The sequence below is a fragment of the Xiphophorus hellerii genome, chromosome 8 (genome assembly GCF_003331165.1).
Source record: "Xiphophorus hellerii strain 12219 chromosome 8, Xiphophorus_hellerii-4.1, whole genome shotgun sequence".
Lineage (NCBI taxonomy): Eukaryota > Metazoa > Chordata > Actinopteri > Cyprinodontiformes > Poeciliidae > Xiphophorus > Xiphophorus hellerii.
Window position 1 is genome coordinate 15,189,854 of NC_045679.1, and position 499,943 is coordinate 15,689,796.

The 499,943-nt window shown below is 38.0% G+C and overlaps 11 protein-coding genes and 2 long non-coding RNA genes across 31 annotated transcripts; 10 read left to right on the plus strand and 3 right to left on the minus strand.

The window, feature by feature from the left end:
• Positions 1–2,066: 2,066 nt before the first annotated feature.
• Positions 2,067–20,264, plus strand: git2b (G protein-coupled receptor kinase interacting ArfGAP 2b). Of its 5 annotated transcripts, none has more exons than XM_032569625.1 (21): positions 2,067–2,277; positions 2,751–2,884; positions 3,701–3,813; positions 4,878–4,983; positions 5,428–5,514; positions 5,617–5,747; positions 6,841–6,935; positions 7,045–7,090; positions 7,270–7,275; positions 7,374–7,425; positions 7,501–7,573; positions 7,695–7,792; positions 7,886–7,997; positions 8,343–8,494; positions 8,600–8,752; positions 11,117–11,326; positions 11,476–11,565; positions 12,812–12,894; positions 13,571–13,726; positions 16,877–16,940; positions 17,045–20,264. In XM_032569625.1, the coding sequence occupies exons 1-21, from the start codon at positions 2,226–2,228 to the stop codon at positions 17,252–17,254; spliced, it is 2,223 nt and encodes a 740-aa protein (XP_032425516.1). In that variant the 5' UTR covers positions 2,067–2,225; the 3' UTR covers positions 17,255–20,264. The 5 variants fall into 5 exon arrangements, with proteins under 5 accessions (XP_032425516.1, XP_032425517.1, XP_032425520.1 ...); XM_032569626.1 differs by having other exon boundaries at positions 7,377–7,425; XM_032569629.1 differs by lacking the exon at positions 11,476–11,565.
• An 82-nt stretch (positions 20,265–20,346) lies between these two features.
• LOC116724174 (glycolipid transfer protein-like) lies at positions 20,347–24,745 on the plus strand. The gene is made up of 5 exons (XM_032569630.1): positions 20,347–20,603; positions 21,036–21,094; positions 21,241–21,374; positions 22,737–22,887; positions 23,893–24,745. The coding sequence occupies exons 1-5, from the start codon at positions 20,501–20,503 to the stop codon at positions 24,073–24,075; spliced, it is 630 nt and encodes a 209-aa protein (XP_032425521.1). The 5' UTR covers positions 20,347–20,500; the 3' UTR covers positions 24,076–24,745.
• A 1,158-nt stretch (positions 24,746–25,903) lies between these two features.
• LOC116725026 (protein FAM222A-like) lies at positions 25,904–53,930 on the minus strand. Of its 4 annotated transcripts, none has more exons than XM_032570889.1 (3): positions 53,581–53,930; positions 40,984–41,152; positions 25,904–28,280 (listed from the first exon to the last, which is right to left on the minus strand). In XM_032570889.1, the coding sequence occupies exons 2-3, from the start codon at positions 41,111–41,113 to the stop codon at positions 26,938–26,940; spliced, it is 1,473 nt and encodes a 490-aa protein (XP_032426780.1). In that variant the 5' UTR covers positions 41,114–41,152; positions 53,581–53,930; the 3' UTR covers positions 25,904–26,937. The 4 variants fall into 4 exon arrangements, with proteins under 4 accessions (XP_032426780.1, XP_032426779.1, XP_032426778.1 ...); XM_032570888.1 differs by having other exon boundaries at positions 25,904–28,283; positions 40,984–41,149; positions 53,581–53,929; XM_032570887.1 differs by having other exon boundaries at positions 25,904–28,283; positions 53,581–53,929.
• A 3,684-nt stretch (positions 53,931–57,614) lies between these two features.
• Positions 57,615–78,350, plus strand: cplane1 (ciliogenesis and planar polarity effector 1). 4 transcript variants are annotated; one of them, XM_032569964.1, is made up of 50 exons: positions 57,615–57,766; positions 57,998–58,109; positions 58,205–58,340; positions 58,445–58,564; positions 60,190–60,422; positions 60,538–60,641; positions 60,724–60,880; positions 60,983–61,086; positions 61,236–61,418; positions 61,767–62,016; positions 62,104–62,304; positions 62,407–63,161; positions 63,271–63,461; positions 63,564–63,644; positions 63,733–63,897; positions 64,671–64,835; positions 64,906–65,137; positions 65,232–65,368; positions 65,456–65,673; positions 65,993–66,157; positions 66,400–66,541; positions 66,617–66,726; positions 66,808–66,957; positions 67,052–67,163; positions 67,398–67,710; positions 67,789–68,847; positions 69,475–69,608; positions 69,694–69,779; positions 69,866–69,915; positions 70,364–70,592; positions 70,682–70,996; positions 71,094–71,741; positions 71,835–71,998; positions 72,065–72,143; positions 72,232–72,301; positions 72,797–72,931; positions 73,136–73,204; positions 73,294–73,364; positions 73,466–73,691; positions 74,378–74,643; positions 74,771–74,870; positions 74,994–75,164; positions 75,402–75,444; positions 75,527–75,658; positions 75,907–76,174; positions 76,274–76,329; positions 76,405–76,572; positions 77,051–77,184; positions 77,514–77,779; positions 77,893–78,350. In XM_032569964.1, exons 2-50 carry the CDS (start codon positions 58,029–58,031, stop codon positions 78,043–78,045), a joined length of 9,597 nt encoding a protein of 3,198 aa, XP_032425855.1. In that variant the 5' UTR covers positions 57,615–57,766; positions 57,998–58,028; the 3' UTR covers positions 78,046–78,350. The 4 variants fall into 4 exon arrangements, with proteins under 4 accessions (XP_032425855.1, XP_032425851.1, XP_032425854.1 ...); XM_032569960.1 differs by having other exon boundaries at positions 57,616–57,766; positions 75,733–76,174; XM_032569963.1 differs by having other exon boundaries at positions 57,616–57,766; positions 75,733–76,174; positions 77,514–77,725.
• A 478-nt stretch (positions 78,351–78,828) lies between these two features.
• wdr70 (WD repeat domain 70) lies at positions 78,829–117,699 on the plus strand. The gene is made up of 18 exons (XM_032570737.1): positions 78,829–78,902; positions 79,345–79,398; positions 79,507–79,590; positions 79,831–79,927; positions 80,034–80,247; positions 80,779–80,838; positions 81,262–81,395; positions 82,167–82,320; positions 86,067–86,143; positions 93,522–93,696; positions 102,514–102,613; positions 103,023–103,107; positions 103,209–103,347; positions 111,926–112,026; positions 112,837–112,916; positions 114,181–114,297; positions 116,844–117,006; positions 117,483–117,699. Exons 1-18 carry the CDS (start codon positions 78,893–78,895, stop codon positions 117,568–117,570), a joined length of 1,932 nt encoding a protein of 643 aa, XP_032426628.1. The 5' UTR covers positions 78,829–78,892; the 3' UTR covers positions 117,571–117,699.
• A 7,825-nt stretch (positions 117,700–125,524) lies between these two features.
• gdnfa (glial cell derived neurotrophic factor a) lies at positions 125,525–135,846 on the minus strand. Its single transcript, XM_032568966.1, has 3 exons — positions 134,482–135,846; positions 132,139–132,369; positions 125,525–126,626 (listed from the first exon to the last, which is right to left on the minus strand). Exons 2-3 carry the CDS (start codon positions 132,341–132,343, stop codon positions 126,067–126,069), a joined length of 765 nt encoding a protein of 254 aa, XP_032424857.1. The 5' UTR covers positions 132,344–132,369; positions 134,482–135,846; the 3' UTR covers positions 125,525–126,066.
• A 14,243-nt stretch (positions 135,847–150,089) lies between these two features.
• Positions 150,090–150,743, plus strand: LOC116723861 (uncharacterized). The gene is made up of 2 exons (XR_004340058.1): positions 150,090–150,315; positions 150,533–150,743. It is a non-coding gene; the product is annotated as an uncharacterized LOC116723861 (long non-coding RNA).
• A 9,324-nt stretch (positions 150,744–160,067) lies between these two features.
• On the plus strand, positions 160,068–170,993 carry opn4xa (opsin 4xa). The gene is made up of 10 exons (XM_032568887.1): positions 160,068–160,282; positions 165,575–165,710; positions 166,393–166,526; positions 166,817–167,020; positions 167,110–167,281; positions 168,124–168,285; positions 168,458–168,565; positions 168,651–168,825; positions 169,728–169,868; positions 169,974–170,993. Exons 2-10 carry the CDS (start codon positions 165,577–165,579, stop codon positions 170,043–170,045), a joined length of 1,302 nt encoding a protein of 433 aa, XP_032424778.1. The 5' UTR covers positions 160,068–160,282; positions 165,575–165,576; the 3' UTR covers positions 170,046–170,993.
• Positions 170,994–174,544: 3,551 nt separating this feature from the next.
• pdlim5b (PDZ and LIM domain 5b) lies at positions 174,545–224,911 on the plus strand. 4 transcript variants are annotated; one of them, XM_032570617.1, is made up of 15 exons: positions 174,548–174,677; positions 180,954–181,059; positions 189,834–189,985; positions 199,157–199,190; positions 200,164–200,687; positions 204,173–204,327; positions 205,896–205,920; positions 208,379–208,539; positions 210,520–210,700; positions 210,794–210,974; positions 212,142–212,262; positions 212,350–212,465; positions 212,566–212,687; positions 216,821–216,826; positions 224,899–224,911. In XM_032570617.1, exons 2-13 carry the CDS (start codon positions 180,961–180,963, stop codon positions 212,653–212,655), a joined length of 1,839 nt encoding a protein of 612 aa, XP_032426508.1. In that variant the 5' UTR covers positions 174,548–174,677; positions 180,954–180,960; the 3' UTR covers positions 212,656–212,687; positions 216,821–216,826; positions 224,899–224,911. The 4 variants fall into 4 exon arrangements, with proteins under 4 accessions (XP_032426509.1, XP_032426508.1, XP_032426510.1 ...); XM_032570619.1 differs by lacking the exons at positions 200,164–200,687; positions 216,821–216,826; positions 224,899–224,911 and adding exons at positions 202,261–202,283; positions 203,082–203,108 and having other exon boundaries at positions 212,566–213,417; XM_032570618.1 differs by lacking the exons at positions 216,821–216,826; positions 224,899–224,911 and having other exon boundaries at positions 174,545–174,672; positions 212,566–213,417.
• bmpr1bb (bone morphogenetic protein receptor, type IBb) lies at positions 215,248–262,954 on the plus strand. Of its 2 annotated transcripts, XM_032570620.1 has the most exons (14): positions 215,248–215,407; positions 221,731–221,835; positions 237,558–237,665; positions 245,077–245,365; positions 256,099–256,249; positions 256,829–256,931; positions 257,436–257,538; positions 258,898–258,991; positions 259,072–259,216; positions 260,112–260,304; positions 260,381–260,678; positions 260,787–260,962; positions 261,046–261,176; positions 262,262–262,954. In XM_032570620.1, exons 4-14 carry the CDS (start codon positions 245,275–245,277, stop codon positions 262,385–262,387), a joined length of 1,611 nt encoding a protein of 536 aa, XP_032426511.1. In that variant the 5' UTR covers positions 215,248–215,407; positions 221,731–221,835; positions 237,558–237,665; positions 245,077–245,274; the 3' UTR covers positions 262,388–262,954. The 2 variants fall into 2 exon arrangements, with proteins under 2 accessions (XP_032426511.1, XP_032426512.1); XM_032570621.1 differs by lacking the exon at positions 237,558–237,665.
• Positions 262,955–264,909: 1,955 nt separating this feature from the next.
• On the minus strand, positions 264,910–410,789 carry unc5cb (unc-5 netrin receptor Cb). 4 transcript variants are annotated; one of them, XM_032570611.1, is made up of 17 exons: positions 410,379–410,789; positions 329,107–329,337; positions 319,845–319,988; positions 312,696–312,799; positions 297,439–297,619; positions 294,004–294,171; positions 293,579–293,743; positions 287,713–287,769; positions 280,717–280,908; positions 278,058–278,420; positions 276,135–276,222; positions 275,814–275,985; positions 271,627–271,860; positions 270,953–271,102; positions 270,013–270,177; positions 269,221–269,399; positions 264,910–266,734 (listed from the first exon to the last, which is right to left on the minus strand). In XM_032570611.1, the coding sequence occupies exons 1-17, from the start codon at positions 410,494–410,496 to the stop codon at positions 266,575–266,577; spliced, it is 2,871 nt and encodes a 956-aa protein (XP_032426502.1). In that variant the 5' UTR covers positions 410,497–410,789; the 3' UTR covers positions 264,910–266,574. The 4 variants fall into 4 exon arrangements, with proteins under 4 accessions (XP_032426502.1, XP_032426504.1, XP_032426503.1 ...); XM_032570613.1 differs by lacking the exon at positions 293,579–293,743; XM_032570612.1 differs by lacking the exon at positions 287,713–287,769.
• On the plus strand, positions 410,529–412,185 carry LOC116724856 (uncharacterized). Its single transcript, XR_004340287.1, has 2 exons — positions 410,529–410,642; positions 410,786–412,185. It is a non-coding gene; the product is annotated as an uncharacterized LOC116724856 (long non-coding RNA).
• A 68,756-nt stretch (positions 412,186–480,941) lies between these two features.
• Positions 480,942–498,333, plus strand: glis3 (GLIS family zinc finger 3). 2 transcript variants are annotated; one of them, XM_032568987.1, is made up of 10 exons: positions 480,942–481,118; positions 483,030–483,517; positions 484,287–484,452; positions 484,539–485,682; positions 491,624–491,785; positions 491,893–492,003; positions 493,379–493,520; positions 493,613–493,685; positions 495,889–496,034; positions 497,494–498,333. In XM_032568987.1, exons 2-10 carry the CDS (start codon positions 483,139–483,141, stop codon positions 497,613–497,615), a joined length of 2,445 nt encoding a protein of 814 aa, XP_032424878.1. In that variant the 5' UTR covers positions 480,942–481,118; positions 483,030–483,138; the 3' UTR covers positions 497,616–498,333. The 2 variants fall into 2 exon arrangements, with proteins under 2 accessions (XP_032424878.1, XP_032424879.1); XM_032568988.1 differs by having other exon boundaries at positions 493,379–493,496.
• The last annotated feature ends 1,610 nt before the right edge of the window (positions 498,334–499,943 follow it).

Below are 499,943 nucleotides of genomic sequence, written 5' to 3' on the forward strand. Positions count from 1 at the left end.
TTCACACCAAAGTGAAAAATAAAATAAGAACAAAAAAAGCATAAAGCAATGTTAAATTTAAAATATAAGAAAAATAATACTGGACAATAATCCAAAATACCATATTCAGATTAAAAGAAATGTGCAACTGAGTAGGGTAATTTAAAAAAAGAAATATACAAGATATGCATGCATATTAAATTTTCTGCAAAAGCACATTAACAGACTATTTAGAAGTAAAAAAAAAAAGTGTAGAAATTATTGTGTTATTGAATTTATTGATTATTTGAATTGCACAAAACTGTGTAAATAACCCTGACTTTTTGGGGAGTAGTGATAGTTATAAAGTCTTAGATTGAGAGCTGGTTTTACTCGTTGACTAGAAATGCAAATAACCAAAAAAAATTGAGGAAATAGAGCAAGGTACTTTTTTGAATGTTTACTCCCTTAGTGCATAGTATGCTGGGTTAACATCTAAATTGGTTATATGGTGTATAACCTTCAGGGATGTTCCATAAATGTTGCCAGAATGTTACAGATTTTCTCACATTCAAAGAATACTCTATAAATGTTCAACTTTGTTAGCAATATGATATATGTTGCGCTTCAAATATCCTATTCTGGCATTTTCAGAATTAAAAACTTATTGGTGCAAAGTTGTGTAGTTGCTGCAGAGATATGTAACATATATTAGAAGACACAACAACAGTGAAGTATGGGGAGGATGATCGTGTCAAAATGTGGAGAAAGAGCTTTGGGTTTAGGATATTTTTTATTGGGACTCTGTTTAGTGAGATGAACTTGGCACTACTGATGACTTGAAGGAACATAGTCAATGAAAAATAATTAGCAAAATACCTAATGTAACTGCTGCTTTTGGTGTGGGAATGTACAAGTCAGAAAAAGGTTGTAATTGCAGAGTCAACTAAAAGATGCATTTTCCCAGATTGGAACAAATTTGAGTTAGAAATGGACTCTAAGTGGAACCTTGTCTAAAAGTCACAGCAAACCTTACAGTAGCCTTTAAAATAAGGATCGTATCTCACCTCACAGACTGAAGCAGGATAGTAAGGAAGGTAAGCAAAAATCCAAAGTCTATCAGAGACTATGGCAAATATTTTAGGGTCACCAAGTCTTTTTTTTTTTACCAATGATTATGTCATATAGTAAAAAATGTATGACATAAACACGAAAACAGACGAGCACGTTAGTTTTGATTTGGAGTCTTTAGTGACCAGCCCATGGATACAAAGGCTTGCAAAAACTGAGACGTCAACTGAAACTGCAAAGGTAATGCTTTTCCAAGTCACATGGCGCATTGTGAAGGATCTGTAATCAGAGATAAGTACAAATGAAACCGGATTTCTATTTTGAAAATATTCAAATATAGAACATAACTATTTTTCTCACTGTTTGACTTTAAATCACATAACCTTTTCTGTTTTAAGTCATTTACACTTTGCTAAATTATGTATTTTTTCTAAACCCCAGAATGTAAAGCAAACCTAAATTTTTTAGATTTTTTTCTACATAACATTTCTGTCCTCCTTCTCAACATTCATCCCCAAACATGACACATTGTCCACTTAGAAGATCCGTTGTGACCACACTTTTTCTTGTATTTTTTCATAAATTGTCCTGAATGCTACATATTTTGAGGTCTAGCAGAAGGTAGTCCCTTCTCTCATGGCGCCCTGGGTACTTAGGTATAGGGCCAACAAACACAAAAACTCTTTTGTGTCCTTGTGAAATTTATGACAAAGTCCTGTGTGGTTGGCTTGATGTAGAGTCAGTATTTACAGCAGGGGAGCAAAATAATTTTCCTTTATGAGATTTTTTTTCCTCTTCTCTGAAAGAATGTACTTCAATTGATTTTTTTTTCTCCAGATTTCCAGATTTACATAATTTCACTGCAATAAAACATCAATTTGTTTGAAGGCTTTTCACGTATCTTTACCATAAGTACCAACAACATGCCTAGCCCTGCAAATTTCAACCCTGAACTCCGATATAAAACAGAAAAAAAAAGACGACGAAGGAAACGAGGAAGGAAGCAGACAAGGAAGCACAGAGTACTTATTGGAACGAGACGCTGCTTTGTTCAACAGTAGGAGGGGGGAGGACAGACACACAGCTGCTTGTCTTGCCTTGCACGAATACAGTTTACCGACCTGGACTATTTACGTTGTAATATACATTAGGAAAACCTTTTCTCTTCCCGGACTGAGAGGAATTCTGCGTAAGGGATGTCGAAGCGAGTGCGAAGCAGGGAGGTCTGCGCTGATTGCAGCGCTCCTGGTACGGTGCCGAACTAGCTAGCATTTACGTTAGCTGCCTAGCTAACCAACCGCTAACCAACCGCTACGTCCGGTTGGCTAAACTAATTAATATTTCGGAACTGTGACAACTCATTGACAGACAGTAATAGTGCTAAATGTATTTGTAAACTTAATACTCGTGAGTAAGTTTGTTTGTAGTGTAGAAGTCGCTGTGTAGTAATGGTAACTTATGTAATAATGAAACTGTATGTTTAAAATCATTAACAGTACTAACATGGAGTTAGCTTTACAGTTGGTAGGGTTCGTCCAAAAAAAGAAAAAAAAAGATTATCTTACTTGAGTGACTGGTTGAAAATAATGTCACATATATCTTCCGTGATTTTTATATCAGAATATTTCAAAGAGGCAGCTTGAGATTAAATGTGTGAATAACGGTCAGTGTTCATACATAATGGAGCTAGCTCATTAACAAACATCACATGTTTTTTGCAGAGCCCCGTTGGGCCTCTGTGAACAGGGGTGTGTTGATCTGCGACGAGTGCTGCAGCATCCACCGGGGTCTCGGGCGACACAGCTCTCAAGTCAGGCATCTGACTCAGTGTTCCTGGCCTCAGTCTCAGCTGCAGGTGAGTAATACAAGAGCACAACCCCCTCAAAACAAACATCAAATGCAAATCTTTTCAGTAATCAGACATTTCTTCCACACAGATCAATGAACAAGGGTACACAGTCAGCACACTGCTTTGCCAAAGTTTGCATATCCCTTGAGTTATTTCTCATTTAGCATGTTAAAAAAATACAAATGTCAGAGTATTTATTTAGTATTTTACGTGACAAATCGACTTGGGAGTGAAATTATGCATTGTCTTCAAATATACATTAAAAAAATTCTGAAACTTGTGATGTGCAGCAATATTCAGACCCCTAATACTTTGTTGAACTATCTTTTGGTGCCAATTACAATTGCAAGTATATTGGGGATACCTTTGCCTGCATAAGTGAAAAGGTTTTACCTCTGCAGAATATCTCTATATTAGTCAGATCTCGTGTGGAGTATTGTTGTATATATTCCTCGTAGAAAGGGCCCTCTCCTTGCCACTCCTGCATAAAGGGCAGACTAATAGTTTTTCCATCAACAAGCTCCCCCACTTGAGCTGTGGATCTCTGCAGATCCGCTTGAGTTGCCATTGGCTTCTTGGCAGTTTCTCCGATTAATTCTTTCATTTCTTTATTTAAGGGTGTCAGAGTTAGGTCTGCTGGGTACAGATACTGACCACACTTGAGATTTTTATTGGCAAGGAATTTGGAAATTATATAAGATCTCAATAAAAAAAAGATTTGAAGTCTGTGGTTGTGGCATGACAAAGTAAGAAAAAGTTGGAGTTTAATACTTTTGCAAGGCTTTGTGTTCTTTAACTCCAACTAGTTGTGTCTTGCTCTAGATGGTCCAGACATTATATGGCAATGGTGCAAATTCCATATGGGAACACAGCCTTCTGGATCCTTCCTCATCAGCGAGTGGGAAACGCAAAGCCAACCCTCAGGACAGAGTTCAGTAAGTAGGTTTTTAAGGATTTATATATATGTCACTGCAGATTTTGGTATGCTTTCTTGCACTTTGTATAACGGTTTGCAGCAAACATGGATTTTCATACTTGGGGTCAGTGAATATGCACAATTGGCCCTCTGTGCTATGACCATGACTCATTGCGATGCAGTCTCAGCCAACTTGAAGAACTTCCTCAATCTTCCCATAAAATAAGTTTAGTTTGAAGAACTATGAACAACTCCTAGTTGGCTGTAGGTTATCAGTGTGATAGAAAAATATAAAACTTTTATTTAAAAAGCTATCTATAGTCATAAAGAATAGAATAAGAAAATAATCTGCAGGATAGTGTGATGAATACAACATCCGTTTCTGGGTGTAAATATTTTATTAGTTGAGTGTCACAGTGGTGGACTAAACATAAACATTCAGAGACATATAAACACAGCTGTGATAGGTTCAGTTCACATAGTGAGAAAACGCATGCTATTAGCAATCAACAGACATGCAGAAACTTTCTCAGAGAATTGTTAGATTTTTTTAAAATTACAATAATTTAATTTAATAGTTTGCCTTAAATTTGTTTCTTAGTCTGAGTTCTAGTTGTTGGGAATGTGTACGAGGTTTGAAAGTTTGTCCGTGAAACACAAAGCCTTCAGCTGCTCCATGTTGTTTGTTGAATCATTCACTAAACAAGGAGAATCTCATCTATCATTTTTTAATTATTACAATGCTCTGCTCATAGTTACAAAGTAATTATTGAACAGTTAGTTAGATAACAGGGAGGGATAACTCCTGTACCGAATCAATAAGGAAAAAGAGACAAATGTGAGTTGATGTGGACTTAATTTGACCAGCACTGTAAAAGTTCAACATCCTCTTAAGTCAAGTGTCAATTAAATATTCATATAAAAGCTTTTGGGTTACAGTCTTTGGGGAATCTGGAAAGCTGTTGTGTCTGATTTATGATAGCTAGTCAGAAGAATAATCACAGAAAGCAAATAACATGACGCGGCAGTCAGTGAAAGTAGAAATATTCCCTCAATTTCACCTGTGGACTGTTTTATTTGCAGCCCCAACAAGACGGAGTTCATCAAAGCCAAATATCAGATGTTGGCTTATGTCCATCGGATGCCTTGTCGTGATGATGACAGTGTAACAGCAAAGGATCTCAGTAAGGTAAAAAAGTTGTTTTTGATTAGGTTTTTTTTTCATGCGTAGTACAGGAATAAAGATTTAGCATATTTGTGTCAGCAACAATGGAACCCAATTGACAGATGATAGTGGAATTAGCATGTTTCTGTGCTTTTGCAGAGTAAAGGAAGTTTATTTCTTTTTCTGTCATCCCCGTTGGGTTTATGTAAATTAGTGTAGTCTGTGTAAAAAAAAATGCATCCTGATACGTTCTTTTTATAGATCAATAAACTGCTTTCAGTTCTGCTGACATTTTCACATTTTGGCCAGGCTTATAATCTGAATATTAAAATGCAAAACTCATTGATTCTGTAGATACTATATGCCATAAAGCATTAAAAAAGCACTTATTTCAATAAATGTATCAAACAATGTATGGATGAACCTCACATTTAAATTTCAACAAACCTCTTTTTGATTTTCATGCAGCAACTCCACTCCAGTGTTCGGACCGGGAACCTGGAGACCTGCCTCAGACTTCTATCTCTAGGAGCACAAGCCAACTTCTTCCACCCAGTAAGTCTTGAAAAATGTGCTCAAAATATAAAAGCATTGTCCAAATTGTGTTTTCACGTATGTCAATTCCAAAGTGCAAAATTTGCTTTATTGTGACTTTAGGAGAAAGGTAACACCCCACTGCATATAGCAGCAAAGGCAGGTCAGATTCTACAAGCTGAGCTCTTGGCTGTTTATGGAGCCGATCCTGGAGCTCTGGACTCCAGTGGGAAGACACCGATTGACAACGCAAGGTAAACTTAAGACTAATAAAGCTTGTAATAAATAGTTCTTACAAATATCTTTTTTTTTCTTTGTCTTTATCTCATTGTTAAACTGGATTAACAGAGTACTGCATTCAGTCAACAGCTTGTTTTAGAACTACATTATGGTACAGAGCAATTTGATGTTAGTTCGGTGGAACCATATAATTTTAAACATGCCACATGTAGGAACATTCTGTTTTTAAACAAAGAATTGTGATTTATGTCTCACCTGAAAAGCACAAAAGCTTTCTTTTCTGTACCCAAAGCTTTGTGGTGAGAGTTTGGTGTACAAAAAAGAAAGCTGCTAACAGTTATAGCTGTTCTAGAAGTTGCCTAACTCATTGTGCATTTGCAAGCATCACTTTGTCAATGTGTTACAGGAAATGTTACACACCCTGTGAGGTTCCCACTTTTGCTACAAAACATTTCAAGCTGGCGCATAAATCAATAAGTTACAACAGAAAATTTAATTAGGTGCAAATCTGCCTTTCCTGTTCTCTTTAAGTTATGCCGTGAAAAATTTGGATTTATTCCCACTCTTAATATGTTGTGGTTATGGATCAGTGTTTTATTTTGTGCAGAAGTTGGTGAGAAATACTTGGGGAAAAGGGTTGAAGTAGTGAAGCTAGAAATTTGAGAAATGTAACCTGTAATTGACATGACTCATATCTAGCATGCTTTTTCTACAATGAACAATAAGGACAGACTCCAATGGCCTAAGCTGTTGACTGAATGCAATATTATGTTAATCCAGTTTAACAATGACATGAAGACAAAGAAAATAAAGATATCGGTAAGAACTATTTATTACATACTATAGTATTATTTCTGAAAACATTTTTTGAATAAAAATGGAAACATCAATATTTTGTAGACAAGATGTCAATCATTTGAAGAATTAAGGCACCAAAAAGTTTTTATGTTGTGATAAAATTAATCATTAAATTAACAATATTTTTAATGTCTTATACTGAATGTGACCATGAGAACTTTTTTTAGTCCCCAACACTATTCACGTTAGATTTGTCATTTTTATCAGCAGATGGTGGTAAAACTTTCTTTTCATGTGTCATATTTGCAGACAAGCTGGGCACCAGGAGCTGGCAGAGAGGCTGGTTGAGATACAATATGAACTCACTGACCGGTTAACATTTTACCTGTGTGGCAGAAGACCTGGTGAGTCTATTCAAAGTCAATAAAGTCAGTTTAAAATTTAACAAGAAGCCAGAGAAGCGATTATATATTCATTCATTGGAAATCATTTTTTGGGATTGCTTTGTCCTAGATCATAGAAATGGGCAGCACTTCATCATTCCACAAATGGCTGACAGGTAATTTTTTTTTAATCTGAGATTATTGAAAGGAAGAAATTAAAGATTTAAAACCTTTATAAAAATCTGTCTTAGTTTATAATATTTGGTTATTGAATTGAGCTTTTATTGTGAACCTCAAGAATTATTTAGTCTGTTTTTGCCGTGTATTTTACTCTGTGCTGCATTGGATGGAATAGAAACAAGTAAGTGTTTATTTTATGTTTCTTTATGTGCTGGAATATTTTGGAAGTTTTTTTTTTTTCACCTGGTAAAGTAATGGCTTGAATTCTTTTGTCCAAAGCAGTCTCGATTTGTCAGATTTTGCAAAGGCAGCAAAGAAGAAGCTCCAGTCGGTAAGATGTCTTCAGTTATGGTAAATTTCTGTACAAATGGCTAAAAATAAATTTCTAATTCAGCTTTTGTCTTAGTTAAGTAACCATCAATTTGAGGAACTTGCCATGGATGTTTATGATGAAGTGGACAGAAGAGAAACTGATGCAGGTTGGATTTCTGAACTTCTTAAAATAAAACTATGTTCTATATGCAGTCTTGTTTTTTCTCTTTGTATTTCTGTATTTACATTCCTGTCTAATGTTTCATGCAAAATACCCTCATGTTTCAGTCTGGTTGGCCACTCAGAACCACAGCACTCTTGTCACAGACACTACAGTTGTTCCTTTTTTGCCTGTCAACCCTGAATATTCATCCACCAGAAATCAGGCAAGTCTTCTTCATATTGAAACCTAACGCTCTTGTGCAAGTAGTTGACATCTGAAAGTTTTTCTTTCTGCTTTCATGCTTTTGTGTTTCTAGGGTCGTCAGAAATTGGCGAGGTTTAGCGCTCATGAATTTGCCACCTTGGTTATTGATATTCTAGCAGATGCTAAAAGACGACAGTGGGGTAATTCCTGCGATAGTCCAAAAGGTACATGAAGGAAATTTTTGTTTTTACAGATCCGTTCTCACATTGTTCATATATTTCTGAGCTTTTTTCCAGGTAGCTTGTGGGGTTGTGTGTTTTAAGTTTCCAATAAAGCATCAGTTCTATAGTTTGAACCAAGTAGGAGTATGTGTGGTATGAGTCACACATACAAGGTGTTAAACTGATGCTTAATCAAGAAATGCCAAACCACCCCCGCAACTATTTTGTTTTTTTGTTGTTTTTTCAGTTGCAATTTCAAAAGAGGAATTTAAATATGCTCTGTTTAGTATCTTGATCTCTTTGTAGCTTCTGTCCTGCTTCATCACTGACTTTTCTTTCTGCCATCAGATAACGTTGAGCTGATCCTTCAGGGAATAAACAGTCGCCACAACAGTGAGAGCCAAGACAACGATCAACCAGATTATGACAGTGTGGCATCTGATGAAGATCCAGTACAAGAGGCCACATGTGGGGATAGCTGTAACCATGGGAGGACAAAGGTTCATTTTTTTTTAAGAAACCAGTCTCTCACACTGAACATTAGCACCTTTCTTGACATTTAAAATTGATAGCATCTTTTCTTTATTTTTTTTCTTTTGCATTAGAGCTCAGAGTCTTCTGATCTGTCTGATGGACCAATTACAGTGCAGGAGTTCATGGAGGTGAAGAGTGCCCTGACTGCTTCAGAGGCCAAAATACAACAGCTTCTCAAAGTCAACTGTCATCTTAGTAAAGAACTGCAGATGATGCAGAGCAAGGTTAGTTAAATTATGGATTATGTCGTATGTGTTTAATTATTTTGTGAGAGTATGAATAAAATGAACAGTTCTGCAGTATTAATCTCTTTGTGAACGTTAATTAAATGGTGGTATATTAATATTTCAGTGCAAGTGTAGTTGTGGATTATTGCACCTAACAAATTGCATTTCTATCCTCTTTGAGGCATATTGATTTGGTTGATTGCTGCCCTGAGCTGCATTAGTTTTAACATGTTGCCAGCCTAATAGGAATGTCCCCCATTTCATCTGCAAATGTGCAACAGGCAGATGAAATTTATGAAACAGTGTGCTGAGGAGTCGGGAGTTTCTATTCACTATTCATGGTTGGGTGGATTTTATGAGCTGATGCTGCTAAGGTCTTATCTTCCTCGCATTACATAAATTTGCATTAAATAAATTCTTAGTATTTCATCATCTTCCATCAGACTACTATATTCCCTTCGACGATCAATTAAAGACATGGTTTGCATTAGTTTTTTTAATGTTTCTAGACTACATTTGAGACATCCTTAGAACATTTTGGGGCTTTAATGTATTATGCCTGTCCTTGGTTAATTTAGAGAGCTCAATAAACCTCTTCCAAATGTAAGCAGCTCTCACTGGAATGGTTACCAATTAAAAGAGGTGATAAAAAGAGACAATATCCCAGCAGCACAGCAAGCACACCTCTAAAAATTACCATTCTAGCTGAAAATGTTTAGTAGAAGATTTCAGAAAGGAACAAAAAATATAGCTTGGACTACTTCAACAGGTTGGCTCTACAAACTAGAATTATGAACTGAGAGTAGATCGCTTACACCTCCAGAAAGCATCTGCCAAATACCAACCACATCCACTTTATTTCTTACTACAGTTACACATTTGTCTCATCTTACATAATTTTTTAAACATGTCAGACATACCTGTTTTAGACATTGTTACTGATGTTTCAGAAAATCCTCTTCCATTAACATTTCTGGTCACACTTGAGGGCAGCAGATTCAGATCAATGGCATGGTCTCTTTCTAGAAACATGATCCGGGTTATTCAGAAGGAAACAAAGATTCTTTTGTCTACTAAACACACAATTCGCATCCTTTCATTTCTCATATTTGAAGAAACATCCTCATCAGAGCGTATTAAGACGCTATTAAAACACAGCATACTCTAAAGACAAAAACAGCCATAATGCTTGATAGAAAAAAATCACCTTCATTTCCTCACATTTAGTGCAGTCTTGGCAAGATGGGGAAATAGTGTGACAGCAGTTTACAGTTGATTCTGTATTTGTTAGCATGCTTATTTACTGTTTCAATGCATAGGATGGATAGAAATACATTGTGATTCGCTTGTACCACTTGGTTTACTGCTTCCTATGAGTTAGCTAATCCCACTGGTTTTCTGACTTAAAGCTAGGAGGCACTCAAATTTTAGGACATCATTCCAAGTCTCTACTTCTGGAATGCATCCTATGTAAGAAACAGAGCTTAGTTGGCCTTTTATACCATTTTTAAGGCTAATTTCTTAAGAATTAGGCTAGATTTTCTTCTTGCTGTCCCCATAGAATGATGGAGTAACTCTATAAGCACCTTTTATTTACAGTACATCGACTCTCTTTTACCCAAGTCAAATATGGACGATGTTTGTCAGAAACACAGAGCTCAGTTAATAGATGCCCCTATTTTGCCTTACTTTCCTGGAATGTAAGCACTTCGACTAAATGTGGACAATTAGAAGTTATTGAAGTTGTTTACTTTACAACTGTTTTTCTCCTGACAAAGTTTTTTTTTTCTTATTTCCCCGTACTGTACAATGATATAATGCATTTAGCACTGTTTACTTTCATATTCAGATTTGACATATTTCACAGCCAAAATATTTATTAAACTAATGCCCCAGACTTGAAAACACCAGCTTTTTTGTCCGCTGTTGTGTTAAACTCTACATGATCAGGATGTTTCTAATGCAATCATCAGTTAATTTGTTCAAAACATTTTTGACTTACTTTCGAATGATGCAAACTGTCTTCTTTGGTTAACCAAATAATGTCCTCTCTGGTGGTCTTTATAAGACTTGTACTCTGTTGAGGATTTTTGCCCAGTAAGCTGTAAAAGTCACGTTTCTCACCGTCATTTTTTTCCTCATAAATAAGGGGAACCGCTTCTGGTGGGTATTCTCATGAGAGTTTTTATCAACATGCTTTATCAGCATTTCATTTGTCAAGGAGAGCTCTCCTTTTGTGTGGTAGAGCATAACAACAAAGAATTTCCTTTAACCTTGAGGCTTATCTGTTGATTACAGACTTATTGTGGGGAAAGCGACCTCCAGCCAAGATTAAATTACACGTCTCTTTGTTGCCCCCAGCTGAGCTCCCTGCAGACTGAAAACACAACGCTGAGATGGCAAACCCCCGGCGGACAACAACATCCCCAGGGGCCCTTTGGTCGACATCCACCCCGCGGAGGTCGCGCCATGTCGATGTATGAGACGGGCTCTGCTCCAAAACATTTCTCCCACAGAGTGGACACGGCTCGCCATGATGACGGAGTTGTTTTGCAGCCATTTCCCACCAACGTAAGCACACGAGCAGCGGCGCTCCTGCTCATGATTGTTTAAAGTGACGAGATGCTTGGCTTGGGGCTGGTGTTGGATTTTCATTTATTCATTCAGTCATTTACTGCATCTCAATGGTGTTGCTCAACTTGGTTTGACCCCTTCTCTAGATTGGGAGGGGCCCTTTGGGGACAGCTGCCTCCTCTCTCCCTACCTTCCCCTCTCCCCTGTCCTGGTCGTGGGATGAGAGATCTCGCAGGGTTGAGTACCAAAAGTCCCATTGGCTCAGTTGGAGCCTCCAGGGACACTGAAAACTGTCCTCTTGCTTGACCCCACAGTCTTTTCTCTCCAGACCTGTCTTTGAACTGCTTTTTCTGAGTATTGGCTGCATGCATGTACCTTAGTACCTCTGCTATGGTCCAGTCACGTTAACAAACCCAGCAGGTTTGAAAGTAAACATTAAATTTATGAAATGTTGCACAGATGCTGTCTGAATGATCACACTGCTGCAGTGATCAAGATTAGAGATGCACTGATACGACTTTTCAAGTTAATTTTTTGATCTTAGGTTTTTGTATATCTTTGACCTACTGAGACCAATTGAGCTAATTTTAAATTACTTAAGCTTTTCTTTTGTTTGAGCTTCCTGATGTTTGCATTTTACTGCTTGTGAGTAGTCAGTCTTAAATAGACTTACATTGAAATTCAATGCATGTTAAACTGTCTTTATATGTTATATTCGCCATTAGTTCCATTAGCATTGCTAGCCAAAGAAGCCACTCTGTGTATTCTTAGAAAATGAGATTTCCAAAAGGCTGCCAACATTTTCAAATCCAGTCCATTCTATTACAGATGGAGGTTGAAAGCTGAAAAATTGCAAGAGAAACTTTCTTGTACTCAGTTTCTGGTTTCTGTTATCTGCGTAAAAGGTCCTGCTCTTCCTCACCGTCTTACGTTCTGAAGGAACGGCAGAAATCCAGATTAATTTAGTTTCCTTTAAAATGACTTCTTTGGTTCCTCTATGTTTTAGACATGTCACTGATACTGAAAATGGCTAAAGTTAAATGTTGTTCACTCAGTAACAGTGTCCACACTGAAGATTGTGGCCTGAAAAAGAGAGGATTTTTGAGTTTTCGACCGGTTGATCATATTTATAGTCAATCAAGCCTAAAATCAGTCTGTTCCTTCTCCAGTTGATTCCTTGGTGCATCTCTATAAAAACATGAGATAGCTTTATACAAAGTACTTTTTGGCATTGCTAAGTGTTGTGATTACACAACACTTAGCTACCATCTGTATTTTATTACAGCTACTAATTGCATCAGCTGTGCTATGAATGTCTAAAACACAATCACTTGATATTTTTTTCTCCTCCTTTTCTGTATTTGCTTTAGAACGAAACATTGATTCTGAAATGCATGAAGTAAATTTTCCTAATTTTACCGTGTGTTGTAATCATTAGTCACTTTGTGTTTGACTGATAGTAATACATTGGTATCATTATAGGGCTGTAGTCTTGGAGGACACGGTACAATGTTGGAGAACGACTATGACACTACTCCAAACCACTCTGAACTCGAGGAGACTGGGTAAGCAGGAACATTGTATGTTTACTGGGGACTTGCTTGTGCAAAGTGCTGCTGACTGTGAAGTGAAACAATTTTTTATGTAGATTTAGAGCAGTGCTTCTCCAACTTTGAACTCTGGATCAGTCAATCCGGCCCTTTTTTTTATTAATCTTTAAATATTCAGACGGTAACCTTGACCACTTGTGAACTATCTCTAATAAATCTATATCTACTGTATATTTATTTTTTTCCCATTAATCTGTCTTAGGTTACCAGCTGTGTGGAAAAACATGATTACTAATCATTGTTGTCAATGTTTTTCAAAACAAAAGGCATACAATATGAAGCAGAAAAAAACCCATCTTGTATGTTTTTTCCAAACCTGCTGACTTGACTGGACTAAAATCAGATCTAGGTCCTTGAGATTGAAAATTTAGAGATACTTTAAAGACAAATACTACTAAAAAATGTTCAGTGACAAGTAGTGAGTTGTTTTTAAATGACATAGGGCTACTTTTATGGACATAACAATTAAAATGTTCAGACCATGCACTTAATTCAACCACAAGAGTAATCATTAAATTGACCTCGCACCAGGTCAATATAAATATAACATCTTCTTCCAAGACTTGGTTCTAATTTCACTTTAAACTGTATCTTTAGGAGGAATTCAGTGTTTGTATTTTTGCGTTTGTAGCAGTCCGGAAGCAGCTCCTGACTCAGTGGAACCAGGGGTGGAAGGTGAAGAAGATGCCACTCTGCCGTGCACTGAGGACGTTATATGCAAGACGGAGCAGATCACCAAGAACATCCAGGAACTCCTGAGAGCTGCACAGGAGACCAAGCATGAAAGGTACAGCATTTTGATTTGAAGTGTGACGCCATGATTTAAAATTAATTAAACCTGTTGAATGATGCATTTCTACCTGACTTTAAGGAGTCAGCTATGTTCTAGATTTACTCAAGCTGAAGGTTTCTCAGCTTCTTGGTCAGTGCCTTTTAGAAGCCATGCTATGGGATCTGTATGCCACTTGTTTCACAACTAGCCTGTTAACTGATATATGCCGAGTTGTAAGCTAAACACAGTCACATGTTGAAGAAAACCAGACACATGCTAAAGACCTGGAATTACTGGTTTGGAGTCTGGTAGCCAGTTGGATGTGCCTTAACTGGCTCTGGTTGTTCATGCAGCTGATGGAAAGCAATTACTCATTTTCAAGTTTTTTCTTGTCTATTGTCTGCAGACTCAATGTCTGCTCTTGATTTCAATCTAAATCTTTTCGTTTATCTTAGCTGTTTGCTCAGATTCGTCTACAATGTCATGTAGCCTTCTGTTAACCCCTAAATATGTGGGGACTATTTGATTCCAATAATTCTTATATCACAATAATTATAGATACACAAGTGAACCACTTTGTGTAGAGATCTTCATTACTATTTTTCATCTATAGCAACAGGATATTTGGATAGTGTGTTTGTTTGTGAAAGATTTGAGGCAGACATTTCATTAGAGGTCAATAAAATTTATTAGGATCATGTGAGAACTTCTTTTGTGGGTATTGCTGACACAATGCACTCTTTCACATTTTCACTTCCAGCCAGCCAAAATGTATTTTTGGGTGGTATTTTCAATGTTGATTAATATCCTAAAGTATCTTTGTAAAAAATAGTCTGTTTTAATTCATCATGTTAACTCATATATGGTAGTCAAGGGGCAGCTGCAGAACCAAACTGTATGAAGAAATAGCAATAGCAAATGGAATAGTCCCAAATGTGAGGTTTCTTTGCAGATCTATTAAGAAGAGAATAATTCAACAAAACAAGAGCAGAACATCCGAAGGGACTACTTAGATGTAATATTTGGTTGGATATAATATTTCAAGTGTTATGTAATCATGTTCAACATTTTTATGATATATTTGTTCCATTGACTGCCATCTAACTTCTCGTAATGCCGTATGAGTTGTGTCTCTTTAACGAGATGTGGCAGCTCATTGAAAGTACTGGCATTACTGTGTCTTAAAAAAGTGGTTTAAAATAATTGTTGTAGTATTAAGCAATAGTTTCATAACTAAATATTTTTACTAAAATGAACATGCTCTTAACTGTAAATATAAAAACATTTAAAACAAAAATATTCACCCAGTTTGAACAATCTATTGCCTTTTGGGATGTGTATAAAATAAATTAAAAACTGATGAATAAATTGAATAACCCTTAGTTCAAAACCACCAAAATAAGCTATAAAATGTAAAACTGTCATGTACTTCTTGGGAACCGAGTAGTGATTATTAGTATCTGATGATTCATGGTGGAACTTGTGTCAAATATATTGAATAAATGCATATTTAGCTTACCATATGCACTTTATCATATGACTATTGACTTTCCATATAGCTTCTACTAACATTCCTACTTTTTGCTGCGCTGACTTATGAGGAGGATTTGATTCTTTAACCTCCACACCATTAGTTGCAACCCGCATTGCATTAATTTGTTGTGGACTGCTGCAGGTTTCAGCTTTACCTTCTAATTTTCTGTTGTGCCTCTTACCAAAAACCAATACAAATGTGTGTGTGTTTTGTGAATGAGCGTGGTCACCACCTTCTTTTCTGACTACATGTACATGAAGGCGATATTTTTCCTGTGATAGGTTGGGATTAATACATGTATCACTACATTCCAGTAAAGGGTTTTGACACCAAGTAGCCTACATGTAAAAACACTAAAGTCACTTAAGTTAGTTAAGTAAACCTCTGTCAAGGTAAATCATTAAATAAGTTATATGTTAGGTATTAAGTACAGTATTTTCCCCACTATAAGGCGCACCTAAAAATCTTCAATTTTCTCAAAAGCCGAGAATGCGCCTTATAATCTGGTGCGCCTTATATATGGACCAATATTGAGCCACAACAGGTTTCGCAACTACGGTAAGCAGCCGCCGACTTCATTTTCCCCCGTAGAAGAAGAAGCGCGCGGTGCACGCTGGGTTTTGTGTAAAGACCCCAAAATGGCTCCTATTAAGAGGCACGCTTACGACACAGAGTTTAAGCTCAAGGCGATCAGTCACGCAGTAGAACACGGGAATAGAGCAGCAGCGAGAGAATTTAACATGAACGAATCAAAGGTGCGGAAGTGGATATATATTGTGATCGCACTAACGTTTGATTTACCGTAACAGTATCAGACTGTTTTTTACGTGTTTATTGAATCGAGGAAAAGTTCCCCTCCACTATATGTTATACCTTGCTGTTGTTAAAAGATAAACTGTGTCACGAAAATACCACGTCACTTACTTTACCTCGGGGAAAGTAATAAAACAGCTGTTTATTCATTTTGGGAATGAACGGAGTTTTCAGAACGCTGGTTTGTAATCTATTAATAAAGTTTGACTGACCTATCTGACTATTTTGTTGACATTCCCTTTAGCGCAGTTCCATCTAATGGATGCATAACGTAACCCCAGCCTCTACTGTAGCGTCTATTCTATGCGCCTTATAATGCGGTGCGCCTTATATATGAAAAAAGTTTTAAAATAGGCCATTCATTGAAGGTGCGCCTTATAATGTGGTGCGCCTTATAGTGCGGAAAATACGGTAAGTTATGAAGTAAACTTGTAAAGTAGTTTTTTCATGTTGTTTTGAGAACTTAATTATTCTAAAACCTTCTTAAATTTCAGATGGTGAAAGTTGAAGAAACTCTTAAAATTTACAACCTGTTTGTTTCAGGCCTGCATGTACAATGTTTTAGAATTACATTCATTAATACCACTCAGGGTTTAATGGTCTGAAAACTTTAATAAGTAAAATGCTGAGCATGAAGTGTTTCATTTATTAATGAAAAAAGGCAGCAGTTGTTATGGTTTTTAAAATCACATTAACAAACATGAGGAAGAAAAGTGGCTTTACTTTGAAAACCATGCTAAAAAACAAAATTTATTTAAATGTCTCTGTACTCAGTAGAGCCTTTAGAACCTGTTTATTCAGCATTTTGTCTCTTCCAGCTTTCTGCCCTGTTCTGAGAAGATCCGTTTGGCTGTGACCGAGATGGCCGCCCTATTTCCCAAGGTATTCACTTCTTGAACAATCAGCAGATTTGTTGACGGGTCTTAAATATCCCCTTTTGCTTCAAGAGCATTTTTATTCAACTTCTTGCCTTACCCTCTCAACAGAGGCCGTCCTCGGAGACGGTGCGAAATTCTCTGTATCTGCTGACTTCGAGCGCGAGCCGACTTCACGGAGAGTGCCAGAAGGCAGCAGAACTCAATCCCTGCCCATCGGACATCCAGCTGGTCACTCAGCAGGTCATCCAGTGTGCCTATGACATTGCCAAAGCTGCCAAGCAACTTGTTACTGTCACAACCAAAGAAAACAACAACTAACCTAAACCCAAAGGCACTTCTCAAGCACTCAATGCGCAATCCATCTGTTACAGTGCGAGGCTTTCTTTTTAATCAGTGTTATATTTCTGTTTCCTCAACAGTAATAAGTCTAAGCATTCACACACATTCCTTGGGGTGGGAACGTCTCACCAAAGGATTCAGAATCATAAAGTCATCAAAAAAATAACTTTTGTCTTTGTGCAGTACATTTATGAAAAGACACATCCTTACCTCGCAGAGTTGAATCCCTCTAGTTTCCGAAAGTGCAACGTTGTGCACTTATGGAACCGAAATAGAACAACAAGCAGTTCTAAAGAGTTTCTTTGTGTTTTCTCTTTCTCCTCAGTACTGTATTTGACATCTGATGTGGTTCTTGACATCTGCTTTCTGGCATGGTCCAAAAGATTCAGACCAGCAAGGACCACAACTGATAAACCCTCCCCAGTTTACTCCAGTGATGATGGTTTATTTTTCTAATAACTGTTGTTTTAGGAAACGGTGGCTGTATTGTAATCTAAAATCTTTGTGATGTTGCTTGCTTAAAAGTGTACATTTGTTTAGAAAGCCGACTGTGACGATGACACAAAACGCCTTTCGGTGCATTAGACTATGTTTCAGACCAGCACACTTTCATTCCATCCAGCAGGAGATTTATGCTTCCCTCTCTCTCAGCTGGTTGAAGATCTCTTCTTTAGGTAAAGTGTCAGTAGTTATTGGAGTTATAATGTTACAGCCATACTTGTAATGCTCAGTGTGTGACTGTGTGTGAGGGAGCGAAGTTGCTCTCAAATGCGGCGTCCACAATGGGTTGTGTGAAAACCACTTTGAATCAATTTTAACAGCATTATGCAAATATGTAAGATGTATGTATCCATGCAATTCTTTATCAGATTAATCCAAATGCTATTCTATTTAAAAATGTATGTCCATACCTCTAAACAAATACCAGTGTTTATTTTCATAAGCTTTTGTTCAACACAGCTAACATTTGTCCTGCTGTTTGGGGCATCCCAGCTGGCAGTCAATTAACGATAACTTGTGATCTCAGTGTATTTGCTGTGGTGCTGTAATCAAGTGTTTTACACGCTTCCTGTGGTCAAATGCGTAGTTCTACATGGCTTACAGCCCACAATAAAATAACCGTAACCTCTGTGTACCTATTGTAGATCATAGTGAGCCAGATGACTTTGACCCAGTTGTGGAAATGAACTGTAGTTCTTTTCATGTTACTCAGGTTTAATTAGACTTCATAAACATAAAACATGTTCACTATGTTTCCAGGAGACTTTCTCTTCTATGTCAACAATTGCATTATGAGAAATAATCTTCTATAATCCATTTTTTAAAACTACGGCTTGACGTGTGTTTGACAGAAAATATATTTTATTCAGTAGAAAACGTTGCGGACTGTATCACACATTAAGAAAAGCGCTAGGATTTTTTCACCTTATTTAAATGAGACCACAATTATTTTAAATCTGCTTTATTTAAAATAAACTATTTACTAGGTTTTAATTACTTTTGGGTTTTGTAAACGTTAGACTGCAAACAAGTGTCAGAATATTTGAAGTATGATTATTTTAAATGGACATTGGGCAATCTTGTGGGACTGAGAAAACATCTGCCACAATCCCTTCAGTGTATTAATGATGTAACTGATGTTGCATATATTAAGTTAATTTATTTTAGCCCAGCTGTTTTTGTTTTTATTTTTTGTTTTTTTATGAAGACTTGATGTGTAACGAAGCAAGCGCTAGAGAGGATGACTTTAGGTTTGTTTCTAAAATACTCCCCTGAACCTTCATCCTCCAACTCTAACTGCAGTCTGCAGATTTGTTTTGCGCATTTGAACTGCAAAAGCTTTACATTTAAATTACAAATGATGGGTTTGCAATTAGATGAAGAATAAGAAAGGAAGAAAAAAAAACCATTTAATTTTGGCAACAGAATAAATACACTTAAGGAAATGTATAAAATATTTTAAGCTTTTTAGGAAACTGGTTGTTTTTTTATCTTCTTTTTTTAAAAAAAAGCAAAAACAAATATGTCATGTCTTACGAGTTTACTTGTAAGATTGTGTCAGAGATTTTTAATCTGTTATAGTTTAAGAAAAACACACAAGTTTAAACTGGCGACTGACATCTAGTGCTAAGAGTGAAAATACTCAGCCAATCAGAAACGTAGTACTACTTTCCTCCATTGAGTTTGACCCCACAGGTTCAGGGTAGCATTAAAAGTACTGGGTCGTTTTTCCAAGTCATCTATTTTTACTCTGGTAGATGTGATTCAAAAATGGTTAAAGAAAGATTTTTGAAACTGAAACTCACCTTTTAGATACGTAGGGAACCATAAATAAATGTGAAATTGTTTTTTCACACTTTCATGCAAAAATATTTGAGAAAGTTGAAACCTAATCATGTAATCCATATACATTTGGAACTTTAAAAACAAGCTCTTATATATATATATATATATTTTCTGATAAGTGGACCTTACAAAAAAAATCTATTGTCTTTAAAGTCACAGAATATTTTTTATGTGAAATTACACCAAATTTGTTTTGTTTTGGGGGGTTTTAACCAGGAATACTAATGCTCTGAATGAAGCTGGACAATGGGATGAAGGAAAAGAGTCATTTGAAATGTTTTACTGATTTTATACCTCGCCCTTTTTTCAAGCCAATATCGACTGACAAGGGGAAGTTAAAATAATTATTTCAAGACGGGGCCACTTACACTGAAGTCACATTTCAAAGAAAGTGTTCGTTTTGATAATAAATTATACAATTAAATAAAATCTGTTATCTTAAAATCGGCTTTTAAAAAGCGAAAGAGGAATTGTATTGTTTTGCACCAAAAAAATGTTTTTCTTTTCTTTTGCATTTTGAGCCTATTTAGTCTTTCCACTCTGGCGTCAACCCTGGTATTTAATTCCCTGTGCGTTTGAGCCTCCTCCTGCCTCTGTTGTTGAAAACTTCGTTTAGCGTATAATAAACTATAACCAACCTCAACTTGCTCGTTGTATTTATTTCCGCGTGTGTTGCGTTTTTCTCGCTCCCCTGCGTTATTTGCCACCTGTTGGAGGAGAAGAAAAGCGGCGGCGGCGATGATGATGATGATGATGTGGGTTGGAAGCTCTTCCACACCCATCTGAGAAGAATACAGTTCCGGGTTTTTCCCTCTCATTGGTTTTTTTTTTCAGAAGAGCGCTGTTGTTGCTCTATCGCCGCTGTCACAGGACGGTACGATGTCTCTTTTATTGGACAATCAATTTGCAGAACTTCCTGCAGACAAGTCTGTTGACACTAAGACGTTCTTGGACAATGTGTCGACCCTGCCTCCGTTTTTCGGTGAGTAAAGTTCCACCTGAACAACTAAAAGAACTCACCAGGTGACTTTTTTTTGCGAACGCCTGGCTGATCGGTTTCCGATAGGTTATTTCAATTACTTAACATTTTGACTTTTATCTCGGTGCGATCGCTTTTTACGAGGAGATATTAAAAATTTACGCAACAGAAACAGCAGTAATGTCACGGGAGGAAGTTAGATCTGTAGGGCTGGGTTTATATAAAGAGAAACTGTTTACACGCTGAACAGAGCGAACATTGACCCCATTGTGACTTTACTGAAACTATCCATTCACGGTTTTTTTTTTGTTTTTTCTCCACCTCTCCCCCCCTGAGCTCCCATTCGCGTTCACTCTGCCCTCTCGGCTGGGCACATGCGCCATGAAGTCATTCATATTTCATTGCTGGGCTCTCAAGTATCCGTTTCTCTTGCAGACTGCTTGGGATCAAAAGTGTTTTCAATCATCAAATCTGACATTAATGGGAATATAACGGTGAGATACCGGCACACTCTCAGTTTCCCCTGCTATGCATTTTCATATTACTGCCATACATTTAAATCGCAAGATGGATGTAATGCTTAATGGAGCGGTTCCTTTCATGCAAACTTGAACCAAATGTGCTTTTGTTTTCTCCTTAGAAAATTAGAGCAGTTTATGATCAGGATCCTGCAAAGTATGTCACCTTGCAGGACATTGTGGAAGCGGAGAGAGAAACCCACAAAGGAGAATGGCCTAAAGTTGGAGCCACGTTGGCTCTAATGTGGCTCAAGAGGTGAGCTACTTTCTCTTCTGTCACGAAGCAAAAGTTTTTTATTCCCCTTGAAATTTTCCAAACTTTGATGGACTTTATTTGGATTTCATAGGAAAGGTTTTTGCTTAGAAAAATCTCAAAAGTGTGGCAGACCTTTGTATACAAGGCCCTTCAACCAGATACCCCAAAGTAAAATACTGTGAAACAAATTGCTGTTTTGCTGGAAAACCTACTAGTCGTTCACTTTACAAATTTGGCAAAAGCCATAAGAAGTTCAATTTGCACTTTTCTCCAGACCACATGAGAGATAAAGCAAATGTTATACGATGCTATTTCTGGTCAGAATCCGAACTTTTGCACCCGCATGTGAAACAGTACATGTATCATAAAACTAATACTGCAGATAAGCATGAAGGTACCATACCTGCCATAAAAAGTTATCAAGATTTGTCATGTTGTGGGGAAGCTTTACTTTAATTTAGCAGGAAAAGAGTGCACAGAATTTGTCACCCGGTTAAAGGATCAGGGTACTAGGTGGGTTGTTGCATCTGCCTGACCACATGTTCAGATGCATTGCCTAAAGAGTAAGATGTTTACTTCAACAATGAGATTGAAATTAACATTTCTTTTTGATCCAAAGATAAATATATTGCCTTAAATAATGAATATAGTTAGTAAATTAACAACAGATGAGGAAAGATTCTTGGCTGTGTGTGAGACCCCTTTTACTAGTACAAATTTACTTTGATAGCACAACAAACTCAGAGTAACAACTGACCTGTTGTCAGTTGTTCCTGGATGATCCTCAAACAAGCGTAAAGGAATTCACTAAGATAACAGAAAGATGGAGCTAAATAAAAAGTAAAGTCAAATGAAAAATGGCTAGAGGCTGCAAACGTCTTCAGACTTGGGTAAAAGGTAAAAGTTCACCATCCACCAGAACACCGATCCTACTTTTATAGCCAGAGCTACAACACAATGGCCCAGTCAAAGTCTGGATCTAAATCCAGCTGAGAATTGTGAAAAGACTTGAACATTTGCATTCAGATGATCCAATCTATCCGACCTTTGCAAAGAATAGGCTCTAGACGTGCAGAGATTGGAGACACACCTTAAGACACGCAACCAAATGTGGCAGTAAGGGCTGACTCAGAGGTGATGAAGATAAATGCAGGTCACACTTTTCAGACTTTTGTTTGTAAAACAAATTAAACATTTATAACACTTTGAGCACTACTTAGTGTTGATGTATGACAAACATTCAACATAACACACTGACCTCTATGGCTATAACATGACTAAAGAGACACGAATACATACTATATACATTGTCCCTTACATTATGTAGCAATAGATGGGTGTGTTTTCTGCTCCCTCCTGCAGGGGTCTCCGTTTCATACAGGTTTTGTTGCAGAGTTTGGCAGATGGAGACAGAGATGAGAACAACCCTAACCTTATTCGGGTCAATATCACCAAAGCCTATGAGCACGCTCTGAAGAGATACCATGGTTGGATTGTTCAAAAGGTTTTTAGCGTAAGTAGAAGGTCAACGTGGAAGAAATCTGTCATTTGAAAACTACCCAGGAATGTTTTGTTGGTATTATGTTACTCTTGCATAATAATCTCCTGCATCCAGAATATCGCCCTCAGTACGTCTCTGTTGGTTTTAATCTATATGTTCATTAAATCCTAGTTAGTTCAATAATTAAGATAAAATGCTGGCTTCTTTAGTGTGTTTAGTAAAGGCTTTTCTTCTGTTATCTCTTTCAAAAGAGCAAAGGCACAATATTTCATAGATCACCTCAATGAGACCAGGACAAGCAAAAACATTTTTCTACACCTTTTGGTGTGAGCGATCATTAAATATTGAGGACAGAACAGAGGTAATGACACACCATGTGTGTAACAGCGTAGCTGTTCTTGTGAACGGTCCTCAGCAGCTTCTATTGGTGATGCAATTCTCCAAACAGATGACTCAACTTAGCACCAATCTCTAGAGGCGCAATGATAACGACAAGGTGATTCGAAACATTGTTTCACTTGATTAAAAACATCAGATGACTTCCCAAAAGAAGCTTCATTCAATCACTCTCAGGTAGTCTGACTGAACCACAGGAATGTCTCGACATGTCACTAGTTTCTACCTTTTGTTTGTGTACACATCTGTTTTGTCTGATTTAATTTTTAGCTCCACCTAATGCTAAGAAAACATTTAACTTCTTCCCTCAGCAATAGCTTCCACACCAACAGCTGTTGCTGTTAGCGCAGCCTGCTGGTGCTTCGTATGAATCATTTGCCCATCACAAAAAAATTAGATTTATGAGATTCCAAGCTGCAGAGAAAGCTGAAAACTGGACATGTTGTGTGCAAAGGACTCTTTTATTATTTTATTTTATACTGTGAAGTTGCATTAGGTTAGAAAAATTCTTCTCTTTTTGTGTTTCCTTGCAATGTTATGCAGACTATCATGTGACTTTTGAGCTGACACAGCATTACAGTAACTTCACTTTTCCTCTCGGTTTCTCTGTGTGTCCTTTAGGCAGCACTAATTGCAGCTCCCTACAGATCAAACTTCCTCAAGGCCCTGTCAAAGGGAGAAGAAGTTAAAGACGAGGACTGTCTGGCAAACGTGCATCTCTTCCTGGTAAATTACACGCCCACTGTAGATGCCATCTACGAGATGTACTCAAACCTAAACGCAGAACTGGACTACACAGTTTGATGTCTGAGGATGAAGCTGGGCTTGAGGTTCAGGAGCGACCCACGACTCCTTCAGGGTGTAACTCAAGTCCAGTTTTCAAAGGTTCTTAAAAAGGGGTGCTTTGTATCTTCTTTGTTCTATTTATTACTCTGATTATACCGTACACAAATTGGAAGAAAAATGTAGTTAAGAATGCTTTTTTTGCAGGATTACTAAAGTTAACTTTATATTATCCAGTAGTCAGGATTTTGTAACAGTTGGTTTTTGCTGCGTTATTTATGAGATCACTGTGTGCCTTTCATCTCTTTTAATGTCACCAAAGAAACTCGCTCATCAAAGAATCATTCCTTTCATCTTTGCAGGTGTAAACCTCCATTTTCTGAGCCCTTCTGCTAACCAATACTTTGTTTTGGCTGAACAACGGTTGAATATTTTCATTTTGCGTCTTTTTTTTTTTTTAACCTGTGATGTTTCACATTTTATATTTTTGTGTGAAACATCCTTCCAGTGAAGACGATGTGAATCTTTTTTGCAGTTCTTTTGTGTTGCCTTCATTGTCTTGTGTGACCTGTCTATAATTATTATGTGTGGCAGAGTGTCTGAATGAAATCATCACGTCGTATGTGCAAGTATTAATAGATCATTTCTGAATGAATACGCTGAAAATAAATAAAACCTTTCTGGTAAATCATCTGTGTCGGAAACAAAATGTTTTTTAAAGAGATTGTAGTTTGAGCGTCGTACACTAGATGGTGGTATCCACCTATTTAGTCTTCCAAGTTTGTTCTCTTATTTCTGTATGCTACATTTAAAATTATTCCTCTGATGTGTTTCTGAAAGTGTTTAATTTTTTTCCTCTTTGTTTTTAAGAAGATATCCTTATTTTGATGATGCATGCAAAAAAAAAAAGATAATTCAATACACTGAATTTTATTAGAGGACAATCTGTATTCCACATGTAGCCTAATCCTCTTAACAAGCCATGCTTTTCCTCGGCCCACTCTTATTTATCTGAAGTGTGTTCCAGAGGTCGGGGAGGCTCTGGTTCCTCTCCCACAGGAGCCTGAGCTAATCGTCTCTGAGCAAGAGGAACATGTCCAGTTTATCAGCAGCCTTGCACAGCAGAATGGAAAAACGTCCAAGCAAAGCTGTGACACAACAAAATAGGCACTGCAGTTCATTGAATAATGCTCCAGCGACAGTTGCTGACTTTAAACTGAAGATATTTGTCTAAAATGAGGTCATCTGTTAGCGTTGAAGTTTTTGCTGCTAATGCCCCCATTTATACACACTATATAATTAGCTTTTTAGCAGGCTACTTAAAGTGTCTTCACGTTTCGTTTCCATGATGATCTAAGCTGCATCAGTGTTGCAGCGTGCTAGTTAGGAAGACAGATGAAGTTAAAGGGGGTACATCCAGTCACATTTAATACTGGTAATTCAAAAGAGACATTAAAGGTCTTTTTTTTTCTTGTTGTAAACAGTATTTTTAAAGTCAAATTGTTATTCATGTTGCATGTAGGATGATGGAATAAATTGTAGGAAATAAGCTTATCAAACCATTATTAGAAGCACCAGTCGGTCCTGCAGGAAAATTACTTAATATGCATAAATAGGCAAAAAAAATTACACGACTTTACAAATAGCTTTTCTCTGATGGAGAATGGATCATTTATACAAGCGTAGCTCCTTAAAATGCTAAGAACTTGCATCATTAAAAGGATTTACAAAATAAGAAATGCAGTACATTAAACTCAGGAGTAAAGCTCTAAATCCTTCTGTAAGAAACTAAAACTAAACTATCATTTAGTATGGGGTATGTATAAATGTCACAAAATAATACTTATTGGGTTTTAAAAAAATTTATTTACTTGACAATCCTTATTAAGAAGAGACAAAAAAGTGTTTGATTAGGGTCATACATTTCAAAAAGTTATTTCATCAACATAATTTATGGAGATAACTGATGTGTCCATATATAATAATTGCACTTTATAATTATAAAGACAGTTTGCCACGTAACCCACCAACTTGACAGAAATAAATAGTCTCACAGAACCATTGCAGACATATGAAGTGCTGCTCACTCATACATTTCAAACCATTAGAGATAATATAGCCCTGCAAAGAACAAGACAGTAAATGAGTCAGGCAGCTTACCCTCAAAAACAGCTATTCGTTATGAGAAACAGTCACACAATCTTCAAGAGTTAGAGGGGGAAAAAAAGTTCACTCAACAGATTTACCTTTAAGAATGCTCAAAAAAATATCCCCAAAGGGTGCATCTCACTTGGCCTGAATGCAACAGTGTTCATTTGACAGTCAAGATAAACTGAGCTGAGAAGTGAAACAAATTATTTTAAACGTTAAATAACAAAACTCTGTGTTTATGAGCAATATCTTCTCATATAAGCTTTAGGAGTTGCTTCATATTGATAGATAATACTTTGTTATGACTAGACTTGGCTTAAAGTCAGGACAGACAAAAAGTTTACCAATGGTCCAACTCTAACAAGATAGGTAAGAATACACAACTGCGTTACTAAACTCTTTAAGAGATCCTGCAATTACATCCTTTTTGATTGATACCCCTGATTATTTTTGATCCATTTCCGTTTTGTAGAAGGTCAATAACAGCAAATACAAAATATACCATTAACTGATGAACTCCAAGTGCGATCAAGTGCTCAGCTTCAGTGTTAAATCAACAACAGCAGTCAAAAATAAAAGAATCTGTAGCGTAAACCTGCATCGTGACTCCTGATTATTATTTACTCCCGTTTTCCAAGTGTTTAATGCACAGCCTTCTACAAATACATGCACAAACTAAAAAGGCATGTGTATTTCACGAATGTTCGAACTCGCGTGTCCCAGAGCGCTGCCTCATCTGTAGACGGGGAGTTGCATGTGCTGCTGGTGTTCCAGCAGCGGAAGCATCCCCCCCATGGCTTCGTACCCGCGGCCCAGCATGCACTCTTTGATGCAGGGAGGCTGAATCTCACTGATGAGGCACTCCAGAGACTGCAGACTGCTGCTGAGTACTGCGGCGTGGCACAGGCTGAAGCTGGGCAGCCCGCAGGAGAGGTTCTGCTCCGTGCTGTAGGCCTGGGTTTGATGGTGATGAAGAGGGTGGTGCTGATTAGGATGATGCGGATGAAGCTGGGGTTGGTTTTGTTGATGGCAGCTTGCTTGGAGATGAGGATGGGCGATCCCTACATGTCTAGGCCTGGATGCACACGTATTTGTTCCCAACACCTGAGAGGAATACCCGTCGCTGCCCGGGTTGTCCCAGAGAGGAGCGAAGTACTGTCCCGCTGTCCGCTCTTTCTGCACGGCGGCTCCCATGTTTCCGAGGCGCTGCCCGTAAGGCAGCTGGGAGGAGCAGGGCAGAGGGTGGCAGGTTTCAGGAGACCCCACCCCGGCCTCCACTGTTCTACAGCTCTGAGTGTCGTTACTCACACCGTACATCCTCACCACCTCCTGCTGATAGAGCTGCATTGGAGGTTTGTGCTGCCACATGGCGTAGTCGCCCCTCTCTAGGTATCCAGTTTTGGCTGTGTCTGAACTCTGTGTAGGTAGCACTGCTCCTGCGAAGGCTCGACTACTCTGGGGCGGTACTCCAAAGACAAAGTCTGATTCTGGATGTGCCACTGCTGCCACAGCCTGCAGCGAGGGGCTGGCCCGAGCCTCTCCCCCCAGCTGCTGGGCCTGGCTGTGGGGAACTCTGCTCATCCGCCTCATCAGGCTTTGAACCTCTGCCAGCTCCGACTGGGAGGCCAGGCTCTGATCTCTGGAGGCCATTCCTGCAGCAGAACAAAGTGCTTCAATGGGAACATCAGGGGGCTTATATGAGCCTGTGTTATAGGCTTCATGTCTGTGTCTGACTGTGCAGCTATCATTCAGAGGGTTATTATACGGTGCCACAGAAGTCTGAGAGTTCATGTGTTTAGTCCTCTTGCCCTCAGAGCTTTTCAGAACACCCTTGACCACGGAGGCTTTGACGATTGCCAGCAAGCCCTGGTAGCCTCCTGAGTGTGGGTGGTGGTAGGGGCTGTAGCGCTGACCGGTGGTGTCCAAGCCATTCACAGTTTTGTTGAGCTGCTTGTGTTGTGGCACCCGTACATCAGATGGAAAGATTTTGATGGAGAGCGGGTTGTTGGCGGTTTTCTGGGCAAAAGCGTCCAACTCTGCAGGAGATGGGTACCGAGAAATCATGGACCCGGTCTCTGCTGGAAAACAGGCAGACAGGAAAAGGTGATTAGAAGCCAGGCAGCCCAGAAGAGACTTATTCTTTCACTTTTTCATTATTCTGCAGTCTTGAATCTGCCATAGGGGATAATTGCATATATAAAGCGCAGCTACAAACTGAAGCGCCTTTGGCATGCTTTAAACTGAACTTACTGATATTAATTTAGACTCAGTATACCCCCAATAATTAGTTTGCCAAAAGATGTAAAAAAACAAACAAAAAAACAGAAGGATAATAAATTTTCTAATTCACATTTCTTTTTTAATAACTCCATCAACAGTCAAACTGAATAAGAGAAAGCACTACTATGGTTAAAGTGCTCAATGTTCTTGTAAAAGTGAAGGATTAACCCATTATTCTCAATCTGTGGAACAAGTACAGCTGGTGGTACTTGTGCTGCTTTCAGAAGAAACCTTGGTATCTACTAATAAAAAGGTAAATATGAACCAAATAAGCTGTAATGTTAAGCCAAAAAGCACAAACAGCCAACAGGATCATTTTAGACCCAGCAATTTACCCACACTGATCTCTGCTTCAAACAGATACTCCTCAGATGGGAGGTGCAATGGAGAGTAGCTCAAAACCACATCCAACAAGTGAACCAAGAACAAGTGCTGGCAGCTATTGTTAATGTGTTTCATTTACCTCTGAATTTGGAAGTTGAATCTGGGAACAAACATAGCTCAACCATATTAGAGCTGCAGTTAAAAGAACAGAAGGGTGAACTCAGTAAATAAGGCTTATTGCTGCTACTAATACCAGCTAATTGCAATGCCTCTGCATTTTTGGAAATGAAATACGAAAAGGAACACATTCACCAACAGAGGTTCCATGTATTAATATGTGAGAAGGATTTAATAAGATTCAAACTACCAGAAGTGCAAAAAAAACCCCAAACTGTTTATTACTGCAGCTGTTGCTATGTGGCAGTTGTCTCCAAAATCTGGGTCTCCAAATTGACATTACTTCCCGTTTAATGTAGGGTTATGTTCGAGAAATGCTTAAAATGCAGAAAATAATTGCTTTTAGAAATACTTATCATTGTTCAAACTAAGATATTTTAGAAAAGTCCTCATTTTTTCAATCAACAATTTAACTTTCTTTGTGGTGAAAACAGTTACAAGAGGTTGAAATGTGTCCTCACAGATGAATGAGGTCATTCTAAGATGTAAAAACTGAGGTAACCTTTATAAAAATATGTTTTTTACAGACAATCTGTGAAAAAAAATGATGTTCCTCTGCTTCCTCGCTATGGTTCTATTTGTGGTCTCGCGCTGTTAATTACACTTGTGCACATGCTGCTCATACCCTCCCCCCCCTTTGCTCTCTGCTAGATTACAGGTAGTTCTTCAAAACAGAATGGTGAGGTTAGTAGCACGGCCATCAATCATGACAAATAAACAGTGTTTCTGTAACGGTAAGTTGATTTGCTGCCATTGGCACACTGAACAACACATACACAAGAATTTATCCAAAACAATTGCATATTTTGTCTCATGAAATCAGGAGCTGGCACAGAAATTACTGTAAAAGATTTAAGTTCAAATAGTTGATAGGCTGCTGCACACTAAAAGAAAAAAGCAATTGTCAAGAATGTCGCTGATGAAAACCAATTTTACTTTGTCCTGCCCTCTTACCCGCACATGTCAAACACTATTATTTGAGCTTATTATGTGGTGCTGCTTTAGCTTGTGTTGACAAAGAAAAGGTGGGAAAAGCGCTTTATTTTAAAAACAATAAATCACTTCAGGAAATTATTGCCGCCTTTCAGATTGACGCTTTTGTGGAATTTCTGACAGGGTACAGAAAAGTCTCTGAAATTAACCAAGATCACACAGTGAGCCAGTGGAAATCATAGCATGCAAAGAGAACAAAGCTGTAATCTGCAATAAAGAGGGAGAGAGGAAAAAAAAGAAACCAAACACTTCATTTCATTTTCAATAACAAAACCAATTCCAGCTATGCAGGGGTGGTGCTTGCTCACTGTTCCCATTTGAAATTGATTTGGGAGTTCATTTCATCTCAGACCCACAGTGAGCCTCCCGACTGTGAAAATGACTCAATCTACAAGATCCACCTCATGAAAGGAATAAATTGGGTGTTTAAAATGCAGGGGGAAAAAAAAAAAAGAGGTAAGGCAGAGTGTTCAATCCACCCGACGGTCTCCCGGCGGAGCAGAAGGAACGAGCACCATGGTGCCAGGAGTGTGAGTGAATTCTGCAGAGAAATACAACAAAGCAAAAACAGGCCTTATTATGTTTCAGCGTAGTGCTGCTATAGAAAACAATGACATCTGGGATGTTGAAGGGGTGTTTGTACTGTACACAACATCAAGATGTGAGCTCGCTCCTCTCCAGTTTCCCATAATCCTGCATGTGAAGAAAGAGGTAACACAAAATGCCAGCTGTAATAATAACTTATAGCTTTTGGCTAAAAATGTTTTATTCATGACCGTAAAAGATAAGAGGAAGAGGATCATAACCACCTAAAAGGAGCTTAGATTACTAAAAGAAATGACACATTTAAAAGCGTAATAACTCCTTGCATCACCACACACCAGGATTAATATAATTTCTCCTCGATGGGTAATACGCAGCTACCAGCAATTGATAATTTAGCAGAACAAATCAAAACCTGGCAGTTTTTTTGTTTCTCGTTGTGTAAAATGTTAAGTGCTGAGCCCTGCGTGGTACGACCGCACTTCAAACGCTCCGAATGCTAACACGTCTTCACAGGATGTCTGATATTGTTAGTCCCACAGATTACAGCCCTGTCAGAGCTGAGGAGACACAACACAGCTGCACTTCCCACTGCGGCTGCCTTAATGTGGCACGGTGGAAACCTCATTAGCAAACAGGCACTCTGAATTCACATTCATCATCTGAGCAACACCGCTGTGTGACATATGCATGGGAAAAGGGATCAGTTTAGGGTTTTTTACTGACAGAAACCCAACCTCTGCTTAGTGTGAGGTTTCATATGAGATCAGCATGATCCGTATTAAATTACTCTAAACTACAGCCGGAGGTTAAAGGTTTCAATCTAGAGGAGATTCATTGCAATTGCTGGTGTTAAATAGCAGCGAACAGCAGCAACACAGTGAGGTAAAAAGAGGATGTTAATATGGTCTCAGTGTAATAAAATCATGTCTTGAAGTCTTTATTTCTCCTCATTTGCCCATTTCAGAAGGTTTTTCTGACAAACACAGTCAAGTTCAATGCTCAATAATGACAATCTGGCACTGTGATAACTCGTGTTTCGCCCTGAAGCAGACAACTAGACAAAAGCCGCCTGCCAAGAGGCGGCTGTCTCAACCAAATGCTCAACATGATGCCTCATAGAGATCGGTGAAACTGGACCGACAAGTGGACAAAGTATAACCTCAGTGGTTCCCTGAAAAGGTCCGGAGAGGTAATGTGTGGAATCCACAATCAGGTTGTGAAGTATGGACCACACTCCACAAACAGAGTTTGTGTTTGTGGAGTTCAGGAATAGGTTTAGGTAGACTATGTGGAAAAACAAGCTAAGAGAAATATGCCTAAAGCTGCAAGCCATTAGTTTTATTGTCTGATGCAAATTATTGCACTTTGCAGGTGTTAAAGCATTTAAAGTGGTTCAAAACTACAAGACAAAATAGCAAATCTGAACAACAAAACCTTACTTTGTGACCTTAGCACAAAAGGCAACACAAATACTGCTAAAATACAAAAAGTATGCAAGTGTATTGGAACACAACTTCAAAAGAAAGAAGTAGCAGACACAATTTAGCAACGGGTTCTTTATATTCCTGTTTTACACTGTGAGGACAATATCAATTGTGAAAAGCAAGCATTTTTCTAACTCTCTTCTGTCTCCTCTTTCCATCTTGACCACATCACAACCACGCTCTCAGGGCTTTAACTTCACTATGATGTAAATCAGATCTGGTCATAAAGCACAGTGTCTTTGGATGAAACAAGCCACATCCAAATGAACAAATATAAATTGATATGTAAACTTTTACTATATTGCACATGGAATACACTTACCGGTACATTTTATGAGGTACACCTGTTCAGCTATTTCATAACACAAACTAGTAATAATGAGCCAGTAACATGACAGGAAGTCGGTGCCTTTAGGCATTGAGTGCTGATTGGCTGGAGTTTAACCAGCCATCAGAACTTGGGAATAAAGAGGCAATTTATGTAATTTTGAATGAGACATAGTTGTTGGTTCCTGACAGACTGGCAGAGTAGTACAGAACCTGTTCATCTCTCAGGATGGAGCACAGTCTGAAAAAAAATGAAAATGTCAAGTGAACGGCAGATGTGTCGATGTAAAAGCCTTGTTGGTGTCTGAGGAAAATGGGCAGACTGGTTGGAGATTACAGAAAGGCATAGGAAGAGGATTATATTTATATTTTCAATCCTCACAGCAGAAGACCACAAGTGTCATTGCTGTCAGCTACACACAGGAAACCAAGGCTACAAATCAAACAGGTCGGTCCGATGACTCTCAAATTCAGCAGCATTCAGATGTTAATTCAAAAGTCAAAGTGAGCATCATAAAAGCATGGCTGCATCCTGTCTTGAATCAGTGGCTCTGGCTGTTGGTTGCGTTGTCATGGCGTGGGGGACAATTTCCTGGCAAACCCTGACACCTTTAATGCACTGACTGATATTGTGAAGCTTTTTTTATTCTCACAAATGATAGGAAAGATGTATCAAACCTTTATAACTGTAAAATGTGCAGCCTTTCAACTGACAAGATGTTTTATTTCTGCACCTGACGGTATTAGCCAAGTGATTTATTCCGCATAGCAAGTGTTTTATTGTCTTTACAGACAATAAAATGTCAGCAGACTCAACATATACACTGATCACCTGCTGTTGGACCACAACAGTGTTTTGGTGACCAAAGGCTCATTAACAGATAAGGGTCAAAACAAGCAGTTTGCAGACTAGCTTTGGAAAAACCTATCTTTATTTTCATTCTCAAAAGTTCTCCAGCCCACTGATTACCAAACACTGTCTGACCCACAATACAGTGGCAAAGACTTCTGAACCAAACTAAAAAGCTAGTTAGCAGAAGAAATAATACAAACAGCAACTGCATTGTTTAACCATTTATGACTCAATTTTCACAACATTGGTTCAAGTGGTAAGCCAGAGTCCAACACTTGCTTATTTAGTACCAGTTATTTCAGTCTCCACACGTTTTACTGTGGTGAACTGATTTTATCTTGGCAATAGGGCTTTCTGGGCCAAGAGCAAGATCTTGTCTCAGCAGACACAAAAGGAGGGTTTATTGAAAATTGTAGATCAAACTGTAAAAACCAGGCATAAACCAGAACCAGAAAGAGACATAAAGCTCCTAAGTAAGTCTGCCTAATTGAGGAGAAAACTAATTAGCATTAACATTTCGAAAAAGCAAGTAAGACATTGATAAATGCAAACATTGATGTACCATAACTTTCTTTATGGTTGAACAGAAGATGTAAAAATAGAGGAACAATCAAAAGTCAGAACGTAGCGTCATTTATTACAGCTAGAAATTAGTGATCAGGCCCAAAATCTATGTGTAGCGATGAACCCAGACATGAACATTTAGAGACACATAAAGACAATTACAAAGTCAGCCTTCTATCACCTGAAGAACATTTCTATGATTAAATGACTAATGTTCCTGCAAGATCTAGAGAAACTCATCCATGAGTTTATCTTTAATCCTTAGTCGAATATATCTGATGTATATTTGATGATGATTGTTCTTGGTGATTTTAATGATGGCATTTGACAAAATGTAATGCTTGTTGCTTGTTCAATAGTTTTTTTTTTACTGTATTGTGTTTTATCATGTAAAGCACTTTGAACTGCCTTGTTGCTGAAATAAGCCATACACATGGACTTGAACTGAGTTAACTGACTAAATAGATGCTTTCTAAATACACATATTAGACAAATATAGTGTATGGATGGACTGTGTCCATGAGCCACTAAAGAAATGTAAAATACATTAAAACAAATACATCAAAAGGCATGCTCAAGTGATGTAATGACTTGGCACCAAGCTGCTTCAGGTTCTTAACTTTATTTTTTTTATTAAACCAGTTAAAACTGGCCACAGCAGCAGCCCTTGTTAAGCACTGGAACTGCTTCGGTGGAAAAACACTAACAGAGGAAGGTCACACTGTATGGAAAAACACAAATGTTGCTCAGCGACTCTCAAATCTGTATTTCTTTAAGGTTTTTAACTAAAGAATTAATAGCACAGCTTAAGATTTTTTTCTGTTTAACACACAGAAAACAATGACAGATGGTAGAGATAGTCAAGCTAAATTTGAGATGCCACTGTTGACAGTAATCTTACTATCACACAGTTAAAATAACTGGCAATAAGTCTCTGACATCGCAGAGGAGACATGTTGACCTCCTTCTCAGAACTGCATCACTTTAGCCACATTGGAGGGCTTGTGAGCAAGAGCAGCTTGTTCAATATTATGCCCTAAATCATCACCGAAGGTAGTCAGAAAGCCTTAACCACTATGAACTGTAACTGGTGTACAACAGGACAGTGAAACGTGTGTGATGAAGTGATACAATATAAAGCAAAGACAGCAGCAGCTGCTGCACCGTCCGTGGGTGCAGAGAGAGCAGAGAAAACAGATGATCCACCAGTTTCCATCTAATCTAAGAAACATGATCAGCAGAATCTCCAGCAGATATCATGTTGATGATGCACAAAAACGTTCTTGTATGTAAGGCACTGCATGCATTTTAGACAGCCGGCATGAGGGTCGCAACACACAGCTCAGCCACATAAAGATGAGAATCCCCCAAACACACCTCAGCGTAAGCCCTGTCTCAGTTACCTGCTTTGAAAGCACACACAGCCCATCATCTAGCTAGATTTTGAATGTGACAGATTAAAAAGATCCTCACTTGGGAGGTGTTGGTTGTGTGTTTATTGTAGAAATATGATCTGAAAGAGGCTATTGCTAACAAACAATGACCTAAACTGATGCAACTGAAACCTGCGGCGCTTTAGATTTTTTTCTGTGTTCTTCTGTTACCAACTGTGTGAGTCATTGATGTATTCCTGAGAGTAATTTTGATAGGCCAGTCTCTTCCTGGGAAAGATCACCACTCCTCCGGGATTTTTTCCACTTTTGGGTATAATGACTGTCAGTGTAGTTTGCTGGAGTCTCAGAGCTTATTGCTTAACCTTTTCCGGACCTGTAGATGTCAGTGACTTTGTTTCTTACCCATGGTTTAGGACATGATGCATTTGAGACTGTTTAGCCTACTTCAGGGTATCATCAAACAGTAATCAGGCACTTTTTTGTTTTGGCTATTGGTATTTACTAATGACACTAATATTTTCAAACAGCATTCTAAACTTTCTCACATATTTATAGCAAATGTCAGCTCTAAGCTTCTTTAAGACAGGTTTTAAACAGGCTTTGAGACAGGCTGCATTTATACAACAAAATTTAGAGCTGTGAAATAAAGATAAGAAGTGAAAACAAATATAAGGCCGTTCACATGACGACGGGGGAAATGGCAGCTGTGTGCTGTGAGGTGAGGAATGGCAGGAAGATAATTAGCAGCCTGACCTTAAGCACTTAATCACCCTGAACCTGCAGCCTGCACGCTGTATCTCCGCTCAGCACTGACAGAGAGCGGAGCAAGCCCAGAAAATAACAGCAGCCTCTTTTTTGCGAGCGGCCTCAGCCAAAGCCATCATGCAACGCTTTAACATTTTTTGACCTTTTAGCATTTCCCTCAGGGCTGATTGAAATCAGCCACATGGGGCTGAAAACCTTGGTTGTATTTTTATTGTCCTTAAAAACGAGCACAGCGGCACTGATGTGATATGCAGCATGAATTCTGATAAATTTAATGGACCTGGACTTAAATTACTAGTTTAATTGCAGCACACGCATTAAGTTGTTAAAGCAGAAATGATCCACCTCATCCTGATTCCCCTTTTCTATTTAAGCAAGGGAAGGAAAAAAAAGGTTTGGAGTGGCAGTGATTTTGCGATCTTCTTTAGGAGATTCAAAAGTTAGTTTAAGAATATGATTGAACATTGCAACATTTTTATTTGTGCAGTAGCATATGCCTCCTTCATTCAGTTCCTCTTTAAACTGGATAATCTTTTTCCCGTGGTCACACTCAAAGCTTTACCCCCTCCAAGTCCCTCCTCCCCCCATCCTGCAAGATTAGAGCAGAGACCTCATTGTTTTGGAGCAGTTTGAGTTAATCACTAATTTATGGGCAAAACAACCCAGGGACTGAAACAGGAGTTGGACAAGCTCATTGGGTTTCCAAACCCACAGCTTCCAGCCGTCTCATGCCGAGGGAACATGAGGAAACAATTACAGCAACTCCTAGATATGATTCCCACATGAGATAAAACTAGAATATAACCATACCCGACGGCAGAACTGCCAGGATTAGAAGATCTTTTATCTTCGACTAAGGACTTATCTTGAACACTTGGGTGAGATCACTTGTTTACTGGTGTCAGAACCTCAGCAGGAACGCAGCTCTGAAAACAGGCGGTTAATTACAGAACAGCACTTCTCAGCAGGCGTAAATACTTGTTTACTACACCAATAATACTGATAATAAAAATACTCTCGCCTATATTAATAACGGGGGACTGAGCGCAGAGCATGTACAATGCCTTTCAAACCTATTTCTCTGTTGCTATGACAACTCCTTCTATGCATCCAGTTGGCCCAATAAGCCCAGTAATTAAAACCCATGTAATTAATTGGTCCTGCCTTCATCTGTTTGAAACCAGCCTCTGCGATAGACTTTCTGCCACTTAGCCAGAGTAAACAGCTAAACTGAGCAGCTGCCAATATCCTTCTTTAAAAAATAAGACATGGATACCAAGTGAAAAAGAAATTCTGCTCTTTATTTTATTTAGAGAATTATATTGTTGATACTTTCTGCTCTGTAGCATACACGTGTGTGTTAGTATCATCCCAAGCAAAACAAAGATGCTAACAATGACCTTTTGGATGCAGCTGACAATTAATCTGGAAAGGATTTTAACTCTATTTCTAAATAATTTGAAGTAATTCATTCTAAAAAGATTGAGATATGTTCAGTTAGAAGTCTGAATTTGTTATCTGTACAACCTTGGTTTTATTTTGTGTTTTGAGGTTGAGAAAAACAGGTTGTAATACGAAGAGCTCCACAGCAATTAGAAGGTTTTTTAGCAGGTTTGTGGACTTGATGTTTACAAACTCAACTTCTGTGCATCATCATTCCCAAAGAATCAATTTGTGAGATAACTCAAATGAAACATTAATCGTAAGCTATTATCATAAATTCACTTTCAGGAAAAGTTTAGTCCGATTTGAGACAGAGAGAACAAGTTCAGGGGAAAAAAAGACGTTATGTTCCTCTTTGTACGCTGTATGTCAATAACCAGATTTGTTGCACTGTAACTCTGGCTCATCACAGCAGCAGCTACAGAGACTTGAGTTGGTTTCAACTATTCACCCTGCCAAACTGCGCATCAGATCTGACTGCTAATTATCTGCATTTCCCTCTGCAGGACAAGACACAGATATGTGGACCCCAATATGTGCTCCCCTCACACTAGCCTCTCTATTTATGACCTTCCTTGGTAAACAAACCAAAGCAAAAACACAGACACTCATTCACCCCATTTTCACATGGCTCCCTGTTTCCGTGTCAGTAGCCTCGACACGAACGGTGCTCTCAGAACGGAGTGACCTCAGGGTTCAACACTCAGATATGTGCGCTCGAGGAGGTTCTGGCGAGGACTTCTTTGCGCCAGTGTCATTCCTCATTTGTTTCCGTGCCACTTTGGCCCAGCTTGGGCAAACTTTCCCCTCTCTAAGCCAGCATCGAGCCCAGGCCAGCAGCGTGGGAAAAAAAAAAAAAAAAAAGCACTCGCAGCCCCTGCATTCACACAGAGATACCGGAGAAGAGTGGAACTCTCATTTGCTCTCATCTTCGTAACACTTTCTCGGAAATTGCTCACATGGGGTCTCGCGTAGCCGTGAGAGCTCTAGTGTTCCTTCAATTTATTGATAGCTAAAAGTGGAAATGGCTTTGAAAAGCGCAGCAGTGGCTAGAGGCTGTCCCTTTTTAACTCGCTCCAGCAACGACTCGCTTAATGAAAAAGCGTGGACCACACAGACTGAGCTCCCATCAGGAGCCTATTCCCCACGGCTGTGCTTGAAATGTCAGGCTTGAGCTGGAGGGAGCAGTGCAGAGAACTAAGGATGGGTTGGAGATGAGGAGGAGTGGAGGCCCTGCAGGTAAACAGGATGAGAAATGCATCCTCGGATCCGCCCGAGGCAAACCAGGCCCTTCTGTTACAACAATTAGCAGGCAAGTGCTCCACTGACTCCAAATTAATTTTTAATAACAAAGAGGTATTTTGCCTAAGGAAATGAGAGATGAGTAGATGGAGCATTCAAATTTGCACATAGTTGGATACACACGGTTAAGCAACAACTACATAAGGGAGCCTTAATTAACTACGCAGTCTGTCAAGCCACCAGAGTGGTATTTGAATCAGTTTTAGCTGTTTAAAACCCAGGATGATCATTTCCCGGCCGTTCCTGACTGTCGGGTTAGTCTTGTTGCTCCTGTTATATTCCACATAACAGAAGCTTTTGACGACAAAATAAAATGGTTTTGTGACCTCAGCAAATTCCCATGGCATGGTGCCAGTCAAAGTGAAACTAACAGGATGTCCAGTAATCCAGTGTAAGTGAAAACACCTGCGTGAAGGTGCAGGTGTTGGGTGTAATGGTCTAATTACAGAACCATTAAATCTGTAAAAAAAAAGGATGTGTCTCCTTTAGCTCTAATTCAGTTCTGTTTGTTTTTCAGTGCCAGATGACAGCAAGTTACTTGAAAGAGCAGAAATTGTAAAGAAGTCTTATCTGATTTCATTTCTTTCATTCTAGTCTTACATTTATTTGATTTGTTTATTCTTTTATTAGACTATGTTCAATAACATCAAACCAAGACTTTGCAGTCTCTGCTCTTATTTATCCAAAAGGTGTTTTTTGGGAGTTCAGGTCAGAACAGTCAACTTCTCCCACATCAAATTTGCTCACCCATGTCTTAATGGATCTTGCTTTGTGCATTGGTGTGAAGTCATGCTGAAACAGAAAGCAGTACTGTTCCCATTAAAATATTAAGAATTCTTAATATTATTAATATTTCGTATTGAGTGGCTAACCAATGATCGCCTCTGCACCAATTTTATACGATACAGTGACCTCCTGTCTATTTACAGTCAGTATTTGCAGATTCATCTAATCAGATTTTTCTTTCGAACGTCACTGCAGCGTAGCCACAGATGATCTCTCTATTCATGGATGTTTTTGTATCACATATCTAATATATTTGGGAAAAAATGCAGCTGATTAGCACTACCCTCAAGAGCGGAAGTAAGCAAGATTGTAAATATTAGCTTTTGTGGAAGTGCACTAATGCATATTGAGGTATATTAGATGTGTGAACTATTAAAATAGGCAGTTAGAAGCGTTTTTAGAGGAAATCTCAAGTATTGGCAGATGTTAAATATTTGTGGGCAGATGTGGTACCGAATACTGGGGGTCCGCTGAAAATCGAAATCAACATTGCAATATTTATGTTTGCAATATTGTGCTCACAAAGGACAGCTAGTTGCAATATTTGATAAAGCATATTAAACTTCCAGAGCCATAGATGCCAAAACCAATTTGGGCTGATTTTCACACAGTACCTACACCTGGCTTATTTTTAGTATCTGAGATGTTAGCTTACTGGGATATTTGTGATGAAGGAAAAGAAAGAAAATACTCATCAAATGTAGGTTAATCACAATTAATACCATCATTTCAATATGCAACAAATGTAAAAAAAAATTAAACAAAGATTTTCACATATTTGCCCACACAAACCTTTTGTTCTTTTAAGCAAAAGAATCATAATAAAATATTCAAAGATTATTTTCTCTGACAAATCTGGGCCTCTATAGGCTCTTGTTTTCCCCAAAAGTATACAACAAAACACAAAAAAATCTTTTTTATAATATGCTCCTTTGACTTACACTTTTCTTCAAAGAAAAATTTAAATAAAACATTTATCCTCAGTGGTCTCAGTATGTGAATCTACTGTGTGCAGTGGTATAAAGATCATGAGATTTATCGATGCATTTTCAGAAAAAAGGAGTATGTTAGACACTCTGAATGTAATTATTTAGCTGAAGGAAATCGACTCATAAATTCAAGGCCAAAAGACACCCACCCAACCTTTCAACAAAAGCAGAATAATTAGTCAGGATGAAGGTCAAACAACACCGACAAGAAGCACGAAATGTGAGCATCATTAGTGATCCTGTGTGGGCGAGCTGATTAACGCTGTAATTTCAGAGTCCACTTTGACCTGCCTTTTTTGCACGGCAGGAGCACATTGATTACTGACCCAATTAACAGGCATTATTACCGAGAAGCTTGTTAGTTTAATTCAAGAAGATTCACAGCAGCTGGGTCCTCAGCTAACCTATGTGCATCTTTGATAAGAATTTATAAAAGACAAAGTGAAGAACAACATAACTTTCTACTCTTTTACTTAGCTGATTTTGTAATCCGAAATTCTCTAGTGTACGTACTGTCACATAAAATCTCTCCAGCTGTGTAACAGACCAACCTTTCCGGGTGCATGTCTGCAGTGGTGCCACTGGGAGCAATAAGGACGAGGGCGAAACATCAAAGCTTTTGGGTGTGCACGCCAAATGGTGCGATGAGAAGTTCTGCTGTCTCTGGATACAGGCTAGCATGATAGTTCACTGGGCCTGCAAGCAGCCTGGGTTTTCCTGCTAAAAGAAGAAAAAAGTAGGTTTATAACACTTCTATACTATAGTCAACTAACCCGAATGCCCATCATGTTTATCTGTAGTTGGTATTTTAACAGAGCCACCCATAAACAAATAGTACATCATAATAGGTAGTAGGTCAAGGTCAAACAACCTAAAACTTTCAAAGGCACAAAAGATAAAACCAAAAGAGAAAACAGCTTAAAAGACCATTAAGCTAGCAAAGACAGCTAGTAAGATAGTAGTCATTAGCTTTAATGCTTAACAAGCAATAATGGCTATTTATGGATAACAAGGTATAAAACACACTAAAAGAATCATTAAAGCAAATAAAAAAAATGAATCATCGAGATATAATTACATAAATGGAATAATTGGGAGAACACAAATTGGATGTTTTCATTTTTAAAATCAGGATTTATCCTCTTGGGACCATTAAGGCTTAAAAATGATCCACTATCCCAGGCTTTGGCTACTTGGTTTGTTGAAGGGGAACATAAGCAATTGTGACTGTTGTCGAGAGCCGGATCATTGGCTGAACATTATTTGCCCAGTTACGGCACATATCTGATAATAAATTGCAAATCTGTCTAAAAAAGTGTTATTGTTTTCTGGCAACGGAAGACAATGTACATCAATTTATTTCTCTTGGTACTTATTTAAAAAATTAATTTAAAAAGTGATATAATTTGTAATGTAATTAAGCTTAATTAAATATTGTTATATAAATATTTCTCTATTGAATCAAGTTTATATTAATCACAGTTCTGATTCTCTTTTGGGTCCCATGACTCTCATTAAAAACAAAATGAGAGGTTATGACCCATGATAATACATATTATGTACTGGAATCATAATATTTGTAATGTTTACGCAGGTACAAACCATCTTCAAAGCTGCTGAAAGAAACAACCACTTTAAAGAACATCAACTATGAAATTAAAGTTTAGTTGATCTAAAATTATTGCTTCCTTCCAAAAGACAATATTTCTTTATACAGGAAACAGACATAAAACTAAAAAGAATTGAGTTGTGTTTTTCAAATTCAGCTACTCTTGGAATTACAGAGACATAACAGTTAGAAAAGTGGAATCGCTTGGTAATGATTCAATCAGCTCCATCTGCTAAGTTGCTTTGAAGGCTCTTTCCTGTTATCAGTCTTGCTCGTTCAGCTGTAATCATACAGATTATTGCTAACCCTCCTGTAGCCTCAGGCCTGGTCGGGCTACGTGGAAAGAATAACCAGCACGGAGACCTTGTTCCTTGTTGTAAATGTATGACTGTATTGATCAGCAGAGAAAGACGAAAGCATACCTCTCAGAAGCTTGCTGCACTGTTTGATTTAAGCACTGTCAGAGGAAATGAAAGCCTCTGTCTCAACAAGACTTTCCCTCTCCACAGCTGGGTGGTTTCAGTGAAAAAAAAGCCTGTAATTGAGTTAATATTTCAGTAGTAATCATGTGTGACGTTCTCTTTGATTATCTTAAAGAGTCAGCAAAATCTGAATGCCAGCAATGCAAAATATATAACGCCCTCAGGCCACAGTGAAATGCATTAATGCATGCAAATCAGGTATCTGCAAATACAGATGCAAAATGTCACACATCCAGCAGTGTGTGGTATTAAAAGTTAATCCATCCATTGGCTACAAAGGGAAACAACTGTTTCTTTACCACACAGCAGTCCAACAAGGCTAATATCAGCCTGCAGCATTCAGCTGTCAGATTGCCTTTCTTACTCAGTTTCTGTTTTTTTGTTTTTATTCCACCCTGAGGACCCAGAGGGGAACTAAAGTGAGTCAAGCACAGAACAGAACATTCAGTGATGGGCTGCAGAAACATGATTACCTTTGCTTCAAAAAGAAGAAAAGACTGATTTGCTTTTTCCAGGTGCAGTCATCCTCTCACTTTTTCCTCTTTCTTTTTCTGCTCAACATCCATTCATCTGGGACAAACAGACTTCAAACCGCTCTCCTATTAACACACAGGCACCAGGAGAGCTAAAAAGCCTCAGAATGATCAGAACCCATTTAGAAAATAATAGCAATTTCAGAACAATCCCACCATTACCTTACATCTATCATAGGGGAGTCACTGAAAAGACAGCAGGGGAAAACAGAGGAGAGAGAGGACATCTCCAGGGGAATCCCTTCACAAGCAGAAAATGAGACATGCACAAGAATATCCTCCATCACTCCAATCATTTGCAGATGAAAGGAAATACACTAAGGAGGGAGTCAGAACTCAAGATGAGGGCCTGTGGTGACTTACCTGAAAAAGTTCAAATTAAAGCAAGAAAAGATGTCAGAAACAATCGGGAGTGCAGGTAATGATGGTTTCTATTATGCTGTAATTTTCTTTAAAAATTTCAACCTCTCCTACTTACCACATGGAAGAGATGACATCGAAATTACTCCAAATGCCTGCATCTGTCTCAGTAAAACTGTTTCTCACCTATTTATGATGTAAATGTATTGCAGAGGTGGTAGGTAAATATTACTTCCATAACCCTTTAAGATCATAAGGTGCCTCAAAGCAACATAATACACAGTAAAGAACACTATATTTAGTTAAAATGAAATACAATAAATAATAAAGGTAAAATACAACCAAGTTCATTTAAATGACATACAATACAAGCCAAATACTAATCAAATACTAGTCTTCAGCTAAACAGCTTCTTGATTAAGTCCATTCAGCCCACAGAACAAAGAGTTCCACAGCATAGCAGCAAAAGCAGCAAAGACTCTGTCAGCTTTAGTTTTGCAGACATGACAGGTCCTGATCAGGGTCCTGGAGATGACATATTCCCAGACAAGATCAGATCTGGAATGAAGGTGCATAACCAAGCAGAGTCTTAGCTTCTTGAAAGTGTGGGAGACGATGATAATCCAGAACACAAATAAGAATCTCTGACTTGTGTTTGATCAACTGGGGAACGACACCAGTATTTTAATAGTCTAAAAATAATCTTTGTCTTTTTAATTTCTGGCTTTTGTTATACACCATTTAAAAGTAGTAAAGAACTGAATATCACTATATTACAGAGAGAGAAATTATCACTGAACAATCTTGAAAGATAACATAAAAGGAGCAAATGAAGCACAGAGAAAATACGGCCAAGAACAAAACATTGCGAAACTTCATATTTCAGAAAATTCAAATGAGGAGAGCGGCAATGGTGCAGGGGTAAAGCGCACAACCCATGTACAGAGGTCTCTGTTTTCAACGTGGCCGTCGCTGGCTAGAGTCCTGGCCCTTTGACCTTTGCATCCGGTATCGAACAGGATCCAGACCAATCGATCAGTAAAATATCAGCTGCTTTTAAGACAACCTGAAGGCGATAAGTTTCACAAAGGACTCTTATGTGTGCATAAGGCAAACACTGGCTTTCAACCATGCTAGCCAGTGAACAAATTACTTTTGTCCTTGTTTAGCTTAAGAAAATTATTCAACAAACTCTGATTTGATGCATTTGAAAATGTTCTCAAGGAGTGAAACATTAAAGTAGTAGTAGACAGCTGAATATCATCAGCATACCAGTGACACCATAAATTGTTGCATAATCTTTAAGAAGAAAACACCAAGAAAGGAACCCTGTGGAACCCCACAACCAAAGACAACTTAACGTTGAACTTTGCAACAGAAATGCTTTCAAATGATAAATTAAGAAGCAAACCAATATTGAGCAATGATAGATCTATACTAGATATTCCAAGCATTTTAGTGTTTGGGATAAATCCAGTGTCACTAAGACGGTGGGTGGATTTTCCACTACCTCTGCCAACAAATAAAGTATTCCTGGAAAAAATAATTCAACCAGTACATCAGCTTCAAAGAAAAGCAGATTGAAACTTAATGTAATAACTGATACATTTTTATCAGCAGTATCTAAACTTGCATCTACAAGTGTAGTTCAAGTCACATCTCATAAATTAGGTCAAGCAACGCCAAATGTTTCTTCTCTGGTAACCCTAGCGTCTCACGAGTTGAAGTCTTCAAGGATCTTTCTAGAGACAATAACAAAAGCACAAAGTTTAAGCAGAAACAGTGTTTAAATTTTCCCTCTCATAGTCTGTATCCATGCAGCTGATAAGCAGCAGGATGCAGTCCAGGGAGGGCCTGCCAGAGAGATAAAGTCCTTGTGCTTTGTCGTCCATCTAACTGTCCCCCACAGTGTTGTGATAACAATGTTTAGGCAGGCAAAGTTATTTTACAAGCTCTCCTCTCATCTTAGATAGAATGTGGCATCTGCTGCAGGCATTTTGGGCCATTTCTTATGACGAGACAAGAGCCAGAGAGAAGATTTGGGAGGGACCTTTCTGAAGTTTGCCACAGATGAGCAGAAAAACAGCTTTGAAGTGAATACATAAGCATGTGTTCAACAAAATCTCCTCACTTCTGCAGTCATGGAGCTGGCACTATTTATGTCCAGGAAGTGCATTTCATTTCTTAGTATAGCAAAGGCTGTGTGTGCATGATTAACCACACCACCAAACGCTGTGTTAGATCTGAAATGGATTATGCGCTGCTTCACCTGTTTGGCTGTAAAAAGCAACAGGAAAAAAACATCTTTCCAAGCAACAAAAAGAGCCTTAAATTATACAGGCACCAGCATCTGTCTGCCCTTCTGTCAGACTTTTATGACTTTGTGCAGCATCAAAGGTCAGAGTAAAGATAGAAGCCAAATGTATAAAGAGCCTCCCTTTCAGCAAACATGAAATGCACAGATAAAAGAAGGCAGACTCACACACACCTTCCCTGACTTCTTCCATCTTGTCTCCTGTTCTCAGTTCTCAGGATCCTCACTGAATAATTAGAGGACAATGAAAAGGTTTCAGACGAGCATCTTTTTCATTCTATCACATGAGCGCTATGCAAATGTTTTCCCTTCTTTCCACTCAAAAGCCAGAGACGAGGGAAAGGAAAAATGATTTAGGAATAAATAAATGCCTAATAAAGAGAAATTAGAATGGTAAAGTAAGACTGTCTCTCTTTGAATACGGATAATAAAACAGAGAGAGTCCGTCACTACTAAGTCACAGCTTGTGATCAGTTCTAAATGCTTTTGGTAAAGGTAAGTGCAGCAGAAAGCTGTCAGTAATGGGGACCAGACAAAGAGTCTTAAATAAAGGCCGAGTTAGACAGCAGCTGCTGGATTCGTCTCAATACAACCTTCGGCATATGCACAGATCATCCCCAATCCCCTCATACATTTTTAATAGAATCTATTACTTCTGGATTAACTGATAAGAGCTGGCCTGGTTAAATTCTCTAATAGTTTATATAATTGGAATCTGAACGGCACACAAGAGAGACCCAGATTTTTCCCTTGTCCTCTTTATTGAGAAAGCAAAAACAGAACACTTGGGTTGACATGCAGGATAACCAAACAACCTCGGGTCGCTCGGCTCCGCGCTACAAGAATGCTCCGGGCCTGCAGCTCTCAACAATGAGCCTCATTAGCATCAAGATTAGCTCCTGTGGAAGGCATAACAGCATTATAAAGGCTTCTCTTTACATTTTTAATGCAAGAGCAAAATGTATGTCGCTTATCTCTGGGCGATATACTGACAGATGTCCTGAAATTCAATTAGATGTAAATCATGCAGCATTAATGGCTGAGTGACTGCGAGACGGACACATTTACATTACAGACTCTCTCATGCAAAGACGCAGCTGTGATGAAACGAAGCAAATGATTCACCCTTAATCACAGCACAAATACTCTACTGACAACCTTTAATAGGCTCTCAACTATCCAGCTAATGCAAAAACATTCATTTAATGGTGAAAGCAATAATATAACAACAGCAACGCCCCTGCATTATCTCTGCATAACAAGGCAAAGCATGATTAAAACTTTAGAAAACCTGCCAAAAGTATAATATAAACTGTTGTACTTTGGCTTTAAAAGTATAAGGCTGCCCCATTTTCTTAATCTATCATCCTCCTAAATGAATAAATGAATCAGCTTAGCAGGCCTTAATTTACTTTGTGACGTATACTACTAGGCTACTTTAAAATTATTTCTAAATGACTTTGTATGAAATGTGGTGGAAATCGCCAAATTATTATATGTCCTCTGGAGCTGCAGCATTTTTTCCTCAACATATACTAGTATACATTAAAAATGGTTAGATAAATGTAGCTACTTTACAGGAATTTTGATTGTGGTGACTGGTAATTCTGAAAAAACAAAACAAAATGATAAAATGGGATAAAATCATTGAGGCATAATTTATATTCAGAGAGCAATTTCTGTGGTATTGACTTGGTTTTATAAACTGTATCTCAGTGTGAAAGTTTTCTCTAATCAAATCGTCCTACCATCATTACAAAATAAGAAAAGAAAGTTGTCAATATTTGAGCACAAATGAGGTTGAGAACAAGAGAGGCTTTGAATTCAAAGCTGCAAAATTGAGCCTTATCTTGGAGAGCAGCCCTCGGGTGGGGAGTGGAAAGCCTTGGACTGACTTAAATCTGCCCTCACTCATCGCCGGTGCCAAGGTAGAAGAAACACACTGCGTGAGGTAAAGTCTGGCCAATACCAAGGTAGCATTAGAGGGTAAACATGGCCTTATCTTATCCTTAGCCCAATATACACACTAAGACACACCGTTAAAGAGCAAAGAGATATGCAGCCAAACCTTTTGAGAGCCTTGCCTCAAACTGATAGCAGATCTGAATAAATGGACTGGACCACAGGCTGAAAAAAATGATCTACTGCTATCATAAAGAAGAAAAATATTTCAGAGAAGAGCAAAGAAAATCTTTGCTCATGCCCCTAAGTTTTTATACAGTCTTATTTACTAGAGCAACATAAACTGTGCATAGCTGAAGTTAAGGCAAAGTTTTTAGTAAAAAAAAAAAAAAGTACAAATTTGAAAACATTAGTATTCACCCCTTCTGTGAAATTAGATTGTTTTCTTTGCACATCTAGAACGTTTTGCGAATTCTTTTTTGAAAATTAGCTCAAGCTCAGTCAAACTCAGTCAGATTGGATGGAGAGGTTCTGTGGACATTAGTTTTCAAGTCCCGTCACAGATATTTTCATTGGATTTGAGTCTGGTATCTGACTGGGCCACTCCAATTGAATGTGCTTTGATCAAAACGATCACCCTGTGGTCTGGCTGTATGTTTAGGGCATCCATCTTTCTATCAACTAGCCAGATCAGAGCGTCTTCTAGCCAGATCAGAGCGTCTTCTAGCCAGATCAGAGCATCTTCTTCCATATGCTTGTTTCCTATGTGCCAACTGGGCTTTTTATGATTTTCTTTATGTCAAAGTCCAAAAAAGGCATGACAATAAGTTGTCTGGTCAACAGATTTTCCCAAATGAGCTGTGAATGTCTGCAGCGCCTCAAGAGTTACCCAGGCCCTAAGCTTTGCAGATGTGCCATACTCTTTCAGTTTTCAGATGATGGATTGAGCAGTGCTCCATGAGATACTGAAATCTCAGGATATTGTTTTATGAAATAAATCTACTTTATGTCATGAGGTGGTGTGTTGAGGTGGTGAGGCAGACGCAGCGGACCCAGGTATGATGAAAATGTTGATTTTAATTATAAATAAACCCAGCAACAGGTAGTACACACACTGACAACGGATAGACTAGACATTGACGAGGACCCGACGAGGAACAAGGAACACAGGTGGAGTTAAATACATGGGAGGGTAATGACAGAACGAGACACACCTGGGAACAATCAAGGGGAGGACAGGACAACGAAGAGACGCAAGGACACAAAAAACTCTAAATGAACACAGAAAACACAGATCCTGACAGTACCCCCCCTCAAGGGCGGCTACCAGACGCCCACAAAACAAAAACCCAACAAGGGTGGGCGGAGGGGCGCTGGACGGGGGGCCAGAGTCCAGAAAAAACAAAAAACAACCCACCATTGCGGGCGGAAACACAGGGAGGGCCAAGAGTCCAAAAACAACAAAAAACTACCCACAGGGTGGGCGGAGGCAAAGGAGGCGGGAACCACGGAGGTGGTCTGGCGGTCGTCCGCGGCGGCGGGAACCACGGAGGCGGTCCGGCGGCCGTCCGCAGCCCCGGAGGCGGTCCGGCGGCCGTCCGCGGCGCTGGAGGCGGGAACCACGGAGGCGGTCCGGCGGCCGTCCGCGGCGCTGGAGGCGGGAACCACGGAGGCGGTCCGGCGGCCGTCCGCGGCGCTGGAGGCGGGAACCACGGAGGCGGTCCGGCGGCCGTCCGCGGCGCTGGAGGCGGGAACCACGGAGGCGGGAACCACGGAGGCGGTCCGGCGGCCGTCCGCGGCGCTGGAGGCGGGAACCCCGGAGGCGGGAACCACGGAGGCGGTCCGGCGGCCGTCCGCGGCGCTGGAGGCGGGAACCTCGGAGGCGGGACCCCAGGAGGCGGTCCAGCGGCCGTCCGCGGCGCTGGAGGTGGCAATGGGGAGTCCCGGGGGCCGCCCTCAGACGGCGATGACGAGCCCCCCGAGGCAGGGTCTCTGGTGGAGCACAGGGGGTCTCAGTGGGAACGCCAGGAGTCTGAGTCGGAACACTGGGAGTCTTATGAGGAACGCAGGGGGTCTTGGTCGTCGGGGTCTCGGAAGGAACGTAGAGGGTCTCGGGAGTCGGGGTCTCGGAAGGAACGCAGAGGGTCAGGGTCTCAGGAGGAACGCTGGGGGTCTCGGTCTCAGGAGGAACACTGGGGGTCTCGGTCTCAGGAGGAACACTGGGGGTCTCGGTCTCAGGAGGAACGCAGAAGGTCAGGGTCGGAACGCAGGGAGTCTCTGGAGGAACGCAGGGAGTCAGAGTCGGAACGCAGGGAGTCAGAGTCGGAACGCAGGGAGTCAGAGTCGGAACGCAGGGAGTCTCTGGAGGAACGCAGGGAGTCTCTGGAGGAACGCAGGGAGTCTGAGTCGGAACGCAGGGAGTCTCGGAAGGAACGCTGGGGGTCTGGGTCTCGGAAGGAACACTGGGAGTCTCGGAAGGAACACTGGGAGTCTCGGAAGGTGCGCCGGCTGGAACGCCGGCTGATTCGGCCTCGGGTGCGCCGGCTGGAACGCCGGCTGATTCGGCCTCGGGTGCGCCGGCTGGAACGCCGGCTGATTCGGCCTCGGGTGCGCCGGCTGGAGGTGAGCCGGAGCAGAGCCTCGGGGCCGGTTGCGGGGGCGAGCCGGAGCGGAGCCTCGGGGCCGGTTGCGGGGGCGAGCCGGAGCGGAGCCTCGGGGCCGGTTGCGGGGGCGAGCCGCAGCGAAGCCTGGGAAACGGCTGCGGGGGCGAGCCGCAGCGAAGCCTTGGAAACGGCTGCGGGGGCGAGCCGCAGCGAAGCCTTGGAAACGGCTGCGGGGGCGAGCCGCAGCGAAGCCTTGGAAACGGCTGCGGGGGCGAGCCGCAGCGAAGCCTGGGAACCGGCTGCAGGGGCGGGCCGGAGCGGAGCCTGGGAACCGGCAGCGGAGGTGACAGCTCCGGAAGGCGACGAGGGGCCGGGTCCACCGGCGGCTCACGTCGCTGTCTCCGGGCTGACCGTGGAGGTGGCGGCTCCGGAAAGCGACGAGGGGCCGGGTCTGCCGGCGGCTCACGTCGCTGTCTCCGGGCAGACAGCGGAGGTGCTGGCTCCGGAAAGCGACGAGGGGCCGGGTCTGCCGGCGGCTCACGTCGCTGTCTTCGGGCAGACAGCGGAGGTGGCGGCTCCGGAAAGCGACGAGGGGCCGGCTCCACCGGCGGCTCAGGTCGCTGGCTTCCCGGACGGAGGTATCGACGGGGGCCGTATCCGGGGGGTGCCAACACCAGTCTTGTCCCTCGGAAAAGCTCCCGCTGCAGCTCGGCGAGAGCGTCAGCCAGCGCCCTGTCCTCCCTGCCGGATCTCCGCCTCCGCACTCCAGCTGGGTCCATAATAGCAGCCTCACCTTTCGGTCTGGTCGGGTCCTACTGTCATGAGGTGGTGTGTTGAGGTGGTGAGGCAGACGCAGCGGACCCAGGTATGATGAAAATGTTGATTTTAATTATAAATAAACCCAGCAACAGGTAGTACACACACTGACAACGGATAGACTAGACATTGACGAGGACCCGACGAGGAACAAGGAACACAGGTGGAGTTAAATACATGGGAGGGTAATGACAGAACGAGACACACCTGGGAACAATCAAGGGGAGGACAGGACAACGAAGAGACGCAAGGACACAAAAAACTCTAAATGAACACAGAAAACACAGATCCTGACACTTTAAGCTTCTCCATAACTTTCTCTTTGACCTGTCTGCTGTGTTCTACAGTCCTCATGATGCAGTTTGTTCACTAATGTTCTCAAACAAACATCTGAAACCTTCAGAGAACAGCTGTATTTATACCAAGATTAAATTACATCCTCTGTTTACCAATTAGGGGATTTCTTAAGGGCATGTGGCTGCACCAGATTTTATTTAGTAGAAGTTAAGGGGCTGAATAAAGCTGGACAAAAATTTTGAAAACAATGAATTATTTTCCTTTTTCTTTGTATTTTTACAGTACTTTGTCTTGATCTGTCACAAAAAATCCAAATAAAATACAATTAGGTTTGTGGTTGTAAACCAACAAAATGGAACGCTACAAGCGGTGTGGATACTTTTTGGAAGTCATTGGACTTGTTCAAAGCTGTAGCTTTAATGTGGTAGAGAACCTAAAGATAAGCTTTCAAGCGTACAGTAGGCACATCAAGAAGTAAAGTGGCTTTGATCTCCGAACCAAATTACGATGTCGTCATGGCCCTGCTTTTCCTTTCAGAACAAATGATGATGCATCCAGTGCAATTTGGCAGCAGGATAATCATTAATTTAAAGCAATTACAGGGATAGAAGCCTGAAGGCAAAATAATATTAATGACCGTGGATGTTCCGTCCCCTCCCCAGTGAGCAGTGAGACCCAGTCTTTAACCCCTGCACCCGTAAAGCCCCCCGTCTCACAGCCCGTCATCCTGTTATTAAAGAAAGGACCAATTAGACAGATTTCAGAAGATGGCAGGCCGCTGGTAATTACACATGACAACCCCTAGCAGATAAAAAGGTGATTACGAGAAACTGCTCAGCACGCTCAGACTTTGACATTATCCCACAAGATGGAAGCAAATATGTTTCTTCCTCTTATCAGTCATTTTTCACCATTGCAAACTGCTGAGAGTGGCTGCAAGGAGCTACAATGTACACTTAACAGACCCCTGAAAATGAGGTAATAGATGATTGAGCAAAAACATAGAAGACCCTAATCAGCTCACCCATCCCCCCCTGCACTGGCCTGGATGATAATCTTCCAAGAAAAAGGTCACTCTCACAGTGTGCAAGTCCCTCCATTGAGTGATTTGGGATACTTGGTGAAACTTCACAATGAATCAAAGCTTAGCTTCACTCCCGAGGAAGCAAATGAAAGCAGGCAGCCAAATGACAAATCCCCCCTCTTTTTACTTCTTCACAGACTTGGAATTACTGCCTGGGTGTGATGTGGGATCAGAGGAATACCCCTGTGGGGGATACCTGCACACACTGACTGCTGAAATCCACTGAAAATTTAAGAACAAGTTCAAGCTCCAGCAATAAAGAAACATGTTAATGTAAGGATGCTGAATTCTAGATAAAATAAGAGTTGCGTTTGAACAGAGCCGATACAAATGGAACAAAGTACAACATTTTTCATCATGACACTCAGGAAAAAAAAGATGAAGGGGAGATAATAAAACACCAAAATTGCAGGATTTTTCTTCCCTGCCTCTGGTGGTGTGCTCTGACACTCCATCTCTCTGAGTAATAAAGGATCAGGCAAAGGAGGCAGGGCAAAACACACACACACACATACACGCCTACGCACACAGGCTTGAATTTCACACCTGGCCAATAATCTGCAGGAACCTCTGCTGAGGCTAACCTTCAACCCTGGCTGCCACGGGTGCATTGAGGTGCGATGATCCCACCTTGGGCTCGTAGACAATGGAAATGGAAACCCTCTGAGGCAGCCCTGAGTGACTGTTAATATACTTCAAAGCATTGCCACTGAGATGCTGGAAAATAAAACGCCTTTCTGTGCATTTTATTTGCACAGAAAGCTACCAGACAGTGCATAAGAGAATACAATAAAAGGCACAAACCTATTAATGTCATCCAATCTTGTTTGGATTTAAAATCTGCACATTTGGAAGAACTGGGTGCAATAATTCATTTATTAAGTGGAAACAATACATCTAAAATACTTTATAAGGAGAAATTTCAATTTCATTCAGAAAAAGAACTATTATAATACTACAAGATGATTGGGACACTTAATTCTTTTATATCTCATCAGAAAATCCTTACAGCTTTCCTTCTTTTCCCCACCTTTACTGTTATTGTTAGCCTGAAAATAAAAAGAGATGTCTTCTTCTACAACAAATAATCCAAAACTAAAGTAAACGCTCTCACATTGTAAAACAAATATAATCTGATGATGTCTTACAGAGTTTTGCTTTATCATAAGGCTTGTTTATCTTTGGTTCGCCACGGCTGATTGGCTCCCGTCCTCCTCTGAAGACGTTCTTCCTCCGCCTCTGATTTCACGGTGAGCGCTGGAAACCTCGGGAGAAATATCCATTGAAGAAGCCGGCTCCATCAACTGTACTTCCTCGACATGCTCGACGCCCGTGTTACAAATAAAAAATATATATATATTATGAAAAAGATCTCAAGTGTTCGGTTTTTTCTCGAAGCCACTTGTGTATCATTGCAGCGAGGCGGATGGACGGAAAGCTGCGAGCGACTGAGGGAGCGACGTCGGGAATGCGAAGCCGGACCAGTCCTGTGCGCAGCTGGAACCGGCTCCGGGCGAATCAATCAGGACTGCATTTGAATATTCCCACGCCTCGACCAATCGTATGAGAGAGAAGGCGGGGCTTAAGGTGACGTTGAAAAAAAAAAATACTGTCCTCTATTAAAAAATTGAGTTTTTTTTTATTATTATATATTGGCTTTCTCTTGTTATTAATATGCAGAGGTTATTTGAGCTGAACATTTACATACTTCTTAATCAGCTAAAAACTAGGTGAGATGTGCAGGACTAGAAAGCGTGGATCTGGATCTGCATCCATATATTTCACAGTTACAAGTTCTGCCATAAATAATAATAAAAATATACCTCTGTTCATAAAATACATTTAAAAAATGATAAAAATGCTAATAAAACGTCAATAGACGATTCAGTGCTCAGGGTTTTAAGTAATGCATAGGTTTATTGTGCTTTTATAAACCTTTAGCTATTTTTTGTTTATATATTTATGGCTAAATAATCTTTCTCTTAGGGACAAGAAACGTATGAACAATAGCTAAAGTATGCTAAAAAAATTGACAGATGCCAAATAAAAATATATGTCCTCACAAGACAAATCAGTTAGAAGGCTAAACGGCAATGATGCTTCCTAAATTGATCTTAAATAACTGTGCAGAAATTCATCTAAGTTTTTTGTTGTTGTTATTAGATTCTTATTCTAAATGCATGTTCTAACCTCTACTACGGCTCAGGGTTGGTTTTAAGTGTTGGCACTTGATGACTACTATATGTGAACAGTATTGGTTAATTGTTTGTCCTTTCTTTTGATTGTGCATGGACTTAGTGTCCATGCACAATCCTGTGTCTGAATTATAGCTATTCTGAAAAGAAGAGTGGACCACTTATGCCATTTGTTGCTGTCAAATGTATCACAGTCACATAGGGTGGGGGCAGTTTGGATAACTTTTTGCCTTGATAAATTAAACCATCACTTCACAACTGTTATTTTTATTTCCTTAGATTATCAGATTAACAGTTTATTACCATGTCAAAAAACATGGTGATATACATCAAAACACAGAAAAGAGTTTTGAAAACATGGAGCCCAACACCTGGAGGGCACTTATTGGAGTGGGAACAGGTGAGACTGATTAAATGATGAGGAAAAGCTGTAAAGCAGCAAAAACAGAGGAAATTCAGTGGAGAACTGGAAAACATACAAGGGCCAAAAGAGCATCAGATGAAAAACTAAATTGGACATGACTAAACCAAATTAACATGAAAAAATATTAAATGGAGACAAAGGAATTCAGGAACATGAGTTACAGGCAAAAAAAAAAAAAAAAAGTAAAAGTAATACAACGAACTACAGCAACCAGATAAACAAAACAAAACTGCTGGCCTGGAGGTCACATCAGTCAGTTATCTCCCTTTTGCTTTGTGTTGGCTCTGGTCCTTGAGTGGTTACACTCAAAATCAATCCATTTATCAATTTAACAGCCTGATTTATTGTTTCTCTTAAGGACAACAGGACAATAACGCAGTCAAAGATGAATAGCAGACAATGGTTGACTACTCACTAAGCTTAAATCTTGTGAGATTCCCGTAGCATGCTGTAAATGTAATGACACCACAGCATGATATATCTGCATTACAGAGAGGTTATTATACCCATGTCTTAATCTCTGGGTCTCTAAACTCATAAATATAATGGGCTTTTTTATGTGGAGAAATATGTATTAGTGCATAAAACCTATATGAGTGAAATAATGGCTGAGTTCCAGTTACATGCTTTAGCTTCAGGGACCTGATGTCATTTATGGCTGGTACATGCCGACTCAATGTTACGGTCTCCTGTCTTACTGCAATACATGATTAGAATGGAGTCATTATTAATGTCATTAGCAACAACTGAGCCATTATGATAAGTCGAAACATCTTAACTGTTTCCCCATGAGCCAACTGCAGTGCACTCTCCTCTTAATAAAAACAGCACAACATTTCACAGTTAGATGTTTTCAATTATTTTGCTTGAAAGAGAGATTAGTGCACCGGGGACTTGTGCTGATACTCTCATATGTGTTACTTTAGCAGGAGGGGAAAAAGTGTTAAACAGACATTGTAAAAACTTATTATTGTCGCCATCCATCAAAGGAAGTAAGTAAGTTATAATGTGCCAGAAACCTTTCTTAATGTCTCAAACAAATTGTTCTTGATTTTGCAGACTTTTAATTTTGATAGTGCTGAAATAGTTGTATGACACTGTTGGAAATCTTTTTCCAACAAGAAAAAATTAATTTAAACTCTGATATACCTGGTAAATTTATCTTCTGTAACTTTTCAACATTCTTTAACCAGAAAAGTGAACTACACTAGAAAAAAAATGGTTTGTCTTTGCCACAAAGTCTTTTCCTCTGCACTTGGCAGTTTGAAGAATTTCCCCCCCAAAAAACTATGGAACATATAAATGCAACCATACTGGGTACAAATCAAACCCTTCAAAAACACCAGTTTGTTATCTTCAAAGACAAGACGCCTGCACACACTCCAAAGATCTGAGATTTACTGCAGACAGACTCTGACCCGCTGTTGCCGAGGAATACTGAACTGTCTCTTGACAGCTCCCCAAGTGTCATTTTTCAGTATGAATGAGGTCTGCAGATGGCAAATGGGGTTACCATGCCAACTGATGTTCTCACACTGACGTATTGAATGGGGAGGATGAAGACAAGGGATTGCTCTCAAATTAATTATAAGTTGTTAAATTTCAAGTAAGAGGAGTCTACTTTTAGTGTGCTAAAGAAATACTAGGCAATCATAACACTGATGTTTTTCTACTTAAACAGATAATTTATGAAATATATGTAAGTTATCCGATATTTGAGGAATCCCCTACCTGCTAAACAGTCTGGATTAAAGATACATTTCCAAATACACTGGTTAAAATTAGTGACAAACATCTCTATTGTGAGTTGCTAGCTTTTGTTACGGAGGTGTCATCATGCCCTCACATGGTATCAAACTCTCCCTCTTTAGATCTTCTTCATCGGAGCAGAATAAACCTGCAAGTGACATAAATTAAGAGCTCCATCTGCAGCTGACAAGATGAGGCAAATGAACCAATTAAGTTTGGGCAAAATCCCCACTTCCACCTATTGCCAGTGGCAGCCATCATCTCCATCATGATGAAACTGAGGCACTGCAGGGGTTATTAAATACCAGCAGTGGGCCTGAGGGCAGACCTAATAACTCTTTTTAACAAGCCAACAATAGACCTTATTGCTGGAGAATACACACAACTTGAAGCTTATTAATTAAAAGATTTCAATTTAGTGCTTTCTCAAATTCAGATTGCTGATAGGACTGAGAGTTCCTTAAGAAAAAAAAAATTCCTTGATCCAACAAATCTGCAGTAGCTAAAAGATAAAATACACAAAGGTTTTGATGCTGGTATCTGCATTTAAAAGTCTTCTATTTTTGTCAGGATGTGAAAATAATTGCTGTGGTAGTATCCCGCCATCTGCTGGCAAAAAAGGAATGCAATGCTTTATGAAAATTGGTGTAAAATCAAAGGAAGAAAACACAATAAAACACAAAGAAAATATAGAAATGGTACTTCTAATAAAAAGTAGAAAATCAATACTTTAATCAGTCTTTTAGCTGTCCCTACCTCCTCCTGTTGTTTTCCACAAGGCATCAGCTACATCCGGTTGCGTTTCTACGGTAACGGGCCATAGCTTCCTTCCCAGAGGATCATGGGAAACAATTCTAGTTTACGGAGCGGAGGGATTTTCGAAAGATTTCAGCTTTTTCTACGTTATTTCTTGAGATGCCACAGGGACATAGGACGCTCACAAGCCGTTTCATACGGGTTTAGTCGGTGAGTATACCTGCTTTGGTTTAAAGTAATCAGGCTCCAATTTTAATGGCGAATTTACCGCCTCCGCTGACCATCAACACATTTGGCTAGGTAGCTAACATGAACGGTTAAATCTGGTTTGTTCGGCTCTTTGTTTTAACTATCAACGCAAACAATAACTCTTCGACGTACTTAAGTGCAAATTGATTTTATTAATCAATGTTTTATCGGTGTTGGTTTACTCTTTCTCAGTCATTTCTGAAAGAGTGATTAGGAAAGAGAGATGGAGCTGAAGTTGGAGGTTGTTTTGTCATCTAGCATCAAACGGAAGAAACCGTGGCCGCGATTCTGCTGGCTTGGACAGGTGATGCGTGTTTTCTGTTGAGAATAAATACAATATTTTCCAATAAGTTCAAGAGAATTTAGCAGAGAACATGACCTTGTGACTTTGCTCCTTAGGAAAAGGAGTCTGTTTTCCTGTTAGATGACAAACGGATCAGTGAGATCAACATGATGTCTGGTCGTACCAAGAAAAAGATGCCTAAACTACATCCTTTGCTCAGCAGTGTGGTGAAAATGACTTCTTCTCACAATGGTAAGTTTAGTTTGAGCAAGCAAAGAATATATTACTGATATACTGATATATTACTATCCAATATTACTGATTCTAATCATTTGTTTCTGTTATCATTTTATCAGGGATGTGGCTGTGTGGACTTCTGGTGTCAGGAGAATTGTTTTTGTGGAACAGAGATAAAGATTTACTGAAGACTGCAACAGCAGTGCCAGAAGTAGTTCAGATAATCAACTCTGCTCAAGGTTGGTGCTGCATAAGACCCTCATATTTAGGCAGAGAGGTGAAATTAAACCAGAAAAGAGTATTGATGTCTAAAATTAAATTAGTTGTTACTAGAACGTATCATTCTTGTAATAACGACCTACATTATATAGTAAGATATAGGCCTGTCACGATAGCAAATTTTGCTGAGCGATTAATTGTCTCAAAAAATTATTGCGATAAACGATAATATTGTCTGAAGACCTTTTTACACTGATTTAATGGAAATGACGTAATAATGCATGTGATTTCCTGCCAAAGATAGATACACTTTATTTTCAAAAGAATATTTAACACTGGAGCTGATAAACAAAATAAACAAAGCAACCAAAAACAAAATGGATTCTCAGTCTCCATTAACAAAAAATGTACTTGATAAAAACTAAACAACATAAAGCCAAAGTGGAAATAAATACTGCATTCAACCCAAAGAGTGCAGATTATGAAGTCTGTATACTATGTTGCCCTTCAGTAATAATTAGATTTAAATAGAGAAGATGGGCACATCGACTACCTGATGCAATAGTTCACACTACATGATTTTTTGCTCCTATTTTTCCCCTTACAACAATCTTAGACCTTTGGTCTTTCTAAGATTGTGTGGTGTGTTACGGTAGATCCTCCTTGCCGCTCCGATCTAAATCAGGGGTTTTTCCCGACTGGGATCTTAACGCAGCCTCTTGAAAGTGACAGGCAGCCAATCAGAAAGCGAGGATTCTCCTCCGTGTTTTCTGAGGGGAAATTACGTCGGGGAATCCCAAACAGCTGACACGGCGCAACCCGAAGTCCAGCCGCCTTGGAAACAACATTAATGTTTATTCAACATGCAAAGAATATAGAAATGACAAGGGGAGGAGTTGGAGCGAAATTGCTACCGCAGTTGATAAACCCGGTAACTTTTCAGCTGTTCTTCGTTAACGTGAAGTAAATATGTTCTAATGATTTTCATTCAGTCAGGACTTTACGCTGACACTAGCCACATGCATTGCAGGTAGATTGTAGTAAAGCATTGAATTAGTTCACTGGACTTGTAGCCATTATTTTGTGCCCATTGTTGGACACCACACGGCAGGAATGAACCCGATCGAACCGTTATACCTAGGATTTCTGTCGGCTCATGTGTGATCTGTCAGGTTTTGAAAATGGGCCGACAAAAAGGTCGGGAGAGACGATAATGCCGATAATTGAAATGACGTCGATAGTTTTAATTTATCGTACGATTAATCGATTTATCGTTTATCGCGACAGGCCTAGTAAGATACATAGTGCCTGGGGAAATAATTCACACTCCTGGAGCTTTTCCAAATGTTTTCTCTTAATTATTGCAATTTGTTGTACTGGGTCTAATTTGAGGGCATTACAGTTAAGAGGGGAGAATACAAATTAACCATTCCTTTCAGAGTTTTATTTCTAAATCAGTTTCAGAAACATGTAGTGTTTTCCTTCTACTTGTGGAAAAGATCAAGGGGTAAATGCTTTTGCAAGGTCCATCATGTTTTAGGTTGGCATCTCATTTACTTAATTTTACAATATTTTTGAGGCCTCTGTGGATTGTACAAGTGCACTTAATAATTAATTCACGGTGAACTTGTTTTTGTTTTCACAGGAAATTCTCTAAAGTTGTGTCTTCAGGTTTCATGCGATGGGATGAGGGTTCTTCTGGCTGTCATTACTGGGCAGGTGTTCCTGTGGGAGTGCACAGAGGGGAGGGATTTTCCAGGCATGCGAGATGGCGCTGTCAAAGGGCGGTGGGCTCATTTACTGCCGCTTGAAGAAACCATTTTGCCGTCTTCAAATGATAAAGAAGCATCCCAGCACATCATCTTTGTAAAGACAGAGGTCCACACTGAGAATTAAATATATATATCTCTTATTGTGGTTCATGATTCAATTTTGATGCTCCACTCTTATCTTGTATTGCACTTACACTATGTGTGGTTTTCATTTGTTCTAGATTATGGCTGACATTTGCTTATCAGCATTTGTTTTCACCTCTGGAAAGCAGCTTGTTGTCACTATTCTAAAAATTCAGTGGAGCCAAGGTCATATGAGCGTGGGGTGAGTAAACAGTGATATTATTATAGTGGTATGCCAGATTTTCGTTTATGATTTAATGAAAGGAGCACGTTTCTCTTTGCAGTTCTGTTGGTTACAGTGTACAGTGGGCTAGTAAGACATATCCCATGTCTCATCTGTGCCCATCCTGCCAGTCAGTGAAGTCCAGAGGGGCCTTGGTGCCAGCGTTTTCTCCAGATGGACGCCTGTTGGCCATCGTACTGAACCAGAGGAAGCCAAAGGTTGAAACCAGGCCTTTCTAATACATTTCTGACTTAATAGCTCTTATACCAAAATAATAAGAACAACTCCAAAAAATATGTATGTTGTGTTTTTGAATCCAGGACACACAGGTCCTTTTTGTGAGCACACAGAATTTTGTTTCAATCTCAAGTGACCTGGGAGGATGTGGAAGTAAGAAGCTGGACATCCCATCAAAATATGTCAGGTCAGCATGTGGAATTATGTAATAGAATAACTTATGCAAAATTTAACTCTCTGCCATACTATAAACTGTGTTTATTACACCTACACTGTTATTTTTTTAGTTTGTGTCACAAGTTTACAACATGTTTGTGTTTTTCATGAACCTATCAGGTCCTACTGGGTCAGCAGTGTCAGCTGGTCAGCAGAAGGCCTGTTCTTTGCCTGCGTCTTGAAAAGGGGATCCCTCTTGGTGTTGGCTCGCCTTGGCGGGCTTCTCACCCTGACGAGCTCTGGTTGCAATGTGGATTTTGGTCCTGCGCACTTCCTGCCCCTGCATCCGCTGGTCACTTACCGGTAGACTTAACTTTGACGCTATTCAATATTTTGCTTGTTATTAAACAACAAACTAAAATGTATTTATTTGAGCCCAAAGTAATTACTGTACAGTTGTTCAGTCACAGTTAAGACATGCCTACATAAGGCATATCTGAAAAGTGTGATATGCCTTATGTATTTATGGATGTACATATCATTAACTGAGGGGAAAATGAATACATTCATGCAACACATTTCAGATTTTTACTTGTAAAATGAAAAAGAAACATATCTTTAATTTTCCTCTAGTATTTTCTATCTCTTATCAGTTTGATGTAAAGTGAGAATGAATGTGTAAAGTTTATGATGACTGTTTCTTCCTTACAGACCACCGCTGCCTGCAGAGAATAGAGAAGCTTCTCTTTCCAGCTCCACTTTGTCTGTGCGTGACCTCCTGAGGCAGCGGTTTTCTGTCACCTGGCATCCGCGGCTTCCATATCTCATTGTGTCCGATGGCTACATGGCTACAGTTATGAAGGTGCAGGACAAACTTTCGCCTGCCCTGTTCCTGAAGGCACTTCTAAAAGAAACCTATGCAGATCTTGAGAAAACCAGCTGCAAATTAGAAAAATCCCAGGTAGTTATGGGTGAAGATTTCCTACAGCTAAGGTGTCTTTTTTTTAAATACTTGACTTACTTTCATTATTTGTATCTCTGTTTGCAGGTTCATGTGAAGGTTTGGCTAGAGTCTGTGTCTTGGTTTAATTCAGAAAGCAGCCTTGAGGAGGTCAGTGCTGCTGCTACATGTCAGCCCAAAGCGTCAGACTCCACTAATTCAGCGGCAACAGATCCAACCAGGCTGCCGCTTTTCCTTCAGGACCAGCAGACACTGGGTGGCACCAAGGAGCTTCTTGAGAACATGCAGGTATTATGATTTTTTATAGACAACATATGATTTTTGATTCTATGGAAGAAGGTTGATTTTGATATAGTAGATGTTTTAATGATCTGTTTTGTCGTTCTCTAGGATCTCTTTGAAGAAGACTCTGATTTAGAAGGTCTTACTGCTGGTTCTCATGGGCAGGAGGGAGGCCGTTTGGAGTTCGCCTCCATGTTTGACACTCTCCATGCTGTGGACACTCACAGTGAATTTGGAGTTGATTCAAATTACAAGAGACAACCAGCGAAGAAGAATCGTCTTTGCTCTGAGCTGGGGAAGATTCAGAGGAAGCTTCTCACTGCTTGGGCTTTTGCCATGTCAGTAGGAGATTCAGTTGAACACAGAGTTGCTCTTCTGAAGCATACACTTTGCTGCGTGGTTTGGTTTGCCGCTTTGCTCCACTTGGTCCCCCCAAAAGAAAAAAATAGCCCTGTTTTTGGAAGGTTGCTCCACCTCATAAAAGCTCTCCTTTCGTTCCTTTCTTGGGACGGCTCTTCCTCAGGTGGACAGCACTGCTTGGGACTGATGGTGGAGTTCAGTGAACGGATAGTGCGCCTTCTGCTGACCCCTCAGCCCGATGTCCGTCTGACTGGACACTCCCTTGTATCATCTCAAAGTTTGTCCAGAATAATGCAGATCTTACGCCTGATCTCAGATTCTCTTGACCAGACTTATATCTTGGAGCAGAAAACTTTCTGGTCTTCTGAGGAGGAGTTTTTATCTTCTCAGCTGCATCTGAGGTGTTCAGATGTTCACCATGTTCCTCTGCTGCAGAATGTGAATGCAGACCCATCTGCCTTTGAACATCAGGCATTACCAGTTCCTCAGCGGCCTTCAAGCAGGTACCCACAGCTTATGCTGTTGAGTTAGTTTTCAAATACCAGATAAAAGATTATTTGAGTTCATGACTGCCTCAAAAAGTTGACAGTCACTGTCAATGTTTCTGGACAGATTGTTGGGAGTATGGCAGCTTGTGTATGATGTAGCTCAGCGGTATGCAGAGGAGCTGAAGAGGTTTAAAGACTGTGATGGTTTGGAAGAAGAGGAGCAAAAGCTGTCTGTCATCACATCCCAGATCCAGACTGCTCTGCAGGCAACAGGAGAAAATCTGGAAGAGGGTAGATCACTGCTGAGTTACCAAGGTAACTTGCATGGAAGCTTTTGATTGTGTTTATAAGCTTTGCACTTTTAAAAATTTTGCAAATGTTGATATTAATATTTAAATGTACTTATTATTCTTTTAGGTGAGCACCTTTTCCTCTGTGGCTTGTACTCTCAAAGTACCCAGATGTTACGGTTACAGATCTGTCAAGAGGCCAGTAAAGGTAAGGACTATAGCTTCGGTTTTAGGATTAACCATTTATTCTAAAAAGCCATTTTAAGTTTAAATAATTTCATGATTCTTTCTCTTAGGCGGCAACCGTAGTGTCTTCCAGGAGACGCGCCTTTGTCTGGCGCTCCTGTATAGTCTGTTATCTCAGTACCAGCTCAGGGAAGCCCAGGAGTTTGGGGACCACATGGCCCAACTGATTTTGTTAAGAGCTGGAAACCGGACAGACAACTTCACTTGCATTTCAGGTCAGATCTAAATAAAAGTAGCTTCATAGTCTTAGGCCCTGCATACATGCACCCGGGTCTTTTTAAAAATAAAACTCTCCGCCATATCGTTCAAAAAAACAATACAGTAAATCCAGGATAGGTTTCAGAAAAGGTTTCATCCTCACGAAAAGGCACAAATACGTCACTGAATGTTGTTTTAAATATGGCAAATACATAGGATGCAATGTATCACATAGCTAAAACCTATGTCAGCCAGTCAGATCGCTTCAAAACAACCACCACTTCCTGTTAGGAACTAAACATGGTGCCAGGAGGTTCCTTTGTGTGGACATGTAAGTATACATATAAAGAAGAATATAAAGTTAATAAAAACAAGTCAAGGGCGATTGAGAATCATGTCAAATGTGGCTATGCTGGCGCACTATTTGTTGCAGAATGTGACAAATAGTTACATTCTGCAACAAATATTAGAATGTATGTGTAGGACACTAACTCTCCATGTTCCCATGTACACATGTAAACACAAAGTCTCCACTTTCGTCGGAGTTTTTATAAATAATAGTTTTTAGTGACATTAAACAAAGTTTTCGTGCGCATGGAAGGCTAAAACACAAACATTTGTTTTCCCAGACATCTGGCTGTGTGGACGAGGCCTTAATGTGTAACCTGTCCATATTGTAGACACCATCAAATTAGTTTTTCTAGTTATACTGTGATACTGTGTGAAAGAAGTCTAAGTTAGAGGAAAAGAAACTTTATTTTTCTTTCCTTGGCTTTGTGCGCTGAAACAGATCCTCTCCCTTGCCCCTGGTTGCCGATTGATCTTCCCAGTGATGCCGCCTGTGCAGTAATTCAGGCCCTCGGACGTTTCATGGCCGCTTACTTCACCAACCAGCCGCTCTTCATTCTGCCTGCTCATAATGTGGCTATCCTGCCTCCACTACACCTACCCCTCGGTGTGTTTCTGAAAGTTTAATAGATTCTTTATGAATGTTGCGGCATGGTGATACCTTGATTCTTCTTCAGCCTCGAGTATCGGCCGCTTGGTGTCCCTGTTCCAAGAAGAAGTGGCTAAAGCAGTTCGACAGCAACACCTGTCGGAGGTTTGGACGGTGGACTACGCTCAGGACTTGCTTCTGCTGGGGGGTCTCCTGCCTGAGGCTGTGTGGTTGGCGTCTCATCTGGGCGACTGGAAAACTGCAGTGACTCTAAGCTTGGCATATACCACTTATTGTGCAAAACATTTTGACTTTAATCAGTAAGTTTAAAAGCACCAAATGTGCAAATAAATACGTATGGATGACATTATCATATTTCTGTCAGAAAACATTCAGATTTTGACTTTGTGACAGGATCAGAAGGAGAGATTTTCTCCTGCCAGAAGAGTTACAGCCAGAAAGCATTTTTCAGTCTGAACTGAGGGATCTTCTTGGCAGCAAAACCAATTTACGAGAGTGGACAGATAAAGACGGGAATGACAGCTTTACAGGTTGGAAAAAAACTATTATTAGATAAAAGAGCTCTGTAGGGCTAAATGTTTTTAGTTTACATTGGTATTTTTTCCACATTTTTTAAGATCCGATGGAAGGAGAAGACTGGGAGGTTTTACAGGCTTCTGTGCACGAGATTCTGAAAGCTTCAGCCATGGCAGGAGTGAATGTCATGTCATTTCCTTTGTCGACCTTGCTGGACAAGGTTAAAGACATGTGCTTGTTAATGCCTACATTGGTCCCCTATGAAGTGTACCTACCTTCACCACCTCTGTATTGCCCACAGCCTTCTCCAAACACACAGGTACAGTACTGAAAATGTCTAGTTTTACTTTTAGTTAGTTCACAATGTTCAATATTCAAACTCAAAAATTCATACACTGTGAGCTTTTTTCATGTCACACCCACATGTTTTATCGTATGACAGAGCAATACAAGAAAAAGCACAATTGTGAAGTGAAAGTAAAATGATAAATCTCCTTGGTCTTCTGTTGATCTATCACTTAGTATCCTTAAAATAAGTTCCAGTTAGTGGTTGTAATGGGAGAAATTGTGAAAAAGCTCAAGGAGTTTAGAGGGTCTATACATGTAACAAGGTTAGACATTGGATGTTTTATTTTCAGGACCAAATGTGTGAAACGGGGCCATTTGCTGAACTTGTTTGTCGTCACAAAGTCTCTGGAGTTCTCCAAAGATTACTCTTGCTTCTGAGATCTGCCCATTGTTGCCGTCCTGCTGCACAATGGTACATCAGTTGCCTGCGGCGTGCTAGACACATCCTGCACAAGGTGAGTCTCTAAAAGCTTTGGTTTATTGTTGTGTGGTTAAAAACAGGTGTTAAGTAGTTCTCAGTTTCAGTTTTCCTTTATTTTTTCTTGAGATAAATAAGGAGGTTGATTAGTTGCTTATTCTTCACAATCTTTTAACTTATAAAAAAACCAAAAAAAACCCAAATCCTAAATATTGCCAGAAGCCAATTTTTTATGTTTTTGATATATTAAATTGCTAAAATATCTGGCATTGTCTGCAGATCAAGAAGAAGTATTCCTACCCATCAGCTTCTCAGGAGGAGAAAACTTTTCCTGAGGGACTGATGAAGTTGATTAGCCGTTCTGGATTCTTCAGACGGGACTCTAATAAAGACCTGGACCCTGATACCATCCAAACAATCAGTAATACAGCTACATTGAAGTGAATAGAATCAGAATAGCTTAATATCACCTTAATCATTATTTATTTTCCATAAGTTTGTTTCAGAGAGCTATGCGCTTTATGCTGGATGCTTCATGTCAGGGATCAGCTCTCCCTTCACTGCAGGAAGTATCAGGCTGCCAGACAACGTGACGGAGAGGAAGCGGTATTACAACAATGTCACCTATAGAACATACTTGTTAAATTTGTCCTTACTGCTGATGGAATGTGCACGTTTGTCTTTTAGATCCCAGAGGATTCACCAGGAAATTCAGCCAATGTTACCGCTCTTCACTGGGCTTGTCGTCTTCTGCCTTTCTCTCACTTCCTCAGTGAAGAGGAGGTCCTTCAGGACATAATACTCAGTCTTCTGTCTGAGCTACCTCCTGTCTCCTTGGTAATGTGTTCTAATTCTGTTATACCTTTAAGAGCAAAAAAAGGACTGATTTTGAGTTAGGACATTTGTTATCCTTGGTTCTTCTTGCCTGTAGGTGGCAGACACGCTGGTTCGAGCCTTTCCACAGGAGGAAGAGTCGGTCAGGGTGTCTTTAAGAGAGAAGTATAAGTTACTCCTGCAGAGACTTGGCCAGTGCAACCTTCTCGGTACAAATTCTTCCTTAAAAGGCTGTAGGCAGGTTTTAAATAATGAATATATCTAACTAGCTGTTGCTCTCATACATAAACCTTGTTTATCTGACAAAAGCATTTATTTTGCAATTAAAAGCTGGGAATTTAAAAGCATATTGGAGCAATGTGAAAGGTTGACTATGACTAAATGATGATTGTGTGAAATGGAGCCAAATGATTCCCCTTTTCATGTTTCCTTTTATTTTTCAGGAGAAGGGGGAGAAGACGGGGAAGAGTTGATGATGATTTTTATTCAAGATAGAAAAAGACACAGGAGGAAACATTTGGCGCGATTGCAGAGGCACTTGGCCCCGCCTGTGCTCCATCTGTGGGAGAAAGTAGAGGAACAGGAGGACAGAGGGGGGCGAACTGACACGGCCACATCAGGGCAGCTGTCCTTGGGGACAACTGTGGGCACCAGCACTGTGACCGAGTTTAACCAGCCAGTGTGCAGCGATGCAGACACAGCAGTGAATACATCTGAGAGAATCTCAACTAAACAGCACCGTGCAGCCGTGAGCAGGTAGGAGAAGTGAAGAAGACAGAAACGCTGCCATTATCTATTTTTTGTTGGTTTTCTTATTCTATTTTGACTTCTTAGCAGCAAGAAAGATAGACAGAAGATGACATCTAAGACGGACAGTGTCCTTAAAGAAAACACCAATATAAGTGGAGAGAGAGAAAAGGAGCAGCTTTCTTTGCCAGCAGTCGGCTCCTGGGAGTTTGAGCTGGAAGACGAGGAGTATTTAAATTTCCTGGAGCTTTTCCTTGGCTACGTCCTAGAGAAGGACGCTGCTGGTGGGATGGACTGTGGCGACGAGATCCCTTTGCTGAAAGGTTTCTGCTCTCAACTACGGGAGAAGGAGTTGCATTCTCTAACATTTGATGTAGTCTCAAGTATACATCGTCGTCAAAGAGGCGGGCACCTTCTAGAGAGGAAACACTTGGGGAAGCCCCCATCGGTGTTCAGAGCAGGCTGTTGCTACAAACCTATGAAACAAGACGTGATGCTTGAACCGCAGACTTCTTCCGTTTGGAGTGAAACTCCCGTTTTCAGGAGCAGCCTTTCTGTCGAGCGGAGAACCGAGAAGCAGAAAGGTTTGTTTGGCCACTGGCAACAAAACGTCTCTTCAGCAAGACTAAAGGAAGCCAGTGTTGGCTCTGAAACCAGTTTTGTCCAGAATGCCTTGCTCACTGAAAACCCTTCCCCTGGCTTCTCATCATCTGTTGAAGTTGTGACTGACTTACAGCAGGGCTTGGATCCGGAGTTAGAGGCCCGTTTTCCAGAGCTGGGCAGGTTGCTCGAGTGGATGGTGCGTTGGGCCGATAGAAGGATACTATTGGGGCATCATGGTAACAAGAAGAAAGACATGGCAGATGAACAAAATGATGGAGTTGTGATTCGTGTAAAAACCACAGCACCTGCTATCCTTACCTCTTTAAGTTTGTTGGAGCACAGGTATGCTGCTCAACCCCAAACTGAGTACTACACCTCCCACAGCCAAGTTCCGGAAATGCAATGGGCTTTTCCCCCTGTGCTGCTTTCGGGCGTTGAACGGAAGACGGAGAGAGAGAGCAGCATTGATACTGGTTACCCTGGATCCACCAACACTCCTATCACTGGTCCGGATCATAATCGGCAGCGAGGAGAGGCTACTCCGTGAGTATGACATGTTAGCAAACCAGTTCTGACGTGGCACAGGGCTTTTTAGATGCCAAATATTCAGAATATTGGTTCCTTGATCAAATCTGGTTACAAAATTGGCTATGTGTGTCTTGTGCAGCTGTTTTTTTTAAAAATTCTTATTTATAGATTTAAAACATTTGGGAAATAAAATATATACCAGCATTGTATATGATTTTAATCAGTTTTCATCCTTTTGACTGACAACCTTTTTCCACAGCAAGATTAATCGACTGCATTCCATTTATTTGTATCTGAATCCCAGTTGTGCCGCATTTTGCTTTGTGAAAAAACTGTAAAGAATTATATAATAAAACATTTTTATGGCACAAAAAATTGTCTATGAAAGCCACATTTTGTGGTTTTAACAACTTCACAGAGCAAAGGTTTTTATTGATCCAAAACACAAAAGAACAATAAAATTAAGTACTTACCATTACCTATAATAATATTTATCACTTTTTTACTTTTTTATAAGTATCAACACATAATTTAACAACTAGTACAACTCTTAATAAAAAAATCTATTCTGTTTGTTATTTTGTATTTAGCAAAACAGCACCTTCTAATTTTTGCAAGATTTATTCTCTGTTTTTTTTTCAGCTCTGTCTCAGATGAACAAAAGGAGCTGATGTTTCCGGCTGATGAGGTTCAGCTCAGCTTTGATTCTCGACAGAGAGAGCCACATTCCCCACAGCAGACCTTTGATGACTTGGATGTAACACCTGAAAGAGAAGGTTTGTTAAAACACGAGACAATAATATAGCCGTGTGCTTTTTATTGTCACTGGAAATATTTATTTGAGTGCCTTTAAATTTGCAGACAGAAGCGGAAACAGCAAGAGCGTCGAAGTGTTACTTTCTGATTCCATTCAGGATACCTCTAAAGATGTCTGCTCACCTGAAATGGTGATTATTACTTGTTAATATTGGTCATAATCATTTTTCACTCTGTTCCTACAACAGAGATCATTGTGGTATTTTGTTTCTCTCAGAGTTTAAAGCTTGAAGACCTCGACTACTCAGTGTCTGGTTCATCGTCCCAGTAAGTTTCAAATGCAAATTTACATGGTGCAAAGAAGTCTGGAAAAGGACTGAATTTAACTCAGACATTTTTTAGTATGGGTTAAAAGAAAGAGGAGAAATGGAGCATGATCATTTTTCTATTCCAGGCTCTATTCATTTTCTTTTGGTCTATTATTGTTTAAATATATTCTTCCTTCCTTGCTGATTGATTGTTGATTTGAATTTGTAATGTGGCAAAGTCTTAGCAACTTGCATATTTCATCCTTCTCATGTCATTGTCAAATATTACTTTAGTCTACAAATTAGTTTAAACCCACATCTTCTACAGTGGCAATTGCAGAGGATAATAAAACATAAACTTTGATTATGCTTTTCTAATTTATAGATAAAAGAAGTGGACATAGACATTGCAAACCTGCTGAAACTGAATAATCATTTTTGCTGTCGTGGTATTTTTTCCCCCACAGATATCCTCCTGTTAATTCAGAACCTGCTCCTTCAGCCATCCACCCTAAACCTCCTCCTCCTGCAGAATCTTCTGATTTGGGTGGCGTTCTGCTCCCCAACCCTGCTGCTGATCAGCCACAAATCTCCACAGCTGGGGCGCCCCCTGCTGATTTTACAACGTCTACTCTGCCTTTGATAACTTCCACAATGAGACAGCGTCTGGGTGAAGACTTATTCAGATTAGTTCAGGTAATGAAAGGTTGAACTGAAGGTAAGATGTGGGGCTACATAAATGTAGTAAAATCTCTATACTGAAGACACCTGTTATGTTTTTGCAGCATATCAACTACATGAGTCTGAACGAGGTTTTAGGAGCTACGTTTTCCAGTTTCCAGATGGCCCAGCAGAACTCCTTACAGCTTAATATGAATTTATCTTCTGCTACTAGAATAAACCCTGAGCCAAATGCTTTTCCAGTTCAAACTTCTTCCACCGCTGTGCCACAGACACAGACCTGTGTGCCAAAACCAGAATCTAATGAACCCCAGTTGAATCCGATTGGGTCGTATCATTTTGCAGCCCAGCCTGTCGTGCAAGGAACAGGACTTGGTCTGCATCACATCAACCAAAGCCAACACACCAGAACCAATAGTGTAGGTGTAGCTTTTTAGGTATTCTGGAGATTGTACATTCTGAGTTTTTGTCTCTGATTCTAAGCTGCACTCACACACTCGTTGTTTTGGTTTTCAGGAGATGCAGCCCCTCTCTGTCCAAGCAGAGTCACCACAAACTCAGCAAACGGGGAAGAGGAGACTGATCCCGTCTTCAGACGGTCTCCTGGCCACTACTGAAAGGAGTCACGCTGTTCAACACCAACCGTATGACAGCAGTGTACACACTGACTCTGCTGCACAGATGTCGGGTCTGAAGTTACTTAAGCTTCATCACTTTGCTATGGCAGAATACAGTGCCCGACACTATGCCGCTCAACATGCACAGGCTCCTCACAGGGCAAACCTTAAGTCCAATCAGCCCAAGGCCACACACTATGATCAATCCACTTGGAAAAAGAAAGGTGGAGAGCAAAGAAATGGGTTTTCTGTTCAAACTAAGCATCTCCTATTTAATCCTGCACACGATCCAACTCTGAGGAGCTCTCACTCGCTGATGGGGCCGACAGGACAGTTCTTTGGTCAAGCGTTCCCTCTACATCCTGCTGCTTTTCCGACTCAAAAACCTGCACCAATGCAGGGCCTTCGTCTGTTGCAGTTACGTGATACTCCGCCTAGCAGCTTTAACTTCCCTAAACTGATTACAGCAATACCTGCTGTTATTTCAACTCCAATGACAGAAGTTCCAATAATTAAGCTTTTACACATTGAGTCTGGACCCAAAATGGTGAGCAGTTCTGACGTTCTTCAAGGTTTTAAGCTTGATCAGAACCAAACTTTGTAAACCTAAGTGTTTTATGCATATCTTTCACGACTACAGGTGGCACCCCAGAATATTCCTTCAAAACAAAAGGTTCGTCTTACGATGGAGTTGACTGCTACGAAAAAATTGAGACAGGATCAGCTGCAGATACCAAGACCAGATCACTCTGATGAAGGCATTAGAAATCTAACCAGCACCCCCTGCTTGAGTTCAGCTAAAAGGTAATCAAATATAAGCTTTTATAGCTGTTTGCTTTCTTTTACTCTTTTTGCATTTATACTCTACAGGCAGAAGAGAAGAGAGGAAAAGCGAATGAACATAGAAGTCTCATTCCGTCCAAATGACTCCATCATCCCAACAAAAGAGGTAGAAGGAGTCAACAATAACTTGAGCAGAATTTAGAAATACCTGTGGTAGCTATGCGTACATTATCTTTGTCTCAATATAATTTTAGGCAGCACAAGTCCTTGAAAGTGAAGATGCTACAGTTGCTGAAGAGATCAAACCTGCACAGGATGTGACAGGTGATTACACAACAAAGAACACTTTTCTGCTTAAACCAACACCTTGGTGCCTGTTTCCAGTACCGTTAAACCACCTGTCTGTACATTTGTTCATCCATTTTCCTTTAATCTTGATGTTCTTCCTTCTATCCTGTTAGTCCTCCTTCCATCTATCCATCTGTCTGTCCATCCATCCTTCCAACCAGTCTCTGATTTTTGCATGTTCCACATTTATAACATGACCAATATCTGCCTTAGATTCTTGAGAAATGTTTCTATTTATACTGAAAAAACAGACTAAGAACTCTAGAAATTAAAATTAGGAGCAATATAGATTTTTGACATGAAAAGTGTGTGGGGACTCTACCTCTGTATATTTAGTTAAGAAAAAGAAAAAGATTTAGATTTATACAAACTGAACTTAAATACGCGTGAACCAAATTTTATTGTATCTGTCATCTGAGAATTTTGTTTTCTATTTTAAATCTTATTTATTTTCTGGTCATTTAATCCCAGGCTCCTCAGACCATTTGCTGACCGGTCAGAGATTATTAGACAAAGTTTTCTCCACTTCCGCTGAACTCCATGCCTTTGCTTCTACAAGGAAACGTCCTCCAGAGTGTCATGATGCTTTCACCAACACAGATCCAGGTGATTTTCAGATATAACATGGAAATTTCTTGTACCGTAATCAAGTTCCTGCTGATTCAGAAATACCAAAAGTTAAACTAAGTTAAGTTGGATTTAATATATTCTATATATTACCGGTATATGTAATATTATATATTAATTCAAAATGCTAAATTGTTTAGACTACAATTTATCAATATTACGAATGTAAACTTGTTCTTTCAGCTGCTACTCCCACAGTTGAGAACAAATCTATTTCTGTCCAGACATCTACAATGACTAGCAGCCCAAAAAGTAAGCTAATGTGGGATTATGCACAGCTTTAATGTTTTTTAGTGGATAGAATTAAAAATTCGGCTTACGTGAGTGTTTTTTCAATCTAGTGCAAAGTCCATGCAATTTCCCAGAAGCTCCTGTTCAAGTGGAGAACCAGCAGAAATCAGAGATGTGTCTGGTAAGTGTCCTCTCAAACAATACATATATATTAATCTTTTCTCATTGAATTCTGACAAAAAGCTGTACATTTTACACTTTTTTGTCGTTGTTATTTGTTAGGATCTTGGTGGACGCCAGTTCATAAGTGTCTTGGATCTGGAAGATGTGAGGCAGTCTGAAGATTTGCTGCCATGTCCTGACTCAGAAGCAGCAGATATTTCTTCTTCACCAACTTCTGCTCAGCTCCATGTTCTTGCCACCTCTGTCATCAGCTCAGCTGCTGAAGCTGAGGCACAATTCTCAGTTCCAGTCACAAACAATCTTCAGGAGCCCAGAACTACCGCAGGTTTCTTGCAAATTTTACAGCTGCAACAACACTCATATCCCTGAACATTTTGTCACATAGCAGCTACAAACATCTTTGTAATTTACTGGGATTTTCAGTGATAGAACAACACAAATTAGTGTGTAATTCTGAAGCTATGTGCTTTTCAAAATTCTTTTCAAAAAGAAAAATGTGGTGAGTATTTGTATTTGGCCCCCTGTACTCTAATAGATTTTTTTTTAGCATGAAAAGGACAGCTGGTCACGCTTAATGGGAATATGAATGGAGCTAAACAATACTCCATAGAAAGTACTTTAAGTAAACCTCTTCAAGAGTGCAGAGGTCTTGAGATTGGGCAGAGGTTCACTTTCCAGCCCCACAATTGTCCTAAACATACAGTCAGGGCCACATTTGAAAGGTTTGGATTATAGCCTTTTCATGTGTCCAAATGATCCAAGGTTCAGAGTTAAATCCAATTAAGTCTTATTTGTAATAAGTTTTTTCCTTCTGCTCCACAATTAGAGGCTACTTTGTGTTGTTAATCTATCAGATAAAATGCCAATAAAATACTTTGAAATTGTGGTTGCAAAATCACAGAATCTGCTCAATGGACATGAACACTTTTTGTTTGTCTACCCAATGTGTCTTAAAACTGAGTTTCTTACTGTTTTATCTGGGTTTTTTCTCACAAAAATCTGATACCACAGAAGTCCTTGAGGTGTCTCCTTCATTCAGTTCCTCCCAGCCCGCTAGAGTTGCAGAGAGAATCATCTTACAAGATGATGCGTTGGAGGATTCATCTGCATCTGAAATCTGTCGAGTCATAAAGGCGCAGAGCCTCGTGCCTGACAGAGCTCCTTCAGCGCCTGCCACAGCCTGGTTCTCCTCCCGCCTGTCAGATATGGACTCTCAGTTGGCCGCTTTACAGAACATTGCAGATAATCTTGAGAAGGACTTTTCCAATTCAAGAATGGTACATAAGGATGTTTTGTAGAAGCTGCCTAGAGTTTTCTTAAACATTTATAAATTGTCTTGCATGGGCTGCTTTCGTTTTGTGAGACTGTCCTCTTAATTGTTCTGTTTCTTTTTTTTGTGTGTAGCTGGTAAACACAATTGAAAAGCTCTCCTTAGACAGGGAGTCTGATCCAAAAGCCACCATGGGAGTAAAAAAAAGCGTCAGACTCTCTGTTCCACTCAAAGGTTGGATCAGAATCTTTTTACTTGTAATAGAAGTTACTTCTCCATCTCTTATTCAATTTACATTATTGTGATTTTAAAATAAATTTAGCAAACCTATAAAGCTTTTATTATTATTCCCAACAGCTCCGGATCCAGACTCTTTACGTGCATTGAAGAAATGTGATGAGATCAAAGAACAGGAAGAGGAACTTGTGCTTCATGACGACTCCGGGAATTCTGCAATAAAACCGTCGCGTCACTATTCAACCTCTCCTTTCAGTCAGAGTAGTGGTCCATCCTATCTTCAAGCTCCAGGTTGAAATGCAGCTTATTTAAACAACTTTGTTGTCTTCCCTGATAAACTTGTGTTACTCCATTAGTCTCATCAGACGGATTTGGGGAAAACTGATGGTTGTTTTTAACCGTGATCTGTCAAGATGTCAAGTTGTAGTGTTGGATCTTTTACTAACATCAGACTTTATTGTTTTAATGCAATTATGTGTCATTTCAGGGATCTGTTTAAAAAAAATAACTGTAATTTTTCATCCAAAGGAAAAAAAGAGCACTTCCATGAAACCTACGATATATCTAATGAGTAAGTTTATCTAGACCTGGAGTCTTAAAACGCATAAAATATCCTTTTTTAAAAACTGTGTTTTGTATTTCTCAACATGTAGAGGGGCAGATGGGACTCTGAGTCAGACTGGGTTATCCGACACTATGGAAATCTTAGACGACTTGGTCAAGGAAGGCTACTTATCTCCCTCTGACTGGGATTTGGATCGCTCTCAGACTTCACACCAGAACAGGTACAAATATTTAAATTTTTTGTAATATTTTAAATGGGGATACTCACCCATCTGACAAATAATATGGCGCTCAGGAGGCAAGACCAGAGGGAACATACCTGGACATTAGAGAAAAAGAAGCTTCCTGAGGAGGAGAGGAAGGAGCTGGAAGGAGCCGTCAGGAGGCAGGACCAGCGGGAACATAGCTGGGCATTACAGAAAAGGATGCATCCTGCGGAGGAGAGGAAGGAGCTGGAAGGAGCCGTCAGGAGGCAGGACCAGAGGGAACATAGCTGGGCATTACAGAAAAGGATGCATCCTGCGGAAGAGAGGAAGGAGCTGGAAGGAGCCGTCAGGAGGCAGGACCAGCGGGAACATAGCTGGGCATTAGAGAAAAGTACGCATCCTGAGGAGGAGAGGAAGGAGCTGAGGATTTGGATGAGACGGAAACAAAGGGAAAGATTGACTGCTTATAAAAAGCACAGACAGAGCCTGAGGGACAGGGAGCGTAAACCGTTCTGTGGCTCTTCAGTAGAGGTGGGAGATGTTTTTTTCTGGATGTCATATTCCAGTTTGCTATGAACAATACCTTTGTTTGCAATAACGTCTGCATTACTACTCCCCAACTTTCCATAGCATTTTCCAAACAGAAAAACAGAAAGCATATGGGGTAGCAGAGAGGAAAAAGAAAAGTAGGTACTCCTGTACTTTGAGCCACATGAGAACATGCTTGCCTTTATAAACTGTACTGTCTACTTTCTTATTAGGTTAATGCTTCTTAATCAGTACTTTCGAAGAACAGAAGAGGCCTGCCAGTTGGCCAATGACTTTCTCACTTCTCGTGTTACCGGGCCAAGTTCCTCCCAGACTTGTGAAGGTCCATTTCTCTACAGCCCCTGGTTGAATTCGGATCCACCTCTTGGCCACCCTTTTAGGTATCCTAGGCTAAGAAATAAATCTAGCATCTGAAGTCTTTAAACAGTAATTAAGGTAGATTAATAGCATTCCATCTAAAAACAAAGATCCCAACCTTCCTGGAAGTTAACAAGATTTTGTTAAAAATTAGAAGATTGTCAAGAGAAAGTTTGTTAAACAAAAGTAATGCCATGAAAAGTGATATTTACCTGTTGAGTTCAAAGTTCACCACTCGATAAACAAAATTGATGTAGATTCCACCATGTTGCAGTAGTCTGCTTGCCATTTTCTTTAAGTGATGACTCTGGGGATGTGCCTGAGTAAATCAGCTAATAATTTTCTGCGCAGTTGGGAACAATAAATTGTTTTTATACCATCGAACTTCCAGCCCGAGAAGATCAGTTTTTAGGCACACCAACATTTGAGATAAGAGTATCTTATTTTGTAGACAAGACTGTTATGTAGTCTGGTAATAAGTGTAGTATTTTTTTCTTGCAGGCCTTTCAACGTATCAGCCACTGACAAAAAAAGTCCCACGTCTCAGACAGGAAGTTTCCCTTCTCAGTTACGTTATTCTGCAGAGAGTGAATATTCATATGATCTCCGCAGAAGACTGAGTCTTCGTCGACCAGGTATTGTTATCACCCATTGTAATACGATACATACAGTGCTGTGGTGGGATTTTGTTTCAGGGATGAAGGTGAGAACTAAAGACTCAAAATGTACATGGACCTGAGTGTACTGCTAGCTGTTATAGTGCATTATGGGCTATGTAGTATGATGATATTGCACAGTATAAAACTGAGTGGTGGGCCGTTAATAAAAAAATGTAGTTAATCTGTAGGCTGGTTGGGCTCCACCATCCTTGACATAGTTGCTCTAAGGTGTCACAACATTTTTCATGTTTATTTTTCTTACTTCCATAAAAATGACATATTTATCTTACATTCTCTTGTTTCAGTAATTTTTAATCCAGCGGACCAACTATCTCAGGTAACGAGGGGTGGTATGCTCAGCAACATCAAGAGCCAATCCAAACTCTACGCAGCCAGCCAGAGTCAGGCACAGCAAGTAGGATTACGGAAAAAAACTGAGTTCAACAACAGTTTCTCACGTGGAGCTGCTTTACAAAGAGGGAACCTGAAGGAACACAGACAAGTGAAGGAGCCTGAAGTGAGGAAGCATTCAGAATTTACCAGACCGAAGGCTGTGGAGGATTATACCTCTGTAAAAGTCACATTTTTCTAAAAATAACCTATTTGAATCTTTCCACTGTAGCGAGAAAAACTGAAATATAACTTTGGTTCCTCAATTATGATTATTTTGTGGCTGTTTTTTAGGTGACTGGGATTTTACATGGGGAGGACGGAGCAGTCGCAGATGGCGTTTCAGAGATGGACTGGCTGGATAATCTCTCTGACAGCGCAGGAAGCAGCCTAAGCAGAATAGACTGGACTGCCATTGAAAGGATGGTGGCTGAAGAAGATGGTTAATGTTAAAAATAATAATAATTATTATAAAAAACAACTGTACAGTAAAATAGGTTGTAAGGTACCAGAAGTGCCTAATGGATACATTGTATAAACTGAAATATAAAATGGTAGATTTTTTTCTTAAAAACTTTTTTAGTCTGACATTTGTTCCTATTTATATTTGTAATGTCTTCAGGTGGTATTTTATATTTCTATATTTATAGCCTTGTATTTTATAGCCACCTTGACTGTTTTAAACAGCTTCTTGTATTTTTCACTTTAAACCTGTGATTTAAATAAAGTACTTTAATGATAAGTCCTTTTAACTGAGTCCCATACTTTCATTTTTTTTTTTTATGTATAATTCAGTATTACATCAGTATATTATTACACAAAAATGCAGCATTGGAAAAGATTAATCTAAATTAAAATCCCTTCATTCATTCTGTTCATTTATTTAAATTGGACTTTTAACAACCAAAAACACATCTATTAATAAATTGGCCTTCTAATACTTTAAATGGACCATATTACACCAATCCCTAAATCAGTGCACTTGCACCCTCATTGTCAAAGGATAGTATCTGATATCCTATTGATGGTCTGCAGACTCCTTAATTCTGAAACCAACTGCTTGAAATATTGAGATATCCAGACACTAACGGCTCCAAAAACCAGGTCTGAAAACGTTTATTTCTGTAAACCAAGCGCTGCCTTCGAAATAGAAGTCCTCCAAGACGGCTGTGGCGCTGTTGGAGGACTTCGGCTATGTCGCTCTTGGAGCGATCGTGTGCAATGCGCACACGATCATCGAAGAAGAAGAAGAAAAGCTTCCGTAGGTCAGAGGTAATCAGTCGTGTTTGAAAACATGGATGAAGGTAAACACTTTGCAGGTTTTTACGTCTGTTTTTTCTGTGTTGCATTAATTTAAAGTACTTGAAATATTATTTTTTGTAGCCATGGAGAGGTTCTTGTGTGTTTTTTTCGGGAATTACTTTAACTATAAATGTCGAAGTTTGCTAATTTATTGTTAGCTTAACAATTTAGCTTACATTCTTTTTAGTATTTAAAATATATTTTACACGTAGAAAATTTAACATTGAACATTTTAAGAAAATTTAATATTGAGCATTGTCTCCGAAATGATTTTAAGTGCTATCTGTAATTAGTTATTTAAAACTGACTCGATTGCACATCTGTTTTAAGGCTTTTATATGTTTTTGTACCCGGTACATTAGCAGAAGTGTAAATTGCAGATCTCATGGTCAAACGAATGAGCTGTGTTATTAAGTCTACTCTAAAATACTCTCTTTTGAGCAGAAAAATTACCGAGTGATGGAGACATCGGATCTGTCATGGGATTCTCTGGGTTTGGTATGTGGCAGCTACAAGTGATATGACGGGTTATATTTGATAAACCATAGAGCGTATTGTTTCAGATTTGATTGAATCAATTAAGATTAATTTTTTGTACATTTTTAGGTAAGAAGGCGCGGACATTTGATCTTGAAGCCATTTTTGAGCAAACCCGGAGAACAGCTATTGAGAGGAGTCAGCGTGTCCTGGGTGAGTATTTTGTGACTTGTACTGCTGTTTTACATAATAATAATAATTCCCTCCTTGTTCTGGAGAAGTGTTGAGATTTGTTGTTTATTTGACCCACTATTAGTCACAAAACACTAATAGTGGGTCAAATCACTGATCTATTGTACGTAAAAAGTTGAATGCTTCATTCAGATTTTCCATACAATATGTTGAGTTTTATGTGTAAAATAAATAACTTCAGTGTGTCCTACATACCTTCAGAGGATCAACAGAAAGGGGCTCAGGTAGAAGAGGAAGGGGAAAGCTCCAAGTCAGTTAAACCATCAGTTCCTAGTCAGAGAGACAAAGCTGCAGCTCGGTAAGACAACTTTGCCTTGTTTGAGTGAGTGTTTCTTAAACCTTTCTTAACTAGGCCTGAACGTGTTTTTGCTTTACTTGAGAATCTGTTTTAAAAACATCCCCAGGAACCAGCAAAGCAGCACCAGCAGTAGTGACAGCAGTGACTCAGACTCAGAGCTCGTTGGGCCTCCAGTGCCTCCTCAACATGGAGCACAGGAAGATGAGCTTGTAGGACCACCCCTTCCATCAGGTTATAGGGACAACACAGCAAATAGTGACGATGATGATGACGACGACAGTGAAGCAGACACAAAAGATGAAGACGACGACGATGATGATGTATGTATGAAAGCCATTTTAGTTTTTTGTATTTTGAGTTTACAGTGTGGATCTTCAGATTGTTCCTCTTTGTGAGTAGATGTTGGGAGTGATAACATTGAATGTAATTCTGTTCTGCTGTGTACTTCATACAGTCAAAATTAAAAATTAAATCACTAAACTATAAAATTCATCATTAATGTTGTTATATACATTGCCAACTCTTTTTCAATTATGATATTTCTGTCTGTAATACAGGAGCTTGAAAAGCACTGCAGTATTACAAACACGAACACTAGGTGGCAGCACCACAACATCCAGACTCTGCGTAACGTTGCCTCATGTTGTTTATGGTTATTATATTAGTTTGTTTTAGGAGAATTCAAATGATCCTGTAAAATAGTAACGCATATTATGATTGAATCTTCATTTTATGATGTAGTGATGTAAACAGGACAGAACAAAGCATTTTAGATCCTGAACATAGAGATTAAAAGGAAACTAGACAATAACAAAATAACTTAAGTTTTTATGTTCTATGTTTTTCCGCAGAACCCAGTGAAGAAGATTCCAGACACTCATGAGATCATTCTACAACACGGCACCAAAACAGTAATGATTTTGCCTACAACAGTCAAAATATTATTATTTTATTGACTCTTTAAAGTTTTTAAAAATTGATTTTATTTTTTTTTACTGTTGCTAGAATAATATTAAATGACCAGAAACTTACTGTCAAAGTCTTCATAGATAAATACTTTATTTCAGACTCAAGGTACAACTAAAACCTATTTCTTGTGGTATTGCACTTTCAAAGGAAGATATTTAACTCTGACAGAGGCAGAATTAATGCAGCCAACACTTTCTTTCTGAATAATCAAGTGCTTTCACTGCACTGACCTTCAAGTATTTTATTTGTATTTTTATTGTTATGTTTTTGTTCTTTAAGTCAGTTTAGAAGCAGTCAACCGACGTTACAGTATGACATTGTAGGTTTAAGATTAAGTTTGAATTGACTGCTAATTGTCTCCTCAGGTATCAGCTCTTGGCTTAGACCCCTCTGGAGCCCGCCTGGTGACGGGCGGATATGATTACGATGTTCGTTTCTGGGATTTTGCTGGAATGGACCAGGCTCTGCAAGCTTTCCGAACCCTGCAGCCCTGTGAGTGGTATGTGGAACATCAACACAGTTGCCCAACATGTGTTTAAATTGGTTTCATGCAAACACCAGGCACACGGACTTCATTTAAGTGTGCTTCAGCGCGTACAAACATACACATGAAGGCTTGTTAAGCTTCATCGGGTCTAATGTTTGCTTTGTGGAATCCCCTCTTTTCATCCAAAATGATGCTTTTAGAAGCAGATGGTGAAGTTATGTGTGTGTTTGTGTTTAATCTATGTTCCAGTGTTCCTGGCATTAAAGATTGCATTCTTTTTTTGCTTTTGGGAACCAGTGGACTGAGCTGGACAAGGCTTCCCCTTATTAAGGGAAATTCATGCTTCATTTATTATGATTACAGTGAGATCCAGTAGCCTTTATGGGTCACTGGAAAGTTAAACTTAAGTCAGAAAGCTGTGCAGGTGAAGTGGTGAAGTCCACTCTTTGTTCTTTGTGATATAAAACTGAAACTTGTCAACTTATTTCACTTGACATATTTTTACAGTCTTTGGAGCTTCTTAATTATTGTGCTGTTCATGTAGGATTAAAAATGTTCATTTCATTATTCTGATATCTCTCACTTACTATCATTATTTTAGTTTGTTGTCATGCATCAGATATAGAAACTAGGGGTACCACTGAAACATGGCTGTCTCTGTAGCTTTATGCAACAAACGTTTTTCTCTTTTTTTACTAAAAATATTTTGTGCAGAACCTTTTCTAGTGATTGCACCATAAAAATAAAGCTAAATCATCTAGTTTATGCTCTTCTGTGTGTCAGCCACCAGATCAAGTCCTTGCAGTACAGCATCACAGGTGATGTCCTACTGGTGGTCTCTGGAAATGCACAGGCCAAAGTATTGGACCGTGACGGCTTCAATGTCATGGAGTGTATCAAAGGAGACCAGTACATTGTGGACATGGCCAACACCAAGGTATGCAAAAATAGCTGTCTTATTTGATTTTGCTTCAAAAATGTTTTAAAACTCTCTCAGTGCATGATTTTATTCACTGTTGTGTTGAAGGAACCATTGCATAAAGGTAATTTTTTTTTACCTAAAGTCCGACAACAAGATTAATGTTAGCATCAGGTGATCATGGTTGTTGAAAAGAAGTCAGGGTTTGTCCGAAAGAAATGTTGTTTCCCCAAATCTCAGAGATTCTCGCTCATATCGGAGGAAAACTGCAAACATATAAACAAGAATGTTTTGTATATTTCCCATTAGTGTAGACATTACTACTGATCAAATGAATTCTGTCTTTCAAATGACACCGACCTGTAGGAAGGCTTGGACAGGATGAATAGGATACCTACTTTGACTTTTAGGATGTAGAGATGACATCCAGTATTTATGCTTTCGTAAGAAAATGACAGACTTCCCTAAACATAAACATTTAACATGATATTACGCCTACAATTATCTGACTAAATGTTCTGACTTACAGCTTTAAGTATGACAAAGATGTGTAAAGTTGGAAAAATATGGAATTTAAGTATTTTCCAGATCTGGATGCGCTTAAAATATAAAGATAGAAAGTATGGAATTTAAAAAAGAAAATCAGACTGTATTTATCTATAAAAGATAAAAACACTGTAAATGTTAATGTGGCAATGCATATTTCTTTTTACCTCTGTTGCAACTCAACTCCGTTGAGCAGCTTCTAGTGTTCCGTAGGTAAACCCTACAAAACTATTTAATGGTAGCAGGGCATACCCTCTGTGTTTTGATTACAAGCTAAATGGTCAGAGCCTAATCTTTGAGAAAGAATGACTCCAAATGTTGTTGTCCTTAAACCTGTACCTACAAAGTAGAACCCTAATTAAATGTCTATATTTGGGTCTTAGAGTGGTATTGGTGGTCAGCAACCATGTGTGCTGGCTGTAGCACATTTAGACACGGTTTATAAATGTGCTTGAAGTGAAGGTCCATTGATTACAAAAAGTGGTTTTCAGGATGTCCTTCATTCTTATCCTGCTCTGTCCCATCTGGAGCAGATTGGTTCAGTGCAAATGCATCTTGGCGTGCTAACAGAGTCTCAGTCGATTAGCTGTCTCTCATGTGATTAACTCATTGCCTCCACTCTGCCTAGGTTGACGTGTAATTACTTCCCTTCTGATTCATCCTATCTCTTCTATCTGCTGAGTGGTTTGGGACTCACAAGCTGATGTATGCATGCAGCAGAACAACAGATTTTTTGCTGCTTACATTTGTTTCTACAGATTTTGGAAAAATTATACATATTGTTTGATACATATTGTTTCTTTTAATCCACTGCAAGTTGATTAAAAGAATTACATTTATCATAAAATCACATTTATTTTGTGATTATTGCTTCAAATCACAAAATAAATGTGTAGCTGTAGCTGTCAGGTAGTTATTTCCTCTGTTATTCAACAAAGTTAGAAAAAGTGTTTAATAGTCATGCATAGAGGCCTATACAGAAACGCGTATATGATCTACCATAAGAAATCAAAATGACAAACATGTGCAGGGTAGTATTACAAGGTAATTTTCTTGTCTGTGCTCCGTTCTTGCTGTTCACTGACTTTATCAATCTGATTTATTTTTTTAGTCATTAGCAATTTATCTTCCAAAACTATTGAAGAAGAAGAGGAATGATATTAGTACAGGAAAATTACAACTTGTTCAGTTAGTTATGATGATTTATGTGTTGAATAATTGCTGTATGTAATTTCATCGTCAGAGCAGTAGTTGAGCTTGTTTACTCCAAAGTTGAGTTTATATTACTACTATTTTAACCATTAAATTTAACTGCTAAGCAATTCATAAAATGGTGTTGTTGAGTGTATAACAGTAAGCAGACAGGCCTTCTCCCTGATCCACGCATACCAATGTTGTTTGGTCACATCTTCTGCTGAGGTATGGCTCTGTTTTCTTTTGTGTCCTGTCAAATAGCTGTGTGTCATGTGTGCAGACTCCTTGCTGTCTGACCTGGTGGCTAGAGGTCCCCCTTTGAGCTATTCTTCTTTAAAGATATTTTTTATGAATTCAGTGCCTTTCTCAAATATCCCTACCTTGTTTTTCCATACTTTGTTTCACTATATCCAAAATCTTATTTTTATTTTACTAAAATCTTTCGTGATCACAGAGTAGTGCATAAATATAAAGAGTAATGAAAGAGATATATTTTTGTAAATAATCTGACATGATTTCAGGGTTTTTTTCTCAGTTGCTTTAATTTCAAATAAATTTGAAATTCTCAAAACTACTTGTTCATTTTGTCACTGGTGTGCATCAACAAAGCATTTTCTTATTTCTTTCAACGAGTTGCAAATGTTCTTTTACATCATCCAAGTTATCATGTTCAGTTCTCTGATTTTTTCTACGTTTTCAATTGCTTCTGTCAAGTTGATCAAAATTTATTATATGGGTTGAATTGTCTCAACCTCCACAACATTTAAGCATAATTTCATTGTATAAGTCTTAACACGCAAAATGTTTGAACAGGTTGTCATAATATGTCAGGCATATTTTTATACATTTCCATTAGACTTCTTTCTAAATCTCCTCTGAACTAATAAGTTGCTCCCAGGTGAATCCTAAGTTTCTCCAATGTACATATTGTATTATGTTCCTATTACTACTTTAGTTTTGTTTTTCTTTGCTCTGCTTTCTGCATCACGATGACATGGTCTGTCAACAAATTTCAGTAAAACCCAACTCTACTTTACTTAGAGTTAACCTAACTCTACTAAACTTCTCCACAATGTTATCCCTGATCCATCTGCTGTGTTCCTTGGTCTTCATGATTCTTTTTGTTCTCTGTTGAACCTCTAAAGGCTTTCTCAGAACAGCTGGATTCATACTGAGATTAAGTTACACACAGGTGGACTCTGTCCACTAATTAGATGACTTCTGGAGATGGTTGCCAGGTAAAGATGGTTGAATTCAAATGAAATAAAAGTATAAATTCTTGGTCTTCCATCTCACAATTTGTGTTTTAGTTATATTAAATCCCAAAAGTATTTATTGAGGTTTGTTCTCATAACATGAATAAAAATTGAGAAGTTTACAGGTATGAATCCTTTTTGCAAGGTAATGCAATTCTCCCCAGGACTCCTCCAACTGAGGGGACGGCCAAAGCTTATTATTAAAGGAACTTTGTGTCTAAGATGCAGTGCTGCCTCCTGCCCAGTCTCAAAATTTACTTGCTCATTTGCTAAGCAAGGTCTGTGCTGTTGGAGGCAGAAATTAGTTTAAGAGCTTGTTCAAATTAAGGGTCATTTTCTTAATGGAGATTCCTCTGCAATGCAGACATATGGGAAAGAAAAATAAACGTTCCTTTTTATTTAGGCGTTAATTTTTGCTTGCAGTTTACAACACTCAGAACTGAAAATCCATCGTCACACAGAAATTACAATCAGTGATGAACTGATTGTCTTATCATATAATTGGTTTAGAATTAAACTGCACATTGTATTGGTTGGTCTTGGCAACATTCAGCCTTTTAAATCTCCTTGTTAATTCTGACTGCAACCACTTTGGCTCGACTAAATGTTAAATGGGTTTGAAAACACTTATGTGGCAGCTTCAATTTTTGAACCTACGTGTGCTTAATCTACATTAGACAAGAAAATCCCCATTATCATCCATCTGTGTGCAGCCTGTCAAAGCTGGCTCAGTTTAATAGTTTAATTATCTACTTGTCTTTTTTCCAGGGACACACAGCTATGCTGAACTGTGGCTGCTGGCATCCTAAGATTAAAGAGGAGTTCATGACCTGCTCAAATGATGGGTGAGTTTTAAATGTAGAGTGAGCAAAATGTTTAACACCTTCATTATTATTTTTTGTTTCCATTGCATTCCAATAAAACATAATTGCCTAACTTGCATTAGACCCCACAAATGGTTATTTGGGAGTGAAGCCCAACATCACAAATGTAAAATAGGGATTTGACTAAGTACTACTGGGGCTGTAAATGCAGCCATTTGCTTTGGACAATTGAAATTTATGGTAAAGCTTCTTATTAGATTGAGCTTTTATCAACAAATTCTTCTGTTATGCAACACAAAGTTGGGGAATACAGAAAGACACTTTAGACTTTTCTTTCACTCCTACAAATGTTCATGTACTTTAGGGTGGGATTTGTGTAAAACAAATAAGGAATGTGTGGTTGATGATCTGGGATGCTGTGGTCCTGTTTCTCTTCTTTAGGTGCTGAAATCTGTGTTAGTGTGGCGTTATGAACTCTTTTGAATTCCTGTAGATTTACAAATAGAAATCTGAAAAACTTGATTTTTCTCAAGGATGACGATCTAAAACATACAGTCAAGTAAACACAAGAATGCTTCACCAGATACAGGAAATATTTGTTAAATTTCTTGTTGTTTTTACTGTCTCTGCACTTAATTTTAGTTTAAAAAGTTGTTAGGTTTGCTGAAGAGAAGAAGGTATTGATCTCACTGGGAAATTTCACATTCAAACAGCAGAAAACTGTAGAATATGGTACAAAATAAAGTACATGAACATTTGTAGGAGTGAAAGAAAAGTCTAAAGTGTCTTTCTGTATTCTCCAACTTTGTGTTGCATAACAGAAGAATAAGTGGTGTTCAAAAGGGCTTTGAGCAAAGCATTGAATACAAGAGTGCTACTAATTGGCTCCATCATTTTAAAACAACAAAACCAGTTATTTCTAAGATTTTTTTGAGTCATTTTTTTGCCATTTTCTAAATTCTTCCATGAAGTTATGCTGATATATGAACTCATTCTACAGCTAGCAGTGCCAAAAAATATGGCTATCACTTTATATTAGACTAATAGGTTTGGAGCATCTCGGGTGTGCAGTAATATTTGAGCATCAACATGTGCAAGAGAAACGGCAACACGATGAGAGCAAGTGAGTGTGACAGGCAGCAGTGCAGAAACAGGAGGTTATCATCGTTAAGTGGAAACGAGGGCCCAGCTCTGCGGTGTTTACCAGTGTAACTGCTCTCCCAGATGTGGCTGTTGGTTTATTTAGCTCTTATTGAGTCTCTGGAAATCCTCTGCTGGCACGTTAGCGCTGGGTGTTGCCCCTGGCCTACTCGCAGGAGATCAGCAGTGAGGAGCGCACAGGGAGCCATTCATAGACAGAGAGCAGCTGCATGTGTGAACGGTTCACTGCAGCGGAACAGGACAGCAGCGCAGGCTGAGCGTATCAATGGGAAGAGTGGAAGGGACTGCACGGTGTCTGGTGTGGGGTGTTCATTCCTTTACCTCTAATAATTTATTATTGCATTATCCATTTCATGATTTACTATGTTGCACTGCATAGGTGAACCTGGATGATAAAACGTTGGAGTTTCTTTTTTACTATTGGTTTGTTGTTTGCTAGAACTCTAGTATTAAAAATGTTTTTTATTACCATTTTTCAGATACATTCAAAAGCTTTAGGCAGTTTATAAGAAGCATAAAATATGTTTTGTTTGCACCTTAATTGCAAATTCCCAAATATTTCTATTTACATTAATAATTACATGTTTTATCTTTACTTTAGCATCAGAAAATATTCATGGGCATTTTTCTCCCAAACTTGCTAAGCGTACCAGAAAATAAAGTCCAGAACCTGACTTGAACAAAAGTGACAAATCAGCTGGGGTTAAAGTGGTTCCAGAAAGGTCAATTAATGGCCAGACCATCCGACTAAATGGAAGCAGGCCCCGGCTACTGCTTAAGCCGTCCATGTAATGGAGCATGGATGTCAACGATCGTCTTTGCACCAGTAAACAAAGCACTTTATTTTTCAGACTCAGAACTGCTTACTTTTTATAAGCACTCAGTTGAGAAAATGTTGTGAGGTTGACACAATATGCGAAACTATAAAATATTAGAAAAACAATATCAAATTGCAAAGAGAATCTGATCTCTGCATCTAGAAAACTCGATCAGCTCTTGCTCTATGGTTCCCATTCAAAACATTTTCACAGACGAACATTGGAGATGTTGAGGAGAATGAGCGTATCATTTGGTCTGGACTTTTTCCTAAGTTGCTGCCCACACTTGTAAAATTTCTGACTAAAGATATGTTCACACAGCTGGAGGAAGGGGGTGTAGGGAATCGTATTCCTTGAGCATCCGGAGGGCGGTTCATGCATAATTCTGAATTTCAGTCAGAGATTACCTTTATTTATTTATTTATTTTTTTTACAACATACTGAAAAAAAGTTATGGATTGTTCATTTGTAGAGTTTTAATTATAAATATATATTTCAGCTGATTCAGAAGACTGAGCAAGAGGAACTTTACAGCTGAAAATAATATAAATTGAAAACCTTATTGTCCAGATAAAGTCATGCAGGATTTATTTTTGCATTAGAGTATTTCTACTGTTTTTCCTTAAAAATGACCTGCATTTTTATTATATTGTCCCTCTGGTAGCCTAGATAGAAAGAAAAGAAGGAAGAAAACAGGCTTTATTAATCCCTTAATAAAGTCATTCTAACCCTCTTAACTCAAACCATGGACCGCCCCCTACAGTATATACTGTATATTTGAAGTCAACCATGCCTAATTAATTAACTCATTGACATCATGAGGGTTGTGACACTTGTCAACATTAGAAACTGGTAGATATATTTATGTCCTAAAGGGAGCATAAAAGGGCCTTCAATCATTCAAGACATATGTCCTGACAACAGGGCTGCGGATTACTGGCCTTGATGGATGAAGTGATAAACTCTTCAAGTCGTGACACTCGTCATCTTATTTGTTTTCTTTCAACTCATCCTTATTCACATAACCCCTAACACTCAGAATGTCACCAAATTGTAAAAGCGAATGAAATTCTGAACTTTTCACTCAATGCTTCATGCTTTACCGTCTGTACTATATGAAAAGATCTAAAATACTCATAACTTTAAAATAAACCTCTTTTAAAGGTTTATTAAAAAAAGCCTCAAGCACAAAGCCTACCTGTTAACTGATGACAATCTAAACCGCTACAATGTTGTCATTATGGTCTGGAAGCAACACAGTGAAGCCTTGGGGTCTGTCATCCTTTCAGTCTGACATGTTGGACTGTCAGACTGAAAGGATTTCAGATTTTGCCCCCCATGAGATATGATGTGCTCTATCCATTCAGTTTGTAAACACTAATGATAAGCCGCCGGGTCTCTAGCCTGTTGTTGGGTTTGTCTCACCATAAAACTAACACCTATGCTGCCTATTTAGGAGGACTCTGCAATGATAATTTGAATCGGTAATAATGTACGATCCGCAGACCTCCCTGCTTCCTAATTGAAAGAACCCCTGTCGTTGGACAGAATCTCATTCACAAGCTCTACATCCAAGCTTCTTAAATTATGCCCTTAATGGAGGAAGTGGATAAGAGGAAAGCAGCGATAATGCAGCAGCAGGGAGGCTGGGATTGTTCTTCCAAAACCATGGGTTGAATAGGGACGTCTGTACAGCTGGAAAAGTATTTCTTCTCACAGTGGTGTGAACATGTCGACGTTCCAGATTTGAAAGTGTTTAATGGCACAATGTTTTCCAGCAAATTCACGGTTTATCCAAGGGAGGCTATTATGTGCTGACCCAGATCTAACCATCTATTTGCTGAAAGACTGAAGAACTTTGTCAAAAACACTTTTCCTTATTAAAAAGTGTCTGGAACACATGGCGTGTCTTGTAAAAGGGCAGGACTAAACCAAATGCAACTACAAAATATTTAACTAACTTGGGTTTGAGATGATTTCTGTTCAAATAAAAATCCCAAGTATTTATTACTTAATAAGAAATTAAAATTAAATTAAGAAATAAAAAATTAACAAGTATTTATAAGCATTTAATACTTGCCAAAGGGTATGTTCCACCCTAAATAGATCTTATGTTTTTACAGACACACATGGAGGAATTTTACAGAGAACATTTGTTTTGATGAATGCTGCTTTATAGATCCCAGGAGCATTGTAGGAATTGTTTTTTGATTTCTTCTTTTGCGACTGAATTTTCAGCCAGTTGAACTGAGAATAGGATGAATGGCGACTTTCTAATTGGGCCCACATGTTTTTTTTCCCCCCCTTTGTGTCATGAGGCACACTTGAGTACGGGTACACACAAAAACACACAAATTGAGGGAAGTTTGCAGGATGTTTGAATGCCAGGGATTCCCTCTGTGTTGGCCCTCTGCCAAGGCTGCAGCTGGACCTGGATTAGTTGCCACAAACCACAGAGCCCAGGGTGGTGGTTTTCGTCTAAGAGATTTACAAGTACATTCTTTTAAAAATGTTTTTTTGTGCCATATTAAGAAACTTGGCCAGCTTAATGTTTACTTTAGATTTTTAGATTTTTTGCGGAGTGAATTAGGTGATGAACGCTGAATGTGTGTACATGTCGAGGCGATTCACCTCATTGGACACTTTGGGTTCATCCACAGTCCAGTTCATACCCAAATGTTCCTTCCTTGCAGTGCAAGCGTTCCATAGCCTGCGCAAGAATGCACATACTAAATGAATGCATTTGTCCGTTTTTGTCCATTCTGCAGCCATGACTGAATATTTGACTGGCAGTAACTTTTGTCTTTTTTATGTGCGAGCTATGAATACAATATTTGTTTCTTTTTCTTGTTCCTCTGAAAGGATCTAATGGCACAGTGGCTTGATTAAATCTCAGTGATGTTGTGACTCAATCTCATAGAAAGTAGGGCAGATATTCAGCTGCTTAAAACCAGGCAGTGTTGTTAAATTAGAGGAACTTGCTCCTTGCTGTTCCCACGGTCCATTTGCGCTTCGTCCACATTGTTTAGCTTCTTTGCTTGAGTGGAACTCTGTGTATCCCTCCTCCTAAACCTCTTTGTAATTTCCCAACTTTATCATCTTCAGCTGTGAAGGAGCATGGAGCATCGTCCCTTCTTAATCCTCCTTTCTCATAACAGAGTCCCAGTTAATCAGTCAACCAGCTATCACTGGAATTCTACCAATAAGACACCCTCATATAAGATGTGTGCCTCGCTTTTCCTTATCTCATCATCTGTGAAAGAAATCCCAGCAACCATCACCCCTGTGGTGTCTGTAACCTGATGGACAGATAAAACCTGGGGCCAAGGAGAGCCGTCTCTCCTCAGTCGATGTGTAAATGAAGGTGTTGCCTCGTAAAGTGTGCATGCATGACTGGGGTTGTATGGGTTTCATTCTGTTACATTCACCCCTTAGTCTGGGGAGTGTTTGTAGAGAAAAATGGGGCGGCTGATTGAAGCGAAAACACAAGCTGGAGAATGGAAGCAGCAAAATTATAATAAAAAAAACATACTACTATAGAGTAAAACCGTAATTTAATTTTTAGACTTCACATGGTAACACTGTTGCGGTGGTATTAGAGGTGATTAGTTTAAAGTTAAAGCAAGGGTTTATAATAAACTGAAAAGTGCATGAATGATCAGCACTTATTTATATACACATATTAAATTATATATATATAAAAATCTTTTTCATCTTAACAGAATACTGTGATCGTTTAACCATGTGGAATCTTACAATGGCCTGTGCATACTTTGACACAAACCATCTTCAATTTTTGAAATGGCATCCAACTTCTCCAACTTTTGTTGCAAGTTACAAGTTTGTTACAAGTTAATTTTGTAACTAATTCAACCAGAAAGACATTTAAATGAACCATTTCGCCAAGCCACACATCAGAGCCAACACTTTCCATTTCCTTTTCCTCACTAAGCCTCTTATTGGTGACAGGTGAGGGTGTCCAGTCTTCCTCCAGTGGAAAAGCGCCATTAAGATAAATAGCATTCCAGGTTCTGTGTGCGGTTCTAAAGGTTATATTGGCGTTATTGGCCTGACAGGCCTGCGATCTTCACTAAACAAAACAGAGATGTGTGTGTGTGCAGCAAGTGAACTTATTTGTCACCCACTCCATGGCTATAACTTTAATTTTCCAACACACCCACCTGTATACAGGCTCTTTTTAAAGTGTCCAGGTTATACTAAGAAAGTAATTGCATCACAATAATTTTCAGCAGATTATTTTTAATTTAAAGCACTGGATTATAACAGATTATAACAGTTTTAGTCATCAAAATGAGTTATATTTTTTAACTCTTGGCAGTTTTCAAACCATATGTCTTCAGCTGGCAGTTGTATCGAGTTGTTAGACTTAACTAAACACACTTGAGTGTATGTGTGTGTCTTTGTGGCCTGTCATGGAGGAATCCTTGCCTGGCTTTTCGTAGCTGCTATGGGTGTGTGTTTATACTCCGCTGCTGATCCCATGACCCAGAGGGGGTAAGATGTTCACTAAGGTGAGCAGCGGGTCGCAGACACATTTAGATATACTCCGGCCTGCTGTGAGAGTTTACGTGGTGGCATGAGAGGTTGAGTAAACATGTATGTGTTGTACACGTGTTTTACTCTAAAAATGCAAAGGGTTACATTTCTATAAATTTCCAGACTCCCTCTTATAAGCAGCTAATGTCTTGCACACTTATTGAGATTGCCTAACTTGAATTACAGGTTCTGTTGTCTTTCCTATTTTGAAGAATGAGTAATGGAACTCCTGTGTCATGCCATATTCATTCTAGTCCCTTTTGTTTGTTGTGAGATTATGCAACTACAAAAGCAAAGATAATTATTTGTAAGGCTTTCACAAGCTTTTACCAAATAATTTTGTGCTGACATGTGCTGTCACAAAATAGCTGTTTAGATTTATGCTTAGATTGGGTTGTAAACATGATGTGAAGGTGAAATGTTCTCCTTTGAGACAATGTGTCCTAAAGTTGTGGAACAACTTCATTTAATCTTTTGCTCTAAAATAATGTATTCTTGACCACAAAATGAGTATTTAGATTGTAGTTTTCTAGTGTTGCGTAAATGCCAAACATGTACACTATACTGTTGTCTGTTCAAAGTTTTTAACCATAATTAATTTGGAAAAGTTAGTATGTACATACAGTACAGACCAAAAGTTTGGACACAACTGTGTGTCCAAACTTTTGGTCTGTACTGTATATATATATTAGAATCAAATCACATATTTGTGCAATAATAAAAAGTTTTCATTTTATTCCCCTTCTCAAATGGCTCATCTTGCTCATTTTAGCAAGATGAGCCATTATAAATCAACCAAAATCCTGATGTGTCATCAATGAACAAATATGTTTTAAAGTATAACATTTATCTCCTGTTCTCAGCACTGTGCGCACTTGGGACGTGAACTCAGAGAAGAAGCACAAGTCGGTGTTCAAACCTCGCTCCCAGCAGGGGAAGAAGGTCGTCCCCACCTGTTGCACCTACAGCCGCGACGGGAAGCTCGTCGCAGCAGGTTGCCAAGACGGCACCATCCAGATCTGGGACAGAAATATGAGTGTGAGTGTTAAAGCACATTCCAGCTGAGACAACGTGTCGTAGATTGCAGGAGTGAGTTAGTGGCTTCAGTATAGCTGTGGATACAGAGTCTTGAAACTCAGGGTCATCCAGTCACAGGCCAAAGAGACCACAGGTTAACCAAACACTAGCTATAAATAATTTGGAATAGATAGCTTTAACACTACAACTGCCAAGGACTGGATGTAACTCTGGTAAGTTGAACTCTTGACTCATTTACCGCATGACTTCACCTAAAATGACTGTCCTTAGCATTATATTGTGGGATAACTGTAAGATGAAATATCAGGAAGAAATACTTTATACCGACAACCATCAACAGAAGTCATTTTGACCCAGTAAACATAAAAAGCTGTCCAGACAGCTGCCAAGTGATCGTTTAAGCACTACTATTGAAACCTGGTTGTAGTGCATACAACTAACAGGGACCAAATTAACAACAAACATCTTTAATATGTTGGTTTAAATCAAGTCAGTGATTTAAACAAATAAAACAAAATAACATTGGAAATATGAGAGAGAAATATTCTAGTGGAACTGTCATCAGAACAGGACTGCTTGCAGTATTAGATTTTGCAAATGGTTCCAAAAGCTTCTCCTTACTTCTTATCGTCTAAGAGAATTTCTTTTTCTCAGGCTCAGTCCTACATAAAACAGTCCCAGAATGCAATAGACAAATAGCTAAGTGAAGAGTTTGGAGTAAAATGTCCATTTTAACCCAGACTCTTTCTTTTCATTTACTTGTATGTTTTATTCTAAAAAATAACAAGGAGCGTTGCTTTTCCCTACTCTGTCAATGGTGATTTTGGGTAACTGCTAAGTCAAATGAAAACTGACACAGAAGATTAAGCTATGACATCATTATCAGCGCTCTGATAAAATATTTTATGAATGTTGTAAATTTGTATTTTTGCATAACACTCTAAATTATGGGAGCAAAAGTAGATATTTTAAAGTTAAATTATTTTCCTAGACGTCCCCATTCAAACTGATAAACTTCCATCTGGTTAGAATTTATAAAACACTGGGTTTTTTACTTACTGAAGGCCTTGTTCAAAACAAATTTCAAATCTGATCCTATGATGGTAATGGCAGAAACATTCAGGGAAATGAGTTACAGTTCATCCTTTGAGGTAAAATCAACAACCTTTTTATGTAACCCAGCTATTTAATGGCATTTTTCAACAACCTTTTTATGTAACCCAACTATTTAATGGCATTTTTTTTTCTTTGACCAGGTTTATGCACTTACTAGGAGCCCAGTGCGGCCACACTAATGGTATGACTCAAAATAGCCTGAGTTGCATAAAAGCTGGTGGGTGGCCTGATTACAATTTCCCACCAGCACATTTTCCACAATTAGTTAATTAGACAATTATCTGATCAAAGGCTGCGTTACATTCTTAAAGATTCACATTGTCTACGTAGGAGTTGATTTTGGCTTGTAGGAAGCTTTGCGCTCATTTGTTTGGCTGTTTTTCCTTCAGCTGTTACGGAGCTGCACTGTGGATGAAAATGAACTGGAGAATGCAGCATCTCCATTTTTCATAAAGATGGCTGTTCCATATTAGACTGTGGTTAGTGTTTGGGCAACCAAGGAATACTTTAAGCTGCTGTTTCTTCTTGGTCTGAGAGTTTTTGCTTTATTTTTTTTTATCATTAAATTTAACTTCATCAAACAAAGAAAACGGCAGACTCCCTTGAACAGATTATTAAGTTGATATGTGTATAATGCCTGTAAATGATTAATGTTTTAGGTTCAGTTTAGGACTATGTTAATTTTTAGCAGAAAAAATACATTGAAGAAGCTATTTTATATAAAGATAAGATCAGTAGGCACATGACAAACTAAGTATAGTGGCAGTAAAATTATCAGATGACATTAGACTAGTCACTGGAAAATAATGTGTTTTTTTTGGCTTGTTTCTGCTTCTTTTTCTGTTTTCGCATTTGTCGAACCTCATACAGTATGTGAACAAAGCTGAAAGCTTCTGTTATATCCTGCGAGGATTGAGACAGTAACAATCAAGCTGTGGTTAGTGAGTTGGAACAGCTTGATTGGAAAGAAGGGCTTATCCAGATTAAGTCAAATGGGAAGTAGGCTACATGATAATTGCTCCAACAGCCAACTTCATAATCAAAAGACACACAGAGCGTAGCTTCATGTTTTTCTTTCTTTTTGTGTGCTTCCCAGTGTTATAAAGACTCCCACCTTTTCCCCAGCCACCCATCATCCCACCTCTGTGCTGCAGAAAGCAGCATGCCTCAAGTGATTGGGTTAAAGCTCTCAGAATTTATTACCCCTCCTTCTCCAGGCTAAATATTTACCCTGTGTCCCGTAGCAGCTTACAATAGTCGTGTCTCTCTCCTGACCACTGGAGCCTGCCCCGTTTGAATGGCTCAAGAATTTTGCATGTTACCCTCTGCCCTAATCAGCAACCTGTGCTGCTGACTCAAATTCAGCTGAAACCCTAAAAAGGAGTTGACCTTCCATTGCTTTATTGCTGCTCCCTCCTCCACTCAAATGAGGCCTATCTCCTGTTATATTGCTACTATTACTCATGCACAGAACATGCAGCCAGGTCAGTCACGATCAATTACATACGTGACCTTGATCTGCGGCTCAGCCTGAGGAGAAGCTATTGGGGATGACACATTGTGTTCTCGAACCATGGCATGAGCTGATTGATCCAGTGATGGGAGTCAAATAGGTCGCTTCCAGTGGACTGCCACAGAGAGGAATTGCATGTTCATCCCCCTGACCACAATTACGAGGCTGCATTCAGGTTGACAGGCTTATGAACACTACAAGAGACTTGTCCTCTGTCCAAAACGTTACCGCAGAGAGTTAAGGAATGCTATGATGTCAGTGATGTACTTTCATGTTACCAGACATCAAAGTGGGACCACAAACGAGATGGCTGAAATAAATCGATCAGCGCAAGTGTTTTCTTCATGTGTCATGGTTGACTTTCCCTTAAAATCTGCAAAAGGGAGTGTATGCTTCCCGATGCTAACCTGCATAGCATGGAAGATTAGCTAGTGACTGAAAAATATCAAATATTAAAAGGTCATTTTTAACTAGCAGGCTGCAATATTTAGTTAGAAAATGCATGTGTAATTCTTACATTTTATATCTTTGTGTTCCACAACAGAAATGCTTTTTTTTTTTAATGAGTTTGCAGTTGGTGCACAGACGTTTTAAATAATAAAACAAAATGCTATGTACAATTTATTATGCAATGCATCAATCAAACCCTTTATTTTTCTTGCTGACCAGATTTTTGTAATTTTTCACTGATATTTTTTACAATTTGTTTTTGATGAAGAGGTCCGAATTTTTGGGATTGGGTGCCATCAGCCTAATCTTCAACTCAATGTTCAATTTTAATTAAGATTTAAATTTAAATCAATGAGTAAAAGAACTTTATTTCAAAATGCTGTTTTAATTTTTTAGAAAAGTGAATAAATTAATATTTCTTTCACTCCTAAAAGCTCATCCAGACTTACAAATCAATAAAAGCAAATTCCAAATTTTTCCAAACTCCACAGAACCGTGTTTTATATAACTATCAGAGATGGTTTTTATGTGCTTTGTCAGGTGACCTTAAAATAAAATTGATCATTTTAGAAGTTGAGTTTAGTGCTTCTAGTGAGCAGAGGAGTGTCCAGCCAGTCTAGAGAAACTGGCTGAACTCTGCTGCTGCTTATCATGTAGTCATAAAAAAAATCTAATGTTTCAGTAACTTAAGCCAGGGTTCCCCAGCCGTTTTCCTCATGGAAGACTGCCCTGCATGTTTTCAGTGTTTCCAGCTTCAGCACACCTGATTTCAATTGAAGGCTAGTTAACAGGGTTTTGCTGAACTATAATAACCTGAATCAGGTGTTCAAAAGCAGGAAATCGTGCTTTAGCATGACTTGAACCTTAAAACTTGTAGATAACCTCTGAACTGAGTTGTTTTAATTGCTCCATTTTTAGCAGTGATAGTTTACGAAAACCAAGTCCTTCTGTAAAATACTCAAGACAGTTCTGTTTACTCATGGGTTGTTCACAAAACCCAACATTAAAAAAATTAAATATTTTGTCTTAAAAGAGACTTTCATTAAAAGAAATATTGCTTAGAGAAGTTATACAACATTACTTGTACGATTTTTTTAATCATTCCTCTATTTAACTTTTACAACTTGTTTAGTAATTCAATAGCATTAGAGGAGAACATTGTAACTGCTTGAAATCTTTTCAGACTTTACAAACTGTTCTTTTCCTTTACTACATTACTGAGATATGGTGGTAAGTTCCAGTAACACAGCAAACGTTTTAGACTATTTGGCCTCTCGTTCCAGTGTGTGTGATTCCCAAACACACACAGCCTCGCTGTCACATCTTGCTGATTTCCTTGAAAGATCATAACAGCTGTTGAGGACTGCGGTTCTGCGGCTTGATCCCCACACAGTAACAAAGTCAGAGTGAGACGTAAGCTGACCGCACTCAGGGAATCGACATCTTTTAGGGGTTCGGTTGTAAATATGTGGAAAAAGCAGAGATTTAGGGCTGTATAATTCTAGTCAGATACTGTGATTTGGACGAGTTGGTGTAGTGGGAGATTTGTATCACAGCATGCAGAGGAAGAAACCAAATGCCATCAGATATCATCTTGATTAAAGTTTGGCGCAAACATACATGTAGATTATCAGGCAAAAATGTTCACACTCTGACTTTTTTCATGTTTCACTCATAAACGTCGGTCTATTTTATTGGGATTTTATTTGATTAACCATCATAAAGTAGTGGGAGGGGATGGAAAATTATTCTTCTAAACGTTCAAGAAAGAGGATTCTGAAAAGTGTGGTGTGCATTTGTGTTCAGCCTCCAGATACATTTTAGAACCACCATTTTAGAAAAACCTCAATTACAGCCGCAAGACTTTTGAGATGGGACTCTACCAGCTTTTCACAATCGACGACCAAATGTTAATGCCAGTCAGGTTGGAAGTAGCACACGTGTGAACAATAGATTTCAAGTCTTGCCACAGATTAATTGGATATACGTTTCACTGCAAGATGAACCTTCTCCTCGTTCACAAGTCTTTTGCAACCTAATTTCTCCCAGGATTACCCTGAATTTAGCTGAATCCAGCTTCCTATCAACTCTAATTAGCTTCCTATAACCTGTTTAGGAAAGGAACAACGCAACAAAGAACTTATTTTTGTTCTTCAACCTTATAAAACGTTCAAGGGGTGTGAATACTTTTTTGAGGCACTTGTATGGATGTGTGGTGGAAATTATGTTCTGCCTAACATACAAACCAACAAAATTTTTGGCAGAATTTGACATTATTTTTCAAACAAATAAGGAAAACAGTATGGGATGATTAATCTGAAATCGAGCAAAAGTCCCAAACATTCTTTTTTAGCTTACATGGGAAAACTGTGGTTCTAGTAAAGAGTTCAGTTTGAGCAGGTTCATTTAGAGAGAGAAATGATGAAAAACAAACATCTGGACAGTTGTTTTTGGTGTTCTATAAAGCACATCTCATCACTCTCCCTTCGCAGAGTTATGTTTTTGGTATCATTCCAGACTTTCTCTGGTTTTACTACAGGCCAAAGAAGGCAACCTGAATCTGCTTCATTGACCCATTTCCATGGTGAAACAAGTGCAACAACATTTCTAATCGACACATCTGTGGCTTACAGAGTTGTGGTCCTTTTTCCTGTTGTGAATTTGCACAGAATAGCTAAAATTCACTCAGGATTAAGATAGGCTGGAGACCATCACAGCCATATGTATTAACATTTCACCTTAGCTGCTTCTTATAAAGTCTAAAATTGCCCCCTGATGGATTAGAAATGGCGGTTTTGGGCTTAAACTGCCATTCTAAATTTAATTTACAACTAAGTTAATTTTAGTCCAGCAAAAAAAGACTTGGGAGATATTTAAAGACAACAAAGGAGGAGAAAAGCATTGACTCAGAAGTAATCTTGATGATGGGGGAGCAGAAAATGATTCCCAGGGGCGACCAAGCATAAGAAAGTGTAATCCAAGTTATCTACACTCCAAGGTAACACTGTTATCTGTCTCAAGCAAGTTAATAACTTCCCTTCACTTGCTTCGGAGGTGCAGTATGGCCCCCTTTCTTTGTGTTATCATGAGGGCACATCACTCATTCAGCTCATGCTCTGCTCTCTCCTGCAAGTTTTTCTCTGTATTTAGCTGCCTTATCTGTCCTCCACAGTGTGTGCTCACTTCAAATTCCTTATCCACTGCTTTTTTTGGTCAAAGACCTGCAGTGCTGCAATTCGCTTTTCACTGATTTATTTGCGTTCCTCTTAGAATTAATGACAATGTGGCTGTATAAACCAAGGTTATGTTTGTTTGAGCGCTAGAAAGGCCTACTTCTCGGGCTTATTGCTTCACCGTCGTCTACTAATGATCGATTCTCTGGAATTTGGCTGTGTTCAGGCCAGGTAAAGCCAGGACAGTGGGCAGTGAGTGTTGGGGATAGCAGAAAGGCACAGACCCAGTAGTGCTTTCCACAGAGCTGTGGTTCTCAAACACGATCTTCAAGATACAATTAACTTGATTTTTATTTAGACCTGGATGGTTTTATTTTTATTTGGCAGTATGGTGTTGCTTACAGTTCGAATAATAATCTTAATACGCTTAGAAATAGCTTTAAACCAAAACGTTAGTAGAGGGGGGATCGTTTTGAATATTTAGTAAAATTAAACTTTTTGCCTCAACCCCATCTTTCTTTACAGTTTATGACTGTAACCTTTCTTACCCTTATGCACTTCTGTATTATTATTTTCCTTTCTGCATGCTGATCTTCATATGCAAATGTAATAAAGCTTCATCCTCAAACTGCATGAATCCATATTATAACATTGGCTACATGACGAATTGTAATATAGTACACTCTAAAATTAACCATCAAGTGGACCTCCTTATGTCCTCTGCTTAAAATGTTATTTTTTACATTTTGACTTATTCTGCTTGAGTTTCATAAGAAGGATTTGAGTGCATGTTTACTCCAGGAATAGAATTGTGATCAGGAGAAAGTCAGCTGAACAAGCAGAGATTTACAGTATATGGTGTTCTTGGTGACTGAGGCTACGCTGTTCAACCTCATCACTACTTTTTCTTGCCAGTGTTTGTCCCACAGAATGAAGGGAGGCATATGTAGCTTGTCCACCCACATAAGTGGACGCTGTCTTTCAGATTTGGCTATCACCATTGTAATATCTTAGTAGCAAAAATCCTTCTGTCCAACCAAGTGGTGGTTCTGCTGTGGCACATATCTGAGTTAAATTTAAAGCGTTACTAGAAGTAGTGAGGGCTACACATATACATTTATTGGCTAGTAGAGACATTTGATCAGGATGCCTCTTGAACCTGCCCTCTTTGAAGATTTTCTGGTAATGTCCAACTGGGACAAAATCCCAGCAGACCCAAATTACGCTGGAGAGAATATGTGTCTCTTCTGACCTTGCCCCCTAGAATAAGCTTCCAGCTTCACCACAGAGAGATGTCTGCAATTCCCTCCTGAACCACCTACTTCCTCAGATAAATGGAAGTATGAATAAATGAATGGAAAATGCATCATCTACTGTGAGAGAATACTACTGTGCACCAATTTGTCAATTTGTACTTGCCACTGGCATGTTTAGAACAATTTTCTGTAATTTAGTGGGTGTATCTTAAATGGCTTGGTTATTATTGCCTAATAAGTCATATTTACCTGCAAGAGATTGCTTAGTTAATTTGATTTGACGAGATGTCATAGTTTATTAGTCAACATTACGTCTGCATTATACAGTAGGTTTAATTATTTTTATGACTGTCTATAACTTGTAGAAATAGTTAACTACCAAGAGAATTGAACAATTAAATAAATGGGTACGGAATAGCTTGTTTACATTTGTTTTTGGTGCTTTTTCCCCTTTTATTTACACTTTGATCAACAAGAGTCCTAATTCGTCACCACAGTTTATTTTTAAAACACAGATACACATAACAGATGTGTGAATGTCTGTTTTTAACAATTAACGAAAAAAACCCCTACTGGTTATTGTTGGCTGAAAACATAAAATAAATTTTTTTTCCCTTAATCTCAGGCAAATTACAGCTATGAAAAACCCAGATGCTCTTTATTTGACAAATGGTAAGCTTGGTTGCTTATAGTTAGGACATTGGTTGACACTTATGACAAAACATTGGCTACATAGAAACTTGTTTAAGAAATACTTATTACAACAAAACCTCAAAAAGAATTATGCCGGTCAGGCCTGTGGTTACAGTCAAAATGTGTCTGCTGTGAGTTATTTGTCTGCTGTGAGTTATTGCTCAGTAAATTGTTCTCTGTAAAACATCATAATTTAATTTAATGTAAAAAAAAAAAAAACGACAAACTTTTAATACCATCTGTTAGGCTGTAGCCTTGGAGTTTGCCAAGGTAAATGTCTGAGATGTTGCTACAGTGTGTTAACCTGCTTGTGTTTCATAGGTTGTGGAGGGCTAGTTTAGTGTTCGTGACTGTGATGAAAACCATATGTTGTTTTGAAGACGCAGAGAACAAACGGGTCGTTTTGTTACTGTAAAGACAGACTTAAACATCTACTATTAAATCAGTGGTCAGGCTGTTTCCTATAATAAGAGATCATAAAACATAAATTACACACAGCTACAGAGGAGCTGGGTCTGAAACATTATTACTAACCTATTTAACCTATTTAAAAAAAAAAAGCACACCTGAATGAGCAATAATCAATGTGACTACCGTTTTTTCCCCTTTTTCTTAGGTTCATACAAAGTTTCACTGCCGGCAAGCCCACACTCCTGGATCAGACACCTCCTGCCTCTGCTTTTCATACGATGGCATCACTCTTGCTTCCCGTGGCGGTATGGAAAACACTGTGACTCTCAGAGTCCCCAACCAGCTGCAGTCATTGGCATCATAATATTCAACCTTTAGTTAATAAAAATAATGAATTTTAGGCAAATTAAGTGCTTTTCCCTCCCTTAGTAGGCAAATAAACAAAGATCCACCACTATCAAAACACGGAAATCTTACAAGAGGTGGATAAACACTAAAAGACTTTGCTTTTTGGTATGTAATCTCGTTAAGAGGTTGCTTACACAAACATAAACAAAAATAACTGAGGAAGGAATAGTCCTTCTTTCAACATGATTTTGTAATGTAAATGAGAGCTAACTATTTACTCAGGAAATAAGTGCCACTTCCATAATAATATATAAAACTTAAAGTAAAGTTTGCCTTTTAAAGTTTCATTAATGTATTCATTTTCAGGGGACGACACACTGAAGATCTGGGACATACGCAACTTCAGGAAGCCTGTAAACGAAGCTAACAGGCTGACCAACTACTTCTCCATGTGAGTCATCTCCGCTTTTATAGACTGCTTGTTTTCAGTTCTTGGTATGAGTGCATCGTGTGTAGATTATAAATATTTGTATGTGTGACTTTCCCTTCCAGGACTGACTGCTGTTTTAGTCCTGATGACAGGCTTGTCGTGACAGGGACCTCCGTGAAGAAGGAGGAGGGAAATGGGAAGCTGGTTTTCTTCGACAGAGCTTCTTTTCAGAAGGTCTATGAGATAGAGGTCACCAACGCTGTAAGTTCTGCTGCAGCTCACACTGGAGGTTTTCACTACAGCAATTATGTAAAGACTTTCACAAATAAGAATGAGTAAAACACTTGTTTTAATTATTAACTTTGACTATAATTTTATTAGCTGCAAATGTGGCTGATTTCATTTAGATACTAACAAGTTTCCTTCACAGTGTGGAGTTTAATTTTCAGTAATTTCCAGGTATAGATAAGTACAGATAATGAAAATATGAGTAAGGAAGCATATCTTTATTTTTGTTGTCCTTTCTTTTGGTCGTCCTTCTTCATATACTTTCTTTGATTCTGCCCTTCTATTATGTCCTGTCTTTTTTCCTTCATGACTTTCTTCCTTTTGCTCTTTTTTTTCTTCCCCACTTTCTAACGCTGTTTTTTTCTTTTCTTTCTTCCTTGTGCCATTACTATAGGCCTATTTGTGTCTTTGTTTCCTTGTACCCTATCACTATTCCCTCTTCTCTTCCTGTCATTTGTCCCTCTTTTCTTTACTTCCTGACTTTTTTTCCTCCCTTTATGCCTTTTGTAGATCCTAAGTTTCCTTCTTTTTTTCTCATATTCCCTACTTGTCTTTGCTTCCCTTCTTCTTTCCCACCTTTTTTGTGGGCTTTTTTTTGCTTTCCGTTGTCTTTCCTTAATTTTCTTTGTGTCTTCTTTTTGCCTTTTGTTCCTATCTCTTTACTTCTTTGTGTTTTTTCTCCCCTTCTTTCTTTGTTTGTCCTTCCTTCTGTGTGTATTTTATTTCCAGATTCTGGTTGCTGCTGAAACCTTATGTAAACCATGTCCACTGTACACATATCCCACATAAATTTATAGTGAATGTTTGTATTTTAAAGTGAACGTAGGACTAAAAACTCTGGAAAAGTATTAAATGTTGGGACAGAAAGTATTTATACTACTTCAAATATAAATATTTTGATGGTAATTTAAGTTCTCATTTAGTTTTTACATTTTCTGTAGAGCCACCTTATTTGTACAGGATTTCAGAGAACAAGCAGTGATATTGTTCCACCCCCAAGCTCTTTTCTAAGGGGAATGCACCTTTGAAACATGTTGTGTAAAAGTTGCATCTGTCATATAATTACTGTGTCATATTGATATACTGCAGAACTTTATTACCTTAAAATAAACATTTGGACAACTGCCTTGCAGCAGAAGAGCTACTTCTGCACAGAGGTGGGTACAGGAGCTAAAAATGCAACTCAAGTAAGAGTAGCTTTACGTCAGTGTATTTTTAAACAAGTACAAGAGTATACATTCAAAGAATTACTAAACTATGTGTAAAAAAACACTACTCAAGTATTGAATGATCTGATTTAATTTGTGCAAAATGTAACTAAACAGACAAAAATATAATGTTATAGTTACAGATATGTTTAACTCAACTGACTCAGTTGTAATCTGTAAAAATAAAACAAAACAAAAAAAAACTAGTAAGTAACATACATAAAAAATGTCACATTTTCCAACATAAATTTTTGGAAGTCAATATTAGATCATTTCAATGTTTGAACAGTACAAAGTCTGTTCAGTGATATATATACTGTTTACTGTACGTGAACATGACCTCCAAATTGCATGGTAGGCTCAGCAGATAAAGAATAATATTAGAACAATCAAGCTTGTGTATGAACAAGACGTCTCCCGTTAACAAAAACTTTTGATAACGGGAGTTATCAAAAGGTAACTTTTTGCTTAAAACATATTTGTTATTCATTTACTGATGTAACTAGAGATGGGTAGAATAACCTGAAATTGTGCTGTGACAGTTGCAGTTCTTCAACATATTACTCAGTCAAAAGTAAACGCTTAGATTTTTTTTAGTTTTATTTTGCCAAAAAGTAACTGAAACTGTGCAGGACGTAGAAGGACAGACAACAGAAGACTGGAATTCCTCTGAGGAATCCTCCGTTTTATTATTTGTGACATCTGGAGATTCACTTGTGTCAAAAAAAGCAAAAATGTGTTATCCTGATTCACTTCTCTGTTTTCCAAGCAGACAAGTTTCCTGACACTCCATGTGTGGGCCTGCTTCACATTTAAAGGAGGTGGCTTACTTACATTTTAGCCAAGACCACTCCTATGAGTAGAAATTTAAGTGGAGTTAATATATCAATGAGTTTAAGCTTTGTAAGTATTGAGGAGATTTCTGAAAATGCTCACATCTCCGAAATGTACCACTTCATCCATAAAAGACTTTGGGCGTTTCTTGCCAAGCACGTCTAATTTTATAATCTTCCAAAACTTCAAAGATTTTCCTGATAATTTTGAGTTGTCTTCCAAATTTTAGGTGATATTCTACTTTTATTATTGGAAATTTATGCTTTTGATCATGAAAAATTATCCTTTTTTGTTGCAGGTTTTTGACTTTTCATTATTGGTGAATGTCAAAGTTTTTTTTGTCAATATGTGAAATTAATGTAGAAAGTTCTGCATTTTTTGGCAAAATATTTGATTTTCTTTGGCTTTGGATAATATTGTCATTTAAGCCTGCAACATATTTTAAATGAGTCATTCTGCTCAAAATGGAAAAACAGTTTTTCCCCTTTCAGTCTTAACATTGTGTGGTAGTAACTAAGCATCTCCCTTTATAAAATTATATGTCTCAGTCTGGTTGTATTTTGGTAACAAATTTAATTTTGCTCCATTTTCACATAAAAAGTACATCTTGCAGCATTTGGGGAAAATGTTGGGCTAAGGAGTAACATCTTAAAATGGCTAGAGGCGAACTCTGTGGGAATAAAATAAAGACAGAAGGGATCTCATTCCACCGTTTTACTCAAAACTTTTGGCAGGAAAGATGTGAAGCTCTTAAACATGCTGAGTGTGTTAGAAATGCAATTATCTGCAGTCACAATCATCATGTTCCATACACAGGAGCAAATGGCGTGCTTTAAGCTAATCCCGCTTTCTGAGAATTGCATTTCATGGAGTCAGCCAGCCATAGGTGTTAAACCGCAGTCCAGAGCTGCTGCTGCCTACTATAGAAACATGTGTCTTGTCGCATCCTGCTTCTGATCTCTCTGTAGCCATAACACCACGGTTTGACAGAGGTTAATGTCTTCAGCAGTAACTGTCTTCTCCAGGGCTGGAGCAAGAAATACACACTCAGACCGATTAAATAAACACATTGAAGGTGTCATTTGGAATGCTACAAACCTTTGCATGTTCATGCAAAGCCACACTTCTGATGCAATACTTTAGCACTCAGCTGTCAAAAGAAGTAAAATGATCAAAGTTAAATGTAAGCTTCCAAGTCTGCTTAAACTTAACAGTGAGAGTAACATGATTCTGTCAGTGCAGCTATCTGAAAATATTGTATTGTTTTTCTTCTGATGGCAAAAAATACTAAAAATAGCAGCTTTAAACTTCAACACAGACGGTAAAGAGGAAGTGCCTTTGCCGAGGCAGTAATCTGTCTTGCAATGACTTTTTCCAGGATTGTTTGTGTGACTGTCTCTCAAAATGAAGCATGCATTTTCAGTTCTTGTGTCGATGATCTTGGCTCTGTAATTGCCTCCTTCAAAACCGTTAGAGCTCAAGATGCTAAATTTTTATTTGTTGCTTGGTCATAATTTTGAATTCTTAAAAGAAAATGAAAAAAAAAAGTTATTTCATTACAAACCACATATCCCTTGTACGCATGAAAATCCGGAGACCAAGCAGTTACTGTTGTTGATTTATGTTCTTGACAGAGTCTGTTTGCACCCAGATTCAGTCTAGGAAGCACCAGACAAAGGACACACTTTGGGTCAAAGAGTGTATTTAGCTCGCCACAACTCTGCTCCTTTGCATCACTCTGTGGACGTTTGTCTTCCCTTTCACTCTACTGAGGGGAGGGTAAACATTTGGAAGTGATTTTTTCCATTGCCCCTTTCACTCGTTCTACTGCCTGGCTGTATGAAACAGTCTCTAAGCTGCAGCTTGGTTTCTCTTGAAAGTTGATAAAACCATCTTTCCTTCTGCTTAACATGTGTGTTATGAACTCCTGCAGACTCTCCACATCACTGAACAGACAGTGGATGATATACAGGATTTCTGCAGGCCGTGTCTTAAAAAGTCCTTAGAAAGTCTCAAATGACTGTTTTATCATAATATAAAGAATTTGTCACTGTATAGATGAGTTTAGTTTTACTAAATAAAAAAATAACATCTAATGCATAGTTTTAGTTTTCCTATTGCTTAATTAATCAACTTTCACTGTACACATACTCTTAAAAGGCATTTAGTCACATTTTAAATTAGGATGTTTCATCATTAAATGCACTTTCTATGGACTTCTCCCCAACATTAGATTTATTTGTACACTGGCAAAACAACAAGACACAGTGCAGCAAACATCTCTGTAACAAATAATAGGAATTAAGCTCCATACATTCAGTCAATCCAGCAAACCCACCAAAATTTTGGCTCCTAAAAGCAGTTTAATGTATATTTAACCAACTAAAATAAAAACCTTTTTGTTAAATGATCCATTGCCATCTTCTTCATCATGCCAAAGTGTATCTTTAACAAGGTTTGGCTTGAAAACAAGGATTTCAATGGGCTCTTATAAGTAACTCTTACTTTACTGTAAGAGCAGTTTGAAGGTATCCCACTTTGGTATAAATCACTACAGTAAAAAACAAACTAAAATGTTGACAGTTATATTTTCCACTAGCTTAAGCGATAAAACATACAAATACAACAATTGCTTAAGCTATTATATGTCGCTTGTAACCCAAGTGACCTACAATAGCTTGGGTCATTTTTCAAAATTCATGAAGCCCTTAAATTTAAATTATGATAATCTTACAATGATAAGTCAGCATGTTTAATGTGAGATTCTATTAAAGGGTTATAAGCAGTCTAATATTTACTAATTAACAAACTCTTGTCTTCATCTAGGATCAATCTTGTTTAATTGGTTGTGGAGCCTGAAGCATCGTAAAACAATTCCCTTCCCCAAAATGTCCTCTGGTTTATGTGAGCACTATTTTAAGAAACTTTAAACCACTTTTAGGTTTCTATTGGTTACATTGATTATTATTTACATGGGAAATAAAGAGCCATTGTGGGACTGAAGAGCCAGTGTCCCACAGAACACCAGAAGCATTTGTGGTTAGTTACTGTGTGATATAACAGTAAATGGTTTAAAAAAGGGGAAAAAAAACCCATTAAGTAAACACCGTTTGATATATACTGTATATATATTTTTTCTAAAGCTGCTTTTATCTTCCATTCGTTAGCTACTTTGTGTTAAGTCTGTAGAAATCCACTTTGCTCTTGGCCAATGTCTGGCTAGCCATTACCTTCATTCAGCCTCCAGAACCAGCCGATCTGTATTTATACTAAATAAATTTGCTGAGTGGGTTATTTAAACAGAGAAGCTATTAACTACTTATAATAACTTTACTAGAACCTCTTTTAAAAAACATTGAACTATTGCTTTTATCTTTATGAAACTCACAAACATTCAGCTGACTCTTGTTATTTACTAATGACAAAAGTATTTTAAACTTCACTTAAGTTGCTGCAAATCTTTTTTTTTTTTTCCAAGACATTGTTGTTGTATTCCATTGGTTTTATTTATATTTGAACTATTAAGACATTGTTTTATCTCTCAACATGTTTTGTACAGTTATAGTCAAAGTACTGATGTGTTTCATATTTATTTTTTGGAAATTTGGGAGTAAGAGTGAGTTCTTGTTCACTAGAATAAGTGTTTAAATTGAGACTTCAAAAATCTACTCATCTCAAACAAACATTAAAGTCAGTGAAATATTAAGTCGATTTAAATAAGCAACAGTATTGTAGATCCGCCCTGCTTAGCTGTAACTTTTACTTCTTCCTTACATGCTCTGTACACCATTGTTTCTATAGAAATAAAGGGAGGCTTTCATCTAAGTGAGCTTATATTTCCGCCAAGAGCATTAAAAGGGTGTGTGGCAGACAGGAAGACGTTGCCAGTTATTCAAGTAGCATTGTTTCTGCCTTCTTGGACAGTAGCTCTCACAGCATGGGGCTTAAATGGTAAACATTTGGTTTTCCTTTCTCCTGCAGGTTTAAATTGGCCTCCCGACCAGTGCTGAATAAGGATTGTAGCATACTGCCGGGTCTCATTACTTCTGCCTTGTTTTTATTTCATAATTGGCATATATGTTGTGAAAGTGGGTGGCAAATCATTTATCTTTGTTCAGTACTTTGGCATTTTAATCTGGTGGGACATAGAAGTCTGAATCTTGCTGCTGGAGAACACACTGGTTAAAGTGTCTTCTTCCCTGATGCAACTCTGCAAACACAAAGTGTAAACAGGGATCCCTGGAGTATAAACATGCTTCTTTGAATTTCTGGAAAGAAGTCCAACAATTAAGCTGGGCCGAGCAGGCCTTGGCTGTGTGTGTGTGCTAGTTTTTGTGCATACAGTTGTGGTGCGGGCTGCACTCAGCTGGGCTGTTGCAGTTCTGCTTCTATGAAACTTGTTGACAGAGTGATTTGTTTGGGTCTGTGGAGACCGTTCAGTGAACTCAAATGGACTGAGTTTATGGTACCTGGCTGGATATTTGGGATTTACGATTACTACAGGCTGATCTGCCTGCGCTGCTAACCTGGATTCTTTGATGGCACCTGTGGAGTGTAACCAGACCTCAGACTTTGTTCTTCACTGTTGCTCGAATGAGTCGACTGTCACTGTTAGTGTAGCATTCTTGACAGGCCAATTTACAACCCATTACACATTTTCACTGGAGCACACCCAGAGTGTCTGGATTTCAGTTCATAATGCTGACTTACATGCTGATACGTGTATCATATCTTCCATAGCATCAATTCAACAAACCTTTATTGAGAATTATATAATATGAAACTTTTCCATATGTTATCGTTTTACAGCATCAAACTTCAATGGAAGAAAAATTTTATATTTTTTTACTTTTTGTTGTCCTTTTTATTTGAAAAGTACCCTTTAATTTAATCTTGTTCAACCAGTCTTCTTCAGAAATCACAGAATTAGCAAAGTCCACCTGTGTAGCTGCAGACCTTTTGGCATATCCTGGGAACTTTGGTCACTGTTTCAAATCTTCTACAACCTGCAATAGGCTTCCAGTATTGCTGAATTTAGATTTCATCTAACCAGAGTACATTCATCTGCACATCATTCTTGTCTGCTACCTCTTTTTCTTTTAAATCAAACTTTAAATGGGACTTCCTTTTGTTTCTTGTATTGTTTTTATTTGGCATTCGCTTTTCCACTCTTCCATAAAAGTGGAAGAGTGGTATGGATTTGTTTTAATCCATACCACCATACCACTTAAAGAGTGGTATGGATTAAAACAAATCCATACCACTCTTTAAGATTTTATTTGTAAAAAAAAAAAAAAAAAAAGATGTTGAACCATGTATCTTGTATTTCCTTGCTGCTTGATAAGGATGCACTACTTTGGATTTGATCTCCTAAATCCCAATGAAATAGAATGAAATTTGTTTTTACATGACAAAATGTAAAAAGACTATGGAGTATACATTCATCTTGAGGTAATTTTAAGCTACTATTATTTTATTGAAAGCATGAGGCTCATTTCATTTAAAAGCCTTTTCCGTATTGTTCTCTCAGTTACAGTCAGCTGATCTGGTTGAGCAGATTAACCTTCATCTCGCTGCAGAGTTAAACGACTCTGTGACCTCCTGACATGATGGTGTTGATGTAAAGTGATCAACCATAACATTACAACAACCTCTTTTTAAATCACAGTGTTCCTGTGAAATAAAAGATGTATCAGTGTATGTAGATTACTGGTTCCACCAAATGAGAAATGTTCACCTGTAATGCACGGTATTACCAAATGCTAAATTAAGGGAAAAAAGTGAACCAGAAATGTAGTTTTTCTGTACAAATGTCTGTGCTGCTTTGATTGTGCGTGCATGTTTTATTTTTTGCGTATATGATTGAGGCTCGTTCCTCTGGTGTCCTGATGGGAAGCTGAACAGCTGGACGTTAAGCAGCTTTCACTGTACGCATGGTCTTACCCAGCCCCCCAGCCCACAAAACTCCTTTAGATGCCCCCCAATCAGATCACAGGGGCATTTCAAGTGAGTGGGGAAAAATGAGGCGCTATTGGAGGAGTTTTTTAGATGCGTTGCAGCTTGCATATCAGAATGAGCTGAAGATCTCAATCACTGTCGAACAGCTGTTCTTATATTGCTCCCTCTCTCTGCTACTCTCTCAAATAAACACAGAGAGTTACACACACCCGTCTCTGGATAAATGTGGTCACATTTGCCTATTGGCACCAGGCCATCTGTCACACACAGACAGCGAGATCCAGCCCTCATCCCACCAACCAAATATAGTCAACTAGAGTAGCAGAGCACACTGGGACTTCTCCTCACTGTACCTGGGTTGCACATTTTCACTACTGTGGGTAATAAAATATGATTGTTACCTTCTGTTGTCTAAGTAGGGGGAACATGAGCCTTTCAAAAACCAAAAGAATGACGCAGTCTTCCATTTTACACTCTTCTTACATACTTAAAAAAAACATAAAATAAAAATTGAACTGATGTAAATAATTTTATGTGTGTGTTTGATGCAGAGTGTTGTTCGCTGCCTGTGGCATCCCAAACTGAACCAGATTATGGTGGGTACTGGGAACGGACTGGCCAAGGTGTACTACGATCCAGTTAAAAGTCACAGGTATGTTCAGGTGAACCTCCATTAGCAACAAACATACTTAAAATTTTTTTAAAAATTGTGACTATTAAAATAATGCTAATAAAATGAAAACAGTATAGAGGGATTCCTAAGTATTAGTCTACAGAAACCAATGAAAAGAGTTGATTGAGTAATTAAAAAAGCTTTCTATCCAGAGACACCGAATTGTGATTGATTGTGTCCAATATTTTAAAAAAGACTTTTAACTGTACTCTGGCTTTCTCCAACAGTGTAAGAACTTGAATTTCTGTTCATTAAGTTCTAAAATTCCCTTAGGTGACATTATGAGCCTGGACTGCTGTGAGTCAGTTACAGTCTGTGAACTGTAACTGACAAGAACTGTGATTGGTTCTTGTGTTTCCCTGTGATGACAGGCGACCTGTGCAGGATATAAACTCCCTCTCACTGAATGACCACTGGAATGGGCAGTAGTATATCGAGGAATTTGACAGACATATTATAAAAAATTTCTATCATTAAAAGCTGTCTGACAAATCTTCAAAACGGAGTTTAAACTCTCAATGAATGGTCACTGTAAAAAATTAAAGAAGGAAAGATGCCCAGATGCAGCAATCTAACCCCAATCTTTGAATATTTTTAGTGTTTTAACCAAAGCAAAAACTGTAACAGTTCTTTTTAAATAGACATTTGTAAAGGTAATTTGACCTCCATGTTTAAATGGTACAATAAGATTCGGCTGCAGATGCAAAGATGGTTTAGAAAAATGCATCTACTGTTCAACATGTTGTAAATCGTTGCTCAGCCATTTTGCTCCTGATCTTTTTCCTCCAGAGGGGCCAAGCTGTGTGTGGTAAAGAGCAAGCGGAAAGAGAAACACGCGGAGACGCTAACACAAGATTACATCATCACGCGTAAGTTCTTCCGTGTTTTTACGGGACAAAATTAGAATATACAGGGGTTGTTTCACAACAATAGCAACTCTCAGCAACAATAACATTCCTGCTTCTCTCAATCCATCTTGCATGGTAGTCAGATTAAAGTTCATCTTTTAAAGCCCTGTTGCAATGAGTCCCCAGCCTCTCTGCTGAGCATTGCGGTCTGCCTACAATTTGGCTACTGTAAATATAAATAATCTGAGAAACCTTTTTCAAAGATTTGACAAGCAGAGCCTGTTTCTCGTCAGGCCAGATCTAATGCTACCTCCCACACTCAGATATTCAGACGAACTCCATCTGATGCCGCAGGGCTTTTTGGATGGAGCGACAGCTTGTTCTGGATGTTCACCCCTTCCATTAGCTGATGGATTTGGGTGTGGATTATTGAATCGATAGCCACGCGACCGCCATGTACTTTCCTGTCACGCAGGAACCATGAGAGGAATGACCTCCTCTCTCGCCCTTGCCGGCGTGATCTTCTGCTGGTTTTGCCGCACGCACTCCAAACTGCCCCCCTCTCGCAGTCGTAACACTGACACATGAGGCTGTCATCTCTTTTGTGCGTGCCTCCCATCTCCTCCGACTCCGGACAACATTTACCTTTTGGTCTGCTTCAGGCTTTTCAGAAGCATCATGTGAGCTCATCGTCGTGCCAACAGGGTGTAAAATAGTCGAGCATTTCGCTGCTCCAAGTGGTGAGTGACGCACTTGATGCCTTGGCACTGGAAAATTAGACGGGACAAGAAGCAAGTGACGGCCCATTGAGAAAAGCGAGGGAATCTGTTAACAGTAACCTTTTTGCTTAATGTAGCATGGAGAAGAATTAACACTGAGCAGCGACAGAAGCTCCTGAATGGAAAATCACTTTATCTAGCTCTTCACTAAAGTGTCTCCTTGTAACCCCCGAGGATGAGAGCAGAGCATACACACTTCCTGAAGCAGATGCTCTGTCGCCCACACACGCTCAGACAGCGTCGCCGAACTTACTCGGAGTGCACTCATTCACACCTAATCGCGCACACAGTCACCCACGCGCTCTGGGATTTCAGCATGGGAAGCCTTTGTTTTGGTGGTGTTCAGAGACATCTAAGGTTAAATGGAGTGGCTGAAAATGTTGGTGTAAATTACACCAGGAGGCAGCTGAAGATTTAGAGTTATGATTGGTTCTTGTGTTTTTGTTTGCTGGGGCCATGTGACTGTTAACCACTTGGACTCACATTTGTTTGTTTACTCTCTCCAGCTCATGCTCTGCCCATGTTCCGAGAGGCCCGACAGCGGAGTACACGGAAACAGCTGGAGAAGGACAGACTGGACCCAAAGAAATCCCACAAACCCGAGCCACCTGTATCTGGACCAGGTAACATATTATATACAGTATATATATATATATATATATATATATATATATTAAAATAACAAAAATCATCTCAGCTGAAAAAAGTGAGGTACAGCTTTGTTTTGCAGCTGCTCTCAAGCATATGAAATATCAAGTTTGTAAGTGGACAGATAATCTATTTGTTTTAGGCAGATGTGTGAGGCTGCAGTTGGTGTAACACAGTCCAGCCCATGTGGAGCAACTGGCCTCTCAAGCATCCTGGCCATTTGCCAGATATGGTTTACTCTTGCAATGAAAATAATGCAGGAAAACCATAATTGTTGTATTCAAATGTAAAAATGCTAATTTTTAAAAACAGTATTGAACTCCAACAAACCACAGACGACATTTCTCTTGTCTCCAGGCTCACTGCTGCCGAGTTATGTTGTGCAGTTTCTCTGTTTTGACCACAGCATTGGGAAATTGTAGCGATGTAAGCTGTAAATGGTTTCATATCAGGAGCAAATAAAATAATCCAACAATAAAATAAGATGAACTAATTTATGCATAACTAATCCAGTGAGTTCTAAGTTAGCCTGGAGTCACCTACCTATTGGACGTGACTAGAAAACATCCAGATTAATTTAGACAGTATTTTAGAAATGTAACTTAAAAATATATATATATAAATATTACATTAAAAAGTTTGTGTTTCTTTGTTACTGGGGTTAAACTTTGGAATAGTTTGCCAAAACTACTATAAATACATAAATAATAACATAACAGTTTAAAAGGGACTTGAAACAAAATGATAAATAGCAGATTTTAGATCAGATATTTAAAATCTGATTGAAACTTTCATGATGCGATTTACTTACTTTTTAATCTTTCTGTTTTTTTCTTTGTCTTCTCTTGTCTTTTGGGTTTATATTTATGTTTTTGACTGTTCTTGTCTGGTTCTAATTGTTGATCCTGTGTATTCAGTAAATATTTATTACACTAAAGCTGTGACGAGTGAAAATGATCTATTTGTAACAAACGTGTAAAAAGAACATGTATAGCTTCAGCCTACACCCGATCTATATAACACTTATGAATTATTTTTATTTGACTTTATTTTGAATTTCCGTGATTGTACTTGGAATGTTGATTGACTAACAACCTTTATTATTATGAGTGTCTCTGTGTGTTTTAGATCAAATAAACTATAAACTAAACTTGGCGAAGGTGAGTCCAGTTTGACTCTGAACAAACTGGACTCGACCGCAAAAGCCCAAAAAAGATTCATCCTTTTTAGGGCCTAGAGCTGACAATGGCTTATTTCAGCTTTGTTTTTTACACATTGAAAAAGAACAAAAAAAAAAAAAAGGGAGATCAGCAGATGTTGCAATAACCTAGAGAAAATCCAAGTGAATTTGTTTCCCACAAACCACACTTAAGCAGTTAAGCAGTCTTGTAAAAAAGGAAAAACAATCTTGTTAAACATGCTTTGTGAAACCAATGCCACAAGAAGGATTAGGATGGATGATCAAATAAGATTTTTGTTTTCTGTGACTGCATCCTTTTTTGTTTTCTTTCCATTACGGCTGTGTATTAACCTTCCCGCGGTCTTAGGACGACGCTCAGGAGGAGCGCGACAGATGTCGCGGGAAAGTGGTTGGGGATTGTACCGTCAAATCGTCAGTTACCGAAACCACACAAAAAAAATCTAACTCGTAAAAGCACACACTCGTGTCAGCGCGACCCACAGAGTAAAGAACTCATGGGGTCTAGATCACCCCATCTCTTAAGACCACGGGAGGTTTTTATGTTTTTTAAGTAAAACTATACCCGGCTCATGGTTTACACATTTTTAGTATCTGAAATTGGTACAGGGACTATCATTGCACACGTTTCTGTATAAATAAAACACATGAGTCACTAAGGTTTAGAAAAGGAGCAAAAATTCAAAAATAGGTCCATTCTATGAAAAGGAGAGTGACTTCTTGATGGGTGACTTGTGGCTCTCAGATTATAGACTTTGCTTATAATGTTTATCTTGTGTGTGAACTGACTTCGCATAAGTGCAAGGTAATGTTTGGTGGTTGGCTCAAAGCTTACAAGCAATGGATGGATGCGCCTCTCGATCCCCAAACAACACAGCTGGGCCGCTACAGCAGGAACTCCCTGCATGCTTTATGTTGGTCCAGATTTAAACTCTGGTCTTTACATTGTCTGGAAAGAAGGAGGTGAAGTCAAATTCATCAAATAGATTAAATTTTACAAGCATTTGATATGAGAAGAAAATAAACTGTTGTTCCAAATGACTTTTATATCTGTTGTTTTAACACTGTGACCAACACATCTGCCATATGCAGATCTATGATGCAAGATAATATCGGTGTCTGTTCAGTGTTGCAGGTTATAATAGATAACATCATCTGGAACCAGAGCTCTAAATCAGTGGCTCAACGTAAGGTCAATGTCTCCTCGCTGATCATGCCCGAACCCAACCCAAAATCGGGATTTGTTGATTTTCTTTCCCCCTGCTTTCTAAGAGCATTCAACATGAAAGAGTCTCTAATCCACTAATCTGTGTGCCCTCACAGGTCGAGGAGGCAGAGTAGCAGCACACGGGGGCACGCTGTCTTCGTTCATCGTGAAGAACATCGCTTTGGATAAAACTGACGACAGTAACCCACGAGAGGCCATCCTGCGTCACGCCAAGGAGGCATCGGAGAACCCGTACTGGATCGCCCCGGCTTACGAACAGTAAATTCATGATTTTTCAGCATTTTGCCTCTCAATCTGTCTCATTAGTGTACAATGGGACACGATCATCCAATCTTCTGTCCATTAATTTATACACACACATATATTCAGTACATCCATCCATCTGTCCATCTACTTGTCATACAGCTATAAATTTTTTTGTCTATTCACCCATCCTTCTGGTACTGTCTGTCTCTTCGCTCATCCATCCATCCATCTGGGAACGTTTGGAGAAATGCTTGGAGAAATGTGTTTCTGTGCCACATTCTTCTCTTCTTAGTCTGAAGCTCATTAAGCCTTATTTAGTGTGTCATTGGTCTGACACTCTGACACTCCAGCATCTGACTTAATTCATTGTTTCACAGCTGGATGACTTCTTTGTTCTGCACTTCATTGCTTTTGCTCCGAAGCTGAATGAATAGAAATGAAATAAAAGTGACAGTTAAATCATCGCTCGTCTTTGTGAATCCCTGCAGGACCCAGCCGGAGCCCTTGTTCGCAGAAGAGTCAGAGGAGGATGAGGAGGCTGACAAAGAACCGGAGTGGAAGAAACGCAAAATCTGAGTGACTGATTTTCTTTTTTTTAATTTTTTTTTTATATGAGATTAGCTGATAAAGACCTTGGTCAGGCCAGAAACACAAAGAACTGGCCAAAATGCTCAAGAGCATCAATAAAATTAAATCTAAACTAAAGCCATAATGTTTCTGTCCTCCAATGAATCTCAATTCCTCCCTTTTCTTCCCTCCTGCTTCGGTGAAAAAAGGAAGAGCATAAATCTGATCTCGCCATGGTACAGTTTTATGTTCCTCTCACTGCTACACATGAACCACTTCACTTTTTATGTCTGTTTTGATTGTGTGGACGGTATTTTTTTATAATTTCTTTTGTTCTCGCACTCCACATCTCCAGAATTTACTAATGCCTCGTAAATCAGCTCCAAATTTCAGCCAGTTTTATGTGGGGATATTGTTTTTTTTCAGCCTTGACAATTTTAAAGCTGTGCTTTTTTTTTTTTTTAGTTAACTGCAAAACCTTCATTTATTTTCTGTTTTCTCCACACCATGTAAACCAACTCAAAATTCAAATAAAGAAATTTATATCCTCTTGTCAAAGAGTTGTATTTCATCCAAACTGAAGCTGAGTCTGATCTGTCTTACCTGTTGATCAAAGGAATGCCTTTCCTGTGAGGCACAAGCTCAAACCTGAAGACAAATAGCGGAGCCAATCCTGCTGTTTTTACTTACTGCATTGAAAGAATTTTACACGCTATGCATTGCTTCAATTAAATGATTCTGGACAAAGTAGGGTGTATTAAACTGGCAAATCAGGGGTGCTTAATTTTTATTTAAAAGTTCAGTTATTGTTAAGATGTGGTTGTGCTGTGTGGGGGGTGTTACCTCTCGGAAGTTATGCTTTTGATCCCAACCTTGGCTCTGATATTGGCTTGCTGGCCAGGCGATTTTAATTCACAAAGTAAACACTTTTTTTTTATTTTATTTGAGGTTAAACGTCTTAATTTTACAACTCTGAGTTCAGCAAGAATTGTGAATATCTCTTGAGGTCTGACAATTTATTGACGCCTTAAAGGATGTTTTTCCTGCTTCGTACCTACAGCTTTTTCTCATCTCAGACTTTGAACGTGGAAATGTTTCTTTTGGATAATGTTAAATGAAATAGGTCTGTGATACATAGTGACAGAGAAACCCACAAAAACAGAAATAATGAAAGCCACTTTTGTGTTCAGCATATTATACATCTCTTTGGAATGCAGCCTCTGCTTACCACGTGTTAGTCTGAGTTTTTATTTGCAGCACGCTGGGCCTCACAGAGCTTTTTCACATTTTGTCGCATTAAAACCACCAGTTTTTCTATATTTACGTAATAGTCGAGCTCTTCAGAGTGCATAGCTGTAAATTTCCATGGTTTAATTTTCTTTTAATTTCTTTTTAATTATTTTCACAAGTTATTAATTGGAAAGTGTGGCATCCATTTGTATTCTGTGTTACTGCAGCGGTTTTGGGAAGGACTCAAGTTATTTTAGAGAACAAATTGCTTCACGAAGACCAAGGAACACAGCAGACGGATCAGGGAGAAAATGGTGAAGGAGTTTAAAGCAGGAACTTCTCATGCTCCGAACATTTTGTGCAGCAGTGTACAGTCCGTCATCTGCAACTGATGGATCAAATAGTTGTACAACTTTAACCCTCGCTAGACACGACTGTATAACAAAACTGATTAAAAGAGAGAAGTGGTAATAAAGGCAACTTTTATTTATACTCTCCACAAACGATGCTGTTGTAGAAATTAAAATAGAACAGTAATCAAGTTTAAAATTTGCCACAAACCGTACAGGGACAGCGCAAGCAGGAAAAAATTTGCTCTCAAATAAATAAGAATAGAATTGAACCTGTTGGTCTATGTGCAAAACCACTGTGTGGCCTGTCTTTCTGAACATCCCCACTGTAAAACCTGATGGTGGCAGCATCATGCTGCATGACAACTATCCTTCTGCTGAGAAAGGAAAGCTTTTTAGATTTGATTTAAAAAAAGGGCATTCCTGGGAAGAAATCCGTTTGAGCGGATGACAGGCTCACCTTCCAGCGGGGCAGCAACACCAAACGTATAGCTGCAAAGAAATGGTTTATGTAGATCAAAGAATGTTAATGGATTAGAATGGCTTAGTCAAAGTCCACGACTAAAGCTAAATTTGATGTTCTTAGATGCTCTCTGACTGAGATTTAGTTATTCTGACTAGAATAGGCAAAACCTTCAGTCTCTAGATGTACAAAGCTGGTAGAGTCAAACCCAAAAAGTGCAGCTGTAATTGTGAAGAGAGGTAGTTTCAAAATATTCTGACTCAGAGGGTCTTTAATTGAAATGTATGTTCCACATTTCGGATTTAGGTGAAACCCATAAAAGTTTCTTGTTGGAAAGCGAAAACATCCAGGACGTTCAAAGGGTTTTGATACTTTTGTACAAAATTATACTCTATGCTTGATCAAGAAACGTGAACAACAGGATTAGAGTAATGATTTTCTTTTAAAGAGGATTTTATGCAGGTTTCGTATATCCTCTTTTTTCTAAGCTGCTAAAGTCTTGCATGTTGATCCTTCATCTTACTGATGTTTCTAATTGGTGACTTAAGAGCGCAGAAACCAAAAACTTACTTTCTTGCCAATGGAAACAACAAGAGAACAGTTCAAATGTCTTTGTCCCCGCAAACATCCGACTGTCGTAAAATTAATCAGACACAAAGATTTGACCAGAATAAATATGAAAGCACTAACACATTTAAGTGCCTCATTTTCTGAAAAGAAGGCTGCAGAATTGGTTCATGGTTCCAGGCTTCTGTCACGTTTAGAAAGCAGCAGGAGTAAGTGAAGGGAGATGGCTGGCTGCACTGAAATCATGTGATACAACAGCGGTGCCTGTGAAATTGAGAAGCTAAGTGTGGAGTGGAAACACTTGCCTCAAGGTAGAGATTTAAACAGACCTATTAAGGGCTCAATTCACTCAAATTACAAAGAATGTTTTGTTTTTTTTGGCAGAAATGTTATGCTAGTGTTATCTGCAGGCTTCCTGAAGAACTATAAAAAGTAGATCTGAGTGAATCTGAGTAGACCTTTGTTGGCTGTTTAGAAATGTGTATAAGCCTTGTTGTTGCAGTCAAAACAAGATTTCTGAAGTTTTCTGGAAGGTTTCTAAAAATAATTCTGACCGGAATCAGACCGTCTAATGGATTCCCGTTGAGGACATCTGTAGCTGCTCGAGAATGCTATTGCTCATCCAGGGTACGACTTGCAGGCCTTGATGGCAGCATTGAAGTGAATACCTTTGATAAACTTGTTATGCTGAAAGAACATCTCAGTGTCCCACTGCAGGACAAGACCAGCAGTACACTGCATAAAATGTCTTGATATCTGCAGATGAAATCTGATTCTGATCTGATTTCAGCCTGGAAACCAGAACACAACTTTTTGGTCCAAACTCCAAGAGTCATATGTGCTTATCACATGCCTTCTACCATCCTTGCATGGTGGTGGCAGCATCATGTTGTGTGTCATTGCTTTTTAAGCTGTTTTGTAATTTGTTTTAAGCTTGTGTATACGGTTTGTCTTGTGTAACGAAGTTGTTGTGTGTTGCAGATGAGATCTGGGTCTCAATGTGATTTTACCTGGTTAACTGAAGGAAAGAAGAAAACAAAAGAAAAGGAGTGACCTATGAAAGTCTCTTAGTGGATCACCTGCACTCCAAATGTAATTCCAAGTGAAAGTCTCAGGAAGGACATAAAATTGGCCCTCCATCAACGCTGCCCGCCCAGTCTGACGTAGTGGGAGGATAAGCGGAAGTTGAATGAACACCACAAACAGGTATGCACACTTTGCAGAGACCTACCCAAGAACACTTGAGTCTTTAAAGACTGTCAAAGGAGATAATTTATATATTCAGAAAAAAAAAAAAAGTTTTAATCCATTTTTTAAAACAACTGTAACACAAAATGTTAGTGAGTAATAATTACCTTCAAATTCCTCCCACTACTGGTTTGGTGTTCTGAAAGTAGCCAAAGGGAAAGGAGCAAGACAATGAATTTTAAGCATTAAATATGGAAGCTTATTCGAGTAGCCTGCCGAAATTAAATTGGAAAACTTTGAAATCGGCACAGTATGGGCTTCTAACACAATTGTGTTCCTGCATTTCATTAGTTGGGTTACCTTGCTCTTTTATAACTGTCTGCGTGTGCGTCAGCCCTTTCTGCCATCTGCTTTTTCACATCTTTCCGCTACAGTGGAAAGATTCTCCAGTGCGGTGATTTACAACTCAGTCGCTCTTTACCACAAGCTTTTGTTTATCGTACGACCCTTGGCTCTTGTTCAAGAATCCAGAAGAGAAAGTCAGTGCCCCTTTGTGAAGGCCACCTTTCAAACGGTTGCCTAAATCTACCACTAAACCAGGAATTTTTACTGAATTTTATGTCATGTTTGTGTTGACAATGACAGCAGCAAGACTATTTACCTTCCATAAGCTTAGGTACACTAATTATGGGTGTAAATCTTTATTTTTGCAGGGTGGAATCGCTAAAATTGATTGCTTTAGCCATCATCCATAAGTTTAAAATACAGTTATATCAGGATGATTAATGTTGGTGTGCATTATCCTTTCTCTTATTCCATTTGAACACTCAACAGTGTCCAAGTTTAAAAATGTTGCTCTTGACTGGAGATGGAGTTTAAGAATTCAAAGGCATGGTCTTCCTTTGATATTTCATCGACTACCACCATCTGACCTGACAGTTGGTGAAATGTGTTTTGGCTTCAAATCTTCGTCTTAACTTTCTCCTTGCAAACAATTTGTCCAAATAGCTGAGTTTTTATCTCATTTGGCCATAAAACTTTACTTCAAATGTTTTTTTTACCAAATTTAGTGATTCCTAAGGCTGAGGTCTGTTTTAGTACATGCTGACAATCTCCTCCAACAGTCCTGAGGAAGACTGTTTGGGTTAGAGGGTTGAAATCTCAATACAATTGGGTGTTCCAGCAGGATAGTTAAGCCAAGCCCACATCAAAGCTGGTTTAGGATGTAGAATGCTAGCTACTATTAACATTTTACAATAAAATGGTGTGCATAAAATTCAGATCTGTTTCTGCAACCCAACCAGATTAAAGGAACATTAAATCCTGCCAGAATTTCTCAGAATCGTGTTGAGATTTAATCCCGCAAAAAGAACTTCTCGAGCCAAAAATATTAGAGATATTCATTCACAAAGTGAGTGGATGTCAGATTACCACCATCTTTGGTCATTGCAATACCAGGAGGCCTTTTTGATTTAATAGAAACAAGTTTATTTCTGTAAAAAGTTATAAAATGAATATTGTACAAAAATAAAGTTTGCAGAGAGCTTTGGTTCTGTAACACAAAACAAGTGAGACAAGACAGGATTTTTTCTCCCCACATACATAGATGCTAACAGAGTGAAAACAAAAACTTCTGATGCTAACATTGCAGATTCCTTCGCATTTAACAATATTGTTCCGATTGTTAAATCAGTGGACAGTCACATGAATTGTACAGAAGATGAGAAGCAGGAAGTGTTATCTGAAGGATGATTCAACTGTGAGGTGATAAAAATCAGGATTTTTTTATTTTTATTATTTGTGTTTATTGCTTGGCCTAAATTCAGCCTGATGCAGTGGATTTGTTCTGTGCAAGGGGGATTACACAGTAAAGCTGGCCTGCTTGCTGCTGGGTGGGCACAGATACCTTGGTCCCTAATCCGTGCTAACGTCAAGACCTACACGAGGGCTCTCTTTGTTCCACTTATTATGACCGCCCTCCCTTTAAAGGGGGGAGCAGCTCCTTTCCTTCATATACGTCTTGGTTTTAGTTGGAGAAATTATTTCTTTACAAGTTGCTACGTGCAGAGAGCATGCAGAGCAGACCCATTGTCCTCACTCCAGATTTTTCCAAAACATACTCTTTTGTCCGAATGTCTAGTCTTCAGACACTTACAGCAACTGCTTGACAACAGCTGCTACAGTAGCTAGGTCTTCTTTAAATTGTCTTTGCTGGAGGGGATACACAGTTAAGACTCACATCAGAGGATCACTTTCAAGTTCCCTTTGAGGGAATAAGAGCTGCCAGTCAGGGCGCGGACAGAAACGCAGGCACACCAATGAAGTTTGAAGCTCACCGGGACATCAACCACTGCTTAGGCCCAACGCATAGCCAGACTGAGGTTTTGGATAACCTTAGCTGATTGGCAAATATTCATGGATGTTTTAAAGCTCCTCATGGAAATGGCTCCCCAGTTTTCATAATGTCGTTTCATATGATAAAAAAGGATGTTGTGGTTTTTAGCTAATTCACATACAGCGTGTCCTGGATTGTTTTTTTGAAAGTTAAGAGATGCACTGATCAGAAATGTGTAGAAAATTTCAATTCCAATTTTCATGTTGAAACACATACTCAAAAAGGGTTTAGTTAGCTTTACTACTATGAATGGAATTTAATTGATGGTTGTATTTACTATGAAATTGAAATGACAGAAAAAAACATGGTGAAAGGCACAATCCTTATGTCGTAGGTTGCGTTTTCCATTTTAAGGAAAGAGCTTATCTGCATCAGCATCGTGATGTGTACTTCTCTTGATTTGTGTTTATGTACTGCACGAAGTCATGCACTGCAAATGTCTCCAGGGCCATACCTTGAACACCTCTCATCTAGACAGATTGGAACATTATAATAGCACAATTCAACTTGTTTAGGTCTGTTGTTTTGTTATATAAACCTAGAAAAGAAAACGTTTCTCGTCCATTGGTGCTACTAACAGTTTGAATTGCAGAATGCTGTTTTAATTATGTGTTTCATGGGTTTCAGAAGGTTGCGAAAGTAACTGAAAAGTGCCTGGAAGCTGGGATATAATGTGGGAAAATTCAAAGTTTTCAATAGTTTATAAAACTTAATGACAATCATTTAATTTTCACCTTTGATGATTTTCATCCAATTAAATCAGTCACACAAACGTACCATAAAAACTCCTTCAGCAAACATGTTGCTACAGCATGCAAATCTGGCTCAGCTACTTTTTGGATCTGAAAACAATCTTGTCCCTTACAAAAAAATCCCATGAAAATCACGTTTTCACATGTGATCACGTGATTTTCATGGGATTTTTTTGTAAGGGTAGGACTCAATTTCAATTGCAAAATTGTGACATAACAAAGTCATGAACTGACTTTTCCGTCTACTCTTGCAGCCCAAATGCCCGAGTTAATATAGTTTCCTTTCGAGATTTTTTGCTTCAGTCAACTCACTGATACTAAAAATAGCTAACTTTGAGCCTTCTTCCTGCAGTAACAACATTCACATCAAAGAGTGTTGTTTATGATGTGTCTCTATAGAAACAGAGTATAAAGAATGGATGATTTTAATATAAGTCAGGCTCTGTGAGGAGAGAGATGACGTTTCCCATGTCAAAGAGCGGTTACATTAGTGAAAAATGATGGAAACTACACTGCTGTCTCGAAATGCTTAAAATCAACCAATCATTTCTACCATAACTCATCTACTGGTCCCCTCCTCTGTCTCTGTATGTTGCCTTTTTGTTGAATAACCATCATTTGGATGGTTAAAGATGGCTGGAATTTAAATGACAAAGCAAAAAAAAAAAAAGGCTTTTCCAAGCTTAGCAGTTCTGAGAAAATCCTGAAATATTTTGCATGGGAAAACTCTACTTTGGCACTGTCCAGAGCAAATGAAACAATTTAATAAATAGAAGAAAAAACAGCTTTTTCTTTCATAAAATGGATTGAAATAAATAACAATAAGTTAATTCCATTTCAATAAATATACCTCTTACACAAACCTCTTATATATATATATATATATATATATACATATATATATGTATATATACATATATATATACATGTATATATATATATATACATATATATACATAATCGTCATATATATACATATATATATGTATATATACATATATACATATATATATATATGTATATACATATATTGCTGTATGTTGATTGCTTTTCTTATGCAGATGCATTCCACCAGTCTTTTCTGCACCTTGGTGTGTTTTCCTTGGCTCTGAATGTCAACATCAAGACTATACAGGGGAGGTGATTTAGACTACAACTGAGAGAGGTTCTTCAACTCTCTGCACTCATCTGGAGACAGCCAGCTAAGGAAAAACTGAATTCCTGGGAAATTAAATCCTCCTTGCTAGATCAGTTTTTCTTCACCTTCTTTTTTGACAGCATTCTGTAAGTGTAACAGTGTTTAATCTGCTGTGAACTGGTACCGTTATGCACAATCTGGAGGATTATATGTGAATTTGCGCAGTTTGTTTCTTTAGCGGCTGTTCCATTGTCTCTCATGAGCTCTCGCTGTAATCCACTTTGTCCCGTCCTGAGATCAGCTGACAAAAACAAGAGACTACACACCCTGCCCTCCAGAGCACACGTCTGACTGCAATCCCTCTGTGCGCAGCATCTGCTGAGATGATCCAAAGTCCGCTGCAGTATTTTGTCGTGAATTCCTCAGACGCAGGCACACTTCCGAGCTGAATGCTTTTTCAGCGTGTGATACACCACGTCGTCGTCCAAAAAAGACAAATCGTCATCGAAGGCGATCGGTCGACAGCAGGTGCGTGAGGGCGTGTCCTTGTCCAGCTTTTTGTTGTGTGTGAGGTTGTTCAGGATCTTGTCATAGTTGGTCTCCGCCTCAATGCAGGGCCCGCTACAGTACCGAAAGATCAGCTCCTCCTTGGTCTGGTACCCTAACCCCAAATCTGTTACATTGAGATGGACCTCCTTTAGTAAGCAACCACGACTCTGTACAGATATCCTCTCCTTTTCTCTCTCCGCCCCGCTTCCCTTTCCTCCTCGGCCTCCTCCTCGGCCTCGACCCCTTTTTTTCCCCCCATGCCCTCTCCTCTCTTCTCTCGTGCCTCTTGTGTTTGCTGCTCCTCTCTGTCTCTGCTCCTGTCGTCCTGCAGAGTTCCCGCTAGTTTCCGATGACCTCCGGAGTCTGCCGATGGTAGCCTCGATAAAATCCATCACGTCCTCAAACTGGTCTGGATAGGGAGCTGCTATGTCATCTGTAAGGTGCAGAAGAAGATCAGTTTATAAATCACTGTTATACATCTTCAGTTTTTAAAGTGAATGCACTATATATCCAAAAGTATTGGGGCACTTGCTTTTACACACATGTGAATTTTAATGATATATTATTCTTAATGCAAAAACTTTAATATGACAGGGAGTCATTTTCTCAGGCCATTCTTCCAGAAGCTCGTTTGTATCCAAGTGGGCCACAGCTCATTTTGCTCCTTCTGAATTGAGCGCTTTAGCGTTTAAGTCTTTTCGTCTATTCGTCCGTCTGATCTGGTCACAGAAGTGACAGTTTCAGTAGGGAAACCTCTACATCCCTTTCCTCAGCAACATCCTGACTCATTTTGTGTAAATCAATGGAATTACCATTAGATTCTGGTTCATCCTAATCTAACCACCTCAGCTGATTCTTTTCAATTTGGCTCTACTTCAAGCCCCCCATTAACAGAGCACCACACCCTGTCCAGTCACCATAGGAACCATTGGTCAGCCACTTGTATCCAGAATGTCACTGTCTCAGTCATGATTCATACCTCATGATCATACAAGATCGTTGGAACGTCGACTTGAACGAAGAGTTTCACTTTTTGCCTTAGTTCTTTCCTCACCACGAAAAACTAGAGCAGTGGCCAAATTATTGCAGACAAGGCCTCCAACCATTACTTGTGAACAAGGCATCAAAATAATAACAAAAAAAGCAAAAAACAATAAAAACAACTCATCTACTTGATGTAGACTCTGACCTTAAATCTAGCGATACCAAGTCTTTCAGATCATTTTTATTTGCAACTTTTTCAGGTACCAGATGGACTTACCAATGATACAACAATTCATACCTGATTTGGGGATATTTCATACAGACTTTGAGAAGCAAAGAGTTAAAGTTAATTGAAATATGGTTATGAAATTCCAATAAATAATATCTAATAGTTATTTTGGTTCTTGTTTCAGGAGTCAACTAGCCCAGATGGTCAGAACCACAATCAATGGAAGTAGAGCCTAATGTAAAAGATACAGAAAGTAATCTGCAACTATGTTAAAGTCTTACTTAAAAGTTACACATTTTTATATAATTTTATTACTTTATGTTTTTATTTTATATTATTCAGCTCCAAATTTGTTAAATAAATAATAGAATAGAATAGAAATATTCTTTTTTGTCCCACAATGGGGAAATTCAGGTGTAACAGGAGCATCAAGGGATGTAGGTTCACACAAAGATAAAAAATAAATAAAAACTATGTAAAACAATTTAGGACAATATACTGTACAGTAAGGACAAGATTATGACATAAAAATAAGACGTAGTTTTCAGAAACTATATACTCCAATCAAAGCATCATCAAATTACCTTGAAAAATTAACTTATATATAATAGTTATAACTATAGTTTTTTTTAACTGATATTAGTAGGGAGTAGGGTGGGCTAAAATAACAATTTAGAAGTAAAAAATGTGAGCATGAACTGGGTAATGGGTGAAATGATCTGTTCAAAGATCTTCACAAGGATAAACAAGCATGCATGGTGATGGCAGCTCCTATTAAAATTTCTATTATTATGAATGTTCCCTCAGTTAAACTTCACCACACTGAAACAGTGCTTTTTTAAAATCAGGGCTCCTGTTCTCATTCACCATCCCCTTACAGTATGTTATACAAATACTGCGCTTTGTACTTTCATTCACACTACAATGAGCACATCAGGAGCAATAGTAGTTTCAGTCTCTTGCCTAAAGGGACTGTCAGCATATTTTAATAAGGGAAAAGAGTCATGCCACATTAACACTGAGCTGTGATCATCCTAAAGCCAGATTTAATTTTATCGTTTATAATTTTACAAATAAGACCAGCACTTTTTATGTATAGATTACAAATTATTTTCATGTCAAAAGAAATTGTAAATGTACACTTTGTACCACTTTCAGTGATGCTATGTTAAGTTTTCTACTTAGTAACATTCAGTTCTTCCTTTAAGGCTTTATTCTGTTTTCTGATTAATATTTTGGTCATTCCCAACTTGCTCTTTGAGCTTTAAATACCTAATTAAAATGTCAGCGCTACAAAAGATTGTGTTGGCTTCAATTGTTTATTCTGTTCCTGCCGTTTAATTATTCCTTCTGGTGTTTATGAAGCTACAAAAAGCAATGAGTCATTGCACCAAAGCTCAGCACTTTAACCAGCAATTGGCAAAACCTACATTTTGGGTTCCCACCTATGTAAACATTTTGCTGACAACACCCCGTCCCCCAAGGAAACGAGAGTCCTCGATAAAAACATGCAGGGAAGCCATGAATTTTGTTTAAAATGATCGGGATTTACTCAAAGAATGCCTGAAGGAGTCTAGAATGTTTAATCAGCTTCCAAACCTCACATATGGGGTCTGCTGGCATCTGTGGGAGGCAAGTTCAACCCCATGATCAAAAGGTCCCAGAGAATCTATAACTAAAGTTCAGGTACCAAATGTTCCAGCGCACCATTTGATGTTTGTTGTCTATGTTAATCGACAAGTACACAACTTGTTGTTTGGATATAATTTTTAGGGTTTTGTGGATGTGTTTTAAAAGGTTTTCAGATTTTTGTGAAATACAAAAACCACCGGGCGTTTCGAAACGTTACGGCCACACAAGTTTTCATTGAGATTTTATGTGATAGACCAACACAAAGTAGTGCGTAATCTCTCTGTTTTGATTTTTGTTTTATTTGGTTTTTTGTTGGGTTTTTTTTGACTAATGACAAGTGTATTGCGTGTCTTTGCTGAAATTATAGATTCAAGCTGTTTGGAAAATTGTTGTTTTGCCCACTTTTTGGGGGAAATATGCCAAGCTCAGTTAGAATTAATGGAGAACATCAGCGATTGTCAGCTTTAAGCTTTTACCATAGATTTTCCATTGGATTTCATAACTCGTCATTCCAAAACATTAACATGCGTTTATGTTTCACATGCTCATGTTGTTTGTTTAGTGTTGTTACCCTGCTGGAAAGTATCCAGATTTCTCATCATCTTTTGGAATGCACTTTCATCACAGGACAGTATTGTAAGGACACAAGTAAGGTTTTAAATTCAAAATATATCAATAATGTAGCATTTTATCCATTTAGAGGTTAATACTGTAATTCAAAATCCCACTAACACTTTTAGTGGTGATAATTTTACTTATTTAAAAAAGTTAATTCTGTTCTGTATTTCTATCGTTGTTTGTTTCTTTCTCATTTCATCTTGGGAGGTTTTAAAGAAAAATCAGTGTTTACAAGCTTTGTTTGCTAGCACTTCCTTCATAGAGCTAAAAACGCATCCAGGTCTTCTCGTAACTCCTGGAGAGTTTGACCTTTTAGCCAGAATTTGTGAGCTTTCTCACAGGAACTGCCAGGTTTGATGCAGTCAAGCACAAACAAGTCACAAATGTGTTTTAATGTCTGATGGATGTCATTATAATCTGCGCAGACTTGAAAGGCTGTAAGAAAGGGAAGTCATGTGCTTTGAGTTATTCGGATGAAACAATTGAAAATATGCTACTGTACAACTCTGTAGCATTTGCTCTGAGAAAAAAAAACAACAAAAAAACGAAGTGAAAAATTTGGACCCTGCTGAATTCCATGTTGATTTCTTTAAAAAGTTATGTGAACTGGCACAGGTATGGGAACAGTGAACTAGGTCGTAAAAAAGTTCTTTTCTGCCATGACTAAATTAGTCAAATGCTAATTATACTACCTGAGCGTGTCTGCGTAACGGGAGGCAACGCCTCTGTGCTCAGATGTGTGTTAACCTGTTGTACGTGCATCAAGGAGTCACAGCCGGCGGGGTGAGATATCTGGCAGGTGGTGTTGTGGTTAACGCAGCGTCTACTCTGCAGTGTCCTCTATCTCTTCTTCTTTACCTTGGCTATCTGATCTGTCCGAGTGCCACAGCTGATTAGGCTGCCCTTCATGTATCAGGTGAACTATGGGGCCAATCTGTTTAGACACACCTATCCTTTGATTTAGACACCTTATATTGTGTGTCAGGTGAAAGACGTGGTGGCTACAGGGTGCACCTGCTGACAGATTATACTGCGACACTAATGAGCTGAATCAAACTCTGCTATTATGTTGCTCAATCAATCATGGAACCTCATGCTGCTGCCTAAAATAAACACAAACGAGGCAGAAATGTAAAATAAAGCCCCAGACTTTCACTTTATTTACAGGATTTTGTCTTTTAGGCATTATTCATTTTAAAACTCCAGTGCACATTTCTAGAAATATCAGTCCTTTTCTATCAAGTAAAAAAAAAAAGGTTCACTATGAATTAATGTCAGATAAAGACGTCTGACTTTATGGATCCTGCAGGGTGGATGGATAGATGGAATAGTAGGGAATAAAGTCTGTATATATAACTAATATTGCATTTTCTAATTTTTATTCATACTATTCAATATGTGGAAAACATAGTCAAATTCAAAAAACTTTTCCAGACTGTGTAGGAACCCTGTTTTGGCATAAATCCCATTAAAAGCGGAAGCCTGCACATTCCAGTCACAAAATTTAACGGCAAACCATGTTTTTATTTGACATTAAGCATAAACCGAGCGACTTATCCCCTCTCCCTGCATGGCCGCTTTGTTTACACTGTTCCTGAAGACTTCATCGTCTAGGGATACACTGCAGATCAGTGATGTCACCGCGCTCCAAACACAATATGAAGTGGCAAAGACAAACACATGCCCCAAATGTTCCATGCCTTATCTAGTTGTTAGCTGTGATCACTCCAAAGTGAGGATGATACAGTGTCACACTGATCCAAACAGAATAAATTCCTGCCCACCGTCTCTGTCGGAACAAATGTAAACAGAGGGTGCTTATTCAGTGCTTCAGACAAGCCTTTGCACCTTAAAAAACCTCCTGTGACCTGGTTCACAGTGTCTCCTCTAAAACCTGCCATGATTTCTGAGTTTTGGCGTGGGTGTCTGAGGCACAGAGAGGCAGGGGGTGAATGTAAACACGGGGAGACAGGGAGATGTGAAAAGTGAAGTCTGCTGAGGATTGGAGCTGTTCAAAGTCTTTTGCATGCTGCTGGTTTGTTTAGACAACATGATGATGCAACACAAAAGCAGCAATAAAACACAAATTAAGACCTCCATCTGATAACCTTTGAGTTGGATTATTACCCAGTGGTAATTGCTTTACAGGGTGTTTTGTAAGAGCAATAAGTTAAGATGCACCACATTATTTAGCATTTAAAAGTAACTTGGCAATATTTATGTGCATTTAGACAGTCGATGTTATTTATTGTACTTTTTGCACATGTCCTTTCATGACTGCTTAAGGGAACAGGATGGTGTGTCTGGTTTCTTTATAATGTCAGGACAAATTTGTTCCACAAAAGAGGAAAAATAAGTTTTTCCCCCTTGTGCTTAATTGACTTGTCCAAGGCTGGGAACTGAACGTATGTGACTGGTCCTACTCAAAGAGAACTGTTGCTACTATACATCTTACACTGATATATCTGATCAGATGTCTTACACTGATCTTCCATGGAGATCTCCTGAAGGTTGTGCTCTTCACGCTGGAACAGTGACTCTTCCTCTTCCACAGACAGAGACCCAGAATCACGGTAGCTGCTGGGGAAGCGAGTCCTCTTGGCTTGCTGAGTGTTTTGGTAGAGAGGCCGTGTAGCGACAGAGGTCAGGAGCAAGAAACACGTGGCCAGAACATCCCATAACTTCATCTTAGACTCAGTTCCTATGATGAAAGCTGCAAAATAAACCTTGGTCAGTTTTGCTGTTTTAAAGATGCTCATGAATAAAGTTGGCTTGGCTTTATAGATTTCAGGACTTTGGTATGCGCTGTAGTATTTATATTTTGAGGCCAAACAAATTAGAAAAACATCTACTTTCTCCCAGAAAGCCAACCAATGCTTTTCGAATCATGCATATGAAACAATACGGTTTGTAGACGTACCACAACTCATACTATACTAATAACCGTGCCAACATGTCAACAAGGTTTGATTCCGATTTCTGTTTTGTGTACGCTCTGAACATGAAAATCTATCGATGAAATTATACAAGAGCAGATCGAGACCTATCTACACTACAAAAAAGAACTTTGGAAGGTATTAAATTTTAGTCATTTTACTGTCACTGAATTCTAATCAAAGATACTAAATTGTAAATGTAAAGTCAAAATGTTGTTAAATTCCAATGCCTTCTACATTTCTTGGGGGGGGCAAAAAAGTAGAATTACTATTTCAGCAACACATTATGAGTAGGGTAAAACAAACCTGTTTCACAACAGTCTAAACTCAGCTCACATTCCCTACTGGTGGAGGAGGGAGAGGAGTAACAATGTTAAAGAGGAATAACAATTCTTCCTTAACATTTGAATCACATTTTAACTGAAAACATTGTTTCAGTCAACTTTATTCTGATTTACAGAGTTCGGGAAAGGACTAAAGCTAAATCAGACAATTGCATTTTCAGACAATTTTCCATTTTTGTGAAAATCGTCCAATTTGTGACAATTTTGACAATCAGGCTTGTTTTAACAGAGGTTGTTTTATAAATTAATATATTTAGCAGGGAACAGTGGATATCCGTGAACATGTTTTTGTGTCTGATTTTAGCGATGCTTAGTTACAGTTACTTGATTGTCTCAACTTTTTGATAACATTTAGACATCTACAGACATGGACGACTTTTCACCTTTCACTTTTCAATCACGTTTTAACATTATTTAGCTAGAGAGCTGCTGTCACTTTCAGGAAAAATGTTGCTCATTGGGATCTTTTTGCTTCAGAAAATTTGCTTTTCTGGTTTAGTTGTAGCTCCAAAGCTCGAGTAAAATTTTCTTAGCTAACAGACCAAAACTACATCTCGTTGCTTGTACTTGTGACAGTGCAATGACAATAAAGTTGAATTCTATTCTATTCTATCTATACACTAAGGCTACAATTGCCAATGAGTAGCATTATTAGCAGTGGTTCGTGTTTATGCCACTTTATTAGAATACATTTAAAACATTTGTGTCCTGCTTCAGCTAGTGCTACCAAGTCACACTTCCTTGTGTTCCTAATTTTGAGGAATATTTTGTCTCTCACTGAAGAGGTTAAAGTGAGACTTTCTGTCAAATTTGGCTGCTTCACTTGGAGGTTTGTAAAAAATTATAAAATTAAACCGTAAAGTTAAATTTTATACCTTTATACTAGAATTTTTATTTTTGTTTATTTTTGACATGGGAGGACAAACCACATGAGCCAAATTTACTTTTTAATTATATGCCTATAATTATATTATATTATTTGTATTTATTGTTTTAATTTTTATTTTTTTTTTTACATAAGAGTAGCCTGATTCACATCTACATCCATGAAATATATGCAAATTACTCAGGTAGTTTCATTGTTTTAATTCTAACAGTTTGTTTATATCAGTGTGATATTCTGTCAAAGTATCATACCTAGATTATTTACGCGCAAACATTTGGCGTTTTGGACGAAATACGTTTTCTCTCATCTGATATCAGATGATGCGCAAAGGGTGCGCCTCACAAACAAGAAAACAAACACACACAAATACGGCTGGTTAAAGCACGCACCTAAGTGTTTTGGCAATGATAGCCTAAATAATGGTGTGAGTTGGCCAGATGGCGATCCGCGGAGCTTACGTGACTCTGTCTAATGGCATGTTGAGTCTGCTGTAAACCTAAACAATTACGTATGGATAAATACTAAACCTAAACGAAGTGTCTAAATGCGTAATTCCATATTTAATTTGCTATTTTAAAGAAAAACACACGAAAATGAAGCTCATTTTGCTTGATTTTTATACTCCCTGTAACTAAGAGCGATTATAGAGATTCACTTACCTTACATATGGCCCATGCAGACCTAATATTTTCTTGGTAGTTTATAGTAAAATCCAAACAGAAAGCGCAACTCCTGGAGTGTCCCCAGCTGACTTAGCTGCGTAAATCATGTCAGAATCTCCAAAAGGAGAATTCCCTTAAATCAATATTAGTCCAAGTACAGAAGGAAAAGGCCGCTCTGTTGTGCCAGATTTGTTCTCCGTATTCCGACCCAGTGCACTGAATAAACCATGCGTCTCTGAAGACGGCGGACCAAAGTGCCTCTGCGCCTCACGGAGTACAGTTGCAGTCGCTGATTAATTGGATGCTACGTTTCCACTCTGGAAATCCGAGAGAGCTCCACCATCTCCGATCGAAAGGAGTCCAATGAAGACATCAGAATGTCCAACAAACTAGAAAAGCCCCAGAGGTGTGTTGTTACCGTTCATCTGCCTCTTGGTAAAACAGCTCAATTGTACTTTGTCCAGAATCTCCGGTATTTCTCACCAATCTCGCCATAGTAAACAACAGATATTCAGATAAATGTTTTCTACTTCCTCCAAGTCACTCTGTGTTTACGCAGAAGTCTCCACACGCGTCGTCCTCATATTGGACTAAAGCAGGGCAGATGTCTGCGCACAGCACCGCGCCAGGCGCAGAGGGGCTGTTTGGAAAGATTTATAGTTCAATGCGCTCTGACGTTTGGGGGGGTAGTTGGTGACCGCCCCCTCTTTTATAGACCCATGCGAGCGCAAACAGTGAGTAACAGAGGTCCGCATTTCTCTCCAAACCACCCCTGGAGCCTTGTTTGGAGGAGCGAAGTTTTCAGATGTCTTGAGGATTATGTCACACATCCTGATGTCCTCGGATTAGATTTCAGTATGCGGAATGCGATTTGGAGATGTTCTGTTGCGGTGCATGTTTCTAACCTGATCTCCGCGCTCCGTGTGCCTGCAGTGTCAAGTTCCGTCTCATGGCTGCACACATCTCAAATGCAGAAGTGCCACTTCACCTGCTATTTACTCGGAGCATGCTCGTGCAGACGCGAAGGGAGCTGTTAAGGAACTATTTTTCTGGGCTGCTTTAAAATTTACAGTTTATTGAAGTGCAAACTCGATGCTGAGAGGGAGAAGTTCATTGGCGCATGTTGGTGTGGGAGTAATTGGGTTCTGGTCAAAGTGAACTCCCGGCGCTCATAAGAGAAACCTGGGAAAGCAGCAACATTAGCCTTTATAGTTTAAAAGCAGCCTGCTTTCCAGGGGCGCTTATAGAAAATTTGAATTTAATGGTCCGATGTGAGCAGCTTAAAATCTTGGGGTGGCACAGCAGATAAAAAAAACAACAAAAAAACTATTGCATTATTTAAAGAGTTTTTATTTTATTTTATTTTATTAGCCATGATACTATGGTGAAAATTTAGATTCCATTGAAAACATTTTGATTCTCTTTCTGATTTTTTTAAAACAACATAATGACTCGCATTTTAATGCGTTTTTTTTTTGTAATTAAGTTTATAACAAAATGAGCTGTTTTGATTTTAGAATCTTAAATTTGCTCATTCCAAAAAATAAAATAAACAAAACAATGATGGTAATAATAATAAAATGAAATGCAATGTTCAAATTTATTGTAGCTGGGGGAGCCATGGGATAAAAAATAAAAATAAAAGTTTTCTTTCAGTTTCACATGAACAACTTGGCTAAGGCTTATCCGCATGTTTAGTTCGGTGGTTGGTAACGCTAACGTTTATTATCTGATTTGTAGGTTGTGAATCAACAAATTTAAAGGCTTTTTGAAATTTATGTTTTTATACAGCATAAACTCCTTTTAACCACCTGTTATTGAAAATTTAACCCAATTAAAATAGAATTAAAAAGTATTTTGTAGTTTGCAGTGTTTCTAATATTACATCATCTACAAAATGAGTTTTATGTTATGTGGTTGTGTGTTTACATGTGGAAGGTGGTAAAAGTAATATGGTGCTCACCCAGAAAGCCATCATGCAAGAACGGTCACTGCTAATTTCTAATAAATTTATTTATATAAGACATCGTTTCCGGAGTTGGAGGTTGCTCAGTTAACCAGTAGGAGTGCTCACTGCCTCTTTGGTCCCCCCTTGGTGGCGTCACTGCTGCTTATTTATCTCCTGCAGATCTGAATTCCACAAGTTACTCAAGCTTCTAAGAATTAAACTCAGTGTTCCCGAGCCAGGACACCAGATCCAACCACAGGTAAACACTTGCGTGTCCAAGAAGCGCTCTGGTTCAAATTTTTACGTGCAACGCTCTTACAAAAAAAGAGAAAAAAAAGGCGAGCTGTTCAATAAAAGGCTGAAAATCCTCACTCTGACACCCTAAATCCGCACTGACTTACCTGTTACTCAGCTCAGATTTGTTTGCTCACAATCCCAAAACGTCTTGTTTATACATGTTTTTCTTTCAGGCGATTTAGCTGGGCCCTGCCCATCCCTACTGCGTCTACGTTGCACTCTGCCAAGTCTACTTCATATGGATTCCTCCCTGTCAAGTTCTCACATGGTTTTATTGTGTTACCAGACAGCTGCTGCTTCATTTTCAGTGACAATACCCTGTTAATTTTAACTCAGCTCATATTAATTTTGTAATTCTTAATTCTTTTCATACTGTCTCGTGTTTTGAAGGAATGCAAGTCTATATTTGCTCTTCAAAGTGGCTCCTATTACCTTTTGACTACCAAAACCTAATTCTTCCTCATTGACGGCGTTTGTGATACTATTTACTGATTCAATGTTTTTGTCTTCTTGAGTATCACTTCTTAAGCCTCCTTTACAAAAGGACAACATGGTCATAAACGGCCGTAACAAAGGAGCATGGAAAAACAGGAAGTGTAGTTACACTTCCTTTTTAAGTTTTCAGCTCTTACGTGGAAACGCCTAATGCTTCAAATTCTTACTTTTTACAATCACTCAACACTACAATTCAATTGAAAATGAATAGAATATCAGTTTGTCTTTTTGTTCGACTAGAATATAAGATTTTTGTTCCCCTGCCAGTGCATGCTGGATCGCCTTAAGGCTCTGCACAACCCTAAACAAGAATATGCAGGTGAAAAAACTCAAAGATAGAAAGTCATCTTTTAACACTGTTTAAACAAACTCACACTGGTGAATATAATATGAACAGACATTCAGAGAAATCAGACCATAGCCTGATTGCAGAGTGTTGCTAGTGTGGGTTTTCAAGATGGCTCAGAGTTTGACAGCAGTCAAATTCAGTCACATTTGCAAACTTTTAGCATGTCATAAAACTATGAAAGACAACAATGCTTTAAGTGGAAATTTCAGGCATAAAATATCTAATTTGGCATCTATATCACCCCACTACCCGACAGAAGACATCACTATCAACTCTATGAACCTGCAGGCTTAACCATTTATGAATCAACCCAAATATTTTGTTCTTTGCTCTCAGATTGATTAAATCAGTTTTACTTCTAAAGTACATTTAAAATATTATAATTGGACTGTACAACAAGCACCCCCAAAATATAACACTAAACCAGCAAAACCCCCCCAAAATGTTAAGGGAACACAGTTTAAAGAAAATACAGAAAATATCAGTTTTGGTAAAGCTGTTTTAACTCACCAAGTGCAAGCCACTTTCCTCTTACTAACTTTTAGTAAGTTGATCAAAAGTCTGAATAAATAATAAATATATATGTTTGGGACTAGTAGGCTTTCATGCAAATTTTAGCATATAAAAGAATTGGTTTGCTGCAACTCTGAACAACGCCAGCAATAACTGTATCTGAAAAAGTGTAAAATACAAATTTTGATCACCCATCAAATGGGGTACCAGAAAGTGACATGACCACTGTTTGCCATAATTATCTAAACTTAAGAAAGCGTAGAAAAAATGTAGACATGCTGTACAAAAAAATAAAAACACCAATAATTAAAACAAGACCAGCAAACTGATGTACCCCAGCAGATGGGCAGAAAAAAAGTTGTTGTCAATGATTTAACAGAAAACATCCTGTAAAAGCAGACTATGAAAAAAAACAAACAGATAAAAGCTTCCATTATTCTCACAGTTGGAATGGAAGACAGACAATTAAATAGCTGAAAACAACCATTCTCCTTTTTTCTGACTTGGCCTTTATTTATACAGGTTGTCTCATTGAGATCCTAGATCTCATTTACAAGAGAGAGCTCTTTTGATTTATATATACATCACCATAATATTTACAGAAAAAAACTACCACAAAGACAAGTAAAAAAAACATTAATGTTCCAGTAGACACCAGAAAATCCCAGAAAAAGCCTGTTAATCCTGTAATTTATCTTAAGCATTTAACAGAAAACCACTTAAAATACACCAACAAACTGTCAAAAGAGCATTATTCTGGTAAAGTGGATGCCACAAAAGGCTTGTTTTTTTTCTTCCAATTTACACAAATGTCTGTAAAACTCAATATATATATGTCCGTATGTACAGTATATACAGATCATTTTACTGTTTAGGAGATAAATATCTTTGATTAGAAATAAAGACTCAGCTTAATGAAGGCTCAAACCCATTACACATTACGGCATTTGGGTCTTTATGCTTGACAGACGTTTCTCAGAGGCTTGTACACAGTGGCTGTATTGTTGATAGGATCTGCAGACGAGTCTCCAGAAAACGTCTGCTGTCCTCCTCCGCCTCATCCAGACAGAGCGGTGAAGATAAGAGAGACCAAGAATAGGTTCATCTTCGCTTTATGTGGGAGCGCTGCAGACTCTGTGTGTCATAAGTTCCTTGAGCTGAAAGACTTTAGTGCCTGCAATATTAACTGGCAAGGAGGAGAAACATGAGTAAGACAGAGGAATCACCACCACATAGGGTGTGATGAAGAGGCTCGTCACTCCATCTGAAAAGCTCTCTTTTATTTTTTACCCCGCTGATGGAACAACCACACTGATTTCTGAATTTATTCCTCCACTGAGCGCTGACAGCCCCTCAGATGGAAGCATCAAGGAGTTCCCACAAAGTCTACAAAGGCATTTAACAATACTCGCAGTAACAACCGGATCATCTGGTTCTGTTTACCATCAGGCTGTAAAAAACTAATCTGAAACAAATGCTTGACATTACTAATTGATTTTATTTTCCAACAACTTTATCCCGTCTTTAAGCGTGCACTATATCATTTTGTAGTGATAATATTTTGTTTAAAAAGTTTTATTTGAGGATTTAAAACAAAACAAAACAAAACGCAGCTGACGTCTTCTGCCTCTTACTTTATGGCACACTTCTTTATATGTGATGGAAGTGGGGCATTCTGTAGTTATGGTTCAATCTGGTTTTATGTGTGTTAGAGGAATAAACAGTTACTACACAAGATTCATGACTGTGTAGTAAATTTAACTGATTGAAATTATTTAAAGAAAATCTAAAGAAGAAATACTAAAACCCATTCATGTGATTTAAGTTATTTAAGTAGTCCAGCAACTTTCGGTCTCCGAGTACTCAGTATCATAAAATGCTCCTAGGTTTTGGTTTATACTGCTGTCATGCAGTTTAATTGGGGAAAAGAAGTTAGTTGCAATTTGTACCAGACTGTGTATGCAAGTAGTTTATGTTGCTTTTATTAATAAAGGTCAAATCAATTTAAATTCTCTAAATTTTAAAGGGCTCTAATAATTTCCAGTCTAGCATAACTCTACAACATTGTTTTTTTTTCAATGTTGGAAGAAAATATGAACAATCCAGATGGCACAGTATTTTACTTAACTGAATTTCTCAGTTTTATTTGAAAAAAACCCAAACTGTATTAATACATGTGAATAAAAAGTATCAGCAACAATTTCAAAATCTATCAAATCAGTCTATACTGAACATTATTATTCATCACTAAATAAATAATGTTATTGAATATCGTGCTTTTTTGATCACACAATTTTCTGTTTTTTCTAATGATCTAATCAACTTAAACACAAAAATAATCTGAAACAAAAACACTAACACTATTTCTGCACCATCTGTACAGAGAAGGTTTTCCTGAGCCGATCAAACGTTTAGCAGCGTACCTCAGAGGTTTAACAACTTCATTTGAAATTCTAATGCCCATCAATAGTTTCAGAGGGAAAAATCTGAGAGACAAAAAAGGAGCAATTTAAAGTTTGCAAATCACAGCGTTGTAGCTGTCGCTCACGTCAGAATGCGAGGAGTGAAACTAAAATAGAGAATGCTTTCTTTGTCAGCCAGAATCAAGCTTGTTTTTCACGCTTGGAACTGATTTTGGTTCATGCGACTCCAAATTTAACTGGACGCTTAAGAACAATATTATGCTTAAATTCTAGTCATATTTTTAAAAAAGTATTCTAGTAATATTTAATATTCATAATAGCCAAGCTCCATCATGTCATAAAGAGCACATAGTTGGGTGTTTTCTCAAGAATAAACTTTGAGACTGCAGGGTTATTCGACGTGTCCTAAGTAAAGCAGGAAGCAGAGTAATGGCCCTCACTCAATGAACCAGATTTCTGCTTTGGGAGGCAGACAGTCTTCTTTGCTGTTAAAACGTGGCTTAAAATATTCCTTTGTGAAAGAATTTATAGTTACACCTAGTTTTAGTGACCCTTCCTGTTACAGGTCCCTACACACTTCTTTGCAGCTCTGGTAAACACCTGTAAATAGTCTAAATTAGTCTTTTATTGCTATAGTAAAATATTACACTGCTAAATGTGAGAAAAACTAACCTTTAGGCCGAGTACACTTTTTCAGAGATCAATGAACCAATTGCGTAAAACTGAAGCTTTGCAATTTAAAGTTGATTAAAAGTCCTGAACTTTTTATTACCTGTAACTAGTCCGGCTCCTTCGCTGGGCTGGCAGTTTTGGCGGATCTGAATCGCTGCCAACAAAAAAGTCTGGTTCATCTCCAAGACGTGGAACAAAATGTGCGTCCAGTTTTTGTCTTTTCCTTGCTCTCTTTTTTCCATCCTTTTCACTTTGCCGCTCCATGGAGCTCCGCTCATGTTAACTTAGTCCGTAGAAATGCTCTAGCTAGTTTGCCATCTGTTGTCAAGTGACTGATGATGATGTTGGTGGACGGCTGGTGACAAGCTTTACCCAGAATACACTTGGAGACAATATGGACGATCCACTTGTAATTGTGTGTGTCATAAAGTTAAATGTAAATAAAGCCAGTCATGTAGCACAACATTTTATTCAATATTTTACACTCACTATATCACTAAAATTAGTCGGTCTCATAAAGTTTATAGCAACCAGGACTCAATAATGACTGGGGCAACCTACTATATAATCTACTGGGACACCAGGCTATATAATCCACTCAACAGGACAGGGCCCACTTTCTCTAGCTCTCATCAGACGTGATAAAGATTTGGATTCCTGAAGTCATATTCCATCCGGCCCCCCTCTAGGCCCGGGCCAGGCCCCCTTGAAGCTCCGTCCCTGGACCTGTACCAGGCCAGTCATGCCTCCAATTACCAACATTTGGACTTTTTAAAATCCTATGGGAGCTTTAACTGTGATTTGATTACATACGAGTAACATTCCAACTTGGTCAGGTGTGAAACAATGGATGAGTATGTGAAACTACACCTTATGGCCACTGCTAAGCATGGTAGAGGATCTGTGATGCTGTGGGCTTGTTTCTCTTCCATAGCCCCTAAAACTGCAATAGAGTGAGAGAAAAAAAATGTCAGGATGTTTTAAATAAAAATCTGAGGGAGAGAAAACTGAAAACAAGTCATCACTGAATCTTTTTAAAGGAATTCAGTAGAAAATCAACTTTTCAGATTCTGAGTCAGACTGTGCCATTGTAAAAAAAAAAAAAAACCTTCACCTTTTTACATTCTATATTTTTACCTATGCTTTCTATGAGTGTTGATGGTTCTCTGGAGAAGGTCCTGACTGATTTTAATGGCGTTTCCATATGATGAGTTAAATTTAGCCTCAAAATGTTGCCTTAAGTTCTCTGGCACAATACCTTTGGCCTACATGATACCAGAATAGGAACTTTTTTATCCTGTATTATACATGCGGTGTGCAGAAGTGCCAGTTGTCTGCCTGAGAAAGCTCAGCTGTCACTCGGATCACTATTGGTGCAGAGACAGAGAGCAGGTAGTCGGGACAGATACTCAGGGATTCACATAGCTTTCAGCTGATCCATTAGGACATTCTACAATCCCGACATGGCCCAATGCCAAACATCCGGCTATCACAGAATTCAGACCAGCTTGACGGTTCGCTCACTGCTCCATAATATTTGTTGCACAAAAATGTCTTTTGCGCATAGATTGTTTGCGTGCATAAAAACATGCAATCACGAGGCAGCGTGTGTGAGTGTATGTAAGCAAGAGTGTATGAAAATGTGTAAATGAGATCGCTTGGTACTATCAAAGTGCAGCAGGACTATGACACTGTTATAAATAGAAGGGAGGAAGTAAGGAAGGTTAAATCTCTGACACTAAATGAGTGGAGCGAAGTCATCTGAACTGCTACATGTCCGATTCGACCTACTTCACAGAATGCAATTCTGCTCTGCACTGCAACTATACATTGGCACCGTAAAAGCAAAGCAGTTTTTTTTTTTTAGTTGTATAGTTCTCCCCTCTATTACAGAGGTTTAATTTGAAGTAGCAATCGCTGCCATGTATGGCGTGGAAAGAGCTTATTAACAGTTATGGTTAAATTATCTCTCCATGAGCTGATGAGAAGCCAATCAGTGTTTTTTTTTCTTCCCGCATTAATAGTGCTTTACTAAGCAGTGAAAGTTGTTTCATGTACTGAATCCAGTGCTTTTTTTTCACAGTGCTTCAGTAAAAGCTAAATGTGCAAAAGTTGAACTCTCAAAAATCCCCTTCATGCTTGTGATCCAAACATTGAAACTCTGCGGCGGAGCCGTTCCCAGCTGTCCAAGCACAACCTCGCTGCTCAATCATTCACTGTCTGCACTCTGACCACCGATCAACCTGGCATGACTTTGAACCCTGACTTTCGCCAGCTGCCGGTGGCGCCCATCTTCGAAGAAGGGACACGCGGGACACCGGGACTCATTGCCAATGTGGTACGGTGTCAACTCTGTGCTGGCTTTACAGTTTTTAGCATTCAAAGGGAATCTGCCAGGGCCCCCTCCGTCTTTATTACTAAACAAACAGGACAGGCTAAGGGCTGATCACATCCAGTCATCCAAGATGAAAAGCCCTCCTGGGAAGCAGTCACCATTACGCTGCTTGTTGTCCAGCCGTTTACTGTTTCCATATCAGCTTACAGGTTTGATCTGAGCTATTTTGTTTATTGCCGCCAGCCGCCTGCTTGCTTGAGGACTCAGCTAAAAGTGCAGGGAATAAAGCTGGGTCTTGACTTTCACAGGACCCAGAGATGCTGCTCAAGCACAACAAGGTCACATTAATTGGAGAAGGAAGTGCTGAAGATGTCTTTGGGAAGGCGCGCCGGGGTTTGAGAGTGACAGCAAAGTGAGGCAGATCCTGTTTCTGCTCTGGTCCTCCTGTTCTAATCCAGCCTGGTATGTGTTGAGATCACAGCAGGTCCCTTTCACTGCAGCCATCCGGTGACTCTGAAGTGGGACCCGTTAAGTCTGTGCTTCCTCTGCTGCTGCACTTTCAGAGGAAAGCACCAGAAGGGCAGACTGTGGCAGGGCCACTCAGGGAGCAAAGTTTGATAAAAGAAACTTTAAGTGAAGTGAACCAACAGGAACATTCCCACTGGTCCTTTCAGATGTTGACCCCCAGCAAAAACACGGTGCAGGACAGATGTGTGTTTCCCTTGATGTATTTATGTCAGCCGCTTTCATAAATGCGCTGTGGCACCCAGACATGTTCACACTCATGAAGACGGTCCAGAGCGTACGCCCATAGTGGCACTCGCCACAAGCATATGGACACACACACACACCCACGCACCCCTACACACACAGGGAGAGAGAGAGAGCGAGAGAGAGAGAAAAAGATCGTGCTCCTAGTCAGTAATACCCCATGGATATTATGTCTCTCTCAGTAGACTGGACAGTTGATCACAGGAACTTAAGCACACAGTCACTTTGATGTAAACCAGATAGTGCAGTCCAGTCACCTTGAAAATTGTTTAAATTGTACAAACATAAATATATATATATGTATGTATATATATATATATATATATTATATTAACTAACGATATATATTATATTAACTAACGATTCATTAATTACAGACCCAGCAATTAACTTGAAATTTTTATCAAGACCCATCAAGACCCAACATCTCTCTCTCTCTCTCTAAGTGTATATATATATATACATACAGTACAGACCAAACGTTTGGACACAACTGTGTGTCCAAACTTTTGGTCTGTAGTGTATATATACTGTATATATATATATATATAGAGAGAGAGAGAGAGAGACATGTTGGGTCTTGATGGGTCTTGATAAAAATTTCAAGTTAATTGCTGGGTCTGTAATTAATTAATCGTTTGTTAATATAATTTTAATTGATAACATTTCCAGTTTGCATGTTTACTGCTAGATTGATGAATAAATAGAGATGTAAGATTAACAAAAACACTATTCCTGGGTCGTTTCATCAGGTTGTTGGAAAGTACTATCATACCCATTCAGCTTTTAAGTGTTTCTCCTGATCATTCATGTAACTTCTTTGAAAAAGATTTTCTTAAAAATGTGGATCGTGGTTTGTTGATGCAACATGTTTTGCATTGAGATGGTATTCTTGGCTTGAATAACTTTGATAAAAGCCAACTCCTTTTTTCTGGAGTTCTAGAGTCGACAGTGTAAAACTGCAGGTAAAAAAACGTGAGACAAATGAATGTCTGAGTGTAACAAGGCTTTTACATGGCAAAGGTTAAAAGTTCACATTTTAAGTGGGACCACCTATGTTAAAATGTGTAAACTCCTGGAGCTGACAGGTCGACTTAATCCCCAACAGACTGATGAGAGTTAAACAGTTTCAGGCCTGAGAAAATGTAAATTAAGAACAGGAGTTGAATTTGTATTTTTATATTTAAAACTGTATTTTTATTTAACCTATGTTAAGTTTCGTCACTCTTTGTTCAATCCAAGATGCAGACTGAACAAAAACTCTTAGGTTACTCTTCAAATGAAAACATAGATGGGTCAAATAAACCACGAGCCTTGAACTTTGTCTCACTAATAACAGTTCACAGGTAGCTTATAATAGCTAAGAAAACACATCTGCAAAGAGACAATTAGATAAAAAATCCCAGCTAATCTAATCTATTCATTTGATAACAAAAGTCATAGAAAGTGGACCTAGTGTGATTTACCTCAAAGTTAAACTGATTAGTGAAAGCTACTGCTTCCATGATGCAATGTTGAATATCATCCAAAGTGATGTTGGATCTCACCAGAAATAGCAAATTTGTGATTTCTCTTTCAGATAAACAGAACAAGAAATCAACAGAGGTCAGTTTTACATGGAATAAAGATGGACAGTAGATAAAAAGTAAATAATACCAAATGCGTAGGTGAGGTTTAGCTGGTGATTGTTTTTGATCCAAAGCCAAGTCTCCCCACACAAGGGCGGTGAGTCATGTTGGATTCAAAGAAAATTTAAAGCTCTTCCCACTGCTTGCTTTGAGTTTACCTGATAGCAGGAGGAGCTGCAGACATGTGCTTGAGATAATAGTTCAAAGTTCAGCCATGTCATGCTTGAATGACTGGCCCACGTATTGTCCAACCTTGTACAGGATATAAAGCCAACATTAACAAAAGTCAAGTCAGTGAAACCACCTGAAACTCTAAATTTAAACACGTTTGTGATCAGTTCAGGCTAAAATAATGCTTAATCACCAGCACTTTGATCCAAGATCTGCGTTCTTTGAAGTGTGTGTGGCAACGCGACACTGTTAACTTTATAATGACTCTAAAAAGATAATCTGTTCTCATATCACACATTACAGAGATTAGGAGAACCTTTATCAGTTTAAGGGAGAGTCCGAGAACCTTACAGCTGTCTTTTTGACCTGTGACGGGCAATCTCAGCGCAGGTTAGGATGCTCAGTAGGTTCATGTTACTTACTTTTGGCATGTGCGACACTGCTGACACACAGAAGCAGCTGAAAACACTATGGACAAACCACATGAATGAGTGGGACAGAGACATAGAGCTGCACAGCTAAACAAAGACTTTATGTTGGGTTCAAAATATCTCACTGACCAGATCATTCCCCGTTTTTGTTGGAATCTTATGTATATCTACATGGCAAATAATTTACTAGAAGGTGTGGTAGGCAAAAAGAAAACCAGATGTCATACTATGTATGTTGCTTGTGTTGCTGAATTCTTATTTGCAAGGAGCATGTTCAAAAATAATGTTTGATTGTTTGAATTTCAGAATCGGAATCAGCTTTATTTGCCAAGCCTGCGAACACAAACAAGACATTTGTCTTTGGTTTCACTTTGATCTCATTAAAGATGGTTAAAATGTAAACATGTATTAAAGTAAAAATAAAAACTAAAAAAGTTTTTGTCTGTCTTGTAAATATGTAAATATGAACAGTGGTTTTACAAAAGAGGAAGACAAGGCTGAAATAGTGCGATATAGATGGCATTGATCTGGACGTTTTGTGTGCTCATTAGAGAGACAGCCTGGGAGAAGAAACTGTGTCTGTGGTTTTTGCAATTAACTCTGTAGCACCATCCTGAACACAGAAGTCTTAATAGTTTGTGTCCAGGATGTGTGGGTTCTGTAGAGATTTTAGCTGCTCTGACCCTAGAGTTGTACAAATTCTGGATGGAAGGGAAGGTCACTTCCGACGGTTCGCTCTGCAGACCTAATTGTTTGTTGCAGTCTGGTCCTGTCATGTTTTGGGCAAATACAGGGCAGACTGAATCAAATTGCCACAGGAAGTACAGACTCTGCCAAGAAAAGTTGCTTCCTGGGAACCTAATGTGATCACAGTAGACACAGTGAGGAAATGAATGTGGAGGGTGTTCTTCAGTCATCCACCTTCATTTCCACAGTCTCTAACAGGGTAACCCCTCAGTGTCTGACCGCAGCAGCAGACCAACAGATCCACTTCATCTCTGTATGCAGACTCATTTCTGTCTTTGAGCAGACAAATAACAGCGGTGTTGTCTGCAAAACGTCTGAGGTTTCACAGACGAGTCTGCTGAGCTTTAGTTTGTGTAGGGAGAGAAGTGGAGTGGAGAAAGGACACACCATTGGGAGGGGTGCTTGTACTGATGGTTCATGTGCAGGAGAAGATGCTCCTCAACATCACCTGTTGCTACCGGTCACTGAAGATTTTATCTAAAATTCACAGAGTCAGTTATCCAGCTCCTACTGGCAACCACAGCTGCCAATATTTTACCATAAATTAGAGATGCCCTGCAGAAATTGAACAGACGTATCTGGTTGCTATGAATAATTCCTTTAAATGCAGAGGTAAGAGACCAGGAACTGCAACAGCCAACACAATCCCTCAATACAATATCTGCAGATTTTAAGAAAATTGGATTCACATCACTGGTGTGAATGCTGAACATTCACCAGTGATGTTCAGCATCCTGAACATCACTGGTGAATGAGTTAAGTGGGTCATAATCACTATATCAACATAAACCACTTTGACTTTCTATGCATATCCATGAAATCTATTTCATTAACTTGAATAAAGCTATAATATTGTGGCTAGTTATCAGCAAATGCCTATTTTTTACAAGAGTCAGGTTGTTCCGAGCTTTTTCTTGAAGAAAAAGTGATTGAATGCAAAAAATTGCAGTTAAAGTTCAAGATTGTGACTTTTGTGTGTTAATTTCTCACTGGGCCACAGAGTCAGTAAGTTATTCAGCTCCTACTGACATTTAAGTCACATTCTTTCAGAGTTGTTTTTCCGCTTTGAAAAATACTGTTTTGAAGAGCACAGGGGTGCAAAGGGGCAAAGCTTTGGAAAGAGATAACGATCGCATTTCCAATATGTTTCTCCAGAGAACAGAAGAACTTTGGTACCTGTTGCATGTGCAAGACAGAGAGGTGTCAAAACTGAAACATGACCAGCCCATCTGACAAAGGGGGGAGCCACTGTGAGGGATCGGCTAGAAGAAAGAAAGGCCCGAGTCCCACCACAGCAGATGGGAGCTTTATCGTTATTGCCGCGGGGAGGAAGGGGGCCAAAAGAAGAGACCAGAGACCACAAAAAAGGTTCAAGACATGGCTGGACTGTGACACATGTCCTACAGTGGAGGGGTATTTTGCTCACCTAAGCCTTTGGTGTGTCATCATGTTACCCTGCCCTGTCAGGCGCCTCCACCCTGTCCGCCTGCACCGTATTGTTCTGGACAACAGAATAAAGGAGAAAAGATAATGACAAAAGACAGCCGGCTAGGCAGTGGGAGTGAGACACATTTTAGTCTATTGTTACTCCTGTATTTTTTTTTTAACACTACTAAACTGAGGGATAAATCTGATCAAAGAGTAGTATTTGATTGCTTTGTTGTATTCTCAGTTATGAATTATGGCTGTACTAGGATGACATGTAGGAGTTAAAAAGCTTCTAAAGATGTAGAGGCTTAATAACAGTAACCTCATATGGCAGAGCTCTTGAAAAGACACACCTGAGAATCATTCAGTGAACATCGCAGCTGGGTTATATTTTTATTATCATCTAATGTGCAGACAGTGACAAATTTATTGGCACCCCTGGTAAAAATGAGTAACCCCTCACTGTCTGAATGCATGCATGATTACATAAAAAGTAGAGATTATTAACTGTAATACAACACAAGAGAAACGTCAACATGATAGCAGGTATTTAGTATGGTATTTTGCAAAATTAGGCATAATAGGGCATAACTCATCTCAAGAAGTGCAAAGTTCATCTAGGCTGCTTTCAGAGGTGAAGCAAGCCTTTGCAAGAAGGTTTCCGAGAAATTCAAGATTTAATTTGAGTTGAACTAATGAGTGTGGAAAAAAAGTCCAATTAAAAGAGAAAAATTGTTTTGATCAAAATCATCATTGCCATTTTTATTGCCCCCCCCCCCCCCCACTCCCCCTTGATTTAATGTCTGGAGAATTGATTCTCTGTTGATTATGCCACATGTTTTTAATCATTATCAATGTTCAGCTTTCTGGTAATCCACCAGATTGTTATTATAATGTCTGGTATGTCAGAAAGTTGGCCACGGTTTCTATGGCCATTGGTGGAGAAAAAAATCCATTGCATAACTCATCTGCCACTGCACTTTACACTAGAGATTAGGTGCTAAACTTGTGTTTATTTTGAAAGAAATTCTAAGCATACCTGTTTTTCTGCCTCTGTTAGCTATTTTCAGTTACGGTTATTGTCCTCGCTAATTAAATACATAAAAAATGTAGATTTGTCTTAATTTCTTGTAGGATTACAACTTTTTAAAGATATTCCAACAAATGTATCTACACTGTACATCACCACATGGCTCATTCAAATACCCACAAACTCCTTGAGATTAGTTTTAACCCCAAAACAAACAATAGCTAATTCCAGTTTCAACATGTTCATTTCTCTTTGCACTGATGTAAGGCAAAGCTTTACTGGCACTGTTGAGTTTCCATCTGCAGAATTAAGAACAGATCAAACAGCAGAAGTAAAACATGACGCATTTGATCATACAGGACAGGGGCGCAACTCCATATTTTTGAGGTGGATGCGAACATATCTTCGGCGCCCCCCCATATATCGAATGATGACTGAGGCCTGCTCTTGCTTTGAAATATCAGGTGTGCAGTCCAGTTCCACTGCAAAGTACTTAGAGGACTTGATCTTGGCAGATATTTTACTCAAAACACACTCTGATATTGAATCTAAAAATTCATTCTGAGTGCACCATGTCAGATATCCAGTGGTTTGTTTGGAGGCAGCCTTTCTAAGATGCTCTGCCAGTGTTACATCATATCGTGCTATGAGCTCAAGGATTCCCAGAAAATTTCCATTTTTAGGATTTCCTAACTGAGAATTTTTCCCCCTTAGTGGCAAGTTTCTCTCTGCAAGGAAAAGTATGCAGTCGATAACTCTAGTCAACACACTTCTCCAGTGTGCTTTTTCAGCTGCCATGGTTTTCTGCAGTTCACTATCAATAGTCTTACCTAGGCGTAAGCGAGATGCCATTTCTTTCCACGTCAGATAAGCATTTATGTGAGAACTACTGGTTTCATGGTGCTTCAGTGTTTTTGAAAGACATCGCCAGTTATTATACCCCTCCACAAGGCATGTGTCAAGAACTTTAGCTTCACCAAAAAGCTTACATGCAAAACAATAGACTCTGTTAGTATTTTTAGAATACAGTAACCAATCTCGTTCAACTTTCTCTCCATTAGACAGTAAACGAAAACAGTATGCTTTGGAAAAACACCTCTTATTCTTCTCTGATCTTGGATATGGACCATCAGAAACTTTCTGTGGGCCATTTACAACCATGTACTGCCTAAATGTGTCCCCCATTTTGTGTGGTAAAGGCCATTCAGATGGTTCTTCTGAATAAAGCCTTGTCTCGGCTCTCTCCTCCGCAGCTCTGTGCTTCTCTCTCTCTTCATCATCTAGTCCTCTCTGCTCTTCCTCTCCCTCATCTGCACCTTTCTGTTTCTCATTCTCCTTTCTCGTGGTTGACTCACCATGACTGCCTGCACTAATTTTCCCAAAAAAAGAACACAATCAAAGATGGTCATCAGAAACTCAAACCATCATGGTATATAGGTTTTTGTTGCTTTCCTAATGCCTACCTGATCTCATCACTTGTCTCCTCTATCACTGACCTCATGTCTGTCTCCTTCATCCCTTGTCTGTGGTGTTCTCCACTAAGTCATGTGGTCAAAAAAGCATTATTAGTTGTAAAAATTACAGATCTTACCGTTTTTAAAAATGATGTTTAAAAATTTGTGCTTGAGATGGACTAGTTGCTCCCTCACTTCCACCTGCATTAGACCAACCTGTTGCCTTCCCCTGTCTGTCCTGATTCTTCCTCTTTCATCATCTTCTCTTCTTTCTCTCCACCACCACAGCTGAATGACATAAATTTTGTGTTAAATAGGCTTAAAAAATACAGCAGTCAAACTACAATAGAAATTAAACTTTAATTTAAATCATCTCCTTGTTGGATAACAGTTACTGATTGGACATTACATCTGATCTGACTTATCAGATACATCACAACACCACTGTAGTGGTATTGAATAAGACATTTAAAATCAAGTGTCCCCCTGCCAAAAAGGTTGGTAAAATAGGTCACCAACCTTTTTGAGTTTAAGGGCTTTAGTGACTCTGATGACTAATTTGTCTGATACACACATGAACTTGAACAACTCATCTTTAATTAAAGAATCCATAATACATATGAGTGAAAAAAATGCACCCAGGAGGGCTAAGTGTTGGACCATAGCTGGGCACTGCCGCCACAGCAGCTTTAGCTTTCCTGTGTTAATATTTCCTGAGTTTTATTTCGGTCATTCTTACTTAGTGCGCGGTTATGTGTCTGTGACAGGTTTATGTATCAGATATTCATAGAAATACAAAACAAATCGCGTCCCTTAATGGTTTAATAGGGGAGGCAACTTTTAACAGCAAATATGGGACGATTCCGTATTAGGCTAGCTGCTAGCTTTAGCTAACTTGATTATTTACAACCCTCCTGTCCTGCTAATACACTGACGGTACTTACCTACTATCTTTCAACCACATTGAAAGGCTTTTTTTCATCCCGCCAACATCTTTATCCTTCTCCCTTTTCCTTTTTCTGTTTTGCGCCCCGGACAGCTTTTTTTTCTGCCGCTCCATTTTGTCAAGTGCACTACGAGTGGTAGTCTAAAATTAAAAAAAAAATCAAACAAAAAAACGCGCCTGCGTACTCTTGGGGGCGCGTGCACAGCCACCTGCATGGGAAGGGAGAGCGACAGGAGGGGAGGTGAAGGAGCAGAGGGGCGCCTAATCAGTGCTGTTCCCCTGTTATTGATCATTTCATTCTGTTAATTATAGAAAATGCCAACAAGAAAAAAACATTTTTCGAGACGGGGTTTTGGCGCCCCCTCTAGTGCAGCGCCCCTATGCGTTGCATACCCTGCATACCCACTTTTTGCCCCACTGATACAGGATGCAAAATAAATAAAACTAATCATAAGCATGATGGATGTAATCTTCAAAGTGAGGCATGTGCTTCATCTTTGAGTCTCATGGTGTTTTGACTGAGCTATCTGTGACATAAACAAACTGTGTAATAAACACAGATATTAAACCATGTCTTACAAACACAAAACTCTGGGAGCTCTGAAATGAATAACACAGCCACCAAGACCTCCATGTAAATACAACTGTAACAGACACAACATGTAGATACACACACATACATGCTGTGTTTATATATCTGAGTGTTCTGGGACCTCGAGGTTTTTTACAGGAAGCATGAAGAGAAGAGGTTTATGCAATCCTCCTGGAGGTGCTGCGGGATCAAGAACAGTCTACCTGCAGGTGGTAAAGCTAAGCTTTCAGGGGTGAGAGGTTGCAGACACTGGTGCGGTCACACACGTGTCAGAGCACTGTTTCACTATTTACAGCTGGAGAGGCCCACCTCAGACCACCTACAAGACCTCCTTCACTGCCATGCTGTATACACAGCTCTTTGCCTCAGGATCCACTAGGCGGGAGTGAAAATCCAAAAACAGCCTCTGTTCATCCTGACATCCTCTTGATCGTGTCAAAAGCGTGCTGTGACTGTCACCATGTGTCCGTGGGTGCTCTGAACTCTGATTGTTTATGATGCAGAAAGAATTCAGAAATAGGAGCCAATGGTTGTGGCGCTTCAGAAGCGGAATTGGTCTCTTCGTGTAACTCCAGTGAAACCTGCGGCTGAGCCTTTGGGCTCCTCAGTTTCAGCTGAATGTTGAAAGTTGAGTTCAGTAGGGTGGCTAACATTATTGGCATGCATATCAGCTTCAACCAATAAGATCTACATGCTAAATCTACTAGTCAAATATCTAAAATAGATCTGTATATGCAACACGAGAGCATTACCCCCTCATTGCATTGCTATGAATATCTTTTCATCCTTGATCTGGAAGCGGTGATCATACATGAATATGCTCCTCCAAATCCTGCTACCTCCCAGTCTGCAGAATATACATACTCTGAATTAGCCAGAGGCTGCAGCTGAATGCATGACGGATGACATACAAACTATTGTTATGCCAATAAAATCAAAGGATGGCCAAATTTGGAATTGCTCAGTAAGAGTGCTAGCATTTACTGCATGTATATTGTAAAATCCAAAATATATAACAGAAATAAATTCTTGAATCATATCTTTAATGCTAACATTCATATTAATGTTTTTCTTTATCTTATTCATTTTACTTTTATTTATTTTATTTAGATATTTTTTTATGTTGTAGCTGTAGCAGTAGCATATAACCCTAAAAAACTGGCTGTTTAACATTTTCTTTCTACAATTCATGCCAAGCATTTAAATTTTTGTTGTTTTCCCCATTTATTCATTTGTTTGAAATAATTTACTTTAGTAGTAATTACATTCCAAATTTATCTAATCATCAACATTTTGTGTGCATTTTTAAAAAGCTAAAAAAAAAAGGTAAACTATTTACAATAGGCACCAAAGAACTACACCAGACAAAGAAAACAGAAATAAAATAAAATGTCTCCCTCTGGTGGTTACATGCTAGTAGCAAAGGTAAGCTTGTTTTACCTTACACAAAACAAAATGTAAAGATTTTGTAGAGCTGATCAAGTGCATCCTAGGTCTATGTTTTAGACTTAGATTTCAGTAAATATTTAATATAATGGAGCATAAATGCTACGGTTGATTTTGCTTTCAACAAAAAAGAAAAAAATCAGCCCAATATTGTAAAATGATTATCAATATTTGCTGACATAATGCAAACTCTATTTATTTATTTGAGGCATATTTATATTTTTTTGCACTACATCCTACAAAAATAAGTGTAGAGAAAAAGCTTATAAGACTGCTTGTTCAAGCTGGACTGGTATCAACACAGGATACCCTCCAAACATTTGTAAATTAATATTTTTAAGACAATGTCCTTAACAGTACATCAATCTCCATTCCAGTCAGAGTATAGGTTTAAAGTCAGTCCACTTCTCATTAGTGTAGAACACTATAACCCAATAATTTCTCCGTTTCTTCTGGCTTTTCAGCAGTTTTATCAAGACAAATTGTTTAGCATGAAAGTTAAAGTTTTTCAGCCCCTGAAAATTGGCAATAGCATTTACTGCTTATTTTACTACAGGTTATTTTATTTAAAAAATTTTTTTTACATTTTTTGCATTATTTAATTTTGAATTAATGTTATTTTATGAACATTTTGCTTGGTAACACACTGATGACATAGCAATTTGTATTAATGACCAGATGTAGCATCTGTTACTTGAGCTGCCAGTTTTCTCCTTCCTTATCTCTGAACATCTGTTCAACATTTTTCTCTGACAGCATTTTTCTCATTTTGCTAAGTTTGGTCTGTATTTGTCCCCTTTCTTATCTACACATTGCAGGTTAAATTAAACAACTCTGCCCATAAGTTTTCCAAAATCTGAGTATGACTATGCCCCTGAATGATAGAAGCAGGAGCTATAAATCATGATTATTCCTGTGAAGCTATTTCATGGTCTCTGATAGAGTTCACTGTGTCACTAAGGTTGGTCTATTAATAATCTCCTTTCCCATCTAGTTGCTGTGCTATTAGCTCCGGCTAAATCTGTAGTAATCTATTCAAACAAGTCTGACGAAGCTCTCAGAAATAATGGGTGGTTGATCCACTCTGCCATTAGATAATAATTTTCACCAAACAGTGGCTCCAGATTCAGGGTTGACCTTTAAACCTGGCTTCATCTGCCTCGCTGATGGTGAACTGATGATATATTTAAGGGACACTGAAATTAACATTCTGTGAAAGTAAGTTTTTATTTATGATATTTTTTTTTTCTGTAAATCATTAGAAAGAGGTTAGACATTTTCAGGACACACTAATAGGAAATTCATGGAGGTTTTTACTCATTTATGTCTAAGACAAATTTGGAATAAGATTGATAATTGTTGATTTTTATCTCCACTAGAATATTAAATTTTGAGCTACCTACATATAGTAGGTGCTTGGTAAATTTAGTCTTTTGTTTTTCAGAATAAATTTATAAGGCATAGTTAGAAAAAAAATCAGTTAAATATATTATAAAGGAATTGTTAGGTATATTAATAACTGTACGAATTCCTAATGCCTATTAATGCACTCAAAAGAAAAGATGAATTGATTTTATAAGACCTTGTGCCAATAGATTTGTTTCCCATCTGCAATCAGGGATTGTTAGTAACATAAAGTGCTTCCAAAATGACAATATTTATATTAATTGCTTTTCTGGTAAAACATCACCTAACAAAAAGTGGAAATATACACCAATAGCAGAGACAAACTGAGGCATAAGTGATCTAATCTGAAGGCACCAAATTGTCAAGTGCTTGAATTTTAACACAGTTGCTTTGACAGTGTCAGTGTAGATATATTTACAATTTTAAAACAAATATTTGCAGTTTTATTTTAAGTTTACTTTGTAAAAGTGAGTAATTTTCATGGTTTGATTTTCATGCAAACAAGGTCACAGTCTGATGCTACAAGTTTAAAGTTTTCTTTTGTTTGATCTCACTTTATTCACAAATCTATCTCAACAAATGTTAACTAATTATCAATGACGGTTTTTAAGCTCAGTCAGTTAAACCTGGTGATCTTAACAGGGCCAAATAGCCTTCCAGGGGTGTCGAACTCCAGTCCTCAAGGGCCGGTGTCCTGCAACTTTTAGATGTGCCTCTGCTGCACCACACCTGAATAGAATAATTAGGTCATTAAGGCTCTGGAGAACTGATCTACACAAGGAGGAGGTAATTAAGCAATTTCATTCCAGTGTTTTGTACTTGTGGCACATCTAAAAACTGCAGGACAGCGGCCCTCGAGGACTGGAGTTTGACACCTGTGCCTTAGGCCAAACCAACGCTGAAGCCACTCCTTCCAGACACAAAAGTAATTCTTAAAGGCCACAGGACCTTATAAGTACAACAAATCATCAAAAAAAAAAAAATTTGCTTGAGAGGATAGACATCCTTAGGCCTTCTTTGTCCTGACCTAAATATAAAACAAAAAGTCTTTTAGTCCTTCAGGAAAGCAGCCTTTAGTACGAGTGATGTAGAAACTAAGAGAGTGGAAAAGTCTCACTTCTGACTGATAACGTCTGTATGTGCCACATATCAGCCTGGAAACATTTGCTAGATTGCTGAAGAAAAATTGTTCTCACTTCTAATTTTAGAGCTATATCTTTAGAATACAAAAAAACTATTAAAATAGGGTGATCCAGCTTAACCCTCCTGTTATGTTCCGGGTCAAATTGACCCGTTTTAAAATTTACAAATTAAAAAAAAAAAATAGAAGCATTTTTTTTGCATGAAACGTTTTCTATTTGTCTTAATAGGTGCACTCTAGACATAAGTTGAAAATTTATTCATGTTACACATTTGTACCAAACCCTAGGTCTACTTTTTACATCGATACTGTTCGGGTCAATTTGACCCGGCAGTCAGGTTAAAGTGCAAAAAAAGATTTTAAAATGTCCAATTCTATATGTTTCCTTGCAGTTATGAACCATATTTCACCACACACACACTCACACACCCACACACGCAACCACACACACACAAGCCCACTTTCTCACTATTCTCTTTACTTCACTAGGAAACTGCGAGAAAGCAGGTGTTCACACAACCTTTGACGGGAATCTTTTCTGTTCCTGTGGACAAACTCCACCCACTCTGAGTGACACTCAGCAGAAGTGGATGAAAACATAAATACTCTCTGCATGACTCATTTATCTTGCTTTTAATCAGCGGGTCAATTTGACCCAGAACAGTATGTGTGTCTCAAGTTCAATTATAAAGATCACCCTTTGGTAAAAAAAAAAAAGTATAATATAAAATAATTTACCAAAGGTCAACTTCAAGGAAATTATTGTTTTTTTGTGTCTAGGTTTTTTTCAGTGGACATTAAAAATCTAAATTCCATTTTTTATGTCCAAATGAGTAAATGAGCAGGTTGTCGTCATTGATCCTTAATTTCTGAGAAATAATAAAACATCATTGCACAAATATTGATTGAAATGGTTAGTATTGGAGTTAATAATCAGATACAAAAATGTTTTGGAGGAATTTTTTGGTTTCTGACACTATTGCATGATTAAACACTCCCTGGGTCAAATTGACCCACGAACATAACGAAAACGAACATAACAGGAGGGTTAAAAGAAGTGAAACACCTTTAGACAATTTTAGTGCCTGGTTGTGTTTAAGGAATAATACCTTCACTGGATTGAAGAAAACTGAGCTCTTTCATGTTGTTTGTCACTTAAACCTCATTTTAGAGCAGAAGCTATTTCAAAACCTGTTTCTTGGCAGAAGCATTTGTCCTTCTCAACACTTTAGTGAGAAGTGACAGAGGTGACTGACCACTTACACAGTAATTGGACAGCTGATTGTCGTGGATTGCCCGAGAAAAAATAAACTAACAGGACCTTCCTCCAATCATTTAGTGTAAATAAAAATACTAGAGGACATGAAGAATTTCTCTTTTACTTTATACAAAGGTCGGAAGCTACAAACGACTTAAAGGGACAAAATACATTCATTGTTTTACTCTCATTTAGTGTGAGAAGCTTGAGTACCCTCAGAGAAGTTATATTGATTTTATCTCATGTTTGAGACTTTTCATTTTAATATCGCCCTGGGCAACTCCCCATATGGCTCATATCAAAAACCACCACAGTTTGGATGTGTTATTGTGATGCTTTCAAGCCAAACGGTACTGAGGTAGTGACATCTTGATGGGATTATGTTTCCATGCTGGTGTTTCTGGTGCATTGTAGACATTTAAAGGAATGCCAAAGTAGAAAAATTAATTTACACTTTTCCTCAAATCAAAAGTTAAAACCGGGGCAGTTGTGTTTTCCAGCAGAGCAAACAAGCATCCAAACTGATTTCGAATGTAGTGAAGGAGTGGAATAACCCCCAACATAAGTTGTATTAAAATTATATAAACTATGTTAAAAATAATTTCCCAAGTAAGAAACCCTGTCAATTTTGCCAAGAATAGTTTTCAAATACCCAGCCAGAATGACACCAAACTCTTGATAATTGCTTAAAAAAGATAACTGCTCTTAGTTGAAGGTTTTCGAAATCACAGAAGACAGAGACACAATAGTACATACAGTGGGAAGAAGCTGGAATACCCACAGAGATGTTCTAAAATCAGTCCCATTTTCTCATTGGCATGGAAATTGTGCCTATTTGTGATTTTTTTAAAAAAAGTATTGGTACGACAATCTCAATGATAAAAAGTACCAGGTATCTGATCTAATTTATGTGTGCATGAATGATAGAAATTGTTTCATTTCAGCTGTGTTAAATTTACCAATTTGAGGAGGATTTCCATCTGTATTTCCAGTTTTCTAAAAGAGACTGAAAAATTATAAAAACTTCAATGAGTTTTGTTGTTGTTGTTGTTATACTGAGCTACTTCATTGGAATTGCAATAGAATGAGTGTTCAACCTGCCCTACTAAACACAGCGTGAATCATTTTATGTCACTTCAGATTGCAACACGACACAAAAAATGAAGAAAGCTGTCTTTGTCTGAGCCAGATGCAGAAAACAGTAAAACGTTGTAGAAACGATGCTCGTAGTGAGTCAGCTGGTTATCACAACTATAACCTTTTGCTCAACCAGTTATTTGTCTGGAAAATAATTACAACCATGCAAGAAAATAATCAATAATGGGACAAAAATGTTCCCAGAAAATGAAGGAATAAGTAGTCTCCTTTTTCTCGGAGGATTTATATTTGTCAAGTCTACTGGTTGGAAACTAGTGCATATTGATGGACCTGCTTCCCTTGGAAGTGCAGTGACCCATGAGTGTAAAGGATTATCCTCCTCATGCTGGAAGGTATCTACACAAAATCTTCCTGGAAAATGGAAATATTAAGGGCACAAGGAGGTGCTAAAGCTGCCTGTTCAGTTGTGCATGAGATGATGCATTGGGAGGCTTTCATCTGAACACTTTTCTCAGAAATCTTCTCACACATGGCTAAGCAGTGAACAAGTATGATACTTTCATACTTGGCTAGATTTTTTTCCCTCGTAAACCACGAGACTTCTTTCTATGCGCCTCAGCTCACTCTATGGGAGGTTGTTACAACTGGGTTATGGCACTTTCACACCTCCTGTCCACATGTCTTATCTGATGCATGAACATAGACATCCCATTCATATTTTGTGTTTGGTGAAAAATAATCAGTGTGCACAAAACATAATCTAGGGCTCTAAGTGGCATTTTAATTCAAATGCCATTAAAGGTTCTGCTTCTCAAACAAAACGGGTTAGATTTTGCTGTTGATACCAGCCTCTCCACACAGGCAGAAACAAACAAACAAAAAAAAAGCAATCCTCATTCACGCATAAAAAACACATGAGCTGGATCAATTTATTGTGCCATGAGAGATATGTGCGTGATGGGGAGCTTTCAGGGGGATGGGCCAGTGTGCTGCTGGTGGCTTTCAGGCTCAGTCTGGACATTCTTGCTTTTGTGGAGCATTCATGGCAGCGCATGAAGCATGTAAAGCGCTGGCTTTTGGAGTTTAGACATTAGAGAATCAGATAGACTAACTGATTAACCTGCAGGATTTTTCATCTACTGCACAGCTTCTATGTTTCTTGTCTTCTGTCTCAAAGCAGAAAAGAAGAAGGAAAATAAGCTCTAATTTCAGCAAAAGGTATGGTAAAATTTAAATTTTTTACTTGGGTATTAATGTCAAACAAGTATAAATGTTAATTTAAGCTTAATTTTGGCCTTAATTTAAATCTTGTTTTAAATATTGTCTTTTGTTGTGAGTCACAAGACTTGCAGATTGCTTGCATTCAAAAGCAATTGTAGCAAACTTTCTCACAAAGTATTTAATGTAGCAAGGCAGAACCAGTGACTGTTTTCTTCTACACTTAAGCTCTCCATTGCAAATCATTCTTTAAAATCACAACAAAACACAACTGACTGAGCCTCTAAAAATAACTGAATAAATATGACTGGGAAATAAGTGTGCACATTGTAGATAACATCACATGTGGGCTTGATTCCTAGAAGTGTTTTTCAAGTGAAACAATAAAACCACTTTCTGATTTCTAACAGGAGCACTGGAGGATACTTTGTTTAAGTCTTCATTGGTGAAAGGGTTTAAAATGTTCACTTACAGGACTAACTGCAAAAAATAAAATAATGACTGCAGACTAAAAATTAACCCACCCACACCAAGATAAATATGGACTAACTCAACACTGGTTTATTCTGGCACTATAAGGTAGGGAATTGGGTTTGAACCAGCATTCTGAGTTATGTTTTCAAACAGTAAAATAGGTAAAGTCAAATGACATGCTGCAGAATCAAATGTGCAGGAAGATGATGCTGGAGCATTGTTAATCTGATAGAGTATATTATATAACTTCCTAAACCATTAAAATGTGAGGCCAGTCCACAGAATGATGGAATATGAAGCCAACAGGTTGTGGTTAAAAGGAATAACCCATAATCTGGATTGGTAAAGAAGTAATATGTGAATATGAAGAATTTCTGCTTAAAGTTATGCACGAAAATTGATTAAAAGAACTGAATAACTGGTAAAAGTTAGCTTTTGCAAATGAACTGTTTCTCTAGTGCAGGCTATAGCCATCAACCACCATGAAGAAACATCAAAATTCACCCTGTTATCATCTCTTATTCAGAAAAATTCAGGTCTCTTCAGGTCACGTATTTCAAAATGAAAGTCTGTGAAGAATGGTGAAGCTTCTTCTCTCCTCACAATAACAAGAAACAGTAACAGCAAAAAGACTCCTTGTGATGTAATCATTCAGAAACAAAAACTTGGTAAGGTATTTATCAGATGCTGCCTTCTGGCATATCAGCCACTGAGTACAGACATATTTTCTGGCAGTACTTACTTTGTAAACAACACAAGGGGTTCCCTCTCCTGTTGCACAGACACACACATGGGAATAGAATGCTACTTTGGGCAAAAGTGACTGAAAACGTTATGTAATTATTTATTTAACCTTATGTCAACCTTTGCCACCATAGGGGGAGAGACATACTTTTTTTTTTTTATCACTGACGATACAGCCTGGCTATGGCCTTCCTGTGCAACTCCACTTGAAAAAAAATCTCACAGTCTGGGCTTTTTCCCCTTGACTTAATATTTGACTGGACCAATCAGCACACAGAAGGAAAGGTTGTAAACAATGATGTCAATTTTCTGGGCTGTTTTAGAACTGTAGTCTGCCTGTAGCTTCAGCAATGGCAGCGCAGAAAGTGAACAAAGTCATTCAGTCCATGCTGTCCACACTTCGAAATATTAAATTTACACGAACAGCCTCCTCGTTCAGCTCAGCTCTTCTCTCTTCTCAGTGCAGGATGGTTGTTTACAATGCAGGCAATTTCTAGTAAGCCTTCATAGAGTCAAACTGGCGCATTACAAGCATCACGGACAAACGTTAGCGATTGGGTCAAATCTAAAACTTCAACAGAGTCCACCCCTCAAGGAAGCAATCGCTTTTCACTAGCAAAGAGCCCAGACCCTCTGTATGAAGCAAATACCCTAGGACAACGGCTGGTTTTCACAAAGATACTGAAGATATGATACTTTGATACAATGTGAAGTAGTCACAGCTTGTATAACCATGTAATTTTGCTCTTCTCTCAAAACACATAGCCATTAATGTCTACACCAAAGTGAGTACAGCTCTAACTATGGATAAGGTGTATGTTTGACAGTGCCCCACAGATTAGGGTTCAAGTCTGGAGACATGCTTAGTCAGTCCAGCAGTTGTACCCTCAGTTGCTTTAGGAAGGCAGTGGCCATCTTGGAGGTGTGTTTGGGATAGTTATCATGTTGGAATACGGAGAGAATGATGTTTGGCTTCAAGATGTCACAGTAAAAGTTGGAAATCATAGTTCCCTAATTAAGCTCTCCACGGGGAGCTTAATTAACTTTAGCTCCCCGTGGTTGGCATCACCATGACACTCCCATTATTGTGCTTGACTGCAGGCAGGACACACTGGTCTTTGTTTTTCTCACCATATTGCCACCACTCATGCTTGACATCATCTGCACCAGAAAGGTTTATCTTAGTTTTGTCAGACTGCAGAACTTGGTTTCAAGAATCTGCCTTTTTGTCTGATTATCTTCAACAAGCTGTTTGCATGCTTTCGTGAGTATCTTCTTCAGAAGACGCTTTCAACAGGCATCCAGGGCAATTTGATGCAATGTGAGATGGTCTGAGCACTAACAGGCAGACACACCAAGCAGTACTTGCGTCTACTTTCAAAAGACAACCTCTCAATGTGATGCTGAGCACGTGCGCTCAACGTCTTTGATCAACCACGACAAAACCTGTTCTGACTGGAACCTCTTCTGTTAAACCACTGGATGGTGTAGCTCAGGTTCAGCGTGATGGCAATCTCCTCAAAGCCTGGCCATCTTTTTGTAAAGCAACAATTTTCTTTTCAGACCCTCAGAGAGTTCTTTGCCATGAGGTGCAATGTTGAACTCCCAGTGACCAGTATGAGAGAGTGTGAGAGCAATAACACTAAATTTAGCACACCTGAGACCTTGTAACACTAACAAGTCACACAGCACTGTGAAGGGAGAATGGCTAATTGGACATAATTCACAAATTTTCACTTAGGAGGGGAACACACTATTCTTGCCTGCAGATTAGACATTAATGGCTGTGCATTGAGTTATTTTGAGAAAGCAGCAAATTTACACTGTCATAAAAGTCTTAGACTGGGTATTTTACATTACATTCAGTTGCCATATTCAGTGTTATCCTATTTGTGAGATTTTGCATCTGAATGTAGCTTATTAATCATAAAAGATGGGGAAAACTGCTCCACTTTTGCAATGTGACATTAACCAGATAGGTATTGGATTTGTGAGGAAGTAAGAGTTGAGTGTGACGACCTCTGACAGAGAAGAGCTCAATGAGCACAGCAAGACTCCACTGTGTGAATCTCAAACAGGTCCAAGTGCACTGTGCAAGAATTCAAGGTCTATCTACAAGGTATTTTCACCTTTACTAGATTACAACACCATTATTTCCGGACTGCAGACCACTACTTTTTGAAATATAAAGGTATCAGTAACACATTAAACCTATCTCTTAATTAAAAAAAAACAAACATTTTTTATTTATTTATTGATTCATCATCATGTAGAAAAGTCACAGACATTAGCTAGTAGTTTTAAAATCCCCCTGCAAATTCTCAATACCCATCAGCTCAGTAATAATGAGGGTGCATCTCTTTTCTGACCAGAAAAGCACCTCTCTACAACCTTTATGGCGATTATTACTCACTTGCCCCATTTGACAGTCTGCAAGTGTTATTAATTGATATTAAAATTTTGACTGTCATAATCCCCTTGATTAAATAACCTATAACACCTGTATTTAATTGCCACCACACCTCCTCACACACAGACCATAATCTATCATAGTATGTCAAATCCTGCATTAATTTTAAAATGTGCTTTGCTCATAAGAATCCAGTTTTAACAGCTGAGTTTGATTCTGTTTTAGATCTGAGGTTTATGTGATGCGGATGCTTGAATTTTACACTTTATTTTTACTCTCACATAATCAATGCCATCTTATGTTGATGCTTAACAGCTACAGTATTTTCCATATCAACAAAAAAAATTAATGTGGCAACATGGTGGTAGATTATCTAAACAGAGCTTACCGAATTAGAAAATTTTAATTTACTTTTTTAATGAAAATTGATGAATGGGATTAATATGCGCTGGTGACAGATTTCATATAAAACAGGATTATTATTTGCTGGTGGCTGCAGGGAAAATGTTAGAAGTGATTTAGTTTTATCAAACTGTGTGGCAATTTTTCTGTTTCAAAGTCATTCATTTGATTTAGATGCATTCTAGGGCTAACTGTGATGCTGAAAAGTAAAAACCTTGCTTCATTTCAGATTCCTAGCAGCAACTGGAAGGTTGTCAGTTAAAACAGACTGATATTTAGAACCGCTCATAATTTATTCCACAAAAACAACCTGGTTGCGTCTCATGAAAAATAACCCCAGAGTATGATACTCCCACCACCATTTTTCACTGTGGGTGTGGTGCTTCTTTGGTAATATCTATTGTTGTTTTCAGTGTCAACCGTTTTGGAAATGTGTCCCACGAATGGATTTTTGGTTTCATCTTCATCAGCTTTCTTATTTTTTTACTGGACTCTTCTCCTTACTGATACATTTGTACAACATTTTGAAAACTTTTCTGAAAACCTTGGCCATGGCTCGATGTAAATGAATATCAGAAAATCCCAACTAGGTAAGCTGAACCTTTTTTCAGGCTGTTCCAGGTTGTTTCAAGAATACACATTTTTAAAATTGAATCCAAATATATTTCAGCCGCAGATTTATGTTTTTGTTTAAGGTTGTTCACACATATGCAGCTGGGTTACTTCATAATTTTTAATTTTTTTCCCTCCAATATATTGGTCTGTTTTTCAGTTAAACTGTATAGCATTACTGCCATTAGAATCTCCATTTTAACTTCACAGAAATGTTGAAATTTCATAGATGTGTGAACATTTTTAAGATCCACCATATGAATTTATGGTGGATTTAAATAATAGACTCTCTGTGATGAGTTTTTTCCCCTCAAGTCTAGTAAAGTGCCAAAGTAAAAATTCCTCATCAGTGCTGACATTTAATGCTGTGGCATACCGGAGTATCTGTCTAAAATATTTGCACTTAGACAAAATGCTTGAATATCCTGTTTTCCTAAACGGAAATTCCCTGTTCGTGTGAACTGAAAAGGCACATGTCCAAAAGTTATCAGTACCAAAGAGAACATTTCATATGACTATGAGGAATGCAACTCATGAACGACACTGTTATGTCATCCAACAGAGTTCAGTAGGTTAGGAGGGTGAGGAAGCTGCACAAAACTTAAGACATGCTCACAAAATGATTCAACATGTATTTGGTTGCATCACAGGTATGGATCTAGAACACGGATTCTATCGGCATGTGGACGTCCCGGACCACGTTCACTACATCGTTGCCTTCTTCGTCTTAGTGATCGGAGCAGTGGGAGTTTCTGGGAACGCCTTGGTCATGTATGCTTTTTCTTGGTAAGCAAACTGACTATTATCAAGATTTATTTATTTATTTATTTGTTATTCTTTCAGTAAACTACTTGTCTGGTAACTGTGGACAATAATGTGATATTACGTTTGGACTTTTAAGGACTTATTTCAACTGTGCCTCATCACGGTGGAGTGATCATGCAATAAATACCTTTATTGAATTTTAGGATTGAGGAATATCTGAAATACTTAATCTGTGTAGTGTCCAAAATGTACAAGCTAAAACATTTGCAGCAGTCATTTTAAAAAATTGCAAACATATTTTTCAAACTTAAACATATAGAAATTTAAATAAATAAAAGTTATCGATACTAAAGAATTTAAATAATGTAACCAAGCTGAAAAGGCACATGCTTTATGCTTTCTTTGTGTTGAAGATAGAATTAAAAGCATTAAAACTTTTAAAACTTTTCTTTTAAAATGAGGTTTTCTGGTCAGAAATACAGTAGGACATCTGACATTTAAACTTACATTAAGTAGCTAAAATTGCACACAAGTGGATATAACAAGTGTATTTAGGTTTTTTGTGCTTTACACCATCCAAATGTTTTAGGAAAAACAGAACATAGGTAAAGTTTACTGTATAATAAATCAATTTCATACTATTTTATTGGTTTGTAAAATAATGACATCTTATAGGCAACATTTCAAACTTGTTGTCTTTCAGCAACAAGAAACTCTGGACACCTCCCAACTTCTTCATCATGAACCTGGCCATCAGCGACTTCCTGATGGCTATCACACAGTCACCCATCTTTTTTGTTAACTGCCTCAATAAGGGGTGGATTTTTGGGGAAACAGGTATATTGTTTATCATTGTCTTCAATAACTTGTGCATCATTAGAAAAAAATAAATATAACAGCATAATTTATTTTGCTGTTTATGAACAGAGTATTTCATACAAAACAAATTTTTTTAACATACTATGTTTTTTGAGCATATTTTTCTTGCAGTAAGCAAAATGTGACGATGAGGCAACTTTAAGACATTAGCAACTTTAAGCATGCTCCCTAAAAGCAGAAAGTTTGTTTTGCTCATGTAAAAAGAAACATGTTATTAAACAGTTTCCTTCCATATTTATCCCACACAGGCTGTAAAATTTATGCCTTCTGCGGGGCTTTATTTGGAATCGCCTCGATGATAAACCTTCTCGCCATCTCTATAGACCGGTACATAGTAATCACCAAGCCTTTGCAGTCCATAGGGTGGACTTCAGCAAGACGTACTTGCCTCATAATTGCCCTTGTGTGGTTTTATTCACTTGCTTGGAGCCTTGCACCACTTTTGGGGTGGAGTAAGTACATTAGTCATTTCAGCAATATTTTCAAATCACCATTACTTGTGCTGCTTTATGCTTTCTTTTTGTTGAACTTCTTTCCAAAGGTTCCTACATCCCCGAGGGCCTGATGACCTCCTGCACATGGGACTATGTGACATCTACTCCAGCCAATAAAAGTTACACTTTGATGTTGTGCTGCTTCGTATTCTTCGTTCCTCTGGGCATCATATCCTACTGTTACTTGTGCATGTTCCTAGCAATTCGTCAAGCAAGCAGGTAAAAAAAAACCCTTTGCTACCCATTTGACCCAAACATTTTTATTAAAATTGCAATTTGTTCTATTTGTAACCATTATTTATGAGGCAGGCGTATAATAAATTTGTATTTTGTTCCAGTTTTATCTCACACTCGTAAATTCAGATATTAATTTCGCAAGTCTTCTGGGGTCACTACAAAGCTTTGCAAAATACCTCAAGCTTTGTCAAACTGGATGAAGAGCACAGATGGCTTGCGGGAAACTTTAAGTAGGACTTCTTGTAATTTTATCTTTTCCATGACTTTTCTTGTTGCCATACTTCCAAATAGACCAGATTTTTTGGAGCACACAACTAATAGTTGTCCTGTCACCAGATTGTCCCACCTGACCTGTGGATCTCTGCAGAACTTTATAAAACATATAGAGGTGGATTCAATTTACTCATCACTTAAAGGCAACCTGGGTTTTATTTAGGGGTAACAGAATAAAAGGGTCTGAATACAAACATGCATCACATTTTCATTTTTAAGGTTCCTATCCCTTTAAACTGTGGCTCTAGATTGAGTGATAAAATATATTACTGCTCAAAACAGCTGGCGTTGAGACACACATGGGTGCTGTGAAGATGTTAAGGAAGGTAAACAAAATCTGCAAAACTTGGTGTGTGGGGAAAAAAGCAGCAATTTTCAAATTGTGGCTCTAATATAAGGCTTTTATATAAGGGTTGCAATTAAAGGTATGAGGTATGTTGTGTATTACCTTTCTAGTGTACATTTTTTTAGTTTAACTTTTTCATATTATTGCATACTTTTTTGGATTTGGTGGTGTATTAATCTGGACCTTTCCTTTTTTAAATGTTCAGAGATGTTGAGCAGTTGGGGTCTCAGGTGAGAAAGTCCACCCTGATCCAACAGCAGTCTATCAGGACTGAGTGGAAGTTGGCAAAGATTGCCTTTGTGGTGATCATAGTGTTCGTACTTTCCTGGTCACCCTATGCGTGTGTCACTCTCATCGCCTGGGCTGGGTAAATATAAAACCCTTACCTTTTGGTGGAAATATTTATTTCAATAGACTAAGCTCTTTTTGGTCATTATTTCATTATGAACTCTATTCAATCTCAATGAATGATTGCATATTATCCTGCAGTAAATGCATGCATGATCTCTGCTTACATTTGTCAACACACTGTGTTTTAGATATGCACACATGCTCAATCCATACTCCAAAGCTGTCCCTGCGGTTATTGCAAAAGCATCTGCCATCTACAACCCTTTCATCTATGGAATCACTCACTCCAGATACAGGTATCAACACATTAGTTAACTGTTAAGTAAGGGTTTAAATACAAAGGAAACTATTTCAGCGAATGATCAGGAAATATTCCAACAGGGACACCCTGGCAGAGAAGGTCCCCTGCTTACACTTCCTGGCCCATGCCCCTAAAAGGAACTGCATATCAGTGTTAAACAGTAAGTCCTCCATAAGGGACTCTGTGCTTAGCCATCAGTCATCAGTCTCCAAATCACAGTTTCAGAGAGTTTCCTCCATGTCTACAACAGACACAGTGAGTATGAGCCCTGCAGGCTTTTGTATTCTATTTATATTGGTTAGGTTTTATTACCACAGTGCATTCTGATTCTCTCTCAAAGCTAGAAAGAAATGTCTTTCAGTAATTTCCTATCTCTGCTTGATTATGTACATGTTCTGTATATGAATTCTTTGGCCAAATGTCTTCAGTCACTGAATACTGTTTATCACTGTGCTTTGAGGTTAACAGGCTGCAGACGTCTCACCATTGCACACAAAAGCTCGATTGGCCTCTTAGTGTACAGAGATATACTCATTTGACTAAACTCTGCTAAGCCTGGCTTCATCTTACTTAAATTCTCTCCAACCAAGATCTAATATTGGCTATTCTTTTCACTCTAAAAACATCTTTCTTTTGTTTGAAATGTTTCTCTTTTTTTGTTTGGATGAAAAAAATGAAATATTCAGCATTTTGGCTCCTATGTAGAATAATCACCAGTCTGAACTCAAGATGCCAAATCTTATTTCCTTGCAATTATTTCAAACTATTTTTAAAGCAACAAGAACCTTTTAACCAGCATGATTGCTCTTTAATAGTTTTTGAGTTGTTTTGTTGTTGTTTTTTAATTGTTTTAATGGTCTAATTGCCTTAAGTATCTTTGATCTGTGTAACCATTTTGTGTGCTACAGACTTTTTATATTTGAATTCACAGTCGTTCTGTAAATCGCAAATTAGATAAAAGTACTAATTTACAGACTCTAAGATTTAATAATTGACATGCTTAATAACATGAAAAACACACATTAAGCAGTTATGACTAAACATTTAGGTTTAGTTTGTATAAAGTCAATTGAAGATTTTATGAACATTAACTTTCTGTAGTTTTAATGATTTTAGTAAATGCTTTCTTTAACTTTTATTCACCTCATTTCAATCAGGTTTGCAGTGACGTGGAGTTGGATTCTATGGATCAGAGTCATTGTGCTAAGACAGATTATACCCCTGCTGCTGCAAAGGTCAAAGAACGTTATTCTTTAACTAAACAGTTCATGGAGAAGGAATGTCTAAGTCAGGAAAAGGTAACGTTGGTGCTCATCAACGTAATTACTAATTTTAAATTTTGATGGTTACAGAAACGCCTTCAGAAGTAATGTTCTCTGTCTTTGCGTTGCATTTTGTTTTAGGCTGCTTTTCCAGAGAAAACGTCACAGAAAAATCTTTCGTCAGTATATCACATCAGTTTATCAACAGAATAGATGTTCTTAGCTTGGAGGAGGAGAACCTTGAAAGCTGAACAACACAGAGAAAGCGGGACGGTGAATAAAGCATTCCAAAGTGAAGACACTGAGGCACAGCAGCCCCAGAAAGAGAAAAACAAGGATGAGTCACGGATGCTAGAAACTTTGGACAATCATGTATGTCTTTTCCCCCTGAGAGGTCAGATCCAACTCAATGAAAAGCCTTCAGTTATATAACAAGAGCATGGTGCACAAAGCCTACAAGAAAAATCTGAGAATTTGTTTACAACCTCTGGACTGTTCTGCTCAGCAAATAAAGACTGCAACATTTCTGAAGCACAAGTTGCGACACAGCTTATCCCAAAAAGATTTGATCCATGTTTCCAGACGTTTAACTGAAGAGCAGCAAGTAAAACTCTTGTCACCAAAGACGCAAAGTCTACCTTCGTTACAATATGTGAAAAACTTAATCATGTTATGTGTCTGCTTACATAAAAAGCAAACTCTTGTTCTTTGTGAATCATGTGCACTACAAAATTAAAAATATTCACTTTTTTTCTTTACGTTTTCCATGTTGTTCAGCCTCAACACACACAAAAGAAATATGAGGCAATTTTTTTTATTTTGATTTGAAAGAGCTAAGTTCAAAATACTTCAGCATATTAATATCTAATTTATGTGAATGAACCAATAACTTTACCCATTTGGAAAGATTTATTCTCTAGACAAGCTTACATTCCCAGTTTAGTTTATAGCTAAAATCTGGTCTAAGGAAAGCTCCCATGCTTATCAAAAAAAGCCATAAAAAATCATCTGTATTTTGCTGATGTTGTGCAATCTGATACAAGAAAAGCTTTCTCTGTGAATTTCGGAGCCCAGTCTTGTTACAGGTCTAGTTGTTTCAGTATTTTTATTTTTTTATGTTGACTGTTGCAGGTCTAGTAAAGATCATTTCTTGCAGCTATATCCTGAAGATCAACACACGTCTGCTTTTCTTGAATGATGTGTTCTCTCGTGTCCTAGTTTTGAAAAAGAAAAAAAAAGAAATAATCTTAAACCAGATTTTTATCCATGTGAAACAAGATAATCATGGATAATTAAATGTTTCTAGAAAGTTAGATCAACTTGAGAAAGAAAGGACAGCAAACATTTAAAATAAGTTGTTCAAGTTATATTTATTTCATATAAATTTTACTCATTTTGACACTTGTAACTTTAAACATTTAGTGTGAATTCATTTCTCTGCAGCATTACAGGGTGTCAGTAACAGGAAGGCTCTTTCCCTGTATATATATATATATATATATATATGTATATATATATATGTATAGCACTTGATGTTGATATTTCACTAGTGACAGTGGGTGTGATATTGATCAACTGAATAACGGTTTCAGCTATAATGAAGTTAATGTATTAGTGACACTGTGTGTATCTTCTTCTAGATACACACACATGCGCACATTATATGTCTTTCTACATTAAAACCAAGATAGGGTTCTTGCTCATTTAGGTATAATAATCTGAAGGCATGTAACAGATCCTCAGATGATTACCTTGTGCAGCTGAGTGATTCAAAAGAATTACACAGGGGATTTAGCTGCTGGATTCCCAGTAAATCTCCAGGCACATATTCACAAATGTGTTTCATCACATCCTGGCAAGACAATCTAGTTTTTGTTAAATAAGAAATGGAGTGAAGATTTCATACAGGTATGTTTGTTGGCAAGAGGTCAGAAACTTTAAAGTCCAAGCTATAAAAGACTATAAATAGCTGAATGTATCACATTTACAGGAATTGTGAAGATCATTTTGGCCACTAGAGGGCATATCAACACTGTCACTCACGTCTACTTTGACACAGAAACACTCACCAGCGCAGCAAGCAGATTTAAACCAAATATTATTTACACACACTGTGTAAAAATACAAAAAACATTTCTCTGTCTGACATTAAATCAGGCTAATAATTTTTTATCACTATTTTCTGAATGTCAGACTAATGGGAGAGCGATTTTTTTCTGCTGCCTCTCCTATTCTCCTATTCACAATTGTTACAGTGTTCTATAGCATTCTCATTTCTCATGTTTCCCTCCAAAGGTAAAGACTTCAATTTTAGTTTCATTTGACCAAATGAAATTTATCCAAAACATATGGTCTGCATCCCTGAAAACATTTGCAAATTGTCATTTTAACTCAAGCAAACTTTGGTTCTGCAGCAGGACAATCATCCAGTGCACACCACAATTTCCACCTCTGAAAGTCTGAAGAAAAACAAAATGAGGACTCTGAAGTGGCCTAGTCAAAGTCCTGCCCTTAATCCTATTGAGATGCTGTGGAATGACCTTAAAAAGCTCTTCCAGTTCAAGAAAACATTCCAATGTTAGAACAATTCTGCAAAGATGAAAATGATAAAATTCTATAAAAGACTCATTGCAAGTCATGACTGCAATTTTACGAGCAAAGGTTCACCCAACCAGTTATTATCAGGTTTAGCTGGTAATCACTTTTTCCCCACAGGGTTTTGTTTCCCGCATGCAATAATAAACACCTTCATTTAAAATTGCATTTTGTGTTTAATTGTGTACTCTTTGGCTAATATCTAAATTAGTTTGATGTTCTCAAATGCTTAAAACCAGGAAGTGGAAAAACATTTTTTCACACCATGATATATAAATATTTAGTTTCAACTGTACATTTAGAAACATCCAAACATTTTATCAAAACAACACATGGAATATTTAACAGCTTTTTGTGCTAAAACAAAGTCTTCATACTGTACCAACATGAATCATAAGATTAGTTCTTGAAGACTGTGTGGAACTGGATTTATTCAAAACTAATGATACTTGCAGTCACATTGTTTCACCTTATGAAAGGCATCAGTCTGCTGACAGTAGAGCACGTTGCAAAAAGAGGATGGCATACGTTGTGTCTGACTTCTACACTGAGGTATTTACTGGAAAGCATGACTTCACTGTGCAGGGATGCAGCACAGAATGCCAACTCTTCGTCAGAGTTTGAAATACTTCTTCCATAACTTCCACCTCATTCCCTATAGAGTCTAACCTTCCTTTAAGCAAAATGCCAATGAGTATTTTCAAACAAGTAATTCTTGTGTAGGCATAAAAATATCCCAAGGCAAACATTAAAAATAAAGAATAACATTAATAAGATGGTTTTCATTTACAACATCAAACATCGCTTCTGTCAGGCTCCCCCAGGGCAGCTGTGGCTACTATCCAGTAGCTTGCCACCATCAACGTGGGGGGTGTGCGTGAATGTGTGAATGACTGTAGTGTGAAGCGCTTCGGGCTGGATAAGGCGCTGTACAAGTACAAAGCCATTTACTATCAATACAACGAGAGATAGAAGATAATTTTAACTCATTTTGACTTTCTCCCTCCCTACTAAATGACAAGAATATGTGGATAAAAGTCTGATGTCTTTTAATGGATACTGAAACAGTGCTTTAATGGTGAGATGCACTAAATCTATAGCTTAAGCCTGACCTTCTGATACACATTTTTTTGCAAAAATTACATGGATCTTACTCCCAGAATATAAACTTTTATCTGTAAGTCAAAATAAGAAGAATCATGTGCAACGTAAAAGATGAGCTGTAATCTGGATTTCACCTGTCAAATCCAAACAGTTTGATGTGACAAGCACAATAATATATGACTGATAATGCAGGTTAGATCATTTATGCATGAAAGCATAAATTCAACTATTACCTGATTGCCAAACACAAAACAAAGTGCTTTCAAAAACATGCTGTTTGTTAATAATTACTGAAAATGCACCACTCAGTCAGAAACAACCAATCAGAGCCAGGAGGAGAGTCTTAATGCTGTCAATCACTCTGGTGTACTTGCCGCTCACCCTCTTCCCCTTGCTCTTTCCTATGGTGCAGGTGATGTACCACAGCATAGTCTGCCACTAATGCTAAGGCTTGTTAGCATAGCCACCAGATCAACGGTTTTCCTGGAGCGTGAGCTGTTTTTCCACCATTAGCACACTTGGCAGCATGTGTCTCCTCTTGATTGACAGTGCTAAGACCTTCCTCCTGGCTCTGATTGGTTGGAGTGTGCATTTAGTCAGATGGCAATAGACGCTCAGGAAGGAGGTGTAAGAGCTAGAACTTTTCACAGATTATCTCTCTCTCTATTATACTATCACAACATAGTGACAGTTTTAGCAAATATGGAAAAATTTTATTTAACATATCTTTGTAAACAATACATACTGCAACTTTAGTCAAATAGCCTAAAGATAACAATCCTCCAAGCAACTGCACACTGTTTGTTTGTTTTTTTTCACATTAATGAGAAAAAAGTCCCACTAACAGAGTGAAGCTAAAGATGTTTATAAAGCGACTTTCCGCTCTTAGCTTTGCCCTTGCAGGCCAGTCAGTGCGTTTTGTCCCTGTCCCACCTTCAGGACAAGCCTCTGCCTGCCTGTCTGCCTGCAGTCGTGCTGCCCCCGGCCTCAGGGAGCTGGTGTAGTAGACCCTCCTCCCCTCTTGTCTGAAGGGCTGGCTTAAAGGCGGAAGTTTCAGGTCCACTCACTTCATTTCTTGGAGGCTGAGAATCGACGGGCAGAAGTCGCTCCTCTCTCTTAACACAAACCCGGGTTCCTCGAGGTAAGGTGAGCACAATGTTACTATTTTTATTTACGTCATTATTTTTTACAACTTTTTGTTCCCGCTACGCAGCTGCAACCCAGAACTTCATCTGGACTTTCAAAATCACATGTTTTTAAAATAAAACGTTTAAATAACAAACAGATTATTATCTGTTTTGGGCGGATATGTTTTTGTTTCAGTTTAATCTAGGAGAGCGGTAATAATCTTAGACATGTGTTTTATCAGTGCGGTCCTGCACCTTCTCCAACTGAACACATGGGTGAACAGACTGACTACATTATTCATTATCCTCAGTGTAGTTGTTTCTCTATAAATAAATAACGTGTATAAGCTAGCAATGTCAATAGTAAGACATGGATATTTAAAAATAGGACGTTTGAAGATTAAATTGTACACATTTGATGATCCTATCAGGAGTATTTGACTTAATTGTAATTGATTGAGCTCTAATATAACGTATTTTAGCATTTTAAGTGAAGTCAAAGAGATTCCCTTTGTTTTCAGTGAAAGTGCTGTGATAAGGTGCAGTAAATCCAAGGCCACTCAGTCAATATCTCGCTGTAACGTTACCTAGCAGCAAAGCCTCCTCATGAAACCCTGTGAAATAAGCCTGACGTCTGAAACTTGAACTTCTGATGACAAATCTCACACACTGTGCTCATCAAAACTTGGAGACATTCTTTCTTTTGAATACGGCATGAAGAAAACATGGTTTGACACAATAATGGTGTGACGCATGCAGCTGGGGTCATGATGGGGAGCGGCTCCTGCATTCAGTTCAGGTGACCCGTGTTTAATTAATGTATAGTGTTTAATAAATGCACCTTTGTTTGCAGGGGTGGTGGTTCATTTTATTATGAAATTTACTGTACTGGCCTAAGATTAGGGAACTTACAGTGCCTTGTAAAGGCATTTATGACCCTTGGACCTTTAGAGACTCTTTTAAAGTATTTTATGTGAGAAACAAAACATACACATGTTTTTGGGTGCACCCATTCTAATTTGTCATTTAACTTAAAGTCTTCCCACAGATTCTTAGTTAGATTTAGATTTTGACAGGGACATCCTGGATATGCCTTCATCTAAACCCTGACATTGTAACTTTAGCTGTATGTCTAGGATTGTTGTCAAGGTGACAGAGTTACTGTCCACTGTCTTTTGCAGCCTCTAACAAGTTTTCTTAATAGATTGCCCTGCATTGGTTGCTACTGTAGAATAGCATTCCCAATACCACAATGATACCACCACCATTTTGGCTTAGTTTTGGTCTTCTCTGATGAAATTTTCTTTAATATGCAGTGTCCTCCTTGTGGTAAACTGCAGATGAGACTACACATGAGGTTTTTTTCCAACATAGGGGTTCTTCTTATCGCTCTTTCAATTCTCACTGTCAGATTTGTGGACTGTGTGACTGATTGCTGCCCTGGATCTTTGACCTCAAAAGATTGAAATGATCAAATTGGTGTTTGTTGTTGCTACATGAAAGAATGTGAAAAGGCACCCTAATGGTATTTATACAGCTTCCTCTCCAAAATAACCTAATTTTAAACTCATTAAGAAGTTGAGATGTTCTGCAAAAATTTGAGCTGTTCCTATCAGCATGCGTTATTTACTTTACAGTCAGACACTGGAGGAAAAAACATTTTTCAAACTATTTAAATGCTCTTCCTACCATTCAGCTCAGAGCCATTTAAATGTCTGAGCTAATATCTGGGAAAAGGGGATGAAATGGTTTGCAGTGGTGCCAACACGATACGAACTTGACAGATGAGGCCCAAAAGGGGAATTCTCTTTCAGACTTGCAGATGTGTCGATATGAATGTTGCTGAAAAATTCTGATGCACATCTCGACTGTTTTTCATCTGTGTGAGAACACTGAGAGGTGTGTCTGCTCATGTCTATGCATGATATCATTAGGGATTTCAAAACAAGCAGGGGCATGAGATGGGCCTAATCTTTGTTCTTTCCTTATTAGGTAATGCTATTGATATGTGTGCATCTGTCATGACTGGAGTCGTGATTCAAATCTCACCACTTCAAAATGAGTCGATTCAGTTGACTGTGAAAGTAAATATTACAAAATATGCAAGCCTGAACAGTTCAGAGTCATGTTTTCCCAAAGGGCTGTACATTAGGAATATGAACTCTTAAGGCCTCAGAGCATTAGCTGTTTGTCAGCATTGGTGGTTCATAGGTCAGTCCTTAAATGAGAAGGTAAACAAAACATTTGACAATGTGAAGGATGGCTTCCAAGTTATTTTTTCTGAACTATGACTTCTTTACATTTCTCTTCATTTTGCTGTAAAAGGAAATCCCTGATATGTTGTGCAATCACACCTTAAATGAAAAAGCCTCAGAAATACCTCTGTAATTTGAGAAAGTGCTGAACTGATGGATTACTGCTTCTGTTTATATGCTTTTTTTTATAAAGACTTGCTTATATATACATCTTATTTCTTGTACACCAAATTCCCCCATTTGTGGTTCAGTATTCACAGAATTTTGTGTGGTAACGTGACTCCAAGTATTTGCAAAAACATTTCTTGGGCATAGATGTTTCTGGCTTTATGGCAGTTTTCAGCCAGCACTGCTTTAGTTTAACTGCTGGATATATACCATAATATCTGAGTAATCTAAAAGACTTTCTTCAGATCCAGTTGTTTTTGGGTTATATCTTCTATTGCTTTCTATGTGGTTCTTTAAAATAACAAATCTAAGTTAACTACAAGGCTTAAAAAACATAACACAATCCTTTATTGTCACCAACTTTATTCTTCATTTAATGTACCTAGTACGTCTTTTTGATTTAGCAATAGTTCACTGGTCTTTCCAGATCTGCCCATATCCATTATGTAACCAGCAACAAACACCTTCTCCATCTTTTTTATTGAAATGCTTTCACTCCATGAAGGAAAGAGAGGACTGGAAACAGTCTTTGGCATTTTAAATCAACTAGCATGTTTGGTACCTTCGTCTGCCTGCTCTCAATAATTTTTCATTCTACTTTAGTTCCCTTTTCATTTTTGTCATTGTCATTTGTTTGATTTAAAATAAAAGGAAGTTCACCAACATTTCCCATGCTCCCCCCAAAATTAACTGCACTTCTGACATGAAGATTGTAAAACTATATGGTGATATTAGGATGAATTATATTTTAATGGGGAAAACTCAGTTTGTTGCCAGATAACAGTTGGGGAAACAATGCATGCTACCCTGTCACTTTCACATGTAGTTTTAATCCTTTCTTTCCCAATTTCTACTCCCTTTTACGTCTCCATTCCTCATATCCACTTGTTCTCCTTCAGGCTTGAATGGAAGATTGTGTGAAAACAGGCTCCCTGATTTGCCATGCGTCTGGTACAACAAAACCAGGTGACGGGCTGCAGCAGGTGGTGCTTTGTCCCAGAGGCAGCCTGACTGGCAGCTTCAAAAAGACATTCCTTTAGGATGATAAAACATTTTACTCATGAAATATTCACTGGGAAAGAAAGGCATGTCGTCTTATAACCCAGCTGTGTTTCTGGGGATTACATATGTAATTTCTTGAATAAAATGAAACATTAAATCACCTGTTCTAGCTCAAGAGACAACTTTTACTGACTGAAACAATTGATAAAAGAGAGAAGAGAGTTTCTTCTTCAAGTATTGTAAACATACCATAGACCACGAGGTGTTTGTTTTAGTTTTGGTGTCTGCATGCACCCTTCCTGTTTGGTAGGGGCAAAGGTAACATTTCCACATGACTGTTAAGTGACAGAAGTTGTGAAACAGACACACACACACACACACCTTCCTCTAAAAAAACAGTATTCTCCAAATCTGGTTTAACAGTTTCCTCACTTATCGCTTTAAATAAATTTTACAATATACCAAGCCTTCACATTTTACCCCACTTGACCTCAGTCTTTCTTCCAGTAAGTATTTTAAAGCTTCAGTGTTTCAGGGGAAAAGGAATGCGTAACAGGCAGGCATTAGACAGTGAAACTTAATGGTGGATGAAATATTTTTACGCTTGCATGTATCTTGCTGCCTTCCTGACGTTTTTAATTTCTAATTGAGGCATTATTAATATATTTGCACATATATTTGAGAATAAGGAGCTACTGAGGTGTTTTTAGATTTATAGTAATTCTTGGAAAGCTTGCATAACTTTGAGTTGCCAGTGAAATCTGAGTTCTAACAAGTCCCTCGCTATTAAGGGTGTGTCTCGTCTTCACTTCTTTCTCGCGCAGGTCCAGCGCCACAACAGTGGTGTGAGGAATGACATCTTGTCTCTTTGCTCCTTGTGGTTAACAAAGGCAGGGGTTGACTAAATATGAATGCATGGAAGACATTTTGTCTTGTCTCTTGAGCTCTGAAGCCGAGGTATGAGTTTGTGGACTCTGTGTAAAAAGGGAAGATGAAATTCAAGATGTTGCCCGCTTGACTGGAGTAATGATGCCTTTCCGTCACAGCTCATAATTTTCAGAATGCCTTATTTGCCTTGGTTTTGGTTGTTTTTTACCCTCTATGTGTAATGTTGGCATGATTACACTTGGTTTGAATTATGTTCAAAACAGTCCTGGTTCTTTATCCTTAATAAGCAGGTATACAAGTAGCTTCACTTGTTTTTCCCGTGAAGAAAGACTGCTTGTCTCATGCAGAACATCTAGTGACAGATTGCTGACATAATGTGCTCAACGAATGGCTTTAAAATGCTGATTGAGATGGTTTTCATTTTCTTTTTAAGATAAAAAAGATCACCGCTGGAACATGTTTTTTCCCTCAATTTGTACTAGTTATTTCAACCTTACATTCATTCAGCTGGATATTCAGTCAGCATTATTTAATAATTTACACAAAGTATTAGACATTCATCCTCTTTTTTTCCCCCCCTTGCTGTCAATCTGTTGATTTCAAAATATAAGCTGGCCAAGAATCACTTTCACTCTTCATTCCGATAGTTTTCCTTGTTAAGCAACTAATACCTGCTCTGAAACGGCTGAGTCTGACATTTGAATCTTGTTGACAAAATATAAATAACAGGTTTAGTTTTCTCATATGTATTCTTGCTCTTAAATGGATTTAGTCATTATAATGCCTTGCAAAAGTATCCCCACCCTTTTATTTTTGCCAAATTAAATCTGTAAACAAGGCATTTTGAAAAGGATTCAACTGGTAGGTCAGCAAAAAGTAGTGCATGATTGTGACGTGAAAGGAGACTGGTTTGTGATTTCCAACTGTTTTTAAATGAAAAGGAGAAAAAAAAGGTAAGGCTTTACACTAATTGAATCCAAAATTCACCTGTCAAAAATTTGATGGCATTATAAAAATAGCTGTTCCATGAAGACTTCTGGGAAAACATAAGTGAACAAACACCATCATGGACACTGAGGAGCACAGGAGACAGACCTGGGATGAAGTACTGGACAAGTTGGTTATAAATTTGAATCCCAAACTTGGGGACACATGCAACAAAGAACTGTAAGATCTGTTTTTCTGTAATTGAGAAAATTCACTTGCAAACCTGCTAAAGCATGGCTCTACTCTTAAACGGACAAGTTGGCCAAGAGATCATTAAACAGAGAAGCTTAGTAACTGTGTAGGAACTGCAACAATTCAAAAAACAGTTGACAGAATAACCACTGCTTGTTAACTCCACAAATACACCATTTTCGGAGGAATGATGGGAGGAAAACTGTAGGAAAGCCCTCTTTAAAGTTCACCACAAGCCATGGCTGGTACATAGGAGATGCATGTAAGAAAGGCATCTAATTGGAGGAGACCAAAAGAGACTTTATGACCTTCCACCAATGTGACAATGTGGCTGCTGATGCTGTTTTGTGTTAATCTACTTTGCCCTTTGGACTACACTAACCCACAATAAGACAATGACTAAAGATGCAGCCAGATATATTGTGAAAGGTTTGCGATTGAATCTCAGCATATTAATTAATTAGACAAATTCCAGACAAGTTTGGTTATTAATGCTTAAAAATTTTGATCAGATTCTCTAAATCCATTCTGACTGAGCTTGGGCCAATTCTTAAAAAAAAAATTAAAAAAAAGGACTGGGTGTTCAAAGTTGGCTAAGGATTGACTCAGGGGAGATGGATACAAATGTGTGCTCCACTTATTTAGTGTTTTATTCATGGAAAATGTTGAAATCTGTGTTTTTGTTTTGGATCTTCTAAATTGATTAGGTTAATCACATGATCTGTCAATGAAATGCATTGAAGTTTGAAACTCTGTTATTCTACATACAGGCCTAATAGAGTGATAAAAATGTGTGTTTCTAGGTACATCATGAGCAGCAGCTACAGTGTCTCCCTGGCCGGCCCTGCCCCGTGGGGCTTTAGACTGCAAGGAGGGAAGGACTTCTGCCTGCCCCTCACCATCTCACGGGTGAGTAGGGGATGGACACGCACACTCAAATGTACCCTTCACTTCATGACGGTCACCTCAAAGGAATGCAACCCATGCACGTTTTGCCATTTGCTTCCTCAGTTTCAAAAGGACCATTTGCCTCTTGTGTGGCTCTTGTTTCTGGATTTGGACAGCTCATTCAACAGTTTGTGGCCTGTTGCTCAAGGCTTTTACACTCCTCCTGTCTGCCTATTGTTGTCAAAATCACATTGCATAACAGGATCTAGACATAATCTGTCCATTTGGAAAATGAATCACATATTTCATAGATTAAGAAAATGGGTGTTAATGACTATTGTCATTTAGCCATTTGACTGAGGGATAAGCGACCTTTCCTCTTCTCTGGTATTTCTCCTGATTAGAGACACAGGAGACATGGTGTGCACTGTGGAAGCAGTTGAGTGTAACCCTAGAGAGCCACAGTGGTTCTGTAATAACTATTTGGGGACGTTCTGCCACATAAATTCAAAGTGGACTAACCAGGACCTTTCAATCTGTGTTCTGGGAGCTGGATGGCTTTTTGTTGGCATGAATATACACAATAACATAATTTATGATATTGGTTGAGGAGGACATTTCTCAAGCATTGTGTTACAGCATCTGCTACAGAAATTAAAAAAGAAACCTTCCGTTTACATTAGCAGTTCAGCAAATACAACTGAAGTTGCCATTTAGTCCTCCACCCGTACGGATTGTGCTTTGTGTACTTCTTCAGAAAGAGAGGGGAGTCACTCAGGTTTCGCCACTTCCTGTTATGAAACTCTAATCTGAGTGTCACGACCAAGGTCAGTTCCTCTGTTTATTTGTTGTTGGCAGGATTAGTTACGGAATGTCGTATCATGTGTGCAAAGAAATTATTCCTCTCATTTGATGATGTGTCCATTAGTGTTCAGACGCAGCCACTCGAAGAGAACAGAAAGGCCAATGTTTGTTTTCCACGCTATTTTTAAGTCTTGCTACGGTGATAATAATTGGTATGTAGGACATTATGTTGTCAGTGGAAATCTTGTCAATATGAAAGCAGCTGATGAATGAAGCGTGAAGCACGTCCTCATTTAGAAGCTTATCTGACAGCAGAGTTTCCTCAACAACACTAGTACAGTAGGAAAAAACAAGTGACAGGTGAGACTGTTAATGTCCAGACAATTACATGCAGTCATTAGTCTAAACATGATAGTCATTTTGTGTTTTTAAATATTTAAACATTGTTTTTTTTTTCAATTCTTTGGTGAACAACTTAATAAAAATATTTAGAAGTAGAAGCCAAGCCAACGTTGTTTATGCAGTTTAAGAACCACACTCCTGACCAAAGTGCTGAAGAAATATTTTATACTTTTATAAACAATAAAACACAGATACAAAATACAGAAAAAGATGCTATAAAGCATAAATTAGCTCAATTGTGGTGGGTCAAAAGTCTAAGGATAAAAATGTATTTTCAGAGGTGATCTAAAGAAAAACAGCAAAGATGCCTCTCTGACATTCACATGCAGGTGAAGTTACTCTTCTGATCTTATTGAACAGGAGAAGCAAAGTCATTGTAAAAGCTCAGAGAGGTAGGGCGGTGCAGGATTATTTAGAGATTGGAAAAACAAATAAATGAATTTGTGAAAGAAGGGTGGCAGGGTTCCAGGATATTGTGCAACCCTGCTTAATTTGTGTAGTGTCTATAACCAGCTTCAGTTGAGGTTTGAAGAAAAGCATTGCACCACTCATGATGTCTTATTACTAGTCTGTATTTTATTTCAAAAATCTCTAATGAATCTATCCTTGGTTTATAATTTGGTGGCTGGTTTGTGTCTTGACTGTGTGGTGGAATGATATATAATTTAATCTCATTTTAGACATGGTGAGCATTATTGGAAACGATCCATTAGAGTTGGTGGACAAGACACATTTACAAACATCTGCAAAAAGTTTAGCTGCTCCTTTAATCCCTTCATCCAGTTGGTGAGTTAGAAAACTGTGTTGACCTCAAGCTTGTTTCTGGGTTCATTAGAGACCTGCGATGTTAAATATACTTACCATGTTGAGGAGTATGCATCTGTTGACAACACATCAGAGCTTGAACTTATTTTGCTCCGATAAATGACGTTGCCATAGAGTAATGATGTAATGACTTGATTTTACATATGCCTACCATATGCAAGTTATTCAACGATTATGAACAAAGTGTAAGGCTGGTCGCAGGATGACCACAGACAATTATTGGGATTTCCATATAGGGAATTTTGGGCTTTAGTTCTTAAAATAACTCTTAATGACTGTAAGAGATGCAATAAAAGTAATATCCACCAAAATGTTGTAGCACAGCTTTGACATTGTAGTCCAATACCACACGAATTGGACTACAATATTCAGACTAAAATTGTATTTGACGTTTTGTTAAATAACAAACTTGATTCAGTGCCGTTAATTGTTCAAACTAGGACCACCCAGTACCTCATGAATGATTTATGGAGCTAGGACTCAATTATATACTTTTGCGTGGGTGTGTCTCTGTATGTGTGTGGAGGGATGCCGCTATTTGTTTTTCCTGCGACTCGTCCAGATCATTTAGAACAAGGCTGCTGCGCTTCTTTTCAGAGTTCCCTTATGACTGTTTTCCACAGCTGGAAAATATTCTCAAAATGCTTTTTATTTTCCCAAGTTGGAATACATATGCTAGGGGAGCAGCGCTGAATCTATTTCTTTGTCCGTTGGGCCGGTTTCTTTTTATTATCCCTTTATTTGCTGTTGTAAGGGCTTGTAATACTTTCTGAAAACAGACAGGCTAATTTTAGGTTGGTTTCTGCAGGAAGCTTTGTAGTAATGCACTGCTTTTAGTCACTATATTTTTAGTATGGCAAAGTTAATTCCACTCTATCTGAATAGGAATTAGGCCATAGAAATGATCCTGGTAGCCTACATTAAGGTTGGATGTAAATTTAATATACTTTTTTAAAAAAGTGTTAACTTTGATTATTTATATTTTTTAAGCTTTTTTAGACCAAACCCATCCCAAAGATATTCCAACATTTATTGGGACACTTGCCTTTTCTGGAAGTATTGTTAGTTTAATTTTGTTTGCAGCAGTCTTTTACTGCTCTCTTTGATCTGCCTTTAAACAGCCCCTTCACTCACCAACCATTATTCTTCTCAGACATTTTTCTGAAACTCTTTTAAATCCAGCACACGAGACGGTGGCCAAAACTGCAGTTTAATTTCCTCTCCGCAGACTCGACAGACCTCTATAAACCACCATGAAATACTGCGGAAACTTACTCTAGGAAGCATTTTGTACTAGAAATGTTCTTGCTTACAGTAAAAAAAGTATTATATACGCTTAAAGTACCTAACATGTCTGTTTTATTAGAATTTTTTTTTGCTTCTTGACAGGTTGAGAACTGGTTCAGGGAAAAGGTTTAAAATTTTAATGCAATATAAAAACATTACCCCAAAAACATAGTTCTAGGTAAAATGCCTTCCATTGAAGAAAATATTGCGACTCAAAACCTAATATCATCTTTGGCTTCTTGATTATGTTGGCTGTTTGGACCTGACCATAAGTGCTGGTTCAGAAACAAATAAAAGCAAGCTGTTAAAGGAAAAATAAAAACATACCCTACATTTTCGGAAACCACACAGACAAGCTGTGGTCTGTGCTGCTTAGCTGGGAAGCAGCTTGTATTTTCCTTAACCATCAGTTGTGCAGGCTCCTGGAGATGCGTTCAGGTTCCATATGGATAGCTGTTCTCTGCAGTATGTGTTTGATCCTGGTATGATTGGTTTGTGTCTGCCTCAAGCTTTTAGGAGGGCATCTGCTTTCAGGCTCCCCTCTGCAATATGGCAGAGCTACATAGAGTAGCTGTGGTGTCACTTTATTTTGATTTAGACAACTTTTTGGAGGAATTAAACTGTTCTATGATTTCTTCCATGTGACTAAAAAAAACCTGCATGCTGAAGCTCATGATCTGTTTTATGGGGAGAGCTTTGACTACAACCTTTGGCATTTTTCTGTGCCACTGTTAAAATATGGTTGGGCATGCATAGTAATGAATTTTTTAGAGCGAAGCATAATGCTTTGGAAAGAACCTTGGGTATCGTTTGTGTTGTTCTTTTACTGTAGCAGAAAGCTGTTGTCGAATGTTTCCCTTCAAACCGAACAGCATGGAGTTGGGATCCAGTTCTGCCTCTTTGCTCAAACTTTTCCATATCTTCTGGCTCAGGAGGCTAAACCAGCTGGCTCTTTTCTGGACCTATCTATAAAGAGCGTTTAGTATTCGGGTCGGTACTTTGCTATGTGTTTTTGTTTGTGTTGTCATGGCAATTTGACTAAGGGGTCCTTTAAGGTTTTCCTGGCATCTCAGGTTTTCTAGCTGCCAGATTGATGTAGTAACAGACTGGGATCAAACCATGACAACAGTTTGTCTACCTCTGTTCATGTCCTTAATTGGGATGCTTGGCTTTGAGAAGATGAGCCTGTGCTATTTGAGCAACCTGTCCCCCGCTGTGTGCTACTGTTCAACATAAATACAAACCGACTACATGGAACTTCAACATTACTGATTTAGTAGCGTGATTCAATTTAAAACAATAAAAGGGAAATTAAATGTTGTTGTCACTATTATTATACAATTCCATTAAAGAGCTGCTGTAGATGCTGATGGCTGGGGATGAAGATTCTCAGGGTTGTGTATAATATTCTTTGTTATAAAAAATCCTCCTACAACATTCTCCAGAGTGGGCCTCAGAATAGAACCAGCCATCTTTATGAGCTTGTTTTTAAATCACTGGCTAACAGATGATGTGAGAAGACTGTGTACTCTCCACAACATTTATAGAAGAACTGCAGCTTCTTGCTTAAATACTGAAGGACTTATGCTTCCCCTCGAAGTAAAGCATATACAGCAATCCTCTATATTTGCAACTTGCTACATGAGGCCTCAAAGTATTTTGAATTAAGTGGAAGACTAATTTTAGACTCCAGTTAAACTCACGTTGGTCCGAATTGCTCTTTTAGAAGAGCGGTGGCTCTGGCAGCAACGGGTTATGTCAAAGTGTGAAGATCAGCCCACAATTCAGAAAACACCTGCACATTCACCTCAAATCATCCTGAAGAAACTGCAGAATAACCTATTTTTGCACTGGAATTATAATACAGTGAAACCATAAAACTGTAATATTTTTAGCTTATCATGCCGTCATAATTTCATACTGGCTCATGCCTATTTATGATGTCTCGTTTTTGAGTGGCTTTAGATTAACTCAGAGCTACATTATCTGGCAGCATTGTGACATAGTGAGGTTCCGTGAGCCTTTCCTTGTTTGTGATGGCATGGTCTTTAAACTCAAGACTTCTCCATATAAGGTTCTTTGTCTTACTCCATCCTTCACAGATGTGACATGCAGCTTACTAGCCTTCCAGCTCCCACCACAAGATACTTCCTGTAGCATGACGTCCCAGATGTGAAGCAATCCTCCTCCTTACTTCATACTTTCACTGAAGGCAGGAAGTTACACGCTGAGAAGCAAGGGAGGTGGTTAGTGTATTCGTAGTGTTGAAGTGTGAAGCTAAAAGCACTGGGCAAGCTAAGCTGTTCAGTAAAATATTGAAGGTAGATAGTGAATTTTCTTAAATTTGACTATTACACTGAAGCACATGTAGAACCAATGGAGTGCCGTTTTGTATTTTAGACATCTTTTCATCTAGGATTAGATTACAGTTTTGGCATCTTGTTTGTATGTTTATTATTAGTATTATTATTATTATTTCCTTTTGGACAATGTTGGTAAGATTTATCATAATTTCTCAGTTAGTGCTGTAGAACATGGCTTGTTTTACCAGCTCCCATCTTACTGCATTTACAGAACCACAGTGAAAGAACCAGTCATTATTAGTGACTCCACAGCAGTAAATTCACCAATGTGGAGAAGGAAACCATGAAACGGCAGCCTCACTATAATATGCCTGAAATCCCATTCATGTAAACGTAGCTGGACAGATACCCTTATTCATTTAAAAAGCATAACCATCAACCACTCCAGTAATTAAATTATATATTTACACACCCATTACATGGCCTTTTCCATTTTATGTTGCAAAGACTTAAACCATTATATGTTTTAATGGTGGATGTGAAATTATAGAACAAAACCAATAGATTTGGTAAAACGCAGTGTTATTTCTCTCTTTGGAGAGCAGTGAATGTCACTGTTTATTGCTTATCTGCTTTCCGTCATGAGTCTCACTCAGACCTCACTTGATTTATATTTATAGACTGCACATGCCAGAGATTCTTACTCAACATCTATTTGTTTTGTGTCCACATGAGAGCAACAGTGATTGAGTGGGGGGGAATTTGGGATGTACAAAGTACAGTTTGTTCACCACAAATTAAAGCATTAAATATTGTTGACAATGCATATGTTTGTCTGTGATTTATGTAAATGCTTAAGGAATTAAGAAATGGAGCCAAGAAGTATTTTTATCTGCTCTGTTCAAGCGTACAAATGTGAGTGTGATGATTGCGTAGCATTCCAATTACTTTTCTCTTGTACCGTGGGGATTCAGAAGACTTTAAAGTCTGAGCTATAAATAAAAGAAGAGATTTTAAAAGTTGAGAAAATTCATTTTAAACACATTTTTCCAAATCAAAACGAGAGTCTGAGAATCTATTGGTACTTTTGTCCTTCATAGACATTGTTATGCATTAAAGGCCGAGGTAAGGTCATCTCTCTTCGGCAACTTTGTGCTGTTGTAAAGCCAGTGCGTAGTGAATTTTGGAAACTCAACAAGGCATAACACGTGAAAAACAAAAGTTGTAAAACTTATTATTAATCTGAGAATGTGGGTTGCTTGATTAAAAGTACCTATGTGTTTCACTAAATGCTTGTAGGTAACTGTGACTGTGAGTCACACAAGTAATGAGCGAGTGATTTGGTTAAAGCAGAGAGCCTGTCTGCACACTGGGCTTTTGTGAGTGGTAGAACCGCACTATAGATGCCCTAGACGTCGGTATGCATACATCAGCCTCAGCTTTGGGTTCTAGACTTCCTGCTACCGATCAAGTAACAAGTGAGTGGAAGAAAGCACTTTTCAAGACTTAAAAAAAAAAAGTGGCAGTCTCTAGCACAGATGCTGTCACTTCCTCATTCCTTCGTTCCCCTTCCCATTCTTTTCCTCTATTTTGTTAAGTTGAGAGTAAACACAATGGGACAATGGCTACATTTCAGAGTTGCCCAACCTGAATGCATTCTTTAGCAGTGAGGAAAGAGGATATATTTTTTTGTTGTTTCTCTGCCCTTATCAGTTTTGTTCATATAAATAGTTTCACTCAACTGTGTGGGGACAAGGATAACAGATTCAAGATAACAGATACTAGAACTTTTCATAGATTTTGTTATTCACTTCAATATCTGAAATCAGAGTTCTCTGAACAGACACAATAACCAAAAACTCTGCTTTCCACTGAACTTTGAAGAGTTCATTTAGTTGTCTTGTCACATTGAATTACATTCTACCATCATGTTGAAGAATGACATGAAGTTATGGAGGTAATAAAGACCACATAAGATAATGAGTACACAGAGTCCTTTTGGCAGCCGGCATAGGTGTGCAGGATTTGAGTGTGTTAAGAGAGTGCTGACTGATTGATGAGGTGCTTGTATATAATGACAGATCAGTCATCACACCTGAAAGGGTGTTGTCCAGTCGTAACGATTTTATGACGTTATTACCATGTGTGAAATGCAAGTCTCAGCATGGGGGAAATTGATGGAAGATCTGGTGAGACTTCAGTCTTAACTCTCGCTTCTGTGTGCAAGACTCCTTTTAAGACCCTGTTGAAGCTCTCATAATGAAAACAGTCAGGTGATACTTTGTCAACTTCTGGATTTTTATGGAACCCATAGTAAAAAGTTATGCTCTGCTCGCTTTTCATTTGCTTTGGCAAATCTTCAAGATGTCAGAAGTGTTTACAGATGGTGTGTGCACTTCTTTTAACACATAGTTTTTTATATTGTAAAAATTATATTATTTTGATTTTAATCTGTGAAAGGTGCTTTAGAAATAAAACTCTCTTATTTATCTACCTTTGCGTTTACCCTCAACCTGATTCAAGAACGGCTTTGTCAGTTGATTGTATTAAATTTAAATTCTTTACAGACTATGATAATTACAATTTTCCATGCCTGCATGCAAATACAATTACCACAAAAACATTCATGTGCGATCACATAAAAACTTATCAAGTTAGGAAAACAGTTGAACTCAGAGAGATTAAACTTTCAGCACCCAAACCAAACAATGAGCTGGAACTGGCGTCAGTCCAGACTGAATATTCTTTACATTATAGTCAAGAAGTGTCATAAATGAAAGCTGTAAGCTTTCAAACCATGGGGCTCCAATAAGATTTATTTTGTAATGTGTTTATGTGAAATTTTGTGGAGGGTGTTTTATGTACAGATTGTTATAGTGGAAATCCAGTCTTATTTAATAAATGTTGTGTAGAGAATAAGATTCCTATCTCATCAGATACGACAGGAAAGGGAAAAGAGATTGTAATGATTAGTGGGCTCAAGACATAAATAAACAAAATGTGGTTACATAACTTTAATTCCTCAAAGGTGTTTCTAGGAATGAAAATGAAAGTACTTAATTTGAAATGGTGCGTGGAATTGAAGAAACAACAACTTCTTGCTAAAGAGCTTTTGAGACCCACTATGTTTTTCTAACGCTGGACTTACATTTTATGCTTTTTGTTTCACTGCAGCTGACTGATGGGGGCAAGGCAGTTAAAGCCGGGATGAACATTGGAGATATCATCCTTTCTATTAATGGGATTTCCTCAGAAGGCATGAATCACCTGGAGGCTCAGAACAAGATTAAAGCCTGCACAGGCAACCTCAGCCTCACTCTACAAAGGTAACAGTTGCACATAAAATACACTTTTCTTTTACAAGTTTGATTTTTAAACTGTTTTCCTTCTCAGTTTATTTTGCTTGTGTGTATTGTAGTGGTAAAGCCAAGAGATGCTAATACACAGAATAAATTACAGATTTAGGGTGAAATGGACAGGCTGTCAATGAAAGCTTTTAGAAACAGTCAAACAGGATAAGAGTCAGACCTAACAAAGATAACATCCATGGAGTATATCACAAGACATCAATATTACAGTGAAAATGTGACAAAAAGATGTCACATTGAAGTAAAAAAATAACTTCTCTATTTTATACATATAAAAACATAAATGAATTGGCTTGTCCAAAAGATATCTTTGAAGGAGTGGAATAGTTATTTGATGCAGATCTGGTCTAAGCCATTTGCTGACAATGGCTCTGTTCCTTGATCTCCTTCTCCAAGCACATCACATTCTGTACCCTTCTGACTTGGTCAGCTGACTGCTTCTCCAGCAGCTGGCTGTGCAGCTCCTGTATCATTGAGGGTTATCACCATCGCAATTGAAAATATGACAAAAAACAAATAAATCTTTCCTCATTGATTTTGCAACCAAATATAAACATACTGTCTTTACAGCAAACAAGGCACTGCCAAAATGAGAGTAACCAATGTCGGTATAAGAAAAAACTACAAAAATGCATTTATATAGGGAAAAGACTGTATTAGAAATCTAAATGTTTATTTAAAAAATTCTTTACCTGGTCAAATAATTTTTTTTGTTAGTATTTGAAAGCTACCCACCAGGAAATACCACAGCAAAAGCTTTTGCTTTTCCTGTGGTATTGTGGTATTCTGGTTTTGCTTTTCCTGTCTTAGGGTTCAGAGGAGTAAGCTTGTTGGTCATGTACATCGTTTGAGCATCATGTCATCTACTTGGTAATTACAGAAAATGTCTGCAAAGGCTTTTAAACTGGATTTATGCTCATGCATGATTGGAAAGCTAAACGTTACCCATGAGAGCTGGAAGAGTTCCCATTGCACCATTAACTTAAATTGTAAAAAAACATATTTCATGCAAATTTACTTTGAGGTTCAGCTCCATTTTGGTCTTCTGAAGGTCGTTTCCAAAGTGGGCGTTTGTGAAGCCACAATGTTATGTATATGAATGTTACATGCTACACAGAGAGAACATGAAGTACTTAATCTTAATTCTAGGTTATTACAATCTGTAACTAATTGTCTCCACATGTCGTTCCATGCTTAGCATAATGCAAAGACATTTGACGCTGCTTCTCTGTTCTCTTGTTACCCAAAAATAAAATATTAAAAGATCTTAAGCCTTATTGAATGCAAACTTTAGGTCTTGAAGCTCATTGATGCGTCAGAGACTATTATACATGTTATTCAGAGAAAGCAGCACATGAGGATTGATCTGTTGTTTTGTTGTTGTTTTTAAGGCAAGACTGTAAAAAGGTTTCTGCCACTTTGCAGATCTCTTTTTTATGTTTTTATTTTCTGAAATTTATATATTTTTAAGGCAAAAAAGCAATACTTGGCTCCTAGGCTCTTTATCGTAAAGCAATTATCCAAGCAGCCGGACTTCATTGCTACCAGAACCCAGAAACTTAAGTAGAACCTGTCTCACAACATGTTCAAGTTGGTTTGGACAACCTTTTTTTCTTAAATATCATTTTGAAGTTTGTTATTGTATTTAGTCAGGCTATGTTTGTTGGACGTAAATATTTGTTTGCTTTGATGCATCCAAGTTTGACAGCACAGTAGAAAAGGTGAAGAAGCTCTAAGATGGTCTGTTAAATGCATTTAACAGAGAAGCAGCATAATGCTGCTGATGATAATGTGGTCTGCTGTTATTCGAGTTTAAGTTAAGTAATCATTGAGGTGGCTATATTTGAAATGAGCGAAAAGTATCTCTTGTGTTAGACGGAGACAAATGGAGCCAAAGCACGCACATTCTCCTAGCTGTAAAACATGTTGACAGCTAAACTCAAGTCTGCTTTGCCCATCCTGTCATTTCATCACCACATCAAAGGAAAAAGGAGCCTCTTTGCTTTAATCGTGGGAAAACCGTCTGAAAATAGTCCTGTCCCACAGCTGTGTATAATCTGCTGTGTGTTGCTGATGCCCGATGAAACATCAAACAATTCTGGTCTCATGGAGCAAATAAACTACAGCTAAATTACCCCCGAAACAACAAAGGTCTTGTTGTTACAAGTGGTGTGTAATTGTGGTGTGTGTTTATGGATCCTTACATTTTATTTTGTGTTTAGAATAAATCAAGATGGTTGTAAAAATAGTTTCAAAATTGTATAACCTAAATAAACAAATGCTAATATTGTCTTCTAAAACTCCTCAGCCCCAGAAAACGGAGTGGGGCACAACTGGTAAAAAAAAAAACATTTCCCTCTGATCAACAGTTAATCCTTTCTTCTCTCTGTGAGCAATTTATGGTTTCGATGGTCACTGATAAGGCTGCTGACATTACAACTGCAGAGTAAGAGTGTTGGGAGATGATTAATGGGACAGTTTCGCCCAGTTATGTCACTTTGTCATAGTTTACATTCCCCAAGCACTTCCTTAAAAAGCCACTTTAGAATCCAAACCATCTGGAGGAGGAGTACAAAACATCTGACTAAAGAGAAACACTCTTAGATTAATATTTATTTAAAGGAGACTGCTGGGACTTGATGTTTAAATCACCTCACACTTTATTTTTTTCTTTGGATATTTATTAATTTCTCTAGTTAAAATTAGATTTCATAGTGTATGCATGCCATATAAAATCTTCATACACTGTGGCTTTAAACATGCACAATACTGAACATTTTTGAATTGTAACAATGTTATACAGTATTTTTTTTGTTTCACTAACTTGCAAATAAGTGTCCAACTAAAATGCATATGGAAATCTCAGAGATCCCAGAACAGCTCGGTCTGTTTGACAAATTTTTCTGAGTCAAGCAGGGGTAAACATGTTTTCATCAGAGAGGAAATGAACTGAGGAAGTCCACTGCTTGTCCTGCTGTAATTCCATTATTCCATGAAGCGGGTGGATTATAGCAAATTACATGTTGAGCCTGAACAAGCAGAAGTGGTCGAAATCCCAACAAAATGTGCCAGAATGATAATATCTTGCTCCATATACTTGCTGTAGTGTGAAATGACATTTGGCATTGCTGCTCTGTGTATGGAAATTAGAACCAGGAAGGATAATGCAGTGTTTAATTTGACTGTTTGACCACTGGAACAAGCATGTTTGTTCAGAAAGAGGTCCAACCCGTAGCATTACTACCAGTAATGCTGAACAATTTATTCGTACAAACTTATGACCTTTTATCAGTTCGATTATTAAAAACCTCCTGCATTTTGCCTTTTTAATAGATGCGTCCACAAAAATTTAATAACCAAAGGGCACCTAATTTTTTGTGGGCACTGTGCATTAACAAATTATATTTCATCATCTGTTCAGAAATGGAGACATCACAGGTAAAAATGTACTTTGTTGTGAGTTAGTAGAAAATTAAGTTCTACTCCCTTTATCCCAAAATGCATGGAGAATTCAAAAGTGGAGACTTATTAATAACCTTGGCAGACCTGAAAGGGTAAAAGGCATTGAAAATGAGTGCAGGTACTTCTTGTTTAGATTCTTATTATAGATGTCTTTTTATGTGTCATTATTGCATAAAACAAACGTGAGTCAGTAGGTTTGGAATGCAAAAACTATATGGAATACAAAAAAATCTTTTTTTAACAAATACAACTAGAAACAACATAATTGAGAGACTTTCAGCAAGAAATATTTGAACTTCAACTCACTGCTTTAAAAAAACATTTATCTGTTTTCAAAAATTTAATTTCTGTAAAAACCTACATCAAAACTTTTTGCCAAAACAACTTTAAAGTGCTTTTGGTGAACATCTTGAGAACATGTTCTCCTAGTTTCTGTATACACTTTGTGTTCATTTAGCAGAACTGACTGACTTCTTGAGGTTTCAAACTTCCATTTAATTCTGGTTGTTGCTATGAGCAGCAGTTTCCAGTTTATGGGCACGTTTTATTCTAAAATCAAGAAAATCTTGTTGTTTAGCCACTAGTCAGTCACCAGATGGCTGTGGGAAGCAGGGTTAGGAAAGTATGATAATTGTTTATTTATTGTCTTTGAAACACGCAGCAGAGTGCAATGAAATGCTGTGTCCATCAGGCAGTGGCTGGTTTCTTCTTGATCCAAAACCTCAAAGATGATGGATTAGAAAGGGTGAGCCTCACGGTTGAACCGCATGCATTTATCTCCCGTACATATTATTTTCATTATTGTTTTTGAATGTTTCAGATTCTTCCATCTAAAAATAAATCAGAGCTAGTCGGTGGAAACAACATAATTTAACATTTCTGTCTTTTTTTTTTTCCCTCTGATTTCACATTTTTAAACCCGCTTTACTTGATCTCAAACCTTCAGCTCCTGAAAAGTTCTGGATTTTATCTGCATGCATTCTCATATATATCCAATAAGCTACAGTTTACAGGGTGAAGTAGAGGCCACCATACGGAGCCCCACAGACTGCCGACCGCCTTAGCCAGATGTATAGTGGCAGCTGAAAGTAAAGCAAAAATAAAAACAATGGGGGGGCTTCAGGCATTATTTGAACAGATATGAGACTCTGCAGCTTAAGACAAAAGTACATGACAGGAGTTATCGTGCTCACAGGCACAATGAAATGGCATACAGTGAACTCCTACTGTCAGGATAATGCCTGGGACTGCTGATACGAAAGGCACAGTGCTTCTGTTTGATATGTTTACACAATCACTAAACATGCAGACAGGATGAAAACTGTGTTTGTGATGTATCCAGGCAACCGACAGCAACAGAAAGCAGCGCTGTTGCATACTGCTCAGTGTTTACTGTGGCGTAACATAGCATGTTTCTGTCATCGCTGGCATGCCGAGGGTTGATTGGAGGTTTTTAGCACTTCTTTAAAACATTTAGAGAGTGAGCTTGACTTAACTGGTGATGGTTCAAAATAAAAATGAATAAAAATATTACACATGTTAAACGAATTGCCAGTTGCAATTATTTAAAATATTAGACAAGTTTTCCTATTACTGATAAAAATAAAATATTATATTGTTCGTCACAGTGGTTATGTTGAATACTAAAAGCCGGCCCAAATGAATATTGTCACATTATTTAGTTCCAAATTGAAAATAAGTTTTGTATATATAAATTCCCTTCAATGTTTTAACTGATAAAATTAGAGCAAAAATCTTCATTCAATTCTAGTTTTAAAACAGATTTGCATTAAAGCCAAGTTTGAAGCAGTAATTTCTTTTAAAGCCTACTCGTACCTTGATGCTAGTTACCATGCCGTGCTATTTTGTAGAGAAAGTTTTTCACACCAACAAGAGCAAACAAAAAATGCACCTGGTGCATGAATTGGATGCAATTAAGAAATGCATATTTATTGGAGAAGCCAGATTTTAAGGCAAGGCAAGTTCATTTGTATAGCATGTTTTATTAACAGAGCATTGAAGGTGCTTTACATGATTAGAAAGAACCAGCAAGCAATAAATATCACATTTTCTCAAAAACAACATTGTAATGAAAACAAGAATTAATTTGTGTTCCAGTTGTCTTTAATCTGAGACATCCCTAGGTAAATGGGGTTTAGCCTTGATTTAAATGAACTGTTTCAGCTGTTTTGCCATTTTCTGGAAGTTTGTTCCTGATTAGTGGAGCACACAAACTGAATGCTGCTTTTTTTGTTTGGATCTGTTTCTGGGGATGCAGCAACAACTTTAATCAGACACAAGTCTTTTGGAAGGTTGCAGATTTTTAATGTAGTTTGATGCAAAGCCATTGAGTGATTATAAACTAACATGGTTTTTAAAAGTCTATTCTCTGAGCTTCAGGAAGCTAGTGTAAGGACTTTAGAACTAGGGTGATGTATTTTATTTTCCTAGTTTTCGTGATAATGTGAGCAGCAGCTGCTGTTTGACTTTTTAGGCAAACATGTGAGGACATTGTTGCAGTAATCAATGCGACTAGATATAAACACATGGGTGAGGTCCTCTCGATATTATTGGGATATTAGTTCTTTAATCCTAGAAATGTTCTTCAGGTGATAGGTCAACTTTTTTAAAGAGAACACTCTTGGTCCACAGTGGTTTGGAATAAATAACAATTGCTTGGATTCTTCTATAGACATGTTTTCCTGCATATTTCATAACCCTGTCAAGCTCTAAGCCTCAATCTGCTCCAGTTTAAATATAGTAAACAAAACTGTAACCAGAGATCATGGCACAAGACGGAGACAGATGCCTGGAGTCACAGGATTATCGTGGGTCATTTAATTACGTTTATCGAGCTGTTTTTTTTTCACAATCTAAAATGTTTGCTACTAAAACTCTTCGAAATTAAAGAAAAACTAGAGGCTCCTCGTATATGCGCAATTTCACTTTTGGAAAAAAAAGAATGTAAGTTGTTAATCCACAAGCCTGTACTGAGAAAGTTGTCAATTAGACACTCCATCATTCAGCCAACTGCCATATGCCAGACTGTTTCTCTTAGCCCTCAAAGAGACACAGGCAAGATGGAAATGCGTCAGTGTGCTCTGCCCTCAGGCTTTACTGCTCTTGTTAACCTCCTTATTCTTGGCAGCCGCAGCTGCGTGTCAGGGTGTGTACACAAAGAAACACCATGAGATGCATCATCTTTTTTTCAACCAGTGCGCTCTCTTACATTTACCTGTACCAGACAAATATTTATTAGCTTTTCTTGTAAAAGAATTTAGAAAAAGTGAAGCATTCTTACAGATTGAGACTTGTTCTCTGACTAAACAATTTCCACACCGGGGGCCAGATTACTCAACTCATTAAACTTATTCCGAAATACCTTAGATGTTAACAGATGAAAGCAGCCTTTTACTTCGGGGAAGCGTGAAGCTAATCTTAATGAATGTAAACCAAACAAAGTAACGTGTTGCTCAATAACTGCTCACTATAAAAGCATTAAAAATGCAATGAACCTTTTTGGTTTAGTAGTGTAAAAAAAAATTATATGCATTTTTTTACACTACTAAACCGAAATTTATATAAATTGTTTTACAGTGTCTTGTAAAAACACTAAATGTAACTTGAGGTTTTACATGACAGACCAACTCAAAATAGCACAAAATGTAATTGAAGGAAAATAATATAGGGTTGTCAAAGCTCTTTGCATATAAGGAAGCAAACCTTATCAGCCCCAGCTGACAAGCCGAGCAAGGAGAGCATTATGCAAAGAGTCTCCATGTTATCTCTGGAAGAGCTGCAGAGATCCATAACTCAGATGGAAGAATCTGTTAACAGGACAACTCTTAGGCATGCACTCCCCATCTGGCAAAAAGAAAGCCATTGTTTGAAAGAGAACCTTTAAAGTTCTAGAATGGGGGGAAAAAAAACTTGTGGAAGAAGTTACTTTTTGCCCTAACTTGGCAAAATAGTGTGTGACAAAATAACACTGCATTTCAACCTGGAAACAATATCTCCTCTGTGATTTCTTAGAAGGGCCTAGTCAAAGCCCAGGCCTAAATCTAAGGGCAAATTTATGCCAAGACTTGAACAATGATGGTCACGGATGCTCACCGTCCAGTCTCACAGAGCTTGATCTGCACTGCATGAAATCACATTTTAGTCACTTAATTCTCTGGTGCTGGTAGAGACAAATATTCAAAGGTGCTAAAGCTTTATATTAAGCAAAAGTTGGTTCAAAAAAGTATGTACTCAGAGAGGATGCTTTGAAATGAGCAGCTCCATTAGGTATTGTGAAGGATAATGTATTAACTGAAGTCTGAAAGGGAATTGCTGAACTACGTGGTTGCCATTTAAAAATGAATGTTCGACATGATATACTCGTTAGATGTCTACTTTTAGACACATTAACCAATATTTATGCTGCTTAAAGTCACATGAACACATGTTTGCGTGCCCTTAGTGTTGTCTTTTTGACAGCACTACAATAGCAGGTTTGGTTACACAAAGTGCAGGACTCCCACAGGTCTGAAATACACTGATGTTCAGGCCACCACCCTGTAGGGTGTTTGTTCAGTTTGCTCTGGGAATAGACAGACACAGAGAATCTGCCCAGCTGCCCCATTCTGGGACCCTGATAGCAGATGCATAGTGGCTTATTATTATAGACAGGGTGTTCAAAACAGTCTGTGCCGTTTGATCTTTAGACCTCTGACTGTTTTCCCTGGCGAGGCAATGTGTTGCTCCATAAGCAATTACAATAATACGCTGGTGTAGCTCATTGGAAAATAAGCAGGCTGGATATTAACTGTTAAGTGGAAAATTGTAAGTGGAAGCATGGCCGCAGATGACGTTTGATTCTGCAGGGTGGGGCTGTTTAACAACCTGGTACCAGGCTCTGTTAATGCGCTTCAGCTCAGTTGGAAAGGAAATGTGTGAGTTTGTTGTCTGTTGTCCTGATAGACAGGAAGGGAGGCAGGAGACATACCACAGTTCCTGGTCCAGGACCAGCCTCTCTACCTCATGTCTGTTTTTTCGCTTTTGTTCCCTCTTGTTTTTTTTGTTTTTTTACATAGGGGAAAAAAGGGCTACATTATCTGGAGTTCAGACCAAATATTGTAAAATATTATTACAACCTGTCATCATTCAAATAGCCAACATTTTAAGTGCTTTAAACTGCTGATTCCAACTTATTTTTAACATAAAACAGAATGTGTTATGCATTAACAGGAAACAGTCCAAAACATTAATAGAATAGTAACACTGCACACTTATCAAAAATAAATCAAAAGTGCGTTGAAAAGTTTGTTGTATTGTCTTCGGTTTCCAGAACATCTCCAGAGTGAGATAAAAAGGAAGAAGAGACGAGCAGACCACCCTAAACCTCCTTCACGGTTTTAAAATGTAGCAGCTGCTTCAGCTGTTGTGCAAATCAAATGCATACTGGACCTTTTAATGATCACAGGACTTAGCACAATGTTTATGTATGTTTGCTTGAATTTGTGCCTATTTGACTATATTTTCTTTTCCCCTCTGCAAACCAGCCTTTAAAATAAGTCGGGCAAAGTAAAAAAAAACAAACTTTAATACTTTTCCAAACACTTTAGATTTAACAACTCTACGCGTTTCATGTGGAGTGACTCATATTTTTATTTTTTGTCTTTTCAGAGCCTCCACTGTCTCGAAAGAGGAATCGCACAAGGTAAGGGAAACGTTTACTTAGCTCTGCATCATAGTTGAATAACTCATATTATAAAACATTATGTGGAAAAAATTAGATTGCTTTGCATGTACACATTGCCTTGCAAAAGTATTCACACCCTTTGAAAACTTTTTTTTTTGTCACTTTACAACTACAGATACCAATGTAAATAACTAGAATAGATGTGATTGATTAAGACAAATTATTTCATAATTGCAAAGTGCAAAGACATTTATAAATGGTTTTCAAAATATTTACGCCCCAAAAAACCTGAAAAGTTTGAAGATTATATATATAAATTCACTCTACATAGAGTTAATGCTTTGGAGAACCAGCTTTAACTGCAAAACTGCTACATGCTCTACCAAAAATAAAAGTTTTCCCCTTTTCTTTTTACAAAATAACTCAAGCTCAGTCAGACTAGATGAAGAGCCTTTGTGGACATCAGTTTTCAAGTCTTACTATGGATTCTTAATTGGGTTCAGGGTTCACCCTGATCTCAAGTGTTTTGCATCCTTCGTCCAGTTTCCTTGTGGTATTGCCCTGTTATAACTTTATCCCCTCATTAACTCTGACTAGCTTCCCAATTCCTGCTGAAGTAAAGCACCTTCAGAACATGATGATACCATCCATTACCATTTCTCATCAGGTGTCATATTAAAGCGGGCTGAATGTATGCCACACTTTTCAGATTGGATGCAATTCACATCAGAGTTTTGTTGTACTTTGCGGGACAGTCTAATAAAAACCATCAGTTTGTGGTTATAAAGTGGCAAAATTAGTAAAAAGAGGTATGAATAATTTTGCAAGGCGCTGCTTGAATTAGCTTGAATGGCAGAGATGTAACTTGATTCGTCCACCAGTGTGAGAACACAGTTCATTTTTATTATGTTTGTGCTGTGAGTTCTGGCTTCAGTGCATGGGATTTTTGTGGATTTGCTTTTTGTGCATGTTTGTCTTCACCTTCATTCAGGAAGAGCCTCAGGAAATCATTAAGCCTGTGCCGATCACTCACCCTGCGCCGAGCACCACATACACCAAGCCACCAAGCCAGCCCACTCCTTTGTACAACAAGACAGCTCGGCCATTTGGGGGCGGCAGCAGTGGGGTTACTGCCTCTTCCTCCCCGGCTGCTCCAAAAGTTGCCTCTATTCCTTCCGAATCATCAGCTTTCACCCCAGCCGCTCCATCTCAGCCTCCACAGCCTCCCTTCGCATTAAAGTCAAGCATCCCCGTTTCAGATTCGGCCGTAGTAAACTCTGCCCCCAAAATCAGCCCCGGCCGTTCTGCCTTCACCTCCCCCTCTGCCTCATCCGCTTCATCTAACACCTCATCTTCACCCAGAGTGACGGCCCCCCCTTCCCATCCTAATGTCCCGCAGCCCTCCGTCTATAACACACCTATCAACCTGTACTCCAACGCCAATGCTTGTGAAGTTGCTGTTGGACAAAGGCGAGGCCTTTTGGAGAGCCAGGGTCTCTCAGAGCATGTAAATGGGTAGGTTCAAGGTTTTCATGTTTTATTTCTGTTTCACATCTTTCTTAAAAAATAAGTGATCCATTTAAAGCTACTGTTCGCATTAGTCAGCAGGCCTGGTACCACATTTTTGTGGTTTCCCCGACTGAAAAATTCATTAAAGCCAACATAACTCTTTCTGATCTCCACCATATGAAACTCTGTACTCCATTACACTTCACCCCAAAATATTTATCTAATTTAAAAAGTAAACAGTGAAACCACACATCATAATTTATATGCACTTGATTACAAGAAAATAAAATAAAAAGACTTGGCATAGGTTGAAGTCACACTCTTTGTATTTGTTTTTAATCATCTCAATCCTAGCAAGAGACAGAGTGGCTTGTTTCAGTTCTATCATTGTTGGAGGAAGTTTTCTGAGTGGATTGTGAACCGTTTGGTGGCATAGTTTTCATTACTATGTCACAGTCAGATGAAACAGGAAGATATGTCTTATTTGCTTTACTACTTCCTCTCATGCTTATGTAGATTCTCAGTCATCCAGGACATGAAAGCCATAGGTGCTAGATTTGCCTTCTATTGAAGCACTTCATCTTATTTTCTCACAGTTTCCCACCCCCTCTTTGCACAAGATTTAATGGAGCCAACAGTAGAAAGCAAAGGGTCAATGTTATGATATTTAGCAAAATTAAGTTTTGGATGTAAACCACAGCTGCAGCTTTACTGTGGGCACACTTTGGTTTTCAGCTGCATGAACCAAAAAAGGGAACTGGCAACAACATTAAAAAAAAAAAATTATTGTGTTTGGAGCAAAGAGTCAGATTGTGGCAAAATTAAGTAATAAAACAGAAGATCTATTATTTATCTTCATATTTAATTGTCAGCTGTTTTTTTTTAGTGTGTTTTTTTTTAATATTGTTAACCAGGCATTAGATATTTATGTAATAACCTTGACTAAAATATTACAGTTTCACTATATCAAGGCTTCAGTAATTTTAAACAGGAGTGTATGTGGTTTATTTGGCTTTGCTCTTCAAGTTTCCACACATGACTGTTTCTAATCTCTGAAAATATTTCTAAAGGCACACGTTTGTCTTTGTCATATTTCAGCAACCACACAGGCAGTGTCCTCAAAGAGATAGAATAATTATTAGAAGGACTTTACAGTTTACAACAGAAAGACCTTGTTATTATATCAAATTGATGCATAATGTCAACACCAACAGTTTAGCAAAGCTTAGTAGGACTGGATGTCGTCTGCAACCTTTTGGCTCACTAACTTTCACTTCGCTGAGCTAAAGTGAGTTAAAATGTACAAATGTTAAAAATAAAAGATCAAACTGAAACAGTTTCAAAGTCTGAGTCTAGTAAAATTTAGTACTTTTGTTTCTTCAGCTTTGTCAGTTATACTTTTGCTTAAAACAGCTACTTTTTCACCTTTTTAGACGTGGAGCCTGGTTTTTGTCTTTGTGTCCTAACTTGCATGCTTGCTTTTTCTGATTTGTTTTGCTTGATGTACATTCTCTCAAATTTATTCATCTTCATTCTTTGCTTTAATTCTTTTCCATGCACTATTTTTTTCCCCCCACAGGATGAGGACGAGACAAACACCAAGTTAGTGCTATGATTGATAACGTGGTTGCTGCAGTAGCTTGTGATTACAGCCTCCACATCTTTCTGGGTTATGATTATATTAAAGCATGCTTACATCTCACAAACCTCATCTGCTGACATGAGAACCTTACTTTAAAGTAAAAACAACCCAGTAAATATTCATCATCTAAAACCTCCATGGACACCAATTGGTGGAACAGCCTTAGATCTTTATTTATGCACTTAGGAGCATCTGTGTTTGGCATTTGCTTCTGCATCTGATTGGCTTAGCTGCAACCACTATCAGTTTATTGAGGGCTGGTGTTGCATCTGTATATTTGCATTAGACTAAGGATAATACAACATGTCTTTTTGATTGCATTTGTGTTTTACTTAAACACAAACAGAGGAAAGGGGTGCACATGTTTTGATCTCTTGATGATAAACATGCTCACAGTTTGAAAGGGCCACTGGATAACATACAGTGCATTATTGTATAAAAGTAAAAGATCATATTTAAAATTGAAAGCCCATTACTGCCACCTGGTGGTGCAGCACTGACTCACATTTACTGATTATTGTTAGATTTTCCCTTTCAGTTTTGCTGTTATGACAAGTTTTCACTAGCTCTTGACTTTACTAAAGTTTGTTCTGTTTTTTTGAAGGTTCACTTTATGAAATTTTATCAAGATAACATTTAGTTTCTTTCTAATAGTATTCCTAATTTCCAATTCTTCACTTTTTTCTGTCTGTGTCTGTAAATGTTGGATTCTTTCTGTTTTTTCTCTCCTCAATCGTCTTTTCACTCTTCACCTGCAGAACTCCACCTGCAACTACACCTAGGAGGTAACTGTGGTCTGATTGCTGCTAGGCCATGTTGTTTCTATATACATAATATAAATATAATTTGTCAAACAAAAACAATGAAGTGTTAGTTGTATTGAACTACTTGTATTGAACGAATATGAAAGAGATCTCTGCTTATGCATCAAACCATAAACTTATTGATTTTTATTTCATTTGGTACTGAAGTCTAAAAACTGCCTAAATACGCATGCTGTATTTGATGAACAGGAAACAGAAAGTTTTATTCATCGTCTCTTGACGTGTTTATCACCAGTCAGAGCCAAGCTAGGAGAAACTGATTCCCGTTTCTGGCCAGTCGATTGTTGCATATCTAATGTGTTGTGCATCACGTGACATTTAGAACTGCTGACAGAAAAAATATAGAGCATTAGTTCTATATAGTTGTTTTATTTTAAGGGGAGTTTAAATGGCACACATCTATTTATTAAAAAAATTAACATTTATGCTTTTTCTTTTTATTTAATGAACAAACTGGTCTATTTTAGAGCATATCCCAAAAAGTATACAACTGTGACCCAAACCAAGTTAACACAAAACACTATTAGTACTATGCCACTTTCAGGACTTAAAGTAGAGAGCAATATTCTCTCTGAATCTGCTTCCAATGTTCTCCTGCTGCAGTTTACATTTCCTTGTATTTTTCTAATTTTTTTTGTAGCAATAGTTGATCTGACAAGTATAAATTCCAGCAATGTATTATTTTTTTCTTTACAAACTGAGCAAGTAATTAGACACCAAGAATAAAGACTTTATACCTTCAGCCCGTTCCTTTTACAGTGACCATGTTATTTATGTTCTCCATCTTTCTGATGTGTCCCAGGTCCAACAAATCTGAATCAAAGGAGTGAATTATTACCTTGTACACTCAAGTTTTATAGAGTCATAATAACAACTTGGTATTGTGATTTTTGAGATGCAGTGACACATCTAAAAGATGCAGTATACCAGCCCTCGGATCTGGAGTTTGAAACCTGTAATCTTAATGATAGCCATTCAAATCAAAATTACAAGTTACCTATTTTATGTCCTGTTTTGCTGCACAGGAAAGCTGGTGTGGAGCTTGAAAAGAGCGTGTCCCCTCTGAGTGACGCCAGCAAAAAGCGTCTTATTGAAGACACGGAGGACTGGCACCCACGGACCGGTACCTCCCAGTCTCGCTCCTTCCGCATCCTCGCACAAATGACTGGCACTGAGAACGGTGAGCACTGACCTCAGCTTAAAGAAGTAAAAAATATTTTCAAATGAGTATTTGTAAGACTTCATGACTATGGGATATTTTCAAAAAAAAGTGCTGCTGTCTGAAATAAATTCTAGCTATTTTTTCTTTTAGATTCATTATAACTCCACAGTACATGTAGATTGCACTCAATGAAAAATAAGTTGTATTTCTATATAAATGAAGCCATTTATATTTTAACTGCAAATGAAATACCCATATTTCGGTTGGTACCCATAATGTTATTTTCAAAATTATAGATATCCAATATCATTAAATAGACTGATCACTGTTTTTGGTTGAAGTTAGATGAAACTAAAATATTTTTTTGTTTTGTTTTAATTCCCCAATGTTCAACTTTTGATCATGTAAAGTCATGCTCTTGCCAAGAAGTACTAGCAAAGTCCCATTGCTGAAGAAATTGCATCTCTTTGGTGACTTGTAACTTTTTCAGCAAGTGTCAGACTATTTAACAGATGACCCACAAACTTTAAAAACAAGCCAAAGAATACTGTGAAACAAGAAAGCCCAGGTTTTTTTGTGTGATCCTATGCAAAGAAGCCTGCACTCCATGTTAGGTCTGTTTATGGCTAACCAGAGATTATTTGATTATTTATTGGTGTAAATATTTCACTATTCTTATGAGAATAAACAGTTTGCAATGGGAGTTTTTAGAAACTTATAGCAGTTATTTAAAATGGCAACACATTATCTGTAGTAGCGAGTTATCAAAAACAATAAGATGTCTTTTTCAAAAGATCACATAACACTTGCAGCTCTAAATGAGTTTTATTTAACAGGACTAAGGGCAAAAAAAAGTCTCTTTATGTTGCAAAGTTTGCACACCCCTGGTCTAGACCAAAGAGATTAATATTATGGTGTGGCTAACCCAATCCCAATGCTTTTCCCCAATCTAATAGAAACCTTGTGTGGCGACTTTGAGGCAAAACCAATTGTGGGTTGGACTGTTTACCGTGCATGAAGTTGGTTCACTTCATATAACACTAATTTGAAACAGTTCTCTGCAGATCTCAGTGTCAGTTCTCAGAAATTGTAAAGAGAAATGCAGACTCTGCATAATATTCTCTTTCCTTGTCATTCCTTAAGTTAATGCGAGATACCACAGATTTTTCGGAACAGAATAAAAATCGTTCCAAATACATTTTAATGATTGGTAATAAAAGCTGTTGCAAGAACTGCCAGCTTTGCTCCATTTTTTTGAACATGCTATTTTTTATACTCCAGCTATATGTGCTGCTGTTCTCTTGGTGTTTATAGAACAAGTGTGAATGTGTGTAAATGTGTCCAGAAAAAATTGTGATCTGCTCTTAGTCTTAGAAATATAAAATGTTTTGAAGTTGTAGATGCTTGCATAGATTTAAAAATATAGATTGCAATACGAATTGCAATGTTTCAAAATAGCCAACAAAGCTAGGGTTGTTTTTTTTTTTGTGTATGTTTTTTTATGTACGCATCTTTCATGTAAGCTTAGCGCAAATTTTCCATATGATGGTAAATTTATTGGTGCTTTTTTTTCTTTCCTCTTGTAGAACAACTGCCAGAAAATGGAAAAAAGTAAGTAGTGCTTTTTCTTAAGTCTGATAAATGTGGTTCTTTCACTTTTACTACTTTTAGTGACAGATTAATATTGTGCAAAAAAAGGAGATCTATTTTGCAGGAACACTTGTTGAAATTTGATCTAGATTTGTTTCGTTTATTATTTGGCTGGTAAATGTTCACAAAAGAAAATTTTCAAGATTTCCTGATCCAGGGTGGTATTTTATTATTGTTTAAATGACTTTTAAACAGAAAACATTTTAATTAAAGAGTGCAAAGGAAGGTGGTGTTGACCATTTTTGTGGTCTCCATTGTTGTTCTCAATGTAAACTTTTATTAAATCAGGATCTAAGCAGTGCATGCTCTTCAAGCATTGCCAACCAGTCATTTGATTAGTTTCTTGTATTTCTCTGTTAGAGACTATAAAAAGAAAACATTCTCTAAGCCTATTGTTTTTCCTCAATTCATTCCTCCTGTAAAATCTTTGACTTCTGCTCTGCCACCTTAACTGTCCAACTGTTTTCTCCTGTTTTTTCTTCTCTTTATTCTGTCCTTTTGTGCAAATCAGAGTGAGCAAGGTGGATCCAGAAGTTGTAGGACACAAGTACAACAAGCTGAGAGACTGGCACCACGGTGTTTCAGCACGAGTTCTAAATGTACAGTAGTACAGTGCTTGTTTTGTCTATTGTTAGATTTTTTGACCAGAACTGACGTCTGTAGTCTCTTTTTGTACATAAGTACAAAATGGATGAAACGGCAAACCATGATGCTCCCGTTGATGCATGCTTAAAAAATGTCTACATTTAGATAAATAGCAGTAAATTATTTTTGCAGTGTGTATGTTTGCAGAGGTTGCATATTCTGTAAATCTGTTCTTTCATTATTTCCTGTTTTATATTCCTGAATTTTCTGAACCTGTCTTGTCATTTCTTTCCTTCTAATCTTTCATTTGTGATCTATTTTCTGAATAAACAACTTCTTTTCTGCTTTCTTCTCATCTCCTTGGCTTTTTTTCTCCTCCTTTAATCTTGTTCAGAGAAACCTATTTAAGTAGATGCAAAGATCAGTTTTTATGCGTTTATGAAATATTATTGAACCATATTATCGAACGGTAATATAAAAAAAACATAGTTAAGGTTTAAAGTTATCAAATGTCATATCACAATCTTCTTTTAAAATGTATTTTCTACTTTACCTAACCAGCATTAGAAATGTGTTTTTATTCTATAGTATTGACAAAGAAATAAATATACAAAGGGGGGTTTGTATTCACAACATATATTGATCTGCATCTCCTGTTGTAAATGGCCTTTGGTCATGAACTTTAGCAATATGACAACAGCATGCCCCAAAAATTTGCATCAGTCTCCATCTGGTTACCATTTTGACAATGTTATAGGGGATAAACGTCAATGTATGTAAAACTAATTTGAATTTTATGTTTAAGACCAACACAACATAGTGCATGAAAAGGAATAAGAAGATGAATGATGTAGTTTACAAAAGCAAATATGAAAGATGTGGTTTTATTTTGAATTCAACAATTTGCACAGTCTCATGTTGTAGCATCTGCAGCTGTTTTGCAGATGTGTTTCTACTGGCTGATTTTTTTTTTTTTTTGGCTCATTCTTCTTTGTAAAGTAGTCAGACTGCATGGAGGGTGTCATTTTTTATATTTTGACACATATTGGATTGGGTTTACATCTGTGCTTTGACTGAGCCGTTGTAGCACATGGATATTCTTTAATCTAAAACGATTAATTCCAGCTTCGCCTGTATGTTTGTGGTCATTGTGTATCCAGAAGGTGAACCTCTAGCTCAGGCTCAAGTCTTTTGGAGCCTCTAACAAAATTTCTGCATTAGGTTTCCTTATCTTAACCATAAACTCTGTCCCTGCTGGGGAAAAGTATCCCCACAGCATGATGCTGCCAATGCACTGTTTCACAATGGTGATGAACAACTGTATCGTGTTTAAGATTAAATTACACACAGATGGACTCGGTTTACTATTTTACAGAGTCTGTTGGTTTCATTGAGTTTTATTTGGGGGTAAATGGTCTGAGTGTAACTATATGCCATACTTCAGATTTTTAAATAGTAAAAATTAGTTAAAACCATGTTTTTTTTTTTACAACACAAAATGTGGAAAAAGTATCATACTTTTGCAAGGCTCTGTATCCATGTGCAATATAATTTATGCTTTTTAAAGCATTTTTTCTACATTTGAAGAATTCAGCCTATACTTGACCAGGTCACAGTAACATGTCTCTATTAAAACTTATTCATGTTGGCTAATATTGGTATTGCTGGTCTTTATTTTATGAACAACTAAAACACAAACAGCCACACATTTGCAACTTTGTGGTATGCAGTTTTTCAGAAAAAATACACAAGTATTGAAATACGTATGCAGTTAAGTATTTTTGTATTGTTAAACTGACTGAGTCTTCATTTGAAGTGTGTATCTGTTTTGTAGAGAAGCAGTTGACCCAACCGCTCCCAGTGTTCACACATCACCTGCTGCAAAAACATATTCCAATTCTGCAGCAGCACCCAGGAATGGCAATGTAGTCCCTGGATCTACATTTAAGACTCCTGCTCAAAATAAAGCCTCCTTCCAACCTGGAGGTTCTCCAGGTACATAAATACACACACTGTCCTCTATGTCTGTATTCATACACATTAAGTTAAGATGGATTTGCTTCTTTCAGCCTGTAGAGGGCAGCCTCATTCTTTTACATCACCGCTATTTAGCTATAACATTTATAGCAGGTTTAATACCTGACACTAAGCCACTTAAGATTATGGGCTCTATAAAAACTGGAGGTATTCACTTAATGAGCTCAGATTATTGGCTTTTCCCAAGATTCCGTCAGTGAAATAGATTGTTAATGTGAGAATTATGGATTTTATTTTGTGTGAAAGTGGCTCATGAAATGCTGAGATCCCTGCCACAAGACCTGGAGCCAGCCAGCGCAAATATTTGCTCAAGAGGCATCCATCATTATTAGTAATACTAATAACAAGTGCGCCCTCATACGTGAACAGATGTGCTGTGTTTCCCCACCATGTTTTCCTCAAGAAATGCCACACAGAGAGAGGGAGAGAGGCTGAGGACACAGTGATCTTCTGTTGGCTTTTATTTATCAGATTAACACACAGGCATGAATCTCATTTGTTTAAGTGGATCGCCCAAGGCTTCAACTTGTTGTTCATTTATTCAACGTGAATGAAGTAATTTTCACAAGCTAGCCATCCGCGTCCATTTAAAAGTGCGACTTTGTTCCAAGTTTAAGAGTTGTGAGAAGAGCTGTTTTGAACTGTTTGTACTTGAGGAGTTAAGGAGGTTGCAACCACAAAGAGCAGAGTTAAAACTGAGTTTGTTTATTTTCAGCAGAACCTGGAGCCTTTTTAGACATGTTTTGCATTATCTTAAACCCATTTATGAACATCTTTTATAATGCAATCAATGCAGAAGTAAAATTAATAAAAATCCTTTATGTTGGTCCAGTTCTATCCCTTCATAAAATAATAGAAAAAATAATTTTCAAAGGACTGTGCTCAAATTCCTCATGTTCCAATACTTGCTTCATGTAGAAGTTGGAATTGATGCAATTAGTTCATGTTCTATGTTTTATATGTTCAAATTTGAGTTGGAAGAAAATCCCAAAAGAAGGACATTTTATTTCCCCTTGGCTGTATTTTGAGCATTAATGTATGCGAAGCAAATAGAAGCAAACATTATCTTATTTTATTGTCACCATTTTTCATGATTCCACTTTCCACCTTGATTGAATGTAAACCTTTATTTTATTTTATTTTTACAGAGGATTGTGAAAGGTGTATACTGAACCCATGGTAAAGATGTGCAAAAAGTCACAAAAGGCTAAATGCTTGGTTTATCACTGCGATATCTCACTTTAAACATTTTTGCTGCAGTTCTTACAATGAGTTCTACAGAGTTCTTCCTGCTCCCTAAACAGCCTCCTCTATGTGCCTGATTGCAAGATATTTGAGTGTTAAACATTTTCAATAATTCTTCTAAATTTAGATTTGGACAAGATTAGGAAAGTAGTTATTTTGGTCTTTTGAAGTGTGGATAAGAGTGATGGGTTCTGTGTCATATCATATTTACACTCCAGGAAAACAGGATGTCTAGATGGCAAATTGAACATGTAACTAAAATATCCATTTGAGATGTTAAATTTATAGGTATTCTTGAAAGCACAACAGATTTAGGTAACAGTGATTTTGAATAGTCCCTAAATAAAGATCTTTTTTATATATATATGAAGATTTATTTAGACATGTTATTCATGTTTCAATCATTATATTTTATGCATATGTAATTGGATAAAACCCAATAATCCTACAGAACTAATGTGTGTATTCATTTATTAAATGCATGTTCAACCTTCTCACATTAGTACAGTTTGTTTACAGTATTGGTTTTTTTTTTTCTTTGTGAAAAACAAAAAATAATTCAGTTCACTTGACTATGTTTGCTTAGGCACAATAATAGTTGAACCTTTTATAGCTCTTTCGCAGTCTTCTGATGTCAGCTGTTTTTTTTCTCCTCTTTTAACTGGAACCTCACCCTTTTCTCCTCTGCTTCAGGCTTTTCTAAAGTGGGAACAGGTCCCTCATTTGGGAAAATAGTCGGTCCTGCTCAGAAAGAACTGGACCGCCCCACTCCACAGCCACATCCTGAGGATCTGAACTCTTTGGTGCAACGTGCTGAGCATATACCTGCTGGTACCCGTACCCCAATGTGCTGCAAGTGCAACAAAGTCATTAGGTACATCAAGGCAGCTCTATATGCGCATGTGATGTTTAAAGAGATTTTGAATCAATTTTTAAATAATTTATGTCTGAACTCTGCTCCCATCAGAGGCCCATTCCTCGTGGCCATGGGCATGTCCTGGCACCCTGAGGAATTCAACTGCGCTCACTGCCACTCCTCCCTGGCAGAACGGGGATTTGTTGAAGAGAAGAACCAGGTGTACTGTGTGCATTGCTACGAGCAGTTCTTTGCTCCCACCTGTGCCAGCTGCAACCAGAAGATCCTCGGGGTGGGTGTTTAAAAAAAAAAAAGTTTAGTGCTCCAAAAATATATAAAAATGTAATTCTATTTAGGTGAATATTTAGTTCTATTCCATATGCTATAAAATGGGATATGTTTTTAGAAAATCTGAAAGGACAAAAAGTTACCATGATTCTTGGTGTCAAACATTTTTTTCATCATGGTAACATACTGTGCCATCCAAAAACTATTCTCGCTGCTTGCAAAGATGTATAAATTATGCACTATTGGCGTATTATAATTTCAACCTAAAATGTTCTAAATATGCAATCTTTAACTCATGTACATAAATTCAGTGGTGTGGGGATCCCACTCTACGAAATAATTGTGAAAATAGAATAGAATTTAACGGAACAAAGTCTTCACAGAGTTTGATCAGAGGAAGATGATACTTGACCGTTACTCTATGTACAGCTACTTTACATCCTCCAGAGTCTGGGGTCTTCTATTATGTTTTGATTTTTCTGGGAACTTTTATACCCTGAACAATTTTATGCCATTTTTTCAGATTCACATTTATGAGGTCAGAGATCTATTCATTCAGTACCAATACATTCGCAAGGGCTCTCTTGTTTTGCGGTCAGTATTCTGTACAGTACGTGCAGGTAAATTGGAAATTCAAATTAGTGTTGACCTTTAAAGTTAAGTGTACATAATAGCAAAACTTGCTTGTTCTTGTTGGAAGTACCAATCAGTTTGTAAAAAATTACTATTTCATCATTAAACCTTTTCCTTGTTGAATAAATGTACTTGAATAAAAATGTTTTTGTCACCAATGTGATACTATGCAACTGTAAAAATAGTTGCATTTAACACTTTTAAACATTTTCATGTTTTATGTTATATACTATATTTTTTACACTTATTTTGTTATAGCCGCCCTATCTGTTGCAACAAAATGTTTTAATGTTCCGCAGTAGATATGGTGCTTATTGATAAATAGCAGAAAAGAGTCACATATTCAAGTTGTAAACTTTTGGGCAGATTTCTAAAATACTTCCAGGAACTGAACAGAACTTTTGTTCTTGTGTGTTTTGAACTTTGTTTATAAAATTTAGCAACTAGTAAATGTTCTGAATAAAGATCTGAGTATATTCACTTTAATGCAGTGCTAACTTCAGGAGTGGCTTCTCTTGCTATTTCATTCCCCCTGCAGGAAGTCATGAATGCCCTGAAGCAGACCTGGCATGTGTCCTGTTTTGTCTGCGCTGCCTGCCACCAGCCAATCAGAGGCAACACATTTCACATGGAGGACGGACAGCCATACTGTGAAAGAGGTACAGAAAACACCACCTAATGCAAAACCAGGAAACACTTACGTATTTCAAACAGACTAATATTGTGTTAATGCAATAATCAAACAGACTACTACACCATGTTTGGGACCAACTGCCACGGCTGCGACTTCCCCATTGAGGCCGGAGACAAGTTCCTGGAGGCGCTGGGTTTTACCTGGCATGACACCTGCTTTGTGTGTGGGGTAAGTCTGGGAAGACCCTTTTCAGCCAGTGACAAACTGGTAATTCTTACTTGTTCCGTGTAAATAGCACATCTGTGTAAATGTTTGACTGTCTTTGCAGGTTTGCTCTACCAGCCTGGAAGGCCAACCTTTCTTCTCCAAGAAGGACAAGCCTTTGTGCAAGAAACATGCTCACTCTGTCAACATCTGATCTTGTCCTATGGCTGCAGAATTTTATGAGATTTTTGATTAATACCTGAACAAGAAACAATCTGGTCTACCAGTTTGTGGATTTTGTTAACATAACAGTTGGTGAAACAAATCACTAAGTTTAGTTTTAAATCCTTTCTAGTATATTTTTGGTTTGCTGTTTTTATTGCTTAAAACTCTTTAGCTAAATATTTCAACTTCATTTCAGTTCACTGTTAGCATTTGGGCGAGAAAGAGCAAGTTGTGGTCTATTTGTTTTACCCAGAACTCATGCAGTGACCTACTGAGCCCATTAGGGTGTCATTAAAATACACTTTTGTATGACAGCTACACCTGGTAAAAGTACAGCTATTGCAAGATTTGAAAGTGAAAGCTATTTAATGTTGAGTGAAAAACATATTTATGTGTAAGTCAATGTGTTCTGGAGGTTTAACAGGAAGTGTCTTGGTTGCATCATGGTATATGTGTATTTCTTAAAGTTATTCATTACCACTAGACAGTTTTTAGTATCATGCATAAGTTCAGGTTTAATTATCTGTGAATTCAGGAGTATGTTTTTAAACCTTCATCAGCAGATCACTTGGATGATTGTAATGTTTTGTCTTGATGTAATATGAAAAAACACTTTTGTTTTCAGCTAGTGCCTTTCATTGCAATGCATTTTTCAAAATGTAATTTTATCAACAATTGTGCCATTTCAAGCAGGAATTTGATTTAGGGGATGGATTTTGCTTCATTAAAATAAAGTATTTTGTAACTGGTAGACCCGTTATTTAACATCTAATGTTTTTTCAACACTTTTTGTATCTTAACCGATTCAAAATGGTAAGGGGGACATGCATTGTTAGTGACTAAGCATGGCAGAAATGTCAGAAACATGATTTTCACAGCATTCAAAAATTATTTTAAAGACTTGCACCCTACAAATCATCTTTGGGGCTAGATCCCCAAAGATGGGGGTAGAAAGCAAAAGCTTCAAAGGTAGAAAGTTGTCATTATTTAGAAGAAATGTTTTAATTTCTGATGCTAAAGGGTACCATTGGGGAGAATATTTCATGCACACTGTAAATAAATTTGTTCAACTTTGATTTTAAATTTAATGCACTATTTAACTCATTTAAATAGTGAATTCAATTTAAATCAATTTCAATTGAATTAAATTTACAGTAAATGTTTCAAGTCACTTTACAAAAAAATTTAATTCAGTTACACATACATTCCAATTGATCCTAGTTATCAAGCAGTACAGTAAGCTGAGTTATTTATTCAAAGTACCTTAAAAGTTTGTATTTAAGAAAACCCAGCAGATTGCATTGAGTCATTGTCTTGCAGCATTGGCTTATGTAGCCACAGCAGAAAATCACTTGTCATTTACTTTACAGCAATCCCTCGTGAATTGCTGTAAAGAATACATGTAGTGATGGTAAGAGACAAATAACTACCTATTGGCAGTAAGAAAAACCCAGCAGACCTGGCTCAGTAAGCACCCATTTGCCACGACCAATTGGGCAGTCTTTGAGAAGACACAGCAGACAAACCCCCTTCCCCCAAAAAACAGATGAACTGATGTAGGATTATTTTTGATCTTGGAAAAAAATAAGAAGCAGAAGACGGAGAACAATTAGTTGATGGTGGCATTATTTTTGCTGATGTCCCCCTCCAGAAATGTACCTTTGCCAAATGGAACAAAATAACAGGGAGAATAATATTTACCTAAAACTCCACTAATATTTACCTAAAGTATAATTAAGAACCCAATGAATGTTTGCTTATGTCCCAGGCTACAAAGCTCAGTAATGCTCCTTAGTGATGAAGGAAATTAAATGCTTGAAATATCAAAATGTTTTTAAATAAGTGCTATTTTAAAGTAGAATATATTAAATAAAATCACGCGTAACTGTCGAGCAAAACACATTTTCATTCAGCCATTATTAATGTATTGTTGGCAAGCTAACTGTAAAAGCAGTAGTGCAAATTAAAAGTGGAAATGTGTTCATTTTGTCTTATTTTATTCAACTGAATGGATGATTAAAAAAAGAGTATGTAGTGATCACATATTGATGGCATGGTTTCTCAATATTTTTTTATTGTACTGCAAAAATAAATTTACAACCAAATTTCAGGGAAATTATGAAATCAGTAAATTTGAACATAATTTAAAAGTTGTTTTATTTGAGTGGCTATTAAGAAAATATTAGTTACACAAAACATATATTTTTTGACCTCAAACAACCAGTAAATGTACATTGTTAGAATCAAGACAGGTTGGTGTGTGAAGAAAATAATTACTATAAGATCTTAATTTTTTGAAATGCACCAACTATATAAGAAGGGAGATTGGTAGTATGTGACTGGTGGGTAAACTTAAAAGGGGCCCCCAGATTGAAAGCTGGTTAGGCCCTCAGACAGCTTGAGGTCGTCTCTGTTAAACAACTTAAAATGTTTGCTAGCATTATGGACATGCGGCGCTTAGTTTTAATATTTTTGCTAGCCTGTTTTAAAAATCCACCGCTTCAATAGGTGCTGCTGAATTACAGAGCCCAGCTCTGCTCACGTGAGCTGAGTTTGCGAACGCGCACCTCTTCAAGACGTGTGCGCGTGCGGGCAGAGGGTAAAGACACGAGATTCTAACCCGTGGTATCCCACACTTGGAAAACTCTGTTGCGAGACTGAAAAGCAAGGAAACCGAGGAGGACTTCTAGTCGAAGAGGAGCTGGGTCTGACTGAGCGGAATTTTAAGTAAAGTGGAGAAGGTAAGGAGCGCGGCTCTCTTTGTAGCTTCCTCCGGTGAAAACAGAAAGCTGGCCGGAGTTTGGTTTCGGTGCTGCTCATTAGGATTCAGCTGAGGAGCTGGCAGCAGCTGATCAATGGGATTCCGCACGCTGTTATCAATCAGAGAGGAAGAAGAGGATGCTTATCACTCACTGGTGTCCTCAGCTCATCTTGTTGCGCAGAATTATGCCAAATCAGAGCGTTGGAGTCGTGTGAATTGCATTAAGATAACTTAAACTCGCTATTAATTTGATCTTGTCACCGTGTTCATGTTAAATCTTGTTTATCTCGATGTTACTCGATGACTAGAAACTATTGAGAGACGGGACGAATGGTACCTGCAGATGAGTTCATTTGATCTAAAGCTGGTTTATTGCCTCTCAGATACGAATCTGATTACACGATGTCTGTGCTTACTTGTCACTTGTTTAATTTCACCAAGTCAGTCAAAAATATTCGTCAAATGCAGAACATAAAAAATGTTTTCTGCAAGCCAGCAAACTAAACCTGATGCATGGTGTTTAACATCAGCTTCTCTGATCCCAGAAGAGGCAACATGTAACCTGCTTCCACCTCCAAGGTGTGAGGTGTTGACTGAATCCATCAGCAACAGTCAAACCCCAAAGCTTGGGGAAGCTTGTTGAATCACAGCTTGGTGTTTTGGATACAATATTAATAAAACACGGAGAAAGTGAGTACTTCTCCGCCCAGCTCTTGGCTCAGTGCTGGTAATGCTTGGGGTAACACCCATGCTTTTGACTTACACTATTAAGGATGGCACGTCAAGTGAGGGTGCCTGGCAAGGAAACTCTTTGTGGTCTACCGCAGACTCCTAACCTCAAATGCTTCAGTGTGCTTGGCACTGAACAGCTCCACTTGTAGGCCTGGTCCTCAGTTTCTTTCCCCAAAAATAGTATGAAGCTGAAACATAACAGTTCTGCATTTCATGTTGAATAAATTGTTCACAATTGGTCACATTACAACTGCAAACTCCATTATGTTTTTTTATTTGGATTTTATGGAATAAACACTAAGTAGTTTAGTCTAATGATAGTTTTAATTTTTTTTATAGATACATATACGGTGGCCCTGAGGTGCAAACCACTTCAGCAAATTGAAAGCACGATTACAAATTACAAAAGCACTACAACATTAACGAAAGCACTACAACATTAACGAAAGCACTACAACATTAACAAAATGGAAGAGGTATGTCCCAGTGGGAGATCTAAGAAATCATTGATTGGATTACAGCTCGTTTTAATTTTGAACCGGAAGTTACTCTGGTGTGCTTCGTTTTTATAAGAAGCAAAGCAAGCGGGAATACGGTCACGTCGCCATGTATTGCCCAAACTGTGGAAAAGAGATGGTTGAGCCATCATCAAACTTTTGTAGCAGTTGTGGCAAGAGGCTTTGGATCACCGAGAACATTCATGTTTTTAAAAAACACGTTAAAGCCAGAATAACTTCCGGTTCAAAATTAAAACGAGTTGTAGTCCAATCAGCGATTTCTTAGGTCTCCCACTGGGACATACCTCTTCCGTTTCGTTAATGTTGTAGTGCTTTTGTAATTGTGCTTCGTTAATGTTGCAGTGCTTTCATTAATTTTGTAGTGGTTTTATAATTTGTAATTGTGCTTTCAATTTGCTGAAGTGGTTTGCACCTCAGGGCCACTGTATACATATCTATATTTATAGAAAGTCAAGAAAGTCTGGTTCAACTGCAACATGGCATGTGTGACGGAAAACATACACTACATATCACCCTGGACACCATCCTGATGGTGAAACATGTTGGTGGCAGCATCATAGAGGGTGATCCTGGGAAAAAGTTGTTATTAGAGGCTTGAAAACCCTTGAGGCTGGGAATGAAATTCACCTTCCAGCAAGTCGAGCCATAAACATTATACAACTAGTACTACAGCTAAACTGATCAAATTATTCTGGTGTGATAAAATGGCCTAGTTAAAGTCCAGATTTGTTTTTGCTTGATAAACCAGATGTAAAAAAAAAAACTTAAAGGAAAATTGTGTTAAAACTCTTTAAATCTGCAAAACTGACTGAGACATACCACCCAAAAGACTTGCAGTTGTAATTGCAGCTAAAAGTGACTCTTAGAAGTGTTTTCTCAAGAGCACAGAATACAAATGCATTGCACACTTCTCATTATTAGTAAATGAGACAAAATACTTGTGTTTATTCTTTGTAACATTGTCTTGGTCTATCAAATGCAATATGAATAGAATACTTTGACGTTTGTGACTCTAACCTAAAAAATGCGACATAGTTCAAGACATTGTTGGTTTTCAATTAAACTACACCTGTAGAAAAGTACCTGCTCCTCTTTGGGCATGCTATTCCTTAGGGCCTCTTACTCGCATAAACACCCTCACAAAGACTCACTTCCTGATGTGTACAAATTCTTAAAAACAACTGCTCTTTATCTTGAAAGATAACCTGCCTGTGTCTGGGCTTGTCCACAGGGCTAAACTTAGCATGCTCTGACCTCTCACCCTGGTTTCCTCCCCTATAATTGCAGGAAGCACCTTCAGCCAATCCAGGCTGAGATGATTTGCTGCATATCAACAAACTAGAAAGAAGCAGTTTTTAAGGTCTTTACAAGTGTTGATCACATGTGTAAAAGTGATGCTTTTTAACTAAGAAGTGGGTTAAAACTCTATAAGGAGAACCTAAAATGTTAAGTTTGTAAAATCATTCTCATGTAATGCGATCATAGTGATAATAGACAGAAACATTAGTGTGGCGAGACACAGACGGACAAGAGTTCAGTACCAGACATATTACTTAATGTCTTTTCCAGCTGGCAGAACATTATAGCCTTTCATATACTGTACTTCCTTTGGTTTATCCTCTTCTATCAGCACACCCTGATAGATCATTTCATACTGAGATACACTGAGAGTTCAGCACCTTAAAGGGCCTCTTTCTATGTGTCTGCCACTTTGCATTCAGTCCTAATATTATTCATTGGAGTAATTTAACCAAAATTGGCAGATTTTCAGCAAATGTTTTCCAAACCATAAGTGCTGTCAGAAAATAACAATAATGCCAGGGAAGCTGCTGTGTTTCTTTTTATTACTTAGATTTTTTTGTTTGTTTTCTTTCAAGGAAAATTGAAATTGGTGAAAGTTGATTATCACAGTTTGACAAAGATCAGATAAGAAATCGACAGCACAAACTGATCTGTGTTTCTCTTGTCAGTAAATTGTATTCTGTGTGGCAGTTATGCGTTTTTGAAGACAAACACACAAAGAAATGGACATGAAGTTATCCCCAGTCTGATCCTATTCAAGAAGAAGACGATTAATTTCAAGAACATAATGCTAAATAGTATTTTGTTATAACAACCAAAATCCCATCAGCAAAGGCAGTGAAATACAGTTGATCTTGTTCCACTTACATTTAATCGTCTTAGTTCTGTGCCTCTTTAATTCAACAAACGCATGTAAGGAGAGAGACCCCACTCGCTGTTTCATCTGCCGATGAGAGACAAGTGCGGGCAGCGGGAATTGCTTAAAGCTGTGAGCTGCTCGGCTCTTTGGCACTGGGGTCAGCGACCATTTGAGAGAAAGCAGGCATCCTATTACTAGAGAAGGAGAGGAACAGAGGAGAGGAGAAAAGGATACAGGATGAATTTTCTGTTCTTTGATGGGAGATCGAAGTTTAGAAAATAAAAAAGGGGCACATTGCATGATTGCTTTAATGTCCAAATGGAGGAAATAGACCTCAGTTTGAAATTTAGTCTCCATATTTCTCAGATATGGACAGTGGACACAAGCCATTTCCAAATTAGTTTCTTTATTTCTCTCTTTCTTTCTTTTAGAAAAAACACCAAAAAGACTTCAGATGCTGCTTTTTGATGTTTTTTCTTGCCTCACCCTCTGAGTGAAATCAATTTGTTTAAGTTCAACTGCATAAAATGTATAAATACACAGATGCTTAGTGATGGCATGAACTGAGATGTATTGATAAATTGTAATTTTGTGTACTTTCACTTGATTCTGCACACCAATAATATTGTGAAGAATGTGAAACCCAAACCCAAAAGCTGTATCGATCAGCCCAGACTGTGTTGATTCTCCCATCACTGGAGGTAGTAGTTTATTCTGAGATTGTAGTGCTGTAGTTGCATCAATTTGTACCGTAAGTGGTGAACTAATTGACTTTGTGCCGAGTGCCTTGATAAGCTATGTAAAATAAACCACGGCGACTTTAATAAAATCCTGTATTCCCCTCTAGAGTTTCTGTCGAGACAGAGAGTCTGCCTGCTGACTGGAGCTCTGAAAATGAACAAGATTCTGACAGAGTGGGGTACATTTTATAAAGATGCAGAAGATTTAGTTGCACCTGAGTAACTCCAGAGATCTTCATTTTTGACAGGTTAACCATTTTATCTGACTAACAGAGTTCCTATGCATGCTTGAAGAGTCTAGTTATTGATTTCAGCATTTTCCAAGTCTGGATAAGAATGAAAAAAGAAAATAGTTTCCAGACTTTTTTTCTCATTCCATTGTTTAAAGTCATGTCCTTACTTCTGCTCTTCTTTCTATTCTTCCTTTCTTCCTTCCTTGTGTTGTTCCCCTTTTTCTCAATTATGCCCAACATTTTCTCCTTCTTTCTTTCTTGAGTTTTCTTCTTTCCTTGTATCTTACCACCTTCTGTCTTTCCTCACTGGTGTCTTACCTCTGTTCCTTCCTCATGCCTTTCTTTTCTTGTTGTATTTCCTCTTTTTTATACCTTGACCTTTCTTCCTTCCTTTCTCATGTCCTTTGTCCCTCCATCATTTTCTTCTTCTTTAATTTCCTTTCTTATTTGTCATCATTTTCCCTCCTTTCATTTCCTTCTTTTGGATCTTCGACTCTGCTAAACTTGTTTCTATCCTTTCTTCTTTATTTTCACTGTGTCACTTCCTTCCTTCGTTGTCTATTCACATGTTATAAGTAACTTGACCTAATAATTAACACGGCTTTTAAAATTTAAAAGAGCATATTAAAGTGTTCTGACACTTTTATATGCTAAATCTTAAATTGAGGTCACTCCTCCACTTTAGCCTGTCAGAAAATAGTTCCACAATAAAAACAGAGCCATGAACACCTCATAATGGATCACTTTGTTCTTTCACTTCATACAAGTCAATACTTCTAAGTCTAGGAGCCCTGTGGGATTCCAGAGGTGGACATGGAGTACCCGATTATCGCTCATCTCCACCCTTTATTTCAACAGGTACCTGCCACACTCGGTTGTTTAATTAGAATTCCTTTTCCATTAAGCAATGAGCTTGCTGCTACAAGAACCTCCATAAACATATAAATATGCTGACTCAGACCCAAGAAGAATGTTTTTACCCAGTGCCCTCTCAGGGATCTGAACAAATTCAGAGCTTGAACAAACAGAACTCCTGTACTTTTGATGGAAAACGATGCTTGCGAGAGGCTCACACAGACTCCTTCTGCGACAGCGATTTGCTGGCCGCAGAGCAAAGAGAGATGAAGCCAAGCATCAGTTTCTGTTGGAGAGTAACTCACACCCAGCAGGAATGTTAAGAATCTGTGTGCTAAAAGTTTGCACTGTATCGCCATCTGCGCTCCTGGAAAATAAAAGGCAGCTTGGAAGTGTGTGCGCAAGTGTGTCTGTCCAAGTGAAAACAAAGATAAATGGAGAAATGCATCATTCCATCAAGTGTGGGTCAATCTGTATTGCATTTGCGCACTGTCGCAGAATGGCAGCTCATAATTATGTTCTTTGCTTAAAAAAAAAAAAAAAAAAAAAAAAAAGGGACTGGTCCTGGAATTACAGAACAAATCAGTTGTTTTGGAAAAAAGGTAAAGTCCAGGATTCAACACTTTCCAACACTCTGGCCAAGTTAGCATTCTTTAATTCTGTCTCAGTAAAGTTTAATAATGCTTCGTTATATTGAATTTTACGAATTCTCTATTTGGGCATGAACAAGAGGTTCTTTGTTTCACTTTAGTCAAAACATATAATAAACTCCCTTTAACAGTTTATTTTTTCACATAGTAAAGGACTTTAAAAAAAGCTTTGTTCTGTAGTTTTCAACGTGTCGGTTCTACTATAAATCATTAATGGACTGTGTCTGATCCCACAGGGGAACCTCACACTCATCCAGTAAATAGCAAGTGACAACGAGTGCCACTCAGACCACGAGAAAAGAGAGGGAAACAGATGAAATCAATTTCTGTCCTCTTTTTTTAATCCCTGCTTCTCAGCTCCACAATGACAGACCATAAAATGGGTTTCACATGTTTCTTTCTTTTTCTTTATAGGTGCAACAGAGGGCATTTAGAGCCATAGCTGTGACACATCCAGCTAATGTTGATGCTTTGCATTTCACATTCTGCAGACAAAGGAAGTGATTGAGAGAGAATACGGTGAGTATGCCTTCTTGATCACTATTACAGTGCCTTGTAAAAAAATTACTTCTGTGTATTTGAAACTGACTAGCTGGGCTAGAAAATAATCAGAGAAGCACCTAAGACACTAATGCTAACTTTGGAAAAACTGCAGAGATTCCTAGCTCAGGTGGGAGTATCAGAACAACTATTAGTTTTAAACTCCAGTTTTCTGATCTTTATAGAAGATTGGTAAGAAGGAAACTATGTTGGAAAGTGAACTATTATAGGTCCAGTTTAAAGTTTGTCACAAGTCACATAGGGGACGCAGAAAACACATGGAAGTAGGTCCTCTAGACAAATCAATTGGACCCTTTAAAACATTATATTTAACTTTTGGCCCACATTCAAACGCTGTGACTACCAGAAAACTAACAATGGACTGCTAAAGACTTAAGACTGGGGTTAATGGCCCAGTCTAAGTCCAGACCAAAATCCAGTTAAGAATCTTTGACTTCAAAATTGATGTCTAGAGTTTTTCTTCCAATCATTAAGTTAAATTGGTCAAATTTTCTGTCTCTATAAGTGCAACGTTTTTGCAGCCAAAGGTGATTCTACAAAAGGTCTGAATACAATTTCCATAGAAATGTGAAAGTACATTCATTGTTCTACCATTTCACAATTGGACACCTCTCTTTATTCATCTGTTACATGAAATTCCACAGAAATACATTGAAGTTTGACGTTGTGATGTGAGAGAACGTGTAAGGGGGTTTGAATACTTTCCTGAAAAAAGTGTGTGTAATGTGTGTGGACTATTTTAAACAATGTTATCTAAATTGTTCTTTCTTGCCAAGACTCAGTGAGATATTTATGCATATTTGCCAGCTGTACAGTTGCTCTGTGGTGCTTTTGAGAATAATTACTCCATTGTGCGTCTGAATAGCACACAGCTTTGTGCAGTAACAAGCTGAACATGCTCTCTCTCTCACACATGCACGCCGCACACACACTCAACACACACTGCAGTTCCTGAACAGGGTCTGGCATCAGTTGGAGGATTAAGGAGCTGGCCAAGAACAGGTGGCAGGTGACAAACTAATGTCAACACTTGACAAAAAAAAGGCTTCCACACAGAATTAACCCAGCCACCTGCAAATAAAAGGTGAATCGTGTTGTTGGAGAAGTTGCCAACCTCTGTATGCTGTGTATATCGATCATATCCTTTAACAATTGCTGCTACATGTTTTCCTGATTTACTAAACTTTCCAAACTGCGTCACAGAAGTAATTTCCCTTTGAGGTATTGGATGTAACTTTGAATCCTCTGATAAGTTTAAACCTCTCACAGCTATACGGCCCTATGGCACTCAGCCTAATGTATGTCTGGGTAGCTCTTTAATGGTGATTAGGGTTCCTTGTTTTTCTTTGTAAGTGGCACAGATTAGTGGTGACATCACTGAAAGGAAAGTTATACGCTGGCTTTAGTAAATTAGTTAGGGTTGGGTTGGGTCTAGTCTCTACAAACCATGTGGGAAAAAACTCTGCCATTTGCTTTTGTTGGCTTGCAGGAGTGTAGCATTGCATTGCTTGGTATACAAACTTATTGATAGCTGGATTTTAACATTATAAACCATACTCTTTTAACAGATATAATTAACTTTAGATGACTAACCCCATTCAGACATGTTGAGGACTCTCAGTGCTTCAAATGAACTTTGAAGGGAAAAATGAGTTGGCTAAACCAGTCATTTGTCCTTCATCTTTAGTTACGGTTTTGTCCAGTCTAAGAAGTGAGCAGCTTCTCACTGTGTCTTTTCCACGCCTCCGCTGCCGCTCTGAGAATTCAGAGGAGAGGCTGGATCGGATTACAAGAAAGAAAGAGAGGAACTGCTTGCTAACCTGCTACACCCTGGATTGTTTTTGCAGGTGTTTGAGAGCAGTTACAGCTGTTAATTTATTCTGCTTAGTGACATGTGGAGTGGGAGTCACTCAGGAACGGCCAGCCCAAGTGCTTGTTTTCAAGCCAAAGATCACAGATGGACGTTTTAAAGATTAGAAGATGGCTTTTCAAGATAAATGACTTGGAGAGGGGGAATTCTGGCATTTGCTCATTTTTGTCATCTTCTGTATTCCAGACCGTTACAATTGTTGTGTGTGTTTAATATGTACAACATGATTTAAGTAGATTACTGTGTCTGTTGTTTTTTTTTCTGTAGATTTTAGTCATTTGGGGATTTTGGGGCCAGAATTTATACATAAAAGATTGAACTGACCTTGAGAAGTGAGATCACTTAAAGTTTCCTTTTCCTAGTAAAGCATAAATTCACATATTTGTAATGAGAAAAGGATATAATCTATTAAAGGTCCACCCAAATGATGAGTCTCCTGGAGAAGATTGGAGATCTAGGTATAGGGCTGTTTACAATTATTCTAGGAATTCTCTCTCTTTCTGTCTCTCTCTCTCAGTGCCGTACCTACCATTCGCTCGAAAACTGTGAAGACGCGCTTGCAAAAAAATGAAGCATTGCAAACCTTTTACAATTGAATCCCAAGAAGATTTTATTTATAATGAGGACCTCGGCTATATTTTTTGTGGTTAGGTATTTGAGTCTTTGGAGCAGTGGGGCTATATTTCTGGTGTTTAACCTGTTCTATTTTGCACACCTGCACTGTGTGCAAAAAACATATTAGTAGTTCTCTTCTGTTTTTCTTAAAGCTCAGCTTTAAGAAATGCCAGTACATATTTATTGGTGAGATCTTCCAGTGGCAATGACGGTGGAAAATAAAATCCTTTGTCGGATGCCAATATTTTTTTGTTATACTTGTTAAACTGATTTAAAACATGTTTTAAAAATACTTGCTACAGACACATAGGTAAGCACAACTCTTTTCCGTCTTTGAATAAAGTGGTAAAGTTGCTGGGTGTTCCCTACCTTTTCAAACATGTTTATTTTGCTTTTTGAATGGTCTGGAAATTAAACTAGGTAGCCTTGCGTAGAGTGTACACTGGAGTGCAAAAGTCTGAGAGGGAAAGGGGAGCAGGGAGGAAAACCTCAAATGTGAAAATGACTGGAACTCCCAGGGTTTTCAAAACAGAAAGCAGGATTTTATTACACATACCTGGACAACTGAGAGCATGGAAAAACCCTGCCCATGCTCTACATGAACCCGGCTGTTGGGTTGGTCAGAGAAATCATAGGAATAATGTAAATCAAATAAAACAGATGACTCCTAGTACATGGAGCCAGCACATGTCAATACCGAGCCATGTACATCGGTCATACACAGAAGGACTTTAGTCATGAGGGAAATATTGACCTCTGTCTGTGTGGACTGACCAGTGGAGGTTGTTTCCCAGTCCTGACTTCAGCCTCTTGAGTCAGTTTAGATTGAGACTTATCCAAAGCACTCAAGTGAATGACAAATGATGAAGCCTCAATCGAAGCCAGAGTAAGGCTAATGCTCTTTATTTGTCAATAAAGTCTGTCGGTTGTGCTTACTCCATCATTCTCTTTCATTAGGTTTCTGTAAAGGTGTAGAGTGCAGCTCATGAATACCATCAATTTGAATGTCTTATTTGAATGTTTTCTTTGTGGCTTGACAGTCTGTTTTACTGCCTGCATCTATCTTTCCAGCAAAGCAAATCAAGAGCAAAGGGAGGTAGACAGTCCTGAGAGGCCAAGCTGGAATTTGGCCCCTAAAACTGAACCGTCCCCAGGGGTCAGTGAGAAGGATGAGAAGGGGGGATGTAAGGATAGAAGAAGGGGGTCAGGCGATTCTCCAGCAAAGAGAAAGCCCCCAGGGTTTCTACTGGAAAATCTGACTTTGTCTGTGCAAACAATGTTTAGAAAGGCACACTTTCATTTCATGTGTTTGTTTTGGTGCTTTCATCAAGTTTATCATATATAAGTATTATTCACATACTTTAGCCCACCTAAAGTATGGGAATAACTGAGTAGACTAAGCTCCAACATCAGAAAGCTGTTTATATTTGAATGATTTCCAACCTTTTGGGAATAGATGTCTTGAGGGGGCTTTACAGTTGAATTTAATGTCATTTTTAATTTTTTACCCTTCATGTTCCCTTTTATTTTTGACAGACTGAATATTTTCAGTCCCTTTAGTATTCCTGCAATAGAAGCAAGCTGGGTTCAGGCTAAGATAACAACATGAGCTGTTTGCATGTCCATTTTATTCCAGGAAAGATAAAAAAAAAAATAGCAGTTCTAAAAGGGTTGAGCAAGGATTTAAAAATTCAAATTGAAAAATACTTTATTGATCCCGAAGAGAAATGCAATGTCGTTGTAACTCATATTAAAATTATTATAGTTATTGTAGATGGTGTTGATTGTTGGCTGGTTTAACTTTCATCTCAAGCTTTTAGTCTTTTTACTCATCTGAGTTTGTCTCTTGCTCACATCTTAATTTATTCTAACGTTATTAAACCTGTGAATATATTTCTTGGATCAAAGCATAAATTCATTTATAAAACAGAATAGCAATCTCATCCTGTCTTGAAATTATAAATTGGACTCCAAGGCCTTTGTTTGTGGATGTCTTGTTTAATTTGATGTGCTTCTGCTGTAACTAAAGCAGGCCGTATTTCTACTGTGTTTTGACATGTCTGTGCTATAAACCCTCTGTAAAACATGTCCATCCTCATTCATATATCCACAGTCACTTTTAGGTTGAATTGATATCTTACTGCATCCAATCAGTTATTCACCCCTTCTCTGTCTAGATTAGACACAGAATGACAGAACATCAATTTTCTGCCTTGCCTTTGTGCACTTATGCCAGCACATGTGCACCCTTGTAATAGACCTGACAACGCAGATTAATGTCCTATTTCAGTATTATAGGATTCTGTGCTAAGTGAATATGGCAAACTTTTACACATGTACAGTGGTGTGAAAAAGTGGTTGTCCCTTTCATGATTTTCTTTTTTTTTCTGCGTGTTTGTCACACTTAAGAATTCAGAACATCAAACTAAATTAAAAGTATGTTAGTCAACGACAACTCAAAAAACACAAAATGCAGTTTTTGTGAAGAAAACAAAAACTGTTCTCTTCACATAAACAGTTTTTTTGTGAAGAAAAAAACTTTTTTTTTTCTTTGCAAGTACACGTCAAGTACTTGTACTTGATGTATATCAAATACTTGTATACATCAAGTCCAATACTTGATGTACACACTTTTTAAAAATTTCTTACAGAGAAGGTAGCACTTGAAGCCACAGGAAAAGGAGGGGAAAAACTGATGAGTCTGCATAAGAGTGTATAACAAGAACAGACAGAATGTACCCTGTAGGCAATATCATAATCTCTTTCTCTGCAGACAGCCAAGCTGAACAGAAGCCGAACAGTTGATGCTCAGTCATGTGGTTGTGGACCGTTCTTTGTCACACACACCTTTCACACAATGACCCCCTTGGGGAGACCTCTGCCTCTTTATTGTACGTCACGTCCCTATCCGCAGAGGTTCCCACTCCCGCCTTGGATCCTCTCTTTTGGTTTTATGAAAGAGTCACACAGAGAGCACCACACTTTTCTACAGGCAGCCTCATTTTGGACAACCAAGTTGAAAGTCAAAAACCGGATTGTGGAAGCGAACTGTTTGAAGATAAATATCAACATTGCTGTCATAACACACATTAACAAACTGACCAATCACACCACTCTTTGACCGAGCTCTGTTGAAATATTTCAGCCTGGGCCTGGCGTAGAGTCTGATGCCTTTCAATGAACAAAATTATACAATTTTGGTCACATATTTAAGTCATTGAGAATCAACTTTAGTACTTTGGATGAAGTTTGTGAGATCCTTAAATAAAGTGGACAACATTGCCAGCTTTTCCTTTTCTTGGTTTTCCTTCACAAAAATTCTTAATTTCTGCAAGTTTATGTAGTTTTATCACCCTCCACATAGCCAACTTTCCACAGTGCTCACTTTTACCCTTTCAGTGTAATAAAATATTACTGAATTGAACCAAACAGGCTAAATAAGTTTAATTAGATTACAACATAAATCAGTCAGATTTCAGTCAAAGCATTCAAGCTTACAGAGCAGCATGTCCTCTTTTAGCACCTTCATTAATATCATTTAAAACAACAGAACTTAAAAATTTGATTTACAACATTACATTTTCCTCAAACCTGGTGAAAACGTTTTGCATGACTTTCCTAAAGTACTGCACTTCATTTGGGAACCCCTTAATCCACCACAGCTGCTCAAATCCAAGTACAATTCAGCGCATTAACTGTGCAACCGTTGACTTCGCATTTGTCCGTTTTCTCACTGGGTCCTGATGGTGTGTGCCCTCTGAAGCTGACATCATGGGTTTCAGGTTGCCCGCTGCGGCTTTGGTTCCCAGAGGGACTGAGGGCTGGAGTGCACACCAGAAGAACAGATCCATGCTGAGAATCGACATTTATTCTGCGCTCGCTCTCCTATCCTTCTGCTCAGACACTCACATGTGCAGCTGACTGAACTCTGTCCCACCCCACACGAGGTTATTAGCTTGGTTAGGATTTGCTGACAGATGAAACAGATGTGTGTTCCCTACTTGTAGATGGTCTGTTTGTGGTCTGTACAATGTTTAAAAATTGTTGGAGTTAACTGAATAACGGCAGTAATTCTACTCCATAGTATTAGAATGGCTTTGTTTGGAATATTTGTCTCATCAATTAGAAAATTTTATTTTGTCTGTCCATTTTCTGAGTGTATTTGTCTTACTGGGTATGTGCATTGTGAAGGGTCTAGGGTCTAGCAACTATTTCATAAAGTCAGATGGCATGCAACTTTGATTGTTATGACTGACTTGTAATTTGGATTTTTGTGGAAAAAATGCCAAACTGACAGCTTTTTTTGGTTAAAATATTAAGGAAGCAATTATCACCTAAATGATTATAAATCATCATTGGAGGGTTATGAAATAAAAATGATTCATTGTAGATTCCCTTTCGTCCTATACAAATTAAATATCAGTTTCTTTCTGTTATTTTTTTTGTGTCGTAGTAAAACAGCTTTAAGCATCCTTAAAAGCTTTGGTCATTAGATAGAATAGGGAGTTTTAGGCACAATTGGTACGGTTTTCATCTACAAGTAAATGTTGACGAGCTTTGCTGCTTTTGCAAGATTATATACAAACATTCTTATGTCAGCCAATGTACTGAATAATCTATAAAATTCCTCTCGATCTTGTGCTGCCAGGGAGGAAGTAGTGCTCAGGTGTGCTGCCAAAGGCAGCTATCAGCACCTCATTCACAGAGTGTCAAAGAGCATTGAAGGATCTGTGAATGAGAATTTGACTGAGTGAAGGTGAAGTCTTTGGTTGTAAAGTCTCAGACATCAGTGCTGTGCAAACTTTGACTGTGAAAAGAATTAAGCTGCAGTTGACAGCAGATGAACAAAAAAACACAGACATGCAGCTTAGCACAAATATGTTGCTATAAAAGCAGGCTCTTATTGCACAGACCATAAATAAATTTACTTCCCCTAAATAAAAATTATTGCCCTTTTTCTTTCTTTTGTTTTAGTTGTACAAACAAAAACATTCATGGAAAAAACTATATATAGGCTTTACCTAAAAAAATTTTGGATATCATGAAAAATTCAATACTTTTTGTCTTTTCATTCAGGAATGAAACTCATATTTATATTTATTACACATGCAGCGAAATATTTCAGCAATTTATTTCTTATATTTTTGATGATTTAACTGCATATGTTTTTCAACGTTTTCTTTATGGCAATTTTTTCAGTAAAATATAAATAAAAATATTTTGATGCTTCTCTTTTGAGAGAAAAATTCTTGGTTGAATGAAAATAAAATAAAATCTAAATCGCCAGGGAAATTTACAATTGTACACTTATGATGATGAGTTATTGATCTCACAAAACCAAATAGGGGGCCAAAAACATGTAGCCTAGCAATGTATAATGACAGATTAGTATTCCCTATGTGTGTCTGTCTCTCAAAGGAAGGAAAGTTGCATTGAGAGCTAGATGGACAATAGCTGGAGTGTGACTGAACGTAAGAGTCCAAACGTATGCTTGCATTCCCGCTTTGTTCCATCAAATCACAGTTGTGGCAGATGCAGAATAGAGCAAGAGCAGCTGTTTTTTCCAATGCTCTCCAGTTACAGCAGTGGGCACTGCCTCGCGCTCTGGGGCTGGGCAAAGGGGGCAAGTTGTTGAGTCTTACTAACGTTTGTTCTCTGAGGGTGGGCACGAAAGGTCCACAAACGAGCTCCCCAACTGTAATTTTGGCACTGGAAAAGAGGGATGTCACCGAAGGTGTCAAGCAGAGTGGGACTGGTGAGAAGACAAAGCACACAGCTGGTCCCACTCTCACAGGACCCGTGGCGCCATTAATTACCCCCAACAGTGGTGGCTGAAGGAACCTCAAAATATTATTTGGAAACACATTGTTATTGTTTCTGTAAGGCAAAGTTAGATCAGATATGAGCTGAGTATAAATATTTGATAAACTATTTAGAAATCTGTCATTACTAAATGTAGAAATACACTTTTGAGACTCCACTCCACATGTTCTGTGGTAAGTGGAAAATGTTTTGCAACATGTCTGTTTTATTGTTTATGAAGACTTGACAACAGTTCAGTGTTCTCATTCAGCAGCCTGAGCTAAAGCAGGAGTACAACAGAAGTATGAACTAACTGCTGTGGTAAAACACACATTCATTTATTAATGTGTAATGTATTATGTTATTCATTCAACACTTTTTTCAATTTTCAAATTAATCATTTAAAGATATGTAATTACTTATTTTAAAGGCTGAAGTAATGCATTAAAAAGTTTGCATCACTTATTTATTTAGAAATGGAATCCCAAATGTGATTCTTCCCAGTCAGAAGCTGGTTGTAAATATTTAGAGCCTAGATCTTGTCAAGGGCAGGAGCTCTCATGATAAAATATTTACAATTACTGAGTTCTATAATCTGAAGAACATTTCCAGGATTAAATGACTGGTGTTCGTTTATCTTTAGTTGCATTATTACTTCAACAACATCTTCACAGATCTGCCTAAAAAGTCAGACAGCTGCAGCTGATCCACAACGCCACTCTTGGTGTTCTTACTTAAACCCGGAAGATGATTCTAAAGTCATTATACTGGCTCCCTGTGCTAAAACCCAATTTGTTTAGAGTTGCCTTTGATTAATATAATAACTGGAGCATATTAAATCTATTCTGAATTACAACTTTTTAATTATTTCTCTTTATTTTTGCCAATGTAACATTTCTTTAAAAAAAATGTTTATCATGTAAAGCACTTTGGTGTCTTGTTGCTGTAAAGTGCTATATGTAAATAAACTTACCTTGATTTTTTCTCCTTAATCATTTTTACGCCTTTTGTTTTCATGACTCAAGAGATGACAGCTGTCATCTAATGCCAAATGGACAAATTGCTTGTATCTTCTGGCAGTAACATTTTCATGACCTTTGTAGAAAGTGAGTAATGAGTCTTGTACAGAAATTTAGCAGAGTGCATGCAAAGCACACAAAAATGGAGCAAATTGTATGACTTCTTGAGTTACTTCCAGAGCATGTTCCAGCATGACCAGATCTACGTGTAATCAATTGCAGACATCTGCTATAAATGTTTAAAGCAAAAGTGATTGGTATAACCACCTATTTACATAATCCTGTGATGCATTCAATCTGTTAGCAAAGCCATGTGTAAATGTCAACACACTGCTTCTAGCAGATCCAATGCCCTTAAACAGGATGATATTGTCACAGCGGTCTCTTCAGACTTCAGAGTAGAACAGTTTGAAAAAATGGACTCTAATTATGCATTATTGTCTTACTTATACTGTAGGTCTAGTTATTTTCACTGCTAAAAGAACAAAAGTAAAAAAAAACAATTTTTGTGTTATTTTGAGTTATATTGAGTTATTTTGATGCTGTCAAATAACTCAATGACTACAATGTTTGTGTATTTTCCTATTATTAAGAACAATTTTTCTGTGATTATGACTGTAATGACTGGGTATCATACAGTAATCAATTATTACACAACATAAAAGGACATGCCTTATTTCTGAAACCTGAAATTATACCTGAGCTCCTCTTGTTGCCACAACACAATTGGGGTTAACATTTTTCTTCACCCCTGGGCTTTTATTTGTACAAATAAAGAGAAAACCTTCAGGACTTTGTTGCTTTAAAATCTTCAGATTTAGATTTTTGAACCACTTTCGACTTTATTTATCATCTGTTAGTAAAGAGTGGGGGTGCAAAATCCTCTGTATCCATGGATGTGTAGTTATAGCAACAAGTGTGTGATTACTGCTTCAGACATAAACCCCCCCCCCAATCTTAACCAGTTACTTCAAAATTATGGCTCAGCTACTAAAACATACCACTGTTTTATTAAAGCAGAAGTTGTTAGTTCATCAATCATCCAGCTGCAGACTAAGGAAGACAAAATGTCTGACAGAACTGCAATTTAAAAGCTCTCAGGTCTCAATGATCCGATTTCCGGCTTAAAGACAAATCCAGCACAGCATAGTTGTAGTCTAATTTGCCTGTAGCTTGGTTAGATTTTTCAGACTTTCAATACATTTAAACATATAAGACACTGTCCATTGACCGCAATTAACAGAATCCAAAGAAAATATTGAGATCCTTTGTGTTTATTGGACTGTTGTTGTGATAACCACTCTAAATAGCTTAATGTATGGTCACACAGAGAACATTTAAAGGGAAAATAGGCATAGAGTTGTCAGATGACACAAGAAATTGATCTTGACTTTACTCCACAGGATCTGCTTTTTGAAGGAAATCCTTTATTCCTGGAAATGATGTGGAACACCAGCTCAAATTTGATAAACCATAGCTTAGTTCAGTCACTCTTTATGTCGTCTGCAATTTCAGCAGTGAAAACCTTGTCTGTGGTTGCAGCCGGTGATGCTCAGTCACAGCATGATCTGGCTGGTGTTGTCTTCCTCCCTGTCAGCAGTGCAGGGATGCTGCCCTCGCTGATGTGCACTTACAGTAAGTGAAGGAGTGATGTTTCAGAGATGGGTAGCATTTCCAGTACTTATCGACTGCTGCGAGGCGGCACTGGATGACACTGCATTCAGACACATTAGCGGCAGGAGGAGACTTGACAGGACGGAAACGGACGGTTGAGAAAGCGAAGAGGGCAAGATGTTGAGACTTCACCTAGCTCACAGTTGGACACGGATGCATCGATCGCAACCCCAGCGCTCTCCCATCTGCTTCCTGTGTTTTCATTGCGCTATCATTGGAAGAGAGCAAACAACAACGTCAGGGGAAAGGCTGCTGATAGCTCCGTATCTAATGTGCTCAAATCTCCAGGGAAAGAGAGTTACATGGGATATAATCCTGAATAGATATCTTTATATCTGAAAAGATACTGCTCATGAAAAGAGGATAGAAAACAGACATTTTAATGATCAGATATCTGGCTGCAAGTACACCAACTGTACTTTTATTTTTATCTTGTTAAAAATAAAATGTTTTATTCCTGTAGATTTACAGATAGTTTTTAAAGTCTTCAGCAGACTTGTCTGTGTGAATTCCACCAGTTTGTGAATTAAATAATAATGTTTGTTACACCAAAACACATTAATGATCCTAATGGTGCTATAATTTCATGTGAGCTATTTAACTTCTGTGGCTTCCCATCTCTCACAGTTTAATCTTTTGAGGTTCTTTTTCTATCATTTACTTTAATATATTTTGGTATTCTCTGAGGGAAGCTTTGATACCCGTGCTATATATGTTTTTCATTACATTATTTTTAGATTAAGGGATGCTGGTGCTTAAAACAAACCTTTTCTTGTAAAACAAAATATGTTGATCTGCAGAAAGTTCCTTTTGAATTATGTGATCAAGCGTAAAATGTTTCAGCTCAGTTTAAAATCAAATTTTCATTGAGTAATTTGTCAGAAAGCCACAAACTAGGTGTTCATTTTTCCTGCATGTTTTGTTATGCAGGTAAGGGACATACTCAGTTCTCTTTCTCGCTAAAGTAAAGGTTTCCTTTAAAGAACATCAGCTTCTAATTAAAGGAAAATGTGCCAAAACTGACAAATAGGTCACGGGTCAGCCTGCCAACCTGAAAAAAAGGATTTCCTTGCCCCTGTATTTCTCATCAGCCATGTTGGCAGATGATTTAACACTCACTTTGACCTCTCAGAGAAAACGGGTATGTGTGATCTGTTTGTGCAAAAGATGAGGGACTGAAGGGGTGGCAGCCCTGTGAGTATTTCAAATGGACGCAACCATTACTGTAGAACAGGAACTAATTAACGCTAGTTGTTTTGGAAAGGAGCCAAATTTTATTATGCAGATGAAAGGTTTGCTCCTGACTCCTGACCTATTAAAAGGCCTGGAAAAATCAATGAGCGTGCATGTGAAGACATACTCCAGAGCCATCACAGGGCATTTAGGGATTGTTGTTCCATCAGATATGTTCTGCTCATCTGCATGTCACCCATCAGTTAGTCAGGGCTAGATGTTTATTGTGGTTGGTAATTAACAGTGGATAGCAATACACTACTATTAGAGTTTTGATTTAAAGTTGAACTTGCAATGGAAAAGTCTGAACAGTATGTCAATAGGAGTTGAGTATTACCAATCACCTTCTTGTGTTATGAAGTAAATTTCTTTAAGGAAACCTTGAATAGAATAGAACATTCTTATTTTTTCCCACAATACGGAAATTAATTTGTCAGGACCAATGTAACTTTTTCTTCATTTATCTTTTTCTTTGTTTCAAGAAAAAAAAATATTTGGAGCAATGCCTAGCTACTCAGTCATACTCTGTTTCAATCCACCTCATCAGCTAATGTGGTAGAACAGATGATTATGTGTCTGCAGGTATTATTTTCAAACACCTCAGAGACCCAGAAAGCACAGTAACACAGTATTGCTGACAAAGTTCCACAACTGCTAGAATGATCCAAAATTTAAAGGTTTACTCAATTCTTGGCAAAGCTGGAGTGGATTAGTGAGACACGGTGAATCTAACAGATTAATATAGCTGGCAGACTCAACCACACAGGAACAGAAACATCTTTTGTTAATGAAATCAGCTCCCAAATAAGTTTCTTGAAATGTTGAGTTGTTGGTATATGAAATAGCATTGCATTCCACTGATATGAAAAATTTCATTTTGAGTTTTAATTTGCTAAAGCAAGTGGTGTACGTATGATTAGCATGTCAGCCTTTCACCACTTTGAGGATTTATTTACTCTTCAACAAACTCACTGTAAGATACATTTCTTCTACAAATAAAGCAACTATTACTGATAACTGCTCAGAATCTCATTTTGGAAAACTGTACCAAAGAAAATATTGGTACACAATATCATGTGGATATCACATCAGCCTGATATTTGGAACTAATGTGTAAATGAGGGAACTCAAATATTACCATTAAACCATAAAAGGACCATCTGGCAGCTGCTATGGAAATTAATAACGAAAGGGTAGAGAAACTGTTAGAAATGAGAAAGAACAATCTTTGTCTTTAAATGTTTTATTTCGAAGGCCTGAAGCGTTCAAAGTCTCTGAGACTGAGGCAGACCAGTAGAGAAGAGCCGCCACACACACATATATTGGAAAAGTAAGCACAAGGGGGAAAACTTAAGTCTGGATTTGAAAGTAAAAAAACAACTTGATGCATAGACACCTACTTTGAACCTTCCTTGCACTCTGTGGTTATCACTTATGTTATCTGACCTTTCAAATGTACCTGCTCCTTACACTATGTGTGCTTAGAAAACTGCTTACATGCATACTTGCAAAGGAAATAAAACAGACATGTCTAAGAAAATAAAAGTGCAGACGTATGTGCAAAGTTTTCCACTTCACAGCGTACAAACCCAAAAACATGACCATGCTAAACTCTGTCACAAATGCAATGTTGTAATTAATCTACAAGGCAACCTTTGTGCTCGGTGACCCTCACTTACTATTTTAAGTGGCTGTCAGACGCTCTGACTGGTGCTTGATAGCACTATCGCTCCACTCATGATTCCACCACTAATACCCCAGGGGCTCTTTCTAGACGCGTCAGTTTTTACAAAATGGTGCCATTGATATAATGATAACTTCTCCTCGTGTGTGAAATTATTTCTCTTCCGTGCTCCAATTTTTTTTTTTCCTCGAGTATTTTAAGTTCATTTCTCAGAAGCGCAAAGGGGATTTTCTGTTGTGATGCAACATTTGTATAAAAAAGAGCGACGTGTTCAGAAACTGCAAATTAGATTAAAAATATTACATTTGCAAAATTCCAATGAAAACAGCTATTAAGTTAAGCTCAGAATTATTACTTAGATGTTATTGGTAACAGCTCAGCCTGTGGTCTGTGCCTCGACTTCACACTACACACAGACATACAAAAGAGCTTTCAGCAGCACCAGCTAAAGGAGAGGCGTGGGTACACATGGAAAATATGCACAGAAGACTCCCTCCCTCCTGACCGACTTCTCTCCCTACATTCCCTCTCAATCAAACAGAGCAGGTACTCCAACAAGAGGCAGTGCACCAGCCCCTTCTATTCATTTCTTGTTATATAATAAAGCAGTAAAACTGAAATTTGACCAAACACCATTAATCACAAAGGTTGTGAGCACTGAGCTTAATGGACAGATTCATACTGGGCATCTATGGGTAGTTAATTTGCCATTTAAATCCCACCTGTCTGTGTCAACTGGTCCATAGAGCTGAACATAAATACACTTGGTAGCTGTTCCAAGGCTTGGGCTGAATCCATCTCTTCATGCATCACTACAGCCAGAAGAGGGGAGTGTGTGAGAAAGGCTACACTGTGCAGATGCCATTATAAATAACATGTTTTTTCATAGATATATCAAATGTACTGGCATTACAGCAGATTGCCATACTTGTGTACTGTGAAGTCTTTATTGTGTGGTTGTTTATGTGAAATTACTTTTGATTTATATGGTTCTCCACAGGATTGAACATATTATTATAGCTGAGAGTTGCAAACTTTTTTCCATTTACTACATTATTCGGCTGGCAATAATGTAGAGAGGTGTTATTTTTCAGAATATGTTTCAACATGAGCTGCATGATGGAGCAGCTGATGGCATTGTTGCTGGTCCTGGGTTCAAATCCTTCCTGTATGGAATTTGCATGTTCCCCACAGGCACTGGTGGGCTCTCTCCAGGTGCTACGGTCCCAAAACATGACTATCAGGTTAATTGGTTACTCTAAATTGCTATAATATCTGAGTGTTTGTGTGAATATGTGTTCATCTCTATGCTGCCCGGTGATTGAGGCGACCTGTCCATGGTGTAACCCACCACTTTCCCAGTAGCTGTTTGAGATAGACACCAGCAACCCATCCCCATGTGTGAAATGTGGCATTTGGATTTTTTTTTTCCCAATCATCACAGCCTTTTATAAATGTCTGTACATGTAGGAGCATTTGTGTGATTGGATTATCAAGCCTAAAATTGGTCATTTCTGAACAGTCTGCTTGATGCTTGTCTAATTGTTGTGTGTCCGTCTTTCATTCTCCTCACACAAGTTAACATGTTTCCACATTCCAAACTTTTTTAAGGCTTTGTTTCATTCCTTTGACCCTATTTTAGTCCATCCCTGCTGGTTTAGCACTTCAGGGACTAGCACGACTAATTAGAGTAAGAAACAGGTGGAGTCACTCTGTAACAATCAGTCTTGTTTGTGGTGCAGGGGGATAAAGCCCACATAAGGCAAACTCTTTGTTTTTGCAGGTTGAGCACCGGAAGGGGGGGCTTGAACTTTTGACACACAAATGGAGCCCCTCTGCAGCTTGCCAGACTCTGCTTAATGTTCTCCACATTGGCTTATACGTGAGTTCAGTAAGTCAAACCTCTCCTTATATTTAAAGTAATTCAGAAAAGGAAAAAAAAACAGTATGTTCTGTCTGAAAGGTTAGTCATTGTGTTGTCACAATGCTTTTTTTATGCTTGTTCACACAAAAAAATAATTTTTTTGCACACCAGTAAGCATAAACACTTCTTTTAGAGGCTTGTCATAGTTGCTGTGTTATGATGGCATGCCACAAGGCAAGTTTGAGGATTACATCCACTTTATGATCAAACATCTTCAATCTCACTGCTTAATACGATTTCTGTGTTGAGAGTACAGGCAATCTATTTAATAATTGGACCTGGACTACTTGGTATCACTAGTCTCACTTTAAGATTTACTGGCAGAAACAGATTTTTAGGATCTAAAGCAGCACATGTTTATTTTTTTTACCAATTTACTGAAAACAATCAAATATATCAGATTTTTTGATGGGTGGAGCTGAGCTGAAATGTTTTATGAAAAAAATCTGCGAATACACAAAATTTCCTCAAATACTAAACCGGGAGTAAGTGGGGGTCCACCATTTTATTTAAATGCTTTATATGTGAGATTGGACATTTTTAATCCCATTTACATAGTTTACAAAAAATAAAGTAACAAGAATGAGATTAATAAGTACATAGTCACAAATTTGCTTCCTTACAAATCAGAAGAAGGTCTAGATATAATGGTAATATTTGAAACTATAAAAGCACCGATCTTTTCCCAGGTAAAGATGTGAATTTACCTGGGACTATTGCAAGGTCTGTTTTACTGACAGGCATGCTAACGTCTTCTGCTTTTTTCAGAACTGCAAATAAGTTAAAGGCAGTGCCTCTGTCCCAAGCAAAACTGTTTATTATTTCTGGTGCATGTGAGAATGTTGAATCAGCCAAGTTTGTCTTTTTCTAGTAAGGGGAAAAGTTTTGTTTATAAGGTGTGAAGGACACAAGGGTACTCTGCACACCACACAAGCAGAGAAAAAACATAAACACTTCCTGCCATTTCATTAAAGCAGTTTCAAAAGTGTGATGTAGTGATGTAACTGTAATGTTTCTTTCATTGATTAAAACCACTACATAGCTTGAAACAGTCTAAGCTACGACTCCTCTCTACTTGTCATTGTTATGTCAACGAGATTTTACAAGCGGTTAGTCTGTCTGTGCAAACTCAAAACAGACTTAAATACTTGATGCCAGATTTTTGTAGTAAAGTGGGCAGAAAATAAATGTTAATAGACCTTTGCGTAAATCAGCTGAGGCAAAATTCTTAGATATTCATCTCCACCAACAAAAACTAGAGGATTTATTTAGTAGAAGCTCAGTGAGGCACGGACCAATAACTGAGTGATAGAGCCGTTCAGAAGCAAGAAAAAGCGGGGGAAATGACACTGGCTGTTTTTGCCTGGAGCAAGGAAAGCCACTTTGTTAATGAGGATTTCTGAAGCACTGACATGGAGGTCGTTGTGTGAACGTTTTGTAGTCGCTGTGCACATTGTTTAGGTCTGAGCTGCAGGTGTGTGTCGAGTAATGCATGTTTTTTATGAAATGGCCTCATGGATTGCTACTGTTGTGATCATGAGATTGGCAAATTAATAAAGATTTTATTTTTTTGTTTTTTTTTACTTTGTCCGCAGTAAACAAAAAACGTTTTTAAACTTCTCCAGTTAGTTTTAGTTTATTATTTTCTGAAACTTAAAAAAGAAAGTATCGAACTGACTCAAGATTAAGGTGGAATCTTTTTCAATGAGTAAGGTAGCGTAAGCATAATCATAAGCTCACATTCTGTTACAGTTTAGTTTACTCAACTTGTTAGAGGCTGTATGAATTGACATTTTTATGTGAATCACATTCTCCGACATTTACAACTTGGCATACATAATTTATTTGTGTGTGTGCCACATGTGTAATTACTGGGTGCACCTTGTCTATCATCATACAAATCAGAGCACTATAAATTCAGGTTTGTACATGGCGTTATTTTGCTGTCTGCAACACAAAGTTAAAAATATTGCTGCTTTGCCTTAGACGGGTCAGATCTTGTCTCAAATCCTTTTGATCTGAAACTCTTGTCATTCAGGTTCTAAATTTAATGTGCAGGGTTTAGATGAAGTCCTGGATCACTCCACAAGTTGTATCTTTAAACATTGATATTGGCAGAGAAAATAATCCAATAGCAGTGATTTCTTGTTTTGTCTCTCTGGATATGACATCTTGACATTGTGCAGAAAGAGTCAATGAGTCAGACTGAGGGAGAAACATAGACAGGGTGAGGAAAAGAGGAAGGGAAGGAGGGGGAAACTTGCTGTGACAGCCTTTTCACTCTTCATGAATAGTGTTCTTCGTCCCACTCAGCTTTCTTGGTGACTTCAAAGCATCAATCTCAGCTGAGTAATTTGCCCTGCTTTGTGGGAATTTTGAATATTCAACAGGACCTCTGTCTTCCCATCTGAGCAAGTGGATTGTTATTCTGTAGATTTCCCTGCTGGTGTCTTTGGCTTTGGAGCTAATGCTCTGTGATCTATGGTTTTCCTCAGCACTCCTGTTTTAATCTTTTTATGTTTTTACATTCATTCATCTGAATTCCAAGTAAACACAGAAAATTAATAAAGGTGCTACAATTTGGTGCTATATTCTTCTTCATTCCTACAGGGATTTTATGTTTTGATATTGTGCTTGCATAAATTCATTGAATTAAAAATAAAGTTTTAGCCCTGCTTGTAAGGCAAACATTGATTTGTAGTTTAGTCAAAACACCAGGAAATGTTAATAGATTATAATCCAGCACATGGTTTTATCTTTATTGATTTAGTTTCTGATCTGTGGATATGTTAAGAACCATCCAGACCGCTCATATCATCAAGAACATGTTTACTATCTCTTGCCAGACTTGCTTCTACAAAAAGGAGAAGCAGTTTAGTTTTAATGTGGAGCATAGCTGGAACAGAAAGCTGGGTGTGTTTTCAACTTTCAATCACTTGGGACTATCTTTTTATTTAATTTTTTTTTTTACATATATGGAAAAATCCAAAGAAATATCCCAAACATAACAGTACTGGTGAAACAAAATGTAATTTGAACTTTTGTATTCACTATTTAAAGCATTATATTTTCATCATTTTATTTAATACAGTTCAGTTTATTTTTTTAAACTCAATTAATAAATGTTCTCCTCAAGCACTTTCTGTGACAGGTTCTATTCATTATATACATTCCAGTCTAAATTCATTCAGTCTAATTCAATTCAATATTATACAGAAAGAGCAGTGCTTCACAGCAGTGGTCCCCAACTCTGGTCCCAGGGCTCACTGTCCGTCTCGCCTGTTTTAGATGTTTCCCCACTCCTGCACAGCTGACTCAAATGATTGCAATTGTTACAAAAGCTTGTTAATGACCCATTCATTTAAACCAGGTGTTCAGCAGCCGGGAAACACCTAAAACATGCAGGACAGCGTACCCTGAGGACGAGGGTTGGTGACCTCTGCTTTACAGTGCAGTGCAATACGCTACTTTATATAAATAAAATTACCTTTGCCTTTACAGAACATTACAGCTCATTTTATTTTGTCCTATAGTAACACAATACAGCCTCAACAGACCTTTATTTATGAAGAAAACCAGCTGATTGCATCATATCTTCATTTTGAAGGCCTTCATCCTGAGAAAGCAAGTGGTGACAGTTATCTTTTTTTAGAAAGAAACCTCCAGTAGAACCAGATTCACTATGAGCCTCCATCTGCTATAGCCAGCTTTATTTGTTTCCCTTTCCCCCTGCTTTTAAAGTTTGTCCAGCTTTTGTTGTATTGTGAATTTTTTTCTTATAATTGAAAAAAATGAAGCTGTTCTCTTATTTTGCTAAACTTTACATATAAAATACAATAATAGGTGCATATATGGTGCCATTACACCATAATGTACAGGTCTTGGTTGTGAAAATGGAGGCATATTGTTCAGCATGAGCTTGAAAAGCAAAGCATTTTAAGTGGTGGAAATGCCTAAAATCTGGAACTTATGAAAAAAATATCCCGCTAAGATCTGACACAGAACCTTAGATAAGCATTACCTTTCAGTTTAGCATCTATGATGGAATAATAATAATAATCTCAAAAATAAGATTTTCTTAAAGTTTTACTCTAGCTGCTTGTAATACTGACAATGTTGAATGCAATAATTGATTGGACTTTGTTTGAAAGATCCAACACAGGAAACTGATTCAGCATGTTTTATGTTTTAGAATTAAATTACTTTAAAAAGTATGCTGCTGATGTATGGAAATATAGCTGTTTCTGGGCAGGACTTAGCTTCTGACGTTTAGAATCCTAACAATGCCTCTAAGCCTTCTTGTAATCTGTCAAAAACAAGTGATCTCAATATGCCAGACTCTGTCCATTTATGATGACAAGGTTAGTTCTCCATTTTTTGTGATATATTTTTTTTCTGACGTTCAAAACCCCAAGTCTGATCTTTATCCTGTTGGATGATGAAGATCACATTGAACCATTCGATCTAGACAGCTGTGATGCCATGCTAATAATCTGCTCTTCAGGAGTCAATGACAGCAGATTTAACTTTGAGCTGCTGAAAATCCTCTAAATTTCACAGAGCATAGGATCACTTTAGCTCCATCTGAAACTTTGTTCATGATACGCATTCCATCTCTGCACAAGGTAATTCCATCATCTGTGTCCATCATGGCTTTTTGTTTAACAGGTTAGCACTGACTTTTCTCAGTCATCCATCTCATTTTTCTTGCTGTGTGATGGAACATGTGTTTGCACTTTTAAAGTCCTTTCTGAAATTAAGAACTTAACAAATTTCCATGGTGCATTTCAATACCGGCACAAGTGTTCATGTAGCATCTCTGTTTCAGAAGCAAATATTTTCTTATGAAATGGAGATAGATTTCTTTAAACAGTTAAGTGGTATTTTTTGAACTTTTACTGTGACAGGCTAGAGTTTGTAGTGTACATAATCTACAGAACAAACTGAAAATGACCTCCCCACAGATCCCTCCCTGTTTCTCTGAAAGTGAATGAGCCAAAGTAATACATCAACAACTGCTCTGATAGCTCAAAGCCAGGCACTGAGGACCATGAAAATGCATTTTACACATTTTTCTTGTGTACAGCAGACATGGTTCACCTCAATGTGCGTCGCAGCTGCAGCACAGTATTTCTATACTGATTTTGCAATACTAAATTGGCCTCAAATTTATCTCAGGGGCAAGAAAAGAGTTACAAATTGAATACCCCTACTTCAGTTTTTTTGTTAACTCTTTATTAATGAATCAGCTTTAGAATATTAATTATACATTTTCTAAGCCCTCACAGATAAGAGAAGGTGTATTGAGGTGGGTTGAAGTGGAAAGCCTCCCATGTCTTTCCTGTTTATTTGAATTTTTGTATTTTTATTTGATGCTGAAAGAAGTTTTTTGTTGTTTGATGTTTCACTTGTTTCAATGTGGGGGTTTTTCTTGTGTTCCTTTATTGTTTTGTAAAACACCCCAAATTGCAGGTGCTAAATGTGCTCTTTGTTGTGCCTGATCTGCAATCTAAATATTCTCTAGGGATTTTTACAAAATGATGGAAAGGTTGTGTATTATTTCACTAAGAAGAAATTAAAGTGCAACTAATCATCTTGAAAGGCACCTTCATAAATTAACCAGTTTGAAGACTTTTTAACTAATCTTGGGATAATAGATGTGCTTTGCTGTTTAAATTCTAACCATTAACTAGAGGCAAAGAAAATAGGAAGGGGAGCAGTAATTTGCCTGAAAATAGGCCTCACAATCAGCGTGTCCCACTTGCAACCCCCTCTGTGTGGTGGCGTGACCCCCACCTGCAGAGCCGGCCACTCCACTGAACTTTCCCGGGTCCAGCCTCTGGGCCGAGTGGGCTGTCACTCCGAAGAAGCTCCACGCTGGGCATTTGATGGAGCGCAGAAGAGTGTGTGAAGTGCACTGACCCATTCAGATCGCTCCCCATGCACCGAGACCCCAGAATAGGCTGACTTATCATATGTAGCACACAGCTCTGCACAAATCAGACGTGACAGTTACAGGACTGGTGGAGCTCCAGAAGGGAGAGGTGACTTCTGGAGCCTGCAGTTCCCACCCAGTCAGTGTGTAAGAGGGAACAGGTGGTGGGTGGAGACACCCATATGGTGGTTGTTGGTTTAGTCTCATATCAGCCCTTTTTACAGTTTTGTTTTCCTCTTAATGTTTGATTCAGAAGGCTGCAAGGGATCTTGTTTCCAAAAAAACATGTTTATGGTTTGTGTGGTTGTTGTTGGGAGCTTGATCCAATCTGTCAACTTGCTAATTATTGTAATTTGTAGCATGCATAAATCGTTCTCCACTGGAATTTGTGCCTGCGGTTCCTCTGTTTCTACCATAGTTTGGTTGAGGTTTACTTACTGGTGCTAGATTAGTGTGAATTTTCCAAAGCCAAGGCGGTGCCTGGGGGTGTTGGCTCTAATCGCCTCTAATCACCTGACGTGTGACGGCCTGATCCTTGTTGCATTTTCACCCCTCACTGGCCTGTATGAAGAACTTAACACGATTCAGCCCACATATGAACTATAAAATCGCACGCTTCGGTGCAGATTAATACATGGCATTTGGAGTTCAAAAGACATCTGTGGGCAGCTTTAGTTCAATAGTCACACTAAGAAGAGTGAGGGTCATGGAGAGCTTGAAACCCCTTTCTGTTTCATTCATTGCATATGATTGGAATTTCAGACAAAAGTTATAATTTAATGACTTTTATTTTATGTTCATACAAATAAAAATGATCATTTTCAAAATGATGTTGTACCCCTGTTTAATAAACTTATTGATTCTTGTTTAACCAAGTGACTATTTGGGCCCCCTCTTTCTTCCACTGTTATATTACGGAGTGGAAGCAGAAGAGTTTTGGAGAATCTGCTCTAAACTGGATTTTGTCTTAACTTCCTCTTTGTTCTTGGCATCAGTCAGACACTCTGTGCCTCACAGGACTAATACCAGTGGATTTAACCAGATTCTCTGCACATTTTCTTTGAAGTTCTTAGTTCCACATAAAGTTTTCATGTCCTTTCAGGAAGTTTTTACATTTGTTACTGAGTTTCATGCTTCATTCATTTTGTAGGCAACTTCACGACCATGCCTCACTTCCTTTTGCTACATCTGCTTTGTTTCATTTCATCTGCCTTTTCAGTTTGCAATGCATTTGTGTGCATTCAGTTTTCAGTTTGTGATGCATTTGTGTGTGTTTGAAATAACAGACAGAACATGTGTGGATATACTCAGCTGTTGCCTCTGCTGTGAAGCTGCCACAGAGCTGGACAAATAACACAGTGAGGGAGCAGTGAAGTAACACCCTCCTCTTCCCCCTCCTTTCCTTTTGTCCCAATCTTCTTTCTCCATGTCTGTCTCTCCCAGGCTGTCAGTGTGGAGGATTGCTGCAGGCTGCAAGGCAACTGTGAGAAGTTCCTGGGAGTGCTGAGAAGTAGAGTGGGAGTCACTTGCGAGAAGGAGAAGGAGAGGACTCCAACCTTTTCCCATAAAGGATAAAAAAAGCAGACCTTCTTGAGCAGGAGGCAGCACCTCTGGGATTGGAAAGAAGCCGGAGCTGGCAGGATGGTTGTGGTGGCGTGGCTGTCTGCAGAGTGGGCCTGGCAAGCTGTTGTTCTGGTGGCTGGACTTGCATCTCTGAGCTGTGGTTCTGACGGTAAGTGCCACACAGAAAAACATCTTGTAATTCCTCTATATTTATACTTGCACTATTACTGTTATAAATGAGGTACCTCTCTTTTTGAGTTTTAATATTCATTCTTTTGTGAGACCCATCATGCTGATCATGTTTTCTCTTGTTTTGCTTGAGATCACATTGAGCTGACAGGTTGATTGTTACTTCTGGGAGGTTATCTATCAATTTCCCCCTTCTGGTATTAATGAGGGATAAACTCTATTGAGAGATGATCCGAACCCCTCTAATTGTTTAAAGATGGACACTTAGTTTACATTGAATGCCAATATGTCACTGCGCTCTACAGGCTTTTGACGATGTCAGGGGTTTGGTAGGTTCCCATCTTAAGAATGACTCTTTGCCCTTGAAAAAAAATTATCATGTTTTCAAAATGACTAAAATAGGCTCTGGAATTTTGTATTTTATAGCCACATATGCATCTTAACATAAATCATGTGTACTTGACATTCAATAAAACTCCAATCTTCAATAGAATTTATTTCTCCTTCATAGAAATGAATAACTTTTTTTATTTTTCAGTAGAGAAACTTTGTTTTGAACTTCAAAGTACAGACATTTCGTAGATTCATTAATTAGCAACAAAAAAAAAGAGTGAATCCCTCGAGTGAAGAAGATTATTGCTTGCAGCGATGCTCACACAGTTCCACGCCAAGTCGTAAAATTATCATTTGGGCCCCACATGTTCCAACAAACACAAAATGTTTATAGACGTTCACATAAAAAGATGATCTAGGACATTTGGGCCAATGACTCTTTGCTTTCTTGTTCTGTTCTTGGTGTAAGCTTTAAAAATCAATTGTTTTTATGCTTTTTATCTCAATTTAATTTCTCTTTTGTTTTACTTAATTTAATTTCTATTATGTTTCATACTTAATGTGTACTTAACTGAGCTGTATCTTATTTTATTCTTCTGATATACCTTAATGATCCAAGTTCCAACGTTTTATTCACTTGTTAATTAGCTTCTTTCTGTTGACTCTTCAAGATATAAAAACTCAGCAGGGTTCAGATAAAGTTGGTGAAAATATTGGAAATAGTGATATCTACCTACATGTTACGATAAGCATAAATTCACAGCTTGCACAAAGGCTCTCTGTGCTGAAATTGTGTCAAAACTGAAGACCAGCTGTAAAATCCCAGACTGACAGTGTGGCTCTGAGCTAAATGTAACTTTCACAGTTGGTCAAGAAATACCTCAGCTGCTGATGAATGCTTCTTCACAGAATCTCCCAATCTCTTCTGGATGGACCGAAGTAAGAGCTGAAACACTCAGGTCTGAAACTCAACAGCCACCCAAATATATAAAGAATGTGGAAAGATGGAGTGGAAAAAGTAGCTCAAAAGAAACATTGATTTCCACTTTCCCAGCAACAGCTATGGGAACCAGTGGAGGATGAGGCTTATATTTTTGCCTTTGCTGACTAACAAATAATACATGGACTAAGGATCTTAGATTTCTTTGCAAAGTTGGGTTCCACCATGTTTCTTTGTGATTCGATCTTCAACAGGTCACCCTAATGAGCTAAACATGTGGGAGGTTGCCATAAATCTGGGCAGCAAGGTCAGTTTGCCACCTGTTTCTGTAACCTGGTGAGGTTCACTGAAAATAGATGAATGCTAGCCCAGTCATTCAGAGGTGGTGCAGCACAAAACTAAAACATTTGCTACCGAAGCTGGTATTATCTTTAGTTTTTTAAATTATGTTATTCAAATCCATTTCTCTTATTCAAAATGTCAGGCTTTGAGATCATGTGTGTGGGTTTTGTAAAGGAGAAACCAGCTGGTAATGAACCCTTACAAATGTTAATGCTTTGACCTGACAATTTTATCTGATTGTGATTTCTTTTTAAGCACTCCAATGAAAGAAAAACATAAAATTGCATTTTGAAAACCTTCTCCTCTGTCAGGAGAAGACTGCATATCATACTGCATGTGTGTGAAAGTAGTTGTTATTTAACAGGATGTCACTGTTTTAAAACTTAGCCAAAATCAATGGAATTGACATTTTAAATTCTCTAGTTTATATTTTTAAAAATAATATAAACTCTGAGTTTATATTAGCAATTAGCATGGTTAGCTAAAAATCACTAAAACAACCGTTTCGTTTAGTTTTCCTAGCGAATGTAGATACTTTACTCTGGTATTCCCAAAAGGCCACATGCCTTCCAAATCCAGCATGTTTATAACAGATGGAGGTTGTAAAGGCTTATGAGGATAAAAGAGAGAAACTTTGCAATTCTTACCCACTTGTCCTCAGTCCGAATCAACTGACATGCCCCTATTTATTGCACATTTTTATTATTCTACACTTGCAAGCAGCTTCACACGCTTTTTTGTTTTTAAATTTTTAAGTTTGGGAGTTACTGGGAGTTACGTCCAGTTACTGGTCAGGTCCAATCAAGCTGAAAATGTAATTGTTCCAGTCTCCAGGTGATTTCTTAGTAGCTCCTTGACTAAATCTAACAGCTGGAAATGTTAAAACAATCAGGTTTCTTTATCTCCTCCACTGTCCTGCATTGATCATTGACATCACATGCAAGAGCAAAACTCACAGATCTCCTGTTTACAAAAGCGAAGTGTTTTTTTCTCCACACAATCTTAAAATGTCTTTTGATATATTGAGGCACATTGAATATATCTTTATCTGCAGGAGTGTTTTTTGCATATTTGTGTGTGTGCAGTGGATTCCAATGGCTGGAAATACATGAGGGAAGAGAAAGGGATAACTGTGATCAGTGTGTTATTAGAAAATAAAACAGCAGTCTTGATTTTTTTCACATTAAAGACTGCAATATGAGGAAGAAACATATCTAGTTCTTGAATTCAAATGCAGGTGAGCTCAGATTTATATGGTTGTTGATGACTACCATCAGAATCCCTGGAATCCAAAGCAAATATTCAAACTTTTCCATACCAGTTGTTGGGATTCTCTTAAATTACTATGTGACTTTGACACTTCCTTTCGAAGATGCGTGTGGAAGTTAGTGTTATGCAGCAAGGTCAGAGTGCAGCGTGCCATAGAGGTCCAGCATTGCAACACGGCAGCAGTTGGTCTGCAGCAGCACTGGGCTCCTTCAGCCTTCTGTGAGCTGCTTCCTGTCAGGACGTGAATATGGTTCCCCTCACACAGAATTTGATCCTAGTGCAGATGTGCTTTTCTAGCAGTCAGTCTAGCCTTGAAGGAAAAGCTTTGCATGGTTGTTCTGTACTAGCTCATGTTTGTAACATTCCTAAATCTGCATTGTGAATCTCCAGATTGGTTTAATTCTTGTGCCCCATTTAGTTTTGGGTTTTTGTGTCAGACATAAATGTGTAACCATATTTTCAGCAGTTACAAATAACCAGATTAAATAGGACAAGCAGTCTTTCAAGTAATTATTTAATGTATTGGGTGGTGGGAAAGCATTCCAAATCAACCAGGCCTAATTATTCATACCCCTAAAGTGTTTCTCAAACGTTTTCCAGCTGGGGACCACTTAACCAATTTAACAAACACTCAGACCACCTAAATTGAAATTGCCCCACAATAACATAACATCTTAATATATACAACCTGAAATGAAAATGTTAGTTTCTTAATGTACTTATTGTTGTTTTATTTGTTCATCCATGCTGTTTGGTAAATGGGAATGGCCACCAAAGCCATGAATCCACTCAGGGCATTTTGAGTGGACTGAAAGTGTGGATATCAAACACATGGAAATCAAAAAAGAAGTTGTTCTTTACTACCAAGTGTTGTGTGTATTAATAACATTTAGGGCTATTTGTAATCTGTTAGCACAACAAAAGAAAAATAGAGTTGGTTTGCCGGAAACAAAAATCTTCTTCTGCGCCATTAAACATAAAATTATAAACCAATTTCTGTCATTTGTATTTATCTATTGTATTTAACTAATTAAATTAATTTAATTACATTTTCAGTTAACTTGATTAGTCATTTTTAATTAAGTAAAAATAACAATAGCTGTTGACGTGTGACCAGCAAGCAAAGCCGTAAAAAACAAAGAAAAGTTCTCACCAACTGAGACTTGTTCCTGGCATAGAGCCTTCAAAAGAACTGAATTGCTCATGAATGACATCAATACTCTCAGCAGCAGGTATGACTTCCTCTGATTATGTTTATTCCTGAGCTTGTATCTTGAGCTTTTCTTTAGTGTGACCTGGTTTTAAGCCACTTATCCATAATTAATTTTAAAGACAATTCTTTGGTAAACTAGCTGTATGAGTAGCACTTTGAGCTCACATCACGGTAAATTAACAGCTGTTTACATGCAGTATCTTGCGGACCACTAGGGGGCACCCATGGACCACATAAATCTTCAAAATAACAGTGGAAACATGTAAGATGATGGTAACATTGATGTTGTAATCCCAGACTTGATTGGGAATAATGTTTTTTACATACTATTTTTCATTCAAATATAAATATTCATTTCAAAACTGATCCTCCTTTTACATTGTTCTACTGTCTTTTGAGAGGTGGTCGTCTCTCCTGCCAGAAACACACTTGTTGGTAAACTGAAAATCATTTTAAAACTCAATCTGAAAGTATCAATAATTTTGGCTTAGTTATGAGCAGTAAGAATGATTTTCTTGGAGGTGGGGTTTCATAGTTTCCAACATGTTCAAAATTTAAGTGGAGCACACTTTCAAACACTCAGCTCTTATTTTCAGTCTTCCCAATAAACTAAGTTCATCTTATGGAAATTTTTGTACATAAAGATAGAAGCATATACCCCTTTTCTTTTTTTTATCAGAGGCATTGTTGTTGGCTAAAGTAACATACTGTGGTGAGACTATGGTTGCAGTCTTTCAGTACATCTGTAATGAACCCCAGCATATTGTGGCTTTTTTCCAGTAAGTCCAGACCACTCAGACAGATAGAGGAGCAGGGAGGTGCATTGCTGGGAATTGTGGGGAAACAATGTTTAAAAAAAATGATCAGAGAAGATGGGATCAAGGTTGCGTGTTGAATCTCACACAACAAAGTACAGAAAAACACAGCATCTTTGCTTTTTGTGTTCATAATTGTGTGTGAAAGACAGAAGCCTAAGAATAAGGGCATTTTGTCAAATAATGATACAATTGAAAACTTTTTCTTTCAATAATTCAATCTAAAAACTGAAATTCAAGTGTCAGATTTAATTTGCGTACAAGATGATATATTTGTGTTATCGTTTTTGCATTTATTGCCATTAATTAAGATTGCTATGGCTTACAATCTTAATTGTAATCCAGTTACTATATAAATTACAGAAGGCCAGTATGTCCATGTACTCTCCAGATGCATCTCAGCTTACTGTCTGTTAGACAACTTAGTCAGCAGTCTTTATTATAATTGTCTGGCTCATAATAATACAAAAATATATCTATTTCTACTGGTCTTATGTAACATTTCAGTTGTCTGAGGATCTAAATATTGGGATGCAAGTGGCTGTAAGTCATAATTATTAAAATTACCAGAAAAAAACTGTTTAGAATAAATTACTTTTTCCATGATATTCCAATTTGAGATGCAACTGTCTATGCACAGTGTAATCCATTTTTACTCAATACTTATTAGTTTGCAGGCCTCATTTTGCTCTGAATATGCCGTCTGTGTTTAAATAAACATTTGTTGATTTAGCAGCTCTATGCAGTATTCACATCTATGCGCCACATTTTCTCCATGCAAACTGTGTGAATTCCTGAAAGTTAGACTCTGACTTTGGCACAAGAATGTAATGTGGTGCAGGGTCAGCGACACAAAGATCCCTTTGTGGGTGGTTGTAGCCTTCTGGCGAGGCAGGCCGGTCTCACCAGGTAGACAGGGAACAGGTTGAAGGAAACAGCATGATGGAAACAGATGACCCAGAATGGGTGTAGCGGCAGAGGCAGCGAGACGGCGTGGAATGCGCTTTCTTGTATGATGTTTGCACATGTGTAGGTGTCTTATGTGTCAGAGGTTCTTTGAAGCCTGCAGGGGGGTGGTTAGGAGGAATGGTAGTGTGATGTTAGGGTGGAAGAGGATGCATGGCCCTCCTGCAGGCTGGGTGTGACCCCAGTAGAGTCGGGCTGAACTCTGGAGGCTCCAGGGAAGATGCCTTCTTTGAGGAAGTTATTTATTATGGCCACCTGGAGCAACTTATCTCTCCTTCCCTCTCATGTTTGCCTCGGTACCTTCGATGATGAGCGATCAGTCTTAAAGTTCACAGATTAAGCAGCTGCTGCTCAAGTGAAACAGTTCTGTTAATGGGAGCACTTTATAAAGCTTTTTTAGACTTAGACTTAGACTGACTTTATTGTCATTTTGCATGCACAGGGTGTATACAGAACACCCTGATTTTATTGACCTAAAATCCTCCTGTCGACATTTCGTTCTAATCTCTGGAAGCATTAATCATGGCATTGATCTCTAATTGTTAATTTTATTGACACTATTGTCTGTGTCTGAACCGAAGCTCTCTGTAACATACCAACAAATCCTGATAATTATGTCATTAAAGGTAAAATAACCTTTTGTGTAATTAGTTTCGTGTGTCACATAGCTGCCAAAGTTCCTGCCAACGATGCAGTGCCATGTCAGATTGTATGTCTTGTCAAACTCCTTTTTAACTCAATATAGCTGAGTTAAACTATTTTACTTTCTGTACAAAAAACCACCACCAAACAAAAAGAAATGTTCATCATATGCCTGAACCACCTGAACTGATCTTTGAAAAATCAATGGGCTTGTTTATGAAACAGAGCTGTTTTTTGCTTACTATGCTTACACATGATAGTCTAATTTGGGAGCAGTAATATCATTGTTGTTAGTAGTGGAGCAGTTCATCTTTGCAGCTGATGCCTCTGCGAATGCTACCACAGTTTATTTGTATGTATTTCCTTTCCAAAATTAGCATGTTATGTGTCCCAATAACATATTTTTCTCTGAAATGTAAAAGAATTTTTTTTTGACCTTTCCACTAAATAAACTGAGTAAAATAGATCCTACGGTATTCACAGGCGTTGGGGACCACAGCCACCATCCATGAAGCCCTAGACTTGAGAGAGGATCTCAAATCCAGAAATACTTGAGACGCCCTCTATATTGTAGTTTGAACACAAAATATATCTTAATATGCAGTAATACAAACATTGGTAATTGCTTTTGCACTACCACAGAAACTCACATCTTCAGTCTTCTTTATCTCTGCTCTACAATTAATACCAAGAAAAATAAATGCCGCTCCTGGATTGGCTTCTCTCCAAATTGCAGCCAGTAGCGTGTCAAGTAGCATTGCACGTAGGTATTTTAGTTTCCCAAGCCATAGTTTCTTTTGATTTTGACATGCTCTATTGAATAAATCTGTGAATTTTCCACAAATAATTTGGAGTCACATTCTCCAGAAAGCTCTGCAAATAGGTGAATCCACAAATACTGAACTTCAAGAAAGGGATTCAATGTCTTTTTTTTTTTTTTTTAAATGGTGTAATATTGTGTTCAGCCTAATTTGAGCCAATCAACTTGTCAACCTGTGTACACGGTTTCGACCCACATGTCTAAATGTTACACCACAGAGCAATCCTTCAGAACCCCTTGTCTTTGAAATCTGAGACACGCTCACTGGACTCACACAAGACACTCTTTGTCACGCATTGATCAATTTACTGATTATCAAATTATCTACACTCAGGAACTGTTGGTTGCATTATTGATTATGTGCATTATCTCAATTCATATTGAAAGTTCTTTTCCATAGAGAGAAGGACAGACAAGATTATTAACCAAACTGTATTTGGAGATAAAGAGACAAGAGCCAAAGGTAACAGCAGCACATAAACTGTGAAGGTTTACAGACCCTCTGACAATGACACTGAGCTACAGTTCCAGTTCCTGCAGTTGGAATGATTCACCCATCTTCCACGCTCCAAATTTCCCAGAGTTTGACCATGTTTGTGCGCTATATCACGTCAGCGTTGAGGAGCCGCCTGTGGAATGCGTGGGGGACACAGATCTGGTTTCAGGATGACCTTGAGTGTGCCACGCCGCAGACATAGCAAATTTAAAGCTGTGTGAATGTTTAGAACAGGAGTGAAGGAAAGAAAAAAGAAATGGTGTGCACTTTTTCAGGTGCACTAAGACTGTATTTACCATTTCATTTCAATATTTTTCCTAGTTTGGTATTAAAATTAAGTTCTTCAGTGTAATAAAGAAAAGACATGTTGTGCACATGTTGTACCTATGCAGTCTGCTGTTGCCCTGCAGGCTGCATAGATACATTCACTGGCACCTCAGGTAAAGATTTGCACATTTCCTTAAAATTAATACATTTTTTACTGTAAAACCATAATGTATAATTAAAAAATATTTGAAATTCAAGGTTTTTTTTTATATCACTTCTACTTTACCTGAATGTAAGATTAAGGTACAGACAGTTCTAATCAGACTGTGTCTTTGAGTTTTGACCTGTCAATTTCAAAAGTTTGTCCATTTTTTATTTCATACAAGCTACAAAATCAAATAATATAATTTATCTACTTTTAAGTCCATTGCTAAATGCAAAATTCATGTCTTCCTTTTATTAACATCAAGACAACGTGCATGAAACGTGCATCTGTATTAAAGTGGGAATTTTCAGCTTTAAACATTTAACAGCGAAAGAGTCAAATTTTTCAGTGAATGACCTGCTTACTACAAGTCAGAAGTGTCCATAACCTGCTCTTGTTGTCTTTGAATGCTTGCCTCTGAAATAAAAGGAAAAATAAAAAGTGAAAACAGTATTTTTTTTTCATAAAATCTGACTAGGGAGAGATAGAGAAACAAAGGTTGCTGTTAGGGAGGATCTGAGCTGCTCCAAAAACTTCCCCTCTGACTGAAACAGCAACACAGATTACACTGAATGGACACAGAGTTGCAGTTAAAGAACGTCAGTCTGTTTATACCACTCTTTGATTACGTAGTTCTCTGGAGATTTACTTACCGCTCGTTATCAGTAGCTGCTCTGCTGTCAGGCTGCTTAGATATGCTTACACCCGGCATAATGAAACCTATCAAGGGAAGTTTTTCTTACAAATGACTGACAGAATCAAAGTGAACATCCTTGATTGTGCAGGTCTTTTCTAAACAAAACTCCAAGTTTTTGAACTTATATTTATAACTGAGTGCTTCTGTCTTGCTTTCTGGCTCTGTATAAAAAACCCTGGCAGACTAAAGAGAGTGAGGGAGTGAAAGTTAGACTTTCAGTGCGATGAAGGCATCCATCTAGTGTGGCACAGAACTGTTCAGCTTCCTGACCACAATCGTCCTTAGGGATGAGCTGCTGTCAGAACTCGTTTTACTCTGCATAGAGGAACTACATGCACCTTCTGTTGTTAAAAAAGAAGCATTCCTCCTTAATTGTGATTTTTAAATAATAATTTAACTGTTTATTTCTTGCAAGATAACCAATTTCTGATAATTTTCTTAGTTTTAATTTACATAAGCATTTAATTTACGTTATATGCTGCTATTGTTAGTTTTGCAGGTGTTGAACCAGATATGAGTAAAACATGTGTTAGATTTAATCCAGAGAATCAACTTTCATGATATTTAAAGTATTCATATCTTCTCTGTGAACTTGTTAATGCTCAGAACTGTACATTTGGAAATTAACTTGGAGACCAACTTTCCTGTGTCATTCTGTGTGATGCTGGACAGCCGTGAAATTTCCATGACTATCCTTGGCTTTTAGATACATTAATTTAAATAATTTAGAACATGTTAAACACTTAATCCGCTCTTTGAGTCATTTTTTCCAATGTTTCAGCTTTTGGCTTACAACTTGACAGTATCAAAGATTTTGTTTTTAATGTCGTGTCTATTTGTGACATGCTGTAAATAAATAATTTGGATTAAAGAAAAACCCCTGGGGAGAATCTCATAAGTGACTGTAATAGGATTGTCATTTAAGATTTAATTGATGCTGAGTGTGGACAAAATACAGATAAGTTGCATAAGTCTACTGATGTCAGAAAAATACTTGTTTTATTTAAAGTAAGCCATTGCCTTTTGTTTTATTTAAATGATTGGTATCATGATGAAATAGCAAATGTTTGAGGTGGCTGTTTTGCTTAAAAGCCATTTTTTACCGTTACATAGAAGTAACAATGAAACATCACTTAGATTAAGAGGAAACTTACATACAGATGCATTACAATAAATTCCAAGGTAAAACTAACCTACTCCAATAAATCAGATTTAAAAGGAAAACTCTTACATTAAGATGTAGTAAACGAATATAATGTGTAAAGCAGAGGGACAATAAAAATCCTGATATTATTGATCTGATGTTAAATCCTTTTTTTACATTTTTAAGTTTTATTAACTGAAACAATTATCAATATTAATGTAAATAGACTCTTGAAATATATCCCACTCTGTCATAAATGTACATATAAATTTTACTTTTTTTAAAGAGAATTATTCCAGTAAATTAACTTTGGTATGGAAATGAGGCTTCAAGGGCTTTACTGCCTAAATAATCTGGTCTTTATCAGATTCTAAGATAAAATAAAATCTCTGAAGTGTACACAACAGAGATTAGACCATGCTATTATTAGTTTATAAAATACTGACGACACTTCAAAACCCTATATATTAAAAGGTAAAGCATACCTCTGTTGATCTGTCTTCTTCTGTCTCTCTCTGTTATAGCTTTTAGTATTTTTAAAGTAACATTTTTTCACCTAAACAGCCAACCTTTTGGACACCATGCTACTGAGGAGTGGACGGAGGGAGGAATCGGACGGGCCATTGGAGGAGAGCAGCAGCACTGCCACAGTTTCAGCTAAGCGGTGCCACTGCTACCCTCAGTGCCCCGATGGATCCTTCAACAACACCTGCATGTATGCTGGAGTACACACCCCTACATGCTTACACACAGAAAAATGAAATTACATTTTTAATGGAAAAGTGCACTAAAAGTTGCATTAAAGGTTTATTGAAAGTGCCAACTTTGAATTATTTAGTAAGTAATAACACTTTTAATGGAAAGTTTCCTTAAAGCTTGCATAAAAAGTCCATTAAAATTGTCAACTTTGCATTAAAAGTGTCATTATTTACCAAATGACACTTCATGATAACAGTCATAAGCATTCATGAGAACTATTTTTCGTTCATAGCAGGTGTTATGTCATACTTCTGACAGTCTCGTGTCAGTCTTATGCACACCCCTTCAAATAAAGTGTTACCAAAAAAATCAAATTGAAGTTAATATTACTAGAACAATTTTTAAGAAAACTTTACAGTCATAGTAAATGTAAAATTACCTTTTTCCTTTGTATGTTATTTATAAAGTTTTACAACAATTAAAAGTTCAGTTTATTAAATTATAATATGCATCTTTCAAACTTTTATATATTTAATGTATGATACACCTGTAATTGTTGATTGTTCAGGTAATGACTTGTGTGCATTGATTTCAGGACCAATGGTTTCTGCTTCGCCATGGTTACAAGAGAGGAGGGGGGTCATGCTGTGTTCAGCACAGGTTGTTTGGCGCTGGCTGGCTCTGAATTTCAGTGCAAAGTAAGTTTTTATGCACGTATGTTTCACAATATTTATCATGCTTCCTTCATCGTCAGACACTGTTAGGTAATTTACTAATGCTGACCTGGGCAACTGCCCATGTGACCTATGTTATCCACCACCACTGATCTACATCCAATTGAAAAAGTGGCAGGAATTACAAATATTTGTTAACAAAAACTCTTCATGCAATTTGACTCGGCATGAACCACTTGGCAGAAATGAGTGTAACGGTGGTCAAAAATGTGTCTTCAGCTGGTAGAGACATACTTTAAAGAACTTACAGCTGGAATTGTGACCAAATATTGACTGAAATACAATGTATGTCACATATTTTGTAAAAAATCTTGTATAAGTTATAAATTAATATCCAAATGTGACAAAGTAAAACTTTTGCAAGGCATTGTATCTTTTAGCTCTGAGTTTTTTATTTTTTTATTTTTTTCACAAATATTTCTAATATTCATCTAATTGTTAAGATATGTATTTTTTGTGTTTTTAAAGGATACTTTGAGTGCACGCTCCCAGAGAGCTCTCCAGTGTTGCGACGATCATGACTACTGCAACAGAAAACTACGTCCAACGCTTCCTCCACTAATCACATCAGGTAGTTTAAGTCACACAGTGAAACGTGCCGCACTCTAAGGTTTTTAAAGTGGCTTCAGTCGGGCCAACGCTGGGTCGATGATGGACACTGCCAGTTTAAACTGTTACTAACCACAGTGTGTTGCTGGAGGGGACATGACTCCTGCTGCTCTGGAGAAGCAGAGGAGAGAGTGGCAGGTGGAGCAGAGTGCAGACTTGGCTTGTTTTCTCACTCTGTAATGAAAAGGACAGGCTCTCCCCAGGGCCTGCTTGAGTTTCTTGCCTCAGGACGGATGTGAGGTATATGTCCATCTGTCACTCCATGGCGAGCCAACACACACGCACAAACACACGCATTCGTTCTCTTTCTGCCTTTTTCAAAAACACTCAACATTTTGCTTTTGCAAGTACATTCAAGACTCTATTGGCCATCTGATTTCTCACCTCAGCTGTAGACAAATAGAGTGTTATGCCTTCTTGGGATGCTGGCAGGGCCGATCATGCACTGTTCTGCAAAAGTGTTCATAACCTGCAAACTCTTTACATTTTATTCCTTTAAAACAACAAATTACTTTGGTGAGACTTTATGTGATAAATCAGAACAGTAAGCGTATCCCATAATCATGAAGTTGGAAGTTAAACATACATAATTAAGAAATATACTTCTTTGCATAATTGCTAAAAAATGTCCAAGAGATAGGAATACTTCTGCAAATTTAAATACTCATGGTTTTATTTTGATGTAGTAGGAAAGACAAGAAGCAAACCAGCATCATTTCTAATGGAAGAAGATATTAAAAATCACATTGTGTGACATTTTTTAACATTGGTGTTATAAAAAAGTGTTAAATTTGCACTTTTTGTGCTGCACAAGGTGAGTATTTGCCAATCTTTTTTCAATGAAATAATTAACGCAAGTCAAATTAAGTACATCTTGTTTATAGTCCTTTAGCTTTTGTTTTCCATGAAGCATCTGCAGCCTCTTCAGTGTGTGTGTCTGTGATTGACAGCACCGAGACAGAAAGGCCAGAGCTCTGGAGCCGTTTTGGGCCCCTGGGGTTTCTGCAGCGATGTATGTCACTGTGACACGCAATCCGTGGGATTCAGGAACGGGATGTGATCGATAACGGGCTGTGAAAGCACGGTGCGGGAGGTGGAAGGGTGGTGGTGGTGGGGTGGGCGGTGCGCATGAGTAAGACCGAAGGGGATAGAAGGGGAGTAGCTCGACCCTGCCACTCACAATTAGAACGATTCCTAAGTTGATAAGAGAGAGTGTCATCCTCTATTAATCAGTAACATTTACCAACCCTCCTCTGTGCTCCTTTAAATCAAGGACAGAAATAACTTTTTTTTTTACTCTTGTTTCACTTTTTTCTTTCAGAATACGTAGACAGCAGCATCCAGTACATAGCCCTGTTCATTTCAGTGGCAGTTTGCAGCATCTTTTGTGTCGTTCTCGTCCTCTGCTATTTCAGGTACAAAATGCCTTTACGAACATTATAAACCAATACATTTATACTTGCTAAACCAATCCTTCTTTCCCTCTCCATGGCAGATATAAGCGACAGACATCGCGGCCGCACTACAATATTGACCTGGAGCAGGATGAGACATACATTCCTCCTGGGGAGACTCTGAAGGATCTGATAGAGCACTCCCGCAGTGCCGGCTCCGGGTCTGGATCAGGACTCCCTCTGCTGGTATGAAATAAAAACAGCATCTTAAAATGTCTTGGCATGTTTAAATAGGTTAAATTTACTTCTCTAGAAAGACAAGGGAAATTTTCAATGAGTGGTCTATTGAAATCCCAAGTGCTGTTGTAAGAAGAGGTGATGCAACCCAGTTGTAAAGAAGTTTTGCATGATTTGCAAACCATTTCATCATAAAATGTTCATAAAATATTAATTTTAAGAGCCTCCAACTGTAACACAACTAATAGGAATCACCAAAAACATGCTTCACATCTTCAAAATCTTTTACAAAGAAAAGTCTGAAAAGTATCCCACACATTTAGGTTAAGCCGGCTTTACTCTGTGTAAATGTGTTAGATTTACAAAAGGTAAATCTAACACATTTGACAGCATATGCTTAAAAGCAGTTGAAAACTTGTTTGGGTGCAAGTGAAAGATACGTTTTATTTTTTTAAATTGTGCTCTTGCCTTACCTTGTCTAATTCCACAATGTGAAACTGCCCATATAACTCATGTCAGAAACTGCCATTGGTATACCTACAACCAGATCCACATGTAGAATGGTCTAGTCAAAGCCCAGACCTAAAGGCAAGTGAGAATCCAAAGGCAGACATGAAAACCCATGTTCACAGATTCTCCCCAGGAGTTTCTAGATGTGAAAATCTTCTAGAGAAAAACTCTAAACAACTTGCAGCTGTAATTGCAGAAGGTTTTGTGTTATTCAAGAAAGCATTGACTTGGGGGATTTAGATTTAAAAATGTTCTACTTTGTATTAGTTTAATACTAGTTTAATAGTTAAAATACCTACAACATACATAGAAGTTTGTAGTTATAACTCAACAAAATATGAAAACCATTTGGAAGAAGCTGAAGAAAACGAAACTGCTTGTGTTGCGTTGAAAGGTTCAGCGGACCATCGCCAAGCAGATTCAGATGGTTAAACAGATCGGAAAAGGCCGATATGGAGAAGTGTGGATGGGCAAATGGAGAGGGGAGAGAGTGGCTGTCAAAGTCTTCTTCACAACTGAGGAGGAGAGCTGGTTCAGAGAAACAGAAATTTATCAGACCTTCCTGATGAGGCATGACAACATACTGGGTAGGTCGACAGAACCCAGTGGTTTTTCTGCTGGTGTTTGTTCCTCCTCCCCTCATCCAACATGTCTCGTCTGCAGGATTCATCGCAGCTGACATTAAAGGAACCGGCTCGTGGACTCAGCTGTACCTGATTACAGACTACCATGAGAACGGATCCCTGTACGATTACCTCAACTCCAACACCTTAGATGTCAGCGCTCTGCTGAAACTGGCTTATTCCTCCATCTCAGGCCTTTGCCACCTGCACACAGAGATCTACGGCACACAGGGCAAACCTGCTATAGCACACCGAGACCTAAAGAGCAAAAACATCCTGGTGAAAAAGAACGGCTTCTGCTGTATTGCCGACCTTGGGCTTGCTGTCAAGTTTAACAGGTATGGGAGGCCTTCCTGGGGTCATAGAACAGTTGTTTTGATGCAGATTAATAGAAGGCAGAATAAGTGTGTCCTGAAGCATAATTGTGTTCTTATTGTGCCTTTCAGTGACACCAATGAGGTAGACATCCCTCCTAACCTACGAGTTGGGACCAAGCGCTACATGCCACCTGAAGTGCTGGACGAGACCCTGAACATGACCACCTTCCAGTCCTTCATCATGGCTGACATGTACAGTTTTGGTCTCATTCTTTGGGAAGTGGTGCGGCGATGCACCTCTGGAGGTCAGAAAAACGTACTTTAGTCACCAGAACTCATTCCGATGTTTTATTGCTAATGATGACAGAGGACATTGACTTTCTTAAAGGTGTTGTTGAAGAACATCAGCTGCCCTATCATGACCTCGTGCCCACTGACCCTTCGTATGAAGACATGAGGGAGGTGGTCTGCATTAAGAAGCAAAGACCTTCGATTGCAAATCACTGGAGCAGCAATGAGGTACTATTTATGTTTTTGATTACTATCAGCTGCCAGCCGCCAATTTAGTAATGCAAATGTACATTCTGCTTTGGGTAGATTTTATGTTGGAAGTTAAGAGAAAGAAATTGCTTCATTTAAATAGCTTTACCTAACCTCTAATTTTATTAAGGCACCAGATGGTTTTTTCCTCAAATAAAACTTTTTACAGCAATAGCAACATGTAAAACTTTTATTCCGCCATCTGTGTTTCTATACTCTTTATTCTTCCTACTCCTACAAAGGTCTGTCAAACAAACTGCAAACTGTTAGTACCTCAGTTTTAAGATGCTGATTACATTCCAAGAAAATATTTAGAATTTCGCTTTGTTTTCGGTTTAATGTGTTTATAATCTTCATAAGGATTTATGTGTTATCCTCTTAACAAGTATATATTTTTTAAGATGAAGGATTTCACTTTGATATAAAGCATATTTATTAAGTGTTAGTATGTTTATTTTTAACTGGAGAACAAAATCACCACATTTTCTTTCAGAGGGAGTTTTTTTTTTTTTGTTCTTTCAATTTATGTAAACATTAAATATTTGTCGTTAGAAGGTGATATACGCCTATCACCTCCTGCCATTGTCACCCCTTATGAAGATGTTAACAAAGGCTTATAAAATAAATTTATCTTTTAGTGCTCTAGCATAATCTCTCACTTTAAAGAATACTGCTGTTCTCTAGCATCTTTTATTGCTGCAGTGTATAGAGTGAGCTTCTGAGATTATTATTTTTTGCTTTTTTTATCATCCTTCTGTCCTTGCATGGTTGCCAGACAACCCTGGGACTTCTTCCAGCCTTATGTTGCCATACTGCTAATTGTCTTAAGCTGTAAAGCTATATTGTTCTAATTTTAGTAATTAGACGAGTAGATATTTTCCTGTTGCCATTTTCTCAAAATTTTATTACTGAGATGTAGGTACTGCCATAAAAGAAATGTTTCTTTTAAGGCTGTTTAGACATGACTAAAAATGGTGCTGGATTCATTTGTAGCCTGATGAGAATTGCATTTATTTGTTTTTCTGTTCTGGTATTTCTAATGTTAAATTGATGTGTGTCTTCAGTGTCTACGGCAGATGGGGAAACTGATGTCAGAGTGCTGGGCTCACAACCCGGCTTGTCGCCTCACAGCCCTCCGGGTGAAGAAGACCCTTGCGAAGATGTTAGAGTCCCAAGACATCAAACTGTGACGGAGAATCAGAGAGATGCTTTCTTCTCACCTACAGACTTGTCACTGCCACTGGCACAGACCTCTTAAAATGACCAATCGAAGAAAGGGAAAATAAAGAGACTGTGAATGATCGGACAAAAGACACTGGCATGCAGGATAGGCGATAATGGAGCCAAGAAGAATGTTAAGAAAAAGATTTAGCAGACGTCTGTCCTCAGATTGTGCTTTCTGTGAAAGCGGAGTGTTTGCCCGGCCAAAGAGCGGCCCTGCAGGTTCCAGTGAGGATGCCGCTGCAACCTCCTTCCTGAAGCCATACAGCAGTATTCTGAGCAGTCTTTTGTGCTGTCACAACTGCTCTTTATGTGTTTGAGTGATTTTTATTTCCATGAGCTTTGTGAGACTCGTTGCATGGAGAGTTCACATTCAACATGATGGTAGCTTCAGCCTATATAATTCTAAGACAAGTGGCCTCATAGTCAAACAAATATTGAATATATATATATTTTATTGTGTAATTTTCTTCCTCATAATGTATTTTGTAAGTTTATTTGTTTCAAAATTAAACTAAGATTTTCTGAGTTTCCAAGCCAAGTCTGTCATCTTTGTATCATTTTTAAATTACAGTAAATTTTCACAAAGTTCATCTGAACCTAACCAAAACATAGAGGTTTCTTTCCAGAGCTTCAAGATTTCTTTCAGGTACTTTCCCCAAAGGCATTATTTATTTTTCGGTATTTTCACCTACTTTTCTAAAATGTAGAAATGTAGAATACATCTACTAATTCCAGGAGATGCTGGTTCATCTCCTGGAATTACTTTCAGAAACTGGTTGGTGACTTTGACTGGGGTATGTTTTGAATTTGCAAGGTAAGAAAAGGTACGTGGGAAGTTTAGCTGGCATCAGTTCTTTACCACATACTTCATGGGACTTTCCAGATATTTCCTGAAGATACCAGGTATGTAAATGGAAAGTAATTGCTGAGTTTAGAAAAGGTAACAAATGTATCTTTTTAGTTCCAGGAAAGTTCTAGAGTATGAACTGTGTTTTTATCTTTTATTAATGAATATATAAGCTGTGGGCTTATTAGATATACTTGTATATACGTATAAGCCCACTGCTCACCACACAATGTGAAATATATAGGAGTGGAATAGGGCTCAAATTAGAATAAAAACTATGCACGTGCAAATCAAGCTTTGTAAACTTGTACAATAAAATGATGAGATACTGAAGCTTGTGAAGTTAGATGAGCAAACTGCTTTTGAAGTATATGTTCCTATAGATACAATTTGTATTTGTTCAGTTTTGTGCTGTTTGTGGACATCTGGAGACTTGGCAAGGCAGGTTTTGAAAATCAGTTGTCTTTTACATGTTTATTAAAATTTCTGGTTTGGATAAAATGAAATTAACCAATCAGATTAGACATATGCAGCTTACCGCTAGTTGTTTAGCACAACTAATTATGTTCAAAAATCATACTGTCTAAAGAGGACAGCGAATGTTTTTTTGGATCTCAGATGCCTGAATGTCCCTTTTTTTAAATAATTTGCCTCATGGTGAACATTGTTTTGTTGCCTCCTAACTGCCCTTGGATATGTCTGTACCTCAGCCTGATTGGTTGCTGTGAAACTGACCACTCAGAAGAGAGTCTGATTTATTGTTTTTTTTTTTTCATTTTTTACCTTGCCTCTGCTTCTTTTAGCTGATGCCTTGGTGTGCTTCCTTTGGTATAAAGCTGTTTATGTAAAAAAAAAAAATCAAACTTGCCAGTAAGGTGAGAGTTTAAGTAGGATCCTTTCTAAATTTTACTCTTTTTGTCACAATTTCTGCGCCTCAAGATGATTATTCAACTCCAAATGGACAGTGCCAAACAAACTGGCTTATCATAAGAGAGACTGATTTGTTGCCGCTCAGCTCTCCTCTAGATGTTGCTTTCTTATTGCAATTTCTTTACCACAAGCTGATTGCTCAATGAAAAATCCAACTGGCGAACCAGAAGACGAATTGTTTTCTTGCATCCCAGATGTACTCCGGGTTTGTTATGTCAACCAGACTCTAGATGTCACGCTTTTGAGACAGTCACTCCACTTTAAGCTGATTGTAGTACAAACCCAAACTGAAAAAATCAGAAAATAAATTATTCTGCCGCATCTCTGTGCATCACGGAAACTAAGCAAAAAAATATAACTGGCCAATCAGAAAAGAGATGGACCTGCTACATAGCAGTTACCCACTAGTTGTCCCTCTGTTAGCCTAATTTCTGTGCCCCAAGCTTGCTATGTTAGCAAAGCAAACTGGCCAATCAAAAGCAATAATTTTGACACTTTTCAACTCTAGATTGGCCAGTTGGGTTTGCCATTGTCCACTCAGTTTGAGACATAAAAATCATGAGGGAAATTTGCACTTGGATCTCAAGAAGCAGATCCAAGCAGTGGAGTTACACATTTTTATTTCTGCTTTGCCTGTAATGATATGGTAAGCTACACGAAACTGGATCAACAACAACAGCAAAAAAAACCTTTTCTACAGATACACAAACCTGATTTTTTCAGGAATTTTATTTCATAATGTTACAAAGTTGGGTTTACAAGTACAAAAATGTTTGGACAAAATTTGTGCCCACAGGATAACAATCTCCTCTGAAACATTGCTCTGCAGTTCCAGAAATTCAAACAAGAATGCTTCATTTATATTGTTGCATATAAATATAATTTATTATCAGTCTTAAAAATTCTTTCTTACACTTTTTACAGTAACTCGACAGATGAAACGCAAGCGAGGAACATCATGAGTGCCAGAAACAAACAGGCTACATTCTCGCTATGCACAACATTAATCATGAAGCTGAAGGACAATCAGGTAATGCAAAGGCTAGCCCACTGATAAATGAATAGATTGTTTCGAAAGGATGCAGAGTTTGCATAGACAGCTTTACAAAAACTTGGACAAATACAATTGAAAAAAAAAAAGAGAAAAGAATGAAGAACACTGGAAAAGACGCAAGTTCTCGCTTCATTAAAGGAATGTCGCATTTATAGCTATCAATAATTAATATGCACATAATCAGCGTCATCACGACACTGATGGCTTCTGTCGTTTAATGTACAAACTTTTAAATCAGTTAAAATCTTAGCCTTTGTATCAAAGTGCTGAAGAATGTGATTTGACTCCAAACACAAAATAACACAAGACTTAACTGATTAACTTTCAGGTTAAACTGACCCTCACAACTTACGTCTCCATTTTTTGGTAGAAAGCAGCTATTTCCAGCCACATTGGTCCTACAAAAATAAAGTTGTTTGATCACAGGATCGAGTTGTGGAAATTCTGATCATAAAAGTCATTAGTGTCATTCTTATTATGTTCTTCTGCATGGGATATTATGTAGGCTTTCATACCAAATCTAATTTCTACAAAAAAGGGTAGAAAGGGGAGGAACTTTGAAAATTAATAAAAAAATAAGATTAGAAATAACCAAAATGTTGTAAAAAAAAGGTTGCATACATAATAAAAACTCAACAATAATATATAACACTAAATAATAGCAATTATTATTACAACAAATGTGAAAATGTTCTTTTTCCCTTTGTTTTTCTGACTCTTACTTTCGTGAGTGTCCACCAGGTGGTGCTGTGACACAAAGAAAGAAAATGCAACTAAATTAAAGGATTCCGCAACATACAAACAGGCAGAATGGAATAAAAAAACAAGCACAAATATGTATATTGTTAAATACTGTGTTATCAAGGATTGCAGAATATTGACTTAGATGGCTGAGTGATGCTCTCTCTGAACCCAGTCCTCCTTTGATCCACTGACCTCTTGTCGATAGTTACTTGTATACTGTGAGGGAATCGGCAACAAAATCCATCCAAACAACCGGACAGCTGTTTCCAAGGAAACTAGAGCCAAAAATATCAAACTGTTGCACCAGAGAGAGGAAGGATCAGCCAGAAAAGTGACTGGCAAGGGTTCATGTTTGCTCTCCAGGTTTTTACACCCTTTTGTTGCCAATGTTTAACTGGGTCATGCCTGAGCAGACCTGGCTGTTTCGATACTTCCACCTCTATCAGCGTGCTCTCAGGTAGCTTTTAGAAGTGCGAAAGAGCATTTTCCACTGAGATTCCAAAATCAAAGTCTTGCCTTTAACTCCTCTCTTCCTTACTCCTGTTTTTATCTTCTTCCTCTTCGGATATAAGCAGACGTCAGTGCTCAGTCGCAGCAGGAACGAGGCTGTCGTGGCGACCCATCTCTTCCAGTACCTGGGCCAGGCGGCTGAGGTTGCCATCGGGAAAATGCTGCGCCTCCCACAAGTCCAGGATCACTCCTGTAGGACTAGATTTGGTGGCGAAGTAGTTCAGATACCTAAATGAAAGATTATAGAGAAACAAGGAGGAATGTGTAAGGAAACATGCTGAGAGGTAAATGAATATTAGCTGCTTCTTTGTTGAGTAAATGGTTGGTGAGGTATCCAAATGTTTCCAGGAAACTTAATATATACAAATGTGCTGCTTTTTGATTGATCTGTATACATTTTAAATACACTTTTTAAATCTCTCAAAATAATAAAATATAGCTGAGGCAAGGCAAAAACTCAAATGATCAAATTCTCTCTAATTAAGCCCATCAAGCAATTGAGCCACACATACTTGACTTTTAAACTATGTTTTTTCCCCAAAATAATTTTGTTATATACTAGTTTGCCAGTTTTACAAATTATAAAACAGAAGTCCCTTCAAAGAATTATTTAGAGTTTTGTTTAAAAAGTTGAAGATGAAATAAGTTTTTTCTGCTTTGGAAAACATTCAAACTCTTGCCGTTTTTAATTCACCGTTTAATTATTTAATGGTCAAATCATCAAAAGTCAATTGAAGGCTAAATTAATTATTAGTCAGGAACTTGGCTAGCTGATCATTCTTATTTTCTGTGATCTTCATTAATTAAAACATCAACAACACTTTTCTTTACCAAAAGACTAAAAATATTCTACAGCTGCTCAAGAAGAGACTTTAGCAATTTCTGCCAGAACAGAGCAGGAACAACATGAATAGTTGTGTAGATTTTAAGATTTGATACTCCCCACAATTATCAGCAGCATGCCTGGGGAAAGACATAAACAGAAACCTACAAATGAATTGCTCTTATTGACGCTTGATGACATGGACGCATGAATCTCAATCCAAGATCTTTTGAGACTTTTTTTTTGTGACCTTCCTTACCATCCTCTTTGCTGTTTGCAGCAGAAAGATAAAAACTAGCCTTCAACACAGCTCCAGTTTTGTTTTTCCTTTTAAAGTTGATGTGAATGTAAAGATGGGTATGTTTAAACAAGTGATTTACTTAGTGATTTTCTTTTCATTTTCTTAGTGATTTACTAAATTGTATATCGACATGCATCTGTGAATGCCATGTTCTCTAGTCTTTCCCATTTTGAAGAGCAATCAAGAAATCATTCCTTGAAAGCCGTATTTACAGTGTACTGAACTTGAATTACAAGTTAAAGTTGCCACACAGTTTAATAAACTTAGAAAAGTAGAACGTTGAATACAATTATTCCTTCGTCAGGATGCTTTCCCCATTTGATTAAAATGAGATATTATGATGTTAAGATATTTTAATACTTTTAGACTTTTTTACATTGATGAAGAGGGTCTTGTATGTCTGAATAAATTAGGTGCTAGTAGCTGATTCTTATTTTCCTCTAGAATATTTTTGGCTCATATAAATAAAAGGTGAGATAAGTAACCATGACTACGATGGATCAATTCACTTTTGCTTTCTGATGCTTATTGCCAGTGAAAACTGTGAGATCTTACAGGGATTTAATCAAAATCACTTTGAGAAATAAGGTTTAAGTTACTTGGCACAATATTTTAGATTTTACATTTATGTTTTTGCAAACCTAAAATGTACAAAAGCTCTATCCAGCATTTAAAATTCTAAATATCAGAAATATCTACAAAATTTTAGGATACCTGTATTCATTCCTCTATTAAATAACTTTGTTACCAATTTTGAAGGACCGCTTCCTGAGCTTCCAAACTTCCCTGCGTTCAACAACAACTTCCCCCTCAATAAGACAAACACATAATCCATAATCCATAGGAAAATACTATTCAGAGGTCTGACTGCGGCCCATAAGAGCCTAATATGCTCCTGGTTCTCATCTCATCTGTCACCTCTGATAAATGAATTTGGTAAAACTTTTACATTTTTCTATTTTTTTTCTGAGAAGGAAAGTTTATTTAAGCAAAAAATCTAAACAAAACATAAAAATCACTACTAAGATGCATCGCTGGTGTGAGCTGTGAGTGAGGAGTTAGTTGAAGTCTCTCGCTAGCGTTCTGCTGCCTTCATGCTGAACTCAGTAAGAGGTCTCGTCAATCTGCAGCTGCTGCTTGTGATAAGGCTGTCCTGCTGAGCTGGGATCTTATAAATGGATTCACACTGTATCTCCATCTCTCTTTCTCTCACACACGCTCACACACACGCACGCATACACAGGACTATCAAAGACACATGGGTGACGTTTTGCACTGAAGAGCGTCTCTCTCCATCTTCGTCTCTCTCCGTCTTTGTCGGAGTTCTCTCCAAGTCAATTAATCTCAATTCAGCTGATGTTTATCACAATGAGTCACATCCCAGCAGTACAATCACAATCAAATTAAAAATAGATTAGTTATCTACAATTTGTCTCCATGCAAAGTAGGTCTCTGCTTCTTCTGAAAAGGATAATATGGCAGATAAAATTTAACATGAGCAGCTTTTTGAGTTTTATTGGCTGCTGGCAACAGCCTAACGGGGTGCAACCACAGTTCTAATATTACGCAACGTCTCGCTCGTCTTCCCACCTGTCAAGATTAAGTTTGTGGGCCAACATCCTCCAGTCGTTGCCTCTGGTCTGCGGTGCATCTAGGCTGCCGCACAGCTTCTGTCGAATGGAGAGCGGGATTCGAAAAGCGTTTGGACCGACCAGTGTGGTGATGTTGCTGGCGGGGTCGAGCAGAGATGTGTCAATGCTCTGGGAGTCCTATAAAGATAGAAGAAATACATTGAAGGAGCTCCAATCAGAGGAAATGTATTCTTGCTCCTTGGACTTGTTCACATTTTGTCACTTTATAACATCAAACTTCAATGTAGCTAAATAAGATGCTGTGTGACTGAACAAATCAAGTGTATAATTGGGAAGCGGAAGGAAAATGTTAATTTTCAAGAATGGCCACAGTTTCTCAATTGCCTTTGAATCTGGACTTTGACTGGGCCATTATTAGAAATAGATATGTTTTGATCTAAACCACAGCATTGTCCCTCTGACCGTATGTGTAGTGTCATCCAATAGGAAGGTGAACCTCTGTCCTGCATTTGACTCCATCCATCTTTTCATTAAACCTGACCATCTTCCTTATCCCTGCTGGAAAAACAAATCCCCATGGACTGATGCTGCCACTGCCATGTTTTCACCATGCAGACGATGGGCTCAGTATAATATAGAACATATCAGATACTGAAACTATAAAAATGTTTTTAGAGTGGGGGAACCTTCTTTTGGCATTATGCTGCCAAGTGTTACTGCAGAAAGATTTTATCTACCACAATTCTGTTTTGAAAAATTGTATATTTAACCTATAGATATAAAGACATACCTCTGAGAGTGTAGTATCCAGCTGAAAAATCTGTCCTTCTCCTTCAACTTGTCGCACACATATCTTACAGCTCAGGTCCCCCGTGCTGACTGAGAAGCGCTCCAGAGTAAAGCAGCAGTGGAGGTTCCTCTGTGAACCGGTCCACACTTGCTGGAAGGACAGCTCCTGCAAGAGACACGAAGGAGAAACTAGGACTGTTTTCAACAGCATCGGTCCTGTCATGAAAATATTTTTTAAATAAAAATTTCAGCTTGATCTGCTGGACAGAAACTAAAGCAAAAAAAAAAAAAAACATCATGTTGATTTTTTTCTTTATTTTTCTCCCGATCAGTAAGCGCTACCAGTTCATGCTGAAAACAAAAAATCTTCAGTTTAACTAAATTTGTCTATTTCAGTATCAGTGAAGTCAAGGGAGGAAGCACTGAGTCTAAAAGATGTTTGAAGGGAAACTATTTTCCATGAGATGTTGACACAGGTCAGCCATTCATTTAGACTGCAAAAAAGTAAGAGAGGAGACAAAGGAAAGCTGAACAGAGGACAACAAGGTCAGTCTTTTTTAAAATTCTTTCTAACTTTCAACCTTTGTCTGTCATGAACAATGATAGATTTGGTATTTTAGCAGACTTTTGAAAATCTCTGATTAGAAGTTAGGATCAACATCCTTGAAAAAACTACATGATGTCTGCTGTTCTAGAAATACCAGACATGATGACTGTGCTATATGCTAAAGCTAAGCTCCATCATCATTATGTGTTTGTTTTAAAATGTAAGTAAAACTCTTAAAGGAACTGATATCTCATGGACACGGAGGGGTGTGACTGACTGCTAGGAGAGCTTCTTAGACTGTGTTCTTAATGAGAAATCAGACTTGGTTTATTTGACTATATAGAATTGACATTTGAAGTTTTGTAAGAACAGAGTTTGCTAGTCTCAATCCTACCTGATACTTTGCTAGGAGTTTGCTCTTCCATAACGGCTGGGGAACATCATGGATGGAAAGTCTCAGGTTGTGGGTGCTGTCTTTAAAGTTTAGAGTCTTTGGTTCATCCAGCAATTTTCCACCCATTTGCTTCTCCATCTGCAGAACCTCCTGCAAATGCAAACATGCAATGAGACCATCCACAACTTGCAGTGCATCCTGTTTTCAAGGACAGCTTGTAGACGTGTCAGTCTTAAAAAAATAAAAAAAACAGCCTTGGTCTGTGTTCTTGCAGCTGGATAACTATCACCTCTCATTACTTGTCCCCAAATTTAATAACTGCGTTCAATATCCCCCTCAGCAGAGTAATTTCTCCTTATCTTTCCTCCACATAGGTGCGTCCAGGTATTAAACAGAATTGATGTGATGACAGAGCAGCAGAGAAGGGGGATAAATGTGGCTTATTGCATTGATGCAGAGGCTACATCTTTCAAGGAGCCGCACCGTTTCTCAAGTATTGTGACAGGACCACACAAGGGTTTCTCATCTGCTGGCTGTTCCCTCACACAAACAGCTCAGGCAAAATGAAAAACTAAAATGTGTTATTAATGCTCAAAAACAATCTAATTCTGCCGACACGACCTTCAGCAGACACTAAGAGATTAAATCACTTGCATGCGCAGCTGTGTATGTACCTTGAGTGCATCCTGAGTATCGTCCAGACAGTAAACTCGGATGTGGTACTCCATGGCGGGGCAGGTGACGGGGCCAAAGATGGCTAGCTTGAGGCGCTTGATGGTGGCAGCGCTGAGAGACTGACCCACAAGGCAGTATGTTCCTAGTGTCTCCGTCAGGATGTGGCAAGCCTCTTCATCCATCTGGATATAGCACGGCGTGGTGAAGTTTTCCTCTCCTACCACCACCACATCCTGCAGCACAGACAGGTAGACAAAAATAGCAATGAATGTATATGCTAATATGCCAGCATAACTGTACTTTCACTAAAAGGCAAGAATAAAAGCATAAATCGACAAATGTAACAACAGGAGAGACCATCTGGGATTAAAGACATGAAATCGGACTGTCAGCACTGCTGACACATCCTCCACCAACACTGATGCTTTGTTTCGCCTTTTTGAACAAAAGAGAACATGATCTGCTCTTTAAGTCACTTCAGACTTACACAGACTTTGTCAGCAGTAATAATGGCCTTTGATGACAGAAGTCATCTCACTATACCTGAAAAACGCCACTATTCAAGAGCATGTAGAGCCAGGATGTAGTGAAGAATACATCTGAAAATGTGTAGCAGCGTGCAAAAGAATGCAAAGACTACCTGTTACTCTGCTGTGTCCAACATCCAAAAATACAGATAAGGTAGAAGATTGTTGTGTTAGAAATTAGTCCTAAATAATTTACTTGGTCAAAGGAGATTTAATTACGTCATTAGTGTTATGTTTTGTGTCTTACAACTCTAAGTGTAGGAACCCTGATTTTGTCTAAGGTTCACAGAAAATTTAAAAAACTGTATTTGATGTGCATTTGTACTGTTTCTATTGACCATGAGCCAAAGTAGGAGAGTTTCCCAGAACAAATTTTGCCTTACACTCACCAATTCACTAATGATTTGAAGTGTATATGTGATAATTTGTTCTATTCCTGGGTGGGAGGTGACTGAACATCTAGTTCATCTAGGGGAGGCCAAGTCCCGTCTTCCAAAGCTATTGCCCTCCCTTTTCCAACACACCAGAAGCAAATGGCTGAATTAGAGCCCTGGTATATAACCAGTCATTAACTCGATTAATAGCATACTTAAAGAACTTTAAACTGCGACACAAGTTACATATTTAACATACCTGCCATTCGGCAGACAACAACCATCTAACTTTGCAGCGTTTTGGATTTATTTTTGTTTACCGTCATGTTTTGTAACTGCTCAGTAAATTTAAATGAATTTTAATGCAAAAGGCACAATTAAGGTTCTGACCTTTAAAAAAAGCTGTGTCCTTTTGCAATATTAATGTGTGTGTTTTCGCGTGTGACTCCCTCTGACACTTACTCATTATGTACACCAGATAATGGAACATGTAGTATTCAGGCCATCTGAAGCTGACCCCTTTAATGGCGCTATCGCCTGGACATATTTCTCTTTCATTAGGACCGTCCTGTCTGAGGCGACTCTTGCCTCCCTCCGTCTTCCCATCCTGTCTTCTCTCGCTCCGCTGGCTCTCCTGATCTTGATCTTTTAGTCACTCGCTCTCTTTCTCAGTGTAACAAACACTCCTGCCTGCAGCTCACTGGTATTAATTCAACCCATTATAGGAGACAGAAGAGGAATTACAGCATTTTATTGTGAGCTGTGCCATTTAACAGCAGTATTATGGCTGATCATTAGACTCTTTAACTGCCCCTATGGGATGGCACCGGGGGCTTTCCTATTGGGGGATAATGAGAACACGCAGCAGACGAAGTCAGCTTGCACTTTGTTTATACAGTATGTGCACAAACAAACGCAATCGAGTGAGCAAACACAGCTTTAATTTATTCACACCACGCATCTTTTAGTTAGGATTTTTTAAAAGAAATTTATGAAGCAGAAAGTCACAAAATATTCCTCACTATACGATCTGTGATCATCAACATGCCTTTGGAGGGACACTGCGTGTATTTGTGAGGGCCAGATATATTTGGTAATTACCTATTTAGTGATACTCATTTCCTGTGTTCCTAAAGACGGATCCAAAAGTATGTTTTCACAGTCGCCCACGTAGCACGAACTTTTGGGAGTAGGTAAGCTGAGCTTTATCAGCTGGTCAAACTGTTCAAACACTTAATCACTGGTTGCTGTTGTTTTATTTAAAAATGATTAGTTGTACTGTTTTCTTTTGGCTACAAAAATCCTCACTGCACATGAAGAGGTTTAAAAAAAGTAAGAATGCTTAAGTCATTATTTAGTAACCCACTGAAAGAGCATTATATTGGATACAGAAGATAAATTTGAAACTGCTGCTTTGCCCATTTTAATTCTTACATCAGTTTAGACAAACAGCTTATTCATGTTCTGCAGTTTGCTGGCTGCACTGGATTTTTTTGTCCAAAAATTTTCTCTCGACTAGAAAATAAATAAAAGATTGTAATGTTGCCTAAATGATGTATTTACAGTGTAAACTACTACACAATTTTGAATAGGTTCACATTTGTCAAGACCTTTCAGTGATGAAGATGGAAGTACAGTTTATATTAATGACCTGTTATGAGTGATTAGATGATTTTAATGCAGGCATAAGAAAAATGAGTGTATAGTAATTTCAAGGACTGTATTAAGTTTATAAAGTCATATTCAGAAAATTAGAATATGGGTTCTGATGATGCTCATTTGTCTGATTAAAATAACGTGGAACTCTGGTATTCACAGGGGTTTTTATTACATGCTATTCATGTTTTTATTAGCTGTGAGCAAAAAAATCATCATAATTAACCGAAAGACTTACAACAAAAAACTGTATGTAATTAATAAATATGGGTTCCACTTTTAGTGATTTGGGTTTAATAAACTTAAATCAAATAAAATTAACTTTTCAGTAATATTCTAACATAAAATGGGAATCAAGCTGTATTGGAAGATTGCATTGCAAGATTTTAGGTGCTGTTGCAGGTTGTATGTGAAGAACTACAAATGTTTAACTTTGGAAATAGGAATACTATTTTAAATCGTGGTGATGGTTCAGATCAGCACAAGCATGAGGAGTTTTAAACAATCAGCTGATGTCCTGACCTGAGTATAGGAGCGAGGGTTTTGTAGTTCAAACTGATTTATTTATGCAGAATGATGAGAGGCTTGTGTCTTTTGAAGCATGCCATTGTGGAGTAATGCCAGACCCTGGAACCCTATTTCATGGCCCTCCAATGCTATTACAACATGGCTCTTGGAGTACAGGATGTTTCACATTCGTTCAGCTTGAAGAACTCCGTAATATGCCTGAGAAAGTGTGCAAGCATTTGGCGTTCTGCAGTCAGAGGAACTGATTCCAGTCTGAGGGATGTGAGACGAAGCAGAACTACTTCTAAAATGTGATGGGTAAATATTTATAATTGGGAAGAGGAATGATGAGACCAAGCACAATATTTTCAATTTCTTACTGCCCTCTTTTTTTGTGAAGCTGTAACTTCAATATGTGGGAGATGTGGGTTTTTTTTTTTTTTCCTTTATTGTCTTTTGTTTGTCCATAAACAAGGTGGTAATATGTAAATGAAAACTGTTTTCAGGCAACAAATTTTGAATTTCAAAAGCCAGTTATGGAGTATTTCATTAATCCCATGTAAAATGTAGCCAGTAAGGATTTCTGCACATTAATCTAGCCCACCTTTTGATTAAAGAATCACAATAAAGAGGGAAACAAGCCTAACCCAGATGCATAGAAGGGACAAAATATTTATCTTTAAGCATCTATTGTGATTTGACTTGATAATTCAGGCTCTAAGCAAAAGGTTTCAAATAACTCAGTGCACAAAAACAAATGTATCGAAGAAAGCCATAATAAAGGAATGGGTAATGACCAGTTTTACTCTCAGAGACCAGAGGTTTACTCTTTCAGCACTTGATTAGAACCAAGCTTGAAACTAAACTTTTATCTGCTGTTCAAAGGAATATCGTCTTTCTCCTTTGTTCTTTACTCAATACAGAGCTAAACTTTCAGCAAACCACATGCCTCTTCAAAAATGCCTTGAGTAAATGAATTTTTAAATCTGATGTTTAACTTAAAAGGAAGCCATCCTAATGCCTTACATGAATGTACATTTTTAGAACCGACTGCGGCCACAGGTCTTAGTTTCCACTGCAGCAGAGGATTGTCTGGGTTTTTCTGTGCGTCTCAAATCTCACCTCCCACTGATTCTGCGGGGACTGGCTCTTGAGCTGGATCAGCCAGTCCTGCTGGCCGTCACACACGGCACAGTGGTGCATGGTGATGATGACGGGCCGTGTCAGCAGGGCCCCAGGTGGCCCACAGCTCACTATGGGGCTCAGCACTGTTTGACCATCTTCCACAGAAGGCCTGAAGGTTTTATTTAGAGAGAAAAAAAGAAAAAGGAGCATACACATGCTGTTCAGTGACAGTGTTGACAGCAGTCTGTGTGAGAGTGTGATAGGGCACAGTGGACGGGGGTAAACACAGCTCTCGGGGTGTTGAGCAGATATCCGTACCTCAGGTTGTCCTTCCTCTGAACTGTCACGTACATCTCATAGACTCTGCCTTGAGGAATGGCCCCCGCTGGTATGAGCAGACTCACCCCTGACGAACAAATAGACAGGAAACAAGCATGCAACCAAAACTTTGACTTGTGTGGCACACCAGTGTAGTATGCATGTTATATTTATGGTATTTTTTATGTTTGTTCTGCTTAATTTGAACTGTAAATCTCACATATGGATGCATCAAAAGGGGTCAAGATAAAAAAGAAAAATATTTGTTTTTGGAAAATTGTTTTGGAAACTATCACATCTTTCTTCTGAACTCTGTGCCATAGTGATAATATGTATTCTCACATAAAACTCATATTTTATTGCCTTTTCCATGACATCGGAAATGATGCCGGATTTCATTTCTACAATCAATGATCTCCCTTCTCCTTACAGCTTTCCTATATAGCTACAGCTATCATGATTTGCATTTTCCATCTGAGATTGATTTGAAATGATGTCTCGTCTCATGGGGTTTCTTTTTGGGAACAAATCCATCAAATTTCCTCATGCATACACACAATCTAGACTTTTCTCTCTCAGGAGAGGGAGGTATTAAGTTTGAACACTGATTTCCATTGTAATTGAAGTAAACTTCTCAAAAAGGTGACAGACAGGTTTTCCCTTCAATCACGGATCTGCCTCACAGGAAAGCTGTGACGCATTTTAAAATGCAGGAACAGCCACACAGGAAGTGTCACCAAATATTTCATTACTCTGACACACAAACATATCGAATATCAAATGCCCTTTCTGCCCCATACCGCCTGTGTAACATAATAAGTTGAGAATATTTTTCAGGTATCATAAAGAAAACGAAAAAAGAAAAAAAAAACTTGAGAAATGTGAGAAGTCTGTGCATCCTTTAATGTCAGAGCTAGTTTGTCTATGCTTGTCAACACGCATCTGTGGTGTGATCCGTACAGCCTGCACGTGTTTGAAGTGAAGACAGCATGGCTAATGTAAGCTGCCTCAAACTAGAACACCTCGACTTTGGCGCTTCTGGTGGAGGCACCTCAGGTATCCATCAACTCCTGTCATACTGCGCGCAGTCAGCTGCCTGATAAGTTGCATATGGCTAAGCGTATCACTTCAAAGTCACATCTGTTTGTATGTTTTATGTAGTGGTGGTATAACAGGCAGCTAAGGTCTGTAAGTAGAACAACACGCCTACTGTACCCAGAGTTTGTTTTACACCGAAAACTGAAAGTATGTGTTTGTGTTGAAAACTACATGAGGATTATGGATGATTTGGTTTTAGCAGTCAAAAAAAGGTTTGTATTTGATTAATTATTATATTAGTAAAAATCTTATGGAGAACATAAGAATATGTACATATCTAGGACTTATTTGCATTGTATTTTGAGTTAAAACATTGTTGACATCCCTTATAAAAAGATTTCAAAGCATGAGCTATAAAAACATAAAATAATCCATATTTTATTACACTTGAGCTCACTCTGTAGGGCGGCTGGACTCAGCCTTAGACATTGGGTGAGAAGCAGGTGGAGCTCAAACTAGAGCTGCTGGTGTTTTTTCACTCCCTTACAATCCTCCTTATTGTACAATGAATAAATAGATAAACTAGGGCTCTCTTCCAACCTTGCCTGTAACTGTTCTGGTGATTTTGAACATTTTGTTGCTTTGACTATAGGTGTTGATAAGTCTTTTTTATATAAATTATAATTTTTTTCTTATCATGGAATTATTCCCTGATGTAGAAATGTAGTCAAATATTGAATTTTAAAAACTTTTTTTGGTGGGTTATCTCAAACAAAAACACATTTTTGTGAAGATACTTCTCTATCTGCTAAACCAGAGAACATTTCTACTGAATATCAAATCAATACCCAGATATGGAAACAGGTCTGCATCTTGCTGTTCTACCTGAGTTGGGCACAATCAGCTGCCCCCCCTGCGAACTGAAGGAGCCCAGAGCGGTGCAGGAGGGATCCCTGGTGCGCAGCAGCGTCTGCGTCTGCATGCGCCGGCCCATCGTGCTGTCGCTGTTGTCCAGCAGGCAGTGGGGAAGCTTTGGGGACAGCTTGGAGGACAGCTCCCCTCCCAGGTCGTCCTGAGGGGTCACCAGACCCGAGGAGTTGTACACCTTAATCTTCAGGTTGGGCAGTGGATCCAGCAGGGGGGAGTTGGTCATGGGGATTTTGTCGGCCACGTCATGGAGAGCGTAAACCGGGCCGCGGTACATGGCGGCCGCTGAGGTCAAGTCAGGGGGTGCTGTTAAGAGGTCAGCTGTGGGGGGGGGGGGGGGGGGGGGGGGGGGGGGGGGGGGGGGGGGAAGCAAAGTAAATCAAATTTTTGTATTTTTGGGGAAAAACACACAAAACTGAACTCAGAACAGCTGCTTTGCTTTACTCTGCTGTTTTTCACTCATTAAGGAAGTCTGCTTCAGTGGCAACAAACATTACTCAGTCTGAGAAGTTCTAGGCGCAGCTGTGATTCATGAAGAACAGATGGCATCACAAGAACTGAGTTTACCCTGTAGGTAGCCTGCAAAGTTAAGCTCCTTTACTGCCTCCACACCCACTCTGCTTTCCTGCCACAGGATACTTTATATCACACATATGCCACGGAAGGTAATAAAATTAGGGGTGATTATTTGTTGTTTATGAAACGTCAGTAACTGTGGTGATTACACTGTGAATTAAGGGGATCACTGCAGAGAGGAGATTGCAGGTACAGGTAGAGGAAAAACAGACAAACAGATACAAGAAAAATAAAATCTTTCTTGGTTTTCCACGTTTAAAAACTTTGTATTAAGTGCTACAAATTAAAGCAGAATGATGAAAACCAATTAGGATTTCCACAAATCCTTTGAAATGAAACATTTGATGCCTAAGTTAACATTTATTTCCCATAAAATTAAAATAAAAAGTGATAATGTGATAAGACACTAAACAGAAATGTTGATCAGCTGAACTGAAAATCCCTTAGCCAACTTGCCTTAACATGTTTCTTTATCATTATTCAGTCTCATTAATGTTACTTCTATATAATGTGAAAATTGATTACATAGTGAAGCATGTAGTAGTAAAAATCTACTATATGATACAGATTTTACTACTAATTAGAGCTTGAAGCCTTACAAATGTTCTTTCTGTTTATACTCATATTACTGGTAATTGATAATGAAACACTTTGAATAATAATTTCTCAAAACATTGATTTTATATGTGTTAAGATCACCTCTGGGACATCTCTTTGTATGTTTCTCCCTTACAGAAACAATAGTAGGCCTGACCCTGGCCTGAGGTCTTCCATTTTTCACCTCAAAATGAAAGTTAGTTTTTAAAATTAACTTAAGCTGTAGTGAAAAATACTTTAGCATGATTTCATTATGGAAGAGGAAACTTGAAAACCTTATAATGCTTTTTAAAACCTTTTTTTACTGTCTCCAGTCATTATTGTCACGCTTTACCTTTAAGTCCAGTTTAAGTGCTGATGACTCACTTCAGATCAACACTGTGGCACAGAGGTGGCTCCAATTACGCTTTAATGATAGGTCCTGGTTTAACCTTTTGTCACATACTTCATCATCATAGCAAGTCATTCACATAAACATAGTCTTCACATCAACTGTAGTCCAAAGAGCACATCTGCATTCAAATGATCACAGAAATGTTTGCTACTTTAGAGCATCCAGGTCAAACAAACCTCTAAAGGCGGATGTTATGGGCTGTTAATATAAGCCACTCCAGATGTCTCTCAAAGCATTTAGGCTAACACAACTTGATCTAATGTGCTGTAATGTTCACTTGTCCTTCAACTAAATGTTGTTTACCGAGTTTGCTTAAAAGTCAAAATATTTAAAATAAAGACAATTACAAAAACAAAAATATGCTTGAGGTAAAGCTGACATAATTCTAAGAAATTTTAACACTTTGTAAAAAAGGTTTATGTTATTTTTGACTGTAAGCTTTTGTACTGACAGTTGATCTTCAATAATACGTTAAAAACTACTTCTTTTTTTTTTGCTAATGCACAACAAGGCAACGATAATGATAGAGATGTTTGCTAAGAAACGATACTATTTTGGAATCAAATCCTTTACCAAGTCTAAAGTAGCTGGATATATTATGGCCTGTGGCTATTTTATTGAATTCATTAATTTTTTGTCAAGAAACATAACTAAAATCTTACATCATATCATTTCAAGTTTAAGGTAAAGTGACATAATGTACTTTTTTATTGGGAGCTCTTTTAAATGACATTTGGACCTCGTTCACTTAATTTTAATATTTTTGAACTTTGATTAATCTACCCTTTTCTGCTCTGGTTGTCATGCTGAGGTACTAAACTAAATATTTAATTTAGAATTAAATAAAAATAATAATAAAAACAATAAAATACAAGAAAATCTAAATGAAAAATGCTAATTTTACATAAGATAATGGAGTAATTAGTTATGCATGTAAATTCAAAAACAAAATAATGCCTTTTTTCAAGATTTCCAATAATTTGCACATGTTGTACCTATTTTGTCACATATGTCCACAAATTAAAAACCTTAATGTCCCAGTTGACCCACCTTTGCGTGCGGTCTTGATGCTGACCGGTTGGAAGCCTCCGTTCAGGGCAGACGAATCGATGATGTCGGAGCTGAACTCCCGATGGTTCTTCCTGTAGATGAAGAGCGCCACGACGACGGAGATAACCACGCACAGAATCACGGCGATGACAATACCCACATAGAGGGCTACGTCATCCGTACTGGGAGCCACTGGGGGGAACAAGCAGAGATAGGATACAGATAGGAGAAGAGTCTTTTAAAAGCTCATAACTTTGCATCAATAAGATTAGGCTTTCTCTTTCAACATGCAGGAGTTGCGATGAAGACATTATCAGCGGACTAATATCCTGGCTTGGGATTGAGCCGGATATTAACAGCCATAATACAGGGAAATAAATGCAGAAAGCTAATTTGTTTTTTTTTTTCTTTTCCCCATCTGGTATTTTTTATATTCATATATTTGCAAAAAATAATTTCCCTATCCGAAACATGTTACAAAGGAACAAATACACACATAGTTCTTACAGCAAACAAATTAAAGTCTTTACTCCAATGCTAATAAAGGGCAGAGATTTTACAAAGTCAAACCTGGATATTTCTTAAAAGAAACAGAGCTGTTCTGTATTTGAGAGGATGTTGTTCACAAGGCCTCATAAATATGATAATTAACGCTGATTATCAGATAATGATGATAAGAGTCTGGAGAAACAACACAATTAAGATACATGGCCACCCCGGCGTAACACAGCGGCAGGCTGAATCACGCTCAGACGCAAGATCAAAAGTTCTTGGACACATAGTTGTGCAGGATTTCATCTTCAAATCGCAGCGCTCCGTGCTGAAGTTCAGAGCCCGTTTGCGTCTTTGTTCTTACACACTGCAGATAAGATCTAGACATAGCTTGGATTTCTCAAATTGTCTTTCATCTCTGCCCGCCTCCCAGAGTTTTTCTGTCCATTTTCCAGCTGGAGAAACCTCTGTGATTAGTTGGCCAGGCATGGAAGAATATATATGCAGCTGCTAGAGCCAGACAGTGAGTACAGATCAGGCCTTTTATTAGATGCTGACTGACAGTCTGAACTCTGTGGTGCTCTATGAAGAATGTCCTTCAGTGTCACAACTTGACAAATGAGGAGGGGGAAACACTTCTTTCGAGGTAATGAAATACCAGGGGGGCTTGTGGGAGCATGTGTCCGTGCATTGTTTGGCATGTTAGCACAGGGCCTACATGCTGTAGGGTTGTTGAAAAAGTCAAACAAAAAGAATGCAAATGCATACTTATTTATAAGAGAACAAAAGGCATTTTGATAAGGGGGAGAATCCCATTTTTAGGATAAGCACTTATGCAAATTGCGCTGAATATGCAGCAGATGGCAGTGTCACCCATAAATCCAAAGACAAGGCTTTGAAGACATGCATGATGGTGGAACATGTGTGCAGATGGCACTCATGTGTCTCTTGTGCTCAGTTTCACAAAGAAGCATGAAGCAGTAGAGCAAAGAGGCTGTGAGGGAAGAGGGTTTTTGCAAAAAGGGAAAGCCATAAGTTTACTAATTACATACTCTGAAGAACCATATTTATATCAATTATCAAGTTGCAATTTCAAACTTCATTTGACTTAATTTTGTGTTTTATGTGAAAGACCAACACAAACTGGTAAAGAATTGTAAACTATAAGGAAAATAGTACATACTTTTGAAAGATTTTTACAATCAAAAATCTGAAAAGTGTAGCATACATTTGTATTTAGAACTAGTTGCTCTAATACCCCTAAATAAAATCCACTGCAACCAACTGGATTCAGGGAAACAGGCAAATCCACCAAAACACAGAGTCAAAAAGCCTATGGAAACTTTGGAGAAGAACAGCTTTGTTGGCAGATCAACAATCAGCCACACACTGCAGAAATCTGGACTTTACTGAAGAGTGGTGACAGGAAATCTGTTGATGAAGGAAAAGTCCAATTTTAAGTTTGCCACAAGAGGACACAGCAAATGCGGTAAAAGGTGCTCTAGTCAGACTTTCTGAACTATATGAAAATCTTCAGGTGTGACTTAAAACCAACTCTGCACATAACCCTAAATATAACATCCTCATTGCAAGACATGGTGGTGACGACATCATGCTGTATGGGTATTTTTTCTTTAGCAGAGACAGGGAAGCTGGTTACAGTTGATAGGAAGATGGATGACACTAAATACAAGACAATATGATAATAAAATCTCTTAGATGCTGGCATAGACACCATCCAGACTCTAGATGTGTTAAATAGTCCAGTTAAAGACGAGACCTACGTTCAACTGAGAAGATAAAATGTTTGTGACTGCAAAATGATAAATTGGGAAACGGTTTTAGCGTTACACAGAACTAACCTAAGGGTAAAAGGAGCATAATGTAGTGCACAGTTTGTTGCTATAAACTTAAAATGCATTTAATGCACAGTATGAGCAGTGAGGATGAAGAAGAAGACTGTGTTACAGCAGAGGTTTAAGTTTCCTGAATGACTATAATTAGACACACTTTATGTACTGCAAAAAGCACATCAGTCTATATTATATTAATGTATCTTCCTTAGAAAGCATATTTGTAACATAGGCGTCTCTACTCAGCCTTGCCTTAAACATCCTCTTCCAGATGCATCCTAATGTATGTCAGAGCTCTAATCTTTCCTCTCGCAGAGTCACAAACACAAAACAGAGCAGGGCGCCAGTGATGAAGGTCTAAAAATGTAATTTCACTCCGCTCCCTCTGCAGAGCTTCCCTGCAGTTGCTTAACATATATCCCCTCAGTCGAACAATCTTCCATCCACGCTTTGATGATGAATGCAGCAACCTGCTAAGTGTACGCATTAAAATGTATCACTCAGATTAATATGTCCCTTTGAACATGAGCTATTGTCAGAAGTGGAAAAATACAAGGAGTGAAAATGAAACAGATTATTAAACACTCTATTTTCTGTGAAGAGCAGAAGATTTAAAGACGGAGGGAGAGACAGATTTACAGAAAGACTTAAAGGCATAAAACACTGCAACAAAAAAGAAGTGTGATGGGAGATGTTTAGAAGTGGTCCTATTGCACATTGCTGTCAGAGTGGAGTTGGGCTTACTTTAAATCCAATCTTAATTACTTAAATAACTTACATTATTAAGACTGAAATGAATGTTATTAACATTTTAATATTTTTTGTTGTTTTTTTTTTAGAGAAAACGTTAAAAGACAGAAGGGTAGATTCATCCGTACTCTAACAAGGTCAAAAAGCCCTTGGCCATCTGCAATTATTTTCTTCATGCTTTTGTTTGGTTCAGAAATTAATTTGCTAACATCTAATGATAAAACGTTACATAAGGTGTCTTCTAATGACTGTTTTAATTATTTCTGCAGTAGCTGCAGCACAGTGAGATGCCGCTGACTTTGAACTAAGAAAGCAGATACCTAAAAAACACTTAGCTCCTTTCTTAAAGATATCTCCAGCTTTCAGAGTCTTCATTATTTCACACTTATAGTAGCCCCACAATTAAGTGTTAGAGTTTTTAAAGCTTGAATCAAATGGTGCTCTTTCCTTCACGACTGTGAAGACCCTTAGCCTTGAGAACCTAATTAAGGTCTAAGATTCTGGTAAGACATCTGACAACTCAAATGATTAAAAATGTTCCAAATTTCTATTTAAGCCCTCTGTGTAGAGGGTCATCTTCTATTGTGCAAGAAAAAGAAGTTGTCTGCAGAGGGTTTTTAACCCAATCAGCACATATTATCCATGTTTGAATTCAATTCAGTTTATTTTTATAGTGCCAATTGACAGCACAAAAAAAAGTCAAACAATGCTGTCAAGTCAAACAATGCTGTCAAATTCAGTTTATTCTTCAAAAGTGGTTAAAAAGTGTTTTTCTTTCTAAGGAAACCCAGCAGATTGCATCATGTCACTGAGAGTGGAAAGTTGCCTGCATTGTGTCGCTAACTTTGCAGCAATCCATCATACTGAGCATGCATGTGGAAACCTCAGAAGGGAAAATCCCTCTGTGTGAACAGCCTTCTGCCACAACTGACGGGGGGTTTGAGAAGACATACAAAAAATGGAAAAAAATTAACACTGAAGCATTGATCCAGAAGTATTTTCTATGTTAAAGAAAAGTAAAGAAATTAATGACAGTATTAGTTCCTCTACTGGCTTCATCTAGAAGAGAAATAGATCAAAACAATGAAGTTCTTAGTCCGATTTGAAGCTTATACGACGAGCGAAAGCTGCGACTACAGTTAGTCGCAGGAAGATTTATTTAGGAGAGGTTAAGGACTGAAAGAGAGGGCCAAGTGTATCATTCACAGAAGGAGAACATTAAGTTGTTCCCCTTCAGGAAGATATCAGCTAATTAGAATGCCAGACAAGATGTAACTTCTATGAAGAAAAAAAAAACAGAGCGAACATAAAGCTATAAGCTGAAATAATGCAAAATTAAGAAAGTAGTAAGAGAAAATTGCAAAGTGAAAAAGTGGTCATTATGTCACCCAGCAGTCTAAATCTATAGCAACATAATAGCCGAGATAGCTAAGGAGAGTCAAAGTCAGTCTCTATTCATGTTTATCCAAAAGGAAAGTTTTAAGCCTAGTCATAAACTAGACCGGGTGTCTGCATCACGGGCTAAAACTGAGAGCTGGTTCCACAGGAGAGCAGTCTGAAAACTAAAATACTTATCTCCTATTCTACTTTTAGAACCTGTGGAAACCAAGAGTAGTGCTCTGTTTTCTGATGTGTTTCTGCTCTATCCACAAGTACAATGTAAATACACAACCAAGATTGCTTTGATGATTTTCTGGCACTTTTAAGATGTTGATCAAATACATACAGAGTGCTTTGACATAAAACATGAATAAGTGTGAAAATAGTTTATTCATACAGAGAATTGACTGGATTCTAAATGTGTCTTGAGCTTTCTGGCAATTTGCATAATATGCAGACTTTGATAGTGACATTTATTAGTTTTATTCTTTTTTATGTGATTTTGTTTAGCTACAAATACAAAAATGGCATTTTCTAAAAGTGGTATAATCTTAGAAGCACAAATGGGTCTAAATAAGGGATAAAAATGCCTTAATAAGATGCACACATTTTCCAGCCACTTAAACTGATACACATATTTTACTTCTTGGTAACACAAATGGTGAATCAACCAGTCAAATAGCCGCTGCCGAATGTGATGAAGACAGCCTGCGGAAGTTCAAGCTGAGCATCATGAATGAGAAAAAAGGGAATTCTGATGGCTATTGTTGCATTCGGGCTGGTCGGAATATTTCAGAATATGCTGATCTACTGAGATTTTTGTGCACAAACCCCTAAAAATGTTCTTCCGCAAACGACAGCTATGTGGTAGACAACTCCTTTTGGATGTCAAGTGAGAATTACTGTAGCTCAAACCATTTGTGCCAAACTAGGTATGCACAACGTTATCTGTAGATGCACAATAACCATCATGCCAAGTTAAACTGAGGCTAGATCCATGCTGGCTCAACAAAGTTGGACAATAACAGATCAGAATAACATTTCCTAATCCAACCAGTCTTGATTTTAGCTGTAACATTCAAATGAAAGCTGCTTTGTATCAGACTGCTCCTATTGGAGTAGTAATGTGGGGGATTCTTCTCAGCACTGTTTGAGTCCTTTGAATACCAAATGAGTATTGTTGCTGACTATGTAATAGTGTATCAATCCCATATTGCAAACCTCAAATTACTTTGAAATGGTTTATTGAATAATGACATGAGAGCAAGTTCACTGCACTCTGGCATCATGGGTATGGGGGCAATAAATTTACATCAACTGGGTGATGTAATTATATCAAAGTGGACCGAAATCTCTAAGAAATTATGACAGATTTTTACAATCTATGCCACATAAAATTAAAGCACTTCTAAAGGGAAAAACGGTTTATATCCACCACTAGTGAAGTGTACCTCAAACTGTCTAGTAAGTATACATGCAGCCTCAAAGTTGAAATCCGATGTACTACTCAGTGCAGACAGTGAGAAACCAAAACCCTGAAGTTGGTAGCGTTTCAAAAAAGTATAGTTTTACTAAATTTTGAAAAACAGCTTTTAGTATCTGGGAGAGTTTCTGCTTTGGAAAGACAAAGGGAGACCTGATTGTTTTTCCCCCCGTCTGGTCCTCATTTATCAAAAAATAATATAGGTGAATGGACTGCAAGCATTTCGATGCAAAGGTCGCTATTCATCAATTTGGATATGCCAAATATATACCATCTTTGAGATCACCCACAGAAGTTTAGGCCAACATGAAGCAGAACGAATTAGATCTGCACACCAACAGTAAAACACATCATTACAATATTTTTAGCAAATATTTCATTAAAGACAAATTCTGACTGAACAAGATTTTTATGAATATTCTCTCTTTAGAAAGTATGATACCCAAACTGATGTCTCAATGGCAACTGAGTTGATAAATATTGTTGATAAATATCAATATTTATTGGACTGCTATTAGTTCTTAGTGCAAAAGGTGTATTTAGTACCACAAGATTTTAAGTGATGCTTTTAAGTCTCTTCAATAATTACATTTTTACTCACCAATTTACTTTAAAGATTTGAAAAAAACACAGAGCTTGTTTGCTGGTATATTATGATGGTATTGTAGAAATTAAGCAGTGATGATCAAATTAAAGCACAATGATAATTTGGAAAGCAGTATTTTTTAAAGATTTTACTGCACATTTGCAGACATGTTTTTTAGTGTTTTATTTTAGTGTTTCTTTTTCTTGTTCGGTGATATTGAGTGCTTTGAAAGGCGCCTTCAAATAAAATGTATTATTATTTATTATCATATTTTCAATGTCAAATTTGTTAGACTGTAGTGACAAATACAGTTTGTTCATAAGCTGCTTATAAAAAAAAACACCAACAAAAACAAAACAAAAGGTGGAGACAGAGACATATACATGCATGGGAATAACAGCAAACAACAAGAAAAAAAAGAAATTATAAGATGAAAATAAACAACAACTCACATGAATTTCCAAAATCACCCTCGTCATTAGCCTCAGTAGACTTCTGATATAAGGAACCTTTAAAAAAAAAGAAAGAAAAGGTTGTGGATGGGGAGGAGGGTGTGAGAGGTAAGGTGGGAGGGCAAAGAAAGAGGGATGATGAAAATCAAATTTCAAACAGAAAAACTAACTCAACAAATGAGACAGCGACAAACCCATGAGCAAGAGCGATGACACAGGGATGTGATCGTTCTTGATTTAGCCCCCCCTCCTTGCCGTATCTGTGCATGCTGTATAGAGATGAATGAAGGGAAAACAGGGGGAGAACATGGAGGCTCTCTGAGGAAGCGGCACGATCCATCAAGTGGGCTTAGTGCTTCGGCAGCAGCAGGACAGATGCTGGCAGGTGAGGGGAATGGAGGGGCTGATAAAGTACGAGCTCCAGCAGAGTCAATAGAACCTACAGCCTTGCATCTGTCACTGGAAGGTGGATGGAGACGTTAGTGAACGAGATAAAAGGAATGATTATGTTAAGAAAGCGGGAAGAGGAGAAAGCTGAAGGACAGCGATTAGAAAAATTGGACACGTGCGATTGGGAGATTTAGGAAATCTTCGGCATAGAAGGTTTTCTGGCTCCTGCTGGTATTTTAGAAGCTTTAGCTGGGGCCAGACTGAAAGGCAGAGCCAGCGCACAAGCACACATAATATTCAGTCTCCCTGAGACATCCATAAACAACTATACAAACAATGAAATCCTTATTGGAAAGGGAGAGTGCCACAGGAAGACAAGTGGACTGACAGGAAAATCAATGATGTAATAGATGAGGTCGGTGCATGCAATCAGGCGTTGGGGATGCAGGGTTGGAGCAAGCGGGAGGCGACAGTAAGCGGATGCCCCTTCTGAACCCATCCTGTGAAGTTTCCATATATCCAGACTGAGAGTACTGGAAAACCAGCATAATAGCTTCTTTAGTGGATGGGCTCCAGAGGAAAACAAGCAGCTCCAGACAGAGGAAAAAAAATCCTTTTTTTTCACTCTACTTATAGATCCAGGAAGGAAGTTGGGATCATAGCACAGGTAATCAATGTGAGTGTTGAACATTACTCCTTTAGCTTGACAATTTTCCAATCTTGGAGGCATACTTTGTTCTTTTGTTTGTGAAAAGAGCCATTATTAAAAAATTTAAAAGGTTAATTTCAGTCCCTGCTACTTATTAATCTATGTGAAACCAAACATCCAGAGACAATTTGATCAAGACCTTTAAGCCAAAGTGTAAATAGCAGAACTCAAGCTTGGCATCGTAATTGTGCCGTCTTGTCTCACAGCATTAAACCATGCACCCTTGCTGGTGTCTGGATTTCCCTGTTCTGTGGATCGATATGTCAAGAAAATGTCATGTCTGCGAGCAGGGTTACCGGAGGCTCAGCAAACAACATATGAATTCAGAAACACAGACCACAGGGGAAGTGCCAAACACAGACGGGTCACCCATGGTGAACTGTGGTAGCTGAACAAGTTAGAAATCCAAAGGTTTTCTCTGAATGTGCAGAGTGCAACCTTTCTGGATCAATTTTACGATATTTAACTTTAGTAAATGTAACACCCAAAACTCCCTGACTGTTAAAATGCAATAAACAAGCTGTAAAGTAAAGTATCACACAACTCTTTCCTTTTTGACTGGGGTCAGTTGTGTTTCTACAGTGAGGAGTTATGGATGCCTGAAACATCAGGCCCTGTTTCAGCTCTGGCCAGATCAGATTCCTTCAGGCAGAGCTCTGTGATGGACTGCAATTGAAGTGATTTAAATAAATTCAAACATCAGAAAATAAGATCAAACTGCAACGAAATCCACAGACACGTGTTTGCTCAGATTCCAGCTCTGCACTGCAGGGAGCAAATCAACCGTCCGAGGTGAGTTCGGATTGCACACAACTTCCATTCCCAATCATATTTGCCATAACATGAGCTTTCAGATAATGGGCCGTTCTCCTAAATGCTTGTGGAAATGGTCGTTAGCATTGGCATAAGTGGCTCTGGCCTCTTAGCTTCTAAAAAAAATCAATCTCTGAAATGATCCTGAATCTATATCATTATGGCTCTATATTCTCGGTAAACTAGCCATCAATCCTCCAAGAACTAATGCTTTTGGGACAGGTGGAGCTGAGCCAGGCGAGAACAAGGGCAGGTGAGAGTTGGGCTAAAATATGTTGCTATGCTGAAGCAAAAAAAAACAAAACACAGTCTTACACTTTCTTTCACAGATTTTTTCCCCAATGTTTTTGTGTTCTTGTCTTAAACATTTTAAATTAGAATCACAAACTAGAACATTTTGTTGGGATTTAATGTAACAGACCAACATTAAATTTTATGAAGTAAATCTACGTTTTTTTTTAAATATTTGTATAAACATAAATCTTTGTGGAGTGTATTTGTCTTCAAACCTCAGACTCTTTTACTTTTTCTGTAATTACAACTGAAAATCTTTCAGGGTGTGTCTCTATCAGCTTTGCAGCACTAGTGATTGACATCTTCTTGTTCTTCTTAACAAAGTAGCTTATGTTGATTGAGATTAGAGGAAGAATGACTGCAAACATGCTTTTTCAAGTCTTGTTACAGATGCCAAATTATTTATATATCATATAGGATATGTTTTTATTAAAACTATCTGATGGCAGGTCTAGTTGTACAATCCAGGGTGTTGTCCCACTGGAAGGCAAACCTTCTTGCCAGTCTCTAGTTAATTTTAGCATCTAACAGGTTGTCTCCCCAGATTGCTCCATATTTAGCTCCATCCATCTTCCAATCACATCTAATCAGCTTTGGCTGAAGAAAGTATTGCTGCAGCATTATGCTGCCATTACCATGTTTCAAACGTAGGATGGTTCAATCAAGATTGTCTCATTTGGGCAGCACATCTTCTCCCATATCGGCTGTGTTCCCTAAATGGCCTCTTCCAGACTTTAATATGTCTTTCTTTCAACATTAACTTTCTTCTTGTTGCTCAATAGATCCCATATTTGTGGAATCCATGACTGATAGTTGTCCTGCTATCTGATTCTCCCACCTGAGCCATAGATTTCTGCAGCTCCTCCAGAAAACGTCTCCACAATTTCAACCCTGAAATGTCCAATGTACTTCTTGGCCTTTATATTCAAATAAAAGCAATATAAAGTCTGTAGTTTTAATGTGACAAAATATTTATTAAAAGTTCCAAGGGCAGGAGTGCTTCTGCAAAGCAATGTATAATCAGCTCAACAAAATCAGCTAATGCATTCGTGTAATCCACTTTCTGAATACGACACTTCCTGGCCTAGTACTCTGCAGACACATTTATTTACTTAATAAATATGGACTTTAATTAGTAATATAATGTTGACTCTAACTTATGATGCATTACAACTAGTAGCCATTTACAATGTGGTGCAACAGAAGCTGCACAAAGTGTTTGCCAGCTCTATTAAATTTAAGACACCTAGCAGCTGAGCCTCTGTTATATAATTAGTGTCACAATCACCATCTGTAATAGGTTTACACATGATGAAGGCGCAAGTGACAGTGATTGGATCTAACACCTCCAAAGATGTTTATTGCAAAAGAGTTTTATAAAACTAGACAGGGTCTAACTCAGTTTCTGTGCAGCATTTGCCTCTCTCCACACCTCATCCCCTTCCTCTTGTTGTTGAAGAAAAGATGGCAAAGATCATTTACTCAGACGAAGCCGAAGGGGCCAAATACTTCACCCTGTGACGGCCCCGCCATGTTGAAAACACACACACATCAAAGCTATAAATTTATGATTTCAATCTGTGAATGTGTTATAAATAAGTGGGGGCAGGATTGTTGGATTAGGCAAACCGTGCGGCTGTTTTTAACTTCCTGGCAGAAACGGCATAAGTAAACAATTCTCTGCTTGCGTGAAAAAAAAGGTCTGGCTTCATCACAAACTGGCTTTTATCTGTTGTTTTGTCAACATCAACGCAGTAAGACCAGTAAATGAATATTTCGGAGCAAGCCTAAATACAGCGTGTGCCAGAACTTCCCAGAGAACAGCTCAAAATTACATATACAGTTCTGGTCAGAGATGTACGTGTATTATTAGGGGTATCAATGTAGTTCATTTTGGGCTTTTCAAGATTTATTGAAGCCACTCTTTTCCCACGGTGGAATGATGATAAAACATTCAACCTCAATGATTGTTAAAAAATAAGAATTAGATGCACAAGTTTGAAAAAATCAAGGATTTCCGCCTTTCGTAACAGGGTTCAACATTTTACAGCTGGGCTCAAATATGTACATACACATTCACCAAAATGTATTTAGTTTTGGTTCTGTTTTTAGTTTGTAGGCTTTGTTTGGTTTTAATAGCTCAGTTTCTCTCAAGTATCTTTCACATCTGTTCCTGTTCACTTTTATTGTATTTCTTAAGACTTTGGCATTTGGTCATGTTTTATTTAGTCATTGTTCATCTGATCAGGACATTCTCCCTGTGTTTGCTGGTGTTTAGTCATTTCCTCATTAAACGTCTATTTTTATTCTTCCCTGCAGCTGTTCCACATTCGTTTAATCTATCTCGCCTGCTCCCACTCCACAAATTACCTTCCCAGTATTTATGCTCCTGATTTGTTCTCAGTCTATGTCATGGATTCCAATTCTTTACATGTTTCTTGCCATCATGTTGTCTCCATTCACTTTTTGTTGTATGTGATCTGTATTTCTTCTGTGCAGTAGGGCTGTACATGTTCCCTGCTTTGGGGGTTTTCACCAATTTTTTTTTGTTGTATGACTGGTCAGAAATTTAAAGGGAGAATGAGTAATGCTGAAAATGTCATTCCCCCCCACCACCACCACCAAGTATGGACTTAGCAGTTTTAAACTGTTCTAGGTTCTAGTTAGGTTCCACTCAGGATGCCTCCTGGACGCCTCCCTGGTGAGGTGTTCCGGGCACATCCCACCGGGAGGAGGCCCCGGGGAAGACCCAGGACACGCTGGAGGGACTATGTCTCTCGGCTGGCCTAGGAACGCCTTGGGATTCCCCCAGAGGAGCTGGAACAAGTGGCTGGGGAGAGGGAAGTCTAGGCCGCCCTTCTGCAGCTGCTACCCCCGCGACCGACCCCGGATAAAGTGGAAGAGAGTGGCTGGATGGATTGATGGATAGGTTCTAGTTAGTCCAAGAATATATTAACTTTATTCTTGGTTTTGCCACCTCCATTTAAATGTACAAATTAATAACAGGATTGGCAACAGCATCAAAATAGATTCCTAGTTTAGTCCCCTAATAAGGGCTATTTGTAAGTTCGGTTCACAAAGGTTAAAACTGATAAACATTTTAAACACTTTAAACTATTTTAACTTCCACAAGAAAGAAAGAGCGAGGAAAAGCCTAACGCTTTCTGTGCATATATTTGGTCCTGAATGTGTAATTCTATCCCTGTGTGGAACAGAGAAAATTGTTAATAAGTTCAAAATTGTACACAAAGTTCTTGTTTTATTAAATTAAGTGAAGTGTCTGGTAATCAATCCACCCAGGTAAAAGAACAGTTCAAATAAACCAGTCAAGGCGTTTGATGATATTCAAGCCCTTGATGAGTACATATAAACTACAGGATACCACCATATGTTCTCCCGGGTTGAAGTTCGGTATTTTTGGAAAAAAAAAAGTGTGAATAAAATGAGACAGATAAAGACAGAGGCTTTCCAGCTTCTGCTCTTGTTTTTCTGAGTGAGGTGAAGAAAAGCTGAGTGATAGACAAGGCGGAAGTGTTATATGTGGGTGTGAAACACATGGCGATGAAAGAGCACAGCGAAAACTTCTGGTCAAAAGGCGAAGAGATTCTTCTGGATCGGCGGGTTCAGAGAGAGTAGCACAGGATTAGCATGGGTACTTACTCTGCATGCACAGCCCGTCCGTGCAGTTCTTAGATTGGAGCACCACGCCCTCACAGTCCTTCCCTCCGTTTTTGGGTGCCGGGGCGCTGCATTCCCTCCTCCTGTAGTGGGTGCACTCTGTCCCACAGGTGGACCACTTACTCCACTCTGTCCACAGGCCATCCACTATCACACAGCAGACAGGACATGGATGAGGGTCGAATGAGTGAAATGAGGAAGATGGAGACAAATGAGTGCGTGAGTGGGTGAGTGGATTTGATTGAAACAGCGAGAATAGGTACATGTAAGCATGGAGACACAATATGCAAGCACAAGTTGCATCATGTTATGTACCCAGTTTTGTCCTGCTGAACCCTTTTTAGCCCATTAATAGGTGGGTGTATCATTTTGTTTTGTTTTTTTTGTTGTTGTTGTTGTTGCCATACCTGGGCAGAGAGGATTGCATGGCAGCTTCTGGATGCCCTGCCCTTCACAGATTGAACCTCCGTTCAGTGGGGCTGGGTTGGTACAGCTGCGCGTCCGTTTCTGGTAACCACGGCCACAGCGGCTGTTACACACTGACCACTCTGTCCATGTTGACCATCCACCATTTACTGGAAAAAAAGGTTAAAAGAGGCTTCAACTCAGGAGCATGAACAAATTAACAAGTCCTTGACAAAGCAAAAAAAAAAAAAGTCATCTGGTGACTAAAGTGAGAGATGGGGATCATCCAGTAATGATTAGTAGTTAATAAAAATAGAGACTGGAAGCACAAAGGATTAAGAAGATTCTAGATATATTTTCTGCAAAAACCTAGACTCCTCATTCAGGCTGTCCTATCTTCCCCCCCCAAAATGCTTTCATATCAGACTATGGTTCTACGAGGACACCAATGTCCTCAAGACAGTTAGGAGGTTAAAGTCCAATTCTATGCTGGATTACAGAATGTTGGCAGTCTTTTGGAAATGTTAATGTAAAGGTCTACGTACTCTACACAGATCAATCTAAGCTGTACTCATGTAGCTAATTCTTAATGTAGGATGCTAAAGGTATTATAAAACATCAACTCCATCATAATTTTGAATGACTGAATTGCTGCAGAGATGTTTACCAATATCTGTTCTCACATAAATCGGTAGCATCATCCTAATTAGGTCTGCATGGTATCATGGAAATATGATATAATTGTAACAGCACTGCTAAAGCTACAATGATGATGAGGATCATTGTGACAGGATTCAACACTTTTTCCTCTGACTTCACAAACCTGTCATGTGACCCACATATTTTTTACTCTTTTTTGACCATCACAGTATCTTTCTGCATCAATTAGACATGATACATTAATACTTTGCCTTAGCAGAAAATATGCTGTAGCCTCCTTTATGGTTAAAAAATATATATAAATGTAACATTAAATAAGAGTGTTTTCTCTAAAATATTAGGCTAAACACAAATGTTGTTTTTGTGAAGTAAAAGAATCCCCTATTAAGAAAGCCCATGCCCAGTCATGTGCACATCACATAACATGTTTTAACTGTTCAGATTTTGCATTTGGGCCGTGTCATCTTGGGTGATTACTATCTGATGCGGACAGCGTGTCAATTTTGGTCCAGTTGCTGCCTTTTCCATTCACTGATTCCTCCTAATGCATCTCTTACCTCCCTCATCCATCTCTGTCGGCAGCTAAATCCAGTGCGGAGTGACACCAGGGCTTGTGGCTGAGAACAAGTCTGTGGCATTTGAGATGGTGAAACCGGGCCCCTCGGAGCCAACAACTTTCAAATGTGACATGGTGAGTGGAAAACCCCCTCCTAAAAACATTGGTCTCGAAGGAGAGCCAAGATTTCTGTGCTGTCTTTTTTTCTTCTTTCCTACGGGGGATTAGAGCTCCATCTTCTCTCCTTCGCTCATTGTCTCTCTCCAAACCCAGATTTTGTTGTCATCTCCTCTTCCCAGTGTCCTTTTTGTGAGTTGGTTTGGAAATACTGCAAATCCATCTCAGTTTTTTTCCCCATCACTGGTATCAAACAACTCTCCCTCATCCGTAGGGTATTTCTATCCTGCTGCATGGGGCAGTATGAATACTTACACATGCAGCACAATTGTACTTGAATGTGTGAGTATACCATCTTTGAAATGAAAAGAATGAGCTGACATCAAAGCACTTTTTTGACACTTAATCCTAAAAGACTGTGCTGGTGACATGAAAGCCTTGTGTCTGAAGTCTGCTCTCCTACATTTGTACAGTACTGTTGCACTGATCCCCAAATGGCTACATTATTCTCGGTATCCACTCAGCTGTGAAAAATAGTTGATAAACAAAACAAAGTCCCTCTATGAATGTAACACCACTTGCAGGTCCAGGAGAGAGTCGGGGATGGAAGAAAGAGATGAGAAGATTATGGATTTGAAACTTTACCCTGGTGGCAGTATTGGTTGCAAGCATCTGGTCACTTCTATATTATTTATGTGCATCTACTGAATCGGTATTTAAAGGACATTTATCATGTTGTTTAACCCTTGAAAACCTTCCAGCTTGAAAGTATGAAATATAGTGACACTGCAATCGGCATTACTGTTGTCTTGCAAAGCATTTAGAAACAGTATAAAGCAAAAAGCACCATAAAGGAGACCATAAAGTTTTCAGAAAAGAAAAGACTGATACAGTGTTTATTTAAGATGCATGTGTCCATTGTTTGTAAAAAAGTTAGTTGTCATTAGATAGAACCGGTAACAGTGGAGAGACATGGGGCAGACATTGCATCAGCTGGAAGTCTAACAGAGTTTTTTCTTTTCTTTTCAATTGCAATTTCTAACACAAGCCATTACTTAAGATGTCACGGAGTGCTTTCAAATATCAGGTTAGGGTGCTGGTCTGTTACCTCTCTCAAGACAACATTTCTCATAATTCTCTCTTACTCACTGGGTAAACTGAGATAGAAATCCTCACCCTTGTAACATCCCACAACTTTCATTTTGGTTGGCTAATGCAATGGTATGCAATGATTACCGGAGTTTGGTGTTCCATGTGTGACATTATCACTTTTCTGCAATTTTTAATTGAGTTCTTGCATATCTTGCAATTGGATTCCTTTTCGCTGTTGTACATATTTCTCAACAGAAGACATGGAAATTAATATAGCTATTATATACTAAAAGCTGAAAGACATGGTAAAAAAAGTTATCAGAGGTATTCTTATAGAGTATAATAGCTGTGAGCAGTTTGCAATCAGGAACAAATTGAACAAAGAAGACAGAAGTTGTAAGTTTTGATTAATTGAGCTATAAAGCTATTTTCACTCAAAAAACAGTGATATTGTATCTAAAGAGCATTTGTGTTATGTGTCATTTGTTCAGTCTTGAGCCTCCTACACTCGTTGAAGTTTATCTCTATAGCCATGCTGTGCGGCAAGAACCAAGCTGGTTGATGTTGGGGAGACGGTAGCTGAGCCTATGCAGGAGCCACAGCGGGGGTCTCTTTAAGAACGGCTCAGCTACATCTACACCTCTCTCACAGTTCAGAAAACCGTAAATCCTCTGCTCCCCACACACCTTCCGGCAGAAACAAAATGAGCAAATGTTACTCTCTACGGGTGACAGACTGATTCCCACTTCATGCACAGCGACTTTGAAATTTGATTTATTTTGACTTGAGCCGACCTTGTGACAGGATTCAACACTTTTTCCTCTGACTTCACAAACCTGTCATGTGGCTGATGTGGAAGTTTTTCAGATCAAATGGTTGAGCGTTTGAGTTGGTGAATTATCAGATTAACACTGTCAAAAACTGTGAGCATTACTAAACTGTTTGAAAGATGCCAGAAGAACTGAGTTGGAGTCATGAAAAGTTGGAACCGGAGTATAAGAAGGAGTTTTACCATAGACAATAACTGTAGCGGTGGTGCTGCGTCTTTTGGCCACAATGTTCTTCGCCACGCAGGTGTAGTTAGCGGTGTCGGAGAGGCGGGCCTGTTTTATTATCAGGTTGTGGTCGATGGTGATGTAGAAGTTTCTGTCGTCTGCAGGATCAATAACTTCTTCATTCTTTAACCACTCCACCTAAAAATGAAATAAAAAAAATATTTTTTAAAAATTACAACAGCCAGTATTTTGGGATGAAAAACATGAGCAGTAATGGTTTTATCTATTCCTACATTGAACTCATTTCTATTGGTTATTTTTCTCATCTTGTGCATACACTATAAGAAAATATGGTCATAATCGCTTGCAGAAGTAATGACACTGAATTTCAATGCTAAACTAAATACTATCTTTGACCAAATTTAGTTCAAAATTTGAATAAAATACCTAGACTGGTCAAACTTAACCTGGATTATGATGCACTGAACACAGATTCTTTAAAGTTTAGGACTTAAGCTTGTCAAAAACAGTCACCAAAGACTGTCTTTTAGATAACTTTTTGGTGACAGGGCAACCTAAAACTGACACAAACATAACAATCGCAATATGTAAACAGGTCATTTGTGGACAATCCTAACTCTAAATTGATTACAGAATCTTAAAAACAACAGACTACAGTTGTCAGTATGGGTTCTGTGCCTCAACAGGGGTCTGTGCTTAAATCCTTAAATCCAATCCTAAATAGGATTTGCAAGTTGACCCAATGTATGTGCAAGTACTCTTTGGGGGCTTTGCCCGTGTTCCACAGTTCAAAACCATGCAAGACAGGTTAAACATCAACTCTAAAGATGTGACAACCCAAACACCCTTGCAAAGATTAAGGAGTCAAAAACAATGAATGTATGTATGGATATCTACATAGGTGAAGAAAAAGGGGCTCGTCTATGGCAGCATTCATACAAGAACCGCCGCTGGAAAAGACAATAAATAAAGGATAGAATGACCTCATTAAATTATAGGAGAAAAACTCACAATCGTTGAAGCATTTAAACTGCCATAGTTTTTCCTGTTTCTGTCCAATTTCTCATACAGCAGTGAAAGTCAGGATTACAGCACCGTTGTTTATGTCTCAGAGGTCTGACTACAAAAAGTCAATAGCTATCATGCTCTTTTTATTCTTCCCCAGAACAAAGCACTACAGTAACAGCAGCATTGTCAGGCAGTGGAGAAAAGCAAACTCTCTACAACTGCGAAAGCCGAGAGGCTCTCTGACCTTTCCTTATGAGTTTCATTTCTCTGAATCACTCCGATATTGAACGCCTGGCTCCATCGCAGAACAAGGAATAATTTGGAGCCTTTATTTGACTGTAATTCTCCAAGATCCCCCTTTTCTCTTTAAGAGGTGTGAAGGTTCAGAGTTTTTTTTTCTTTCTTATTCTTCAAAAGAACAACACGTGCCTTTCTCGCTTTCTGCAGTCACTTTGATTCAAACATATTTCCTGGGTGTTTGGTTTTCTTCAAAGGAACTGTCCAGCGATGAGTACGCCTGGCAAACAGGCTACCTTCCTGTGCATCGAGGTACCCCGCTAGGAGTGGGACTTGATGAGGAGAACAGACGAAGATAAGGCTGGATGTTTATAAAGTGTCCTTCTCAGGGGAGATAATGTATCTCCAAAAGTGGGGCAATAATCTGATATGAGTCCTGCCAAGACAAAACAGCCACTGTTGTTGGATATCTACAGAAACACCATCTGACTCACAATTGGCCATTGTTATAAGACCACCATTGTTAGAAGTCTCTTAAAAAAGAAGATTGACTGATTTGTGAAACTGCACCAGGTGCTACGCTTGAAGCGGTGTACCAGCTCCACCACTATCTGCCTCAGTTTGAGATGACAAACATTAAGAGACGCCTGCGGCATAACACCTCTGCAAAACGCCTTCTTCCTCTTATCCAGTGGGAACACGCTGAATATGCCTGAGAAAAAAAAAACTTTCTTTAGCGTTTCACACTAAACGTCTCTCAAATCAAGGTGTGCAACATCAACATGATGCATCTCATAACACTCTACTCCCATAGCATACCTGAGTCTCAACCAACAGCGGGTGTGAGATTTATATGAGCGGCAGTTTACAGTAAACCTCCATATTCTTGATGTGTTTTCTCTGCGGATTTGGTGTTTATGAGTGTTTTCCTTCATAAACATGTATCAGCATAATCAATTTCATGGAGCCAGGAGAGATATGATTCCATCGCTGTCTGTCTGCAAACTGAAACTAAACCTTTCGCTTATTTGATTTGGCTGCAATTAAATGCAGCATTACTTTTATTGCAAAGCATAGAGGATGCAATAAACTGTCTATCACCAAGTCTGCTGGGTTAAAATGTAGGTTTTCATATAAACCACTGACAATTTAAGGCAGAGCTTATTTAAAAGACAGTTATCACAGAAGCAGACATCTTGGTTGACCAGCCATAGTTTTCATTCAAAATCTGGCAAAGGTACAAATAATTTTGGGTTAACTTGAAATCAAAGAGAAAATCTCATTCAATTACCAATTTTTCTGATCATTGTACATGAAAATGTAAAATACAGTACGCTACAATTAAAAAAGCTATATAAAAATTTATATTTATCCCATTAGAAATCTCATAAATGGATGCAAACTACTTTGTGTTTGAAGTTGTGTTCTTACCTGAGAACATTTTCAGGAATCAGTTTTAATCTGTGCCAGCCAAAGTTTGAGCTAGCTCATGTGAAACGTGATCATCTATACTATTTATAATTAGTCATCTTAGCCCACAGTGGCTAAATCTGCTTCTTCTATTTCATTTCAACTTACTTGTCCTGACATCTGCTAAAGCTGCAGACATCTGTCGTGATTTTCAGGAGTTGAGCATCACACTGTCAGAGTTCAGTGATCTGCAGGGTCTTTTACTTTTATCATATAAGGTTATTAAATAGGTCTAGAAAAGTATGTTTAGAAACAGTCAAAATGATAGACTGCAAGTCATTTTTAAATAATGTCTAAAGGCATGTAGGTGATAGGGGCAGGAAAGGCTGTTAGTGGATATTTGGGTTAAAATTAAATCTAGTCTTAATTCTGAATGAATCGAAAAATATTCTGCGAGAAAGAGAGGGAGAGAGAAGGGCCCGGGAGTTTAGAGAACAAAGATTTGACAGTGATCTCATTGTCACTTTCTGTGTCTTTTGTTCTTGTGCTGAAAAAGTCCTGAATAGAACAAATTAAATGATGCAAACAAGAGAAAGAATGGGTCTTTTTTTTTTTTTTACTTGACATGATAAATATTTTCTCTTTTCGTACTTGATTCAGTCGATGCTGAGAAGAAGGCACTGGTAAAAAGCATCAGAAGGGGGTTTTTGGTAAGAAAAAGAGATTGACAGTAGATACAAAGAGGTGATTATCCAATTTTCACCAATCATAGAGGCAGACTTTCCAGACGTGCTGCGTTCAAATGTCAAGAGCACTTTTACGGGAAAAGGTAATTAAAATTTGAACAAAAGAACCTTTCAGTGCAGATGGAGGGGCGGGAAGGAAAAAGAGTGACAAGGAAAAAGATTGTGGCAGAATTTTATATTATAAACTGGAAAGTGTGAATAAAAGTAACAACAGATCACCAATATTTAATCCTGTGCTAAAACCAAGAGAAAATGGCAAAACAATTTCTTCAGCAAATTTCACATGATCAAAGTCTGCAAAACACTATAGCTCTTTTTGCAATTCCCCAATCTTCTTTGATGCCTGCAGACGTAAAAGCGTGCACATGTGCAGATGCACAAACTTGCACGCCCATGCAAAGACACACTCTCACAGCTCGTTAGTGTCTGATTGGCAGCGAAACATCTAGAGAGGTAATTGGCACATTTCTTGTCATTAACGACCGGGAAATTGCCACATGTCAGCTGTCATCGGATACAGCCAAGTGACAGACAGCGAGATGGAAACTTAGACCCAGAGTGGAGGAGAGGAGGATGTGAAAAAGGAGCAATGCAGCGAAAAACACGACAGAGAGGAGGGAGCAGGTGCATCTGTATGAGAACAGTTACCACAGTGTCAAAATATACATTTAATCTATCATTGGAGAGGGTCGAGGGTGGACATGTGAGAATAAAAGATGGGCACGTTTTGGGATTAAAGGTGGAGCTGTGAAGACCTAACTGGTTATCCGAAGGAAAAGGTTCGCATTGACAGAAAAACAAAACATCATAATTAACCCAAAGCAATGAAAAAGACCAACATGATCAGGATCAAAATGTGTTGGACATCGTCTAAAGCAAAGTAAATAAGCTGAACATTACCAATAATTTTAACTTTGTAAACCTACCTACTTTTTATTATGACTTTATGTGACAGTCCAACATAAAGTAACATGTGGGAAGAAAATGATAATTAGTCTTGAAGAGTTTGTTGTGTGTATATGCTGTATATTTTAGTTAACCTGAGTTAATTCTTTGTAAAAACATCATTTGCTGCAAGTGCAGCATCAATCTATGTTTCTGCCAGCTCCAGACACCTGAAAGCATAAGTATTTGCTCATTCTGCTTTGCAATATAGTTCAAACTCCCATATCTGGATATCTGTGAACAGGTTTAAAAATTTTGCAGAAAATTCCAGATTAGATTTTTGTAACTCTGGCTGTTTAGGTCCTGCTGGCAGGTGAACCTCTGCAACAGTCTTGAGACAGTTTTTGGCTTTTAACAGGTTTTCTTCCGTGATACGTTGTGTAATAAGCTCCAGCCACAATCCCAATACATTTTTATTAGCTTTTTATTCCCTCTGAAGAAAGAAATCCCCACAGTATGTTGTTGTGGAAATGGTGTGTGTTTGAGATAATGTGCAGGGTTACGTTTTTAACATGTAGTGTTTCACATGAAGGTAGAAAAATCTGCTAATTTATCAAAATGGAATCCCTTACATCTGAGCTTTGGATCTCTGCAGCTTTTCCAGAGTAACAGTGGGCCTCGCTGCTGCTTCCTTGCCAGCCTGTCATGGTAACAGCTTGGTAGCTTTGCAGTTAACTTTATTTCTTGATGATCGACTGAACTGTAATCTGTGTAATGTTAAAAGTCTAGAATATTGCTTTGCAAACTAACCCGGTTTTAAACTTCTTTAAACTTTTTCTCTGACCTGTCACTAATATTCCCTAATAAATTTCCAAGGCCTTAGCAAAAAGCAATGTTCAAGCAATTATGCAGCTTTTGAAGGCAAAAGACGGCACTGAATTTTATTAAGGGGTATTAAAGAGAGTAAAAAAAACTTATATATTTATCTGTAAAACATATTCATAGTGCTCCATTATTTTTCTTAAACTTCACAATTGTACTTTTCCTACGTTGGTCTCTGAAAAACACAGAGACTGAGACAAAATGTTCTCATACTGAGACAAAATGTGAAATAGTTCAAAACACATAATATTAATATTTTTCACACAATGAGCCAAAGCTGTATCTGTGGTCCTTAAATGATCATTTTTTCAAGTTGTGTATTTCTTTAATTATAGGTCTAGAACTGGGGTCTGTATCGCCAGTCCTAGGGGATTGGCGTCCTACAACTTTTAGATGCATCTCTTTGCTTCAGCACTACGACTCAAATAATCAGGCCATTAGCAGACCTCTGGAGAACTTTACTGAATACTGAGGGGGTAATTCATCCATCTGATGCAGGTGTGTTGGACGAGGGATGAATCCAAAAGCTGGAGGAAACCAGTCCTTGAGGCCTAGGTATGAGGACCACTTGTGTAAACATCTGTGTGAAGACTTTTTATTTGTTTTGAAAATTCAAAATAATAATCAGACCTTGAACAGCTGCTACTTCAGATCCATATTCTAAACTTGTTCCAATCACCAAAGAAATTTGGAAAACTAGATGTCTTAGAGCTAAAGGTGACTTTATATCAGCATTTTATCACAAATGTGATCTAGCGTATGACACATGATCAATTATTGATTTAAAAAATTTCATTAGTAGCTGCCAGAAACTGTAAACACATATAAAGTTCAATCCAAATTCAGGGTTCTTCTTCAATGTCCTACCACTGTCATTCCTTCCCCCCTTTAGTCTACAAACCTGGCTGCAAACCACATTGCAGCAGCAACGTGGGAGTAGCCACCAAGTGGGACGCCTCAGTGCTCTGCCTGGTTGTGCCAGCACAACATTAATTAGCCTAATACACAGAACACACTATATACAATCCACACACTTGTTAAGAACCAATGCGAGGCAAAAGCAGTCATTACTCACCGCAGTCAGAAATAGAGTGCACAGCAGTGTGTGGGGGAAGAGAAGGGTGTGAAAAGACAAGAAAGGTGAAGAAAAAAAATGTTCCTCAGAAATGTGCGACAAAGAAGTCATTATGAGATCTTCAGCTCCTTCATGTGAAGTCTAACTAGCTGTCTCGCCTAAATTATTCATTTATCCCTTTTTTCACAGCATTTCCTCTCCAGAGTCGAATGACAAACCTGGAGGATGAACCACAATAGGTTACCAACTGATAATTAGATCATTTATTGTCAGAGAAGAAGCCATATGCTCTGCAGATGCATGCATGACAAGTGTGGGATTGTGAGCGATATAAATATTCACAAGCCCAAATTCACAAAGGTACGATGTCTTGAGACCTGATGGTAAAAAATTATTTTCAACTTGCAGATTAGATGGTGTTGATTAGACAGGACAGAGGAATGCGACGATACTGAATAGAAGCAAATATACAGTTGCTGCTGCAAACATTGACTAATCCAAAAATGTTAAAGCTGCTGTCAAACTATTTTCTAGATTTCCATGTATGCTGGCATATTCAAAACACATATTAAGTGGGTCTGAAAATGAAAACATGATGGGGATTTGGGGAAAATCAAGTCCTATATTTTGATCATGTGTTGCTTTTGACAGAATCCCACACTGAAAAGTGTAGGCGTGCACTTGCGCACCTATCCAAAAGGGGACATTCGCGTCGTTTTACACTCACCAACAGGGGACCCTCCGGCCAAGAGGGGACATTTTTTAGTGCGTGTGTGTGTGTTGGGATCAAGGCTATTGAATTCAGATTTTTTCTTTTCTAGCATTTGAAGAAGTGAGTAGTATATAGCTGATTTAAGATTTAATCTTAGTTTCATCAATTAATACATTTATTAGGCAACAATAGAATGAATTTAAATGGTCGTTGTCAAAAATATTGTGTTGACATTTGATGATGAAAAAACACACTTTAAATCACTTTTGATGGATTGACAATCCAGTATAAGATTTGGACCAGAATGCACTGTAGAAGCGAACATGGTCAGACCCCCTTTATGTAATGTCAGCGTATGGCTGGATTTTTTTATAGAAGACTTTGCAGCAGAAGTACAGCAAGTTTTTGTCAGTGCCACTGTGCTGTTTATGTTCCACTGAGTAGGGTTAAAGGTGAGTAATTAGGTTGAGTGTTGAGAGAGCAACATAACTTCTCGCAGTTGAATACACTGACTCAAGATTTCTTTCTCCACTGTAGTTTAATGAGAAGCCATAATGACACCCAATAGCTGCCTTGAGAGTAAACATCCAACTTCCCCTTTTCAATGTCAATGATAATATGACTCCATTCTTTCACTCTGTGATCTATTTGAATGTCTTAAGTGATACATTTTTCTATCGTGGAAATTTTGGAGCCAAATGCAAAGGAATGTTATTTTGCCAAGTCATAGTCATAGCCCATGCAACACAGTGAAGTACTGTAGTTCACTCATTAGTTTTGAAAGCACATTTCTATCTCTTTTTAAAAGTCTTTTCTTACTCACAGGAAGCCCCAATGAATAGACTGGAGCACAGAAAGCTTCTTCGGCATGACATTTTCCAGGTAAAGCTGACCCACTGGAATGTGACAGCAAGAAGAGAAGAGACTCACGGAGAAAACCAAAAGCTCACAAATGTGAGCCATTACAGGAAATCACTGCCTTTACACTGGAAAACTTTGGTGATTGGCAGGTGAGCACCTGAAGGGCAATCTTTGGTTGGCTGCAACAGGGCTGTAGTTGGGTCCCCACTAACACATTAACTCCCACAGGGAGTCTTGATGAAAATGCACTTAGCTGTTTCCGTGGGCACTGAAGTGCCGTAACTCTTGACATTCCTGGTACCACTTCATAGCTCAATGAGGCCCCATTCTTCCTGGAAAAAAGTGCTTAGCTTCTTGTTGGCAAGGCAAGCTAATATGCTGCTTCTGGCTTGCTTCCAAATCACCTTTAAAGTGAAACTAAGCTATTACTAAGGTAACTAATAATCAAGAATACCAGACATTCATGTGGTGTATACTGAAAGGAAAGCTGGCAATGTCAATAAAGCTCAGCAATTAGACTGATTGGAATATATTGGAGTTTCTATAGAAACATCCCACATTGTAAACAAGTTATTATTATGCCAAGTCTGTACCAATTAAAGTGTCCCAAGATTTCACAATAAAGGGAAGCACATCTCATCTTCTGCCATCTCTTGGACAAATTGATTTGTGACCAATCCAGCCAAAGCTCAGCTCTTCCTCAAACCAATAGCCTGCTGATAGAGACCTGTCTGCTGTGTAACACTGTTCATCAATAACTATGGCTAATAAAACAAATAGCCTCGTTTATGACGCAGAAAACAGCTCTGATGGTGATATTTATGCAAACTTAATTAATTGGAACAACAAGAACATATTCTTATCCAAGTAAGTTAGTTAGCCTGTCCTTTCAGCAGGGATCCTCAGCAGAGCGAGATGCATGTTTATTGACGTTTTGTATTCGTATATGGAAAATCAAGGCATCATTTAGCATTACCAATGAAGGTAAGCATGTATTAGTTGATGTGTTGTTTAAACATTATAGCAGCTTTGCTATGTGTTGAACCAGAAAACACAGATCACAAACTCTAAAGGCACAAAAACATTGGTCGCTTTTATAAAAATAAGAAAGAAAACATGTACATGTAATATTGAAAAATGAGAATTTGAAAAGTAAAATAAATTTTTTGGGGAGAAAGTACAGGCTCCTAGAACTAGGGAGCTAATTAAAAGCAGGAATTGCAATTTTCCACATTGTTTCATTTCAAGTTAACCTCAGTTTTATTGCTTTCATTGTGTTTTCATACTCTTTAAGTTCAGTTTCTTTATTTTTCTTATTCCCATGTGTAAATTAAGCCACTTTGAATTGTTGAGGCAAAAAAAGTCCTTTAGTAGGATACGTTAAGTTTGAATTTCTTACAAGGTTACAATGCTCATTGCATTTTACTGTGACAAATTAGAACAGAGTTAGAAAACAAGGTTAGAATAATGTTCCAAGACTTCCACAGACAGGTAAATGTTTGATCTTTAATTTGGTCAAATAGTTTGAATCGCCCATATTTATATAAAGATTCCCCATTTAGGCTGTTGGAGTAATATTTATTCATCTTTCAGAGTTTTCTTTTTATTACAGAATTCCAATCAGTCTGGTTAATTATACTTTTTAATTCTGGGTTCTCGTACTAGCTCCAATTGATCCTTAGCACATATATATATATATATTTGACAATTTTTTCAGCTCTAGGGAACTTTATTTGAAATAAACACATTAAAATTCCCAATAAATCTGGGTTAATTTGCTATTGAGACATTAAATCAGATTTCAACAACCACATAGTAAAGCCAATGGACTTCTCTCTGCCAACAGGAAAGGGCAGAGAGATGGGGGGGGAAAGGCAGGTGATGGGACTTGAACTTGAGATGGCTGCATCAAGGTCTTTAGCATCTGCATACGGTGCACCCACTATTACCACTGCAACACAATACGCTCCTTCTTAACATAATTTAAATTAGGTGTGATTATCTTTTATTGAGCCTAAATAAATTGTTATCTTATACAGAAAGCTCTTGTTTCTACAAATCTGTAACAGAAATCATTCAATGGAATGGTAAGTAGTTTTGCTGATTTTATTTAAAGCATGTGATGGATTGTGAGACTGATTTATTTATGCACATTAAAATAGTTTAAATGTCAAACATCATTTTTAGACCCTGAAGCTTTGGAGCAGAATGCAAATATAACACATTCTGGTGTGCTCAGCAATCTAAAAGAATATATGTATGAAATCTTAAATTTGGCCTTTCTGTCTCAAGTGTTAAAATTCTTTTGTTTACATTTTCCTTTTTTCCAGATGGAGAAGCTTGAACAGCAGATCTTTGTGTTACTCTGCTTTTTTCTCAGCAAAGCCAATGGACTTAATCACGGCAGTGAGGCCTGTTCCCCACGGAGCATCAATGACTCGTTACCCGCGATAACACGGCAGGACCCCGGCTGACGGAGGCGATGCCTGAATTAAAATCCTGCTCCCATGGAAACGGGCTTAGCAGCTCGCTGTGCAGCATCACCTCTGAACTTTCGTCTTTGTCTCAGGGCCGTGGCAAGTGCTGTGAAATGGAGATGGGGCCTTCAGCAGAAGAAAAAGCACAATAATGCTACATTCTTTTAGCTGTCCATTTTATGAGCCTGCCACATATTTTTGAAGTATGAAAAGGGGCCAGCCTTGCTTGTGGAGAAGCCCTTCAGAAGTTGATGAAAGAGCTTCATGGTGGTATTCAAAGGGGGAAAGATCTGCACTGAGCTGATGGAACCCCACCCTATTTTTACCTTTATTACTATAACTACATGCAGCTCCCAGTTAAGCCCACATAATAGCGAAACAGTGTCCTTTACTGCTAAATGGCTCCCTCCTCATTGTTCCTTGAACTTCTCAACAGTTACATTTTCCCCCCTGTTCCTGATTAAGTATATATCAAATATTCATGGCTATGGAAACGTGTAACAATGGCTCTTAAGAGAGCCTGCTGAGTATCTAATTTATTCAGACCATACATGCCTGAAACCCTATGCTGCTTCAGAAACCTCACTCTCTGTTTTTCAGTACGCCCAGGCCAAAGTTCCACTGGTAATGGTCACAAGGAGAGCCAAAATAAATGCCTGCTGCTTGTTTTCTTTGTGAGTGTGGGTTACTGTGTGGTGCATTTTCCAGTATCCAGGGACTAGCTGTACTCGGCTAAATGTATGCATCAACTGCAAAAAAAACTATTCAAAAATATCTGTTAGCGTACCTCAAGTTGAACTCTAAATTGCTTCAGATTTTTCGTTAGGGAAATTTGCAGAACCATCACAGAAACTATCTGGACTAGTCAGCAGAATCTTTACTTTTTGAGGGCAACAGCCTGGCAAAAAGAAACCCATCAAAGAATCACAAATACTTAAATAGAACCAACATAGGATGTTATTACTTTGGTTAACCATCCTTACGGCTGCTGATGCAAATGGCCAAAAATGAGGGAAGACAAAAAAGAAGGGCTGGAGCTCATTGGGATCAAATAGTGCAGGGATTTTTTTTTTTTTTTTACTAAAAGTGATATAAAGCTATGGACTTAGTTTTGTTGTACATGCATCTATTTAGTATTTTTGTTCACGTCAGTGATTTTGCTAAACATGTTTCTTCTTTCTGTATATCTCTATTTCCTCTATTTTTGCTAGATTCTGAACTGTCTTATTTTGTCTCTATCTGAGCCACAACATCTCCATGTCCTTGAATGTACTCTGCTTGAACCTACTGACACATTGGCAGTTTTATTCATACTACTTTTTGTAAGTTTAAGAATGGATTTAAACTCAGAGATTTATATTGTTTGAATCCAGTCTCGCAGGGGGCGATGGTGTACTGGTTCGGCAACTGTCTACTCAGAAGAGGAGAACAAAAAAGAAATGTTTTTCTGTTGGTTTCCTGAAAAATGAAAAATAGCAAGTCGCCCCACCAAATTTCCTAGAACAAAAGCTCATTGTTGTTTGTTTTCTTCTGCTAGTGATCTTGATTCATTATGTTTCAGCTCCACCTTTTGAGTAGGAGTGTAAATGCGGCATGAGGGACAAACATTACACAAGGTCACAAAATCAAAGTTGCAGCAAACAAAGCTTTAACAGACGATGAAATGAACGTCAAAGGTTATGTTAGTTGGTTGCCTCCCTCCTAATTGTTTGTTTTTAAATTCAGCTAGCATTACAAAAGCCTCTAAAACAATGGTTAAAAATGACTTTGTACAACATGGGGGCTGCACAGTATACTGAATCACAATCATCATTGGTACATAAATGCTAATATGCTGCAGCCCTATTTTTAAACCATTAGCATTTTTTCCAAGTAACCCACTGTATTTTGAAAAAAGAGAAACCAAACAGCTTTTGATTTCTCCTTTTTAATCCAGTAATAACTCTCAAACTACCTGCTGGTCAGCTACAGTCACATTGTGCAATCAACAACAAGGAAAATTATTTTCCCTGGTTGTGACACAAGATGTTCACCTGACAATGAACAATCAGCACAAGTATATGTCCTGCTTGTCCTTTTCATGCACGGCACAATATCCGTCACATAGAGTTCACATAAAAAATCCAAAAGTGCTGTGGGAGCAATGCTTTTATAGCTCAGCCACAGGCTGCCCTTCTTCCAGCCTCTCAGTAACTGGCCAAAGGCCTGCAAAGGAACCACTGAGTGAACCAACAGCCCACTGGAGGCCTGACAACATCCCAGTGAATCAAGCACTGACAAAACCATAACAGCTCTCCTCCTTCTGCCTTCAACTTCTTCCATCCTCTCTATATTTTGTGTGTCTTGAGCGGGTGAAATATGACAGATCTCTTCCCTTTGCAGCGGCTGCTACATTTTTTCTGTAAATTCATATGTAACCACAGCCTTAGCCCCATCTGCTTTTTTCCAAGGCTTCTCTTTGGCAAGACTGTGTGAGAAAAAAAGGCCTCACAAACACAGATGAAAAAGCAGCTTTTAGTTATTCCTTTTTTCCCCCCTCTAAATCACCTGGCACTAGGGTAAAACGGGGATATTACCATGTGAAAAGAATCTTTTAAGCACCAATTTGTGCACAAAAATGAGGTTTGTTACAAAAAACTGTCTGCAGTCAGAGTATTGACTCATGCAGCAATATATAGTAAATTTATTGGCTTCTGAAGCACAGAGTAAAATGTCTAGCAAAAGTATTCATATCTACTTTTTAAAAAAATTATTATTTAATTGGGTTTTATTGTAAAAAAAAACAACACTAAGTAGTGCATTTCTGTGAAGTGTTTTTAAAATGTCTTGCAAAAATACAAATCAAACTGATTAGTTATATTTCATAGAACCTCCTTTTGCTGCACCTACAACTTCAAGTATTATATATTATATATATGTGTATTTAAACACAGCAAAGGAACTCTGCCCATTCATCTTTTTGGATATCTAACCTGCGGTCAGATTGTGTGTAACCCTAAATTTTCAAATCTTGCAGCAGTTTCTCTGTTAGATCTAGAACTGGACTTTGACTGGGTCATGAAGAAAATTATTATGCATTGATTCATATTATTCCACTGTTAATCTGTCTGCATATGTTAAGAGATTTTTGTCCTGCTGGAATTTGAACACTCCAGGGAAAGTTCATCTTTATACTTTTGTAGATAATGGCTCTTTCTGTTGTTTGTTGAAGTCCCAAAGCCTTATGAAGGGCTTGTAATTTTTTTCAAACTTATAGATCAATAACCTATATTTTATATTGCATTAAATGTCTTTACATCAAGACATTATGTGCTGTTGTTTCAGATATTTGGCCTACTTCATGTCGTCAAGCAAGTTCTGTTTAAGCCCTTTATTTATTCCTCATGTTTGTCAATAGTGAGGGCTACAGTGACTAGTCAAATGTTTTAATCACAGTTAATTCAATAATTAGCATTAAGTCTGGAGGTCGATTTAAGTTGTTGTCATAATTAAGTTTAATTATTCTTTAAAAACAGACGTTTTCTATTTACTCTAAGTACTGATTGAAAACTTTGATTTAAAAAAAGTCAAAGTAGGAGAAATCTTTCAAGGGGTAAATACTTTTTTTTTACAGTTCACCATCATTTATTTTCCTTTAACTTTACAGCTATGTACCACTTTGTGCTGGTTTATCACAAAAATCCTGATGAGATGCAATAAAATGCAACTAAGCTTGTTTTTATAATCTCACAAACATAAGTGTAAGGGGTCTGAATGCATTGACAAGTCACTGAATGTTAAACTGCAACATTCTGTTTCGACTACAGTGTAATTTTTAAACCAACAATGTTGAACAGATGAAAAAGTTTAGCTTCTGCTGCTTACCGTAAAATAATTCTAGCTCAATTTCCAAAAGAAAGTCTAACAAGTATAACGATGATATTACCAGACAAAGAACATAAAACAAAAACACATGGCCAACATAATAGACATAGTCGGAGCATGACCGAACTCCAAATGAGCACTCAAAGGTTGGACAAATTCACTGACAGCCATGCACATACTCAGAATTTGCAGGAATCTCAGCCAAAGTGAATGCTGGGTTGCACACAGACGGCAAGTCCCGCAACTTCTGTCCACTAAGCTTGTCAGCACTTTTAGGGGGGATAAATTCTGCACAGTTCCACTCACTTAACTCAGCTTTTCCGGGTCAATCAGCCTTCAAGAGTTTAGCACCCCCAACTTCAACCCATCAAACCACACTTCCACTCTGTATTTTTATGTTCCTGCTATCTCGACTGAGCCTTTTCAGACTGAGTTGTAACACTTAAAGGAAAGGAGGAAATATTAGCAAAGCCAAGGTTGCCCAGACACATTTCTTCTTTTTTTGAGCTCTCAGCAGATAATTGTCTTTCCATCAAATTGCTGTGACTGGCTGGCATTCAGAAAAAAAAACCCAAAGCACTTCAATAGTCCATGTAGTGGTGCAAAATGTCATTATTTGTGCACTGTGCTGCATCGGATTTGTTCAGTGTTGTTTTAGGGCAAAAAGAAAAAGTATTTCACCAGTGTAAATAAAAAAAACAAAAAAAACCATGAACAGTGGTTTTACATTTGATTGTGAAATGAACAGACTAAATAGATGAATATGTAGCAATACGGATGCAGGGCATTTTTGCAGTCCTTTAAATGTTATTTGGAAAAAATTACATCAGACATGATGTTGACTTTTAATCAGAAACTGACCCCAAAAAGTCAGTGAAAATCACATAAACCTCTTTACAGAGAAGCCAGTTTACTGGATTTGAGGTGGGAGCTTTCAGCCAAGCTTAGTGTGGAAAATCTCCACTGCCTCCATTTCTCACGTCTATATCAGAACTTTTTTTTATTTTATTTTATTTTTAAAAAAAAGAAAGCGCTGACATTATTCAGACATTTTTTTAAGTGTACCAGCTCAGTAAAAATGTCTTTTAAATCTTACCTCGGCTGCTGGGATGCCTTCAGGTGGGCGACACTGCAGCAACACTTCCTGCTCGAGTAACACTTCCTTCCCCAGAGGTTCCTGATCAAATGTCTTTCTCAGGTCTGCGGGGAACAGACAAAGCACACTGTGCATCAGCATGAAGCTACACCACAGTATGATACTGACAAGTAGATGTAGTGACATATTTTAACATAAAGTTAGGAATAAATGCTGAGTAAAGTGAAAACATTTTTGTCACCAAATAAATTATGCAAACAAACTGCATCTTGCTGATTGTTGCAGGGGTTTGCAACTCCAGTACTTGAGTGTCACCGTCCTCCAATTTTTGGATGCATCTCTGCTCCAACACAACTCAGCCAAAAGGCCAAATTACCTGAGTAATGTCAGCAAGTTTTGGAAAGGCCTGGTCATTAAGCATTTATTTGATTCAGGTGCACTGAAGCAGGAATTCATCCAAAGGTTGCAGGACTGTGGCACTCAAGAACCAGAATTACAAATTCCTGGTTTAGAAACAGACTATTTATGCACAAATACACCAAGAATTAGGTTTTATTCTATCATATCCCACATTTTACAATGAAGTGCAAACCGTAGGCAACAACAGCTCAGCAGAGGCATATAAATATGGAAAATATAGCACTTTCATTATAAAATCTCGCAAATCTTTCCAAAATACTCCATGATGCCCATGCTATGTTGACACATGCACACTTCATTTCTTTACTGAGACAAGCTTTTGTCTTCGTTCTTTTTTCATCTTCATTTTCTCACTTTGTCATCTTTTCAATGAAACTGGTGGCCTCATTTTCAGCCCTTGACAACTTGCGTTGATTGTTCATTGTCAGTTGTTTCCGCAGTGTCATAAAAACACCTGGCACTCTCACAAGCAACATTTTGGCATCTCATGAAAAAGACCTAAACTAGAGATGAACCAGAATTTAATTTTTTTTTTTTTTTTAAAAGACAGCAAACCTGATTCTGACACACAACTGCCACGTTGTGTGTCAGAATCAAAAGACGAAGTGCAAGTCAAAGATGAGGAAACAGACAGGGGAAACAAAAAAAATTTGGTTTGTTGCCACAAATACACAAATGTGAAACAAAATAAAATTAACTTAAAGAGCTTTTTAAAAGTATTTACAGCTCTGGAATATTTTCTGGATATGAAAAAAAGTGATGAAAAATCACTTTTTTTCATATCCACTACTACAGAAACATGCATATTAGGTTAGTTGGGTTCTATAAACTGCCCTCAGGAGTATGCATGTGTGTGTGCATGGTTGTTTGGCCTCAGTGTACAGGCTATAACTGCGTTTTGACTAATTCAGTGGGCATAGACAATGGATACATGCATCAAGTCTTAGAACAATCACTATTTTGTGGTTATGAATGGATGCTATGCCTTGCTAAACTTGGATGCATTTATTGAGTTTAGTGTAAATCAGTAAAAGGGATGTGATGCATTACTGAGAATGGTCCTTAGTTTCTTAATTTTCAGTTGGATTTAAAATTAATATTGCTATCAAATCACCTGCAGCACAATTTTATCTTTTATGTGTTATAGTCCTTAGGAAAAAAACTACAAATCAGTCAAAACTGGAATCGACAGGTGAGACCTAAAATAAAATGGAAATTTGCATTTGTCAGGAAATGCCTGAAATGTGTATTTCTACTTCAAACTTTGTTAATGAAAAAAATTACTAGCTTTGAAACTTGACATTCCTTGATACAGTAAGCAGCCTAAACCTAGTCTTTACTGATGCCCATGCTATGTTGATTTTTACAATGCAGGGAAGTTTCTTTGTCACACGCTGCTTCCAGCAGTTCGTCATGTTTTTATTTAAGCTCTTGGATTTCTCAGTGTTCCAAGGACCATAAGTAAACGAGGTCATGCTGCATTGAGTTTCTATCCTCCTTAGCTTTGTAATAAACGGCCTGAACATGTGCAGAAAATGTTGATCAAACAATTTTACTTCTGAACTGTTATTCAGGGTTATTCATGTGCCTTCTTTTATGTTTTTTGGCTCTGGTGGCCTTTATCCATTAGTAGATACTAGCTGGACAAGAAGTAGGGCAGAGAGAGAAGGGGAAGACATGCAGTAAATAAGACCAGAACCAGGAATCAAACCCAGGACAGCTGCAGAAACGACTGTAGTCTCAGCAAATGTAGCACCAGCTTTGCCACTGAGCCATGTGATGCCCAAATATTTATATTTTTACATCCTTATTTTATGGCTGCACAGCATATTTCAAATGTATCATATTACAACAGTATAAGCATTATGCACATCACAAAAAACTGATTTAACTATCATAAGTGCCAGCTAATTATTAGATACCATGCATTTAGGGTCTCTTTGCTTGTAGTATTACATACATTAATACTTTTTACTTAATTGTTTATTAATCAGAAATTGTATGATTTATACATACAATGTAACCTAATATTCTACAGCCCTAATTAAAATTTATATGTGGACATATGTGGACATGTGTTACATACTTAGCCTTACATTAACTCCTTCACTTTTGTTTCTTTTTGTGATCAGTGCCACTACTTTGGAAATGTGGAGACTTTGATTTTTGTCCATAAATAAGTTTTACACATCTAGACCCCTGCTTCCTTTTTTGTCCAGGAGACATAGACTGGACTCTGTTTGGCATAAAATTATTCATATATTTAAAAAAAAGAGTTGCACTAAACAAATAACAGTAAAACACAAAGACTTATCCTGATGTTCATTTACCCAAAATTCAATGCAACATTGTCTGTTGATATGAATTCAAGATTATGTCTTAGATGACTTCATAATGGTGCAATATTTTAAAATTTGAGACTAAAACTAAAAGCCCTAAATGAGAAGCAGTGATGCAGATTGAACATATAGCATATGTTGTGCTTTAGACAAAAATGCACATAAACGTCTTAACTCTAAAACTCTTGGGCTAAGCATGTAAAGAGATATCCATATCTATTATGACACAGTGTCTTGGGAGATCAGTACAGAAGGAGTATAAAAGAAATGTACATTTAAACTTTAGAGAAACATTTTAAATTTTTATTTGTGCTTTAGTTTAATAGTATTAAATATTAATACATTATATAAAAATAGAGAGATCTGGCTGTACTTTTTTGTTTGTGTGTTTTTGTTTTATAAAACACAAGACCCAGAGGAACCAAAAAATACATATTTCGATGTTCAAAACACTGAATAGGAGTCCCTGTCCTTGTTCCAGTTCAACTTAAGCATGCCTTCAGGGGAATATGCTCTGATTCCAAACATTACTGAGTTTTAAATAGCTGAAAGGCTGGATGATAAATTGAAAAGACTTTTCTTTTTTTTAGATTGAAATACAAGAAAAAGGAATAACTAGACAGGCATTCTCTTTGAAAAACGATTTAAGGAATTTTATCCAAGGACAGACGCATCATTTGTTTTTGTCTCCAATAAACAGAAGAAAGAAAAGAAAGAAAACAACACGCAAAGGAGGCTATTAAAGTTTCTGTTTTGTTCTAAAAGTTATGCTGCTAAATCAGAACAACACAGAGATTGATTTCTGCTTAAACTGCCTCTTAAAGACAGAAGATTGCACAGACACAGTGTGACAGGTGAGGAGGCAACACAGTCACACATTCTAGATGATACATTTTGATTTACTGCATATGCAGTACAGCTAAATCTAATAAATCAAATTTGATTTCTTCACATAAATGCATTACAGCATATGGAAGTCTTCATGACTGCTCAGTGTGCAGTGATTCAGCATGCCACTGGCCGCTTTAGAGTAAACCATAAAAGCTGGCAGCCACTTACTGGTGATAAGGTCCCAAGAGGCCCTAAATTTAGACCCAACATATTTCATAGTAAAATACGAAGTGCAAGTCAAAGATGAGGAAACAGACAGGGGAAACAAAAAAAATTTGGTTTGTTGCCACAAATACACAAATGTGAAACAAAATAAAATTAACTTAAAGAGCTTTTTAAAAGTATTTACAGCTCTGGGATATTTTCTCATTTTGTCACATTTCATAAACTTCATATTGTCAGGAGAGCACATACAAACAGCAATTTTAAGTCTTGCTAAGTATAAGTCTCACATTGACTTAGTTTTCTTCTTTTAAATATGTTAATATATTTTTATCTACGCCAACATACAGTAGCTCTGGTCAGCTCTGTGTCGGTCTAGATTTTTTAGGATAATGTACAGTTAGTTTTCTGCTGATCTCATCTGGCGATAGTCCCTTCCATAACTTATTTGCTGTGTCCACTGCATCCCTTAGGTAAACTCTAAACTATACTTCTTTTAAAAATTGCTTTCTTCTTCCCACTCTTCCACAAAGACCAAAATCTGTGAACAGCCAGGATAAAAGTTGTCCTTTTCACAAAATGCTCTCACTGGAGTTGCTTCTCTGACGAAAGCTTTCCTTACCCTGGTGTGTCAGTTTCAGTGGATAGGCTCTGTCATGGTAGTCTGGAGTAATGTCATTTATTTTAGGATGATATATTGAACAGTTTTTAGTGAGGTGTCCAATAATTGGGATGTAATTTTATAAAGCAACACCAGTTTAAACTTTGCCAGCAGCTTCATTCCTACCCTGTCCTACCCCACATAGATTTGTGTTTAATAAATACTTGACTTCTGTCTTCAATTGTTTACATTACTTTGTGTTGGTGTATGACATGGAATCCCAATAAAATACATTGAAATATGTTGTTATAATGTCTGAAAACTGGGTTAAAGTTCATGAGGCATGGATGTTTCGCAAGCCACTGTAAAATACTTTTATGTTTATTGCATGTGGATTTTCGCTATTCCTCTAGTCTACCGTCTCTCCTCTCCTCACACCTCATAACCTGGATCAGCCCTGCGGCCCAATGACGGGGGGAACGATCAGCTGAGTTGGCATTCCTGTGGGAGTCGCACTCCACACAAACGTTTCAAACCTCACAGCTCCACAGAAACAGACACATATGACTACCATTACCTTAAGTGGATGTGTTTGGCTACTTGTCTCGCTAAATTACGGCAACCTCACACTTCAGACATCGTTTCTTTCCCCACTGAGAAAATCATTAGCAGCTAGAACGAGTCCAGATTAGGAGTGACACAGAACACATTCAACATCTGAATCTAATTCAGGGATAAAATGTTGGTCAGCAGGTTTTACCTGGAATAAAAAAATATACAGTATAAGGCTGCAAACAAAATTATGCTTCTCCATACTTTTAACTAAGATTAATTAATCTGACTGTAAATTTTTTTCAGTTGGTAGGCAATCCGTGCACCGCAAAAATTGCGACAAATTTAATCAGAAGAACATTTTGTAAACTCCAACATGTTCTTGCAAAACCTTTTTACATTGGAAGTCTGAAAGCTCTGTCCTTAACATGGCAACCTCTTTGCACAACAGCACTTGCTCTGACTCACTATCTGATTAAACTGCATATGTTTAGATGATGGGAGGGGAGAGGAAAACAACCCCAGTTTCCATTAGCTTAACGGGATGGAGTCTGGCTCTAACAAGAAGCCCGCCCAAAGAGAAAGCCCACTAGAGGAGCTAATCCATTCAGCAGAAGCTAATGGGAGGGGAAGAGGGGTCCATTGTGATTTGAGGGATAGGCCAGTGCTGGCAGGCCGCTCATCACGGGTGATTATAGGAGGTGGAGCAGCGGGAATGAGCTCGGTGGGAGACTGGGAAGTGTGATTCTCTATTCGAAAGGCTAGCCTTATAGAAGCAGTAATAAGGGTTGTTGGTGCTTGAACTAAAGAGAACGCAACAAATTTAGATGGAAACTGTGAGGGAAATGAGGACAAACAGCAGGCGAAAAACACTTAGCTATATGACAATTTAAAGACGAAGGAAAGAATTCAAAAGGCTCAAACTGAGAGAGACAAATGCTAAGTAAGTTTAAACCGGCTGACTCAGGTGAAAACCACAGATGTTGACTCCTTACTGTGCCATCTGTTCCAATTTGGTGTAGATGAGTTCATTTTAAAAGTAGAATTGAGTTGCCAGCTAAACTTTTCATTACCATCACTGAAGTAGAAGCCAGAAGTAAGTCCTGAACTGACTCAGTAATTTGAAGAATGAGTTCAGGTCAATCATCATTTTATGAAATAGAATAAAACAAACCACTGCTAGATTGTCAATAATATATCAACGTAGAACAAGACTATCTGAAATTTTTATGTCCAACTGCATTAGAGTAACTTTGTGCTGAGAAGAAAAATGAACAAATCAGATATTCTGGTGAAAAAAAAAATCACCCAAACTGCAAATTGACTAAATGAAGGATATTGCTAAGTGAAACGGTTCAGTTCTGGTTGCTTTTGCTGCAGAGGTTTGATTTCAATGTTGAACTGTGTTGCTTCCACTGAGTAAACAAAGACCCAACTGTGATAGGCCCGTTACGCCATTGAAGTATGTATCAAATGAAAAGCTTAAATCTCGTTGGCCAAAAGGAGAAGAAGGAGCAAACTTCTGCAGGAAATGTCATGGAACCATAAAATGACTGACAGATGGTTGGGAAGCTCAGGCATCTCACTGGTACTACAGAAAGACTTGCCTTCAGGTGGCATTTTGACAACAATGCATGAGCAAGTTGTGTTACATAATATTTGTTGTGTTGCAAAAAAGGCTGCCTTGATGTCACAACTCTGCATAACAAAAACTCTGTTTACCGCATCGCAGTCTTCTGGGGTTTCATTACTTTTCAAATTCTCACTAGAACATCCTTTGGGGAACAGCGTAAAATGAGCCTAAACTTTGGGGCCAGTGCAGAATGTCTCTCATTACTTGAAAACAGTTGTGCTGTGCTGTTCAGATGGAGGACAAACACACAGTCAGGGAACAAATGGGGGCCATGGAAGAGGAAAAAAGGCGGAATGCTGACATAAATAGGAACCATATAGGCCTTCTACTGTGTATAAACACTGCTTTGCCTCTTTGCTTTTTCCTTTTTCTTCTCGTCGTTTATATAGAGTGCAATGAAACCAATTCAGATTCTCTAAACTTTCATGAAAGTAAGATGTCAGCAAAAGCCTTTTTAACAGCTTGTTGGACATCAACAGTCTGGCAAGATCAAGATTGTGCTTAGAGAGGAGTGCACAGATGAGGGAGTGGATAATAACAGATAAACTCACAGGCGATGCGGACGTGGGCTTTGCGGCTCTTGGTGGTCCCAGCGGAGCTCCAGGCCACACACTGACACCAGAAGTCCTCCGGCCCAAACAACTCCTCCACCTGCTGCCGGGTGATCTCTATGCTGGCCTCTCTCACAACCAGACCTGCAGAGGTAACAGAGGAAGTTTAGAGAGCAGAAACAAACTGACTCAACCTTAAAGGATTCATTAGAAAAAAAAAGAAAGAAAATCAGAAATCACTTGGAATCAAACACGTTCCTCTCAGACGTTGTGGTATTTTGGAGGGTCAGTCTGGACTGACTAGACAAGCCTGAGTACTGAGCTGTTTTGGTCTGGGCCCTGCGGGGGCTGGCTTCTCGATGTTACAGCTAACACAATCCTGTTTGCTAACTCATCTGATTAGGGCTCATTTGGATGCCAGTACCTAATAAACAAACAAAAACAAACAAACAAACTGGCCCTAGAACAGATGCTTCTATCAACAGCTGCCACGCTACGGAGGACTCTGCTGCTGCCACAGTCTGCCTACATCTGTGTTTACATATAAGCCCATTGATATCATATGTTTCCCTAACAAAAACAGTCATAGAAGATATCAACACTTTAATTCCATTTCAGCTCAACACAAATCACATTTTTATGGCTCAGATGTATATTAAGGAACGTGCAGTGAACCGCAGACATTTAAGGGTAAAAAGAGTAGTTTATATACTGTATGTTTCATTTTGCTCTAGTTGGATGCTTTTTAGCTCCAGCAGAGCTTGAATTTTGCATGCATTTAAGCTGGAAGCTCATATTCAAATGTGCTACAACACTTCAGCAGATTTTTTTTTAATAACACCCAGACTGTGATTTTTCCCTTCCTCCTCATCCCTTGGACGTACAGCTACATATTAAGTTTAGATATGGAAGTTGAGCAGCATGTTGGAAATAAGTTGATGTAATTTTTCTGAAGCGGTTATGCTCATGGTCAGCTCTGAGGTAAAACTGGACTGTGACATTCTGATCTTTCCCAGTTCCCACTGGGACACATTTTGTTACATTATATTACGCCATCATTGTCAGTCTGTACTATAACCATCAAAAAAGACCATGTTAAGAAGCAGTGGGTTCATTATTCCTTTAATTTTGTGGATCACTTGCTCCACTGAAGGTTTCCTAGTTAGGTGACAAAACAATGAAAGAGAGTTTGCTTCTGTTGTAGCAAATCTAATTCAAACCCTGCTGAGCTGAGGAACATACTGCTGTGGTGTACATTGCTTTTAAACTATTCTTTCCACTGAGAGATTTATTGTGTTTTTGTGCCTGTCAAAAATACATCGAAATAATGCAAAAAGTGACCTTTGGCAACCAGAGAATGAGGATGGAAGACAGCAGAGTTAGTTTTTAGACTTTTTGAAAGCCAGACTCAACAGATAAATTTAACGTATCTTTTTTATTAAGCTGGCAAGATTTTCTAGGCTTTTGAAGACCACTGTTTTTTCTGTTGTTTTGATGGTACTGACTTCCTTTTTGCTAAGATTTAGGCTCCAAAACTGGCATGATGTAGTCATCAGCAATTCTCAGTTAACTTTAGAAATACCTCGGCCTTGGCCAGGGTTAGGAAAGGACTAGCTTATCTTCAGGTTATCATTACTCTTCAGGTTATACTCCTTGATACTGATTTATTACAGCAGAAAGTAACTCCTGTCTAATAGGATATTATTTTGGCCCTGAACTGGTGTAATAAATTATAGACATATCTGTGTCCCTATCTGCATCCATTCTGTAATTTAATATTATTTTGCAATCTAATTCATTACAGAGTTATTCGATGTCAACTCAACCAAGACGGACTAATATAGGACACATTGAGAATCTAAATTCATAGCAAAGGGGGATTAATTTTAAAGTAATTTAGGAATTGCTTCAAAAGTTCCAAACATGTTGAATAAGTTGAAACATCTTAATGCTCCAAGAAATAAAGTAACAAGCCTACTTCAATGTAATTTCAGTTTTTCCTTGTTTAAAACCCAATGTGTGATCACATTTTAGTTGAAGGGGTTTGGCTTAACAAGTAGATATGAAAAGTGTCAGGTTCTGGCTGAATGGAAAATACAATAAGAGCAGATGGTTAAAAAATGAACATGCCATTTTATTTCAGGTTCATCGCATTAACACAGCCTCCTTGTTCCAGCAGATACACACACCAGGCACATTGACAACCAACGCACCAGCTTAGCCCTCATGTAAAATTTAAGCAGTGCGCCGACAGGCAAGGGAGCAGCCATGTCTGGAGTCTCACAATTTGCCTCTGCGTTTTTCCACACGTGTGTGCCACTGTAAGGAAGGAAGTACTGTTGCATGCTAATGTGCTTGCCTGAGAGAATGTTTTGTTAGCTTGATAATGTCAAGGATGAATGTTGTGCAGTGGGAGTGTCTCTAAACAGCAACGGGAAAAATCAACAGTAGTGAAAATAATTGTACTCACAAAATACTCGATGTCTGAAACTTACACTGGGGAAACTCATCTCCTTTTTTAGTTTTATGTTAAACATTCATGGATTTGAGTAACATGTCTGTTTTTAAATGTTACCCGTGTTGTAACAGATTAACTAAAATACTCATGATGATCAAGTATCAAGTCTACATTAAAAGTCATAATTAAACCTGGATTAAGTTTTCTGAGATATGTTTCGCTTTTAACACAATAAAAGCAAAACTGTGAACAATAATGTTGTGACAAAAAATATTTGCCCTCTTACACATTTCTGCATATTTTTGTATTTTTCTTACATTTAAGTCTTTAAGACTATACCAAAAGTTTTCATATATGGCAAATGTAACCTGAATAAATATCTAACGTAGTTTTTAGGTGACAATTGTATTTATTAAGGGACAAAAGCTTTCCATACTTACCTGACATCTTTGTTCAAAATTAACTATCCTCCCTTGTTTAATCATGAATTGATGTTTCAGGCTCATCCAGTCACTTGAGCAGTGCTGTTGCTTGACACATAATCTTTAAGACACTGAAGTATATATCAAGAATGCCCTAAGAATTTGGGTGGTCTGTTTAGGGTGGCATGCGCCCTGCTCCACTTTACATTTCATGCACTGCTGCCAGCTTCTGCTTTGTTTTCTTCAGCCCCTCCACTTCCCTGTCACCCCACTATTCACTCTGGTGTGGGAGACCTTCTTCTCATTTCCTGATGTGTGGAAGACAGGTTCAGTGGGAATATATATGCACTCATTACTCTATCAAATGCTGAGCAGCATGGCTATGGAGTGATGAAATTTGGCCTTCATTGGCTTTATTGGCTAATAAAGATTTCTTTAAGCATTTACACGTGATTTGTCAAACCGAACTGTAATTAACAACATTTCAGTTTAATTTCACAAGCTGCACCCAGACCTGATTACAGCCAGACCAGCAGAATCAAGAAGTCACTTAAATGGAGTATGTCTGACAAATCAAATGGACTAAAAGATTTTGAATAGCAACACAACCTGCCCTGTTCTAAAGGAAAAGAAGAACAGATGATCTATCTGTCTGAGAAAATTACAAATCTGTTTATAAGGTTTTTGGGCTCAAATAAACCATAGTTAACACTAATAATCACAAACAATGAAAACATGCAATAGTGGGCGACTTTCTCGGGAGTGTTCAACCTACAAAAATGAATCCAGAAGTACATCAGTGACTCATCACAGGTCACAAAAGAACAGCATCCAAAGCTCTGCAGACCTCACTTGCCTCAATTAAGCTCAATGTTTGTCATTAAACAAGAAGAAAGGCATTTATGAGAGCGTTACAAGGCCGGAACACTGCTGACCAAAAAGAAAACAGCAGCTTGTCTTATATTATGAGATATTCTGTAAACTGCTGAGACAAAAGTGGAACTTTTTGGAAGGTGCATTTTCATGTTACATCTGAAATAAAACTAACCAAGCCTATTCAAATTTTTGAGTTTGATATGATTGAGATTTGAGGGTATTTTTTGCTGCAAAGATTGAGCCAAACAGTTTTTATATGGGGGATAATTATAAAAATTCCAGGTTGACTTGTAAACTCTGGCTATCTTTTTATTCTTAAATAAAATTTCTTTAATATTCATATAAACCACAAAAAAAAAAATGTCTTAAGAGGTCAAATACTTTTACATAGCCCTGTAACTGTGAAGTCACCCTGACTTTATGTAGCACATCATTACAATTAAGAACACTATAGAGCATAGCATTAAATTTAAAGCCATGAGGGCTGAAGTAATTGTGAACCCCAGCAGGACTAATGATGAGGGGCTGTTTCATCCAACTACAGCCATCAGCCTCCATTCATAGCTGGCTGACACAGGGCACTTTATTAAAAATAATTCATTATTAATATGACTATAAATGTGAGCTAGACTCGCTCTTCAGTGCTAGCGCCTGGCTAACATTATTGATCAGACTGGTCAGGAAGGAGGAGGAAGCATCGGTCAATAAAGATGAGCAGAAGCAGGAGGGAGGAGTATGGGCACTCATTAACGGTCCAGATGAAGAGGACTCCCGTTTGAACATACACCTCGTTTCTCAGAGGAAGTGACAAGCTGTCTCTGGTGTATATTAAACGAGCTGCTTGAAATTAATTTACCGCTCATTTGCTCGGATCAATGGTCATTTTGTTCAAAAGATACTATAACCTGCCCTCGACTCTGGGAGGTAAAACATTACAGCACTCAGAAAACAAAACTGGGACTGTCAAAAGTATCAAAGCTATGTTTTATAACCTTTACACTTCTCCAACCGAGTTGTACGTAGTTACACGTGAAACATATAACGGGAAATAGCTTTATATACAGAGAAAGAAAAGATGACCCCCGAAACCTAAATGGCTCTGCCACAAAGCCACAGAGAAACTTATTTAGTCAGAAGTCCAAATTTACTGACTAATTTCCCTTTGTTTCTCATGTTTTTTCCTTCAAGTACTGAAATAAAGGTTCTCTCAATCGATTGGACTGAGTACATTTCTTGTCCATACCCCTCTTCAGGTGACCTAACAGTTTTTTTTTTAGCCCACTTCAAAACATCACTTTTTTCTAATAAACTATTTTTTCTGTTTATTTGAAGGTCTGATTGGACTTAATATGATGCTAAAAAACAAAATCCCCCTTTTTCTTCAATCTTCTAGTAGGCATGCAAAGGTCTTAGAATAAAACTGTTGATAACTTTAATCACCTTGCCAAAAACCTCATGTCCATTAAAGGAAAGTAATCCCAGAAACGGTCACCATTGTGTTTCATGGTATACTGTATATGATCATCTTTTTGTGCTACACATTGCTATACCTTTGTGAAGATTGAAGCTGAAACACAATTTCCCACTAGGATTTTGGAGATTTTGGCCAGGCCTGGATTTTTATTTCAACCATATTCCATACTACAAACGGAGAATACAGGAGACCGCTATCACATGTACAACACAACCAGTACTTGGCATCGACTTCTGCAGCTATTTCAGATTTGCTGTTCGCCTGTTGGCACCCACCCTTACTATGGATTTTGTGTAACCTTCTCCTGACTTATGCCTTTGTACATTCTGATCCTTTGTAACCTCTCTGAAAAATGACTTTAGCTCAAGGATTTAAGAACAGTCAAACTTTGATGGAAGGTGTGAACTTTACAAGACTAAAAGCTGAAACACAATCAAAAAGTGATCAAACTTGAAGTATTAGTATAAGGAGGTATGCCTATGCAACCAAGCTTTTGCTGCTTTCTTGCTTCTTACTTTTACTTCCCCAATAGATCTGCATTTCAGTTGAATTTTACAAGATAACTGTCACATTAAAGGTGGAAAGTTTTGAATTTAATAATATTGGTTGCATTGTTTTACATCACAAACACCTTGAATTTCAATATGGCTGTGTAATTTTTTAAAAGCCACTATATACACTATAATCATGCACAAGTGTCCATGTAAATGCTTTAAAAAACTACCCATAACTCCTAAAAATCCCCCAAAACATAACAAAACAACAATCTCAATCCAATAAAACCATCTTAGATTCCAGTATGCGGTAATAAAATACAGTGCAGCTCTGACAAAAGAACATAACCTAGTCCCCCAATTCTCTGCAGCAAAGGGAATCATGCTGTTGCTGTTGCATTTGTTCACTGTAATTTCTAAATGCGCTCTTGAAATTTGGATTGATGTATCAATGTTAAATTACCGAGGTAAAGAGGTGTAAAAGGAGATCAAAGTTTACCGGTGTCAGAGACGGAAAGGGAGGTGGTCACATATCCAAACATCTGTGAGAGGGGATAACGCTTCTAACAGAGGAGTTAATGTGTCTTAGTTAATCAATATATTCAAATGTGGAACCAATTTATTGATTTTATTATAAATGGGTATATGTAAAAAATATGTAACCTGAGGGAAAAGTGCTTTTATCTCTTCAAGTAACCTAAATGAATTTTTCATGATTGTGATCTGACGTTGTTGCCATGAGGCTGGAGACTAAATCTAACACCAGTCAGATGTTTCCCTGATGATTTAGCACAGTGGATGGTAATAGAAACATCTGTGTGATGAAAATGTTTGCACAGCTCTGCACACAACGCTAATATGAGAGTGTAAAACATCTGGATAAATACGCTATGGATGCAGCTAGAAGCCTAAAATGAACACCTGCGGTTTCTGTCTTTAGTCTCTTGTACACTTAATCTCAGTATCTGTGACTGTGCTATTTGCATAAACTCATCAGTTCTCTCCAACATGACAGTGAGACAGAAAGAAGATAGAAGGCAGGGAAGAAAACCAAGGAGGGGAGCGATCTAGTTTCTTTAGGCTGTTATTAGTGGTATTGACCAAGCTTGCTGGTTTCTATCGGTGTTCCCTTTCTGTCAATTTGGAGAAATCAGAGAGCAAAAGAGTGGGTTGAGAGCAGCAACACACATGCACTGAGCTCCGCTGGTGTACTGTGTGTTTTTTGTGCTTTGCAAGAGCATAAACGAATAAATATCTGTGCAGTAAATAGCCTGTGGATATGGCTATGTAGAGTGGGTGCCTGTATGATGTGTGGGTTGTTTTCCTTGTTGATGCTTTTGGCACAAAACCTCCTTACACAAGGGCTAAAAGCCACTACTACCTTCTCCCTGTTCTTTGTCATTATAACTAAAACGCATGTCGGAATTTCTGTTTTCATGCGAAGACACAAGGTTGCAAAAATGAAAAGGCTTCAGGATTTTCAATCGTTCCTTTTAAAATTGGTGCCTGCTGAACAAATCTGTTCGTACATTTTAAATCATGTACAAGTGCTGCAAAACTTTTGGTGTAACTTTTAACAGCTTGCTGTTGTCTTTAATTTGATGTTTTGCCATGCAGGTCACTACGAAGAGCAACAGTGAAGCCTGTTTTTAGTCCACATCTTGATAGAAACACACGTTTTAGGTCCTTGAAGGGGGTGAACACATGCGCTCATGACCTTAAATGCTCACACTGGACTAAAGGAGCGTTTAGTGTGTGTCTGTGGAAGCTTGAAGGCATGTGTATAGCAAACAGTTGGATGAAAAGGGTAAATGCAATGTGATTGGTACCTTTGGGCGGCAGAAAGAACTCAATTCCAAATACAGCAGCTGAATGCAGGCCAATCAGCGCTGGCTTGTAGTGTGTAATGGTTCTGGTGCCTTCAGGGTTTGAGTTCTGGAGAAAACAACCCTGCTGGAGATTTGCTACCTTCACTTCCCTTAGATGCCTCCTAAAAATATATGTCCAATCTTAAAGACAGACTTTATGATAGCTTAAACATTGTCTGTGTGTGTATTTCCAGAGCCCTTTTTCAGAACAAATGTATAGATTTGTAGTTCATGTGGTAATTATAAACCAAACAAAATGTGAATGTGTAAAAATTTGGTTACATTATAATTTATGATGACAGGTAATATGTTTCCCAAATGAAGCATTATTTTCTAACACTTCTCTATAAAAGTCTTAAAAGTCCACACAAACCTGAAGAATATGAGTTTAAGCTTTTAACAGCAAGTGAAATCTAGGTCAAGTCACGTTCTAAATCAAAGTATAAGCCTTGCAGCACCATATGTATTAGGAGTAGATTGAAAGACATTGCTATGATCAGAGATCCTGATAATAAAGGAACCTTAAAGACCAAATCCTAGTATTGTCTATTCTCTGACAGTATTTAAGGTATTTTTGGCCTTCAACAAGCTTCTGATACTTGCTGAACAGTGAATCAGATAATCATGTTTTAGAAAGAAAGAAAAACTCTTGGCAGCTACCTAGTGGAAGCAAATAATTTAGAAATTTTGCCTGCTGAATAGTTCTTCATCAAGTTGCTCTCCGTGTAGACTAAAATGAAAATCGTCCTATCTACAGGATTCTCATATAGGCGGATTTCACTTTAGATGATTAGAAAAGGTAAATTCACTTATATTCAGCTTGTCTATGGAAAATATAAGTCTTCTGTTGTGACAGAAAAGTTCCATGGTAAAAATTCCCAGTAAGATTTGCTAGAAATTCTTCAGAAAGGCGGTTCTGCTTTTCAGTTATCGATATGTGCAAGAGTTGAGTGTTTGTGAGATGTTAGTTGAGAGATTATCAAAAGGCAATACAAAAACAATCATCAATATCTTAGACATGTTGCACTTTTTATGTTTATGAGTTTATTTTGATATATTTGTCAAGGTCACTTGAATCTCCGGGTCCAATTCAGGAGATGTTGGGTATGGTTGCCCAAAATAACTAATATCAACATCATTAACTGTGATACAGCACTAACAAATACACATAATGATACTAAAAAGTTAAATATCCAGAAAATCTGTAGTAGGATGTTTAATATTCCTTTTGTCAGTGATTGTTGTTCAAAGGGAAATTATTCTGGATAATCTTTATCAAATCAATAACAATGAAGGAGTTGATTAAAAAAGTTCAAAGCTCTACTCCAGATGTGGCCCTTGTCCCTTTTCCTTAGATCTGAATGAGGTCACTCCAGGTGCTCTGGCTATTCTGCACAAGCTAACACACATGTAAGTCTAATTTGTTCCCTCAAATTAGTCACAAATATGTTTTTCTAAGTATCTGTGTTAGCATTGCTTATGGACCGACTTAGCATCCCAGATAATCCCTAGGAAAGGAGATAACCCCCGATGGGGGGATATTATACTTATCAAAAGTTGAGTCAACAGAGCATTGACATCAAGCACATTTTTTGGTACTTTAGGAAAATCATTTCTTTAACAAACAACTTGTGCAACATATGTTCCATGAATGTGATGTTTTTACTGACCAGAGTTTTCGTCCACCCTCTCTTCCACGGTGTGCTCCTTTTGATGGACCCACTCACTGTTGCACTTGAAGTAGATCTGCGTGGCAGGCGTGGCTTTGCAGTACAGGTTAACTGGCTTGTTCTTCACAATGTAGGCCTCCTCCGGTTCCATCAAAAATACTGGAAGTGGCTCGGGTGGATCTGAGGGGAACGTTTCAGGAAGCTCACCCAGACCAATGAAATCATCGTCAACTGTAAAGAGAAAAACTTTGTCACATGATGGGAGAAGGAGGGAAGACATTGAAGAACTAGTGAAGACAGACATAAAAGCAATTATGGAAAAAACAAGGATCAGTTTGGAAAGAAAAAAGGAGGCAGAAGACAGTGGGGGAGTATTATAACCAGTCTTTGGATGAGATAATCCATTTCACAGAGCACACACAGTGAAATCCCTATCATTTGATATTTTGGAATGTTTACACAAGTGTTTTAGAGCGCAGGAAATTCTGGGATTCCTCTCAGGCCAATAAGCCTGCATGGATTTACAGAAATTCGCCCTCACTTGGTCAAACCACAACCAGCGATTGCTGAGCAATGAAAGAGCAGTGACGCCAGCCAGAGCCAATAACGAGAAACAGAATTTGTAGGTTGACTCCGAGGAACTAAAGTTATAAGCTCTTCTAGCTGTGCCTCCAATTTTCTCTTGTCTTCTCCCTCTTTGTCACTCTTTCTCACGCACACACACAAACAACAGCTCACGCAGACAACCCGGATGCAGGCAGCACATCTAATGACCTCGGGCTTTTGGCCCAGTTTGTGCCATGTGCCATTCCTCAGATACTTCTGCAGTAGACAGATACGCTTCCCTGTAATTACAAGTCTCTTTCATCTCTGTGTCTTAAATCACAAACGCTCAGCTGCATGTGCATGCGCATACAAGTGCACAAACACACAAAGAAAAGCTCACAGTCGTACAAATACACAGGCGTGCACGCCCAAGTGGGCCCAGCTAACTTTCTAACTCTTTGAAGAAAGCAGGATAAGGCCTATTCGCCACCCTATTTGTCACCTCCAGAACTGTTCTATTCTTACCATTGAACCGGTAGACATCAATTATTCACGAGTGTGAAAGAAAGAAGGCAGAGTAATAGAGACAGAGACACAGAAGGAAACAGAAGGAAGGAACAGTGAGAGCAGCTAAGCCAGACAGACATAGATTGATATGTCGGAATTGAGCTGGGAAGACAGACAGAAACGTAACGCAGGAGGACAGGAACAGGAAGGCAGACTCTTCGGATAACAATAGAGTTTATCAGCCCAATCAGTAATTCTTCCATGGCCCTCCATCTATCTGTCTCCCTGACCTGTGTGGACATGATGGAGTCTTGTTGTCTGACAGAAGTTGCCTCGTGAATGCTTTTGGGAGCACTAAATAACATCTTGACTGAGCAGATATCTCCCTGCGATGTTGCTCTAATGTTATCTATCCCTCCATACCTGCCAGTGGACTGAGGCTGATTGCTGGGAAATGAAAGTGCAGGAGGAGCCAATCATCAAATGAACAAAGCAAACCTCACCGAGGTGAAAGAGTGTGTGCCATTACAGTATCTTGGAAAAGTATTTATTCCCACTACAAGTTTCATAGTTTTGTACTTTATGTGTTATATTGGCATTTTACACAAACACAAGCATTGCATAGTAGAAAATTTAAAGTGCACAAACAAATGTTATATTATTCAGATCTCCCTAAGTCAATTCTAAAACAAGGGAAGTCTGGGCCTCCATTCTTAAGTTGCTACCTCCGCGACCCGACCCCAGATAAAGCGGAAGAAAATAGATGGATGGATGTCCGATCAAAAGTACCTTTCCAAAATAAGCAGGTGTTATTTTGGAAGAATAACACTTAAAGAAAAGCATGCTTTTCTTTCAAGTTCATATTTTTATATTAAAATGTTGTTTACTGCTCTGATCTAATATTCTAAACTTAAATGTCTAGTTAAATGTCATCTTTTTGACAACTATGACCAGCTTCCCTCACCCTGCTTCTCCATAAAGACATAACAGCATGATGCTGCCACCACTGTGTTACACTATAGGAATGGTGTGTTCAGAATGATGTCCAGTGTTACTTTTCTACCACACATAACAGTTTGGATATAAAAACAATACATTTTTTTGTTTCACTAGACCAGAGCACCTACTTTGACATGTTCGCTGTGTCACCTACATGGCTTGTGGAAACCTGGAAACAAAACTACTTGTAGCTTTCTTTCAAAGGAGTTGTTCTGTTAACAGATTCTCCAACATGATCTGTTCCTCTCTGCAGCTTCTCCAGTGTTACCATGTGTCTACTGGCTCCTTCTCAGATCATTTCTCCTATTGTTGGCCCTGTCAATTTAAGTGTACTGGGCATGTCTTGTTAGGCTTACAAGTTGTGCCTTACTTTGTGTTTTTAGATGATAGATTGAACACTCTTATGTAATATTCAACAGCTAATATATTATTTTGTAACCTATGCCCGATTTAAACTTCATCACGTTTTTCCCTGACATGTCTGCTGTGTTTGTTGGTCGTCCAGAAGTTTTTTGTTTGCCATTGTTCTCTAACAATTGTCCTTCACAGAACAGCTGGATTCATACAAAGAATAAATCTTACACAGATTTATTGCAGTAGTTCTTCTGAAAGCAATTAGCTGTACGAGATTTTTTTTAGGGGTATCGGAATAAAAAGAAATGCATGTCAGACTTTTAAAATTGTAAAGATTTTATAGAACCTGTATTGAAGTTTGTGAGTTCAAGATGTACTGAAACTTTTCCATCAAGAAAAAGAAGTTGGAAACTTTCTCCTCCATTCAATTTTGCGAGTAATGTCTTCATAAAGCTGAAGTCTTATTCACCAGACCTTGGGTTAGTCTTTTCTTTTGTGCAACATAGTCCTCAGTCCACCCACATACTCAGCCAAAGGGACCATGACCCAGAAACAGGCAAAGAGAGCCAAGGAAACTCATTAAAGATTGTGTTAGCCTTCTTTCGCCCTCCATTCCCATTATCTCTCCATCTTTCTCTCCCTCCTGGCTCTGTTGCCTCTGTCAAACTCTGAGGCAGAAAGATCTGAGGCGGCCAAGAAAGTGCAGCTCCCTTACAACCAAAGAGAGGCACGCGTCTAATGTGCTCATGCACATACAAACGCTCACAATGGTTACACGCACACCGGCGCACACGGCTTTGCTCACAGATATTCGAACTCATCAGCTTCCTTAGTCCTAGAAATAATAAATTCAAGCGTTTTGCACGAGCTCTGCAGTAAAAAAAAAAAAAACAAATTGCAAAAAAAATCAGCAAAGGAGTATAAAAGGAAACCTCATGACAGTATAAGAAACCCTGACTTTTACCAGTCCTTCTGCCCCCACCTCCCTCCCATCACTTGGCATTTCAGCATCTTTCACCTCACACACGAGAAACAATAAAACTAAAGAGACATCTTTACAGAACATTTTTTTCTTAAACCCTATTTTTCCAAAATGTGAAAGGAAATGTTTTTCCTCTGAGTTTTGAAGTTGCATCCTTTTTAGCAAAAGCATTAATAAAGAATGCTCCCCCTGTTTGATATGCACTTTAGATTTTCCTTAAGCATTTGTATTACTCTGCCTTTCTTTTAATACAAAACCCCCCTGAACAATCTGCAAATTGAGTGTTTAAAATTTTATGAAATATATCCTTGCAGCGCTTTTCTTTTAATTATGTTTTGCTCTGTAATTGAGGTAAGTTTTTCTAATTCATGTGTAAATTGTGACTTTATAATCAAATATTTTAAGGCACAAATTGAATTTTATATGGACTCCATATCTCACCAGCAAAAAATGTGAAAAATAAATGATATAAAAACAGATACTCAAGTGAGAGCTTGTCAAGTGGATACAAATGTCAAATACTTCACTGCCAGATAGGAGCAACCACAGTCCAGAGTACCACTGAAAAGAAGGATGAAAACAGGCTGAGCTATCTGAAGCTTTACAATCAGACTTCCTTTGCCTTGAGTCAAACTGAAATAACGTAGTAGATTATAGTGATGGATGCTAATGTTTTGAGCTGATCAAAGTCAATCAACTAGTCTAATGAAGCACATGTTGTATAGCTTGTTCTAAATCAAAACATATAAGGTGGCAAAATAGAGCTGAATGAGACATAAAGCAATATGTTCTCATATGAGGCAAAATAAACATAATGATTCCCACTGAAACGGTATTAACATAATATAAGTGACAGGCTGAATAATGGTGGTAGTTGATAGCACCTTGCAGAAAAACAATCCTGGGTTCAAACCCTGGCCTTGGTCTTCTGCGTGGAATTTGCATGTTATAACATTTTAAAAAACGGTGAGAACCAACAGCTAAACATAAAATAAGAAAGAATAAAAACTATAAAACTCAATAAAATACTGAAAAGAAATACATGTAAAAGTTTGAGTAACAAGTGACATAAAATAAAATCCAAATAAATTCAATAGCTAATAGGTTGAAAACAAAACCCAAAAGATGAGTCTGCAGAGAAGATTTAAAAATATCTGGTAATATCTACAAGGCCTTTCTAATTTGTAATGACTATGCCTTCCACAGTTTTGAATTTGCAACAACAAAAACCATATCGATCCTTGGCACATCCAACAACAAGCGGTCAACTCTAAAATGGACAAGCAGCCAGTGCTGAGAGTGTGGGTGAAAATAGGCTTGTCATTGTTTCCCCCCAGAACTGTAGTGAAAAGAGTGAAGGGTTGTATACTTTGCCAAAAGTACATCAAACTCCAAAAGCATGAAAAGATGGCATGACAAAGTCCTAAATAATGACCCCCAAACCTCTCTGACAAGTAATAAAGAAGATCCAAGACATAGTGTGTCCTTTAATGATTGAACCACTTACTTGTCCTTGTGACAGGTGTGGAAGATTTTCAGTTACTGCATACAAGCAAAAGATCAAGAAAAAAAGGTAATGATTAGGGGGTGCAGTTAAAGTCAAGGCAACATACCTGGATGGAGTAGCAGCCAGTGGTCATGACCATGAGTTTCTTAATCGCTGTGTATTCAAGTAATAAATTCTTTATAACTACTTTATAATTATTCTAAGTGCTGTTGACTAGGTTCTGAGCAACTACAAGTGAATACCCTACATAAAGCAAGCTGCATATTTGATATTATTCAAATACCGGTATATATATTTTTTACCTTGAAAAACATTAAAGCTGCTTCAGGAAAAATACAAAACCACAGTACAGAAAATCAAAACTGCACAAACTGTATCGCAGGTAAATTATTTAAGCACATTACAGCATGTAGAGTACACCGAACAGACTGCATGTTGTATGGTTGCTGTGTATTCGGTGTGTACAGCACTTCATTACAAAGGGAATCATGGGATCTTGTGGCACAAGATTAAAATTTCACTTACTGGCTTTTGGCTTTTCTGCTTACACTGCACCACTCACGATTTTATCAGCAGCTACGCTACCCTGCAGGTCTCAGAGTATCTCTACTGCATTGTTTCAAAGTTACACAAATGCTTCTCAATTTTTGCAGCCATGACCCAATGATTACATTATATGCTCTTATGAAACAGTATGCAGATGCTTTGTGTGGACTGATGAAGATTCACACACCTCAGGATGCTGGAAACTGTGAGTGAAAGTGGCTCCTTGGCCAAGTTATGTGAGCTATTATTATTTATCATGTGGGGAAAATCAAAAAGCATGGTCAGTCGATGGCATCACAGTATAAGTTGCATTCCATGCTGACACTGTTGAACCCTGAATACCACAACCTTCAAACCAACACAAATATTTCAGACATGTTATAATGCACATAATTTGCTTCCTTACATCTAGGCACATAGGAGGTCAGAAAACCATGTGACAGCAGCCTTGCCATTAGACAAGCCTAAAAGAAATTTATACCCCGATCAAGCCTGGATTGAAATATTCCACTCTGATTACATGTTTTCTTCAAAACACAGTTTGTAGTTAATGAAATATTTAATTATGAAAAAAGAAAGTGGGGATATTCTCAGAAATATTGCTAAAATCACTTGTCTCATTCTTATAGCTGTTGGTCTCATGAGCTGAATGTTTTTGTTACACCCCTATTCACTACAGAAATAAGAAATGTTGCCCAAGACTGGACATTGTTCAATGTGCGAATGCATGTTTTAGAACCTAATAAAATGCTGGGGATCTGATGGTGCTGTGGAAGATAAGCTATCTCTATCAGTGCTTGAGCAGATTTATTGTCCGGAGAAAAGTTATGTGTTAGTGAGAACAATGTTTTCCCTTCATCAGGGGTAAGTTGAGCATGAACAAGGATGAACTCTGGAACAAATCCTCTTTATTTCATTTCTTTATCTTTTTTTATCCATATCTCATTCTCTCTTACTTTCCCAAATTAACACCTCATCTCACTAATCCTTCTAATTATCAATACACATACAGGGAAAGTCCAAGCAAAACATTGGTCCATTCTCATCTAGTCATCTAGCTGGGGATTTTACAAGGCAGATTTTTTGTAGCACCTACTCAGCTGTCATCTCAGTTATTAACAGGTTGATCAGTTCTACCTAAAAATGTGCTTTCGACATACCTACTGATTTTACTGAGTGAACATAAACTATGGTAATTACTTTTTTCTGGCCAACAGTATTGGCCTAAATAAAGAATTATACATCCCACTAGCCTCAATCAATACACATGGTCCTTTCAACAGCATCTCCTTTCAAAACCTTTAAAAGAAAACGGCAACACAGGTTTAAACTCATTTCTTTGTATTGGTGTTCTCATGCAATCTCTCTACTAGCTCAGTGTTTCATGCAAACTCCTATATCTACACACCCTGACCCAAGCTGAAGAAGGTATTGATTGCTACCAAGAACCAGTGGCCTCTTCCTTTGCAAGATATTTAATAAATTGGATCCAAAATGAACCCAATCATTTCCCGTCTTAAGTCAATACAGATCAGAATCATTGCCTGGAGAAAGCTGTTATGAAACATGTTGGATTTTAAAAAGTCGGCAGGTTTCTAGAAGTCCCAGAACTAAGATAAAGATCTACAGTAGACTTCCAAGAATACACACAAACTGTTGCTTAAATAATGCTAGATGAACTAGTAAGATCCAAAAGAGTTACAAATTTCAGTAAAACCCTGACCTCTCACAAAATCTAGCAAAATCAGTATATTCTAAGAATTGCTCTATAAAAACCATCGATTGGAAATTTGCTACAGAATTCCCATTGGTGAATTTTCAGAAAGAATCTCACAACTTTTAGAGAGAACAAGCCATCTCTATCAAGATAAAAGTTGTTTTCTGCTAACTTTGCAATGTTAGTCGTGTATTTCGCTTTGGGCGTGTTTACATGTTCTCTCTGATCGTCATCCCTGACCTTCACTTGGTTCTCTCGGGCAGCACCCTGGCAGGTGGCAGCTGGTCTTTGCCAGGGTCATGCTAAGCATCGGTCACTGTCTCTCCAGTCACATCAATGCCAGAAGAGACAAGGTCAAAATATGATGATAATAAACTTCATCTACTTTTAAGTTGATGTTATAAAGGAGGCAGGATTTAAAAAAAACTTTTTATCACATATTTAGATAGCAAGATATTAGATTATAAAGATATCACATACTCTTATGTGAAATAAAAACAACTAAAAACAAAAAAGTGGTCAGGAATTTTTTAAATGACAGAAAGCCTTTAAAAAAATGAAAAGGAAGACAATAATTAGTCCTGTGATAAGGAGGTGAAAAAGAGGTAAGCAGAGACCTGCATAGACCAGTTTAGTAAGATGATCTGAAAAGAGGTTTTGAAAAGATGAGATTCTTTGGGAAAAAATGAAAAAAGGCAAAATTAGGGTGAAAATAATACTTCTGTAAATGGTTGGAGAGAGCAATAGTGTGAGCTACTTCAAAAAAAGAAGCTGCACCAGGTATTTTTCTTACTTAATGTTCATATGAAATATGAGAGTATTGAACCTCCTTTTTTAAGCCAAAAGTAATTATCTTCACTCCCACTCCACATGCACACCAGTTTAGACAAATCTCAGTACCAACTCAGTCCTAAAATTCCTTCTAGGGACACGAGTTGCAAATGAACAGACTTTAAAAATAGTAAGCAGTGTCTGTTTACACTGCTGCTGATGGACTTCAGCCCATTGATTGGCTCTCTGTTTCTCATGACTCAATAGACTGATTTTGTTTGAGCTCAGGAAACACTTTGGTCAATCCCACTAGACAACTGACCTTACAAACATATAGTGATAAGATTCAAAGGTAAGAAACCAAAACCCAATTCTTGTTGCAAAATAAAAATTAAAGGATGCTCATTATCATTTCTGCAACATGTCCATTGTATCTGTGTTTGGGCTTGTGGCTCATTCATGCCCATGCAAAATGTTGGGAATTATATGTAGATGAAAGATTAGCATCAAATGCACAAGACATTGGGGGTGCTGTGGTGGCGCAGGGGCAGCGCACGACCCACGTATTGAGGGCCTTAGTCCTCGTGGCGGTGGTTGCAGGTTTGATTCCCAGCCTGGCAACATTTGCCGCATGTTTTCCCCCTCTCTCATTACCCTGTTTCCTGTCAAACTACTTACAAATAAAGGCCACTAGAGCCAACAAAACCTTAAAAAATGAACAATGCACATCATTACATTAATTGGCCAATCCAAGCCACAATGGCTATCCAAGATGAAAGTAATGAGTTTGTCCAGTGAAATGTTGTCTACCTTTGAGATTGACCATATTATGATTTATCACCAGACTTTAAGCTATCTGGCTCTAAAATGTAACATTTGGCTCTAAATTAGAGCAGTATTGGAGATTAACACTCCCTCAGATACTTCAGAATGTAGCAACTTAGTTTTGACAGGTACCAGTAAATTTTCTTATATTACTCAGGCGCTGGCAGCTTTCAGATTATCGCATTTCACATATAAAATACTGATTGAACTTGGAGCATTGTGGTTGTCAGAGCTGGTCATCCCTTTTATGCCCCTATGTTATCTACATTCCCAGGGCAGCTTTAGGTTGAATGTTGCAAAAGTTCACATAAAACTGCTGGTGTGTGAGGTTTATTTTTTCTATTCTGCACACTAGCACTATTAAACCATCTACCTCTAGATATTAGACAGGCATGTTCAACTAATCTTTATAAGTCAAAATCTATAAACTTTAAATCTTTGCCAATTCTCTGTAATTTCAAAAATCTTTCCTTTGCTTGATTTCTGGTCACCTTATTGTGATTTTTATTGACATATTTATTTCATTTACCACTCTCTTGATTGATTTGACATAACAAAGCTATATTTAGCCTTGTTATTGAGGTCTGTTGCCCCTTTTCATAGAATAACTGCTTGTTTTTTTAAGTCTCTTCTTTTAAAAACATTACATGATAGCATAGTACATCAGCTTAGTGTGGAAGCTGAACATATTTAAAACATATTTTAAATCTTTATCATACTACCAGTGTAATTGAACTCTTGATTTATTTATTTTGCTACTTTTCTCCTTTTTCCCATTTGATATTTTCTTACTATTACCTTTATTTTGGGATTTTTCTTTTCACCTAACAGGCCAACACCCTCTCCTCAAGTCCCCATCCATCTATTTGCTCATGGATGAAGAGTCTCCTTGGTGGTTGATCGGAGAATGATGCCGCTACTTAGAGAGTCAGAGTCCATCGGCACTGAGGAAGTATAGTAGCAAGGAGACAGAGAAAAGCTCCAGAGGAGAAGTGGCTCCCTGGGGCGTTGTAGCCGTGATGGGTGAGCTGTCAAACGCCCCATTGTCCAAATTACCCTGCAAGCACCATGTCACCACACGGGACTAATTTACGGCGCGGTCTGGCACACACATTGCTTATAGAGAAGTCCGAGGGAGGGACAACAGAGAAGAGGGGTGTAAAGGAGAGTGGGGCATCCGGCCAAATACCTTCAAGAGGTACAACGGTGGTTTGAGTACAACCAGTACAAGACGGACCCAATTAACGTCACGCAGGTTTGATCGCTGCTGTCTTTATGCTTGGAGTCTTCAGTGACATGTGTCAATATTAATATGTCACGCACGGATGCTTTCCCGCCCACCCACCATCACAGCCCATGCATTCAGTGGTGCACAAACACTTTAATCCAGTTCAAAGCAGCCGTTGCATAACTCCCCTGCTTGACTTCACTTCCTGACGACTGGTCGTTTCTGCACAAGCTGGCAGACCCATTCACTTGTCAACCGTCACACCCCTGGGTGCCCAAAGCCAGACAGGGCCGTCACCCTGCCCCACACTGACCGGTGGGCTGTGGAGTAAAGCTGCTCCTGTCAGGAGAGACATGCGGCACTCCCTGACCCCCTTACTGTGCCCAACAGCCTGAAGAGATGCTCTGAATTTGGTTAATTGGCCAATAGCAGTGGGACGTGCAATTCAGCTAAAGACTAAAAGAAAAGAAATAAAATAGAACAAGAAAAATATCAACCAAGTTCAGTGCTTCCTGCAGCCTTAATAGTTGGACTTTAGTTTGTTTTTTTTTATATCACTCTTAGGTGCATCCTGTTGACGTCTACATCCAGAAAGGTTTCCGCTTCTAAAAATAGAAAAATATGACAATTTCCACAAGAAAGTAAACAATAATACAAAAACAATAGACAAATAGACAACTGGGTACTTTGAACACATCAAAGTTACCTATAAGATAAAATCAAGTTAAATTGAGTCTTAAAATAAAAACTTTTATATATGTCTAAAGCATGTCATAGACATCAAATGGATATCTGCATTTTAGCTGAGATAAGCTGAAATATGAATTAGCTTTGCTTGTGAGGGGAGACGAAGTCTGGAGCTTTTACGTTCAAGCATTTTTGCACTTGTCGCATCCTATTGAACTCTGTACATCATGCAGCTTCAGCAGTAATCAGAATTTCAAAGGATAACTGGATATGCAGAGTGAAATCAGGGCAATGGGTAGATTCAGTGTTGAAATGACATTTATTACTCTATAATTTTCTCAGGGTTAAGGTTAGGGTTTTAAGCATGCAACTCTGGTTTTAAGACTTTGCATTAAAATCTAGGTAATATGTGGTGTTTCTTTATTTTCCTTACCAGGACTATCAATTTTCCAGCTTTTAAAAACATCTGAATTTGCATTCGGCATAAGTAAATACAAAATTGTTTTTGTCCACAGCAGAAGGAAGGGGATGGTTAGTGCTGCCAAACTTTATGCACCATAAATCCACATGAAATTCTTCATCAGTTTTGAAACAACAACTTTTAAAAGCCGTGGTCTAAACGTTTCATTTTAAGTACAGATTTTACAACTAACTTTTACTAGAGATGGTTATGGTTATGATGCCTACGCAATGAAAACATGACATAAGACTCTTTGTTCACTTTAGAGCTCAAAATAGACAACAGTTAAAAAAATTAAGAGATATTTACACACTTACATTTTGACAGATGAAAACAACTAGCGGTTCAGTGGGTTATCAGCATATCAAATTAAAGAGGCTTTGCTTCTTTGTGCCTGGATTATTATAATGCCTACCCATGTTTAATCAAAACCTCCCTACATGTGTTGCAGGCCGTTCAGAGTGCTGCTATCAGGATTCTGACAACATCACCCAAATTCTCACATGTGATTGCTGCCAATGCATCTACATTTGCTCCTGGTGTATTTTTGAGTGCATTGTAAGATTCTTGTTCTGGCTAGGTAGAGTGTTTCATGGGCAGCCACTGAGTTATATCAGAGAACTCTTGCATTGATTTGTCCCCAGCAGATTCCTGAGCCACAGTGATCAGGACCTGCTGATAGCTGCCCACACTAAGGTGAAAACAAAAGATTTTTCTTTACTGGATGTTCTTTGGATGCTCAGATCAGCAAACTCTGTAGCTTCCTTTAAAAGCCAGTTAAAAGCTTATCTTTTTTAATTTGTGTTGTTAAACATTTCTTGTGTTAATGTTTATTGTGAAGCACTTTGCAATTTTTATATATAAAATGTGCTATATAAAAAAGGTCTTCCTTAGATTACTTACTGCCAGAATGTCATTTTGGTTAGCCTCAAATTTGCACATTTAACGGAAAATGGCACATGATTAAAAAAAATAAGTTAAAGCTCATTGCATAGGAAAAAAATTACCTTGGTCACATTTAATTCTTGCTAAAGTTGCTTAAATCTGGTTTAGCAATATTAGACCAAATTTACCATTTAATCAAGAGATCTATGAACAGTTTGGGTAAATTTGTTCATTCAAACATATTTTCAACATAAAGATTCTAAGGCAACATGTCGGAATGAATGCGTTGTTGAATGGTTTAGAATCCATACAATATTGCAGCAACTCCCCGAAAACACAAAGCTAAATTTCGCTATCATTTGCTTAGTTTGTGGTTTCTGTGCTGCACAAAAATGTAAATTCGCTGAAGAGGAGGCACTGCCACCACACATGTCCACACATACTTCACACATGCCCACCTTGCGTGTGTAGCCTGAAGCACTTTAAATGTCCCAGCCTTTTCTCAAACAGGAAAAGAAAGCCTTCAGATGCAGTCCTGCATCTGAAGGACATTACAAACTAAAAATGTGTGAGACAAAGTCCCTGAGCACAGCCTACTCTCCATGTCTGTCATTGCCTACTTATGCCCTGGAGAAACATGGGGACGTACATTGGCAACCAACATACCTACATCAACACCCTAAATCTCATTCTCACTATCTTGTCAACCAAATAGCAAGGTAAGGGGAAAATAAAACGTCATGTAGAGATATTAGGCTATTTTCTTTCCACTTAAAAGTTCGGCTGCTTGTTCAGCTAGTCATAAAATAAGAAAAAAAAAGTATTTTCCCAATCAGGGAATGTGACATTATGGAGCGCTACAAGGCTGAACTGACAGCCCTCTTTCATAAGAAAGTTGTTACTCCAGGAAGATAGATCAAAGTGAGCTATTTTCAACATAATTGAGTGTAAAAATGAATAAATAAATAAAGCCAGAGCTAAACAGAAGAGTTATTTAAAAGAATGTATATTTTTTTTACAGAAGCATGATGGCTTTTAATTTAAGTAAGTAGAATGAGGACTGAGACTATGATGGGTTGCTCTTTTGGCACATCATACTTTTGCAGTTTGGGGCATTTTTTTCAGCCACAGGTGGTGATGGTTTCTACACACCTGAGGAATGTTTTGAATTAACCCAGAACAGACTTCAGTGGATCCCAGCAAAACTGAATGCAGTGGAGTTCCGCCAATTTACAGTTTAATAGTCATATATTCTGCATATATTCCATATTAGCAGCAGAAAATGGCCTTTTTACACATTTTTCCTTAGCACATATCTAAACTTTCTGGGAAGAATAAACACTTCAGTGCACATTATTGGCTAGCGTTTACTAATCAGCCAATCCAGGAGTGACTTTAAGCTTCCTTGCTGCAGATTGGTTGCACCCCCAAGAGGATAAGGAAGATCATAGATGTTAGCTTCTACGGTAGTGCAAAGACTGTACGGATTCAAGCATATCAACATATATTTGATGTTTGAACTGTTAAAATATGCAGTTATAAGCATTTTGAGAGGGATTTCAAGTTTTGGTTGATTTCAGCTATTCTCGGCCAGTTGTTCCTAAACCCCCCAAATATCAAGGTCCACTCAACAGCAAACATGTTTTATTGTATGCTTTTGCTCTTATGTCAACCTGTCAGAAACTATGTTGAACCTGTGTCTAGATTTCTTAGGAAACCTAAGAGTTAAAAATCTGTACATTTAATTAATGACTCCTGGTTTGAGGACTAGAAACAAACACAAACAAGAAATAAGAGTTACATTTTCTTAACAATAGTTATTAAGAGGAAATTAGATTTGGCAAGTAAAAGCTGCACAAAAACCATAGATCAAAGGCTGGCAATATCTCTTTTGCTATTTTTCGAAACTGCATCCTTTCCTGTGCAGAAACCTGCCACCGTGTACAAAGGGACTCAAATATGATGGAATATGAGAAGATCAGGATTTACTGTATGCTGTAATGCACCAGGCATGGGTGCATGCCCTAATTCAGGCTTTGACAGTGAGTGGTGTTAGGTATTTGCATGTGAGTTCTTGTGTCTATGTGTGATGGTAGAATTAATGTGACATGGCAGGTGTAATGCAGAATCATAAATCTCTGGCCTGGGAACACCAGAGGGGGAGCAGGAGGTGATATACATTAAAGGGCACACACACCACAGCTCGGATGCCGATAATAAAAACAAGACCCGGCCGCGACAGCCAGCTAAAAGACACGACTCCATATCTGGCCCTGAGGGCTGTGACATGCACTCACACAGTCAGACACACAAAACACCAACTCTATCCGCTTTTCTCGCCGTTTATGACGCCGCTTTCAGCCCAGCAGCTCAAGTGTTAGATGTGGTTGTAATGCTGTTAAAATCTTAATACTGTTATACAAGCTTGCTGTTGTACAACATGCTAAAATCTTTACTTACTGTGCATGCTGCATCACGTGGGACTAAAAGCAACATGACAGCACTTCATTTGGGAATAGGACTGTCCCAATCAGACGACACATTCTAACACAGCTCATTGTCAAAATAAGCCTGACCAGCTGATCAGCAAGTCTCTTAACAGACTGCTCAGCAACTGTCACTATCAGAGTTTATGCTCATTTATTGCACTAATGCTTTTAATCCCAATTACTAATATATGCTTAGTTTACATGTACAGTACCAGTCACATGTTTAGATCCAAAAGGGCCTTGCAAAAATACGCTTCCCAGTTGAACTTTTTTCATTTGTCATATTTGCACATTTAGTCAAACTTAAGTATATTTGATTGAGATGTTATGCAATTCACTAGTAAAAGGTGAGATAAGATTCTTTATTCTCTATTGAATGTATACAAGATGAGAAGTTTCCTTTAGCATCTACCAATTAAAAGACCACAGTGGATCATTGTGAAGTGGGAGAAAATGCTACACTCTTCTCAAAAATTCTTATAAGTCGAACATTTTAAAAGTGAGATGAACATCTCCATCCAGCCCCATGGAGAACATAGCTGTAGAACCACTTTCTGCAGCAGTTACAACTGGAAAATGCCTGAGGTTTGTCTCTACCAACTTTGCAAATGTAGAGAAACGTTTGTGAATTCTTCAAACCTATGTAGCTCAAACTTATAGTCAGAATAGATTTAGTGTTGATTCAGATCTTGTCACAAATTTTGAGCTGGATTTAGGTCTGAACTATAACTGGGCCATTCTAACGAGTGTTTTTTTTTTTCCTGAACCATCTGGCTTTTTCCCACTGGTAAGTGAACCTCCATGCCAGTCTAACGTTCCACCCTCAGAGCATGACGCTGACACCTCTCCATAACTTTATCCTTGACATTTCTGCAGTGTTCTTTTCACTTTAGGATACTGTTTGCTGTTACACAACAGCTGTAATTGTGTGATTGTACTAAAATTACATTACACATACAGTAGGTGGCTATTTACTAATCAGGTAACTTATAGAAGAATTACACTTTACTTAAGGGTATTAGAATAAAGCAGGATGAATGACAAGTGCATGTTTCACTTTTCAGATTTGTGTCCTTCACAATTATGCGTAGCTCCTTCTTGGTTTAAAACATACCTATAAAATTAAAAGGCGGAGAAAATAAGGTTATATAAAAAGACTTTTTCAATTCTCTGCATCTCGCCCATTCATTTTTAATGGGTAAGCATTTCAACTTTCTGGTTCTTCACAGTTGCACACAGCGAGTGAGCAAAGATGGTGCAGCTGTGGAAAAATACTTTCTCAGAGTTAAAACAATAATTAATGCAGCCTCTTATCTGCATTTCTGAGAACACTTGATATTCAGCTCACATTCACAATCATAAACATTCATTTCATTAGACTTGCATTCTCGCAAATAGAACATAGCTTTTCTTTCACATAGGCTAAGTGTTTTTTAAGTACATTTTCAACGCCCTGTGCTGTTTTTTATATATCCATATTTTGTCTATGCTGAACTGATTTAGAAGGGCATAACTGTAAAGGAACAAAGAAGTAATTGCAGCTCATTTGCCTTCCCCACCATAGCTGATCTGCGGAGAGAAATTTTCCCCTAGTATTTTATAACAACGCTGACTTTCCCTGCATGCTCATTTAAGGGTAGCCAGGATTCCTGCTAGGATTATAGCTAAAAAGAAAAAGGCTTTGTAAGCATTCTCAGGAAATTGCACCTTGCTGGTTTCTACACACAGGCTCTACATAATGCACATGTACAATTCCAGCAGGGCGGTGGCTGTGTTGTACTGAGGTGCATCAAGGCACTCTGCGCTGACTCTGGACCTGCGAAAGGTGCTTATGTACACTACTTTACATGCAAATCCCTCTTTAGTTTTTTATATTCTACAATGCATTGCACCAAATGAAGGTATTGTGTTAGTTTCTTTTCTTTTTGCAATATCAGTTTGAAGCGGAATGAAAACATAGCTGCAGGACAGGGTGTCAGAGTCACGCTCAAAGTTACAGACTCCATACAAAACTTTATCCAGTGTCAATGATCAGCTGCAGTGCATCTGGTGATGAGATTGAATGTAGCTATGTAGTCACAAATTCTGATAAACTGACCTATGTAGACTAACTACTGTCAGTTTTTATGCACTGCATGTCACATATCGCAGGTTACATTTGAAAAATAAAAGGAAAGAAATTATTTTTTTGAGAAACTGTTCAACTCAAAACCTGAAAATATGGAAACAGCTTTATACCATTGATGTTTTTGCAAAGTTTCCAGAATGTTTTCTGGATCCTGCTATAAAGTTGTAAATTAATAATAAAAAAAATTATTATAAAATTAATCAAACAGGAGTGTATTAATATTAAAAAAGTCTTATTGTTTTATAAATCCCAACAATGTTTTAAAGTTTGCAGTGATCAGTGAATAACTCCTACGGTTTTGTTAAGCTAAATCAGCCACTTCATAAAAGACAACATTTCATGACCTAAATTTGTTTTACTGCCATTTTTAATTGGAAAATAGCAGATGTTCAGAAAAGCCAGATAGCTGGCCTTTGTAAAGTTCAATTTTGAAATCTTGCCACAGTTTCTCAGTTGAATTCAGGTCTGGATTTGACTAGGCATTTCACATATGATTTGATTTGCAAAACCATTCCATTGTGGTTCTGATTGTATGTTTAGATCAATATTTCTGGTGGACGTTTAATCTCTGCCCTGAGCCTCAAGTCCTTCAGGTTTTCTTCCACCCATTTATTTCCTCATCCATTTTAGACTTCAGCTCTGACCAGCTTTCCCCATCCTTTCAGATGAAAAGCATTCTCACAGCTATATGCTGTCACCACCATGTTTTACTGAGTGTTCAGGGTAATGCAATGCGTAGTGTTAGTTTTCAGTCTTAGTATTTTCTGGCCTGCATCTTGTCCCACATGTTTGCTGTGTCTCCTACATGGCTTGGAAAAAACTACAAAATGGCCTAGACAGATCAGATATGTTTATACGTTTAAATCACATGCAACTTGATTTTTAACTAATTAGGTAGAAGTGGATTTTATTTTTAAGTAACAGTAAATAGAGTGAATGCAAATTTCAAAAGATTTGAATGCCTTTGCAAGTCACTGTATAACTTTCTGTTTACTGTTCTGTTATGAATTGTGATGTATAAAAATATTAAAGATCTATTTTAAGTTTTCATCCCATTTGTTGTAATTTGGAAAAAAAAAAGCATTCTTGTGCTTTCACCAATCTGATGTTTTGTCAGTTTATATTACATAAGAAGATAGGCTAATGTATCTAGCAACCTCTGTTCCACAGAAAGGAAGCCATCAACCAAGCTGGAGAACAATCATTGTCTTTTTGCACTCACATCTGGCGAAGAAGTGACCAGAATGCAAAACCACTTATGCAGTTCGTGAAAATACAAATAAATGTTGCAAAATTTCTTCTCAGTGATTTGTCTAAACGTGAAAAACATAACTGTCAAGAAAATGAAAGTAAGAAGAAAAAGGTGTAGAAAGAGTAAAATTACTTCGCATAGAAGACATTGACTCACTCGAACTTGATAAGTAGGAAGATGCATCATTGTGAGTCATTCATTGTGGCCTTTATCTCTGATTCAGAAAATCTTCACTTCAACATTTTATCATTTTATATCTTGGCTGGAGATCTAATTAAAATTCAGTCCTACAGATTTATAATCCCAAAAATATATCCAGTATTGGTATCCATGTAAAAGAAAGTACACAATATAAACACACACTCAATATTTTTCTTATTGATTGGCTATCCTCCACATATTTCATATGCACACACACCAGCATGCACACACCCCACAGTTGTTAATGGATGTGTTAAGAAGATAAGACACCAGCCAAAAAAGGACACAAAGTAGGTGTGTGTTTGTTTTGTGAGTGTATATAAAGTGACTCCATTAGGCAATCACACACCCAGCTCCACTCACCAGGGGACTTCTGTCAGCCTGTGATTTGCCCGGTACCCCTCCCTCCTTCTCATCTTTTTGCAACTCAATGCTGAAATAGGTCAACCACATATAATGGAGGGGCAATGAGGAGCAAGTGTGCACCACCTTTTATGCTCCCCTTTGCACCCCACTCCTCCCCCCTTTCTCCACCATCCAGAAGCCAGAAGCAAGCCACGGGCCCCCCCATGGACAAAGTGAAGGCGGCCTGCAGAGAAGACGGCAACAACAGCCACAACATACCGACCTCCCAGCCACAACAATCATTTACACGGCCACGCTTGAACAGAGCAAGTTCCACTATTTCATATGGAACATGCACCCTCACAAGATGAATTCCCATCATTGGTTTATAAAGCTCATCTTCGCTAAATTAAATGAAAAACTGAGGAAATTGGAAATAGTTAATAATAGTGTGTATTGTGTGTAACTGTTTTCAGTCACTCCATCAGTGTTACCCTACATTCTGTAGATGATTGTTCAAAAATCCCTAGCAGGGATTATATTATTTCTGCATTAAAGAGGCAAAAGTTCAAAAGTAATGAGTTTGGTTGAAGAAATAGAAATAGAATGTTAGAAAGTTTTCTCAGAAAGTTTTGTTAAGTTTGTCAAAACGGCAAGGTCAGCAACAAAGGAAGCTAATGATGATGCATTATATTATCTATTAACCACAGTTGTCAAAATAATCGATATCTCATCATAATCGATAATAGAAATATTACTTATTCAAAGATACTCGTGTCAAAATCGATATAAAATTAGCCACCCAGTTGCAGTTTTACTGGCAGCAGCGCTGCAGTACTGAAGACACTCATCACCTCCCCTCCATGAAGTCAATCACCTTACCTGCTCTAAGTCACGTTCTGTGAACATGGTGAGTACCATTAGAAAAATCATGAGTGACCGTCTTTAGCTGACAAGGCACACAATACATGGTTAAAAAAAAACGCTTCCGCGCAGGCTACAAAAAGAAAATGCTGAAATATACCATAAGCATGAAGTAGCAAACCTCCAAGACGTCATAAGCTAACGCTAAATGTTTAAATGTTAGTTTCATGGACACAGAAAGCCCAATGATTGGTCTGAGTTCCCCCATCAAGAAGTACTTCCCAGCTGTTAAGTTTCGAAACTTCAATACAATACAAATTAACGAACTGAGAATTAACGCAAAATGTTGATCAGCTGACAGCTCTGATGGTAATTAAAGAGTGAAGCAATGAAACAAACCAGTGCAACCTACCCTGCTGCTGTAGTTTTTCTGAGAAAAAGTTAGATATCATTGTGACAATGCTGTCTGTCCATCTGTCTAGTGGAAACACACACATAGACTGATAATCATTTAGCATTGTTTTATCTTTCGAGAGCTGCCTGTTCTGATTTCTATCAGAAACAAACTCTTTTGTTGAATTAAAAATAATTTAAAAATCTTTATCTGACAGGAGCAGGAATAATTATTGCCTCATTTTATATAAGCAGCTGCTAGATAAGGCTGATTAAGGTCAGATTCTGAACACAACACCAAATCTTTTTGCTACTAAGGCAAGAAATTATGTCTTAAAGTCACTGACTGTGAATAGACATTGATTATAAACAATATGGCAAATAGAAAACAACCAAAATACAGCACTCAACCCTTTACACAGGTAATATACTTATCTTCGTAATTCAAATTGAGCAGGCAACTGGGTTTGAGTTAATTTAGTCAAACTAATATCTAAAACAGTAAGCTCCATAGGGAATATACTGTATGTCAGGGATAGCTGTTCAAGTTGTTGTTAATGGCAAACCTGAAAAACTACAATCCAAAGTGAAAGGTGAGAATTATACAGTTGACCTGAGCCCATACCTTGAGGGATTCCTGCAGCACTGGATTAACTTTAAATTCATTACTAGAGGAAGAGAAGAACCCAGTAAGGAGAGGGAAACATGCTGGACCAAATACAGCACTGGTAGCCAGGCAGTAGGACTCTGGAATTAAGGAGCAAACATGAGCTGCCCAGAAAAAGAGGGAGTAACAGTCCACCCTTCCCTTTGGACTTTATGCAGGAAATAACAGAAGTAAATGTAAAACCTTAAATAGAATAATGCTTTTGACTGAATTAACGGCTCACCAAAGTTGTGCTTAGGGGTGACCCCTTGTTTTTGACATAATTTAGTGAAGAAAGAAACCTTGTTTAAGATGTTCCTGACATTTTTGGAAGCACAGAGAAAACATCAACTTTTAGCATTTCCACCTTGTGTAAAGCATGCAACTCTTAAATCTTTTGGTGGCCATTTTAATCAAGCAGAATTTTAAGACTGTTCAGAAATAAGTATTACAGTTTCTCTATTAGTGCAGATGAGTCTTACATAAACTTTTATTAAAGTAGGAATTACCAGCATATTGAGGCATTGATCACTTGCCAAAAAATCTCTTTCGAGAAACTATATGACCAGCTCCATTTTATTGTTTTGCCAATAAAGAGTGCTTTTAAGTACATTCTTCCCGTGTGTTTGTGTCTTTGTGGGAATCATCTCTGAGCTTCCGTTCTCTAAAGCTTGTCCTGATGTACAGGAAAAACAAGATTTGTACAAAAATAAAAAATAAGAAAACTGATAAAATGGTTTAACATTGAATTGTGAAGTACACCTACCATTCACAGTCACAGACAGACATGTTTTTTATAGCCTCTGACAGGAATAGAAATGGTAGTCTTGTATTGACCAGCTAAGTAAAGTGCTTCATGAGTAGTTGACTTGTTTAAAATATAGTCGATATGTTGCTTAAAGCTGTCCACGTGAGTTTGGCTATTGATTCAAGGGGCTAAATCAGATATCCTGCCATCTCAAGTATTTATGTCAAGGGCTGAAACATGCATGCACTTGAACAGAAGTACACACACGCACAAATCCACTGAAAAAAACCCTTCAGCATTCCACCTCTCATTCCATATTTCTTTTCCCCCCTCATCTCCTTATTCATTCTACCCGTTGCATCTCCTTGCACTCCAAACTCATGTCTTCCCTTGCAGTCTCCACTGGCTATGACCTTTTCTCCAGTGGAACAGGATACTGCCCATCTCCATCTACCTCATGCATTAATGATCTGTGGTGAGCTGAGGGCATCTTTCTGACTCTAAGCCTCTGTGCTGCTCCCCTGCTTTCAAGGACGGAGCAGTGCTCAGCCACATTCCCTGACATCCACAATGATATGCAGAAAACAGCCACAGATCGTGATAGCTCCAAGGTCTAGAAAGTAGAGCCTCACTCTTCTCTTTTTCAATCACATATATCTCTTTGACACTCCCCAGTAGCAGATATCAAAAATACTAGAGGTGACAGGAAGCAGCTGGGCCTCACTACTAATAATTAAGGAGAGGCAGTGCAGATTGTAATTGTATTGATTATATTTTAGTCCTTGTTGCTCAGGTCGTGAGTGGGTTTCATTAAACCTCAACATCAATCGCAAATCAACAGAGAACACTAGCTTGTTCATAGTTTATTGAGTTGAACAATCAGTCTAAAGCTTAACACTAATCCACACCATCCAGATTGGTCGGATTCCCACACACCGTCTTGGGTTAAGATCAGTCAAAAAAGACTACTTAAACTTTTTTCAAATTTCTGGTTTTCTAATAAAAAATAAAATAAACATTTTTTTTAAAGAAAGTTCTGTTATTGTCTTCCCTCTGTCCTTAGTTTGTCTGCAGTAAAGGCAACCGAACTATGGTCTCGTAATGAAAATGGAAGCACTTCTACTCTTTCAAGATTTTCGAAAGACAAAATCTGCTACTGTGCCCTCAGGTGGACATTTCAAAGCTGCCGTCTTCTCTTTCTTGTCAGGAAACGGGGTGCTCCAGCAACCACAGAGAGTGCAGTGGGGTAATGATACCTCTCATCTAATCTTTTAGAAACACTTGAAAGTAGACCAGGTCTCAAGATGTACCAGGGCTTTGCCACTTATAGAAAATTGATGCCAATCTTAAAAATTCAAGAATTCTGCTTCAAGAATTCAAGAAAACGCTGATTTTGCCACTTTGGTGCTCTGTAGGGGATTTATTTGAAGCAGCTGTTTCCATCTAATGGAAATTTCTTTAACTACTCTCAACTGTTGTTCTCTCTGTATTTCTTTCTCATAGAGGTACTCCTATCTGTGTCCTGCTGTGTTTAGTCGTATCTCTTTTCTATGTAGCTATTAACTAAGCTTTTAATGCATTTATCTTGCTTTATGAATTAGATAAAACACATAAAATGTGCTACACTCTTTGATTTCCTTTCAATTAGAAAGTACTCTATAACCAGGGATTCTACTGTATATTTATTGTATTAGTTATTGGACGTAAAAGTACTTTATGACTGAATTGTCCTGGAATTAACTGGATTTAAGTTGAGTTGAATTTGAATGAAACTTAATTATGTACAATGTTATGTTAATTAATCCTCTTTGTCTAGTACTATTTCATAGCTAAAGTTAAAATAGATATTATTTGTCAATAAAAATACACAATTTCCATAAAAGGATAAACTGTAGCAATATTCTAGAAAACTGGTTGTTATTTTTGTCAACCTAAACCCAGCAGGAAATAGATTGCTTTGAAAGATGTGCATTGTAATTACTAATCAGGTTCTTTTTATTGTGTATCACACCCTGTCACCTGCCAGGGCCCAATCCCCAAAACCCTAAGATGCATCCTGACAGCTGCATAGATCCTCATCTGGGGGCAAGGGATGAAAAGATTTCCACAGTGCACCTCCCAGATGCTCCACACCCAAATATTTGACTTTACTTGTGATCCGCAGCCCTTGAAGGCTTCTGTTGGGCTTTTCCACTCCACTGATCTCTGTTTTCAAAAGCAGGTGTTTAAAATACTACTAACATAGCTGCCTTGCCGGCATAGCAGAGATAGTGAGGAAGTAAACAAAGAACAAAAAGGGCTATTTTTCAAAATGTAAGCAATTTCACTGAGATGACAACTACAATTTAAATGACTTCAGAGATCTTTGATTATATAAATCAGACTTGACTCGATAGTTAACTCAGACATGACCACTCTATCACATATATCTGTGTTACTGGCTGCAATGATAAAACTCTCCAGGGATCTTGTCAGTAGTGAACCATTGATGTCACTGCTACAAAATAATACATGCAAGACTTTTAGTCATGAAATATAAAATAAGCTAACACCCACACAAACAGTAAATCCATGTCAGACTAGAACTATACACCTTTAATTGCTCATATTTATTCAGATACAATTTATTCCAGAAGAAATGTCTACAGAACATCAAGATAATGCACCAACAAAAGTACAAAAATGAAAATGATCCTTTAAAGTGCTTGTAATCTACAAGGAGGCCCTGAATGAAATATAAATAAGACAGAATATTAACCCAGATAGAACCCTGCAGCATATTTCATGTTTGAAAATCTCTTGTTTTAAAATATGAACACAGAACATGCAATGCATTGACATAAAACCCAAGCTGGTTACCAAGACAGATATGTTTCTCGAAATAATTTTTGTTTTAATTTAAGTTGTCAGAGGATGCCCGTATTCACATGATAAGCACTAATGGGGTGTACTACACAGTCTCGTTTTTAGTTTGATGTCCATGTGTTTTTGAGTTTATCTAACTGGTTCTGAAATGGTTTCATGAATCACTGCCATGTGCATACCTCTCATCCTCTTATAAAGCATGTAATCCTTAAACTGAATTTAAAAGATGAAAGGATTTCATTCGACAGCCATGGCAAAGAGCTGCTTTGCTGACATTTATTGTCAAATCATATTAGTCAGTAATCACTAAAAAGCACAAGAATGTTCAGAGAGACATAGAGTGAGAAAACTTGCTGCAAGTAAGTAGCAAGGGACGCATGGAGTATTGAATGTATATCCTTTATCACAAAAAACATATGTAGCCAACAGTACATTGCAAACGTTTTAAACAATAACTAATTTATTTATATTTGCCTGTCGGGACCTTGTACCCAAACACGAGTACCAGCTGTGCAGTGTGTGCTAGGGGTGTAACGGTACACACATTTAAAAAAGAACACATGCTTCTGGTTTTATTGCTTTTTGTTAAAGCCATGACTGAAAATTAGCAGTTTAAGTATGCCACGCCAAACTGGTACAAGAATGGTTGGAGACAGCGACATGTAAAAGTCAGATGCCAGACACTGAACGACATGGGTTTTTAACAAACTTCACACGGTGTTCAAATAGTCTCGCTATTTGCGTAAAGTTGGCGTAAAAAAGTCACATAAACTGACCTCTTAATGATTATTTTTTTATTATTATTTAAAGTAAATTCATCAGTACACAAGTCGGCTTTTCTGTACATAAGTTGGTACCTATACCCCCAATCGCCAGCAAGGTTGGTTTACTTTAATGTCCTTGTTACATTTCTTATTCCATTTCTTTTACTTTAGTATTTTATGGTACCCATACCCAGTGATATCATTATTGGCAAGGCATTACTCTAACCTGCCCCCTTTTTTCAATAACGATTAATCTAATGTGTTACTCTTTCCAACCCAGTAATCAGGTTAAAGTTACACAAAACACTGTGCGGGACTGTTCTTATAATTTTACTTAATAAGAAGACATATTGTTGCTTTCCTCTTGCATCTAGGGGAATGACATCTGGCCTATGTGACAATTCAGCCATGTTATCAACGTACAATACCACGCATGACACAAATGTAAATAATGGAAGGAGAAGAGAAATCTGTGCTTTCTTGCTACAAATACAAGCACTATTTTGAGTTCATGTCAGCTAAAGATGTCAATATCAAGGTTTGTTATACCCTCTGTGCTGCAGACAAGATGCCTTTGATACACCCTTAAAAATATTGAAGACAAAATAATGACTTATTTTTGTACTTTTCTCATGCAGAAGTAATGCAATGAGCAGAAAGCATGAAAGCCTACTGGAGGAAGGAGCCACTGACAATCGATCCTTGAAAATGTTTACTAGCTAATTGTTGATGCAGAGATTACAATTTCCTTGAATAAAATACAAATGAAAAACAATAGCCTTTCAATTATTTTCTTACTGTATTTACATTGTTTTAAGGCTTATTTTAACTAACCTATCAAACTATTTAGCTTCAAAAATTCTACATCAAGTTGGAAAAAAGATTTTGAGTTGCAGCACGGTACAGTGAAACTGACAGATCCACATAAGCTTCACTTTGGTGCAAATCCATTAAGTGGAGGAGAGTTGAAGAAGTTAGACAAATGGCATGTAGGAGAGGAAATGCTGCACTTAAACATGGTTGACTCATCCTGACTGAAATTTTTATGTTGACACAGCAAGGGCTGTTGTTGGCAGCTGGTGAATAATCAATCTTAGTTGTTTCTTTTAAAATCAAATAATCAGTAAAGTAACTAAATTACTTTCTCAAGCAGTAATCAGTAATGACGTTTTTCAAGGTAAACATGTCATTGTGTAAAGCTGATTTGACCATAAATGTCAGTGTCTGTGTTTGATTGGGCAGTGAATTCACTTAACCTTACTGACATTTCTATTTAAGAAATGTTTTTATTGATCTTATGTAATATTCTAATTTTCTGAAATTGAATTTTCGAGATGTCATTTTTTTGTAAGCCATAATCATTAAAATTACACTAAATAAAGTCTTAAAATATTTACTCTGTGGAATGAATCTATAAATTATACTTTCTGAAATGAGTGGAAATGTTTTACAGGATATTTCAATTAAAGCAACCAAACTTGTTTTTCAAATATTTGAAGACCATTTGAAAAGCCTGGAGAACCATCAATCAAGACCACTTTTACAAAATCATAGAAAAGCTCCGATTCTACAGAAGGGAGCTTCAAAACTTCTGCACAGTGCTGAGTAAAATCCTGGGTGATACAACTCAACACTTTCAATTAAACTCCTCAGAGATCATCAGCATAATAGAGATGATCCTCACAGGAAACTATTAATCATCATCATTTTCACAACACTGCGTTAGCTGGCCTTCCATCAGTTATTTTCATGGACAGTTTTCAGTAGTTCATTAGTGAAGTTGGATAGATGTGCGCAATAAAAAAAAAAAAGATCCTAGGGGAGAATAAAAGCACTTTTTATGAATTAGTTCCAACTAATTCCAAATTTAACTCAATAATCACTCCACCTCGGTAGGGATTTTGTAGGATTTTCTCTGAAGAAGCTGATACTCTCCTTGGCCACTCCTCTTTTTGCTACAGCCATACTCCACATAACCACGTTGATAAATTTAGATCACAACATTCACAGCATACAGCGTCTACTGTGTGATCATGGAGAGCCCTCTACATATTCAAACCCAACCCATCTCTGCTGCGTTTGGGGCCCAGCAGTCAGTAGTGTGAGTGACAGGCAGGTTCGAGGTGGGTTTGGGGGGGCACAGCGTGGGGAAAGCATAGAACCTTAATAGAGCAGATGAAAACATGACTGGTGAGGTTGAAGAAAGTGGCAGAGAGAAAGACGGTGGTGGCTACAGAGGGAGAGGTGATGCGATATCGGTTCAATTGAGAAGGGTGGAGAGGGGTTGAGGGACTTCTCTACAGGCTAGTAGTTTTGCTCATATCACCTTGCCAAACTGTCATTGCCCCCCCACGCAGATCCCTTTCAAAGGCACCCGCCCCTCACCCTTTTTCCTATTCAGCCCCATCCTCCCTCCATTCTTGACAGAATGATTTATGGTGCGTCTGGCCATGCGAGCACTGCTGTCCCCGAATACACTAAACATTATCATAACTTCTTTTTTTTTTGCTATAATCACTAAAACCATATATTAAGCTCAGTGTTCGCTATAAACCATTAAAAAAAAATGAAAGAACTTACCAGCGGCATCAGATTTAGCCCTTTTGTCTTTCACTGTGTTAATAATAGGTGCAATAAAAAAATGTACACTCGGATTAATAGGCTATTTCTAAGAGGGGGACTGATACAGTTTGAATTATTTTACATTGCATATTCCACATGCTGCAGTAATCTAAAGTGATTAAAATACAAAAAGATGATTCACCCTGTAGAGACAAAGACTGCGGCCCAGCTTGTCTCACAGCACAGGGGTTATGTTTTAGTAAAGTCTTTCTTAATACAGTCGTATCATATTCCTTCTGTAAACGATGCTGCCCAAATCATGTGCCTTGCCTTGCATCAACACCAAATGAGAAGCAAAAATGTCTTATAACTTTTATATCAGCTCTGAATTCCCTCAGGATCCATTATTGCTTATGGGACTGTACATTAGCCGCTTCCACTGCCATTATCTCCTGGCTGCTGACACACCAAAGTAACTGAAAAAGTCTAAATTTAACATCTTAAATCTAAAGCTTTAACACTAAAATAGGCCCTAAATTTTACTTGCCTTTCTTTAAACAGTATTGGTTGTTCCAGCTGAATGCAGAGGGTGACTTCATCATAAGCTTACATTTTGTTTTACAAGGAAATATTATTTGCACAAATCAGTCAAGCAATTTAATCTACCTATTTTGCATTATATGACAATGAAGAAAAAAGCCCCAAAGGTATCTTCTGACATGGATTCCTGGAAGAATTATTTAGCCAGTTTAATGTAGCGCTCAATTGCTCTGACAAAATCAATACAGACCCCCTCTAGAAATAAAATGTTGCCCACCTCTGAGAGATGATATTAGAACAAGACTGTGAAGACTATGAAAGTCTGATAAGATGTGCCCTGAAATTTTTTTTTTCCCAAATAAATTTAAGTATTTACACTAATATTTGCCATCAGTTTTGTATGTCCACATTAATTATTGAGCAAATAAAAAGGATACAAAACATTTTTTAAAGAAACTATTATGAAAATTTTATCTCAGGTTGTTATGCATTAACATTTGGTAGACTGATAACACAGAAGTAAAGCAATGGCAGCATCATGCTTATAGGGGGCACTTCAAAGAACTGGTGCATTTAACCGAAGAGGAGGTGACTAAAGAGCTGCAGGCTTCAGATGCTTCATGTAAGTGTCAATGAATCAACATAAGAAAACATCAGGCAAAAAGTTTATCCATAGGAGATCAAAAAAGAACACAAAAGCCTATTTCAGATTTCTCACAAAAAAAAAGATGCACAGAACTTTATTAAAAAAATTTATGACTGAAAAACTACTTGGAGCATTTCTTGAAGGTGTGCATCTCTTTATATCTGAGGTAAAACTAACATAATTTCAAAATTAAGTAACATCATATTAATATAATGATGTGACGGCCCAGGTCTGCTTGCTGCTACAGGAGTTTGGTGACTTGCTTCAAGTCAAAGGACCCTTAATTCTGCTCTCTACCTGAAAAGCCTAAATAAGAATGTTTGGCCCCTGGATTTCAATCCAAAGTACACTTGGGTTCTTTAGGATAATGAATCATAGCACCCAGAGAGTATACAAACAAAGGGCAAAAAATTTTGAGAGGTCTGGAGTGCCAAGTCAAACAAACAGAAAACCTAGTAAACGATTATTAAGACATGTAAAAAATTGTATCTTGTGTTTCATTACACTCTGATCTTGAAAGCTGGGTCTAGAATTTGAATGCCAGTATCAATATTTACTGAAAAACTTGGTTTCTTGGTTCAGCATTAATGCTGGTGAAACATCAGTCACACCTACTTCTGAGGTCAGTGCCTTCACAGAGCATTTCATCAACAAAGCTGTCACCCAACAAGGTCAGCTAAGAGGTCAGAAAGTAAAATCTAACCTCCCTTCATCTGACAAAAACAGATCTATCTTCATTTCAATGCCACATCTCACCGCACACTTCAAATCCTCCTTTTCTGTTATCCATAATTCTCACCTTATCAACCATATTCTTGGTAAAACACTTCTTGATACTTCCCCACTTACAAAGTCAAAAGAAGTCTGAAGCTACTTTTTTTTTCCTTTAAAATGTGTCAGGCACCAGACTGTGAAAAATACATGCTTCAGAAAGCAAATGAAAAACAACAAGCAGAATCTATTTTCCTCCTCAGCTCAAGCAGATGATGTGCTCCCAAACTTATAATTGTGCTACTGATTAGGCTCGTCCCTCCACATATCTCCACCACTTCACGACGCTCATCAGGCACATCTGTTCCCACCAGCACCAAACAAGAGGACCATTAACAAACAAATAGACACCAATTAGTCACGTTTCAAACCCTCTGTTCGATTAGAAAGAATGCTGGAGCTGCTGGTTGCAAGGAAGCGCGAATGTCACGCTGCAGTAGGGGGGCTTCTTAGAAGTAAACTTTCAGCATTTTGCATCATGGTGACAGTGCATAGGAAATCATGAGACAGAGGCAGAGAAACTGTGATGAATTGTGCAGCCATTTACAGTGTTATTGTTTTAATCTAGATGTTGCATAAATCATTTCCGCCTGAGGCGCAGACTGAAGAATGTTAAAAGCTGCCAATCTGTCATGCACGATACATTAAGACAGGACTCGAGACAATGGTTAGAGTCAAAGGTTAAAGTCATTACGACCTGGGTGGCTCCACTTTTTGACCTTTGACCCTGTTTCACAACAAGCTTTATCCATCTTTTCTTATCAGTGCTTCAGGTTGAATGTCATGTTACAAACTTGTTTTGGAGGGGGATTCATTTGGCAGACCAATACCAAGTAGCAAAAGACCAAAAGCTAACTTGTAAAACACTGCATATAGAGGAAAATAACCACTATAAATCACACTTAAAACAACAACCCCACACAGTGGTGGCAGCATCATGCAGTGGGCATACTTTTCTTTAGCAGGGGACAAGGAATCTGGTTAGAGTTGTCAGGAAGATAGGAGCTAAACAGGGCTCTCCTTCTAGCAGGAAAACAACACATCCAGAGGAACAACACAATGGTTCATGTCATCGCCTATTTGTTTTTATAGCCCAACTAAACTCCAAACCTAAATCCAAATGAAAATGTGTGTTACTTGAAAATTGATATTAACAGATGTGCATTGAAGCATAGTCAAAAATGTCAGCCAGTAGTTTTGCAAAGTTCAAATCAGAAGTGCTGGTTCTACAAAAGTATCGACTTAAGTGGGGTTGCTAAGATTTTTCCTTCCACTTGAGAATCACAAATTACTTTGTGTTGGCTCAAACAAAATTCAAACAAAGCATCATAACAATTTCAGTTGGACCAAAATGCAGGCAGAAATGAAGACAAAAGGTGAAGGGAGAGTATTTAATAATTGACAAAGAAAGATTTACAAGACAGTCATGAAGGGGAACAGAACATGATAATGGGCAAGAAAACAGGAACAAAAGAAACTTTTAAAAACAATGAGAACCAGTGGGCTTTACTACTGAAGAATGAGTGAAGAATGATGAAATCAGATCATTGGGAACAACTGCGGAAAAGAGCAAACTGGCAGGCCAGAGGAAGGTGAATAATTAACACAAAGGAGCTGAACTAAGAATGAAATAAATTATAAACAAAGGGGGCGTGCTGTGGTGGCGCAGGGGGTTAGCACGCCCCATGTTTGGAGGCCTTAGTCCTCGACGCGGACGTCGCGGGTTCGACTCCCGGTCCCGACGACCTTTGCCACATGTCTTCCCCCCTCTCCTCACCCTCCTTCCTGTCTGCCTACTGTCTAAAAAATACGAGCCACTAGCGCCGCAAAAACTCTTCGGAGAAAAAAAAAAAATTATAAACAAAGAGGAACGAAACATCACCGATCTAAGAAAACTAAATCCAACAGCACAAACAACAGAACATCAGAATACACTAAGAAACTAAATACAAATTAATAAACTCGTATGGCAAAAGGATAAAAGAACAGGAGGGCCCGCCCTGCCAAACCTCACCCCTGGGTTTTAATATTTAATGAACATGTGCAGCAATACCAACCCAAAAAAGAAACATACGGCCATGCTTAAACTGAAAGGCTGAGTGCTTGATGTGAGCAGGTGTTGGTGGCAAATGTTAATTGAAGTATTGCATGGGTCAGTGAGCCTTCCTGTTTGTCTGTGCAGCAGCTAACAAATGCATTCTGGCAGAGCAGAAATCACTGTTTCTGGAGTGGGGGGGACTTCTGCTTCCCGAGTCACCACCAGCATTTTACAGTCAACAAGCGGGGAACCCCTGAGGCCTGTAATGATAAGGATTACTGGAAGCATTCCAGAGAATGACTTTTAGGTAAAAAATTATGGCGACGAAAACATCTAAGAAACCGAGGAGTTTCTAAGCAACTCCAATCGTCCTTCTTGGATCATAGGAGCCATATAGTTTCATTTATGAATCATCCAGTCTGGTTGGAAAACAAGAAGATCAAAGAGAAATCTTTGATGTATTCCACCTCCAACGTGGCATTTGATGTGGGATGGAGCGCACATATACATGCGCACATAAACAACATTCACCATCCCACTGAATACATATAAACAGAATTGAGCTTGACACAAGCATTACGGCAGTCATGGAGGTTCACACTTCACAGGAGCTGACTCAAAGCTCAGTTCATGGAGATAAAAAAAAAAAAATCTGATTCTGCATAATAATATAAACAAGAGAGTGAGAGTGATGCAGAGAGACCCTCACAGGGCAGGGGCAGCTTTGTGGAGATAATCCCTGCAGCACATTAATTTACAGAAGTAGTCAGCCAATGAAAATTAATCTGGATGTCCACTTGTGTAAATCCAAAGACTAAAGCAATGACTTTTAGATGATGTATAATTCTAACTGCACAAAAAAGTCTGGAAATGCACTAATTTGCATAGATGTAGACAATGTTCTGGATAAATCTGTGTGTGTTCAGTGTTAAAGTACTAAGTCCAGCTCCAGTCCACTTTAGTGCTACCATTCTCCCTGCTGTCTGGGCATATTTTCCTTCCACTCAACTTTCGATTTATATGGAATTAAATTTTTTTGAACTGAGTAAGTAATGTTCTCAATGACATTCTAATTTATTAAAATGCAGCTGTGTTTTCAGAGGATGCTTACCTATATGCAGGAGAGTCCACATGAACATGAAAGAGAGAGAGAGAGAAAAAAAGATGCAATTAGTATAAAAATGTTCAAGTTAAACAGATAACACATTTTTTCCACGGAACAAAATGATTGTAAAACAACACTGCATTTTTGAAACACTGCATTTGCAGAAAATAATCCCCCGAAAAAGATAAAGCACATCTGAAACTCACTCTCGGCCAAAAGGGCAGGCATAAACGGCTGCTTTAGATATGAAGAAATTCAGTAGGAACACATGTTTCCGGAAGCACTGTCAAGTATGTGGAAGACTGCAGAGTTTACAGAGCGTGGGGACCGGCTTTAATTAGAGCTAAGCAGACCTGGCTCTATTTGTTTTCATTTGTGTGATTTATCCTCCTTTCATTTGGCAGCTGGCTAACATGTCCCAGACTCTCAGACTGCCATCGCCCTAGGTAAAAGGATATGGCTGGCCTTTGGAACGATGGAACAGAAGAAAGAGAAGAGAAGCAGCCCTGTGGAGTTTATTGGGCCACAGTTTGAGGCCACTTTTGGTGTAGATATACTTGCAGGAGTACTTAAATGAGGTGGCACAGCTGCGACATAGCATGTGAGGAAGCACATTTTCCTCCATTTCAACCCCCCCAAAGGGGAAAACAGATTTAAGCAGGATGAGGGTGGGATGTTGCCCTAAGACCAAAGATGGGTTATTAGATGTTTGGACAAGTGATGCAGACTTTATAAAGCTCCTTGTGCCTTAAGGGAGTTCTGTTGATGGTATTAAAGCTTTAGAGTGTCTCTATTACAAACAGTGGAGGAGCACAAAGTGAGCATTTGTGAGCAACTTCAAGATACTCACATATAAAAAAAAAAAACATTTTCAAAACAAGGTACAAATGAAATGTGAAGGCCAAATATTTGATATGCATGCCTATTATTGGTTAATCAAACATTTCATTTAACTTTTTATAATTAATCTTGTCTATTCATAAAAGTTAAGGTATAGACATCAAAGATGGATTTGATTGTGACAGACAGACAAATCCATTATGAACATTAATATCATATTAAGTTTGGATTTGTTCTTGAATTAAATATTATTTTAAGGATAGTTAAAAACTAGAATTAGTAGATTGAAGTTATTGTTGAAGGTGAAGAAAACGGGAGCTGTATAACAAATTTTTGTTTTAAAAATCACTCAAGTTGAATTTTTATAAGTAATTTATAGGACAAAATAAAAATGGCACGCATGATACTGACAGGTGTATGTAAATCTGTGAACAGTCTGTAGACAAGAGACATATTAAACAAACACAAATTACATTCAAATGTAAAGGCACGTACATTAAGATAGAATTTGAAAAAGTTGTGGGTTGATTTCTGTGTCACCAACAGGAACCAGAAGCCAAACACCCTTAAAGCACAACAAAGGGCTTGCAGAGAGAAACACTGTTCATTCTTTGACGAATGGTTGTAGTGGCATTTTCTTTTTCCTTTTTATCTAATGACCAAGCCTGCATTCACTCAGACGTTCCCTTTGAGCAGGTGATCAAGCTCCAGTGGAAGATTTACAGTCTGACCAGCCAGCAGGCAGCTGAAGGGTCTAAGAACATCAATACAGGGTTAACCAGCACCGTTAAGATTTAAAGGGCCAGTAAGTGGCTCCATTAGCCCGGTTGACTGCAGCAGCCATAGGGCTAGAGGTGCATGTACCTTGGATGAAAGAGTGCAAGAGACAGGAGATGAGGTGCCCCTGAGACATCAGTCCGAGGGCAGAGGAGAGAAGAAGGCTGGGGGAGAGCAAAGTTAAAGACTACTGTTCAGACATCAAATCAAAGAAACTACTTTACCTTCCAACCCCAAGATATAGGAGGTACAGTTACTTGGAAAAGAACAGGAAGCACTACAGGAAATGAGAAAAAGAAACCATGTGGGAGTTTCATAAAAAACTTCTCGACAGACTCACTGTGTTTATCTGATTTTGATCAGAAATCAGTGTGGTTTCTGTTAAACTAGTTAGAAAACCCGTTTTCTGAGGTTATGAGTAGATTCTACCAATAATGAGGAGTTCTTCCTGTCCCACTGGCAGTCATCCAGTGGAGAGCTTCTCAGAACTTCTCCAAACAGGTTAGGGGGTGATTGTTAATAACAGCGACTATTCAAGGCTCTTAATTAGTGACTTCAGTGAAAGTGTAGGGCTGATTATACATTATATTCAGGGAGCAAAATTTGTCCAACTATATTCCCCCTCACTTTGCACAAGTGCTTTCTGCAAATTAACCACAACCACTCAAACTCCATTTGACTTCAATCTAACAAATAGAAACTAACCAGTGAGGAGGTTATTTGTCCAATACAGCCAGAACAACGAGTTTGGGCCAAATTTTGCTCAAATTTGAAGGAATGTGTCACTTTTCAGAATTATTTAGATACTCTACAGGGCACTAAAACATTCAGCATCTAATGTAGAAATTTCTGCAAAATGCACAAGGCACAAATGAATTTAAATTGTCCGCATTTTTTTTAACATTAAAACCCATTAACTTAAATATTTTTATTAGGATTATGTGTGACACAAACACAAAATAGTACATAACTTTCAAATGGAATGAAACTTATGGGATTAAAAAAAAATGTTGAAAGATAAAAACAGTAGATGGTTACCATATGCTTGTATTTAGTTCCCTTCATTGTCATGTGTCTAAAACAGTTCACCTGTTATTTTCCTGAGTCATCTTATTAAAACATTAAAGTCCATGTGTATTTTAACCTAATAAATAGAGCTGATCTGCGAAGTTAGATGTTGTTAAAAAAGATTTGTGAACTAACAGCATCAAGCACTAAGACCATGTAACTCATGGCACAACAGCAAAATTGGGAAAGTTGAATATTAATCAAAGGAAGTAAATAAATAGTGCTCATGGATTGGTTGCTTTGAAAATACAGAAGTGTGACAAGTTGCATTGCACCAAGGTATCCCAGTTACCAAAGCTACATTTCATTTAGAAAATTTTTCTTACACCTTACAAAGAAATCCATGAATAGGCCAATTTTTCCTGAATAATTTGGAGAGATTCCACAGAACCTTTTTATTTGTGAATCTGCATATTTGTGGCAAATAGGTGAATCTGCCAATACTGAACCATGAGCAGTTCAGGATTTGATGTACATGCAAACCTGACTAAATCTCTTAAAAAACATACATTTTTACACTTATTGTATTGATATAAAACACAAAATACAGTCACTGTATTATCTGCTCCTCATTAGCTACTTCATTTACTGATCTACAGCTTTAATTTCGATTGCACTTTTACATAACACATGGTCCCAGTTTAGTGTCTTCTTTAGTTGCCCTGCAATGAGTCAAGGTCTCAAAGCCGCCCTTTAATAAATGTGTTAATTCAGAAGTCACCGTGCCGAAACAATGCCAGCATGAGAGATAAATTCCCCAGTGTTCATTTCCTCTGCCTCTCTTATGGCTGACGCTTAGCTGGAGACGGCCCATGGGGGGAAATGAACATCATACATCACACAGAGACCTCAGTGTCTCTAGCATGCCTTTGTCTCTCTACATCTGTTTTGGTTTAATTTTTTGTATTTTCAACATTGTGACATAAGCACCGGTAATTTTATCCTGTACAGTGGTTATTGGTGCAGAAGCTAATCCAATGCAAGAGAAATGAGGGAAAAAAAACTTGCCACACTTTCTGGCAGAATATATAATCTCATGAGCTTATGTGAGTGCAGCAAGATCTGTGCAGTACAAAACTTCAGCTTCTGCTCAGCCTGAAAGTTTTCTATTAAGTCTCAGTGTTGCAAAATCCCCAAGGCAAGTGCACCGCTGGTCTGTGAAGGAGGACATCTTTACTGGATAATAAACCTTTCTTCTAATTACAATACCCGCAATCACACAAAATAAGATGTCATGCACCATTTATACAACACAGTAAAGGTGTGTTTGTTATATAAGAATGCATTGCAGTTTTGATGGGACGAGCTCATTAGTGCCGGCTGTGACAACATGAATGAAACTCTTAAAAAGTTTTAATTTGCAGCAGATCTAAGTTTATCAGCAGAGCAAGAAACTTTGCTTCAACAGTAACTCAGTAGGTGACAGCTAAATTATATGTGTGCTAAGCCTCGTGAAGTAAACACTCAGACGTTTAGGGAACGGAAACGTTTCAGTTAATTCAAACATGAATGAAGGTGAATCACAAAGCTAAAAGGAGTTAATGATAAAGCTGTGGTTTGGGACTTTCCCTTAGTTATTGTGTCTTTTCCCCCAGTACGCCCCCCGTCCCTGGCCCGCTTTGCATTGTCTGTGTCATTTCTTTTAAGAAGCTCAGTTTGCAGCCTCTAATTTAGCTCAGTACACAAAGGTCAATGGTTAAGTTGCCCCTGTCTGGGATTCTTCGCACGGCTCCTCAGATCTGTCCGACCTGAGGGTAAACACAGAGCTCCCTGATCTTCCATCCTCAACACATAAACACACATACAAGAGACCCAGGTTGCAGACTCTTGATAAAACTGAACACCACTTGTTTTCCATCCCCCCTGTTCTCCTTTAATGGCTTTTTTTAAGTTTACTGAAAGCTTTTCTCCCAACTCTCGCTTCCAGTTTGTTTAAACAAGTTAATTACTGAGGTTGATCTGATGGGACTCTGCTTGCCTCTCAGGTCTATCTCAGACTTCGAGCTGCCAGTCATCAGGACAAAGAGAAAGACTAATCCATGCTCAACTCTCTGGCTGGAGATATTTGGGACACAACAGCTTGACGAAGCACTCTGCTGAGTAAAAACAAGATTGAGATGGCCAAGAAAAATACTACTTAACATCAAAAGACCAAAACTGGAAAGGAGTGGTAGCAGAAGTAAATCTAACCTCCGATGCTAACACTGACAGAGATTTAATAAAAGCGGTCACCATAAGGTCTCCTTGGATAACATAAAATGTAACCTCAAAATCTATTTTTCGGTTGTGCTTCATGTCCTCCTCAGGTTGCCTAGATCCCTGTATCGACGTCTTCTTTATAAAATTCAGACTTTAAAGCTTTTCTTTTATGGTTCACGAGACTCATTAGTATGCATGAGCTATTACTTCAAATCAATGAATCAGCAATGGTGACTATTTTAGCTTGGTGGGAGCACTAATCATTGATCCTTTCAACAGTAAATATGGATTTGTACAACTCAGATGAAGCTGAGCACCCTCAAACCGAGCTCTTTCAGAGGACTGAGATGTGAGAACAGCAGGAAGAAATAGTAAAGGGAACATGTTACTCAGGCTCATGAGGTTGAATTAATTTGCAAACGGGAAGATTGTGTGCGGAATGTCATATCCCCATTGAATTCTGAGGAATTTGCTGGGGTTAGGGATCATATAACCAGCGAATAACTAAAATACTTGAGACCTCCTCTAAAAATGCTTATTGTTGTTTATTTTAATAAGTACTAATAATTTATATTTGATAAATTATATCAAATATAATGTTAATGTTATTATATAACAAATCCAAACAGACAACATAATGTCATTTAGCATTGTGCCCAGGTATTTCAGCGTTTTCTTTTAAGATATCCTCAACAACAAAAATCTCACTGTATATAATATAGACTGAGAGATGAAGACTAGCTGGTAAGATGTTTACCTTATGCTACAATGTTACAGAAAGGCACACAGTTGAGTAAGTCTCTCGCAGTCACGTACAGCAATTTAGTGAAGCATTTAGTAAAGGTTTCACATTTACATTTGTCAGGCTTTTATGTTTCTCTTCTTATGGTGTCTATTAAAAGTGCATACACATGGCAAATTATTCAAATCATGTCATCATTTCAGAATCATCATTAAGGCACTTACATTGCCGTCTAAGACAGCCAACAAATATTTTCGCTACTGAGGAGCGATTCAGGCTACGAGAGATCAGGACTCAGGATAGATAATAGGAAGGCTGACTGAGTGTACAACAAACCTGGGCTATTTTAGCTTTTTAAGTTTCCAATAGCGTTATGCCATGAACTATGCTGGATTTCAAAATGCTAACAGCCTTTCAGATAGCTCAGAGGGTGGTAAAAATGTACATTCCCATTAAATAACTGGAATACACTGCTGTTTCTTGTTTATGTTTCATGCAAAAAAAGCAAAATCCTACAGTATACATAAATAGCATAATTTTGTCCTAAAATTGGTATTGACAGTTCAGAAATCAGCCACAAATTTCAGACAAACTCTAATGAAAAAAGGGGCTGTGTATGGAGAAAGAATGTCTTCCAAAAAATACAAGGAGCAGAAGGAAATGCAGAATACTGAGAAGCAGCTTGAAGAGTTATTGATTAAGAGAGCAGGAATGCGTGAGGGGAGGCAAACTCAGCAAGGGAAAAAAGGTAGGGGTGAGAAGGTGGAATAAAGGGATATCTGAAAAGGAGCGAGGGGAGTTGAAAGCAGGTTCAGACTCAATCACCAGGTGAATGAAGGCAGATGAAAAAAAAGTAGGGAGCATTCTAAGTAAAATACAATTATACCAACACCTCTTCGAAGTAGGTCCCTGGAAGTTGATGAAGGGATGAAAGTAAAGCAACCGGCAGAGACAGCGATAAGAGAGATAGCTACCATGTTCCCAGCTATCCCCAGCACCCCTGCTGTCCCTGCCAGTCAGCAGGCATCCTGCTCCCTTTCTAATGAGTTGTTTACATCCACGGCGGAAGATCAAAAACCTCACCTCCGAGTTGTGCTTGGCGGCAACGGTACTTCCAGAAACATTAGGGATCTTTGGGAATTTTGCGTTTGAAAAACAGGGACGAGCACATTACAGATATAAGAGCTTCTTTTCCCCGAGTTCATTCCTAATTCCTATGACTCGGATGCCTGGGGATTTGGTATGAGTCTTTTTTAATGACCAAGATTAATGTTAAGCAGCATTATGGTAATGGAGAAACCGGGCCTATTCCATTTTATTAAATAAAGCTGCTTGTAAATGAATGCCATCATGGATTCTGCTGTTGTTAATGGAGCGTGGTGGAGAACAATGTTGACTTATTTTCCCTCATCATTGTTTTGATATGATGATCAGGATGTCTTCAGCTGCAGTGGATCCTCGCATCCCCTAAGCTGATTGCTTCATTCTCACACCATATAATTTAACACCGCAGAGGGGACTTTTCCTCCTTCTTATGTCTTGTTTGTGCATGTGAAGAGATGAAAAACAAGAGAACCACAAGACTCACAAGAGCGAGTGTTCAGCTGCATCTCATTCCTAGATTTCCCTTTAAAACTTCAGAAAGATCAGAATCATACAGTGCTTTGAACAGGCGTCGTAGTGTAGCTCAGAGAATGACATGCACATCCAAAAATCCACTAGAGTGAGCGGTGGACCAAAAAGAAGCAAATATGGAGGGAGAACAAACAGATCCCGATACAGAAAAGCTCCAGTTTCAGCCTCTTTTACATGACTGCTCTTTCTCTGGGCACTGTTGCAGCCCCTCTTGGGGTTTGGCAGTAGCCCAGATATGAAAAATGTTGCTGCAAGTATTCTAAAATGTACAGACTTCACTTCCAATAAACTGAATGTCAAGCATGCAACCCTGTCAAAGAGAAGCCTGGGGATTAATAAAGAGAAACATGAGAATTCCCCGGATTAGGCAAGCTTTTGTTTCAGGCTCGCCACCTGTGTCAGTGCATGTGTCTGCGTAAGCATGCAGATGTGTGACATTGAGGCCAATCTCATAAAACCCAACCCCAGCTTTGAGATCTCCCCTCATGGGACGATCTTTCAGTTGTCCTCCGTCTCCTCTTCTATCCTTCTTTAACTCCCCTCTTCTCTTCAAGTTTCTTAGTGAGCAGACTCCCCCTCCCTCTTTCTCCTACTCCCATCCCCAGAGTCAAGCGCACCAAAGCACTTAACCTCGACAGGCCTCCCCCTTCACCCCCTGTTACTCAGCCTGCCCCCAACACAGACGCAGCGTCACATTAACTCTGCTCATATTTAGCCCTGGATATGAAAGATTAATGGGCTGGTTGAGGAGGGTTGGGGGGGGGGATATGCGTTTGAGTCTGCCAAAGACTCTCTTCTCCTCCGGTTAAGGAGCTCTCACTTGTGTTGCCGTGGAACTGCAGACGGTCTGTAGTATTCCGATGAAGTGCTGAAAGGAAGACAGCCTCATGCCGAGCTTTCCACCCTGGTGTCACTTTCAGTTTACCTTCCCCTGCTGAGAATCCGCCGCCAATTATTTGGGCTACACTACACACTCCGCTCTCCTTCCTCTAACAAACGATGACATCAAATACCACATCTTCTGGGATCTCAGAGAGGAAAATAAGACTATATTCTGATTTTTGACAACTTTCCATGAAACTAGGTATTCCCGGCAACATCAGACATAGACAGTAATAAAACTCTTTTTGATACCTTGTCGTGAAAATACCTGCTGACTGATAATGGCATATGTAGAGCTTGTCAATAAACATTTGCTAGGGTGCAGCAACATTGTGCTATGAAGAGATATAGGCTGGAGTAGGGTTACAAAAGGAAAGACAATTGGATAAAAAGATAAATCAATGGTATAAGCAGATTACATGGAACCATCTATTTCTTTAAGCAATCTAATGTCTCTTTACACTCTTTGACCTGAGAAATAGCAAGCAAAGCAGAGGCAGGAAGACAGTGATGAAAAGTACACATAAAGCTCCTGTGAGAACATCAAATATTAAAAGATAATATTAGCCCAATCACAACAGGCAGTGCAGGAAAATATGACAAGACCTCTGTGCATGCATCTGTTCTAAGCTTAAACAAAATATAATACCTTCACTTTAATTTATATTATTTCATAACTGTAAACTTTTATTTATTTTCAGGTGAATTTACATGATAGACCAACACACGGTATTGCTTAATTGTCAAATAGAAGGAAGGAGGTGCATGGTTTTCAACATTTTTTATACTCTAAAATCTTAAAAGTTTAGTGTGTATTTATATTTAGCCACTTGATGCAGTACTTTGTTTGCAGTTACAACTTCAAGTAGTGTTGTAGTCAAGAAGACCAAGTCAGAAAACCAAGTCAAGAGCAAATATTTGAGGGAGAGTAATATTAAAGCAATGAGGCTACTCTGGCTTCATCCCACAATCCAAAATATGATTGTACAAAGTTAACTGCACTTAGTTACGAATGTGTGCATGAATCCTTTATGTGTCTTTGTTTTGCCCAGTGGCGATAATGATTAGTTGTTGGAAACATTGACATTGTGGATCAGATTTTTCAAAGTTTTATGGCAAACTTGCTTTAAACTTCTTCACATTATATTTGTCTGGCTTGTTCTTTAGCCTTCAAAATGGTGTTTCAAAATAAATGGGGAAATTATAAATTACCAAATCCGATTTACAATTTGGTATAAAGTGAGGATTTTGTTTCCCATCATTTTCTATAATTAATTACACAATGACTAAATAATATTTTCAAAAACTTTTTATTTTACTTCAGTCATGCATTCTGGGAGTTGAACTGAATTCAAAGTAAATTCAAGCTGTAAAACAAGTTTGTAAAACAAGATGGTAAACTGTGAGGGAGATGATATCACTCTGAAAACTATAAAAACCCGAAGAGTGAATTTGTAAAAAAAAAAAAAAAAAAAAAGCAGCGCAATTAAAAAGATGACTTCATCCAGTACAGTGGTATCGCCAGTGTAGAGGTCCCCACCCATCTGAGATTTTTTTCCCAAATTCCACCCACACACTCTGAGGTGTCAGAAGTTCAAATCTTTAAAATTTCACTTGCATGACTGAATCTGCCACTTTTTTCTCTCTCTTTTTTAGCACAAATGTGTCAATAACATATCTCCCCCTTAAAAGCCAAGCCAAGGGTGATGGTGACAGGAAAGGTCTTCTTGAAATTCACAGAGCCTCTGTGGATCTAAGGGCTAAGGAATAACGCCTTGCCCTTTACAAAGTTGTTTTGAGCTCACTCTCCCTGTAGATGCTTGTTCTGTTGCTTGGCACTTCCTTTCTCCCCTCACAAACACGGCTGCACTTCCATCCGCCCGTCAGATGCCTCCGACAGGCTTCTTCACAGAATAAAACAGAATATAATATTACTGTGAGCGCCAGCTGTTACTGGAGCAGCTGAGTTTGGGTTGAATAATATAGAAGCTCATCTAGTGGACAGTTTGTGGCCACTTTGTCAAGAAACAGCAGCAATGTGGGACTCTTAACCAGTCTGCTGAGGTTATCTAAAGGTTAGGTGTAGGTATGGGCTAAAAGGGGTGGCACAAAACTAATGTGTTAAACTACTCCCTAAAGTGCTGTGCTAGGGAGGTCATCCTGCTTACAGTTTTGTATCCAAGACAACGTTGCCACACTTACAGGAAGTGTCTGTCAGCTTTGATCAAAAGCCGTTTAAGTTTAAATACTTTTTTTATTAAGTCCATCCAACTACCAAACAGACCAGAAAAAGACATTTCTTCTGATTGATTGATTGGTTTATTTAAAGCTATATGAAAGAAAAAGAAATAAAGGTTTTATATGGGTTCTAAAATTTAGTAAACACACTTAAAAAGCACACAGAAGAATGTAATGTCACAAGAAAACCTTTACTGAAATAATAGTGATCAAACCCTTTAAGAGTGTGAATCCACAGAACAACTAAGGAAAGACTTCATTTTTAACATTTTCTCTTTATCATGGTTGGTTCCACTTCTGGACTTCTGTAGCTTATCAAAGTACTGAAATTAAGCGAGAAATTACATATGCACAGAAAAAAGGAGTTTATTGAGTTTATGTCATCATTGTGCCTGTGGTGGCAGTGCATGTTTTCAGCACAATTACTGTCACAGGCACAAAACTGTTTTTTCTGCTTATTTTTATTTCATTTCCTATGAGATTGAAACAATATTGAAAACCAAAAATTCATAGAAGTTACTTATGTCCCCATATAACAATATTTCTTGATTCTTCTACAAGGGCTACTAATCAGGTGTTTGCATCAAGCAGATTTAGAGTTTAAATCTGCTTGATGCAACAACACACAGAAGCAAGTGCAATTCATTTTTTTAAAAATACACATCTCTACATCTTCCTGCACTGTCCAAATACACCCCTCTAACCTCTGGAGACAGTGCCTTATTCATTATTCAGGTAACACGGCACTGAATTGATTTCCTGCCCTCACTGCTCACCTCTCACCCGACTCTTCCTACTTCAGATCAACATTCCACACAGGGAGGTATTTGGTGGAATAGCCTGCATTTGAGTTGGTTTAGGGTTTCAAATAAACACACTTTGATCCACAAATCTCTTATAAGCCCGTTTCAGTTTCGAACCACAGGAAAAGAGCCTGGAAGGCTGCCGAATAGATCATGTACAGTACAAAGGTAACATCTGGCTGGAAAGGCCTTCTGAATGTAAATGGACAATGTGTTTAAATATCAAAGGCCTAATACCGTAAAGTGAACGTGTGTGTTCCTGACCCTGTGCATGTGTGCAGCTGCCCTCCCCACAGGGATCCGCTCCCTCAGACACATTTTCACCTCATCTGCGTTTAAAGTCATTAATATTGCACCAGGCGCGGTGGCAGGGTTAAATGGATGACTGGCGGGAAGGGGGGGGGCTGAATGTAAAACGCAGACTCTCCACTCCGCCTCCGCTCCTTCTCCCTTCCTTCTCCCTTCACTCTCCATTTTTTTAACTCTGATCTGGTATGACGTGAAGATTTCAGAGGGATGTTGTAGTGGGTTCTCCGTGGGGACATCATCCACAGGCCACAGCTCCAGCATGTGTTTATTGTTTTAAGTAATATATGATCCTTTCTGTCTGTAGATACCTCGCTCTCTTATGAAATGCCACATGAAGATACTGTATGTCTCTGTGAAAAAAAAACCCTGTAGAAATTCCTCTTTCTGTACAGCAGCACAATCTTACACAGAAAGTAAATCAATTTAACCTCCAAATTTACTATATTTAACAACTGGCAGGAAAAAAAAATCTGACTTTTAGGTGTTTTTGTTTATAGAAGTTCACTGTAACGACAATTGTTGGCCTTCCCAATTTTCTTCTTTTTTTTTGGTATGATTTAGGAAATGTGAGATGGCTATGGAGGAATACTGGTTTTATATCTGATTGACCATTTCTCTATTCTGTCTTCCTTCTTCAAAAAGTTCTAATCACAACTCATTTCTACGGAGCCCCCTAGGGGACAAAACATCTTCTTTTGCATTCCTTTGCAATACTTTCGCGTTCCCTCGCAATATGCTTGCTGCAATATTTGCTGGTCTATTTTGTATACATTCACAAATGCCAATTTAAAATGTAAAATTTTATGCACATTTAAAGAGCCTCAGTGAAAACGTGTTTATATGCCCTTAACTCTTTGGTGCATGTTTATGTCTGTTTGTTTAAGGTTGAGATGGGACAGCACATGAAAACGGCCCTTTAAATCAAAAGTATAGCGAGGTAAAGAGGTAAGAAAAACATTTCTCCATGTCCCCTATTGGGCTTTGTACATTTCAGTGCTGTAGTAAATTACACAATATTTTTTTTATGCCAAAAATTAATGTCATAGCAAGGCATCATGAACACTGTGACAAGTTAATCAGGTTTGGAAGAGTAACACACCCACACCATCTCAGATCCTCAACCATACTCAACAGTAAGCTTGAAATGGTTTTCTATGTTTCACTCCAGATCCAACCAGCCATGTCCTGACTCAACACACATCTGTCTCATTTAAATGTCTTTCCCATTTTGAACAGAGGTTAAAGAAAATGAGTCTGTGCCACAGAGTGGTGGTTCTTGCAGCAGTTGTCCTGGATGAGCATTTGTTTGTGAAGATCTAAATTGTTCAAATTATCCGGTTGACTGTAGCTAAAGTTAGTGCTGAGGGACTTTTACAAAAAAGCAAGTCAGCCTCCATTAGACCCTGTGTAAACTTTGAAACACAAAGCAATGCCTCCTGAATGGGAGATTGAGGGATTGTCAACTCCACATTGACAACATATGCAAAAAAAGCCAAACAAAACTCATTCAGTATCAAATTCTAATGCCCAGACCTCATGCTGACCCATGCTGCCCACAGCTGGTGTCATGTCAGATTCTGTGTCATATTTAGACACTGAGGAAACTAAAGTATAACTTATTTACATGTTATATTTACAGACAATATAATTAATTGTAGCACCAGAAATTAAAAGAAAAAAAAAAAAAACGTTTTTTTTTTAATAAAGTCATATTAAGGACATTTTTTTTCTAAATGTTTCTTTAGAAAGCTTCTGCAATTAAAGACAAAAAACACATTTAAAAGCTTTTAAAGCATCTTTACTTGTGGTGCCAGTACTTCTTTTCATTTCTCCACATATTTGAGACACAATATTGTGGCAATTAGTTCCCATAAAAGAGGCAACAAAAAATTAAACATCAATCCAACCGCTGGTAAAGTAAAAAGGGAATAATGTCTACATGACAAGTATTTTCATTGGCCTGTTAGTGACTTAAACGATGGCTCTACAAACCACAACAGAAGCACAAAACATTGTCTCTAAACCATTCCTAACATAAATGGAGCCTACTGGGACTACTCAGCTACACAACCGCTAAAACCTTTCAATGTTGGTTCTGTGATTAAGTTCCAATCCCTTCATACAATCGTCAGCTGAGACATTCTGCAGGCTTGTTGGGAAGAAAAAAATTGAAGGTGGGTCATGGCAGCCCAAGAGGACTGACATCAGCAAGGTCACCCTGAGGTTAGGTTAGCAAGCATTGAGCTCCTGAAAAATTTAAAGCATGAGCTCACGAAAGCTTCACTTCATGCACATGTTCGAAGACCTGGAGGAATTAGGAACAGCGCACAAGGCGCTGGTGTTAATGCACTCTCTGTGCTTCCCCGCTTCCTCACGGGTAACCCTGCAACACATCTGTCGACACAACCTGAATCACACACTCCAAAGTCCGAAACAACAATTCACAAAAGCTATTTCCAGTGATTGAGTGCTCAGTGGAGTGAGCAGCCGGAGACACACACCAAGTTGAAAGATGCTCTGACAAAGCCGCTGATGGACAGATCATATCTCTTTTTCTCCATTTTCATTTCTGGCTTTCTGTCTTTGTCCGCACATGCACACACCTCATGCTGAGGATGGGCTCAGCGAAGCGTGAGGAGTAATTGTGGTTATGGAAGGGTCATGAGGGCTGGGTGTCTGTTCTTCACCTCCGAGGTGTTAGAATGCCAATTACCAAGTGTAAGAATGACAATTACGAGGAATTTTAGTGCCTGACTGTGTTGCTTCATAAAAAAAAGAGTGCAATGACATATGTGGGTATAAAAGAAGAAAAATGAAAACGGAAAAAAACACTTCCTTCTCTACGTGTCTTTTAAAGTTACCAGGCCCACACTTTTTATATACAATAATACTGGTCCATGCTATAAAAATAAGATTATCACAACATAGAACTTACAGTGCCCCAATTACTTTCTTAATTTATGTCCTTCAGTTGTAAATTCAGATTTGACTGCACAATGCTAAGAGCTTCAAATCACTCAGCACCAAGTGGTGCACATTAAGCCAGGATGACAGGAAGTAAAGTCTAACAAAAAGAAAGCTTGTCTTTCTTAACAATGCTTCATCTCAATCTGAGGCTTTGAGGCAAAGTTCTAGAAATGTGCAAGTCTACCAGCAAACCATCAGGCCAGTTTAAAGCCAGAAATTGCGCAGCAAATCCCTAAACATGTCCCTGATTTGACATTTTTATGCAGAAAAGATAGACATTTGTTTTTGTTTTAAAATCTATCTCTCGAGTTCAAGATCTTTTCAAGAAAAAGTTACTCCAGAGGACATTTTATTAGTCTTAGACTTTAATGATACAGAACAATAAACATGTCGCTATACATATAATTTTTTTATGTGGCGCTGCTTTGTGATACTGGTTTCTTTAGACTGCAAGTCTTTATATAAGTGTGCTGTGTATTATAATTATTTTTATGAGTTTTCTTATGTCTTAGGTAATTAGTGTTGTCATCTCCGTTAAAGCATAATGTTGTATATTCTCACAATATGCATCTGAAATTTAACCAGACGTTTGCAGGGGATTCTGAACGTGATCTTACTAGTCAAATTAGGTGCTAAATATAACAATAGGACGCTTTCTTAAATTACTAATTCATGGGAAAAAAGCAACATGTTTTAAGCGATGGTTCAAAAAAATAAAAATATATGGTGCTTCATCTCAACATGATCCTATCAGAGTTTCCAATATGGAAAATAATTGTCAAATAAGCACAATCTGAATCGTCTTTGTAAGCATTGTAGTAGTGCTACATTTCTCAATTACTGTAAATCAGGTAAATTACAGTCAAAAACTTTACATATCATTTCATAAAGTAGAGTCTTTTTAAATACACCCAGTCTGCCTGCAACAAAGGCATGCAAACACATCCAGGGTTCATGCAAAAAAGATTCCCAAACTATTGAGTTACACAATCCCTGTGAATACTTCAGAACTAGATCTCACAGTAAACTCTTTGTTTAAGGAATCCAGATATAGCCAAGACAGAAAAAAACTGGCAATGAAATAAATGCATCATTTCATGTATTTATTTCATTGTGGTCTTCCCTGCCAAATAATAATTGTCACTCCAAAACTGAATTGCATACAGCTGGTCAGATCTGTGACCACATGCTCAACAAAAAAAACAACAACACATGAAGTTAAAAATTGTATTGTCTCCAGCTTTTTTCCTGCAGGAATATCATGACAGCTAGATTGCTTATTAAATGCCTTTCACATCTGTCAGCGGTGACTTTCCTGTAAACAAACCATTTTGACAGCAGAGATTCAATGAGCTGATACAGAATAATGAGTTAGTAACTTAGTTAGGAGACAAAAAATAAAGTCTATATTCCCTTATTGATTTGCCTCTGCTGACTGTACAAGCGCTTTTGTCCCTCTGTATTCTAAGGTTTCTCTTAGAACGATGAGTAAACAAAATTATCTCCATCAGATCTCAAAGGATGTATCTTTAAAGCTTCGGCGGAAGATGAAAAATGCCTCCACACTTCAAACCTTCATTTTTGAGTTTATGGCTTGGTGAATTCAGAATGTCCTTAGGGGTATGGAAAATGTTCAAAATCTAGATTTTCTTGACACGTTGTGCGCAGCTGGATAAAATGTGGCATTCATCCTTCAAAAACTATCTGAGGCTATTTCTTTCCATCACCCAAACTATATGCGGTTTCATTTCACATACATACACTTAAATTGAATAGGACGCTTCAGATATTCATCTCCTGTCACACAAATTTTAAGATATTCAATAAAGGTGGCTGTCATCCTGGCTGAGATTTGGAATCCTTTAGAGTAATTCTTCACTGTGAATCAAATCCTGTGCAAGTTCAGCAGTCACTGCTGTAGCATTTTCAGATGTGAGTGCATTATGCGGTTTTCTGTCCCTGTGAAAGAGAGTAAAATAATGCAGACTCATTTACCTTGTCTACACTATTGAGCTTGAGGTGATGGGACCCAGATCTCCAGAACTTAGATAAAGCGTACACAGCGTAAAGTAAATGGGGTGAAAAACCCGCAACCCTTTGCTTGATTTGCTGAAATGGGTGTGATAAAGTTCATAAGGTGTGAATACCTAAGGGTATTATGCAAAATGATGCACTTCATTTTACATTTAAAAAGTTAGTTTTAAAGGTATAAGACAGAGGTTTTTTTCTAATTGTGGTGGGAAAAGCAAAAATACATATGCATTCTCTATTTTGTTACTTACATGTTCACAGTCAAGGCATCAATGCCCTAATAAATAACAAAGGAATGAAGCAATGAAAGAAAACTAGAGACCTTGAAATTATTTGGAATATCAATTCAATTAAGTTCAATCCTGATTTTAAAAACATTTTCTTGGCTTATCTCAACGCACCTTCATTTAAGCCAGGGGAACAGACGTCACAAGCAATATGAAGATGCTGAAACTGTGTCATTCATCGTCCCACCTCCATGTTAATCATCAAGACAAATATAAGAAATGGCCAAGGCATGAAAATCGACCGCAACAGGAACACAAGCATGCCTGTAACACCCAGGCAGAAGGCAACATGGCTTCTTGAACATATGCACATGTTTTAAAGTGCAAACCATTATGCTGGCAGTTGTAGTTGCTTATTTGTAACAAGCAACTACGTCAGTTTATATATACAGTACAGACCAGAAGTTTGGAGACACTTTCTCATTGAATATATATATATATATATATATATATATATATATATATATATATATATATATATATATATATATATATATATATATATATATATATTTGTTCAAGGGAAACTTGGCCCATAGAAAGGTGCTCTTGTTATTTTCCCCAACAAACATGCCAGCAGCCTTCCAACACAGTGGCCTAGCTGGCCAAAATGTTTTAAAAAAACATTGTGAGAACACAATCAGATGAAAAAGCCAGAAACCAAGCAGAAAAGTAGAACTATTTATGCAGAAATCTGATATTACAGGAGAATAGTATTAAGGAATATTTCAGCAGTTTTAACTAACTAGAGAAAGTGCTGGATTGACAAGAATTTTCTATGGCTCACCCACTTGTTGACGCAACTGCTGGTCAGTTGGCTGAAAGAAAATTTGATGTGTGGCTGTAAAAATGTGATGAGAAACATGGACAGTCATGGTGTGCTATTCCTTGGGGAATATTGTCGTAAAAACAATAAAGTTGGCAAAGTATGAGCAGTCTATCTTTCAAGCAGTAGACACAGCAGATAGCCAAATTAGTTACCCGGCTATTATGAGTTTGTTATACTCCCAGTATTAGTGTCAAAAGCAGAAAACCAAGCCTATCAAACTCAAAATGATAAAGAACTGTTAGGGGTCACAGCATTGCAAATGTAATCAGATTATGCTATGCATTTATAAACAGCATTTTTGTGCAAAAATTTTCCACAAGTTCATACACATTTTCAAAGTTTATTCAGCCTTTAAAAAATGTGTATCATATTCTAGATTCCAGAAATAAGTGGTACCTATTCACCACTTATTGTTCGATGTAAAAATACATAGAACGATTGCTATACAGCTCTGGATTATGTTGTTTACAAGGCGGTCGCTAGATCCTCAGCATGGAAGCCTAGTGAAAAGAACCGAATTATAAAGTGGTAATAAACTTAATGCATTTAAACATTTTTCAGGGATTGTTCAGAGAGACAAAAAACTTCACTAGCCAAGAAGATGTCAGTTATTCATTCATTTTGCCCACAGGGACTACATTCAGGCTTTGGCTTCCATTCTCTCTGAGTACGCCTTTCTTTCTGGGGCTCTCCTCATCCTGTGTTGAACAGCTGTGGACCAGAGTAGGGGTCAAGGGAATCTTACACAAGCAGGCACACACAAGGATGTGCTACTGTTAGGTTTCAATGCACCAGAGGGTGTGGAGTCTTTGGACTGGATTTTCCCATGCCATTTGCTAACTGCTGGCTGTATTTGAGACTGAGGAGACCTTCTTTGCCCTCCGGATCCCTTCCCTGGCCCCTGGCCCAAAGGCTGTGTCTTCGCCCCTGCTGGGACACTCAAAAGGCTGTGTGTGTGTTGTGTGTGCGTGTGTGTCAGTAAGAGCTCTGTCATTCAGTAACCAGGCACCGCAGGTTGCCAGCCCCTCGCCCAGGGCAAGTCATCTGTCTCTAAAAGACAACAAGCAATAATATTTTCCTTCACCCTCAAAACCTCATTTTAAAAACTTAGCTTGTTAGATGCCTCTTTGAGTATATATTTATATTGTTTTTGGTTCCTTCTCTGCAATTTGAATGTAATGAAATACTTTTAGTCTTAGCCCCGCCCTCTTTCCATCATCCATTCAGTCCAACAGTTTGAGAACGACATCTCCTGCAGTGGAAGTTAAAAGCATTCCTCTCCCTCTCCTGTCGTCAAGCCCTATTTAATAACTATCTCACTAAAGTCAGCAACAAAGCCCACACCACTCCACCAGCTCACTATCCAGACCCCCTATAACACTCTCCCCCAAGCTCTGATAAATGGGGCCATCAGGCATGGCAGCTGCCCCGGAGGTGAGCAGGTTGTCTCCGCCAGGCAGCCGAGGCCCACCGGGCCAGGGGGAGGAAGTGTAACAAAGTCGAATGGGGCAGGGCAGGGCTGGCATGCCAGAACTAACACCAGGCAAAGCTTGGACAGAATGAACTAGTGGAAATATGGAGAAACAGAGGGAGGGCGGGGAAGCAGAGGGGTACAGGATGCACATGCAAACAGGGGGCCGGTCTGGGCGCCAGCAACACAGTGGGCAGTGCAGCTACATTCACAACAAGACTCTTCTCACAGCTTGCTTATTTTCCACTTCTCCTGACAACAGTTGTTCTGTATTTCACTCAACAGTACTTCACTTGGCAGACTGGTAAAAAGCTAATGAAAAACGTCTTTGGCATTTGTCAAGTATCTGTTCTGTATTATTTCTACATAACAAGAGATGCAACAATCAGTCAACCAGATATTGCAGGCAGCCAATTTTTCCTGGATTAGCACTGGTCAGTGATGTTTTTGATGCTTTTTTTTCTTGTTTTTAAAAACATGTTTTAAATAAATAAATCAAATCACAAAGTAAAATATGCATTTGTTTTCTCCTATCTATTAAATACATCAATACCGAGAACTACAAATGACAGTTAATGATCTTCTTTTTTTTTAGCTGATTAAAAATCTAATAAGTGTTAAGGTGTATGCTTTGACACATTAATGAGGAAAATCCTCTAATTCCTGTTAGATTCCAGACTAATACTTCAATCACAGACTCTGCAGCATACTTTAAAAATAGCAAGTCAGGAAATTGGAGTTCATTATGAGTCAAACACAGCCTGATTTTGGTACTTCTATGCCTGATGTATATATTGAAAAGAGTCTGTCACTATTCTGTGTACTAATAACATTTGGGAAGCCTTCATAGTTTTTGTGCAGTGCATTTATTTGGTACAGTGAATTTTTAAATTTGGTAGTTGATGGCAAATGTATGTTGAAGAAAGGATCAGAATAAAAACATTTCACTGATGCTGAATTGGGCAAACATTAAATGTGCACAAATTTGAATTAACCTGCACAGTGACTGAGATTATTTCAGAATATGTTGAAGATTAAAGCAGGCTGCCACAAGCACACTAGTGACCCCAACCCCACAGCTGCCTGTCTGATACTGAACCACAATTATGTTGATTGACAGTTGATCACTGGCAAACCAGAAGCTGTTTCCATGCTACGTGTCAGACTTTCTCTATTCTGTCCTCTTTATCAGTATATATGACCTCTTCCATCTACTCTTGCCAAATGGCTTTTGCCATGCCCTCTATTCATTAAACAGCAGCGACTGTGTATCGGTCTCACAACTCCTGCCAGCCATCGAATGTGTTGTGCAGACGCACATAGATGCTAAATTGAAGAAAGCAACAAACTGGCTTGGAGGGAAAAAAAAGCACAAGATGTTCAATTTATGCATTTACATCCGAATACAAGAGAGAAAAGACATCTTTAATAAGGAGTTGCCTGCTTCCCTACCTATTTTCCCTACCTTCCCTACCTATTTAAAAAAAAACAAAAAAAAAAAAAATAACATTTCGTGCCATCCAACTCACTATTTCTCTTTGCATTCCCATTCATTACAGTTGGGAAAATCCTTATCTTCCCATCCAAGCAAACATCTCTTATAAATGCAAACAGCCTCTCTGAAGGCCAGCTTCAGAGGCCCGACCTGCCCGCCACCTGAAAGCAAAAGCAGCACGTCTCTCCTGGCCCCAGCCCTCAGAGTAAGCACAGCTGTGTTGAATATTTCCCTCACTCCTCAGTTCATTTGAGGGTGATCCGAGCTCAGTTAGCCCCGGGACATTGAGTGGTAAACAGGCCTGACTATCAAAGCAAACCACCACTGTCAGAGAGACTGAAATATGAGCTTCTGACCACTGAAGCTGTGGATGCATGTGGTCAAACAGGCAATAGTGGGGCAAAACTCAAATGCTCCCTGAAAGCACCTGGTCTGACTGAGTGTTTAGAGGAGGAAAAAACATGATTCTTTAAATCATTGGTGGGCAGCTGGATTGTATGTGTACTATAGCAATTACTGTAATTACTGCAGTCGAAGTCGGAAGTGGCTTTTACTAACTCAATATTCACCCGAGCACTAATTGGATACATACACTTGAAACTCAAATAGACAGCTTGCTTCTTTCCACTGTTTGTGAAAACCAAAAGATATCCCTGCATCTGCTTCGCATCCTGGCAATTTACTATTCCATAATGCCCATAATTTAAAAAATTTACTACAATGATGAAAAATCTGGTGTCTTTAAAGAACCCATATTCCTGATGGCAACTAAGCATGTCTTATAAACTTCCCAAAAAACAAAAATAACCTCTGATTTTATGCATGGAGTCCACGTGGCAGAGATGGAGGCAGCAAGGCACCAAGGCAGTCATTCTGCAACTGCCCACATCCTCTTCGTCCGGTCACCTAAACACAGACTCGTGCTCCAGGGAAAATGACTGGATGTATTTAACTTTATCCGTCACAGTGCAGCATTCATCTTCAGGAAATAGTATGTTCTGTGAGATGTGTTTAACTTGAATGTTCTGACCAAAACTCCATGGTTGGTGTCTGAGTAAGTCTACAAAGATAAAACAGGGAAAACTGAAGAAACTACACATTGAGTCATGTGGACTTACTTAAGTAAGAACTTAAGTCATCTAAGTTCTTACATGACTTAGTCATGTAAAAATGACTACATAAAGATGTAGTCATTCTTTATTTTCTGGTGCTAGAATGAGAGTTTTATTTTGATCCTCCAATGTTATTAAGATGCAACACGCAGAAGTACTTTGTCCCTTCAGATTTATTTAACCAGGAAGTCCTTTGAGATCAACATCTCACCAAGAATGTACACTGTTTCAAATTATATACTAAAACTTAGACTCACTTAAGATATTTTAGGTGAAAATCGTCTTAAAAATAGCTATTTTTAATGCAATGTGTATAAGATTAACAGAATACCAAAGCAAGAAAAACAGCATAAGAATAGCATTACACTGATTGTACAAAAATATAGTGCAAATGAAGCAGCATATAAGAATTTAGAATCACATTAGGTGAAAAACATTCACTGGCCTGAATAAGATTTTTCCGAGCTGACAAATTTGGACACAATCTATTTTGATAACAAAATCCCAGTCCAATCATCAGCTGTCTTAGTAAATGTGCGAACTCTGAAATGAATATAGGGCATATATAGGCCAAATACCCCAATATTTTAGGATACACTTTCAACAAAGTTGCCCCTTATGTTAAATTTAGCGACATTATCTCAGTATAGGTGTAGCTTCTGGAAAATATTAATACAGTTTTCTCAGTGACCTCTGCACAACTCAACAGCCTCCCAGAGAGTAAATCTAAAAGAATAAAGCATGGTGTCATCTGCATAAAAATGCATTTTAAGTGTTTTTCTCCTCAATTTCATCACTGGTTTGAAAAAACTGAGGCTCCCTATAAAATCTTTAAAAGACTACACTTATATCCATCCAGTAACACACAGCTATCTGAAATGCTAACATATTAATGAGGCTTTATTGGTAACAGGAAAATTACTGCTTGCCTGGCATGCCACATTTTAACTTTCGAAAGCAATGTTCCACCAGCTTTTTCCACATCTGAACAAAAACATATTTGTCTAAAGAAATCCCTGTCAAGTCTTTTTAAACACTGAGCATTAAAGAAACACATGCCTGGTAATAGTTGCATCTTTTGTATGACATAGAAGTAAAGAAAAAGACATGGAAACAGAGAGTTCATGTGTTTCTTTTGCACACAGCTGGGCATGTTTTGCTGAGTGTGTCACCAAAATTACTGATGATGTCAGTGATGGATGTCCCTCAAGCAGGCCATATTTCAGAGCCTCCTTTCAGAGAGCTTTGAGTATTTCAAGATTTATCTGGAACTGACTTTTAAACCACAGTCATTATGACACAAGTCTGAAATCCCTTTAGGACTGACAAGACCAGAAAAGCACATGATGGAACTCTCTTAAAGGAAGAGAAAAAGAAAAAGAAAACTTTCTGAGTCAGACATAAATCAACTGTCAAGTACTTAATGTCCCTCTGGTTTTGACCAGTTCTACCAAGCTCAGTTCAATATCCTGTCATCAATGTTGGAAAATACAGAATTAACATCTCAGACCACATCTGATGCACTGTGCTTTACCCTGTTCACATAACTGCTTCCTTCCCTGCTTTTGCCATTTTCTTTCCACCCATAGAGCAATTTCCCAGTGAATGGCACAAAAAGTAAACAATAAAAACTATGGTGCGAGTGACACAGAAGGAAACGATGTGTATGTGTGTGTTCTCGGTGAGCTCCTCAGAGGTAGGAGGAGGGCTGTGAAAGGCCACATTGTTGATGTCAAGGCCAGTGAGCATCAAAGGGCTGATTCAGGTTGTGTGGGGAGTCTCTTTCTGCCTCTCACACACCAAACACACACACACTCATTTCCCCTCAGCCCCCTAAAGACCTTCAAAAACATTACGGTTTACTGTTCCTGCTTGAAGCCAAAGAAAAATATTTGGAGTTGACGTGTAAATTTAGTGTTAGGTCAAGGGGCAAATAATAACATGACTGAGTGTGAAAGAGTAAAATATAAAGACAATTGGTTCTTTTTTTCCACACTCCATAATACGAAGCAGTTGAATTTGATTCCTTGTAACATTTTGGGGAAAACTTTCAGAGTGACCATTTCTCATCAAATTTTTTTTAGTTTTTCTTGCTTTGCATATCCTTAGTTTTATTCTGTGTTTGGGTTTGGTCTAGCAATACCACAAGAAATCACCCGGTGACCTGAGTCAACAGACTTTTACTGAATTTTATTTTTTTTTCCCATTAAAGACAGTTTACCTTAGGGTTAAGCTTCCACAATGACAATGAAACCTTTCGGTATGAAAATTGTTGCTGAGTGAAAAAGTTTCAAAGTTTGCCAGTCAGCGTCAGAGAGGTGTGAAGTTATGAATGAAGTCATAGAAAGGATTTTAAAAAAAACTTTAATAAGCTTCGAAAAAGGAGAACCGTATTTTCCAGGAGTTCATGTTGACTGTTCATTCAGGCTGTTAAAGAGAGGCAGACTTTATATGATGCAAGATATTTCACTTGTTTTGCACTTTTGGTCACAAAACATACAGAAGCCAGAAGCTTGAATATAATTTGGCTGTGCATATAGAGTATTGTTGTGTTGCATAAAATACAAAGAGATACCTTGTACTTCTTATAGAGGTTGACACTAAAACAAATCTTGCTGTTTTCCAACTTGCAACTAAAATGCCATGTCATTCTGAGATTCAATATTGGACTTCTGAAAATATTAGCAAACCCATGTTTTTAAGCCAATGTACTCTTACACAAAGCATAAACTCAACTGTGAACTTAAAACAAATACGTAGGGCCAACTAAGGCAGGAAAGTTAGAAAAAAGTATTCTGAATGGTCTTTTTGAGTCTGGTTATTTTTCTTAAACAAAAAACAAAACCAGTTAAAATCTGTAACTGCATGTCAAAACTTTACAAACACCATAATTTTGAAATTGGCCACAAAATTTAGGTTGGTGCAGCGCTACTAAAAAAATGTCAAAAACTGTCTTTAGTTTTGGAAATGTATGAGTTTTAAACTTTGCTCATTGAGTTATGCATTAAAAAATGTTGTTTTTTTTTTACTTTGAAGGAATTATGTCCTACTAAAGTTGACACCAAGTGAATTTTGAAAGCACTGTTTACAGACTATGTTCATAAATGACTATGAAAATTTGGAATAAGCACAATTGCTGACATTTTGTCAATGAAAATTGTCAATGAAACACCTTACAAAATCTCATTTATATCACTTCCAACAATTCAAACCAAATAAAGCTGCAGGGCTGATTGAGTGGTTTAATTACTCTCAACAAGCATATTAGACAAGTGAATTCAGTGTGTAAATCAGCATGTTTGTGTTTTTATGTGCATCTATGTATGTGTCTATGTGTGTGAAACAGCACAGTCAGACACCAGTAGCTCTGCTGCCATGTCAGGATGAGATTTAACGAGCTTTAATAGCAAGCTTTAATGAGCTTAATTAGGAATCCATGCGATCCCTGTGGAAACGCCTCAGCCTAGCACAACCCCAGTCTGAGCTGCTTTCAATTGGATTACTCTGGCTAATGTCACCGAGATACAACTGCGAAAACAAACAGAGCCCGATGGGGGCGTCAACTGGGTTTGGGAGGGGTCGTAGGTGAGCTGAATGGGAAAACAGGAGACGGATGTCAGGGATGCACCTTTGGCAGACGAGACGTACCTGCTGAGGGATGATGGGAGGAGGGAAGCAGGAGAGATAACCAGCAGAACCAGTAGGATTAGTGTTTCTCAGGGATTTGGCTTGTACACAGTTGACACAGGAGGATAAGTCGCTCCCTTCACACCGTTTTCTCTCTGATTACAACTGAGCTCACGTTTAAACTTGATCTGCTGTATTACATTATGTCTTTCATTCCTTTCCCATCATGAAAGCAGTGTTCAATTTTGTTATTAGCTTAGAAAATTATCTGAATGTAAATAAAAGCATTATAAGGTCTTGGCACATATCTAGCAAATGAGCAAAAGAGATGCAAGCACTACCTCAAACACAATTTTTTTTTACTTAAGGTTCAACTTACACTGAATGCTGTAACTGGATGAAGGCATATTTAGACAGACCTAATAAGACCACAGATGTGGCTGTTACTAAGAAGCCAAGATTTGAAAAATCTAACAATTTCCAGTTATACAGTTTAAATCAATTTAAAGATAAATTAACAGTTGGAACATGCAAGTACTGCTCAGCTGTAATAAGTCAGGAGTTTCAGCGTCTTCTGTGGTACAGACTGTTACAGGAGATCCTTCCTTCCCACAGCAATTATGATCTCATTCTACAAAAGAAGAAACTTTTATAGTATGAGTTCCAGCAACACTTAATTACTGTTAGGGATGAATAAATATTTGTCCTTAACTGAGATTTTTTTTTTTAATTTATCAAACTGAAAAAGTTTGATTGCTAAATTTGCACTAAAGAGAATTTCATTATTATTGAGAAAAGCGTAAATATTTTTGACATGTAATTTTTTTTGTATATAAAATGTACATAAAACAGGTTATTTTATTTCCTACCAGAAATAAGATTTTCAGTTGACCGAAAGTGAATTAGAATCTAAATTTGCAAGGGATATCTAAAATTAAAGGCTCGATTTTATTGCTAAAATCACACCAAACATAAAGTTCAGATGGAAGTAAGTGTAAGGTAATATAAATCTTCTCTGTGTGTTTCATTTTCCTACTGATGCTTACAGTGAAAAAGGATGGAATAGGTAATATCTTTCATTCCTCTCCTGCCTCTCTTTCTCCAGGATCATCTTGCCTCTTCGTGACCACAGGGAGATTCTGTAAAGTGCGCTTCGACAATGACAGAGTGACCTTTCAGATAACCACGATAAACCTGCCCATCCTTGCTCTCCTCCATCCCTAGCCGTGCTTACGTTTGGGCAAAGACAACACACACACACAGAGAGAGATTTGAACGTGCACAGACATAGCAGTGAATATATACAGGCATATCTGATGACCTACTCCCTGAGTTGATGAAAACTCCCCCCTGAGGGACTCTGACACAAGCATGCAGACGTGCACGCCCACTAGACCTGTTCCCAGGAGTAGAATCACAGGGTGTCATCTGGCCAGCAGGATATCACTCGGCCCCGGGAACTGCAGAGGTCACAGAGGTCTCTCAGACGACATCAGGCAGCTTTGAGCTGCAGTTCATCTTTTACTATCTATCTAAACTAGCTCATGCCTAGAGCAAGTCCCTTCATGGTATTGCTATATATAGTTTCCTTGCTTCCCAGGACTCTTTGTGATGTCCTGCTGTGGTGGAAAGAGTATGTGGCTCATCATTATAAATCACCCTGTTAGAATAAATAAAAATTTAAAGAGCCTCTTCTTGGATTGAAACTGAAGTCTCCATTAGTGAGGGCAGAGCAAATGGTTGTCTGCACAGCAACATGCAGGAAATCAGCACACGAACTCCCTTAATCACCTCTGCAGTACTTTTTTTTATCTCCTTGTTGGGTTTCATTCCCTCTGGTACTCAGTGATGAAGTCCAGTAACCTCTTAAAGGAGAAAAACTACATCAGATCAAGTATTTTGTTTATTACATCTGGGTCTCCAGAAACACCATCCTTTATTTTTCCTCGCCATCTTTAAGAGTGCAACCAGGCTTTCAACTTTTCCATGTAGATGCTGTTACTGAGTGAGGAAAAGTGAAAAATCAGCAATTTCAAGTATTAGTCAGGCAAGAAAAATGAGGTCAGAGAAAGAAATGAGACATAAAAAGTATTTGAAAAAGAAACAGAAGTTTCCAAAACTTAAGATGCTTCTGTGATTCATTCAGGCTATGAGAGAGCAGGACTTTCAGCACATAACAGGAGGGTCGAACTAATTACAGCGAAACAACTGTGTTATTGTTTTGAGCCCTAATATCTGTGTCATGAAACAACCAGGAATTAGACATTTTGACAACTTTTTTGGAAAGCTCATGGGTAATGATCTATATAGTCTTAGATTTTTCAGCTCAGTAAACACATTTCTAAGTATAACCATACAGAGTAACATTTTAGATCACAAAACTTAGTTCTTATCCACTGGCAGAGTATGTTTGGGTCAATATTGTGTTTTTTTGCATTTTACTTTTACTTTTAATTTTAGTTATGGTCCAAGTTGGAGTAATAAAACGAAGATACTCCAAAGTCAGAATTGTTACTGGAAAAATTGTACACTTCTCATCAATCCATCATTAAAATCCAACATGGCTCCCATCTGTTTAAAACCTATTATAGCTGTCTATTTGCAGTTCTCTTGAATGTCAAAGGGTGATCTGAGAATTTCCACTAGAATTCCCAATAACCATCAGTGGTGGCGCCACAGTTTAAGAACCATGCATTTAAGAATACACAACTGTTTTAGTGATAATAGCCACATTAATTGTTAATTTAGGGCACTAAATTTGAGCATTTGGTTAAAATGCTAACTATGTTAATATGTTGTCTTTGTATTAAAATACTACAACTCTGTTTTACAGCAACTACTTTCTCAAGCACACAATGTGATGCCTGTTCCTTATAGAGTTAATGGGTGCCAGCAGTAGTAAAGCTAGACTTCTGTTAATGACAATTCCTATAAAAGACAATTGGAATCAGCTAAAACTATCCTTGCATCAATCCTTTACAGGAACCAAAGATCTGAAATCAGATGCTAAATTCCTAGCAGTGCATCCCTAATGCTTAATGAAGAAAATGCTAGAGAGAAATCTGTTTTTTAACCTTGCGTAAGTCTGGATAAGGTCAAGGGAGATTAGTAAAGGGAGAGAATTGGAGAGAGTAAGCTCATCTTATCATGCTGTGCTTTCTGGAAAGGGGCAAGACTGTTGATAATACACAGATAACATGCAGTGTGGATAAGAAAAGCAGAAGCAGAAACAGAACCTCGCAGCAGGAGTGCCCAAAAAGCCACTGATTAGAAGGCGAAGCAGAAAATAGAAAAAGTTCAACAAAAGATCTACGAAAACAAAAGAAGACACGGACCAATATACCAATTTGTGAACGCACATGCACACACTCTGACTATGATTTCATTTCATGTCAGCCTTGAGGGAAGGCTGAACCATACACGCTTCATCATCCTCCCTCTCGATCGCTCTGTTCTTGGCCCGCTCCACGCCTCCGGGGCCAGCAAAGGCAGCGATTAACGACAACAGTCGGCGTGTGTAGGGGTGTGTAAGTGTGTGTAAGGCCTGATCGTTAGAGCGGCCAACTTGTGTAATACAATTACAGAGGCTGCAGAGAAACTGCTAATGTGCACACAGGCAGCTCCGTCAGATGGATCAGGTATTGAGTTTTCTCGGCTTAATTCACTTTCCAGCACACACACGGGTGCATTAGTTAGATTAGACCAGAAGGAGGGGACGGGAGGTGGGCTCGGTCTACCGCCGAGACGGCCAGATTTGTTTAGTGGTGGCTGTCAATTACAACCCTGACCCTTGCACTAAATGGCTGCTCATCCAGCGGAAGAGAGGAAAGCAGACAAAAGCCAGACAAGATTGGTAAAGACGCAGCCATTTGCTGCAAGAGATAACAAGTGGCATGTTGTGGAGTAAACAATGGTCAAAACATGACGCATCAAGCTACACCAATAAAACAAAGTGCTGTTGCCTGAAAGGAGAATGTGACCATCAGTGAGATTAGTGAGTCAATGTTATCACTAGAATGAAGCAGTAATGGGACGATGCAAGACAGAGGGTACATGGGTACTTAGAAATATGAAAAAGCAAACAAATTGTTCAGCTTGCTCTTTTTAAAAGTCACATGCAGTTAAAGAGACTGATTAAAATTACAGCCAAGCAAAAATTGCAACTTAAGGTCTAAGCAAAGTCTTCTTTTCATTTCTTTTTTAAAGAACGAAACATTCATGCTTTCTGTAGGTCATTAAAACTTTAGTAGCTCTTTATTTATTTTATGTCTAGTACCTAACCATTTCCAAAGATTACTCTTTGTTTAAGCCTTGTTTCTTATGTATGAGTCATTCAGGAATAAAAGACGACTAAATCCAGAGGGTGAACCACCAATCAAAAAAAAAACCCAACTAAAAACCAAAGACCCTTTTGGTTCCAATTTATATTTACCCTAATGAGTAAAAACTACCATATACGCTGTGCGGAACTGATTGAGAGACACAAAACAGCATTTCAAAACCAAGAATGAAAAGCCTGAAGATTATGTTTCTTTAAGGAATACAGAGGACAGAAAAATGATGCATCTGTCGGGTCTTGTCTTAGTATTTAAAACCCATTAAATGTCCTCATGGACACTTACATTGGCTTACATGTAAGTGTTTTGAGGGTGACAGTTAAGTCCTCTTCCTTAAAGAAAATAACAATTTACAGATTTGCATTGAAAAATCTTGGAGAACTTTTGATCAACACAACATGAAAAGATGAGAAGTGTAGACAAATAAGAAGCTAAGTCTAAAGAAACTAAGGGCATTTTAATATTTTTTGAATTATATATAAACCCAACAACGTTTTTCACCCTTTTAATGAGATTCAGAGTTAAAGAGAGACTGTACTGGCCATCATAGCTGTTTGGGTCACTGTGATTGCTAGACGGCTTTCTGCACACAATAAAGTGTAACGGAAACAGAAAGCAGCAGAAACACCAGTTATTAAATGTTATTACATTCAAAACAAAGTACTAACTTTATGAGAAAAAGTTGATAGTCAAACAAATGGAATCATACTGAAATATGCCATGGGCCGACTTCTCAATGAGTCAAATCAAAAAAAGAAAACTATCATGCTAGCCTACTATTTTAACAAACATCTCAGAATTGAAACATTAGCAAGAATAATAGGTGATTTATTTAATCAAGTATTGAAACAAAATATTAAGGCTGTCCTCCAGAAACCCAATTTGGAATCTATTATCCGTCATTCCAAGAAAAAGAAACCGATACTGCAACATCCGGAATGTAATGTGAGGCAAAGTAGGACGTAATCCCAACACTAATGTAGACCCTAGAATATGATGAAATATGTTTTGTTTCACTGCACTTTCAACTTAAATTGTCAACCATATTTTAGGGAAGAAATTTATTTTATAATTTTACATCAGATTCATCAAACTATTATGTTTTAAACGCATGGATATTTGCACACTTTTAATTGTTTCATACAACTGTTCTTAAAGAAAGAACAAAGAAGCAAATAAGATCACTCAGTAGGTACAAACATATGCATAAGCCTCTATGTCGCTGCAGAATCATTATACCAATTTTCTCTGTAAACCTGGTGCCATTCATCCTAAAGAAAACAAACACAGGAAGACTAATCACAATGCTTGTTACTGAATCATTATAATTCTTTTCCATAGAGGATAAATAAATTAAATTTCACTGAAGCTCTACTTTTCCAGTAGCTAAATGAGCAGCAGGAAGGGGCTGCAGTTTCTGTAAACACCTCCCTCCCATGTAAACATATATAATCACAACAAGATGGCTAATGCAGAGGAGCTCGTAATTGTATCACTGAAGTTAGATGAGTGAGTTTTAGGAGGGGTGGTGCTGGAGGAGGGGGGCTTTGCAGCTGATTGAATTAAAATGTCTGTTTCACTCTCGGGAGACCACCCTGATGCAAAGGACAAAGATTGTCTGTTTGTAACTGAGGCCACAAAGTAAAAAATAATTGTCTAAGGCTTTTCCAAAATTCTCTTTGCAGGCTCAGAGATTTTCTTTTTACCCCTCTCCTTTTAGCTCCCAGCTTTTGCTAGCAGAATAAAATAGGAAACCAAAGGGAGAGAGGACTACAAATGAAGAGTCAAGTTGGATGTGACAGACCGCACAGAAAAAAATTCTTTATTCAACGATAGATGGTAGACAGCAACATCCCCTCATTGTGACACATCCATTATATCACTCATCACTTTTGTTCCCCTGTTTGTCCAAACCTTTCAGACCAGTCCTTCTGACTATATCACTAAAGACAAAGGAGGATGTTAATGACTGAGGGCATTTATCAAATTTATTAGCTCTTGTTAAAAATGTCTTTGGACCATTACAATGTTGAGCCTCGTTGCCAGTATCCAGGTACACTAAAGTTTTAAAATTACTAAAATTTTATATCAAAATATGGTTTGAATCCCTTTCCTAGAGATGCCAGGGAAAGTGACCATAGTTATTCCAGCTGCATGGAATATTAAGAAGTTTCATATTCTACCCCCAACCCCATCTGTTGATGTGCACTGCCAGACTTTTAGCTAAAAAATAGGCTACTGCTTCTTTCAATTGCTGAGAATAAACACAAAACTGCTTGTCTGGAAATACTTTGGGTCATGAAAAACATTTTAAAAATCTTTGAAAGTAAAGTTTAAAGGAGACGCTATTTAAAAACTGAAGCTGCAATTCTACATTTTTCCTGAAGTCTATTTATCAAAATCACAATAAATGTTTTTGTAGAGAACAATGATACTGAAATAATCATAATGTTACATCATAGAAAATGTAAGAATAATTGATACTTTTCTGTTTTAAATAGAAGCAGTTCTAGGTGTATTCCACAGAAATCTTTTCACATAAACCTTTTACCAGTGTAGCTTTCTGCTGTCATTATCATCCCCGTTTTTCCCATGCAGAAAATATAGAAAATTAATCCAGAAAAAGGCCCTTTTATGGAAGTAAGAAGCATTTCAACATCTACCAAGAACTTTGGTAGATGTATATGGAAGTATATGGAAAGAGAGAGCCATGTACTTCAAACTGATAAAAAATAATTAAATTACACTTTAATCATCTCAGTTCACACTCATAACTTTTGCTTTAACTTTAACAGGGTAAAATTCTTGCCAACTGGATTGTTGAGAGACTTTCAAGAAATATGGGACTTTGTAAGATATGTCTCTAAGGATTTATTTAGATCAACATCGATTAAAGTTCTTAACTTTTTTAATTGAGCTTCATGGTGTAACTGCTTTGAAATTATCCCCGCTGGAGCCATCTTTACTCTTTTCTCCTTCCTGTTGCTCATAAGGCGAGAAAACACAACAGCAACACTTTTTCACAGACTTTGTCCGGACTCTATAGAAGTTAGTGTAATTACTACACAGAATTATTAGTTTTAGCTATTGCTGAAAACTGAGGGTTTATCTTCACAAAAGAAGAAATACTGAGGGTTTATCTTCACAAAAGAGTTGCAACTTTGTCCCAAAGTTACAACTCCACCAACTTGAAAACATTACTAAAACCAAAATTGTAGGGGTAAATAAAAGTTCTGGTAAAATAACTTCTGGTTCTCATTGTCAAAATGTGCCTTTTGTCTTAAATTGCTGAGGAAAGTTTTATGCCATCCAGTCTTTAACCCTCTGATGCATGAATTATGATCCTTTGTGTCAGAATTTTTTTTCCATTTTTTAAAATTCTTTTCTTAAGGCATAAAAAAGGTAGGAACATTTTTTTGTAAAAATAATTTTTTTTTTATTTTTTATTTTTATGTGATCAATTGTAATTTTGTCCAAATACAAAGTTGTTATTTGAAAAATACATCAGTAGTATTGTTCCTTAGGGGTTATCTGATGTCACAATATTTTTTTTACTTGCAAGAGTCGTCTACAGTAGAAGGAGGACCGGGTCGGTTCTCATGCTTTTTTGTCTGTCGGCCATATTGTATTTAACAAAAATAATTTCTTGCATTTGCAGCTGATGGCCAGTAGTTGATGGTATATTTTATGATGCATTAGTGTCCACTTCAGTGGTCTGTGTGCATTTATAACATAAAAATCCACAGGAAGCACAAGAAAATGGCTTTTAGATAGCTGTCCACTGTAGTGACCACTATGCATGAAAGGGTTAAATAAAGATTTTCTACCTCAAAACACTTCATTGTTTTTTTTGTTTGTTTGTTTGATTGTTTATTGCAGAGCATTATTTTTGTGGTGCTCCCACAGCCTGTTTCCCATGTCTCTTACTCTACTTTTTTAAAAGCTTGTTAATTCTTTTTACTTAAACCTTTTTTACAGAACCATCCCCCGCCCCACCCAAATTTCACATAATATTTTATCCAGCGTCTCTGTAGGAGTAACAAGTGATAACTTTGGAAATGTTAATGGAAAATATCATGATACTGTGTTATTTGTATGCAAGGCTATTATACCATAAAAATCTCACATATGTACTGTTTTCTGTTGAGTTTGTTCTGACAGGAAGTAAAATGGAAATTATCATGTCAAATGTTTTTGCTTGTCTTGAATGTGGCCCTAAATTCAAAGCGACTACTAGAAAAAAAAGAGTAAAGGGGGAAAAAAAACCTGCAGTCAAAACCAAAACCAGGTTTCACTGGTGTCTGGTGTTTCATGGAGAAGAAACACAATAAGGTTCAGATTACGCTGCCAAATTTCCCAAGAAATTGCAGGCGAATGGAAATATGCATGTGAGCTGGTAATACTTAAAGCTGCCCGGTGCTTGCAGAAAATGTTGCTGTATTTGTTTACCAGATTTTTTTGCCGCTTTTCCGTGAACAAAAAAACCACACAAAGCAGCCAAGAATAGCTGTGGGTTAATGTGCCTAAATACTGGATACCTCCAGTCTGCTCATCTCCTGGGTAAAAGCCACACAGCTTAGGAGTGGTTCCTTATTCCTTTATTCCTCATCTCCAGTTCCCCCTTTCTATTCTTCTACCCGAGGCCATGTCGGTGCTTTTGTTGGCGAGTGCTTGTCATGGAACATAGGGATGCTAAATAAAATATTTGGCACGAAAAAGCAGAAAACATGGCTAACGGAAAGCTAGTAAGGCTTTGTAGACTTGTAAAAACAAACATGATTTAGTAATGTGAAGCCTTCTAAATGTGAGATGTAAAGAGCGTGTGCAGTGGGATTTAAACAAGCAGCTACCGGCGGAAACTCATCAGGAGGTGCAATTCACTGATGCGATGCTCTTTCCTTTACACAGCCCTCCCCACTCTCCTCATACTCCCCATCTCCTCAGCGTAACCCTCTCTTCTTTTACCTGACGGATCAACTTACTTCACGTCAGCCTAAAGACCATGGGAACCCCTATGCATAGTGTGTCACCACTGAATTATCGGTTTCCGCTCCACATGCTCCAGCATATCTGCAGCAAGCCATTACTGTGTATCAGTTTACAGTAACTGTGCTGACTCCAGCGCAGCTGGTGTACCGTATGGAGTCATGGTTTATAGATGTCTGGAACTGGAGAAACAGACTTGTCATCTCACTGAGCTTGGTCAATTTTTTCCCAAACTAGGATCTCATTTCTTCATCATTTTGACAACAGGGAGAACAATCCTTCCAAGCCCTCCTATAGAAATTGATGGGCATGTTTGAAAGTCCCTGATATCTGGGGGCACTCCAGTGGATTAGCGGTTAAGATGGCCCCTGCTCGAAAGCAGCTGGAGTCCATCATTGCTTCTCTCACTCCCTCTTTTCATGCTATCTCTCTGTAAGCACTTACAGGCACAATTTGAATAGCCAAAACATTAGATAATGAAAATGAAAAATCTAAATGAAAATGAAAATTATATTTTTTCTCTGTTTGAAGAATGTTTATTTTAAGTAATTTTACTAATGTAGCACTAATGGTGAAGCTTAATAAAAAAGATAGCTAAAGTCATTATGGCTTTAGCAAAATGCTGTGTTGGTATCATGTTTCTTTGAAATCCATCCAATATTTCATTTCAAACCACAAATACACAACAGTTCATCCAGTATTTGTCACACCTTTAACCTTGCATTAAATAACTCATAATCTACACCTATCAACAAAGATAAACTCAAAAAAATAATTAAGATACAGTCTTGGACAAATGTTGGTTGTTTTTTTTTTGTCTATTGCTACAAGATTTTTTATATACTTGCATAATATGATCTAAATACAAGCATAACCACCAACAGTTGTCGTTTTTCTCTGTCACAAAGAAAAATCTGTTTTGTGTGGATTCTGATTCCTCCTTTAGTGGCCCAAAACCCTCGGGGATTTGCAAATAATTTGCGATTCATCCATAATTTTATTTTAGTTATACCCATAGCGTTAGCTGGCAAACTACGCAGCTGCATTTCGCATAACCAGTTTTTAAAAATCACAGCGCAAATATTATGTGCATGGTTTAAAAAACGATATTATAGCCAAGCACAATATTCAGTAGGCAGAAGGCTCTACCCACAATCCTTAGAGATTCAAAGACAGATTTTGATGTAGGAGACAGAGCTGAAACGCCATTCACGTTTTATGTTGTTTAAAGTTTAGACACAGGAGAACAAATTTTATATGTTTTGTACAGTCACCATTGAGTGACTGTACACTTGTGAGGCACAAGTCAACCCAACAAGTCGTCTTAAAACAGATAGATGTTTGATTTAGCCTAGCACTTTGGCAGACTGCTACATATGAAAAAAACAAAGAAGAAACAAGAAGAGCGTTTACAGAAGAGTGTAGTGGTATACGTCAAGCTATAAATGTTTTCAGGAACAAAATGATAAATCATGCAAAAACATATTGGAAGGTTAATTGAAGAAAGCCCCATGAAACAGCATCGGCTAACCTACAGAAACTCCGGTTGGGACAAACTGTCTCGCTGTCAAGAGACACAGATAGTAGAGACTGTAAATAGGATTGGGATTAGGTTTCGGTAAATACCTAATATTAAATGACTCGGATTGCTATCAATTACAAAAATCTTGATCAAAGCATCCCTGGTGGAAGCAGATATCAGTATTAAATTCATATTTTTACAAAAGCACTGTTGCAATTAGTATGCTACTTGATTGCGTATATTAAAAATGTACTTTTATTCAATGGTATTTATCTTGAAATATGCCTTATTCAGTTTACCTTGTTTAAACCACAGACATAATACATATTACATATGTTTTCCACATACATGCTAATCACACTGACAAAAAGACATCAAACAGAAAGCAGAGATGTTAAGTTTTTGTTGTTTTTTTTCCAAAAACCTACCAGTTGCCAGAGGGATAATGCTATACCCTATTTCTCTGCCCTATATTTACCATATAATCTTTTTTGTGTGTGTCAACTTCTCATGCTCGGAGCCACTTTAGTTCATAAAATCTATGCCACATTTCATATAAAAAAATCAGAAAAGAATAGAGAAACAGGGGGAAACTGTAAAAGAGGCTTGCAATATAAAAGATGGAATCACAGCACAAGATCACTGAACTGTGGATTCAATTGTTCCATAAATCTTACTTTTTACTCTTTGTTGTAAATATCTTTAATACTGTTTGAAATGTACAAACAAAATCTCTAAAGCAGACCATTGATGTCCTCTTCTAATCTGAGGCATATGATGTTCAATAAGCCTCAATAGCAGCATGTACATCACAGTAGATTGGAGCCCTAGTGTTTTTGGGTTCTGCTTCTTGAGGGATTAGCAGCCTGTGGAGGTTACACAGCAAACAAGAGTTGTGTTTGCTGAATGAATCAGTGTGGAAGATTGAGTCTATTCAGACATTCGACCTTCTTTGGAAGAATCTCTTGCTTTCTTCAAAGTATTTTGAAGCAATCATCCCAACAACATCCATTATTCACTTTCTGCCTACTGTTTGGGTAACTCCTTGAAAGGGGCAAATGCACAGCTGGGAGCTCTCCTCCGCCAACAGGGATGTTTGAGTATTATTTTACGATTCATAATGAATTGAAGTGAGCACATTTTCAGCTACTGAGCATTTCCTTTGTGTAGATTTAAAAATATGAAGCTACTAGAAATCTGAGGGCAGCTGTATTATGGCTGTTTCTGATCCTTTTGTGTTAATACATCATGCAGTTCTCACATTTACTTGAACTTTCAGATCAGCAAAACTGGTTTCAATTATTAAGCTCATTTCCATAGCTTTCATTAACCAAAAAAGAATGCATAAGAATCAAAGGCCGCAGAGCCATTTATTTTCCGTCCGATGTAGCAGATTAGAAATTTCTCACAACTTTACAACAGAACACGGTACAATTTGCTCTTTTCTGACAGAGCCAACAAATGTAGCAGCCTCAGTGGTGTACTTTACATGTTAGGAGTAATAAAATAACCTTCCACCACTGGGGCTTCTGTCTGGGCCCCGTCTAAATGAGACCCATTGAGCTTACCCCAGTTATGCGCTGTCTGCCAGCACTTAAGTCACCAGGGACTGATCATGGAGATATGGCAAACACACACATGTTGTACAAACACAGGAAAGTGCTGACACCCAACAGCAATCTCAAGTTGCAAACTATTACTGGAGTCACGGTAACAAAGCTAAAACTGGGGAAAAGAGGTCACACAGTGGGGTGTTAAGGTTGGTGGGAGCTCTGCGGTGGGGTGGTTGATGGTGAGGTAGTTAAGTCTGCTATTACACAGTTTTTTTTCTGCAATGTTGAATTCCACTGTGCATGCTGAGACTTGTGAAGAATAATTATCCCCAAAAAAGACCAGCAAAGCAGGATTCAGTTGCTTATGCAAAATATAAGTCAAAAACATACAATTTTGGAAAAACTAGGTGTGTGTTTGTATTTTGACCCTTCCTTGATGATGTATTTAGTGGGGATTATTCGTACAACCGTACATACCAGTTGAGATGCTTTAATTTAGCACCTCATTTCACTCAGTAAAAACAACTTTTACAGGCTGGCATCGTGACACACGTTTAATTCTGCCCTCTGGTAATGGTCTGCTTCATTTAAAAGTCTGCTTGGCAGCTCGGTAGATAACAGATGGAAGAAAAATGTGGGGAATTATGAGAAAGATTGATTTTGCAAAGAGGAACGGTCTGGTGTTCAGACAGTTTTCTCTGAAACAGACTTTTTTTCAAACCCAGTTATTGCTGGACAAACAAACACGTGCAGAAAAACAATAACGTGCACACAAACACAGAGCTGTTTTCGTAAGGAGAGACACAAAGAAAAGTATATATTCAAACACCTAGAATGTTTTTTAAGAATTTGTCATATTATAACCTCTGACTGCTTTACTGGGAGTTTGTGTGATTGACCAACACAAAGCATCGAAAAGGAAATCATTCTTAGTTTTCAGCATTTTCAAATAGAAAATAGCTTCCATTCAGCCTCTTTTATGTCAATTGCTTGCAAAATCACTGTTTGCTGCAATTAGAACAACACATCTCTGTCTCCACCAACTGTAAACATCTAGGCTTTGACTGAAACTTATGCCCATTCTTTTTTACAGAGTAGCTTAAGCTTTTCTATACTGGCCATAGAGAATTTGCGAACAGTAAGTTTCCAGACTTGTCAATGATAATCACATTAGTTTAGGCCTTCGACTAGGCTGTTATAGCACAATATATATTCACTTAATGATTCCATTGCCATCTGGTTGTATGTGTAGAATTGTTGTGCTCCTGAAAGGTGAACCTATGCCCTACGTAGTCTCAAATCTTTTGCAGCCCCCAACAGGTTTTCTTCCAGGATTGCCCTATATAAAGCTTCATCCATCTTCCCGTCAACTCTATAAAGATCCTTGTGTCTCCTAAAGAAAAACATTCTTACAGCACAATGTTGCCACTTTCATTCAACAATGGCTTCTCCAAATTTATTTCTCTTGGGTACTTATCCATCTCCTTGCCAGGCTTTTAAGTGTAGGCCAATGCACTTCTTTTGGCAGATTTGTTTGGTCTTCCACACTCAGATTACACATAAATAATTGGTTACAGTGGATTTTATTCAGGAATATTAGTATAATTAGAAATACTGTTACACAAATCAGATTTTTATTTGAAAAAAACTATGAAAACCATCTATAATTTTCTTTCCATTTTATGATTATGCACTACTTTGTGTTGGGTTACTACATTAAATCCTAATAAAAATACATCAAAGTTTGTAGTTGTAACATGACCAAACACTAAAACTTCAATGGTTGTGAAAACTTTTGCAACACACAGCTTACACAAGCTAGAATGAAAAAGAATGAATAAATGAAAAAGTGTGTGAACTGTCAAGGATGCAAAAGGAGAATTACTTCTCATTTGTGAAGGATTGCTGACCTATATGTAGGTGGAAGTAATTATATTCAGCAAAACTCAGCAGAAATGTAGTTAACTCAACAAAGGTTCTTTTTCCTCAAAGCTGTTCCCCAAAGTCTTGTAAAAGTGTATTCCTTCAGAAGAACGACGATCATTGTCTTTTAAGGTATCCCAAGCCCATCTTTAAGCAACCATAATGTAAACCAGAGACTCTGAACTTCACTTGTGGGATCTCAAAAGCAGACACAGGAATGAGGTAAAAAAGAGAACGAAAGAGGGAGGGGTGGCACGAGGATAAAGTATCTCATTTGAGCCCCGTAAAAAGCAAGGAGGCACAAACATTTATCTGAGGCAAGACTTTCATCAGATGCTTTAAGAGTTTAGAAATAACACAGAGCAAGATGCTGATAAAGTCAAGACAGGAAATGGGGAACGTTTGGTCTCCTGGTCTCATGTTTCACCCGGGACAAGGGGGTCCCACAAGAACTCCCTCACTTACCCCCCCTTCCCACCCTCTCATTCTGTTCTGCTGACATATATAGACCACAACCCTCTACAAGCTGAGGGATCAGCAAATGGAAACCTAGTTCCTTCTAAACAGAAATAAACACATTTAAGGATATAAATAAATGTGAAGAGGTTTAGCAAAAATAAATTCTTCATTCTAATGAAGATTAATATCTTCATTAGACAGTGTTATAATGAAGATATCCTTTTTCAAGGAGATTTTCTATATTTGCGCTACACTCAAAGCTGTGAAGGAGCAGAAAGCAAAGAAAAGAAGCTTAGTTTCATCAGACAGTGAGGACTGAGCAAAAGACGGTAGCTGTGTTTCATGTTTCAAGAGAAGGATGGATTTCTAAACAAACATCATAATTCAGGTAACTCCATGCTGCGTCCATGACTCAAGTGTGATGAATCATGTCTGAGATCACCTCATTACTGCCTCTTTGGTATGTTGGACTTTTTCGTGAAGAAAGAATACATAGCCTGAGTTTAGCATTAATGTTCCTTAATTGTAACAAGGAGTCACATTACCGGGTCCACCAGGATTTGAAGTAAAGAAGTCTAAAGACTTCTAAAATATAGTCAGCTTGTATTGCAGACATAAGCTCAAAATGAACAACAAATTTGATGAAGAAAAATATAATAGTTTGTTTTTTTTCAAAGGTTGATAGTGCTGAACTACTGCCCCTAAAATGTGTAAGTTACTTTTTAAACATTTAATAAAAATCAAAAGTTATGTTTAGATATCTAATTATCAATCAATTACTTCCAAGAAAGAAAATAAATGCCACCCCTGGATTGGCTGCTTTGCAAATGCCAGCCAATAGCGTGGCAAGTAGCAATGCCAAAAAAAAAGTGCAAATAGGCAGGGTTTCCACAAATAATTTGAAGCTATGAGTCACAGCAAAAATCCTGAATAGGTGAATCTGCAAATACTGAACTGCAAATAGGCAGGGGTCCAGTGTAGCTCCAAATTTACTGCAGAATGAAATGCTTGTTTTCCAGTTTTGAAAAAGCCCCACACACAGTCCTGCTCAATGTTAAATCACAGTAGTTCACAACACTCTTTAAAAAATATTAAAAACTACAATCTTTTTACCAGATTTTTTTTCTCAGAAGTTACTTAGATCATTTAGATTATCTAAGTGTATTTCTCTAACTTGTATTAGTGCAGTTTTCACTATTAAAATCCAAAATCTGAATGAACTGAACATTTTGAAGCATGTTTTGCTCTGTATGTTGGGTTACATATTTGTGCCACACTGGGCGCCTGCTTCCTATTTACAGCAGTAGTTAGCAAGGTTGTTCCATGTTACATGCTGGAATAGGTAGCTTGGTTAAAGGACATCAGGGAAATAACCTAACTGCATTGGCCTCTTAATCAGCACATTGCGCTGTTTATAGTGATCCTGAGCAAAGTAACATTACAGAGGCCGCTTTAATTCTGTTTAGGTTGAATGCAAACTGAACAAAATTAACTGATACTGTAGAGAGACTTTGAGGGCAACAACAAAGTTCAGGTGTTGTAAGAGTATATAAGAGATACTTTATTGTCCCTGAGGGAAATTTGTTGAGGGGCAGGTGTACAATGACTAAGGTCACATGCATACCAACAACAAAATATAAAAAAATATATATATATTTATACATACATACATAAAATTCCCTTCTCACCTACCGCGGGTGGTTCTTATCCTCTGAGCTCGGGTCCTCTACCAGAGGCCTGGGAGCTTGAGGGTTCTGCGCAGTATCTTGGCTGTGCCAAGGATTGCACATTTCTGGACTGAGATGTCTGATGTTGTTCCTGGGATCTGTTGTAGCCATTGGTCCAGTTTGGGGGTGACTGCCCCGAGGGCCCCGATGACCACAGGCACCACTGTGGTCTTCACCTTCCAGGCCCTCTCCAGTTCCTCCCTGAGGCCCTGGTATTTCTCTAGTTTCTCGTGCTCCTTTTTCCTGATGTTGTAGTCGCTTGGTATTGCTACATCTATCACAACGGCTTTCCTCTGTTGTTTATCCACTACGACAATGTCTGGTTGGTTCGCCATTACCATTTTGTCTGTCTGGATCTGGAAGTCCCACAGGATCTTAGCTCTGGCGTTCTCCGCCACCTTTGGGGGTGTTTCCCACTTTGATCTCGGGGTTTCCAGTCCATATTCTGCACAGATGTTTCTGTACACTATGCCTGTAACTTGGTTATGTCGTTCCATGTACGCTTTCCCTGCCAGTATCTTGCACCCTGCTGTTATGTGCTGGACTGTCTCAGGGGCCTCCTTGCACAACCTACACCTTGGGTCTTGTCTGGTGTGGTATATCTGGGCCTCTATTGCTCTGGTGTTTAGGGCCTGTTCCTGGGCGGCCAGGATGAGGGCCTCTGTGCTGTCCTTGAGTCCAGCTTTTTCCAGCCATTGGTAGGATTTACTGATATCAGCCACTTGGGTTATTTGCTGGTGGTACATCCCATGTAGGGGCTTGTCCTGCCATGATGGTATCTCTGGCACCTCAACCTCCGTTCCCTGTTGTCTGAGATATTCACTGAGCACATTGTCTGTTGGGGCTTTGTCCCTGATGTATTTATGGATCTTAGTTGTTTCGTCCTGGACTGTGGTTCTCACACTCACTAGTCCTCTGCCTCCTTCCTTGCGGCTCGTGTACAGTCTCAGGGTGCTGGATTTGGGATGGAATCCTCCATGCATTGTTATATATATATATATATATATATATATATATATATATATATATATATATATATATATATAAATATTCCATAAAGTTCAGATTGTCTAGATGGGAAATTAGTTTAAAAAGGAAAAAAAATCAAGAAAGTTATCAGATTTATAAAGAAGCAAAAGAGAAGTTGGATGAAAAGATTGTTTAAAACAATTGCTTGTGCAGCAGATAGCTCTGTAACATTTCCTTGAGAGTAGTAGTTGATACTAGTCTCCAAACAGGATATGGGATGGGTCCTTCAGCATCTTCTCTGCCTGTTTCTTTTCAGTGATTTCATAGATTGACTACAAGGGAGGGGGCTGATAGTTCGACCCAGCTATTTTCATCTGTGTCTTTACCATGAGTGCAATTCTAGATTAAGATTACACAGTGAGTGAGCCATACAAGGCACATATATCATATCTAATTATGCTGCTCAAGACAGCATTATAAAAGGTCAGCGTTATCCTGGACTCCAAACAGTCTAAGCCTGTGCAGAAAATGTGGTCTTAGGGCTAGTTTGGAGACAATCAATATGATCATTCCAACACAAATTACTGCACATAATTATACTCAGATATTTAAAGGTGGGCACTTGTTCAGTAGCTCTGGAGTGGCTGTTCCACTTGTTCATCTGAAAATTTTATGACTTGATTATTAGGCCCCGTACTACTAAGAATGAAAAACTAATGTGAACATTGCACAATTATATGACAAACATGAAAAGAAAATGACAATAAGGTTAGGAGCCAGTATTTCTCAAATTAATACATAAATAATTATTGAAATATAAAAAGTCATAAAAGGCCTCCCTAGAAAGTCATTTAAATTGTGAATTCACCTGTATGTAGCTGTGTTGGCAAAGACACATAGCTGATTTCCAATTAGGGACAGAAAAATGTAGGTGGACGTTAGTGGTTGAACACCAGGGGAGAGGCCAGGATGCCAAATTAAAGGGCAGAAGTGGAGTATGTACTTATTCTCACTCATGATGTGCTCTGTCAGCCCTGCTGCTTATAATGGCATGAGAAGGGCCACTTAACTCGTAATCACTTCTCTCTCCCCCTTTGGCTTTGTCCTCCTCTCCTGCACCCCCACCAACCCCAGATTTTCTGACTGCTGGCTCCGATCTCTAATCATAAACGAACAGAGGATCTAGAGCAGGAACACTGGTACACCACCCCCCTCCCCCCTTCTCCTTGCCTACAATCCCATAATCAGAGGGCTCCTGGATACCAAGAGGCAATGCAAGGCTTTGAATGAGAAATGGGTGCGCCTCTAATGCATCATCTCAACTTTGAAGAGCCATTTTGCAGCAAAGGCAAAAATCACAGGTAGGGAATCAGCTCGCCGCCACCACCACCATAATTGTTAGGATCATTATCTCCCATCTCACTCAGTAGTGTAATTGAAAGTGGGACCTTTTAAACAATTATTTTCATTTCCTTTCCATAGACGAAAAGGCAAAACTTGCCACAATATGTCAAGGTAATTTCTGCCCTGTGGTGCACTTTGACTTTCCACACCTGACGCAAACACACACACACACACACACACACACCCACACACGCCCACGCACCCCTTCACATAGTCCAGAAGCAATATGCGTTGTCAAGGCACACAGGTCAGCCATTCTGGCACAGGCCTACCTGTCAAGCGCTGCTACTTGTGCCGAGCTCTGCTAATGGACTGCTAATAGAAGTGAATGTTGCACTGTGAAGCTCCCCTGTAGTTGAGAGTGTCACACAGGGTGATTAATGACACTCTCCTCTCCTCTTCTGTCCAACTGCTTTCACCCTTACCTCTCCCTGCCTCTGCCAACAGCTCCCCCTTCTCTTCATTGCTCACCTTTCTGTCCTTTACCTGCGTCCTTACAATCTCCTTCATCTCACCTATTTTGTTTTTCAAGTACTGCTCTGGAAGGAACAAGAGTTTTCTGATTTTCTATTATACCCTTCACTAGTCAGGTTTTGCTGGCTTTAAGGCATCACCGCATGAGAGAAGCAAATAAAAATGTGGCAGAAACATGGAAGAGCAACATTTAAGAAGAAGTTGTTTGACTTACTGGACTGGATGGAGAAGTCTTTTTTTCCATATTTTAACGTGGTTACTAGATTGTTCCACCAGGATGAATTTTATAGTTTTTCAAATGCTGTACATTGTGAAATATCATTAAATATGTTCTGAAAAAAGAAATTGAATGTTGATTTGATTCGGTGGTGTTATGCATAATCCAGACACACAACAGAGTGCCATTTTATAGCACAATCAAGTAACTAAGTTACCTGTACTTATAACAATGACATATATATCAAGCATGACTTAAAATTAATTTAATTTTGTAATTTGACGCCTTAAAATTGGACATTTGTCTCTTTAAGTAGCCCTTTCCCACACTTCACCTTCAGTGTGCCCTCACAGAAATGCTTCTCATTAATCTGTTGATAACCATTCTTTGGGTTGTTTGCAGTGAGAAGTAGTATGGATGATGAGCTCAGCAGACTCACAGTTCCATCAGGTGTTTTCAAATTGCTCCTGCCGCTGCTAGTCTAGTGGAACTGAGTGGGGAAGGTGCGGGAGAGAGGTGAGGTGGAAGTTCGGCTTGGGACTGCAGCTCAGAGGAGGAGCTTAGTGTAAATGGATGGTGCTTTGTAAAAGGAAGCGTTTATGGAAAGATATTAGTCAATATTAGTTATCTTCAGTATTAGTAAGATGTCAGTAAAACACATAAATACTTTAAATGCAATGATTAAACTGCAGGAAACTAAAGGAAAGGAGCACAAATATTCAAAGTGATGCAGATAGTTCATGTTTTCTCGTTAATGCTAATTCTGACGTGTTTTTCCCCAAGCATTTTTGGTTTTGAGGGTGACGCAGTCTAGTCGGCTATATTAGGATGTGTTCAAAAAGTATTTAAAGCCACAATTTAGTATTTAATTCAAAACTGAACTGTGAAAGTGAAAGCTGTGAAAGAAGCAAAATAAGGGGAGATGGAAAAAATGTTGCCATGATACAAGTGAAAAAGAAAAAGAACTTTTATGAACATTAAAAGGAACAAAACTGAATTTTGAACAAATAACAGTACAACAGTGAACCTCGCAGTAGGGCCAACTGTAAACATGGCAGCCACAGTATCCCGCCTCCACCAGCCAACCACAAGGTATCCTCACCCACAGGAGGAGCGAAGAACTGTTCCCGGCCCTAAAATAGCACACGTCTATATTTTTTGCTTTCATAACAATAGTACATGACATCAAGTGGTGCAGGGAAGCAAGCTCAGCAGCCACTTTTCACAGTAATTATCGCTTGCTACCACGCTCCATCTGTGGCTTAGCTAGCAACCAGCATGTAGCTCTGCCCTGTTGAAGCCAAACTGTGCAGACAATCTTTCCCCAGCTCTCTTCTATAATGTGCGCGCACTGCAAACCTAATCTCTATTTACATCAGTTACATTAAATTCTTCAGTTACGTTTAATTTATTGAATTTAAAGCTGTCATTTCGGTCAGCTCACAGGGGAAAATTTATAACTCCTGCTCCTTACACACAATGTGCTTATTGTGCATACGCTCAGCTTAAAAAATGACCCAGATGATTGTAATGTTAGTAGACCAAAGGGAGCTAGTTTGTCAGGCCCCGGGGAAGCCTGTTAGAATAATAATAATAATGAAAATACCATTCCCGTTCACTCCATGCAGCAACCGGATTGTTCGGAACAGGATTGTCATCTGCGGTAAATAGCAAAGCCTCACAGCACACTGACTCATGATGGTTTATAATCCATATATGTATCAAATATCCTTTAACTTTCCCCTCTATAAAGAATCCTCAGAGGACACATCTTCAGGAAGCAGAGGAGCAGGGTGTGAGAGAAGCAGGAAGGTACAAGAGCAGCCGTATGGAAAAACTGAACTAATCCCCAGGATGGCCCTCAGCACTTCTGTATCCAGTGGCTAACGCAGAGACGAACTACATAAATGTCAACCTTAAGGTCAGGCATGAAAATAAAAAGAAATCAAGTATGAAAACACTTCAGATAAGTTTTTCTTTGTCTAATGAAACACGGTTTTCAGAACTGTGATTTTATGTGAGTTAAAAAACCTACTTAAAACCCATCAGATACTCCATGTAACTCGCAGACAGATTTGTTTGCCCAATAGGAGTTCTTAACCAAGCTACTGTCACAAGGCCCTCACTGAAATCTGTCTCAACCTGTCTCTTTTGGAGAGGCTTCAATCAAGTAAAGAGCACTCTGATTATTGGATTGAGTTAGATCCCTCAAAGAAAATTAAAAAAGAAACAAATACAAGTACACAGAAGCAGAAGATGTGTTCTGATAACCCGCAAACAAGCCATTCAGGAACAGAACTGTGTTGCAAGTAAGCGTCTGTAAGCGAGCCACTTTAATCACCAGTAGTTTCACACTGAAGAAGCATCTCTCAAGTGATTTGGAAATGTGTACAGCTCATCAGGGCCCTAAAATAGCTAAACCCATTAATTAAGCTCATACAATGTTCTCCTGCTCTATCGACTTCTTAATGGACAGAGAGGAACCTTGTTCGTATTCCCATCCAGTCAATGACACAGAGCTCTCCGGGGTTTTGGAAAGGGTATTATGTCATCTCGCCCTGCCCTTCAGAAGCTGCTTCTGGCCTGTATTTTGTTCTTCTTTGCCCTTTTTTTCAACCCCATTTTGCTCATTAACAATGTAGGAGTGAGATGACAATTTGGAGGAGCTAGATAAGGTTGCTCACAGACCCTAATCCTTGCCACACGATAAGTGCTTGAGCCGCCAGTATAACCTCATATGGCTCTCAAAGACCGCAGACATTTAATACGGTAAAATACCCATATATAGTTGAGAGACCACCTGGCTTTATTCAAGGCCGGTACTTAAACATGCACAGACACATAATGAACAATTAAGCGTCAAACAGATGCTCTCTTCTCACAGCCCTTTGACAGGTAATTTCATCCACAAGAGGATTAAGTAAATACCTTCAAGTGTTTTAGCTTTAGCTTTGTTCTGTAACTGACAGCTACTACTGCTTGCCTAAAACATCAATGGAAAGTGTGGTAGACAAAAAAATGTTTTCTACCAAAAGAGGTGGAAACAATTGAGTTTTAAAAGATGCTTGATGTATATGGTTGCAATTTTAAAATAATGAGTCGCATCCATAAACATATAAATTTAAGTGAAAAATGTGTAATTATTTATATGTTTTTGCTTAAAGCGTATATGAAAAGCCCCACATTTGTTTGCTGAAAGTAAAAAAGATAGTTGAAGATTTATCAGATGTTTCTACTTTTGACCTACATACCACTGATAAGAGCTGATTGAGTTAAAGTTGGTTCGTATCTCCGATCCACCAGGCTTTACATGCCTCATACTGATACTACTTATTCAAATCTTTTTTTCTTTTTTTTTCGGGCAATAATAAAAAACGAGGAAAGATATAAACAGTATTTTAATTTAAAGAGGGAGTCCTTTTAAGTCAAACAGAAAATTACTGAATTACAAGTCAACACAATGCATGCAGCAAAGTATACTAAACTTTGTCTATTTTATTTTATAACTATCTCAAAGTAGCTTGGTCTATTGCTTTATAAAAAAGGAAGATGGTGTTTTTATTTTTGATAAATTAAAAAAGATTAATTTATTATTTCTAAAAAATATATTATTATTATTACTATTATTACTATTATTACTATTATTATTATTATTATTATTATTATTATTATTATTATTAGTTTCTTACTCACCAAAAGCAACTCTAAGGAAAATCAGCCCATTCAAATCTTTGGCCGATCCACCAGCATAACACGTATTAATTCAGTTCGGATCGAGGAAACATAAATTACACATTCTATATACATGGACCCTAAATGACTTTGTAGACATTCATCTGCCAGGCAGATTAGAGACTGACTTTATAACTCTGTCCCAAAAGTTTCGTACACGATTTAAAATATTGCTACTTAAACTTTGGGGGTGTTTTTCCCCCCGACCACTACAACCACTCCGGAGCTAAAAGCGTGCGTGAAACTTTGACCAGTCGTAAAGTCCGCACTAAGCATTAAAGTTTACCTTGAGCAAATCCTACATCCAGCAGGAGAAGGAGCAGAAGCCAGGATACGGACGGCATCTCCGGGGGGAATCTCGTCACTCTTCCCCTTCCTCTGTCAGTCTGTGCGCCGCAGCCCATGATGAGGAGTCAAACTGCGCTCTGAGGCAAGTCCGAGTCTCTGAGTAAATGTATCTCCAACACGCTTTATCCTCCCTCTGTGCGCCGCGTTCCCGTCCAGGTATCAACCTCCACAACCAAGAGCGCACAGCGTGGCTCCGCAGAAGGTATCTCCAGCGCACTGATTGTTTGTTTGCTTTTTCCTCACAAACATGTGATAGTTTATAGAATAAAATGTGGGCGCATCGTCCTCCGTCAGAGGAGAGGATGTTGCGTTAAAACCTGACTCCGTTTGATTTTCCTCTCAAAGGTTCACCAGATTTGCTCTGATGTGTGGATCGATACCTTGAAGGTGAATTCATGCTCCCTCGCCAAATCGAAGTCCAACACGCGGAGAGTCTCGCTCAGCCGAACCTTTTCAGCGTGTGCGTTTCACTGGCTGGACTGAACCCGGGGAAGGAGCCGTCTCTGCGGACTACCTTGCTCCTTCAGCCAATCCAAGTGCTCCGGCGAGTGGCGGCGCTGTATCAAAACCTGGCCCGGACAGCAGCGAGGAATGGAAGCTGTTTATTAAATGCATGGCGAATACAAGTTCTGGATTTAGAAGAAACAGTCAATCAAAAGTGTGACATAAGAAGAAAATGTGGTCTTCCCTATAACTCTGTCTCAACGAATATGAGACGGAGTTGTCTCTGCTTCAAATTATCTGCTATCTGCTTAAAAAAATATTTCTCATAAATTTTGAATATTACAGAATACCAGTTCTTAAAAGACTTATAATGTAAAAATGTAACCTCACATGCACCTACTTAATCACACATGTATAAAATATTTTGCCTGGACTCCGTTTGCATGACTTACTATATTAGTGTGAAATAACATTGAATTAGTCACCCTGTCACTCTGCTGAGGTGTTAAAAAGCCCAGGTAGCTTTATTAACACCCTTCAGCTCATCTGCAGTGTTGAGTCTGTTTTTTTTCCCCTCTTGTCATAAATTCATTAGGAGGGTTTAGGTCAGAAGAGTTTGCTGGCCAATAAGTCACAGTGCTATGATGATTATTTTATGAGCAGGTCTGAACTCCTGCTGGAAAACTAAATGAGCGTCTCTGTAAGACTTGTCAGCAGAGAGAAGCACAAAATGCTCTGTAATTTTCTGGTAGATGGCTGCGCTGACTTTGGAGTTCATAAAATGGTAAACCAACACCCACAGATGACATGGTTCCTCAAATATGAAAACTTCATCCTGGACTTCAAACTTGGATTCTGTGCCTCCACTTTCTTCATAATCGACCTGTTCCTCGAGACGCCTGCGAAGGGTTTTTTAAAAGGTTTTGTTGGCTCTAGTGGCCTTTATTTGAAAGTAGTTTGACAGGAAACAGGGTAATCAGAGAGGGGAAAGACATGCCATCCTGGCAAATGTTGCCAGGCTGGGAATCGAACCTGCGACCACCGCCACGAGGACTAAGGCCTCAATACGTGGGTCGTGCTTTGCCCCTTCACCACCACAGCACCCCAACTGTGAAGTGGTTCTTGTGCATTCCCCAGAGCAGCCCTTTCAAAGCTGTGATTATCCATGTTGCTTATGCATCTTTTTCAAATGCACTTTTTCCTTTTGCTCAACTTTCTATTAACATGCTGTGAACAAAGAGCTTTTTTTTGCAAACTTTTTTTTATTTATTTTAATTAGCTAAATAAATGCTTAAATTACACAACTGTTGTATTTGTGTTACACACGCATATATTTTGAATTGAATCCAGGTCCCCTTACCATAAACTATATATTTAGTGTAAGTTTTATGAATGACAAATTCAACTACAATTATGGACAAACTATGTTCCAGGTGAACAAAACATTTGGGACCTTTAGAAATTGTAATTAATTGAACGAAATAAAATGGAATCTGCCAGATAAATGTGACTAAAACCAGCCTGGTGATGTTCCTTTAATCACATACTGTCCTCAGGCCTTTGTAAAAAAAATAATCTTGTGAATCTGTTCCGGACAAGGACTTCTGCCTTGAGCAGCTACAGGATGAGAAGACAAAAATGTCCCATAAACTCCTGCATACTGATTTATGGACAAAGGTACCAGTACAGTAGGGCCACTAAGGTATTTTCTCGTTATTGTAGTGCAGCTGAAACATAAAGTAGAAAAAATGAAAATACATCTTATCCAGTGCATTACTCTATATAAAATCTGGTTTATATTTCCAATGTATTGCAAACAGATGCTTCTGATGCCACCTTTCATTGGAAAAATAAATCATCACAAATTCTGTTTGAACACTGCATATCAGATGGGACCTTGCACTGTCCCTTGTTGTAAACAAATCAAATTGTTATTTAAAAGTATTAATAGCATGTCATTAGATATGTAAGGAACTCGGCCTAACAGACATACATCCACACAGAAATTCAGAGAAAAGAAAAACTGCTTGAAATAGGGCTTTTTCTTTTCAGGGAGAAATTTGTCTCAGCTTTCCGATGGAAGGCTGATGGGTTATTACATATGCATGACAGAGGTCTGAGTAATGTCCCCGACACTTCGTGATTAATGTGAAACATGAACTCCAGCACCATATCTGCACCGATATGAAACTTTTAAAATATGAATCTAATTTTAGGATTCCTCTCCCTTCCCCTATCACAGTCTCTAATGCATGGTGATGTCAGCAGGCTGCTGACATCTTTCTGGCATTTCAATTTTGGATAGCATATGCAGGAAATTATTTATTCTTGATTCAGACCTTCCTACTATACAAAGATGTTAATGGATATTGTTAATGCTTGTTTACAAAAATCAAAATAAGCCATAGCAATAAATTAATTAGAAGTGAATCATAAGAATTATTTTTGTTATGATTACATTTTTTGAGAAGTAGCACATGTCTGCTTTCAAACAAGCAGTACATTTTTAGTTAAGTGCATAAAAGGTTTCAAGGTATAACAACTGGTCATATGACAATGGGTGCCAAAAGTGCTTCTGGATCAACTATAGACTGCACAAAACAACATTAGAAAGGTAGATTAAAACAGAAAGGGTCACTAGCTGCTGTTCTAAAGCTCATCTTTGCAGCACGAAGTATATTTAATCTAAAGGGCACTTTTCAAAGCAAAGCATAAAAATGTTTATTATATACAGTATATATCAACACTGATAGATATACTAAAAAATATCAACTCATATTATAATTTCTTCATCATAAGTCAACATAGTTAATTTTTTTTTACATATTCTAGCCTAACTGTCCCGTATAGGGCTATTTAAAAAAAGAGAGAAACTAGAGATTATCACACATCAGAATATCAATAGTCAAAGAATTTTGACTATTGTCATTCTTGACAATCTTGACAAGCACAAAACAAAAAAGTCTCAAAACAAAAAAGTGACCCAACTGTGGAACACTGTACATGACAAAACCAATAAAAAATAATAAATTGTGGGAATTGTTTTCTTTCAGCATAGCCTTTTTATGTATATCTAAACTAAAGAAGACAAAGTTTGAGATCAAAAGATGATCGTGGTGATGGTTGGTTCTTGGATTACACAGTTTCCTTGTGCAGTGCTGCTGCCTTATCTATTGTAGTTTTAAAACCAAAATACTTGTTTAGTTTAGGTTATTAGTCTTAACTTGGCTTCTTTGCCCATGTATATTCAACACATTATTCCAATTTTCCTCAGTCTTTTAGTTGTATTCCCCTCACATCTGACATTCACTCTGCTGAATAACTCACCTGTTAACCATTCCAGTAATCATCCATCCCCTGTGTACCACCTATCCCAGCTTGCCAACTTTAAATGATAAAAACTTGGGCTATCATTGGATCAATTCTAGGATTTTTCTGCTGGAGCAGAATGTGGCAAATGATACAAAAAGATAGAGCTGGAGCATCAACTATTTATTGAATGAACAGACAGTTTGGACAAATAACTAGTATATAGAAATGACAAATGGATCTAAAGTGCAGAGCTTGTCTTTTTCATAAAAGCTAAAAACAAAATGAAATACCCTGACAGAATATAAGTCAGTATGGGTGGTATTAATCAATATTGGAAACCGGTGTCTCAGTTCCTCTCCTCCCTCCAGGTTATGGTGAGATCCAACCTAATCATAATTTGTCCTACCAGATGGTAGCTTCCACAGCTCTCAGACCATCCAGGGCTGATCAGAGTCTCCTTGTGTGATAAATGGGATTCATGTATCCTGGTAGAGGGAGAGGGGATCTCCATCACTTACAATTCTTAGCTTAGGGTTTGTCTACAAACAATACAAAGTGAAATTAATAAATCACTGCTTGCTGCTGGAAAGTATTCACAGCGCTTCATTTTTAACACCTTTTGCTATGCGACAGCCTTATTCCAAATTGTATTAAATTGTTTTCTTTCCTCAAAATTCTACACACAAATACCCCATCATGACAATGTGGGAAACCTTTTTGGAGTGTTTTGAAAATTTCAGTTACAGAAATGTACAGTCAATGGACAGATCGAAAAGAAACAAAGTTCATAGTAGACGTAAATGTGTTTAGCTAAAAATCTCAGTGTTCTTCATATACTGCCTTCCAAACAAGCCTCCAGGTGAGGATGAGATTTACTCCACAAAGGATTTCTTTAACGGATGCACTGTGTGGCTCTAAACTTTCACTGTGTGGCTCTGTGATGGCTGCAGTTACAGCCACACAAATGTGGTAATATTCACTCTCACCACACACAATAAGTTCATTTCACTTATATTTGGATTTCTTTAAGTTTAGGATTTAATTTACAGAATAACTGGTTTTGTTTAGAAAGCAACACATCACAGTGTATTCTAGAATAAGTGCGCACATTTTAGTTTACATTGTTGTGTTTTGCTTGATTTAATCTTTGTTTTGTTTCTGAGTTTAAGTGCTGGCTGCCCAATCCTTAGGAGAGCAGAGAGGTGGAGAAGGGGTGGAGCAAGCCAGCTGAGACTGCAAATTGGTTCACACCATTACTCATCATCCAGAGGGGGGGAATGGGATTTGCTATGTTAGTTTCAGTTAGGTTTCTGTGTATTTTCCCCTTTGTGTTTTGTTTGTGGCCTGATCAGCCAGTATTTAAGTCCCCTTTTGTCTCTGTTTGGGAGGTCTTTTTTTTGAGTTAGTCTGAGTGGATGTCTGTTACTTTGACCTCTTTTATGGGCCCAAATTTTGTCATTTTTTCTATTATTTACCCAAGTTTTGTTTTGGGTTAAATAAAAAACAACTATTTTGACTTTGAACCGGTGCCTGGCTGTTCCTTAACTGCTCGGTCCATCACAGGCTCTAAACAGTATTTAATGGAGTTTTTGCTACAGAATTTGTTAATCAAAGGAAGACTCAGAAATCTGATTAGAGGGTGTCAAAGGGTCCTGCATACCACACACAAGGTTACTGCATTTAGTGAAGACTAAAGACTGTTAATGTATTTCTTAGAGTCTTTTGGAAGAGTTTTGCTTCCCTGGCCTCATCATGCCATGTAGTCTTTTCAGTAGGTTGTTTATGTTAAGAATCTATTCATCAACATCATAGATACATCTTGCAGAAGTGTTCATGCTGCTGGAACTTTCTACATTTTGTCAAATTACAACCACAGACGTCAACAAGTTTCATTAGGATTTAACGTGAGAGACCAAAGCAGAGTAGTGACTTTATGATCCTTCAATTGATGCAGTGCATTTATGATGTGTGCTACAAATGGAGTTGTGCATCTCTCCATGTCCTCCAAAGTTGCAACTGATTTCTTTGCCGCTTCTCAGATTAGTGTTCCTTTTTCATTATCAAGTTTGATATGTTTTCAGCTCTGTCAATTCTGTAAATATTCAGATGATGGATTGAACAATCCTGTATGATATGATCAAAGGTTAAACTCTTCATTAAACTTCACCAAAACATTTTACGTAATGAGTCTTAGCTGCTTAATAGTCTCCATAAAGGTACTTATTTAAATCATATTGATTGACCAAACTTCTGAGATCTTCACAGAACAGCTGTATGCATATTTCTGCAAGGAGTTCAGACATCCAGAAGGAGGTCAAACAATGACAGCAGCTCCCAGTGTATAGAAGTAGCCAGGTGGGTACAGGATTGCGGTACACCTAACCACCGAGAGACCCAGATTCAGAACTGATTTACACCAGAGAGTCTGCCAGAAGAAACGTCTGACTAATAGGTATATGTTGTTCTGGAATAAAAATGCCTTTCCTATAATCCTTCAATTGATGCAGTAAATATCGATAAACAAACAGGGAGTTTTACCATTGTACAAATTTCTGAGAATGTGCTCTTCCTGTTGATTCAGCATATCTCATCTTACTGCTTTTATTCTGCAGCACATTTTAATCAGTTCAAAAGATAGTTTTATAGTAGTATGCAAGCAATAAGAGGAAAATTGATGTGTTAGACTAGTTTCCTTAAAGACAAATGCAATGCATGCATATGAAATGCCATGCTGTAGCTCTATGTGTTATGCTAGTCATAAAGCACATAGTTCATCATAGAGATATGCATATTCAAATACAAACCTGAGTTTTTCAGATTAAAATGTATTCTTTCCCTCACAGTCATCCATTTTCAGTTATGGTTCACATAGCCTCATTTCACTGTTTGCTGACTGGAGGGGAAAGTGGAGTAGCTCTCTGCCAATGCAGCCTATCAAATTCAAGGTTAACCAATACAGGCTTTCTGAAATGTCCTTCTGCTCAAAGCTGTAATAGTGAGCTCTCATTCCTTTGCCACCTATTCACCTGAACACTAGTTTTGTCATTCTTACCTTTTATTTTTTTGTAGTGAGTCACTTGAGGGGCACATTGAACAAGTGGAAATAGACACTAGTTAGCCAAGTTAACTTAAAAGATGGTATATATATATATATATATGATTGCAATTGATTGGGATGTTCTATTTTTGTTAATGTATTTTGTTTTCTATGTTATTCTTATGCCTTTGGGTGGAGTCACGGTTCCTGGACTACCAAGTCAAAATCCCATTAACAAGTGAGACTGTGATAAATGGAAGTGATGAGATACTGTGAAAAGGTGATGTCATTGTTATGCATCTATTTGAATAATTTTATTCTGTAATGACTGTGTTTCAAACTAGCGACATGGTTAGATATTCTGTCAAGAGGTTTCAACTGGTAAGAATAAGCTGCCATTTCTGCTTTAACATTTTTTTCCTATTTTTGATTGCATTAGCAAAGATTTGTTGTCTTTTTCAGGTGACTGATCTTAAAGAGGTTTGTTTCGGCTGTTATTTCGTCTGTAAGTTCATCCTCTTGGTGTTCAAATTAAGGTGTAATTCCATGTACACGGTCTGATGAAACTTTTGTGGTAGTTTTGATCAACGAGAAGTTTGTGGAAAATCATAATAATATGATAAAGCAAACAGAAAAGAAGTCCTCCACTTTTGGAGAAGCAATCATGGTTATCGGTGCAAAAGAATAAAGCCAAAGTTTCGTGATATGAAGTGTGTCTCAAGGGAAAACTGGAATATTCAGTGTATAAAATGCAGATACTGAATATTTACATGAAGTGAATTGAAGTGTAATTCAGCTTTAAACCAAAGCTTTCACAGCCACAAAGGTGCTCTCTAATAACACAGCTAGATTTCTGTGATATGCTGGATATTTTAGAGGGTAATAATTTTTACGACAACAACACTATTCATTTAATAAAAATGCACATTTTGAGCATCATGATCAGATTAAACGTTTTGAGCTTCCCTGTGCAGCTATCTTTTCAAGCGGGTTTTCAGCACACAGAGGGCGATAAAATAAATATGCAGGAACTGATGGAATAAATAACATTCTGTTTTTCTGCTTTACTGTATTTTCATGTTACCTTTCTATTGTTTCACAGTTTGTCAATGTTTAATGTTGCAGTTTACCCATACAAGTTTGAAACAAAAGACATGAGACATTTAAGGCTATTTGCCTTTAATAGTCTTATGCTTGATGTGAAACCATCTCAAGGTATATGAAAGGTTCTCTGAAAATGTGGAAAAACTATTCCTTATTTTCTGCTTCTTACTGCAGTTTTGGTTTAGATTTTAAAGATTATGAATTCAAGTCAATTTTTTGCTAATTTCTGGTAGAGAGCACTCTTCATGGTTTCATCTGGCATGTCAAGTTCTTCAGGTTCTACAACTACGTAAGATGCTGTTTAGACATCATGGATGAGTTGTTAATGCACTCTTAAATTATTTTTGGTTGTCTGGCAGCTTCACCTCTGTTCCATGTTATTTTCTTGTAATGACTCACACAGTGCTTCATTGAACTAGCAAAGCTTTCGAAATGGCTTTCTTTCCAGTTCCAGACAGACAGACGCTGTTATGATTTTTCGGGTCTAGTAGACATCACATCTGGGTGTGGCTGGTGAAATTAAACACACCTTTCCAAAAATTGTGTGTAATTCATAATTTGGCAAAAGAGAGGAATTATAAGGCCTGGTAAAAACTAGCCCCCTTTGTTCTATGCCATACAGAGGGTGTAGACCCTTTGGCTATTGAGAAACGATTGCTTGCTGGAGGTGTGGATTCTGTTGAAGTTTAAAATTTTAGCCAATCACTAACATTTGGGTGTGACGGGTGTAATGCATCATTTCTATGAACGAGAAGGCTGTTAATGTTAATTTAATAGCTGAAATCGAAGCCAACACAGAATAAATGCTTCTGAAAAACTACAGATTACAATTCTAAAACGACACAGAAAATCAATGCTGTTGTTCACAACTCCTCAATAAGAGAAAATCCTACATATACCAGTGAAGGGAAATGACGATTGAGCAGAATTGTGTATAAATGAAATGACCCGGCTAGTTTGGTTGGCGTCCCTTGATAAATAAAATTATAATTTTAAATCTGCAATTTATTCTTAGCCTGATTATATTTATTTGATAATATAATTTGTTTTATGATGAAAAACGTCTAAGTTTCTAAATAAATTTAAAGCGGAAAAATATTCTGGATCTGTGGTTCAACACTGGGCAGAAACTGAGACCTGTAACAGAAATTGTGGAGACAAAAAGTACATCTTGCCTAGTACAGCAGTTTCTTACCCTGGGTACTCTGGACTCAGGATGGGGGGAATGAATTGCTGACCAAAGAGCTGCGTCATGCTGCTTGATCTCCAACATCTGAAGGAAGGTTATCTTTTCCCTCATCTATGATATAATCACACCTACAGAAACACATTATGTTACATTCTATTTTTTCAAAATATCTCAGACAAATAAATTGGCTGTTACTTCATCTCATTACATATTCCCATATCAGGTGGTGAGGGGAATGGTTTCTAGGACTAAGCATATCAGAGATCTCCCACTCCTGCTGAACATTCTCACCCAACCTCCCTCTCTAGCATCAGCCTGTGGATCAATTAGACAGAGACACAGACAGATTGACATTGGACAAATAGAGTGATACACCAGCAGATTAATGATTATTCAGCGAGGATGTACTGCCATGGAACCGAATCTCTAACACCAACTTATCTCCCCCGCCCACTGCTAGACACAAATATACCCGGGTGTCTTGCTAATTTTAAAGATAAACATCGCCAGATGAAAATGGAATTGGAAATTAATCATAGCTATAAATTAAGTCACCTTTGGGGATGAGCTTCTTCCTCATTCACAGAGTAACAGGTATAGCGAAAGATACCATGGAGCTGTGCATGCATGAGCTGCAGGATAGAAGGGAATTTAAATTATGACAAATGGTATAATATGATTTGCAGACAAAGCAGGAGTTTGAGATTTTTTTTTTTACAACTGTGAGCCAGAGAGAGAGAGAGAGAGACAGTGAATGGTGGCGAAGCAAGTTATGTGCCACACAATAAAGCTGCTTTCCATCGCTTTGGGCACACTTTACTGCTGCTCTTGATATCAGTATTAAAAGTGATTTGCAGCTCCGCATGTGGCAAGGAATCAAAACTTAATTTAGGCAGATAAAGATGCCATTTGGGAGGGAGATAAAGTGCTGCATCATGGAAGACGTGTTCCCCAGCCTGCTCTCAGCGCCTCACCCTCACAGCGCCCTCAGATTTACAAGCTCTTTTTTCCTGCTCCATAAAACAGCAAATCTGCTCGCCAGGCGACACAGGCAAATGTTAATGGATTCATTTGTCAGGAACCCTCCACTTATTTACAGTCCTCCTCCATTACCGTCGCTCCTCCTGTAAGAGAAAATCCAGTGGCCAAAGTCAAAATATCGATTCGCCCGTCCATCAGCCTGTGAGTCATCCCATAAAGCACCGCAAACTGAAGACACTGCTGCCACCAGGAGTGTGGCTCAACATGACACTTACACAATCACCACAGAGGCTCCTTTCCACTTAAATTATGTAATCCAGTGAAGCTAAGATGAGAAATTAACCACGTCTGCTGTTACTTTAAAAGAGATATTCGCATCATGGAGGTTCAGATTAGTTTATGGAGACTATTTACACAGCTTCTTCTGCCTTATTAGGACATTTATAGCAAAACCAACATTAATTTACCCTGCTCTCTCTATGTACACTAAGTCACTCCCTTACTTGGCTTGTTCATCTCTGAAATCTTGCTCCCCCGTCTCTCCTGCCTCCTCCTACAATGGCCGATGACCATTCTTATGCAAATGTAATTAATTTCTGTGAGAAATTATAATTAGTCTGGTATCACTGTGAGTTCTTAACTTCCCACGAAGGTTAGGGCAAGCATTTATTGGCATTTCTGGTTAAGATGTGCAAAGAGGCTTAAAATAATGGCATATAGTAACAAACATTATTATATTAATAATACTTTGTTCTTGTATTTTTTCCCATTTTGGAGACACAGGCAAATGGGTAACAGGAAGTTATGAAATACTTGTTTACGTTTTATGGACATCGATCAACTAAATAAGAATAGGTAAGAAGTCTAAGAATGCTTCAGTTCCAATATTTCTGGCAAGTGTGAGTTTGTTAAAAACAGTTTCATAATGTGGGATTTTTTTCACAATTGAATACATATATTCAATTTCATAATTTATTAATTTTGCCACCATTAGCAAAAACATAAAGATCTGTATGTGAGTTGACACAGGGATGTACATAGAATATTCTGAGCTAGATTTTATTATTACAATTATTTTTAATTATTTTTAAAATTGAAATTGAAATTGAGTCTAAAAAATTGGTAAATATATGGTAAGTTGTTGAACTAGCAACTCTCTGAAAGCAGCAGAAGTGCAAGTTTATCAGGAAACTATAAAATAAGTATAGTATTTGCAAAACAAAATATAAAAAAAGTTTAAATTTATTAGAATTTTTTAAAATACTTTTTACATCTACTTTTTTTTTTTTATCATTTAGACCCAAAATCAAAATTATTTGCACAGCCCTTGGTGACGCTTGAAGATTTGGCAACAATTCTTGTATTTTCTCCCAACAGTACTGGTAATATTCTCCTTCCCTCTGCAGAAGATCCATAGACCACCACAGTTGTTCTTGAGTGATTGCTGATGCAAGCCAGGCCTTGACCCCTTTCACCATTCACTGATAGTACAGACTTCTCATTTGAAGTCTCTGCCTGGAGGAAGTTTAAAGTTTCGCTGTGGCACAGACCAGAAACACACCCTTCAACACATCTTATATCTTCACCACTGCTCAGGTCAGATCAAAGAGTCTGCGTTCACTCTGTTTAATATCTACCCAAACCTTTGGAGATCAACCAAGCAGATCCGAAATGTGTACATGTACCCTTGGATTGCTACTAGGCATAGTGATGCAAGACAAACTAGATCATATTCAAAAATAAACGCATAAAATTGTACCTCCACTAAATTCGCTCCAATCATCTTGTATCTCATCAGAACATGCCTGTCAAAGGTTCAGCTTGGTTTATTCCTCTTCCTCCATTGTTGGAATTATCCATGCTTTTTTTTAGCCTAAATGGTAAATCTAAGGACATTACAAGGTTTCTGCCTGCTATTTTTTTTTTTTTTTTTCAAAAAAGACATTAAATTGCAGCCTGTGCTGGTGGCATTTCAAAACAGGAGAGCAGTGCTTCGATATCCACGAGGCAGTTGCAGGATGTCTGTGAATCACTGTATTAATAACAACTCGGTACATCCTTGAAGAAAAGTGCCTGCGCTCGTTCCTTCATGCTGTGACTCAGACCTTCAGAGGTTCTTCTATAGAAACTACATAAAAGCCTGTGATTATGTCTTGCTAACCTTAGCTCAGAGGACATACTGCTATAGGATTTCACTGTTGTTGAATTTCATCATTTCCTCCCCATACATGTACAGCATTTCATCCCCCTTTTTAACTCTTTTTTCCCCCTTCTAATTCTTTTCCTTCTCATTAGGAACCCAACTTCCCCCATTCATGCTGGGAAATGGTTTGGCCTCTCTGAAGTAAACAGGCATTAATCACTTCTTGAGAGAAATTGTCAAAGGAACAGCCGAAGGCATTTGGGGGGGGGGGGGGCACACAGAAGCTCATGGGACTATTGGAGATAGATGTTGGAGGGCTGCGGGGTGTTGTGGCCCCCTATGGGATCTGTACAGCAGCGGCAGATAGGGTCAGCACGTCCACCTTGGCTAAGTGTGTCAAGGACAGAGAGAGGAGGAGGTGAGCCTTTTGCTGCTGGTTGAAGCTGCTGCAGTGAACTGGAGGATGAAAATTTCTTTGTTTTCTCATTAGCCTAACCCCTTTTTAGGAGAGAGACGTTCCTTCTTTGGCAAGGTCTTGGCAAGTAATGAGGGATAAGTGTCAGTGTCTTTAACTGGCAAACATGGAAGACTCAAATCAAAAAGTAGATGTGGGGGCTTCTCTGTTTTCTTTGAAATTTCAAGTTCCCAAAACTCTGTGTTGAATTTTTAATTTTAAATGTAAATCATCATTAAGATTTCTTTCTTTTTTAATTGAGTGAATTAATAACGATGTCTAAGACAGCAGCATAATATTTATAAAGCATTAAAGACAAGTATTGTTTGCTAGATTGAATTATGACTTCTAGTTTTTCTTGATTGAACAGATGAAAAATGTTTTGTGGTGACTCATAAACATCAGAAATTAATTCATGTGCACTATAATGCTAAAAGAATTGACACGAAACAGTAGCTGAACAGGTAGCTTTTCATACAGCTAATGCAACTTGTCCTGTGTCTTAATCAGTGTTAACATCTGCATAACTACTTGTTAAATCTGAGTTTAAAATCTATCTACAGGAAACCCTTGAGCTGAGATCTAGGTTTTTAGCCATATTGCTATAGCTAGCTTTCCATCCATTGTCTACACCTACTTTATCAAAGGATTGCAAAGTGGTTGGTGCCTATTTCCAAGATAGGCACTAGCAAACTTGGGAAGACAAGAGGTGGGGTGACCTGTGGCCCTTTATATAAGTCACAGGTCTATCACACAGCTCCTATTGTAGTTCAGATGATTGTTCTCTGATCATATTAACCCAAAACTTGGGCTAAAATGTTAAAAATGTGTATCCGATAAGAGTCAACAGGTGTCACTCAAATATACACAGAAATGTAAAGATCCAACAGCATAGAGTGTTTGAATGTTATTCAGTGCTTAAAGTAAATGTTTAACATTTAATCAGCTTTTTGGATTTTTATTTCTTATTATAGCTTTTGTTGTCTTGAATTTTCATCAGAATATTGCATGTCTCCTTTAAGCTATTACAGCCTCTGCTGGCCCTCAGCTCGTTACAGCAATTGCACTTAGAGAGACAGCAGGGAGACATATGTTACTCATCTTAAGTGGTGCTTTAAAATGTATTGATGGTTTAAAAGCAGCTTGTAAGTGATCAATGAGGAGACTCCTTTGTCTATTTTGCCATGATGGCCAATCGGGAACAATAGCGAAACAGTCATGTTACCGTGGCATCAAATTACATTTAGGAAAATAGGTTTTGTACATTTTTATACCAAATTTAAGCCGCACACCTTTAATGCCCATACTACTTTATAACCGTTGCTATATATCATCTTCTGTGTGCCTCTATTTCTGGAATGGAATAAGCAGTAATGAAGGCTGTTTGCTTTATGTGAAGTGGCAGTTAGACAACAACTGGAGCCTTGGCAACACATCCCGACTGGCAGATGGCTGCCAAGCAGTGTCTGGATGTCATTGGGAAAGAGACAAAAAGCAGCTTTGATACTCAAAGTTTATATTTCACGTCTTTAATAACCTGAAAGTACATAAAGCCATCAGAAAATAAATTTAAGGTGTTCTGTCTGATCTTGACATGGTACAAAAATATACTTGAATTGTTTCACGGCTTGAAAGATTACAGGACATCTTCCAATAAAAACATGAATAATTCTGATGTTAAATTATAAGACGTCCAATGAAAGTTTTTATTGTGCTTTGTGTGGCGAAAATATTCACACCATTTGAACTGCCTCACAGTTTTGTCATGCTACAGCCACAAACTTCAATGTATTTTAATGGGATTTTATGCAACAAACTAACCCAGGGTAATAATTTCTTTGTTTTTTTCAGCCTCCATGAGTCGCCAGTTAGAACCACTTTTCACAGCAGTTACAGCTTTTAACAGCAGTAATATTTGTCCAGCCTTTTCAGTGAAACAGCTCCAGCTAAGTCAGAATGGATGGAGAATATTTGTCAAAATAATTATTCACTGTTCTCACACAGTTTGAATTAAAATTTGGTCTGGTCTTTGACTAGTCCATTGTAACACTTGAATATGTTTGAAATATAATACTTTGATGTATCTCTGGCTATATGATGTTTTTTTTTTTAAATATGATTTTTAGCTCCAACTTCCTATTAATTTTGACCAGCTTCCTTTTCTTTTCTGAAGAAAAGTTGCACTACAGCATGATGCTGCCACCACCATACTCATTGTGAGGGTGATGCATTCTAGATGACATGCAGTTATTTATAGCATTTTACATGGAGGTTGTTGTGTGACCAAATTACGTTCTGTGTCTCATAAATATCTTGCAGCTAACTCCAAACAGAGCTTTTTTTTAATGGATGTACTTGTGCCATGCTGTTTCCATTTTCAGCTGATGGACTGAACAGTGATTTCTGAAATAGTCAAAGTTAGAGAACTTGTTTTATAAAATAACTCTGCATTAAACTTTCTCCAAAAAATCCCCTAAAAACACTTGTATTTTTATTTTTAAAAATTGCACACATTGATGGACTGTTTGTGCTGCTTAGGGGGCTTCATTCATTCATTCATTCATTCATTCATTCATTCATTCATTCATTCATTCATCTAATTCACATTGGTTGAACTTGGTTTTATTTTGTTGTATCAGAGCTTCTGGGGCTAATTTAAAGTTTTCAGATTGCAGCTTGGTAAAAAAGTATGCACTACATTGTGTTGGATTTTCACAACAAATTACAGCATTCCATTGAAGTTTGCTGTTGTGAAAATGTATAAAAATGTTTTGGTTATGAATTCTTTTTGTAGTTTTTTTTTTTTAAATCAACAGTTTTATGTCTGAATTATTTCCCCTTTTACAGGATTATACAAAAAAAACCTTGAATAAAAAAAGAAGAGTGGTATAATGTTCTGAGGCATAAGAGCTCTCGACTTACTCTAAAAGCCTTTCATCTCGCTCGCCTGAAAGAGAGGCCTGTTGTTCTTTGTTAGAGTGTTAGTTTCAGCTATGTTTTGAACCAGCGCGACACGGTCGGGGCCGTTTGTACATCAAGGATTTGAATTGTGGATGGGTAAAGGGCTGCCTGTTGATGTATGAGCAGGATGTCAACTCTCTCTGTTAACGATGATTTATGGACGCTCGAGGGGGAGGGAGCAGCACCAGGTTGTGGTAATGCAGACGGACTGGGAAAGCTACTGTAAACACAGTGTATGACATCTAATGAAGGCTCTCACAGGAATCCCTTACACCCTTTCACATTCCTGAGTGGTGATAACACGTGAGAAATAGTCCTGTTTCACGGTTACAAAAGGCTAAAGCACTCCATCTAAGCATTAATGTCCAACTTCCTGACAGCAGAAAAGACCTGTTTGTCAAAGGAAAATAATTCTACCAAAGGCTATCTTAATAATCATAATTATAATTTAAATCAAAATTTAAACAGTGCATTGAGAAAGATTAATAAATATTTGCAAAAATCAAACTTTAAACCATTCTTTGGGAAGTTACATACTTTGATGTTCCCATGTCTTACCACTGAATCTCTTCATAGGAAAATTAGAAAAGTCCCCTTTGTAGCTTGCTGCAAGTCATGTGCACAAGTCAAACTGATTTGGCCATGTAAGACCACAATCTAAAATTTTGGCCTTCATTCAAAATGATGTATGTATGAGAAAAAATTAGTAGAGAAATCACCGAAAGTACACCATCTTCTTTGTGAAACCTGGTAGTATCACGATTAGGGAATGCTTTTCTTCAACATGGACAAGGAAGCTGGTCAGAATTTATTGAAAGACAGTTGGAGTAAAACACAAGAGTAAAATCTGTGAAAGACTGCAAGGCATTTGAGATTGGTGTGTGGGGTTTCAGTTCTAGCAGAACAAGAAGTCCAAAAACACAGCCAGACATACAACATAACAGTTTAGATGGAAGCATATTTATATGTTATAGTGGTCCAGTCAAAGTCCACACCTAAATCTTACTGAGAATTTGGAATTTGATTTATACCGATACTCTCGATCCAGTCTGATGAAGCTTGAGCAATTTTGCTAAGAAGAATGGACAAAAACTCTCTAGATGTGGAAAGATGGTACAGACATACTCTAAAATATTTACATGGTCCTACAAAGTGCTGACACAGTGGAGTTTCGGGGGAAGCATACAGATATTAAGATATATGCATAGTGGAATTCTGAGGGGTTTTTTATTGGTAAAAAAATGTAAAAACATTTTGAAAATTGTGAATTGTTTTCCTTCATAATTAGTATATAATTTCTTCTCCTGTGACGCTAAGCTGAACCCGATACGGTCTGCTTGGGTCTGGTGGAAAGCACAGATTGCATTATTCTGTAACCTGAAACACATCAAAGAAATTCCAATAAGCAGGACAGACATTTCCCAAAGAGCATCCGCAGGGGTTGCTGGTGGCAAACGACACTGATGGGTGGGGGGTCAGTGTGTCAAACCCCAATCCTGTGCCATTACTCAGTGCAGGTCGCATTACTATTTCTGCCATCTGATCTGTACCAGCAAATGGGACGTGTAAACAAAATGAGTACGGGGTGGATGAAAAGGCAGGGTTTTTGTTTTTTTTTACATCCTACAGTTGCTCACTACAGGAAGAGGTTGCTCCTTAATGTTGCAAAGTAGACAGGGAGGAAAACTGGCAACACAAGGTTAAATCAATGGAAGAGCAGCTAACTGACTCAAGGTTCTCTAGAGAGCACGAGGGAGTTAAAGGAAGTGTAAAGTTCAAAAACAGTTGTGTAAGTGCTTTTGATGAGTGTCTGTATCAGCACACGGAGGACAAAAGAGGACAGAATCCACGGGTCTGTTCATTCACACTCGCATGGTAAGCACTGTTTTCTGGGAATGACCTGCTTGTCTCATTAATAGGTTGTTGCCGCAGGGAAATAATATGCAAACTATGCAGAAAAAACGGAAACAAAAAAAGCACCCTGGTCACACACATTCACTGGGACAGCAAACATAATCACATACAGCCACTGTGCAATAAATTATTCTGCTTGAGCACGAACTCCGGATACGTACAATCATGATTGCAATTTGTAAATAAACATCTGCTTCCGATGAAGAGATGAGACTCAATCAGGTTTCTTTGGCGTGCTGCGTAAGCCGTTTCTGCTCTTCCAGTCATTTGGAATTAAGTATTCATTAATCAGAGATATTTTTTTTATATTTGGCACCTTGCGCATAAAAGACGTTATCCAAACAAATGTTTTATTGAAAATGTAATGCTCTGCAATGATCAAACGATGTACTTAATCACTGGGGTAGAAAGAAAATGGGAAATTGCATCTATTCATGAATCTTGTCTAGAAAAAAAAAAATTGAACAAAACATTTTAGATGAAATCTTAAGAAAAAATGCTGGTTATAAATGGCACTTTGTAAAGATAGGTTTATAGTACCGAAACAATGCAAAGCAGTCAAATGAAAACAAAAGAAACAACTTATGCACATGATAATGCAGTAGCCTCTAAAGGCCTTGGGAGATGGAAATGTAGGGGTCCTGATGAAAAAAACAAAAGCGGGCCCTCATTCCAATTTCGTTGCTCCTCTGCACCAGATTGGAGCCCAGAGAGCCTTTTAGCACACCCCTGCTGTGATGAGCTGTGGCAGGAATCGCCGGGGCTTCCAGTCGGGTTTCACTCCAGGCTTACAGACCAGAGAGAGAGGGGGATTGGTTTGGTCCCTTCAGGGCAGGGGCCAACTGATATCCCAGGACCCCCTGCCCTGTTTTGGCTCCAGGTTACGGCAGGTTACAGCAGGGGGTCCTCTACTATTCAACTCCTGAAGGGTGTCCTTGCTCTTTGGTTGAACCTCAATTAAAAAGGTTCAAAGTGAACACAGAAATATAACCTTTAAATAGACAATGAAAATGATTGTGGTGAAATAAATTTGATTCACAAAGCAACATGACCAATTATCACTGAAATCCTGCAGCAATAACAAAGAGGAAATTGTGGTTTGCTTATACATCCTAGCTTGAAGAAGTCTTACTCTTTTTCCTATTTTGTCATGTATTTTTAATGCATCTTATTTGAATTTACAAATAAAACTACTGTGTGGCTTGCATTGCATTCAGCCTCTTCGCTCTTGTACTCCTAATTATAATAACAAATATATCTTCTGAAGTTACCTATGATTCGTAAAATACTTTTCTAAATCGCTTCAGTATGAATTTGTGTGAAGACCTCTGAGGATTGTTAGACAACATTATTGAATAAACCAAGAAACAGCAAACAAGTTAGTGACATTGTGGGGGTGTTTAAATCAGAGTTTGGGGAAAATACAAAATCTCAATGTCTGTACTTTTCAAAAAGTACAGTTCAATCCATCATTCAAAAATGGAAGCAATATGCCACATCCACAAACCTACTAAAACATGGTTGTTCATCTAAACTGAGGAGAGCTTTAATCAGAGGAGCAACCAAAGGGTCCCTAGAAACTCTGGAAAAACTGTTGCACAGTTCAGGTTAGAGAATTTGGTACAAAGGGACAACTGTAATGTATACACCGCACAAATCTTAGTGCCAACATAAAAGAAATAAAGGTTGATGTTAAAAGAACCATAATAATTTTTAGTTGAAGTTTCCCCAACAAAGTCATTTAGTCAAATAAGGCCAAAACCATAACTGTTTGGGCTAAATGCAAGATATGTGTGGCAGAAAATTATAACCCTGAACTATTACAAAAGTGTAACACGGTAAGAAATTAGTTAAATATAGGGTAATGCTGGGAGAAAATTTGTCAGAGGCTGCATAAGTCTTAAGATTCAGATAAAGGTTAATGTTTCATCAAGACAACAACCCAAACCACATAGATTCATAATAAAATTGTGTCAATTATCACACACCAGTTGAAAGGTAAATCCAAATAATAAACATTTAGTTGATGTTTACAGATGATCTCTATCCAATCTTAGCTAGAGCACTCTGGTAAAGGATAAATAGGGAAAACTGCTTTTTCTATATGTGCAAAGCTTGTGGGAACGCGAGAGGGAACAACTTGCAGTTGTCATTGCTTCTAGGTAGCATAATTTTTCTTCTGATTCATAATAGTTAGTTGTTAGTCTCTTAAATCCCAATAAAATATATTGAAGTGTGGGGTTTTAACATGACAAAAGGTGAAACGTTCAGAGGTATGAAGACTTTTGCAAGGCATTGTAAAAGATATGCTGAAGTAAATTCCAACACAAAATGCTCCAAAATAGCTGTTGTTTCCCTTAAATTATAACTTAACTGCCACCTTTTAGTTGTAAACAGCCTTTTTGGAAGGTAAAGACTCTGAAGTTAGGAGAGGAAATGTTAAAGATGCAAACATGTGCTTGCTTGCAGGAACTCCCGATAATTAACTTTCATTCCAAAGCTCTGGATTACAATGGCCATGGTGCCACTGAAATCCTGTTTTTCGTTGCACATGCCCGTCTACGGTTTCGGTTAGCTGCCTTGTAGGTACAACGCAAACATTAGTGGTCTCAATTTCATCAACATTGTTGCTACACTTAAGTGCAGTAATCTAATCCCCTCTGAAACACAGAGGTTTCAACCTTAGCCAGCAGGCTGGGAGGGGAGTGGAGCTAAGTGGAAGCGGAGGAGGGTGTCGTCCCCATGCTCCGCAGCATTAAGGTCTACTGTAGAAGTGGAGGTTGGCCTGGAGGGGGTTTTCAGCAGGGTTCCTCTAACTGAGGTGTTAAATTCTAAACCACATTTATTATCAGGAAAAATGCTTTTCTTTCAGCATCTGCTCACTTAGCTTTAATTATAGCTTCCTTTCAGGGGAGGAAGGCCATTAAACTGGGCTGGGTCCTTGACTCTATCTCCTGTGAGTGATGTTGGGAACAGTGTCATGACCAGATGCAGCTCAGATATACGAACAGCAAAATGTATACTTCCTTTTCACCATGCAGTAAACGTCCAATAAGAGCTGGTCTGGGTCTGTAATCTCAGGGAACTGGGATGGGGTGTCATGAAAAGTTGCCTCATCCACAGATTTATGACTGAAACACAATTTGTATTTGACTGAATGAAACTGTTCTGCACACGCTTGTTGCTCCTACTATAGGTCCTGCACTTGGCCCATTTCCCCCTCATTGTGCTGTGAGTACCCCACTGGGGAAGTAGACGAGGGAGATTAAAAATGTTTCCTGTTCGTGCAGCTTTGATGTTATGTTCCTGCGAGAAATGCTGCTCAGTCGCATTTTTACTTCATCTGCTTCATGTCATTCAACATGTACAACCACCTCAAAACGTTACTGAAGCCAATTCTGCTTTCCGCTGCCAGTATTTAAAGAGAAATCATGTTATAAAAGCAAAAGCTTGCCCCATTGATGAAAAACTTTTTTATTCATTTGAATGTTGTTGGTTTTTTTTACTTTAATTTCTTGATAAACACAGAGCCTAAAAGAGTGCAGCTGCTGGCACCTTTACAAAGACAGAAAGCTATGTTTTCCTCATTACTGCAATCCAAACTTTATTTTTTTATGGTTTAGTTGGGCAGTGATGCTTCACAGTGAAATACTTTGAATCTAACTCGGCCTTTTCTTAGCTGCTTCTGTGTTTTGTTTTCTGTCTGCTCTGGGTTTTTACAAGAACAAGTCCTTAAAATAATTTGTAATTCTTAATTGACCATCAATTGGACTGTCAGTGTGAATGGTTGCATGTCTCTCTGTGTTAGCTCTGTGATATACCAGCGTTCTGTGCAGAATGTGCCTGTTCCTGAGTTAATGTTGAACAGGGTGTCCTCTAATCTCCCTGCACAGGATCAAACAGATTTCAGGAATAAATGTATGAATATCTTTTAAAACTGGACAATGCTTTAAATGCTTGTGTTATTCACATTTTATTCAATAATGGCTACCTGTAAGACATAGTGTTAGGAAAACATCAGGGCATTTCAAATATTAAGTTCTATCTTACAAATGTTCACATAGTGATGCATTATCTATTGTTTTTTTTATTTCCTGACAGAATATGATTTAATTGCACTTCATCTGACTCATAACCTCAGTGAGATGTGTCTTGTACCGTTTTATAAACATAAATGCATAAATGTTCAATTCCTTCTAATAAATGTTCTGTATGCCTCATGTGTGTTTCAATTTTGCAAAACCTAATCATGAAATTCTGTACTGAAGCACTGCTGTGATACATTTCTCTAATGGAGAATGTATTACAGCATAAAAAACTGTTTTGCACCACATAAAATGAATGCAAAAGTCAAGAAATGAATTTTATTTTACCATGATATAATATCTGAGAAAAGGAACTCCCTAAAGGGTCCAGTGTTTCTATGAAGCAAGGTTGTGTGGAGCTATTAATGGTAGTAGTCTCTTTACCTGTGCAAATCACTATACGATTATTTTTAAAAAATGAAGAAACTGTCAGACTGCTGAAAGTTAAAAGATAGTTGGTGCAGTATGCATTTTATCTGACTGTAGCAGTATTGTTTAAAACAATTTGACGGCTGACAGTTGCAGAGAAGCAGCAGAGATGTTCCTTTGCTTCTAGATCTCATGCTTGTTTAAAAATGATTACTGGAGAGTCACAATCAGACAATTCATAAGCAGAATGGATAAGGCAGATTCATGCATCTTGTTAGCTTCCCACCACGCTGATGACTGATGTCATCAACGCAGTGACGTCATGACGTACTTGCTACAGGTAAGAGAACTCTTATGGTAGCTTAAAACCTCCATTAAAACTAACCTTTTAATGGAAAATAATACTTGAAAAGAGAAAAAGGTATTGTTATACATCTGGTCCTGTTAGTACAGTGGATCCCTGATATTTGAAGTGCCTATCCACAGATGACAGCAAATAATCCGTGAATACTTAAGAGTAATTCCTAAAACGCTTAGAACTGCCTATTGGTTCAAGCACCAAATATACCTTAATATGCATTAATATGTAAACTGTAGTAGCTAACAAAATCAGTGGGAAGCGAAATTAATGATACTCTTTGATGGGCTGCTTTTCAATTGCCAGCCAATAGCATGTCAAGTAGCATTGTGTCTAGGTATTTCAGCTATAAAAAAATCTGCATATATGCAAATTTTCTGCAAATAATTTGGATAATAATTATTTTATTTAGCTCAAACATCAAATAATGTACTTGCCATACCATTAAAAAACCAGCAAGGGCGTGCCGTGGTGGCGTAGGAGATAGTGCGACCCATATTTGGAGGCCTTGAGTCCTCGACACGGCCGTCACGAGTTCGACTCCCTGACCCGACGATATTGGCCGCATGTCTTCCCCCCTGTACTTCCCCCTTTCCTGTCAGCCTTCTTTCATATAAGGGACACTAGAGCCCACAAAAGACCCCTGGAGGGGTAAAAAAAAAAGAACCAGCAAATAAATATGAAATGTGGTCGAACAGTCTTGTCCATCATATCTTTGTTTTGAAATCCTTTTTTTATGCATACCTTTATTTAGATTCAGAAAAATGTTTTGTATTAATATTAATACAGGAAAGCCTTAAGTCTTCACAGCAGCTGGAGTTTTCTCCACACTGTCAGTATGATTGACAATTGACTCAGTGCATAAATTACAACATACAGAGTTAGCAACATAAACAGATACAACAAAATCCAGTAATAAGCCTTAGAAGTAGGCAATTAAAAGCTCTAAATGTAAATCAGCTGCTTGTACCACACTCCCACCTTTTTCCGGTCTGTAGATGCTGGTAAATTAAGGAGGCCAGCCCCCCGCTAAGTCACCGCAGACTGGCTCCACATTAACCAGGGTTGCTGGGCCCTTCTTCAGTCAGTTGGGTGTCAAGTCTTCCAATCCTAAAATAATAACAAAGAAATCCAGGATTTTTGGCCAGCTAATGCAAACAGACAAACACAAACCAGAATACAAACAGACACAGACTGTTTGGATATTTGCAGGCTGGAAAGAAGCCAGACATGCAACCGTCCCGTTTTACTCATCAGATAGGAATACATTTTCTGCACAAGTACTGCCTACATCTTTTGCAAGATTTTGACTCGTTTTCCTCTAAGCTAAAAACTTAGAGCTAAAAACAGAACATATGTCCTCTTCTGTTTAGTCAGAGAAAAGGAGAATGAGGTAAAAATAAGCCGGTATTTTCTTACAAACAACATTCCAGTCATCTGTTTTAATATTTCAGGAAGATGTCATCTTGAGGTCAAACTTGTACATGAAAATTTTTCATTTCAGAGACTCCAGATTAGACAGGGTTGATGAGAGATCTACAATGTACCAGATGGCACAATATGTGTTCTTGCTTGTTGGCAGTGTGACCCTCCTGAATATTAAGATGGGAGTGTATCTTAGATGTTCTGTTAAAGAGTGAGCTTTCTTGGAGTGAGAGTGTTGATCTGTCACTCTCTGCATTAGAGTGGACATGATTGTGATTTGCTTGTACAAATCTACTTTGAATTTCAAGTACAAACTAAAAAAAATTGAAAGAAATCATCCTTATTCTGGACATGTTAAGACATTTTGTAATACAATATTTTATTGATGTTTTAGGGCTAAAAAGTGATGGGAAACTGTTTCAAATAGGTACTTAGGATTCCCCTACTGGACAGTGCAAACATGTCTGACTTGTGGGCTTGTTTAAGGTTTTACATGAGTAATTTAAACTCAGGTTGCATCTTTTCATCAAGGGAGCTGGGCTCTTTCATTAACCTCTTACAGCCGTGAACGAGACAAGAGGCAGCTGGACTGCATTTGGGCACAGACGACGACTCGCCATGTGTTCAGCCTTTAGTGTGGCATTAAGGAGAACTGGGATGTCGGGAAGGTAGATTGCAAAAGCACAACGCTTGCTTTTGAAATGATTGCTTATTACCTTTGTAAATTCAGAAGTTTTACACTACTTAGGGGTACAACAGCAGAGAATGAAAGGCAATGACTGGACTGAAAGCTTAAGGGTTCACACAATATATAATTTCATGTTTAAAATAATATGATACAGATTTCTTTTTCCGTTTTGCTTCAAAGCTTTTTTGAAGGAGAAGGTTTGCCATGGTTGGTGGTTGTTTTTCTCTTTGTAGGCTTGTTCCTTGCACCTGCTGCTTGTCTGCTTATCAAACTACAGTCCAAAAGGTCCAGAAGGACTCCTGTTCACTGTCAGATCGCCCATTTTGGCCCTCCCTGTTGCCGTACATCTGCTCATTCCAAGTCACTTACCCATTGTTTCGTTGTTCCCTAGAAATACCAACCTGGACCTCACTTAAGGCAATGCTTCGATGTACAAGCCACCTTGTAGTCTTGATCACAAGTAATTATCGTCTGCTGCAGATTCTCCACCTTACCTCAACCAATCATAACACATCTGCCTATCCCACCTCAACTACAATGCCACACAGAGATCGTTCATCTTAACTGAGGAAATACAGGTAATTCACTGACTGACACTTGTTTTTCCACAGGGTCTTTTTGGGAACAACAGTCCTTCCTCTCCTCAGTGTCAGCTGTGCATCAAAACATTTCCTGGACTTCTGTAAGAGATCACTGGCTTCTCTGAAATGCTGAATCATTATTCAAGCTCTGAAATTATAGCGATTCCTGACGTCTCTTTGTTGCATTGTGTTAAGACATTGGAGTGACAAATTCACATGCTATACAATAAAATGGGTTGACTAAGTGTAAGAAGGTTGTAGATTCAAATGTCAGCTGGCGAATTTCTGTTTTAGATTTAGGATTAGTGTTAACTGGATGGTAACTAGGAAACTAAATCTGAATAAAAAAGTCCAAATATATTTCAAATCCGATTTTGCTGAATATGCTTTCTACCAAAACAAAACAGTGAAGACTCCCTGCATCTTGTGTTGTAACACACAGCAACTCTTTTTGCACCAGATAAAAAGGATCAGTTGTATATCAGAGGTGGAAGAGATGGAAATATATTGCCCATTAAGTCTACGACTGAACAATGACACAAGCTAGTAAATTTATAGAAGTATTAAACACTAAATGCTCTGATGCTATTGTGATTTCATGACAAGGAAATGGCTTAATTAATAACTGTCTCGGCGAGTAGCTTTCAAGCTTGAGCTGTGCTGTAATTAGGTTGAACTGGCCGTTGCATTAGCAGAAGGACATGAAGCAGTTTCAGGACTTTTCTTTTCTCAGATGGTTGAGACGCGACATTAATCACAGTAATGTTACTGCAGTGAGGATACAGACAGCCCATGACTCCTCCTCTGCATAATATCCTAAGATGAGCCCAGGGTTCTGCTGCACAGTAAAGCTTTCATGGGGACGCTTATAGCCCTGTAGTTTACACAAAAGGAAAGTTTCCCCATTTGACTCAGTGGGGAAACTTTTACTGTTGTGTCTGTTATGGTTGTGAATCTGCAGAGCATCAATTGTAATTGTGTTCCAATGTTTTTACAGATTTTACTTAAAAAATATAACTAGATGAAATAGAGATTTAGAAGTATACAATACCTCAAAAGTAAGCAAGAAAGAAGATTTAAAAAGTGCATTTTTCACTTCAGTATGTGTTTTTTTTAACTTGCATTTTTGCACCCCAGCTATATTAACTATAAGTATACTTTTAAAAGAGAATGAATACCATCAAGCTCCAAATGTACTTAAAAGTTATTCACAATTGCATATTTTCTCAAAACTTACTTATAATAGTAAGTAATGTTTAAAGAAATGTGTTTTTTTTTACAATATTAGAGAAATATGCTGCTAAAACTATATTTTAAACATATAATTTATAATAAATTTCCTACTGCAGCTTTGAGAAAAGTTGTTAGTAGACCATAAATGTTCCATCAGCATTTTTCTTTGTTGATTTGTTTCTTTAAGTTTTATTTTCTGTTCACCAGAGTGACTATCTTCAAATTCTGGGGATTCATTTTCTTGCACATCATGACCAGAGATGTGTGATGATATTACAAATTTCCCATTTTCTCTCCACAGTAAACATTGCCCGGATTTGTGTCGGCATAGCAAAATATTTTTAGCTGAAAATGACAGACGGAACAATGAGAACAAAATATATAGCGTAGATCGAAATTTGAGATCCAATAAGTCATTCTGTTACTAACACAGTTCTGCAAAGTTGAGGAAAACACACACCGACAAGAGTCTTTTTTACTTGGTGCTCCTGCATAGGGAATGGCAATGTATAATCTACTATCCATGGGATCTGCTGAAACAGTAACATACTCCCATCTCTAGATGCTGACAGTTGGTCTGATATAAGAAAAAGTCAGCAAGGGAGTCAATTAGTGAGCTATACATCTGAATGACGTGAGGTAGAATAGATTAACAAAGCTGGGATTGGAATATCCTCTAGAAGTTCTCTGAGAGGGAGAAACACTGTCGGTCTGATGCCAACAATCTTTAGCAAGTGCCAATTCTGCACTGACACTCAACCACTTTGAGGGCAACAACAAAATTAATTAAAGTTTGATTAATTGATCTTATGAAGGTCATCCAGCGAAAAGTGCCAATGTCCAATGTATATAAGCTCTAAGGAGAAAACTTATGTTTATAAAATTCAAAGGTTGTTTCATTGCAATGTCAACCAAAAAAAATCAAGGATGAAAATAAGGATCTAATGCCTGAAAACATTTATTCAGGTTTGTGTATCAACATTTCTGTTTACCATGCTGTATTTAAAATGTTTGTGTTTTACAAGCAACAGCGGAGACATACAGTACGTAGGCATTCAATAAATTAAAATATCATTTCTGGTGAGGCTTGGTCATCAGATTAAAGTATCTTTTGTAAACTACCTTGAAGCAGCATGCATGCATATACTGTATCTCTGTATTTCACTTACATGTTCTTAATGTTTAAAAATTATTTGCTGCCATTGTATATATAATATAGTCATAACTACAGTTTAATATCTTAGATCAAAGCTTATTTTGGAAATGGAATGGCCTATGCAAAGCCTGCATTTGTAATATATATATAACAAAATAAAATAAAACCATATTTTATAGTCACATAAAATCCAATTAAAATAAATCAATGTATGTAGTTGTGATGTGTTCTTCGATCAACAAGCAGATGTATAGTATCTACTTTATAGTCCGTATCCTGAAGCCGGGGTGAGTAACTGCGCTACCTAGTAGTCATGAAGACTAAATGCAGATTGGTGGACTGACATTATAGCTGACAGTGATTTAATTGACAAGTCCTCCTACTGCCTGGTCATCAAGAAATGCGATTGGTCTAGCTCCTCTACCAAGAGAAGTGTATTATCCTAACATCTAAAAGATGACACCGTCATATCCACTGACCTGTGTTAAGTACATGTTGATGCGTCTTTTCTCACCTCCTCTAATCGCAGGGTGTGACTGGCAGGTGTGCACCTGCAGCTGCAGCTCATCAAGTCTAATCAGAAGGAGCATAAAGAAGAGGAAGAGTAAAAAGGAGTTAACCACCTACCGCTCTTCCTCACTGCCAATATGGATCCTCTGCGGCAAATGACAGATTGCTTTGCCTTCCTGAGTGTTACCATTTCCCACATTCATGCTGAGTTCCTCTGTTTCGGTGCTCTCCTTCCTTACTGATTCTGATTGCTGGAGAATTCTAACCAATATTTCAATGTAATTTCTCTAACAGTTAACCACTTACTGTATGTCTCTTCCTTAATACCAACCCAGAATCTCACTGTATGCCCAGGAGAACCATCTACTTGTTTCAATAAACCGTTCAAAATTTTGATTTGTCTGTGACTGTTGCCAGTCTTATTCTTTAGCATGACAGATACTTCCTTTTTAATGTCCTCCATACAAGAGAAAATCTGTATATTTGTTTATGTATTAAACTACTTTTTCTATCCAGCTCAATTCAGTTTCAATTGTAAGATGTGTGTGTTTGAGAAAATCAAAGCGTTGAAATAATTAGCTGTTTTCTGTGATACACCTCATTTCCCTACAATGGTAAAAACCCAAAGCCGTACACGCTTCAGGCAGATCAGTGAAGAAAACTTTTACATGTATTCACTTCCACCAGTCACCATTTGTGAATATTATAGATGTTCCCACTCCTTCAAGTATTTATATTCTTCTAGAAAGTTCTCTGGGGAGAAGAGCTAAGACAGCAAAGCTCTTCCTGCTCCAACAGACTGCAGCGAAATCCATTAATCGGCTTTTGTGGTCAAACGAAATAAAACTGCAGCCAGCATTAGGCCGGTTTACTGCGTGCCAGTTTTGTTTGTCCTGCGTGAGTTGCGCGTCCTCGAAGCAGCAGCTCAGCATCTTCCACTTTAAAAAAAAAAAAGATTTCATTACAGCAAGGCTTGGACTGGCGGAGTTATTGTGAAGTGACTGCTTGACTCATTTCTGCAGCTGGTGGCTCAGTGGAAGCGGAGAGCTAAGATGGAGCTTCTCAGTGTGGGGTCTTACCAACAGCTTCACACATAATAAGCACCAAGTATGTGAGGCGCAACTCCTCTGAGCATTTGAAGACTGGTTATCATGCAGAAAACTGGAGAGGGGAGCATTAACTGTAATAAAGACTGCTGTAAAACTTTTCATTTCAGACTCAAAATGGCACTTGAGTCAGACAAATAAATCAGAAGAATAGAAGAAAAATGACTTCGGATGTAGTTCTGTTTATATCAAGCTATGTAGCTCCGTACAGATGATCTGGCTTGTTATTTTGGTGTTACTGTGATAGTAAATAATCATCAGTTCAAATGAAGTTTCACCTGCCATTAAAAAAGGATTTTGTCTGTTCTGTCTGATCTATGACACCATGACATTTTCAGTTATGAATTTGTTTTCTGCTGCTTGAGAAAGCAGGCATGTTACATGGCAACCAGTGAAAAGTGTCAACTACGTGAGTCTCATGGTCAATACAAAAGAAATGGCAACGCTGTCGGCATCGGCATAAAAAGAGCCGTCTGTGGTTCAGTTTCCTAACATCCCATGTCTGCAGCGCAGTGCAGTCTGACCAGAGCTGACATTAGATGGCAGCTCAGACAAAAGCGGAAAATGAATCATTCGTTGTTTCTGCAAAAACTGCAACAGCCAATTACCCAAGTACATTCGTGTTTGCTTGAAATATGACTGCTTATCTGTAACCGTACAAGCGTATTGTGAAAGCACTGATATAAGGTGAGAGGGAGCCACATCTAGTCAAATCCTGCTCTGAATGTACAGAGCCCTTACTGCTTATTGACATTTCTGTCTGGAAAATAAGCAGACTTTAAATTAATGTAGCTTTTACTGCTGTAAGTATAATGAAAAAAAAAATCAATCTTTGAGTACATTCATTGTGTGTGAGAGGGCGGGGGACAATGTTAGGAAATTATTATTTTACCAAAATCATTGGTGCTCCAGCTTCTTATACTCCACATAAATTAATAAAGATAAAGATAAATGCCACGTTGTAATTTTGCCAACTTGTATTTCACTTTTAAATTTAAGCTGTGTATTTTTTTGTGTGTTGAACAAAGTCAGCAAATATGGCATACAAGACGAAAAATGGGCCAGGTTTGTCTTGCCAGAAATGCGGCAAAGTGTGCAGTGGGGTTTCTGGCATGAGTGCCAACCTACACAAGCACTTCCTTTAGCACAGTTCATGTCTGACCAGTCTATATATTGTGACTTCTTTCAGTTTAAGCTGGTCCAAATGGTCTTATTAGAGGGAATGCGCTACTGTGTTTATATAAATAGCATTAAGGATTCATAAGTTTTTAATTAATCTGTTTCAGAGAATGATTAGTTCAGGTTTGATCAGTGAAAGTAGATTTTGAACTAGGAATGAATTTCTTACAGAAACCTTTCTGAGGCATTAATAAAGATCTATATAATATAAAATTGTCCAGTGCAATCCAGAGTTCTTAAACAGCGAAACAGACTTTTACTATAGCATGTTTTCCTACTGTACATCCAAAGTGCAAAACTCTTTGCACTTTGGCTCCCCATTGTTTGGACATGAAAAACAATGGAATAGAAAAGTTATTCAGAGCCTAAGTGACAATCTTCTCTTAATAATTATATTGCTCCCTCTTAAGGACACTCTGGGCAGGGAGCCATATTACCAATATTAAAAACCGCTTCTGAAAGTGTGGCACCATAGGGTCATCGAGTCTCCATACCATTAAATTCCATCTACAAGCTGAAATAGTTCATAGTACTCCAGGAAAAGTCATTTCTGACCCACCCTGACAAATATAAATCTGTGGAATTTCCCACATGCCACTGGGACTTCTTCTGGATGTGTGTGATTTTGCGCCACTTAGATTGAGCTCTTCATCAACAAACCTTCTAGTGTATAACAAAGGGAGGAAAAGGCACATGAAGCTCCCTGTTAAGCATGGGCCTGTGATGCTTTGGGCCTGTTTATTTTCTAAGGGAACTCAGGAAGCTTTGAAATACCAGGAAATTTCACCAAAAGATCTAGTGGACTCCACTGGCAAAACGAAAATGTTTCATTCCAACAGGATAATGATTCAAAATTTATAGCCAAGTCAACACAGAAATGGTTTACCAGACACAAAATCAATCTTCTTTCATGGTCATCTCAGTCCCCAGAAATAAAATGTAAAAAAAACTTACAGTGTTGGTTCAAAAGGAGAGACTATAAGTGGGAACAAAGATTGTTCAAAGAGGAATAGTCAAAGCATACTCTTTCTATTTGCATCATCATTACAAAACTATAACTAGGTCATGTTCCATAGGTAAAAATCAGTGACGGAAGTCAATAATTGTGGCTGCATAATTTCTTAACTTGGAATTTGTTACATTCGCTGAATAACTGTACTCGAAATTGAAGGTTGCGTGACATGTAATAACAGATAAATTTAATTCAAGAAATGTTGTCCTTTTCAATAGAATGTGAAAACCTGGACATCGCTGTATATATGAATGTATACACCATACATTCTTTCTTAGAACTTCCTGTCAGTGATCACTGATTATAAAATGCCATTTGCCAAAGGTTGCTGAGAAACAATTGCTTCCTAAATGTGAATTCACAAGAATAGGGTTATTTCATAAAAATATAAATAAAGCTACTAATGACTTATGATGCAGATCCTGCTTTTTGCATGTACTGACGTTTATTGGAAACCTATATAAATAAGCCGTATTATTAATGACATCGGTAAAAGGAAGAATATTGGTCTACAGTGAGCTTAATGAGACCATGGGAGACCTTGGCTTATGGAAAAAAAAATATATTATTGTATTCTTGCTTTACAGGTCTCGGGATAAGTTTTACACAGATTATGAGTTTCATTCCTCCAGTAACAGATTTTATGACTTCAACATTGGGTTCCAGAGTTGAATAAAAAAAAATCCTCTGAGTCATAACTTGCATATTTATTTATTAATCCACATCAAATGACCTTTGTTTATTTGCATAGAAGCCAACGCAGATTTGCTCGAGAAAATTTCCAAACACTGGGTCACCTCAGACCTCAAAGATTTCCCCTGAGCTTTTCTCAGTGGGCTGCAGGAGATTCAGTTTTTCCTTGACATTAAGATTAATAAGACCATCGCCCTCTGAGGATCAGTGGTGTTCTTTTAACAACACTTAATTATCACGTCTAACACCTGGTTTCTTTTAATAATTTCAGACAAGAGGAATGACTTTTAAAGGCCACTTGTACACTTTGGATGTTATATCACAAAAAAATCGGGAACAAGAATGAAACCTGTATTTCAATTATTAGAAAACAAACAAACAAGAAATAAATTAAAACTAACTTTGTTATTAGGCCTCTCGCAGCAGCAGCAGCAGCAGAAGGTGTGCATTACCAAGCTGAGAGACGCTCTTTATTTGGCTCTTAGGCTGATTAATAGTTCTACACTGCTTAAATCCCTGACAGGTTTGGAGCGCAATTAGTCACATGTTTTGCCGGGGGTCTTAAATCAAGAAGGGCAATTTTGTGCTCAAGTAATTTTTAGAATATTGGTATTATATTTGGACAGGCCCTATTTTCCCCTAAAGCCGTAATGTAGAGAGCAGCCATCTACTCTGAGCACTCAAGCACCTGAGGTGTTCAGAGAAAGGGCAGAAGGTGTCTGCTCTCACTTAGATAAGGCGATGCTTTGACAAATGTCTGCAAAAATACAATAAAACCCTTTGACTTAAAATGGGCTGAGTACATAAAACGGTATTATCTATACAGGTGGATTTTGGGTCTTATCAAAAAGTGTCATGTGTGTTGAAAAATATATATATATTTTGGAGATTCTTTTGAAAACAGAACAGACAGGAACTTAGAGGAGGGTTTGTGGGGTTTTTTTTTCACAAAGCTGCACCTCTTGCAGTTTTATCAATAAATTATCACGTCTAGTCTTATCATGAAAGCATTATGGAGATATGTTAACATAATAATAGCCGAGTTGTTTTGAGAAGAAAACTGTAATCTTGGGATGAACAGTCTTGGTTGGAGGGCAGCAACAAAAGCAGAGGGCAGCGCCATTAAAGAACAGGGCAGTGTGATAATATAGCACTAGATAACAGGAATGTATATAGAGTTAAACGGTGCTTTTGAATTCAACTTTACAGACAGTTATTACAGACCCACAAAATATAAAAATCTAAAGCTTGAGGATATGTGTGGTCAAATTAGACATCCTGACAAGGTGGTCACTGCTGCTTTACAAGCATGTTTTCAATTCAGAAAGTTTCTCTATTTTTTACTTTACTGCTGTACTACAGTATCTGCTTTGAAGAACAGGCTTAAAATTTTGCTTTCAGACAGAATTTTAAGTAAACAGAGTGCATTACAGTTTCCAATATGGACAACTACAATCTTTCAGTCTCTTCAGTTATTTGGTATTCATGTGCTAAGGTAGACCTCGTCTGCAAAGCCATGTTGTACAACTTTTAAGCAAAACTAAAATAATAAAAAAAAAACATAATAAATTAACTTGATAAGCTTAAAAGTCTCGAAACTCAAAAATGGTTACCACCACTAAAAAGCTGTTTCTGAAATACTAATGTTTCTTATTTTGTGGGCTCATTGGATGATTATAGTTTAAAAAATTATCTTCTTTCTCCTTGTTTTCTGTTATGTAGATTATGAGTGATAATTAAATGCACAACCGAGATTGTTTGCAAGAATAGCCTCTAAAAGCTTTCTGGTAGCTCAAACAAGGAATAACTGGTCTTAAATTCTGAGATTTTGAAGGATTAAAATTAAGGGGAAAACATAACACCAACTTGTGAGACAAAATTATTGTTATCACAAGATGACACCATTGTTTCATCAGCATAATAAGTAAGTCTTATTATCAAGACATGAAAAAACAACTATGAACAAATTCACTACACAGATAGATGTTCTACTGTACTTAACAGTGATCACTTTTCCTCACCGTTTTCTCCTACTGCCCCCAATTATGTTCTATTGGCAATTAGTGCTGCCATCAATATTGTATTAACTTTCTTTGAAGGTTATTTTCAAATGTCTCCACATGCTTGACCAGAAAGAATTGCTGACACGTTAATGACTTAATACAATAATCTGCCTTCCTTGAATGGTTACATTTTTGCCAGTTGGCTTTAGTCAGTCAAATGAATTTGACAGTACTGTTTTATAATTTACACTGAATATGACTGTATGCAATCGAATCTGACTTCATGTATAATGTTAGCTGAACTGGAATGATTTCAATTACATAAGGATCAAGCTGGATTCCATACAGCCTTAGATTGTTTTAAGAACTACTTTCTGAAAACATTTTTTTTTTTTTTTTTTTGTGAATTGGCACAATAAAAAAACAAAAAAACAACTCATGTATTACAAGACATAAAAAGCACCTACAGCTTCTTCAAAATGAAGACAATGAGCGAACAGCAAAAGAAGAGGGGTGTGTGTGGAACAGGAGCAGGACACCACTCCAGCTCAAATATGACTTTCAGATGGTGTGCCAGCTTCTGCCTCCAAACAGATTTCTTTTTCCTTGAGCTCAAAAGTCACTTGTGTAAATGCTTGCACACTGTGGGTAATCATGCTGCAGGAGCACACTAACATCCATAGTACACTGAGCAATCTTCACTTCCCATAACATAGGACTGTTGAGCATATTTTTGTGAAAGCTAAGTTTGTGCTCCTCCTCCCTTTTTTGGTTGTGGTTAAGATATAATTTGCTTGTATAGTGAGCATGCCAACATCAAGTGCCAGTTGGATATCATGACCATTGTGGGCAATTTTTTTTTTTTTAATACAAAGCAACATAACTTTCCACCATTTGAATATTGTACTAAATAAAAATAAACGACGGATGGAGGTTTTTTTGTTAGTTTTATGACTGATGGACATTGGTAAATAATGCTGTTTGGCAACCGATTCGGCAGTCTGTGTAAATACATACATCACAAATTTAATTATACATCACAAAATTAATTACTCATAATAAACACAAATCTTGTGTGCTTTGCAGTCAGCTGAATGCTATAAACATCCCTAATAACCAACAAAACAATTCGGTCATTTATCTTCCCTCTGTTGCTTGGCAACTTTTGGGAAATTCACCAAAACTACTGCTTTTTTACTGCTTCCCTCTTTTTTCCCTACCTCACTACAAAACTTTAATGATCTCCCTGTCCCCTACTGTCTTGTTGCTGATGCCCTTTTCTGTCCACCTCTGATTCACAAAGACATTGGGAGTCTAGGACCAGATTTGTCCTCTTTGTCATTGGCAGCGATGACCCCCAAGTTCCCCTTTTGGCATAAGGTCAATTATTCACTGCGCGGGAACTACGCCTGTGTCCCCGGTGGATCTCCCTGACAACCGACCGCCAGAAAAAAATGAGTCCATTACCAGGGCGATGCCAGGTGATGGATTTCACGATCACGAGTGGGGTGCAGGTAAAAACACCCGGGCAAGGTGACTCTCACAGCAGCGGCATCTTTAGCAGCCTTGCGTGCTAACACAGAGGCTCCCGTGAGGGAGCAGGGAAGGAGAGCAGTGTTTTTTTGTTGTTTTTTTTTTGGTTTTTTTACCATGTCAGATTTGTTTGTTTGTTGCGAGTTATTGTTGTGCATCCTGAAGACCTGAAAGACCTTGAGGTGTGAATTCAACAATGAGACATTCCCGGGGCGATCTAATGCCTGCATAAAAACTAATAGACCAATAAAGTCATAACCCACTGTCCTTTTGCAATGAACATCCTTTACTGCATTTAAACTGTGATATAAAACCTGTATCACTGAATCTTTGGCCAGTTGGAGTGGTGCTAATTAAAGTGCCTTGCTAAAGTATTCACACTCATTCTTTCCTATAAACCTAATTACTTTTTATTGAAATCTTAAATGTTTAAAAAAAACAAAGTGATGTATAATTTTGAACTGGAATTAGTGAGATACAGGAAAAGTGTTGTGCACATTCATACTCAGCCCCTTTCATTTAATTTCCCCCAAATAAAACCCAGAGCCTTTAGAAGTTCTGTGACTAGTGAATAGATTTGACCAGGGTGTAATTAACTAAAACAATATCCCAGATTTTGGGCTGGCAACCTCTCCAGGATGTACTCCCAAATTTTTACATCTCACACTCTTCAATCTATTATCTGAAAACAGAAAGTGGATGGCACTACTGCAAACCTGCCAAGACATGACCATTCTGACAGGCCAGACAAGTAGAATAATAATCAGAAAAGCAGCTAAGAGGGCACTGGTGCTGCACAGATTGCCAAATGGGAGAATTGGTTCACTTAGAACTTAAAGTTCCTAACAATTCCAAAAATGTAGCTTTTTTACTGCCATAAGCATTTTTGTTTTTAGAAAAAACTAGCACTTTCCATGATTAGCACGCCATCCTCACAGATGTTGGTGATTGCATCTTGCTGTGGTGATGCTGCTCTTGAACCAGGACAGGGAAGCTGGTCAGAGTTGATGCAAAAATGGTTGGAGCTGAAGGTAAATTCTACAAGAAAAGATTTTAGAGGCTGAAAAGGGGGGTTGAGGTTTACCTTCCAGCAAGGCAACAACTCAAAACTGCAATGGAACATATTTCTTTAAAATACTGTATTTCTGTCCTTTGCCCATCTCAATTATATTGCATTCCTCATAAAAGGTTGCCATAAAAGTGTTGAAACTGATCCTAAAGCTGCAGTGTGATAGCAGTAAAGCATCACCTTTAGCAGCATATTCGCACTGCCCACCAGTGAGGCAGCATCTGCAGCGCTCATGGCGGGATGGCAGCCTTGCCGGATAGTTTCGAAGCAAGCTGTTACACCTGCTGTCTCCTAATCCAATCCAGTGTGGCGGCACAGCCTGTGAACCCCATGCTAGCAGCACTTCAGGTCAACAGATATGGTCCATACATGTGGTCAGAACATGTGGTTAGGACAACAGTTGTACTGGACCATGACTAACAGACTCTGTGATAAAGCACTTGGCGTGCGTTTCTTGGTTTTTAATTTGCCTCCCTGCAGTTATAAGCCAATCATAATGTGCATGTTTGAAGCTGGACGTAATTTTGTTTCGGTTGCATACGTAGCGTGTTGCCAGGAGATTTGGCTGCAAATATATGGGACAGGTGAGACATGTAGCGGGAACAGGCAGGTTCCTGGAATGGGTTCCCTTCTCTATAACTTTGGACTGTAGTTGTGTCTGTCTTAATACCAGCATGTGTCAGCTGTCCTCAGCATGCAGAAGCACTGAAGTGTACAGCTCCAGTCTGCTGTGCCTTTGCTTCTTTGTTTCCCCCACTCACTCCTGGGCTGTCCAACCAGGACCGACATGGTACAGGCAGAACAGAAACGTCACCCGTTTCTTCCTTTTATTCAAAAATTAAACAGTTAGTAGATTTTGCTCAAGTATTCTTCTGCTTACAGTAAAATTTAAGCACTAATTTGATGTATCACCAGATCTTCCAAGGGTTTACTGTACAGCTCAAAGAGACATTGTGAGTTTTTTGTCTTGGATCAGGAATAGAAATATATTATTTTTTAGAAATTATACATCAATGAAGTCAAGTTATTAACTGCACTTTTCAGAGTTAAGCAACAAAACCGAAACATTTAATTGTACACTTAGTCATTTATAAGAGCTTTTATTGCCCATATGCTATTGGCACAGCTGCAAGAGCTTATATTTACTGAAATATATGAGATTCCTGGAGAAGAATAATTAAACTGCTCAGTTTTTATAATTAAGTATTTGCCTCTCTTTCATATTTAATCACCATAAACATCAGATACAGCATTGTTAATATGAATGTAACTAAAATCTGAGACTTTTATGACTTTTGCTCAAAAACAGGCACAAAAACAATTAATGGACACTTTCACATACCGCTATAAAAAAAAATAATAATAATAAATCACCACTCTATTCTTTAATCTTGTCATGGTTAATGATGTTTAACTTTAGCATGTGAGTTATGACTAATGGGAATGCCAGTTACTGAGACAATATGCATATGGAACATACTTCACCTCGATATCTGTCATTAATCAAAATGACCAAGGTCATGAGATTCAAAATCTCACGACCTTGAGAACAGAAAGGCCTGGAGAACATGTTTTCAGTAAAAGTGCATGAGTTATACCACAGTCCAATAAAACATGTTAAAAAACCTCCTCTTTTTCTTTTATTTTTAGTATTAAGACTATTTTTCTTCTATTTCTTTGTGTGTGTGTTTGCTCTGTCTTCTCAAACCCTAGGTCGGTCATGGCATACGGCGTTTCACACTCACACAGGTTCTGCTGGAAGTTTCTTCTTGTAAAAGGGGATGTTTTCCTCTCAACTGTTGCTACATGCTCATCTCGGAGCAATGTAGGCTCAAATGGCTCAAAAGGCTTAAATGGGGTCAATAACCTGACCCCATTTAAGAATAATTTAATACTCCTAATTTCTAAGACAATCAAATTTGGGCTTTCTTTTTCTGTAAGCCATGATCAACAAAATTACAATAAAGAATGACTTGAAATTTTATCACTATCTGAAATGAGTGACAAAATAATTTGTTTTCTTTATAATATTTAAATTTTGAAGCTATACCTGTGATTAAGTCTTCCCACTTATAGTGAGGTCAAGTAATAGAGTAGCTTTAAAGTAAATGGGGCATTTGTTGAAGCACTTCAACTCAACAACCATAATATCTTTCTATTTTGTGTTTTCTATTTACAAAAATCTTGCAGATTACAGCCTAGTCATCTGAATGCTGGTAGAGAGCTCTCACCTTTTGTTTACATTTGGATCACAGATTGGGCCTTTAATCCTCATCCCCGGAGCTCGGATGATGAACCCATGTGTTACGACATTTGAACAGGCAGGTCTGGACAGCTTTTCATAACTCACAAAGGTTATTCTCTGGCAGCAGATCCAGATAAATGTCAGCAGCGCTAGTGAGGGTTTGCTGAAATCGAGTGGATATGATGCTGCCTGCTGATATTTACAGAGCCCAGTCTGAAAGATGAGGCGAGATGTTCTCACAGTAATTCTTGTTCTGCAATCTAACTGATTCCAGGCGCAAACACTTCAAATGTCAATCAACAGGGGTTTAAAAATCTTACTACTATTGTAGAACTGAACAAAAAAAAAAAAAACAGAGCACAAAGAAATGTTACGTATAAAAACACAACACACTTGCTTAAAAGGAACTGTCATTAGAGTTAGGTTCTAGTTTGTCAATGATCTGTTGGACGGTGCTTGATGAATTAATTACCAAACAACAATTAATTAATATGCTGAAAAAGATAACCGGTGCATTCCAGCATACACGCCTTAACCCTCTTTTAAAATGTTATGAGTATTTTAATGATTTTTGATTGTTTACTTCTTATAGAGACTCATTCCCATTTACCGATGAGGCTAAATTATTTTTAAATCATAGCAGAGCAAAGTTGTAATTGGAAACTAAACTTTAAGTCTTTGAGTATGACAGACAGAGTTTTAATTTTATTTGTAGATCAAATAAGTTAACTGAGGGCCTAATACCAGAGAATTGAATTGGCTAAAAACAGTGAGCTGAGTGTAAAAAACTTTTGACCATCAATCAGGGTCAGTAGGTGGCTGTAATGCTCCAATCACTGAGCGGCCAGCCAATATAATAGAATAAAAATCAAAGCACTGAGTCATTTTACAACAAGAATAACACCCTTTCTTGCTGTTCACAACTGTAAACCTGAGGTTCACTTTGAGAACATTCCTCTTTTCCAGAGTTTTAGTTGTTTTAGTTTTAGTTTAATTACACCTGTCATTTTTTTCAGTTGCAGAGTTATGTAGCACTTTGTTTTAGTCTTGTACAAAAATTCCAATAAAAAATAATCAAATTTCTGGCTGTAACTTGACAAAACCTGCAAAATATCAAGAGACTTGATTCCACTTTCCTGTTCAGTGTGAAATGATAAATACACATCTCTCAGATACTCAATTTATTGCCCTCATCCCTTGCATTACTGCCCTGTTTCCTTCTTAGTGACATGAGCTGTAGACCAAAACTCATCTCAGAGTATTGTCATTAATCCTGGGAGAACCTGAGGCATGTCTCTGTGAGAGCCTCACCCACAGAAACTGAAATGAGGGATTGCAGTCGGGAAAAGGAGGGGAGAACAGAGGAGGGCCAATTTATGTGTTAGCCCAGCAGCAGAAAAGGCAGGCACTTAATTCTGTGGAAGCGCATCATTATATGCACCATTTACCAGATGCCTATTTAACATGCAATAATTAGATCACTCAGAAAAAAAAAGAAAAAAAGCCAAGACGTGGGCTACTTAAAAGGGTCCCATGCCATAACAATTGCAACCCCCCACAGGGTCACTTGTCAAAACTGCTTGAGAGATTAATTCATAGGAGAGCTGAGGGGAGAACAAATGTATTGACAGGTGGCTTTTTTGTTTCTATCCTTTGTTCTACAGTTTGATGATAAATGAAGTCAAGCACTTGGCACCGAAAATGGTTTTAACTCCACAGGATTTCTGTCACAACTGAACATTTACAGTATTTAGTATATACTAAACACCTCATGGTTATTCTAAAAAATGAACAATTGTGAAGCCCCAAATGATTTTTTTTTATTATTTATGATCAGAAATGCAGAAATACAGCAGCTGAGAAGAATGTGGAGGTGAATATTTTATTTTTACTGTAATTCATTTACATACATTTCTGGGAATGTTTCACTTTTTTCCTCCTTTTTGAGAGTCTAATTCTTTCAAACCTTAACAGTCTTATTTTATATGAAAACTCATGGGGACTTTTTCCACACCTCTATTATGTGTCACAATAAAATACTATGACCTAATAACAATGTGTAACTTCACTGGTGCAGACAAAATCCCTCTCCGTACTCCGACGCTCCTATTTGGATTGTGTTAATAATCTCCATTCAGCTCAGACGGAAAATCATTTTATTTCTCAGACAAGAGACTCTCCCCTGCTCACTGCAGACATAGCCGCTCCGCCCGCTCTCTCAACCAGGGAGCAGATAATAAGCTAAGGACTGGACAGGGGAAGTGCTTCCCCTTGTGTGATGGGCCAAAACCTACTGGGTACCCTCCGTCAGTCTGGAGAATTAGATGTTGAATCCACTACCTTTCATTGTGAAGTTGTTGAAGCTTTTATAGAGTAATTGATGAATGAAATGAATGGAAATCGGTCCTCATCAACTCTTTGCACCTTCCCTATATGCAAGCGAGTGGTTTCTCCTCTTTTTAGCAAAGAGCAGTGGTGCACTGAGTGGCTGAGGAGAGTGAGAGGTACCTGAGGAGTTAAATGGCCTGAGAAGGACACAGTCCACCGTGCCTGCATTTTTTAAAGCTCAAGAGAACGGTCCTATAATAGAGGAGATGCTGTGCTTCCTTTATGGCCTGAAAATATGTGTAGTAAAGTGCTGAGATGCACTTTACTCTTCATAAAGTACTGAACAAAAGCCAACCATTACTTCTTTATGTATTGCATTAAAGCTGCCAGAGTTATTTATTCTTAAAATAGCATGTTGCTGACACACCTCATAGCTTCTGCAGATATTTTCTTACAATTTTAGTATTTGTTAAAAATGTTGTTTCAGATCATCGTGAGATTCAGCTTTTTCTGGCACATCCCTTCTCCTTTCACTACCTAATATCCCAGTTTCGTTATACTTCCTACAAATAAATGCTACTTGACACATTACTGGCTGGCAAATGGAAACCAGCTCATCCAGGAGAACTATTCATTTTGCTTGGCACTGATTGGCTGTCCCCCAAGAGCAGAGATAAGCGACTCTAGACGTTAGCATCTGTGTAGTGACAGTGTGTATTAGTGCATATTAAGGTACGGTTGTGGTCCCTGGCCCATTTTAACACCAGGGGTCTGCTGTGAACATTGGTATTTGAATAAAGAGTTGTCTATATGGAAGAGTTGATATCGTCCTTGAGATAAAATACATGAAAATACATTCAATGTGTTTAATATCTTGTGCTAAAACTCTCCTTTTTGACTCTGGATCACCATATTAGAAATTCAAGAACAGACACTAAACTGGTCAGCTGAGTCTTAATATTGTTAAGACCAAAACCCATAAATAACTGTCATCAACCAAAGTCCATGCATCTCAAAGCCATGTCACTCTCAAGTCTTCTTTACTTGGACATTAAAGGTGCTTTATGAGCAGCTGAAGGCATCCAAACTGTCATTGTCTACCAGAAATGATATACTCAGTTAATAACACAAAGAGCTTTTATATGACTGTGTCACTGGGATTGGCATAATTTGATTGGCCAGCAAGACCATTTTGCTTTGTAGACAAAGTCAAACGAGCGTTGACATAATTTATAGACGTAATTATGCCTGACATTCGCAGGCCTATATTTGATAAGACAGCTGTGCGAGCATGTGTCTACATGTATAAGTGTAATAAATACAGACATTAAATTTGAAGTTATTTGTAATGAGAGAGTTCACTTCTTCTGTAAGAAGCTTAATCAAACTCATCTGGTTGAAGCTTGTTTGACATTTATAAATGTCAAAACTCCATTTACTTCCTGGGTTACTGTAGCTTTCTACTTTTTTAATTGTTCTGCACCTGTAAACAGAGCTTTGTCATAATACCACCCACTCCAAACAGTTGTAATTCTACTGTGTATCAAAGCGTTGTCTGTCTTACACATGACCTAAATTTATCAATTTTACATGCAGGAATAAGTGCATTCTAATCTTAGAGGAACCAAACCAAGTTGCATGGTAGATAATGTCCCAAAGGAGCTGTAGGTGACCATTGAGCAGTAATGAGAAGCAAACACAGGTTGTTCTGCAGGTGGCACACGAGGATGCAGTCCTCCAGGCTAGAACTGACACTTCTTATGTGATCCATTAAAGTTCAGGGGAGCCTGCTCGGGTCTCAAATCAAAGAGGAGGAAATTGACCAAGAATGTCTGGAAGGCAGGGGGCATTCATCATCAGAAGATCAAATGTGTCGTCCCCATATGGCTGTAATATTTTACAATCACGGAGAGGGGCTGCAGCGTTGGCAAAGTCTGGTTTAAGGTAACACAGCTGAAACAACCGGGTGGTGGAAACGCTGAGGTGATTAACATTTAACCTCTTTATGATTTCATTCATTATTAAGAGACAGGCACATTATTCTTTGATAGGTCTGATGGTGGCCTTTAAAATATACAGACTTACATAGGTTTTAAAAAGAAAAGCAGTTCTTCTAAGTGCAGCATCTAATATGCTGCACTTGGAAGCATATTAGATGCAGCAAATAACAGATTCTAAACAAACATGCTGTTTTTGAATGCAATGCAATGGCAGTACGGTTTGAGCGGGGGTCCTATTACTTAAATGCAAGCTATTAGCGCCTGAGTGGAGACGGCTGGCTTCACCTAAACTCTCAAACCTTCTTGCACACTCAGGAACAGCTTTTGTCATGCCACCCCTCCATTGCCCTCCAGTTTCTCACTGATTTACATACAAATTGATCTTGAGGTAAATCAGATGTCACTTTTCTCCGGGTCACAGAGAACATGCTGAGATAATGAAATCAGGGTCCGCTGAGTGCTACACTTGCACAAGCTACCAGATGGGTCTCTCCTTTAATGCAATGCCTCCCGTATCTGTGCGGGTGCACACAAACATGTTAGTGTGAATGGGCGTTCAGAAGGGTGTGTTTGCTTATGCAAAAATAATTTAACATCTTCTATTTATTTAGCCAATAAAAAAGTAAATGTGTGTGCTCATGTGTGATCATTTTTTTGACAGCTCTGTATAGAGTACATGCTTCCCTTGTGACTTTCAAAATTGCTCCAGATTGCTTAGTGAATACATTCCGGCAAGAAAAAGTTCAGCCTTTATCTCTTCTTGCCTCAGAGGTGTAATTTCCAAATAAATAAATACATTTTTGTGGGCGAAGGACTGAACTGAAAACACTAACAAATCAAAGTACTTTTAGGCAGAAGGAAACTAAATTTCCGGAATTGCATCATCCTCAGAAATACTGAAATAGTTCAGCTCCGGTTTCCATCACAGAAAGTGTGGCCAGCACAATTCAAAGAACACACTTCTTTTACTCATTACAGAAAATATAAGTATCTATATAAATATAGATACATATATTTATTGCATAGACTACAACATGTAAAGCCTTTATTTCTTGCAAATTTGATGTTTGAAAATTAAATCTGCATCTCCATAAAGCTCATCATTAAATTCTGGAACCTTGATTTCATAATGAAATGTAAATGCTACTTTTATCTGAAAAGATCTTCTTGATGTTTCCAGCCTCTGTCTACTTCTTGTGAAGCTCCTTCAAATTCCTGAATAACTTTTGCTTAACAATCATCTCAAGGATCTCACCCAACAATATGGATAACTGGTGCGTCTTCTCGTTTCTTTACTTCCTCTCAGCTTTTTATGATTAATGCAGTAGGACTGGAGTCTCTGATTTAGAGGCTCAGGAAACATTAGCAGGTGTTTTGAGTTATTTAGCTAATTAGGGTGGGAGTATTATTTTCCTATATTTAAATTTTTCACAATACTCCTGTTGTCTGAAACAATCAGTGTGGGGTTTTCATTATCTGTAAGTCATAATCATAAAATTTACAAGATATAAAGACTTAAATATTTGATATTATGGGTAATAAATCAATAGAGTGAGTTATGCTTTCTATAGTGCTCAATAAAAAATTTAGAACTTCCATCCATCCATTTTCTTACACCCTTATTCCATGAGGGGTGCTGGTGCCTATCTCCAGGTGTCAATGTATGAGAGGCGGGGTACACCCTGGACAGGTCGCCAGTCCATCGCAGAAATGTAGAATTTTTTCATGATTAATTTTCTTAGAAAGTGACCTGTATGGAGTCATATTCAATAAATTTCTATGTATTTAGCTTATTTTCCAGGTCAAAACTATGTTTTGGAAATTATTTTTAAGCAGGTATTAAACATACTGTATATACGTATGTATGTACTTATGGACGGACAGATGGATGGGTGGATATGTACATTTTCTGCACCTCAATTATCCTGTTTTAGCCTTGTAATAGACTTTGAACTTCCGGTTGACCTAATCAAGGTGTAAAACCCTAAAGTTGAACTGCAGCCTATACATCTCAAAACTTTCCTCAGCCTTCTAGCAACCACTTTATGAGCAATTTGGAGATGTGATCGCTTCTCTTAGAGTCATGTTTGTCTAAGCTTAGAGTGTATATCAATATTCATGTGCAAGGAGTCTTGGCAAAGCCTATATTTTGAGAATAGATTGTTTGAAAAGACTTTTTGTTGCAGTCAGAAAAGTGACATTGCCCCTGCCCATTGTTGACACATGGCCAAAGACTTTACATTAACTTACTTGAATTGCTGTGATGTGATGAAATTGCAGCTATGGCATGAAGCCAGCTTGACCAGTCTTGCTCCAAATTCTCTGGTAACCAATCAAGACAAACACACCAGGATGATGGATAAGTTGACCTTGGTCCAACCCGACCCCTCATTAAAGTACCAAGGTGCCAGATGCCTTTCACCAAAATACTAGACTATAGTCTTGTACGCTATTATGTTGCATTCAATAAATATAATAATGACCCAACAATGAAATCCTGGCTTTTTTGGACTAGGATCTATGTTTATATAGCCTGTTCCAATTCACATAGTCCTCAGAAAAAGCACATAAACGTCTATAATGTTAGGTCATGATGCTTAAATATATTGGATAACTGCAACTGTCCTGTTTGGGTCATCTCAAGGACTGGCATCAATGTCAGTGAATGGGGAAAAGATTACATAGTCGGTTTGCTAGGCTACAAACAAATACTGGCTGGTCATCTCTGTAATTAATCTTATTCTTCAGAATTTGCATGCCAAGGGCTTCCTCCATTGTTATGTCTCAATGTAATTATAAGAAGCTGGAATCATAGACTGAGCTAAAAAAAATATGCTGTCATTCGCTGACCTTTTACAGCAAGCAAAGTGACTTTCATTTCATGCTTGTGACTTCCTTTGAATTATTTTTGCGTAACTTAAGAATACAAAAACAAAAACACTTACTTATGTAGCCATATACAATTAAGCTTTCAAACTAAGATAAAACTGAATACAACAGAGTCGCTTCACTAATTTTTCACCAGTAAGGATGTTGGATATAAGACTACGCAACCCATTTAGTAAAAACAAGATGTGCCAACAAACTTTATCAGATGGCTCTTACTTTTTCCAATCATGCTGGTCTGAAACCCCACAGTGATTCATTACTGTCTCTTGAGATACAGAAAGGTATCAACGGCATAAATCTTTTACACTGTAATAGGGGAATAAAATGGCATTCTTCCAAAAAGCATTGCCTCATTTAGCGTTTTGATGATGTGGATGGAAAGAGAGATGTTTGAGAGATCTTTGTCTAAAACTCTCATGGGTTTTTAATCGCGTTGTGAAGGTGACTGTGAAGGCTGCAGCTTATAATTCATAGCATTTTCACACTCATCAATCTTTTAAGTTATCCCTCATTTTATTTGGATTGGGCCATTGTCATCCTGGAAGAGATCTTAGGAGTCGGCAGTATTTGTGCTGTTTGGAGGTAGATTAATAGCTTGTAAAGTTCTTTATATCAGAACACTAAATCACCCTTTGAATGGCTTCCTCTAGGCTTCCCCCCCTTTAATGAATAAATGGCTCACAGTTTGTCTTGAAGATGAAGGGACCAGTGCAGTGACAGTTCGACAGACAGCAGCCTGATGGACCGTCACATTGCTTTAATGTTGTCTGGGGGAAAATTAAAGAGAAAGGTATTATGTGTCATGTTCCTGTTGTGGGGCCAGACAATGATGTGATGGTTAGTACTGTCACCTCATAGCATGAAGATCTCTGGTTTGAGGTTTTTCGAAGTGGGGTCTGTGGGAGTTTGCAGCTGGGGCTTATTCTGGTATTCTGCCACTTTGATTGATGATTCTAAATTGACTTTAGTAAAAAAAAAATAAAAAAAATAGAATATCTCAGAACATGCATCATCATTGTTACTGTTCCCTTCAGCAGCCCTTGTATCCAAAACAACTAAAAGTACTTTATTTTGGGGGGGAAAAAAACAAAAAACGTAAGAGGTAATACAGCCTTTAAACTTAGTTTGAGTTTATAAAACATCTAACGTACATTTTTTCTTGAGTTATATAAAATATTTAAAATATAAAATTAATCAACACTATAGAACTCTACATATATAGTATTAGGTACATTTTAAAAATAAAACCATATACTGCTGTCCTTCAGGGGTGACAGGAGCGACAGTTGACAATCAAATGAGGAACTGGCATTAATGTGGGAGTCTGTCGACTTTGTGTTGTGAAAGTCTTGCCCTAATCATAAATACAAAAGAAAAGACAGAGAGGAATGATGTGAGGCTTTGAAGTCATCAGTCAGGCTGACAGGCTTGAAATGGAACAATACCAGAGTCTCCTCCCCGCCTGAGTTGCAGACTGCTTAAGGATTTTTTTAAGTAACTTTCTGTATCTGTGACGTTTTTTCATTCGATTCAGTATCAGTGTCAAGAATTACAACCATATGGTTTATTTTAGACTTAAACCCCAACTTATTATATTAATTTAAGGTCAAATTATCTTTAAAGAAGTCAAGGTAAAGGTATACATATTTATTTATTTAACTTTAAAGAGTAAATGTCCTCATCAGCTTTTTCTTAAGTAATTCAAAAGTGCTTTTTGAGAAAAATAATAATCCTGTCAAAGAGAGGAAGTCAGTGGTTCTTTGTAATATAACTGTTGTCCCACATTTCTTCCAGTTATTAATAACTGCCTTCATTTTGCCAAAGTACATAAAAAATACTGTGGAACTTGTTGTAGCCTTTTTCTGACTCAGAAATATGTACACTGAATCCTTTAGGTAATTTTAAACCTGTCTTCAAACTACAATTTCAGTCATGAGATCACAAAGGAGAACAATAAAAATATATATATATTTAGGGCAGCAGACATTTATTTAATCTTAAAAAGATTTTGTATATTTGATTATAAATGTGGTACAACAAGCCTATACTTAAGGTGCAAAGGTATTAAATTATAACTAGATAATTGCACTTTTTTGTTTTTTCACATTTAAACCTTAAGTGCAGAAGATTACTTGACATTAAATTTGAGGAAACATTGAAATTACTTATTTATTTTTACGTCACACAACATGGCAAGCTGACAAGGATATGTTTACTTATATAAAACACAATGCGGATGATAAGACATTTAGGTATTGAGGTATATACAGCATATATATATATATATATATATATATATATATATATATATATATATAGTGCAAGGACCTCTTATTGCAGTAAATATGATTTTGTTAGCAATTTACACACTTTTTTGGGTAAGATTCATCAAACTAAAAAGGGTATTACATGTAAAAACAAGTCCTATGGAGATAATCAAAGGGAAGAACAACAAGAGGCTGAGATATGACGCACAGTCCACAGTTAATGCACAAAAAAACCCAAAACTCTTAAAGAGAAAGTCAACAGCCAGACCATCCAGATGAAAGCGATTGCCTACAGTGTCAAAAAGTGAAGCCCTTTTTTTTAGATGAGCAAATGTGGTTTGTATAAGAAATTACATTTTTATAGCAACTACAACTAGAACTTCCAAAAAAAAAAAAAAAAAAAAAAAAAACTGACAGTCGCGAATACCCCATTATGTGTGTACAAAAGTATATAGACCCTTGTCAATATGTCTGTTTGATTTTATCCATCACCCCTGTATGCATTATTCAGGACTGGAATAATGTGAGCTCCAAAGGAGCTAAAGAGTTCATTATTATTGCCTTCTTCTTCTACTGCAGCCATAATAGTTAAGTTCAGTGAGAAATTTTGATTTGGAAGTAAAGTTTTAAGTCTTTGGCAACCTTCAGCTGGCACTTTATTTTCTTCTTTTAACGTATTTATTTGGCTTAGATATTTAAATAAATCTTTATATATGTATTTATTTATTTACTTGATACAGACAAGTGTATACATTTATCATGTTATGCCGTAGTAATAGTTAATTGGTGATGTTTGGGCCTTCACCTAAGCAACCATTAAAACACAGAGTCAAACACATCTACCAAAAGGCAAATAAACATCATGGTAAATTAGTTATGATCACAAATTTGACTACTTTTTAAAAGACATTTAAGTTCTTATCTATGGACAGCTATAAGCCTTATCACAAATAAAAAGTAAATCATATAAAAATGATGCTCAATAAACTGAGGGGTAAACTGTTTTTCATTTGTACAACATTCTCCACTGAAACCATTTATTTTACTTCTCGACTAAACCAGTTCCTCCCTTCTGACATTCTATCACCAGAGGATGAGGCACCTCATATAAAGCAATAGTTTATTTTACACTCAGTGGCAAGTGGGGGGCAGTGTCTGGCCAGTCTCTTCGCTATCAAGGACATAAATCAAAGTAACAATAACAAAAATGACCAGAGACCTCTTGGGGACCAAGCTGAACTACCAAGTGTGATAAAGGTGATGCCTAACGAGCTCTGAGCCAATAGCAGAGCAGCCTTGGCATAATAAATTTAACACAAATTGCTTGCTTTAATTGGGTTCATGATCTGTAGACTGAAGTGTCAGGAGCCTCCAGTAAAAAGGGCTGACAAATGAGACGCACAGATTTCCAGGACCATATAATGTTGTTATAAAGACAGAAAAAATATTGGCCATGTCTGCAGGAAAAGACTAAGTGTCAGGCTTTTTTAATCGACTGAAAGGGAAAGACCAGGTATGCCTTGCAGGAATTACTCAAGCCTCTGTTGAAGAAGTATGGAGCTGAAGAAGGCCATAGCTGTCTCTAAAAATGTGCAAGACATTTTATCTGTTGTAAGAAAAAAAAAATATCTATATTGTGCCAATGTGATTGACAGACCAATTAAAAATAATTCCAGTAATGATTTTTGTGGGACTCCTTGTGTTCGACATGCAAACACAAGACATTTTTCATTGTTAAAGACCTATACTGTCGGAGCATTTTTGTCTTGACTTTTAAAAAATAAAAACCTGAAAAGTGTAACTTCCAATTTTATTTAGCCCCCCTGAAGTCCTCTGTAAACTACTTTCCATTTATAGATACAGGGTTTTTGTGTAATTGTCCTCCATTTTTGCACACCTAAAGCGTGAATGTTTAAATAGTTCACCTGTTCTGTTGCAAAATATTTTCACCTAATTTATTATGATGATGGCATATGTTTTTGGGATTCTATGCAGAGAATCACTATATACAGTATATATATATATATATATATATATATATATATATATACATACATAGAGAGAGAGAGAGAAAATATTACTTACAATACCGTAATCTTTTCCCATTGTCTTCTTTAAATGCGTAGTAATCTTAGTGTATGCAAACTTTTGACTTTGAAGGAAATCATGAAAATCCTCACAGAGCAAATATTTAAAAAAGATTGAGTTAGATATTTACAGTTTATGTAAATGTTTGGTTTCAACTGTAGTAACTTAAGTTAAGCATATATTTTTGAGGAATAAATAAAGAGAAATCACCTTATATTTTAAAAATGTTAAATTTCTTGACAACATTTTTCCAATAATTTTCTGTTGAAAGAAATTCAGACCTATTTTATGCTATGGCTTGCTCTTTTTACTCATGTTCCTGGCAAAAAAAAAAGAAAGAAAGAAAAAGAAACTACCGCACCACATATTGTAGCTTTGCAGATTAAGCCACTGGGGATTTAGGATTAGATAAAGTACTGATATTTACATAAAATGGGCTGCTTATGTAAGTACAACTGACAAAGAGACAATTATGTCTGTAGCAAAAATTAATTTAAAGTAAAATGCTCCTTACACACCAAGTAGTCCACACTGATCTGTAATGACTCAATATCATTAAAGATTTTATGACAACAGGTAAAATGGTCTTCTAGCCCAGAATGTATCAATTTTGAAGCCACTACCTCTAAATATGTGGATCATGTATACATATTTGAAAGTGTATATTTGAGAAAAGAAAACACCTTGTAATTCATCCCAACTTGTTTAATAAAAACATTTCTGCAAAAGGTCAGAAAGAGCACAGCCTGGCGAGCAATAAGGAATGATGACATACAACATCTGGGGTCATGTGGGAAACAGCATGTACTCGTACATCCAGAACCAGTGGGACCCTAGTGTGGCATAGACCAGATTTTGGCTGGCAGCACCCAGAAGGTCAGCTCAATCAGATGCAGAAAAAAAGTAGTTAAAAAAAAGACCAGAACAAGGCTGAGCAACTGGCGTTTTGTTATTCAAATTAGGGATTTCAGATGAGTGGAGGAGAGAGATTTTTCTGAGCTGTTTGTGTTTGGCGCACACAAGCTGCAAGATCCGTGTCAAGAAAACGCAAGTTTGTTGTTCCTTTGTCAAATGATTTATTATTTCTAATTGACGTGAACATGTAAAGGCAGGTTATGTGGTGACTCTTTGCTGTAAGTTTCCCAACATACTCAATTTTCCTGCGAGGACTGACTCACGTGTGGGACACAATCTACTGTCCTTCTCTGCCCGGAGGGTTGAATGAGTGTCTGTTTTACTCAGTAACACACATACACACACCTGCATGCAGGCAAACACACTGCGCCTGGTCCGTACCCCAGGGCAAAAGAGGGATGTGATGAGGAAATCCCTGTCCGTTGATATCTTCCTCTGATAACTACGTGTGAAGGTCATTTGTCCCCCGCCTTGGCAAGACTCTCGATAAATCAGAGCAGAAATTGGCATGATGGGTATTCATGGAGGCAGCAGGTGCCTCTAGTTCTCTAAGTTCCATCATCTTCTCCCTGTTACCAGAGGCTTCAGGACAAGAGTACGATAAATAATGACACAGCTGGACAATTTCATCTGTTACTGTACACATGGAGAGAAGATACCATAGTAAAACCTATCACAGGGTTCTGGCATCTTGATGTTTGAGTTAATACAATATACAGTATGTTAGCTGCAAATCTACAAATACCTGGAGAAGAAAACAGTAGCAATAAAATTGTTTTTTTTTTCAAAAATTAAAGGGCCAATTGTTTTTCCACAAAGCAAGTAGTCAGCCTGTAGGGTTCACATGCAGTGCCTTGCAAAATCAATCTTGCCAGACCAAAGCCACAAACTACAATTCATGCTTCTGGGATTCTCTGCAAAGAATTCCAAAAACATCATATACCATCATCATCATAAATAAGGTGAAAATATTTAGTAACAGATCAGGTTAACTATTAAAACATCCACACTTCAGGTGTGCAAAAACGGAGGACAAATGCACAAAAAACTTCTATCTATAAATGAATAGTAGTTTACAAAGGATTTCAGGGGGCTAAATAAAATTTGAAGTCACACTTTTCAGATTTTTATTTTTACAAGTTTGAAACCTGTTTATGATTTTCCTTCCTCCTCAATTATGATCTGATTTGTGTCGGTTTCTTATATGAAATCCCAATAAAATATACTCAAGTTGTAAAATGACAAAAGGTGAAAAAGTTCAGGGGTTAATATAATTGCAATGCATTGTACATCTAGTCTATCATAAGGTTGTAGAATATTGATGTTGCATATTATCAATGAAAGGGAATCCAACATGTTTGCTGCACTACAACCAATTATATGAAAAAAGCTTCATCTAAACATATTAAGATTATAATTTTCAAATATCAAAAGGAGGTTTTCTGATTATAATGTGCAACAGGATTGTAAAACAAAAACTGATATAAATAGGTCTGCTCTCTTTTCCTCTTAAGACTTTAAAACCTATATCTAATAAGAATCTTTTTGTTTGATATTGGCTCATTAAACTATCATTTATCAATACAAAACTCAAATTAAGAAAATACATAGCAAATTTGCTGGAAAAGCCTATAACTATAATTAAAGGCAACAGTATGGCACTGAATACATGGAAATGTTTTACAGTTTTACCTCTTTGTCTTTGTTGCATGCAGTTCCCCGGCAACAGGCAGGCACTCTTGGCAAGAAATTAGTAGCAAGTATTAATGTAATTGAGAGTCAAAATTTTCTTATGCCAAAAATGATCCAAACATAGTTTCCTGCCAAATCCAATAATTCTGGTATGTTAGCCAGCATTTTGTTTAAATGCAAAACAACTACTGATAGATTTTTGCTTGATCAGAATATTTATTTTTCAAGTTATGTCATTCCGAATGAGATAACTTGGAAAATACACATTAGGATTTTAAAACAATTTGGTTCCATCTCCAGTATGTATTCTATATAATCAAAAGTTTGTGAATTTTAATTTCAGATGTGTCACTTTTAATAGAAATAATTTTTTTTTAAAAACTGAATAAAGACAAAAATGCATCGCTCACTAAATATGAATCTTAAATAAATTTTTTATTTGGCGTCTGCACCATGACTCTTACATGTTGTTTCCTCTAGAAAAAACCCCCAATTTGAAACCAGACTAGATCTAAACCATTACTTTTACATTCTCATGCAAATTGCAGTTGTATTTGCTTGTGTATGCACCTGTGCACATTTCTGCTGGTTTTTTGTGTGTTTCACTCCAAGCTTGCATGTACATTGGCGTGCGCGCGAGTGTGTGTGTGTGAGGAACGTACTTATGAGAGCGGCAGGTTTGGCCCCCGAGGCGATGACAAAGCGATCAAACTCTATGTGTCACATATAAATTGCTTTGACCTTTTTTTTCTTTCTCTCAGACTCATGGCTCAATGGCAACAGGGGACATTTTACCCAACTGGAAAGAATGCTCGAGTCCGCAAAACATGAGGAAATGGCAAGCGTGGAAATTAACAGAGGTAAGTGTTTGTCCTCTACGGGGTCAAAGCAAGCCGATTTGTTCCCCCTGTGTTTATGCTTTTCTCAGAAGATAGCCAAAAAAAAAATGCATATATCGAGCATTTATTTTAACACTATGTAACCCTGAAAGACAAACTGTTTTTGGTTTATTTTACACATTGTCTAAACATGGAAACACGGTTTCTCTGTATCACACATTCTTGCTTTAACAAGCGCTAAGGTCAGCAGCATTAATTCATTTGGAGAAGAGCTGCCTACTTGTGTAACGTTTACCATTTATACCTCTTAAACCCATTAGGTGGAGTGGCCATTTTGTGTTGGAGCCCCTGCTTGTCACGCTCTTGACCACTTTAACAATTTTCAGTATCTAATGGCTGCATAAATGAACCTGTTGTCTAAGGTGACCATCTGGCCAGAAGTCATGTATATAAATGGACCTTAAGACACTCGACTTCTGTAGCTATCAGCCTTGATTACTCTCTTGGCCTAATGCAATATTCATGCATTAGGGGAGGCGTGCATCACTTTCTTCCTCCTCCACATGCTGGGGTTGGTAATTGAAATTTCTGAACTGCAGCATGTTTAATAATGGAATTAATTTCCCATGCAATGTGTATGTGATTGACCGTGCAGAGGGAACAGGCTCCATTTTCTGAGAGGAGGCAGTAACGGGCTGTGAACCATATTGTCAGATTTACACGTTTTGCACAGCTTAAGATGATACTTATTATGATAATTTATAACTTTGTGGTGGCTAACCAATAAAAAAAAAATCAGGACTTTTCACAAGTTTGGAAAAATAATCCATACATTTTTCAGATATAGACACAGCTTCAAATGGTCAAGATCATTAATAGGAAGAACAAACATGTGAATTAAAATCAAGAAAAGATAAAGGGAAGGGACAGGTCTTTGAAAAGAAAAACCTACAACTTTCTTGTCCTTCAGCAAATATAATGAAGAAACAAACTGATGTAGAAAGAAAAGTCGAAGTAACCAACTGTAATGGTTAGAGAACAAAGTAGTTCAAAGGTATATGGTCTTGTTTCATAGTTTACATTGTTGAATCCTCTATATAAACTTCCATGACATCATAGATTTTCCATCTGATTTTCCATTCTGCTTCCTGCTGCTAAAAGCGGGTTAATGCAGTGCATTGTGGGATGAATAGTTCTTGGACGGCTGGTGGTCCAACAACAATTTAATTAAAATCTACTAAGACCTCTGTAATGGTTTGACTTCTAAATTCTATTGCAAAAAGTGTAAACAACAATTACAAACTCATAGGACTTTCTTTTTTATAGAAATACGAAGTATGTCACATATATTTACATGCATCACCTTTCTAGATACTCCTTGCTACTAGAGGATTGGGTCCATTTTTGCTTTCCTAACCGCTTCAATTTTGCGTGACCTAGATTCAACAAGGTTCCTGAAACATTCCTCTGAGAATTTGGTCCATACTGACATGACAGAATCACACAGTTGCCTCAGATCTTTCAGATGCACATTCATGATGTACATCTGCTATTCCCCCCCCATACTTAAAGTGCTATGTTGCATGGAGATTTGGTGTACTGTGGAGGCCATTGAAGAATAAAATTCTTTTTCAGGCCATTTAATATAAACCCAGGAGATGGTTTCAATTCAAAATCTCAGAAAATTAGCAGTTTCTGAAACACTCAAACAAGTCACATACATTAATTTTTGTGCTTCTTTTTTGCAAAGAAGACAAAAAACATGACTACTTTTCAAAGATCACACAAGAAGCAACTGACCTGGTGTGACCTCCTCCCTGTCCTCATCAAACAGGTCACAGCAACTCAACTTGTGGATCTTAGCATACATGCATACCATGCAATATACAGAACTTATTCAAGGAGCAATTGAGAAGTGAAAAAGAAACTACTGTTTTGGAATAATGGCTTCATCTTCTCTAAGCAGCCTCTCAGCTCAGCTTCATGTTGGTACAGGGCTTGTTTCACAGTGAATGACACCTTCTTACCAGCTGCACAGGTGTGCCCCAAACATTTAAAAGAAATTATTTAAATGAATCTACCAGAAGCTTGCAAAGCCATGACATCATCTATGTTTTCCCAAATTGTTTCAAAGCAAAGTGATGTTAGCATAAATGTGAACTTCTGACTTTCTTCAAAAAAATCTCTCCCAAACTCTCTCTCCAATCTTATTCTTATTCAGCAAATATGAATAATTTTGACAATCAGTAATTTGGTAAAGAAACTTACGACAGAAAACGTTTAGTTTGATTGATGTCAGACATTGACAAGAAAAGATAATGTGTCTTTTTATACAGTGCATGTAAGCATCTTGATTCAACTGTATTCCCCTTTTAAAATGCTCTCAGGAAAGTACTTTAGGACAAAATGACACAAACAACATGAGACACTTTTCCTTTTCATACTGATGAAACTATTGATTTGTGGGATACTGCGTAAAAGCTGCTTAAACTGATAAATCGTTTAATTTCTGAATGAAATCCACAGCAACATCACGCGTAGCAGCATTGACAGTCCACTCACTCCCCACAGGCCCCAGCATTAAAATTCAGCACTGTTGTTTGCCTTTGTGAGAGGCCTTTATTATTAAAGTGCCCTCACCTGCTAACACACTACGGGCCGTAAACAACATGAGTGATGTGCCGAACATTGCAGCCGAACATACATTTATTAAATTACACTTTTCAGCTGCGCATCAACTTTCTCCTTTGATTCATCTCCTTTAATGAGTTTGCTGATGTAGACTGGCACGCTGTAATGAAAAGGTAAAGACAAGCAAGCAGGAAAGCCATAAATAAGTCTCAGAGCATGAGGAATAATGACAGGAGTTTAATGTCCAATTAGATTAAAAGGCTCCCTGACACAAAAGCAGGATGCTGAGTGCACTGCTCAATGAGCCTGTGAGCGACATTGATTAACGCTAAACGGATCTATTACTCTCATGCATGGTGCTGATCAACAGCTCTACCTGCCACTTCTCTAACACTATAAATGTGTGCATAGTTGTACCTATGCGCAGTGATGGTTCTCGCTTGAATGGCACCTCAGGTGAGCATTCTTTTACCAGCCAGCCAATTAACATGCAAGAAATTATCTAAGATTTTAAGCCAGGGTAAATTGGAGCGTTGTCCTATGAAAAGCATGTAACCCAGTCCCCCAATTCTTACCAGCAAGCAGAGAAAACCTACTCCACTGACTGTACATGCATTAAAAAGTAATAGCAAACTTGCTAAAGGTTATATTTTCTTATTTGATGCTAGTATACCCCCCTTTCTAAAGTCACCCTGGGAAACTGCCCACATTCCTCAGATCAAAAGTCAGCGCTGCCAACGCGTTTGCAGCCAGATCTGTCTTTGTGTAAAGTGGCTTACAGATTAACAGAACCACAACCAGCATTTCCCAGAGACAAAGATAATTTTGAGCTCCAGTCATTTTTTCTTTCTTATTAAACTCAACCCAAACAAAAGGCATGCCGGGGAATGAAAGTTTGCTCAGTATTAGTTCTGATATGCCTTTCGTACACAGGAGAGATTTCTCCTCACGAAGCAGATAGCTTTCCGCATTATTGGCTTCAGCTGAAAAAACAAGATAGTCTGTCAGTCATCATATTTGTTTTCAGACACTTGGCAGCCTCAGCTTGCATTTTCCATTTGAGATGAATATGAGAAGGAGGTTGTGGAGGTGTTCCCATCTGCTTCACTGTGGGAGGAGGAAACTTTCAGTAGTTATGGCTCCTCATTATTCTCCTGCCATAGCCTGGGTTCACCAAGTTACAGTATGTTGCTCTTTTAAGGAGAGATGAATGCAATGGTGAAGGAAATCCAGCTGTTTAAAAAAATGTCCGAATTTCTGACATCAAGGGCAACAAAAAGCGGTTTATATAATAATTTTTCTCCGTTGGTGTCCAACCTTATTACCCGAACGCCTCCTTTCTTCCACCATCAGTAGTTATTTCTGCCTGCAAGGAATGGCATTTTCATAACACACATGACTGAAAAAAATAGGATGTAGTTATATTTATTAATTTATAACATTACATATGATCTGCAACACACTATGTGTGGCATAAAGCAGTTCACATGATCTAGAACATATCTTCATGTCAACATATGGTGCTGGCACGTCAAGCTGATGGGGAAGTTTTTTACAGAAGGAATAGACGGGCTGATCAGAGTTGATGGGAAGATGGAGAGAGATAAATGGAAATTTATTTAAGAAACTAGAGCAGAGTTTTACTTTCTAGTGGAGCAGTGGTCAAATCATGACAACCTAAGCTACAATGGAAGGGTTTAGATCAAACTATAGTTAAAATGGCAAACCAAACTCCAGGCATTTCTGGAAAATTATCTTCATCTGACTCTTTTCATTCAGTCAGATATTTTTTGGTTGTTTGCCAAAAATAAAATAAGAAAAAAGGTGAAAATTAGAGTAAAGAAAGAAGACTAGATTACAGCTTTGAAGTGCTAGCTTCTTTTTCCATTCCAATTTATTTTATGTAAAACGCAGAAATTGTTTGCATTAGATGTGCTGAATATAAGTCAAGTATAAGTACATAGTTGTGCTACAAATGCTTATTTCTGTGGAGGTCAGGAGATACTAATCTCCTGAAGACTGTGCTTCCTGCAGTATCGAAAGTAATTCTTCAGTTATTTTCTGCTGTAAAACAAAAGATCACACTGTTGAAAACACTAAGAATTAAACAGCTTAAAACAGAAAGGACTGGCAACCTTGCATAAATGTTACAGTAAGTCTGTTGTTTCTCAGTGCATGTTGCACAATGTTTATGCAAAAAGAAAAAAAAACTGTTGATCAAACATCCAAGTTAGAGAGAATCGTTTGTGTAATCAAATTTATATTCTCCATGTGCTATTGCTTAATATGACACATTGTCAAATGCCCAATATGGTATTTTATTACTTAAAATGACCGCTGTCACATATTCACACCCTGTAAATACCACTTTCACATAAAGTGCTGTAAGAAAAGTTTGACAAGCACAAAATCAATTTTGACTTGTAGTTTGTTCTCTTCTTCTACATGTTCAACCAAGTTCATAGATCAGCCAAATGCTATCTATAATGACTGGATTCAGGAAAGAACCAGGCACAAGTACTCAGGAGTAATTTCAACTGGAAAGAAAAAAAAAAGAGTGTACTTGGTGCACTTAGTTAATCCAGTTAAAACACTGTGAGATGGCTCATTCCAGGAAAAAAGACAGAAACAACTACACACATAAACAATAAGTCAGAAGTACATGCCATGGGGAAGAAAAGCAGATTATACCAACTCATGATTAGCAAAAGCGATGTTGATAGTTTCATTGAGGTAAAAGACATAGCTTAACACAGAAGCACTGACCCAGGTGCACTTTCCATGAAAAGAAGAGAGAATAGGCCACAGTTTGCAATCACTGCAAATGACGCTGAATTTTACCACTGTTTATTCTGCCAGTATGTCATTTGAAATAGCTGTAATCAATTATTTATGACAACTGACTTCAAAAAATACATGTGCACTGTCACCACTTAAATTGGCTGGTTATTATCTTGCTCATTTTTTCATCTTTCACAGTCAGTGGCTTAAATATAATTTATCTCAGCACATTTTCTCAGATGATAAACTTTGTATTGAAAAAAAGTTATTTATGAGCAGTGTCCAACCAATTATTCTATGGGAAAGAGACACCCCAGAGCCTTGCAATGCTGCAGAAGTTTGTCACAATTCACCTTACCAAGCACATTTTACAGACATGGATGCCCACGTTTATAATGCATATTGCATTGGACGTCAATGATCTGTGGTTTAAAATAAATATGGTTCCTTCTAATTCAGACCATCCAACAAAAATACTCAGTCCCTGCAGTTTAATGAGCTCTCAGAGATACATGGTTTCCAAGGCCACACTTCTCAGCTTAAGAAACGATATATTGAGCAATGTGGAAAGAAAAAAAAAAAGTATAATAATTCTGTCCAGGGAGTGTGGAAAATAGTGCAGTAGCAGCACTGCTGCTGCAGGAAAACCATTCAGGTAGACTTTTTCCCCCCCTTACAGGCTTTAATCAATTTGTCTTTTCACCCTTCATAAGCACCTCACCCAGCCAATGTTATTGCTTAATTTATTTCTTGGCAGTGGATAAAGTCACATACACACACCCACACATTACTATATCTGGAGCTTCACTTCCACCCCCTCATAGCATACAAAGTCCTTATCACCAAGACAACCTCACCGCGTAAAGTTTCTTTCTGCTCCTTAAGACAGCATCTCTTTTGTCTTTTATGAGGAAAATACCACAATTAATCATTTCATATATGTACAGTGACTTGTAGAGGTATGCATATACCTTGAACCACTCCACATTTTGCCACATTGCAAGTGATTTATTGTTATTTTATACGACAAACCAAAACAAAATAGCACATGATTGTGAAGATGAAGGAAATTGATCAATGTTATAAAAATCTGAAAAGTGAAGCATGCGTCTGTATTCAGTCTCCTTTAACTTTAGAATCCCCAAAGAATACTAAAGGCAACTAAATGCCTTCCAAAGTAATCTAATAACTACTAAATCTAAGACCTTTGCTAGAGAACATTAGTGAAAGAACACCAACATAAAAATCAAGTAACACACTAGAGAGCTCAGAGACAACGTTGTGGAGAAATACAAATCTTGGCTAGGTTACAAACAGTACACCAAGCTTTAAATATCACACTAAGATGCTACTTTATTCTCACCAATTTATAACTTTATAATAGAAAGTGTATGGCTCCACTCCAAATTTACTAAGACAGTCCACCAAAACCGATGGGCCAGGCAAGGAGAGGAGAGGATTTTTTTTAGGTACAGCAACAAGGCACACGATTAATGTGGAGGAGCTGCAGATATTCACCAGTGAGGTACGAGAGTCTGTCACCCGGACAACCATTACCCTGATCTGCAGGTGCTATTGTACAACAAAAGCGCTGAACATTAAAAAAGATGCAAAATACCGAGAAAACATTCTGTTCCAGCTCGCTCAGGAAGCAGATACCAGACAGTTATAACCATCACGACCCATTTGAAAAACACTTTCAATAATTATGCTGAACAATCTTGGCAGCTGATACACCATGTGCAATATTCTCATTCTGTACCAATGTGTGTATATTATTGTTTTTTCCAATATTCTGTATCCCTAATTTTACTTTACATTTAGTTGTTTGATTATGTAGTTGATTCATATTTGACTGAGCCAAACTAAGTCAAACTTAATCTAGCTGTTATTCCATCTGAATAATATTAAAAATAAAGATATCCAATTATCTTATCACATTCTACCAATCCAACTTCCACAAAAAAGCAAACAGAAGAATCCCATTTTTGAAAGAAACTCAAATAACCTCCTGCTTACAATTTTACCACAAACAATATGTAAAAGACAACAAATGTGGAAGAAGGTGATCTGGTCAGATCAGACCAAAATAAAAAAAAATTTGGCCTGTGTGCAAAAGGTTGAAAACTAATACATGATCACATAATTCCCATTGTGAAACATGGTGGTGGCAGCATTATTCTGTTTGGATCCTACTAACAATATGTTAGAACAGCCATATCAAAGAACTACTGAAAATCTTTGGCAAGACTTGAAAATTGGTGGTCAGAGATACTCTAAGATCTAATTTGACTTATCTTAAGGTGTGTTGCTAAGAAGAATGGGCAAAACCTCCAATCTATAAATGTGCAAAGGTGGTAGAGAAAGTTTTACAAATCCGGTCACAATGTTTGATCTCTATTCATATAACATTTTGGAAAAATCCTTACTTTTTTTCCTTCCATGTTACAAATCTGTACCTTTTTGTAAAAGTCTGGTACACAAAATCCATATAAAAACACATTAAAGTATATTGCTATAATGTGACAAAATATGAAGAAGTTCTGAGGGTATAAATACTTTTACAAAGGCACTGTGTTAGCTCGTATCACAACATAGTTGTTCTATAGTAAGGTGTAACATGAGGTTTACCATACAATAAACCGTCAGCAGTTAGAGAGAATTGTCTTTGTGGGGCAATAAAATCACAAGTTACAAAAACTTAATTAACTAGGTGAGCCTTGGGGGATCTTGCAAAATGCCTCCCCAAGCAACAGCAGAAAGCACGAATGACCTCCAGCTACCACAGACCTGCTTACTGATACAGAAAATGTGATTGCTTTTCATATTCCAGTGAATTTCCAACATTTCCCATTTCACCTCAGGACACACAGATGTCTCCAAACGCACCAGAGTAAGTAGAACAGAGGGGGCGTGTGTGTGCGAGAGTGGGCGTTATTAGATAAATGAATTTTAATAAACATCCCTTAAAAAATAATGAAATGTAAGACAATATGAAAGACGAGATTAAAAGCTTGTTGAAGTATGGAAGACAGATAATAGGATACAGTACTGAAACAGATGAGTTTAAGGAGGTGCGCGGAACTGCATGTTCAATTTATATGTAAATCAATCCACCTAATGGGATGACCTCGACCAGGTATGACAAGATAGGAAAACGATCCCACCCAAAAGCATTTTAAAAGTTTGAAACCTCACGAGCTTTACCCAGAGCATGTTGTCACCCGTGTTATAATAACCCATTAGGGAACAGGCTAATGAGGTGATTTATTTGAGTTACCACGGCAGTTCTCGCGACACGCATCCCTGCCTCAGCCTATAGGTGAGTTCATGTAGCATCGGCAGCAGGTTGGCCTTGTCCACCGGTGTGCATATGAGTGTAAGCTGGATCGATAGGTGACAAACACACCGCCGCTAAGGCATTGCTCCCTCTCACCTTTTCTGTTCTGTGGTTGTGTGAAACAAAGATAATATATGTCTGTCACACTGACCCTCCTTGTTAGAGCGACAGCCGAGGATAATCAGGAGAGAACAAATGATGTGCTGCAAACCCCCTGCTGTGCGACTTTTGACCGTGCGGGTATCTTGTCTACCTGATGACTGTCACAGTATAGATAAAAAGTAGTCTCTGCACTCTCTGTACATCTCTGCAGTTTCTTTAACTGAAGAATTTTGTCCTTTTTTAAAAAGAAGAAGTAGTCATGTGGGTGTGCTTTGCTGAGGAATTGTCAGTATAGTCCCTCTGTCTATCAGTCACTAATGGTGTGGAGCAGTGGGAGACTAGGACACCTGCATCTGCTGCCTGATAATGAATATGATGAAGATGGATAATACTTTTACCCTATCTGAAAACCACGTTCTCAGCGAGAGTGATTACGGCAGTAATTGGCATCCACGGTGGCTGCCACTAGACTCTAGAGATACTTATGAGGTTGACGTGGCTAAAATGTTGATAACATTTACATTGTTCATGCTAAAACAGGAGGTCCAAACTACTAAATCACCAGTATGACTTTTACACAAATCTTAGTTTGCTTTCGTGTAAAAAAAAAAAAAACAAAACACAAACTTTCAGGTGTTGTCAAACTAGGTCAGTAATTTGTTTTGTAGACCTCAGCAATACATGACCTGGTTAAAATGTCTGTTCTTTGGAAGAGGTGAATAAGTAAATTCAGATCTGATTTCTCGAAGCTAAAGAAGTTAAAAAGTTAAAGATTAAAAGACTGTTGAGCCAGGGGACAGTGTGAATGACGCTCAGAATGTAACTTTTGAGGTAGTGCAAAAGTATTTCTTTTTTTTTTTTTCCCACGTGTCCTGCCTCAGCATTCCAGGCATTTGAAGAAGCTGCTGCCTACATGTTCCAGGGCGTATTTTACTCTACAAAAAGAACATCTGGGGATGGTATCCAAATTGGCTGATTGGCTTTATTAAATTAAGGTTTCTGCTGGCTTTAAAGTAGACATGTTGCATATGAAATACAAACCTCTGTTGGTATGACCTTTCGCCTTAAGGACAGGGGCACCAAACATGGAGGCAGGCCGACAGCAAAGCACAGAGGACGCTGGTCAAAGAGGCACAGTTAGAGATGCAGAGGCCCTCACCCAGCCCCACCAACACATTCCCTAGTGCAGGTCGAACCTTGAATCCGGTCATCCTGGCAGCCAGGTACCTGCAAAAGGACCTGGCACTGAGGAGGGGGAACCCCCAAATAGATCATAACATGTTGGACAGGGACCAGCAACACAGCAGAGATCCAGAGAAACCAATGAAGTGAAAGGCACCATGTCCTCCCACCCTGTCCGGTAGCCCACATGAGAACCAATGGAGTGGGGCCCCTGCCATGATCCAGTTCAGTCCCCATAGCTGTTCAGGGATGTCCCTAAGGACCATAGTCCATCACTCCACATCTTGGCCCTATCTCCTCTGCATAATATGCCAATGTTTCTCATCAGCAGGCCATGAAGAGTCATTCATCTGAATCAGGTGTGCTGATGAGTGGGCGCTCTTCTTCAAACCTTTCCATAACTTTTGCCCTGAAATGTTTATCCTTCTATAAAAAGTTATAATCATGCTGACACACAAGTGGCTTGCATCGACTAATAATGTGATTTCTAAAGCCAGTTGAAATTTATTTTGGGGTATCAGTAAAAGTGACAGAATGTAAAACACCTGACACACTTTTCAGACCTATTTGTGAGACCATGAAATAATTTTCCTCTGTTACACAGGCATGTGCTGCTTGTAGTTAGTGTACCATAGATAAATTCCAAATGAAATACAGCGACACTTGTAATTGTAATGTGAGGGATGTGAAGACTTTTCAAAGCCACTCTACAGCTGTACATAAAGAAGAGTCGTGAGAACTGACCCGGTCATTCATCTTTTCCTTTTCTGTCCATGCTAACATCCAGATGAAGATGAGGATGAAAGAGATCAGCTTCCATCTCCATCCATCAATCTAAGCTGACTTCTCTAATCATCTTTGCAGTGAAGGATGAAAGAAAAGAAATGACAGCAGGGAACAGAGGGGTCTACATCCTCTCCTTCAGGCTCTGTCTCCTGTCTCTTCCTGCTGTTTTTTGTCCCCCTCCCCACAGGATGACTCTAATAAAAGAACGCTGATACAACAGCCCACACGTTTAGAGGGTATAGGCCACAGGCTTGTTTTAATTTGAGCACACATTCAGGGTTTTAAGCCTGAGGGGTCCGGGAGCCGTAAGCTCCTTCTTTCATGCTCAGATGTTATTAACGCGCGCCTCTGGAATCACATGAGTGATGATGAGGCCTCGGGGGCTCATACACACACACACTGCCCAATCAACGGTGACACTTCCAAAAATTTCAATGAGGACACAATGAGTGAAAAGAAACTTGGACGACGTTAGATGTGGATCATGAATGAAAAGGGATTTATTTTAAGTAACTGAAATCCAATTAAATGTGTGTTACTCAGCCATGACAAGATGTGGCTCAGAGACAAAGATTAATCCTCCTCTCTATTAAAACGTTGAAGCAGAAGAAGTAAAACCTCTTCATGTGGTTACATCAGAACTGACCCTCTAGATGCAACAAGGAGACATTTTACTTGCAGAAGATCAACCTATTTAATGTCTTGCTTGTTGCAGTTCCTGTTGTCTGCAAAACTTTTATACTGCTTACTGTAATGTCCCTTAGGAAGTCTGGTCAAGCTGATGTGGAGGTAGACTGATGCTCCATGCCGTCAAGACACCTGGATGGTCCAGACATAGAGGAATGTGTCATTAGACCCTTGCCTGCAGCCCCTGTCAGATACCACCCCAACATTCGTCTTCATTAAATAAGGTTGTTTTCAGAACAGATGGTTAACAGTAACCCTCTTCTTTGCACCTTTCTTCTGCTGTAGGGCACTGCCTAGAGGACACCCAGCAGCCCCTGGAGAGCTCTGGAAAAAATGTACCAGCAAGGGCAAAGTAATGCAACTTGGTAATGACCAACAGGGGAGCTTCATAAATCTCCCTTTGAAGTGTTTCAAAATAAATTAATGAAGGAGGAAGACTGTTTTTTTCCTCTTTTTTGAAGAATATTCAATATGTCGCACCTAGCTCACTACAATGCATTTCAGAGCCCTGAAAACTAAAGAGAGGGAGAAAATATGTTGTCAGGAAAACTTACTCATGCTTTTCACATAACTGGCCTCTCTGGTCAGATAGCATAAAAATTTTACTTTTTTTTAGAATGACTGAAAGCTCAAACCTAAATCCAAATGAGACTTGAAAATTGATTCACAGAAGCTCCATATCCAATTTGAGTGAGTTCAAGAAATTTCTTAAACAAGAATGGACTATAATTTTCAGTTTCTACATGTGCAAAACTGGCAGACATAACCCAAAAAGTGCATGTAATGAAAAATACATGCTACACTTTTCAGATTCCATTTGTAAAAAGAAATTGAAATGCATACCCTTTTCCTTCTCCTTCACAAGCACTGCAGTCTATCTAGTGTGGCATCTTACAGAACTTCAGTTTAAAACTACAAAAACAAAACAACATGATTGATTCTATTGTTTAGAGTAGACTTTCAATACATACTTATATACATTCTAACACCATATGCGAATATTAATATCCTCAGAATAAGTATGAGAAGGGCTGCAGGCTAATAGCAGCCATTATGATGAGGAATGATACCAATAAATTGATATCTCCAACACTCGCCAGTGTACTCTCTACTTCTGCAGTTAAAAGGATTGACTCAGCCTTCACTAACCTTGTGTTTAACTTGAACTGTCATTAGCAAATCAAAAGTAGATTAATTAATCACAGGTCCATGGTGGTGTGCATTAACTTAAGTGACCATTGTAATATAACTTAAAGAGAAATCACCCACGATTTCTCTTCCTGACACCAGAATGAGTGCTTTGCTGCTTCCAGGAGTGCTGAGCTCTGTCATCAAGAGGAAGAAAATGGATTCTGTAAGTGGGGGAGAGTCTATTACTGCATTAATTCTGCTACAAATGGAGCTATTCACTAATGGTTCATGCTTAAATCTTATCTTATCCTTTTTCAGGTCTTCTCATCCCCCTCCCTTATTGGATTCTAATCCTGTTGCTTCTACCTTTTCTAGGTATTGCAGATTTTTATTTTTATTTTTCCATTCAAAGTTTTGGCCATTTTGGCCATCGTGTAGAAGCTATTGTTGCTCTGTCTCCAGCTCAAACACTTTAGCATCTTGATAGACTCTCTGACTCATTGCAAAAGGAAAACAGGTGACAAATGACTGCTTAACAGCACCATCCTTCTAATAAGTAAAATATTTGCTATTATCATATAAAGCCACGATAGCAGTGTTATATCTGTGATCTTTACAAGCTTTGTTCTTTGACCTCTAGTTCTTGTCTTTCTTGTTGTTTTTTCTCTGTATCAGACAATTTGTGGTGCCACTTTGTTAAATACAGAACTGCCAACCCATTAGCGTGCTGACAGTAGCCCCTGCTGGCAGAACGGGGAACTGTACCCACAGATCTGAACCACGGCACTTCCTTGACAGTTTAATTTTATTGGGATTTTTTGTGTGATAGTCCAACACAATGCATTGCATGTAGGACTATGAAATGAAATAAAACTGAAACAAACTGTTGTGCAAGGCACAGCACCACAATCTCAATCCGTATAGACTGCAATCAACTCTGCTCAATGAAGCAGCTACTTGACTCATGGTAAATGAGGGAGCTGCAGATCCACAACTTAGGAGGAGAGTGAATCTGGTGACAAGTCAACAATTAGTGATCCACTACGTAAATCTGATTTATATAGATGAGTAGGAAGGCTTCTGAGCTGTGCAACAAAAAGCAAAAGTATTCCCTCCTGCGTTTTTCCTCAAGCTATGCAAGGTGGGCAAACATGAAAAACAAGGTTTTCAATGGATGAGACTAAATTTGAATTACATGTAAAACACTGACTTCACACCCACTGTGAGAAATGGTGTTGGCAGCATCATTCTTTGCCGATACTTTTTTTTATTGGGACATCAAAGCTGCTCTACAAGAGGATGATCTTAGCTCCTTGAGGAGAAACCACATTGTGGTTACTGTGATGTTTATATTTTAAATATCCAATTGTTTATTTTCATGTAGACACATGCAGAGCAGTTAAATAACCATACGTCAATGTGTTTGTTTTGTTTACGTGGAATGTGTGATTCCACGTAAACAAGGTGCGTCTTCTACTACATTGACTGGCCTTATTTTAGCATTCCCTTTGTAAAAAAAAAAAAAGGCAAATAATTGTTAGCTTTTCAGTATTTCAATAGATGATTATATTAACTGCAGCAACATAAAATAAAACTGTTGTATGGGACTAAAACATGAATGTTCAACGACTCACCTCTGCCTCTTTCAATCACCTAGCAGGTGTGCGCAGACAAAAACTTTCCCCAGGAGTTTGTACACAATTTATTTGTTCCTGTGCAGCACAATAACAGGATGTGGATTAAAGGGTGATTCATATGGCGATTCATAAGTTAATTTAGGAATAATTATGGGATTAAATTTAAATACTTTTAGTTTGTATTAGTTTGTAAATAATGTATAGTTTTGTTTGCTCCACATTTAATGCAAGTATTGTAGTATTTTCCATCTTGTATTTAAATTTAGATCCACTTATAGTTAAGCATTCTGTCAACCTTTGTTCATGTTGGTTTGGTGTAACACTGCTGCTAAAATTTAAATATAAGAAATGATCAGACAAGTATATATAATTCAGATGAGTACTTTTTATATTTGAAAAAATACATTAAAGTACTGAACCCCAAACATAATCCATGCATCTCATCTGCTCAGCAAACCATTATATTCAATCAGAGTCTTGTGGTGAGAACTCAGTGTTTGGTTCATGTCTTACTGTGTCTTTCTATTGTCTGACAAAATTAAGGTTCATCATTATTATAGTTAGTGAGCCAGATTCCTTTCTCTGATACCTCCCCTCTGTCTGTAAACATACTGGTTTCCATGCCATCCTGGAACACAGAGCACAGACACACACTACAGCAACAGGCTAAAAGGATCCTAACAATACCTCATGTGCAGTGTTGAAGAAAGAGGAGGAGGAGAGCTTCAGCATTGGAACCAGACCAATTTATCAAAAACAGATTATAGGGTTTGATAGCAACAATGTGGAGTAAAATGAAGAGTATAACAAAAAAATCAAATCAGCTCATCATGAGCAGAAAGGTCATTAAAGGATGGGCTCAATTTGGGTTGTAACTCGGCATGTTATGAGCTGCAATAATTACGCAAATTGAATTTAGATCGCATTTTCAGAGCAAGGCACATGGCATTTCACAAAGTTTCAAAACTCAATCAAAGATGCCTGTGAAAAAGTTTTCATGTACTTACAGATTTTATCTGTTTTTGTCACACTTAGTTGTTCAGATTAGATTTTAACAACAGACTCACAGCAACTTATGACAAAATGAAGTTTTCAAATTATTTCATTTCTCAACGGCATTTGTCCAAGCCAACCTGGCCCAATGTGAAAAAGTAACTGCTGAAGATCCTCCCTCCTGGCCAGACATTTGAAGCCAGAGGATTTGCATGTTGCTAAAAGCAGAGATTATTTCTAGCTGCCAGCAGGACACTGATACACAAAACTCCCATCCCTGGCTGTCCCCTTCAAAATAGAAGGCTTTCAAAAGTAAAAGTTGTTATAGACATGGCTCTGCAGCCCTTACCAGACCGATAAATGTCAAGAATTTCATTTCTAGTCTGACCTTAATTTTAATTTATTTTTTTTTAGATCAGCATGAGTGTTTCTAAATGAGATCTTTTAACCTTTATGTTGGCAAACAGGTTGTCTTCAAGTGAATTCTTGATCACAAAGTTAAATTACTTTTCACAAAGGGCCAGTTTGTTTTGGGTAGCTTTTCCCCCTCTTAAATAAAACTCTTATTTAACATTTTTTTATTACTATTTTACCCAGTTATCTGTGATATTAAAATTAGTTTGATGGTTCGAAACAAAAAAGAAGCAGAGGAAAACTTTAAAGACGAAAATACTTTTTTAAGCCACTGTGTTGCATATTTTATTTACTTTAATCTTAATGAATAAATGATGCTGAAGCCATCTTCAAACATATCGTTTCAACATATTGGCAATTTTCTTTGCTTTTAAACTTAAGATATAAAATAATATTTGTGTTTCTTTCGGTTATGACGAGAGCAAATGTTTTATAGTTTGCAAACTTCATACCTGAGTCATCTTTTTTTGAAGAGTCATGTCAATTTTCAGGCTACGGACAAATTTTAGTTATTAAGAGCAAAGGCAAAAAATTGCTCTTTGAGTAGAAGAAGTTACAGGAACTTATCCCTGGTCTACAAATTGAATCCCTATAACATTATATTCAGTTTAAGTGAGGTATGTATCTAGCACCAGTTTACAGCAAATTTTGTAGCAGGACATGGTAAAAAACGTAGTTTGTGGTGAAAGGTGAAAATGTTCCCCCTAATTAGCTTTATTTATGTATAACAGTAAAGGATTTTAGATAAAAACTTTATAAATTCTGATCTGGAAGTTTCACAAAGTATAAAACATATATATTAATTTCAAGGTGCATCAGAGTTGTAAATAAATCTGCAGTTTGCGTTTAGGATGAGGAGCTCTGTCATACACACTAACTAAACTAAAAAAAAAAAAAAAAAGCAACTTAATGATTTACTCTTGAAGTGCACTTGAGATGACGTAGTGCACATACAGCCGCGCCAAGGGCAAAAGTATAATCGGGACGCAAGAAAGCAAAAAAAAAAAAGAAGAAGAAGTTGTTCCTGGAAACAGGGGGGAAAGATCGCGGGGAAGCTGCGGAGGGATTTCTAACCGGCTCAACTTTTTTCTCACTTATCAAAAACTCGACAAGAAACACCAGAAATGAGAATAAAGTGAACAACTAGGAGGACTGAACGGTCAGTTTGGGGAACAGTGACCGTTCATTGCAGGTAAGTTGATGCGTCACAATGACGCGGTGATAAATAGTCTATTTTTATAATAGTTTTGTAGAAAATATGTATCAGGCTACAAAACGTACAATTAACTTGCGTGTGAGTTCTCACAAATGTTCCAAGTCAACATTACCATTTAGGACTCCATTTTCTAAATCGGTTCATAGCTGTTTTTATGTTGCTTTTCAGGCAGCCGGACTTTATTATGCGCCCCCTCTTCGAATCTGAATTTGGTAATTAAAGTGAATGATATAGCTTCTTTCACAGGCAAAATCACAATAACATCACAGCATAACATTTAAAACATGTTTTTTTTATTTTTAAATTTTAAAAAAAGAACTTATTAAACCCAACAGACAATCATGCAAATATTTCAAGAGTTATAAAGTAAAAATATTGCCTTCATCCATTTTTTAAAAATGAGTAAACACTCTCAAGACAACATAAACAAAAGGAACCTTTTTTCCAAAGTCAAGGTATAGAAGTCTGGAAAAAGTGATCCTGTTATATTTGGACCCTGGAGCTAAGAACAGACTTTGACAAGGACTTTTTGAGTTGGAATATGTCTTTAATAATTCTGTCATGGAGAAATGAGCTTGAGTAAAAGGCTGATATTAGGGTTTGTTAGGGCAGTGTTTCCCAACCCTGGTCCAAAAAGACACACTGCCCTACATGTGTCAAATGTTTCCCTACTTCAAGCTCATATAATTTCAATTGATAGGTGATTAATAGGCTTTTGTTGAACTGCAATCATCTGAATCAGATGTCTTAAATCAGGGAAACATCCAAATATACTGGACAGTGTGCATTGAAGACCAGAACTGAGAAACATTGAATTAGAATGAGAACAAATTCTAAAATGAAAAGGTGCCAGTGCAAAGGCATCAAACTTTGTTCAAGTGTATTGTTTGTTGTTTTTTGAGGAAGCAGAATCAAAAAGCAAATTACAACAGGACAGAAATTCCAATTATGAAACTCCAAGAACATGCTGGAAACCTAGAGTAACCACAAAGTGTGATTACTAATCCGGGAGCAGGTGGTTGATTATAAACAGGGTGCAACTGTGTGGGAAGGCAAGTAGCTGATGTTGAACCTAGAAGAAGGAGAAGTGGCAGATGGAACACACAGGGAAGCAAAATCATTGAAACTAGAACACAGTGCAATGCAGAAACCCAACAGGTTTAATAAAAGTATTAATCCAAGTTCAAACGAAAATGAGACATTTAGAAACAGAAGCACTGGGAAACCAAAACTGAATACACAGAGTTTATGGAGCAGTTCTAAAATAAACCAGAAACTCGGATCAACGCAAAATAACCAAAACCAAAAACTGCAACTCAGAGCAGAAATTTAATATAACAGAACAATAACAGAAGAATTGATTGAGCAGAATAAGAAAATTAAAGAGGGACAAATTCCAAAATGAGACAAAAAAGTCCCAAAGATTACAACACTGAGTTGGTTTAAAATCTTAAGGATACAACAAAATAACGGCTCCAATTTCAATACAGAATATAGTGTTTATGAGTTAGTAATTCAAAAAGCCAAAGCGATCAACGAGCCTGCCTAAAAATTGTGATATGACAAACTAAAAACAAAAGTCAAACATTTAAATGTAAATAGAGTAAAAAGATTCATATATTTTTTTACATTCAACTTCTTATCTTTTAGACAAAAATTTAAGTTTAAAAAGCAAAAGTTTTTCTCTGTATTCAGTTCAGTTTGATTTCTCCATATGCATCCAGATTTGGAAAGTGATTAAAACTAATTGCATCATTTTCAAGACTTTTTAAGACTATGAACATTTCTTATTTTTATTTACATACTGAAAGGATTTACTGTGTATACTCAATGTTTTATTTATCCATCCTTTTTGAAATTATTTCTTAAATTTTTTTGTATTTGAAGGCATTGCCGTTGGACACCCATCTTTGATATAAAACCAGCTTCACAAGACACAGTTGTGGGAATAAGAGTTCTTCATGAGCACAGATCCTTTGCAGAATCTGCCTGAGCCATGAGTGGAAAAGGTTGCCAGCTCCTGGTGTCTCCCTGCAGCATTCCTCCATCACTGAATACAATCAGAGGCCACCAGTCCCAGACCATCGGGATACCTGTGTCTTCTTCACCTCAACAAGCAGGACTTAGGTCGTCCACAGGCAGAACAGAGAAAGCAAAAAGCAGAAGCATCCATTCTTTAACTTTTGGAAACCAAAATGAAGGCCATGTTGTCCTCCCTAACCTGAGCCTCCGCAGAAAAGTGTTGACCAATGGGAAACATTTAACGGTGCCACCCAGGAACCCAGAGCAAATACCCTCTTTTCCACTTCAGAACTCAGCTAAGACAACTGCCAGGAATGCAAAACTCCTAAACTCTTCTATCTACAGTGTCAAAGGTAAAAACAAAACTTAAAGGATGAAAATGTCTTGCAAAAATGCTTGTGTGAGTAAAATCTAGGTGTTACTTTATTTTCTAAAACAGCATTTTAAAGCTTTTCAGTGCCTTACGAAAGTATTCAAACTCATTAAACTTCTTATATTTTCTTACCCTGTATCTTATTGAGGTTTTATGTGTTTTTATTTGAATAAATAACATATTCCTGCTAACACTGGACACGTTCCATGTCTGTGCTCTGTTTCAGGGTGATGTGGTGTATTTGTTTTCCATCACCCGTATGTTTTTTTTACAGAGCACTAAAAGTTCAATGTTCTCATCTAAATAGAGTAATTTCTTTTACTCAACTTAGACCTGTCATCCACCTGAACTGAGCATCTCTACAGCTACTCTGGAGTTACAGTATAAGGGGTCTTTTTGGAACAATGATCTACTTTAGGAACAATGATCTACTTTAGAATAATGACCATGTCTTTTTCAAAGTTTTTCAAAGTGTCTTTGCAGTTTCATCGCTGATCTGTGTGCTCTCTGTATTTAGGGGTATTAGAATAAAATAGACTAAATCCAATGCATGCTACTCAAAGAACACTAAAGACCTATAATTTCCAGTGTGGTTCACAGTTGTTTCATAGCTCATAGCTGCGCAGTTAAGATCTGTTGATGGCTAAGTGCTTTTGAGTTTGGTTTTCTAATTTGTCCCCATAACTTACTGTATATGCTCTAGTGCAGTATAACCCAGGTTATTTTTTAAAGTTCTGGATTGTCTCCAGCTGATTTTGCAGTGTCTGGATCCACTTTTGATGCCTCTGGTCCGGCAGCGGGTGTTAATCTAACAGTGACCAGTAGCCCTATAAGTGCTTTCTCAGTGCCAACATTTCCTGCAAGACTTCGGCCTCCGTCCTCTCACAGTGTGCCATTTTCTCACAACGATGCCAGGTGAGCAATATCTCAGAGATATGTCATTGTATGAGGCCCTCACAAGATTTGATATTATTTCTAAAGCAAACAGGAATCTTTTTCAGGTCCTTATTTTCCAGAGAATCCCTGGCGTCCACCACCCTCAGCCTGTTTGAAACCCAGTCTGTGTTTAGTAGCAAACACGACTGGGCATATGGTTACCGTGTGCTTCCCCCCGTGGGACTACCTCAGAACTGTGCCCAAGCCGGTGAGGGCAGTGAACAACTCAGCCTCTCCCCCGGCACAGCCATGTCTGGCACCACCGCGTCAGGAGAAACAAGCACCTCTGCCTCCCTGCCCTCGTATCTTTTTGCAGCTGAGGCTGGAAGCCCGAGACAATCTCATGCGAAGAAGAGAGCGCTTTCCACGTCACCATTGTCAGATGTCATGGGGATTGATTTTAACAGCATTATACGGACCTCGCCCACATCGCTTGTGGCTTACATCAATGGTTCTCTCAGCTCTCCGTCGTCCCATCTCACCCTCTCTCCTGTTCACTCTGACGGATATGGTCATTTTTTAGGGGTGAAAGGTCGCTGCATACCCTACAACCATCTGTGCAGCATGCCAGGCCCTACACAAACAGTAACCCTGCTATCAGAGTCTGGCCGTATTCAGGTGCTTGATGAGGGAGGGGGCCTGGAGAACCAGATGGCTAACATGATGGTGGGGCCTCAGTGCCTTTCACATGAAGAAGGGTTCCTGGAAAAGACTTCAGAGAGTTGTAGCCAAATGTCTAACTGCATTCTACCACCGTTGCAGCCAGAGCCAGCGTCGTTGACAAGGGTCCAAGAAGCCACTGTTCCACATGGGCCTCCTCCCCCTTACCACTCACATCATCACATAAACCCTTCCAGATACCACTGCAAAATGAAGGCCCAGTCTCAGAACACTGCCATACAAGCTCCCATGTTTCCACACAGGCACGGAGTTACCTTTTTACCACAGATTCCCATGCTGGAGGAGGAGGAAGGGGAGGCAGAGGACTGCGGCACCCACTGCTGCAGGTGGCTGGATTGCACTGCAGTTTACGACCAAAAGGAGGAGCTGGTAAGGCACATAGAGAAGCTGCATGTGGACCAGCAAAAGGCAGAGGACTTCACCTGCTATTGGGTTGGCTGTCCACGAAACTTTAAGCCATTCAATGCCAGATACAAGCTTCTTATCCACATGAGGGTCCACTCCGGAGAGAAACCCAACAAATGCTCGGTATACCTTACATATATTTCTCTTGCATCTTGCATTCTGCTGAAATCAATCCTGCATTCTCCTTGTTTCTGATTGTTGTCTGAAAACACTCAATCAGTTGAAAAGGTTTTGCTCCTCTGTGAGATGACATAACTGAATGCCGACAACACAGAAGCATGATAAATGGCGGACCTCGCTAAATTCACTTCACTATGAGCAAATTAACGCTACAGTTTCTATTTGAAAACTGCCAAAAAATCGTTACTAGGGTGACTACCCTCATATGAAATGACATTTGGGAAAGGTCTTCATTTAAAATATGGCCAGTCTGATTCTTACTTAAGCCACGGGGCAATTAGCAGAGCTCTGTGATAATTGGCATGGGAGTTAACTTAATTATATAGTTATTAAATAAGCACAAAAGAGGCCTTGCACTGCAGCTCTGGCAATACCCACTGGGCCTCTGCAAGCTATTGTGGTTGTCTGCATCCAAAGGGTTTGCCAGGACTGAGCCAGAAAAGCTTGGCTGCTGTCCTGGGAAGGTGATGCCCCTTTGGCAACAGAGATAGTTTATTTTAAAATGTTTTAGATGGGGAGATAAGGCAAAGCAAGTTTTTTATTTTTTTTACATTGCACTATCGATGCACAAGGTAATTAAAAGTTTTCTACAGGAAAAAAAAAGTGTTTCAAAAGTTGTATTAAAATACAAAAAAAACTAAACATAAAATGGTAAAGGCAAAGTTTACATTATTAAAAAATAATAACGTGAAATGTAAATACAAAATGAAATAAAGTCATGGTGACTGTAAAGCGCTTCACAGCTATCTGATAGCTTCAATGACGCATACCAGAAACATAAATCCAACATTGGATTGTTTGGTTTCTCCAAGTTTTGGGTTCTGGACGAACTGTAGCTGTCTAATTACTTTTAAAAACTTGAAAAGACAATTGCAATACTTGTAGTAACTGAAGAAAAAAATATGTTAGCTGTTTTTCTGCATCCTATTTTAGCAGGAAACCCTCAAATCTGAAATATAGATTTGAGGGCAACAGATCTTTCCTGCTATTTAATTTGAGTCTGAATCTCTAACAGTCCCTGTGTTATTGGCATCATCTTTATGTAATCTGTAAATAATCTAAACTAGGGGAGCATGTGCAGTAGATGCTGACACATTTAGTTTAAGAATAGAGACTTGAGGATCCCCAGATGTGATTGTTCTGCACTTAGACTTATGACCCACTTTTCCAGTCTATTAATCAGTATGTTATGATCAGCTTTGCTAAGCACAACACTGAGATCCAATAATACCACGACATATGTTACTTTTAATATGTAATATAAAGTGCAGTCTGAGTATAAATCTTTGATAACATTGTTTTATGTCAGAGCGTTGTCAGCACTACTCCTAAATTAAATTAGTTTAAAAAATGCATACAAATGTTGTTTTTAAAATGTGGAAATTAAAAGTTTATATTTTCATTTTATGCCACAAGCTTGAAACCATACTCACACTGGCAGCAAAAAAATTAAACAGAGAAAATATTTTCATTTCTAAAGTTTAGAAAGCATGCTTGCATTTAACAGATCCCTTTCAATTAAGCACAACAATTAATGCATTTAATTACATCTTAATTACTGTAAATAATAGAACAAGACATGAGAAACAAAACCGAAAAAATGGAACCATGCATGATGTTATGTTCTTCCTTCCTTTGTCCTTTGTCGTCTTGTACCTTTAAATTAGAACTGGAAATATTGTTGTGGTATTAGTGTAACATTATTTTTCAAACAGTCTTAACAATACATAAAATGTTTTTCCTTAATTTTTTTAAAGGACATAAAGTACTGGACTGATTTGTGTAAGCACAGTTCTAAGTCAATAAATCTGTGTTGCCTTGCCTAAGGATTCATGCAGGTTTTGCATCTCTGGACAAATTTTATCTGCGTAAAAATGGCTCTTTGCATCATAAAGGTTGTTGACACGCACAGTAGCGTAACCAATTTATTTCTTAGACACATATACACCTTGATTGTGTTGTCTTTTCCTCACTCCCACTTCTGACTTGGATGAGTAATTAACAAGTCATGGGCTGAACATGGTTTAGTACATTGATGCTTTTAACAAGTTAAAAATTAACATCATGCATACCTGCAGTCGACCTTCTGCTCCAAAATACTCACTTATTAGTTGAAACTGGCTCTGTTGCCATGGAGGCTGCCGTTGTTGGATGGCTCCCTTTAATCATTCGGTGATGAAACATTTATGGCTGCAGCTTATTGCCAAAAGGAGAATTTGAACCTGTAGTTGTTTCTCCAGAAAACACCTAATCAGGAAAAGAAAAGCTTTACGCAGGCTACCCACAGTCATTTGCTTTTTTAAAACATTTTGAAGTAATTTGCTTAGACATTTTTCCCTATGAGTAAAATTTATTTTAAGAAGATAAATTATTTTAAAATGTAGAAATATGTAATTTTTCTTTAATAGATGGCAGCTATAGAAGCTGTAGTATAGCATATAAGGCACATTGTGCCAACATCACAACATTGAAGTAGCTCTTGTTTCACAGTGGACATATGGGGCAGGCTCAGACTTGTACTGTTATCCCACAATCTGGTCAACAATTATTAAACAGTTTCTTTTTAAAAATACAACCGTTACCTGTTTGTTTTAGGTAACCTAAGCAACAATAGTTTTACAGGTATACTGTGAGGGTAAATGTGAATTTTAGACAACTTGTAAATATATTTAAAAAAGCACTAGTACCACTGTACCGGTACAGTGGTACTAGTGCTTTTTTAGTACTTATAATATAATATAATATAATATAATATAATATAATATAAGTGAAGATATTGTTTTCACTTATGGAAATAATATCTTCTTGTAAGTGTGATGACTTAAAACAAGTCTCTGTATCTTACTGAAAAATTTATCGAGTTAGTTTTGTCTTATTTCAAGTTTACTAAGATATTTGCACTAGAAACTAGACTAAAAATACTTTGTAAGACTTTGTGCTTTCACAGTGTGTGAGCTAATACCTCACAGAAAGCTTCCAATGATTAATTTGCCCCTAATGTTTTTTGTTGTGTTTCAATTTACATTTAATCTTTCCTTTTTTCTCATTTTATTCTCCACCCAGTGAGGTTTTAAATGTGCTTTGCAAATAAATTGACATTGACAAGCTCTGAGAAACAGCAGATCCAAGAATACCGTCTATGCGATCATTGATATTGCCTCGGAAACGCTGCTTTGATGACAAGCCCCTTGATGCGTTTTTGTTCAGTAACTGTTAGCATCTTTTCTGTTTCACCCTGCCTGTGGGTCAGTGTTTCAGATGATGAAATCCCCAGAGGCCTTCCAATTTTATCTTGAGAATTTTTAAAAGATATTTGAAGTTTCTAGGATTACCTAATACCTAGAAAGTATGTGTAGTTTAAAGAGTTTCACAAAAAGAAAGATTAAAAAAAAGGCACAAAAAATTTGGCATAACAGGGTGTAGAATAGTGAAGTGACCTCAGAGCTGAACCGGGCACCAGACAGAGTCTGCTGGCACAGACTGCAGCTGTCATTGTTCAGCTGGGGCGTGAGTACCTGCCAGGATCTGTCAGAAGTTGGCTGTGAGACTGAGAAGCCACACTGCTTTCTTTTCAATCCTAAACATCCCTTGTGGCACAGTAAAAAGCCCTCTTCGGGAGAGCTTTGTGACACAGAGAAGCGGAGAGGGAGTAACACAGCTACTTACCTCTGGACTTGGCTGGAGTTCTGCCAGGATCTAAGTTTAAAGTTAGTTCAGTCCAGTTTGGTGTTTAGATGCTATTTATCTTTGTTTGCTTCAGGCAGGTGTCTTTTTCCTGTTGTTGTTTTCTTGCCCTAATTTGGCCTTCAGTGCAAGGCCTTTATAGTGCTATCAGAAATAGATGGCATGAACCAAGATTTCTCTCCTAAATAAGAGATGTATGAAATGTTTTACATATTTTCTCTCTTTTCTGTTTCATGTTTCCAAATTAATTTCCACTTCCATCAAATGTTTGGAATTCTTCCCAAGTCTTTTTACAAACCTTATGATTGGACCATGTAAATACCTTTCCTGGAATTGAATGAAAATCTGTTTTTGCAATCGATTGCAAAAACAAGATTGGCTTGTTTGATTTCTTTATTTTTTTATTTTTCAGTCAAAAATCACTGTTGTGTTAGGAAAGAACGGCAAGAATTTCTCATTCTGAGGGAACAAAAGTTCATTTATTTCTGGCAACTATGACCAAGAGATATAAGAATGTGAGGAATCCAGTCCTGGAGAAAGAATAACAATATCAGACATGGTCTATGCTCCTTGATCATGAGGCTTCGTTAGGACAAAAAAAAACCAAGATTCCCGTCACAAACCACCCCTTCTGACCCCCCAGGAAGAGAGCAACATAATTCTGGACTTAGGAGAAAAGGCTTTGCATGATTTGGATGTTTTAGGGATGAAGTCATTGGTCACATGATGAGGTAACCACTTATGTTCCCTGGAATTAGACTTGGTATTAATATTTTCCTCAAACGCCAGACACTATCTACCCACATAAGACCTTCTCTATGGTGCTGTCATTCATTAAATTACTTATCAGTCTTACAGTAAAAATTTATATGTATTAGCTTACTAAACGTTGCTGTTTATTTATTCATAATTCATAGCTGCCAGATGCTGTCAAGTTGATGCAAGATGTGTGGTTAATAACAAAATACAACTATGCATGTTTAAACACTGACCCCTGCTGGTCACACTGCAAACGTGAAAAGTTTGGGTCAGATTGATTTTGGTAAAATGTAAACACTAAAATAAGCTCTTTGTAAGTAAATTCGCCAATTAACAATATTGAAACATTGAGCTGAAACCATTCACTGTAAAAACAAACAATAAAGCCTTAAATTATCCATGCTTCTAAACTGATTTGGATTTTTGCTGGGTTAGCCACTACAAAAACCTATCACTACGTCTAGTCAGAAAAACAAATAATTTGAAAACAGATCATGTCAGAAAGGATTAAAAATGTGGGGTTTAGCTGTACATGTGTGGCAAAAATGGTGCAGTTGTCCCCTAAAACTACTATGCCTTGTTAAGTATTGTGTTATTTAACCTCTGAGGGTTTCACATAATAACTGCATTTGTACTGAGATTAATTTAACTAAGTTGTGTTTGGGGGTATCCGTTTAAAATGGGTTGATTTTGTATCCCTTCACATCTCATTTATGGACTATTTGTGTTGGTCTTTCATAGATTTTGGTAACTTTGTTTAGTCCAAAAAGTCATTTTGTCCTTGTACAGGCAATGTACAATATGTCTAGAGCTACAGAACCTTCTTATTTGGACTTATTTTCACAAGTATACTGTAAAAACATAGTTTCATTGTGAAACCAAAATAAAAGTAATTATTTTTTTAATTTAAAACTGGGGAAAACATTTAATTTTTTACAAGGAAAAAAGTATTTCTCTTGTAAAACAAGGTCAAATTAGTCTTTTCCTGAAAAAACCTGAAAAAAAAACAAAAATGAAAGTGAAAATTGAAATTCTGATTAATTATTCAGAACAGCAACATAGAAAGACAACAAAATCAAATCCTATAGAACATTAGCGTAGACATTTTCCACTTCATGGAAAACTTCTACTGATTTTCATAAAAGACAGAGCAACCCTGTAGTTTCAGAGCCGCAGGTTGCACATCCATTTCACTCACATGAACTTCTAACAAAATATGTTGTTTGTGGTTCTAATCTGATGAAACAAAGGGTGTTAGCAATCCTTGTGCAAGGAACCATAAGTGACATTTTTCGTAAACTTTGCATTTTACTATTATGGCCTCATTTTATAATAACACTATTCATTTTAATGAAACTAGTTTCAAATTTTTTCTTTGTACAAGCTGCTCGTCTATAAGCAGGAGTAATTTTAACCACATTTTATGTTTATACTGTCACAGTTTGAAGGCTGCAACAAGGCTTTTTCTAGACTTGAAAACCTGAAGATTCACCTGCGCAGCCACACAGGGGAGAAACCCTATATGTGTCAGCACCCAGGGTGTCACAAGGCTTTCAGCAACTCAAGCGATAGAGCTAAACACCAGCGAACACACCTGGACACGGTCAGTGGTGCCTCATCACAATCGCATGATATAATTAGAGATGTTATTTTGATTCTTTGGATCACTATGTGTTCACCGTCTGGGTTTATGTGTCTGTGGTTGTGCAGAAACCATATGCCTGCCAGGTACCTGGCTGTGCAAAGCGCTACACTGACCCCAGTTCATTGAGGAAACATATGAAGTCTCATTCTACCAAAGAGCGGCAATTACGGAAGAAGGTGAGTACCCCAATGCTAGCATAGCAGAATAAAGCAGATCATCATACATACTGTTTTTTTCTGCTACACCTAAGGGATCATATATGCAGTAGAAGGACAGGGAATTCAAATGCTGTGATCATTGAATGAAAATCCTTGGGCTGTTTTTGTAAAGGATCTCAGGAATTTGCTGTCTGACGCTAAGCTTTAGAAATGGGTTCCACTTTGGTAACATGACAGCTGTGGATATGAAATAAACCTCTCTTACATACAGCACGTGACACATTTCATTTCATTGTGCTTTCCTTCATCCTAATTAGCTCTGTGACAGGCTTTTCATCCCACTCACTTAGCTCTGCAACTTAACTGTATACACAGATGATCATTATCTTTAATTAAAGGTGTGCATGCGGTTAGATGGAAATGACTTGCAGCCAAGTTTGTGAATTTATGCACACTTAGGTTAACAGAGGCAGAAAAGGGTCTCACAAAATTACTGAGTAATGTTGTTTGTCTTAGTGTTTTTTCCACTGAGAGCCACTCCATTAAGAGTTGCACTTTACAGTAGTGCAATTTTGCTATTAGGATTTTTGCATGTTAGTGAGAAAAGGTTTTTAATTTTGAGGTGTGTGTCATCAAAGATACTAACAAAAACCATGAGGATTTGCAGAGATACATTTTTCTGTTAGTTTAAATATAAGTTAGCTGATTTCATAGATGTTTTAAAATAAAATCTGTGATATGAAATTTTTTATTGTCTTCTGTAAAAATAACTTTAGTATTTGCTGAAAGCATTGAGTAAAAAATAAACATGTTCTAAGAGTTACAGTTCTATGGAAAGTTGTATGTTTATCACAAAAGTGTGAATCTTTGTGAATGCTTTTTAGATTGTCCTAAACTTATGCCTCTGGATTCATGCTACATCTGATGAACACATTTTTTATTAATTAGTAATTAAATCATGTAAAAATTAATATGCTATAAATGGATTTTCAGAGCAAAACATCTTCTGGTAGACAATAGAAAACTTATGTAGCAAGTAACATTTAAGGACTTTCTTAGGTGTCTTCAATAACTTTGAACATTTCCTCATATTTGTGGTATGGTATGTCTGTGACTCTTAATAAAGAGATGTGATTACCTTACCTACTACATTTCAGCAGCTGGAATGATTTTGCCAATGCAGACAGCTGAGTGGCAGATAATCTTACAGGAGGGGGCTTGGACCCTTTTAATGACTGTTATCAGCAGTATTGTTTACAGAAGTAGTAGAAAATTGTAAATGATATATGTAACATTAGAACGCAAATAGAACAATAGTGATATTGTGAACTTTCGCTAAGTGTCTCTGCTGTCCATATTTGTTTATGTTTAGCTTTTTGTGTCGTTTCTGTAGATGAAATCTTCCACTGATGCAGCCCAAGACACACTGGCTGACTGTTTGACCATTCACCCTCTACATCCTGACATTTCCCCGCCAGCAAGGCTAGACAACAGCTTGAACCCAGCTCTTGGTGCGTCTCATGAGACATACTGCTGTACGTCAAAGTTGTGGATGTTTGCATAAATGCATTTAATAGGAGGGGGGGAAAATCACAGACCTGAGGTGTCTGTAATTCCTGTTCCTCAGGTGCAACACAAGGACAGGATTCTTATCACAGTCCCCACTTGGATCAGATGTTCTCCATACCAGATAACTACAGGTAATTAACAATTATAGTTACAGTATTTTTATCATTATATTCAATACTTTTCAGTCATTTCTGAAAGTAGTGGTAAGTCTCTCAGTTAAACCTTAAATCTGTCAGATACGCATATCAAAGCTAATTCTTGCTTTTATGATAAGAAGTTAGCAAAATACCTTGCTACATTTTCATTAAGAGGGAGTAAACCACTCGAACAATGGTTGTCATGGTATCAAGGCTCCAAATACATGATTAAAATAATCAGTTTTTGCAAAAATCCACTTACTTGTTCTTGCATTAAACAAAAAGGATTTCGTTATTTTTTTATTTCATCTCACCTTGATGCATGTTAATCGTATTGAGACACAAGGTCTCATGTTCAAGTTCAACTTGTTTTAAATAGACATACAAAACATGTATGTGTTACAACAAACTACCATCTACATGATTCACGTAACTAATTAATTAAGAGTCTAACTGAGAGTAAAAGACAACAGCAATAAAACATCAAGAGCAGGAACCGCCACCCAACGATTAAATTATTGTTTGTGCTTTTGCTTTCTGCAAGTATGTGTAATGGATGCGCCAAGAAAAAGCTTTTCACATTCAATGGCCACAAACATTATTCACTTTTCAACCTGGGTAAAATGCCTCTTCAGTCACTCTTCTCTTCAAAGAACCTAATGAAGGATTTTTTGTCCTCGTGAGAAGCCAGATGCTTACGGCTCCTCAATGGTTTGGATTGTTCTCAGGCCAGCGGTGGGCCAAAGCTTTCCCTGTGGGACGTCCGAGCAGACAATCAGCTTGTGAGAACAGGCCTCGCCTTGCCTCATTGGTCTCAACCGCTCGCATCAATGGATGCTATAGCCACCACCAAGAGCTGCCGGGGAATTCCATGAGTGAATCATAAAATCTAGAAAATGCCATCTATGCTCCAACGAGTGAAGGCTGTAATTACTCCTTTAGTTGTTAAATCAGTTGAAGAAATCTTTGTTGGATTTTTTTTTTCATCTGATAGTGTTTGTTTCTCGGTCAGTGTTTTGTCTAAAACTTTACCTTAAAATTCATCTAATTTGCATGTAGCCTTGAAAAGTTAATACCAACATATCACCAGCTACTGTGTCATTTTAAGCAATCTTAAATAATAGTTCATGCTATTCTTAAAGTAATGCCTGATTTTTCATTAATGTTTAATGATAAATATGTACAGTACATTTTAATTTACCAGGATAACCTGCTAACAGTAAAGTGAAGAAATGGAGTAAGACTTTGTATCACATAGAGTGCATTTCGACACTAAAAAGCAGAGAGATTCTTCATTTGAAATACATCATCTCTTGAACACTGTGTAGGGAAAATCTTGCAGCAGTCACATTTTGTGCCACCGGTTTATCAAATGCACTAAAACAAATTCTCACAGCTGTTTGCAAGCATTAGATGTGATCTGACTGGAGTTTGCTCCTCTTTGCAAATCTGAAAATACACCCAAAGACAGACCTGTTTATCTACAAAAGTTCAGAAAATACATCTTAATTTTGAATAACCTATTAAGTGGAAACAATTCATTGACATATTAAATATGTATAACAAGGTATGTATGAAATTATTCAAAATGCAAGTGTTCCAGGATATGATTTATTTTTTATCTTTCAGCCTAGCTAATCAAAGTGACTGAAAGTGATGAATGGTCGCCAGTGAAGTTGCTGTGCAACAATCAGATGTTGGGGTAATTTGTTGTGCTTGGTGGCAGCTTAAATTAATTAATGATGGATCTATTACACAGAAAATATTAAATGATTATATATTACTTAACACACAATTTTAATTATAATTTGGAATTGTAATACATTATTTTCCATTTGTATAATTAATTGATTGGCAGATTATTGTATTTATTTTCCATGCACTTCTTTTACGTCATATATTGAATATTAAATAATGTTTCTTCACAAAAGTATGGCATTTTTGGCCCTTTAAGTACCTTGCTTATGTTGATATTAACCTTAAGAGCTGTACTGTTTCTCCAGAAGTTGATACAGTTGTACTATATATAAAACCATGATAATTTCAAACCAAGTTTCTACATACAATATTGTATTTGATAATGTTTCCTTATAATAATGACCAACTGGATAGGTTTGAAATATGTTCAAAGTTGTGTGTGTAAGAAATATTTATCCTCAACAAGAAGTAGTATTTACTAAAGCTTGAAATGCTTCAGGTTTGTTGATGAGCTGATCTCCAGGGACTCCTCTGGGCCTTCCTCCTCCACCTGCCACCCTCTTCCTCCCAGTGGACCGACGCTGCTGAACAACTGTGATCTGAAGCAACTTGGCCAGCCTCCTGATGTGGTGGATCAGAGCCCAGGTACTCCAAGTCTGAAATTTAAAAAATATTCACTACACACACTCATAATATCTAAAGAGCCTATTTACAGTGCCCTGCAAAAGTATTCACATCCCCTGTCCCATTTTGTCGCAATAATGTCAAAAAATGTTGTATTATTTGTGTTTAGTTCCACTTACTTTGATACTACTAAATAAATAATTGAGTGCAACCAGTTGCCTGCTGAAGTGACCTTTATTTGTCCACGTGTATAATTTCATAAATACAGTTTACCTATGAGGCCCTCTGTAGTTTACTCAGAGAACATTTGTGAACAAATAGCATCATGAAGATCACAGAACACATCAGGTAGGTAAAGAATAAAGCTGCATAAAGTATGGAAAAACTGCAGACTTTCAAAGCCATGACCATCCATTTTAAACTGACAGCAGAGATTAATCTTAGAAGCTGCTAAGAGGTCAGTGATACCTCTTGAGGAGCTGCAGTGATCCACAATTCAGATGATAGGACATTTTGACGTTGCATTATAAACCATGGTCTGTACATAACTGACCTTTATGGAAAAGTGGCAGAAACAAAGTCCTGTTATTCTTGTCACATGATTGGAAATATGCGGGTATGTGAAAAAAGGTGCTTCGGCTGTACAAAAAATGGCTTTCTGGCCTTCATACAAATGACTTTGTAAATTAACAATGCACATCACCTTTAAAACACTGTCCCCACAGTGAAACATGGTAATGCCAGCATCTTACTCTGGGAATAAAAAGCAAAACTTTCCGACTCCGACCTTTGGGGTTATGTTTTTAATTGCATTAAAACTGTGCTGACTAGATATAGTTGAAATATGATACACTTCAGATTTTTTTCTAAGAAAAAAATTTGAAAACTGTGGATCATTTTCCTCCCGCTTTACAATTATTCTCTATATGGTGATGGTCTGTCACATGAAATTTAAACTATGTGCATAGAAGTTTGTGGATGTGACTTTGAATACTTGTAAGGCACTGTACAAAGGTTTGCATAGTTTGTCAATCACATTTCAGCTGTGCTGTGAGGAATGTCTTTATAATAAGCATTAGCAGCTGATACCATTTCTTTTCAGCCATAATCAAGTACCTTTCAAATGCATGTCACCTTTAAATAAAACATGTTCCTGCTCAGACTCCACAGCCACAGAGATCCTGACAAGGTTCTCTGAGATCAAATGCTTGATGTTTAAAAGCAGCATGAATAAAAAGGTGACATTTCTTCCTTCACCCTGAAGAAAAATTCCTCCAGTTCCCATATTTATGGTAATGCTTATAGAAGCAGGCTTTGCTGCAGTTATCACCATGGCTGGACTTCCTCACAAATAGCCTTTGAAATGCTTAAAGTACATTGTAGAAAGCAGTCAAGGACAAGTACTTTATTGCTTTTTGATGTCCTTCTTTCTCACTCTGCATACATAGATCACTGTGTTTCTGTTTGCAATCTGCTGCAGGATTTGACGTCCATGTTCATATTCAAGATGCCCCTGCTGCTCAAGAGTTGCATGGCGGGGATTACTTCTGTATGGTGGACCACAGCTCAAGCAAGGTCCCCAGCATCTATACAGAGGCGTGATACTACTCAGTCGTCGTGGGTTTGCACTGCTTTGTAGTCTTTTATATTTAAATCAAATGATTCACAATAAGAGCCTATGGGAGAACGTACATGAGCCTTCAGAAATTTCATGTTTTCTTAATCCTTTCCTACACTTCTTGGATATAACATAAGGCACTTTAATACTTTCAGGTGGCATTTTGCACAATGTCAATACTGAATCAAAGCAAAGTATGCAAGAGATGATTTATTACAGTTTTTTCTTAGAAACTTGTCTTGGTAACTATAGTAACAAGAAAACCTTTATTATTTGACAGCAGTGTCATACATATTACTTGTTGCTTGAATATAGTAGTGTTCAGTAACCATTTCTGTGTTTAGATAATGAGGGAAATTACTGTTTGGGATCACACCAGTGACTTATAATGCTTTATTACTGCAAATTATTTAAACTTGACAACATTCTTGGCCCTTTATGAAAGCATTATATAATGCTTTACATTTTTGGACCTCTCCGCTTCCATTGTATGCCCGCATGGTGAGAGAAAGTACATTGTTATAATAATTAATTGTAGTGATAGTCTCTTGTTTCCAGTTTGTATTTTAACAAATGATCAAAATTCATATTATTTCCTTGTAAGTTCCACAGGATTTCCCAGGTGTGTTGGATAAGAGAAGTAAATAATTTGTACTCTCATATGTGGTTTTTAATAAATTCTGTATGGGGATTTTAACCTAATTACTTGTGACTAATTTCTTTTTTAACTGATAGACATTTTTATGTTGTTTTATTCAGTGAGGAGAGGAAGGTCAGAAGAAGTGTCTTGAGTGCAGTAGCTTGGAGATTTAACACACCCGGACCTGAAAGAGGGATTTAAAACCTGCTGTGGCAAGCCTGATCTGGCTGTAAAACACCGTCATGAAAGACACCTTGTGAAATAAACTGTAATTGAAAACACTAAAATAGCATCAGCACAAATGTAGATTCTAAAATATCTGCTTTGACCAGTGTTGTTTACTCTGCTGCATACTCCCACTTCTCCAAATAGGGGTTTCTACTCTTTATATGAAGGTCATAGGTCACATCTTTGTTGTTGTTGTATGAATTAGCGTTTAGCTGCAATCCCTTAATGCAGCTGTCAAAAAACTTTGTTCTCAAGACATAGTCTGTCACGCCTCTCATTCTGTAAGTCTGTAGTAAGTTTTTTCACAAAATGGTATTTGCTCTTAAAAGGTCACTAACACCCAAACTGCATAGTCACACCTTCTCTCCTTCATAACCAGCATCCACAATCTACTTTGGTAAGGCTGCTGTGGTATGCCGTTGTGTCTCAGGTTCTGGTTGTTTCTTCCCCGAAACAAGGGATGTTCAAGATACAACTCGGGACCAATTTGCACATCTTTAATTGATTCTGTGTGTCCACAGACTGCAATTCAAGAACAGTAAAAATTTGGCTTGCATGCGGAAGATGATGGATATTGGTTTTTTTTAATTTTATACGGAAAGATTTTTGCAGATAGTTTAAATTCTTCTTTAAGAATGTTAGGTTAAATGCAAAATATATATCTTTCATAAGCCAGGTTACTTGCAATCATTTAAATTTTATAGAAAATAGATCCAGAAACATCTAGGGACTTCTTAAAAGCAGATTCTGGCATGTCTCTTCATCAAACCTGCCTAAATATAGCAAATGTTTTAGAAGAAAGGTTGATCCATGTCCTCCTCTTGTTGTTCAGCAAAGAAAAAAAAATTCTGGACTAAAATAGAAACCAATAGACCCAAAAAAATCAGTAAACTGTATGTACTTCTTTCAAAAAGGCAAACTTGTGAAACCCTCTTCATGTTTTGCACTTACAGTTATTTTCACACTACTTTGTTACTTGTATTAAAATATTGAATATTTTGTTTAGTAATGGGCAGACAAAATTTAAAAGTTCTATTTGTATTTTGAATGTTTCTTTAAATTATTTTTACAATCCATGAATGACTTAATCTTGACACTTTGGACATCACTGTCTGAAACAAACATGTTTCAGCAGTTAGAACTCAAAAGGCTTGTTTCATTTCATAAATGTGTGTTTCAGAATTATTTATCTGATTTAAAACAAAAAAAGGCTGAAAATGTTTTATTTGTGTTTATTGGTTTCATTATGTCTAGGTTTTCGTGGCTCAAAAATACGATACCCTTTAAGAAATCTGAAATATTTTGCCACCATCTCTATTTTTCTTATGTGAAAATCCATCTGCATGGGTCCAGTTGGACTCAGTTTTCACATCCACTTAGTTAAAACTAAAAGGACAAACAGTTTTACTCAAATCTTTTACCAAGAGTGTTATTCCTCAGATAG

What these genes read in the sequence shown, in the direction of transcription:
- git2b (XM_032569625.1), top strand. Translation starts at nt 2,226, where the DNA reads ATGTCGAAGCGAGTGCGAAGCAGGGAGGTCTGCGCTGATTGCAGCGCT. An exon ending in AAGCCAACTTCTTCCACCCA is followed by an intron (nt 5,515 to 5,616) that starts GTAAGTCTTGAA and finishes TTGTGACTTTAG; the next exon opens with GAGAAAGGTAACACCCCACT. An exon ending in GGGATGAGAGATCTCGCAGG is followed by an intron (nt 11,566 to 12,811) that starts GTTGAGTACCAA and finishes GTATCATTATAG; the next exon opens with GGCTGTAGTCTTGGAGGACA.
- LOC116724174 (XM_032569630.1), top strand. Translation starts at nt 20,501, where the DNA reads ATGTCTCTTTTATTGGACAATCAATTTGCAGAACTTCCTGCAGACAAG. An exon ending in GCTCTAATGTGGCTCAAGAG is followed by an intron (nt 21,375 to 22,736) that starts GTGAGCTACTTT and finishes TCCCTCCTGCAG; the next exon opens with GGGTCTCCGTTTCATACAGG. An exon ending in TTGTTCAAAAGGTTTTTAGC is followed by an intron (nt 22,888 to 23,892) that starts GTAAGTAGAAGG and finishes TGTGTCCTTTAG; the next exon opens with GCAGCACTAATTGCAGCTCC.
- LOC116725026 (XM_032570888.1), bottom strand. Translation starts at nt 41,113, where the DNA reads ATGCTAGCCTGTATCCAGAGACAGCAGAACTTCTCATCGCACCATTTG. An exon ending in GCAGACATGCACCCGGAAAG is followed by an intron (nt 28,284 to 40,983) that starts GTTGGTCTGTTA and finishes CCTGTTTTCCAG; the next exon opens with CAGAGACCGGGTCCATGATT.
- cplane1 (XM_032569960.1), top strand. Translation starts at nt 58,029, where the DNA reads ATGGAGCTGAAGTTGGAGGTTGTTTTGTCATCTAGCATCAAACGGAAG. An exon ending in CTGTCAAGAGGCCAGTAAAG is followed by an intron (nt 63,645 to 63,732) that starts GTAAGGACTATA and finishes TCTTTCTCTTAG; the next exon opens with GCGGCAACCGTAGTGTCTTC. An exon ending in TCCACTACACCTACCCCTCG is followed by an intron (nt 64,836 to 64,905) that starts GTGTGTTTCTGA and finishes ATTCTTCTTCAG; the next exon opens with CCTCGAGTATCGGCCGCTTG.
- wdr70 (XM_032570737.1), top strand. An exon ending in TACAACACGGCACCAAAACA is followed by an intron (nt 80,839 to 81,261) that starts GTAATGATTTTG and finishes TTGTCTCCTCAG; the next exon opens with GTATCAGCTCTTGGCTTAGA. An exon ending in ACAAGATTACATCATCACGC is followed by an intron (nt 112,917 to 114,180) that starts GTAAGTTCTTCC and finishes TACTCTCTCCAG; the next exon opens with CTCATGCTCTGCCCATGTTC.
- gdnfa (XM_032568966.1), bottom strand. Translation starts at nt 132,343, where the DNA reads ATGAAGTTATGGGATGTTCTGGCCACGTGTTTCTTGCTCCTGACCTCT. An exon ending in GATCTCCATGGAAGATCAGT is followed by an intron (nt 126,627 to 132,138) that starts GTAAGACATCTG and finishes TGCACCTTACAG; the next exon opens with ATGACATAGCAGCTCCCTAT.
- opn4xa (XM_032568887.1), top strand. Translation starts at nt 165,577, where the DNA reads ATGGATCTAGAACACGGATTCTATCGGCATGTGGACGTCCCGGACCAC. An exon ending in GTCATGTATGCTTTTTCTTG is followed by an intron (nt 165,711 to 166,392) that starts GTAAGCAAACTG and finishes GTTGTCTTTCAG; the next exon opens with CAACAAGAAACTCTGGACAC. An exon ending in ATCACTCACTCCAGATACAG is followed by an intron (nt 168,566 to 168,650) that starts GTATCAACACAT and finishes ATATTCCAACAG; the next exon opens with GGACACCCTGGCAGAGAAGG.
- pdlim5b (XM_032570618.1), top strand. Translation starts at nt 180,961, where the DNA reads ATGAGCAGCAGCTACAGTGTCTCCCTGGCCGGCCCTGCCCCGTGGGGC. An exon ending in ACAGCCATACTGTGAAAGAG is followed by an intron (nt 212,263 to 212,349) that starts GTACAGAAAACA and finishes ATAATCAAACAG; the next exon opens with ACTACTACACCATGTTTGGG. An exon ending in ACACCTGCTTTGTGTGTGGG is followed by an intron (nt 212,466 to 212,565) that starts GTAAGTCTGGGA and finishes CTGTCTTTGCAG; the next exon opens with GTTTGCTCTACCAGCCTGGA.
- bmpr1bb (XM_032570620.1), top strand. Translation starts at nt 245,275, where the DNA reads ATGGTTGTGGTGGCGTGGCTGTCTGCAGAGTGGGCCTGGCAAGCTGTT. An exon ending in TCCTTCAACAACACCTGCAT is followed by an intron (nt 256,250 to 256,828) that starts GTATGCTGGAGT and finishes CATTGATTTCAG; the next exon opens with GACCAATGGTTTCTGCTTCG. An exon ending in CTTGCTGTCAAGTTTAACAG is followed by an intron (nt 260,679 to 260,786) that starts GTATGGGAGGCC and finishes TGTGCCTTTCAG; the next exon opens with TGACACCAATGAGGTAGACA.
- unc5cb (XM_032570611.1), bottom strand. Translation starts at nt 410,496, where the DNA reads ATGGGCTGCGGCGCACAGACTGACAGAGGAAGGGGAAGAGTGACGAGA. An exon ending in ATGCAATCCTCTCTGCCCAG is followed by an intron (nt 293,744 to 294,003) that starts GTATGGCAACAA and finishes GCTGTGTGATAG; the next exon opens with TGGATGGCCTGTGGACAGAG. An exon ending in GGACGGGCTGTGCATGCAGA is followed by an intron (nt 287,770 to 293,578) that starts GTAAGTACCCAT and finishes TTTTTTTTAAAG; the next exon opens with GTTCCTTATATCAGAAGTCT.
- glis3 (XM_032568987.1), top strand. Translation starts at nt 483,139, where the DNA reads ATGAGTGGAAAAGGTTGCCAGCTCCTGGTGTCTCCCTGCAGCATTCCT. An exon ending in AGCGGCAATTACGGAAGAAG is followed by an intron (nt 492,004 to 493,378) that starts GTGAGTACCCCA and finishes TCGTTTCTGTAG; the next exon opens with ATGAAATCTTCCACTGATGC. An exon ending in TCCATACCAGATAACTACAG is followed by an intron (nt 493,686 to 495,888) that starts GTAATTAACAAT and finishes GAAATGCTTCAG; the next exon opens with GTTTGTTGATGAGCTGATCT.